General features: G+C 42.8%; 12 protein-coding genes across 23 annotated transcripts; 5 read left to right on the top strand and 7 right to left on the bottom strand.

Moving 5' to 3' along the window:
• The first annotated feature begins 39,607 nt into the window (after positions 1-39,607).
• Positions 39,608-41,615, top strand: ttc36 (tetratricopeptide repeat domain 36). The gene is made up of 3 exons (XM_037479501.2): positions 39,608-39,821; positions 40,049-40,237; positions 41,222-41,615. Exons 1-3 carry the CDS (start codon positions 39,716-39,718, stop codon positions 41,488-41,490), a joined length of 564 nt encoding a protein of 187 aa, XP_037335398.2. The 5' UTR covers positions 39,608-39,715; the 3' UTR covers positions 41,491-41,615.
• A 38-nt stretch (positions 41,616-41,653) lies between these two features.
• On the bottom strand, positions 41,654-46,566 carry LOC119222676 (F-box only protein 40). The gene is made up of 3 exons (XM_037479489.2): positions 46,552-46,566; positions 44,187-46,028; positions 41,654-42,460 (listed from the first exon to the last, which is right to left on the bottom strand). The coding sequence occupies exons 2-3, from the start codon at positions 46,014-46,016 to the stop codon at positions 42,278-42,280; spliced, it is 2,013 nt and encodes a 670-aa protein (XP_037335386.2). The 5' UTR covers positions 46,017-46,028; positions 46,552-46,566; the 3' UTR covers positions 41,654-42,277.
• Positions 46,567-91,139: 44,573 nt separating this feature from the next.
• Positions 91,140-182,178, top strand: cntn5 (contactin 5). 2 transcript variants are annotated; one of them, XM_062561252.1, is made up of 24 exons: positions 91,140-91,259; positions 116,101-116,217; positions 128,206-128,412; positions 133,514-133,637; positions 133,744-133,919; positions 143,649-143,744; positions 147,455-147,658; positions 151,837-151,939; positions 156,044-156,225; positions 158,742-158,878; positions 159,042-159,171; positions 162,250-162,394; positions 166,263-166,390; positions 166,795-166,970; positions 168,392-168,512; positions 169,926-170,084; positions 171,999-172,148; positions 173,630-173,700; positions 178,435-178,669; positions 178,759-178,868; positions 178,951-179,137; positions 179,303-179,415; positions 180,714-180,882; positions 181,275-182,178. In XM_062561252.1, exons 2-24 carry the CDS (start codon positions 116,163-116,165, stop codon positions 181,376-181,378), a joined length of 3,282 nt encoding a protein of 1,093 aa, XP_062417236.1. In that variant the 5' UTR covers positions 91,140-91,259; positions 116,101-116,162; the 3' UTR covers positions 181,379-182,178. The 2 variants fall into 2 exon arrangements, with proteins under 2 accessions (XP_062417236.1, XP_037326142.2); XM_037470245.2 differs by lacking the exon at positions 91,140-91,259 and adding an exon at positions 91,292-91,510.
• Positions 182,179-201,810: 19,632 nt separating this feature from the next.
• LOC119209142 (rho GTPase-activating protein 42) lies at positions 201,811-249,241 on the top strand. 2 transcript variants are annotated; one of them, XM_037458214.2, is made up of 25 exons: positions 201,811-202,103; positions 214,975-215,070; positions 217,741-217,802; positions 229,059-229,130; positions 235,408-235,509; positions 235,703-235,813; positions 236,626-236,730; positions 237,540-237,669; positions 237,998-238,098; positions 238,453-238,562; positions 239,407-239,463; positions 240,931-241,009; positions 241,253-241,292; positions 241,617-241,679; positions 241,837-241,911; positions 242,539-242,623; positions 242,816-242,874; positions 243,647-243,752; positions 243,983-244,142; positions 244,362-244,512; positions 244,716-245,105; positions 245,423-245,561; positions 246,786-246,848; positions 246,950-247,029; positions 247,847-249,241. In XM_037458214.2, the coding sequence occupies exons 1-25, from the start codon at positions 201,950-201,952 to the stop codon at positions 247,933-247,935; spliced, it is 2,679 nt and encodes an 892-aa protein (XP_037314111.1). In that variant the 5' UTR covers positions 201,811-201,949; the 3' UTR covers positions 247,936-249,241. The 2 variants fall into 2 exon arrangements, with proteins under 2 accessions (XP_037314111.1, XP_037314130.1); XM_037458233.2 differs by lacking the exon at positions 239,407-239,463.
• pgr (progesterone receptor) lies at positions 248,703-254,594 on the bottom strand. Its single transcript, XM_037458276.2, has 8 exons — positions 253,295-254,594; positions 252,774-252,883; positions 251,726-251,842; positions 251,198-251,503; positions 250,879-251,023; positions 250,585-250,715; positions 250,045-250,202; positions 248,703-249,954 (listed from the first exon to the last, which is right to left on the bottom strand). Exons 1-8 carry the CDS (start codon positions 254,161-254,163, stop codon positions 249,799-249,801), a joined length of 1,992 nt encoding a protein of 663 aa, XP_037314173.2. The 5' UTR covers positions 254,164-254,594; the 3' UTR covers positions 248,703-249,798.
• A 27-nt stretch (positions 254,595-254,621) lies between these two features.
• Positions 254,622-263,418, bottom strand: trpc6b (transient receptor potential cation channel, subfamily C, member 6b). 2 transcript variants are annotated; one of them, XM_037458255.2, is made up of 12 exons: positions 263,227-263,412; positions 260,608-261,394; positions 260,290-260,475; positions 259,992-260,156; positions 259,478-259,694; positions 258,685-258,912; positions 258,070-258,334; positions 257,779-257,974; positions 257,342-257,548; positions 257,056-257,109; positions 256,712-256,787; positions 254,622-256,610 (listed from the first exon to the last, which is right to left on the bottom strand). In XM_037458255.2, the coding sequence occupies exons 2-12, from the start codon at positions 261,370-261,372 to the stop codon at positions 256,444-256,446; spliced, it is 2,526 nt and encodes an 841-aa protein (XP_037314152.2). In that variant the 5' UTR covers positions 261,373-261,394; positions 263,227-263,412; the 3' UTR covers positions 254,622-256,443. The 2 variants fall into 2 exon arrangements, with proteins under 2 accessions (XP_037314152.2, XP_037314161.1); XM_037458264.2 differs by lacking the exon at positions 254,622-256,610 and having other exon boundaries at positions 256,716-256,838; positions 263,227-263,418.
• An 835-nt stretch (positions 263,419-264,253) lies between these two features.
• Positions 264,254-271,888, top strand: cep126 (centrosomal protein 126). 2 transcript variants are annotated; one of them, XM_037479535.2, is made up of 12 exons: positions 264,254-264,312; positions 264,472-264,658; positions 265,158-265,277; positions 266,334-266,479; positions 266,585-266,696; positions 266,845-266,986; positions 267,857-269,726; positions 270,099-270,211; positions 270,510-270,576; positions 270,748-270,963; positions 271,051-271,115; positions 271,197-271,888. In XM_037479535.2, the coding sequence occupies exons 2-12, from the start codon at positions 264,624-264,626 to the stop codon at positions 271,272-271,274; spliced, it is 2,964 nt and encodes a 987-aa protein (XP_037335432.2). In that variant the 5' UTR covers positions 264,254-264,312; positions 264,472-264,623; the 3' UTR covers positions 271,275-271,888. The 2 variants fall into 2 exon arrangements, with proteins under 2 accessions (XP_037335432.2, XP_037335423.2); XM_037479526.2 differs by lacking the exon at positions 264,254-264,312 and having other exon boundaries at positions 264,328-264,658.
• Positions 271,889-275,301: 3,413 nt separating this feature from the next.
• Positions 275,302-299,320, top strand: yap1 (Yes1 associated transcriptional regulator). The gene is made up of 8 exons (XM_037466392.2): positions 275,302-276,015; positions 277,078-277,307; positions 285,776-285,894; positions 286,871-286,984; positions 291,722-291,873; positions 293,975-294,102; positions 295,222-295,334; positions 296,451-299,320. Exons 1-8 carry the CDS (start codon positions 275,815-275,817, stop codon positions 296,684-296,686), a joined length of 1,293 nt encoding a protein of 430 aa, XP_037322289.1. The 5' UTR covers positions 275,302-275,814; the 3' UTR covers positions 296,687-299,320.
• Positions 299,321-301,661: 2,341 nt separating this feature from the next.
• zmp:0000001236 (mastermind-like protein 2) lies at positions 301,662-334,546 on the bottom strand. The gene is made up of 5 exons (XM_037466269.2): positions 333,026-334,546; positions 310,096-311,292; positions 304,862-305,029; positions 304,641-304,749; positions 301,662-304,557 (listed from the first exon to the last, which is right to left on the bottom strand). The coding sequence occupies exons 1-5, from the start codon at positions 333,434-333,436 to the stop codon at positions 303,719-303,721; spliced, it is 2,724 nt and encodes a 907-aa protein (XP_037322166.2). The 5' UTR covers positions 333,437-334,546; the 3' UTR covers positions 301,662-303,718.
• A 1,537-nt stretch (positions 334,547-336,083) lies between these two features.
• gab2 (GRB2-associated binding protein 2) lies at positions 336,084-366,110 on the bottom strand. 2 transcript variants are annotated; one of them, XM_037462366.2, is made up of 10 exons: positions 365,842-366,110; positions 353,141-353,441; positions 343,467-343,695; positions 341,302-341,897; positions 340,490-340,587; positions 340,014-340,293; positions 339,799-339,889; positions 339,550-339,652; positions 339,310-339,432; positions 336,084-339,197 (listed from the first exon to the last, which is right to left on the bottom strand). In XM_037462366.2, the coding sequence occupies exons 1-10, from the start codon at positions 365,911-365,913 to the stop codon at positions 339,054-339,056; spliced, it is 2,037 nt and encodes a 678-aa protein (XP_037318263.2). In that variant the 5' UTR covers positions 365,914-366,110; the 3' UTR covers positions 336,084-339,053. The 2 variants fall into 2 exon arrangements, with proteins under 2 accessions (XP_037318263.2, XP_037318271.2); XM_037462374.2 differs by having other exon boundaries at positions 339,310-339,429.
• Positions 366,111-366,992: 882 nt separating this feature from the next.
• nars2 (asparaginyl-tRNA synthetase 2, mitochondrial) lies at positions 366,993-371,491 on the bottom strand. The gene is made up of 14 exons (XM_037462386.2): positions 371,172-371,491; positions 370,611-370,720; positions 370,380-370,500; positions 370,108-370,248; positions 369,957-370,037; positions 369,783-369,877; positions 369,514-369,646; positions 369,060-369,158; positions 368,897-368,934; positions 368,754-368,820; positions 368,505-368,642; positions 368,284-368,381; positions 367,315-367,341; positions 366,993-367,228 (listed from the first exon to the last, which is right to left on the bottom strand). Exons 1-14 carry the CDS (start codon positions 371,337-371,339, stop codon positions 367,084-367,086), a joined length of 1,461 nt encoding a protein of 486 aa, XP_037318283.2. The 5' UTR covers positions 371,340-371,491; the 3' UTR covers positions 366,993-367,083.
• Positions 371,492-383,592: 12,101 nt separating this feature from the next.
• On the bottom strand, positions 383,593-513,851 carry tenm4 (teneurin transmembrane protein 4). Of its 7 annotated transcripts, none has more exons than XM_037454900.2 (32): positions 513,480-513,851; positions 484,792-485,078; positions 483,597-483,869; positions 463,015-463,230; positions 453,954-454,203; positions 452,317-452,391; positions 450,805-451,040; positions 445,350-445,514; positions 443,344-443,558; positions 442,044-442,254; positions 437,950-438,051; positions 437,072-437,266; positions 435,437-435,637; positions 432,076-432,261; positions 429,965-429,991; positions 427,409-427,555; positions 426,305-426,521; positions 421,941-422,060; positions 418,234-418,495; positions 415,953-416,220; positions 415,722-415,865; positions 413,348-413,597; positions 412,911-412,931; positions 409,937-410,169; positions 408,965-409,119; positions 404,067-404,944; positions 400,252-400,424; positions 397,301-397,536; positions 393,951-394,247; positions 391,358-392,972; positions 389,512-389,654; positions 383,593-386,525 (listed from the first exon to the last, which is right to left on the bottom strand). In XM_037454900.2, the coding sequence occupies exons 2-32, from the start codon at positions 485,012-485,014 to the stop codon at positions 385,767-385,769; spliced, it is 8,493 nt and encodes a 2,830-aa protein (XP_037310797.2). In that variant the 5' UTR covers positions 485,015-485,078; positions 513,480-513,851; the 3' UTR covers positions 383,593-385,766. The 7 variants fall into 7 exon arrangements, with proteins under 7 accessions (XP_037310797.2, XP_062417234.1, XP_037310876.2 ...); XM_062561250.1 differs by lacking the exon at positions 452,317-452,391 and adding an exon at positions 451,961-452,059; XM_037454979.2 differs by lacking the exon at positions 452,317-452,391.
• Positions 513,852-554,385: the final 40,534 nt, after the last annotated feature.

Genomic DNA, 554,385 nt, shown 5'->3' with positions numbered 1-554,385 from the left:
TCCAGACACTGATGGTCTGAGGCTCTTTTTGATGATGAGCCGACCCGACAATATTTTCTCCGTCCCCATGCAAGTAGGAAGGACGCCATCACTGTGGCTCGATCAAACAGGGTCTCAAAAGCCTTTTCACACAGTGTTCTTTTTTCAAGTCAGACTCACATTTGCATTGTGACCTTTCCAACCACAGAGGCCGCTGTAAAGGGACATGTGTGGTGTTACACATTTGCCATATATGGTTACTTTTTGGATAACTACAATGGATTAAACAACACATATACATTATATATATTTGGTATTCATACAGGAGAAAAACCAAGCAACGGTTTCAATATAAATGCATGTGTTACATCAGGATGGATGCCCTCAGAGTGTATCTCAGTGGTAGGTCTTCCTGAGGTAATAAATGCATTCAGCATGTAAAGACCCACATACGAAATATAACACATTTTTGTAAAAAAAAAAAAGAATTCTAAATATATCAATGGATTTTCCATAAGATAGGGAAACCTGTTTAGCACGAGTTGTAATTTGATCAACTAGCCAAAAACGTCTAGAATTTTTTTAGGATTTAGAATCCTCATGTTGTAGAAACATAAACCAATGTAGTTTTACTATTCGATTATTCATCGCGTCAACCGTTTATTTTCTGTTGATACACTAATGATAAATTGATAAATGAAAGGAGAATAGATTCAGATTTATAAATGAAAAATATGGGAAGAGTTGACTCAAGGATTCTTGGCGAATCTGTTAGGTATAGCTTTTCTAAAGGAGCGTGCAGTTCTCTGCATCCCACACTTTGATGGTCACACACTGTGCGTACGTTTTCATTAAAACGTGTGTGTTTGTGTGTTATACCGTTGGAAAGGGAGAGTAAACCTGAGGAATCAAGGATGGTGATGTGCTGCTGTCTGAGTGAAAGCCAGCTTTGGGATGCGTCGGCTACACTATCTGTTTGGCCACCAGAGCACAGGGCTGTGCTGGTGGTGTGATAAGACGGCAGCCACGCATAAAACAGGCTTGGTCTCCTAGAAAAGTTCTTAAATCAGCCTGATGCGCTTAGTAAGCAAAGACTGTGAGAAGTGAAGTGAAGAAACTCAGGTCAGATAATGAGACTTACATCTGTAATAGAGAGAATGTGATTTCCAGGAAAAGCCCATTATCCTTATCACCTGTCAGAGTCGCAAGATATCGATATTATGCATATTTTTCAAGGCCCCTTCTCGGAAATTAGCCAAAGTCTTCCAGTTGAATTTCATGTGTCCATTTGTAATAGTTCACGCTTTCAAATGCATGAGTCCACTCATTTCAATTTGTCTTCTGATTTTATCAATGTGCTTTATTTCCGCACTCTTTTAATTCATTTTCTGAGAAAGCTGACAGTTAATTGAACAGATGGATGATAATCATGTCTGTCGTAAACTCTCCCTGGAGACGGGCCCTCCCTCCCTCTATGGGGAACAGCCCAGGTTTGACTTTTTATGTGTGTCCTCCAAGGCTACAGAGAAGATAAAATGTGATGGGAAAATAGTTTATCAAGCCACCAAGCCAGAGGTTGGATTAGCGCTTAAACTAATCACTGCAACAGTCAAGTGCAATTTTGGCCTTTTTCTGAGAACTTTCCATTGTCTTTCAAAACATTATTCTTTTTAATGAATTGAGCTCAGTCCTAATTCCTTTTGTATATTTTGTATTATATTTTATGTGATTGAAGCGGAAAGCTGCCACAGAGTGAATTTTCTTTATGTGCGATAGAGTACACATTTCTCCGCTTTTTCTAAAGAGGAAATGGGAGTGCCTGTAGCTGCTGCAGTGGAAGGCCACTCCAGCACCTTGCATCCTTGCTGTCACTTGAGCCTATTTCAGGGGGGAGTCACCCAACTTACTGCTGTGGAAATGCTGTATGCAGGAAGGCAAAGTCATGGTCACCACAGTCTTATTGCAAAGGCCTGCTGAAAACAAAATGCAAATGAATGCAATGTGGCTGCAATCGAGAAATGAGACACTGGGAATGGAGAGCAATAACAGAGGCTCAAAACTAATAGAGATAACCATGGCACCTCTGCAATTGATAGATTTTTTAATATGTTCAAATATCAAAATTATGCAGTATCAAAATATGTGCTCACCTATTCCCTTGTGTTTGATGTTTTCGCTCCACTAGTCCAAAAGAAGACAAAATATATGATATACCATCTAAAATGACCAAAAATGAATGATTTTCACCAGGGGTACGTCGCCTTTAATCGTAATTTAAGGCTTCCTCTTGTTTTGTATTGACTAAAGCCATTGATCACAGTAACCTTTGCATTTAAAGTCTTTTGATCACTAATACCTCAAATAGTTTCCAGGCGTTGATTAATGTCATGTTACCATCTGGGATCATTATAAAACCTCTACAACATCTTTCAAACACTGCCGGGTAAACTTGACAGTGCAAACACTTCTTTAAATACACATCTCACCTTTTTTCCCTGTTAAAAGAAAAAAACCTGTGTTAGACTTCTGATTTGTGAAGTTGTCAAAATTTGTTTCTTTTCTTAAAAGTTTTAGAAGACCTAATCAATGTCCAATAACCATCCAACTTCTCCGCTAAACCAAATGAAGTCCCGCATGGAGAAATTCAAAAACTCTATATAATGTGACATGTCATTTTTCATCTGCTTGCGCCTTATTAACTCAAGGAAGGCATGATAATGGAAGCATACAAAGGAAGCCAGAAATCAAAGCGGTTAGTGTTTGCTTCAGCTAGAGTTTTGTTTTCCAGTAAAAACAGTTCTCTCCCTAACAGACCTGAGGCTTCGCACAATGCAAATGCAGCTTAAAATCAATGATGCATGTGTAATGAATTTCCTACATTTAAAATGACTGACTGAGCAATGAGCACTATGTGCATCTGGTGTGAGCGATTCGGTGCATATAAGTACATTTGCGGCACATAGGGCTGTTGATTTTATTTATGCAAAAAAACAAAGAATAATGACAAAAATAATCACAGACGAGACAGAATCACAGGGGGTTAGAAGGGGGACGTTTGTTTGTCGAAATAGCTTCCGTGGAATCGTCGTGAGACCGCCAAAGACCTCGCTGCATTCCCTATTAGCATTATATAAGAGTTGTCAGGGCTGGCTGACGCTCCCCCATGATGCTACAAGCTACTCATGCATGTTTTACATCCTGTTATGCTGCTGCAAGATTGGTGCATAGAACCTCTGGAGGCTCAAAAGTGACTCCACTTGGCGAGGTCAATGCTTTTGCACTACTAACATTTAAGCCGCACAATGTATGCAATACCTTGCTTGTGATAACAAATGTGTGTGTGTGTGTGTGTGTGTGTGTGTGTTGCATCGCTGTTACTCTAAGAGATACCAAATCTAGCTTCCTCATGTATTTATAGTAAGGCTTCTTTCCTTGCGTTGTGTGCCAGCTACAGACCTGTCACGTGCCCCGACATTAAAGACGCGAGATTAAATGCACACGGCGTCAGCCAGCAAAATGCATCACATGTCATCGGTTATACAAGGCCGTCATTGCACACTGTGCGTCTGCTGTACGTGTGCGGTTGTACATGTACGTGCAGCTGGGTGGGTCTGTCTGGAGAGATTCGTCTCCCTTCAACCGTCACCTAGTCAGGGTCATTACACTGAAGGGCCTGGCATCCTCATTTACATAGTCTGGTTTGAGTAAATATTACAAAAGACATCACTATTAAATGTGCATGCAGCTAACAACAAGCAGAGTTTGAGCCTTTATTTTGATAAAGATTTTCTTTTTAAGATTTTCTTTTGAAGCACACATCTTATTGTAAACAATATGTAACGCATGTCTGGACCCTCAGAGCCCCACTTATCCTCGGTGAACACGCCATACTCTGTATTATCTGTGATCCCTCATAGTCTTTGCGCTTCGCTTTCACTTTAAACCATTTTTTGATTGGCTACATTGGTATATCGGTCCAGAGAACACATTTTGTGTGCCAAAAGAAAACAATCGGTGCAGCTGTTCAATGTTGAAGGCAGCAGATCTTTGGTCGTGGCTTGGTTTCAGCCAGAAAATAGTCCAAAATTGAAACTTATTCATAGATGCAGTTAGTCTGGTTCGAAGCACAGCAGCTTAAATTAATTGATATAAATAATTCCCTGAACAACTCAAAGGCCACACGTAATTTGATATCTGTCACTTTTGGGTCAAACCAGTAGTCGGCTTAATTTGAGATATGATGGACAATTTATTGCAGTTTATTAATGGGTACAACGTTGTTAGGGCTCAAAGTGGTGTAATTAAAATTTTCTGGATTTAAAATGGACCTTAATGATGAATATGGTATTCCACAGTCAGTGTCATCCATTTTTTGGCAACAGATTAGATCTGAATTAGTCAGGTGAGTGATATTCCGCAACATGTAAAACCCTCCACCCCCTTAACTGTGCATGCTTGGTTGTATGTCTCAATCTGTCGCTGTTGAATAGCTTCACAAATAAAAGTGAACTGCCACATCCGCCTGAAGAAACTGGACGTGATGTATGATGTAAGCGAGGCTTTAAACATCTCTACATCCAGCAATAAAAGAAATATTTCTCTTTTGTTGGCATGAGCTCGAGGGGGGTGAGGAAGAAGAGAAGAGAGCTTAATGTCACGTGTGTGTCCACTGCTGCTCCTCCCCACACCCCCCCCCTCCCCCCCCACACACACACACAGAGCGAAGTCATTTTATGCTCTAATTCCTTCCTTTAAATTAAGCAGGAGGCATAAAATATGAAAGAGGAGATATTTAGAGAAGTCACATGATCGGCGCATGAATGCCTCAACTGCTTGAAACGAAAACATTTGATTATTTTGTGCAGATAATGCTGGGCTGGACCTTGATTAAATACGGGAGTAGTCTCTAAAGTGTTCTTGATCCTTTATTTACCCGTGAAATAAGATGTGAAGCAGCCATAGAATAATCAGCCCACTGGTTTTGCATTCATTTGGGTGTAATGCTATCCCCCGCTGGGAGCGTGTCAAGCAATCCAACGTCAGCAATCGAAACAATTAATGGTTAAATTTTCCTAAAATGACAACACATTTCTAAAACACCTATTCTGAAGAACCTCTCTGAATGTGGGTTTCAATGTGTCTTTAGGTGTGGAGCATAAGAACCCGTAGAGACACATTTGAAATGTCTGTTAGCTCTTTTCCAGGCGGTGTGCGAGTCTCCCCGATCATTGACCTGATTATCTGCATTTACACATCACGGTCTTTTGATCCGAAAGCGTGATACCACACATCTCATCTCTTTGTTTTGTCTCTTCTTTGTTTTTTTTCTCGATATGAAACACTTTGATTCAGGTCTGTTATGTCTCACACCTTCTGTCTGTATTTAAAGCAGTGTGTTGCAGGGAATACATTAATTGCTGCCAAATCTACGTCGCCCCTCCCATCAAACACACACACACACACACACAAACACACACATCACCACCACACTGACATTTATGAGGTGTTATTTTTCCGATGCATTAGTAAATTGCATGCATGCAATTCATTTCCCCCAAGGCACCTTGTCGTTTTTTCTCATCCGAACGGCTATACGGGAGATATATTAGTGTCCAGGAGCACTGCACCGAGAGGGTAGGGCCTGTCTCGATGATTTATTCCAAATCCGAAACCCCTGCAGGAGCGTGTTGTCAATCCCATTGGCATCACCTTAGGGTCACATCAAAGCACTGGGTCGGAAAAAAGAGAGACAGTTGTTTACAAATTCAGCTGCCTGTTTTGTTCTTTGTTGGAGATGGGAATTAAAAAGTAAATTGGTGCTGCTGTTGCGGTATTAGATGTGAAGAAGAGGTAAAATTTGACTGGCATTTCTCTGGACCAAAACAACAAGCATGATTACGTTGGTATCGATCAATTGTGACGGACATTTCCGTTGTCCTAAAATAGATGTTGGAGACATTCTAGGACTCATGGAGGATTCATGGCCATTTACTGAGGAGTGCACCAAGCAGGACGTTGGGCGATGCTGTGCAATTTGAAAGAAGTCCCCAAGATACAAACAGATCTGAACTAATAGGATAACAGGAGTTTATTTTACCTTGTACCACTAAAGAGTCAAACATCAAGCAAACATACATTATTCATCCGAGGATCTCAACTTCTTTTGACGAGCAGTTCCTCTTCATCTCCAAATATGTTCTGACGAATAATGTTTAGAAACTGGATGTGGTTTAACACTAAATGAGCTACATGAGCTGCCATTTACCCATTGCTGCTAGCTTTTTCCAACTATGGCATTTATTAATTGTTTTTTGGCCTACTATCAGAAACAAGCATCAAACTCTTTAAAGTTAGTGTTGGCATACTTGAGTAACTAGCAAGAAAAAACTAGATTGACTAAATTATGTTTTTATTATTATTTAGGTTAGGAGTACTTCATAGAAGGTTATGTTTAACATTATTATAATTATTATTATCACTAGCTTCTATTTTGTACTTGTGTTATTTATTTGTTGTTCAATAAAGTGATATGCTGGGGTTGTTCAAATATTACATAACAGATTTGCGCTTTTTCATTTCTCACTAAATCATTTAGTTAAAAATCCAAGCAGTAGGCTGAGTATCCCAGTACAGTACCCTACGTGACAATATCCTCCACACGTGATTCAACGTATTCCTTTTTTGTTGATGCGATGGAAGTACGGGTATTACCCTCCTGTTTGCTTCCATTTTGTGGTCCCAGTGGGAAGCAGTCATCCCAGTAAGGTTTATTCATGAGGACAAGGCGAGTGCCCCGTGCATTATAAATAGAACACAGCTCTCGGCCGCGCTCAGGATCTTACTGGATCCCGCCAGTCGTTACAGGTCTGAGCTGTGAAATGCAGCAGTGCTCTTCACACGGACAGGGAGGAAACGCTAGGATGAGTTTTGTTTACCTTTGGTCTCCATCACTGTGGTATGACACTTGATTTTACAATTTGCTTGCTATCCCCACATTCCCATAGTTGAGTCAATATTAAACAACAAGCTGTGAGATTTGCAATCCTCAAATTGTGTTTGCTCTGCACAGAGCTACAGGCCGATTTATTGGCTCAGTGTTGAATGCTAATATCTTAAACTTTTGCTCTCAATGATGACATGGAGAAAGTTAATGAATGAAATTGTCCTGAATGCTGTTGGCATTAGTAGCAGGCGACACTGCAACACCACAGCCCTGTGTGTAAGTGACTTCCTTTGATGCTCGTTATCTGCGTCCCCCTAAATTTCCTCTGACGGTGAATTAAAACAACTTAAAAAAAGATTCAAGTCTAATTCTGAAGCACGAGAGCACCTTTTGATTATTGAAATTCCACCCTGTTTCCCTTTAAATGGCGAAAAGCCGGTTTTAATCTTCTGGCATATTTAATTCAAAGCGGTCGTGTCGCTACGACCCTCGTTCTCTATCAGACCTCTGAAAGACTTCTTTGTGCTGCCTTCTACGATTTAAATTTTGATACAGAGTCAAATGGATTGCTGCCTGAGAAACCAAAGGTGATTATCCCGATGGACTAGATAGCAAAATGTAGCCTATTATGTTTAATGAGAAAAGGTTCAAATGAGTTTCCAGTTGACTGTGCTTCTTTCTTTTAACCTCTTTTTACCTTGCTGCATATTGCCCCAAGGCCTTCTTAGACTTTTGGGAGAAGCAAAAACACTTTCTAGATCATTCTTCAAACGGCACAATAATTGAAGTACATAAGCTACAACTCGATCATGCAAACTATTTGCCGGGCCATGCAGGCCTGTCCGTGAGCACAATGTTTATAGATTCATTTCAACAGGAAAGGACACTCGCATTATAAAATGTCAAAGGAAATTTGAAATAATTTGAGGAAATGTATTGCTAATTGAAATGCAGAAGTAGTGCTTTCTGTGTGAATGAATGCCATGCGGTGTTTTCATATTACACAAATAGAAGGCCTCAGTAAGCACAGAGAGAAAAGGCATGTAATCCAATAAACAATGGACCCGGAGTATTCATATTGTTTAGAAGCTCTTTTCACATTTTTTTGATACTTGATTTTGATGTTTACTCTTCTGTGACGGACTTTGTTTTCTCAGATATTAAACTAAATGAAAAACTGAAATATAAAACAGTTTTTGTTGTTTTAGAGTGCTGGCATTGTTCCTTTGTAATTCAGGCTAACTGCTACTGAATCTGAACAAAATGAATTAATGTCTGAGCTGCTTCCCGTTTGCATATTTCAAAATGCACTTTCATGTGTAATAGCTAAGTGGGTCCAAAATACATTTTATTCCATTTTTACTTCTCAGAAAGGTTTTGTATTCTTTTGTCGGAGATAAATAACAGCCAAAATATATTAGTGAGATTTTATATTGTGAGTAATACGGAGGAAGTGCTGCCCCTAGCAATGTCGGAGATAGTTACGCTCATCCAGAAATAGGTACTGAGGATAGGAGGTGAAGATGTCATCCTGACTTAGGTCAAGCCAACAGGAGCTTTGCAGGGAGAAACAAAAGCAGCCTAACTGCTTCCCCCAGCCGAGGAAAACCTTTGTTTCTTGCAGCAGCCTGCAATTGAAGCTCATGTGCACTCCAATCAGATCAGGGTTTCAAAAATGTTATCTCCCCAGACCACAAAGAAGCCGCAGAGGCCATCGACATATCTTTGATGAGCAAAAAGGGGTGATGTATATTCAGACCTTTCAGAATTACTCACCCTTGCTGGAACAAAAGGTTGCAGAAATGCAAGCAAAGTGATGTCCTCAGTGTTTACCAAGCTGCCAACAACATGGAGGTCTGCTGAAAAAGCAAGATCATAATAATAGTATGGTCCCCAAGAAAGTACTGTCATGTGGAAGGAAAGCCAAGTACTTTGAACTTTTAAGATAGTTTTGTTTGTATATTATGTCTTTAGGTGTTACAACATAAAGATATAAACTGGTCGACATTATATAGCGCCTCACAGCTCACTATTTCAATTTGTCATTGATGATCATAAACTACAAAGTTTACCGTTTTAGAGGTAGTTTTCTCTCCATGTTCAAAAACATACTGAAGCTAACAGACTAATAGTTAGTATTACTTTCAGCTAAAAGAGAGGGATCCACGAGCTGAAAGACTATGCAGGACCCAAGTGGAGGATTTTATAAAGGGCATTCTAAATTTAATTAAATATTTTTTCCAAGCTGGCTGACAAGATGTTTAGCATACGTTAGAATGCAGCTAGACAACTTGCTACATGGTGGAGGATGATAAAAAAGAAATAAAATATTCTTGCCATTTTCAGTATTCTTGCCTTCAGTGAGTGTCTGCCATTGCAAAGACACTCTTCAGCCCACTTGACCATCTACGTGACACATCACTGTGACAAATATCAACCAGGAAAATGTGTCCCCACGCTAGAGTGACACACATGGCTTCTTTCTTCAGACAATCCACATTGATTTTCTTGATGGTCTCATGAATCATAAAATCTTGCCGCTATTTTGCCTTCCGCTGCACTGAGTGAAATTCTCTGTCCGGTCTTTGAGTGTGTATCTATCCTGATCATCTGGTAGGAAAATCAGATGTGTCAAGTCGGTGAAAGTGCTGTCAGGAGGAAACATCATTAGCAAGAAGATATTATCCTAAATTAAAATCAATCAAATGTATAACTGGCTAATCAATTTCACATGTTTAATAAATAAATCACGTTGAAAAAAAGTTGTTGCTTTGTTTCGAGGCATAATCAGCTGTGAAGCTGAGAGCTAAAGACCCCGTATGTGTGAAATCCCCTGACAGACTTCTTCTTCAAAAGAAAGTTAATCATTCTTTCTACATTTCTACACACTGTTGGCAAATACAATTTATCCTACAAGTTATTCTGCAAGAGAATAAAAGCCACATGATAACAGAACCAGACCCCCCCCTCCCCCCCCTCCCACTCCCGCCCCCCACTGCTCCACAGACACAAACAACCGTCTCCGCCCTGTCTCTGGACCGCACAGATGCTAAAGGCTTGGACTGGTCATAGAGTGTCACTCACAATCAGTCTCTGAGTGCCAAAGTGCATTCATCCAGAAAATGCCAGATTTCACTGTAATCATTTTTCCTTATTCTATCTCCATCTCTCCTTACCTTGACTATCTCAAATTCTAAAGGCAGGCGATTGAAAATGTTGACCTTCAGGATGACGGTTATCACTGCTTTAAAATACAAATTCTGGAACACAGCGGGGTTTACTGAAGCTTACTGTGCTTAACACTTCTCAAACTACACCTGGTGTTTTGGATGATTGTTTGGATTATAAAAATAAAAAATGTTATTTATTTTTTTTGCATTCTCTCCAATGATCAACCAACAATAAATCACAAGTCAATGCTGGGATTAACAAATGTCATTTTTCTTCAAAAATGAAAACAACTAACAGCGCTTTGTGTCCGGTTGGAGAGAAATATGCGAAAGCTTTTTGGCGTTTGTTCATACAATTCTTTTGAGGAATGATAGTGGAGAAGACATTCTTTATTGTGATTATCAGTATGACAGTGATGCTCCGAGGTATGATGTGCTTGCTCTGACTGCATCAACATCACTACAGGGCGTCCACAAAGATGCAATACACGTTTGCTTGCTAAAAGTTTCCCCAAGTGCTGCTTCAGAAAAACAACAAAGTGAGACAATAGAAAACATCCAGAAGAATTAGGGTTAGGGCACTGGTCATCGAGACGGTAAACTGTATTAGCTCAACTGGTGGTACTCCCTGCTGTACAGCCTGAGTACTACTACATACTTTATTTGATATATAACATTATGTGGGATTGTCGTGTTTTGCAAAGGAAAAAAAATGGGGGACTGTGTGCTAAGCATTCTTTGGAGGGAGGTGATTTCCCTCAGCAAAAAACAAATACAATGCATAAGAACCCCCATTCAACAGATTGTAGATGATGTCTGCAGCCAGGCGTAGCCACGAGAGCTGTCCCTGCATGCTTAAATGGGCCGTCATCCCGTGTGATGTCGGGAAGTAACCCTGTAACAGGTACCGACTGCCCAAAACTGCATTGATGATGCATATTTGATGCTGAATATTTGATGGGGAAATGTGGGGGCATGATGGCGAGGATGAAAAGCCACGTCTATGCCTGCAACCCGGGATTGGATCAGCATATTAATGCAGAATAGTGATTATACTTTGTCGGCAATACCTCAAGGCCGGGCATTTAATGAAAAAAGAGGCTGACCTTCCAGGCAAGCAGAATCAAGTTTTACCAAAAAATTGGAAAGTTTTCTATCAGCATTCAATCTTTAAAATAAAGTGTCCCTCATTTACATAATTAGAATTTGGGATCTCCAAAGAGGTGTCGGTCCACGCACTCCACTGTTTAGTAAAATATGCTGCAGGACATCACAAAACCTCAACAGAGGACAATTGAGAAGTATTATAAAGGGAAGATGAGGCGGCGTACTGCCAAAACGTATACATACGAGTTCAAACCAAAGGAGAAGCCTCTGTTGAAGGAAGCTGAATTAATGTAGCTGCTGGGGAGAATTTAGCCTCTGCCTCTTGTTACTGCTGTATAATTTACCAGTTCTTATCTCCCCATGTAGCACATGCTGATCTGGGATAATAGTATTGTTTGATGAGGATGACAGTCATAAGATAACGTGCATCCTTCACAGATGCTCCGTGTGGACAGTGTTTAGCTATTTCATGTTTAAACCAGGGAACAATAAAGAAGGAAACTACATTTATTCTGTAATGTAGTTCAGATTGTCGACATACAAACTTGAACAAATCATAAACCCCAGTTTGAGTGAAACGGATAAATACGTGAAAATCTTATTCTCTTCTTCACCCCCGTGGGTGCAGTAACTTTTCCATCAAACACCAAGCTACGCTGGAATATTGACTGTGTGTGACCTTAAAGCGAATACATGTAAATGTGTTTACACAGAGGGGGAAACAGGAAGCATGCTCAAACCGACTGAAATGAGAACAGCAGGTTGATCTAAAAGCTCTGTGTTTGCTCCATTTTGAAGTCAGTTTATGTAATTTAGATTGGGTCTCACCTTTTCAAAGATATAAATGAGATTCATTATTTCCTAAGTGACAGCCACATGGCTGTTAAAATGAAAAATTAGTAAACAATTCATCCTCCCATTAAAATAGAGCAGAGTTCAAGACTTAAGTTTTTGAATCCGACCAGTTTTATAAAACACAATCGATCCAACAAATATATACAGTATATAAGAATATAACTGGGTGAGCATCTTAGGTTTGTTATTTCCTTTAAATAGACTGAACAGTATGGTTCAGAAATAACTTAACCACATAATCTGTGAACTCAAACATTCTTCCAAGAAAGTAGCATGACCTTAGAATATCCGTCGTCTAGGGTGATTGTGTCTGAAACATCAATGATTTTACTAGTCTACTGAAATTAGCTGATAATAGCTGCCTGTCATTGTGTCCCGTGTGGTGGCGAAAATGGAGAGACAGATTTGTACGAATTTGATGCCAGGAGGAAGAAGAAATTGCAACAATGCGTCACTTTCTAAAACGGCATTTTTCTAATAGCAGCCCAGCAGAGCTAGAACTGTAAGTATCACATTGACAGCAGGGTGGGTACTGGTGCGATATAAAAGGACTTTTCTAAACTGGGGGTAACATTTCCAATTCCATTCTGTCACTGTTATCACAAGTTTGTCATATTGCTGCATCATGTTCCAATACTCTTTAATCCCCTGTGACAAGGTCTGAACAAATTTACTTTTTTACATATGCTCTTATTTTTTCTGTGAGACGCACAGAGAAGGCAAGGAGCAGAAACTCTAGTTGCAATAATCCTCTCCCTTTAGTGTAGCCAAGAGGACACTAATACCACAAAAAACACAAAACAAATGTTGTGTTGTGTTTTCTTAGGTATGACAAATGACAGCCTCAAGGAAGTGTTGGTCTTTAGTCCTTCACTGTGTTGGGCAGATCTTCCAATTGGCTGTCACAATCGATGTCCAACTGTAGTATTTGGCGATCGTGGAGTCCGGTAAAATACACAGTATCCGACATCATTCTGACACTGGAAGGAAATCATCACCATTGCATAGGAATTATCCAAAGACAACAGTTACAGATGATTCCTCTGCAGTGGTACAGTGAAAGATGGTTTGGCAGAGTAAAGCTCGGCAGATTCTTGTTCTGCCTCTCGATTGTTTTATGTTTTAGTAAATGGGATATTACAATCATGGATGGGGAGGTATTCCAAAATGCAATATGGGTACAAAGCGTTTCCCAGGAATCAATCCAAATGTTACATCTAGTGGGCTGCGTTTCTGTACAGAATTTACAGCACAAGGTTTTCAAATGGGAAAAAGGTGCAGGCAGCGCTCGCATTTGAGCAGAAACATGGGGACGAAAAGAAAAACACCAGGGCTTTGCTTCTGGGCTGCAAAGACAAATCTGTTTTCTCCAGCAATGACAGCCCTGGCTGTATACAAAGCGAGACGGGATGTGTCCAGACATGTCGTGTGTTTGGATTCCACTCTTCATCACTTCAAACGTATTCTCAGCTCACTGCCAATACAATGCCTGATCCCCAATGCAGCTCAACGGTGTTCTGAGCCCAGGAGCCACAGCCAGTGATTTACTATCTAGCGGTATTTTGTATCACTTGGGTGCACACCACTAGCAACACCGATGCCCTGTTACAAGCCGCTTTGCCGTATTTGTAATTCGGTGTAGAAGCAGTACCTGGGAGGTGGTATCTTCTAAGCATTCATCAGGGGACACTCTAATCTGGTTCCGTCACAACTCCGCCTCCACAACAATGACTGAGATGAGTGTGATGAGGCAGAACCGAGAAGAAATGTATTCTGCGACCCACTGATCAGATGACATGTTGCAATTACTCACCGGGGGAAGTTTGCTCTGTGATATGAGGCCGGCAGCTGCCATAGACACCCTGTGCAGTTGTTGAGGGATCGTAGCCGCGGTAACTTTATTTTTTCTGTCTGTGGATGTTGTGTTCAAGAGGCCGGCATAGTGTCTTCACAGTGTTGAAAGCTAAAAATAAAAAACAACATAATTGAACGTACTATTAAAGGAAATACAATGTCGGCTGTTAATGGGGAAACAAAGAAGTTAAACATTGTATTTTACACATTGGCACCAATAAAAAAGTTGTGTTAGAGAGGCTGGAAAGGCTTAAAATGATATAAAAATGAATGAAAGCAGAGCACTTACTATATTGATGACGCCAAAATGTTTTTTACTGCCTGATTTGCAGGTCTTCTAAGTTTCTTGCCTTAACCAACCGAGAGGTAAGTATTAAATAATTGCTCATTCAATTTAAAACCCCCTCAACAAGCACAATTTTAAGAATTTAATCTCATTCCATAATCCTAAATACATATTTATTCCCTTCACCCCCACCCCTATCCTCCACCCCTCAATCCCTTCATCCCTCGACCCCCATCCCTACCCTACATACCTCCACCTCTCGACCCCCCATCCCTTCATCCCTCCAACCCATCCCTACATCCTCTATATAAATCTAATCCTCTCATTCCTTATGCAATAAACCTTTTGTTGTGATCCATATTGTTGTTAGCGTGGCCTTTGTTAGTCTGCTATTTTTTAAATTATTCTGATTTCATGTGTTTTTTGTACCAGCTTAAATCCCTGATATTAAGTTTTTGTTTCAGTTTAACATGTCATGCCGAACACATGGCCTTCCCCTGACAACACTATTAATTGTGGGTGATTCCCCTTGTAGAAATGAATATGGTTTATATTCATAAATGGTCCCAAATTGACAAGTGGATCATCCTTTTTAAACTGTAAATATTAACCCAAAGATATTGATTTAAAGTGTCTTTGAACATTTGTATGACTCACGATCATGTAGTTGCAGAAGCTTCATCTCAGCTCCCTGTGTTGATTTGTGTCATTTCTCCTTGATCTTTTATGAAACTGGGTAATGCAGGCTCTACTACCCGTGGGAGCAGGCCAAATAGGCAACTTTTCAGCTTCTGAGTAGCAACAGGAAACACATTTTTGATTGAATTTAGCTCTAATGTCCAAAAATCCTTTCAATGAGTGGCAAATAGCAAGCTCATGTTTATCAACCTGGCTGGTGTGTAAATGCTTTCCACCCAAAAATATCAGACGAACAGAATTAAGAAGAGGTGGCATTAGACAGCCTGGAACAATTGCCCCAGGCAACAGGTAGTGGTTCATTTTATGGTTTGAGTCATTGACTTCACCGTGTGTGCAAAGGAGTTCATATTACAGAGCAAAACCTCCAAAAGGGCGAATCTGAAGGGTCTGAATTAGGAGATGTGGGATTTTTATCTCCGGTGCAGTTTTATTTTGTTTTCAGGTTTCCACAGCAGGCATAAATACAGTTTATTTACAGTAGGGTGCAGCTTGGTGTGCCACCGTGGACTAGCTAAAACTTGAATTCTCACAGTGTGTACAGGTCACAAACTAGATTCACACATGAGACGAGATGGATTTTTACCAAAGTCTGTCCTTGAGTTGATTTATGTGGCTTTTACCTACAACAGGAAGGTAGCTCTCTTGCTTCACACATTCACATCTAAGAGGTAACATTGTAACCGTTGAGTCATCAAAAAGGTAAGGTCATTCATTGTTATTACTTTCTTGATATTTGGAATGGACATTCAGTTTCCCGTTCTTAAACATTTAGGAAAAGGTGTTTTTTAATCATAAAAAGTGACTATAATAAAAAAAAGAATCTGTATCCTCGAGTACTTATTCTCATCCTGCTTTGCACTTGACAAAAGAACCGCAGGCATGAATAAGCAGATTTTTTGTTTTATAATTAGGATGTAAAATCTGAAAGAAACTTTCTTTTTATTTCTTGACACCCAAAATGCAGAGCAGCATAAATCATGTCACATTGTTGTAATGTAGATGTGATTATTCTGTTTTCCAATTATTGTGCCAGGCTCATTCACACTGCAAATTCAATTCTTTGTCTGCTGTTTTCCAAACCCAAAGTGAAATGGAAATGCACTGTCTTCAGAGGTAAAACAGAAAGTCAGCAGGCACCCGTATAGAGGAGAAGCATGTTTCTGTGCATTTCATTTCTCTTTCATGCCTTAAACGGATCTTTAGAAGAAAGAGTCAACTGAGTTCTCACTGGTTTAAACCTATCTGTATTGAAAGTTTCAGATTACTTGTTAATTCCTTTAGGGAAAGTGGTTGAGTAGTTATTAGCGCTTTGTGAAATATGTTTTCACACCAACTCACTCCTCTCTTTGCTAATAGTCAAGATGATTTTCTTGATGATTAAATTGTTAGGTAAGAGATGGTTTTGTGATTTCACCTCATCCACAAATTTCCAGTCATTGAAGAGCTTTCACACAACATGACGGTTAATAGTTTAATGATTTAAAGTAAACTATGTACTGTACTTTTACAGCTAAGCACTTGTTACTAGTTGCCTAACTTTACTGTGACATTTTTACAGTATATTTTAGAATATTTTAAAATGGCTGAATACTGGGATTCACAGTGAGTATTAGCACACTACTTTCATACAGTAGTATGTTGCTGTCATATTATTGAATTGATTTTTGATTTTACAGTAAAAAAAACATGAAAAATATTACAGCATTATACCACAGTATAATTACAGCATAGTAGTCCAATAATGCTTTGCAAGGTTTAAACTAAAGTTCCCTCTGCATCGATTAGAAAATATAATTATGAGCTCTAATTATAGCCTGTAAAGTAATAAAAATGTAATTAATTGTGAAATGTGTCTTAAATCTTGTAGACCTCCAGAAATAAATGACTGTGTTCAAACACAATAAATATACACTTTACTATTCAGTTAGTGGGCATGAGGGGGTCCTTGAAGTAAAAATGTTTGAGAAGCAGGAATGAATTATTCATTAGGAAACCAGTGGGGCTTACACCCGTGCACTTTCTTGTTAAACTGTAAACGTTCTTTGTATTTGAATAGAATGTAAACCCTGTAGGGATATACTGTGATTCTGAAAAAGCTAGAAACTCTTTGGAAAAGAACCAATGCTCAGGGGCACTGCCCTTGGATCCGAGTGGTGACAATAATAGGGTTAAGAGCTCTAATAACAGCAGGTGAAAATAGACAAGTTACAGTCCATGCAGAGGAAAACTGTTTGTCCTCGCCTACGTGGCATTTTAACTATTATAATATCTATTCTTTCAGACATCGTCCTTGCTTCTGTTCTCCCCCGTCACAACCAAACCATGTAGTGTGAAATGAGAGATATTGTTGCATTGCAGGGAAAGATCCATAGAGAAATTTCTTGATTACCGGTTTTGGTATCACGGGTCATTGCTATTCCGACCACAAGTAGCTTCCCGTTGATAAGCAATGCACAATGCATGTGAAAACTGTATAAGGGGAACGCAGCCCACTGTTTGTCATTGTAGGACTTAAGTTGGAACAAAGAAAAAGTCCTGGAGCCGATAAACAAGACTCTGCGTAAATCAACCTGAAATGTGCATCAAAAACATAAAGCTTAAAAACTGTGCATCCTTTGTGCTGAAGTGCATTCAACAAATGACTTCTCCAATGAGTAACCGCATAAGTGCTCTTTTATACCAGTAAACCTAGCTAAATGCTAGCTTCTGAGCACAACTAGATATATAAAATGTATTTGTGCAACTTAATAAATAAAATAAAAAGGTTCAACTTCTTCTATACACAAACTGTGGGAGCTCACAGGATCTGCACATTGGCAGGAGGCGTCTGCGCCTTAAATCAGAGAACTTGTCACACAGAGTGCATGCTCATCACACCTAAATACTATTTACAGATGTGTTGACAATTCTATTTTTTCACGCTGTAGTTTTCCAGCAGGTTCTTGTTTCAATAGGGCAATCATCCTTCTCCTGTATAGAGTAGTACATTTAGTATTTAGTATAAGTTAAGTTGGTAGACTAAGAGACTTTCGAACACCAAACATCTGGCTGTGAAATTTATCCAAGCATTTTTATTTGGTGAACAGGAAGAAGGAATACAGGCACGTTTTCCTACCTTAACTCTGAGATGCTCCCAAGTTAACTGCTGTTCAGCAAAGAAGTACTGACAATAATCAAGGATATCAGCATATTTCAAGCACCAGACGGTTCCCCGTAGTGTGAACAGCTGCTCTTCACATCCTCCAGGAAGTTTTCAAAATACTGATGAGCATCTCTTGCTTTTATGGTTACTAAGGGTCTGGAATATTAAGAAGACTTCTGTTCTAAGAATCTATTTATTGTATGCTGATGGGAAAGAATCCCTGCCCCAAAAATGTTCCTCTCTCTTGAAATTGTGCTAGAGATTAAAGTTATATAAATGTATTCATGTTATATATTTTATTGTGCACTTGTCACCAAATGTCTCAGTAATTTTTCCAAATCGTATACCATTTCACCTATAGACGTTCCTACGACAACATGATTGGTGAGAACCTTTATGACGTCAATGCTGATAAAATCATTAAAAATCCTCGCTGGTGTTGTTTACTTCATACTAATATACAGACTGTTGTTTTTGCACAGGATGTACTATTTTTCCCTCTTGTAGCTCTTTTGCTCGCAAAACACTTCAGCCTCCTGCAGCAGACTTTTAATGGTCTCTCCATGCTCAAGTCCCTTAGAAAGACATCCTTCATGTGCAACAAGGTGTTTCCTGTTATCTTCCATGGTTGGTGTACTGAGCGTGGGCAGCTTCACTCCAATACTTGCTGCCAACGTAAAGCAATGTATATAATTGCTCAACTACACTACGGACACAAGTGTGTGTGCACTGGAAACCTCTGTGGGACGCATCAGTGTGTTCACTCTCTGCTCACACCGCAATCAGCTTTACCGTGTTCTTTGATATCGCTGACATTTTGTAAGCCACACAGAATACCTAATTACCGTCTAATTTCATGCCCTCTTCACTGATTAGATGTGATGATGAAATATATGCGGCATTAGTGACACAGGTTTTGCAAGAACAAACAGATTCATAGGAATATTATTTACTGTTAAATTATGCATCTACAGGTGTAAGGTAACATAATATATGACCGGATTTACATAAAACAACATGTCGACATCAGGAATGTTGCCTGAACAGTGGATGTAGTTATTTACAGCTTAATTTCCTGGTGATCATAGCATATGTCCTTTATGGCTGATTTACGATCTATATATTGTAAGTTCACCACCGCGGGCACACTTTCGGTAACACTGTAGGAATAAATGCAAATTCTCAACGGGATCGCAGCTCCATTAATAGTAATTTATCTGCTCTCATTAAAGCAACAACCTGAGGGCACCACAGCAACATAACTGCAGAGAAAAATATACATATTTCCATTTGTTAATCATGCGATATTCTGATGTTGTTTCCTAATACAACATAAAACTCAAGGTCAGTCATGTCCATTGACATTTTCTTAAACTAACTACAAGGATGTAATCTACAGTACGGTGAGGATCTCTTAGATGCATATTTGACCATTAGCTTAAAGATTGTCTATTTCTAAATAGTTATTCTCAGTGCTTGTTAACAGTGACACTGTGTCAGACTCCAGCGAAATCACACGACATCATGCCGGTTCATCCTCCCACTCCGGACGGACCAGATCCAATTTAAATTCCGCCTTCAACCTGCAGTCGTAAGATGTGGCGGGAGTTGGAGAGCTCTGCGCACTGCAGCGGTGGCTCTCCCGCAGCAGAACTTAACCTCGCTCTGCCGGTGCCTGCTGGGAGGTTGGGGAGAAAGAAAAGCAGCACTACACTTTGTAGACTGTCAGACCCCTCTGCAGTAAAATAAAATGTTTTCTAAAGGGACTTCGAAAAAAACCAACCTCTTTGGTTCCACAGGTACCTTGAAAATCGGCATGAAATTAAAGTTCTTGGTAGCTTCAAGGTATGTTTGCAAGGTGAAGGGTTCAATCCAACATATCGCTCAAGCGACTGAGATGACAGATTTGTGCATAACACCATGTAAAGAAATGTGCTCTTACAGGTGCTGTAGTATTTGTTTAGAGGATTGCCTCCCAAAAAGACATGTTGACTTAAAGGCAAACACTCATTAGCAGTACAAAGCAGCAGCAGCAATGAGCTTCTTCCCTGTCCGTGGCCCACTGAGCATAGGGCAATTTCTTTTCTCCTTTTTACTTCTCTCGGGTGTACATGGGTGTTTTATTGCCTCACGCTGCTATTGCTCAAGGACAAAAAAGAGAAGTGCCAGATAAAAAATGAGATCTAGTAGACACTCGGGAAACACTAAGCTGTAACATGCTTGTGTCAAACCTACACAAGATGATATCAGACAAAACAGAAGGAAAAAAAAAAAACCTCAGGCGGAAGTCATTCGGTTAGACATGCACATTTTGGCAGAGAGCGCAGTGGACGTCGCTGGGTGTGGTCAAACACACAAAGAGGTCAGAGGTTGAAAGATGCTTTCTGGTGAAGCGGTGCCCATCAGGGAAATGGGGAGCAACGTGAGAACATCAGTCAGTGACACACCTGAAGCACCACATCACAAAAATCAATTAGCAAATTAGTTTAGTCACACAATGTTACCGTGGACTCAGACTAAAGCATTTCCAGCAGTTTTACTGTATTTGTTCCTGACAATCATAATTGCCCACAACAAGACAATCCTGACAATGGGAACTGACTGTGGCGAGAATGAAATGGACGAAAATTAGCAAAACACCCAAGTGTGCACTTTCATCATGAAAACCGTGCTTTAATCTCGGCAAAAGAGGATGTTTATCCCTGCAACCACTTTTCAACTCATTAGTTCAGATGGAATCTTCTGAAGGCGAGACCTGACAAAGAGGCTCTCACGCAAATCCAACAGAACGCCGCACATCAAAAGAAGGAAAACAACTTATTTGATGAATCACACCGGTACAGCATACAATTGCATTGGGTTCCTATGAGAGGAAAGTGGTCGGAACACAAAGCCGAGACACTTGTAGACATGAGTTATAATTAAGAGCTGCATGGACTCAAGAGCAGCACCTGGCCGCCGACGTCGGTTCAAGGCAAATCTGTCTTTGTGACAAATGACAGCACTCTGAAAGTTCTTTTTATGACTGTTGTAATATTGTGATGAATTTTCAGTCAAAATAAATGGACTCAGGGGAGACATTTCTGGCTGGTGTAGCAGGTGACAGTCTCTTGCATCAGAGGATGTGCAGCAGGGGCTGTTTTTTGTGTTTTTATATTATTATTTGTAACAGAAATGTATGATACATATGTATCATCCCGATAATAAATCTGGATCCTTCTCATTTGTTCCTGTCAACCATCTTCCATGCCCATAACAGTACATCCATGGAGTTGATCTCTCATCGATGTTTTCTAATAAGGATCTGACATCTGCAGTCTCTGTTTGATGGGCTAGCAGGATGAAGGGATTGAAAGGGACAGTTAACATCCACAGACAAGGACACACTGTTGAAATTTGCAAATTTGCAGAGCTCTGATTTCCGGGGGAGGGGTGCGGGGGGGGATATATGTATATACGAATGAGACACTTACAGCACCCATAATGGTTCATGGATGGGAAACTATAAAGGGAGGGGGCGTGGGGGTAAAACTGTATTTCAAATAAACTTTATCTTTCATTGTCAAAACTGAGACGCAGTTAATCCTTTGAAGTGTAAAATTTCCCTCAGAGTGTAAACAACTCCCCCATCCATGACGTTTACCTCTCCTCTTTTTGCTCGCAATTTTCTACATGAATAAAGAAACCGCTCCTTTCTCCCATCGGCTAGAACCAGACTGAAGTGCAATCCGTTATGATATCAACTTAAGCCCCACATTGGCAAGCATCATTAGCCTCGAATCTTTCTTGCATATTTCGTGCCGGTCTCGTCCATGTGGCAAGAGACGGCATTACAATCGATTCTGCACAGTGAGATTATTAGTGCTCAGACTGGGATATTGTTCTTTATGGTGGATTTTCACTCTTATCTGACCAATGAGGAATTTCTTTTTTTCAATTATCAGCAAAAAAGATCTTTTACTTATTAATGTCGACTGAATCAAATCCCCACATCTTGATTTTCTCACGGCCATGTTTTATCTTTGCTCGTTATTTTTTCCTGTGATAATTCCTCCTTTAACGACGTTTTTTCCCTTTTAAACGATCGTGTAGGATTTAATCGAAGTGAGGAAAGCTGCGTCTGTGTATGAAAACAAAATGCCTCCTCCTCTGTCGGTAAGCTTCTACCCTGATGCCGGTGCTTGCCTGTGCACCTGGCACTGCACTACAGGCAGGGAAGCGCGGCTTAAGATTTCACACACACCGCTGTCATGAAAGATTGAGCATGGGGGAGTCATTGAAATGTATTCATGCTCACAATGTTAGAGGGAGCACGGGGCCACAGTAATGGTTGTCAGGGACTAGTATGCCTCAGTGAACTGAAGACGACATTTTCTGTCTCACTGGCTGCAGGGATGTTTGAGTTATATAACCCTGCAGGAGGCCACAGATGAGAATGTCACATGCGAGTGCAAATAAAACGCTACGGTTAGTGTGTGCGCAATGAAGGTCTTCTCACACAGTGTTTAAATGAAAGCTTTGTTTTGGTCCTACCTATTTTCGATTAAAATATAACATTTCACTCCACGTGCCTCAGCTCTACTCTATTAGTGAAACTAAATTGTTACGATGCTGGCCATGCAATAAATAAAACCAAGGAAATCTGGGGATGTTTAAAGATTCAACATTAGCAGTGTAAATGCTGCAGAGAACCGGAGTATAGTTTGACCTTGATTGGTACATGTGAAAAGATAAAAACTCCTTTTGTCTGTTTTCTCCCACCGGCAAACGACCATGTTCGGCTGTGAGTGTTAAAGGGAGACAACCACACATCTCATCTACTGCACCAAATCGCCACACGGTATAGGCGGTCCTTCTCAGGGATGCAAATGTTGTAAAAAATAGGGTGAATGCATTTCCTTGTGGTCCAATTACCTTAATGAGGTAGTAAAAGGCCAACAGAAACAACAGAAAATATGTTACGGAGGGCTGGATGAAAAAAAGCGTTGTGCCGAGAGTTGGTCGATATGGAAGGATTTAAAATAAAAATGTTACAGTGTGCAGGGCAGAAATTCAGTGTGTCTTGAATTTGATCTGACAATGCTTAGAGGTAACCTGAATTCATCCAAGATCAGTTCCCCAAACTAGAGAAATCAAGGGTCCAAGGATGCTATGCTAATTTGAAGTGATGAACTTAATTGAGTCAAGTTCTGTCATTACAACTTTGAATAAGTCTTCCAGACTTAGCAACCAACATTTTTTAAATGTTTTATAAGCTGAACTATTAATAAATAAAACTAAATGTTACTTAGACAGGTTATAATGATCCTGAGATGCACAGAAATTGTTTGCATAATTCATTCATGCGAGAGAAGGAAATTATTAGTTATTCTGACTGCTCACACATTTCTCCAAGATGATCTCCTCCACTGCTAGCCTTGTAGTGACACTGAAATCACATTTGAAGTACCTAAATTAGCTACTTTTCTGTGTCAAACAGACGGATATGAACAAACAAAGCGTAGCTCCCTTTAAATTTGCTGAACTAATGGCATTAGTATATTGTTTAGCTGTAACTGTCAGCGAATGTGACATTGACAGCCATTTCGCCAGCCGGTTGTTGACTTTTCTAGTTGTCTATTTGTCCATCGCTGCTTTTAATTCTGGTTTGAACAGGGCGCCGGCTGTGACTGTCACTAATAACAGCAAGCGCAAGAGAGTTTGTGCAAGAAACCAGGGACAGCAGGATAACTGTCCTGGCTGTATAACTATATAGGCAGTGGTAGTTTGGTTGTAACAAAAAAAGGCTAATGTCACTGAAACGAGTGTGGACAAGAAAAAGTATTGATTGCACCATGTTGAAGTAGGATTGTCTCATCTTAAACCTGAGAACACCGATGTGTTCCAAATACGAGCTGCATGGTTGGAAACCAGGAGAACATATAAAAGATAAAGTGCATTTAATATCGTCTTCTCTGCGACTGTAATTGGTGCTAGTTCACCATTGAGCACCCTTAATCTAAAACATTTCTACTTTGACGTTTATGAGATATAAAAGTATGTGAACCCGTGAAATACCAGTCACAGATAATTCAAAGTAACAGGTTCTTTGATGCCTTCAACAGCACATGTTGTCTGGAGTGAGCTACCGCCAGAAAAGATATGAATGTTATTCATCAAAGCAAAGGTTTTGTGCAGCAAGGTAATTACTCTTTTGCCATTTTGTTGTATTCTCTAAAACTTTTAGAAGGTAAAGTCCAAATGACATGAAGCCACTTTTGTGAACTTGAAAAGTAGTTAGACAGTGACACATTTCATCATTTCCTTGCTCTGCACTCTTATCGCTTTGGATTCCAGGTGATAAAGCAAAGCAGAGGTTTAAGTCCTGACAATCAACTCAAATAGTTTGCTGTATTCATCCACAACACTTTTGACTTTATTCTCAACATGTCGTCCTAAAGACATCACACTCAGAAATGTTATTCCAAACAGAATCTCTCAGAAAACATCTCTCAGAAACCCAAGTCAATTCCTAAATCTTTGTTGCTATTATTCACGTTTCCAAAAACTGTCCAAAGATTAATTGCAATCATAAGGTGCTCTCTCTCAAAAGACAGAATATATTAGGTGACTGCCGCGTGTCTCAAGCCTGTCATTCCATCAGACTTAAAAAGCAGAGTTGCTCATTAGATTTAGACTGCAAGAATACTGAGCACTAGGGGAAAAAACATACATACATTTATTTGAGACAATGAAATGTCTGCTACAACACTCACAGCAAACAACAAGCTCTATTAAGACCATGAATGGATGGATGGAGTCCAGCTCCAAAGAATTTGCACTATTTCTGCAAAAGGTTACATGTAAAAGGTTTCTCCTGATTGAAATGCATTTAGTCCACCTCAAAGTTCAAAATCTATTAAAGAGTTGATGTATCAACAAATGAATAAAGATTGATTAGCTTTGTATTCATAATTGAGAATACACTATTAATTCCAACTATATTACTGTGCAAACATCCAATTTTGCATTAGACACAACTACACGATACGAAGCAGTGCAATAGCCTCAGCAGCTCAGGTCGCAATGGTCCCTTTGTTCTAAATGCAGTGCAGAGAAAGATAAAAAGGCCGGCCTCCTGAAGTGAGACCAGTCCCAGGTGAGGGCCACTATATAAAATCCACTAGCTGTGGTACTAACTGCTGGACTCATGCTTGACATTAAATTACTAGGTACCAAATTTCTGCAAGGCAGCAAGGGAGACTTTCGGCCTTTGCAAGCTGAAGCCGAGGACATTTCAGCGTCAAGCTGCAATCGTCAGATGGGGTTTGTGTGATGTAAATTCTGTCTTCGTTTTCTGTTTATCAGCAATTTAATGTGGTCTAGCGGACACTGTTTGAAGCAGAGATATGACTTTCTTTGAAGGGAGCCAAAGCTTGCGGCTGGGTTATTCTCAAAGAGCTATTAAAACTACTAAAAAATAAATGTGATTGGACAAACCATTTTTCAGTCAAAAACATAGAAACTAACAGATGTTACTCTTTTCTGTTCTTCATATTAAGGTGTCCTCTATATGTACCTTGGGACTTTGTGAGAACCCGATTGATGTGCAAAGGAAGTGCGAATGTGTGAGATTTGTCTACCAAGGGATGTACATTTTGGCACTGGTACTCTAAGTGCAATGATAACAGACACAGTAATTGCAACACATTCACCTACAATTAAAGTGAAAAATAGTGGAAATAAATCAGCCCGCTCCTCCGTGAAGCCCCATTAACATGAAGCCAGCCTGCACTGTAGATCGCAAACCTCTGGAACAAACTTGTGTGCTAAACAAAACTGATGACGCCAGTAAAATGTCGAAAGAGAAGAATCATTGATTTGCGTTCGCCATCCAAACAGATTTAAATCTTTAATTGGCCCAGTGGCATGTGGCCAAATGTCAATTATACATCTGACTTGTGATTGTGTTAGGATGTTGATGAAAGGTCCTAGCATTTGCTTCTGTTGGAAACAGCATTGTCTCTGGCGAAAATAAATGTGATTACTGAAGTCTAATTGAGGGTAATGTGTGTGTGTGTGTGTGTGTGTGTGAGAGAGAGAGAAAGAAAAAGAAAGTGACTCAATGTAAGGTCGTTAAAAGCTAATTCATTTATTTATTCTAAACTTTATTTCTTATGTATAGAACATGAACTTGATCCAGTCTGATGTTTTACATTGTCTCCACAAGACAATGCCTCCCTCGCTCATGACTGGCTCACTAAGATGTAACTTCTGACTGGCTGAGCTGCCTAAAGGCTGCCGACTGCCGTATCTAAAATGTCATCCATGTGGCAGGAACAAACCACCCTGCCGTATCTGCAACAACACAGAAGGAGTGACAAAAGAAAGGCTTCAGGCTCCAACGTCAGAACAAACAAAAATGGTCCGTTTGGGAAGCAAAATGTGCACGTGTGTGAGTGCTTGTGATATTTAACAGGCACATTATTTGTGTACTGTTTGTTCAATTAGCTGAAACGGTGTTTTGACACCACAGGATCGCACGACGAAAGGTGAACGGTGCAAAACAACATATGCAGTATCTGACAAGACACATTGGCAAATATATGCTATTGTGGCACGCCTCTGAGGAACTTTACAAAACAAAACGCTGCCATAACATGAAAAAACTCAAACAGACCCATTGAGCTCATTTAACCGAACACCAAACTCTCAGAAGCCTAATAAATGTCCCTGTCAACTTTCATAAACGGGGGATCAATTCTAATTGATTTCACAGTCTGATACATTCATTAAAGTGACATCCATTTATTCACGTGCTTACCTGTTACCACAGGCCCCTGCTCGCTCATGGAATGAGCCCACCAGCTCAGACTTTATTCAAAGTATCACTTTGAGATGTTTGTAACAATGGAGTAATTGCTACACCGCCAAAGTGGATTCAATGAATGGAGAGCGTCTTCCTCGCTGGTCAGCCGAAAGAGACGTCTCTGTAATTTGTTACCGGCACGATAGCTACAAATGGTGAGTCTCCCAAGGGCAGGGCCAATTAGTGCCAGGGTGTTACCCCCACTCACATTGCGTCAGATGAAACCTGGCATTCACAGCGGGAGCAGGAGACCATGAGACGTTACCTCATCTCGACGTTGCTCCCCTGTTTTCATAGTCACGTCCATGGCAATACAATTTGTGCATTTATTGTGAGTGGCGTGCATCTAAAGGCCTTCAAACATGCAAAGGTTCAAATCGGATTGAGCTGATATTTTCATTGGAGCTAATTGTCGTCATTTCGGGAGCAGGACCACGCCTCTAACACGGCTCTTCTGGTATTCCCGTAAATACTGTTTCTGCTCTCCCAACCCCTTTTTTCCTTTTTCGTAGGGTCCTAAAGGGGCTCGCCGAGCTCCCCATAACAAACCAACCCGTGCCTCTCAATCAAAATTGTTGAACGCCTTCAGTGGATGGCGTGGTCTTCGCTAGTGAAATGCTAACTCAGCTTCGGTTCATATTGCTGACATGAAGTAGCTGGATGAAGTGAGGTGAAGTGTAACCCCGGTTACATTTTCCCACATAAACGGTGTCGCTGCAGACCTTTACTTTACAAACTGAGAGAGTGAGAGTTCAGCTTGAATCCGTTAATCTGCACAAGCATTGACTTCTAGTACAGAGTAAAAACAAAATGACAGGAAGCTAATGAAGAAAAAGCATCAGCTTGAAATGACAAAGGTATTGTATTGATGTACTATTAGCATTTGTCGTCAGATTTATTGTTGCAAATCTCCATCAGAAATAAACATCTATTTGTAGCACCAAATACTACCGCTTGATTCATAAACAGTGTTTCCATAAAGAAAATTCAAATCAGCATCGACTATGCTGCTAGGGATAAGCACCCACTGCCAGAGATGGAAAACTGGGTTTTCTCATTATCAGACACTGAAATAGAGCGGGAGCTGATGCTTCACTGATTTTCAGCTCCGATTTTTTTCTCTCTTGACAGTGGACCTTCCTCTGTTCAGCACATGGCAAGTCTTATTTTCTCTTTCTCCACCACCCCTAGCAGAGTACACAAGACAACGGTAAAACAGATGGTTATTTCTTCCACAGAGTCTCTGACCTTTGAAAAATTGTCTTGTGACTTCAAGGGCTATGGTTTGAATCAGAAGCAGATCGCGAGGTAAAATTGTCCATCATTTCTCCTTAAGTGCTGCGCAGGTGCTGAAGAGGAAGACAATGGGCATCAAACTCCACTGTTGGAGCTGCTCAGTGGCAGCTTACAGGTTTGTAAGTGGGAATCTATACGGCCGCAAATGGGGCTGTCATGCTATCAGATTGTAAATAATATTATCTTGGCGAAAGAAATTCAAAAATAACAATATTGTGGCAATATCTGTAATAAAAACAATAACTTCCTCTCTATATTTTCTGTTTAATGTTTTTCATTTTAAACAAACTACGTAGAATTATGTGTATAGAGTTGGAGACCATAACATAAAAACATATTTAACATGCACTGAATGAATTACAATATATTATAATATTTTAATATCATCAAGCACGGCGTGGTGTTGGTGGTTCGCCTCACAGCACAAGGTGCTTGGTTTTTGAGACCACCCAGCAGGCTTCCTGTGTGCAGTCTGCATGTTCCCCCCGGGTCTCTCCGGCTTCTCCGGCTCCCTCCCGCAGTCCAAGGACATGCTCTGTGGGTTGGGTTAATCGGTGACTCTAAATGGCACGTAGGTGTGTGGATGTGAGAGTGAATGGTTGTTTGTGTTGTTGGGCATCGGCGACCAGTCCAGAGTGAACCTCGTCTCCCGCTCTGGGATTGACTCCAGCCCCCCCTGTGACCCTCCAAGAATAAGCAGAATACCATAGTTATTTCAACTATTACTTATTTATGATCTTTCAGACAATTATTACTCCTCGTAGGTATATTTGTATATTCTTTCAAATTCCAAAAAAACACGTACATAGTCGTTTTGATAAGGCCTTGTATTTTAAACATCATTTAAAAAAAATAGAAACCTTTATAGTTAGATTAAATAAAGAATGAATTGTGCATTTACAAGAGGAAGATACATACTTTTGGCCAAGACTGTTTGACAAATCAGTTCATTAACTATTCGTTTCAGCACTATGTGCATATAATTACAACAGAGTCAATAATCCATTATTAGGAATGGGATTCAAAAGAAACAGACAACTCACACCTGTCACATAACTACACAAAATCAGTTTAACAAAGACACAACAAATTACATGGCAAATATTGGTAAGAAGATTTTGTCATGGCCCAACTAGATTTTTGACACTTCATCATCATTTGGCTTTCTCTCGCAACAAATATGCTGTGATGTGTACAAATGTGTCGTTGTGCATTGATGCCTTGAGGAGCATCTGACACACACAGTGAGATCGATAAGAAAACAGCAGGTCCTTTGCTGTGGGAGATGATGTTGATTGGACGGATGGACGCTTCAGTAGAGCTTGCATGGCACCACCGTGGTTCACCTACGCGCAGTGCCGAGATATCAGGTCCAAACGTAGCAGCAGCTAAACTGAGCTATGAAAAACCCTCAGTCTTTGTCTCGTCTGGCCTGTGCCGTTTATGAACCTCTCACTCATGTAAGGTTAATGGAGTGGGAAGCCGCACCGCTCTGTTGATTAATTAGTGCCGGACCGAGGTCAGTGCCTCCAACCTTTAGCTGGAACTATAGCTCATCACAAACAACTGTATTTACATAGAAGCTGTAAGTGGGCGGACAGCCCCAGAAAGACCTGAGCCACATGAAAACCCTGCTGCCTCCAGGCATAAATGTGATGAGTCACCAAAGAAAGAGACCACTGAATTTCCCAAAGATGTTTTTCTTTGTTGTTTCTATTAATACCTCGTTGACCTATATTAATGGAAACACCCTTGGAGCTCTTCAATTTTCACGCAACACCTGGCTCGAAGTGATAAGCCTCAGAATGCTGAAGGAAAACAAGATAACAATCAAAAGCGTCTTAGGCCAGACAGCGATGGAATGAAGTCTTGGTGTTGTTGTATTGCTGGAAGCTTCGTGTTTTATTCAGTCTCCATAAGGGAACCTCGCAGACAGAATCCCTTGAAGTGACCAGCGGCCAGCCAGAAAAGCTCTGTCTTCGGGCTCCATCCTTTGGTCATTATGCATAACTGCAACAAAAAGTATGGTTGTTGGGGCTTTATATGGTAACGGAGCAGCCTGTTTGTTTTGCTTTTTACATTTGCATGGATAAGATGGAGATTGAACAATAAATCTTCGTAATGAAGAGCTCCTTCAAAACACATTTCAGACACTTTTAGAGCCATACTTAGTCCATCTGATATTTCAGCCCGACATAATAACAAACCGTGGTTGCACCCGGCAAAGTGGCCGACAAGAAGAAATCTACAAAGCACACAATATTGCGGCTGATTAGATCTCGCGTATGGCTCCAAGAGAGTATTTCCCAAATGAGTTATCCCGCCTGCAAAAATGGTGTAGCCGCATGACATCATGTGTTAAATAAGCTTTGGACCAAGGCTATCCATTCTACTTTGTGGGCCAACAGCGATGTCTACTGCACCATAAAAATCATATTTTCTATCCAATGCAGGTAAACGATCTCCAAGGATTTTCATGTGCTCATTTAACTTTCTAATAAAGGACTTTAAAGACATGCAGATGGCTTTCACAAAGACCAGATAGGATTTTTCAAGTGCATCCTGGCATGAGAACAGTTGCCTCTAAAAATGCATGCGAAATGTGACGGTAGGTGGATGCGAGCTTTCCAGGAAAATAAATAAATGTGAGGAAGCATTTCATATTTTTCTTCACTTCTGCTGCCCCTGCAAGAATGATATGATTTTTTGACGTTTCGGCTGATAATTGCTGCTAAGTAGTTTGTATTTTGCATATTATTCTGACAATTTGACCGATCTGTTGTGCAAACGAGTGACAAACATGAGCATCTGCGCTGTTGCTGAGTTCATGCAAAAGCTTGTGGACTGACAGAATACTCAATTGCACTGGCTGTTTGAACTGATACTGTTTATTTCAGCGTGCCTCGAGTTCTGCAACAGCAAGTGTCTCTCCACCTAAGATCCCCTGAATACTATCCTAACGTCAGCCAGTCCTTGAGCACGGTGGGAGACTCTTATTCATGCTAATAAACCCAGACAGAGCTGTCAGATGAGCATAGGAATCACATTGATTGAATAGCTTTTTGTGGTGGGAGAAAGCATAATACCTTACATTATACAGGCGTTTTTGTGAATTCAATAGCAAAAGTGAATTTGCTGCATATATTAGGGTGTTTGAACCAAAGTACTCAATAACACACCGAGCACAACAGATAATCCACCATAAGGTGTTAATAGAGCTACTGGGAAGAGAATAGTGCAACAGAAACATTAAGATAAAGCATCCTTGTTGCCAAATTGAAAGACTGAAAGTGAATTATTTCATCTTTGTGGACAACATGTAATGAGTTTCCTCTTGGAGACACTGCCTCTAACTGTGATTTATTCTGTACTCTTTTGTCCCTGCAGGTTCTACACGCAGGTGCATCATGTGGGATCAATGTTAACAACTGATACCGTATAAAGTGTTGCAGCTGCCGAGCCCAATACACTCATTTGTGTTGCTCATGTACTCTGCTGGGCTAACACCTATGGTGGAATTTTTTTTGAGGTGGTATAGTTCTGTTCCCCAGTGGATGAATTATAGAGTTTACAGTTGGCTCGGCTGCTCAGCAGTGCAGTCTCTTTTCATTCAGCAGCCGCTGCAGCAGACTGGAATGCATACTTGTGCTGCATTATTGCACCAAAATAGAAGATGCTTTCCCAGCTGTAGTATTGCACTCTAAAGTAAGCAGTAAGCTGTGCTCTATGAAGAAACAGTTGTAGGTTTGGTCTTGCTTGCCTGGAAATGAAAATGAATGCCTCTAACGTTTGCCTTTTTGTGAATTCACACAAAAAATCTCACTGGGAGAATTGGAGACCTTTAATCCCCTATACAGAATATGATAATGAGAGCGGGTATTTTTCTCCAGCTCGCAAGCTGATGAGGGTGTTTAGGTTCAAGTTCTTACAATCCTGCACCAATTAGAAGGTATTCAATGGATGGTAATTTCTAATCAGATATACTGTAAATATTCATAGATATCATTTTGTTCTGGTCTATCCAAGTGAATTTGTGGGTGACTACATTCCACTGGCGATTGTCATTATAGTGTAGGGTGAGGCCCTTTTACACTCAGATTGAAGATTGCACCTTTAACGTGGCAAGACCGTAACATCACAGCTGCAGGGTTACATGTCACCCCACCCATCCCCTGCACATACACACAAATACACACACACACACAGACATTATCCTTCTAAACCCACATTCACGTTTCACTCAGCATCTGCATAACATTCCCAGCAGGCCCACAATGTACATCGGCCTGGGGAAAAATATGGATTGGCACAGCTCACTAGTTCTAGTTTCGTTTTTATGTTGTTGTTTTTCTATCAGCATGTGAGAGGTGGCACAAACACCTCTGAGAGCAGCCCGTTCTACTTAAATCCTCCCGTTTCTACCCAAGTAAACTATAAATCACCCATGGCTCGTTATGGCAGTTCACACTTCAGCACATTACATTGGGAAACATTACAGTTACATGTCCATATACTGTATTCCAAATATTAAAAATTGCTATTTGTTTGGTTTGAGACATTTCTCCTGTGTGCCTTGGTTGAGACACACTTTTAATCATGTCTGGTTGGTGGGAAGGGAGAGTAAGCTACTCATTGCGTGTGTGTTCCTGCTGAGGCCAATTCAGTTTTATGTTGTTTCATGCAGGGGGGCAGAGCGGCTGTGGAGATACAAATTACTTAGGTTTGATTTTAGGTTCATGTTTTGTTTTACACATAGTAAATTTCAGTGTGTGAGATACTTTCTCCATTCTTTAGGCTTGTATGAATTGCTGTTGATTCCTTAATGTTTGCTGGTAATGACGGACAGGAACTCAAAAGCATGAAAATAATGCAGAACTGGAAGGTCGGAACTGGAAAGTCACTCACTACTGGACGCAAGCTGAAGTGAAACGTCAATAAATAAACTCCATAGCAATTTGAACATCATTTAATGTTGTATAAAACATAATATAATTTAATGCAAATCACCGACTCCCCAATGAACGACAAACAAACTCGACAGGAACAAATGTAAAATCTGTCCATTGTTCCAACAGCAATCACCTCTGTTTGGTAAATATGAACAAGTTCCATGTGAACAGGGTCAAACGAAACAGACGTCATATGTGCTCCTCAAAGCTACAAGACTCCATTGCAAGTTATTTTTCCTCACTGAAACCCACTTTAACTCGAAAGAAATCAAACCTACTTTCTTGGTCTTTCCACTGTCCTAAGAATCATCAACTGAGAGTTTGTAAGAGAAATTAAAGAGGCAGCTTTAAAATGTACCACTGTACATTTTTATTGTTTACCAACCATGATTTTCTGCATCTTAGTGATGTAGAACATGACAAAGAAAAAATAACAAAGACATTCTCCGCTCCTGGCAATGGAAAAGGAGTCGAATGACTATTTTTAGCTGGTTTTTGAGTGCTTTAAAAGAGTTCAGTAAAGACAGAATCGCTTGACAGGGGCACGTAAGAGCCAAAGGGGAATGGACTGGTATGAATTCCAAAGGAAAAATAAGCCGCAGGTGAGGAGATGGATGGGGAGGACCAGTTAATAGTCAGAAACAACATTTTAACTCACTATAAGAATAAATATTTCTTTCTTGACCTTTCTACTCATTGCACCTGATTATTTACAACAACATCCATATACAAGTCAAACAGTCAACCATGAATATGACACTGGCTGATTGAATATTATTACTATTAACATTTGGTATATAAATATATATTTGTAAAAACTCTAATGTCAGTGTCACACTGACTATAAAGCGGAATATTACATGGCATTCATCATCACTTTTTGGGCCAGCAACAAACTTTAGATTAAAGTTCCACTGGATATTAAATCAAATCTGGGATCTGTTATGGCACTGCAAAATACCATTGCATTATGTTACTTCTAAACTAACAACAGGACCCAACAAAATAAATTCACTGTAAACTGCACTTTATGATGTGATTTATGATGCACGCTCCAACCACATCTAACAGCGTGGCCCCCAATAGATAGTCAGCTGCAATCAGCCTGGCTGAACCATAAACCAAAAAATGCATTTCCAACCCCTTCACTTCCAACAACCATACAACTTTGTAAATTACAAATGTCTTAAAATGAAATAGTTTGGCATAGGTTTTAAGGCTAAAATTAAGAAAGTGGCCTGGTACAGCACAAAAGTTAAAACTTCAATTTTGTTAAAACTCAGTGATTTGTACTATCTGAATAAAAATGTTACAGCCTGCAACTGTATAAACCGTACATGAAGCCATCAGGGTAAACAGCTAACATTTTCCCCATAAATGTATACCTGTCAATACCTCTGACCCTCTGTGGTTATTCCCTGTATTTTGGCAGAGCGGATTACTTTGTTTTAATCCAGCTCAGAGGGCCCGCGCACAGCACGCGATAGTCCTTCTTCATCATAACAGGCCAGGTATTGACACACAGGGCCCCTGTTTACCTCAATAGGGCACAGGGATTAGAAGCACAAGCTTTGATGTCAGATTCACAGACAGAAGTGGAGCAAAGCTAAAGCCTCTGTGGGTTTTTATGATACCATTATGAAGTCCATTTCTTTAGCAGGAGTCATGAAGCGACGGGAGAAGAAAGGGAAGATAGGGAGCCGCAACTGCCGAAAACTTTCTTTTATCTTGTATAGAAATGTTACTTATTTATAGTTAGTTGCTCGTTTGTACTGTGGAGAGAATACATTCTCTTTGGTGAGTATTTAAAAGTCCATCAGGAGAACATTGCATCTCCTAAACAGCTAATGAGGGATAATGTTGTCTAATTCACTATTAGCACTTCAGAAAATGCTGTTTCCATCATTTATATTCTGCTGTTGCAGTCAGATTTGATCTTTCTATTGTCTTTGTAATTGCTCAGAGGAAATGCAAAAGATGTATCCATTACTACATTAGTATTACGTTTTACAGCAGTGCCCCTACTGAGGGTCAGTGTTTTTTGATTATCCTTTAATTTCCCTCTCGGCCCGCAACAAAAGCAACTGCGTTCTCCCTGCTGTTGGCTTTTCTCGGAGTCCGTAAACACCTCCAATGTGTTTCCCTGTTGAGATAATCATGTTGAGCGGTGCTGATGCAGTGACATTTGCAGTAATGGGAGACTGATAATCCTCACACAATTGCTTCTGCACCTTTGCACTATGGCCGAGGCCGCCGGGGGACGCACTGTGCTTCTCCAGAAAATCTGCTGCTTACGGAGTGACCGTGAACACGGCAGCCGAGCCCTCACTCTTTAACTCGTATTACCCTGTGGAAAATGGGAGTCCTGCAGGATCAAACTGTCTGTGCTGACTTAGTGCATCGGAACCCAGAGACCTAGCAGAAGCAAAGTCAGCGAGAGCTCCCTTGAGTTGTAAAAGGAGAACCTCTCTCTGCCCGCCAATCATGAAGCTCTTTTATAATCTTGTTGGATTTTTATCATCCAGGCAAATAACTATACCGTCCAGGGTTTTTAATTGCCTCCTTAAAACCTTGCGGTAATTTGTGCGGATCAGACTTTCTTCTGGCAGCTGAATTAAGTCCTGGTATTGCCGCAGAATGTAGAATTGCTGCAGCAAAAGTTCAATTTAGATCCCTGGAACCAGCAGCATTAGTTAAGCATGTGTCACTACAGCTTAGAACAGTGTTGCACAGATGAGTCTCCAAAGGGTCACATTGCCATTCCCTGCTGTACCTGCACCACCTACTAATACTGACGCTTGATCAGTGGGAGGTCTCTGTTTGTATGGGGGGGGGTGGACTCATTTGGGATTTTAAGGTGCTATAATGAATTACCCACTCGGGTAGACAATACTCTACATATATACAGGGGATAGTTTGAGCTATGTAATTATGTGAGTTAGGCAGCAAAGTTAAACTACACCTTTTTCCCCCCAAAGCGGGATCTTTTTCAACCCAACCAACCTAAAAGGCCAGTTATATATCCTTCAGAAGTTTATTTTTTAAAAGACACAATACAGTATATATAAGAAGACGTACAGGCTGTCCCTCATACAATCAGAGGGGAACCAAGAGCCTGCAGTGCAAGAGCCACTGAGCGAGCATCAGTATTTCAAGACTTGGAAGTGGCACTTTTTGGGACACACTATACCTAGTTTTATTCAGGAATATTTTCTAGTTTTAGAAGGTAAATTAATAATGTCACTTCAACTTTGGGCATTCATTTGTACTTTCACCTCTATTTTTTCTCTTATTTAGTAACTTATCAATCACAAAAATTGACTCATTAATTGATCAGGTGCAACAATAGAAAAAATGTTGCACCTGATTCTGTGGAGAACTTGGTCGATAAGCACACTGAATGGTAACTTCCTTACTCCTGGATTGGCTCTTATTCCCAACACAATAGCTGTCTCATGTTGGGGGGAGGATATGAATTCCCACATCAATGTCCTCTATCTGACACCAAAGCTGTATATTTTGCAATATAGATGAATAGAAAATGGCTGAATTATGTGTATGTATTATGATAATGTAATATAATTTATGCAATGGAAATTTGATGCATTGTGACACACCTAGACTCTGACAGCTTTTGTGAAGAAAATATCTGTTACTTCAGAAAGACTCCTGTCTTGCCTTGATTATAATTATAGAAGATGAACAATGCACTTCACATCAAAAGCATTTCCCTTAGACACAAGCATAATAAATGCTATTTACTGTCAGATTCTGCCCTTGCATCTGCCTATTACCTACTCCGTTACTTGGTAACGTTAGCTTTGGGCCCCAAGTGAGAGTATACGATTGATATTTTACCTCTAAAAAATACATCTTAGATACTCACAATGGTAGCTGGATTATTAAATTAAAAAACACAGCAGCCTACGCACATAAATAAGTCAAATCTCTATCTTAGATATTACAAAGAGTCCATGTATGTCTGTATGCACAATGAATAATGCACTTTAACTGTTACAGGCCTGTGCACATGCCTGAAACTATAAAAAGCAAACATGTTTTCCTGACTCCTGCTATTTTTTTGCAAAAACACAAAAATACTTTTTAATTGAGAGCAATCCAAAAACCCACACCTTTGGCTGTGGAGGACCGCCTCTAAAGAAACTTTATGTTCGCAGCAGCTACACTTCAACATTAGATCTGACTCATCCTTTAAAGGTCCCAAAAGCCCACACCTCCATGAGCTCCCTCTTGTTCCAGATCACTGCTGACGGTAATTGGAAACAACTGAAAAAAAGGCTTTGAGCATGAACCATTTCCATCTCTGCGACTAACCTACGTTTGCTGAGGATACTTGGAGTTACTTTCATCATTTGACTTACTTTGACTTCTGTTATCTGCCAATTGTTACTTGTAACATCACCTTTTAAAAACGGTTATTTTCTGCTTCCATACCTGTGTCTTTTGCTGTGGAAATCCCTAAAGAGCCAGTGTGTGACTTTACTTTTCTGCTCTACGGCCTGATTTTTTTTACTGATTTTCAAGCTTTTATTGTCATCTCACTTTTCTATAATTCAGAATATTAATTTATTTTGTAATGCCAGACTATGATTGCAAATCCTATGTGTGTCCCACGAAGACTGAAGAAAACAAGTACTACAGAAACACACTTTGTTTATTTCTGGGATTTCAGGTTTTGCCATTTTCCCAACTATGTAAGGAAAAGATTATCTCTGTGTACTATCGCAGAGTACTATCAAAATAATCCGGACAAAATAAGGAAGCACAGATGTGTTTTGTATTGCCGTTTTTTTTAGATTCCTCCTCACAGGGGTAGATGTGAGATGTTTTAACAACAGAGGGATTTTGAAAAATATATAGAGCGCCACCTAGTGTTTTACAGGGAGAACAAAGATGTGGAAAAATCTAATCTTGTCATATATTTGACATTTCCTTTTTCAAATGTTACCTTTGAAATGTAACTTTTTTACTTTAATTTACTGTATTTAAGAAAGAATACAATAATGTAGAAGATGCGCCGTTTTTAGTCATATAGTATATACTGCTTTGTTCTAATTCCACTGTTCATACGGACACAGTCACAAAGGCAAAATGGCTGCAGCTGAACCTGTAGCAACAATCTTATCTCGTGCAGAAGAAGATAAGCAGCCTACATCTACAAGTACACTTTCAAAACAAGAAAATCCAAGAATCCTTAACGTGAATCACACTACATGCATTTCCTGCAGGAATATAAGTATAAGGACTTGAGCCCTGATGTTTTGGTCTGGATGTCTCCTACAGCAGAATGCAGTCATGAGACTTGTATTCTGATGCCAGCAATGTATCAAACCTGCCGGATGTGAGTACATGAGCTATTCTCTTGGTACAGTTGGATTGTTCAGGAGGCGGGAAGCGCAGCAGCTCAGTAGTAACCAGTGTTTTCCTCACACACTGGTGTCCCACATATATGTCATCCCTACTCCGAAAGGCTGCACGGAATAGCTGCTTCCTGAACTTGCTTGGTAATGGTCCCACATTGTTCGGGATGTGAAACAATGTTGGAATCCTTCGGCTGATCATCAGGCCAAAATGTATGAATTTATTCTCCGTAATTCACCATAGAGTCCTTCCACACGTTCCGTATCTAACTGCTGCAGGCCTTGTTGCTGCAGGCTGCTTGTCACAGGCTGTTTTTTCTCATTTGTAATCTAAAAAACAGCGAAACCGCACTGTAATGTACCACAGAATTCCAAATGCTACTCAGGTGAGTTTGGAAGTGCACGAGCAAAGAAAATATAGTATTCAATGCAGAATAAAGGAGTTTAAGGGTGTTACAGTGTTAAATTATTCAGTATAAATACATATAGTTGGTTGACCCAGTCCCCCAAATAAAAAAGTAAACACAGGTCTGAGGGTTCTGGTTGAGGTGGGAACACACTTTAACATAAAACCGCTGTACACGAGCCACGCTACGCCTCAGAGTGCATTTGCACCCATTATCACACCCATTAGCATTACAGTGCTAGTGGATGCTAATGACTTGTTTACTGGACAAACATTTCTAAAACAGTAATAACATGTTTTTATTGTTATTGGTACTCAACTGGATGAAAACGCGTTTGCTTTGAACACTTGATCTCTTCTTTTACCTTCTGGCTATAGTTTCTGAAAACTACAACTTTCCACTCACAGTAAATGTTCCCTTCTGTCAGTGTATCTGGTAAGCAGAAACACATTCTTTAGGTTAACGCTTAATATTTGTTAACCACAAATCCAATGCTGTTTGGGCTGCATCGCTTTGCACCGAGCAGAAATCATTGGTTTTATCTGAATATAACTGAGAACATGTCCACTATTGTGTCGTAACAGCATTTTGGCAGGCCCTGGCCAAAAATGTGGCCTGGGCTGCATTTTTTTTACTTAAACAAGTACAGATGGCAAATCTCAAAGTCCACCTCTGCTTCCGCCCCCTTTTCCAATTGGCTGATGGCTGGTGCTGGAATTTTAAGAGGAATGATTTTCCGCCGCGTTGTAGTTTAGCTGTCACGGTTTGCTTCTTTGCTCTCTTTACAGATGCCAGAGAGATGGCCACGACACATGACAGAGCCGTACTCCAGGCTATATTCAACCCCACCACCCCCGTCGGAGACATCCCTGGCCTGAACCAAGAGGAGGAATTAATTGATGACGGTGAGCGTGAGCCTCTGACTTGACGTGTCCCCGCATATCATGTCACGGCCTTTTACGTTTATCATTTCATAGCATATTGAATTCATTTGAACGCATTCCATTCCTGGACTGGGAAAAAAAAAACGTCATTTTAATCCAAGTTGCGACATTTCTGTGTTTTCGTCGCCGCGGCACCTGTCATTTAAGTTTGAGGGCTTTTTTTCAACCTGTTTATCTTCCCCTACCAGACAGTGGCTTTGACACAGAGTTGCTGAGGCAAGTGAAAGAGTTGGAGATGCGGGGTGTCTCGGCAGCAGAGGCTGGGGATTTGCAAGCCGCACTTCAACTGTTCAGCCAGGCAATCCAGATCTTGCCTCTGCGAGCCTCAGCCTTTAACAACCGGGCACAGGCCCTGCGGCTGCAGGGGAACACAGCAGGTACACACCACAAGCCCAATAATTACCCTTTCCGAAGACACCGCTGTGGGCCGACATATCAGGTCCGAGACCAGTGTGACATTGGTTCATAGCTTTTTCTATTTGATGCCCTTTGTCAGCAGTGCTACTGTAGTGGCTGCAAGTTTTGCCCTTTAGTTAAGTTGTTTTTACGAGTTGTCAGTCATGGGTTGTCTATTTGCTGCTTGCACATAATCACAGGCTATTTCCTTTTAGTCATCGCTGGATCCTTTAAAGGTTGAAGAATCTCTTGTGCAACCTTTAGGATTTAGTCTTTAATTATATACATCATTGCCATTACACAATTGTCAAAGGATATGTGTTGTGTCAGCTTATGGTATCACCTTTGTCATTTCCATCTCTGCTTCACCCATGCACTCAATGTTGTTTTTTTCCCAATTGTACCGAGTGAGTTACAAACACAGATGCAGAACAACAGACAGCAGCAGCAGTTCCAGACAGAGTACTTTATTCTCCTCAATGCAGACAAACAGTTTAAGGAGACATTGGGAAAAGACGTGGTTGGGGACAGAAGACTGGGCGGTTAAGCGGGGGAGGGGCGAGACGTGTAACTAGCAGTGGTAAAGAATGAACTGATTAGGCGGAGTGAGGGGGAAATTACAGGCAATGACGGACAGCGCTGTCACGCTGTAACAAGGTGCCAGGTGTGGCTATTCCTCAAAAAACAGGGACATTTTGTCTCATCTATATTGGTGAGTATTTGAAATTAGCCAATGCATTTCAGGCAGCTACGTTTTCTGGGATTTGTCATCAGAATGTTGGGTCAAACAAATATAATATTAGAATTACTGTAACTTAACCACAGGGTATATAGTGCAGTGAAGTCATTTAAAGCAGATTCAGCTATCTCTCTATGTTCTGGCTTTGGCCATAGACTGAGTGGCCAGCAGGACGTTACTAGTTGAATATCGTCTTTAAGGACACAGTGTTGTTGTCTCCTATCAGAAGCCCTGGCGGACCTGGACCAGGCGGTCTTTCTGAGCGGTGGCGCCGGACAAACTGCATGCCTGGCGCTGGTGCAGAGGGGCCTTTTACGTAGGCTGGCAGACCAGAGCGATGAAGCCAGGGCGGATTTTGAGAAAGCAGCTGCACTCGGAAGTGAATTTGCTCGTCAGCAGGCCGTGGCTCTGAATCCGTACGCAGCCCTGTGCAACAAAATGCTGTCGGAGGTCATCAATAAACTACGAAACCCTGATGTGTCAAAGATACTGTAGTTGACGGTTTGTTGCTTTTACACCTTTGCTGTTTTGAGGTCTGTGGTGAATAAAAGATCATTTTCAAACTGTAATAATGTTCTTTTTTATTGTACTGACAATGCTACTGTGAAATAAATGTAAACCATTGCATGGCTGATTTTTTATTAGATACATGTCTTTCTACTATCTATTATTTCTCTCTTTCTCCTTAAGGATAGTCTTTGTTAAAACAAAGGGGTTGTGTCCTCGTGTGCTGCTGTACTTTATCAAATAAGGCATAATAGGACATATCCTGTTTCTGTGATGTTTCCACGCCACACCAATGATGTACTTCAGCTCCTCTCCAGTAGATGTCAGTCTCGTCATTCTAAAGAAAGCAATAACAGCAACATCTGCTGCCCTCATTCTTTGAAATGATGCTGCTCACCACAACAATGAAACAAGATGGATCAAACAACACTTGTAAGCAGGACACTTATGACTCAACTGAATATGAGGACCCGTCTCATAACACAATAACAATCTTTTTGCAATGTTATGTATTCACAGATGGATTTTCTTTAAGTTGCATTCTTAATAACACAGCATAAATAGAACCATCTTCAAGCATTTCTTACTAACAGACATTATTTGAGGAGCCATGACTCGATAATAGAGGTTAAATAAATCATTAAACTTGTCTTGCAGTTAATGCCAAAGAAAATCTTCCTATGTTCAGTGTATGTCAGCAGGGCTTCAGGTCCGAATCCAAAATGACTCTCATCACACTTTGCAGTCGGCCCAGCGAGCTCTGGGATCCTGAGCGTTATCTTTTGCACTTGATTCCTCCGCGTTTGTCTCTGACCTCTCCTAGGCAGGGTAAAGCCACCGGCTCAGTGTGCTTCTCTCTCTGGTAGAAGGAGCAGGTCTTCAGGTGATCTGACATGGGAGGACTGCAGCTGAGGTTCCATTTTTCCACAGAGGAAAACATAGAGCTGAACTCCCAAACCTGTAAAACAAAGCAAACAGAGCTGAAGTAGCACTGCAGCAGGGCCCACGCGAAGGCATTTATTAAAAAAATCCATGGAACCTGGATCTCAGAGTATTTTTATCTCATGACAGGGCATGGAGTTGATCTTTTATCCATCCATTGCAAATGTATTCAAATGATGCCCTTCACCAGGGGGCAAATACCCAGCTGTCTCCTACACAGTCTTGTCAACATCTCGTTTTTTCATGAATGAGAACCTCTGACTTGTCATGGTGGCACTGTGTTTACTGGCATCGAGGCCTCAGGCCATTCCACATGTCTGATATCATCGTACCACTCTTTGTCCCATGATCACTGAGAGAGTGGATGTAAAAATACACACGTAGGTATTTCTACTATATTTATCCTTTAATTCCTCCAGCAGAGAGGTAATGTTTGCAGCCATAGATCAAGGAGTTGCCTGTCAGAAGAATTTTTGAGAAAATGAAACAATACTTAATAAGATATGCCTCACCAATTGGTCTTTTAACTTAAGTAACCCTGTACATTGGATGGCTCTTCATTCAGGCAACTTTGCTACAGCCAAATGATGGATTTAGATGGCAATAGATCAGTGGTCATGGGTCTGAATTTCTTAAATGCCCATACTTACACAGTGCATGAAGCTCATAATTCCATACAGGATTTAGATCATCTTTAAAAGTCAAGGCAGCTGAGGGCTTCCTCAAGGCTCAGACGATTGGGCCACTAGGCGTCCCTGTGGACTAGCAGTCTAAGCCAGGGCGTCTCAGGTCTAGCTTAGAGGACTAATGCAAACAGAGCATCCCTGGGTTATAATCCTCCTCACTCCTGTTTTACCTTAATCTCTCTACTATCAACTCTCAATAAAAGGAAATAATCAATCATGGAAGCAACCATGCAGCCAGCATCGGTTTGTCTGTAACCATTTCCCACACAGCTGGTTTACATTCAGGACCATACATTATATACATTCTATGATAAGGACACAGAATAAAAGGCGGTGAACCTCCCGTTGCTGCTTCAGTTTGGAACTGTTGCCAACGCGGCTCTGATGCAGTTTATACCATTGTTAGAGAGGACTACGGGGAGTCTGGAGAGTGTTTACAACGAAGCAGCTGTCACGCTGCATGAATGACGGAAACTTTTCAGTGACAGTGAACAGAAGGATGCCAGATACTAACTGGGATCTGATATATATCTTTGGCCTTGTGTTTTAATTTCCATTCACTGTGCATAAGGTTGACATCAAAATAAAATCTGAAATAGAATGGTAGCATATAAAGTAGTTTAAAAAGTGATCATCGTAATCTTGCTGCACTTAGTTGGCTGGAAGATCAATTGAGGAATTGCAGAAATGAGTCAGTATTTATGCACTTCATGTTCCCTTGTCTCAGTGAGTGAATGTTTTAGTTTTTTTTAGGGTTTGCGTTGATATGATGAAGCTTTTAAGTATCCTAAATATGCAGTTGCAAACAAGCAGCTAAATGAGAATACAAAACACCATCAGGCAGGCTTGTCCACCTTAAAGCCTCTCTGGGTATATTGCACTCATGAGACCTGGCTCTTTCGTAGCTTTTTTACTAGTTTTTGCCAGTAATCAGATTTTTCTTTTTTGTCAAAGAGCACCAGTGCGATGGGTTGGCCTGCAGCAATTATGCCTGCAGTAGTCTATAGTACAAATAATTCTCTGAAAGAAAATAACTGTAATCTTAAAGATACTTGCTTTCTTTCGACATTTCCAGGAGCTTCCCCCATGGGAATATGTCTTTTTCTTCCACTTGAGAGAGACCATCCCTCTTTCCGGCAACAATGTGGCACACACTTCTCTCATGAGATGGGACACTTGGGACAGTTGAGATAATGTGAAACTGTCAAGGTAGGCAGCAAGGTGCTGAAGGATCTCCAGGGGCAATCCACTTAGGGCATCCAGATTATGTGCGCCACTTGTCTTCGGGCTGAAGGTTTCCCCGCCTTCACGCAGGAGTGAAGGGACTTCTGGCTCGAGGACAAAGGCGCTGACATTTTGGCAAAATTTGACGTTGGCTCGATGACCTGCCGGGTGAAGTCTTGTCTGGGCGAATGCGCAACCGAGGTACGCCAAAGGGCAGCGTTGTTGGAACCAGCCGCTCAGAGACGCCTGTATGTCACAGTGCACGTTCCTGAAATGAGAGCGGTATTCGTCTCGCCGAAAGAAGAGGCCACACATGTGGCTGAAGGCTGAACTCGATCTGTTGTGTCTTCTGGTGACAGACTCCGCTTCCACCTGCACGTGAAGGCCGCGGGGTTGGTTGGAGATGACATCCGCTAGCGTCGCTTCTGTCTGAAACGGCGCGCAGGCAAAGTTGTATGTTTGAGTCCCTATATCTACGTAAAGACCATCCCTCCCCGCACTCTCTGAGATTAAATGTCCTCTCAGTTCCCTTTCCAGGGAGAGCAGGAGTGTGGCGCTGACCTCGTCGCACTTTGGGAGATCCTCGACCAGTACACCCAAATCTGCCGTGTCAACGCTGACATTGGTCTTTACCTTCCGATCCTTCAGGTAATTGCGCTTTGCCCGATAGCTAGTCGGAGCAATAAATGAGCGGATGGTTTGAACCTCAATTGGCTCCAGACTCCCATAAACAAAATCCCTTTCTCTTGGGGTGCAAGCAGAAAGTTGGCCAAAGTTGATCAACATTGCCCCGTTGTGCGCCATGTACATGTTGTACTCAGCAATGTTGACTTCACTGCTCAACCTCTGGAGAACCCCGTCTTGCCACGGCGCAAGGTCAGTTGCGTACGTTCTTGTAGGGTCAGCAGTGTTCTCTCGGCTCTGGCGGGAGTCGCTTGTCTCCGCCGGGCGGTTTGATGATTCTTGCTCCTCTTTTGCCTTTTCCTCATTCTTGTTCAGATTTTTCACTGTTTGCTTACATCCCTCCATCTCTTTGTTGAATATTTTCTCCCAAGGGCTATAGTTCTGTATGTCATCCACATCCCTGCTCTTTGCCAAAGCCTCCCTCTCGTCTTGACTCGTTCTTCTTCCCTCGATCGTCTCGCAGTCATTTTCTAAAAATGCTACATACTCTAAAGACGAGGTTGGTTCATCTGCAGATCCATTCTGAGGGGCAGAATCCCCCACCATCAACTCAGGGAAGATGTTCTTCATTTTGATGGATCGAAACAGCAGCTCTTGGTCCCTCAGAGCCAGGGCAACATCCAGGTTGACCTCAGTTTGAGGGCTTTCCGAAAGACTTTTGTAGAAGGCCAAATCCGTTTCTGAAACAGGCCAGCGGTTCCACTCCTGAGAGCAGCAGACCACGCTGGCAGGACACACCTCCAGGTGTTTGGCCATCCTGTGGCGCACCAGGGTAAAAGGACACCCGAACTCGACATTGAGGCAGGGGACGGTCTCGTTGGGACAGAGAAGATGGTGCTCCTCTTGCTTGCACATATGGAAAGTGGCGCCACAGTTGTGACGACACTTGACGACTATGCATGAGACGGAGATCTGCACAGGGACTTGGCAGTGGACACTGTAACACGTGATGCAATGCTCATGATGGCCCACAGGCATCTTTTTTCTCACCTTAAAAGAGAAATGAAACAGTATTTGGACATTATGGACATATCCAGGGACATACTGAGGCTAATCAAGAGCTATGACCACATTTGATATCAAGACAGAATGTACAATTATTATAAATCTTAAATGCTGGTTACTGAATAAAAGCTCTCACAATTTTGGCTTATGAGCCAAAGTATTGTCGAGGGTTCCAAGCCATAAACACTGTTAGAGAACATGTAAAGTTTACCTTTTTTACTGCGCATGAAAGCTTCTTCCGAAAGATATTGTTGCTCTTAACAAGACCTGAATAATTTTAAATGGGCACTCATGGTAAGTTTATTCTGACATCCCATGAATAAAATTACATTTAATTTATAATTACATTTTTCTTACATGACTTTTTATACAGGTAACATGTTAACATACTATCATCAATAAATAAATAAAAAACTGCATGTTCAGCTCTGCAAAATATTTTGTAAAACCAAATAAATACAGTTGATACAAAGTGAACAACTCGAACAATAACAGTGAAATTTCTCACCCCTGTCTTCTCTCCGCCTGTCACCTTGTGTTTAGGAATAACCTCTGCACTGTGTCTGGACTTTATAAATAGACACAACGGAGGGGCAGACAGGCCAGTGGGACGGGGCACCATTGTCCCACAGCCATTAAGAGGCAAGGTCAAGTTACAGCCTCCACCCCTGCTTCACTGTGAGAGGGGAGATGATAATCCACATATTAAACCCTCCAACTACAGCCTTTAAAAAAAACAGGCAGGTTTCTCTGTTTACCATTCTTCCTAGGGATATTAAACATTGTAACATGGGGTGACTACTTCTTAAGTATATACATTTATATATGCCAATACAGTATCGGTTTAATTTTCCTTGTCCATATTCTCCACTAGATGTCAGTCACACACTTTAAAAAAACACAAGCAACATTTTTTGGTTTCAGCTGTAAAATGATAAAACTAATAATAAATGATAATAATAAAATAAAATTCATGACATGGATTTGTGAAATAATTTGGGCATACAACAAAAGATCTAATAAGGTTTTTTAACGATGTTGTGAAAATGTTTTTTATATAGCCCCATTTAGATTTTTTTATTTTTTGCTAGACAGAGGTCTCATCATCAAGTGATGTTTGGGTTTAATAACATAGTATGTATGCATTCGTAACAACTTGGATCCTTTACAGAATAGGAAAATTAGTTGTGCATCATTTCGGTGGAGTAAACATAAAGTGAACATAAACCCGTGGTGCTAATGATGCACACCTGTCATTCTGCTCTGCTTGTCATTCATGCCATCTTTTTCATCTACTGGCAGAATCAGTGTGCCGTGCAAAATAAAGTGGTGTCAATCCACCTTTTAACTAATTATACTAATTTACATTAAGGCTGGATAAATGTTGCGCCGTTGTCAACCCGACACATCAACCTGCAAACACATACTGATAACCATTTTGTCAAATTTGCCCGATCCAGAATCTGCATCTTGAAGACATTCATTATTATCATTTTTTTCTATTACGTGGCACAGATTACAAGAAATAGTTCCAGGTGGTTTGCTCTATATAGACTATGCAATCAACATATATTTCTTCAGGAAGGGGACAGCTATTTAATTGTATTGTTGCTGTACAACAGCTGAGACTGGAGTGGTCTATTGTTGAGGTTTGATCAACTAAATAAAAATGAAAAGGGATTCAGAGCAGGTTTGGGAAGAATGGATTAGTTGCTGCTAAATTCACTACTACCATTTTTGATCAACAAGTTACTGCAAAAGTACAATAACAAATCTCTAACAGTGCAATCTTGAGGCTGATGGGTGCATCAGTTACCTGGAAAAACAGGTGTTTCCACTCTTTACATCTATCTAAATGTATACTGAACGTTAGTCCTTTGCCTTTTTACAATTAATAATAATAATACTTTTGTTTTTTAGAGCGCTTTTCTGGGTTACTTAAGATTGCAAAGTAACAAAACAACTAACAGAACAAGGAAGTCTAATTTAATCAAATTCATCTGAACACTCTTGGATGACTCTTACATAACTTGGCAGTTCGAAAGGGTTTTAATCACACCTTGTCCATTTTCTGCATAACATGGATTTACGCAATCCTTAGTCCAGGGGTTAATGATTTATGCAAGCTTCATGTTATTGAACTCTACTTCAATGTTCTGAGATTTGACTGGACAGCTTCAGATGGCAGAGGAAAAAAAGTAACGAGTCCACTGTGATTAACATTTGAGGCATTCAAAATCTGTCAGCATCATGACTAATAAAAGCGTCTCTGGTTTTTAGGTTTTGCATTGAAGTTTCGCTTGCTTTTACCAACACACTAAACACCAACAGATTTCGCAATGGACCTTACCCAATTCAAAAGTTTTTTTACTTTCTCATTGCCATTCCTCTTAAAGATTGGCCCCATTCTGGTATTTCCAGCTTGTTTACTATACCTGGCCAAACATATTAATAGGGCCAAACCATTGGGACAACATAGAGAAATATGTTCTACTGCTGAATTTCCAAAGAACCAGAGAACTGTGTTGGTACTGTGAATAATGCACAGAGCTTGGCCCAGCAGACCCTTATAAATAAGCACCAGATTGCTATGGAAATGCAAAATAGAAATAAAATGTATCAACTTCAAGCCAAACTCAAATAATGTAGGAATTGGAACTATAAGGCTGAGAAACCGAAGATTGTAGTGTAACTGATTGCATGTGTCAGCTCAAATTAATTCAGTTAAAAAAGATAATGCTCTTCAAAAGATTAGTCTTGCCCTGCTCATAACGCCTCCTTCTCAGTGTATAGAATTTGGGAAATAATGATCCCTTCAAAATAATCAACAACAGCATCAACAATGAAAGTAAACATTCCACTACAGCATTATGTATGTCTGTTTGTTAAGGACTATACATGATCATTTATAAATAGATAGGTGCTTCCAGGTGTTATATAGTGTCGTTGTTACATACATAACAAAGAGTGCCTTGGAATTAGCCTCGGTTATAAGAGACAGAATAAAAACAACACACACACACATATATACTGTATATATATATATATATATATATATGCACTCATATCGAGTGAAGTCAAGCTGCTTGAAGCTTTAAAAGATGTTTCATGTGATAACATCCCCTTCATCTTGGAAGATTTCTGAGGAAACATGATCATCTCAGCCAGGGGGACCTTAGAATTGTTTGCATATATATGAGAGTGTGCACCTGTGTGTCTGTCCTTATTGGGTCTTGCATTGTGCTGTAGTAAGCCGCATTATATTTTTGGCGGCCAGTTATGGCTGCGTGCTCTCAGGTCCTTCTGTGGTCGACTCACACTTTCTCACAACGCTTTTTATTGCAGTTTTTTTATACATGATCATTTCTCATACATATTACATGGAAAGTGATAACACAGCTGAGGGCATTAATGAGCACAATCTAAGGGTTGACAGAAGTGTGTATTACGACCCCTTAAAGCCCAATACAGGGATTAGCAATTTGTAAATTGAGACAATTGTGAGTGAAACATAACACAGCAGTGGTCGCTACAGACACACCTTGTGGAGATCGGCACTGTATTTGTTCTAGTTACTTGTGTAAATGTTTTTTTTAGATAAATGAGTTCTAACAAAGGGTCTATACAACTTATTAAACCGATAAATCACCATAGGTGCTGAATATTGCAAGTTACCCCACAGCTGTGGGTAGTATATGCCTTTGTCTGAGCATTATCCAAAGGCCCCTTCTGGATGATATATAACAGTATAAGGTCAGCTCAGAAATTGGAAAGAAAATGTAGATACCCAACTTTACACTCACTTTCACATTAGCCAGATCCCATCCTTCCTTCGTTTTAATTAGGCAGATGTCATTCACATTTTCCTTTAAATCCCTCTGCAGTTTGTCTCTCAGCCTCTTGTCAGACCTGACCTGTGTGAAAACGAGAGGGTTTGCTGACCCCAACCAGCGAACATGCAAATGTTTGTGGGCATATCAATTAAGCCCCCTGCCTTTGAGCACCAAATATTTTGGCTTTTAATTACAAAGACTAATTAAAAGTACCTTGTAATGAAGGCAGCCAGTAGTTTTCACCCCAAGGGGGGAAAACTTGGTGTCATTTTGCATCATTAATGGAGAACACTCTGGGGAATGACAGAATTTCACAAGTCGTATGAGATTTCACTCTACTTGTTTTCATAATGTCCAGAGCTACTAACTGCAAAGAAAATGGGGCCATGGCCTGGTGGAAGTTTTCAGTACCAAGTTGTTTCATGGACAATAACCAGCCATAATGAATGATAGATCATATGAAATCGTTGTTGTAGAAAAAGGCTTGTTGAACTTAAATGATAAAATTAAAAAAGAGTCTATTCATCAGCTCCGTCTTGTTTTCTACCTGTGATGTGCACAAGAAGAGTCAGCCTTTTCTCATGTGTCACATGGTCATCATTTTAACTCAACACAGAACTCACGTAATGTGAAAATTCTAATTAAAACCAGAATCTATGCCAAACCTATGCATGCTCGCTCCAATTTTGACTGAGTGTGTGATGTCCAGATTGTGTGTGTGTGTGTTTTATCTTTAAGCTGGCATCTGTCTGGGTTTGTCAGTTCTCTGCCATTAAAATGTCAGGAGAGCATAAAGCTCTGCTCGCAACCAGATACAAATGTGGATGAAATCTCCCTCGAACACACACACACACACATACAAATACTTTGATGTAAACAAGTACTATTTACCGTATGTCTTATGCCTCTGCATTATGCAGCAATGGAACCATTTTTACTTTTGGGCCTTTAAGTGCTAAATGTAGATGTGTTCCAGCAAAGCGTGTAACCTGCAGGAAATAACAGATCATTATAGTTAAGGCCAATACATACAGTATACTTATGCTATAATACCAAAAAAAGAGCCAGAATATGCTAAAACACACGTGTCAAACTCATGGCCCGCGGGCCATATCCGGCCCGTGAATGAATTATCTTTGGCCCGCATGATCAAATCTATTTACTATTAGAGCTGGCCCGCCGGTATATTGCATGAATCACCATAATACTACAAATCCCGCAATGCACTCTCCGTGTGTCGCCTCACAGTCTGTATTACATACCGATTGTGTCAACTTTTGTTGTGTACCTCATCATCGTCCCTTTTACCGTAAAAAAAACAAACCAACAACTTTTTACTCCCTCAATTTTTTTTTGCGGTTTTTCCCATAAAATGAAAATACGAAGCGTAGCCGGAAGTACGTCGAATTTCACAGTAAGAATCAACGCAACCGTCTGTAATGACAGCGGTTACCAGGGTAACAAGAGGAGAAAAGTTCATTAACGGATAAAAATAAATAATCCTGGTCTGACGGGATGTGTTAGCAGCAGTAGTTGACTACACTCGCTGCTCTTGGCTCTGATATTCATTGTCCACGTATTGTTTTGCTTCCGTGAGCAGAGCAGAGACAGTTTAAGGAGATCGCAGAGTAAACGGTCCGCCACTGGACCGCCAGCGCGGTCCGACCGACTGCACCCCCCCCTGTCAGCAAAGTGCCTCTGCGGTGGGGCGACCATGCCGCATGGAGTAGAGGGAGTGCGTCGGGAACCAAAGGGTTGGCGGTAGGAACCCCGACTGCTACATGTCCCATGTCAAAGTGTCCCTGAGCAAGACACCTAACCCCTAACTGCAGCCTACAGCTCCCACTGTGTGGGATGGGTCAACTGGAGAGAAAAATATCCTGTATGTGTAAAATAATACTTGAAGCCAATGAAAATGGCTTCTTCTTCTCTGGAAATAGTCGGTGTATATAGAACCCCATTTTGCCCAGATGACTCTTTGCTTGGTAATCATGTCGGTAAAATGACCTGAGCAGCTGCTGTAGAAATAACCAATGCAGAAAATGGCAGGGATTGTTCAAAATGCTTTTATTCAGAGCTTCAAATTTTCAACAATGTGTCACGTCATGACGTCAGGCATTACTGGGCTGGGAATTGACAGCTGAAAACATTCTCTGAATATTTTATGTCACCGCCAGGTGGACGGAGAGAAATACAGGAATATTCTTTGGGTGACAGTATACTCAAAAATCTCCATTGAAACGGTATGAAAAGGAATCTGGTAAAGGTAATAATGTTTTACTTGTTTTCTCTCAGTTTCTGCTGCTTGTCTGTATTTAGATCCACACCACTCAAAAAAACCACGTAGCAGAATATCATGCAACAGACATGGATAAAGAAGATTTCTCCTCACGCGGCGCTGCTAAAATGGCCTCTGTGTGTTTGGGCTGTTGTAAGGCTGAGTGATAAGGAGCAGAGTCTGATAAGAGACCCCAGCGGACACCACAGGTGGTCACGGCTGTCGCTGACACTGTAGCTCCCTAACAAGTTTAGCAACGCAGTTTGGAATTGTGTGTGCTCACGCATACCTTTTTTTTGTGCTATCAAACTGGAAGGACAAAACTATATGTAGGATGTATAGCGATCCTGTGCCTGCTGGACTTATGCATATTTGTCAAGTTGTACCATTTTTTTCTGCTATGTGGTCTGCCATCACCAAAATCCACACTGTAACGCATGAATAATAAAAGATGATAAAGGCACAGACTACGCCTTGGACCTCAACATAAAGTGGGCGCATCTCTCTAAGAGTGCCTCAACAAAAGAAAGAACACAATGAGCTTCACAATGGTAGCATTAAGGACTTTTCTAGCTGGAATTGTGCAATATTTTAGGTTTCTGTCTTTTACACAGCTACCTGTGCTGCCTTTACAAGCCACACAACAAGTACTAATGCGAAAAGAAGAGCAGACGGATGGATTGAACAGGACTTCCTTAAACTCCGGTAATGGATGACTAATGATATTGATTAGATCTAATTACAAACACAGGACTAATAGCTCCACCGGAGCTCCAAGAGATTTGGAGGAAGAAAGATTGATGGACAGCAACGGCTTGGAGTGTTAGCAGCAAACAAGCTCCTCATCTACGCCTGTATTAACACGCACAACCCCTGCATCAGGACGTCATCCGAGGGAATTCTTGAGACGTAAGCTCTGTGCTCTTTCAATCAATGAAATCTTGACCTATGAAAGCGATGCTCGCTATGTTTCGTGAAGAGCTCAGCACATTTTGTGCAGCAACTGGGCAAAGACCAACGGCCATACAGACAATCAGTCATTCGCAACCCCCAAACGCGTCCAAGGTCAGGATATTCTGCACTAAGGCACATGGATCAAATACGTTTAAAATTCCCCGCTGTGTTGTTCTCCAATTACTGGCACCGATGTTTACCCCAGAGTGGGCCCAGGCTCTTACAGTGTGGCCCCTCGACTCTGTCTCACACTTCTGCCGCCTGTAGCTCCTCTCCAAACAGGGGGCTTGACTCAGCTGCACAACTCTGGGGGAACTGCCACTCTCATGCTCCATTAGCCCCCGCCTCTCCCTCCGGTGGACGAGGAAAAATGCATTGACGACTGGGGATGCTGTTGCCACGGACATCTAAATAGCAACTACGCTGGCCTTTGTGCTGCGTTGAATGACCTTGAGACCAGAACCGAGCTTGTGGTTCAATCTGACAAGGTTAAAGATTAGAATATTTTGTTTTGTTTCTCGCCTGAACACAGCTCTGAAAAACCCAGTGTGTGGGTATTATATGCAAACATAAGGGGATGAAAAAGGTGCACAAATTCAAGGACCTGCAAGGTTTTCAAGGGTTGACCGCAAGCAGCGGGTAAAATGGCTTTGGGTTTCAGTGACTGGTTCTACAAGTGGTCAGGTAAAGCGTGTTGATTTGCCACGGCTGACTCTCAGGGGAAATCATGGAGTTGTCTCTGTCAGACAGCCAACCGTGTTGCTCTAAATGGGATGAATCACCGAAAAAACGCTCAGGTCACTGCTGCAGTATTGATTACCAATGGAAGATGTCTGATTCTCTTTCTCTCGTGGCACCACGGACGCTCTGACTCTTGGAGAACTGGACGATTCTTCGCTCTTGTATTGAATTCATCTGCGTGTGGGGAAAAAAACGCTTGTGCACAAGCTGTAAAGCGCATCTGGTCGACGGCACGTAGGAGACTGTACTCGGCGATTGCTTTCAAAGCCCATTTCCAATTTTCAGTGGAAGTGCTTTGAGATGGGCGTTTGTCAAACATAGAGTATCGTTCATTGGGCGGACGTTAGATCGGAAAGCTTGGTGGGGTGTTTATTGAAGTCCTGACCCCGTCCTCCACTCATTTAATTGATTCATGGATTCAATAAGTGGGGCACAGGCGGCAGGTGTGCACGTCGGCGTGCAGACAAGGCTCAAAGGCATCCATCATGCTGATCAGGCTGCTTCAGCTGCTTTTTCATGCAGGACTCTCACTCTCGGGTTTTTGAAGCCTTACTGACCCAAGGCAAGGCTGTATGCTTGCACACACACTCCTATTTAAAGAGGCTTGCAGATTTGCACAAATGTGTGAAATTACACAGACACGAATACTCACAAAGCCCAAAGCTTCCTTTTTATTATACTGTGTGTCATTCAAGGCAAATGCCAAATGAGGTTAAAAAAATCTTCTGGAAAGACGTTGTTCATGATCCAGTGGACATCACGAGCCGGACCCGAAGCAACTAAAAATAGAGACGTTCTCATTCTAGGGTTTGCTATGATACCAGTTTTTTTTTATTATTGGGGAAACTATCCAAGGTTAGCCTACATGTTGTACACACTATGCCTAAACAGTACATGGCCTGAGGTTAAAAGCCATCTGATGTAATTGCAACATTAGTAGCCAGGTTATCTAAAAAATTAATCATAATTTAAAGAAATTTTAATTTCAATTTTAATGTTTTTTACAAAATTATGGGAGAATTAGTATTGGGATTTTCAAAAGAGAAAATGAATGATAACGATGTGGGATTTATCTCATATATCTTCATTTCTATGGAAATATTGAGCAATGAGGAATTCAATCCCAAGAGACTGAATAACAAAAACTGAAAAACTTGTGAAAAGCATGTGTTTGTCTCAAATTATTTGACCGTTTCTTCTCCCTAAGAAGATACTTGATATGTGTTATGCAAAAGTAACATTATGGCTGGTGGTTCCCCTGCTCTGCTGAAAGGTATCTGTTCAAACATCTAAAACGTCACTATTTTGAGCATCAGTAAGACATGAGATTGGGCTCTGGCCACTCAGTCTCCCAAAATAGAGTCATTAAAACCTCACTTAGCACCATCTATTCACTCAGTCAGACTGAGGAAAAATGTTTCTCTACTAAGTACAGATTGAAATAAAGGTGAACTTGGCGGCGACTATTGTTAATGTTCCTAGCAGTGTGTTTTGTCATTTTTTTATGGAGCCAGATTGAAAAATTGCTGCTAGTAATCTACATTCTCATCAATTCTCAAAAAAGTCCTGGATGCCTTGCAAAGCCACTAATCACAATGGCAGCTATTTATTACCCAACAGCTAATTCAATTCCCTGCTGCAGATCTCCCTGATGGCTGCAGATTATCTTCAGTCTTACTGTGTTTACCTTATTATTTTGACATGGTAGCTATGTAGCATGCATGCTCTGCTTTTACTGTAATTCTCTTGTTCTCTGGTGTTCCGAGTACAAAGAAGGAGTCAGACCGTAGAAGAACATTGATTATTTACTTATAGCAGCATCAGGAACAATCCCATCAAAGGAGAAAAGAGAAAAATCTGTCTCCCAAAACCTCTGAAGGGTGCTGAAAACCCAGGTGTGCGAGTCTCATCTGCTGCCCGCTTGACCACAGCGATTTCTTAGACACCTGCTCCAGGTCTAATTTTTAAGTAAAATATTTAACAATGGAATAAACACACACACAAATAATAATAACAAATAATTCCTTGGAAATACTCATTTTATTCACTAAAATGTCTTATAAAAATGAGGAGGCAGGGTTTTAAACTCTTAATTGACATCCCACACAATATAATTACTGAAGGGATTCTCAAATTAGAACATGAACATGTATATATTGTGCTAGTCCACCACATCCCATGTCATTTAGCTGACGTTTTTATCCAAAGCGACTTACAATAAGTGCAATATCGTAAAGTCAGTGAGGAATACGCGAGAGTAGTCATACAGACAGGCTTGTCGCTAACAGTACCTCACATCTGCTCAACCTGCCACAGAGAGGGGATGGCATTACTCCACTGACACTCGTCTGCTGTTTGAATGACAACCTTGCAGCTCAAACACCTTCTATCTCTCTAATGTGCCAGTTACAGCATTCCCTGCTTGGATACGGTCAGGAATGAAACACCCTTTATGCAGCTCCCGCCACTGAGGGACCGTGGTGAAAATCTGACATTTCAAATGCATTGATCGCTCTCAGTTCATGACGAGCTGCTAGTTTGAGTGAAGAAGAAGTCTTGTTGCCGCATCTCAGTGGAGCAGTTGCTCCAAATTCTGCTTGTCGGAGCAGAGATGGCTCGGAGCGCCTTCTGCAGCAGGTGAAAAGATTTAAGCGGCAAATGGTAAATAGAGCTGACCTGGGCCTGACCTTGTGTGGACCGCCAACCCTAAATCCTGCTTATTGTAGCCAGGACCCTGACTCTGACCAGGTAAAACATGCATAGTTGTGTTCATGATGAGACACACTGTACTCCGGTGCAAATGTGTTTTGGAGATATTTAAGATTTCAGGGCGATATGCTGATGCTGTTTGTGGCATGGTAGCATTTAGTTTCGAAGGACTGACTGTTGTACACCACCGTACGCACAATCTTTGGACTCATTTGCATAGTACATTTTTATTTTTCTAATTTTACACTGGATAGAGTTGTATTTTTGAGCATTTTTATGTGGATTTTTCTTAGTGTAGCCAGGACTCCAACTATTAAATGAAACCAAGTAAAGCATTAATATATTCATGAATCGAACCAGGTAACATTTGAACTAATTTGATAAATATTGATGATTAGTTAGCTGTTATGGCAAATCCTTGGTGATCTAGGTCACTAAATGAGTATTTGTATTATTTGTTTGTTTATTTTTCGAACAACAAAAATGCAGTTTGATTCTAAATACATTTGAATGTAATCATATTCAATTATGCTGTTATTGTGATCATTTTATGGCTCAAAAAGCCAATAAATCACCTCTGTAAAAGCACAGCGATCCAGAAAACTAGTCATGTAGTGTTGCATTTGCATTAGTTATCTCGCAGCCAGCATAAAGGGCATATTTGATGTACACCCTTTATACTAGTTTGGTGAAACTAAGTGATAGTGACAAAAAAATGATTGGGTGAGAAAATCACATTCGAGTGAGGATTCTACAGCAAGGTGGTTCACATGGGGAGATTGTAGTATAGTTTGGGGGGGAGTGAAGATTTAAATCCATTGTAGCAATTATTTATTTAAAATGTTGTCACAACTCCATGGGCATAAATATATGATCAAAGATGGGCCATGTATATATTAAATATTGATTTATCTAGTTAAGCCCAGATGTTTTAGTGTTAAAATTGTTACGGCATTATTCTTTCATAAATAAGGTTAGTTTGTAGCTGAGGAGTAAAGTCAGAATGTTTAAAAAAATGATGAGATGTTTTTGCAAACTACGTTACATGTCAGCCAGTTATTTACAGATTAAATGAATTTCCTCTTTAAATGACTGTTATTTGCAAAAGACCGTTACCTTCATTTGGCATTTGACAAACAAATCATAGGACCGTTTGTAAATCCGTGTGCACAAAGGTTGCCCCCTGACTTGAACGCTCCATTTCTCATCCCAGTAGCTCTAGCACAAATGTCTGGGTGATCATTATGGTTATTGATGGCTCTGATCGCACCCATTATACACGCTGGGAGCAGCATATGCTCTTCCAGTGCTCTTGAGAATCCTGCAAGGTTTAAAAAAGGACGCAAGTTTAGACCTCACACTAAACAAATTACCTTTCCTTTTTTTCTACAGCAGTCACAAGCATGTTGGGTCACATGTGCATTTAAAGTTATTAAATCGAAATGGTGCTTTAGAGGTTAAATAACACTATAACTACCATGTACTATACCGATTGCAGAGGACTTGTGTATGCCTGTGTCTTTGTTGCATGTCATACATTAGGAGGTGTGATATCACTGCTTCACTGAATCATTTCAATTAGCAAACATCTCATTATCTATCATGAGGTGTAAAAGAAGTCAGATCTCAACATTTTCTGCCGAGGACACGGTCGCAGTGGACGCCATCGTGGTTGGGCTTTGAACAAATACGTGCACTAAGCCAGAAATGTGAACAACATAGAAACAAGTATAGAAAGCATGCATGTATTAAGTTGGGCACTACGATGTAAAAAAGGGTGCTTTAGTTGTCTGTATCACACACTGAGAGGCTTAGTGTTAGTATTTAACAACAAGGAAATAGGAAAGGGCAGCAGATCCTTTATTTTCAGAAAAGTAGCAATATCACACCATAAAATCCTTCTTTTGAAAAAAAAATGTGATTTCTGGGTTTTGCTATTGACATTATTTTTTGTCCACTATCAGATTCCATTGTGAGCCACATACGCAAAAGAACAATAACAGTGCAGCACATTGTTGTGCGAGAGTAAACAATTTGTTTTATTATCATTACAACAGTAAAGTGTGTGGGGCTGTGTGGAGAGAAAGGGAGGGTTGGGATTGGACGAGACTTCATTGAAAAAGATTTCATGTAAAGTTCAAAGGCTGCTTCGACTCTCTCGGCATCCGTCAGCACCCTCACCAAAAGACCATGCTAAACAATGAAATAAAACATTCTGAAAGGGCTATCTGATTTAGGATTATTTGTGAAAGTAGTCTAAATAACAAATAAATAGTTGGTGACTTTAGTCTACAGTCTATATTTATTGTATTACATTGTATAGTTGCTCCTCAGCAGCATGAATCAAAACTCCAAAACACTTATAAAGGACATGTTTCCATTTATTTAATAAATGAATGATACTCAAGAGCAAAATTGACAGGACATCATTGGTGGAGGTGTTTTCGTGAAATGCCCAAGCTTAATTTCATTGCCACACATTGAAGTACATTCATGATCCCCACAGGATGAATCCCATGGAGACTTGAACAATCAGATGACTTTTCCTCCAGCACCATTGTTGGGTTCCTTCTCCCAGCACTTTATGTTTGATACACATGTGAAAGTGCTCACATGCTGAACTAAGTTGATGCACATGGGAGGCATTACCTGCTGAACATCACATTTCACATTTTGTTCAAAGTATAACTGCTGTGTGTATGGTGAGTGAAGCCTGTATGAAAGTGCATATGATTCCTGATCTGTTGTTTTTGCTGTTGCTATGCTTTCGTTCACGGACAAAACTATTCCAAATCTCTCTACACAACAACTTTATGTCAACAATGTCACATTTTTTCCCTTCACCTATGGTCTAACCTCCATCAAATAATATGAATTTAAATTTTGACATATTCATCATCCAACAAAATAAAGGCTAATGAAAATGCCTTGGCACTTTCTTACATCTGTATCGCCCATAATGTCACGGAGAATGGTGGAGGACCCAAATACAAAACACAAACAGGAAGTGAGGAGAGCGTACTGAGTGGTGGTGGAGCTGAGGACAAGGGGTGAGAGTTGAAGACCAGACAAAGGTGGACCGGAAGAGGGGGAGAACCTGGGAACATGATCCAGAGCTGTAGGTACAGAAAGACAAGATAGGTAAATTGTTGCAAAAGTCAAAATAGAATTCTACTGGAAAAGAATCAGGTGTGTACCACTCAGGTTTTACAACAATCTGGCGGAGAGTGGATGAAAGGCCAGGGTAGCTATGCTGTGCAGTGATGATATGATGGAAGTCATCTGGGTTCACTGGGCAGGTGTTGATGAGGATGAAGTGCAATTATGTTGAAGTCCCGCCCATTCCGGGAACACACAGACAGACACAAAACCCAGGAGGCACGGCAAAGCCCGGGACAGATAAAATAAATAATCTTTTCACACATATTTTGGTGAAATGCAACAGCAATAATATGTCATGAATGCTGTCGGTCATTAATGGAGGATATGTCTGTGTCTACTTTCACGGTTGCTGATTTTTAAACACTTGTTCCACTTGGGAAAAAATACATCGCAATTTCAAGCTACATTTCTCACCAGCGACTTAAAAAAAAGCTGTGATGTTGTTATGAGTGATTGCTGTTTAAACAGGGATTTGCTGACGTGCCCAGAACATCTGTTCCACCTCTTTTTTAACAGGCAATATCTCCACTTCTGATTGAGATGTCAGAGGTAAGCAATCCACTGCGGACTAATGGATAGAGCTGGAGTGAGGGTTTGGAGGGGTATTTCAATCTGAAGTCCAATTGGGAAAAGGAAAAAAGGCAAGCGTGGTCCAAAAGTTTTGGAGGTAATGTGCTTTCCCATTACAGTGCGAGCCACATGCAGCCGTTGTGTTAGTATACATTTATTCATAGGCCTCCTCGCAGAAACATAGGTGTTATGAAAAAAACATTTTGAGAAGGGGTGAGAGGGGGGTAATTCACTATTACTTCAACCTTAGAGCAGCAACTTGACTTCTTACTTTCTTACATTTTAAATTGTCAGAATACATAAACAGTCTAAATGGAGAATAGATAATTTTAATTCACCAAAAATGTGAAAGGATACTAAATGAATGCTCATCTTACAAGATCAATAGAAATTGTGTTGAATATTTAGCTTTTCACTTTGGGATTGTAGATTCAGCAACTAAGACATTATCATTTAAGGTACATTTTTCAGCGTTCACACCCTCACGACTCCAACACACACAATGATAATAAAAAATCACAAACAAAAAAAGGAAAATCATAACACAAAGGAAATGAAAAGTCTTCATAGTCATTATCATAGTAAAACATATTCTGGCCATGAATACAAAATAATTCAGCTACACGGATAAAAAAAAATATCCTTGTGGTTCCACACGGCCATCCGCAGATTGTGTGGATCGACCACTAAGCATCTCTTGGGAACAATGCTGGGGGTTTTTTTCAACCATGCTTCTGAATAGATCTAAATATGAAGCAAAGAACACACACAGTTCTGTGATTGTTTTCACACTACTTCACCCATCTGCAGTTGGCGGTAATGCTTCAAGAAACCCTGCAACGCACCAGAACAGTTAGGGAAGAAGGCTGCTAGCCAGTAAACATGGATGTAAATGTGGGGTTAGATATAGATTTTTATCGACTTCACAGTTTTTTATGAAGTAGGAAATGCGGCATCGCTCCGGTCTCTGGTGAGGAGTGGGAGGCCCCATAGGGACCAAAGTGAGTATCTTTAAGCTAGAAAGGAATTTTGCAGGACTACATGCATTATGGCACTGACTGGTAGGTCAGGAGATATTCCAGCAGGCCCCAAGGCTTTTCTCACATGCGATGCCAAAAAAGTCCACATACATGCTGATCTGAAAGGAATGCAAGGAATAGCTTGCACAAAAATGACATTTCATTAAGCTGAAATGTATTTTTCCAATTGCATCATCCCCATGGTGCACTGCATGCTCTTTAACGGTCGAATACAAGTTGTTTATCAAATAGAGTTCATATAGTGGACAATAAATTAATGTTAAACATTAAACATCTAGATAACAGCCTTCATATATTATGGTTTCATTGTCATTATCACATTTTCTTTGACAATGTCAAATCCTGCGCAATGTTAATAAAGCAGTCATCCTAGTCATCTTCACGTGCACAAATTGTACTAATTGTGCAGTTATTTAGTCAATGTACATCTGTTATTATTTGTTTATTTGCACTTGTGCATAGTATTGTTTCGAACCTACAGAACATGTTTTGCATATAGATTTCTTTATTTCTGTTTTATTAACACTTTATTATCTTAATATATTTATTTAATATTTATGTAAACAAAAAATCTTTCTCTCTATTTCTGTACTTAGCAGTACTGTCTATTTTTTACCATCTTTAGTCCAGCTTTGTTGTTCTTGTCATTTCTGTTGCTCTAAAAGTATATAGAGATCGAGCGATGCAAAACAAATTGCATTCGCATACAGCTGACAGGAAAGTTTGGCCACAGCCCTCATCCTTCGATGCATCATGCAGGGAAGGGTGGGAGTTTTGACCTGTTGGACGTGCTAAATTAAGCTTCATTGGAATTAATGCTCTGCGGTCCATGAATGTCTTGGCTGAAAAAGGCGCAATTAAAAGGTTGCATGAACTTTAGTAATGTAAATGTCTCTCATGGCAGACATTTGGATCTGCCAAACACAGCTCCCCTTATGCCTGAAGGCTATATCCCCATTAATTTGCAGTGGAGAAACTTGTTATTCTGCATGTTGGTTACTGGGCCCCCGAAATTAGTGAGCCTTAATTATGCTTATGATTGGTACCTGTGCTTTTGCCACCATGATAAGTGATAATGTCTGCCACCGTTTTTTACAGTCTTTTTCATTTCATTTCAAATCTTTAACAAGTTAAAATTGTCAATTCATTGTTATGTTATTTTATATATTTTAAGTGAAATTAGATATTTAGGTTATGACATTTACATTGACATTTACATTTCATCAAAGGTAAAATGGGAGCTGCAGTTCGTATTTCCTAATCGAGCCATGGTAAACTTGAAAACTAACCTGAAAGAAAGCAGCAGAAGGACTAAGAGTCGATGGATGTGACATCTTGTGTTGTTGAATTGTGTTGGCCATTATAGGTTTGTACGCATGCATTTGTTCCCCTGATTGCAATACTGAAATGGTGGAGTCCTGTGTGATTAATTGTTTTCCTTAAAAGGACCTGCCACACCAGGGAGTCTGCATAGTTAATATGCACTTTGATGCAGACAACCACTTTGATGCAGCACCAGGGTGCAAACTATAAATAAATCCGTTAAAACTGTGAACATTGGCAATTATAGCAACAGTTTGCATCATTTCACAGAACATCCGCAAATTCTGAAAGAGGAAAATCTTTGCTAAGAAAAGTGATAAGTTACCGATTAGGTTCAAAAAGGTGTGATGATACCGTGCGCTGACCTCTGCTTCTCAACAGTAAAGCCATTGACAAAGTGCCTTAAATTGCATTCTTTTAAAAAATAAGTGTGATCAATCGCTTGTTTAAAGTTTTCTTGGATGCAGTATGATGTTCGCTCGTTCGCTTGGTAAGGTATGACTCGATCAGGAAGGGGATTCTTCATACATGGGGGGGGGGGCATATGGACACTGTAACACCACCCCAACTAAAAAAATAAATAGGGTCATTCCTTCTTTGTTTTGAATTAATTGCAAAAGTGTTTTCATTTCTAAATTAGGTACATTTTACTTTACTCTTCCACTTAACGGTTTCATACATTTTGCAAATTTACTTAAAATATTAAAATTGAAGATGGGAACAGTGCAAAAACTAATTTCCACATTTAATACAAAGTTTTTTTTCTGTGTCGCACCGTGTCTTTTTCACTGTCTTTAACAACCGCTGTCTCTCCCCCTCTCCCATTATCTGTTCCTCTCCCTCTCTCTCCGCCTTTTTGCTGCGCTCGTCTGCTGGTGCACTGAGTCGCTCTGGGGGGCGTCGTTTGAACACAACACATGTCAAGTCCTCTTGTCGGTGTCTTATTTGTTAGAGTTGGTGATGAAGCCAAAAGTACAGGATTGGAAAAAAAACTGAGAATAACCCTGTTGGTACAAACACATTTATGGAAGTATTTATTTATTGTCTTTTCACCCTTTTGAGTGATATTCTATTAGTCTGTTATTTTCAGTCCCACACACTGTTTATGTTTTAAAACCATTCTAAATTCAACAGCCCATGGTCCTCTCCAAAATGTATTTAATCAGGATAGAATTTATCAAAAATGTAGTAAACACGAATTGTGAAAAGTCTTTACAGACCGGCTCTCGTTAGTAACATGTAATTGTTTCTATGTTCATCTAGTTTTGCAATGGCTTTCTAGATTCTTGCTCAACAGCAATGTCAAATGCATATATGTGTGAATATTTATTTGAATGAAATGTAAAGAGGATAGGTTTTTAAGAGGCAGATGACTGAGTTTCTGTTGAAGTCCTAAAAAATATTTTCATTTTCTTTTGGTTCATGTTTCAGTTGATACGTTTTTGGTTCATGCACGGACCGTAATTACTGCCTGTTTCTTCAGCAGCTTTAGGGTCTAATTCACAGTGATTCTTTCTTGAATATCTTGCTTTTGTTTTGGATTCTTGTTGGAGTAGAAAGTACATTGTATTTCTCAGCTTTCATCTCTTGTTGTGTATCCATGTATGTTTCACTTACTTTCAATCTTCATTTTGTATCTTTCTTTCTGCAACTTAAATAAACCTTCAGGTAAATGGATCTCTGATTAGACACTAGTTCAGACACTCCAATTTGACATCATTGTATTCCATCCGTGTCTCTGCAGGAAACCCACATGAATTCTAGAATAAACACTTTGTTGTTACATAAGAACTAAAGAAGATGAAGGTTTATCCATGCATCATTTACCCCTATGCATTTCACACAACTTTCTGGTTTCTTATGTATCTTAAAACTACTTGTGATCAATTTCAGATCAGAATCATTGTATACAGAAAGAAATACATAAAGACATATTGATGTTCAAAGCCCCCCATGATGCCAAAAAGTCAATTATTTCTAATAGATTTCTAAAATAGATCTTACTTTATCTTTCTGACCATTGGCTTCTTCTGTGTGTTAATAAAGCAATAAGGTACGAGAGGCCGTACTTTATTGTAACAGTTCGAGGCGCAGCTGAGGGGCAGCAACCCTCGAAACAGTTACATTATTGAAGATAAAGTACACATTCAAGTACCTTTTTGCTTTTATAACATGGTTACCAGTGAAATTTTTAAATGGTAAGTAAATAGTTGCCATAGTCCCCGTACGTGCATGTAAACAGCATTGGGTCACGCACCATCTCATTCATTCACATCGCTCATTACGTCCACCTTAATTGTCTGGTTGCGAAAGCTCGCATTGCCTCAAAACGATCATTTGTGGGATTTACGGGGGATTTACGGTGGTTTCCGGCGATCGCCACCGAGCTAAAAGCTAAAATGTCGCGCAAAAGCTAACTTGTAACTTTGATTGCGCAGTGATATGGAACGCTCGGGTCAATGTGAACAGCAACCGTACATTATCGTTCAATAATGTAGCCCTCGTGATTCACTCTCAACCAATCAGAACAGTGGATTTCATCTACCCGTGTGTTATAAATATATATATATATATATATATATATACACAATACAATAAAATAACAGAGCAGAACATATTCAATTAAATTTACCAATTAAGTAAAAAAAAAACTATACACAGTGTAGGTAAAGTATAGTGTATTTAGTGAAATAGGAGTGAAATACAATTTGGCTGTTTTTGTAGTTGTTGTCGTTTTTTTAGAAGTGGCTAGAATTAGCTTTGAACAGGCCACCGAAGCATTTTTCTTCTGTTTTGTCATCTGAATTTTACTCTCCTGGTGCACAAGTAAATATCCAATGTGTGTCATTGAATCTAATGTGGATATTGAGACAGTTGTTCTTCCAGATAACAGCTCTTTCAAAGTAGTTGATCATGAAATGCTCTTTTGATAAGCACACATTTGGTAACACTTGCTTTCCAAAGGAGGTGTGACATTTCCAAACGAGCGGCAGATTTATTATCCCCTGCCAACTTCACTTTGGACCTACACTTTTGTTCAGTGAAGTGAAAGTGGGTGGTTGAGCATGATTTCGCCAAATAGCCAAATATAAGTAATACCAAACTCACACAAGCACAATTAGAGCTGTGTTTCATTCTGTGCATAAAACTGATTGACAATAGAAAAATATGTGTTTGTTTGGTGAATTGTGCACATCTCTCAGCTATTGCTCCCTCTAGACAAGAAAAGAGAGATATGATTGCTGCAAAAGGTGAAGACTCATCCTCAGAACTGCAGGTGATTATGCTGAAAAACGATTTGAAAGACCCCAAAGGCTGTAAGATTTACAGAGCCAGCTCGGTTCTTACCCAACTCCCATAGAATCACCCAATGTGCAAACTTGGTAGGGTTTTGGAGGCTTCTGGACCCTTTCCTGGACACTTTACCTAAAAAACAGTAAACATATGGAGGGGGGGTTATCCCAGAAAAATGATTTGTCACTAAAAGTGTATTTTAAAAACTCACTCTATCCAGCAGAATTGATTATTATGTATTCACAAATATGAATACAGAAAATTGTGGCATTGTGGTGTTTTCTCTTATGTTGCCATTATTGCCAATGCTGTTTTAAATGCAGGACACGGTAGCTGTATCGTCATGTGACACACATCAGTCATGTGTGTGTTGATTGCATTGGCTTGCGTCCATGAAATCTTATGGGCTACACTGCCTATTGAGTCTGTGCAAGACTTCCGCACAACACAGGAGCTCCACGGGGGTCTATCTGATTGCCGGCGGGTATTTCACACACTGAATTCAACCCCCAGAAAAAAAGATAAAGAAAAAGAAAATATTAGAACGGTGTTCTTGGAGTCATACGTTCAATGAATGCAAAAATATACAAATGCTTAGGCACACAAGAGCATTTTGAGAACAGCATTCTCACATCTAGCTCTGTGTCTGTATTTCCAGCAGTCTTCAGTGCACAATTTGCTAGAAGCCCCTGCAGCAAGCCTTTGATATCAGTCAGCAGTTGGAAGAAACCCATTGATACGTATATTGATTGCTTTGAACCACAAGTAGACCGCCTGTTGTTCTGTGTTTGCACTCCTTTTCTGAGTCCAATCTTGATATTGACATATAAGATAAAAACAGTCTGGGCTACAAATTGTAAAGACAAGCTTTTAGCAGCTGAATGAAAAGCCATACAGCTGCCGGTGATTTTGTTTTTTTTGTTTTGTTCTTTTCAAGTATGAACGCTCTGTTCTCCAAATCTAAAAAGATGAAAGGTTAAGTGTGGTTTTCTGTGTATTTAGAATTCGATATCATCAATTTGCTGTCGGCGGGTGTTTGATGTTTTTAGGGCTGTGCCTATTCCATTGAGGAGGGCTTTTTAAAATTATCGTCAAGTTATTTTTCATGTCAGATTCATATTAACAAGTTCTTAAGCCTTGTCAGAACTTAAACCTCTCTTCACAAACCTTGGGCTTCATTAACATTTTCAACTTTTCTTTTCGCTTCATTGACTCCTTCCTCCGGTGCCGGCTCAAACTTTTTATTTTTGTCCCTTTTAAGCATCAGCGAGATGACTGTCCACTGAGATTTGAGTGGAAGTTTACAGTTTTCCCCAACAAGTCCACTGAAGACAGTTCTGCACTGGTGATCATTATTGCGGCGTAAGAACGTTCACCGCGAGAATAAACCGAGAGTTTGTTTGATGTTATTGACACGTCAGTTACAGAGTCTGCACATGGTGTGAGGAACGCAGTCAGGAGAGGATTCACATGCTGATATGGCGATGATGATCACTTTGGAAACAAAAAACAGAATCAACCGTCTACATTTTTTTTTTTTTTACATTTCTGGAAAACTTCCTCCTTTTCAATGTTATACAACTGTGACCGGATGAGGGTTTTCCCCTCCCTCTTTCCTGCACACAGGGGTGGACCAGCACACCTGGGGCTAATTGTGATTGATTGGGAGAGGCAGGGATATTACTTAAGCCTCTGGTGTGTGTGGACTCGTCCTGTGGTCTTCTCCTGCTGGGTGTCTGTGGAGACTGTCCGGGAGGCGCGCTTTATGTTTTGGCCGCTGCCCTAGGTCAACATTCTGCTGTGGTGTGTGACCCTGTCTGGGTCATGGATGTCCCCACGTGGGTGGATGAATGCCTGGACTGCTGGTGTTCGGTGTGTCGTGTGGGCCGCCGTCTGTGAGTGTGTGCGAGGTGGGTGCTGCCGCCGGGGTCTGTGGGCAGCGTGACCTGTAATTTGCATAGCTGGACCGGGCTGCAGCCTTGGACATGCTGTTGTGGTGCTATCCTGGTGCCGCGACCAATTAATGGGCCAATCCTCCCCGGCGCGCTCTCTCCCCCCCCCTCACTGAGACTGTTCTTGATACCGGTTAAAAACCTTTCGGAAGAACAGTACAAATGTGGCTCTCTATTGGGTGAACTGTTGGACATATTATATGTTGGTTTTTTTTTCTTTTTTTTGTTTGCATTTTCTTTATTATGCATGCTGGTTTATGGATTTGAATTGTTTGATTTGAATTTGTTTTCTTTATTATGCATGCTGGTTTATTGATTTGAATTGTTTATTGTTTTCTTTATAGTCCTCAAACGCCCTATCGCAGAACATATTGCCATTTTAGAAAAAGAGTATTAAACAAATAAAACTATATTTTTATAATTATCTTATGGTCTCTGACCCCTGATTTGGTGAACGGCTCTGCGTGCCTTAATGAGAGTGGTCTTGGGCTTATCCCAAGTGGCGTTGCTGGAGATTATTCTTCCTGGAGTGTCATAGGGCGCTCGTATTGCCACATGTGGCGTTGCTGGCAGGATCAATCAAAACATTAAAGGGGCAGAGACCATAGATGTATGTATATATAAATTTGTTTTGTTGTTCAAGCGGTTTAATTATTGTGTTGTGTTTGTGATCAAGAACAGTTTCAGTGGTGTTGGGACCTTACATTCCATAATTCTCATCTCTGTGGGGCTTTTGGTTCAACTTCCTCCGCTGTCATGGAAGAGGAGGTACAGCAGCTAAAAGAACTTGTGTTGCAGCTTCAGGCGGACAACGGGCGACTCCGTCGGGAGTGCGCTGCTTCTTCAGACCCCGGTGGCAGTGCATCCGGTTCGACGGCTTCCGGCAGCGGGACCCCACCCCTTGCCCCCACTGTAACGGAGCGGTTAGTGGTCATTCCGAGGGACCGCAGGTGTCCAATGTTTAATGGTAGGACAGGTTTGGGAATAACTGAATGGGTCGAGGAAGTGGAGGCGTGCATGCGTGCTCGACACTTAGCTGCTGCTGAACAGGCTCTTTTCATCTTCGATCACTTGGAAGGAGAGGCAAAGGAAGAAATTAAGTTCTGCTCGAGTGCTGATCGAAGGGACCCTGCTAAAATCTTGGCCATCTTGAATAAGCTTTATGAGTGTGATCAGTCCTACATCGCCCTACAACAGGTTTTCTTCTCCCGGCGACAGCTCGAGGGTGAAACGTTACAAGAGTTTTCTTTAGCGCTCATGTCTTTAATGGGCCGTGTTAGACAACAAGCCCCAGATGGTATGCCCAATGCTGATGTGCTGCTCCGGGACCAATTTATCGAACATGTCCTTGACTGCTCTCTTCGCCGTGAGCTTAAACAACTTGTTCGTCGTGATCCGACCATGGTTATGATGGAACTTCGCGCTGAAGCCATGCGCTGGGAACGTGAAGGTTTGCCAGGTGGTGTGCGAGGTCGTAGCTATTCACTGCCTTCAGCTCTTGGTCTTCAGTGTGGTGTGCAGGGTCGTGTTCAATCTAGCCCTCGGGTCTCTCCAACAGAACCCACTTTAGGTGAACTGATGGATCTGATGAAGCGCCAGCAAGAGCAGTTGAACCAACTTACCCAGACTGTAGCTTCACTCCGGGCTCTGCCCCCACCGGGATTAAGGTCCCATGCTGGCCCTGTCATTTGTCGGTGGTGTCAGCTGCCTGGCCACTTTGCGAGAGACTGCACTGGGGAAAGGGTTTACCGCCAGGGTCCAGATAGGTCCAGTGGTCAGCAGTCAGACAGTATTAGGCAGGTTCCGCCCAATTGGCAGCCGGAAAACTAGCACCCACTGAGCTATTGAGCCACAGCTCAGGTGGGGAGCCCTCAGGCTCACAGGAAGTTGCGACATGTGAATTGGTTGCCTCCTGCCCGAATATGGATGTTTCTATTGGGGGGGTGAGTGCTTCCTGCTTGGTGGACACTGGGTCCATGGTGTCCACCATCACAGAGTCTCTCTTCATGGCACAGTTCGCACCTTGGGGCCAGGATTGCCTTCGGTCTTGCAATTGGCTTCAGCTTCGAGCGGCAAATGGCCTGACGATCCCCTACATCGGCTATTTAGAATTGGATGTAGAGTTGTGCGGAAAGGTCATGCCCCGATGTGGAATCCTTGTAGTGAGGGATCCCCCTGGCGCTGAGTCTTCTTCCCCGGGAATCTTGGGGATGAATGTTATTCGTAGTTGCTATAGAGAACTTTTCGGTGCGCTGGGACCTTCTCTTTTTGAGTCACCTGTAGTTTCACAGGCACCGCGTCCGGTTGTTGTGGCACTACAGCAGTGCCATAAATCAGTTGGTCAAGAATCCGTCTCCGCTACTGGCACAGTCAGAGTTCGAGGTAGGGGAGCTGTGCGGGTACCAGGAGGCCACATGAAGTTGGTTGCCAGTACTTGTTCGGAGCAGCTGGCAGGTGAGACGGTTCTGCTGGAGCCTCCTGAGACTGGGCTACCCGCTGGGCTGCTTGTTTCATCTTGCCTGGTGAGGGTCGTCCGGGGCACGGTGTACGTCCCCGTGGTCAATGTGGGGACAACGGCTGTTCTGCTCTACCCACGGACTGGTCTGGGCAATCTAAGTACAGCACAGGTTGTCAGTCTGCCAGCTGGCGTGACTGAGGATAGGACCACTTGGGTGGCCGTTAACACTCAAACTGTTCCTTCCTCTGTGCCTGATAGGTTGGAGTCTGTGGCTCTGCCTGCGCTTGTTGATCCAGATAGGGAAAAAATACGGTCCTTGCTGAAAAAGTATGACTCGGTCTTTGCCACTCATGAAGGTGACTTGGGCTGTACCAATCTCCTTTCCCATGACATACCCTTGCTTGATAATATCCCAGTCAGGCAGAGATACCGCCGCTTACCGCCTTCTGAGTATGAGGCAGTGAAGACTCATATCAATCAGCTGCTTGAGTCCCAGGTCATACGAGAGAGCTGTAGTCCGTACGCTTCACCAATTGTGTTGGTGCGGAAAAAGGACGGAAGTCTGCGCTTATGCGTGGACTATCGGTTGCTAAACAGCAAGACTCGGAAGGATGCATTTCCTTTGCCGCGAATAGAGGAAAGTCTCGATGCGCTGTCAGGGGCCCGCTGGTTTTCAACTCTCGATCTTGCCAGCGGTTACAATCAGGTCCCTGTTGCAGAACAAGACAAGCCTAAAACAGCCTTTTGTACCCCCTTCGGTCTCTTTGAGTTCAATCGTATGCCATTCGGCTTGTGCAACGCGCCGGGCACCTTCCAGCGATTGATGCAGAGGATGTTTGGCGATCAGCAGGGTCAGTCTCTCTTGCTCTATCTCGATGACATCATTGTGTTTTCATCCTCAGTAGATCAACATCTGCAGCGTCTTGAGATGGTGCTCAGGCGCCTTCAGACTGAGGGCTTGAAGGCTAGGCTTGAGAAATGTTCCTTTTTCCAACAAGAAGTGGGGTACTTGGGTCATGTCATCTCATCCCAGGGAGTGTCTACTGACCCCAAGAAGTGTGAGGCTGTGGCTGAGTGGAGGCGACCACAGAACACATCTGAGCTGCGCTCATTTCTGGGGTTTGCCAGCTATTATCGTCGATTCGTCGAGGGGTTTGCCCAGCTGGCGGCACCATTGCATCGCTTGGTGGCTGAGACGTCAGGCAAGAGGTCCAAGAAGGGTGCCAGTAAGACTCTGGATGCTGTATGGACTCCGCAATGTGAGCAGAGTTTTGAGGGACTGAAAGATCGGCTTGTCTCCGCTCCTGTGTTGGCATTCGCAGACTTTTCGCGTCCTTTCATTTTAGAGGTAGACGCTAGCTATAGTGGCCTGGGCGCTGTTCTCTCCCAGGAGACTGACAGTGGGGTGAGACCAGTGGCTTACGCCAGCAGAGGACTTCGGCAGACTGAGCGTAATACGGCGACTTACAGCTCCATGAAGTTGGAGTTCTTGGCTCTTAAGTGGGCTATGACAGAAAAGTTTCGAGACTACCTGTTGGGTCACAAGTGCACGGTGTACACCGATAATAATCCGTTAAGCCATCTCCAGTCTGCTAAACTGGGGGCTACGGAACATCGGTGGGCGGCTCAGCTTGCAGTTTTTGATTTTGAGATAAAGTACAGATCCGGTCGTAGTAACCGGAATGCTGATGCCCTTTCAAGACAGTATTCTTCGGGTTTAGATTCTGCTGTCCCGTTGTTGCCGGGAGGCCAAGTCTTGCCTGACCTTCAGCCTGGCCAACCGTTGGAGCAGCCTGTAGTAGCCACTTTAGCCCTGGTCTCTGCGCTCCCAGCCCATTCAGCTTCTGATCTCCAGTTATTACAACAGAATGATCCCTTGTTGAAGGAGATTATGGTGTTCTGGCGACAAAAATCTCCACCTACCGCAGTTGAACGGCGGCATCTTTCTAAACCAGCTTTGAAGATGTTAACACAGTGGGGGCGCCTGGTGGAGCGGGATGGGGTCTTGTTCCGCCAGGTCCTTCGCTCAGATGGGGGGGAGGGATTCCTCCAACTGTTGCTGCCTGCAGTTCTCCAGCGGGAAACCCTGAATCTGCTTCATCAGCAACATGGCCATCAAGGTATTGAAAGGACCACAGAGTTGGTCCGGCAGCGTTGTTACTGGCCCGGGATGTCTACTGACATCCGCAATTGGGTGCGTGAGTGTGAGCGGTGTCAGGTCGCTAAGGACTCTGGACCGGTGCCACATAGTTTTATGGGCCATCTGCTTGCCTCCCGACCAAATGAAATACTGGCCATTGATTTTACACTGTTGGAGCCTTCTCGAAATGGGTTTGAAAATGTGTTGGTCATGACAGATGTTTTTAGTAAGTTCACGGTGGCTGTGCCTACACGTGACCAGACTGCCTCTACTGTGGCCCAGGTTCTTGTGGCAGAGTGGTTCTATAAGTTTGGTGTGCCAAGTCGCTTGCACTCTGATCAAGGGAGGAGTTTTGAAAGCACTTTGATCCAACAACTTTGTTTGATGTATGGGATAACTAAATCTCGTACTACTCCTTACCATCCGGCAGGAAATGGGCAGTGTGAGCGCTTCAATCGAACACTGCACAACCTTCTCCGAACATTGCCCTTGACACAGAAGCGGAATTGGGCATCTTGTCTACCTTATGTCCTCTTCTGTTATAATACAACACCTCATCAGAGTACTGGGGAGTCCCCTTATTACTTGATGTTTGGCCAACAACCAAGGCTGCCCATTGACTTCCTTTTGGGGCGTGTGGAAGAACCAAGGCCGGGTGAGGTGCAAGGATGGGTGGCAGAGCACCAGGAAAAGTTGAGGGTTGCCTTTGATTGTGCTCGTGAGCGGCTGCTGACAGCAGCAAGTCGTCGGAAGGAGCGGCATGATCAGCACGTGAGAGAGGTGCCGCTGCTGGTGGGCCAGCTGGTGTATGTGAGGGATCATGGTGCCAGGGGCCGTCATAAGCTGCGAGATCTGTGGAACTCGGAGGTTCATCAGGTGGTAAGTGCTTCATCGGAAGGGGCAGTTTATGCAGTGGCACCGGTGAACGCACTGCACAAAGTAAGGAATGTGCATCGCGACATGTTGAAGGCTGTGGTACAGCCAGTTGAGGTTGATCTTTTACCCACTCAAGCACCATCACCTTTGGGTGTGGCTCAGCTGGACGAGTCGTCAAATAGTGACTTGTGGCTATTGGTGTCCAGCACTACACCAGGTGCCCCAGCTCCTGGGCCCCTCGTACCTTCCACAGCAACTAGGCCGGACCAGGCCCTATTGCTTCCGTCCTTTCAGTCACAGTCACAAGTGCCATTGTCCTTGGCCTCGGAGCAGCCTAGTACGAGTGGGCAAGTTATGCGTCGCACCACCCGTCCCACTGCCGGGCATCATTCGAATGTTCACCGGCTTCCTCAGCCTGTTAGGGGTACGGCTGGTGGCCTGGTCGGGAGGCCTTCAGACCCAACAATGAATCTGCAATCGGTCATTTTTCGGCCATGGTCTTGACCTAGGGGGCCTTCTTTACCGTCGGGACGACGATACAAAAAAACGAGGGGTAGGTGTGACCGGATGAGGGTTTTCCCCTCCCTCTTTCCTGCACACAGGGGTGGACCAGCACACCTGGGGCTAATTGTGATTGATTGGGAGAGGCAGGGATATTACTTAAGCCTCTGGTGTGTGTGGACTCGTCCTGTGGTCTTCTCCTGCTGGGTGTCTGTGGAGACTGTCCGGGAGGCGCGCTTTATGTTTTGGCCGCTGCCCTAGGTCAACATTCTGCTGTGGTGTGTGACCCTGTCTGGGTCATGGATGTCCCCACGTGGGTGGATGAATGCCTGGACTGCTGGTGTTCGGTGTGTCGTGTGGGCCGCCGTCTGTGAGTGTGTGCGAGGTGGGTGCTGCCGCCGGGGTCTGTGGGCAGCGTGACCTGTAATTTGCATAGCTGGACCGGGCTGCAGCCTTGGACATGCTGTTGTGGTGCTATCCTGGTGCCGCGACCAATTAATGGGCCAATCCTCCCCGGCGCGCTCTCTCCCCCCCCCTCACTGAGACTGTTCTTGATACCGGTTAAAAACCTTTCGGAAGAACAGTACAAATGTGGCTCTCTATTGGGTGAACTGTTGGACATATTATATGTTGGTTTTTTTTTCTTTTTTTTGTTTGCATTTTCTTTATTATGCATGCTGGTTTATGGATTTGAATTGTTTGATTTGAATTTGTTTTCTTTATTATGCATGCTGGTTTATTGATTTGAATTGTTTATTGTTTTCTTTATAGTCCTCAAACGCCCTATCGCAGAACATATTGCCATTTTAGAAAAAGAGTATTAAACAAATAAAACTATATTTTTATAATTATCTTATGGTCTCTGACCCCTGATTTGGTGAACGGCTCTGCGTGCCTTAATGAGAGTGGTCTTGGGCTTATCCCAAGTGGCGTTGCTGGAGATTATTCTTCCTGGAGTGTCATAGGGCGCTCGTATTGCCACACAACGATTTTCATTGAAGAGTTATCAGTGTCCCCATATGCTGGTCACCCTGCCCGTGACGTTCCGATGTCTCAGCCCCATTTCGGCCCCCAAATGAAGATAGCTTCCATGCCATTTCCCCTGGCAAGTAAAGATCTCCTGGTAATGTGAAGCTTATCTCGACTCAAATATTTGCGGATTGATGCTGTCAAGGAGAGTAAAGAGCCGAGGAATGATGAGAGACAGCTCTCTGCAGGCCACTGTGTTTGCTCGATACTCTTGAGGAGTCCCGATACACACTAGTCAATAATGGAGGAAGGACGGTAGCAGATGTCAGCTCCGTGGACAAGGCTTGACTGGCCAAATGTCTTCTGAGAGGCGGCATTTTAAGATATCTTTCAAGTTTAATTAAAAGATCTGTCCCTCCAAAATTTTGATACATACATATTTTAACACATTTAACGCAACTCCGGTGTAAACAACATCTCAGACGGTAGTTGAAGACGGAGAGAGCATTGGACGGAGAAATTGCACTGTAAGTAAAACAAACAGAGGCACGACAAACAGCGGCGAACTGTGTGGAGGAATTCCTCCACATGTCAAACAGAAGGGGGATCAGTGGCAAACGGACCACTTTACTCACTGCTAGACTTAGCTAGCTGCTATGCTAAACTAGTTGCTAGGCTACTTCCACCAGAGGACCGCCACTGTGTCCTTAAAACACAGTGGTTTGGAAACTTCTTGGCTAAATGTTGGGAGATTGTTGGCACTTCAAACACAGCCATCAAATGATGAAGAGTTGAGAGCAAAGTGCAAAAGGACAGCAGGAAGAGTTCAACATGTTCCACCTGGTGGGATTCTGCCTCCAAGATTATCACACATTCTTTCTAATTTATCCCGATTTTTGTAACCATGAACGAGCTGTCTCGTTGATACGGTCAAATGGACTGCAGTGATTGGATGTCGTGCAGGCAGCGCGCGCTCTCTGCATACAGGTGGCGCACATTTTTTTGACAGATGCAGATAAACAGAGCGGCGCGGTGGTGTGAAAATGTTATCCCCCAGTTTTCATGGGAAGTAGCAAGTCTCCTCGAGTCAAAAGGCTCGAGTCCAAGTCAAGTCACGAGTCATCGATGTTAAAGTCCAAGTCGAGTTGCAAGTCTTTGTACGTTTTGTTGAGTCGAGTCTGAAGTCATCAAATTCATGACTCGAGTCTGACTCGAGTCCAAGTCACATGACTCGAGTCCACACCTCTGTCTATAGGTATTGTGGTTCTACAGCATTATCTGAGATTTCAGCTTCCACCATTGCGTTAAATGTTGTAGGACTTGTAAATGATTTCTACGATGAGTGTTCATGCTGGGATTGTGCAAGTGTGTCATGAACAATTAGCACATGGTGATCATTTGAAATAGTTTGAACGGTACAACGTTGCGGTGGTGCTCTCAAATGTTAACTGGTTTTATATCACTAAAAACACTTTGTGTGCTGCTACTGGGGGGCAAAAAGGGATGCAGCATGTTTTCTGCTTTTATGAACTGCCAGGCTCACACACCCCGCATACAAGTTCTCGTGACAACAGCCAGATGTTTTGCTGTGGAGGCGAACGGTTATGGTATCCTCGGCACCAAAACCGTTTTTAGGATGGGGAATTTTGTATTAAAAAGGCTGTGACATATCTAAACACATCCACTTGATTTGACTAGCTTAGACTGCTCAAGCCTCAAATTCAGTACTTTTCAATTCATGAAAAACTCACAACAGAAGAGTCGACAATTTCACACAGTGGATAAGATTTTTTGGTCTGGAATAATCAGGAAAATGAGGATATAGTTATTTTAAATTATATTTTAATCACCACCTTTTTGAAAGGCAGCCTAAAAGGAGCCTCAAAACCTACCCAGTACAAGATACAAAGACACTCATTTTAATTCAGAACTTGTCCCTCCAAATGAGTTTGTATATGTCACAAGGAGTTGCAGACAGTGTATTTATTCAGCAATATGTTGTAAAGAGGAACTCTTAATGGGGATGGGATTAATGTTTTCAGAGCTTGGCTCAGGAGACACAACAGCTCTAATATGAGCTACAAACCATTTAATAAATCATTCATGGAGTCAGACGGATGCATTTAGTGGTAGAGCACTCAGTCCTATAAGAACACCCTGAGGGAGACTTCATTTGTTTGCTTTGCTTCTGCTGAAAAGCCACCATATTGTACAGGAAATGCTATTTAGGGAGCGGAATGTCTAATAGCTGCCCAGAGGTTAATTTCAGGCGGTGTATCCTTAAAATAAGACAGGGCAAAACACCAAGTATGGGACTATCTATCTACTAAGAATGGAGGAAAGGGTGGGGTATTGATTTATTTCCTCCCGCAGGTTTCTCCCCTCATCCATCATACTGTCCCTGCGCATGAAGCCTTCACTCCCCCAGCAGGATGCTCGTCTTCCTCTCTGTGCAGCCGGCCACTCGTAGCCATGTCTGGGTAACACATTGTGTGCTATGAACCCCAGCAGCCCCCCCGTTAACCTCCCCCTGCTCCCTGCTTTACTGTCACACTCATGCACCCAGAGACGCACCGTGACTACACAGGATTACACAACACACAAGGACCCGAAATATGGCCGAGTCAGATATGTGCGGACCAATACCTCCTGACACGGCCCATCACAAATCTCTTTTTTTATTCCCAAGTCATTAACAGAACCCTCAGTTTGTTGTTTTACTCAATGCTGGTCTTCAAGCACAATTAAATGATTGCTCTCATTGGGCGTCTTGTTTTTTTCACGGCCGCAAACACACTTACACACACAAGCACACCCCCACACGGCTGACATTTCCACATATTTTCAGCAAGCAGGTTTGACTTTCCTGTACCGATCTAAGGTACAAGAAGTAACAAGCCCTTGAAACAAGTGTCAGCTCCTTCATAATTTAACAGCACAAAGTGACAATTGCACCTGTGTGATACTCATCTCATCATGTCGAAGTAGTTTGATGCTAATTAGCACCATTTCTCACTGCGGGAGGTCTAAATAATTTAATTGCTCAACTTCGTTGCCGAATTCAGAGAACGATTCCTGCAAAAGGATTCAATTTTTAATGACCCTCACAAAATGGGAAGTTTTATTGCATTTTTATCCTGCAGCAAAAAAATAGTTTAGTTGTATTTATCCATTCAAACACAGGTCTACAGACTGTGTATATGAATATTCATATCAGGCCTTGCCCTTTTCAGCTAAAAAAAGAGCCTTAACTGTCATGGGAAAAAAAGAAAAATAAATTTCCCCAAGAATATTATAACATTAGTCTGCGTTCTTTCTTTCAGTTATTTTCATTTTCAAGCTTTTGTTATGCAACGGGATGGCACAAAGCATGGCCCCTCAACTCTAGTGTTTTTTGTTTCTTTGTCCTCCCAGGTCACTGATTAAAACCTTCAACTCAGCTTGCCGCTGCTGTTTGAATAAGAATCTTCGTCCTCTTTGGCGGCAAAGACTCATCATTGCTCCAGCGCTGCTCTCTCTCTCTTTGTGCGAGCTCCACTCTGCATGCATGGGGTTAACGGGGACCCTGCTGCTCATTCACAATGCAGCTCTTGAGGCTGTGTGTCATATACCTGGACTCGGAGTCTCAGCGGTTCCTGGTCAGTCGGAGTGAATTAAAGACAGCAGCTGCTATTAATAATTTGAATGATACCAACGCCGCCCCTCTGTTCTGTGTCATTCTGTACAGGCAGTCATCTATAAGGGTTGCTTTTGACTCACCAACAGTTTCCTTTAGCACTGCTTCTATTTGCCCAGGATGAATTATTTTGATGGTACTTTTTAATTTTCCGTGAGCACCATTAATGGAATCGAATTCACACGTTGTATTTGAGACAGAAGCAGAAATCTCTCAGACACATTTTTGTTGTGCGAATGAACAGGAAAAATGTGCTGGGGTAAATTCCCCTGTAGCAGAAAGTGATGGGCTTGACCCTACAAGCAGGTGGTTATGTGGGAAAAGAGAAATGCTTCTTAATCACGCTGTTTCCTGTGCACAGAAAAACACATACAGTATATAACAATGTGTTTGTGAAGCTGTTTGTGAATAACATCAGGAGGCAATGTGTCAGACAACAGCATACAACACAAAAGCTTGAATGCTCCTCACTATGCAGAGGGACAAAAGACGAATGTCGAGCAAGCACTCAGGCTGCGACATCCCATATTTACCTTCACAACAAGGTGGAGTGGTTTTCTTCTGCTCTTTATGAGCTGCAACGATAGAGAAGACACGCAATTTCCCTCCAGAAACAACCCACATGGTTTGAATAAAGACATTAATTATTTTTGCTATTGTACCTCGTGCGGAAAGACAGATTTTCTCTCAAACAACATCAGACAACAGAGAAAAAAAACATGTCAAACTAATATTTGTATGATGTGCTTTGTTTTTGAAGAGTGAAATCTCTTTGTTAATTCAGGCCAGCAGCTGCTGGCTCTGGGCTGGCTGTGTTGGCTCACTGATTCCAAAGCAGGAGAGGACGACACGCGGATCTTTCCCGAGATCCTACTGTACCCACATCATGCCCACCTCCCACTTCGGTGAGCTTTATGTCTCACCCAGGATAGGACATTTACATATTTTTTAGGGGGCAATTTTTACCCCCACTGACTGAAAACCAGGGGCATTTTATAAGAAATTGGGGGCATTTTTGGAAACTTGTGAAATAACATTTAACCTTTGTTAAAAATAGTATATATACTTAATTGGGCTTAGGGTATATGCATTTGTCGACAATGGCAGTACGAAACTATGAGGATATTAGAAATAAATCGACGACCCTGTTCATAAATCCGAGCTATATTGAACTCACCAGTAAACCACTCCCAGGGGGCGTGGACACTGACTTTCACACCTTTACTGATCTGTATAAATACCTGTAGGTAGCCATTGTTCTCAAGTTCGCTGGTGGAGACAACAGACGGCCACTATGGGTGGTCAAAGGACTCCCTGTGGCCTGCAGGGCAGAGACCAGCGCCTCCTCAGCTGAGATGTTCTTTTTAGCACAACACCTTTTCCTTTATTAAATACTTTAGATTTTAACTGTTCATAACAAGATGACTTCCGTCCGTCTGGTGTTTCTTCATTTTTGATCATAACAAGCGCTACGTTTCTTTTAAGAACAGTTGATTCTTGATCCCCACGCGCAGCACCAGTCAAGGAGAGAATCAAAAACATTCTGTGGCAAATGGACCAGGTTATTACGCCATTGACCAAATTGTAATTATTGTTAGAGGAAATAATGGGGGCATTTTTTGCCCCTCTCCTTGTGATAAAATTATAACTCTTGTGGGCAATTATGCCCTTTGCCCTCGTGAATTTCAGACGCTGGTCTCACGGCTAATGTAGCTCATGGGAGGCGTCCGGGCTGCACAAATTGAGGCAAGCATCCCTTTCATTCCATCTCCTACCATTGCTCTTGTTTGGGATTTATTTTGAGACTTTCTTTATGCACGTATGCGTGACTGGATGCTGTTTTTTGACTGGCTGCCTAAAACAAAAAACTTCATCACAGAAGGATAAAACGCCAGATCCCAGTGTTTGCCTTCTTTTGATATGCTTGATGTTTTTTTTTATGCTGTGTTAAATCTCCAAAAGCATCTCGCAGCGCATCGGATCTTGTTTTGTGCAGATCCATTTCACAGGTGGGGTTCATCCCTGTCCGCCGCCGTGGCTGTCTCCGGGTGATGGAGAGCATGTGTCTGTGGCCACGCGTCCTGTCGAGCACTCCAGATCAGCCGCTGCAGGCGTGACCTTCTCTCTCTCACTGCTTAACCCAATCAATTACGGTTCAGAACAGAAGCCAAGAGAGAAGGGAGACACAGAGCCCGCGACCTTGTCAGAGCCCTGAGGAGACGGTGAATAATTCCCTTTGAGCCCCAGGAAGAAGGTTTCCATTGCAGGGTGGTGAAGGTGTGGTGGGGGGGGGGGGGGAGACTTACGACAGGCAAGCAGGAAGCAGAACAATGACACATACGGCTGAAAGTAAGATCAGGAGACGCTTGATAAACGACACAGCTGGATGGAGTCAGTAACTTGAGTCCGGTTAATGCAGCGACGCAGCTTGATCTGAGTGCAGCCGATCACCACCTGCTTCGAGGAGGTTGAGAGACAAAAGGGGGGTGGAATCCTTCCAGCGACTCTCTGACCTGTTTCACGCTCATAACGGTTGCCCGTACACAAACAGTCTGCTGCGAAATAAAGATGTCAACACAAATAGGCTGGGCGCTGAATGAAATGATAATATCTGATCACGTTTGAACACATTTCGATAACAAATTAAGAGTGTGCTTTTTGTGTTATGTGATTATTCAGGCACTTGCGGCTGTGTTGGAGCTAAATCTGACGACTTGTCTGTTCTCTGCTCCACTTGCTCGTTTCTGACAATCAAAGGCCTGCACACACCCTGCTGTACGTGTAAAATAAACTACATTAGCACCAGTTCGGCTGGCTGCGCCCGACAACAAAAACCTGATTTGACACATTCAAGCCATGGCGACAAAACCCCAGCAGGAAATGATTGTTTGTTGATACGTACGGTGAAGTGTTGCTGTTCAGATCGGCGTGGATCCGGTGACTCTGCCTCTCAGATGTGTTGCAGCGATTGAAGAGTCCACAGTTCATTGGATCTTGTCATCTTGTCTTAGCACCAAATTGTTCCACAGGTATGCAGCGGGAAGGTGTGCATTTGAAAAGTGTTTCCCATGAAGACGGAAGAACTGTGAAAACCCGTACTTGAATCTATTTGTTTACAAACGAACCTTGAGTCATTGAGAAATGATAGTTTGTGTACATACAAGCGCTCTTCCTGCAGCGCTCATTTCACACTCAACCGGCTCCACACAGTTACATCTGGAGGCCGCCCAGTACGACCGCAGTGTGTGCTGATATTAGCATTTGGGGCTCAAGGGGGCCATTTCAGAGGACACATGACTGGCTTGTGTTAGAGGGATTTGTTATGGGATTGTGAGAAGTAACCTTAACAGTCCTTAAGTTCACCCGACATCACCCTGGTTCAACATAATCATCCGTAACTACTGCAGCGTTCCCCTTCGCAACATTTCTGCCTTCTTTTTTTCATTTTTTTTACAAGGCTCTTTAAAACGCAGTGTGCAATTATATGAGTTTATGTTTTACACAGCAGTTATTCATTTAAAATTGTTTTTGCTGAAGGGCTGGCTGCAATGCAACTTGAAGCTATTTCAACAGCTTGTCTCTGCATTAATTCTTGTTTTCGGAGATGCTGATTACCTTTTGGTCCTGTATGATAGCATGTGGAATTTGCAACAATAAGACACACGTTTCATTGAGGCTTTCAGATCCCCTGCGGTCGACTGGGTAGTTTAGATCACCAAGTGTCTTTTTGATATCGCAGAGGGACACTGACTGTGAAAATCGTTTTCTTCTTTTGTTTCAATCTCGTTTTATTGAGCTAGATTAGAACAAATATCCTCCAAATATTTTCATGTCTTATACATGTTTGCTTTTTTGAACAGATAAAACCATAACCTCATATATTATATAATATATTAGTTAATATAATTGAAAAAATAAATCTGTCTCCAAATCTATATATGATACAGCCCTCCAATGTAAGTGTTAAATTCTGCTTTATTTGCGCAGCAGTCTCCTAAACCTTGTATCTTGATATTAATTTCTATGCTTCTGCATTTTCGATCCAAATTCTCTCCACGACAAAGAGCAACTTGTTTCCTGACATTGCTCCTTGATCTCTACCCACTCGATGGCTGACGACACAATATTTGCCTCTCTCTCTCCCACATAGAGAGGGTCATTTTTACAAACTGTACATGCACACATTTCGTGGCACAAGATTTCTTTCTTTTTGCTGTGTCCGACAGTTTGCAGCTCTGTGCGCCACAGGCAAAACGTCACCTGATCCTGTGCCTGATCTAAAGTTAGGAGATTGGGGTGATAAAGTATGCATGTTCTTCTTATCACCCTGACCTAAAGAGCTGCAAACCGGCAAAAGAACCTTACGATTAAAGGTTTCAGTGGAAAGTTGGAGCCTCCTGTCATCTAAGTGCTTTTTTGGAACCTTTTCAATGCTGCTGACTTTAAAGATGCAGAAGGGGAACCTTGCTTGTTCGCCCGTAGGACGATTTCTATAAGTAACAACTTATGTAAGACGGCACAGATCAGCGCTAATCTCATCATCTGGTTAGGTCTGAGTGTTTGACTTTTTTCTGGAAAGCAGAAAGTCAAAAGAACTCAGTAAAAAGAACTCTGATCTCATGCGATGAGAGATCCCACGAGGTGCACGCAAGTTTAAAAAGCATAACCCCACATTAATAGTCCTCAGCTTAATTCTGCTGTTGATTCCTCTGCAGTTTGTCTGGCTCCACGCTGATTTGGGCAGCAGCCCATGGTAGCTTGCTTCCAACACATCAATCATAGTCAACTCCTAATGGCTTATTCATTAGCTTCTCCAAAACACACATATTGATGATGAGACTGTAAGGAGCAGGTTTCTGGACACACAGTTGCAGAGTCTGCAGTCTGCATTCTGTGGAATTAGAGCCATTATTAATTAATTTTAGTTGACCAGGAACAGGTCCCAGATGCATGGTCCTAAGTGCAAAAGCCTGAGGACTGTGTGGGTGCAGGGAAGGCTAATTCAAATACTAACAATGCCTTGTAGACCATAAATGCACAATAATATATCGATATACGCTGTGAAACAATCCCATGGAAATTTGGCTGGACTTTTGCCTGAAAGATCCCCCGATGCTTGCCCCGCCCCCCTTCATTCTTAAAATAATTATTTTCAGCAGCTTATTCCTTTGTTTGCACCCCAAGATGAAAGCATACTTTACACGGCTATAATTTATGCTAAGTGTGAAATGACTGCCACCATAGGAGGCGTTGCGCCTTGTACTTTAGCCCTCACAGCTCTGCGGTGGAGATGCTGGGATCAAGCACAGATTCAAAGCCTTAGCTCCAGGACACAGAGAGCCTTTCCTGAGCTTCCTCCAGGGGGAAGGAGGACAACAAGTGTCCAGCTGTCAGTTACAGCTGCCGGCCTCTGAAGGGACACCCTGGGTGGGTGCAGCCTACAGGTCGGTGGCCGCAACACAGCTTGTGAGGTGGCCCAATCAGTGGGGCCGTTATAGTGCTGCAACCCCGTTAAAAATGAATGCGTTCTTGGGTTTGTGCGCTGCCATTATTAATCTTACGTAATATTATGGCTTCTCTGTTTTCCTCTTTCGACAGAATCCATGTGAGCATGTGTGCTCCAGTGAGCATTTGTCAGAGGCAAACACTGCTCTATTTGCTGAAGGACAAGTGATTTCAAGGCAGCAATTATTGTCCTTTTTGTGATTTATTTAACACCCCGGAGAGAAATTGGCCAGTTGTCTCATGTTTTTGTTTGCTGGGACATAGTTTTCCCTGTTCAGGCTCTTAGTAAGAAACCACTTTTGCATGAGCTGAGACAACTTGACTTGTAATACACTCGTTTCTACAAAACCCCTGCCATTCACTTGACTCCTGCAATTATTGTCAAATATTCTTCTCATTTTTTGTCTGCGACTTGGAACTGAGTCACAGGTGGCGCGAGCGGCGCCTCTCTGCTTGAAGAGGCTCTCTGCTGTGCTGTGACACGCGGATAATCCAACAGGGGATCAATCATCACATAGTTACTGAGGTAATAGGTGAGCAAATATGTTTCCCGGTGGCTGTCCTTATCATTTCAGGGGCTGGTGGGGCCGCGGGAGACAGCGGAGCCAGATGGAATTGAGGTGTTGTCACCATCGAGTGAACAGGTAATGAATTACTCCAGGACAAATGGGCCGCCACATGAGAGATGAGGAATCCTCCCAGAAAGAGGGGAGCTTGAGGGTGAATGTTAGCATCCACTAACACTCTTTTGCCTCAACTTCGTTACTGAATAGACGTCTTTTTTTCTTTTCTAAATAGACGAGGATCCATTGAATGGATGGGGTTGTGTGAATGGCTGGGGGGGGGGGGATCTTCTGAGATGGAGACAAAGACACAAATCTCCTCCAACAGACGTAAGCTTAAAGCCAATTTCAGATTCAGCCTGACACTTTTTTTTTCAGCACTGCTTGACATTGCGTGAGACATTATAGTGAACCTTTCCAATTACAGAGCTCAATCTCCCCTCCTTCTTTTTTGGGCTCTTGTTCCTTAAAACCCTCCGATTTGATAGGACATTAGATTAATGGTATTTTTCCGGTGACAGTCATTGCTGAGGGATATGATTACGCTGTGGTAATTATGATTGTTATTTCCAATCACAGCTGAATGGAGTCAAAGTGTGTTATGTCAGCGGCACAGACAGCACCGGAGTGACTATCTACGCTAGATGATTCTAATGGGGGCGATTTGAGATACAAGCATTCTGCTGGCACAAGCACTGACAAATGCATTCTGTATTTCCACAGGGAGGAGGCAGACAATCTCACATTCTCTGCCGGTTGATATAACAGACACTGAGGCGGCGGGATGACTTGGACATTTCAGTGAGGGGGCCTGGGGGTGTATTCTGGGGTGTATTCTTTAACTCTGTGGCTAGGATGCATTTATGCTACACGGTATGTTCAAATCTTATAAATGTTCTCACTAGCAAGGACCACGGCATCCACTGAATGCGTTTAACGTGAGTGAGTGAGTGATGGTTGATCGATTCCGTCTAGTCGGTCGGATGGGTTGTGGGGAGCTACGTCGGAGGTGTGCGCCCGGGCACGACGAACCCCTCCAGGGCCCTACGAAAAAAGGTGGAAAAAGAAAAGAAAAATGAAAAGGTTGGCAGGGTGGGTTTTAGAATGCGTCCTCAAGAATGAGAAGAGTGGGTTTAGCTGTATTTATCGGAATACCGGAATTCCGCTTGGATAAATTAGTAACAGATGATCAACAAAAACACAAGCGGTGATTGGACAAAGCTATTTCAAATAATTGGGCTGAAAGTGAACTTAAGTTTAGTAATAAATATTTTAAAGTTGACGTAGCAAACAAATAGGCACTCACACAGATAATTTGCATTAATTTGGGGTCATGTAAGTCCATTTATTCACTCTCTTTTAGTTCTGTTTTTGGTCTTGACAATTCCTGAACGGAAAACTGCACTTAAGCTGCTAATGCTCCACTTTGTTCACCAGCAATTTGTTAGCTGACTCTGTCTTAATGTTTGATGGAGAATTATTCTACTGAAAACTTTTAATGGTATTCGGTCGAAGCGTTGTGGACATTCAGCCTCACTCTGCCATTATTGTCATAGTGCCATGTTTAATAGGGTTACAACAAAAACATGCTTCAAGACTTGCATATATTATAGAGATTACTTAAAAAATATATGGGATCAATTATTTGCAGATATTTAAATTGCGATATCTAAACATACACCCCCACTTCCATGGCTTATCAATTATAAAAACAAAAGATTGATTGATTAAAGACATTTGAATACAAATGAAAGCCTTATTCTTAGATCAAGGAATCCAATGTCGATAGAGACATTAGAAAGTCAAGATCAGTGTTGTGAGCGGGCCAGATCCGATACTTGGGTTCCTTTGTTCATTCACTTTACAGACCGGGGTCAAATAATGCATTGTGTATTGGTTTTGTTACATTCTGTATTCTAAATATTGGCACAAAACGCATTCATGCTCTGTGGCGATGGATAAAAACTTGCTTTTAAAGAAATACTGGCAGCAAGCTACTAATGAAAACTTAGCGTCCTTTTACGTTTTAAGTACGCACACACACCCTTGCTTTAAATAGACTTTAAATCTTTCATCTCCCAGAGAGACTCCACTCAGCCACTTACATAGGCCCTCTACACACCAGATGTTGGTGTTACCAATAATGAAAGGAATCAGTCTACCAACCAAATTATAATTTACCACCTCTATCTTTTCAGCATCTGCTGAGCAATAAATATAGATTGCTTAAATTTGCTAAGCATGTTAATGCACATTACCATCTGCACTGGTATACCTCGATGCTTTCCTGGCACTTATATAGCTGCAGTATGTGAAAGCCAGGCAGATGCAAGACTAACACTCAGCAAATAAAACACACTTCCTTAGAAGTATAAGAAGTAGGAAGTAACAGAAGCGTATAACATATGAACAAACATTGCATGGGATTGCACCAAAAATACAAGCCGTCTTCCATGTTTGAATCTGAAGCTGGGCCTGCTGTCTGAGCAGTGGCGAGGTGGAGAGCAGTGTAGCACAACGCAGCTCTCAGGGTGTGTAATGAAGATAAATTAAGACGTTTTGTTCGTGAATAGTGCTGCGTTTGCTTCAATGCTTAGGGTTGCCACCCCTTAGCCTTTTCTTGGAAAATTAGGATTCGGTCAGCTGCGACATCTCACCCCACCTTGCAAAAAAGTGTGAATGTCAGATATTTATGTTGTTAGAAGTGTGAAAATTTCCCACACTGACAGAGTGAAGGAAGGTTATGTAAAGAACAGGTTCTGCCAAGCGCGATGATGTATCAGACAGGTGTTGCAGGCACGCTGTTGATTCCCATCAGACACGGCTACGGAAGCTCAGAGGACTGGCTGCTGTCAGAACAGTTCATTTGGATGTACGTTCATCTTAATTACAAAGGGGAACAGCATAAACCTGTATAGAGTACCACTCGTTGAAATACAAGTCCAGCATTCATTCATGAGACCTAAATATATGTACATACACATACAATAGGAATGACGCGTTGTGTTGAGGTCAAGGAAGAAATGTGTTTAGCATAGCTTTCTCTTTTCTGTCAGCAGCGGACAGAACTTTCCCCGTCAATGTTAAAGAGTTTTGCAAACTACTCGGAAGGTCCTGCATCTTTACCATGAAACTCATCATGTTAACACTTGACATGAGTTGTCAGGCTCTAATTTCTAACAAACGCTTTCTAATTATAGAGTGTGTGACGAAAGGATTTTCACCAACATGTCATGTTTTGCAGGACACCTATTATTGAGCATCAAGGCTTATCAAAAATATAAAGTTGAAGTTGAAGCTTTACTTCTTTGCTATTGCCGTTAACCGTAATTATCTTTCACAGGAAAATGATGTGTTACAGGTCTGGAGTCAAGAGAAAAAAATAAAATTAAAATAAGACAAAGATGGTATGGCAAGTCAGCTTTGCCTGGCTCAAGTTCTTTACCCCTCTTACCTTTGTGTATCTACTTTATAGGATGTAAATAACAGCTTTGGTGTGTTCTTACAGGCCGTGGACTTTGAGGTGTTAGCAGGCTTGCCGTCTTCTTCCTGTTGCCAAGTGAAAAGAACTGCATTAATTCTGATATCAAGATTTGGCCTTTGGAGGGGCATGTTTCTGGTTTATCTTCAGCTTAATTACTCCTTCATTATCTTATTTGCGTCGTAGGTAGGTGGACCAGCGTAATGGATTGGCTGCAGAAAACCCACTCTGGTCCCTAATTTTGCAAAGAACATCTTTTTTTCACACTTTGTAAAGCTTCACATCCATCGAAAACAGTGTTGAAGGAGGAATAGGCTGTTTTAATGGCTGAAGTGTATAATCAGTATTCTGACTGGGATTTCTGCTGTTTTTTTGGGGCTCATTTTTGTACATTTAAGACAATGTAAGACTTCTCTGCTGAATGGATGCAACTGCATTTGAGACATTGCACAGTATTTTCACTGTTGAAACGATAACGCTGACAGTTTTCTGCCACATCTGTCTTAAAGTACAAGACAAATTGAACATACCATATCCTTTCAATCTAAAACATTATTCATCACTTGGAGGCAGAGCCTAAAACGGCTAAGCTTGAGGTAGCAGACATGAGAAATTATATTCCTGTCCTCTGAAATATATTTCACTTGGCATACTGTAAGCAAAGCTCCCAAAGCGGTGTCAACGCCAAGTAGCAAAGCTGTAAAAATGACCTCAAAGATACTGCTGTAAAAAACGATGCCATCTAAGAGCTGATAAGAGCTACAAGCATTGGAATGGATCAATCGTGCAATAGGGAGAGCACTCAGTCATGGGTACTGTTTAATTAATGATGGTAGGTAGAGATAGGCTGTTCACTCTGTATTGTCAGTCAGACACTCACAGCACAGGGTGGCAATATGAGCTTTGTAACTGATACACGAAACAGAATGAACTAATCCATAGTCTCTAGTCTAGTACCATTAATGTTTTGTAAAGAGGCCTGCTGCATGTCACGTGCAATTTTTTTAATTTCCTCTGAATTCAAAAGACTCAGAGTTAATGAACACATATTAATGAATTCCGGAAAGATTTCTTGAGCTCCTTTGGATTGTGATAAAAACAGACGTATTGTTATTTTCTACGCTGTTGTTCAATTTTATTGACAGAAACGATTCTTTATCTTTCTCACTGTTATCTATCTTGTTTAGATTATGTTTGTGTGTGTGTGCACATGGTGAAAACTGGTGCTTCTTTTTATTCGCCTGTTTATTTCTTAACGGCCATTGTTCCGCCGTTACCATCTCCAAATGAAGTTATGATTGAACAAAAGTTTAGCTGTTTGAACGGTTTCAAAATTTAAAAAGAACTCAACTCAACAAAATAAAAGTGTGTTCTATTAGAGAACTCTACAAATCTCATTTTGAAGCTGAATGAGGTGGCAAATTGGCCTATTGATTGGTGAAGCTTGCATTGAGCTACACCCAATTGTGACCCTAAACGGACATTTGTCTAGTCAAACCCTTGGGCAAAGGCTTAAACTCTTGCATGTCCTCACGCTATGGATGAAGTCAGTTTGCGGCTAAATAGAATAGCTAACAAATAATAATAAATAGAATGAAGATAATAAGCGTGAACAATCAGAGGGTATCGCAGTATAAAAGAGCCAATAAAAGGTGTTTTGAAGAAGTTTTGCCAATCGCAACGTCACGTTTTCATGCATTTTGCTGTGGCAGATAGCAAGAAAACAGTGGAAAATATAGAGGCGCTTATTGTTTCACTCATGCACAAAAACACACATGAACACAAAAATGCCGTCCCTACTGTTTGCGTTGCATGTGTGCGTTGCATGTCTGCATGCCTGGTGGAGATAATTCAATTTTCAGAATTTCAGTATATTAATTAAGCTGCAAAAATAGAATGACATACATACATTATATTATTTAAGCCAGCATCATTGCAGCTGTTTTACCATATGATTTTGGTCAGTGCTATAAAATAAAGTAACAAAACTTAAGAAAAATAATGGCATGTCAACGTCTATATTGTAACTTTCTTTAATAAGAAAACACCAAGACATAGCTAATACGGATTTTCTAGATAGGCCTATGAAATGTTAGTTGTAATGTCTTATTTTTAATTCAAAAACATTGTCACAGACTTGGATAGCAAAGCTAGCAAGCCAGGCAATAGCCTATTCTTGTATGTGTTTATTAAATGTAGTACACGCTACAAATACTGTATATAGTTGTCACAATAATCAAACCATGAGGACCAGATAAATACAGACATATCGGTATGTCTGTACGGTTAATAGATCCATGATCTCCAAAATGTAATTTTAACTAAAAAGGTCAATTCTCGCGATGTTACTCGGCTTTCGCGGGATTACAGATTACTCGAAAACATCTCTCGTCGCGCTTTAAGTGACGTTCCACTTGTACCCGGAGCGCGGGCCGTCAGCTACCAACACGGGCTCAGGTGAGCAAGATAACCGGGAATAGGGATGGCGGTTCTAGAATAATAACGGCAGCTCCTGGGAAAGTTAGCGTCGTTTCCACTTAACATATTTGCTAACAAACATGAAGCTAGGTGCTGTTTCCACTGGAAGGCGTCACTCTCCTTAGTCGGACACAACATAGTAACATTACTAACGTTACGTTAGCTAACGTTACTTCTTCAGAAACGCGCTGTTAGCTACGGAGCTACAAATAAGCTAGCGCAATTTTATACTTAAAAGTTAAATTCCAACGTTAGTTGACCTTATCCAAACAACCCAATACCGTAAATAACAATAAAAACTTCCCAAAACACTGGACTTTAGATTGTTAGATTATCTAAATTGTGAATATTCCGAAAATCCGCCTTTGTATCTGCACCTGTTTGGAGATTTAGGAGAACAGCAGCAAAGGTACGTTTTCTTTTTTTTCTTTTGATAGAAATACAACCACAACAAACCTGCAAAAAAACAGCCACAAAGCAGTTTTTGGATAACCCTTAACGTTACAGCGGCTGATACCGAAGCGATGCCGCTGCGTGGTAACTAATGGCCACCTCGCCCTCCTCCCCCACTCCCCCCCCAGCCCCAGTGAGACGGGATGCTGCAGACACAGAGCTTCAGCCGGCTGCAGCGGCGGAGGCTGACAGAAACGAGACCAAACCAAAGCTCCGTCCTCCACGACGCACAGCACCAAGCTCCCCTGAAGGAAAAAAAGGTTTGTTTTCTCCCGAGGTGGGGGTGAGCGGAAGGAGGGAGGGAGGGAGGGGAGCTGGACACCGAGAGAACCGGTGGCACATTGCATTTTCGCTCGAGGATGTACTCTCTCCGCCGGCTAAGCGGATAGAGCGACGCAGACGAGGACCCGGACTTTGCTTTTCTTAGTGCCGCCGCCGTTCCTGCGCGTGGGTCGGGAAGGAGAGGCTGCGCGAGCGGGAATCACCTGCCAGGGACGACTTTATCATCTCCGTGAGTGAACTCCTTCACTTTGCTATATCTTATTGTTTGTTCTTGTTGGGGTGTAATGTGTGAGTGAACGATACTTTTGGATGGAGCCTCATTATAGAGAGGCTCAAGTTTATTGTCCTTTTGATTGACAGCCCATGTTGTTCCGATAACTTCTCCATTTTCCGGAAAGTGTGCGAGGCGTTTAAGAACTGTTGAGGTGTGGAAACACAGCGCAAAGTGATTCAATGAAACGATTCTCCTCTTTATGTCGCACTGGGGAAACAAGGACAGGTCAAATTAAAGGTGTCTTAGACTGATCCACCACCGGCTTTCAAAGGAGACACTGAATAGTATTCACACTGAAGTGGGGGCTGAGATTCAGCTGCCTTTGAGAGGAGCTGAAAGGGATGCTCGGACCTATTTTGTGAAAGAAAGGAGCTCTGCTGCGAGTGCAGAGGCAGATCCTTTTTATTTATGGGAGGCATCTGACACCCCACTAACCACACAAGGAATTAGAATTCCCTGGAATTACCTGTTTAGAGATACGCACATTTCCCCCATAACGCTATATTGTGCGGCTTTGTTGCGGCTGTTTGTTTCCTATCTCCTGACGGTGCTGGTGACACCTGGGTGGTGCATCGTGGCTTGGGGGGCTCACAGACTCTCCTTTTGGTCTCATTGCTTTGGCTTTTTTTCTTTTTTGGTGTCGCGTTTGGATGTTGCAACCAGAGTAAGGTGTATTATTAAACCATCCTACAATTATGCCTAATATTTTCAAATTGTTCCTGGAAGTTTGGGTGACTTTTTTTTTTCAATGACAGTAATTAATTGAGTGGTGGCAGAAATAATAGAGTCCGTCGGAGGGAAAAGCAACCTTTAAAGCGTGTCTCCTGTCAGTAGATGCCCCGGCTGCTTTTGCGTCTCTGCATTTTTAATACGGGTCCACTGAGAGACTCCAAGAAACATCATAATACTATTTTAAGGCCAGTCTCTAATTGAAAGTCACTTAGCATGTCACTACAATATTCAAGACTCCTGTGGATTTAAACCACCAACCCTACGACCGTTTTCCGTTGCTAAATATACAGAAGCTAATTCGCTTAAGCTGTACAATGTGACAGAAATTTACGGTCATGTATCGCTTGAATTAGGGCTGATTGAAACATCACAGATGTACACAGCTTTTGAGACACATGACAGATGGCCACTCCAACACTAGGTGGAAATTTCACAAAAAACAAAAATGTCATGATAATTTGATCAACAGAAGAAATATATATACATATTTTTTTGCATGAATCATGGTGCTCAAACCAGTCTTGTGACAGGCGGCGCCCTGACCCCCAAGTTAGTGTGTGCTTCCAGTGACACATTGTAAGCTGAGCACATCCATCCCCACCTGCTATACTACATATTACATTTTGCTCTGATTTAAAGAAATTCTAGCTCGGCAGAATTGTCTCACATCTTGTTTCCTGGCATGCATTGATCTGCTGCGGGTGTTCCATTTTGTGTTGACTGATACGATATTTGACAGTATTTCTAATATAAAAAATGCTAAATATCAGTTTGACTTCAGAGCAACCTCTACCATCTTTGAATCTTGTATGACTGTAAATCAGTATTAAGAGCATGCAAACTGCATCACAGTCTAATGCAGCCTTGGTTTCCTGTTGGTGTTATACACTATCCATTAAGACTTAAATGACAAGCGTCAAACTTCAAGGCATGCTTGTGATTTTAAAATGGGCTATCATTTGCCATAATGTTAATCTAGAAATATATTTCCGGACACCTAATGTGCTTAAACGGTTTTCGAATCGGCCCACTCAACTTAATTTCCAAGGTAAAAAAGGTTAATCTTCTGGTGAAAGTGGACAGACACAGTCCTAATCAAAGGGAGCTTTACCTGCACGTCAGGGGAATCGATGGAGGGAATGAAAAGCTGGGTCTTACATTGAGTTTACCTCTATCCTTATCGGATGTAAATCAGTTATCTGCTCGCAAATATTTGTCAATCTACTGGGGGGGAGACACGTGTGAGATGTAATGCAAATCAGTTGATTGGCTAACCTAGATGAAAATTGAATACCTCTCGACATTCCAGCTGCCCCATCTTTTTAAAAGGAAGCGTTATTGACGTGGTCCAACGGACTTGGATTTAAAGTACAGCTAATTGAAAATGACAACTGCAAAGGCAAGCCGCCCAAGACAGTTGGGACACTCCAGAAGAAAGAAAAAAAGCCAGGGATTGAAACTGTCTTACCAAGAAAATGGCACCCAAAAGAGTCCTATTTTCACTGACAAATCTTAGACTAATAAGGGGAAAATGTACAAAAGTGTCTTGCGGTTCACACTTAGCGTTGAACACTCTACGGCGTTGGCTGCTATGTATCCAAAGGCAGTGTTATGGTATCACACAGAGTCAGTAAGCACACTGTGTTTACGCCTCTACGGTGAAGACAGCAAGTGTCGGGAAATTGCTGGAGATCCTGAAATCTTTAAACAACATGTGACCCCCACCCCCTCCCCCCATGCACCACCTCCACATCCAGAAAATGAAAGGGTGTAATTTTCTGCTCAAACATAATAGTGACTAAGAGCAGAGGTCCTGGGCATCTTCCCATGGTGAGATTTTAGATTATATATATTTGTTGGATTAAAAAAGAAAAGTGGTTATCTTGATCCTTGACTGCCCAGCTATCCAACACTCTTGTTTGTAACATGGCCCACCAGGCCCCCCGGAGCCTAGAAAACTAACGTCCCCCAATCTGACAACTTAATTTTTATAATTTATCGGAAGCCTCTGCGTAAGAAAGAGGGACTTTCAGCATCCCCCCTCCACTTGTCACAGCCATGAAGGACTGGGGTTTGACGTCCAATGAGTCAAGCAGACAATCGCAAATCCCGGCGACGTCGTTATACTAAAGAATGTGTGAACTCCAAAGAAGCGCTGTTAATTGGATTAAAGTGTTTCATCCTTTCAAAAAGTTTCAGCCTCTTCCTCTTTCATTTGAGTCGATGTTCCGATATGCTGATGCAGTCAGTGGATTGGACAATAAATACCTGCACTATGACAAAAGGGTGTGTATATTGAGCAGTAATCTAGAGAGGCCTTGCGGGGGACCGCCAAAGACCTTCCTAGGGAAAAACTGCGAAAAAGATCCGTTTCGAGCCATGAATTACACATATAATTCATACACATGTAAACAATTGATCCTGTTTAATTTGTGCGTGTAACAAAGCAAAGTGAAAAAAGTCACTTATTTAAGGTGGACAACTAACCAATGTGTAATTCAAGACATCATTAAGCGGGATAAAAAAACTATACATATATCTAATTTCAAAACAAGGTCTGATGAGGGAGACCAGAAATGACGGCACCAGCGGGTGGTCCTTCTCTCTTCACTACTTCTCAACAATGTAGTATGTAGCAGTATCTCTTTTTGGTTAATTACGCGGCCCCTTTTATCTGTTTTTTCTTGTGCTGTCCTTGTTGTGTAACCTTTGAGCAGAGTCATCTGCAGATACCTGTGGGCTTCCTCCTGTGCACCAGCTTCAATTGAAACTGCGGCGCAAGCTTTTGCCCGTGAAGTCACTATGTGTACAGTAGCACCATTTACACAAAGGATTCCTGCTCCAGTCTCGTTTATTAATGAGCTGAAAGAGGTGGTGGTGGTGGAAGATGTGATGTGTGTTTGCAAGTAGTTTGTCGGAGAAGTGAACACCCACTATTTGTGGAGATGGTACGGAGAGAATAGCGATGATGGTGGGGAATAGCCTGGGGATGAGTGTTTTTTCAGGAGGCAGCTCCTGATTTCATGTGACAGTAAAGGGCCTTATCTTCCAGAGCCGCGATGAGGCACGGCATTCTTTGATTTTTCTTTTAAAAATCTTTCCAAACGTCTTAACAATCTCATGCTCTAGACCGATTAGGGAGATAAAGGTGTAAACAACAACAAAACGGGCTGTGTGGTTTCAGGGGAGTCAAACTCGGGGTCTAAGGCTACATCTGCACCACGCTGATAGTAATAAATGAAAGATTAGCTGAAATCCCTGACGTACTTTTGACCTTCAGGTTCAACACAGTCCAAAATGACAAATCAAATATAACAATTCGATTACTTATGCGCAGGTCAATAGTAATTCAATGTGTGGCAGGCAGTAAATGGGATATCTAGTTGACAGCATGCGTGGTGCATGCATGATCTTCAGTTGAACTTAAACTGAGCAGTCGGTTCTAATAAAGCTGGTTTGTTTTGTTTCCAGTGGCAAAGCACGAGAAAGCATCTGACTCTTTTGAAGATTTATTTATGTTTCTTGCCACGTCGGACAAGCCATCGATCCCTTAAAGAATGACTTAAGGGGACTTTTTTTCTTCTCGCACTCAACATTCATTGGAGCCCAAACCGTTCTTAACAAGTCTGTCTCCATTTCTGCGGCATCTTAATAAAAAAAGAAAAAGAGAGTTACTGTGCCGGCTGAAACCAGGGGCTCCAGAGATCAATGAAATTTCATGTAACATCTGCTAATATTCCTGATTATGTATAATTACCTTTTTACATTGTGATCTTTAACCCTAATGAAAACGTCTCCAGGCCCTTGTTAATAATCCTTTTTGGCTGCTCATTAACGCAGCGTTTGCTTCTCTGCAGCTTCTTCTAAAAGCCAGCCCTAAAACGATGCTTCACCCTCGCCTATTATGCATCTCAATAATTAATTGGATCTGAAGTCCGTTGTTGGGGGGTGCATAATTTATTTGTTTTTATTCAGATTTTCACTTTCACCTTCCGGAACACAATATGTATTTTTTAATATACAGTATATTTATATATTTGTGTGATATTTTAATATATTCTCAGTGTGGAAGCATCACATAAGTCAGTTTCGCTCATGTGACAGACTGTAAGAAGGCTCTTACCTTGTTGTTGTTTGCCAAACTTATTATGTCATAGCGGTGTTTTTTTTCTTGTTATCGTCCACAAAGTCAAAGATGCAACCTGGTGGGCTTTCTTTGAGAAGAGAGCAGGCATGCTGCACGCTAACATGGCGAGCGCTGTTTTAGGGTCACCTTTCCACTCACTACAGTAGGTAGCGCATCCCGCAGGCTCGCTGTGAGTCGCTACTGTGCGTTCCACTCCCGTGCCTCCGTTCTACCGAGAGAGGAAATGTGTGCGGCGGTGTCTGTCAGAACACCACTAACTGGGCTGCTGGTGCTCAGCCATGCTCGTGCAGCACCTCCTCGCCCATCGCCTCGTGACACAGGCTGGATTTGTTCTACCTAAGTGACAGAGATGCCCAATCACTTCTTTAGTGTCACTCTGTGATGCTATGGCGTAATTGCGATAATACAAATGAAGTATGATGGATGTGTTCAGCGATGTCAAGTTCTTCACCAGGGAATTTCTAGTGACGGGTCTAGATCTGATAAACAGTACAGAGTGTTTGACCAACTCAATGTGGACTGGCTGTATAAACCAAACAACTGCATCGTATTCTACAGGAATACATATGTACAGTGAAGACATGCATAAAACTGGCATTTGATATCAGGATGATGGGAAGCTTCATCCGGCATTGAGACGGGACTCTGCTGTGTTTTACAGGAAATTAAAGGAGGTAAAGCAGCTTGTGTGGGGAATCATGGTGTTTGCTTTTTTTTGTTGGCTGTCATCGTGCTGTGGGTGGCATCCCACACAAGAACCAAATCATATCCTTACAAAAATCCTTTTAGATTATTATTATTATTAGATTTTACTTTAACATGCATATCATCATCATCTATCCACAGGGGGCATTTTAATTATTGAGTCAAAGTTCAAACCTCCCAAAATAGTAAGATAAGCAACCTTGTGAACAACAGGTGAAATACTACTGAATGGTCTTATCTCCAAGCAGCACGATAGATCAATAAATGTAATAGTTTAGATAATGGTAGATTAATGGGAGATGGGACAGCAGCCCTGTTTACATGTTAATTGAAACAGAGAAGAGCAGAATCTTTTACTATCTAAACAACTGAAACCGTTTAGGCCATAGCTTGTTTAAAACAAAAAACAAAAATAAACCAAGAGTGCGGCATCAGCATTATTTCACTGACTTGTTGACTTTTTTAATTGGTCAACAATTTATCTGCTAGTTGATTATGTTGTCTGGATCAGACGCTTCGGTATCCGCTGGACCTGGTGAATTGAATTAGTTTGTTTTCAAAGGGAGAACATTTAAGCAGTGGCCTCAGACAAGTTCAAAAACATTCTCTTTAATTCTTGCATGTCTTATCCTATTTTCACAAATAATCATCAGTAGACTAGTGGTCATCCAGTTCCCCTTTACCAAAGTCTAAAGAGCTAGAACAATGACAGGTTTAGCAAACAAATTCAATAAAAGCTTGCTTTGGAAAAGGAAGCATCTTATGTTTATACTAATATTTTTTTTCAAATTCTTTTTTCATTTTTTTCTATTCAAACATCTATCCCTTTTTTCTGTGGAAGAGGGCAGGGTGCAATGAGATTGTGATTTATATGTAACCTGGAAACTAAAGACAACGTCACCTTACCACACAGACTGCATATCATTCCTGGCATTGTTTTAATTCCCTCAAGATTTGAGCGGTCATGACATTTCCACAAAAATATTGAAAGACTGTAAAGGAAATTGTACCAAATGCCCTCTGATATGACTTACCCATAACAGTAATGTACAGTTAACTACTTTATACAGTCATAGAAAGATTTTGAACAGGAAGCCGTCGTGTTTTCATATATTGGAACTGCTCTGGTGGGGATGTCAAATTTTCTACTCACCTTATTAATATATAATGTGTAGGCTTAATATAACGTTGGGTTCTTTGGTTTACAACATTAGTGAAGTTATTGCTGAAATTCATCCTTTTTGGTAGCTCCAGGCTCTTTAACTAGATGAGGAGACACTCATCAGAACCCAAATGGCGGCTGGCTCGACCGCCCCTGGCTTCTCCGCACATCTACGGCAGCAGCTTTCCACAGTTCAACTGGAACTTGTGTAGAGGGAAAGGGAGCGAAAGGTACGAGCTCCACTCACCGCCTGGGCGCAGCTGTCGGAGCTACTTGATTAATAACCCACAACAAACGCTCTTTAACAGGGTGAAACACCATGACACAACAGGTTGTGACACAAACTATTTGTAACACTAATAATTGTACATTTATAAAATGATACCGCCGAAATGCATGCTGGGACAGCTCGCCCGCTAGCACAACAAGAAGAAACTCTGTTGCTACAGTTCGGGGGCAACCCTCGAATAGTTACATTATTAACTCTTGTTCCTTATTGCTTTTATAATGCGGTTACCAGCGAAATTATAAATGGAATTAATAATATTAAATAGCTGCCTTTCAGCAAAAATAGTATTAGCCAATAGTATTAGCCAATTGTATATTTCATTTCAGTAGTAGAAAAATAGTCCCTGTACGTTCATGTAAACAGCATTGGGTCTTCTTGCAAGATCTCATTCATTCACATTGCTCATGACATTGCTCACCTTAATTGTCCGGTTACAAAAGCTTGCATTGCCCGAAACTGATCATGTGTGGGATTTCCGGGTGTTTTTCGGCGATCGCCACTGAGCTGAAAACTAAAATGTCAACTAACGGTTGCGCAAAATATAACCTGTTAGTTTGAGTGCACAGCGATGTGGAACGCTCAGGTCAATGTGAACAGCAACTGTACGTTATCGCTCAATAATGCACCTGAAGCGAAGTAGAAAAAAAAACAGAAGTCATTAGCATTGATTGAGCTGTAGTGTGAGCCGCAACTTATCTGCAGTTATCTGGGTGCTTTTAGTCCAGATCCATGGTGCATGAAGGTGGAGCGCTGTTTCTCCATCTTTAGACTTTGGGTCTACTGGGTGCATGCAGATGAACGGCCCAGTTCTTTTGCCAGAGCTCCAGACTTGCTTACCTTGTCGTTTCGGGCAGAGGCGCACTCTCTGTGCTGTAACGTCGCAGGAATGATCCTGTGCCGGGTGCTTTGGTTCATGTGATTAAACTTTGATCACTACTAGAGCTCACAAGTCATTGCTGCATTTCGGCGGCATAATTTCTATGAAAGCAATTTTTTGGAAGTTGAAAGGAGAGATTGCACAGGTTTTCCACCTTTTTACTACTAAGCCATATTTTTTTTACAAGTTACCATAGCAACTTGAGCCATTTGATTTGAGCGGGGGGAAATCAGACTCCATGATTGCTATGTTAGATGCGACCTTAACTTCACAACAAATCTAATGGTTAGTTTTGCTCTTGCCGACCTGTCACTCAGCGAGCATCACTGTATTAGTGAAGGAGGATATCAACTTAATTGCATTAATTTTAGTCTGGATGGAAAGCATCTTGGCTAATTTAGAAAGACAGTACCATCAAAGCAAGGGTTTTTAAAAGACCATCTGTGAATTCATTTTTCCTTTTTGCCTTCAGTATGTCATCAGGGGAGATTTCTCTTTGTGCCTCTGCTATTTCATTGTTTCATGGATATAGGACAACACTAATAAGTGGGCGTAACATCAGTACACACTAATGGTACGGAGGGAGACATATGGGTGAGAAACTCTAAAGAAGCATCCAGGGCTCTACAGTGCGAGTATTTCACTTGCATTTGCAACTAAAAATAGGTATGTGCGATCTTGAAAAATAATTTAGGAGTGCGAGTGACGGGCTGTTGTCAATAGATGGAACTAGGCCTGTCGCAGTATGCGATAAAATGACTCATCGCACTCCATCTGAAATCGCGTGCAACAATCTTTGCTACTGCGATATTCATTTTACATATAAATGAACGTCACCAATATTTGTGATCGCGCTGTCGCTGTCCTTTTTCCTGGAAAGCGGAGGCGGGGCTTAAGCAGCGCACACAGAGACACAGCGGACACGGACCAGTGAAGAGAACTAGTGAATCCACCATGTTATAAAGTATAAAGTGTCTTTTTTGTTCCATCTACAGCCGAACCCGGTAAGATAAGGCACAATGTTCGGCTTCAGTTTGGGATATGGAAGTTCATCTGTGTCATCGGGTTTTGAAAGACCAAGGTGATTGAATTTCTATCACTGAATATTTATGCATTGAAATTATGTATCTGAATGTTTTTCAACGTTAAAATACTGCAAAAAATTCAGCCGCAAATAATTCAACGTTAAAATATTCAACTGCAAAAAATTCAACCACAACAGCGTGCGTAAAGCAAAAGGAGCGAGCACCCAATCCAACTTTGGCTTGTCAATAATATGCCATGTCCAATAATAACTGGGCTTTACCTTTCCTTTATGTCATCAGTGTGGCCACGTATGAAGAAATACATAAAAGAACATATAATGTTCACCCTGAACCAAAACGTTTTCTTGCCACTGAAAAGGGTTTCTTTGCAAGATTTATAATTGACTGTTTTTCTATCTTCATCATGCAATATTTTCTTCTCTTATTTTGTACCATTACGATGGATGCACCAGTTAGTGATTGTACGCATACCACTTTACAGAATATAGCTTTACTGGTGCCTCAGCCCGATTTGAAGTTGCCTGTCATCTTTTGATTTTGAACGGCATGACAGTTGTGCAAATGTGGGTGTTTTAACTGCGTTATTGACGTTTTAGACAGCCACCAACGGGCCTTGAGACAGGGTCCTGATGCTCGTAATTTCGTAATGACCATCATAGAGCGACAATGCTGGTGTGACACATGGAGCCAGTGTTCTGAGGATTTCCCTAAATCGAAACAACTTCAACTGCTAAACTTCGGATTGTGTGTGGGCAGAGATGTGAGCTATCCTTAACAGTAAGCACGTTCTCCAAACTAGCCAACACAGATAAATAAAATGCACAGGTATTTCTTCAATTTAGACGCACAGATTCATTCTTACGTATTATACTTGGAAAATAATTGTCCAATACCTTAAACTGGTACATGTCTTTAAAAGGCTGTATGTTTTTGCTGACTCGGATGTGACGCTGTAAATGGGTTTCGTTTTAAATACAACAATTATGTGGCTGAAAAATGTAATTCATTTCGGGCTACATTGCATAATCTACATTACTGAACATGTGCAGATGTAGCCCCGCAAAGCATTGGAGGAGTGAGTGGTGCATCTTCTCTGGGGAAAGTCTTTTGGCTCAAGATGGTGAGCGACAGATTTTACTCACAGAGGAAAACCGTCTCAATAGAACAATATGTATCAGATAGAATAATTTCCAAAGAAGTAAACACTTTATATGGACTCCGGCTAATCGCCGGCTCTGTGACACCTCTCTTTGTCACCAGCTTTTCTTCTCAAGCATGGCAGCTCATTTCAATACTTGGTAATAGAAACATTGATTATTTGTCAGAATAAATTAATTATCAGTGGGATCCATTAGACATCTGTGTACGTGGCACATTACACAACAGCTGCAGTTATCCTCGTCTTTTCAAAATGTCCTCAAAGAACCTCAATGTTTAAAGTAGGAATCTTTGGACTTTACAGAGATATTTGAGTTGCATGGTGCTTGTAGAATAGAATCAACTATGTAATAACATAATGTTACTATTGGTAGAGAATTCATTATTTAATTTCACCTATTTTTGTATTTTGAATCATGTGCAACTAGATGGCTCCTAAACACAATGTTAACCAATATCTTTATGTTGAAGCAATATTGAGTTTGGAAATCATCTAAATAGATTTCAAATTCGTTATTAAATGGTGTTGACCCTTTTGATGATGCAGTTCAAAATATAGGTCATTGGTTGTATTATATAACTGTACAATCAATACAAACATCTTGGAATGATTTGACCCCCTCCCGTTGAAGTCATTGATCGCCTTGCTGTGGCAAAAGCTGTTTTATATTGAACCATTACTTCTTCATTTCTGTGACCGTACAACTCTCAGGTGATGCAACATTATCAGCGCTGTTTATTTGTCTTCATTTTTCGTCTTCAGGAGGTCCCTTAATTCTTCTAACGCTGTTAAAAAAGAGACATTCTGTTATTGATCTCAAGAAGCAGGACGTATAGTTTTCCAGTATACAAACTTATTGGGCCATTACTTATGCTTACTCACGCAGTTGTCTTCATCGCGCACAGACATTTACCGCCGGTATTAATCAAGGGTCACATGCTAAATTAAGGTATGACAACAAAAGTGGTTAAGATCGCCGTCATTTTAGTTAAAGGAAAGTGACACTGTATCTGTTGAATAAGTAAGCTGTGAGCAAATTTCTTAAATTTGTATTCACCATAGTTGGAAACATTGTTTGTAGCAAAGAACGATGACTCACAGCTGTATGGTGATCCAAACGTGGTCCAGACGTGTCATGCAGCTTTGGTCGTGTGTAGCTGGCAAGCTGCTTAATGCCGTCGTCTCTCTCTCTGTCACTCTCTAGTGAACTGTCTCTGCACAGTAAACAATCCAATTGATTGGTTCAGTTGAGTGAAGCTATCGCTGGATTAGCTGTGCCCGCGGCCCTGAACCAAGGCGGTTGAAAAAAACAAAACAACGATTTGTACTTATTCCTTTATTAGATATCGCTCAGTGGTCCAGATAGAACCTCCTCTTGGTCTGGTTCCTGACCAAAAGCTCTAGAGTTTTTAGGCACTATGGGTGTTCATTATTTTCAGTAGTTTCCAGTTGGTTTAATCTCAAGCAATGGCACTATTCATTGTATTACAAGTTACAACTTCCTTTTATACTCATTGTGCCAGATAAAAATCATTGCTGATGTCCGGTATTCCCTCTTCCAGCTGCACAATCACGCACTATGGAAGTACTTTTTCTTCAGGCGTTAGCACAAGTTTTGACAGGATAGCAACATTTTAAACTAAATTTGAATCTCCATAATCTTTACAATAAAAAGAGCAAAGTGCTGATACTCAGTGGACAGGTTGTTATCTACTGCTGTCTTTTAAAGAGGAGATAAGTGAGTAAAATGCACACTGCCACCAAAATGGTGTGGGTTGGGTGTGGCGGCATGACTTTTTATCGAAGGCGAAATACTTGAGCCACTGCTTGCTTATTCAGATATAATTTAATGTCAAATATGCTTAAAATGTGAATTGATGTTGAACTGACTGCTTTATGTTGAAATGAGCTTTGCAGTAGTGGCACGATGAGGTGTTTCTCAGTGGTATCAATGTAGACAGATCGCAATACTGTCGGCTTTGATGCTTTAAATCTTAGTTATTTTACCAACGCTACCATTAATATTAGTCTTGACCAGACATGCTCATTTAAGGGCGGACCCTTCGCCATGTATGCACAGGGTGAACACCACCTCATAGTGGGTGTGCTGAGTACTCTGCCCTGTGGAGGGCAGCTTGGGCTCATGGATCTCAAATGTTCATGACCATGACCATTTGTATTTGCTCTTACTGTTCAGAAAAGAGTTTCATCTGCTTCCCTCTGATATTATGGAGACAACATTTGGACTCATGAGTTGTGGTGAAGTAGTTGGGTGCACCCATTGCATGCTACTATTCAACCTTTAACAGGCGTCATGGTGGCATGTTGCTCCCCTGGCAACCATCTCTACCTCAAGTCTGTGTAATCCCCTCGGTAGCCTCCGCAACCAATCCAACGCTAAAATGACTTGACATCCTTGTTATTTCAAAATAATACAGCACGTTGTTTGGGAGAGAGGGATGGGGGGGAAAGCGCTGAAGGGACAGTTACAATAAATCACTAGGTTATTTTATTTTAGGATGTTTTGTGTTTGGCCAAATCGTTTTTACTGGATTCAGAAGACGAGATGGGAGAGAAGACATTTTGGCATTTTTTTTATAATAAAAAAAAAATTAAAAGGAAATTATGTACCCTCGAACAGTTACATTATTGAAGATAAAGAACTGCCTCTCGTACCTTATTGCTTTTATAACACGGTTACCAGCGAAATTATAAATGGTAACTAAATAGCTGCCTTTCAGCACAAAATGGTTGTAGCCATCAAACGTTTTGTATCTCATTACATCAGTTTAGAGGAAAAATAGTCCCCGTACGTGCATGTAAACAGCATTGGGTCCCGCACATCTCATTCATTCACATCGCTCATCAGGTGAAGCTTAATTGTCCGGTTGCGAAAGCTTGCATTGCCTCAAAATGGTCATTTCCGGGGGTTTCCGGCGATCGCCACCGAGCTAAAAACTAAAATGTCAACTAACGGTCGCACAAAATCTAACGTGTTACTTTGAGTGCGCAGTGATATGGAACGCTCGCGTCAATGTCAACAGCAACTGTACATTATCGCACAATAATGCACCCCCGTGACTCACTCTCAACCAATCAGAACGCTGGATTTCATCTACCCGTGTTATAATTAATAATACGGTTGAGTATTTAAATTCTTCATAATTGTCCACTCAGACATTGGCATTGATCATAATATAATTCCCTTTGTTTAAGTATAGTCAAGTGCAAATTGATTTGGCAAAATCCTTTTAAATAGTATTTTAAGTCAAGTCAAACTCAAGTGCTTTAATAAGCAAACTATAACCTATTAGGTACGTTTATGTCATTTAGAAAGGGGTTTCCTTTTTATTTGTTTCTGACATGGATTGGCCTTAAAGGATAAAGGTTCCCTTCCTATAATCCCAGCAGCTGCAGAGATGATAAACACTTCTTTGGCTTCCTTCTCTCCCAGTCCAGGACATTTGTTCACATCAGCAGCCTCCATGTGCTTCCCTGTGAGAAAAATTAGATTCAGTTGCTTTTATAGCGGAGCAGAACTGTGTGCATGCTTGCAGTCCCTCTTAACCTATTTTCCAACTCATCTCGGCTTGCCCTCAATTCTTCCACATAACTTCACGTATGCGCTTCAAACGGGGGCCCCTTGCTCACCGCGCTTTGAAGTGTCTGTTTCGTCTCACGCTCGGCCTTCTCTAAGAACACGTACGGCTTTCAGGAACACACCTCACCGCGACATCCGTCCCCGGCGGCACGTGTGATGCCACCACAGAGGAGGTTTCTCGCTCCACTCAGGTGTGCTCCATCTCGCGTCGAACGCGATAATTGCTCGTGCCGCGCTCCTCTTTGGTTATTGCCTTTCTGATTGAGGTCGTCGGGACAATTAAAACCGTTAAGTGGTGAAAAGTGGTAGCAAGAGAGCGGAGACGGCTAAAGGGACAAACCAAACGCACAGGTGAGAGGATTACGCATCCGGAGACCCACCGCTTCATCTCTGCGTGTTCATCGTTACCTCATTGAAGGAATCTATTGGAGGTAGCAGGAGGGTGACGTTGGGGGCCGCATCAGCTTAACGCTCCGTCTATTAGTAAGTTAAATGTCTGTTATCAATTCAATCAGACCTCAGCTCGAAAATCACAACCAAAATGCACTTTTTGATTAATGTGAACAAAGGGCGAGTCCGTCCCTCCAACACACAAGAGGAAGCAGCTTTGTTAAACAACTAAGAAATGTAACAAACAAAAAACGCTGTCAGCGTTAAATACAATGGAACAGCGTTTTTTGGTGGGTGGCTGGTGTCATTTTTCACGCATCACACCGGTCAGTTCTGTCAAAACCGGGTCAGCGGCTTCTGTCACGTCGCCCGTGATGACGAAGGTACGGAGACAAACACACTGTTGAAATAATGAATAGGAAAGCGCCTCGCAATTTTCACACGCTGCTTCTCACGGCTGAATTTCGCTCCAGGAATTCCACCTGTTTTGTGTGACAATCGCATTTATTTTCTTCTTTGATCTGCAGTAGCCGTTCTCTCTGACTGTGGGCCGAGGTGTCTGTTCCAACTCCGCGTGGGAGACTTCTAACGCACACCAACTAGTGTACGAGAACCATCTCTCAGGGGCCGACGTTTTGTGTTTTTTTTATTGTGAGGACGTACGGCAAGAGGTTGAAAAAACACACACAATTGCACACAGACTCCGTTTCAAGCAGCAGCAGCGACCATCCAGCTCATGCTTTCACTCCCCATATGTAATGTTTTTGGGCCATAATTTGACACATACTCCCAGACATGCTTTCCGGCTGGATGACTGATTGAGCATTTAAAAAGTGTCAGAAGGCAGATACGTGAATACACCAAACGCAGGCCTTCTGACTGACTCTTAATGCATGGCGTTTTTCCTAAACACCAAATAATGAGTAAGTAAGTGTTTACGCCAATTAGACTTTCATTTACCACCTGGATGACAGTGGACTCATTTAAAAAGTCCTCTTCCCCTGGAGCATGATTGGATATTGTTATGAGGGGTTAGGGTCTGTCTTCACACTCGGTGGAGAATTATTGTGAGGGCTCCTCATGCGGGGATGTCATCTTTCTTAGGAATGCTGATTGCCTCTATTGTTCATCGGAGATGATAACGCACAGATCGGGAAGATCCTCGTTGTTCTTGGTAGATTGTTGTCATCAGTGTTGCACTGTAACAGAGACTGAATGGGGAGTCAAACAGTTATTCTGAAGATAAACTTAAAGGGTAAAAATGGAGAATGAGAGAATGGAGAATTATGCCATGAAAAAGAGTTACTCCAAAATAATAATAATATTTAATTATGTTCACATCAATGCCTGCATTGATGTCAATCAAATCAAATCATTCAATCAAAATTGAATGTATTCAGAGTCATATTTCCTTTTATTTTATTATATCAGGAACCTAAATAGCAAGCTTTGTGACTAAGTGAGGTGTAAATGGATGTTGAAAGCAGAACTTATATTCACAACATTTTGCACAGCCAACGCGGTACCTACAAACACAGTGCCTCGCTTTGCTGCAAAGCCGCACATCGAGACTTGAATCGTGATGTCATCAGGTGACCTTTTTGGAGCTCATCCAGCAAGACTGAATTAATGAATAAGGCTGTGGGCTCAGAGGATTTTCACTTTTAAATATTGCATCCAAATGAGTTTAATTCAAATGTGGGCTTTCTGCTGTGATTCACAGAGTGTCCCCTTGTCCCAGTCACATCACCATGGGTGCTCTCAGGGCGTCCTGGGATTCGTGTCATTATTCACTGTCTATGAAGCAGCTACAGGATTTGTCTCTTGATGACATCACTAGATTCCGACTATGCATCGCAAGGACAAACCGTTAAAATTCTGTCTCTGGCCGTTGAGGGCAATTTTACAGAAGCCTTTTTAAAAGATGCATGAATGTCAATAATGCTGCTTAATACTCAGCAATATACAGAATTAAATTACGTGTTGACAATATTGCGATAGTCTTGAACCTTTAGAGCTTTTCCAGCCTAGTTGTCTTGTTTCATAAAAATGTGCACGTATAAATGTTTTGCTTGTGTATGTGTGCAATAGAGGCAGACATCCACAGGCCTGTCATAATCTTATCAGAAGGAATTTACTAAATTAGCTTGTTGCACTTGTCGACAGCCTGCTTTAATGATTTCCCTTTATAGAAATTTGAAAAGTTTTAATGCAAAATGGAAAATGACACTGGTTAAAAAAATTGATTTCGAACCAATGTGAATATTTAGTTTAATTTATTCTAAAATTACATTGGAAAAGCTTCTTATTTTATTATTAAAAATCGTGTTGTGACATGTTATTGAAGCAAGTAAAGCTTTTGGTTAAATTCTGCAGTTACTTTAGGAGTACTACTTGATTACAAACCGTACTTGGACCGCTGTGTGTAACAACTTCTCTGCACAACCAAGTCCTTTTCCAGTGTTGACTTTTTCTCTCTACAACAACCAAAGCAGCCGTTTCCTTACTCACACAAAGACTGTGTTCCAAGAATAGCAACATGTAAACATGACATTAAATGTTTAATGAGTCATTCCCGCTACGCTGCCTAGTTCACTGTACGAGTCGGCTGCAGGAAGCCCTCTTCAGATTTTGCTTTCAGAATTAAGTGCACGCTCCATTGGTGAAGGATTGCATTAATGCAGGACTGCCACCGGCCGCTCTGGGGCAAAATGCAGTTTTGAGTGGCGTGGGTCTGTTTTTGAAAGCCGAGGCCGATGATACTGTGATGCTCCGATTGTAAAAGAAAAATAACATGCCTGCATTTACCACGGACATTGTTTGATTATTATTTAACTGATGCTGGACCCCGGTGAGACACATGCAGCATGTTATGGGGGTGGAAAAAAACAACACAAAAAGATGTAATGACTAAATGTTACGTTTTTTCCACCACTAATTCATCCAAAGAAAAACATTTTGTGTCCTGCTATTTGGCTGAAATATTTTTTATTGTTTTTTACAGCAGAAACCTCTGACAGTGATCATGTCAATTGACAATAAGCAGGTAATTATTATAACTGTTGCCTCTAATTGGCATTTGTATATTCATTACATGAATCTAATGTAATGAGGACAACTCTGCTGTTTTAACGACTGGTTCAAAGCACCGTACGGATGTTTCAGCCATGGTTCGACCCCAGGTGCTCTCCCCGCGCACTCTGTCAGCAAGGACCCGAGGAGCACAAAGTCTCCCCCCTGCATCTTGTCCCCCCCCCTTTTTTTGACAGTTGGTCATTAGCTGTGAGGAGAATACGTTTTTTTCTTTGAGAAAATGGCTCCATTTGAAGCGTCATGATTGCTTTGCAGCAGCCTGCCAGGTGGGATGCAGAGGGTTGCTGTTTGTAAAATATCAAATTCCACATGAGTTTTGTGATGTATGACTAGAAAATGAACACAGTAAGTGGACTAAAAATGAATTAACTAAAGCAGCGCTTAAACACATTGATTTTCTTCCAAGCTTTTTAATCCTTATGAGCTGTTGGCGAGTGTAACCGCCATCAAGTGCGTAACAATGGTATAAAATAACATCCGCATAGCAGACTGTGTAAAAATGTGCACCATCCAGGAGCCGTTCTGGACTATGAATATCGACATTGCTTGCTGCTCCAACCCTCACGCCTCAAAGCATCAAGTATGACGGCAAATCACTGTCAAAATTCGAGAGTGCAAATAAGGTTCATGTGCGCACGTAAAAGTCCGTCTCGCGCAAGATATTTGCTCGCTCGCGGAACGTGAACCTCCTTACTCGTGAGGCTAATCTCACCTCGGGCTCGAAGGTGTTTTCTGCACGCTCGCTGTTCTTTTTGACAGTAAGAGGGCGGAGCCAGTCACCATGGTATCTCTACATCTAATTGGTTACAAACTCTTCAGCACTAAAGATTTCAAAATTATGAGATAAAACGTTGTCAAAACACAAACGACCTCTCTGTAACCATAGTGGACCATAGATGACAACCTGCTACAACCCTCATTTACCATTATTACCGGCACTCCTCCGGCCGCACATTAAGACCAATGCGTCCAGCTCGCAGATCGGTCCGTTTTGGTAAAATGAAGTCTGAATCTGAATATCTTCCCGGAGGATTAATAATGGTAAATTTGGGTTGTAGGTGGTTGTCATCTACAGTCCACAGTACGGAGATTAGCCTCGCGAGCAAAGAAGTTCACGTCAAATTAAATTTACGCGCGCGCATGAACCTTATTTGCGCTCTCAAATTTTGAAAGTGATTTGCCGCCTAGGTAGCTTTAATTCTAGTTGAAAGCCCTTTTTCATCCTATAGAGATGTTGAATCTTTACAGCTATTTGTGTTTGACTGAATTCCCTGTTAACCCACTGTGCACCTGCTCCTCCCTGTTTGTTGGTTACTATGGCTTTAACAGGACTCAGCTAAAGGCTAATGTTGTAAATATGTCCATTTAACAAAACGGCCTGTTTAGTTCAAAGGAGTGAAACCGTGGTGAGGGTAATCCCCGTATTATAATGCTCAAACTTCCATCTCCGTGCACTAGGATGAAAACCTGTGGTCTGTGTACCGAGACTCATTCTAAGGAGTCGAGCAACTTGTGAAGACTCAAATAAATCTCCAAGCGGTTTCTACACAGACTACACAGACCAATATTTATGTTAGTAATAATGCTTCCTTTTCTCCTGAGAATGACTTGACTAGGTAGGATGTGTTATACAAAGATAGTTGATAGGTCAGCTCGTCAGGATGTGAGCACCGACTGGAGGGACTCGAACCGCCGATCTTCTTCTGAATAATGGATGACCTGCTCGGCCTTTCTGAGCCACAGCCGCCTCAAATCACGCATAATTATATCGTGATACAATATTGTATTGATAGTGCCTTATCGCAATTTTGGAAAGTTTTGACGTGTATCTTCACATCACATGAAGCTTCCTGCCAGGAAAGCGTTGATTCGTAACCGATATTGCCATAACCTTGTGTGCTGCACAAATCCACTGTGCTCCAGAGTTGGCAGAGTAGCTCAGAGGGGGAAAATGGACTCCAGCTCCAGTTGGTCTACAATGACATGTTCAATTGCCCTAGCGTTTGATGAAAGTATACGAGAGACCCTGGATTGTCCAGGAAACTGTCACTGTAAAAGAGCGCTTTTGAAGTCCAGGTGGATCTTATAAATGCTGCTACAGTCGCACGTGGTGCTTCTGTGTCTGGTTTGTTCCAGTCCGGAGTCCATTTAGCCTGCAGGAAAACGTAGACTTATTCTACAGTATTGCAGAACCATTTCAATTACGTTGCTGCATTCTAATGTATTCAATCCCGCCAGAAAGTCATTCTGCTCTTAACATAAGGAGCAAAAATGCTAATAGCGATTCGTACGAAATATCTGTAACACACACGTCTTAAAGTGTTTATGTCGGAGTATCCAGGAGTGAAGGAGCCGGCGCCGCAGAGATAAGCACCATGGAGAGCAGGGGAGCGCCGTTCACTCACTGGCAGTTGCACATATTTTTTAGGCTGATTATATTGAAATGGTTACTGATGAGAAAGCAGATGTTTCCCTCCACTACCGCTAGGTCCTTTTGCCGCTGCTATTGGTATCATTACAGATGCAACTACTACGATATTACCATCATTACCACTACTGTAATCCCCACCAGCTCCCGCCCTGATTACCGTCATCACCGCACAGAGCTCGCAGTGGGCGTATGCGTTTGCATTTTGGAACTGCTGACATCATGTTACTTCTGGTGATTTTACAGATATAAACACAATGCAGTTTACAAGTGCAAAAGCAAATATGAGATTGCACTTAAAAATCAACCATTGAAAAAGAAAAATAATATTTCCGTAATAAGTGTTGTGCTCGACTACATCGGCGCTGATTATATTTCTGGTGGCCTCAGGTAGACTTTTCTTCCTTGATTCACAAGCTGTATGCAAATTGCAATGGGGGAGAGCGTGAAGCCGCTAATTACAAGCTCAGGGTCCACCTGAGCAGGGCGTGCGTCATCGTGGCCCACGCTCGCACTTCTGGATCAATCTTTGGTGAAGAATTTTAAAAGATCCATGTGAGGTCTTTTTGAACAAGCAGAAACCGGGAAAAAGCCAATTTTTTAGATAATCCTTAATATGTTTGTATTGATGTCAATTATATTGGAAAGTCTAAATTTGGAAGGTCTGTCCTACCGACTAAATTTATTTAACTGGCACATTTTTCTGTGTTCTTTGAAGTTGTTTTCTAGTTACCTGTATTTATGTTTACGTTTATTGGCACATAGGAGTAGAAGCATCTCATTCAAAGAATTAATAGCCATCCGTCTGGGTTATTTTAAATTAAATAAATAACACTGGGTGGATTTCTATTATGTTTGAGTTTGAACTGCCACTTCCTGTTATTTATGTCATGTTTTGCTGGCAGGTGTCGCTGCCCAATGGTGCCCACGTCATCCTGCCTGTTTGTCTATAAGTCTATGTGCTTTGCGTAGGTTTTGCTCATCTTGTGAATCAAAAACAACTTTGCAGTTTTCATTCCCCATGCCTCCCCGTTTAGAGTATTTGGTTGACTGGAAAGTGAAAGCTGAGACCACAAAGGACCCGTCTGGCAGAGTCCTGTGAGACGGCGAGCAGTCAAGGAGGGTGAACTTTAAGTTGTCTGAGTGCAGACCAACTTTATTTGATACACACAGGAGACCCCTGCTCCCTGATAAATACTTGAGTGGACCCGATTCCCATCTCAAGTCCTCAGTTACTGTTAGTCCCAGTGTTTAAAGTGTGGGAGCTTAGTATTTTAGAGATAATACCTATCCTTTTGTGTACTAGCTTACTGTAGGCTTGTACTTGTGTTCCGTTGTTCTCCATCTCTGCTTTTGTAATTTCAAAGCTAATATTAAAACCACGAGTATATGTTGATAGCAATGTCACCGAAAGCTCCTTTTAGTTCAAACAAATAAAATGGCTGTAACAACACACGGCCTTATGGAACAAGAACGTAGGAAACGTAGACTTTTTAAAGTCCTCCCTACCAATATGTAACCTGAGCTCAACTTGCAGTTACCTGTGATTGGACGTGTAAGTTTACTTAAGTAGCCGAAGGTAAAGTCACACGTAAAATGTATTTGTAAAATTAAAATTGGCTCCATATTTACCAGCAGTATTTCTAATCCAACATCAATAACAAATTAACTCAATAAACCCCCCGCCCCCGATCTCTCGCCAATATATGGTCACGTGACGACAAGAAAGGCAAAAAGGTTCAACTTAAAGTAGCCGTAATTACTACTAGAAAGGTTTTCCCTGAAGCTCAATAGTGCTTATCTAAAATGAACCAAGCCCAACGTGCCAACTTAGTTTGTTTGGAACATTTTTGAAGCGGGCTGGAAGAGTGCTGCTACGCAGAGGCTTCCTTTCCTGAGGGCACCTGTGTGCCTCTGCTCTTCTTCCACCCCACAGCCATGTCTTATTTCCATGCTGCTGTGTGCCAGTGGAGAGCGACAGCGAGGTGAAGGCGGGTGAGGACTTGGGTCCAAATAGAAAAGCAGTTGTCACCTGCATGTGCAGACAGCTGTCTAGCTGCTCGTCAGCTATTTATTTCAAAGAGAAGAGACGCTGAGAATCTTTTTAAATAATCTCTGACTATAGAGAAAGGGGCTAGAAAGTTGCAGAAAAGCGTAGCAGATTACATGTGGCAAATAAACTGAGAAAAGACATCTCAAACTGCAGAGAAGGAGATAATCGTGTTTGTTTAGCTCCCTAATTGCTAAATCACTGATTGTTTTAAGCCACCAGTCCTACTGTTGATGAATTCTTGGAGAAGAGGGAGAAGAAACAGATCAAGGCCAAGACAAGGTGGCATAAGTGATGAACGCACCATGCTGTCTGCCACCATATTAATGATCTACATGACAAAGGAGAGAGAGCGAGAGAATAGCTTGCGTAAACCACATGTGGTGTTTCACACCGTTTGATAACGGCGTCAACACTTGGAGGAGGGCGAAGGCAAACTATATTATGGTGATGGATTCCAGTGTAATCTTGAATCATTATGTTTGAGTGAATGAATACCTTTGTTTGAAGGTGATAAACATAAAAAGGTTTAACCTCCAAACACCAGCTCTAAGCACCTTACAATGCATCATTACTGCTGACCAACCAATGTTAAACAAAACAATTTAAAGGTAAACAGCAAAAAGAAACTGTCCTGAAGTTGTGGATCAGTAATCTACATTGGTCTGTGACAAATTCTGAGTGGGACTCCTCTAAAATAAATTCTTGCTCTGTCTTTTCCTCTGATCATCTGACTCCAAACGGTTATTTCTGTGCTCCGCTGCATCCCTTGGTACCTGGTAGAGGTCACTTGATAAAACAAGCTCCAGTTGTCACAGCGTGTGCATGATGGGGCGTGTCGGATATTGACATATCAGCCTTATTTCCTGCTTGTATTTTAATTAAGTGCGTAATGTTTATAAAAATGCAGATCATCTGTTTTTTAAATTGCTTGGCAGCTGGATTCGTGCAATTTCACATGATCACATAAAAATCCATCTGGTCAAGCTTTGACAAGTGGTTCAGACCAATTGCTTTCCTGTGTGGAGTAAATGGCTCAGAGAGGCGTGGCCCGAGTGTATGTGTGTGGCTCGTAAATTGGCATAGTTACAATAGTAGTCATTTCAAAACCCGGAGAGTATTTCTTAATAGACAAAAAGAGTTTTAAAAACAACCTGTTCTTTCCTGATGAAAGCGATTCCTTAACTCTTCTCCCGACTGACTTCAGAGTTTAAGTTAAAGATCTGTCATCCAATCATCTTCCAAGTTCTTCCTGAAAGTGCCTCCCAGCAAACAGTTTCCATCTGGTGCTTTAGACGGGATAAATATACAACAACAATAATTGTTAAGTGAAACAAAGCCAACCACAAGTCAAAATAACCACAAACAGAAGACAGTTTGTACGGTTTGAGCTTGAGAATATGCTCACATCTGCTGATACAGAAAATAACCAACTGAAGGCCATTCAGCCTCACAGAGGCTCCACCTGCCCTATTATTTCTGGGACACCTTGCTGTGTTTAAATGTTTGAGCACTAGCACTGGGAAAGGCACATGTCATTTTTGGAGTGATTTATTCACAGCAGCAGCAACACATTCCTCAGGCTCCGGGCCAAAAGGCTGTGTTCCTGCTCACACATGGTTCACACTGTGTTTGATGCATGCATAGGCCAGTAAATGTGTATGTGTTGGTGTGTCCGCAACCTATTTTTGACTTGATATATTGCTGATCATTTCATTTTGTATTTGCTTTGAAGAAACAAACTTAAACAAAACAGATTTAACGTAGCGATCATGCTAGGATGCAATAACTGTCAAATGTTTACACAGAAAATCCGATCTCTGCTCTCGCTGGGATCCGATCAGCCGGACCGCTGGGCCTGGGGTGGCCTGGCTCGCAATGAATTTGGATCTCAGTCAGGTGTGGACAGCATGTGGGGACAATGCAGACAATATATCAACTGCAGGTCCTCCATCTTCTACCCCCCCCAAGCCAGAGAGACTGAGACTCACAGGCACAGCTGAGACCGGCTGTCTGAGTCCTCCTCATTTACCGTTGACAAAAATCCTAAATTTTCCTGATTTTGCTGCCCCAAATAAAAAGCTTTTAAATGTTGAGATGAAGGTGGACTTTTATTATGAAGGATTTATCCATCAAAGAATCGCCATAACTTTTTATTTGTAACATATTAAAATGTGTTAATCACCGAGTGAGCAGAGGTTTTCAATAAAAGACATCAACTTATAGTACAAAGAAGAATATTAAGCAACAAAAAAAGATTTTTATTGTGAAGGGTTTCATAGGAAAATAAATGTGTGGATTCATTGTTTTACAGCCTCTCTTATTAAACATAACCTGTTTCTATCTGCTCAAGCAGTTTGCATTGAAGTGTAACATTAGGACCTGAGGATGCTGAGTTGTGATAATTTTATGAATCCATTGAAATGTAATAAGCAATAGTCCATTTCATAGCCCAGGTAGTGCTGTGGGATTCACAATCTACAGTCAGGTAGTATTTGGGATCTATACAGAGCTGTGTGCAGGCGATAAGGGAATGTTTGGCTAAAAATGTGTTTGTTCCACATACAATTGTAAATTATGAATAACAAGAAACTCACTGGCTCTTTTGACCACCAGCTTCTCTTTCCTGCAGTTGCTGCAGAGGTAAAAAAAAAAAACTGTCTTTCCATACGGCGCTACATTTTGTCCAACCTGATTAATATCTTTACACTACTACGAGTGTAATAGAGCCATAATTTGTATCCTTTAAGATCCATCCTGATGCTGATTGATACGAGAGACGTCACCCAGTGAGATTGGAGCTGTTTGTGATGTGCAGATGTGCGTGCGTGCTCCCACCAACTGTTAATTGTGTGTCTGTTTGCAGGCAGCTTTAATGAAGACGCAGACCTGGTAACACCCTCGCAGAAGGGACCCTCTCCAACCAGTATGGGGTCACCATGGAAACCATTTCTCCTCCTGTCTGTCATCAGTGGCCTTTCAGGTAAGCAACTTAGCAGGCAGGTTGAGAGATGGTACCACGAAATAGGTGCACAGAATTTTTCTTCCCAAGCACTGATACTAAAAGTGAGTGTACGCCATGACATGCCCGTCGAGAATGGGACACAGCTGGGAGATCATCATTTGCAATGTGAGAGGTGATTTGTGTCACCCTACGGCTGGGTCTAATTTCCATTGTAAACGTCTAATATCTTGACAAAAAGCACTTGATATGTTCTATGGATTCAGGAGGAAATAAAATCCCCACCATGGCAGCGTTCTGGTCCGTCCCCCGAGTCTAGTTTTCTCATTGAATATGTGACACGGTTGAAGTGTCTCCATTGGTCGGTCTAGAGCATGTGTTTGCCGATCTAACGGAAGCTGCACTTACTCATGATTCTTTGAAAGCCACATGAGGACGGTTGACTCACTGTGTGGTTCCCTCCAAGCGTCGTCTGTGGTAGGCTGACACACAGCGCTGACCTCTATCATCTCCTCGTTAAACCACACTATTAAATGGAAACTACTGTTCCTTCATTTTTTATTCCTCTTTTCTGGGGACTGTTTAAATTCTGAATAAATTGTGCACATTCTTAGAAGGGAAAGACTGGATTGGTCTTTAAAAGCACTATATAGACAAGTTAGTTACATGCATATACCCAATGCAGGGTAGTATTCATAAGGTGACCTTTTACCTGCTACAGGTTAATGGCTTACTGTGCTGGATTCTTCCTGGCTGCACTATAACTTTTAGAGGCTTTTATAGGGCAAAACCTGCATGAATTAGAACTAACTATTTATTGTAGTGAAAGTTTGCTGTAATCTCTGACATTGTCTCACTTCTGCTCTTTCAGTCGTTAACTTTCATGATGCTGGCCTCGGGTTGAGACACCAATTGGTTTTAATAGGACTGTTTCTTTTGGTCATATTGTGCATATAGCAATGATTCATTTCCATCTAAGTCTTCTGCTTCTCAATTTTCATGTTGATGCAAACATATTCTAACTTTGACCAGCCGACACAGGGTGGCGTGAAGGGGAAAACGTGTTGATACAATTCAATGGTAGGGAAAGTACTGCATTAATTTATGGCGGTGCAAAAGGTGTTTTTTTTTATGCCTTCACACCAAAGAAAAAAAATAGCCCATGCAAGAAAGAAAATGATCCTCCCATTATCAATCATGCAACGTAATGACTTTTATTTAGTCTCGCCCGTCGAAGGTTGCGATGCGGTTGGGTATTCCTCACTAAAGCGGGCTGATTTTCTTCACATATCTGTGGGAAGGCGTTATTGGGTATGTTCCCTGCTTAGATGGGGGGCAACAATGCACTGCACAGAAAGCAACAATACTATAGAAAACAGCTGCAGAGCTGTTTAAGGGTGACCCGTGTTTGTTCCCTTAAAAGGAGCAATGTACGGCTTCTATAGTGAGAGAGAGCTCTCAGTGTGACAGCCCATTTCAACCCTATCAAATGATGCATATGCTTCTGTTTATAGCCTATACTATTCAAATTCAAAATGTCCTATAATATGAAGACTTATTAAAGCTTTCATTTTGCATAAGCATTTGGAATGTTTTTGTGGTCTAATCATAAGGATCCTAAAGCCTTGTCTTTAAAATGAAAGTCTTGTCTCCCTGTGGCGTTAGTGGAAGGCATTCAAGAGAGGTCTAGGAGAAAAACTGAGGGTACCTGAGGATTTCTTTTGACTACATCTTCCCCGGGAATGGCTCCCACTGATAAAACCAATAAAATAATAGAATAATCAGAGTTTGATTAGAGAGAGCAAACCTGCTCACGCCGTCCCTCTCGGGCTTGATTGTTATTGTGTGCTTTCATATCTTGCTCGTGTCAGCCCTGCTCAAAAAGCTCATCTGGCCTCAGAGATACGGCAGAGAATGGGACTTTGGGCATTTAAGTAAGTTGCACGCTGACAACTCAACTTCTGTGTACTCTACTGTTCTCAAAGCAGATCAAGGCATCGTTCAGTCAAATTTAGTTTCCGGAGGAAGAAACCAAAGATGCATTCATCATGTAGTTGTCACATGTGCACTCTGCTCTGCCCCTCTAAGTTCCAATAATAAAGAAATGTATTAGTGTTTTAGATTTTTTTTAAGATAAGATAAGGTAAGATTCTTATATAATAAATGGTTCGTACATTTTTTTTTCAGTTTTTCCACATCAATCAGATTGAATACCAACTTAAAATGTTTCCTCAACAGAGAAATGAGAAAATGCATAGACACTACCCTAAAGTATCTGTGCTATTATCGGAATTTCCAAACAATATGCATTATTGATATTTGTACAAAGTTGCAAACATGAAGTGAATAGTTCAAACTATTAATAAACTCATTCACTACAGAGTATGTTTGTACACTGATATTCTTGAGCATTGGACCCCTGAGAAATGCTTTTAATCGCACCTCATTTATTTTGTCTCTATATTTTTCCTCAACAATAATAATCTGCTATTCATATTATTATGATAGTATAGTATATATAGTATATGTCATTTTTTTATATTCTGTTTTTTTATATACTGTTTTTATATTAACTTTTGGTTCACCATTCTTAAGTACTTTAAAATGAGAGAAGCACACAGTAGATATTCGAATAGGTTTTGCAGCCTCAGCCCCAGTTATTTAAAATGTGAAGCTCAGGTTGCGCCCTAGTACATGAGAACCGACCTGCGTAGAGCGGGGGGATATTTCAAAATAATCTCACTCAATTTCCGAATATATAATTTCCTTATATTTATTTAAATAAAATAAAGATATCTTTCCATTTTAAAAATATTTATTCACCCACAAGAGTAGGGTTGGGTATCGTTTGAATTTGAACGATTCCGGTTCCCAGCGATTCTTGATTCCGATTCTTTTAAGAGGCAGAGGAAGAGGCAGCGGAGGACGGGCGGCGCAGCGCGTCAAAGACGGGGCACACATTTACTCCATGACCTGGGAGGTGCTTAATCATATTTGACGTGCACCCTCTTATGCATGAAACAATTTTGCAACAAATGTTGCATTTTGCAGTTTTCGGTTTGTTTCGAAAAGTGTAACCACACTTTGGACCGCCGACGCACGCTATCCATGTTCGATCGCTCTGTTACGCCAACACTTCCGGTGGACGCTTCTTCGTTGGTATTCAGCGGTTTCTTTTTCCGGTCGGCGCCGGCGGACTAAGAATCGAAACTAGGAATCGAATTTTAAACTTTTCAACAATTCCGGGTAAATCGCAAAGCTAGTTCCGATTCCAATCGATCCTCAATACTCGATACCCAAGCCTACTCAAGAGTATATAAAAACCACGCTGACGCTGTTTATTGAAGTATTACTCTTTGAACCATGCTTTATCCCGATGTGTATGGTTATCAATGGATGAAGCAACCTATAATTTGAACATATTCTCATATGCAGCTCTTTCCTCACTGAGTCCGGTGCTTTTGGCTGCACGTGGGTGTGCAGATTGATGATGTGAATGCGCTGAGGTTAGCGCAGCAAGCTGATTGGCGTGCGCTGGATCACTGACCTGTGGGTTCCCAGTCAGTCACGATGGCAACGTAGGGAGAGCCGTGCACTAAGACCAGGACGGGGATACGGCATCAACCGCATCACCGCGATGCTGGATGTTTGACCGCTTTGAATGCAGCCAAGGTTGAACTCCTCCTAATGCAACGGTTTTAGTTTTCATTCATTATTACACTTATTTAGGCCTTTGTTAAATTCTCAGCAGAAGGGTTTGTTCAGCATTTGTATTGTTAAAAATATAAAAGTCTGAAATGTTACTTCTTTTCATATTCAAGTAGTTTACCAAAGTCCCCGGCCAAAGGAGTGTGTCACTGACTCTTGGTGTCAAGGTTAAATCCTCAAACTGAGCATTGGATCGGAAAAGACGTCGTTGCCCAAAAAGTTTATCGAGACTTCAACTCGTTCAAATGCAGTTTTAAAACAGGTCCTTGCAGTTCATTTGTTTCAGCAGAGTAAATGCTGTCCATTGATTTTTGATCTGGGGATTCGGTTCCGTGGTACCTTGGGTGCGTGAAGTTGACAGTTTGCACCGCTTGTTCATTATTGGCATCTCAGTTCTGTGTGTCTGCAATGGCTCATGTTGTCTAACAGCTTGGCAACGTAATTGCCTCTCAAAAAAATAAATACAGGTTGTCTCTTTCTGAAAAGCCGTAAAGAACTTTATTATGAGGTGGATGTTTCTATCTTTACTTTCTTTTGTGTTGAACGAAATATGCGACCAAAACTACTTTTTTCTATTCAGTGGTAAGAACATCCAGATATTCAGGGTACCAAGCAATAAATCTAAGTTTCAGAAGGAGCTCATGAAATCTGACTCTTATAAAGCACCTGTGTAGGTGGATGATATTAAAGGAGAGGAACGGAGTTCTGTTCATGTTTTTACATTCAATCAAATATGATAATATGCATATTCGTACACTGCAAGTCATTAACCTTTCAGCAAATGATTTCACAAAATAATTCTAATTTCACATTAGCACAACCGATTACAGATTTGAGTAGCCTTGTTTGTCGCCTGTTTCCAAGAATAATAGAAGAAGCACTGTTTTTTTTTTAAGCACACAGACTCGATGTGTGACAAATTCTTCCCTGGATTTGGGCACACTTTGGTCCTTATTATGCAGTACTTTCAGTATCAACAGAGCAATGCACACCAATGTTGCCCACATTCATGATCACAACATTTCCATTACATACTCCCATCCCATTTTGTCCATTGATACACGTCTGGTCTGCGTTTCTTCCCCTGTAAAGTTGTTGCAGGATAAGGAAGCCAGTAGAAGCATACAACATACAGTGAATGAGATTTTACTGGCACAGCGTAATGAAAGAAGGAGAAGACTCCATTCAGCAGCATCGCCCGCAGGCATTTTGTTGACGTATAACAAGCAATGACAGGACTTTACTTTACCCAATGTGTGTTGTCTTAGTTATTTTGCCCTGGGAGACATTTTTTGAGCCTGATTTTAGAGGGATGACTCTCAATAGACTTTTATCCGATTTCTTGAAGGAACTTGCACTTCCTGCCGTCACCCATCCTGAAAATAACAGCAGATATATTGCCACATCAATTACTGAAAGGAAATCAGTCAATTAGTTTGTCTGCAGCTCTCATGCCATCTTCATTCTTGTTGTTCTGGTTCCGTTTCCTCTTGATTGAATGCACTTATTGTAAGTTGCTTCCGATAAAAGGGTCAGCTAAATGATAAATGGTAATAGAATTGGCTGTTAATCTGTGAAAGACGTAAAAATAGAGCAAAATACGACATGCTGAGCTGTAACTGCTAAACAGCGCAACGTTGAATATGCAAGAAAAGTGGTTGTTGTCCAAAAAAAAGCAAAGCTTTGAGATGAACTGTCAGAAAGATGTCACATTTCAGTAAGAGCGCCGCATTTCTCGATGTTACTAAAAGCCGGAGCTACAAAGGGAACAGGACTGCTGCGACGGGAGGGATGCCGTCTTGGTCAGTTATCATACGTTTGACAGGATGTAATGGATTATTGATTGGCTGTACGCTCTAAATATTCTGAGAATGCTCACCATGAACACAACAGTTCCCCTGCTCCATTTTGTTCATATTTATTTAATCACAGAGAGGGCCAGCACTATTCAATTTCTCTCATTCATAAAAGGGTTGCTCGGCAGGTATGTCTACGTCCACCCTTCCCTACCCCCCCCCCCCCCTCCCCTTATTGAAATACAATCCTGCTCGGAGTGTTAAGTGTGGAATGGCAAATCCACATATGCCTCATCTGAGTCTTGATATTAAGAGAGCTTTGCGGGGGGAATACAGATGTGCAGAGCTGTATAACCGAGGCATGAAGTCATTTCCACCGAGGACACAAGAGTCGTGCACTAGAAGTACGGGAAAATCAAGTATTTGAAGGAAGTACACAGTGGGACCAGGCAATGAATGCATCGCTGGGATTGTGTCCCTGGAAAAGAAGCGAGGGGGGGTTAACTGCAACTCTCGAATTCCCAACATCCCATTAACCCAAACAACAAAATCAATGTCTGAAACCTCACTGAATGCTACTGGTTATTATCTCTGTGTACAAATACGCAAACTTTGGGATCTATATTTGGCTTCCACTCTCAGGCACTTATGGGCTTTCTCCAACTGGCAGGCTAACCAGAGCCGCCTCTCTCTCGCTCACAACATGGGCCAAGGAGATGAAATGATAAAGAAAAGAGGGGAAAAAAAATGTCACTTTGGATTCCTGCGTCATTAGAAGCTGGGATCAACACTCTAGTCTTGGTCTTGGCAGTGAAGCGTCTCTTGGTGTGTTCAGTGATCGACACTACAATCGCTACCTCGGGAGTTTTGGCATTTTAGTTGTACAATGAGCCTGTGTGCGGACGCCAACGTTTGTGTCCTGCTGCAGCCCACCACCTGGCCTGAAGCCAATTACAAAAAGTTTGTCGTCATTAGCTTTATATTATAGATACAGATAAAACGCGTGGCATGTGATTTTGTGTCACGTCACAGTATAATTAGGTTTTACCTCCGATACGGGCATTGCATAAAGAGGGAGGGAATATCGGTATCACAGCAGGCTGTTTAGAGACCTCCATACTTCCCATTGTGAGGCTCCACAGCGTAATGCCGTACATCATACAAACACCGCTGTGCTGACATTGTTACCCGGGAAAGGTTAAAGCAGCTCATACAATCTCTTTTTTTTTAAAGAAAAAAAAAAGGGAACATGGTTTAGGAAGTAGTCGGCTGTGATAGGAGGCGAGGAGCGGCCGCCTATGATGTATGGATTGTTCTATCCGTAATGATATCCCTCTGAATAAATGGTCTCAAGCATAATCAGCTTCAGTCAATATAATCTCTCTGTGAAGGTCTTCATTAATCTCACAGGATGTCTAATCATGTCGGTCCACTTGAGTCCCCGCAAGCGTCCCACCTTCCTACTGTATGTTATTTTAATTAATCCGTCACTGCGCCGTGGTCCAGAAGCTGCAGACAAGCCCGCGACCCGGTGACCGAATGCAAGTGTGAACCCGAGGCGTGGTGCTGTCATTTCTGTTTTTAGTTAGTTATCTTGTAATCATGATCATTTAGACTTCACTGTATGCCATTGCTGAGCAAAAGGTCATCTCCCTGTCGGTAAAGCCACGGTTTAACATAGGTGAGATAATAAAGACAAGGTAACAGGAACGTTTGGCTTTTTTCTTCTTTTGTTCCAGTGTAGAATGGCCTCGGTCTCCTGCACTGATGTTATCACCGAGGCGGTGTTGAAAAGATCACAGACGGCGTTGTTCAGAAGCTCCCCAAATAGCAGCAGGTGAAGCCCTTTCAACAACAATGAGGGTTGAGATTTTGCCCCCTCTGAAAGATCAAGGGGATCAATGGGATCTGCAAGGGCCGTCGCTTTTATCAGATGAACGAGGGAGAGAGTGCCTGTCTGGTTTCAGTGGTCAGACAAGCAAAAAAGGCTTTTCTCATGTATCAGGGTTCAGTGTGTGAAACGTTGTTTTCCCAGATAAAGCAAATGGACATTGATAACTTGCACTTGCCCAAAAAACCTCCAGCGAATAGCGTGCGCAACGTATCTCCGTCCAGTCTGTCTGTCCGGTCCGTCCGCCCACCACCTCCTGTATCCCAAAGGCTGGGGAAACACTGGATGCATAACAGTGGCGTGCTCCAAACCCTGAATGCATCTACGCATCAATTAACGGCGGAGGAAGATTCAAGTTGTTATTTGTCCTACAAACCAGGAAATGTCACCTGAACCAGGGGCCGGGCGGTGCACCGTTTCAGCTGCTATACATGACGACACAAAGGTTTGTGACACATGAACAATTTGTAACTGATAATTGTACCGAACTGCATGCTGGATACAGCTCGCCCGCTATCACAACAAGAAGAAACTTTGTCGCTACATTAAAAAAAAAATGCAAAAGAGAGATGCAGGAGGAACAACGAGAGTCCAGAGATGCACAACACAGCTTGTGCCCAGTAGAGGAGCATGTGCACCGTTTGGAGTTTCCATCTTTCCATAAGTTGGATCAGAAAAGGATTTTCTGCAAAGTTGGTCGAACTCCTCAGCCAGTTGCGAGCGAGTTTGGCCAGCGAGCGGCACTTTTCGACGTCAATGAATGATTAGGTTTACTAAAACTTACCTAGGGATGGGTATCATTTATTTTTTGCCATTGCTAAACCGATAAGTTGTGGTTGCCAGCCGTCCCTTAAAATACTGAATTGTCCCATATTTGAGAATAAAATAGCACGTCCCTTTTTGAATCAATACGGCACTGGTTTTTGGTACCCAACCGATAAATACCGGGATACCATCAGAATCTCGAAACAAGCCCTACTTGAACCTGTAGTTTTTTGGTCTGTGTCGGGGTTTTGGTTGCAGTGCTCTCTGTGTTCTCTCCTTCATCCCTGCAGCCAAACTAGAAAACAAACAAGTTACATATTTTCCTTAACGATTGCCATCATCAGTTTTCTATAAAATTTGGCAAAATTTCCAGTGTATCGGTGTAGAGCCCCTCAACTAGATCAACATAACACCTCCTCTACCTCTGACATTAAGATGAGATAAGATAAGCCTTTATTGATTCCCAGAAGGGAACTTTGCTCATAATTATAGGAGATAAGGGATTGAAAGAGTATTGGAAATACCTTTTCAAAAGTGTGCTTACCCATGTTTAATGACGCAGCACAAGAAAAAGTGATGCTTTTACCGCTCTGTGGGGAAACCGGAGGGAAAATGGATGACCCAGATGAAGGCCATAAGCCACAGCGTGTTCCTGATACACGTATGCACATGCCGTGCTTCAGTGTTCTCCTGCTTGTTTCCTGTGAGATCCTGCACAGTTTTTATCCAGTTTATCCAGTTTCGCCCCGAACTGGGGATGAAAAGGTGTAACTTTAATTTGGATTCAAGGTGAATCATTTAGATTAGGAGTTCTTTATATTATTTATTCATGCCATTCATTACATGTCACCAAAGTGAATTACAATAAGTGCATTTCAACCATAAGGATACAAACGAAACAAAAAGAAACAAAGTGCAATTTCATTAAATAAGCCGATTTACAACTTGCTATAGATAAGAGCCATTATTAGTATAATTTAAGTGCTACAATGTGTTAGTCATTCTTTGCTCTGTACAGCACAGCCACATGGACATTTCCGATGATTTTTCTGATATCACTAAATACCACGGCAGAGGTTTGCCTACTGGCTTGAGATAATAAGGCGTGCATACATCTATTACTGCTACATCTATCAATGCAAGAGAAATGAGCATTTAGTACCGACCGCTTTTTGAACCTTGATTAAATTAAGTCACTGTGGCTGTCATCTTTTAACGAGATCAACTTATGTTACAACAGGCTGTTTCTTTGTCCTCCCTCGCTGCTTGTCTCAACCACACTGTAATTGTTGGGAGAGATACCGGGTGGCGCTGTCGCCTGAACAGGTGCACAACCAACTGAATTACGTCGAGTCTGACAGTTTGCTCTCATTCAGATAAAGCAGCTGGAGATGTGTTCAAGATGCATGAGTAATATAATACAATATACATAATATGTAGATCTATAATGTGTTGACCTAATGATTTACCGTCATCCCTCCCTTAATGATGCAGATGGCCAAACCTTTGGTCACCACAGAGATCCAGGCTCACTTCCAAATAGTACAGCTAAATTAACCGCAGTTAAACTAAACAGGATGCTGCTTTCATCACATTTCTTATTCTTAGTCAATAATCTTGCCCGCTCTGCCATCTGAGAATTATGTCTCAGCGATTTCATTCTTCAATATTCATTTGTACATCTGTCTCCTAAACCTGGTGTTTTCTGGGAAATTAAAAAAAAAAACCTCTAATAATTGGACCAAAACTTCATGGGAGGGATGTTCAAAAACATGAAACTATTTAGTTGCAAAACATGAAACAATTTAACTACAATAACAATAACTTGAATGTTTACAATTAAAAAAAATCTTTCTGACCGTTCATTAGAACACCTCCAACGGGAGAGCGGTAGCAAGAATAACGAGGCATCTAACCCAGCACCATGTTTTTTCAGAAATGCCACAACATTTCTTCACACAGGGACTAATTAGAAACATGAAAAAGCAATTGTTCAGCAAAACCATTGTGCAGCATTTTTAAATGTGAGATAATTGCTATGCCATGTTAAATGTACAGTTTGGTTGGCCACAACAGAATGTGCTGTTTTTATATGATTAAGGGGTCATTGTCAGTCACCCGACGGGCTTGTTTGTCTCACTCTCACATTGACTACCTGAAGTTGAAATGGCCTTTTAACTTTCCCAGCTGTCAAAGGAAAGAGACGCATTGTTAAACCAACCGAGGGCTCTGGCAGCGGGGATGTGGCAGACGCCTCAATCCAGCCGATTCCCAGCAAGATAAATGATTTAACTAAGTGCCAACCAGCTAATTGCTTTGCTTTATCAGTTCTCAAACTCACAATAGCTTTTAATTTCAAACGGAGCCCAATACTTTGCTTCTCCTCATAGTGTGTAATACAGCAATTGCCCGCACTCCATTTGTAGATGGAAGTATTTTTTGCAGCTGACAAGTCCCCAAGGGGACATAATTATTTCTCAGTTTTGTTCAGTTCTTTCATACTATATCACGTGGTGCAAAACACACCCCACCCACCCCCTCGCAGAACTCTTATTAGACTCTAGCTGAGCTTCACGCTTCTCTCCTTTTTGCATTTTCTCTCTTCAGCATTATACCCCGTGACAGAAAGGGGTCCAAATTCTCTGCATTAGTCTTCACTGGATTATACTCTTTCTGGAAATATGTGTTGATGATCAGCCGTCACGGATGATCTAATTGTGTGTGTAATCTTGAGTTGTTACATTTACAGTATCATAAAAGACAACAAACTGGCGCATTACCCTTCGTATTGAATTTCTCAAATGTAAGCAGTGGGAGAATGCGCTGACAGCAACGACTAGTGACAGTTTACATATCAGAGAGGATATTATTCTGAACCTCTGTGTACTTTTTTACTTAAAAGGAGGCTGTCTTACTCCCGTTGTGTTGCAGAACCATTTTATTCAATACGAGACTTTGATGATGGTGATGTTGAGGATTTGCAGAGTATCTGTTGTACCTTACTAGAATTGTGTGTTTCCACCTGAATGGTGACTACAGGCTGCACCAGCCAAAGACTGACAGGGAGATAAAGAGATGTTCTAGAAATAGAGAATACAATTTTCCAGTTGTTCTGCTCTGATTGCCGTCCCTTAGTCTTTTGTTCACTTTGCACACACTGCCCCACCCTTACAGCAATGCAATATGTAAACAGCTGATGTCCACCACCACTTTTCTTTCTATTCTCAAAGCTTGATGCAGTGACCAGAGTTCTACGAGTTTTATTCCTGTTTACAATCTTTACATAAAGTATGAAAAAAAAATGTCGATGGAAAAGGCTTAACGCTTAAAAGATATACCAGAAATATTGTGTGCAACCGATAGAAAACGTCTGCAGACATGCAAGTACATGATATGTGGTTCTCTACAGTAGTACATGAGCTTTCTGCAGACAGCACGATGTGCATTCTAGGATTTCCCCTCTGCTGTCCGTGGATGGTGACACCTTCTCTTCCAGCTGTCTCTACTCTATTTTTCCTTCCGTTCAGCAGGAACCCTAGTTTGTTGCAAATGAGTCCTCTTACAGTGAACATGGGGACTCGACTTGAGCTAATCACCTTCCCAGAGGAGAAGGAGAATACTCCATTGGAGATATTCACATGATTCTCTCTCTCTCCATTTGGAGATGTATTTAAGATGCTTTTCCAAATCATTCTCTCCATTTCTTAAGCTAAAATGTTGACAAATTTAACTCAAACTAACAACTATTGACAGAAATGTATAAATGTGTGCACAAAAACGACTACAGGCACAAATAACGGCATTCATGACGGGATTTACCCGTTTGTTTTCCGTTTTTTTCCCCCCCAGACTTTGCAAGAGCCGTCGCAGCACGGCCCATATCATACGCCGCTGTGCTACGAATGAAAGCGGACAGCTCGTCAGGACTCGACTCGCGCAGCAGACCGCGACAACACCACGGCGGCGGGCTGGTGACTCCTGACTGGCCGGCTTTCTCCAGTCATCCCCTGTCAGCCCTGAGTCTGCTCAGCTCTCAGGAGGACTACCGCAGTGAAGGTAAAGCTAATGATGTGGCCAAAGCCGCAGTCTGTTTGCTCTGGTCTCAACCCAATGAAAAGTTGTTGCTCTCCGGTTTGTGAAAGTTCAGCTGTGCGTAAAATCCTCTGTGGCATTAGACAGCAGCTGTGTATACTTTGGCATAATTTACCTGCCGTTTTGTGTGTTAGTTAAAGATTCCCTTCCATGACATAAGGAGCATCGATACAGCATCGAATGACTCTTAAAAGATATTGTGATGCCCCTCGGGTAAACCCTCTCGGCTCTGTCAGCACCGTTGCTGCTCTTCGCGCTGAGAGGCGGTCGCCATGTTGAGAGCTGCAAAGAGTCAACAGATCAGCTCTGAATGCTGTATTTAGGATGTTTCGTTGAACGGAAATGGGGAGCTGAATGTGATTATCCGTAAAGAGTGGTTTGCCTTCTGTTTATATAATTAGGAGTCATTTCTATCAATCGAATGTCAGCATCTGCCTCCTTCTAGCCAGACAGCTGTGTATTTTGTGTCATTTCCTGTCACTGGCCCTGGATGACATTATCGGTTCCGACCGACTGCCTGCTAGTCACATCATGCACGACTGGGACCTAAATTTTGACCCGGGTTCAGATGACATTGTTCTCACCTGCCAAAATGAACCAATTTAAAAGAACGGACACCCGACAGTTGGAAAGAGAAAAGCACACCGAACGTGATTGCTGTGAACGCGGTCTGCCATCTCTGGACTCACTTTGAGCGCGGAGACCTCGTTCCTGTTAAGTTGGTCTGGAAATGAATCTCGCCTATCTATCAACACTGTGCATGGTCTGCAGTCACCAGGGTTGTGCCCTTTAGGAAATTGAAGTGGAATCACGGCAATATCCAGCTCTCTCTGTGTTCCTGCCTGTACAGACACTACAGATGTGATGGATGTCTTTTTACCGGGGAAGATTTAATATCCCCAAACAGCTGCATGGAAACACACGGTCATAAATCTACATGGGTCACTTACTTACATCCTGTATTACAGGATGAATACTTCTCGCGGCAATAATGACACCTTAGCTTTAATATAGGCTTAATCCCATCATGCTTACTGCGTACGGACGGCCTGGTTAATAGACATTTTAAATAGCGTGCTGATGTGCCAGAAAGGATCTTGGCAGACATTAAAAACAGACTAAAAATCACCATCAACTTTTGTCACTTTTTTTTCCCTCAGTCGTCCCTACTTCCTTCTTTGTGACACGGACACAAAGAAGGAAGTCTACAGTCTGACAGCATTATCAATATATGGCCACAAAGTGACTTGGGTCTCTATGACCAAGGTGAGAGTAATGTCTCCCCGTTGTCAGTGACGACAAAGGCGTTGTACCATTGCACTGGATTGATGTTCTGTGGAAAAAATAAATGCCAAAAAGTGATGCACCTTTGCGCCTTAGAGGGGATACCACTTTTTTTTGGGCTGTGTGACTGGCAGATGGCCCCGGCACTTGAAGTTGAGCGATTTGAACAACCACTAATCCTTTGTGTGTGTGTGTGTGTCTACACTATACAAACACACACACACACACCATATGTCCCCATGCATTGAAATGTATGTTTTATTCCATCCGACTCTTTTCTATATTTTCTGATGGTAACAGAATGTGTTGCAGGGTGACACAGCTTCAGAAATCAAAGCAGAAAGCAAAAAGGCTAAATGAACTTTGAGAATGCCATTTATTGCCATGTTGAGCCGTCTGCAATGTCTTTCAGTTATCCATTTATTAGGTTTCACATCTGATGCCCAAAGTGTTTTCTAAAACACAAATACATTCAACACAGGATTTCAATTGAATTCCCAATAGACAGTTCTTGTAGGTTTTGTTGCCCTTTTTCAGCCAAATCTTCTCACTGTAAGGGTAAAGGAATTAAAACGTGACATGAAGTGGAACTAGAGGTGGTCATATTTAATGAAATGTAATTATTTATAGTTCTCAGCAGTCAGGCAGGCTCTTCCTAGTGATTCTCTACTGGGCCTTTATAGTTTCTTAACTGGTTTAAACTGACAGCTTACTGTCACACCTGAAATGGAGATTATTCTATCGTGTAGCGTGGCCCCCTCCACAAGTTAAAAGGGGCCCGATGGAGCGTGCTGGTATTGTTGAGTGTGTGCGTTTATTGAGACAATGGAGAGACACAGAGCTGTGTGAAGAAATGTACACATCTCTTGCTATTTGTTAGCACTAGAAAAACATACACACCAAATTGCTTTGTTTTATATGCGCGGCAAGGTTTGCAACTTAATAACAGTTCATTTCCCTCCACTGATTAGGGTATTATTTCAAAAGCTTTTGATTTCCCTGCGGAGCAGTATATTGCTGACAAAGCGTTGGGTGAGATTATACATACCCGAGGAAACAAAAAGCCATCCTTCTTTTTTTTGTCATCAGATTATTCCCAAATAGTGGGAAGTACCCACGACTGTTGACTTGCTTTGTCGTATTATTTATGAAACTGATCAAATGCAATGCACACCTAAATGCTCAATATCTTTGAACAGAAGGGACACATCATTGACTCTCTGTCCACGCAGTTTGTATTCTTCATTCATTATTTATCTCACGCACAAAAGATTATTGGGAAGAACACAAGCTGTTTGTTTGTGATTTTGAAAATCTGAGATGCAGTAGCCTGTAGCTAAGGATCACTTCTACAATAAGTACTCGACGTCTGTGTTAACAGGAACAAGGAGTAGAGCACTTGGAAGGAACAAAAGGAAATTGCAGCAGAGACTGTGAAGCAGAAGATATATAATACGTGGACGCATTTGTGTTGGGGAAACAGCAATGGTACTTTTTACAGTAATGTTCCGCATCACATCCTCTGTTTGCAGAGGTGTCAAGTAACGAAGTACAAATACGTCTTTGTACTTGAGGTACAAATACTTTGTTACTGTACTTAAATAGCAATTTTGGGTATCTATACTTTACTTACTTACTACGACTTTTTTCTTCTACTCATTACATTTTCGCGCAAATATCTGTACTTTCTACTTCTTACATTTAAGAAATCGCCTTGTTACTCCTATTTCATTTCGGATTGTTTTCCGGCTTGTCACCGTTCAAAAACACACAAAAAACTATCCGGATAAATCGCGCCGTGTATTGAGTGAATTTGATTGTTGTTGGATGAGAAGTGTAAACATTTACCATCCAGACACCTTATTGGTTCATCAGATGACGCAAATCAGAGTGACGCTGGGTGCGTAAAGTGGTGAAGGATCTTTTTCAATGGTACATGTTGATCTCAGTTGGTATTTGGCGACATGAACCCTTCTCCTCCTCCTCATGTAAAGTCCATGTAACGTTAAATGAGTCTTTGTGACCATGGGTCGGCCCTAAATGTTTTGTCTAACTTTATTGATTATCTGGGACAACACAGCGACCTGCAAGTAGCGCAGCATCTTCAATAAAGTGACGTATGTCTTAATGCGAGGCTTTAGAAATTAACACTAAGGGATTCTGTATTTGTTCAATATTTTGATAAACGACTGCTCCCCATCATTATAAAAGCGATGCGCCCCCCCATGAAGTAGTAAACCATGGGGAAGTCATACAGCATGCGCGTCGATACGTGTGTCCCGCTGTTGTAGCGTCGCCTCTCTGAAAGTCGCCATGTTTCCATCATCAGGAAGGTCACGTGACCTGAAGGCACCTTCCCATCGTGTTGTGACGGACTGTTTGTTCTTAAGGGACATTTTTTTCCCTTTCAATACTTTACTCAATATAGTTTACTTTAAGACCAGTTTTAAAACCAGTACTTTTATACTATTACTTAAGGAAAAAGCTTGAGCTGATACTTCCACTTCTATAAAAGTATTTTCAAAACCTAAAATACTTCTACTTGAATAATGAATGTGAATACTTTTGACCCCTCTGTTTGCATGCCATTCACAACGTAAATAGTCATTGCCTACAAGTTGTGAAAAAAATTCTTTCCATTTTTAATGGTATTGAATGGATTTGGTTATTTGACTCCTTAATTGTGGTATTGCGTGGTCTAACGTAGTGTTGTTGTCTTTTTCCTGTTTGATAATTGTAAAGCAGGGCTGTATTGTGAGGTTTTCCATTAAGCTAAACAGGAGTCAGGGGTCAAACAACCCATTGCAAACATTGCAAGAACATCTGTGTTTCTAGACCAGCTTTGGAAATAAATGTGAAACCAAAATAACTAGGCAACACTACTAAACAGTTTAATGTTTGGTATGTGCAGTATTACTGTATCTGCTGTTCTTAAAACAAATAAAACCCTTTTAAAACTTCCAGACACTTCCAGCGTCATCGGTAATCACTCAAATGTTATATTACTTTGGGGCTACTTTTACTCTGCTATGTCTTAAAGGTTAGGAATGAGTGATATTAATGGGCAAAGGTGAGAGCTTCTTACAATAGATGTCCCACACGGTATCTTTACCACAGGCTTGCTTTATGTCTTGTACTTCTGCTCGTAGAGTTTGTTATATAAAGAATAGAAGCTCGCCATGGACTTTAACGAGGACAGGACACTGTGTTGATAATAATATTACAACAATCCCGCTTTGAAAAAGTGGCTACTTTCAACAGTGTTTTGGTTACATATTTATTTGAAATAATGGAAAAAATGTTGCTTCAAGTGGACAAACCAGGTGTGACTAATGTTACATAGTCACCACGTTCTTACAGTTTGTACACATGTGAATCTGGGTCTTCAGAGACAGCAGCAACTATTACCACGAAGCTGGTGTTCGGTGTGTACAGAATTGTTTACTCATCACTTGGCACCTCACGGCAGACAACAGAGTCCAAAAAGACTTCCATGACATTGGATGATAGCTCCGAGGTCGAGCTCCACAGAATCACGTCCGAACAAGGTTAACTGTTTGACTATGAAGAAGAGAAGTTATTATTTCTCCGTCGGAAGTTCAAACGCCTCCAGGCTTCCTCTGGACAAAAGAAATTTCAACTCTGGCTTTGTGGGTGGCTAGAATATTTCCCCAAACCCGGGGAATAATGGAAAAAGCAATGGGAAGTTGAAACTGAGTGGCGATCATGATGCGATAAATACAATCTTCCTTGTCGTCCTCTCTTCTTGTTTCCCTCGTAGAAAGCGAAGACTTTGGGCCTGTTTTCATTCGCGAGCCAGACGACATTATTTTTCCTTTGGACTCCGATGAAAGGAAAGTGGTGATGCACTGTGAGGCACGGGGGAATCCACCACCCACATACAGGTGTGACACATGTCTCCTAACTGCTGTCCTACTATCACACCACATCAGTCAGCGTGTGGCTCATCTCCACTGTGTTCAAATATGCGATTGTTCTCATGTTTTCCAGTTGGTACATCAATGGGACAGAAGTGGACGGAGAGGCAGACTACCGCTACAGCTTCGTTGAAGGAAACTTAATTATCACCAACGCAAGTGAGAGCACGGACTATGGGAAGTACCGGTGCAAAGCAGAGAACGGCCTTGGGAGCGTCCTAGGGCGAGAAGCTCTCCTCCAGTTCGCATGTGAGTACACTTGAATGTAATTGTGAAAAGCTTTTGTACTTCGTGTTTGGTCTCGTGTTTTATTTGATTTGAATCATTGCACATATTCAGAACGTGCGCTGCTGTGTACAACAACGCAGAAGCCTGCAGACTTCAAACAGAACAGATCCACTCTTTCAGGTTCTACATTTGACAATAAAAGCCTTACGAATACACCATGTAACTGTTTACCAGAAGGAACTTAAATTCACTCAGAGAAAAATCATAATAAATAAGCTTACAATAACTTAAAGGCTTAACTAAATGGCCTTACAGTATATAAGTGAATCAGATGCTCTGGGTCAATATTATCCTGGAACTTGGTTCTCTTTCAATCAATGGAATTCTTTTACTTTACTAAATTGCAATTCTTCAAAATCGCGTTGCTGCCATTTTGCATAGTTTTAATGCAAAATATTGTGTTTTGCATTTTCGCCGCCGGTGTGAGCGGGGAGAAGATCATGACTTTCATATGAAGTAAATAATTAGCTGCAAGCTGTGTCTCTCTGAGTTAAAATAAACTGATTTGGTTGCAGGGGTAAATAAACACTCCGCTGTCTACAGGTTTTTGAGTTTAGTTGCATCTGATACTGTTGAGTTGCACTGCTAACAGGGCATGTGCCCTCAAATGCCACGTCTCAAAGGTAAATGAGAGCAAAAAACCTGTTACTTCCTGCCGTAATCCCCGACCCAAGTCCAGAACGTCATCACAGGCCCGCTTGCTCGCAGGGAAAATGCATTGATTTTGTTTCTATAGAGTTTCCTCAGGAGTAATGACCATAATTGCCTTAATGGCATTTCTACAGGGAGCTTACCCTGCAAATGTTGCTAAAAGGTACATATGTGGTCTCATGTGTTGTTATATGGAGTTACACTTATTAGAGGAATGACTTTGGAAACAAATGGCTAGATTAGCCCGAAGCCATGTCAACCAAAAAGAGGGATGGAAAAAAGCTATTTTTCCTTCAGGCCAAAAGAACCACAGTTTGTTTTTTTGTATTTTTTCCTTTGCAAAGTTTTATGTGTTAAAGTGATGAAGAAAAAGAAGACACGAATTACATATAGCTGGACCGCACTGGTGAAGCACAGAACAGAAGCTGCTCAGCGTGCACACTCATCTGACCTTTTAATGGTCAAGATTTTTTCCACCCCCTCACTCCACTTGGGGATCAAATCTATACAAAATAATGGAAACTCTGCCTTTTAAAAATTTTTTTTTATTTTATCTGCAATGTATTATGACAGCACTGCGTTATATACTGCTACTTTCCGGTTGAGACAAGGCCAGCTTTCTGGAGTTTTCCACAAATGCTGCGACGTAACGTTACCCATCTGCTTCCCAGTGGAGACTCTCTGTTTTACTGTGAAGGTGCCGAGGTTTGCGTTTCTGTCGGTACACTCTGCTTCTTTATTTGTCAGACTGAGATGACAAAATGTGGTCCATCTTACAGCTGGAAAGGTGCATTTAGTAAAGTGCAGATCTCCTGCTGTTTCTGCAACCAGCCCCTTTGTGATGTTTGATTGAATGGATGCAAACGGCGATTGTCTGATTGTCTGGGGAACAATGTTCTAACCGCATGTCTCGCGCTCTCATTGTAACCACGCGGCTGCACCAGCTCCTTACAGGCTTGTGCCTCTCGGACGTTACCGCGGCCTAAAGCGCGTGCCTCATGTCAATTCATTCGAATGACGATCACACGTGTCACGTCTGATGGAGAAATAGGAAACAGTACTGGACCAACATTTGCATTTCCACCACAGCGTGCCACAAATCCTAATCCCAAGCAGAAATCGGATTACAAATGGAAGCAGCACTCGATCGCTTGAACACGAGAGCAGCTCATCAAGTTGTGAATGAGCACAGACGATATCCAACTAATGGATCTATCCGTGTTTACACATGATCACCTCTCATATAATAGCAAAGCCTGCTGAATTACAGGTGTGTCGTAGAATTCTACTGTAGCATTAGTACATTTTTCTGTGTTCAAATTAAAGAGTTGGAATTTTTTTTTATAAAAGATGACATCACATTAGAATGATCAACCTTCCTTTGCAGCATCCGCCATTCGAGCAGCACCTGAAAACCTCCTGTTACAGCTGCTTGATCTCGACTCCACAAAAATCTGAATATATTGAGTGAAATGAAAAACACGATCAGTTTTGTTCTGTTGTTTAGTCCTAATCCTTATTGGTTTGGTCTCAATAGGTATTCGCAATGGATCTAATGCTCCCTGAAAGAATGTTGGTATGGAAGTATGAAATGTACAGCATAATGTTTGGGGTCGTTCTGGTTTTTATTGGCCAGTGTGTCAGCTGAAACAATGACCTCTTGTTTGTTGCACTACAGCCTCACCTGAGCCACCTTCGCATAAAATTGGATTTTCTATTCCTAATGAGAGACCCAGGCCAGTCAGGATCCTGTTGAGGGGGGTCGATACGGCGTAATTTGGGAAGATACAGCACAGACAGGCCGTGCCGAGTTCAAGGTATTACAGCAGCGATGGCCTGTAATCAGTTATAAAATGCTATCATTAATATTCCGCTCTGTTGCCAAATCGCATCATTCCCTCGAGCAGCACAGTAGCACATCTTCAGTGGCCTGAAGGGTTTGGAGGCACAGCCCTGAAATATGTATATTAAATATGTGTGCCTTTCTCGGATGAGATTGAGATTCAGTCGGCAACAAATCCAGCATCTTACCAGCTGGTGTTGTGGCGAGACACCCAGAAATGTCTGTGGGAAAATGAAACATTCTTTGGGTTAGGGTGCGTCACATATACGTGTGTGTGTTTGTGTGTGTATATATATATTTGATACTGTGTATATATATATATATATATATATTGCCTGTATGTATGTATGTATGTATGTGTGTATGTGTATGTATATATATATATATATATATATATATATATATATATATATATATATGTATATATATATGTATATATATACACATATATATATATATATATATATATATGTATATATATATGTATATATATACACATATATATGTATATATATATATATATATATTAGGGGTGTCAAATGATTAAAAATTTTAATCAAATTAATCAGAATTTTCAGTGGATTAATCATGATTAATCACCTGAATCCTAACCATTTTTTCTTTCTGAAATGCATACTAAAGATAAATAACAGGACACAGATACATAATTATCATTATTATTATCATAATTATTATTTTTTACATAAATATATGTTATTGATATTTGATTTTTTAATTCATTCCAGAAAATAATCAAATCAATGTTATTTGATAAGTTACAGACTGATTTCCCTGCATGGCTCTAGAAGGGTCTCGAGCCTCTGCAGTTTATCCCACTCTGCTGTGAGTTTGTGCTCCTGCGATGACCAGACATGACCAGACATGTCAACCCTCCCGATGTTTCAAAGCCCCCCCCGAAAATCTCCCGGACCGACCTTTCTCCCGATTTCCACCCGAACAACAATATTGCTGCACCACCCGTCACTGGGCGCGCCGTTTCAGACCGAACAATAATAAAAGTTACACCTTGAAGTCGAGCGCGGCGATTAGAACGACTGGCGCTGCAAAGAAATCCGCTACCACCCCCATTTCAGTGTGAAATATTCCCATACCTGGGAGGATTTAGATCGCATTGGTTTCTCTTCCTCCGCATGTTTCAGAACAGCGCTGCTCTTGCTCTGCTGGGCGGAGCTTTTCTTCTTCTCTGTTCTGCTGCGCGAGAACGGGGGGGGGGGGGGGGGGGGGGGGGGGGGGGGGGGGGGGGGGAGCGGGTCTCTGGCGCAAACAACTTGCTGAACCTGACGGCCTGACATATGCCTGCAGGTGGCAGTAATGTGTTGTATAGGATGAAGTGCATTCCCTAGAAGAAGAGGTTCTTTCCGGACCTGAATAATTTGTCACACTGCGCATGCGTGAAATGCGTCAAAAAAATTGACGTAATTAACAACAAACAGCTAATTAACGCCGTTAACGCGCTATTTTTGACAGCCCTAATATATATATATATATATATATATATATATATATATATATATATACACAGTATCAAAAGTTCGAGAGACATCTCATTCAATGAGAAAGTGTGTCAAAACTTTGACTCGTACAATATATAATACATAAATATGTATATACACATATATGTATGTGTATATTTGTATATACATGCAGACAGATCCTATGTGTTAAGTTTCAAGTAATACACATTATTGATCAAAAGAAAGATCATATGATACATACATACATACGTACTCCTAAAGAAGCTTTACTTTGGTTGCTCTAGTTGTGGCTTCATTTTGTATCCATGGCGTTTTTGTGCAGTCTACACGTTCAAATCTTCGCTGTGTGGTGCAGATATTGATTGGCGTCAATGTGGAATGGCCTCACTCTCGGTCTACATCTCGTGTGGCTCTTCAAAAGGACAGCCACAGGAACAGAGCCCCACAGCCCACATTAGGATGCAAAACCCTCCCTCTCTCTTTGAGCATAACAAATGGCGGGCGTTTATCACTCAGCGCACAGCTCAACTTTTTTCGGCCCGTTTCATGTCGGCAATGCACGTTTTCATGCATCGGCACAGTAGCCGACCGCTTTGATGATACACACGGGCGGATCTCTTCCTCGTGAGCCGAGGGTTTCAATCAAATAATGATATCATCTTACGTGTTGCTGAAACTTGAATTAGAATGAGTAACTTACTTCACGTTCATGTAAGTTAAGGCTTCCCCTAAACACAGCAGGCTCCTTTTAACTTGTTTTTTTAGTGGATGAACATTATACTCCTGGTTATAATCCGTCTATGATTCCTGCCTGACGTTGATTAGTTAAGCATTTGCTGGCTTGTTTGGTTTTATGATTCTTGACTACATTAAAGGTTTGTGAATATTGAGGCTCAAAGTTGTTGTCTGTGTGCATTCAAAGTATTGTTGAGTTAATGTTTGTGCGGGGAGTTCTATTATTTTCACTACTTTGGAAAGGATTTTTACTTCTCTTGTTCAATATTTACTTATTTAGAAATATAAAAATACATTATTATTTAAATAAAAGTAAATTGTTTCGTTTGTTTCGGGCACTGTTTGAGGTCGCGTCCCTTTTGCATCACTCGACTGGAGCTGCTGAACTCACACTTAGATTGTTTCTCAGCTGGGACTTTGAAGGCAGCAGGCACAGAGGAGGCCTCTGATCTCTCTCTCTCTCTCTCTCTCTCTCTCTCTCTCTCTCTCTCTCTCTCTCTCTCTCTCTCTCTCTCTCTCTCTCTCTCTCTCTCTCTCTCTCTCTCTCTCTCTCTCTCTCTCTCTCTGAGTGGAAGGAGTGCGGAGTGAGCGGAGCGTGAGGTGAATTGTTTGATTGTGACCGTTTGAGCTGGAATTTCGTTTATTTACGAGTTTTTATGGTGTGATTGTGTGTGTGTGATTTTTGTTTTCTGTCGGTCTTAGTTTGTGCGTGCTTGTGGCCGGTCGGCGTGCAGCACGCACAGATGAACCTCGCGGGGCTAACGCGGAAGCACGGCGTGAAGCTCGCGCCGTGCTTCGCGTGTTCCGTGGAGGACTGTGGCTTGGCCGTGGGGGGGTTGGTGGGTCACGGTAGCGTGAAGTCCGCTGCACGGATGAACCACGCGGTGGTTATTTTCGTGGACAGCGTGGAGAAGGCGCGTAAGGTGGTGGCGAGCGGCGTGGTGGTGCGCGGCACCCTCGTTCCCGTGCTGCCTCTCGCCGAGCCGGCGGTCAGAGTCACGGTGTCGAACGTTCCGCCGTTCGTACCGGACGATGCGCTGCTCGGCGAGTTGGTGAAGCACGGGACGGTGGTGTCCCAAATGAGGAAGGTGTCCTCAGGGTGTAGGTCTCCTCTGCTGAGACATGTGGTGTCTCACAGGAGACAGCTCCACATGGTCCTCACCAAGACCCAGGCTCTCAACCTGGTGATCAAGGTGAGGATCGACGGGTTCGACTATGTCATGTTCGCCACATCGGACGATGGGAGGTGTTTCCGGTGTGGTGGAGAGGGACACCTGGCGAGGTCTTGCCCAGTGAAGACTCCCTCCTCTCAGAACCAGAACCGGGAGGGTGCCGGGGGTGCTAGGGAGGAAGGGGGGGCTGGTGAGGCCCAGCAGGTCGGTGGGGAGTCAGGTGAAGGGGTGAGTGGGGCTCAGAAGGCCGGCGGGGAGTCAGGTGAAGGGGTGAGTGGGGCTCAGAAGGCCGCCGGGGAGTCAGGTGAAGAGGTGAGTGGGACTCAGAAGGTCGGTGGGGAGTCAGGTGAAGGGGTGAGTGGGGCTCAGAAGGCCGGCGGGGAGTCAGGTGAAGGGGTGAGTGGGGCCCAACCGGTCAGTCAGGTGGGGGAGGGGATGGGCGAAGCCCAGCTGATCGATCACGGGAGGGAGGGGGTGAATGTAGGTGTGAATGGGGAGGTGAATGCAGCCCAGTGGGCGAGTCTCGTGTGTGACCGTATGAAAGAGGGGATGAGTGGGGTGAGTCGGGAGAACCATGGTGAAGGAGTTCGGGGGTCGCCCGTTCGTGAGAGGGGGGTCTCCGACAGCGAGGAGGAGATGGAAGAAGGGGGGGTGGGCTTTAAGGTCCCCCACCTGAAGAGAAAGACGAGGGCCAGTAGAGGAGGCTCTCAGGCAAAGAGGGGAGGGGTGTCGAGCAGAGGGGAGGCGGGGGGTGGGGAGTCCGACTCCTCTTCGGGGTGGGGCTCCTCCATCAGTGTCTCCTCAGGTGGGACGGTCTCCAGGAGGTACGGGGTGGGGCAGGTGAAGGAGTTCCTGCATCTCACCAAGAACGAGAGGGGAGTGAAGCTGGAGGAGTACTTCTCCGATCTGGAAAAGTTTGCTCGCTCCGCCCGACACGGCAGTACGAAGAAAGGCGCAGGAGACTTCACCCAACAGGAGGTCTTCAGGCTGAGGAAGCTCCTCCTCAAGCTCAACAGAGAAGGGGGGAGCACAACCGGGACAGAGTGAGGCGTCAGCCTGGCTGAGGAGGATCGTGTGCGGGGCGACCCGCGGACAAATAGATGCTGGAGGAGTGCGGCGGAGTCCAGATCGTCCAAACTGATTACTAGATAAATTTTATATTATATACCTGTCTAATTTGTATACATATTGTTATTAGTTAATGTAAAAATAAAGGTTTTTTCAAAATCTCAAAAATCTCTCTCTCTCTCTCTCTCTCTCTCTCTCTCTCTCTGCAGACGTGAGTCTGGCTGATGCTCAGGTATCGAGCCACTCTGAGACATACAGCAGTAACAAAATTAACGGGATGCTTTGACTTGAGCATAGGAAGACAATCACTCACACACCTATGATATGTTCTTCTAATATGAGATGATCGGTGTTTAATGCCCATTAATCAAATTCGTGCTGATCTTGAAGTAACTCATTTGCATCGAGCACCTGCTCCTGTGCTTACTGCAATTTTCATCACTGCATGCCTGCATAACGACCATGCTGTTTTCACACAATTAAAGGGTCATTAATATTGACTCACTTACATTATTGTAGTTTAAAAAAGACGAAATTATAGGTCAGAAAATCCTCAACTCTGGTATAGTACATCTTTACAGACTTTGAATAAGTCTTATTTTTGATATACTTTTTTGTGAACATGACTTTTTTTTTACATTTACATGTGGAGTGTTTATTGCCGTGGAGTTTCAATCGGTCTCACCAAACTGGATATAGCGTACCATTGGTTGTATTTTTATTGTGCTTATAACATTTGCAGCCATGACTAAATAATTGAAAGGGACAAAATATCTACAGAAACGCACAGCTGTCTGCTGTCAAGAATGTCCGCAGCTGGTGTTTCTGCATTTGAGTGATAGATTCAAGCAATAAGGTCGGCTACTTTATCGTCCAATATACTATGTATAATTATGCTGGTAATCGTATTATAAAAGCAATAAGGAATTTGAAGCAGTACTTTATCGAGGGTTCGAGGGTTGCTGGCCTGTTGCTGCACTTTTGCTCCATTATTGGACAATAACGTACAGCTTCTTGTACCTTATCACTTAAATATACTCTCTCATCCACTTCTCAAGTGAGGGGACGATTTAGTGTTGCGTTCCATTGTTGCGTTCAATTAGGACATTAAATCTTCGGTGGCCTTTATTGATCTGCAAATTAAAAAGACAAACGGGGAGGCGGCAGAAATGACACGGTGGGGACAGGCGCTGGTGAGTGACAGTAAACACGGGGACAGTCAGCGGCCGCAGCTTGTTAGGACAAATAAAGCATCAGCACTGGTTCCACACAGCCAATGGAGCAAGATGACCGGGGAGAGTATCGCTAGGATACCAGTCCAAGACCGCAAGTCGAGGTCCAATAGCCAAACACATGGCACTGCAGAGAGGTTTTAACTGCGAATCGACAGTCCAACATGTGGGCAATCAATTCAAGGTCAAAGGTTTGATCACTCTTGCGTCCCTTTAAACAGCATTGGGGGCAAAGGGAGGGTTGGCACAGTGCATTTTCCTAGATTTCAGCCTACTGTGTTGTTGTTCCAGCTTTGCACACTATTCAGTGAGGAAATGCCTTTTTTTTAAGCACAATGGTCCATGACGTTCCTGCTTTATTCCACTGTCGCATGACATATTTACTCAAGCTTTTTTTTTTAGCCTTACCCTTTTTTTAAAAATAGTTTAACTTAGACTTTTGTCTTCATAACTTTTCCATGATTACTTTTAATCTTTTTTTTTTTCTTTTGGTCAAGAACGTTTTTAAAAGTCCAGTTACCAGAAAAGAGATCTAGGATGTATAGAAAAATAAGGATTTACACTAACAGAAAGATTGACTGTGACTAATAATTTTTAAACAAACCAGAAGTTTTAAGTAAAAGACATTTCACAAGCCCCTCATGCATAATTCTACAGTTTCCAGTTTGACAGTAAACAACACTGGCTCTCAAAGTGATGAAATGGAATTGGTGGAGACACAGAGACCCGCCCTGGGTCAGCAGCCTGCCGCTTTATTTCCACACTTTGGCATCGCCTCAACTATAAATTAAGCAGCTGGTATCAGGGTCTAGAAGGCTGCCCTACAGGGATTTCAGATTAAACAGGCTTTGTTCAACTGGCACGGAATAAATAACCAGGTGAAACAAAAGCCACCACATGAGAACCTTCAAAAGGATTTGGGTTAAGAAAACGGCATTGTTATATGACAGATGATTTCATCTATTATGAATTTAATCATGGTTAATTCTAGCCAATTCTACAGCTAAAAATTGCTCTCTGTCAAAATTAATTTTTCCAAATGTGCAAATGTTGTCTGAATTAAAGATCAGTCCGTAATGGTTCTCTTTTAAAACTTAGACATCGGTTCAAAGAAGGACTTGAATGATCATTCTAACAACTTTAAGGGTTTACTTGTTCTTTGCTGAGGTTCTCCAGTTCTTATTGGACAATATTACATGATATGCAAATGCAGAATAAGGTTTTGTCGATTTAGAGGTTTGGAACTGGTGGCTGGGCAGTTTGATGCCAGAGACCCACAATTCAACTGTGATAAGCCTCGAAAATAACTGATTGTGAGTGACATCTCAGTGATTATGGGGGCTGCAGGCCCCGCCCACATACATGTAAATATACAGTCTATTTACATACATGACCCACATGTGTGTGATGTCCCCCACTGCGTCCGACATGTTTCATAACTGTGTGATGGTTGACTGTGTTGCTGACACATGCGTCGTTTTGTGCCGTTCCAGATCTCAGCGCGTTCAGCGGGAAGACGAGAGGCGGCGTTTCTGTGCGTGAAGGCCAAGGTGTGGTGCTCATGTGTACCCCTCCGCCTCATTCCCCAGGTAAGAGAGTAGACCTTCAGTCAAAGACAGCCAGAAGCTGGATATTGTCTTCTCTCCACTGCACTTTGTGCTTTGTCAATGAAGCCATCACTATTCATCACAAATCTTATGACAACAACCAATGTTATTATTGTGCCAAGATGAACAATTGCTTTTATTATTTATTCATTTATTGCATTGTATTTCGATGCTTAGCGTTTGTCCCGTCGGATCTCCATCCATCCAGTACGCGGTAACTTATGGCGGCAACAGAGCCAGAGCGCAGATTCTCAGAGATCAAATTTGCATCATTAGAAGTGAAGAGAAATGTTACACAGACAATTATTCCTCGTAAACACAGCGCGGGCAGCGCTTTTTAATGGCACATCTCGTCTACCCCTCTCTGCAGTCGTCCTCTAATGTAAGCTCATGTGGGCCATGAATCACCCGCGCTTTGTTTGCATCTGCTCCGCCGCACCGCTGCACTGCGCCCGTGGGAACGTTTTCTAAGTGCTCTTCAGCTCCTGTTTCTGGATGCCATTTTGAATGACACGATAGCAGCCAGAGAGTCGGTGATAGATGATGATGGCTGATAAAAACAGATCATTTATGATTAATGACGTTCTATGATTGACAGAGGTAAGTGTAGGGCAGATGATTCTCATCTTTAGAATTCTCCAGCACATGCATGCTTTTATTCGTCCTCACCAACCCATTCATCCCCTCAATGGTTGAAGGAGTGATTGACATAACATTTGAATTTAAAAACTGCAGAGCGGTGAAGTGGGATCAGTATAATGGAAAAAGAGATTTTCTGTCATTTAAGGTTGGTTACAGCCATGCTGCTGTACGCTGTCCGAGTGGCCGAGGTTTTAAGTCCTGATGAAATACGGTGTAACTTTCCCTCTATTAGATTGACCGACTAGATCAATACAGAAAATCTCATAAATAGTCCTTCAACCGCTGAAAGTGCAGTTGGGAAAAATGAGATCAGGTATTATCAAAACACAAAGTCAAAGGTTTCGTGGTGAAAAAAAAACGTTAAAGTTAAATGCTTAAATTCGTTGTGTGGAGGTCTTCAAAGCAATACATAGACACTTAAATTCTACAATTATTATATATTACTGCATTGTGAGTCTACCAACGGTTTTGGAAGGAGTCCTGCTTCTTTAGACTATACATTAATGTCATAGAAATGTATTTGAAGTTTAACCCACTTGGGGATACAAAGTCCTTTTTTTATTTATTTTTTTAGCTGAAATCATCTCTCAACTAAAACTGTAGGAAGAAATCCTCATTTTGTCTACGTTGATCAGTAGAAACAGGGGTCTTGTGATAACTATACCACACTCATAAACTTTGAATACTGCGCGATTGCCGGCCAGGCCGTCGAGTTGTTACTGTGATGCTTATTTTTTATGATTACAGAGTAAGCTTTGATACACAATGCAGGTGAGATTGTAATTTATTTGTTCAGCAGGGCTGGCATGAAATGAAAAATGATCTCCAACAGCAGAAATGATTAAAGAAAAAAAATGCTACAACCCTAAAATTTGCCCGTCTGATGAATGCCTTGGTGAGTCGGACCGTGTCACAATTGAAATTCACATTGCATAGGCAGCGTTAAACAATGTTCTGGTTAAATTGGTTGTGGGAGGATTCAAAGGCATTAAAATGGTGGCTAACTTAGATAGGTCTCATGAGTGAAAATAATTTGGAATCGCCGAGATGTGAAATGTTAATTGTTTTCCATTTCATGGCTCTGAGCGCTTGTGACCAGCTTTTATTTGTCTTTGGGAAGCAGTGTTTTTTACTTTTCTGAAACCTTTTGTCCTTCTCCGGTTGGTCCGGTTTGTGTCGTAGCCGACAATCTGGATGCCAGCTGTGTGTCTCGCCCCTCTCGTTACCAGGGAGCCCTCTCGGTACTTTAAACAAACGATGGCCACATTGTAAATCCATCTGTTGACATTTGATATTGTCTCTTTTTGGGTCCGTTTTCTTGCCTTATGCACACACATGGAGTTTTGAATGAACTTTCTGATGTGCACATATTGGAAATAGCAGATGTTCATTATTTATAATGAGGACATTGATAGTCTGAAAGAGATGTAGCCGAAAAACGATTAGGGATGCACCATCAAGGAGTTGTGTAGTTAGGGAATCTGTGTATGATGTTCCTTGATATTTTATTATTATATTATTTATGGTGTATATTTGTGTACTGTTGGACTATTCATGATAAACACAAAGCGATGCCGTCCAGGTCTGCTCCATGTTCATCATAGTCATAATTAATCCACCCATACATCCACCCGTGCTTTCGGGGTCACTTTGCCGACTATCGAAGACTTTTTTTTCTAAAAAAAAAAAAAAAAAGTGCCAAAATGTTTCCTTCTCAGCAGCTGCAAAGTCTTTAGGAATTCTTCTGTTTTTGACCAATTTGTGTATCGGCACGGTGAAGAATACTAAATACAGAAGCACAGCTGTGCTGCCACATCTACCAGAGATCAGGAGTTGATATTCCACACCATCACACACTGTTATTCATGAATAAAATATAAACGATTCGTCTTCGATGAAAATACCTTAATAATCTGTCAAGGATCATTAGCGCTGAAGTCAGTAAAGCCCTTTCTTATCTTTTTGGGTCAGATATATAATAGTTACACACACAGTCACATCATTCGCTTGTTTTACCTTTCTGATTGTATCACTAATTAAGTGAAATAACCCTGCTGCTTATAACCGGCTCTTTGGGGCCTCGTGTAATTATCCTTTCACCTTAAGGGGCTTTTGCCATTTTTCTCTACATTTCATACAGACTAGCAGTCTTTTAATGCTGACGAGCACCTGATCCTTTGTTATTGTACAAATCCCAACCTCATTACTTCGTTGGATTACTGTTCATTAGTTCTGAGCTGTTATTAACAGTGGTGGCATTATAAATGGTAAACTCGCCTAATAACTGCCTCAGAGTTTGTTATTCCTCACATGAAGCCGTACATCCAGCATTCTGCTAGAATGTAAGTGACAAACTCAAACTATAGTTCAGAGCATAGCAATCGTGAACCTGTTGGACGCAGTGAGACCACAGGTTCATTTGGGGTGTTTCATTGACTATTTGCATGATTAGCCACAAACCTAATTAGTGAAAGTTGAATATGTGTACTATTCGCCACAGTGATGTTACAAAAACTCTGCGCACACTGTCATTAACAGAGTTAGTAACGGATATATTGCAAGCCGGTCGTTATTGACAAGTGAACAAGCAAGTGATCAATTCTTCTCAAAACTGATTTTATTGGTTTACAGATTATTTGATTTGTGTACAAATTAGTTTCCGTTATTCACAGAAGATCATAGAATGCCGTTGATCAATCAGCATTGAGTATTCAGCAGAGCCATGTAATAATGCGTCCTAGTGTACGTATAACTGGAAACTAGATCCATCACAATAGCAGGAAAAATATTCACACCAACTATTTTTCTGAATATGTTGACTTTTAAGACTTTTGATAGCTTCCAATAAGACTGAAGCTAGGTGTGAAAGAATGATAAAGTGTGGGGGTTATTTGTAGTCTACAAATAAGTCTTTCTCTGGATCTCTTGAGATATAATACTCCTACTTTGCTTTGTAATGCCCAGGATTGCGTGGAGGACTAACACAAAGCCACAACAAACCCAAAGATAGCTTTTCTCTTTTCTAATCCTCATTTTCTGTGCCTCTACAGAGATCATCTACAGCTGGGTGTTTAATGAGTTCCCCTCATTCGTGGCCGAGGACAGTCGTCGCTTCATCTCCCAGGACACAGGAAACCTGTACATCTCCAAGGTGCAGCCCTCTGACGTCGGAAGCTACATCTGCCTGGTGAAGAACACGGTGACGAATGCGAGGGTCCTGAGCCCTCCGACCCCGCTGACACTCAAAACAGATGGTGAGCCTCTCGGTTACATCGTAGCTCTCACACGCGATTGTCCATGATTTGTATGAGTGCCTTAGACAGACCGATCAAATGAATTGCGGTGCATAAACCACACAGAACATATATATTTTTTTCTACATCTATTACAGCTCTTGCTCAGCCTAAACTTGTTTAGCGCCGATGAAAATCTAAAAGCATATCTAATACATTTTCAGAGCAGCTTGGCGGATAGAAGTGGCTCGCTCGTCTTGCTTTCCATTGAGCCTCGGGTTGGCGGAGGGCGTCAGGAAGTCCGCACACACGCTGTAAATAGATAGTGAGCAATGGTTTAACATTAGTTTTGGGAGCCTTCTTTGCTCACAATGTGCTTCGTTAAAACTGGCCGTAAGGGAAATCATTTTCGAGCATTAATTAACTGAATCAATGGCCCTTGCTGTGAATGGGATTCGGCTCCTTTATACTAGCCCCTCAGGAGCCATGCCGCGGAGCTGTTTGCCGGATTCAGGTGTAGATTTCACCTACAGGCTCGTTTTTTGTAGCGCCCCACTGCACAGGGAGACGTCCATCACTTCACCCGGGTGGCCGTCATTGTCGAGGTTTTCAACGAGCCGCTGAGAATGCACCTCGGGTGAGGCGGTGAAAGGCCCCTCTCTGCAGCGGAAAACACATTTGTTCCAAATGTTGCAACACGAGTCTGCCGCTTAAGAATCACATCCCTTCCAGCAAGATCCCTGCTATGTATTTGCATTTCTCGTATGAGGAGGCCCCCCCGGGGACGCACATGATACTTAGCACATAACCATGCTAAATTGGTTTGTGTCTCATTAAACTGAGATGCAAAAAACAGTCAGAGGGGCACGCGGTCAGTCTGCTGTCAGTGCTCTAATGGAACTTGTGCTTGGGTGAAGGTTTTTGTCGCTCTGCTTCATCTTTTCAAATAAGAGTGATGGAAGGAGAGCGTCCATATTGGCCATCCCTTTCACAGGCAACACAGCGCCTCCAAATCAAATCCCCACAGCTGTAGGTCCATTATGCCAAAGAATGCCTTGGCATCACTCGCCCTGCAAATCACATGATGTTCAGCGGGCGCCAATATTGTGAATTTGGGTCCTGAAATGTGTTAAAATTGCACTGGCACTGGACTTCAGCATCAGACACCAAAATTTGTTGTGCGCCCCACTCAGTCATTGGAGTCGGACCGATGAGAAGCCGCAATCTGTGCCTCGGTAAAAGTGAGAGATTATTCCACAGTGGACGGTTCAATCTAGATCTGTGTGTGTGTTGCTCACCACTGTCAGTGCCGACACAGAGTCTCTTAATCAAAACAAGCATCTGGGCTCCATTACAGCCTGCTGGAAGCCATTGATCGTCCATTCACAATCCACCTTGAGCAGAGCGCAGCGGTGCTGAGTGCTACACTCTGCCCCAATGCACCGCTTTAGTACAGACACACAATTCATCTCAGAAACCCTCACCTTTTGATTTATTTGCTCGGTTTAGATGGAAGCTAGCGCATCGTATTACTTTTAAACAGGTCAAGTGTTTTTTTTATTAATAGAAGGGCATCTTATGCCTTTTGTACACAAGTTAAAGTAATGTTCTTTGGATTAAAAGATCACCAGCCTCAGAGGGTTTAGATCCTACATGTGGTTCACTTTTGTGAAAGATAGTTTGGATGCCATATTTTAGTAAAATGATCCCTGTTTCTGATTATAAATGAGTTTATGGTCCCAAAGTTTAGTTTCATTTAGTAAACTAATGTGCCATTAAGAATCGAATAGACTATAAGTATGCATTAGGGCGTGGCTACCTTGTGATTGACAGGTCACTACTGCTTCGTCGTCTGGTCTGAGAGTTCTCTTTGTGTTTGTAACATAACTTTAATCCTTTCCATGAAAGTCACCTGTAAGCTCTGTAGTCGCCTTAAATGTCTCATTCAGCATTCGATTGCACTTAGCTCCGTCCTCTGCATGCAACAAATCTATGGGTGACGTCACAAGGCCAACTTAGGTCTTCTTCTCATTTACAGTCTGTCTATGTTAAATGGAGACATTGCTTTCGGGGGCACCAATTCATTTTAAATGTATTCTAATGGTCTTAAGACCAACTACAGTTCTTAAGCTGATTGATACGATTTATTTACAGCACTGTACCATGTGGATTCTCCATTTATCACTCTGGATGTAAATATTCTTTCAAATGTATTTTTATTTAAGGCTTATTCCGAATGCATTTTTATGAACATGAATCAATATTTATTAGATTTATTAGAACATTTTTCCATGTTTTGCCAATCATGTTACTTGTATAAAGCACAGCCACATTGCTATTGCAGGGCAGAGGACCGATGCCTCCATGAGCTCAGCAGTGGGGGCAAAACAATCCAATCACAATTAGGCGGACTAGTTTTCCAGGAATAAGCCAGCCCGAGAGGGAGATGTCACTATTGCATCTGGAAATTGGATTACATTTTTTATATATATTTTACAGGTTTACACTTTTAATAAAACCTACTAAAAGCTGTATGTATGTGTTCTATTAACTGAGTTTCAAAAAGACAAAACACCTGTGTATTACTGGAACGGGGAGCAAATAAATCAACTTCTTCTCTGCTATTAACTTGGATCCCAGTAGATTTCAGGTCAGCTATTTTACTTTAAATTAGTTCGCAGAGGAACAAAACACTACAGAAAAATACAGCATAAAATATAAAGCTACACTTCAAATGAGGGCTGTTAATGTTTTAGCACACCAAGACAGTTTTTCTTCCATTTCCATCAGGTCCAGCCACTGAATATGATATTCGATATACTGCGGGTTGAGCCGATGAAATATTGCAAATTCATTTGATGTGAAGGGCTGCTTTGGAGCTATAAATGTTGAGAATGAGATTGAAATTGAAAAGTTCTTTGGAACAAATATCATAAAATTCCTTTACCATACATAGTGGGCAACAATTCAAAAACGCCACTTCCCCTCTGCTGCATTCATTTTCTCACATAAAAAGTGTCAGGTACAGGTAGGAGGTGTAATTATGGTTTCTCAAATGTCATGGCAGCCATTTGTCATGCTGATCACGTGGAGAAGCACTGGATTTGCTCCGGTGTGTATATCTATAGCAATATATAGATATACCACCACGCTTTATATATATATATTTATATATATATATATATATAGACACACACACACCAATAAGGCTGCCGCGTTAAGCACCGCTCATCACCTGCAACAATTGTTTACATTCAACATCATTCTGTAAAGAGTGAAACTCTCATGCAATATTCATGTTGTCTAACTCCCATTTAATAACGCCGCTAATAGTAATTACATCCCAGATGAATGTGTTTGTCCTTGTTCCTTTGCTCAGTGCCATCTGACTCCTCATGTGTGTAAACGGACGCCCAAACCTACGTAGGGAGAACAAAAGAAAACGCGTTGTCTGGCTCTGACTTTGAGCCCAGGTGTTAAGGCATGGCGGCACTTGGCAAGACTGATAACACAATATCGCTTGTGTCCTTCGCACGGTGTTTGTTGAGTGGCTTACTAATTCCTGGAGACAATGCACTACCTCAGCCTGTTGTCACTGGAGAGTTTGTGTTAGCACATCATCCTAATGGTTTACTTGCGGCGAAGCTGCGGCCTCGTGGGTTTGTTCCACCGTGGCTGGTGGACTTGCTCGATGTACACTTGGTCGTTGTGCATCGGTGGCAATATGCTGCCCTTGCAGAATTTTGCTCACATTTTCACCTGACTTTGATTACGTAAACAAAAATATTGAAATGTAATGTACTGTGTGTTAAATCTGTTATGGAATAGCAAAAAGATGATTGGGCTACATCAGTTTCACTAGCCATATTAATAAACAGTGTGTAAAGTAAAGGTGGATGTGCCAGATGGTGCGCATAATGTGCAGTCCCGCATTGGCCCACTGCATTATTCAACACACACGTGTATCCTTTGTGAGGCCTTTTGTATCAAAATCTTCCACGTTTTTTTTTTTTTTTTCAATTGTGTCTTTTCATGAAACCAATACTGAAGCAAATCCCTACGCCCAGTCTTTGTGTAGCTCACTGCACGAAAAGATTTTGATGGTTTTTGGGGGGAAAGAGGGAGGGGCCGGAGGTTAGTAACACTTCCATCTGCTTTGGTTTAAATGCTTGTAATTCCTCTCTCCTAACCTTTTCCAGGTGTCATGGGTGAATATGAGCCCAAAATTGAAGTGCATTTTGCGACATCTGTTCTTGCTGCCAGAGGAGTCCCTGTCAGACTGGAGTGCTTCGCTCTGGGGAAGTAAGTAAACAAGGACATATTGCACAAATATGGGCAGTTGTTTATTACTGCAACATCATCTTAATCACCATGAGAAGTCTAATGCCCTTTTGATAACACCCCTTGTGCTCTTCCCTCTTCTTGGAATTCCATTACCTGAAAGGGGACCAGGCGTATATTGTCTTCAGGCGGGATGTTAAGTGAGTGTAGAGAAGTGCACCACCGCAGCTCTGCTGTTAGATGGCATGTTAGTGCAGGAGGCGGAGGGGGGGGGGGGGGATAGGGAATTCCGCCCAAGGGACCCATGTACTCTCATAATTGAGAGCCCAAATGTATCTGTGTTTCCTGGGTGCTTTCGGGCTCTGTTATAAATGTAGGAAGTCAAGGTTATGTCTATGCGAAGATGGAATTGGTGATAGTTGTTTGCCAGGAGGGAAAAAGCACTTTTGTCCTCAGAGACTTCAATCCAGACCAATTACCACAGTTACTAAAGTTAGCATTGCAGGCTTTACCAAACCATGTCAAATATCAACATTGTGTGTGTGTGTGTGTGTATGTATATATATATATATGTGTGTGTGTGTGTGTGTGTGTGTGTGTGTGTGTGTGTGTGTGTGTGTGTGTGTGTGTGTGTGTGTGTGTGTGTGTGTGTGTGTGTGTGTGTGTGTGTCTGGGGTTTGGCTTTACAAGGAATCATTTTCATCACACAACATAATCTTTTGTCGCTCCGATTTTGTTTGTAATCATTCATTGCTCACTTGATGATCAGTGCAAACAGTCTCTGATCTGCTGATGACTTAGAGCCTCCTAATTGTTTTCCTTGATTTCAATCAATTATCCACATTATGGTAAATCCTTCCCCCCGATATATAAACACTGCATTCTGATCTCACATCTGTTTTTTTGGTGCCTGTAGAACAGTCTCTGCGTTTACATCAGTGAAACCTTTTGTGTACGATGGCTTTCAGTCAGACAGTAATAGTCTTGACTTACCCTTTAACATACTGTGGAGATGAATGATTTATCAATACCCCCTATTAAGAAAAGCCAGTCTGTATATAGCGCAGAAAATGAAGTTGAAATGGCTTTTGTTCTCCTGTTGTTCAATATTGATGATGGCACCACTAGCCGAGACGGGGCAGAACCCCTCTTTGTGTGTGAATGCCAGAGCTCGTTGATATGATTGTCTGTTGTGATATTTACCAGAGACACTGCTTTGTAGGTCACAGTCCAGGGCAAAGAGGAAATCCTGATGGGAAAAGTGCAATAGTTTGGCTTTGTGACTTTTTCTGGTTGTTTTCTCTCATGGAGCATCACTATGCTTTTAGGGTCATATACATATGAAGGTAAATTAATACAAGTACAACTTTGGCAGAAAAACAAGCTTCATTCTATGCTTTTGTTAATTGAAATAATCAGGCCAGTTACTTGATCAATAATTGGGAAAAGCAAATGAGTTGAAATAAGACAATCTAAATCATTTAAAAACAAAACATGCACTTGACAGATGATGATGACATGCTACCTAGATTTTCCAACAAAACTAATTCAATTTAAACACAAATACAAGAAACTCTGAAGTGCAGCGCTTTTAGCTGGTTTCATTTCAAGGGATGTTTGAGTATGTAGTTCAAAGGCCTTGTCAATTTGATGGGTTACACATTCTCCCACTCATTTCCACTTAAAATACAATATGTGGTTAAGGCTTTCATCCAAATTGCCTTTGAGGAGTGGATATACTTTTAGCTTTAGTGACCCCAGAGGGAATCAAACTCTTAAAACCTTGCAGTTCCGTTCCTCTTTAAATAATGCTGGACCACAAGGACCACATTGTCAGCAGCAACATAAATTGTCTCTTAGCAACAACACATTTCATACTCCAAGTACAATGTTAATGTTTTTACAGGTGAAATGTGACTTTAGATTTTCTATAAAAGTAGTGTAGAATCTCCTAGAGGCACTAAAACATTGAGAGCTGAGCAAATGAGCTAAATGCTGGAATAACATCCAAATTGTAACCATCTGAAGCAAACCAGTTCCCCTCTGTATTTTGCTGTTGGATTTCATTTTTCACCTTTATTGTAGAACAAGATGAGGGCACAGCGATTGTGTGGATTGCTAATGAAGAGCCTGCCTGTGGGCTTATCTTGAATTGCAAACAGCTTACATGAACAACGGTGTGTAGCACTCACGTTGTTTGGGCATAAAATACTCAGCTTGGTCACTCTGATTAAACTGTCATGACCTCGGATTCAGGGTTCAGGAGTCAATGGCTGCCGTTTGGTAGCAAAGTCACTGACAGGCACAGCTTCTGGTTTCTAAACTTAGTGAGTCCTGTGGACAGAAACCCCGCTCAGGCTCAGGAAGACAGAGCCTCACGTTGCAGCCCCTCGAGGCCTCCCTACGTTTGCTCTGTTCTCCGGCCCGGTCGGGAGCTTATTTGGAGCAAAGGTCTCTCGCAAAATCCTTCATCAATAACATATGAGGAAGGGCTTCAAAACAACCCCATGCTGTATGCATGAGTACTGATTCAATCTGTTGATGGCATATGTGGTTTGCATACCCCACAGGGGCCTTGAAATAAAAATGCCAAGTCCTAACAAATGGACCCACGTTAGACCACAGATGTTTGATTTTACCGCAGGCACCAGATGTTGCCCCAAGTAGCCATGCTGTATTGGGAAGATGGTTGTTGTTGATACACTAAATTGGTCAAATCCAATTGACGATCCAAAGCCTGTGCTGCTTTTATTCATTTTCCAATCATATCATTTTAGAAAAAAATAAACCGGATGTTACTGGTGTTGCTATGGAAACCTCATTTTCAAACAACTGTATTTGTTGGTTTGTCATCTTTTTCACTCCTCATGAGTTTTTAGGTATGATAAATAGAAGTAATTATGACTCTCTATGAATGTCATACATCATCTCACGTCTGGTATTCAACAACTGCCATGCTTCGTTTCTCAAACTTTGGATCTCACGGGTCAAACTTTGTGCCCAAATTCATGTGCAGGAGGGGCTCCCATAGATGAAGTTTGTTTAACACCACTGACTACTATTCAGTGTGTCGCTCGACAGTCTCAATGACGTGAGGAAACCTAAATGCATGCCGCAAGGTAATGAGTTAGCAATTCAACAATACCGAGCAGGAAAGAAAGTTTGTGTCCAAAATGAACGACACTCTTTGTGAAGAATTGCTTTGTTTAATACAGAACATGCTCAGAATACTAATTTGAGTCCATTGCAGCCGAGAGCACTTCAATGTCCTTGTGAATTTAGAGCAGATAAAAAAGCTCAGCGATGTAACATTTTCATCCCGATTCAATGATTGATGGGTTCACCGGAGGTTTGTGTGGAGCCACATTTCCATCTTTCAGACACCTGTCAAATCTAGTTGTCATACAAGAGCACCACTGATACTGAGCGCACGACCTCTCTCTCTGCATACACAAGTCATCCATAACACCGATCTATAGGGCAGGCCAAGAATGAAGAGGGATAGATGACATTGCTTGGACACTAATCATAAAACATCTCTACTGTTAATAGCCTGAGTTGAATGTTGGGCCTGTCTCCCTGAAGCCCGGCTGTAATGTGTTGGGTGCAGTCAAAGTGTCACGAGTGGACAGAAGGACAGTGATTTACACATGGAGGAGAACTAACATTACGTACTCATCGTGGTGTGTCAAAACATGATCACAAATCAAGGACTTCCGCAGTCTGCGGGTCATCACCGATATTGGTTACAGTTTTTTAAACCTCGTTGAGCAAATGAACAAATTACAATTCTTGTCATTATTGATGATATTTGTCTAATTACTCACATATTCAGAAAAGAAATGTGGAAAAACCTAATGAATGGAGGATTAGAAACAAATTAAAGCTGTAATTGTCCACCCAAAACTGTAAAGGGCTGAATTGTCTTTTTATGTTAGATGTTAAAATTTTCTAAATAGAAAATCTATTATGGTTAACTTTTATTGTTTGTATCAAGGGGAAATTATATGAAAATAAATAGCAATTTTATTTATTATTGTTACATTGTAATATATAATATATACATGAACAGCCCTTTTGTTCTTACGTCACACTGTTCTGGTTTGTTCTCGTCTCTCCTCGCAGCCCAGTGCCAACAATCACATGGAGGAAGATCAACGGCAATATCCCCAAAAAAGCAAGACTTCGGAAGTCTCAGGCTGTGCTGGAAATTCCCAACATTCAACTAGAGGACTCTGGAATCTACGAATGCAAGGCAGAGAATCCCAGAGGAGGCACTGCCTTCAAGGGACACCTGCAGGTCTACAGTGAGTCCCTGCATGCTCCATTAGTTCACCTCTGACTCTGTGTCAGACATCCAAAACCAGGAATATCAGTGTTAACATTGTCTTTCAAACAACAAATACCCCCAAATGTATTTTTGGCCATTCTGCACATTATTAAAAGACGTAGTCGCTGTATTGTCATTTCTGAATAGTCAGAAATGATGAATCCACAGCAGATAATGGACGAGCTGGGAATATTAAAAGATAGCTGTTGCAAAAATACCTGAACTGCTTTTCTGCTAGTTGTTTAACAGTTAGTTGAATATCAATGCTGAGTTTCTTGTTATTTATATCACTTCCACAACATATATTTCAGTTCAAATGCAGGTATGCACTATAATTCATTTGACTAAATTCAGGCTTATCAATAAAAAACAGGGATGTTTATGTGCCCAGGGATTAGATATCAGTTTTAGTGCAGACCTCTCTTAAATGACAGTTTTGTTTCCCAGCCACTAGTAAGCACGCTGAATTACCAACCCGTTATCATAGACTCATCTATGAGGGTGTGTGTCCTCCATTCCTCCCTGTCTGCGCCGTGTGCACAGGAGCGAGATAATGGACCGCCTCAGCCTTGGTAGGACACATTTCCAAGGCCCTGCACTTCGTGGCAACCTCCATTCTGTTGACATCACAAGGAGAATAGAGCGCTAATTTGTAGCAGCGTCACGCTAAATGTAATTTACACAGGTCAGCTGGAAGTTTGAACTCGCATTGTGAGGGAGACCTTCCTGACCGTAATCATTCAATCAAAGCACACACACACACAAAAAGTATTCTACCCAAGGTGCCGTATGCAAACAAAAGCGAAAGGACGTGTTTGGCATGTTACTGTAGGAGTAGCGGCTCAATAACGGGTCTCTTTTCTGCGCACGACCCGAGAAATAAACACACCCTGAAATAATATCACGTCTTTGTTGGAAGTCCTGTAACTTGTCCCAAGAAATGTAGTCTACACAAATAAGCTGGTTGCAGATGTTATTTTTATATTCATAGTTTTATTTTTAGAAAATTTCAATAATGCAACTTCATCACCATACAACAATTGATGTTTCAATTTGCATATATGAATGTGTCATTAGAGGGTTTCAGAGATAAAAGTATAATAAAAAAGATACTGAAATAAAAGTTAGTGACTAACTAATTAAGATCCCTCAGCCGTCATAACGCTGACAGCAAACGAGTCCTTGATAATTTTATATTCTTGTAAATGTGCAGAAACTGGAAAACTCACAACCATATGAAGAGTAGGATCCAGCAGATGGAAAGAGACTGAAAGATGAAAAGAAAATGCATCCAGCCTGTACAGTGCTCAGATCTTCACTTGTGACAGATTCTTTGCAGCATGTGTAGTTGGAAAATAACTGTGGGAACGCAAGCAAGTAGGTTACAGACAGAAAAAAGCCTAATGGTTAAGGGGCTCCCAGGAAGGGAAGTTCCCCATCCTTCCTTAGCCACAGGCAAGTTATGCAGTAGAAAAGAAATAAGAAATGTTCATGAATATAACCTAAGAAACATAAATGTGATCGTAATGTGAGAACAATGCAACCCTCCATCGGAGACAAGGTCCTCTGCATTTTCGGTTGATATTCAAAAGAAATTTAATCCAATTTCTTGCTGCTGTCAATGAGGGTTTGTCTGGACCTTGGTGCTTGTTGGTCTTCACTAGAGGCATGCTGCAAAACAGTGTAATTGTAATCCTGATCTCAAAAAAGAAATGTAGGTTTTTATTTTATTTTAGGTTTGCTTGCGCTACAAGAGTACTTGTTTAAGTTTAAGCAACACAAGTAGCTGGTTAGGCTGCGGGGCGCTGACCATGCATCTGTACTTGGATCCGGTTGTTTTAGTATTGTACACCATTATAAACTAAAACCATTATGAATAAATAAATATTATGTCTGCCTATAAGCCTCTGTATGGTCCTTTAGTTTTATAGAGCTGAAGAGCGTAAGGGAGGATCAGAAAAACAAGATGTAATGTGATAGACAGAGTTATATCAACATCTGCATGTAATCAATGAAAAGTTTCCCTTTTCTGTTTCACATTTGGACTCAACAGTCTCAGGAAATTAGATTACATTATATACTATATTTATTATATATTATATTATACATCTAAACACATTCTAACAATCTTGCACATCAAAACAGTTTTATAGATTGTATAAATCCCCCACCCCCACCTTTTGCTCAGTTCGAGGTTGTGCTGCCAGGATTTTAAACCTGTTTCTAAGCATATGAGACGCACTGATTTAGTCCTCCAGTGTAATTGTTTAGAGCAACAAAAAACAAAATATGGTATACAAAAAAGTTGCACACAAAGGAGAAAGCATAATCACTATATGTCCTACACAACACTAGCATGAAAGGCTAAACATAGACTGTTTACATTGTGTGTTGAAAATGTATATTCTCCTCCACGTACAGGTTACTATACCTGTGCCTTTTGTGTGTTTCAAGGATAAATTACCTATTCTAGATTTTTCTTCTTTCTTCAAGCCCTCCCTCAGTGGGTCAGAATGATTAATGACACCCAGATGGATAGCGGGGAGAAGCTCCAGTGGGAGTGCAAGGCCATGGGGAGGCCCCGGCCCACCTATCACTGGCTTCTTAATGGGTTGCCCTTGACATCCCAGGTACGTTTTCCGTACTACAGAGCGCTCTCTCCTTTTGTTGATTGTACCGTGCAACATGTGAGGTATCCCTATGAAACTAAACACTAAACATCCTGGATGTATGCTTCATTATGTTTAGCGTGACTATATTTAGAGGTTTGTTGATGCATTCTTTTTGCTCCAGGGTCGAGTTGAAATAGTGAACGGAGAGCTGACCATTCACAGAGTGCAGCAGGCGGACTCAGGAATGTACCAGTGTGTCGCAGGAAATAAATACGGGGCCCTCTACTCTAACGCCGAACTCAAGATTTTAGGTAACTGCATGTTTAGTTATTCATTTAAGATAGGCAAAACATGGCATTCAAAGGTTTATGTCAATTTCAGCCATTCTTGGGCAAGCATATTTCTTAAAGCTCTGCAAACGTTACGATCGCACCCTGTATATTGGCATTTGAATAAGGTACTGGATGATAGGTAAGGGAGATTGAAATGCAAGTGGGGAACGCTGAACTGTGAGATGTGCTGATTGCCAATCAATGGTCCCTGATTTAACCTAGGCCATGGACGGCATGAATAAAAGAAGGACCATCATGGTTACATTCAATGAGGTATCCGCCTGCATCAAGCTGAGAAGATTCTGGAACAGTTCTTTTGTTATATCAGCGGAGAATAAAAGCAATGACTATACTAATGGGGAGCAAACACTAAAAGAAAGACAATGGTGTCTTCGATGGAGTTTAATGACATAATTAGTCTTCGCTGTATCCTTTGTCATGAAAGCACAGTGTACATCCTGGTCCTCATCACATCGGAAAAACAAGCCCTCGCTTCGGACTTGACGTCCACGTGTCATTGTTCTCTAAAGTCGTTGATAATCAATTGTGATCATTCGCACTGGATGAGAATAACGAGGACCGTCTATTCAAGTACTGTGCTTAAGTACAGATTCAAGGTACTAAATGTCACTAAGGCGCGCCCACCTCTCCCCCTCCGCCAACCTGACGCGGAGCCCACTCTGTCACTAACTGGGCTCGCACAGATGGGTTATCAAATTATTGGAAAAACTCAAAGTAATTTCCCAGGAAAGCAGACAGACGGATTTATCCAGGATATGGGACTGCTGCAGCAGTGAAAACAGTTCATAAGGATGAGGGCAGAAGCTAAAGCCTCCAGATTACAGCGTGAAAGTCAATCAGCACATAACTTGGCGATCGATACTGAAGATTAAATCAAAATAACAACGGTGTTCTTTAAAATGGAAAAACAAAATGTGCACACATTGAGTATATCTTCAGTAGCTAGAGTGGCATAGAAGTGCTAACACTACTTCATGCACTACTCTGCTAAGGTCGACAGGTTTTAACATGGATAGTGTTAGTGTTCCTAAGCAGCATATGCGAGGAGTATCACTACATGACTACTTGACATGTTTAAGTCTGACTTTTGTTTGTGAGTTCCGAGACATTAAAAGGAAACCGTGCTCTTCAGACTAACACTTAAGGCTTTGGGCCAATCTCACAATAGTCCTACTGAATGGCTGCCCACTGTCATGCGCACTATTTTCTCCTTGTCATCTCCTATACTGGGAGACATCTGGTGACATCCATTCCTCCTTCGTGTTATCCAGGGGGATTTGATTTGATTGACTGTCCATGTGGCATGCCCTTTTTTGAGGCGGTATGTGTGACATTTTAAAAATCTTATTTGAAACATACGGAGTATTTTAGGGTAAGATGCGAGAAATGTTTTTTTTTGTCCCCACACTCATCAATTTAAAATCGACAAAAGCCTCTTTTTAGTTGATCTGAATTCTGCGTGATGTCCAGAAGAGTCAGAGAGTCCAATATTTAATGTGCTTTCTGTGAGCTGATGAAGAAGTCTCTTTGCCTTCCTTAGAGTCACAGTCACGACGAGGATGTTTGGAAGCTGATGATGAATGCTTTCATAACTACACCCCCCAGCCATGTCTTACCAGTGACCTGTGCTCTGTGGAGATGTCCACAAGCAAACACTATCAGGACAGATTACATGGCTAATAACAGCCTGCAGATGAGCGATCACTTGAGGCTGCGCGGGGGCAGCGGCCGCCCTCGCCCTCGTGATCTTGTCCCAGATCCAGCTCTTCTGGGAGGGTGGCGGGTGAAGCAATAAGGCTACGACCGCCACCGGCTGCAGGCCTGCTCTTATTTTGATTAAAACAAATGCACACAGCAACGGCTCTGTTTTCCGCTGCTTTCCGTGTCTACAGGGACCTCTGCCACTCGGGCAACTACTCAGCCTCAAAGACACCAGTGTTCCTGGGACAGGGGTCAGCCTGTAGCCACAGATGAGATTGAATTGTCATTGTGTATAATGTCACCTATAAAGCATCATTCAGGATTAGAATAATTGCAGCTGACAAAGCCTTGAAGCCTCTAGATGGCCTTGATGTGCAACACAGCTGTATACCAGTAGCACGTCTACTTTGGTGCCTGAAGCATTATTTAAACCATTAAAACCTAATTCATTCTCTGGAGTGGTTAAAAAGCACATTTATTATTCTATCAGGCTGCTTGGTTAAATATGGGTTAACACTAATTTCTTATAAAAAGCACTGTGAATCATCCAAGCTTGTCATCATTGACATGACAATTATTTTGTAATTTGGCAGAACAACACTACGTATTATTATAGAACTGCTGCGAAAACCAAATTAGCACATGATTAAGAGATATCACATTAGACATATCAAAGCATTTTTGATGCCTGCTTTGTTATACTTGACGTAGAAAATCTAGTTAATACTTTGAATCAAATTAGCATTCCGATCAAGCTTTTGGATTCATGATGTGTCAGTCTAAACCCTCCAGCATTTTATAAGTAATGACTTTGAAATGTCACAGTGGAAGACATGTTACAAGAGTTTAGCAACCACACAATTATTGGAAAGCAGCTTCAGAAAAAATTGTTTGCCACTAGAGAGGAAAAAAGACTGGAGCTGGAGGAGAAACATGAAGATCTCATTGGTGTAATTTCCTTTTAGCAGGTAGGTAACAGTAGCTCATGGTGAAGACAGCTGATCACATATGCAGACATGGCAGAATTGTTTTAATTTGAGTTAATTAAATGGGAAAGGTAAATGAATGGTTTTCACTTCACCTTTTTATCAGCAGTCATTTGATTCAGAGTTTGTTCTAAAGATAGATCAATGATTACATATTAAAAATGAGATACTCATAATGCCTCACCTCAAATAATTAAGACCTCTTGGTTTATTCTTGGAAAATGTTCAAATAAAGAATCCCACATGGGAGGAAGATGTGAGAACACCAGTATGTTGACCGTGATATGACTGCACCATTTTCTGTATGATTTTTTTGAACGTTGAAATGCCATGCGTCTGTCTTGCACAGCGTCGGCTCCCGTCTTCGTCCACAATCCCATACGGGTCATTGCCACGCTGGGAAAGGACGTGTCGCTGGAGTGCAAACCCAGAGCGTCGCCCAAACCGCGAATAACGTGGAAGAGAGCAGACCGAAGGATACAGCAAAGCAGAAGGTACGGCAGCTCTCCAGAGGCTTCATGTTTCACTCTCCAACAGACATTGGGGTTTATTTATTTATGTTGGTTTGACTGAGACGATGCACAGCTTCCAAGCTGAACCAGAGTTAGCTATGAGCCAATTTACGTCTGGGTACATCAGTGTAAGAAAATAGTGTATTTAGCAGGGCCTCAAAGCTGACAGGTATTCAGGGCTTTCTGTGCACCAAACTGCAGCACACTCACTATTCAGCAGTATGTTCATAGAGACACACTGCTATTATGATGATTGGTTCATTTATTTATTATTTTGAAATTGTGATTTGATATCTTGTTATTCAATAATGGATTGATTGAATTCATTTCTCATTATTGTCATAAAGCCTTCCTAGTCATTGACTTGCATACCGTTTTTATGTGTGTGCGCGCACGTGTCTGCCTGTGTCCATCTTGGCGGAACTTTAATAACGGAGGGGAAACACTGACTTAAATAAATATAAATAGAAGGTCGATAATTAGCTTCCTACAGTAGCTGTGCAAATGGTAGGCGATCATTAGCTGCTGCCAGGATGGAATCATAATGTAAAAAAAAAATGTCAATCCTAAAGGAAGCACCAAAATCTGCGTTTTATGGTACTCAACCCTAGTTATGAATAGAATCCCATTTATTAACTTTTTCATCTGCACTTTATAGAACAGATTATTATTATTATTATTATTATTATTACAAGAAAGTTAATTGGCTTATACAATTTGCATGAAGTCATGAAAAGTTTGTCTCCCACAATGTCTTCATATTGTTTTCGAATGCTTCACTTAAAGTGTCACCATTTCGGCTCAGGCCTCTTTGGGGATTGCGCACACGTCTCGTTGTAACACATCACCGTTTCATTACTGTAACTGAAATGAAGTGGCACTACCAGAATAAAACACCTTCAGGTAGCGACAAAGCTCTGGAGGCTCCTCCTCAACCCCGCCTCCTTCTCGGGGATGTTGACAAGTTAGACCGGCACAATTGCATTTGGAATTTCACATGCAGTTGGATGCATCATCTTTTATGAGCAACATCTCTCTGTTGCACCTCGAGCGGGCCTGAGCGGGCCTGAGCAGGGGCGAGGGTCCATCAATCAAACTGAGCGACGCCGCTGAGATTATCAGTCACTGCTGAGCATCTCCAGTTTTGTGTAAGAGAACAGGACCTTTGTTTATCAGCCGAGACTCAGGCGTCTGTTCAGCAGCCTCGCAGCAAGGACGGACCGGTTGATAATGAGATCCTCGGTGTGCGGCTCCTTCAAAACGGCCCCCAACAGGTGAACGGCAGCAAATGAGTCTAACGTGCCACTTTCAGAGGTCGCTGCACATGTTTGAAAAGAAGAAAAGCTACCCTCGGCTAATTTTCAATGTCTGTTTTTCTGAAAAGGGCTGGCTTCAGTAGAACTGATGGATGGGGCGAAGTTGGAGAATGTGTTGCCCTAAAATGGTGATTAATGACCCCGTCCTGTCTGGATCTGATAAAGCCTTTGAGGTATTTGTCAAACCCCTCACAAATCTATTTTTGTGTGAGGGGGTGTGTGTGTTAGTGTGTAGGTTGTTGGCGCACGCTGCAGTGGGAGATTCATACCTGTCCGAAAAACCTTGATCTTGTTTTTATTGGACTCCAGATAAAGCCATATCTTAAGAGGGCACAACATTGTTACCACCCGATATGGGAAAAAGCGGTTTATTCTCACTTCACAGTAATTTATCATCCACTACCACTACAAGTGCTGAAGTTAGAATGTGTATAATCTCAAAGAAGTCCATTGTTCAGTAACTTTCTGACTTCTCAGCTGTACACTGTACGCTGCTTTTGTAAAACACAGGCATGTTTGATGCAGATTAGCGGCCCTACTGTGTAGTGAGTTAATGATCCGGAGAAGACCAGGTTTAAGGGTTGACCGCCCGACCGGATACCAACCTTGTGAAAGGGCGATTCTTATCTGAGCGAGCGTTTGCAGGTCGTGGCCGGGGTGACTTCGGCAAAGGATTTTCTGCCATTACCTGTCGCGAAGCAAAGGGTTAAAGGATGGAGAGAGATGTTCTGTTCTAGGGGGAACAGGGGAGGATACGAAGCAGCGGCACGTTTATCAGGCATTGACAGCTGCGCTGACTTAATGAAGGTTTGTAATTAACATGGATTTCCGCTAATGTTCAGGGCTTTTGTCTCTTAAACAGAAAGTAATAATCCCATTAGTTTGAAAGTACGTGGCAGACTCCGTTGAAGCCCACAGATTCTGTGACTGAGTCAGACTCTGCCTACAGTAATTAGACATTTTTTATGAAGGAAAAAAAATGAAATTTCTGATTTCGTGTGTCTTCAAGTATTTTGCAGCGGTCTATTTGGCTTCACCTCCAACTACCGCATTAATAATTGACAAAATGTTCTAGATGTTTCCTTTAAATTTGCGATGGTTAAACGTGTTTGATTGTTCCTACAGTGTCCTTTCTGCCGCTTTGACCTTGCCAGTTGGGAATTTCCACCCTAATTTGAGAAATGTCTCTTGGCTGCAGATTGCCTCTGAATTGTCTTATGTGTGTGACACGATGTAGTCACGCCATCGTGAATTTCAATCCCCTTGCCTTTGATGAAAGAGCTTAGTGTCGCTCATATGAAACTCAAACAATACAAATAAGATTATAAATCGACAATACCTCACACACCATACACACATCAGTTTGAACTCATATTCATCCCTACCGCTGAAATTAAATGTGATGTAAATATTTGAATTTTGAATAAAAGGGTTTTACGCCACACACAAAATGGGATATTCTTTCATCTGATTTCTGCTCACACCCCTCACTCCGCTGTGGTTACACTCTATACTCTCCCATGTCGAGTGCTTAATTCCCCAGCTGGTTTTCACAACTCGAAGTGAGATGTTGATCCGGTATTGCGCGTGTCCTTCAGCTGGATGAGGGGCTACTTATAAATGCAGGTGTGGGGATGTTGTTTTTTTCCCCTTCCCTCTCTATTACACTCGTGTTTCCCAAGAGGACAGCGCAGTCATGTGCATGCCTCGGTTTGACAGCTTCAGTTTTTTACATCCATTGAACTCTCTAATGTTTAGGTTTTGTCTGGTGGATCCATCAGCGCTTATTTAAGATTAATGGAAATATTGATGCACAGGAACAAAGAACCTATTTTGTTCATGTCGAGTAGCGGTCTCTCTGCAGATTATGTTCTGAAATGTGCTTTAATGGATTTAAATTATACGGCAATTACTCATATGCTCTTTTGGCAGCACAAGATCAGATAAAGTGCATCCTTGTATCAAAATCCGGAGCAACACGGTTTCTTTGTTCTCAACATCAATACATTTTTTGATCTACAGACAACGTGTCCCCATTACCTTACTTGGTATCTTTAACAACATCTGGGTTTTAATCCTGTTCGAGATAGAGCTACTTAGTGGTATCTGCAAATCCCATTCATTAACACATTTACATTATTGATTGATTGCTCCTGAAAGGGCTTCATGTCCCCCTTCCTTTTGCCGAAGGTTGTGCAATGATTACAAACACTGTTCTTGACTCCACATCCTTCGGCCCCGTGAGCTCCGTCATCACACAGACAACACGGCACCGTTATTTCTGTGACAAAAAGTTGCTTGCTGTCACCGTGGTTTTATTTTAAGGTGTTCCACTTGAATCTCCACTGGATGATTATTTTGAATCCACCAGAGCAGATTGTTTCATCTCCTCCCGTGCGACTATTGCTATTCTTGTAAGGCAACGCAACCGAAAAAACGCGCAGCCTCGTGCGCAAAAAAAACTTGCCGAGCAACTCTTCGTAAGTGTATTTGTATTCGCACACTGGTATTGATCCGTGTGTCCTGTCTGGCAGGTTTATGTTGCTACGGAACAATACTCTGAGGATTGTCAACTCCAGCCGAGCAGATGAGGGGAGCTACGTGTGCAGGGCAGAGAATCAGCTGGGCTCGGCAGAGATGACTGCCGTTCTGTGGGTAAAAGGTAAGTGATGCCCCACGGGCCTTTTCTTTTCTGCCAAATTAGCACAAGTCTGCCACCTGTAAACGTTCCCCAATGTCAATCCCCTCCAACCCCCCCATACCTTTTGCTTGTGTGCCAGGGAAGTTATTGTGCTCTACAGCCGTGAACCGAGGGCTCTCACTTTCAGGGATCATATTAAAAGGGCAAAGCGTAAAGGCCTTGGTCTTATAGATGCACTGTACACTAGATCAGAGCCCAGCGCGGGTCTTTATCCAAACTAAGGTGAGTGTTTGTTTTTTTTTACCCGAGCTTGGGTGCGGCTATCCTCGCAATTGTTCCGGCACTGACGCCAAAGTGGAACGCAGCGGCTTGACGCTACCTTTTGGTTAGCCTGAGGTGACAGTGTAGCAGCTTTGTGTTTCCAGAGGCCATGCGTGTGGAGCTCAGCCCGAGCAGAGTGGAAGTGACTGTGGGGGAGAGCGTGGTGCTGAGCTGCAAGGCCGCACATGACATGTCGCTGGATGTGGCCTTCCAGTGGTTCTTCAACCAGAAGCCCATCAACTTTCAACAGCACGGCGGCCACTTCGAATACATCCAAACGGTGAGAGCAGAAGGCTACGGATAAAGCATTGGTCGTATTGTTTTTGGTCCTGCCCTCTTTGTCCATCCGTCATCTAGCTTCATCTACATCTGTCTCATTTAGTTGTTTCCATTTGTACAATCTAATGATATGCATGTTTTAGTGGTGCAAAAATAATCTGTTTAATCTGTCACTTTCTGTGGTAGTCCATTGTTTGATTTGCAGGCCGGCAAGGTGGTAGGGTGGTTAACACTCTCGCTTTTTGGGTTCAGTCCTGCCCGCACCTTTTCTGTGTCGAGTTGCATGTTCTCCGGGTTCTCTGCGAGGTACTCAGGCTTCCCCCTACTGTCCTAAGACATGAAGGATAGGTTACTTTGGGTCCCTAAAATGAATGGCAGAGTGAGCGTTTGGGTCTCCATGTCAACCCTGCGATGGATTGGTGAGCATTCAATGCTGTACCCAATGTCAGCTGGTATTGACTCCACCCCCCCCCCCCCCTATACCCTCTAAGGATAAGATAAGATGACTGCCTGCTTTACAATAGTGATATTTGAAAAAGCGATAATTATTTAAAAATTAATAACTTCAATATGTTCAATAGGTCTAGATGTTTGATGTTGTTTTTCCTTATGAAATGATGCCCCCCCCCAAAATGAGCTTCATTGTTTCAAGCGGGTTCAGGGATCCTCTGAAGAAGATGTCGTATCATTTCTGATAAGTCATCTGAACAAGGAGGCACTTAACCTTTGCCTCCCTGAAACATCACAGGCACATTGTTAGCCTTATCGTTTTAACCTTCCTCCGAGAAAAGAAACTACATGGTAACATTGTTATGCTAAATGCCACTTGTACACACGAACAATGATGTGTTGAACTAAGCTGAACAACCTCTTTCAGAAGTCAATGTCGAGTAAGTGAAGTAGGTGAGTTTTCTTCCATACCTCCTTTCCATAATACATGCATAAAATCATTAGTGACCAAACCACGAAATAAAGTTGAAAAAAAATGTGCCAGGGAGTAGGTAGTCCTCTTTATGTCACCATTCCTTTATCAACAGTCACATCCTTCCTGGTGTGTCCTCTACTGCTACCCATGCTCAGGAGACAGAGTATTTGCAGTGACACTCGTTACGGGCACAACAGATTCCTGGCTGATGCATGGTTTGTAATTTTAATCAGGTTGTGTGCTAAACAGCTGCCTGTGGACCCTGAATTATTCCCAGACTTGCCTTCGGCGTTTCTCATTTCAACAGGGAGAGGAAATACAGACAGCTGAAGAATGTAGCAGCAAGCAACCACCTGAATTAAACAGGAATCTCTCAAGCCACATGAGCTGCTACAAGATGTAAAGGAATCCCTCTTTTTGTGTCAAGAGCATTTAGTCCTGCTGAATACCAAACTTTTTTCCTCTTTTCTCTTTATCCTTTTCGTTCCCATATGCAGCAGTCGTCAACAGTGGATCTGATGATAAGGAGCATTTTGTTGAAGCATGCTGGGAAGTACGGGTGCCGGGCGCAGACCAGTGCTGGCTTTGTTTTCGCTGAGGCCGAACTCCTCGTTCGAGGTGAGCTTGATTTTTTTTCCGGCGTCCAGCACGCAGTGACGTCTCTTTTGTATTCCTCAGTTGACTCTTCACGTCAACGTTTCATGTGAATCTATAAAATTGGCTCCAATTTGTTATGAGCACTACTGCCAGTGCTAGACAACTAGATGCAAATGCTGCGCTGCGATTGGCCACCCTTGCATCCTCTTATCAGGAGGTTCATTGACTCTTTTGCTATGGTTTCAGATTTAGTTTTGTTGATTCTGAACTACTCAAGGTTTTATGTAAAATAGTAACTATACTAATATTGGAGGAGTTGAAAGGAGATATATTTTGACCCTTTGGTCCTGACACATTTCTTTATGGCCATTGTGAGTTTTGCCGGACAGATGCTCTCGCTGCAAGAACGGGTTTAATACGTGTAGTAAAACTGATTGGCTGAAATGTCTAGTGATCAGATTCTGTGGCTGTTTCCGCTTGTTAGTGATCATGTAGGATAACGGTTATTGTCCACACTGCTACTGGTCATATTTCCGGCTGTTACTTCTATACTCCTATTGTTTCATTTTAGATGACATACTAGGTTGTTTAATGATTAACTTCTATAAATACTGTGGAATTGTCTTTAATTAATAATTTCTTGTATTTCTTTCAAACAATTTGATATACCTTTATCACAAAATGTATATAGTTTCACTTCCACTATATAACCAATTTAGTAAGTTTAGTAAGCTCTGCTAAAGGGGAAGATGTATGCCATGTGCTGGCCCCACTATAAAGAGGACACTGTTCCTACAGTGACACAATATACATCGTATTGTCCCAAAATGCAAATGCACCTCTCAGTGCCACCTTGTAATGGGCACTTTTTGAGGACACGGTACATTGGTTTTCATTGAGCGAACCAGCTGCCAGCTTTTCATTTACAGCTGTTCCCCCTGGAGTCCTTAGACATTTGCCGCTCTTGCAGATTACATTTACTTTTGAAGACTGAGGGAAACATATGTTCAGCTCTATTGGAACACAGGAACGTTCACCACACAGTCGTGCTCAGCAGAATTGGTAAACTGCCTCTGACCCCCCGCCCCAAAACCAAGAATTTTCCAATGTCCCTTAATTGTCAGAAAGTGCTCGGCAGCAGATCTGTGTCATTCTGGTTCAGTTCAGGATGTCTGTCTTCTTGTCTGTTGTGTGTTTGTGCAAAGATTACAGCAGAGACTTGATGTTGTCTCTATATACACACAACCTCCTTAATGCTTGCATGGTTGCATCCATTAGTGTATCAAATGGCAACGATGCACAGTGACTTAGACATCACAATGTGGGTCATCATCATCAACAGCAACCAAGATTGTTTTTTTTTGCTTCCTGCCTTGCGCATTTGCAAAGGGTCCATCCGTCATTTATTCTGCGTCCTAATCTTCTTTCCCCCAGGCCCTCCTGGACCCCCCGGAGTGGTGATAGTGGAGGAGATCACGGACACCACGGCCACGCTGTCGTGGACTCGCGGCCTGGACAACCACAGCCCTATCAGCACCTATAATTTACAGGCCCGCAGCCCCTTTTCATTAGGCTGGCAAACTGTCAAAACAGGTAATCAATAAGGAGCCAATTTCAGGCTCTAGATCTGTGAGGTTAATGTGGGGCTGTATACAAAGGTCTTAATTCTTCCCAGAGTCAAGTACACAGATGGTAAATCACCCCAACAAAAAGCATGGTGATGTTGTCCAGACATGTAACTACACATTGCTTCGGCAAGGTACTTTTATGTAATAACACAATCACACTTTATAATCCAGAAACTGCTGCAGGAGTCCGAAAACCGGGTGGACAAGTTAGCGTTTTTGCACTCCATGTTTTTATTTTTATTAATGTGGTTAACACAAGCTTAAACAATTTTAATGTTTTGTTTTATGTGATCTCGTCAGTAAATGGCGGTCGTCAACAAATAGCTAAATAAAACTACCAATCTTAGCTTCAAACTCTTGTCTTTCCTCAGCTACGCTATGATCATGTGAAGTGATGTGACCGAGGTGTGGTTCCTTTATAGACAAATGCTTTTTGCTTCTGCTGATTGCTTTAATTCTTCAAAGATCATACAAGCAGTGTTTGAAGAAGCTTTTCTTGCTGAACAAAACATGCAAGTGTCATAAGCTTGTGTCAGCCACACAGCTTTTTACAATAATACTAAATCCAACCGTTTCTTTTTTTACTCAGATGACTATTTAAAAAGTTAAAATGCAGTTTGCTTCCAGGCTGATGTTTAATGTTTGAACCTGGCGGTTGTCCAGAGAAACTTTGCAAAAAGCAACTTGGGCCCACATAAAATGTCATTGCTTTCTGTCATATCAGCAGTAACTGGAAAATTAACCTTTTGGACCAGAATTATAAGACCTATCCATGTCCATTAAATATAGGTGCACTCATGCTGCTTAAGAAACTGAATTAGGACCCTTTCTTTCCTGTACTTGACAGAAAGACCATAAATTACAATCACTTAGCATTTAAAGGACAAAGTTTTGCTCAGCATTGTGTGTAATACATCTTAATATGCTCTGTAATAATAGCAGAGTTTAAGGTGCCCTAATGATTCATCCCCACAGATGCATAACTCACATTTTGTATACACTCCTCTCACATCATGTCCGTTCAACCAAATTTAATTCAATGAAGCACATTTAGGACTCTGATGTATTGTCAGTGTTGAGCTTGAAGCGGGGAGAGGGGCGGGGATTCTAAGCTCCCACTCCTTTCAAACAGAGTTATCAGCTGATGTTTGAAGAGCGCACAGGTCACAGGGAATCTGGAGGGAACTAAGACTATGGTGTGTTTTTACTGGCCTCTGAACTGGAGAAAATCTGATTTGCAATAACAGAAGCCATGAGGTTAATGTGTACAAATGTAAACATTTTATCAATTACTCCCCAGATTTAGGAGACAGAAAGTAATTACAAAACGTCATCATATTTAATGGTATATTCTGTAGCTAGAGACTGCCTGTAGGCCCAAAGCCCGCAGACATCAGCAGTCCCATGCAAAGCTATTTTAGCAATCCTTCTGATGCCTGTGTTGATGTTCACTTGGTTGATTGAGGTCAGGTGACTCCCTTGGTAACTTTCAGATGTTCAGCCGTAAAAAGAAAACCTCCCCGATTTGTGTGTTAAACATAATTGTCCTGCTAGACCCCCTCACTCAAAATAGATCTCACAAACATCCCTTAAAGCTTAAGTATTATTTTTACACATACAGCATACATTGCTCTCTGCATTTTACCCATCCCACACAGTGGGAGCAGTGGGCTGCCTTAGAGGCGCCCGGGGAGCGGTTGAGGGTTAGGTGCCTTGCTCAAGGACACTTCAACATCTGACTTAGCGCAGGCGGGGTTCGAACCACCAACCCGCCAGGTTCCAGCGCACCCTCTCTACCCCATGCGCCACTGTCGCCCCGACGACAGTTGTGTGCGTGTGATGCTAAATAAATATACAAAAGAAACACTCTTGTCTGCAGACCCAGAACCAGTGACAGGGGACATGGAGTCAGCCATGGCGGTGGAGCTCAACCCCTGGGTGGAATATGAGTTCAGGGTGGTGGCCAGCAACGCCATCGGTACCGGGGACCCCAGTGCACCGTCAAGGGGCGTTAGGACAACTGAAGCAGGTAAACCCGCCAAGGCACACATGTGCACTACTTTTGAGTCCAATTCTGAGTCCGGAAATGTATAGAATATACCGAGTGCTGGTGATTTATTGACCATGACATTGATGCGCGACCATTCCCAATTTTAGTAAAGTCCATTTTGATTAGGAAAAAGGTTGTAACTAAGCTGCTCTCATGAATTTCAAGAAGAGCAGTCGTTTCCACTTAAGCCGCCTGTCCTTTAATGCCCCAAGGAAAAGACACAGCAGAATACACATCGGTGGTGAGCAGAAACGGACTGTGACCGCCTGCATTAGGCGCGCCGCTTCACTAACTGCTCATTCTCGTCTATAAAACCTAATAATTACAAAGGTCAATGGTCATTTGGAAGTGCCTTATTTAATCTGTCCTATTGCTTCAGTGTAATTATCTGACTAATTACTGCATCTGCACACGGTTGTGGTAATTCATCTTTAAAGTTATAATCCACGATGAATAGATTAACAAAAAGATCGGTGAAACCTACTCTCAGTTTGATTGACAGGTAGTTGCAGTGGCGGCCCGTGCATTTTCTACCTGGGCCTTTTGTTCCATCTTAATACGGTTGAATAACTTAATTACCTCATTATGACGTCACAATTAGCAGTTATTATTTATTTTGTGTAAACATCTAATTCGCTTAACAGTGTAACACTTAAATTAAAATGAAAGGTTGAAGCATGAAGCTCAACACACATACACATACTATAACTGCAGATACATGAACATGCACATGACGGGAAGCTGCGTAATTAAAAAACAATGGATTCATTCAAATCAATGTAATTAACTCAATGACAAGAGCAAACTAACACGAACCAGACACATTTCTTTACAACAAAGCATCACAAAACAATCTGTCAAAAGATCTGCTAGCTAGTTTTCTGTTTGACAAACTGTCTGACCAATCAGAGCGCACGTTACTGCTGCGCTGTACGTTACTACTGGCACTTCAAAAAATACGCTCAACATCTCACACTAAAGATCTAATAGGTCAACTATGACAACAACAACAACAATATTGTGCCCATATACTGTAATGTGCAACGTCTACGTAGATGACCTCAGTTCTCTCTTACATAGAGACACAGGGGATCAATCCGATTGGATAAAAGCTCTCTTAAAAACAAGCCTCACTGAAAGCAGAGCAATAGAGAAAGACAAGCTGTGCAATGAGAAAATAAGGCTCAGGGGCCCCTGACGCCCTGCCACTATATATGACTTTTTAATGTTTTGTAATGCAGTAAAAGGTTTGCTTACTTGTTGCACTGATTTTAAGAAATGTCTTTATGTATTCATGATCTGTAGACTCACAAAATGCTGTTTTGCTAAATAAAGCTCTTATGTTTGTGGTCATGGCTGATGATCTGGCCTTAAAGATGTATTTGCATCCTGTCTCCCTGTCAGAGGCATGTTAAAGTGTGTTTGCAGTGATGCTTTATTAACCTTTCTGCCTCACACAGTCCCGTCGGTGGCACCGTCCAACGTTAGCGGAGGAAACGGCCGCAGGCATGAACTGGTCATCTCATGGGAGGTAGGTCAGCCTGCCAAACTGCTTCTGTAGCACAAACGTGAAAACACATGTGCATTCAAAAACCGCTGTTCCAAACCAGAAAACTGAGATGTTTGTTGAATAAATAGCAGTTAATTGAAGCCTAATTTTGTCTATTGTCACTAAATATGCATTAGGGCCTTCTGTTTTTTCGAGGAATGTCAACAACATAACATTCAAACTTTGTGGTGTTTCAGAAAGTCGTCAGAGAGGATATGATATAAGTACATCTCGATAGAAGGCTTTAAGCTCCTTGAAATTTAAGATGCTTACTTCTCTAAACGTTCTCTCGCTTTATAGAGAAAGATTCTCTAGAAGTTGCCACAAGTCATCCATTATACCAGAATCCTAATTATTAGAAAGAGTTCACTGGGGTTTCCGGCAAGATTTGAGGACTGGATGTGAAACTTTACCAGCAGTACTAATAGAAATGCAAATAAAATCATGTCTTTCCAGTCAACAAATACATTGACATTTTGAGTGCTAAAGACGAACTCTCTTGAATGTCAATATGTTGCATTATGTAAACCGATATATGGTAAAGCAGTCTAAAGATGCTCGTTCTCAGGGGAGGTGCTTAAAGATTAACTGCTAATAACTAAGTTTAAAAAATACATTTGTTTTGTAAAAGGGCATAGGGCATATTTGATGGAATACTTGACACAGATAATCACGAAGTTGCTCATCCAGTTGAAGAAAACCTTGAGCACAGTAACGTTTTAGTGAAGATGCATTTAATAATAATCTTTAAAGCAGGTTTACAGTCATCTTTAGTATCACAATGGTGATCTGTATCCACAAGACAATAAACATCCATTCGTTGATCCAGTGAACCAGTTTTCTTTCTTTCCTGTGACTGAGAAAGAGCAGTGCCTGCAGTGTTAAAAACCCCACGCATAAAACACAGGAATTATTCATTTCAGGAATTTTCACATAATTAGATACAGAACGATGGTGTGCATATTCACTCAACAAAAATAAATTGATAATACATGTGTATGTTATGTGAATTTATCACAGAGCTGCTGCTTTTAGCGCATTTCTGAACCTGGGAGTCAGTGTTATAAATGTATTTATGAAAAGAGTGAAAACAAGCCTCCCGAATCAAGGGTCCCTTTAAACATTGGGGCTGAAACAGCTCCGCCAATGTTCCCTTAGGGATTAAACTGTCACTAAGTAATAAATCCTGCATGGGAATGTGACTTAATAATCATGTAGAGGTTGTTACTGCATGTGCCATTCATTAAAAACCTTCACATTTTGTAGCCTGGGAATACCTGTCAAGACATTATTAAGGAGGATAAAGCATGGTTGATGGAAGACTCAGGTCCTCGTGGCTCCTGAGCTTGAAGGAAACGGTTTAATGACTTGAAGATATACAGATTATTGTGTTAGTTTACAGCCAGTTGCTTGCACTCGAGAAGAGAAATGACGAGTAGATGCAGTTTCACCTCCCCGTGTGCTGGGGACAGGATCTTGCACGCAGGCCGATTTCCACAACCATCAAAGTGGGATCTAATTAAAACATAGAGGAATGTTTCAGACCTTGTGTGAGTGAGAGAATAATGAGACGAGCCTGCAGATGTTCTTCAAGGTAGGAGGAGAGAGGTATCGAGGGATTCAATGGGAGTATTTAAGTTGAGTTGAGCTCCAGAGGTTTGACAATCAATTTATATTGGGGAGAGCAGTGGAAGCTTCAAATTCTGCAGAAATGTCATTGGACTAGAATTGTATTTTCCAAATAGACATTGACTGTATTCTTTTTTGCAGTTTTTATTTGACATATTAACTCTAAAGTCTAATGTTTTTTTTACTCACCATAACAAAAAAAGACAAACAGGTCAGCATCACAGTCAAGAAACGGGTAGAATGACCCCGGCGTTGATGCCCTGACCTCACAGGCAGGCGTGAAGTGCACAGCGAGAGGGATGCACATTATATCCAGAGGCTCTCATGATTTGGCGAGGTTGTGTCCAAGAAGAATGGTCAGAGACACAGACATGACTACCTGGAGTCGATTCGATTTCTAACAGGATCCCCCTTTGTTTGTTTGAAGTTTGTCTAACCACTCATGGTCCCAGAGTTTGAGGGCACAACTTGGTCACGACTCCGAATTTTGCTGAGGAGGCTCAAACGAGGCCGGCCGCGCCGTGTGCTACACAAAGCCCCTCGAGCCGGGCTGGGGATTAAGACGATTTGGGTCCCACCAGAGCGGCACCATGATGATTAACCTTGAGTTTCAGAGTCGTTCCCAATAAATCCGACGGATGTTTGTGAATAACTGTTTGCAGTATAAATCTTGAAGAGGGTGGCGTGGAACACGTAATCACTCTGGGCGGCGAGTAAAGAGGATACCAGCGGACAGCTTGGCTTACAGCCAGGTCTGCGTGTGCAGAATTACTATGAGCAACGCAGAGAATTTGCAATTGAGATCAGTTGAAGGATATATTAACAGGGAAAGGGTGAACAGATGTGGAAGCAACTGACAGTTATTCTTGTAGTTATTAAGTACGGGAGCCCAACTGCCACTGGGAAGATAACCTTCACATGAGGAGAAATGCCCCCCGTGGCACATTATGGGGGATAATGTCCATTCCAGATGGGATGGTGTTTGGTGGCACACCGTTTCCTGTTTATAAATGAGAGTTATGCTGTATAAAGAGTGTCATTAAAGTAGCATGCATGACATAATGACGACCTCCTTAAGAATAAATGCCGAAAGTTGGAAAGTAAACCAAAGTGTTTAGAGATACTTAAGGTTACATGAAGCCAGGACAGGATTGGTCCTTTCAAGCCAGGAATACATTGTTGCATAGTTATGAAAAGCAATATAGTTTCTTTGTGCAGGACCAAAATACAGATGTTACGTGTTTGCCTACCAGAGGGTTCTGTTGGGGTTTCACAGAGACGAAGTACAAACAAGGTTTTAGTTAGTAATCGAACTTTATTTTCGAACTGGCAGCCGTAATGGCACTCTTGGCGTTGGAACTCCTCGTCTGACTTTTTCCCTCCTCTGCCGGATGGCCACTGCTGCTTATGTAGACCGCGAGAAAAACAATTCATGCAATGAAATGCAGCCGAGGCCAATTACACCTCCACCTGGCAGCGTTCCCTGAGCCACTCCCCCACTCCGCCCTCCTCTGCAGCCGAGCCACACCAACATGGCTGCAGCTTCTTGAGTTTAAGCGACCGCAATTAGCCTTCTCCAACAGGTGCCTCATAATGCGCAAGCGTCGTCGAGTTTGCGCGTCCGTTTTCATCCCAACATCTGCTCACTGTGGGCCTGTAGTACTGTAGTATGTCGTCCATCAACCAGTCCGGCAGTCTCCAGGAGCACCGCTGGACGATGGCGAAACGCTCCACTTTGACACTTTGTCCTCGGGTCGTTTAAGCTCTGCCCTTTTTCTCCTCCTTTCTGCTAAATGCCCTTGGAAATAAATCGGGACCACGTCAGTGATCAATGCCGATGGATATTAGAAGAGGCGAAGCAGGAACGTTAGCCCTTCTTTAGGCAGCAGAGGCATGCGAGCGTGCGACAGTTCTGCCTCTCCAATCGTCTGTGGTGAGTCGTCTGAGCCCCGGACGGCCGCGGCGGGCAGGGTTATTAAGCAAGATGAATGACTAAACAGTCTCTGCAGCTTCATTCAGCCGTCTCATTAGAGTCGACGGTGGGAGAGTGTTTTTTTTTTCTATTATTATTCTTCTCCTTTTTCTCTGGGAGCCATTGGGAGGACCATTAGTGAGGCCCCTACAGTCATCGTGACCCAGCGATTTCATCCGCAACACTTACCTCGGCTCAATCAGCCCTCTCGCATCGCAGCCACACTTAGCCGCGACTATCTCAATTCCCAAACCCTCCGAGTGTGTCTCGGCTTAACTAGCTAATTTGTTGATTGTGTTTTTTTTTCTTTGTTAAAGACCTATATTCCTTGGCACGTCTTTAAAGGCCTTGCCAGCTCCGATGAGTACTTTGATGGAAGTTAATTCATTTCTACTGATCATCCCCGTAATTAGGCAGGCATGGTGATTGAATGAAATGTGAAGCATGTGTCCATCTACCACAAACTCCTCTGTAGACTACATGGCTAATTTGGGTGATGCCTTCCAGGTCCAATGTTACTTTAAAGCCTATGCAAATCAACATAATAGAGCTCGCTCGAATTATTGCTGCCAAAAGAGCAGGTGTACAGGTGTTTTTCATTAAAACCCTGCAGCCCGTTTTTTTTTATTAAATTGGAGCTCACTTAATGAATTGGCATTTGATTTGATTAAGCGCGGAGCAGCTGTGGAAGATATTCCCCAGTCTCGCCACTTTAGGAATACCCCTGCTAAGCGTTGAAGCCAGAACACAACACCTGTGTCCCTGAAGAAAAATCCTCCCGTCAGACATGGAAAGATAAATGCGCTACATAATGGGGACAACGGAGCCAGATCTGATTTGTTTCCATTACTCAAGACTGACTGCTGCTTTATTAACATTGTCAGACAACAGTTACAAGCGGTGGGAAATTAAAAGCTGGTTATACAGGACGACCAGAGGGAGGGAAAAAAAAGGCCTGTTTTGCTTAATAAGAGCTCACTTGCGCCGAAGAGGCTATTTTAAATGAGAAAGTAATGCACCCTCAGCCACTGAGCTGCACGCTGCCGCTACAGTCAGACGGGTTTGCACTGAGGCTCAGCGATGATCGCTTTCTCTCCATTTCCACCGTACTTCAGCCCGTGTCCGAAGAGTTCCAGAACGGCGAGGGCTTTGGGTACATCGTTGCGTTCCGCGCCAACGGAACCCGAGGCTGGAAGGAGAAGATGGTGACGTCGGCGGACTCCACGACGTACAAATACCGAGACGAGACCTTCCCTCCGCTCACCCCGTTTGAAGTGAAGGTCGGCGTGTACAACAACAAGGGAGACGGCCCGTTCAGCACAGTTGTCGTCATCCACTCCGCCGAGGGCGGTGGGTTCACGCATGTGGCCGCATCGATTTTTGTCAAAGTGCAGAGGAAAACGTCTTCAGGAGGTTTACGCTTTCAACCCTTTTCACAGAGCCGAGGGAAGCACCGTCCGACGTCAAGGCTTACGGCATTTCTTCATCGGAAATCAGGGTCACTTGGAAAGCGCCCAATCCTGGCCCCGGGAGACCGAGAGGATATGAGGTGCTTCCAAATTGCACACGCATGAGAACCATTGCGCGTGAGTTGGGAGTTTGGGGGGTTTTCATGAAGTTTGTGTCAACAGGTCAGCTACTGGAAAGACATGGAGCAAGAGGAGTCGGGCACAAAACAAAGGACTGTGAAAAACGAGACGTCCATGGTCCTGACGGGACTGGAGGACAACAGTCGGTATCTCGTCACCGTGAAGGGCTTCAACAGCATCGGCCAGGGTCCTCCCGCTGCAGCAGTCACAGCCAACACCAGGAAAGCCCGTGAGTACATCACCGACACTAATCATGTAACACTAGACATGGAATGGAGGATACCTGTGCAGGCCCTTGTCAATCCCCATTTAGAAAGGGTGGTAATCGACCTAGTTGGTTGAAACTCTGCTCAAAAGGCGAATTTGCACCCAGAGCGTTGCATTCTCTTCTCAGCTCCTGCTCAGCCTCCAGCCAACCTGGTGTGGATGCAAGAGGGCAACAACGTGTCCTTAAACTGGGAGCCGGTGAAGGCAAAGGACAACGAGTCGGATGTCATCGGGTACAAGGTAATGATCGTTCTTAAAAGTCACATTACTTCTACCGCATGGAATCAAGACTCAGAAACATGCAAATGTTATAGATTTGCTAATTGGGAGGTGCAGCTAATTCCAAAAGAAGTCACCAAGATACGGTTTAGGCTATGACTTTAAGCTACTATTGTTTCTACCTTTTTTCTGAGAAAGGATGCTTTCATTGCTAATTTGATATAAAAAGATCGATTCGCTATCTAAAGAGTTAGTCATTTGAAACTGTTGAATATATCATGAGGCTAATCAGAAGTGTAAACTTTGGTTTCAGCTCACCTCTATCGTCCTGCAGAACCATATTGAGTTCAGTGATTGGACATTTTTTACTGAAATGCTCCTTGATGATCACTGCGGGCTCTTGTGTACTCACCTTTGCATGCTCACAGTCCTGGAACTTATTTTCAGATTTAAAAAACCAAATGATTTCTCTCAAAGTTGCTCGGCTTTTGTACTGTTGATTTAAATGGGAGAGTTTCATGTGTACCGAACCTTTGAAAGTGCTCAAACTGCATTGTCTATGTAGAGAATAAGCAGTATTTTTCAAATTTTAAATAAAATAAAATAAGTATTTTTTTCGCTCTACTATTGTTGAATGTTAATTATAATGTTGTTGTTTTTTAAAACCTCTGAGTATACATGTAAACCCTTACTGCCCTGCAAAGCTCCAGAACCCATCTTCATTACCAGCAGTTGGTCAAATGCAATGTTCTCGTCACATGTGGGAAGTTAGTTTTTATAGCGTTTCTTTATCAATACAAAGTACCAGCCAAAGGTTTGGAAACATTCTCTCATTCAATTCAAATTGAAAGTGTATGTGTGCTTTTATTGTTTTAACACGCTTATAGCTACGAAAGTAGCGAACTTACGTTACATTCTATGCATTGACAGTACATACAGTACAGCGTATCACAACCATGCCCCACAACACTACCAATAGCAATAAGTTGAAATAACTGGTACTAACGTTATAGAATTGCTCACGTTAGCTAGCTGTGTTATGACGTAGTAGTCGCTTCAAATCATTTTAACGTTGGTTTGCTAACAACATTTGCATAGTTAGCGAACGCAGATAGTTTCAAAAGTTGCATTTACCTAAAAGTATTGTGTTGTTTCCTTCATGGTGCTGCAGTTGTTGGAGGTCGTGAGCACAGGCTATCTCATCCTGAGCATTGTTTCCGACGCCCTCATTTGCTCCTCGGGAACCAGGAAAGGCTTCGGCGATGTAACCAGACTCTCCTGTGTAAAACCTAAAATGGGTTTTTGCTCGTGTCCTGCAGGTGTTACTCAAACAGGAGGGAAGAGGCCACGACCAGGTGACAAGAACCATCAACCCTTCCACCATGCTCTCGCTGCCCGAGGGAGGCACCTATATCATTGAGGTGCGCGCCCTCAGCGAAGGTGGAGAGGGAGCGGTCAGCTCCCAAGCCCGAGTGGTCACCTCCTCTGGTAAGCAAATTGGTTGCCTTGCCCTACGACCTCTGATATTGTTTATCTATGTACAGGCTGTTTTTTTTCTTGGCAGCCATCTTATTTTCTGCCCTTAATTGAGTCATCGCAGATGTCTTTGGCGTATACTCTTTTTAATTACCTTGCCCACACAAATATTCCTACTCTTACACAGCCAATTAACTTCTAAGCAACGGACTGGACAGAAAGCTTGCGGCCCTGCATGACATCAGGCAACGGATTGCAGCTTTTCTCCCGTGTCCTTGTTTCCATTCACTGTCCATTTTTTTTTTTTTTCAATTTTCTTTGAAAGATCAATGGAGTAATTATGCAATAAACATTAATGCAGTTCCGGCATTGTGTTTTTCTTCGTCCCACTTCCTTCCTCTAAGGAGTACGAGCAAAAAGCAGCCAGCGCTCGGTGCACTGCGCGCCGCCGGGCCTGACGTGGCCGGCGATGCTCCTGCTTCTTCTGGTGCCTTCGGCTTCCTGGTGAGGCCACAGTGCCGTCCTCATTCCCACGGAGGGAGCCACCAGTCTTCAGCTCCCTCATTCCCTCTGACTGCCTGCTTGCTTTGGCCTTACCCAGCACCAAAGGGCCTCAAGGTCTGCCAAAGGGGGGGGGTTTGCGTCTGCCGTCTCTTCAGAGGTCATCCATTCAAGTTCCCTGATATTTTAGCGGCCCCCAGGTGTTTGATTTGCGCAGCTCTTTCCGACGTCGCCACAGTGCTGTACTGTAGTGTACGTTGCGTGGAAAGATTTGTTTTAATCATTTACTTTAACAAGTGCTCCTCTCATTGACTGGCGTCTAACCACTTCCAGACGACTCCCACAGCTCCGTGGCTCCACAGAGCCTGAACAATTCCTCGAAAAGCTGCTTTGGTAGTAATACAGGGATCAGCCGGCCTGTTTCTTTTCATTACTTATCTGCGTCAATTTGCCCCTTGGCTGCCTAACAAGCAATGCGGCAGAAGCTCAGTAGAGATAAGTGCATTGTTTTCTTATTCACACATTGAGGAAAAAGTTTTTTATGGAACTGAGAATCTGAATATTTCCAGACTTGCTTTTTGTACATTGTGTTACCTTTAGAGCAAAACAACAACAAAAAAACAGTGGTGTGTGTCAGCTATGTCAAACTCTGTTTCTTGGTAGTGATTAAGCAACACTTGGTGATACAGTTTGTCGACTGTTGGATGTAAGGAGATAGGAAACGGGTTCTTAACACATCGATAGACAAAGACAACTCTGTACGGACTCTTGGTGTCAGTACAAATAAATGTGATGTATATTTTTTAACCGCCTGTTTGTATTTGTTCATTCTTTTTTTTTTTCCACCATCACATAAAGGCTTATTTAATAATCATTTTGTCCACACAGTCTCTCCCAAATCTCTCAATTGCTTACTTTATCCCAGGATCCAGCCATTTCTAATAAATAAACGCACCGAATTCCTGCATTTTAGGAGGTGGAGACCGACTGAATGTCTGGTGATAAATTGATGGAGAATAAAAATGGGTTATTCACCAAAAGACAATCATCCCTGCACTACAAATTCACCGTGACTATTTCATTCCCAATTTTATCTGTAAATGTTCATCAGACAGTTCTGCGCTCTTCAAAAGTTTAGGTTGATTGAATTCTACACAAGTGGCATTAGAGGCCACAAAACTTCCAGCGATAAAAGAAGCACTGCACATCCAAATGGGGCAGCATTAAGAGTATCTCTCCCTCCTCTCGGGCTCCTCGTTTGCCTCGTCTGCAGATACAGCTTATCTCTCACTGGGCAGAAATCCAAATGAATTTGCCCCGGGTGTAATTAATGTCAGATGCGTAGCCCTAACGGCGGCTTGCTTTGAGCAGACCTTTTGCTCGCTGTGCCTGCAGCTCCCTGGACTCTCCATTACCGAGTCCCAGTGACCTGGCTCACCTGGCGTGGATGCTCCTCCTCTTTCAGGCCTCATTTTGGTTACATTAATGGGGATGAGTGAGTGTGGGTGGGTGGGGGTGAGGGGGGGGGGGGGGGGGGGTTTGTGGTGCTTTCAGCCGGCTCAATGACATCGGCCCGAACACATACTTCCACACAAGTGCTAATGTACCGACCTTTAATTATTCATACAGCACCTGTCTGTGCTGGCGCATCTGATTTATGATAATGGATTATGTTTCCTGCACGGGGACCCATTTGGTTCCAAGAGCCAGAAGCTATAGTGTCAGCAATTAAAACATGAACTCCCCCTTGTTTAATGTCAGTGTGTGTGTGTGTGTGAGTGGGGGGGGGGGGGGGGGTATGCGCAGTGGTGTACTCTAGTTTTTAGTATTGCAATATGTTATGTTGGATCATTTTATGGTAATGTGTTCTGTTGGAGATCAAGAAACATTCAGTTTCACACCTTAGATTATACTTAAAACTAAGAAACGTCTACAAGAATATTCATTTTCATCAGGTCTATTAGCAGTTTTTCAGAAGTTGGTGGAGGTTTTAAAAACACACAGGACTTTCACTCAGGACACCGCTGTTCATGTCCAATGATCCAACCACCATTGTTACCTAAACCTTACCAGGTTTTGTTGATTTTTTTTGTTTTGTTCTGTTTCAAACAAATTTTGCATGTTCGGCTAAACATGAACCTTTTAATTGTTCATCAGACAGAAAACATGTGTCACCGTGTCTGTTTGTCTTATTTGTATTTGCCCATCTGCACCTCCCCAGTGTGTTGGAACCACGTGTGTCCCTTGTCTCGTGGTTCCTTAGTTAGTCATTCTTGGTTTAGCCAGAGACCTTCACTAGTGTATTTAGATCAGTGGTTCTGGCTGATTTAGATGTTCCCTTGTGCCTCCTCCACTCCCGGCAGATCTTTGAGTTATTAAAAGTTATTTTGTCCTCTTGTTGCCAACCTGACAATATGTTTCCTTGGAAATGTTGTTGCGGGCGTAGTTTCGTTAGTGGAAATGTAATCTCTTAAAAAGGTGGTTAGAAGCACTAATCCATATAAATCTACAAATCTTTATCCCACAAATTATAATTTTCTGCTGCAATACATCTGGTTTGAGTTTACATTTCAACAGAGATGCTCCATTCAGGGAAACCATGGTATGTAAAGTCCATGTCGTATTTCCTCTTCATTTGTGCCTTTACCCTCTGAAAGCTGAGCCGTGCACAAAGAAACCTTCAAAAAGCGTATCCCAGCGAGAAGCAGTTGATACCGTTTGTGCCTCCATCAATCCGAACAAATGTCCTTCAGCCTTCGGAAAGTATCAAATTGTCTCTGCGGCATTGTTGTTGAAGAATTCGCTCCGTGGTCGCAAGCTGAGCTGCGACTTTCCCTTTCAAGCAGGTCACAGTTAAATGCTTGTCCTGAAATGACCAGACGAGTGGGGCCGCCCTACCGACTGCTGCTACGCGACAGGGTAAGCAGAAATAACAAACTGTCCCTTCTGTAATCTCTCTGGCTTGCATTTCATGTTTCATGTGCTATTTGCAAAAGAGATGTGTTGCATTAACTGTCCTACAGTATTTTTTGCTGACACACACAGTAAATGACGCATAAGTACATCTTCCATGTAAGGAATCAATTATGGGGGGATTGAGATAGACTGCTGAAATGATGCAGTGTGTTGGTGGGTCTGTGAAAATTAATTCAGAGAAGTGTTCTTTTTAACCAACGCACACATTCTGCTGACTTCAAGACCATAATTGTGGTTTCAGCCTAATTCAATTTTAGCTGCAATTTTTCTCAAAAAGCTTTAATTAACTGTTCGCAAGTCACCATTTCCCATCAATGTATGTAATGTGTAATTAAAGCTTTTGTGTGATGTGAAACCTGTGTTAATGAAACATTCGGTATATATTCAAGTGATAAAGTGAGATATCCCATTTCATTACTTCTGTGTGTTTTTTGAAATTTAAATTTGAAAAACTAACTGATACGGCTGGCTAATTTGTGTTTGCGGAAAGAGGTTTGTGTGATGTTTGGATTTTGGTGCCCCCCCCTCCAGCAGTGAGAGAGATGGCAGGGAATGAGAATTCGGGAAGTGAGCCGTGTTCTGTTGAAGGCTGTGAACAGAGGGATTAAGGGAGCAGCTTTGCAGAGAGAGTCAACATTCAGCATTGTATTGCACCCGCCCAGTCATTATTGAAGTTATAATTGAAGTTATCTTTTGACCTCCAAATCCAGCTGCACGGCGAGGAAGCCACAGTGCACAATGTGTTGTGTTGTTGAGCTTCGCGGGACATAAAAGAATCGTATTTTGTTTTTCTTTACGCTGAGGTTTGAAATGCACTCATTGTACCATCAACGGCGTTCATCCAATTGTCGGCTTGCAGCAGATGTCAAGTTAACATCAAGATATCTTGGCAAAAGTGTGGATTTACCAAAATCCTGACGTTCCCCGTAGGATAAGCTGGTTCGATTTAGGACACTTTCTCTTTTGTTCAACATAGAACTGTCTAATCAAACTGGTAAAATTGAGAGAATTGGTTTCCACATTCTTTCTCCCACGAGGACAAACCATGGTGATTGTAACAACAATATATTGGCAAGCAAGGCATTTTTAAATATAGCCGGAAATGTAAAACAGTCTCAACATTAAGAGCTAAACACACTTTGGTGAAGAGCCAACTTATATACTTATATTGTTTTCCAAAACAAATGCGCTTTCCTGTGCCATAGCAGATGGTGAACGACTCAAGGGAAACACCAGCTAATTTGTCAAATTGTGAACCCTTCCTCATAAGAAATCAAAAGTGCTGAGACACCTTGTTAGAGAGGCACAATTAAGAGTAAGAAAAAAAGACCAAATTACACTTGTAGTTGATCGCTCTACTGAAATAAACATTGCTTTGACTCTAAGCCTCAGGAAGCTCAATGCGAGGCTTAGAGCAAACTAACTGGTATTCCAACATTTTGGCAGAACCACATAAAGTCAAACCGCACAAATGACGACTGGTGTGTCACCCGACGAGAACTCTGTGCGCACATGTGGCTCTTTGTTTATGCAGTACAAAATCCCTGCCGATTGGTGATGGCGGGATTCAATTGAGACTTCCAAGCTTCTGTTCTGTGTCCCAAAACACAATGGGACGGAGCTGTAAATCTGGGATAATCTTGGTGCGGTTTATACAGGAGGAAGAGGGCTGCTTAAGGAGATTTAAAGGTCATGCAAGAAAGCCGTCAGCTCCGTGGAGGCCTCTGCTGAGACCTTATAATCTCCCCAATTAAACGTAACTTTCAGAGTCACTTTTGGACCATGGAGATAACCGAATAGGTATGTGAATGTCACCAACATTTCGCACCATGGTGGCACTAGCGGAAAGGTCAACGGGACACCAAAATCATGATGGAAACCTAAAGCGCAAAAGGAAGCGGGGACTCGGCAGATTACAATCTGAACCCGACGGGGGTGCGGATTTATGCCAACGTTGGAGGTTTCCATGACACATTCCATCACCACAGTAACGGTCACATTCAACTGAATCGCTCACCTGGGAGGAGGCCCACCGTGTTCAGCTAATCTGTGAGACCATTAACCGTCAGCCTAGCTTGATCAGCCCTGGCAGTGCCAGAGTGCTCATGTAGTCGGCCAACGGGGTGTAACATCATGTCCAACTGTATACTATTCTTCGCTGGACACTTCAAATGTCTGCTGCTGAATTCACGGTCATTCATAATGCTGCTGCATTCAAATCTGACAATATAACATAAGCATTTGTCAGAAACTACTTCTGGGACAGATGGGAAGACAATCATTACTTTGTCTTCTCAGCCATCGTAGTACGACTGCACTGGTTGTAAAAAAGGAGAAAATTACGGCTCTCATTGAATTATTACCTCAACAATATTGAGTTCATGGTCTTAATTGATCACAACAATACACACAACAACACAAATGGTCTCAATAATATCTCCACAGGGCAACTCAAATTCAACTTTGAGGATTTTACAATTAATGGTGCATAAATATCAGTTGTTCTTTATTTTTAGTGTTTCATATCCATCTGGACCAAAGTGATGGACTGGACAGCATCGCAATCCTCAGACTGAGTGACATTTAACCTTCCCAAAAGAGTAGTTAAAAATAATGTTATTGCTGTTTTTAGTTAAGTTATTTCTTAAATGGGAAACAAAGATAACCTTTTTATTTTCAACATCATGAAAAGGTTAAGCATATGAAAATAGACACAAGTAAATTACCAAAATGTCACATTCTTGAGTGTTTGACATTTGTCGCCAATCAGGGAAATCCGGGTGCAGATGTTCTGTTCTGTTGTGTGTAGCTCAATCAACTCAGAACACAACACAATGCTACATTTGCCTCTGCTGGGTTTTAAAAAAAAAAAATGAACTGCTCATGTTATCTTGTATGGTTTGATACGTGGTGTAAGTGAACAAAACTACAATAATCAGGTGTCTACAAACTACTGAATAAGCCAACCTTCTGTAGCCCTGTACAAAAAGCATAATAAATAGTGCAATAATGCTGTGAAAAAAAGTTCATAATAGTAAGAAACGGTCTAAGTTCTTAAAGTCTGTAAAATATCTGTGATGTGAGAGAAAAGAGGAAGAAGCCGTTTTTATGTGTAACCTAACCCTGTCACCTGCCGCCGCCATTGCCATTATCATCGTGATCCTTTCATCCCCGTTCCCCTTCTAGCCTCCACTAATATAAGCCTGGATTCCTGATTACTAACATGCACGTGCTTTTATCTGTGCTCCGCTTTGAGTGAAGCAGCCGATACAGTTTCAAACCCCAACGCACACAAGCTTCAACCAACAGGCCTGCAACGCGTTTAAAATCTCATTTAAGTGTGTGTCATATGAGTGTGTGGGCCCACAGGTAAAATATTGAATTTTGAGTGGTTGTGAAATTAAAGAATACTGTTTTTGAAGGTATCTTAAAGATAAAAAAAAGGTATTAAAACATTATTTTCCAGTCTAAAACAAAAGGTTTGTTTTTTTGAAGACTAACCTGTTTTGCTTGTAAGAAAAGTATTTAAAAGGTTCTTTTATTAATTTATTTTAAGAGTATCTAACTGAAACCAAAAACAAGAAACTATATATTTTATTTAGAAAATCTTTTTATTTACCTTTTGAGTAATCCTGTGCAATTTTATTGTTTTATTTTATACTAAAGATACATTTAACTCCTATTTTATCTTATTTTCTGTGAATAAATACCGGTGAAAGAAATATTTTTGCATTTGAAGAACAGTTGTGGTGGTCATCATTATTAAAACAGTAAACATTCTTAACGTTACGTATAAAAAAAGTTGTATTTTTCCTACAATGATCCCAGGCCCAGTCTCATCGTATTAACCACTCTAGCTTTATCTTTAACTACATGGGACCTGGGTTACACTTCCATCTGCTTTTTCTTGGGTATATTCATTTTTTTCCCATCTTAATAACTAGTGGATTTGATGGTAATACCCAATGTTTTATTCAATGCTGTTAGATTCCAACTAATCAAAGTCTCATCAGTTCCTTTAATTCACTGGCTTCTTCCCAGATTGATCCGTCCTGACCTGTCACTAAGGCCTTGGCGCAGCCCCCACCCGCACCACTCTCAACCTCCCCTTTCTGCGGTGGGAGGGGAGAGAGGTAAATGCAGGGTTTATCTGTGGTGTTGGAGCCCGGCTGTGCAAGGGAGCATCCAGTTCATTGCTTGGCCTTTTACAGCTTCATTGCCTACTTTACAGTAAAGCCAGGCGCAGCGAACCTTTCATGGGCTGACATATTAGCTGATTTAAAGATTCCCTGGGTGGCAGGCCACAGTAAAACCCCGGATCAGTTGAGGCAATCTGAGGGTTCCTTCAAAGTGAAACTAAGTAATAAAACAGTAAGAAGGCCACACTTCCCTCATCTACCTGCTCTCTTTTTTCGCTTTTCTTCTCAAAGTTTAAATTGGCTGGATCATCGGAAAACCCCATATTTTCTAATTCCAGACTCTGCAGTGGAAGCAATCTGAGGATTTCCATGTCTACTTGCCTGCAACTTAGATGTTTTTCTCTTATTTCAGCTTGACCAAAATGTGCCTCATTTTCAATGGAACTCGCAATATGCAAAGCAACAACAGCTGGGACATTTTAATACTTGTTTAGTAGAAAAGCAACTGCCTGTGTGTTGTTTTGTTAGTTGCTGAAAGAGCCTTTCAAATGATTCAGAGCAATATCAATGTATTATCTGAGAACCCATATGGAATGTAATTCAGCACAAACCACTCATCAAGTCTGATCTCCGTTAAGAGACGGAAGGAACAACAACAGCCGCATGTTAATTCATTCAGGATTTTTGAATCAGTTGGTAAGATCCCTTGAGGCCAGTATTTATTATAAAAAGATGAATGAGCTTATTGTGATATGCTGCAAGACACTAACAAACTGAAAACCACAGCCATAAGGGAGAGAGTGAATACTGTTGTTTAGTATAGACCTTAAAATGTCATTGAAGTATGTAGCAAAGTGCTTCTTAAGATAAGTGTACAACATGTAATCGTAGCTGACGCAGGGTAACTGAATACTGTGACACTGAATTAGTGAAAGCAAAAGAAAACTAGTCGAATGTTTTATTCTGGCCTTTCATACGGTTTTAGGGTCATGGTGTTTTTTTTTTTTTTAGATCCATTTGGAAGTCTTCAACCTCAATACTATACAAGATGGTAACTTTTTTGTTTGTGTCAGTGTTCAGGATTTTACACCCTAAGCCCTGAGTTCTGTCGGTTACGCTGGATGAGCATTGCGCGGACCTCAATGGTTCTTACTACTGAATCAATAGTCTCGGTGACAGTTTGCAGTAAGGTCAAATATCTGGGATACTGTGAGTTTGTGATACGTAATTTAGCAAGAGCACTGGTTTTGTGAAGGTAGACGGTGTTCCTATTAACATCTGTTTTGTAATAGAAGGACTTAATTATTTGCATAACTTCTGGGACATCCTTAAATATCCTGTGCATCATCTGATTTGCTTGTAAACAATACTGTGATTGCTTGGTCATGCTTGGTCTTGTTTTTGGTAGTCCCGGATACACCCCTGATAATTATAGTGAAATAATAAGATTGATGGACTGAATTCTCATAAAGCAACTGGGAAAAGTGGGCGAAAAAATACCAATGATTGATGAACCAACTCTTTTAAACGTGTGCAATTCTAAATGCAAACTTTATTCTCTTTGACGACATGAATACTTCACAGTCCACGCTAGCTGGCTACAGCGGGTCATGTTGGTGTACGCCTCAAATTCCATGCATGCGCCCGACATCTAAAGGGTGGATACAGCAATGATACTTGTAGAATCAATGGAGGCGTCAATACCGTACAGACTGCCAATGTGCCTGAGACCTAAATCATTCAGCAGTGAGGTCTCATGCATCCCTGCATGCCTACTGCACGCCATTAAGGCCAACCAGCAGCCCCTGGGGGAGTCCCAGTGCACCGCCGATGTCTTCCCAGTCAGTTAAGTGATAACAGGTACCCACACACGTACCTTGACACAGTCAATACGGGAGGGGATTGCAGCATGATGGATGAGACAGGATTGGAGGTGTTTGAGCAAGTCTACTCTGATGGTTGTGCATTTAAATTGGGCTGTGCATGTAAATGTTTTTTCCCTTAATTGGTAGCCAAAGGAGGTTTATCGCCTGAGGTGAATCCGGATCTGAAACACAGGCCACTGAAAATATGTATTTAATTCAGATTAAATAAGATGAATAAGTTAACACTTGCAGGTGGAGCCAAGAATCACTTCTATTTTGTACCGAGAAAATTTCCCCGTTTTTTCTTTTTTTGTCTAGTGATTAATGACCAATGTTTTGATTTTATTGACGTTTTGCTCAAATGAGGAAATTGATCTCAAGAGCGAGGCACTTTAGCCTTCATTTAGACCCACGTGTCACATGGGCAGATCCTGTTTCCTCAGACGAAAGATTAGTCAGATAGTTTCCTGTGCAGAAGAAAACAAATTTGTTTTGAAAATGCACACAGGCTCTCAAATGGCGGGACAGAAAGGACACCAAGGTACACTACTGGCGCTTTTTGATTAACGTGGTCTTTGAGACAAATGGGCCCGTTAGACGACATCTTGATGGCTGTATAGACAAAAAAAATCCATGTCAGGAGAGCTGCAGGGAGCTGTGAAGTGAAGATCTAAAAACAAAAGCAGATGCCTGTACTCAGAAAAGTCCAATAAATGGTCAAATAATGGTTGGTGCTGTCTGTGACGTTGTCTCCACACATCACAGCATGCAGAACCCTTACAATAAATGAAATGCCTCATTTTGACAGTGGCCATGCACACGTGTTTTGATGCTGCACGGGAGGAGACCAGCATATTTTTGAGACCATTTATCCGTTTTAACAACCAGGAGTTCCTACCAGGGTTAGAAAGAAAAATGATTGCAGATGGAAATCTGATTTATGGACATCTGGTTCATGTGTGTAAAATTGAAATGATCTGATACCGCATTATTGAATTTGAATTTATAGTAAAAAGCACTGCATGAAGGCACCAACGTCAACCTCATGTACTGATAGATGACTGTAATAAAGTGCAACTGTAACGTTCCATTTTTCAACCCATGTTGAAGACTGGGAGGTTATAGATAAAATAGAGATTTAGCGCGTACATAATATCAAGGCGGCCATTTATCCTGCAAGACCAGAAGTGCTGCAATCAATAGAGCCACTGACTGTTTACTGTATTGTACACTGGCACAAAATCAATGTAATACGGTTTGCTGAATATCCTGTTGGACGTCTTGAACTCGAGCAATTGGCGGATAATCTTAGATTTCCTTTGGGTTCCTCTTGGAGCTGCTGTACAGTTTGGTTCAAGTGGTTCAGTTTACTGTGTGATCACCGCGAGCTCTTCCGAGGCTCCCTGTAAAGCCTGCTAGACTGCCGGAGCTAATCTCAGTTTAGCATTTCCACACAAAAGCTGTCTTTGTGGTTGGTGAAACAATGGCAGACCGCTACACGCCTCAGATCAGGCCGCTTGTGAAACCAAAGCCCTGTAGCCCCGAGTTCTGGGGCTTCTGAAACGGTAGTTTGTGCGCGTAAGCCGCAGCTCTAGCTCCCACCGGACAGTCCCTGACGCCATGATGCTTTGGCTCCGTTTACGTGGCATTGTAAGTGGAGACTAGTGAAAGCTATATTTCTACAAAAACATATGTTTTTATGCACTGTGCATTGTTAGGACCTGGCAGGAGTGTGTTTGCTTATCAGTACCCAATAACCCAAACTATAATTTCACTCCAAATGTCAACAAATGTCAAAGTACAACTCAGTGGAGGTTGAATTTGAGGCAACTGTATCCAGCCACAATCACAACAAACAACACTCAAAGCAATCACAGACAACTGTGCTTTCAAGTAACAACTGAAATACAAGCCTACAACTTAAAGTGAAAAAAAACTCAGACCGATCACCCCTGTTTTCACCCCCCACACTTGAAACCGCCAAGAGTCTTTGAACGCAAACTCAACTGCTCCGAGCCACGGTGGGAAAGCAGCACAAGAACTTTGCAGCTCCAGCATAATGTTATGACAACACAAACATTTCCACTTGTCCCTGTTGAAAATTCATACTCTGGTTATCATTTGTGCCGCGTGCATGCCAATGAACCCAGCGCTTACTGGGCTCGCTTATAACAGCTAAGAGGAATGAAGCAACAAAATGCAGGGTGTGAAAACATTCTGAAATCCAAGAGAAGGAGAAAATTAGAATAATAATATAATAATAATAAAACCGCAGGATAACCAACGAATCACATTGACTCAAGTGTTAAAACGTAGCATCTACCTTAAGTGTGAGAAAGAAGTCCAGGGGACTCTCAGTCTTCGTGTTTCTTTTCTGTTGGCTTATATATATATATATATATATATATATATATATATATATATCCCTAGACCATGCTGTTTTCTACGACCGGCAAACTCGAGAACAATGGCTGCCTACAAGTTTTTATACCGATCAGTAAAGGTGTGAAAGTCGGTGACCACACCCCTTGGGAGTGGTGACCACGCCCAGTGGGAGTGGTCCCCTGGTGAGTTCAATGTAGCTTGGCTTTCGAAGGCCTCTCAGTCAATATACAGAATATCAGTTGTAGTGCTATCAAGTATTACATGAATGCATTTTGGTAGATTACATTACATTGAATACAATCATAACTGTACATTGGTATTATTTCATTGATTACGGTTTCAAAATTACAGTGGTTTTACAACATTCCCATTACTTTATCGAATACATATCTCCAGAATCATGGTTGTATTTTGGTGTACCCTAAATGCATTTTATCTATATTTAATTTATGAACCTGGTCGTCAATTTATTTTTTTAATATCCTACACTGGCCAATCAAGTTAGTAAGCTTTAGTGAGTTAGTTTCGTCTCTGCATGCTCAAATGTCCAACACCGAAACAACAGCCGACTTCTGTTGGCTCTATGCAACCTTTCTGATTAGCATAAATCTTAAGTGGAAGCTGTCACTCATTTGGTTTGACTGGCATTATTGTTGATGTGATGAAAACGAAAAGTGGCAAGATAAGCCTTTTGTCTTTCTGTTAAATGCCCTGACCTTGGATTATTGAGCTTCTGTCAACTGCAGCCTTCAATTGCCTTTGCTTATACCAGCTTTGTGCTTGTGTAGTGACATTCTGGTGAAGAGAGGAACGACAGTTTTGAAGCTGGATTTACAGATACTCAAGACTGCCAAAAGATGTGACCTCACCTGGAACTCGCAGGGAGAGTGTCTTGGTCTTCCACGTTTAGCATAATGTTTGTTTGGACACCATTGAGATAGTGGTTGGGTTCGTATGTCACCAGTTTACTTTTAAATGTAACTAATATACCAAATCACAACTAGATTTTTGGTTTTCAAGGCTTTATACCTTAGTCTTCACAAGAGCATGTGATACCAGACTGTATGTGTGTGTTATAAATAAATAAATATTATTAATTGGCATGGTAACATTGAGTACAACCGAACTCAAGTAATATCAAGCATTTGTGCTCAAATGCACTCTTGTGCACACATTTTAGGAACATAAAAAAATCAATATCATCAAAGAAACCCATACATTTTAGAGTGATTATAATGATTGCATTATTAAATTGTGGGGCTAAAGAAATATTATTGATCCGCATCCATTAACAGCCTGCCCAAAAATGTTGTACATTCTGTTTCTTTGATTTTCTGCAAAAGCAGATTCCTTGGAAAATCTCATGTTTAACTTAAAAATACTTAACTACTGCTGATATTCTCATTATTCTCTCGTATTCTCTACCTTTTCTTTGATGGCATCATTCCAATTCCGGGGCGTGTGCCAAAGTATCTGCACAGTTAGAAACACCAACCTTTTTTATATTGGCCTGCCACATGCTCCCAATTTATGTATAGAGTGTATTCATTTATTCAGCACACCTGGGCAGTGTAAGAGGAGGTTTATATTGTTATATTGTTCATTCCATCTTGAGCTGACTTTTTTATTTTTTACAAATGTTCTTTACTCAAAACTAAGAGCAAGTAATTTAATGGAATCATTCTCAATGAGGTTAGAATTTTCTAGTCAGACATGTAATATCACAATAACTGGACTGGTATTGATCATTTTAGGGATGATTGTTAAGCGTATCTGTCTTTCAAAAACTTTGATCTTGAGCGGCTGGCTCTGCAAAGCATTGATGGATTTCTCTTTTACGGTGATTTGGAAAAGATGGTGATTTTTTTGTATACGTTAAAAGTAATTAATGTGAAAATCCATTTTATTTATCATTTAAATACTTTGTTTTTAAATGTTGTGTTTTAGTACTCGCTATAAAACTCATACAAGTTATTCATTCAATTTGGCATTATGTTGTTGTTATTATCATTAGTGGTCTTAGATCTTTAAATATTACTTCCATAAACCACTTGGAAAAAAACCCCACTTGCCATCAATTTCCTTGTTTAGGGTCACAAAACTCCCAAGTCGCTGGATTGAAAGGCAGAGCTGTGATGCTGGTTCATGGTCTGTGAGGCAACAGTCTATTGAGCCCATGCAGGATTATGTAACTGCTGATGAGGCTGTTGGTGTTATGGACTTGTTGTCTCTCTTCTGTGCCAACACTCAGGATTTAGCTTTTCTTTTTGTTGTGTGGTAACGTTTCACCTGTCAGATAATGTTTCGCATGCTGCACAAAGATGGACTGTAGGCATCTTAAGTTCATTTGAATGCATTATAGGCATGAAAGTGAACAACAGTATGTGCTAAACAAAAGACCACTGGGGACTGGTTTCCCTTTCAGTCACAAACTGCTTTCGGTTGTGTGGGCTTCTTTTTTAGGTTTGACCCACACAAGACCCCAAGACTTTTTCCCAATTTCAATTACCTGGCAAAGCTATAGGGATCCCAGACAGAACAAACAAAGCTTTAACCAGTCAATCACTAGCAGTGGAGGCATGTACGACTGGCGTGTGCCTTTAAAATTGGAGGCTATATGTTGTTATTAAGCCTTTCCTGCGAGGGACATTCTCTCCTGCAAAAAACCCTGATCTCTTCTGAGGGAGCTTTTCTCAAATCACTAATATTTCTCGTGCACTCAAAATAAACCCCGTTGACTGCCAGCCTGAGCACCAAAGTATTTTTTGTTTTCATTACCAATGACCTGAGAGTTAGTCAGCTACAAAATAAAATGTGTAGTATGTTTATCTGATTTAAACGGAAAAACTGAAAATATTCAATATTGTATTAATCTACGTTGTAAATAGACTGCAAAGAGATGCAAAAGGACATAAAATGACATACACAAAAGTTCTGCAAAGACAGTGTCCACATAGACTCCGTACAACTGAGACAAAAAAATGACAAGAGTAAAACAAAAAACTTTATGCATCCTTTAGATAAATACTGTACAATTCCCTTATTTAAATCACAGTATCACAGTGGCACGGCTTAGAATTTCTGGGAATTGTTTGCTTAATATTTAAAATGCTCTGTGGAAGTTAATGTCTGTCAGAAATAAGATATATATATATATATATATATCTGGGGGAGCATATTCAATTGATGGTGACATAAAACTAATGGCCTTTAAATTTAACCATGAAAAGGGGAGAGCATTGGACAACTTTTTGAACAGTGTAAAATTATAATTCAGCATCCCAGAGGAAGTGTCTGAAGCATCAGAACCTGTGTAATTCTATCTGATGAACACCTTAATACTGATTTATCTGATCAAGAGCCTCTCGACAGCTTTCTGAGGTCTGCTGGATGAATACTAATAAACCTGTCAGTGAATGCCTCGTTCAACTAAGAAGGGAACAGGACCCAAGCCTTACAAGCAACATCACAATTCATAACTGTGACTGCCTTGTTTTGTATTACCTGTCTCTGCTAAAAATAGATTTTATGATCATGGTATTGAGACAAACTAAATAAAAATGCATTTTAGAACTTGGACTCAAACTAAGAGCAGCACAGTTTATTGTTCAACCAAGTCAAGCTCAGTTAATGTGAAATAAAATGCATGGATTCATTTTACACAGAAGAAAAGTCTCTAAACTTGAAATATTTCTCTGCGTATACATTTTTTTTGAACGGAGTATTGGATGAGAGGAATAGAAAAGAAAAGCCGTGGCATCGTTTCCAACCAAAATGGCACTCAAAAAGGATGTCTGTTCAAAAGCACAGTTTCCAGATGGAATAAGCTGCCAGAGTAAACGATCCACTCTTACATGCAATCTGTTGTTTTCTGTTGGGCCCGGAGTATCGACTGGATCCTTCGCTATGAACACCCAGATGCTTCAAATATATTGACCAATAAATTACACCAGTTATTGCACGCGACTGGTTTCTGCGTGTATTTTTCAAATTGTCATTTTTAAAACCAATGAAACAGTAAGTTTGTCGGGTCGGACGGCAACAAAAAACTGATCCAAAGAAATGTAAGATTTTTATGTGTTTCCAAAAGCTGAAAAAATAAACTCAAGTAAAAGAGTAACATTTTCATACGCTGTAGTCATCACAGATTAAAAATATCACTTTCACTGTGAATCTGCCTTTTCTCTTTCTTTCAAGTATAATTGTATGCTTCAGTGTCACGGGGCATGGGGGACAAAAGTGTGTCATCCATTTTCCAACAATGCGTTAGATGTGAAATATCCCTCTTGGAGCTAACATGGAATCAAAGGGCTTTTGTGATTTTTCAAAGGAAATCAGAAGTAGCTGGCAACACTCAACCCACTTCCTACATCTGGAACAAAGGCTTGTCTCTGGTGTAGTGACTCTCAATTCTCTCAAACACAAATCTCAGTCACCGATTCAAACATTCAGCGTGATGATTAGTGACGTACCGAAGCCCCCTCACACTGCGGGGCCAAAAGATGGAGGTGCCAAACCGTGACTTATTTGGGTCGGGAGGCCCCTCTTTAAAATCCTGCTGCTTAAAGCCAAAGACCGGCTAAGTGCGCAAACTGTCTGCTTACAGAGCTGGGTGTCTCTTACAATTCATCATCCAGACTTAAACGTGTGCCTGGTGTCCGCCTGGACAGGTTTCACCTCGTGAAGGTCAATGAGGCGAAAAAAAGAAAAGAAAACCGTTTTGCTCCAGAAGGACGACCCCTCTAATGCGCACAGACCAGTTATGTAGTCAAAAAGAGCTGCGGACGAGACTTTCATGTGTGCCGGATTGTATTTGCTGCCGAGGCGTCTCCGAGGGAAATGTGTCCTTTACCTGACACCGGACTCCACTCGCATGGCGCCTTGGCATTTGCACCAGAAAAAAAGCTCACTGTCCCAATTTTCACTGCGTGGCGGAAAAAGCAATAAATGGAATCCCCATGAACACGGGCGAGCTTTACAGAGGCTGCTTTGTGTAAAGAGGAGGTTATTACGCAAGACTGCTCAAACGTCATCTGGACGTGGGAGTCATAAACGGAGAGCCCGGCACTTGCCACTTTGGCAGATTGCACTGTCAGGAGGTAAACAACGGCGAGGATGAGGAAGGACTCATCTGATAGGAAATGTCAAAGCATGATTGGATAAAAAACTGCTAAATTAGGGTCATTAATCAAGAGCTGGGAAAAGCAGTGACAGGTCTTGTTCTCAAAAGCTCTCCTCTGGAACGGAGCTGAGTGCCACCCGGATATTGTGCATTTACCTTAATACCTGATTTACTACCTGATTTGAATGAAGAGCATGCATGGCGGTGTCAATTGTTAATAGGGGAAAAACGCTCCTATTACCAAGAGGTAATTGCCGTGACAAGTCTGGTTATCTAATTCTGACTTTTTAAATGATTATTGATGCATCCGTTTGTACTCCTTGAACACAACACCATCGACTGATGTTGCCTCGTGCCTTATGCTGTTTTTATTTCCACTGTGCAGCTGATGCTGATTACGTCTCCCTCTGGCACAGTCAGAACTATGGCCAGCGTCCTGACCAGTTATACACATGTCAAGTGGGACACCTTAAACTCCATCTCCTCCCCACTTTCAGATAGAGGGTACTTTTTTCTTTCTTTCCAAAGGCCATCTTGAAGGCGCCATTATTTCCCCCAGTGTCCCGGTCCAGTTAAATGGTGGCAAGAGGGAGCCCACCAACGAATCGCGTTCCCCCCTGTGTCAAAATAACAAGCTGCATCCCCCGAGGGCTGCCGACTGCACAGCGATGTCACGGGAGCTGGAATTGACGAGGGCATGTAAAGGACCGACAACCCCACTCCCGCCTCCACCCACCACCAGGAGACCAGACACCCTTCTTTGCATGCACTGACAGCCCCCGCTGTGCGAGGCAGCCATATCCGAGGAAATCTAATCAGAGGCCCGCCTGACTCGCGCATAACTCATTGAAGAGCTAATCGATGCTCATTCTCCAAGTATTATTGATAGCTGTTGTCGAGCTCAAGCCTGTTTTAATTTTTAATTTTTTTTCTTTATCCGACAAGGCCAGAGCCAAGGCCTTTAATTCAGTGAGAACAGGGACTGAGAGCAGGGGGAGATGTGCGTCTCATATCTAATTCCCCCACGCACGTGTTGGATATGTGCAAGACGTCTCCCTCGCTCAGTGTGAGTGAGGCAGGCCTGTGGGGTTGGAGAGATGTGTGCGTTGTCCGTGTGGGTCCCTTCGTAGTTGCGGGTCGGTCTCCGTAGGCACGGCCACAGAGGAAGGCGTGTGCACAGCTTCTCGGGGTAGACTCCTGTTTGTGTGACAAACACTAATTTTATGAGTCGAGTACAGGGACACAGTTTTCTTTTGGGTATCATCCTAATTAAACCAAATGTCTCTCAAAGACCCTACAGGCAGCTATTTCAGCTCGCAATTAGCCACGCTTTAAACAACTAATCGCTTGTCCACCAGTCTCAAACGGTGGGCTCTTAAGGCCCGCTTCGACAGACAGTTCTTCCAAAAGCAAGCATAACTGCCCGGGATGCAATGCATATTTGGCTTTATTTTAATAGAATTACCTGATTAGTGAACCCTAGTTTTTCCTGCGGTCTGGCACACCGAATGGATAGTATGCAAGGGCATCATCACAGCTGCAGTAATCACATATCCCCGGGCCAAGCCTTGTCACATTAAACACAAGTTTAATGGGGTTTTATTGGTGACCACAGCGAGTGTTAGACCTCCCCAATAAATCACTCGGTGGGGGGCCCCCTCGTCCGGGTTTCATCAGCAAACGTGATATTTCATCACCGCAAATGCGTACGTGTGAAGGAAAAGATGCAACCGTTGTTGCCGGTTGCTCAGGTGCAGCCAGAGGCCGTGCTTTGTGTTCCACGTCCTCACAACTAGCTCATGCACGTGTGCCGCAGAGCCAGAAAATCCACTGGAGTCCAACCTACTGCTGCTAAACCCATAGACAACAAGATGCAATGGAAGGCGGGGGGGGGGGGGGGGATTGGTCATTTCATCAGGCCATGGAGATAATCCAAGAAGAGCCGAGAGCCAGTGTTACCTTGAGTTGGTGGACAATGCGTCCTGTTGCGCATACATTCAGTGTTCTTCAGATCCAATCTTTTTCTGTATGCTCTCCAATGAGAATCCGTCCAGATGTAAGGGCACCGGGACCATGTCTGGCATTAGAGAAAGCTTCCTATTTGAGCAATGTATTCTCAGTTGGACATTGAAATGTTGAAGGTGTAAACCTGTCCCGTTCAGTCACAGGACAAGGAAGCCCCCCTTGTTTTGTCAGATTCAAAATGTCAATTGTGGTCCCCTCGGTGCCACGCAAAGCAAGCTTGTCAAAACTCTGACAAAATATCCTTGATACACTGCTTACTTTTGGTGCTTGTACCTGGCCAGATGAAGCAGCGTGGCATGACTTTCACAGCCGCACAGTGCATTTATGAATTAGCAATAAACCATTTATTATTTATTGTAATGCTTTTTGACCACAGGCCCAATGGCCGCCGCCTAAACGTGACGCTAACGCACTCTAACAAGCATACACAACACTGCAGGAAGGTTATCCGTCACCAATGATTTATCCCTACACTACCTACAGCCGAAGCAGGCCTTATTAGGTTGTTTGGCTGATAGTTATCTATTGAGGACGATGGGCACGCGGCTACTTTTCACAAAATACCTCAGAGCAAAAGCGCCATTCACAATCTCAGCAAAGCATTCAATTATTAATGCGCTTTCGTTTGTGTATGCAACAGCCGACTCTCCGTGGAGATTTTCTTTAACACTTTGCTCAGAGATGAAGGCGCTTCTCAGCCCCCCGTTGCTCTAAAGCACCAGCAGAAGAAGTAATCCAAAAGACTTCCCACTGGGGTGATATAGCCTCCACTCCCACACCTTTGCTATGTGACATCTTTATCACCATCATTTTACAAGTAGCGAGAGGAAAATGTGACAAGTTCCTTGAACTCTAATTAGGCTGCAGTCGAATTACTTCCAATTACCAAGGTATTAATTCAAATCCCTCTCCTCAAACCCCTCACTGATCCCAGTACGATGCATTGTTACATATCATGTTCCACACAGAAAACCCCTCATTGCTTTAGTAAAGAAAACCCACTGGCATCATTCAACCAGAAATTCTGGCTGAGTCACAGTAATAATAGGATGAAAAGAGAAATACGAGGCAGGCTGATACAGCAAATACGATGTTTAATTAGAGCAACGATAAACACAAATTAAACATGGTGTATTTGTGAAAGATGCCTACAGAATTGTGCTGCTGTATTTGGATATGAAGCAGAAGGGAATTTGTCACAGAATTATACCAAGAATAGCATGTTTGGCAGGTGGAAAATTGTTTATAAAGCCTCATTAAATCTGTTTACTGTAGACATGTTCCAGCATGTTGCTGCTGAACGTGGCGCTGACTCAAAGGCGGCCCGAGGCCCGGGCAGCGGTGCTCCGGGCACAGTGATATCTCACGCTTTTGTACTATTTCTGCATTTGCGTCAGAAAACCGACCTCAAATTCACGAAGCCTTCTTCACAGAAGGGCATGGTCCACTCGCAGCACAGGTATTGTACAAAAACAGATAATGCTGGCTCCGTCCCATTCGAGCGTGCATGCACCACGGAACGAACCCTGCAATCAAAGCAACTAAATGGAATTCAGCTGCCATTAAAATTCTTGTTCAGACCTGTGCTTTCCATACATTCAAAATAAGGGAGTTCAGTAGGGTTTCGGGGACAGTCTCCAAATGTGACACTGTTGACTGCTCTGTTTGAAATCTTTTCATCGCCACATATCGATGTGTAACTAAAAGGAGGCACAAATGGTTTTATATTTCTGCTTCCATGACTGTGAAATAATGTTTTTGAACAGCATTATCCTTTTGAACTACCAATGTTGAATATTTGAGAGAGCCGACCGCCGGTTCACAGAAACAGTTTCAAACTATCCTGAACTAACCAGCAGGAGTCAGAAGACCGCTATATATTTTTTTTTACGACAGGTAGCCGAAAAAAGAGAAACTCAAAGCGGAAGTGAGAGATGAAGCGCAGCAGCAAAACTTTTTAGGAGAGTGAGACGGCCGCATCACAGCCGCGCTGCGTGATGCAAAGTAAAACAAAGAAGAACTCCGAGTAAAGCGCAAAAGGAAAGTTGGTCTCTGAGGCAGCAGCAATGGGACTCCCCACCCTGGAGTTCAGTGACTCTTTCCTGGACAGCCCGGACTTCAGAGAGCGTCTCAAATGCCACGAAATCGAGCTGGAGCGGACCAATAAATTCATCAAAGACCTGATCAAGGATGGGAACATGCTGATCACTGCGCTCAAGAGTAAGTAGTCCTTTCAAATCCGCTCCGGGTCCACAAATAACTCTTAACCTGTGGCGTGTCTGAGTGGTTCCGTCCTACTGTGAACAGTGTGCGGCCCCCCCGTCGGGAGAAGCATTTTCACTGCTGGTTGTTAGTGCGTACAAACAAACAAACAAACTAACACACACACACAATTCGGTCATTACTCGAGATGATTCCCGTGCTGTGTTTGGCTTCGTGTCTGGCTCTGCACGCGCGCATAGAAACAGACACTGATGTGTATTTTTTATTTTTTATTATTTTTTTTTAACCTCGCTTTAATCTCATAACTTTAGTGCAGAGGTAGAATACGCTTATGCTAAGTTATATATCTAAAGATTATAACCAGCTGTGCTGTCTGACTGTTGATGAGGAGGCTCTGTGCACTTTAGTCTCGGGTCACTGTCCTCTCAGGTTCCAACCTCCATCTGGGATCCCGCTATGCAGACACAAGTGGACTTCCGGTGGGGGGCCGAAAGTGTGGTATCCCCCCCCCATCCGCTCCCCCTGTCAAAAGTGTTTCTGTGAAATAGAGAAAGATTAGAAATAATAGGTGGTGTTGTCGTGCACTCGCTGACCCGTCACCCAGTGCTATAATAATTCTATTCCTTCTTTCCCTGTTCAACACCCTACGGCCCGGTCGACCTTTTACTCAGATAAATCATCCTCCCCTTCATGCTTTCACTCTTCATCACCATTCCTACACATCGACATGTGTGTGCTTTATCGACCCCCAAACACCACCCCCAGTGGACATGTTGACAGCAGTTATAGCTTCCCTATCTAACGTTTCTTTTTTGTAAAACTTCAAATATTCACATTTGATTAGCATTTGTTTTTGATTTGTAGCATTATTCAGAAAGCATAAATGCATAAGAACAGATATTTGCAAAGCGAGACAGGCCTTTTTGCATTTGATGATAGATGCTTTCTCCTGGACTAATTGATGTAATCCCTGTTTTGAAAAAGATGTGGACCATATCCCGTTTTTTATTCTAAAGCACGATGAAGGGATGGATTGTAAAATCTCTGTAAAATCACTCTCCAAAAAGTTCCTTTACTTTCCCACAGTAGCATTTACAGTTTCTCTCAATCCCTTTCACACATTTTTGGAATCGTCCTAACCTTCATTTAAATGCAAATGCATTTTTTCAAAACCGTTTTTAATGTAACGTCACAACTGCACGTCCGCTAATAGTTACTTTTCTTTTTAATAGTTAAGTTTCCTGGGAAAAGTCCACACTCCGAACTTTAGTAAACATAAAAGGAATGTGCACATTCTTACGTTTAATATACTGCAGCTGTTAAGTGATTGAAATTGTACCTCCTTGTTGTAGCTATGTATAGCTCCTACATGTATGTTTGACACATTTCATAATTGAGAGGGTGATTTATGCTCATGATGACTCACGAAGGAAGGTTCCACAGGTGGGAATCAGCTCATCGGCCATGTGTGATGGGTCACTGTGCCCATTGTACACAGTTTATATATTGGTACACTTCCTTAAACACAAGAAATTTGCTTGAATCGATGAATAACTCATTGTTTAGAGATTTCATCGTTATGTTAAAAAAGGTGTTTCTTATTTAATAATCGAGCCAAAAATAAGCAGGAAGAACCACGACAGCGACAGCTTGTTGTATTTAGTATTTGTTCACACTGTAGCTGTTCCATGTCTCTGTGGGTGCATTTGATGTCAACAGAAACAGCGAAGAACACTTTGGATTTGGGTCATCATGCCTTACCGCTGGAAGAATCTAGTAGGTCTGAGGGCGACTGTAAGCCTCACCTTTTTCGCCCTTCTTTCATTTATTTTTTCTTCAGAAAGCTGCTCTATCAGTGGGCAGTGCACCACAGGTGGCTGAATGGTTTATTCATGAACGATACTCAGTAGCAGGATGTCTGAGGACCAATGACAAATACGACCTTAATGCTCCAGGTTGTGCTCTGCATATGAGACGGTAGCAAGTGAACCGAGGCTTTGATTGCTTCTGATTGGGTTATTGATGCAGAAAAAAACCATTATAGTTCAGACCCTACTGGGTCCTGTTCTTCATGTCACAGGCGCCAGGTCTCTTGAGAAATTAAAAGTTAAAATAGAAGAATGTACTTTCAACTGGAGATGCTGTAGAATCTGTCAACCTTAGCGGTAGATGACCCCAAAAACTGTGTTCTTTAGAAAGGAATGTTTGCTTTGTCACCATTTGCAGTTTCAGTCGAGCCGACGGAAGTAAATGATTGAAGGTCTTTAACCTGGGACGCCACACAGGTTTACAGCACACCGGCCCTGGAGACATTACCAAAGCCCTTTAATAGACCCTTTATAATATCAATCATCTCATGTTATTAAACTGAATAGTAACCCATTATTCATCTGTCTTTACTAGAGCCAAGGTTGACTTTCATGTTAATAGGTTACTTGTAAAAAGAGGCAGCTTCTAATAGCTACAGTGGGAGTGTGTCTAATATACATTACTTCTTTGTTGGATAAATCATAACACCAAATTAATTACCGGCAATAATCTCGGCATGGCCTTTTCTTTGTCTGAATTTACACAACTCAACAATGTCTGTTACATTTTTTGCCTCCCGTCCGCGTAAACCTGGTTGAAGTTGTAAGTATAGAACCATCATAATGTATTAAAGCTCACAATGAGGATAGCGGGCTAAACATTCCCAAGTCCCATTCCATATAAACGTGTTAATTAGCTTGCATGGATCATTTGTGTTGCAGGTACCATCTATCTGCAGACCCAGTAAATAGGTTTGCCTCACTATCTGTGGCACCGATGGTTCACACCTGGTGTAAATAACAACCTAGCTTCCATTAATCCCCCTGCATGACTTCAGTAATTAAACACACCCAAAATTCTAATTATCCCTCTGTTAGTCGGGTGGGAGAAATCACACAAAGTCATGATACATTTTGGATGGCTTATTTATTTTACATATTTTTCACTAATTTTTCACTCATTGAAAATGTGTGTGTGTGTGTGTGTGAGTGAGAGGTATAGCTGCCTGTGCTGCTACGTGTGTCACGTAAAACCCTCAAGCATGCGCACACGCACACACACTCAGCTGACTTGCATCTCATTTTTATACGGTCCGATGTGAAGCAGCAGCTGGTTAAAATGTCCATTATGTTCCAAACATTACCATGTAATGACGTAAAAAGGACTATTTGAACTCAAGATTTTCTATATAAACAAAATGATTGACTTGGCATTGTACGAATTATGTCCCTCTTCCATTATGGCCGGGTACCAGACTCACCATCATGTTTATCGCTTTACATCAAACACACACAGCACAATTTGCCGTCTCCTTTTCATGCCACCTGTCATTTAGTGTAAATCTGAAACTCATTGGAATGTTTAAAAAAAGAAAGCTAATAAAACTTCAGACTATGCAGCTGGGCATCGGTAGATGACTTTCATTCATTTCCCGCTGAGCCTGTTGTTGGCTTGTGTCTGAGCTGGTGTCCTCCTGAGAGCGGCTGCAGCTTCACATCATCCTTTCACAGGGCTCCGGGTGATGTCGCAGTGGCTCCATCCCTATTTTCAAAGGTCCCGGTTAAAATATGAGAGTATTGAAAAAGCTTCTCCAAGAGGCCGTGCCAGTATTACTGTGTGGTGTATTATCTGTAGAACACACACAATATGGATCACATTTTAGGGTAACTGATAGATGTCCCATTGCAGTGATGGAGTCCTCAGAGACCGGCCTAGTCCTTTACACATCATTTGGACACATTTCCGAAAATAACACTCATTGGTGTAGCTTTGAATCTTCCGAAAGATTTTGCTAATTTAACTGGACATTTTTCATTTTTTTCTCTTCATAGTTACTAATAGCCCGCAAACCACCTTTTCCATGCTGATCTTTAAAAGAGTCCTGAATCGGAGTAAGCGTTATAAATGTTATAAGCCTTAGAGAATGCCGTCAGATTAGCCCATGCAGTCTAAACTAGAAGACAGCTGGCTGAGCCTCTGCCATCAGCCCGGGCCCACGCCTGTTCTCCGTCCTCCGTGATGCTCCCTCCCCGGGACGCATGCAGTAATGAACGGCTGACACGCACTGATGTCATTATACAGAGTGAAAAAAAGAATGCAGCATGTAGCAAGTCTGCAAACGGCTTCTTGACTCGCCCCGACTGTGCCGAGCTAACACCGAGGTATTCGTGCAACTTGATCTCACGAAAAAGAGTCACTGTTTAAGGCTCAAGTGCCTGTTTTTTTCTTCTTCTTCTTCTTCATCATCTTCTTCTCCTTAAAAGTGATTTCACAATCGCTCTCGGCTGCGGGAAGTCTCGACTGTTTGTTTGTCTGAGGACAGATGATGCTCCCAGGGCTCAGCCACAGGAAATGTCCTGTAAACATGCCTGTGTAACCATCCCCCCATCCAGCAGATAGCATTTGGCCGGACATTATTGGGCCTCTGTGTGTGTGTGTGTGTGTGTGTGTGTGCCTGTGTGTGCGTACGTAAGAAAAGCAAAGCGTGAGCGAAATGTACAGGAGTCCCAGGGTGTGACTCGTTTTGCAATAAAGGCGGGACAAGGCGGTGAGGGGAGCACTGCGAGGGCCTCCCGCGTGTTTTTCGTGGACAGGTTTTGACAAAAAGTTGTGTCCCTTGAAGCCGCCCCCCCGCCAGACTGCGCGGGGGGGGGAAATGACTAAGACTCCAAATTCCAGGTCCGTTCTGAAGCACTGTGCTGTACCTCTGTCAGTCAAAGTGATTGTCACGACGCCCGCGCCCCGCCAGTCCCTGCCGACGCGTTTGTTGCTTCTCCTCACTGCGAAAGGATGTGAAACAAACAATCCGAAAGTGAAAAAAAGATTTGAAACTCGAAGATATAAAATCTGCAACCGAAAAACATAATACGCAAATATGAAGAAAACAAATATAAGTAAAGAATGAATAGATCTGAGTCAAAACTATATTCAACCTAAAATACTTTTCATCCACTCATTTTTATTTTGAATACATTCAAGACTGCGGGATTTGTGAAGGCCACCTGTTTTTAAAAGAATAATAAACAGTGGGTCATGCACACAAGGGCTTCACGGGCAGACATTGTGCGGATCGAACTAGCATGTCGACTTAGCCTAAGCACATGCTAAACCCAGAATTGGCATGACACGTTAAAACGTCTCCAGCGTCGCTTGTCATGTTTTGCCAAGACGAGTTGAGGTCATGAGGGAGGAGTTTGAGTTCTTTTTTGCACGTCTCTTTATTTAGAATTGCCTTACTTTTGAATGGTGTTTTTATGCTAATTGTGCTAAAGGCTTCACTCAAAATATAACTGTTATAAAATCTTCTTTGTGTAAAAAGTCTGAGACTGGATACATTTCTTTCCTAAGTGCCTTTTCTTTTCTTTTCGAAGGCGAGTTCCCCTTTGGTGTCAGATGTGTTGCAGGAACATCTGAAAGAACATCTGTGATGAACGGCGGAGGCTGGCCTGGTCTGCCTTTTTTCATCCTAGCTGAATCGCAGGGCTAATTACTCTGGTCTTTTTATCTTTGGATCTAGAATAGGCCACGGTGCCGCCGCATCAGCGTCCTATCAAAGACCCGCTGTCAGCTTATTCCATTTCTTCATTAGTTTTGCACGATTGTATATATCAACGCAGAAGATAGGTGGTACCTTTGAACCCCATCTCAGGGTGATCATCAGTGACCTGTGCATTGTTGGAACTGCTTTACATTAATTGATTTAAGGAGGCGATAGCGAGCACACAAACACTGCTTCTTATTTTATGGAAATACCAGAGACGTGGTTGGCCTCAGTGTCATGCCTCGTAAAAGGAGTTAAGTTCCATAACATGTCGGATGTCCTCGCTTGCTTTGTAAAATCAGCAATGTGGAAACCAGTGGCGCCTGGTGGATTTTTTTTATGATAGGGCCAGTTTAAGTAAACATCCCAGTATGATTCAATGCAAAAAAGGTATGCATTATTACTTTGCAGTTAAATATTTAACATTTATTCCAACAGTTTAACATCATAAGGACATCTAATTCAAACAATTCAGTAAATTCATAAAACAATATTTAGAATATGATATAACTACCATATTGTAACTATTATAAATATCCAACACAAATATCATAAATATAATATATATTATACTAAAGGATAAATATATTACAATATAAATATATTTATATAAAATATTAAAGGTATGCATGTGTAAGTCGCTTTAGATAAAAGCGTCAGCTAAATGACATGCAATGTAATGTGTGTGTGTATATACTGTATATTGAGATGAAGCTATGAACTTAGTTTGTTGGTGAACAACCCAATCAGTGTGTTGAGGAAAGACCATCTCAAAAGCCCTATACACTATTTACATAATTAATTAACTTTACAAATTCATTATTTTGGATCAAATGTCCCTGTTTTCATCCACATCCTGGGCGATGTTAACTTTAACACGGCGACGCGACTGCGTTGTCGCTGCGGTGCGTGTGGATGCGGCGTTAGCACGTAGCTAACTAGCTAGCTACACCTCCCGTCTCTACAGAAGCGTCGTATGTGCGGCTTCCCTTTCACGCCGGTTCGTTGTCTGATTGTGAGGTCACGCTGTTTTACCTCTACTTTCTCTGGCAAAGTTCTTGCCTCGTACCGAGTTCGGGTCGTCATGGAAGGACACTGCGCAGTGTTCCCCATATATTATTTTAATTTACAAATATTACTGGGTATATAATTTACGTTTAGAAAACACAAATATTGACTAATTGTCTAAACGTATTTTTAATATAATAAACAACAAAAATTACGATATACTTTTTTTTTTCGTCGCTCATGGTGGGGCCACGTCCCATTGCCCTCCATGGACCAGCCGCCACTAGTGGCAAACAATTTTATTAGCATTCACCGAATGCTACTTATATAGAAGAACATCATTTAGCACAGAGGCCGTGTTCTCTAATCTCTTCCCTTTATGTTTAATTCAGCCGAGAGCTTTCTGTACCCCAAGAAACACTCCTCAGGTGGAGTGACTGCTACCGATAGCACAGCCGCCTGCTCCTGTGTGCAACCCTTTCACAGGTTTTTGTTTCAGGTCGGAAAACACTCAGTATGCTGCTGGAGTGCCACGTGCCCCCCCCCCCCCCCCCCCACCCCACACATCTACTTTCCGTCCCACCTGCTGGGCAACTGACAGGCGGACGTTAAACTTAAGCAGGAGCAGGTGGCCTGTAACAATCCCTCCAAATGGAATCAAAGTCCTCCTGTTGCATCACAGAGACCTCCTGGTGCCTCAGTAAGCTGGTTAGAGTGAGCCGAGGGCTTCGCACTACCACGGCTGTACACAAGTAGTGCATACAAATGCGCGTGTAGCTCGAGTGCCCTCCGAGGCAGTGCAGGAGAGGTGTGCGTGCGTCGCTCTTGCCGTGTGGTTTCAGCAGCGCGTCTGTGCTAATGCTCTGTGTTAGCGGCCGTCGTTACCCCCCCCCCCCTAATCATTTTAGCAGGTGAGGAAGAACAACAGTGTGCTGCTCAGTAATTAAGGCTGTGATGGGTGTGTTGGTAAAAAACCTAGAACTGCTGGGCGGCGGCCCGCTGACGTCCCAGCAGGCCTGAACATGGGCAAGCCGACAGGACATTTTACAAACAATGTTTGTCTCTGATTTTACAAAAAAACTTTGGAGGTTGGGGATTCCAGTCACACGTTTCATGGGCATTTTGATGTCTCAGATTGGGTGAGCTCTACGGAAACTGCAAAAATTCCATTAAACTTTTTTAATTGTACAAAAATCCTTTTTTTTAGCCTTTAACATTTAAATTACACAGGACTATCATCCAAAATATATATCCTTTGTCTCCAGAAAACATGAAACATGCTCAATAGGGACTCGCATAAAAGAACAACTAAAAGTCCTCATCAGAGATGTAGCTCCGCTTCTCAGCCAGATGAATGGCTTCAAGCCAGATGACGGATGGATGACAGTTCACTCTCCAATCAAGTGAAATCTCAATTACAGTTTCCGCATTTGTCTCATCCATATTGTTTGTTCTCCTTCACGTCTGCTTTTGGTTGGTCTGTGATTCTTTTAAACTCTTAATACATTTATTAAGCAGTGTTTATGAATAATGCGCTTCTCTGGTATATTTGTATTATTATTATTATTAGCATATATGAATATATATAGTGTGTGTTTATGTATATGTTATAATATAGTATATAGATACCAGAAATGGTTATGTATCCATTGGTGACATTTACATCTATCATTTAGCTGATGCTTTCATCCAAAGCAACCTACAATAAGTTCAATCAACCAAGATAGGACATTGAATCTTGAATAATGAATAATAATGAAAAATATGTGTGGTGTGGTCTAATATGGACCCGTGTAACAGTCATACAAATACATTTTCCAGAAAACACATGCGTTGTTTGTGGACGTCAAACTGTGAATATCTGAATTGCGCTCACAGAATTGATGTGCCTCCTTAATTCACAACCTAATAATCCTAATTGAAGCCAATCGTGCTACAGCTGTTTGCCCGATACTCGCGGACTCCCTGCAGTGCTGTCTGTGTGGTGTCAGCAGATGGAATTTGGTAGTAGTCTATGCTGTTGCCCGGGAGACGAGATAAAGGGTTCACTGGGGGGGGGCTGTGCTGTGAATGACAGTCGTACCCCTCAGAACTCGCTGCACCGCGATTCAAACCCTCTGCAGGAAGACGCTGCATCTTAACTGCGGTTCTGCGCCTCTGCCGTGTGAACCACCATTAGTGTGGGTCAAATGTGGGTTTTGTTCAAATTTGCATGCAGGGTGGGTTGAAACGTTTGCGGAACGTCATGAGATTAGACGGCACTATTTTAAGGCAGCAGTATAAATAGTGTATTAATGACTCAAAATGTCTAAAACAGGTCTATTTTCTTTCTTTCTTTTTTACCTCTAGTACTCACGCTTCAATAGCTCTCTTCCTTTTCATCCTGTGTTCCATTTCATGTGGTAAATACCGTGTTCAGATTCAGACGTTATCAAAGAGCCTCTTCTCTCCTTTCATTGCTCCCCTGCACAGAGCGGCTGTTTTTCACCTCGACGTGCTCAAAGTGGAGTGCACCAAATTCACTGCCTCTGTCACAAGAGATGTAGAGTACTGAGATGAAATATCTGCTAAGTCTCTACTTCCAATCTTCTCTATTGTCTGTCTAGTATTGCTTTTATTTCTCCCTCTCCTCGCCAATGGAAGCATTTCCAGCTCGCTGCTGTCCATCACCTGGGAGGAGTTATTGACTCTATTACTTGTAATATGGCCACTTATGGCATGACAGGCCTGCAAAGAGCACCATAAACACACAAACCAGACTCTTGGGGTGTGGGTGGGAACTTATTGCTCAGTTGAAATGTTTATGATTATAAACGTAATTCATCAGTAGACTTAAATATTTGGATTCAAAATACCAATTGTTAGCCTTTAGTTGGTCAAAGAGCCTGGCAGCAGAAAGCTCTTGGCCTGAATTCTTTCCACAGATCATTCCTTTCCTGCTAGCCTAAGGTAAATAAATAAATAAGCTGTTCATTTATCTTCCTTTATACCGATTCCGTTCCCATTGATCTCCGCTGCTCGGATATGATCACTGAGTCGTACTCTTTTAAACTGCTCGAGCGATATTTCCCGCAGTACCCACTAATGAGCAGAGGGCCAAAAATCTTTCGTGGGGACTCCCAGGCTTCGTAAATGATGCATGCGGACAGAAAGCAAACACAAAATTGTTTTGCTGGGTCTTTCTTGGGTTGATGCAATTGAAATACGATACGTACTTCCTCCAACGTATGTTCACACTGAGGTATCGCTGCAGCGCGGTGTCCCGGGAGAGCTGGAGGCCAACTACTTCCAGAGCCTGCTCATGTATGCTACATCTGAAATCATACGCAGTACTTATTTAGACTGTTGAGGCACGGCCATTTACAGCCAAGCGTTTTTGAAATTTATCCAAGTGAATAAACTGCCCATGTATTTATTCGACAGGCCCAAAAAGGGCTGTTTTTTTCTCTCTTCCTTTTGAAAAACATCATTTAAAGCGAGCAGCCTGCGTGCACATGATGCTGTCGTGAAGAATGGACAGAGAGCTTGTATTTGAGATGTTACTGATGATAATCCACATAATGTTATTTTCAATGGCATTTAACTGCTTGCTCTCAGTACTGATATGTTTAAAAAAACAAATCCTATTCATATCACTGCTGCGCCATTTCATCTCGCTTTTTTCCCTTTTACCCTCACTCTTATTTCCCCCCCTGTTTTATTTTTTAAGTGATTGGGAGCTGACACCAAAGCCTGATTTTATTATTTAAGTTATTAAACAGAGAGAAATGCAGTTTTATGAATGGAGGGGTGGGTGCGCGTGGTGAAGCAATCATCCCCACAAAGCCCCACTCTGAAAGTTCCTGTCCTCTCATAAAGCAATACCCCCAAACCCCGCAGAGGGATGGAGCCAGAATTGCTGAGCTGGGGGCTTGTGGAGAGGAGGGGGGGGGGGGGGGGGGCATTGAGGGAGCACATCCTTCAACGGTGCCTTAAATGGCAAACGGGCCTTAATCAGTGACACAGATTGCAAACCTCTGAAATGTGTGTTTCTTCAAAGATGAACTCTCGTTATATTCATTATGTGCCAAATGTGTGAAAATAGGGGTAAACTTAATACATTATTAAAAAAATTAAACAATAAAATGAATATGTATGATATATTTTGATGTTGTCCTAAGTCCAAGTCTCTAATTTGGTTATGTGACAAGACAAGGTAGTCCTTAATAGTACACCGAAAGACTAAATGAAATTACATTAAAAATGAAATCCGGTTGAGGAATAAATAAAAAGCTATCATTTCACTACGTTCAAATGTCTGGTTATCGGCCGTTTGAGGTATTGTTGTGCTACGCAAACATAGCCAGACTTGATATTGGCAACTGTTACTTAAATAATATCACAAATAAAGATCAGGGGATCATGTCAATTCTATCATGGTTTAATCCAAAGCACTGAGTGGACTGTAACAATTGCTGTGTTTTTTATGGGCTGCAGGCCCGCCTGTACGTCACAGCTGAGAGATCATCCATTATTGATGGCCCCGCGAGCGCGTCCAGACGACTGCAGAAAGCTATCGATTTTAAATCAGCAGCCTTTGAGTCAAAGCAGGCCTGATAGGAGCACGTCACCGGCACTCGGTGGAACGTTTTCCACCGAGTGCCGACTCAGCAACACTCGCATGTGGTCACATGCGCTCGTGTCTTTGAGAGCCTTTAGATCCGTTGTCTCATTGAGTAAAAGTCTGGTTATTGTGTTCCAAGCGATAACTAAAATACACCAAAACACAATGCAACCATGCAACCATTCTAGTAAAAAGATACCTGCTGACAATTCTTACATGATTCTTTTTTATCAGGCTTTCCAAACAATTGATGTTCCTGTGGAGATGAGAGCATTGATTTTTGTGGGCTAGTAAGGCTGGGTTTGTACTCGGCCTGTTAGATAAACTATTGTTGTCCCAGGAGGAGCCGTACGGCTTTCAACGCCAAATCCATTCCGGCCAGTAAGAAGAGTCATTTTATGTTTTTAACTTCCAGCCATCATCATCATCATCATCACGGATGATCAGGAGAATAATCTGATGTAAATGAGAGCATATATAGAGTCCTGCTTTAGAAGATCAAGGCTCCTACAAAGCTAAGATATGAAATATTTCATAACTGTATATCGACACGGCAGTATGCATGCGTTTTCTTTCTTTCCAGGCAGGAGCCTTTTAAGTTCACAGGTCTTCTTCTTTTAAAGTGAAGACACAACTGTCAGAGAAGAAAAGTAGAGAAGCAATTATTGAGGCACTGGATGTGAGAAAGGTGTGTACATTTCCAACTGCGTGGGCTCAAAAGGAAAATGTCACAGTATTTCAGAACCCCCCATTTCACATTGAATTATAAATTCCGCTGAATTAGGAAATGTTAAAAGCCTTCATTGAGTGCTGAAGCTCCATCCCACTCTTTACAGTACTTGAACACATTGGTGACTTTCACCTCAGCAAGGATATACTTCCAGTGCTCCCACAGCAGACCCACACACTGAATGTGTGAAACAAGTCGAAAATAGTAGCTATATAATAAATAATAATAAATCCGAATGAAATGAAATCAGCAGGGATTCATGTGATTCAGCTACTTGCTGGTTCAACCTGCAGCTTAATTGTGTTTTCTCATCCCGTGTTTTTTTAGATCCGGATCATTGGAAACTAAGGCTTTGTCTACATTTTCACACATTTTTGTGTCACTTTCATAGATGCAAGATTCAGTAACCAGGGAAATAATAGAGCAGCAAATAGCTAAATGTAAAACTGTGACGTGTACCCAGCAGACAATGTGGCCGCTGTCTCCGTGCTTTGCTCAAACGACGGTTACCGCTGATGGCGTCGCTCTAACTCAGAAGTAGAACTGCTAGCTCAGTCGGCACTTTTGCTGAAGTTAGCGCCGTTAGAAAACAGTCGGCGGTCAAAAAATGAGGACAACATAATCATAAGTTCCCGCAGGGCAATACATTCCAAATGTGGATCAAGCAGAGAGACCCCGGTGTTTTTAACCCTCCACGTGTACTGTATCATTTTTGACACAAAGGTTAGGCAGCTCCCCTGGGATGAATTTTCTGGGTCAGATGACGGCATCGTGATCAGTGTACATGCGATAAAGTAAACTTAAGGGTATGGCAGCGGCTCTCAGAAGGGCTCTTGTACGCACGTCAGTGGGCATAGAACCGGACCGTCGGCACATCGTGCTTCCGAATCGCGCCGACGCGGTCTTCAGCGATTCCTTTGTGCACTGATTCACCGTCAAACCCCTCTTGACTCTCCAGATCTGTCTGCCGCCGTCCAGAAGTTCTCCCAGTCGCTGCAGGAGTTCCAGTTTGAGTGCATCGGTGATGCAGAGACGGATGACGAGGTGAACATTGGTAAGCTCAGTTTGGCCACAGTGTTTATCTTCCGTGTCCCCCCCCCCCCCCCCTGCCCATACTCTTCCCCTCAATCAGAATCGTCTCTTTCATTTCCCTTCGATCTCTCTCGTGAGCATCTTGGACGCCTTCGGATGCAGCGCTGACTCGTCGCCAGGGAGATAATGTAGATAATGTTCTCTGGCCGAGGACCAAGTGCCCACATAAAAGCCACTGTTATATTTTAGCAATTGCATATTAGTGGACTTATTAAATAGAAAAAAGGGGGAGCTTTATCAGCCATTGGGAGCCGTTTTCAGACAAGCAGCTTTCTGCTGCATCGTTGAAATGGGATTTGGCTATTGTGTATAGATCTTAAAGTCTGTGATGCATGCATAATTTATTCTATTGATTTGCTTTGATGCTTCCTTTGTATCTATTCAAGCCTGTAAAAGATCAGAGGGCCTAAATGTGATCAGTGTCAGAGATTAATGGAGGTGCGAGCCTCCTAGCCTCCAACAGCAGTATGAAAGCAGCTGTGGAGAAGGCCGCTCCGGCTCTAATGGGCAGGACTCCCAGTCTGCCCTCTTCTCCCTCTTCTTATTCTTTTTCCATTGCTCATTATCCACAGCTCGAGTCCTTTGCTCTGCGGCTTTGGAGAATGCTGAATTACCGTCCATCTGTGAGGGTTAGACTGGATATTGACCCCCTCCACATGAGGCTGTAATGTTCATCTCAATGTGTGATGAAAAGTCCAGTTTTCCTCCTTTCCTACTAAGGCTGAGGAGGCTTCATGATGAGCAGAGGTTGCGGCAGACCGATTGTGCTCATTGTAAAACTACACACCCCGAATCCATGCTTCATTAGCCTAAAGTGCACTTTAAATTCAGACAATGCTCGCGCCGCTCCTGGCCCCCACCAAGAAGTGGTGTCCATCTCAAATTGAACAGTGGCAACAGTAGCTGCCCACCTGTTATGTAGATGGCCCGGCCCAGTATTTACAGTGCAAACCCCTGGCACAATCCGGAGCTAGTGATTTGGCCTCAAACGACGGAGCCACAGGCATCTATCGCCTGCGTAATGCGGGCCAACGCAAATTCACTTGGGAGGACTTGGATAAAGAATTTAGAGTGTGAATTAACAGCGGAAAAGCTTGTAAAATTCCACAGGATTTCAAATAGCTATCATCCACAGCCCAACACCTTGGTGCTAATATGCATAGAAAAAGCAACAGCAGGGAAAGAAATGGGGAAGTGTTTTGCTCATACTCGCAGCTACACTTGCGTGTTCAGCCACCATGTCGGTGAGAAAAGGGCATGATTATGGTTCGAGGGGGAGAATGAAAGAATCAATGTAGTCATCAGTGACAGCGAGCTTTCTGACTGACATAGCCGGACCCGGAGTGAATGCCACCCGTGATCTCGATGCAGTATCGCTACAGATCACTTTGATCCTCCCAACTTCCCCACCCAGCGCCGAGGTCCTGCCAGACGTGTTCACCTGACCTTTTATTGATTTCGCTCTTCGACTTCCTGCAGTGACATTCACATTCCTAGCCAGTTATTAGGGAATCAATGGAACCAAAGGATTGATGCGGCTATTGAAATTTAGATTTTTTTTTGTTTTTTAGAAAAAGTGACATGCCTTTCTCTCGGAAGGTCAGTCCTTTAGTCTCCAGCAGTCGGATGAGTTATAGATCTAAAAAAGTTAAATATCAAGCAGAAAGGCTTTTAAATCCATGGAACTGATTACAAGAAAAATCTTATAATATGCCGTACATGGACCGTAAATGTCTCACTTTAGTTCTTTTATGAGCCTTCCTATTCGTCCGCTCGCTTGAGATAGAGAATTTTATTTCCTTCAGCGATTCATCAGGTCTATTTCCTTCTCCCCACTTACCAGTGAATGATATGCAAGGCGTAACCTCACTTTGACTCCCATTTACTTTCTTCTAAGTCTAATCTTGTCCCATCAGCGGCTCCAGCTGTGCCCTTTGCCCCCGTCGAGGTTTGTGCTGTTGATAGAGGAGCCAGTGGCCTTAATAGGCCCGCCTGCAGGAGCACTGGCACAAAATCATTACCCCCTGGTCTTTTGAAAAAAAAAAAAAGAAAAAAAAAAAACTTTAGCTTGCAAATGGACCCAAATGTCTCCGATGATGCATGGCTCCCCGATATCGACGCTCCGGCGCTGGGGAAACGAGGCGGCAGCTCGGCCCGCCGCTAAGCGGGGCTGAGGCCGCGCCGCACCTGACCCTCCATTCAATGAAGGTGCGAGGCGCACATCCTCGGAGCGGATGAGGCACTGCTGTGTGTAGGTGACATCGTGTTGTAAAGCCTGGCGGGGATGGTGAAAACAGAGAGACCCATTTCAGTGGGTTCCATTCAATTGAAATATTGCTCTTTTTTTTATTTCTGCAAGTCCCGGTTTTAAATTGGACAGCTGCTCGGTTTTATTATGTGCTGCAACGAAAGCTCCGACGCCGCAGCGCAAATAAACATTTAAGCACCACGCTACAGCATCTGATGTTTTAACGACTGAGCCGCTGTGTTTGATCTTGCACCGTAGGAACATTACAACACAGTGTGGCGCTGTGTGCGATGCGTTATACACGTTGAAGTCTTCATTGGCCGAACAGGCACTATTTCACCTTTGAATATGGTGTTGTAGCAATGATGTGTCTTTGTATTTCAGCCCAGTCATTCAAAGAGTTCTCCCAGCTTCTGACCACGGTTGAAGAGGAAAGAAGACGCTTGGTAAGAACTCACATTCTTTTGATATTATACATGCTTTTGTAAGTCTGTGAAGCAAAGAGAGGAAGAGTACATGCTTTTCTGGCTTTAATGCTCTAGAAAATGGTGTGCGCTGCCACACCGGTATGAAGTACAGACACCTGGTGAAAAAAAAGCCTGTCTGCAGGTTTCCTATCTCCCATTTCCCACCGTGAACCAATATAGAAAGGGCGCCTGTATCCTGATCATTTATCTGCACACCAGTCTGTCACCTTATTCCGCGGGGGAGAGACAATGAGGTTGGAATTACCCTGAAAAGCGTTTCCAATTCAAAGTAGCAGGAACCGCGAGAGAAAAACAGGTACAGAATACGGACACAGAACATGGAGCACCTTCTTCTTCTTTGGTCTAGTCAAACACAGCGATGCATTTATTTCCCTTTTGTGTACTTGGTCCAAGTTGTTATACTGCGACGTCCTTTGCTTCTTCCCCCCGTGTTGCTCTTGTTAATGCATTTGCATTTGTTTTGCCAAGGTCAACGTTTCAAAGGGTGCTGCATACCAGTACAGGCGGGAATTACCTTAGTCCCCAAACCTCAGCGGTGCATCTGATTTACCAAGTCTGGTATGCAAATAAGATCAGCGGCAGGTCTCAGTGCTAGGTTTTATACCAAGCCAAGACATTTTCATTACCACTTCGCTCTGCCTAGAGGAGTAGACTCTCAACAGCCCCCCTTTTTTTTCCAGTTCGGGAGGGGGTAGGTACAGGAAAGACTTTGTTTGGATCAACACCTGAGGTGGGGAGGATTTTTATGACAAAGTGTTGTGCACCTCTGCTCGACTGTGCCTTGCAGAGGTGCAGCTGGTGCTGCTCAGAAACATCCTCGTCCAATTGTTAAGATAAATGTTAATCTAGAGACTCTTAATCATGTGGCTAAATGTGAACATGTACCTCAGAGTGCAACTACATGTTTATGATGGAGAGAGTTGCCCTGTGAAGATGTGGGTCACCCCCGCACAGGCAAGGTAGCTTTATGGAATATGTCATCCTAATCAGTTTGACAAGCATAAAGGGACCATTTTTTTTTCTCAAAGCGCATCGTGATTAAATAATGGAGCACGGAGCGTGACGCCCTTGTTGGTCTGAACTAGCAATACTTTTCAATTTAGTAATTATGCAGAGCTTGAATATATTTTCTCAAGCAAGGAGACAAAAACAAAAAAAAAAACGGCACTTGCCAACAAACTGTGTGTGACACAGGGCTGGTTGGCTCTGACGCCGCGCCTCAAACCAGGCTCGGGCATATGGTGGTGAGTCTGTCTCACCGCTGCATCGGTGGTCATCTGACGGCTGTCGGGGAAGATCAGCGCAGATTTGTGCACAACGTGGTTACTTGGTTTCTAAAACGTCTCTTTTTTTCATGCACTGCTGCAGTGCATATTTTGGGGAAACAGGAATGTAGAAGGCACAAGGAAGGGAAACTGCTTTTAAAGGTTGATGTGTTTTACGGTGTTTGTAATGCGCAGGGATACAGAGAAAAGACCAAAGCTAACTGCGGGTTTATTTTGTGAAAAAGGCAGTGGCAGTGAAACCAAAACGAATCAAGATGACAAGAAAAAGACGGACGGGGAAATGAAATGATGCCGCCAGCCAAGGAGAATTGCAAAGTAATGGCAATAATGACGAGTCGCAGGGGCTGTAGGATGCAGTGCTTCATTCAGCGGGGATAGATTTCAGATACAAATCTATTTATAGCTTTCTCATCGGATCACAGGAATACGCAACAAACGCCGCTCTTATCTGTGCACTTTGCACCAAGTCGAGCTTGCACATGTTTTCAATCTCCTGGGACACAAGCGTTGGACATGAATCTAAAGTCAAACGTAGTCGTTGTATTTTCATAAATCCACAAGACGTGAAAGCACTTTGATATAGTTTTTTTTGAAGAAGATTATACCAAGCTGGGGCACATTTGTAAGTCAAACAACCCCCTTTTTTTTTCTTTACTCCTCCCGCATATGACCTTTAGGTTGCTAATGACTCTCTACTCTAAAACTGTAGCTGACGTTGCTCAATAAGATGCTGTAGATACTGTGCTCATTTCCAGCTCACTTTCACGGAAACGGGCCCAGTGGTTATTAGGCAGGTTGGCAGGACTGTGATTTAAATAAAGCGTATATGTAGGGTACCAGTCAGTCATTTCTCATTAAACTAAATGTTAAAGTCTGTCCAAAGTGTGCACCATCGTACATTTTTAACGTGGTCTTTTTTTAGTCTAGGTCAAAATAAATATAGATTCAGCATAATAACGTGTGCATTGGACTCCAGAAAGCTCTCTCCGGATAACCAGCTCTGTCAGGCTGTTTGTGATGAAGATGAATGTTACACCAGCTTTAGACAGACCTTTATCATTTCGCAGATAATGAATGCGGTCCACTGCTGAATTATCTGAAGAAGCAAAAAATGGTGCTATCCTTTTTTATTATGATGTAGTCCCTTTTATTAAGTCTGATTCCAGGGCCTGCGGTTATTCTTCAGGAAATTTGCCCCTCTACCCACGTATGAGACATTTAGATCAATGGGAAATACTGAAACAGCTTTCTTGGATATGTATTGAATATCAAATTATGCAGTACTATATTGGAAAGTCTTTATGTGCTTCCGGCTTGAATTCTCATGTTGAACATTGGGTAGCAAATGAAGAATTATAGTATGTTATTGTCATGGCAGGAGAAAGTGTAACCAATATTTGTGTAGACTGGGCAACTGAATGTTAGTTTTCCCCAACTGAGATCCCTGCATTGTGTTGGAAATGTACCACTGGGTTCTCTCTGTGTTATCCAGAACATGTTCCACACTTTATACCCAACGACATCATGAGTTTTAGAACATTTTGGTACATTTTGTTTACTTGATGAACCGTCTTAACATTTAGGAACAACCTGTATGAAAAATGGGTGTAATCCCTCTTTAATGTATTATTTATTGCGTACATGTTCCTATTGCGTTTTACTAGCTGTTTGATTACTTCGCAAAGACTCAGCAGACTCAGCAACTTTCCTGACTGCAATCTTTACAGTTTCCCAATATCCTTGAGATCTGTCAGCTACCCCTACAGTTTTTTTTCTCTTTCACAACTTTTTGTTTTTCAACAGAATCGCTGTTGCCTAAAAATGAAGGTGAGAAGCATACGTGATTTAGGTCGAGATAAATGGGCGGTGTGACCAGCGGCAAAGGAGTGTGCAGCTTTTAAATGCTGACATAAAAAGTCAATCATTTCCGATTTCTCTGTTAATCATAAACGTTTGTAGAAGGAATGCAAAGGGAATGCGGTAGTTGTCACAAAGTAGCCATGAAGCCATTGTGAGAGTATTATATTCTGCTCCCCGGTCGTTAAATCACTGCTCCACAAAACACAAACCTCTTTTAAAGTATAAAACCCACGGTAATAGTCCTGTTTATGCTACCAAATATACAACTGATAAGTAGTTCCACAGCTGCTCCATAATTCATCGTCTTACTACTAAAGATATGTCAGTGGCAACAAACTAATTGTTTGGACCCGGGCAGGAACAAAAGAACGATACGTTTTTTTCATTACACTTGATTAAAATGCTGTGAAGCAGAGAACTACAATGGGGTGTTTGTGGAGACGTTTAGTTTGACAGGGGATTGTTCTACAGGGGAAATGTTTGATGGCGTCTCAGCGCGGCGTATCGAGCTCGGCAGAGACACAAAAGCAGAACCCAAGGGGGGTGATTATGGCCTAATCCGGCCGGCTGTCATTGGCTCAAATGCTGCTCGCAGGTGAGCACGCGGAGGACGTTCCTGAAACGCGTACGGGCTGTCATGGTGGTGGAAAGTGCAATAAGGACCAGAAGGTTTCATTTGCGTCATTCGAAGGCACTCGGCCTGCCCAAAATTAATTAGCGCATCTCAAACCGACACACATGTTGGCCAAATGCATGGAAGCTGTCTCAACGAGGGAACGACACCATCCGCTCGACAGGAAATATGGTGAATTATACTCGATGAGACTCTGCTACACTTTAGCTTCAATGGCTCCCAGATGGTGCTTGTGTTTGTGAGGTTTGTAACTTTTCAGAGATGACGGCCGATAAGGCGACTGTATCCAAACTTTGGTAAAGGAAAAAAAAGTTACTTGTCACGCTGAATGGGTCTAAACTTTTCAGCAGCCGGTCTAGAAATAAGCCTCAGATCCCCGGCTCCGTCTCGCTCCCTCCACTTCACACCTGCACTGACGATGGGACCTGCACTGATAAGAGCCCCTGATACGCAGACACTTCAAAGCAGGTGCCGAGGGGACCTGTGGGCCTCACACGGGGCCTCACACGGTCCTCAGTGGAATTTAGCATACTAGCATACTGTAGGTGAGGGGGGGGGGCTATATAGGGTCCGGCTCTTAGCATGCCGCTCCGGGCATGAAGTGCCTTATTGTCTGTTGCTTCGGCGGGTGGCCAGGCCTGAAATCTGTCGTTTTCTTTCGGGGACATTTTGTGATTGGCTCACCAGCTACACCGATGTGTTATTCCACTGAAAGACATCCCAAATTCTATCGTTCGAGACACAAAAAGATTCCTGCTGTAATTCCCTTGCCGATAAGCCTTTCGCCAGCAGAGAAAAAGAGTGAAAGTGGTTCAAGTTCTGCATGGCTTGAGAAGGTTCAGCACGGCTGGGCTTGGATGGCATTTGCGAGTGGAAGGGCAGTGGCCTGATGTTGTGGCTTTTGGACGCTAAAATCCCCCTGGGAGGAAGCCTTTCATGGCTGCTCTGGAAAACAGATACGGGTTTCCTGTTGTTGTTTAATTTTATGGAAAGGTGACATCGAAAACTGGCATGGCTTTTTATTTTTTTATTTTTACAGTAAATTGTCTTCATTTTAATGAATACATTATTCATGTAATAAAATGCTTTTAATCTTTAAATCTTTTTTTTTACTTGAATAAACGTTTAAAACATGAGTACATTTTTAAAACGGTCCATGCATAATGTCAGATTTTGTCTCTTTGAGTGATGACAGCTGGTGTGTGGCCTTGTGTTATGGCCCCTGCTGTAATGCGATCTGTATTTCAACGAGAGCGCGTTACCATAGTTTCCGCCAGGCCGTGTCGAGCACAGTGTTTTCACACAAAGACAACCACAGCTCGTCCTCATTGCAAGATCCCAAATGATTCCCTGAAAGTGACCCCTTATGAGACGGTTGAATCCTGTGTAGCAGACCGTGAAAAAAAAGCTTGTGTTCAATGCACTCAGGTCATTTCACTTTTTCATAGTGAAATTCAATAAAAAAGCATGACAAACGCTCTGTTTTATTGAGCTACCGCTCGCATCTTAAAACAATATTTAACACGCTGCAGCGCCTTCATTTCCCTCTCTGTAATACGTGGGAGATGCATCTTTTTAATTTGATTCCCCATTTCCTCCTCCTCTATGAGATAAACAAGAGTCCCTTAAGTGCTAGTTTTCTGCGCGACGTCTTATTTATTTCCCATGTTGAGAGAATCTACATTTTCTTCGACGGCCTTTTAAACGCGCTCAATTATGCGGCGTTCCGTCTCTCCGCCACAGAGCTGAACCCGACTGGTGTTGCCGTTTTCTCCGGGTTGGAACAGTACAGTGACGCCGCCGCTCCGTGGGTATCTCGTGCGCCGGGCCGTTCGGCTGCGAGGAATGTCCCGTTGACCCTCAAACAACAGTGAGAAAGAAAGGCGGCCATTGTTCTGAGCAGCATCCTTGGTGGCTTGTTTAATCAGAGTCCGAGAAGTATTTGGAGCTGTCTGAATCAAACCTTGAGTGCAACCCACTGCGCGGCGTGAATATACCTCCACGATCTCACCGGGTACATCATTAATAGCCGCAGGCATGGAGTCAAAAGATCATACTCTCGTCATCATTTATCTTCGACACATACATACACAGTACTGTATTTAAAACTATTACAGGGAGACGGCTTGCTGGATGACATTTTAAACAGAAAGTCAGTAATACATTTCATTCAGGAGCTGAGTGAAGGGTAGAGAAACAGAGAAAAAACGCTCCGCACCTCGACCTAAATCACGTCTACTTGAAACAGAGACTCTGTTGAAGAACAACAAGTCGTCCAAAGGAGCCGGACCCGGCGTGGTCATCGTCAGACCAGGAGGACCAACTAAGCCGGGACCCGAGGAACCTCCCTGACTCCTTTTCCGTGTCTCCTCGTTCGTTCCGTGTCACTTCAGTCGAGCGAGGTCACAGATTTCCCACCGGTGGAGAGCGGTTTCTCCTCTGCTGTGAAAAAAAGAAAACAGTCAGTCATGAGACAGATGTTTCTCGGAAAAGAAGAGCTGTTTGCTGGCGTGATGTATCGCCCGCCGCTCATCTCTGCTCAGGAGGGACCGGATCCAACAAAGCCGAGCGAGCCTCTTTTTTTTATCCTTGTGAATTAACACATGAAACACAGAGCTTAAATGTCTGTGTTACTTCAGAGAGCAAATCCCTCACTCAGTCATCGGTAAACTCCCCCTGCCTGCTTTACACACTTCTTGCCTGCTAGCTTCAATTTTTTTTTTTAAGGATCCAATTAAATTTTTTATGACAACAGTTGGGTTGTAGCTATAAATGTTTAGTTCTGGAGCACTGGGACTGCAGCCTGGGGGCAACTGTACTTTTCTGCAACCATAATCTAGGCCCAGTCACACACCTGACAGTTTTGACACACAGTTGTCACAAGTAAATGGGTCCACTATCTTCAACTGTCCGTCAACCCCCCCCCCCCCCCCCCCGGCCCCCACACACACATACGTGACCGAGACACGCAGCCGGAGCCCTCCCTCTTTTGACCAAAGGTCAGACATTCGGCATTTAAAATGGGACTTTGAGATAATGAGGGCTATAACGGTTATAATGCATATGACGCATTAATTAGGTTTCGGGGCCTCTGCTCACACCTCCTCTAATGAGTTAGGCTAATTCCTTTTGGTCGCCTGCTGCTGTCATTGAGACTGCTGGTGCGAGCGACGCCGATGCCTCCGCGTGACGCTGCCGGCCGCCATTAGCTGTAATCAACGCGAGTCCCTGAAGAGGTGCAGGTGTCCGGCACTCGAGCAAACACGGCCGTGTTATTCCAGACCTGGGGCTCATTAGCATTCCTCGGCTACACCACTGCTGCATGTTAACACCTAATAAATTGACGTTATTGTACATTCAAATCAGCCGTGCGTCATGGTCGGGGTCTTTACCCGATCGGTCACACGCCTCGGCTGAACCGAGGTGAGGGCCTAGCGGGGGAAACGGGGGTCCACTCTTCATTAAATAAGTATCTATCACCTGGAGACGTCTTCATTGTCTCTCAGTATACTACTTCCTTGATCAGAAACAGGTGGACAGAATTACATGACCTTACTGTATTTACAATTTACAATATACAATATGACAATATTTATTCTTCCATTCTTTGGCTGAATCCAATAAACAGCGGGCTCCTCCCCTGCATTTATATATGGGAGCAGTGTTTGAGCTGCAATGGTGGGGTTTGCTGGGGATGCCCCCCAAAAATGCCACCCCAGTGATGAAAGTCCAACTAAAATACAAGGAAAAGCAACGACGTTCAGACCAGAGGAAACCTGGGGAATAAAATCGCCATAAATCACTCACTCCCATTGCAGTGGAAAGCGCAGACACGTTTTGGCCACTTTGATTGGATTGGCCTCATGTCGGGAAAGTTAATATGTGCGGATGCTGACAGAATCACTCACTCTAGCTGCATAGCATCACCCAACTGAGCTTTTTTTAAAGTGTCAATGCGTGATTTAATGGGAGCCTATTGGCAGATTGGCAGCTGCACATTGCGTGGAGTTTGATTTTTCTGAACTTTGACGGGCCAAATCTCAGCCTCCTCCAACGACAATGAATTGAGGATGTGCTTGTTTCATAATGATAATGTTTAATAATGCCATATATTAAATCGTAACAGCGCTGCTCTATGTCAAACAGAGTAGGCTGATACTCAGTTGTCATAATTGTCCGATTTTAAATGGGAAGCACAGGCTGTCCTTGTTCTAGATCTCTCTACTTTGCCCGAATTTACATTTGTTTGGGTTTTTATGTGCGAAAGTGAGATTACCAAGCAAAAAGCAAGCCCCTTTTCATTTGAATGCAGCAGCGTGTCCGAGTAAGCTTTCATGACACCTCTTCGACCAGGGGAGAATAGCCGGGCTGAAATGTGTGTGTTCATATCTGGAGAGATTGCGTTGGTTTGCAGTGCGGCAGCAGGGCTTTAGGTGCATTAAGCCGGCTTTTCATTGTGAGGACATTGTCAAAACCTAACGGGCAAAAAGCCTATAAAAGATATTTACTACCCAGTTATAGACTTACATACTGCAACCAGTGAGGCAGAGCCGGTCACAGTCGAATGCTGCCATGATTAGAACCTACAGGCACATGAGAACGGAATTGCACAAATGCATCCTACCTGCAGTGGGGATCTGAAACACAACATTCATGTTTCCAGGACACACAGCACCATTCTGGCCTAAAAATAAGTGTCCTCTCAAAGCGCTGTGAGCCTTCCTCAGTGAGGATGGGATCACCTGTCGGCTCCTCTGCCAGGCAAATGGACGGAATGTGTTGGAAAAGCTGTGGGAAAAAAACAAAAGGTCCGATACACATCAGTGCATTTCTCACGGAAGACAAGTTGTGTTTCCAAATTGTTTAGAGTAGATCAACAAATTCTTTTTAAAAAAAGATTTAAAAAGGGACATTTCAGTTGGCACGCTCCTCACGATTCAATTTGATCTCTCCTCAGTGTCATCCTGATCGGGCGCAAATGAATCTCAGAGCGACACTTGATACGCAGGCGGGTAGAAGCAGGAGCAGGGGAAATCTAGCACATTGACATTCCTCGCCATATCTTGGATTGAAATTGCTTAGCACTATTTCCTCCTTTCAAGCATCACACTGGGCTCACTCATATAGATTAAATCCTGTTTAGAGAGGCTCTGGCACAGTGCCAGTTTGAAATGATCCATTGAGTCTTGAGTAAGTCCCTTTCACCATATGTATCTGACTCGACTTATTGGTAGTGAAGTGATCTGCGGTCGTGATCTGATTGCAATGTCTATTGTCTACTTTGTGCATCGGTTTGGACATGGTGTGAACTAATGCCCTAATTCATCCCATTAATAATGAAAAATTTGAAGTTAAAGTGTAAATTTAAGCCTAATCGAGGACCTAAAACATCCTAATGGGGCGGGTGCAGATTTTGGGCAGATTACCTTTAACTTTATGGAATAATTTAACTCACTTGCTTTCATTCAACTCTAAATATTAGATCATAACCCCCCCCACAGGCTTTTGGGGGCAGTATATCTACAACGCCCATCCATTGAACAGAAAATGAATAAAAAGTGCAGCGTGGTATTGGAAATCTACATTTATACCGAAAGCATGGGAGATCAAACGGAGGAAATTCTATTAGCACACTGGCAGAGTGGTATAATTCTTGCTGTTGACAGTAGATAAGGTGATGACTTGGATATGACTGGGGGATTATGCAAGCTCGGTGTGATGACCGTCAAATGCCCTCCACGCTGCTAATGGAGCATCATTGTCTTCCTTTCGCTGTTTAAATGCTTCCAAACTCCATCTAGCGAGTGGTGACGTTTTAAATGTTGCAATTTTGCATTCAAAATAAAAACAAGAAAGCAATAAAGGTTGAGGATGAATGTTTCATTTAAACTCGGCCCCAAATAATTCCAAATACGTTTTTCTCCATCGCCTTTTAGAAGTTCCTTCCTTGCATGTGCTCTCTTTTTGTGCTCCATTTTGCATGTGACCTTTTCACCTTAAGTTCAAATTGTATAGTGTGTAGTAGAGTCATCCTTAATGTCATCCAAGACACACTTTCTTATATAGTTCTAATTAAAATTCTACTGTAGGGCTGTAACTAACCATTAATAGTCGTCTCAATTGTAATGAGATGGGCTCTGTGCGTGTGTGTGTGTGTGTGTGTGTGTGAATATGCATGTCTGACCACAGCTAATCATGCTACTGGACCCATCAGCCTGATGTTTTTTGTGTTCATTTATAACCGTGCTCAAAGACATGGTTTTGGGGATTCACAATTTAGTTTTTGTCGTCTTAACTGGCCTCAAGTGATCCCAGATTGTTTCAGTGGCAAAATCACAACCACGCCGCGAGTTCACACTCACAACAGACCTTCCTCCCGAAGCTGCGTACTCTGGTTGGCCGATGGAGCTGAGAGGGTTATTTTGGGGACAATGAAAACATGCCATGATTAATTCTTCCAAACAAAATCTCCATCCACTGACGGTGTGTGTGTGTGTGTGCGTGTGTGCGTGTGTGTGGGAAAGGGGCAGAGCGTCTGAGCCGGCACGTTTAAGTCACTTCTGGTCTTGAAGACGTATTTTGTGGCCCCTTTTTTAGTTCATCACATACACTCAGCCCACAGAATAACGCCTTAAATCAACCCAACAGCCGTTTCCTTAGCGACCGGGCCGCCCGGAGAGCAGCCCCCCCCCCGATGTCATTTGATCTCAGCGCCTAAAAGCCCATCTTCGGGAGGAATTCAGAAGCACCTTAATGGCACCTTTCTCCGAAAAAGGCTCGCTCGCAAAGGATTGGGCGCAGGCCGTGATTGGCGCAATATTTCTCCTGCAATCGTTTTTCCGTGTGGAAGGGGAATGCGCAGGCTCAAGAGGGAGACCTTTTCTTTTTTACTTCAGTCGAGACGCGGGAGAGGTCACCCACATGTGAGGGGATACCTCAAACATTTAAATGCATTGCAGAGCTCCCTCATCTGCCCGCGCCATGTCATAATTCAGGGACACCGGTGTCTCGCTGCTCACATAAAGCGGCTCCATTTTCCTCTGCCGCACAGAGCCATTGTTGAGCACTCTTATCGCTCATCTCTGCTGCACTCATTCTGGGCACCTCACAGCGGCACATTGCTCATTGTCACAGGCTTAGGAGGTATTAATGAATGTGACTGCTCAATCCCGCACTCGTGTTTGGACTCAATGCTTCGCTGTTCGACTTGGGTAGAATCATTCTCGGGGCTGTAGCCTCTTGTGTGTCATACGCTTTGTGGCGCATTGGTGAAGCGAGACCATTGGAATAAAACTAGTAGATAAAGAGAGAACGATTTTGATGCGTTCCGGGTTCTCAAGTCGTTTCTCATTGTTCAGGAAGTTACAGTTATTCTGATCACATCTCTCAGTATGGCATCCATCTGTTATTTTTTTCCCTTATTTCTCATTTCAGATTCAGAATGCTGATGATGTGTTAATTACTCCCCTGGAAAAATTCCGCAAGGAGCAAATTGGCGCTGCCAAGGTAAGAGGCGGCAACACGGCACGCGCAATTAGCTGCTGAATTGCGGAGGATCATTCACGTTACTCTGACAAATTCCCCTCACAGTACTTACATCATAAATTGAAAGTCAAACATGTCAGACTTATTAGGCCGATATATGGACAAAGACAACGTTTGTGAATGTGAAATGAATATACACATATACGGATGCATTTCTGATCTGAACTGAACTGTATTTACAGCATCTAATATACCATGTTTTTTGTAATCGGATTACTGCACTGCCACTGGTGCCGTGGCCTGTTGCTGCTGCTTGGAGGCGTCCCGGCTCCACAGTGAATATGTGTTGTTTCGACTGAAAAGAACAGTGTGGGCTTTTTCGCTACAAGCCATCCTTTCATTGCCGGCCAACACAAGAGGCATAGAATGAAAGCAGAGCAGCTTGTTTGTGGTCTCCCCCTTGATGAGATCACACATGGCGGCGTAGGTAGAACTGAAGCCCTCACAAGGATCTCCCACTGAGTTTCTGAGTCCGCAGCGAACTCCACGCCGGGTTCTGAGAATCATTCACCCGTCTTTGCACGGGGCCCAAATCCTGCGAGGGACATTCCAGCCTCAAAGTCGCACCCTTCATCTATCTTGACTTTTTCAACAGGACTCGACGGCCACTGGTCTGCCCAAGTAGTCATTTCTACTCCACTTCTCGGTGCCGAGGTGTGAACATCAATCATTCTGTGTTTTTTTTGTTTTTTTTTCACTGCCCCAGACTAAATCAGCATTGTCGCTTCATGTCCCAACCATCTCGTGCATCGGCCGTAATGAGACAGCACATTTCCGCTGCCATCTCCTCCACTCCCTCCACCATCACAGTGCTTGGTGTTATTGCACCGACTCCCTATGTTTATAAAATGGTTTCTTAAAAGCCACAGCCCCCGCCACTCCCACTACCTCTTATTTCCCTCCGACCACTTCCTCCTAATGGCTCTCTTCTCCTACGGCCCACCATCCCCTCCCCCTCCTGGCTGAACATTAGCCCAAACCAGAGTGAGATAAAAGGCAGACATCACGAGTGAAAGAGCAACTTTCCACTGAGAATGTGGAGAGAGAGAGAGAGAGAGAGAGAGAGAGATCCGCGGGCTGTGTGACCCTTCCAGTTACTGCGCTTCGCGTCTGAGAACGTCAGACGGACCAACGGGGGGAGCTCTTGCCTTATTTGGGTATGCAGCGCGAGTAATCCCACTGAGGTCACGTACCAGTGTATCGGCTTCTGAGGAACAAGCACAACACTTCCACGGCCAGAACACACCAGCAGATTGACTGCAGCACTGCTGCACACATACTTGGAACAGTCTGCTTCCGACAAGGCCGAAGCACAAAACGGTGTGGAATAAAACACTCAAACTTTAGTTTAGAGAGTACACAGCAAGGAGGCGTTGAGAAATGAAACAACCCTGTGTTCTCACTGGATTGACCATGTGTGCCGACATGAAACAAAAGCAGAACAGAGTTATTTTCAGTTTCAGATGCATCTGTTGTGGGCCGATAGGTGTTGAGTTCCCGGGCGAGAAATCAATGCTTTCAGAAGTGAAACAAGAAGTAAAATTCTGACTCGGTTTTAAGGTACATCGCTGCGTCACTTGGCTCTTCCTCCCACTGAATAGCTAACCCTCAGCCTGACTTATCTCCTGCAACTTGGACCTCTACCTCGGGCCTGAGCTGTCACACAGTACTGCTGAGGGGTTCATCCTCCGACCGAAGTTGTGCTCACATTTTGTTTTCGTGTGTTTTTCCCAAGAAAATTCCAGGGTTTTTCTCTGGTGCTGCTCAACCCTCAAGGGTCTTCAACACGAGGGCCGCTGGAGGGGACCCCTGACTGTCCGAGTGTGATTAGTGCAAACAGACCCAGATGGGAGTCAGATGGCCACATTAACTGGAGCTGTCCTCATCCTACAAAGGGTGCACAGGCATGAGATGATTCTTGGCGAGCTATGCTCTCAAGAGGCAGAGGCGACTTCAGCAGTCAGGCGGTGAAATATGCGCGTATGGGAACCGAGACCCCGGCTGGGTGAAGGGGATGGAGTAAAGTGCCATGGAGATATGCTCGCCAGCTGTTGGCGATAAAGAAACATTTCAATGGCTCAGATGTATTCATTCGTATTACTGTGAGACACTGTGCGATGTTGGGACAGGTCAGTAGATATTGTATTTCATCTCGGTGATATCGTTATTAATGTAGTGAAGGTGTGCCGAGTCCAGTTGCGTATAATGAATTTCGTCAGGTTGTCAGTAGGTATATTACACATTCCGCAAAGATATGCACACACAAGATGGAAAAACGGCATTAACTTTGGAAACACAATAATAATAGCAGTGAGGAAGAAATGGAAAATCAGGATGACAGCACAAAGGATGACTCAAAAGTTATGCAGCGGAAACAACAAAACGCATGAATAAACACATTTCTTTACATTATCCACATGTCCGACCCATCATTCCCCCCCTCGCCCCCCCCCGTTCCCACCCTACTCAACACCGCGAAAAAAACACCATTAATCTAATGGTGTCACAATCAAATTACTTTTTCTCCCGATTGCTAGAATTCCACGGACAGTGAAAGGTCGAAGTTTGAAGGCCGCGGGCGTCCACCGCGGACGCATCAGCCCACTCGCCTTCTGCCAAAGCAGCACGTGGCCAATGAGCTGCTCTGTACAGCAGGCATGTGGCGCTGAATAAAAATGGCTTCACTTCACATAATCCTGAAAACGGATGATTGCTTCTTCAGGACAGCTCACGTCTCTGTGTTCAATTTTTTTCATGCAATTTTTTTTTTTTGAGGGACACTTTTAATATAGTAACCTTTTATCTAGACGATACAGTATCTGCTACGCACTGCAACTGAACAATGACTCCTTGTAATCATTTTGAAGGATGAGCTGACACAGCCTTATTCAATACATTGTTGTATTTCAGCTTCTCTCACCACAGACCTGTGGTGAGAGAATGAACACAGGCTCCAATGCTAATGTTTCACAGTAGTGCTTTTTTTCTGGTGAACTTTTCCTGCCAATCATTTTGCCAGTTGGTTGCAGTTAGAATGACACGGTTTGCTAATGTAGTCTTTATTCTTTTAAAGCACACAGTGGACAGAACAACTGACTGAACATAACACCAGGGTCTGTTGGAAGATGGCCTTGATGGCGACATTAGCTAACCTCCTGTCCCCTTCAGCATAATTAGGGCAGTGTGAGGGAGCTCCTTAGTCGTCACTGACCTGCAGGATGGAGATTTCCCCTCTTTTTTGCTGTCTGAACCTTTACTCCGACTTTCAGTGTTGGCCTCGGATCAAATACAAAGGAAACATCTTTGTTCACCAGCAAAGTGTGAATGGTATACAGAGATTTAGTTTAAACTCATTGAGAGTTCATGCATGGGTCACATAGAGCACGGATTAATATGCATTTTTTAAGTTTTACAGTTTGCCTCACACGCATGAACTAAATAGTGTTATTATTCCAAGTCTGGAGGGATTTGTTTTTTGACTCCTCAGAGGCAGATGCTTGTAATCAGTCCTTGTTAATTGGACAACTTGCTGCTGTATTCGGTGCCTCCTCGGGAAGTGGGCTGTCAGGTGAGGGGGGGGAGACTCTTTTTTTTGCCATGCGGCATAGTAGCCCGCCTCCCCCGTGGAAGCCAGACCAGCTTGTGTGGGGCGGAGCATCAAAATAAACCCGGCCATTGTTATTTGATGGCCATTCTGGACCCCTGCTTCGATAATCTTTCTCTAACGAGTTAACACAGATAGGTTTGCAGAGTTCTCCCTTTCATGTCACTGCTGGGAGGATCCATGCAGGCAAATAGGCGGCATGTGATGCCCCGCGAGCCGCTGATGTTTGACGGAAGTGTATTGTGGTATCTGGGGCTTTCTCTCCCTTTTATGTGCGCGCACACGCACACACACACACTCACTGACACGTTTCGACCTCCCTTGCTGCTTACATCTGTTGCCATGGTGACGGGAGGCTCAGAAATGATGGCCCTGAGGCTCGTTAGGGCCAGTTTCAAAAACTGGCGATGCGCGGCCGGTGCCCAAATATTCCTCCTCCCGTCTTCATGCCTGCTCTGAGCCTCCTTTCTTCAGCGGGCTGCGTATCACCTGATGAGCGGGAGGAAAGCTGCGTGCAGTTTCTCCTCCCTGACACCGTTCTGTTATATTACAATATTCTATCACTATTATCAAACTCACCCACACCACAGCTGGCATCAAAGCGCTCTTAACTGTGACACAAGATCTGCCGGTTTGAAAATCCACCGCCGATGACGCCGCATCAGAATATTCTTCCTCCTGCATCTGATTTATTCATGAGGGTGAACAAAGCAATCAGAGGAAGGAATCTCCTGTGCTGGGTCCATGTGTGTTTTGCATACCACAGAGTGTAGGGAAGTGCCTGGCTTCACCTACTGCCAGCCAGCTGATATTATTTATCTAAATCTATATATAGATATACCTGTATACGTGCATACACATATACTAAATCTCCACATCCGGGTCTTCCCCCAGGTTTTGGTTCTCCAAAACCTTTGTCTCCTCTGCTCCCACCTTCTCTGGAGAAGTCTGTGTAGTTGCACTCATATTCCACTCTGATTGCACAAACTTATCCAGGTGGGTTTTGGGAGGGTGATCAATCCACGGGCCATCAAACACACACCTGGTAATCTGCGGGTGGGGGCGTAGACGGGGGGTGTGTGTGTGGGGGGGCAGTTTTTACACACCTCCTGCCTGAATCAAAATAAAAGGCAGGACACCGTGGGTGACATAATCAGGCTGGCTCTACCTCAACAATTTACTGCAGCTCTGAGTCACCCCCCTCCCGCTAACCCCTCTAGAAGTGTGAAAGAGTTAGTCCAGACATACAGAAGGGGGGGGGGGGGGTTCATTTTTCTTTTTTTTGCAAGCAGTTTTCTAGCACGCTCACACCGGTCAGCAGCGCGGGGAGATTGCTGCTGTGACTGCAGGGCTCAGCTAAACCTAAAGCTCTTAATTTGATGTGATCCCCAGTGAGTGCGAGTGTGACTGTTGGTATTTTCCCCAGGGCTTCAGTTTCATGTGTGCACACAGAAATAATTTCACGTCAAACAGCAGTCACTATCGGCTCCCTTTTTTGTTCTATAAATAAAAATCACTCAAACCTTAAGGGAAATTGATTTCCTGTCAGTGTCATATCATATGTGAGCATGTTTCTCTTAAACAAACATTTTATTTTTTTCTGAATAGTGATCTATTGTTTTTTGTTTTTTTTCTTCCACCCACACCTAAGGGGATCATTCTCTGGGCAGACATGACAAGAAAGATGGAAATAAGATGCTTCTACATGAAATCATCTATTGATTTTGGTCCTGTGCCTGTAATGGTTATGTAGGAGGGTTACAGTGTCTTGTGTTGAATTCCACCAGTGTGTTTAACCGCTGTGGGGGTTGCTGAGGCAGAACCGTTCTCTAGGTCATATGAGTAGCTGGACGATTAGACTTGCTAAATTTCAGGGCCATGGGAACGAAAACAAACAAGCAGGATCCGGTTACATTGGTGGTTTTCTCGCACCCCCCTTCCAAACCCCCCTTCCACGCTAGCACCTTTCTTTTATAAATGTTCGCGCGGCGTTTATCAGGCGGCGGCTCGGTTTAGAGGTCAGACATGCGGACGAGACACTCGAGTGCCCGCACACACACAGACAGGTCCACTCTGCCCGGGCAGAGTTTGCGTAAGTGGAGAAATGTACAGTCTCTTGGGTCCATAGGCATTCCTGGATTTTTATAAAGCATGAAAATCCTACGTGCTTCTTCCGAGCCTCCTGGGACCCCCTGTCTGAATCCTGGGCCTTGTGACTACGAAGCGTCACTCGCAAACATGCATGCCGCATCCGGCCCGGCCCGACTGTGACAACGTGGCCAGCTCCATTGCCGATGATGATATCGATCATATACACGTATTTTTCCGTTAACTGATCTCCCCCGGCTTGGGCATTGCGGGGGTGATGGCGTCTATTTGCCAAGATGAATATCCCTTATTGACCATGCTGACATTGTCTACTCATCGCTGCGCCGTCGCATGCCCCTCTCATGACCTGTGATAATCTATTGTCAGGAATGTTAAATGACGTGTGGCGATTGGCATGTGTGAGTGTACCTCCACCCCCACCTAGTGGCAGTTGAAACTCGCACAGCAACTTCGGGTGGGAAGGGGTGCTTTTTATTTTTTTGCTAACGTTTAAGCCTTTTTGTGTGTCTGGTGGACCGTGTTTAGGAGGGGAAGAAGAAATTCGACAAGGAGACAGAGAAATACTACTCCACGCTTGAGAGACACCTCAGCTTATCATCCAAAAAGAAGGAGGCATATCTGCAGGAGGTAAAAACCCAAACTTCCCTGATCTCCAAACATGTCTCTGAATAATGCGGTTTTATGGATGACTGTCTCCCACTAAAGCCAGTATGTGTGCACTGTTCTGTCCCAGAGTCTCCAGGCGGGGTTTAACCTTCTGTCCTCACGACACGCTCTCTTTGTTGTGGCAATGACCCCCACTTTGTTTGCTCATTCTCAGGCTGACACGCAGATTGATAAAGAGAGGCAACTCTTCTATGATGCGTCACTTGAGTATGTTTTCAAAATACAAGAAGTGCAAGAGAAGAAGAAATTTGAGTTTGTTGAGCCGGTAAGAAATCATTTTTGCAAATGTCTGCGCTAAGTTAGTGCTGAATGTGTAATGAGGCGTCAGCTATTGCTTGGTCTAAAACTAAATGAAGTTAAAAGGTAGGCCAAGAAGAAGAAGAAGAAGAAAATACTATAGCGTTTGTTTACACCTGCTGGAAGCTCACCCAGAGCCCAGGCCAGAAATGTAAACCTCCTGCCCAACCTGGTGACAAGAGCCAACCTTGCCAGTGATGAATCCTCCGATAAGATGTTTCATCCTTGAACACTGGACCCCCCCCCCCCGCAAACTCACACACACACACGCACAGTAGACACACAATGGATGTTTGTGTGTTATACGTGAATAAAATCCATATCCGCCCTGAATGAAGAACTTTCGGGAACATTTCCTGATACGTTTTTAGACCTCATGTACAACATGCGTCGAAATAAAATATGAAATTTGTCCGAAATAGGTTTGTTTAGTAAAAATAAATTACATTTTAACTGACAGTGCAGCATGTACATTCAAAATATAGTTTTTCTCCTATCATGCATTGAATCTGATAAACTGGTTGACGGCACAGAACTGAAGCAGCTTGTCAACGTTTTAGTCAACAGTATTATAATTAAATCTGGCTTATAAAATAAAATCAGTAGCGAGTAAATTACCCTCGTTTTACAGACTGGATGATAATTGTCTGATTGTAGTGTTGATGATTATTTTGGGTGTTCACAATGGAACATAGTACTTTTTTTTAATATACTGTCTGAATTAGTGATCAAGCTCTATTCTAATGCTCTAAATCCCCTTTCCATATTGTTCCTCCCCAGCTCCTGGCCTTTCTCCAGGGTTTGTTTACGTTCTACCACGAAGGATACGAGCTGGCTCACGAATTTGAGCCGTATAAACAGCAGCTCCAGTTCAACCTACAGAACGTGAGTCTCCCCACTCGGGGGCGGGGGGGCGGGGGCCCGAGCACAAATGCATCCACCCACGTAATCAGATTCCGCGGCTTATCGTACCCCGATATAACAAGCAAGAGTTTTCACAAATGAAGAGACGCGCGATTAAATGAGGCGCTGGGCCTCACTGGGGATCAATATTTTCACAGCGTCGTATTGCAGGCAGTTACTGCAGGCCAGTTAATACTACTGTGTCAAAAGAAAACTACAGCTGCTGCCGCCGCGCACTCTCCTTTCCATCACCATGACCTCTCTACTCGCAGCTCGAGGGCTCAAATTTTCTCTCTGACCCAGAATGTCAGCATCGTTGCCCTGACAAATATCCCCTCCCTCGACCCTCCCTCCATGCCCTCAGATGCAGAGGGCTCTAATGGGAGCTGGACGAGGTGAGGCTGTCACTCTCTGCGGTAGTGGAAATGAGAGCGCCTCACACTCACCCCTTTTTTTCAACCAAAGTTAAATAAAACAAAAAAGACGATTGAGCCATGAATTTGGATCCTCTCGAGTGTATACCTCCGATATGAATACAGTGAATTTGAATCTGATGCGGCGTCTTTTACTTCCAAACCGTTTACCAGAGCGTTCTTTCCCCCAGGTGCTCTGCCGCCGCCGCACAAGTGCGATGCATTTATCAACAGTTGACTTGTTTTGCTTTGTTGGTTTCAGTCAGCGCCTCGATGCGGGCAAAGTAAGGGTACTTGAGATGAGAAACTGCAGGGGAAAATAAATGAAGTCGCACAAGACTTCCCCTGCTAATGCAATTACAATCCAATCCTCCCCAGACCCGAAACAACTTTGTGAGCACTAAGCAGGAAGTGGAGAAGCTGATGAAGAGGATAAGGTCTGCAGACCAGGACTACAAACCCCCGGGCCAGTGGACGATGGAAGGCTTCCTGTACGTCCAGGAAAAACGTGAGTCCCACCCCCCCCCCCCCCCCCCCCCCCCTCAAACTGCATGCATGCATGGTTTTACATCCATCACCCTAAACATGTCTGGGGCTTTCCCAGGCCGCTACAACGGAGATCCTCTCGCACAGTGCTCATAATTCATCCTGTTTACCGAATTCACTTTGATGTGCTCTCACACACAAGGGGGGAAGCGGGGGAGGGAGGGAGGGAGGGAGTGTTTTTTAACATTTGATTCATCACACACTAATTGCACATTGATTTTCAGAAGTCTTTCCAGAAGCCTGTGATTCAAAGAGAATCAAGCCCTTGTGTCTGCATGTTTCTGTCCCAGGTCCCCTGGGATGCACCTGGACGCGCCACTACTGCACCTACGAGAAAGGAAGCAAGACCTTCTCCATGAGCAGCGCTGAAACCAAATCGGCCGCGAAACAGGTAGTTTAGTTATAGTTTTAGTTCAGTTTGCATATACTGATGAGAGAGCAAAAGCACTCCTTTGGGGCTTGTATGGATGTCTTACCCCGCGGGTGGGGTGAGAGGGGCCTGGAAATCTAGATGGACAAAATGGTTTGAACATAACAAAATACACAAATAAATAAAGGGACTCAGTACAGAGAAAGTGAAACTTATTTTGTACAGCTGAACACATTTGCCCTATTTACAACAATTTGTGCTTAAATATGAGCAGAAACTCTGACTATGACAATGTCATTGGGATTGTGTCATTGTGTAATACATCACAAACTGCCACCAAGAGTCTGCATGCACTTATTCTGGTTTGTTTTTTAGAATGGTCTTGTCCTCAACCAGCCGGAGATGTTCAAGCTCAAGTCCTGCATTCGGAGAAAAACGGACTCCATCGACAAGCGTTTCTGCTTCGATATTGAAGTGGTGGAGAGGTCTGTGATTGTTTGGATCATAGAAGTTCTCCCAGCAATGTTTTGCCACCTACATGAACTGAAAGCATGCAGAAAACAATGTTATTCCCACCACGACGGGCATGTCAACGTTCGTTTTGCATATTGTAGAAAACAGAAGAAATCAGCAGGCTGGTGCTATAAAGGATGATAGATAGCTTTGCTTTAGTAAGTTAACATTTTGAAGTTGGAAGGTAACTTTGGTATTTTTCCATGTTTTTGTGTCCAACTGATGAAAAGAGACAACCATTTCTGATATTAGTCCAGTATTGTAGATGGCAGTGTCATTGACAACAATTACCATCCCACTTCACACACACACACACACACACATGCGCGCCCTTTCAGCTTGATTGACACCTGCCGGTACGGCGTTCACCCTCAATGCCACTTTCCAAATATTTGTCACTTTGACACCAAACATGGTAAAATACGGTAGAAAAATAGCAATGCTTTTTCATGTAACTGTCTTATCAAAGCAGTTGTGTCCTCCCGCCGGAAACGTGTGTTCTGTTTACAACTAACCTATTTGAAGATCTAGGCAGTGCATGTGGGGATTTGTTGTTCTAATGCATTTCGTGTCCTATTGAACGCAATTCATATACTGGCAATTAACCTAAATTACCATGAGAGTACTCATGAGTTGCAAAAGCCGTTCAGGTTTGATTAACATCTTCAGAGAGTCCCTGTTTACCGGATGTTTTCAGCTCTGTTTGTCTCCTGCACGTCCCTCAAGTCCCCTCCTCTCCAGGCTCTTGTTTGTCGTGTGCCCACGACATTGATATTTACCCAGTCCCGTCTTTTCTCTGTGTTCATGTCAATGTAGAAGTGACATCTATCGTGGAACTCTTTTCAGGCCGCTTCAGTTTTTCTGTAAAGTCCGGTATGTGAACCAGTGCTGCCCTCTCAGTTGCATGCGCTGCATGTGTGCTGCTAATCGTGCCACCCGCTTCATCTTATACCGTCATCTTCTCGGCGCTTTGCAAAATCACTTTGAGGACACAGACCTACTTGGATCTTAACTGATTTCTATTGGCCTGCAATTGCTCAAATAACACATTTATTTATGTCATCTTGGGAAAATTGATCATTATGCCCCTCTTAAGAGCTTTGCAATATTTTAGCTGTGTGAGAACATTCAGAACTGATTTGTTTTTAATGGGGTCCCTGGGGAACGGGATAAGGGTTTGGCCAATGATCGAACACCTTCGGGAGAATGATGAACAGCAGCCGGATTGATTTGAGTTGCGAGAGCTCGAAATGAGCTCATCGTCGGGATGTGGGCTCCACAATCTAGAGCCATACCTCATCACCGAGCGTTATTGTTGCACAGCTCCAGGAGGGCCAGCCCCGCCCACACTTGGCGTGGTGCTGCTGTGCATGGGCAATGACTGCAGTTTATCTGCAGGACGACTCATTTGTCGTAAAACGGGCGATGCCCCCAAGGTGCTTGTTCCAACCGCAAGGACAAAGTGGGCCGAGCTCCAGTCGGCTTCAAGCTCATCCATTCATCCTCATTACAATAAACAGGCTGTTGCACTTACAGGCAGATTCTGGCAAAGCAGGCCAGAGAGCGATCTTAAAAGGGTTAGTTCACACAAATGAATAAATTACTCAGCCATGCAAATGGTTTTATTTTATTTTTCGCAGGTCTACGCAATTAATAGATTTCATCTGTAGGGCGCGCGGCAATGAAAAACATGTAATTAAATGTATCCAGCAACGCGTCCCTATTGAAAGATCATCCCAGTTTTCCACACACAACTCATTGTCAGCAGTGTGGAGGGCGGGGGAGGGGGCGGGGGGGGGCAGCAATCTTGTGAGCTTCAGGAACGGAATTGTTTCCACTGTATTGCGGGCTGGACGCGTCACTGTCCAACATAGATATCTCAAAACTTGGTTAATGCCAAACTACCTGCATGGCCAGATGCCACTGGAGGTCGACCCTGAACACATGCAGCGTGACATGGCTCCACGCTAGTACTAACTATCACTACCGGCCACTGTCAACAATAGATTACGCCAGCGGTGCTTTGTATCGACTTCAGGTAAGGCCCAGCTTCCAGCTGTGCATCACACGAGTGAGGTGAGGAATACATGTTAAGGTGTCTGCATGCTGGGTGCCAAAAACAATCAAAACAAATCACCTTAATCCCAAGCACACGTGGCGGTTTACTGGGAGTGGAATGCGATGCACCGAGCCAAGCGAGAAGTCAAGCATTTGCGCACGAGCTATTTTAGTCGCACTAGTCCTTTTATAGTGGTCTCGGCCAATGTAAACAAGTCTCTACAGGGGCCCCCGAGGCAATGAGATCAGACTGAGGGCTGCTTTTCTCTGAAATCTTTCCAGGCACGGCGTTATGACGCTGCAGGCCCTCTCGGAGCCCAACAGAAGATTGTGGCTGGAGGCCATGGATGGCAAGGAGCCGGTGAGGAACTCCGCCTGTTTGTCTTTGAAGGGTTCACGGTGAGGCGGGCCGGCACCCTCGTCTGGACGGTTCAGGTTCTGTCCTTTTTTTTGAGGAGCCACGACCTCACCGTCCACTCGTACAAATAATGGGACGGACCCTGTGTGAAAAGTCATCAATTGTGCTCTTTCTGGGATTGTTTTTTTTTTATATTTTAACCAGAGGGTTCCATAAAATAACAATGGTTTTGTGAACTCTCTCTAGATTTACAACCTGCCAGCCGTATTGAACAAAAAGGAAGAAAGTAAGTGCGTTTTGGGGGTTTATGTATTCTGTATTTTCACATGTTTATTTCTAATTCCTTTTCATCCATGAAATTGCTTTCTAAGACTCTGAATAACAAAACAACAGCACGCACATACCCAATACGTTGTTACATACAGCCATTAACACAGTCACTTGACACACACCCACACAGCTGACATAGTGGAGCCTTTCTGCACGAAGGCTGTGCATTTATTAGTCAGAGCACAAACGTTGCGGGGAGACGTTCTGTTATTCCCACACGATGCCTGCTTAACCCAGGCGCTAATTGAAGCGTCAACCATATTCTTATGTTGTATTACAGCATTTCTTAATGAGGCGGGCTTTAACTTTGTGAGGAAATGCATCGACCTGGTGGAGATTAGAGGTGAGGCTTTTTAATCTCACAGCCTGAATATGAATATGAATATCAATGCGCCCGGTTCATTAGTAGACTTGACGACACATTGCATTTGCATAAGTCCTAACTAAACAGAAACATGTCAAATCAGATGAAATCTCTTTTCTCTGTCATTGCCACGCAGGAATAAACACAATGGGACTGTACAGAATTGGAGGGGTCAACTCCAAAGTACAGAAGCTGCTGACCACAGTCTTTTGTAAGTAGTGCTAAAATCTGAAAAATAACTTATGTTTACAAGCCCAGCAGAACAGAAACGACTAATGAGCCCTGTGTTCCAAGGTGCTCGGGCCAAAGAGTTGAATACAATTAGTATTGATGTATTATGTACTGTAATGTATACAGTATTAATTACATATCACGTAGAACAACTGAATTGATGATTCTGTCATTTTCCAAATGCCCGTTTGACCATTATGTCTTTGTGTAGCTTTGCTCAGCTTCAGCGTATGAACGCCTATGTTTTTTTTGTCCATTTCACTTTGAATGAGCAAACTCAGGGTGAGGAAAGAGGTCCTCCTTGTGGTGTGATGGTGTAACAGCCCCCTGGTCCCCCAATGCTCTGTCATTGCCTTATTAGATGATCCAGGCCAAACCTGTTTGCATGCACATTTGAACAGGAAACGTCAGATTTATTCAATTTTCGAGCTTGATCTCCATCTCCGTGAAGCACCACACTCGTGCGTGTGCATTCATTTCCGATGGTCCTCTCTAGTCTCCCCACACTAGAAGACAGACAGTGTTTTTAATACCTCATCGATGTTTTTTTTCTCTATGAAATCTACAGTTTATGCAAAGGGGTAAAAATATAATGTCTTTCCAACAGCATCCAGGGCACCCGTTGATATCGACCTGGATCCGGACACGTGGGACAACAAAACTATCACCAGCGGCCTGAAGAATTACCTCAGGTTAGCTCGCCCCGGCGGCTGCGCGTCTTTAGCTTTCAGGAATAATCATTATCTCCATAATAGCTCGCTGAAGACTCCCCGGTGTTAGTCACGCGTTCTGCGCTGCCACTGACTCACAAAGGGAGGTGGCTGCATTCAAAAGACCCATGTCACTCAGGAAATAAATGGCAACCGTTCCCTTTTTTTCACCAGGTGTCTCTCTGAGCCTCTGATGACCTTCAAGCTCCACAAAGATTTTATCCTGGCTGTCAGTAAGTTATGCAAAGTTACTCTGAGGGTTGTTTAGTTAGTGTGTTGATTCAGTCATGAAGCATGTATACAAACTAATATGCATATGTATTTCACCATTTATTATTTCATTATCACGGATGGGAGCTTCTTGGTTAGATTTAAGGCATTGCCTGAGTTTGCTGTTAGATTTTTGATCAAGTATGGGTTTATTGTATTTGTGCCATTTGATAGCGTATTTAGAAAATTCAGCATTTTAGCATTTATTTGATTCAGATTGAATCGTCATTGACATTGTTAATTTATATCTGACCTTTTTTTAATGGAGATTGAGGTTCAACTGTATGTCAAATGTATTTGTATGGAAAGGGTTAGGTTTGTAGGTGCAACACCGTGACAGCGGAAGATGAAACGATCGAACCGATTTAAAAAGCGTCCTTCTCTGAAATTGTCTCGATGCCAACAGCCTCAAAAAGCTCTCCCTAAATTGTTTTAATTTCTACATCTCCGGATATGGTGTGTCAAGTTTAATCAGAATTTGAAGAGCTAGATTTGACTTTGAAAGTGTTATTCATGTTCATCAAATCTAATGTTTAAGGAAGATATAAAGCTGCATTCATGATGGGCTCATATTCTCCTGACAAAACGGTTGTACAAACCAATTTCCCGTCTCTCTGATCACTGTAATATGAAATATAAGCCTTCTATAAGTCAATAATTGTCAGGTAATTATCATTTGTTTGTGTTAGTACATGAGCCACCTGCCCATTTTGTATCTATTTTTCCTCTTCTCAGAGTCAGACGACCAGAACTACAGGGTGTGTGCCGTCCATGCTCTGGTTCACAAGCTGCCCGACAGGAACAAGGAAATGCTGGAGCTGCTTATCAAGCACCTCGTCACGTACGTCTTCCTGTGATAAATCCGCAGCCCTTTTAGAAAGAAAAAAAAAAAAACAGCTCCCTGAGAGAAGATGAAAATTGCTGAGACGGATTGAATGGTCCTCACAGTTTCGGGCCCAGCCTAATGCGTTCGTAGGTGTTTCTAATACTGTCGGTAGATGGTAAAGAAGGAAGCTGCCGCCGCTTGGTTAGGAGGTGTCATTATCTTACACCCTTGTCCTCTACCTGCAGAGTTTCCACACAAAGCCAGTCCAACCTGATGACCGTGTCCAACCTGGGTGTCATCTTTGGACCCACCCTGATGCGCTCCCAAGAGGAAACCGTGGCCGCCATGATGAACATCAAGTTTCAGAACATTGTGATGGAAATACTCATCGAGAACTTCAGCAAGGTGAGTTGACCTCTGGTGTGCAATTCCCTTTTTTTAATGTTGAACTAACACAAATCATAACACTGCATGCAGGAGGGAAGCATGGGTGGTATCTTCAATCAGGTTAATGCAAGTTGCATTTTGGTTAATGAAATTGAGAAGAACGATGAAAATACCAGTCTGAACTGGTGGGGAATTCACAGATTGCGTAGTAATCGGTGCTGCTTTCTGGACCTCCAGATCTTCCATCAGCCGCCGGACCCCAACGTGCCGCTGCCCCAGCCCCAGAGCCAGCCCGGCTCTCGCAGGAGCAGGGCCATCTGTTTGTCCACAGGGCCCAGGAAGCCGCGCAGCCTCTACACTCCAGCACTGTGCCTGGCAGATGCAGAAAGTGAGCAACATCACATTTTTCCAAAGACCTTGGTTATCTCTCAGACGCCTCAGCACACGTCTGAAAGCTTGGCCTCCATGTGTTTGGAAAGTCATTACAGCTTCCGGGATGAATAGTATCTCTTTTGAGCCACCAAGTCACCCTACATCACTCAGCAGGTTGTAATGAAGGCTTCGTGTGCCTCCTCTCTGGTCCCTGCATAGGTGACACTTTCAGCAGCAGTCCAAGCAGCACCCCCACGGGCAGCATGGAGTCTTTGTCCTCCCACTCCTCTGAGCAGAACAGCTCCACCAAGACGGCCTGCTCCGCTCGGCTCAAGGACAAGTCGCTCCCGGACCTCCGGCCGACGCCGTCGCGGCTCTCCGTCGGCCCCGGGAGCTCCGCGTGTCTCAGCAGCCCGGAGTCCAGCTCCAGGGAAGACGCTGGGCGCACCGACGGCGAGTCGGAGGACGCTCTCAGCCTGTCCTCGCTGAGCACGCCGCCCGGGCTGTCCCTCGCCCCCAAAAAAGCCCCGCACTGCCGCATCGACCTCAGGCCGGGGCCTCTGATCCGCTCCGCCGGCCCCTCCCTGAGGTCACTGCATGTACCTGAAGGTAGGGAAAAAATCGTCACGTCCTGCAGGGCATTGCTTGTGTTTCCTGTGCAGCAGTGAAGCGGAGAGAAGCTCCAGCAAGCTGTCATTCTCACAGAGGACAGAATTCATAAACCGGCTACATTGTCATTAGTTATTCCCGCGGGACTTCCGACTGACAGCATTCCCCCTGCCGTCAGCTCACTTCAAACAGCAGCGGTGAAAAATCATTTGCATGACTTATTTCAGTGACAGTCATTAACGGGAGCTGTTTATTGTTGTATCAAACTTTTATCTCTTTGTATCATTTAGACTCATTACTTGTTTGTCTCCCTCAAGGCCACCGAAGTTGCGGCGGATCCGTCCGCAGTCTGTCAACACTGGAGCCCTCACAGCACCCAGACCTTCCCCCGAAGCGTGGGACCCGCTGCAGGGAGGACGCCTCGGCCAGCAACGGCTACCAGAGGCCCGGCTCCGTGTAATGGCTTTGAAGACGCTTATCATTTGAGCTCATTAGAACCAAACCCTTAATGCCGTGTAATCCATGAAATCTTATCTTGTGGACATTTCATTCAGTATTACTCACCTACGAAACAGTGCAGTACAGTACATTAGATGAATAATTGATGAGGCAATTGTCAGAATATCTACAACTAGCTTGATTTTCTTCATTTATTTGTTTTATGTTATTACAACTCTAGCATAAAGTATATTAGGGTTCTGTACTGTTTGTCTGAGAAAACTCTCTCCAGGAAAATGCAGTGAGCGTTTTTCAAAATTTTCTTCAATTGATTATTACAAAACAACAACGAGACATCAGCATCGTTGGTGTCTGTCATCTTCAGCCTCTGTCGATATATATAGTTCCCATGATGACATTGTGTCCATGTGTAGCATCATATCCCTCCACGAAAGAGCCGCAGGTTCTTAGGGCTGGTGTGCAATAGTTCAGCAGTATTTCTCTCTGGCTCATCGTATCACCCTGTCTCTCCCTTTCTCCCCCCCCCCGCTGAGTCGTCAACCTCCCCCTTCGTCTGTTTATGAGCGTTGAGCCATGAGAGGTCTCTGAGATCAGATGGATGCGTGTTCTGAGAGTTATGTCTTTTCCTCTCTGGTGGGAGAGCTGGCTTTAATTACGCTCTGCCTGCTGCGGGGTTGATGTGACCCAGCAGCAGTCTGCACTCCTTCTTTCTCCCAGGACAAATAGATTGTTTGACTTGCCATGTCTCAGAAAGGCAGTCATACAGTCTCTCAAGTAGTTTCCATACATCGCAGCTGCTCGCCCCCCCTCCCCCCCGGGTTCCGCTGTCCCATAGACTCCGAGGTTGTGGTGCGCGGGGCCGACTGTGGCCTCGTGGCCACGCCTGAAACACAATAACGCAGGGCGCGGCGGAGCTGGGTCCGGCCGGAGGAAGGAAATCTCCCGTATTGTGGCGCAACTAATTTCACCTCAATTTCACAAACAATGAGGAATGTTGGCAGGGGCCCCTGAAGTCATTTGAAAGACTGTTTTTTGTTAGATTTGGTTTGATTTTAGATGCTGACATATCGATATAGATGACACCATCACTATTTCACTTATCTGGTGATCATCTGATCACGGGGTTTATCCGCATTTGGATGACATCATTTTACCAAACCAGCTGTATAATTTACCCTAAATACAATCCGAAGTGGACTGAACTCTCCCATGTTGTTCCAGGGTCGCTGCCAGAGCACTGCTTTTTGAAACGGCCTCCTCGCCGATGTCCGTCCCCGTTGGCCGGTACTGTGAACGACACCAACCAGTTTTACACCTCCTCCATTCCGCTCTCATCTGCTCAAATCTCACTTGTTTCTGTTTTTTTTTTTTTGTGGTCGTTACAGAGACGCCAAGGCGATGTATTCCTGCGAGGCCGAGCACAGCCACGAGCTCAGCTTCCCCCAGGGGGCGCACTTCACAAACGGTAAGCGGTATTATGTGGCCACGAGCCTCCTCCTGTGGGCTGATGGGACACTCGGACAGTCCACCCAACAGCCCGTCTGGGTTGTCCTGGCAGCACGCAGCAAGGACTTGGCTCACTCGCTGGGTTTTTCCGTGGAATAAAAAAAAAAAATCCTTCTTTTTTTTTTTAACACCCCCATATGCTGAAGTACAAACAGCCCCAGGATTTTTTTATTGCTGTTTTCCGGTTCCACTAGGAGATTACTTGGCCCACAACCAGCGCAGGCAGGTCACTGTAACCTAGGGATGGAAGGCACAGGGGCCTGTTCCCTGTTAACATAGGCAGCAGCAGGGCCAAACGCTCCCGACCACTTACCAGCAGCTGAGCACGGTACTTTTAGAGCTCGCAGCATTAACCGGACCCTTTTTCCCTCCACGTCCCTTATTCAGCTTATCTGGTTTAGCGGAGTGTTTTAGCCGATCATTTTTCAAGCTGGTCCTCCTCACTGCGGTGTATCTGAGCAACAATTTACCTTGTTGTTTTTATGGATCATACTGCGTGTGAGTGTGTGATTAAGCCGTAGCAATTCCTGCTTTCCTGCTCGCTGAAATACTCCTTAGGGACTGAATCCAAAGAGCAGGCTGACCCAGAGTCTTTTCAATCTGCTTTACATGTTCGTTTATTCTGCCCAATAGCATCTTTTGCTTTCTCTTTGGCCTCGATTTACTAGGTCTGGGAAGTAGTGTGACCAAATGCGGGCTCAGCGGTTCTAATCAGATGAAGAGCCTGCTCACAGCTTCTCTTTAATTTCAGTGTTTTCTTTTTTTGCGTCCTGTAGTCTACCCGTCTGTGGAACCCGGCTGGCTCCAAGCAACATACGAGGGGAAAACCGGCCTAATCCCTGAGAATTATGTTGTCTTCCTTTAACAAGCTGGTAAACATTTCATCTTTTTCATGGTATCCATGAAAAAAAGGACAATGCACAAAGTGGCTCATTGTTGTAATGTCTCTATTATTGCAGGTAACTGACGTTTCTGTATAGTCTATCAAGCAGGCCAGTGATGCTTTAGCTTTAACACAGCTAGGAATTAAAAAAATGTATGTCCCTTTCTGCAATGACCTCATTGTTCAATGGGGATCTGCAGATATTCACAGGTGTAGAAATAGGTTTTAGTTGAAGAAATATTACCCGTCGAATGCACTGATGTTTTTAATCCCAGTATTAGCCTCCAGAATCACGAAACAATCACAATCAATTTCACAAGTTTTATTCTCAGAAATATATTATCTTTTTAACTTTCGCGCTGTATCGACAGAACACTTTCCTTTAATCAATGGAAGTCTGCAGATCCATAAACATTCTCCAGTTGCTGTAATTGAAACAAACTGTGATTTGAAATAGTGATATCTAATCTATTAGAACCTAATAGAAAAAGCAGAATGGGTTTGCACCTTAACCTTCATGTTTGTGGCGTGTGATCATTGTTCATCCACTGCTCACTGCTGCACTTTCTGGTTAGCAACACGGCACTGTACTGTACATTCATCCTCATGAGTCCTTCTGTAGATGCTCATCAAAATATTCACTTTGTTTAACTGTTTATTACTATAAATTATCACATCAAATATATGCCATTGTTTTTTTTTTCATAATGCCATGAATGCTACTTTTATGAGGTGGAGTTGAATGACTCCTGTGGTACTGTACTCATTGGTACACTGTTGTACCCGTGATGATAACAAGACATGTTCTAGATTATATTATGTTAAGGATACCATTTGATATTTCGTTTTTATATAAAGTCACAACATTTCCTAACTACAAGGTCCATTATTGAAAACAGTGATACTATTTCAGAAATAAAGAAGTAAGAAAATAATCAATCAACAATTTTGCTCTTCAGTTATTACAAACTGAAAAGGTATTTTAAAGTAAGACTTTCTCTGGTGACCCAAAATGTTTTCGGGTAAACTGTTAAAAATCTTGCATGTGCGAGGATCATGATGTTCTTTTTCCATTTACATTTTTAGGAGTGCAAGGCGACCTTGAGCATTCATAATGGAATAAAACCCCCTTACACTCTGAATTGGCAGGGGAAGTGGTACTCATATCCTAAATATGTAACTTTTGGCATTCCTTTTTTATATGTGGCAAGCTTGATTCCTTGCCGTCATCTACTGTACCTTGAGAGTGCATCAACATGTCTATAAATAAACAGCGTGATTTATTGGACCTGTTTTCCTAATTCTTTATGACAATTATTGAGTTTCACTCAGTGCACCAGAAACTTTTATTTATCATTGAATTACTGCACTTTCTCCAAATCTCATGTTCTAAAAGTAAAATTGGTTTGGTGCAGTGAGTCTCCCTAAAATAACTTCATTAGTGAATGTAGTAAATGTTGGAGAGGACACTGATTATTTGACATTTTTGTCCATAATATTTCATTCATTTCTTGGCTTCAGTACAAAAATATCCTTTAGTGGTTCTCAAAACCTACTTGTATCAGCTAGTTTAAACCCAAACTGTAGGAGGGAACCGATTGGACACACCAGAATGAAGCCGAGGAGCTTCATCATTAGGCACTTGTAAATCTATAGTATTCAAGATAGCTCTGTACTGACAACATATCTTTGAGGAATGTGTTTTTCCTTCCGTTTCACCGTTACAGACCCTCAAAGGCAATTGGTGAAAACATAGATAGACCTGACTACAATAGTTAAAGGCTAAAAATAATCAAGTAATTGCGGGGGGAAAAATCCAATCACCGGATGTCTGTGCCGGCTTCTTCACTTGGTGTGGAACACCAGGGGCCTCACCATGCCTGCCAGGACTTTGGGAAGCTGGGAGGCAATGACCTCTGACATCATCTCTGGAAACTCCACTCTCATGGCGTCTGCCTGGATGAAGGTGCTCAGACAGAACAGGTTGACCTTTTTCACTATCTGTCCGAGGGGGAAAAAAGAGAACATTCTTGTTTGTCTTTGCTAAGTGAACGTTAAAGAAGCAATTAGATTACAAAGGGGGTCAATTACATCGTGCATGGCGTCCATCAGTTTGGTGAGGTGGTAGAAGCGCTGTGAGCTCGCCACCAAGCCCTTCTCCCTCATGTGGATGGCTTTGGTCAACTCCCGGATGTAGTTTTGTCTCATGTCTTCAAATGCTGCCTGGCTTTTGAGTCCCTCGAGAGGCACTGAAAGCAGAGAGCACGCTTCTAGATCAAAACTCTTTTTTTTTTTAAATCATGCACTTTTAAAAATTAGAAAGGAAAAAAGAAACACTATGGAGACGCAACAGTCAACCACGGCCGTTTTAAAGGTAACATGCTGCATTTCAAAGTTATCAAAGTTCTCCTGTCGGTGTACCACAAGAAATCGATAGCAGCTGCTACATACTGCAATGTGTGTGTGTGTGTGTGTGTGTGTGTGTGTGTGTGTGTAGGTGTGTGTGTGTGTGTGTGTGTGTGTGTGTGTGTGTGTGTGTGTGTGTGTGTGGTTAATTAACAAGAAAATGTTAAGCACAAAGTGAAGAGTGAGTCATCCGGAATCTGCTTCAAGAAGCCTTCTGACTTTTACCAGTGTTGAGTAATATTATGGCTTTCATGCAGAGAAATTCCTCGCGGGTCACTTGGAGATTGGAGAACTCTTGGGGGATAAACTGTATTGCCAGGCACAGGTCGTAAATCGGAGATCTCCTCATTTGCTCCCTGACGGAAGAAAAATACACACATGTTTCTGAAAGACACACAGCCTCCTTTTCATCCTTTATCACTGATTTGTTAAAAAAAAAAAATTTGTTTAAAACAACTTTAAAAAACCTCAGAAATGAAAGGCTAAGTCAAATCGCCTGCGATGATGACGGCCACTTACTGACTAAGAACCAGATCAGGTGCAAAGTATAAATATTCACTGGTGACGTTTTGAAAGGAGCGCCACCCGAGAGAGAACACCATCAGGTTCATCCACGAGTACTGGATGAGGGTCATCTGATCAGTGATGTGAAGATTGCGAAACCCTGAGAAAGAGAAGAAAATCGGTAGGTGCAACCTCTCGTAACCATTGTACACCATTGCTGCAGCACATTGTTTTTACCGGCACTATTTTATCTATGCGACTTTCGGGGGCGAGTACCGCCCAGTGGATCCCCACGGCGACCACTGTGCTGACCCTGGACGCGGAGAGCCGTTACCTGGCAGGGACTTGGACCACTTGACGATCCACAGCAGCTGCTTCTCGCACAGCCTGTTGAGGCTGTTGAGCAGAATGTGCGGGCCCTCGGACTGGCTGCTGTCGTAGCCGGAGTACACGGTCTCCGGTTCGATGTTCTCCAGGACATTGAGGATCTGCTGGGAGAGTTGCACCTCGCAGATGCCCGGTAAGCAAGACATGGAGGTCAAGGCCTGGTTGTCGCTGGACATGGCCAGGTGGGACTGGAACATCATGGAAGGCGGGAAACCCAACGCTTTCAAGGCCCCGAAGCGCTTCAGCTTCCTGCCTGTGACATGAGAGCAAGGCTCGGTTAGGCGGGACGATAACCAATCACAGAGCTCAATGCAGCGAGGGGATCCTGTTTTAAGTCATTGTGGTCTCTTCAATGCCAGCACCTTGGATGCTGCCCGTGAACAGTTGGGGTTACACGACCGGTTTCATTTCTACCTTTTGGGCGCGTTAGCTTTCATGTTGTCGTGCAGAAAAAGCAATCCAACCAAATGGTTACCTCCGAGCATCATTCCAGCTTGGTAGCACTTTCGAAGGCGGCACGCGGGGCAATTTTTCCGTCGAATTTTGTCCACAATGCAGTCATTTCGTCCAGCGCAGAGATAGCTGTGATGACCTGTTGAGGGAAAAAGGGAAGGGACGACAAACATTGCTGGATTTGCAAATAAAGATCGTACGCGAGATGTAAATATCAAAAGGGTGAGTGGAAGAGTTGAAGGGCTCTTCACTATTAATAAAGCCACTCCACGCACACTGAGGCAGCGTGCCGAGGAGGCATCTGAAGAAGGGAATTAGATAAAAGTAAGGCTGTGAGGACACAGTGACACGGCCGTGGTGAGACATAGTGGCTCGTCTCTATCTCGCATTTGGAGATAACGAGAAAAACAAGTCCAATATGAAGAACATAGTGGACGCTATCCAATGTGATACTGTTGATACTAATGACCTTTTAACAACCAGCATAGAAGGTCACTCACATTTGATGTGATACAGCATCCACTGTAAAAGTGCAATAGCTGACATAAGAGATTAATGACAGTGTGTTTTATTTTTTCCTTCTTATCTCTCATTTTGTTTTTTTGGGTACAATTTCCACTGATCAACAGGGAGACAAAGCTTTGATAGGAGACACATTTACATTTTCAGGCACCCTTATATTTAAGTTGTCTATGTGTAGTCTATTATGTAACAGGGGGAATAAAAAATAAGTCAAAGACATGGAAAGAGAAAGAACAAAACGGCCGGGCTATTAAAACAGCTATGCATGATCAGCTATCTGGACAGATGTTAAAATGTATCTTGAAATAAACTGTATCCTGGGGGAAAAAAAGCAGTTAAACTGTCTGCTGTAGCTGATGAGTTTAGTCCCTTTCATTACAATCCAAATAAGTGGCATGAACCATTTTGGCAGAACGCTAGTACAAATATAAAAGGAAATAGAACTTAGAACGTGCGTTGAAAATACATTTGGTAAGTTAAACAAAACTTTTCGAAACGATTTAGTAGATTGAACAAAACATATCCGGAAGCTGTCTTTCTTTGCTCACCTTCAACTGCTCTCTTGAAAAAGACTTTGCAGCTCCCGCAGGTCAAGACTCCGTAGTGGCAGCCAGACGCCTCGTCCCCACAGATCACACACAGCCGCTGAGGTGGCATACTGAGAAATAAGAATATCCGTTACTGTGCATGGATGCTCTACCCGCTGGGTTGACCTATTCGGAGACAGATGGACGTGACTCTGAGTTTAGAGAGCAAGAGATGGTCCAAACGTTTTAGGGGCTTCTTATGTTGTGACAAAACTGAAACTAGACCAAATTGGGAGTAGATCTATTAACCATAGAGACGGTAGCCGGCTTAAATAAAGAGAAGGGAGATGAAGATGACCCACAGTCAGACATGAGCTTGGTTTGTTCTAACTTTCTTTTACTCAAAAGTAAACTTATGAACGGGTGATCATGGTCCTCATCATTATTGCAATGTTTTCTGAAAGTGTTATCTACCTATTAAGCAAACGAACGTTCAGATGGAACATCACGGGGGGGATGGTTTACACGGAGGAGGTCATTACCCGGGGAAGGCGGAGAAAGGCGCCGGGTTCCTGTGGGTCATGGCCTGGTTCTGGATCCCATCGTAGCCGCCGAGCGTGAACAGGTCCTCGGTCCCCCCCGCGGACTGACACCAGTACTGGGGCTCGGCCGGAGACGTCTGCGTCGGCCAGCGGGGGGGCTCGCTCTTGTACACCGTCAGCTGCTGGCCCACGTTCGAGGCGGACCTGGAGTGGGCCGTCACCTGGCCGGGCGCCGGCAGCTGCTCCGACTGGTTCAGGTCGACCAGAAAGTTCGGGGGTCCCTCCAGTCCCGTCGGAGGACCCGCCGCGGCCGGCGCGAAGCCCGACGACTCCCCGTCACTGAGCCCCAGCTTCCTGTCGGCGTCGCAGCAGGTGTCCAGGGCAGGTATCTCCGAGGATGGATCAAAGTTGGGACAGGGCGATTCCATGATCACCGAGGGCTCCTTCTCGTCTTTGATGAACCTGAACGCCGCTATTGACGCGGAGAGGCTCAAACCTGCGCTCGGCAAACTTTCGGACGTGGCCGCGTTCGTCCTCCGAACTTTGGCGAAATCCTCCCACGGCACACCGTCACACTTGAGATATTCCCCTCCGCGGTCGTAGAATTGTTTCACGGCGGGCGGGGCGTCGTGCACGCCGAAGTCTCTGTAAAGCGGCCCGTCGCCGCTGCTCGAATTCAACCCGTGGAACAGAGGGCCGACGTTTCCAAAATGACGCGCGGTCGAGGACATGCAAGTCAGAGACTGTGACTCGTGGGATGATTTGGCATTGACGAAACCAGCTTCAATTAAGCCACTTACTCTCGTCTCGGTGGAATCGGGCGTCGACGTGCTGGTGGTGCTCGTCTTTCCGTTGATTCTGTTTTCCATGTTCGGACCCGCGTGGTGCGCAGCAGAGAGTGCAGTGCGCCGTGGGATGGACTGGTGCGCGGAGTGTTCCCTGTATCCTCCTCCCCGTCCACAAAGGCTGTGGCTTCGTCTCTCTTTCGCATGCGAGGCAGTTCCGTGGAGTCAAAGTACCCTTCAGGAGAGCTGAGAAAAGTCTCTCTTTTCTTTTAGCCTGTGTGTTTTTGGCAAGGGTTTAAGATGGCGCAATTGTGAACTCTGTCAGAAAATAAACTTGACATTTTGGGGTAAATTACAAGTTTTCCTGAGTTCGGGTGTCATGTTCCAAGGCGGAATGGATAGATTTTTTTTCTTCTCTTTTCACAGATTTCAAACACCTGACCCTCCGCAGGATGCCAAGGGAAGAATCGAGGCCGTGCCAGACGCATGGGGGGTCACAGCAGACCTACAGTAAAATAGTCAGCCAATGAGGAGAGGGAATGTCTTTAATGCCATGGGCCTTTTAGTCTCCACCCCACTGTTCATGACAAAATGGGGCATGTTGGGCCAAACGTCTGAGCCCACCACAATGCTTTCAATAACAATTGGCTCAAAATAACAAACTATTTAGTCATGCTTACCAGCCCTCCTATAGGCTCAACACCAGATATGAGTCTTTTTCAGCCATGAGGTTTTTCTAATGTGAGAGACAGATGGGAGAATCAGATCATTTTGGCAGTAAAGTTTTATACCCCTTTGGGAAGTCTTCCATCTAAGTGACAACCAGCTGTTCAATTAGTCAATGCAGAGCAGAGTAGTAAAATCAAAAACCAAGGAAAATATTTTAGAAAGATCATACCTCCTTTGGAGATATTTCTTTATCATTCACATGTGAATTTTTTTTGCCCTTTCATTTATCAAATGCACTTGGACACCCTTTGATAAAGTGAAGACTATTCGCCAACGCATCCTCTGTGTCACCCTCCTATACATTTCTCAAACACCCTCCAGTCTCCCTATTACCCGCCTAATTTCCATCCGTTATCTCGGCCGGATAACAACGAGCGCTTCTACTATTGGAGTTAATCAGCTGAGTGTGCATGTTGCTGATTCGTGTACCCGTGATGCACACAGAGGCCTTGGCCCTGATTCCGTCCCACGTCATTCGTTTGCCAATATCAGAGAGGATTCTCCTGCTGTGGCCTGACATAATTCCACGCTTCACATTCAAATCTACAAGATGTGTTCTTCAAATGTTCTAATGGCCTACTTTTCAGACATAGTTTCTAATCTGTTACTGTGACGCCCGTGGTTCATGGTGCACCCGTCTTAAATTCAATCAGGCAACCCCCACCTTCTGGTACGTTTATCACATTATTAATGTTTCCCTTAATGGTAAATGCGTTGTTGTGAACCCACGATGTTCTTCTTAAAGGAAATAATTGTGTTGCTATTCTGTCAGTGTCTGCCTTAGTTTTATTCTGTATAAATGCTTCACAGCACCTCTGTTCCGAGGCCCAAATGTATTTTTAGCTTTTAAACTTCAGGCCTAGATGCTGTTTGTCTACCTGACAGGTCACAGTGTTCTCACACATTTATCTTTCTTCACAGGGCGGAAGAGAGAGGGAGAGCGCAGCAGCGTCTGCTCTAATGGTTTAAAAAAAAACATAAAACCTTTGTACTCCATGATGGGAAGACAATCAACACATTTTTATTGTATTTTGTGGATATCAAGTGACCCTCATCCTAATTGAACGCACATAAATGTCAAAGTTAAGGTCCTGTTTTGAAAATGAGTCCTGTTGATTGATTTGAAGTTACCTCTCATATACTTTTGCTTAAAGAATTCTCTGAGGGCACTAATTATCAAGTCTTTATTTATTTGCATATTACGTCCAACTTATGAAACTGACACATCCAAAACATATGCTTCTTTTTTATGCATATTTATTTGAACAGGTTTTTCCACTCCAGATGGAAAAAGATCGCCTCAAAATCAAACCACATAAACAGCTGGTAACCGGCGGCACCGTCATATGTTACCAGTCATTAGTGCGTATTTGTATAACAAGATACAACATCCATTAGTGCCACCACAATTAAATGTGCATACAAGGAGAGGGTAAAAAGAAAATTCAATGAGTTATTCTCTAAGGTAGATACATTTAGACGAGGGAATGTTGACCACTTTTTTAAAATAAAAATAAAGAATGTCCATTTTAATTTGTCTGTGGCTAATGTGTGGCACTTTGACTGAATGCCCCACTAATGAGAAGACAGCAACGTGTCAAGTAAATACTTATCTAATCTTTTTTTAAATTGTTTTTAGGACAGTATAGTCGGCTCATTCTTCTTCTCCTCTCCCTGTGGAGCATGCGTTACTTCTCCCAGTTGGCTGATGAGTTTTGCCAGCCTCTCCGTGTCTCGCTCCGCCCTTTCCAGCAGCTCGTAGCGGAGACTGGAGATGTCCTGTTTAATTTCCTTCAGTTCACCTTAGGGCCAGCAAGTGGGACAGCGTCAAGAAAATCTACTTTGTAATCGGTGATGCAAAAAGGAAAAGTACAGCTTTATCCAGAAAATCAGTTGAACTCACCTTCATTTATTTCATCATTATCTTTATCTCTCTGGGCTTTTAAGATGTACCTTTTGATGAGGCGATTCATTATATTCTGGGATTAGGAACAGAGCATTTCAGTCTTAACCCGTTGAGGTAATTGTTCCTAAAATATAGAGTTGGTTCAAGGGAAAAAACTGCCCACTTGTTTAATCAGCATGTTTGATTATTGTTAGACGCAGCAAATCTTTTTCAATACCTCAATGTGTCTACATAAGGTGCCTAAATAAGGTACTAGCATCGCAGTATCTATTCTCACTATGTGTAAGACTCAACAGCTCAGTTATTGACAGGTTAATCATAATAGGGAGAAATTGGTTTACTTGGTGACGGGTTGTTGAAAGAGATGCCACACTCAGGTCTTCCTGTTGCCTCAGCTAAGAAACAACAACAGAAAGGGGAAGATGACACTTTTAAACCTTTTTGCTTTCAAGGAACACTCTCTGCAACTTCTAAATGGGACACAAGAGGGCCCTGTAGACTTCTTTCAAAGAATATACACACTATCTACCAGATGTATGTCTCCAGCCGTCCATCTACATCCACCAAGAGGGTCATGCTCATTTCATTGCATAAACTATCAATCTGCGTCAGGAGCGGATGCCTCACCTTGTTGAGCTCCATCTCATCAATTGAATTTTCTCCGCTTTGGCCTTTAGGTACATGCCAGAGGAATTCTTTCATTCCCAGCAAGAGGGAAATGACAGACGTGGGGCTGGGTACCAGGTTGAAGGGGACAGGCAGGGTCCCACCGGGCTCAAAGTACGAGAACCAGAGCTTTGCTCTGGCAAACTTCCACTCAACATCAGAGTCATCCTGCAGCCGCAGAGAGGAAACGGTAAGAGCCAAAGGAAACTTTGTTGAGCTACAGGAAGTTTGCAGATTGCATTTCCATTGTGCAACATCCATCTCCCAATCCACCCATAAGAATTAAATCTGCAGTTCTAAATATGGAACGTACACAAAACCAAAAGGAAATGTAGAACTCCCCTTTTGTCATACGGGTCACAAAAATGAATACGTATCTATGGGTTGGTAGAGTGTACCTCGATTTCCTGGAAGGAGCTGTTGAACATGGCAATGAGCATATTGAGCAAGACGATCACCATGATGATGTTGTAGACCCCATACAGAACATAGCCTATGTTCTCAATGAATTTATGGTCGATGTTAATGACCACTGATTTCACTTCTGACAAGCCGAAGATGGCCCAAAACAACGTCTTAAAACTCTCTTCAAGCCTGGAGGAATAGAGAAATTGGAATTAAATACGTGTTGAATATGCTGAACATTTTCAAAGCTTTTTTAGGCAACAGCCGTGCAGTTTACAACTCACGTCGTGAAGGCATCGTTGTACTTGGCCCCGAGGTAGTATGAGTACAGATTGAACATCCCCACCATGAAGGCCACGAAAACCGTTATGAAAATCACCATGAACTTAAAGATGTCTTTTACTGTTCTTCCCAGAGAGATCTGCAACGGCCCGAAGCTCTCATTGGCGGGCAGGATGTACGCAATGCGGGAGAAACTGAGCACAACTGCTATCGCGTAGAGGCCCTCAGAAATAAGCTGTGGGTCTGAGGGCATCCAGTTGATTCGGGCTGCAAATAAACAAATGTTTGACTGTTTTTAATGCTGTAAACCTTCACTCCATTTTAATCACTACCAACCTGTAGAGCTCATAGAGGGACTTTAGCCTGGTTATTTTGATAATTAATTAGCCCAAAAATCTTGTTTTACAAGGCTGTGATGATACACAACTTGGCAGAAAAAAGAATATTATTATTATTGTGGCCTGTGCTGAAAAATGATGAGGGGTAAATAAATTGTAAATGAATACAAACCCTGACACAACCTAAAATCAGAGTCTAGAAATATTTAAGATTAGCTTTATTTAGAAAAAAAAACAATCTGCTTAAACACTACAACTTTTTCATCGGTCGGTACTTACCCAGCTGGAAGTACTGTATCTCAGAGGGCAAGGTCATGTTGGACAGGTCAGTGAGGTGCATGTCAACATAACACTGGGCCGAATATGCATGCCAGAAAGCCATTAATCGGGCAATGAAAGAGGTCATAAAAATGGCTAAAATACTGAAGTCGAGAAGGTTCCACGGTTCGGAGAGGTATTCCCGGATGTCCTGCGTCCAAATATCTTTACATTCTTCCCAGATCTTTCCTGTACGAATACACATAAAAACACACATTTGTTTTACATCTGTTGTTTTCTCCTTCTCAAATGAAATAATGGCATATGTGATGTGAACATATATACGCATGATTACATGAATCTGTAGTCATATCACATAATATACCAACGCTGTATACCAGCGAATCAAGTGTGATAAAAAGGCCTCGCCTGCTGAGATAAGTGAAAATGTCACCTTGCCATTTTGTCGTCTTTACAAAAGTCTTTCACTGGTATAATTTACTGTAGCACAGGTGGTTACATAAAAGATTACATAAAAATCTACGAGGTGCGATTTCCTTGCATGATAGATGTTAGGAGATTTAGAGCGCTTCAATGACATGTCATATCCTTGACCCTGCGCGCACAGCTGAGTGGTATCATTTGAAATGTGTGGAAGGAAGATGCTAGAGGAATAAATTACCATTACAAAATGAATGTACCACCGCCCAAAGCAAAGTAGCCAAAGCTAGTTGTGAAAGAATTGGGATGGGATACGTTGTATGTGTGTGTGTGTGTGTGTGGGGGTGGGTGGGGCGGGGTTTACACTCATGACCTATGACCCAGGATATGATGAGAATCTCCATCCAGGTGAAGGGGGTGGTCTTCATACGAAACAGTTGAGAGGGGTAGTCGTGGGCGGTCATGTTGGGCAGCAGCGATGTTCCCCCCAGGCGGTCTGCTGCGTTCAGGACCAGCAGGCAAAGGAACATCATGAAGGAGGCTGCATGGGCCACGAACTTCAGGAAAGGTCCACACATGAGTCTCCCCACCTGTCAGGGAACAAACACTGTTTTGAGCTGCACTAAATTATTTTTTTCATTTGTGTGGGGAAAAGGCACTGACAGCTCATCAATACAAGCGTCAAATATAAAGATAAAAAAACACTTTACCGGTTAATGACTTTTTTAAAGCTTCATTGATCTTGCAGCTCCACAAGCTGATAAACAAAGACAAATGCTCGCCGTATAACCTTGTTATACTTTTTGTTGTGCTAAGGTTTTGGCAAAATTGGCCTATAGAAACATCAGTGGAGTAATGTCAGAGTCGGTAACTTGGTTGAAACTCACCTTACTTGATGGTGCTACCCAGTATATGAAGGACAACACAGGCAACCCGGCAGCTACACCGAGGACGAGAAGGTTCTTCACGGCTGTGGTTTGCTGACGTAGTCCCAACAAGTTTTCGTACCAGATGGAGAGGAGTTGCTGTTGGCAGTTTGGATGTGCCACAAACTTCGGCATCGGCAGTATGTGTGTGTGAGAGAGAGAGATGTGGAGATCAATCACAGGTTTTAACGTACAATAGAGTACATTGATGTGCATCAATTCTAATCCGCAGAAAAAAATGCTTTTCTTACATGCTTACCTTTTTAACTTCATATTTGATTGCAAGTTTTAACCTGATAAGGTTTTGTCTGCCCAAGGTCTCAGAGCTTTGACTTGATTCGTTGTCCCCATTTAAGATGGCCTTCACCTCCTCCGTGTTCCGACACAAATCCAGGACTCCCACCACAAAGTCTTTGCACTGCATGGACAGTTTCTTGTAATCATTCTATAACAGACAACGGTAACATCTCCTTATTCATATACTGTTATGAATCACCAATAGCCCAATGGCAAACCTCAAACCCTGTCATAATTGCTACCAGCGAGACGACTAAATGAGGTGCATTTGACTTAGTACCTTGAACTCCTTCTCGATGTTGGCCAGTACTGCGAGCTCGTTGCTCAGCTCCAGAGCCGCCATCACTGGGTCCTCATGGGAGAGGGACAGATACGCCGGACTGGCCAGACATTTATAAGCGTTAATGCGGGATTGTGAATGGCTGAACGAGTCGCGCCTCTGCTGCTCGCTGCAGGCCCCGCACTGGCAGAAGTAATCGTGGGGCCGCTCCACCCGGGCCCCCTTCGTGAGGAGTATATGCACGATTTCATACTCGTGGCACTGAGAGGCCAGGATGATTGGAGTGATGTCTTGAGAGAAGCGCGTGCCGTCCTCGTCGTAAGCAAAGAAGTCATCGTGAGTGTCGGCCTGGCTGGGCCTGTTGGTCAGCCTCTCTCCGTCCTCAAAGGCCTGGTGGCTCAGTATGGCGTCCACTATATGGATGTAGCCTTTGCTGATGGCTAACAGCAAAGCATCTCCTATTCTAGAGAGGTCCTTCTTCCTGAGTAGGAGCTGAATCACATCGAGATGCTCGTTGGCAACGGCCAGCTGCAGTGCATTCTGGCCCATGTAGTTGACACAGTTGACGTCGAGCTCCGGCAGCTCCTCCAGCATGCGTCTCACTTCAGGAGCGTTGCCGTATTCTGCGGCATCCAAGAAAAGTTCCTCCGTGGTGGAGAGGCAGGGGGAGGAGGAGGAGGAGGAGGAGGATTCGGCGTGATACAGGTAGCCGGCTCCCCGAAAGACTTGTCGCCGGGGTCGGACCCCAACTTTCTGCAGGGTCATGGTTCGCCCCTCATTCCTCCACCTAAACATGGGTAAAGACCATATCAGTGCAATTGTATTCATGTATGCCAAAATACTCAAAATGATCCCTCAAACCGGTGTTACTCAAATTATGGTTATGCTATTTACTATTGTTTTCTTACTTAGCCAAACATAACATGTTTTCACTGTCTGTCTGACCATACCCATCTACACCCGCTGCCTGTATCACTTTGTTTCTGCTCCTGTCTCTTTAAGCCCTTCCAAAAAGCCCAGTCTGCTCTGATGGGCTTGTGAGAAAAATGTGGCACACATTGGTACAAGGCCTGATAAATGAAGCCTGGGACAAGGTCTTGGCCCTACAGACTGTGACATGTAGTGTGACTGGAGCTGTGCTAATGAAGAGTTATAGAAGGTGGTGCTAGAAATAAAAGATGGGGACCACTCAGAAGCTCTTTGGTTGCAATCCGCCTGACAAAACATAGATGTTAATTTGTGGGCACTGGCGTGTGCTAGCGAATGAGCCTTTGGGCCAGTGCAGATTGGATTTTCCTGCGTAACGCTTGTAGCCCAATCGTATGACGAGTGACGACTCTTTTGTAAAGGCAGTACTCAAGCTTAGGGTGGAGATACTCCATGGAGAGAAAAAAAACTGGCACTCCAAATAATCAGTTCTATGTTAACAAGCTCTGAAAAGTGACATTTTCAGGATTTTAGTGCTTGTAAACATTGTTAACTGACTTCTCTCATTAACTGGTTTAGGTAAAGTAGCTCATTCTATTGTTCCAAAACGAAGGAAGTAGTGAATGGGCAACGGTGTGCGATGGACAGCTGGTCTCAGCTGAATTATAACTTGCACTACATGTGTGACACCACCCACAGACTCATCATCTGCTCTCCTTCATTTAATGGCCTGTCTACCCGACATGATAGTTGGCCAGATACATAATATATAACATAAACTGTATAACGTATAACAGCAGAATATCATCAATTGTTCAGTGATGAAGTTTATTTACTGATATGACTAATACAACAGTGACACTCTCTAATATTAATAATATATAGTATGTTGTGGGTCATTGTCAAACAAATAAATCTACTTTCTGTATGTCTAAATACATTTGAATAACATGGTTATCTCAGGAGCTAATTCAGCCCAGATGATGATGGAGGATGACAGCATCCCTTCATTCAACCCTAATTAGTGTTAATAAGATTTCACATAACTGATAAGCGCCCACAGCACTGTATAGAGAAAGTTTTAATACTGACAAATGACCCATCTTTGGCATAATCTAGATCAGATGAGACCACATGGAATTAAAACTGTGTTTTTAATACAGGGAATGTCTGAAAACCACAAAGAAAATAGATCAATAACATATTTGTTTGTCTTTTGAAATGGCACCAGCTCCATGTGGATGCAATGACTGGATTTCTGACAATGCCTTGTTGATTTTTGTTCAGCTGCAAAATGAAACTAAGAATGCTGTGGCAGGATAGAGTACAAAACTGGCAGTAACAATACTACTTCAATAAATAAAGTGCCCCACAATTGGCGTTAGCTGCGCTGTGTGCATATGCACTAAACATGAAAGATGTGTTATCTGTCACGTCTGCTCCTTCGGGCAGAGGAGAAGGCAGCAGTGGACACATAACAAGGAGAGGCACGCAAGGAGATTTGAAAAATAGGACACCGCAGGATGAGATCACACTGTTGTTGTTTCTTTAGGACGCTCGTGGGCCTGAAGCTTTTCTGTAAACGCCTCACCAAACACAGGCGACATTTGGGCACCGATTTCTTCATCTCTATGAATCAGCTTAAATGTCTCAAATGTAAACGAAAAAAGTCTGACAGGGTGTCCCACTCACCTCACAGAGGACTGGTGCGCCACATAACTTCACTTTCACTTGGTAGAGATCCGTAACTGTGCGTCAGCCCATTTATAGAGAGTCGCCTCTTCTGCGCCTCTGAGCACCTGTCCGACCGGCGCTACCCTTCGTCCCACCTTGGGTCCTGATGCTGACGCTGCTGCCTCTGCGCGCCCAGTGGGCGGTTTCCCAGCAGCTTCTTGCTTGTGTGTTATAACGTACAATATGGCATTCGGCTGTTTTTTTTCAGATTGTATGAATTGGTTTAATCTTAGTTTCATTTGACAGAATTCCGACCAATGCGTCCATATTTAAACACTTTGTGGAACTATTAGAGAAGGTTGTGCTCTGACCTTTGTGTCATAATTTGAGGTAGAGGGTTAGGAGGCGCTTGCATGACGCACGGAAAGTGTGCATGCTGTAGAAAAAAATGTATTAATCAGTGGAGTAACCCCGTCTGTGTGGCGGCATAAACAATCTGCGAAAAAGGTTTCCCTAAATCCTCTTAACTCATGGTGCCATCATGTGTAACAGGTCACAACCACGCACCTTTGCGTTTAATGAGGGGCACCATCCCCGAGCAGACACAAACTGCTTGCAGAAACAATTACCACATGCACAGCGAATGATAAGGCAAGTGTCGATAGGCCATAGTTCAGCATATACATACATTTCAATACGCAAATAGAAATAGGTTAACAAATTTAAATTGTAAATCGTATATACTGGCTGATATATCCCACTATGTAACTTTAAAAAAAACAGTAAATGCACAAACAAAGCTAATCAATTTGAGCCTCCTTTAAACACACCACCTTTTTAATATTGACCTTGGCTGTGAGATCAAAAGATCGTCTGACTCTCTCTGAACCTAATTGCATTCTCATTGTCTGTTTAGCTTTTTTTCTTTTTTTCGTGTAGATTCTCCTGTGAAGAAGCATATTTTCGGACACTTCCAGGTGTACCTGAAGGCAACAGTGCCCATAATGGTCCCTGGCCCTCTGCTGGACACGGTGAGTATGACCAATGGAAAACCACCTCCGTCCCCGTTGTCAAGGAACCGCGTCTTCTGTTGCTATGGCGCAGGTACGACTCCACACACACACAGCCTCGGGTGAAGCAACTACAAACGACACAACTCGGCCGTCTTATTTCTGAATATTATTTTAAACCACCGAAGAAGCTGCCATCCTTGGGGAGGAGTTGTCGCGATGTGGATACAAACATTTCCTCGTCTGTCCTCAGGCATGCTCGTCTTCGCCCTGAACAGGGCCGCAGGAGTTCGGACGGAGTTCCGCTGACGTTAGCCGAGCCCAGTTAGCATTTAGTTAGCAGCCTCGCGAGGAGCTGAAGCTGTATGTCTGCCCGGTGTCAACCCGGATCGGCGGCCTCGGAGGATGCAAGATGTCCAGGGCGCCTTCTTCTACCACTCGTATCCTTTTTGAAAGGGTTTATCCTCTAAAGCTGTTATGCACTGTCCACAATACTCTACAATAATATAAAAGCTTTAAAAGCATCCAAAAGTACTACAATTGTACTATATATTGATATCGTCCGCTCAAAGTACCAAAGTTAAAAGTACTATGTATGCAGAATTAAGTTAATATTCTAACTGTTGATGCGTTGTTGTTGATGTATTTATAATCTGAAACTGGAATGTAATTAATCAATTCAATAATGATTAAAAGGTGGATTTTAGGCAACAATAGTTCCCTTTGACATGTAGTGACTTTCAAGTATGGAACTACTCAACTCATGTACAAGTAGCTCATAATCGTAGAGGTACTTAGTTCTTTTCCACCACTGTCAACCAGCCCGTGTGACTCATGAGATGATTTCATGCTCTCAAGTCAAAGCTTAACACATACATGAGGGTGCACATGTCTACCCTCTGCCATCCATAAGCAATCTCCTTAGCTGCTCACCCCCAGAAATTCCAGGCAGGGAACCAATGGAGGCCTCGAAGATGAGAGACAGCTTTTGGTTAAGGAGCAAAAGTTATGCAGATCCCGAGCTCGCAAGTTCTCCCTGGAAACCAACCGGCGCAGGAGGTCAGTTTGTGTGTACATTAATTATGCATCGTTGTTTTCATTTTTATTTCAGTCCGCCGCCCAAATCTGCTCATAGCGCCAGTTCTCAATGGGGTCAAAAGCAGCAGCTTGCGTTTCTTCCTGGAAGTAGATGGTGCTTTGCTGGTGGACGCTGTTCCGCTCATTGACAGCAGCTCATGGTTCTGGCTTTGCACCGTTGAGGGATGGATGGTGTTGACAGGATTTTGTAGAAAGAGATGTGTTGTGTGAGGGTGAGGGTGGGGCACACCAATGACTGCAGCGTCACCTGACTAGAGCTGCTCAGTGATCATGTCAGAAGAAAAAAGTAAACATAGTATTGTATTTGATTATATGCGTTCTGCCCTGAAAGAACAATGTCCAACTGTTAGGGTGGACTGATTTTTGGAGTGGGATTTTTACAGAATATCAGTAATTATAAAATGCAATATAGACATTTTTTACATCAGCACACTGACACTGGTAACCAAAATAATGTACAATAATGCTTTTGTACGACTATATGTGTTTTTTAGCTGTGTCAAATAAGCAAGTAATATTGGCTCACCTCTTTTCATGCCAATGTAAAAAAGGAATGGTTAGGTATGAATTTATATATAACTTATAAGTAACTGAGTAACACCTCTTTAATGTTCACTTCATAACTCTCAAATTCAATTCCTTTCAAATGTTGACAATAAAGATAAAAACATTCTTAAGACGATAAAGAATCCGTACATTTTCAGTGAAAACTGTTCATTTTTATCCTGCTTCTCGCTGTTTAAACTGCTTTTGTTGACGGTGATTACCATTTTTTTCCCATTTAAAAACCCATTAACGCTGAACTCGATTGACCCGGTATTCTTATCAGCTTCCTCTGTGAGCCTCGGTCTTGAGTGGAAGCTTTAACTTATTGATGAATGTGTTGAAATACATCTCAACGAGAGGACTCGGGTTTCTGTATCTAAAATGTGGCCTGTCTGCATTGAATCAATCACAACGTGCCTCGTCTCTCTCTCTCTCTCTCTCTCTCTCTCTCTCTCTCTCTTGTGGCTCCAGGGCTCTGGAGGAAAGGCAGAGGCAGCGGTACCTGCAGGAGCAACAGCTGACGGAGAACATCCTGCTGCAACGCAGGCAGCTAGTACAGGATGCAACGGAGCGCTTCCAAAGGGCCCACTTACCCCCCTCTCAGAGACGCAGGCAATGTCAGTGACCTGCCCAACTTATGGCCTTTAGAACTGAGCCATAACTCACTGGCAGTCATAACCTTTCCCCCCTTTGTTTCTATGCTTTTCTTCATGCTGTTCTAGCTTTTAGAAGAAATGTCCCAAATATCGAAGACGCGCTCAATCAAATTCAAGGCTCCTCGAGTTCATTCACCGAGCAGTTCTCTTTCTTGTCTGGCAACTTTAATAATAGCAGGTAAAAAATAAAAAAGGCTCATCCATGTGTCTCTGCTGCTGCTTTTAGTGTAAAAACCTACCTATCCGAAGTTTGGATTTGTCATTTCGGATTTGATTTGTGTAACCGATTTGTTTAATGGTTCATGTTGTCCTGCTTTCTCTTGAAGAAGCTGCACTCCGGGTCCCCGCCAGTCGCTCTCTGCTGTGGAGGCCTACACCAAACTGCTCCAGGAGCAGAGCAGGACTTACTTCAAGAGCTGTCAACAAAGGGAAAAGACACAGGAGAAGCAACACAATCTCAGTCCTCAGGTGTGTTGTTTCATTTAAATGTGCAGGAAACACGTTACTATTTTTTTTTTGCCAGCGTTCAACTTTGCTGCAGTCTTGGTCACAATAACAAAAAGGATTATTCATTTGACCTGGTTCAATAAAGTTTGAATTAAAAAAATTGAAAATACTGTGCTTCAATGAAGGGCCCATTGTCTGCTGCTAAAAGGTTGCTCAGGAAAGTCTCTGTTCAGCAGTCTACAATTCATCAACACGTCTTTGTCAATGATTATGCCAAGTACTCACTAGGCTTCCATCTTGGACAGTTCAAATGCCTGTTTTTTTGTTTCTTACCCTACAAAAGCAGCCCTCTAGGGGGCAGCAGTGTGACACAATCCCTTTGCTGCACCGGAAACACCCGTTTAGGCTGTTACAGGCTTCAGCAACCATCCTCTGTGAAATGTGTGCGTGAATAGCTGTGTAAAAACTTTTTTGAGTGGCCCTTAGTCTCGTTAAAAAATTAAAAAATTAGATTGAATGTACTGATCCAGTATTGCTCCGAAAAGTAGACAATCCTACCTTGCTTTAATGTATGTCCAGTTTACAATTTATTCTTTCTTGTCCTTTAGCTAGCAAAAGCACAAATGGTTAAATGCCACCTTCAATTTAGCAACAATAGTTCTCAGCTTTGTGGATACTGGCATAAGATAAGACACCTGATTTGACATGACCCAAGAAAGTGAAATGGGATCTCATAGACACCCAGTTATTGCCATCCAAATGTTTTTTCTCCTCCCCAAACAATAACCCCTTTTATTGTAGATCTATGTTCCACATCTGGATAAACTTTATTTGGAAGATGTAAATCATATTTTTTTCCTACTCATCACTCTCTTTGTTTCCATATCTCAGGACAGCCAACTGTCTGATTGCAGCAATTCTGAAAGCTTTTCCAGTAAGGACAGTTTAGAGAATGAGGACATCAGCATAAAACATCTACAGTATTCCAATTCACCGTTCGTGCTTGACTCAGAGAACCTCTGTCCAGACCCGAGACAGCAAAATGATTCGTGTTCAACATCAGACCTAACTTCATTCTCATCCATGAAGCTTCTTGCTGATAAATTGCATGAACCTGAGCAAAAGATACATGCAAACTCAGAGGGGCCTGACGATAAGGTGCATGTATCCCAAGCATCTAAAACGCAGACTCTGCACGACTGCAACGTGTTCTCTCTTTGTGAGATTGCTACTGCGGGCCCAGAACAGTTTGGGGTAAACGCACAAAACAGTCCCAGTAACGACGTCATTGCAACAAACAGAGTTGCCCCTGGCAACAGAGCACTCGATTCCTCATGTCCTAGACAGGAGGCTCTGTTAGGACTCGGGCAGAACCGCGTCCTCGACGACAGACAATTAAACCATCCGTCAGCTACAGAAATTCTTCTGCCTGCTCAAAATGGCAACAGCAAGGACATTTTGTGTGGGCCGCCCCCAACGCCCAGTATTCTCTTGAACGATAGCGCGACAGATAATGCATCCCGAGAGGCAACTCTTACAGGAAAGGACAATCACAATCTGCTACCACAGAAAGAGCAGAGTGCTTCCATAAACAACCTTAATAAGGTTTCAAACTCACAGCCTCGATCTGAAAAGCCTGTTAATGCAGCAGCGCTGCAGCGCGATTCTCTTACGGGCCTTCAGTGTCCTGAGGGGGAAGCTGAAAACGAGCCTGTTGCCGGGAGGACGTCTCATTCTGTGCGATTCATTAAAGGAATCCTCAAAAAGCCGCCCTGGTATATGCCAGGGGAGACCGCGCGGGTGGGTGCCCCAGGACCTTCTATTTTTCCACAACGAGTAGCCTCAGCCATCAGGGACAGCGTTGAATTGACGAGGACAAAAAGTAAGGGAGTGGAAGGACCCACCGCCGTGAAGAAGAAGCTGCGTTGGTTTGATGAGGAGCATGTGGACGAAGAGCAGAACACAATGAAACAGATGAAAGGCGCATCTTCCAATCACTCTTACTCAAATAACAACTCAAAGGACCACCAGCTAAGTCTCACTACAGTCTCAGGGGCTACGAAGCCCGTACCCGGCATGACCCCTGCGGCCTCCACTGGTTATCACTTTACAAAGCACGCGTGGGCAGATGTTGGGGTTCAAGTCAGCTTGCCTCAAGAGCAAGCGGAGGAGGTCAAGGTGCCGCGCGGCGGCACCAGGACCGGTGGCCCCAAGGTCCCCCAGAGAGAGCGCTCGGCCCGAGCCGCAGGGGGTCCTGTTTCCTCGCGCAGCAGAAAGGGCACCGTCATACGACCTCAGTCTGCCACCGAGGTGAGTCAGATTGCCAAAACCCAGGGGAGGGTAATGGCGCCCCGCCCACCCCCGAAGATGGAAGGGGAAAGGAGGGCGAGCCTCGCCGAGGCACCATATGGCGTGCAGCGTTCCAGTGTCAACCGTAAACACGCTGAGGCTGAGCAGGAGGCCCAAGGAGCCCTGCAGAGGGACGGCTCGGGCGGCTTCTTCTCACCTCACCCACGTGACGTCGTGAGAACAGCTAGCGCTGTTATGTACACACCGCTGTCTCCCTCGCGCACCCACTCCGCCTCAAAGGGCAAGACGAAGGGCCCGCCCAGCTCAGGCCGTCAGCAAAGTCAGGGCTGCGGCAGCAGAAGAAGAGGGATGGTGTGCAACGACAAAGGCCTCTGTTTAGCTTGCACTCCCACGGATGAGGAGATCTCCCAGCTCTGGCACGGTGTACGCAGTGCCTTAGCCACCAAGGAGGGTAAAGTATATCTGGGCTGACAAAGCAAAAGGGTGTGAGTCTGCTGAGATGCGACACTGGACATAGGGCCAGATTTTCAAATGGATAAATGAATGCTAAAATGCAATTTTAATGTAGTCCCTTAAAATACTTAATCTGAGCTTCTTCATATGTCATCGCGCTATCATTTAGAAGGGCACAGCTACAGTTTCACCTGCAAAACATTGATTTCAGCCTGCATCGCCACTTTTTACAAACAAGAGTGGAGAGGAAAGTTAATGCACACATGTTGTTCTTATTCACAAGCTCATCAACATCTTATTTGATCTTCAGTCACCTTTGTTGTAGGATTAAGACGTAACTCATAAATTCAGCAAATACATCTCCTTTCAGCAAAAAACGTGCTTCAAAGACAGGCCCTGGACCTTGTTGTGAGGAAACTCTGCGTGGAGCAGAGCAGACCGCCTCCTGGCTCAGGGAACAGGAGGGTTCCTTCGCCCTCTCAGGTACGTGCACGCAGGGGCCCCGCAGGAAACAAAGTTCAGTAAATGGGTGTGTTTGAACTTGTTGAATGAGTTTTATTGCGGCCCCATTTCATGGCGTACCTATTGTTTATAAAGCTAACTGGACGTCACTATTCATGCTTCGTGAGCAGGACTTTCCGGATGGATAGCGTTGATGCGTGATGTTTTTGTTAAACTTGCTTTACCTGTTCTTTTTGCTTTATGCCCATCACCGATATGTTCTTGGCAGTGTACTCTAGGCCACATTGCTATTATTTAATGTTTGATTTATTCTGTGTAGCCAAAGGGACAGACTATACCATTCGGACCATTTTCCAGTACCTGCAACATGGCCTGTCCATATGAAGGTACAATTTTTGACAAATAAGAATCAATAATATTTGAATGAAAACTCTGAGCCAATACAATTTTCCAGGATATTGCAAATGTATAAAGATAACAGCACATCTTTATTGGACGCATGTATGAAAAGCCACTAGAAACAAAACCCTTCTTAGGTGACTTTCCCTGGTTCACAGGTTTGGATAGTGCGGCCCAGTTACACCTGACCAGAGGTCATTCTGGAGGCTTGCTGGAAGAATCGGACATCATTGCTGCCATGAAAACAGGCCGAACACAGAGGCCTGGCTCAGCGCAGCAGCAGCAGCGCAGCCAACAGGAGGGACTCACTGGAATTGCCTTGGAAGAGCAGAACATCCTCTTCTCTCTGGACAGACTGAACCAGCGACTTCACCGTGAGCGCTTTGCGTCAGGCTGTTTGCGTCAGGCCACCAAATGTGCCGTCATTTCGCTATCAAACAACCGCTTGTTGCTCTTTGTAGGTGTGCGGGAACATGTGGGGTCTAACTCTGGCTCGTGTGGTCTCGCACTTAACGATGCACCCTATGTGAGTATGAACTTTGTGAGTGATTCGTTGCTGGCTTCAACCCATAAGAGAACATTGTTGAATGTCTTCTACTGTTTTCAGACAAGGGAAGTGAAAGTCACAAACCATCAGAAGCATCGTGCATCAAACAGCCGCTCTCGGTACCAGAAGAATTCCTGACTCTCAGCAAGTGGTCCAGAGTTGGTCCTCTTTCCCGTCCGTGCATTATACAACAACGACTTTATCGCCTAGTAAAATAGGTCTAGTCCCCTTTGGAGCTATGAACGCCCTAATGGACAATCTAAGAGATCGGTAGCACTGAATTGTGGAGGCGATTAAATCTCTCAGCAGAATTGGACCAAACATAATTTTTAAGTTGCTGTTAAAAGTTAAGTTAAGTATGTTTTTGCAATCTGCCTTGAGAAGATCACATTGTTATCAAATAAATATTGGTTCCTTTAAAAAATGATACTGGCTTCCATTAGTTTTTCATGATTCCAAAATCACTTCTTACAATTCTATCAAAAAATTGATGGAAGCTATTTTGGGATGAAACTTGGCAGTGAACCAAATAAAGCCGTTTGTTAACGTACTGATTATCTAACTGGGTGCAGTGTGGTAAGAAGTGTTTGAGAAGCATGTGATGCATGGTCGATAAATGGGGAGAGGAAATGGTTCATAGGGAAACATGTCGCAACGCTGAAGGTGTGTTTGTCTTTCTTTGATGGCTGTAGAAGGGACGATTATATCTTATGCGGTTGACTCAACCTACTGGCTCAACAAGGTGAAACATTGCCACAGGCCTTCTTGCTTTCTGTTGCAAGTGAGTCTACCCTGAACTTTACTTTTGCTTTAGTTCCTGTTTCCTCATTTGTTCTTAAACCACATCTTCTTGTGTGAAATAAAGATCATCTTCCCTGCCTAAAATAGGTACATTGTGGTAAAAAAAAAAGATGCAGGGATTATTGATGTGAGTTCAGTTGCCCCTCCTCCACCAGCATGTCTGGATTCGCCCCTTAGTCGACCTGCAAGGACTTGCTCCAAAAGGTGGAGGAAGCCTAAACTCATCTGAAGAGAAACCCCTTTTTTTTGGTTTAACTGCGGGTTTCTGGTTCTATGCAGACATACATTCTTGAACCTTTCAACAAGGTGCTCTGAACATGGATCTGAATGACGTGTCTTGAGTCCTGTACAGTCATGCATTGTCTCGTTGTTATACTAGACGAAAATGCAGCAGAAGCAGAGGCCCTTTGAGCAGTTGCATGCTTAGAAGATTAAAAGGACATAAGAAAGTCAGTTTCAGTTATTCCTTAAATCAGTGAGTTGTGATAATCATGCATAATCATGCATAGCAAAATATAGAACATATTATACGTGACCACTGACTTTGAAAGGAAACACGTTCTAAGTAGGCCTCAATCACATGAGAATGTTTTAGTATCCCCTAAAACACTTAAAGAAGGTTTAAACAAATGAAAAATAATACATATAATAATTACTAAACCTTTTTGTTTAGCAAAAAGTGAGATTTTGCATGTGCGTTTTTTGGAGGTTACAAAACAGAAAAAATGGTCAAACTTGCATGTTTATTTTTTAATATGGTGTATGATGACGCCTGCAGCAGAAGCAGAGGCCCTTTGAGGAGTTGCATGCTTAAAACATTCTCTTAAAAGGACATAAGAAAGTCCACTGAGCTTATTTGAGGAGGGACGTTGATGTCTCTTCTCACCAAATGGGTTTAAGACAAGAGGGGACAACACAGACACTATTGATCTGGATGCTCATGTTTAACTTATTTAAGTGTCGCTGAATCCAGAAAGTGCCCAGTAGAAACGACCAGCTCAGACAAATGAACACAGGAGCTCCACCTTCCTTTTCATCCACTCGTTGTGTTGTATTTATATAAGGAGCCATATTCAAGTAAGATCCTGTTTGTGAGTGCAACCGTACAAACTTTCCCCTCAGCAAGGAGCAGACTTTGACTCACAATACTCCACTGCAGGTTTTGCCTGAAATCTGTTTTCTTTGGCCTGCGAGCACGTTCAGAGTCATTACACCTTACAATGGTGAGCTTAATGACGTTTAAGCCTTAACCAGCCTTAACCAACACCCACAAACTCGACAAGAAAGGGCAAGAGTGCTGAAAGTAAGGGAAGACGTTTCCGCGGACGCATGTTCAAACTTGTGCTCCGGCCCGTCATCGAGCTTAATCCTGTGATTTGTTGCAGTCCATTTAACACGCAATGGATGAGCGTCTGGTCTGCCTCAGTGTCTGTAAAACCGAATAATTAGTCGAATGCTCAACTGACTTGATAGTAGGTTACAGCTCTTTTTTGGCAACATTGCATCTGCAGATATACAGAGTCGGGTTGCCTCGTCTTCTATTCTGTCCTAGAACCATATACACACTACAATGCACGGAGGGAAGGCATTGAATGAAGGAAATAAAAGTAGGTTCTGCGCACAAAACTCCATGAAGAAAAAATAAAACATAAAAAGGTCAGGTGACACAACTTATTTATATAGTGGTCTGAACTATATATTGTACTTAATGAATGCATTTTAGGAAAAGGCAGATCGAAAAGTGTGTGTGTGAAGAAGAAAGAGAGAGAGAGAGAGAGAGAGAGAGAGAGAGAGAGAGAGAGAGAGAGAGAGAGAGAGAGAGCCTGTGCTCTACATGCCCACAGACCGCGTGTACCCATTGAAGACTTAAGGGGGCACTCGAGCTCACATCCTGCGGCTGTCTGCAGCAACGCCGTGCGTCACTTTATCCCACAACAACACCACACCGAAGCGTTTCATATCGAGGCGACTATTACAGGCACCTTACCATCGATACATTCAGAGAAATTCAACATATTTTCTACTGCTGTCCCCCGGGATCCAACCAAATATTTCAGTGCCACTGAGGCGAGTCGGAGGGACCAAAAAGTGGCCAAACTGTGCTGAGTGGGTGGTCCTCTTTGGGTTGGCCGGGGACGCTGCAGTTCATCTGTTTAATGTGTCTGAGTGCGTTACAATGATGTGAAAATGACAAACTTTCCCCCAAACTAAGGGCATCTTTTGATTGTATCATTCATGCAACATAATATGTGTGGGCTTGTGGCACAATCATGAAATATTGCACAGATTTAGAAGGAAAAAAAGAGAAATATTTGGAATAAATATTAAGTGCACACATGGGGAAAATATTATTTCCTACAGGGTATTTATATTAAAATAGACTGAATAAGGTGAAGAGGCCAAAATATATTCCCGTATACAAGTTATAGTGTGCAACATGTTGCATGCCCCTATTTATCTAAACAGTTTAACTCTTCTTCGATTCTAAGTTTCCAAACTTTTGTAAACAAATTAAAATGAGTACTTTCCATCAATAATTGTACACGGGCAAATTTAACACAAGAAGTTCATATGTTAAGAAACATGACCATGTGACTGGCAGTGCAAAGCCCTTATAATCTGCTTTACAGTGTCTGCTGGTATTTAATAGGGCTTCATAATCATTCATTCAGTAGATGTATGGGAAAAAGAGTTGAAACAGAGCCTCTGTATCCAGAGAGAGTGGATCTTGACAAAATGATTTCTCAATGGAAGAGGGGCCTCATTAGCATAACAATTGTGGGAAACTGCATGGATCTACTTTTCATGAGCACTGTAAAAATGCATGTGGGTTTTTGGAGGTTACAAAACAGAAAAAATTGTAAAACTTGCATGTTTATTTTTTTTTACTTATTCATTTGGCAAAGTCATCATTTAATGTTCTCCCGAATGGGCTTCGAGTTGGCAGCAGCAGGGGTCCTTATTGTATTCAAAGGGTTGCCAACAAAATAGGGAACACTTTAATTTGTCAATTGTTGTCCAGATTATCTAATTAATGTGTAAGAATTACCGTTCAGCGGCCCCATCGATTATAGAATACATATTAACAAAAGGCCCCATGTCACTAGGGGACTGTCAAAATCCTGGTTTGAGAGGATGGGGTGATAGTAAAAGATTGTACAAATATATGTCTTCAAATATTGGTATTCTTATGCTGAAATGTTACTTATAAGATGTAAAAGTTTGGCTAGACCCCAGGCTTCCCTGTCTGTACCTTTAAAGACTCTCGTCCCAATGAGTCCTAAGCCCCGCCTCCGCAGCAGACATCCCATGAGTCATAAAGTTTGATGTCCTGCCCAAAGTTTAGTCCCGACTGGAGCAAAAAGTTTTTTTTTTTCTGGAAAGTGCTCTGCAGAGATTTGTCCTTCGCACAGTGATTCTGTCGTGTAAGAATAGTCTATAACAGCCTCAACGTTGCCGACACGTAGAAGAAGTGCGTTTTGCGGCGTTTGTTTTTCGTCTTTTGAGGCTGCGTGAACTTTTTTTTTTTTTTTTTTTTCTTTTTTAAGTTTGGGGCCGGACGACAGCATAGATTCCAGTGTGGAGTAGATATGCGCTTTGTTACATTCTCAAGAATGCCAGCGAGAAACAACAGGAAAGCGCTGTGTTTCACTGCAGATTTCGACAGCTAACACACTCTGGGAGAAAACAAACCACTCGAGTGTTCAACATTAGAATGACTCGAGATCACTTTTTCTGAGTGTCGTCGATATTTTCTGCTGTGAAAAAAAAAAAGTTTGAGATTGACTCAAACTTATTTTTTAATTATTTTTTGCGTGACGTTGCAGAACGGGATATTTTTGGGACACAGAAAGTTTATTTTTTGGGTCGGGAGAAAATGGATCCGAGCCAGCACAACCCTCCCGTCGGGCACCAGATCGTCCACGTACGGGGCGACTCCGAGACCGACCTGGAGGCTCTCTTCAACGCCGTGATGAACCCGAAAAACACTATCGTGCCCCCCTGCGTGCCCATGAGGATGAGGAAGCTGCCAGACTCCTTCTTCAAACCCCCTGAACCAAAGTCCCATTCCAGACAAGTAAGCCCGCCCTGTCTCTCCTCGGCCCCCTTCCCAGAAATCACGACCGGAGGAACAGGCCCGTCCCGCGAGGACAGGGGCCCCCGCGGTTCACGAGTGGGAGCCTACAGTCGGTTCATATTCGTGTCCGGGTGTCACCACCGGGCTCCCCGACACGTCCTGTGTTGTAGGATAATTATTATTAAGTCGTATTTGTACACTAATGTGTCTACATTCCTTTACTTATTCTGTCACGGTGAAATTGAGCTTGATCTCTTCCCACAAGCTTTAATTCGATTGGCAATCTGTGCAAAGATCTGTGCACATTACTGTGTGTAAAGAACATTATGCTCGAGAGAAATGTGTTTCTTCGAAGCAAATAATAATATTATTATTACTTTAACTGGTTTGTCTGGTTCCCTTTTAAGCGAACTTGTACATATGTGTCAATGTTTTGGTTCCATTCGGGAAAAGAACGGTAACTAACTTGTGAACATAGTCAAATAATAATGTTTTTGTACATAAGCGGATTTGCTTTCATGAAATCCTGCGATGGTTGAACTCCTGCTATGACACCCCCCCCACCCACAAACCCCACCACGTCCCCCACAAATGCTGCTTGTAGTCTGTGGAGGTTTTTCTCTCCAGTGCGCATGCGCGTTTGTGCAACGCGTAGTCCGCGCTCTCCCCTGTCCCGCACAGGCCTCAACCTCATCCTTAAAACAACTCTCCAACTTGCCTGCGCATGCGCATGATCAGAACGAACTAGCATACGCGTAAATGTATCATATTGTTAAAAATAACTTTTATGGATTTGTGTACTTGAATCATTCCTATTATTTGTGAACCGGCCTCAAACACAGTATTTTATTTTATATTCACAATGAAACTCATTATTTGATGTTTTGTTTTACTGTGTACAATGTCATAAGATATATATTATCATAAGATCACATTAAGGCTTTGACCTTTTTGTATAATACATATATTTCATACCCCCTTGTACTTTTGGACAGACTTGTTTTGCTTCATAACAATATCAGATGAAACTTCACGCTGTCTCTCCTCCAACCCCCAAACCAGGCCAGCACCGACGCTGGCACCGGCGGCGTCCTCCAACCGCACCACGTCCGAGCTCACTCGTCTCCGGCCTCTCTTCAGCTGGGCGCTGGTACTGGTGGCTCCATGTCTGGCATGCCCCCGCCCTCCCCTCAACATCTCCGCCAGTCTTCGTATGAGATTCCCGATGACGTGTCCCTGCCCCCCGGGTGGGAGATGGCCAAGACGGCCTCTGGGCAGAGATACTTCCTCAAGTGAGTATTGATGCGCTGGCCGACGAGTGTCCATGCGGTTTCGTCCGTTCTTCAGTCTCCTGGAAAACCTGGAAGGTTTCTGCAGCTTGATGCCATGTGTTTTGTGGAAATGGACGGGTGGCTTTGAGAGGGGACAAAGTGTTTTATTGATTTATAGCACATGGAGTCCTCAGCCCTGTGGACACCCCTCTGTCCTTCTGACACCACTTTGCATTCCGACGAAAGCTATGTAATGCAAATATTTGTTTTTACTAAAACCTCTTCACAATAATTTATGACTTTGTGACCCGATAATGTCAGGGGGGGGGGAGGCGTCTGCGGTAACTACCCAAGTATATCATCAACACATCACAGGAAATGCGTGTCCTTTATTATTTGTCAAACAAGACCGTGTTTGTCGTTACATAGTTGTTGACTTTCATCCGAGTGCAGGAAACCTGCTTAAAACCTGCTGTCTTTTTTTTTTTTTTAATGACCTCTTAAACCGGGGATGGGTAAGTCCAGTGAACAGATAATATACAAAAAAAATAATACTTGAGTATCTCCCTTAGGTTCAACCTTTTGCAACAGCATTTCAGAGAAGAAGGGAACACGTAAACTTGGGCTAATGTTTGATAAAAGTCCAACTAGCAGAGAAGGGGTCTTGGGATCGGACTGTTATAGTCCAGCGCTGCACAGTGGACATTATGCTGACAAATCATTTACAAATCTGCTGCGGTGCACAATGGGGGCCAGTGAGCTCAAAAAGAGACAATTGTAACAGTTGAATTTTGGCTTATTAAATTTGGTGGCCTCTTGCAAACAAGGGAGATGTCTTTTGAGGGCCTGCTGCTGTATGTGGTGTTCCTTTTCTTGGGATCAGGTTTCAGTAGAAACAATGGATCATTGTAGACGCCTCAAGACAGCAAAGGACAGACGTCTCCGGACAGCTCGTCTGCTAAGCAGCATATCTCCTACACATTGATAATCCAACGTGTACTCAAAACAAGAATAGGTAGTCCTTATACCAGAGCCCTTTTTTTAAGACAGTCCGGTTCAGTGATATTTCGGGAATGTAAGAGTTTTTATTCTTCTTCTTTATAGCTTTACTTTTGTAGCTCTGAAGGATTGACGAACCTGTGGCGACCTGAAGATAATCCGCTCCTTTTGGAACGTTCCAAAGTGTATTAAAAAGCTCGGCGGCACATGTTTTTGAGGCAATTTGACTTTGAAAGTTGTCTCGAACTTCCCTCAAAGGCAAAATGCTGTCTGTTCGAGGCAGTATAACTCTCTGACTCTGTACTTGGATCCAAAAGGAGATGTTTTAAGGTTTCACATCTGGCAAACATCTGCGCCGTTTTTTTAGGAGGCTCTTCAAAAAATGTACAAAAGCACTCGTGGAGAGTTTAAGGGAGGGAAGAAGGGAGAGAAGAAAAAAAAATACTACTCGCTAGACTCTCCCAGGATCACTGCTTGTGTTTACTGAGTGATCGAATGCGCCTCCAGACAATAAGTGACATTTCAAACCAAGTTCAGTCTGGTGTAGACGAACCTGGATAACCTAAATCTCCTTATTTGCACTCAAGTTCTGTTTTTTGGGGATATGTCTGTGTGTGTAATTTGTTCTTCGTAACATAACAAACTGTGTAGTTGTCAAAGAGTTGAGTCGTTCTTCTTCTTTTACTTTTACATTTTCTGGACTCCAGATAAACAGTTACTTTCTCTGACTAATGATTGATCAGTTGATTGATCAATGACGAGGGCACAATTTGGGTTTGCACCATGTTTGCTGCAGAGCTTCTTTTCTCTGTTCTAAGAATAACACTCGACTCGATCTTGAATATTAAATTCAATCCCTCTACGAAAACCTAGTTGTTGAATATTACCAGACTGATTTGAGATTTGAGTCTCTGCTCTTCTGTGTTTACAAGTCAGCCCCAAAAAGAGTTGCGTCTTGGGCCCTTTGGCTTCAGGAGAACACTTGTGTTGCTGTGGAGAGCCGCCCCGTGTTTCCACTGGCATGCGCTTCAGGGTTTGTCTTCACGTAAGGAAAACTCTGGCAGACCTCTTCCATCCGCCGCACATCAAAGTGCAGATACTCGATCTGGAATACAGGCGGCCTCAGCAGAGCTGCTGGAAAAGACGCTCCCCTATTTATAAACGGGGGTTGTCTGACCGAGACGAGTTGCAGGAGGAGTGAAGTTGGGCCAGAGAGAGAGAGAGAGAGAGAGAGAGAGAGAGAGAGAGAGAGAGAGAGAGAGAGAGAGAGAGTGTGTGGGTGGGTGGTTTGGGTTGGGTTGGGGGTGGGGAGTCTGTCACCAGCGAGCAGAGAACAGGGGCTCACATTACACTCAGGTGACCGCTGTTGTCCTCAGAGATAAATTAACCCAGGGTGAAAGTTTTAAAAATGTTTTTTAAATAATCACTTTTTTTTTTTTTGTTGTTTACTCGATACACCACAGGATCATGCAGTCGGGTGGGTGGTTGGGGGGGGGGGGGGGGGTCTCTCCGTGAGTCACATCGCAGGCCTGGCTCCGCTTTGGCATGAATGGAGCCGTGGCGCTGTGATGGCGCCTCTTTTGTGTCAGTGGAGTTAAATAACAGCCATGTGGAGATGACTAGAAGAGGGGCCAAAGAGAAACTCCGGCCCTCCCTTTGTCCCAGCAGTGAAACAGTGATCTTTATTCAGACCACAGGCCCGTTGAGGCTCATGTGAGCCATCCCAAAATAGACAAATGGTTGACAGGAAGTTTTAAAGATGGCGGTGGGAGAGGAGAACGTGCTTCTCGAGACTTGTTGGGCTAGGGCAAGGGAAACATTGCTTGGAGAATTTATTTTCTTCCTTTTTAAGAGAATCAAATGCTGACCTGTATTTGTTTCTAGCTTCTATTTTTTTCTCCTGTTCTTGGATTTTCTATCATTGTTATCTTGGATTGATGTCAACTGGGGTGCATCGAAATGTTGACATGATAAAACAATCAAGTTTACCCATTTAGATAATTCGTTGTTGTAGGAAATAGGAGATTAATAAGCAAAAAAAAAAAACTATTGTTTTGACTATAACAAAAATAACAAAATCCTTAAGCTGAGAAGAAGTCTGAGAACTCTGGGAGAATGTCAACAAAGTGTGTTGACCTTTCCTCCTCTTTCTTCCAGCAGTTTTCTGTGGCCTTTGATTTATGACAGCAGGGGCAGGGAGGTTGGGTCACCTTGCTTAGCGGGGAGATACGGAAGGGGGGGGGGGGGGAGTGGGGGCAGGGCCGGTCTCCAGGGTTGGGTCATAAAGTAATGAAGGTTTCTAATTTAGACACACCGGTAAACTAGGAGGGGTAATCACTGTTTCCGGGCGCTAATTAAATGCAGCTTTGAATGAGCTTTTAGTCCGTGGGAAGTCAGCCCGAAGCGGAGGGAAGCTTTGGGGGGGGGGGGGGGGGGGGCAGCTATTGTCTGCCCTCAGGGGCAGGTAGAGCTGATGGACACTTTTGTCTTTTCTCAATTGCATCTTAAACTGTTTTGATGAGCCTGGTTTCCCACAACCGGAATGGCCGACTCGCCCATTTCGAAAATTTAAGAGATTTCCTAAGGATCAACTTATCCACTGTGACCAGATGTGATGATTCCATGAATTTGATACTGTAAAAAGCTACTAATTATTTATCTGTAAATTGTGCTGAGTCCAAGGAGTCTTTCCTGGACATCTGTTGCACTAAAAACAAGTCAGATAGACTAGGCAATTGTATATCTTGTTGGACTGATTTGGATCACAATATTAACAAAATGGCTGGTTCTTGTTTTACTTTCTACCAACATCTTGTTTTTGAGCCAATACAAAAATGCCATTGCGTTCTCTTATTTCATTCCCCTTAACTCTTCTATATAAAGTCCAAAATATTTTCTACCCGCTAACCATAACGACCGTTGACCGACAGCTAGATGATTTTGATCATTTTTTATTTGAATCATTTCAGTATTTGATGCCTTTATATCACCGCTGACTGTCTTGTCCAATCGCTCGGCTCGCACCGAGCTCGTACTCTCCTTCTTACGTAAGCATCACACTTAACGCCCAAATATTTTCTGTATCGACTGTTATGTGATTACTTAAAGCTTGAGGCAAATTGGATTTCAAATTAAACCGCCGGGACCACTCGGTTGGTCCCAAATAGCCCTGGGAAGGCCGGGCCGGGAGCCTGTGCCGAGCGGACCCTCATTTGGAGCAACTTTGTGTTTGACAAACTTTTGGTATATTGACCACACACAGACAAAGCCCTTCCTGTTCAACTGGGGCCTGTCAGCTCGGTACACAAATGGGACTGTGAGAAAATCCTGCTAATGTTTACCAAAGTCTTGATGTAACACCTCTGTCTCAGACATCAATGCCTTCAGTGTCACCGGGTGCATCTCCACAGAGACGTAGAATCTGGCCCACGGGCCGTCTCAGGTGGGGTTGAGAGTTCTCAAACCGTGGCACCTGGGGGAGGGGAAACAAATAGAAACATATTTAATTATTTTACTCCTAAAATGTGACAAGTTGTCCACCACTTGATTTACTTGAGATTATGTAACCCAGTCCTTTTTTTTAACTTAACATGGCTCTCCTTTAAAAGGGTGCTTAAATACATTAGTCTTTTGAATTGTGCTTTGAAATAAGCAGGTCAGTCCTGTTGCTTTGTGAATTAGTTGCTTCGTTAGGAAGTATGATGAGACAAACCCTCCTTCAAAGGGAAACTTAAAGCCACAATGGGGTCACAGAGGTTGCCACAATAGGGTCACAGAGGTTGCCCCAATAATCTCTCTTGATGATGTCCTGCTGATAGAGAGGCAGCCAGGCATCCCCAGTCAACCAGAGAGGAGGTGGTCATTCTCATCGTAGAGGCCTGATTACATCTCGCCTCCCTCAGTGCACCCTTTCGTCATCGGCTTCCAAGCCCATACTCCCTGGGTGGAGCCTCTGTGGCCTGAGGATCCCATTTTTAACATTTGACAACTCAGCTGTGGGGTGTATTTCGTCGCTGCTGCACTCCCCGTTGCTTCACTCGCTTGTTTTCACACCAGCCAAACGCAGATTTGTACTGGCTTTGAGGAGAGACCGTTTCAGCGGATCTGTCTGGCCTCAAATCGAGCTTTGATCTGCTGTTTTTTTGGCAGATAGCGGAGCTCATTCGCAGACATTTGAACCGCAGAGTAGACTTTTTTTTTTTTTTGGTAAAACCTTCTTCTCAAAGCCAGATGTAAACACCGTTTTCATGGATGTAAACAGGCAATCGCGATGTTAGGACGTTTGTCAAACTGCTGTAATCAGACGAGGTCTGTGAAACCAGTGCTCAGAACTCTTAACACATACATTTAACTACTGATGGTGAACAGTTCTTTCTCAAATGTCCCTTGTGTGGAACGAGAAACTCGATTCAACCGGGACCGCTCGGTGCCGTTTCACGCGAACGGCACCAAACCGAAAAGTTGAATGCCAAATCATTTAAGCAACGTCAAGTTCAGCCTTTATGCGAAAGGTCCCGCTCCCTCCTGCTCAGCGAGACGCATTATAAATAACGCTGACACAATAAACGCCACCTCGATAATTGGGCCATCAGTCAAGGAGATGTCAAGTGCCTGGGTGGATCAAGGGTCCCACTCCGTGCTAAGCCACGGTCGACCATGATGATAGCTCGAGCAAAAACAAGCCGAGCGCTGCAGGCAGCGGACCCCGGCGCTCTTTTGCAGCAGCAGTACCTGGCCAAGTCGCAGTCCGCTTCCCAAGCTAACGAAGGCGGATGTTTTAATGTTTTGAACATCGACTGTCAGACGGACGCCATTTCCGACGATGCAGAATTTTATTTAATTTTCACTTTAATCCACCATCAGCGTTGCAACACCAAAAATATGTTCTATATTTGAAGACATTTGGAAAGTGGTTGAATACCGCCCCCCCCCCCCCCCCTCAAAAAAAAGAAGGGCACACCCCATTCATCAAACCACAGTGAAACCATTTGACAGCTGCTGTAAACAAGTGCAGTTTACTCCATCAAGATTAGTATGAATAAAAATGAAGATGATGGCAGGAGTAACATGAGTGTCCCCCCCCCCCTCCTCAAAAAACGATAAAATCAGCGATTTTACTGTAACTAGCGTGGAAGAGGCCTCACCCACAGCCCAGCCGGCTCTGTGTCCACTGCCCTGCCCAGTGTGGGAGGGGAGGGTGGGGGGGTTAGGTTTAGGGTGTGGTGGCCGTCCTGCTAAGCTCGCCGTGGTGTCATGACATGTAAGGACAACACCGAGCAGTTGTGACCGCGGAGGTTGCAGATCATCAGCAATTCCTGACAGCAACTGGTGGCCTCCAGCCGGCCCGACAGTTGCCATGACATTGTTTTTGTTTCATGTTTCGGCAGCAGGGGGCGGCGTATAGGCCCCCCGGCCATGTAGGGGCGAGTGAATGGATTATCTTTTAGTTTTCAGAATCCGCCGATGGATTACCAAAAGTCTGTAATTTATTAACCGTTTCCCTCACGCAGGCTCTTTGAATACAGTGCGTTGCTTTGGGAACCCTCGCACTGCGTGTTTTTTTGTTGTTGATAAAAATCCACTTGGTTTCCAACAGAGGTCTGTTTACATCTGTTTTGATTGATTCCAGCTACAAACATTGGGGAAGGGGGTGGTTGATAGAAAATCCAATCTTTGTACTTTCATCTTTGCTAGGCGAAGCCCATTTAGCTGATAAGGATTTATAATCACACTTCTTGGAGACTGTGAGCTTTAAAAATGTCCATGTTTGCCACTTGTAGCATTTCTGTACCAGGATGTGCAGGCCTCTCATTTACGATAATCTCCCTCCCTTCCCTTATCCCAGGGCTTCTCTCCCGAGTCTCCTCCCCTGTTCTCCCCTCCCCTGTATAATAAATGTCATAGTTTCCAGAGTGGGAAGGGGGCAGGGCGGGCTCTCAGAGTGTAACAAGACCACAGCAACTCGCCCAGCCAATGGAATTCAGGGGGGATTGCTTCCGTACATGCCCCACCCCCCACACCCTTTTTCACTCCCCCCCCTCCTGTCCCCCCCCCCCCCTCTTCTTTTCTGTAGTTGTCTCACCCCGCTCCCTGTGACCCTTCTTTCTCAAAGCCCCCCCCGCCCCTCCGAAATGAGCACTTCCAGCTATTTTGCTTGGTTTGTGGTGTGTTTGTGTGTGTGTGTGTGTGTGTGTGTGTGTGTGTGTGTGAGGGCTGGGGGAGGGTTTGGTAGGGGATTTGGCAGCTCCTTTGATCAGCAAAGCATAAACAAGAGGGGGGCTTCAAAATGGGTTGCATTGTGTAGGGGGGGGGGGGGGGGGTGCTGAGTCAGGCCCTCTCGCTCTCTGGCCTGGGATCGAGAGCAGACAGACAGGCTGGGATTACCGCAGAGGCCAAAGGACCCTCTGAATCGCTCAATTCACCCAGCTGTTTTCAAATCTGCCCTAATGGCGCTCTGGGATCAAGTTAACAGCGAGTCGTAAAGAATCACACTGCGTTGAAGAGCGGGGTACGACCCGTAGATTGCTGAGGGTAATATTTAATCGCGCTATGAGCAAACACTCCATTATTCTCACTTGGATAAAATAATGTAGTCCCTCCAAAAAGACAAAAATTGGGTTGCGGTGTTCCAACAACAAGCTACTGGAGTTTGAGGCACGGTCTTTTTTAAATGGGATGTTTTGAAACCAAAAGAACAAGTGAATGGTGGGGTTTTAGGTCGTAGCTCAGTCTGTGCCTTTGTCCAGCAGGTGAAAGCTTTGTAAATGTGGCGCCAGATTGTTAAAGCCCCTGACACTCCACAGTGTCCGAGCCACTTCCAGGAAAAAAGGACCCCCTGCGTTGAGCCCTGGGACTGACCCTCCCTCAATAGAGTGGGTCCTGCTCGGAAGAGGAGGGCTTCCTGTATTAGCTTTCCATCTTAATCAAGCAACAAGTACCAACAAAGCACTAATTATCAATGCCTTCACAGAATGCAACACAAAGTCCCCCCCCCCCCCCGCTCCTGTCCCACCAGAGACGTCCCGTAAACCAGACGGAGCGACGTTGTGTTGTTTTGAAACCAACCGTAGCCTCTTGGACACTTTCAAGAAGTAGTGTTTGGCCTCCCTACAGTCCCAGATGTTTGACTTGATCCATTTCCTGTTGTTGTAGCCCGCTGCTTTTTGCCCATGTCATTTATAACTTTATTTGAATTCCGAACAACGTCCAATTGATCCTTTCTGATTCACGGCGTGCAAGAAAGAAATCTTCCTCGTCCTATATTGAGCTGCTGGTTCAGACGGGGTCCAAACAAGACACAGCTCAGTTTGGCTTCCTGTAAGAGTCATAGTTTACAGAAAGCAGGCATTACATTCAGTGAGTCATTAGTCCCTGATCTCCTGTTTATGTGAAATATGAAATATTTAACAGCCCCCGGTTACTGCTGATTAGTTCTGGAATACACTGTCATTTTTAGGGTCTTATTTTTTGTCTTTCATGTCTCCTTACAGCCATATTGATCAGACCACGACCTGGCAGGATCCTCGCAAAGCCCTGCTCCAGATGAACCAGGCTCCCCCTCCCAGTACCGTGCCAGTCCAGCAGCAGAACATTATGAACCCAGCCAGTGGTATGTATACATTGACTTTATTCCGTCTTAGTAGTGGCACATGACGTGTAATACAGTACAAGTTCTACAATGTGGGATTTTCCAGCATTAATACTAAACTCGCCGTTATTTCTGGCCATCGTCTTGCTTTCGTACCACGTGCAGTAGAAGTCAGGAGCAGTCTGGTCTAGTTTTTACATGTCACTGTGTACCTCAGCTGTGGCCAATGTAGATGGAATTTGCCCTAGGTGAGGTAAGGCCGAGGTAGAACGTGACACGTCCTGTCTGAATGGTTTGGGAGCTCCGTGACTCTATGATTACCGATGAAGTTTTTCTGTATTCTCAATTTGTTGCTGGCAACCTAATAAGATAATCTCAGATACAATAACCTGGATTGTGGGGATAAAATAAGGTTGTATTTGTCCAAGCCAGTGGAAATGATTGATTGATAGATAGATGGATGGATGGATAGATTTTATGTATAAACAAATGATAAGAACAAAGAAGAATTGTCAGTAGAATAAACTGTAAAGATAACCAGAATATTCCAGATTAATTTTTTGAAAAGGAACAGACGGAGTTGAACATGTTATGTCCTGCTCCTTTAACTTAGCTTGACTATTAAGTTATTGTTAATAAAAATACGTAAATAATGGTAAGTAAAGGAAGTAAATTATGTTTTTGCTTTTCTATTAAGTCTGGCAACATGCAAAAAAGTTCAGAGAGCAGCGTTACATCGTCTTAAGAGGGAAAATGCCTGTACCCCTGACCTGTTTGGGCAGGTGTGCGAGGTGTCAACCAAACCCCGGGGGACTCTGTCTGCCATGTTTCTCTCTTGTTGTTTTTTCAAATCTCATCTACAACATGAATGATACTCAGGCTGTTAACGAGGTAGCCGTTACTATATGTTGCACAACGACGTCATTAAAGAACAATCTTGAGGCGTGACTGTACCATCAGCATCTCTCCAACATTATTGTTGCCTGTCATTCCTCAGGTCCTCTCCCTGAGGCCTGGGAACAAGCTATTACTTCAGAGGGAGAAATTTACTACATCAACCACAAGAACAAGACCACATCCTGGCTTGACCCACGACTTGACCCACGCTTTGGTGAGTTTGCTATAGAGAGGATTTCCTTAGTTTTATTCTTGATTTAAGTAGAATACCATGTTCTTATCCGGCACCCACAAATCAGTGTAGCTGCTTAAATTGTGTAATATGTTTATTGTATATATATATTATACATCAAATCAGAACACTGAGAGACTCCCATTTTTAATATGGCAATGGTTTCTTAAACACGTTTTAGTGAAAGCATTTTTCTTCAGTAGAAAGTTCTGGTTAATCCCTAAAACGTGCATCAGCACAATGAAATTGTGAGTCCAGTTCTGTAATGATTCATTATTTATTTCACCAAACCACATTGTTCTGGAGTGACTAACCATACCGTCGGTTGTTAAAACCAGATTTCCTTAAACCGCCCTCAACATTTTCACCTAACCTTTTGTCGGCCATTTTAGCATCGGCGCAACAGCTGAGTTAGCCATTAACCCCCCCCCCAGGCCAAGCTTGAGTTTGACAGTTAGCTTTTCAGTGTGTCGTGGCCCAGGCTTGAGTCAATCAGCAACAGGACCCGCTACGTGCGTGGAGATTTCTCCGGCTATGGGAATGAGCTAATCCTCCTATGCAAGGAAGACTCCAAGAGATGAAGGTTCCCGCTTGTCACTGTGACTCATTTACGCTTCAGGTGGCGTCCCTTCATCACAGCAGCGTTCCCCGGGGAGGCTCATCCTGCTTCACAAAGGCAACATGTGTGATTCAGCACGAAGCCTGTTATCCTGTTTAATTTTAGCTGTTTCTCCCCCCCCCCCCCCCCCCAATCGCGCCTGGGACTTAAGTTTTTTTTTCAAGCAATTACGAGTCTCTCTCTCTAAAGACAGGCAGGAAAGTTGAAAACAGAGTTGTAAGGAGAGCGGGGCAGCTGGGGAGAGATGGCGGCTCCGATCGCCGGAGCCCTTTGAAGATTTATAAGTCTTGAACACACAAGACTGCTGGGCCCAGTCAAAGGGAGAAAGAGATCATGTTAACTCGTTATGTGCAATCAAACGTCGTTGTGCTCCCACATGCGAGCAAATCTCCCCGTGCGTAATCACTTGCATTTGCACCTCTTATGTTGCTCACATGCTATTTTTATTTTATTAGATATTATGATGGATGGCTAAGTGACACCAACTTCAAGCTACTTGATATTTCGTAGTGTAGTTGAAGACTTGATGATATCCTCCGCAGTTACCCCCCCTACACCCGAGCACAGCGATGCGCTCCTCCGCTTGAGAAACCTACTATACTCCTGCTATGTAGGTCTCCCATCGTAAGCCAGCTGCTTTGATAATGGAGGCTAATTTGAGCCTTGAGAAGAAAAGCAGCGGAGCGCCTTTAACTGAGGGCTGTTGCCGGCTGGCCTTCCCCTGCGTGAGGCCCTGTGCAGGCGCAGCCCCATTCGGCCGCAGCTCCAGACAGACTTGAATCTCTGCCAGGCCTCTTTATTCTGTGGTCCAGCTCTTAATCTGTTCCAGACCGTTTCAGTCAAAGAACTCCAATGTGAGCGGGGGAGGTTGGGGGGCAGGGAGAGGCACGGCGAAAGGGGGAAGAAAGGAAAAACAGAAGAACAGAGGGAATACGCCGACGGGATAAGCACGCATCCTCTTTAACGTCCAAGGAGGCGGCGAACAAGCCGTGAGGGCGCTGTGGCCGAGTTCGGAAGTAGGGGGGAGTGGGGGCGGCTCTATGTAGATGTGTTGCTTTACTCAATGCACTTCTCCAGAGGAACAGTGTAGCAAAAACAAAGGAGGAAACCGTAGAGCACAGGGAGGTTTGCTTTGAAGCCTTAATCGAAAGCGGTTTGTTAAACACATTATCCGTCATGTGATGTTTTTTTTTTTTTTTTTTTTTTTTCCTTCACCAGGAAAGTTGGCATAGCGTGCTTGGGGCGGGCAGTGAGTCTGTGTAAAGCAAAGGTTCCCAAACTAGGGGGTGGGACCCCCACGGGGGGCGCGGTGGGGCGACGGGTGGTCGCGGCGGCTTCATCGCCAACCCTAACACAGCCACGACGGTGAAAATGAAAATAAAAGCGAAACCGACACGGTGACTTGTCACAGGGAGGGACAGCGAGAGCGAGGGAGAGGCGCAGCATCGACAGCGACAAAGATTAGACCTAGGAAAGAAGCGATGTACAAAGACTGACAGATTTATGAATGGTAGCAAGCGCAAGGTAAAATCTGTAAAGCACAACAAGGCCAGGAAGAGGGACCCCAGTGTGTTGTGCTTCTTAAGATTCTGGCAGCTGACCGTATGAAGCCGACTAAATAAAAAAGACACTTGGAAACCCACCATCCCAGTGTCCCAAGGTGGGAAAATATGGTGTTTGCACGTTTATGTGCTTGCATACTTATTTGAGACACTGGTTTAAAAAAACACCGTGAAGAAGAAGAAGAAGAAGAAGCTCCTATCAAGTATTTGGGGAGGTGGGGGACTAGACATTAAACAGGGATAGCTTCACAGTTGTGAAACTTGCATTCTAGTCTCACAAAACTGGAGCCATCGCATACAACATGACGATGTGTGTTAATGCGCCGGCAGTGTGATGCGCCGATAAGGGCCAGTGTTGCGGGCCTCGTGTTACAGGGGCGTGTGTGAAGAAGACAAAAGGCAGACGGCATTAACCTGTCTCTTATCTGCCTGGCCCACCAACCATCGCCGCCCATATGATCTGCTGACTTCAATCGCGCCACCAAAACCACACACACACACGTCTCCTCTGCCAAGTGTGGCCTCCGTTTTTATGCTTTATCGCTGTGGCCCTGAAGTGAACCTGTCCTTCACTGCTATCTCGCCCTCAGATGTAATTCCCTGCTGCGATACGCTCATTGTTTGGGCTCAGCTCCTCCTGTAACATTGGTTGCTGTTTGGTCTGTGGGGGGAGTCCTTGATTCGGTCCTTCAGTAGAATCTCACCTGTAAGACTGCATTTGTCAACGTACCGTTTTTGTGTGTCGTGAACCCCACACACTTTTCAATGTGTACTCTTCCTCAAGACTCCCACCTTCAAGAACAGTTTATTTCAACTTGCCGTTATGTACATAGTTTTGTCTACGATAACATTGTACGATATCTTATGATAACACTGTACTCTCCAGTCAGATCGGGCAGAAAGTTGTGAAGAGAAGGTAAAAGCGTTCGCTTCTATTCCAAATAAGTGCAGCATTCTGATCTTGGTTTATTGCCCTGTTAAACTTCCTAAAAGCCACACCATATATCGAGTGCACACACTAGTGTGTTCAAACAACTGCTGCTTTAAGGCTCAGGCCTTTGCAGAACTACAGCTGCTCCCTTGGCCCACGTGCAGCACCGCTCTACCTTGAGAACTGCTAATGGTGCCTGGACGGTGGAGCGGTCAAGCCTCAAAGGCCCGCAGTATCTGCAAAAGATAAGAAGTGTGGAGAAGTGTAACACTCTCCCATGGTGTGTGTGTGTGTGTGTGTGTGTGTCACAGAGGGGGATGATGCAGTCAGGGTGGGGCCTGCAGAGCTTCCCAGGGAGAGCCCTGAGCCACGGTTCATTCAGCTCCTGAGATAGTGTAAACAGACAGTGATTGAATAGTGATGAGAAAGGTGCCGGGGCGGCCAGGACAACATAGAGGCAGCCCTGCATGAAGCCCTCCACCCTCCCTCCCTCCCCCCCGCCCCTATCGGGAAAGGCTTTGTTTTGGTTGGTGCTTCAAGCGCATAAGCAAACAGCTCCCACCATTGGTTCCATTACTGTTACACTCCTCGCGGTCCAGCACATTTGCTTTGTCTTTCCCCAGTATGGTGACAAAGTGTGTGACCTACTTTGCATGCATAGAGCTGCATCACTGTGCTGCTTTCATGGGACATGTTTGTTGGACCCAAACCACGCCAGAGTTAAGAAAAACAAAAAAATGAAACTGAGGGAGGCCTGTGTTTTTCAAAACGCACACACGCGTTCTGATCATTTGAACCTGCTGTTACATTTCTCGGGCAAAAGATCGTTGATTAGTGGTGCGGTGTTTACAGAACCTAATCTATTATAAAATGCGTTTCTCTGATTAGCACACAGACCGGTCAGGCCAGGGTCAAAGAGACAGTCCGTCTTAAAGGATAATCTGTTAAGAAGAAAACAAAACGCACACTGAAAGGATAAGTCATAACTAATGCAATGCACGAAAGTAACCTGTCTTAGTCAGTGAGTGGGAGGGGATCAGGTCTTACAGGAAGAGTGATTGTTTCACACACTAGGTAGTAGAAGACTTCCTGTGTCCTACATAACCTGCTGCACTGGCTTCACTCTTTTTACAAGTTCACCGTTTAAACAAAAAAAACCCACTCAAGTTGTTAGTCTTGTTACGCAGCCAGGTGTCTATAGGTGTATGTTCCGTATAAGGTAGCCTATTGTTTGCCAACCGGAGAACCCAGATTTGATATTGAAACACGTCGTTGGTTAAAACGGGAACGAAAGGGGACAGAAAAAAAAGATGTCTCATGCAGCTTAATTGACACCCAGAAGACTTGGCCCCGTTTGCCAGAAAGACTTTTTGATGTTTGGTTTGCACTTTTCTCCACAGAATATAAACCGAACATAGACTATACTCAATCTGGTTACGGATATACTGGATTCACCAGTTTCAGTGGCTCCTTGACATTGTTCAGATCCTCCATTTTTAGACTCCCAGTATACAACCTTTAAGCTGACCAACTCGCATAATATACAGTAGTAACCGTATGCAATGTTTGAAATAACACATTTGAACTCATTCCTGTCTCTCTTGCAGCCCTGAACCAGCAACGGATCTCTCAGAGTGCTCCAGTGAAGCAGGGGGGGCAGCTCCCTCCCGGATTCGCAGTAGGCAACAACCAGATGAGGCTGATCGAGAAGGATAGGCTGAGACAAAAGCAACAGGAGCTGCTCCGGCAGAGACCACAGGTCAGGAATCGGGAGTAGAAGAGTAAAAAAAAAAAAGAAGAAATGTTCAAAAGCCTTTCTTGGGAGGCGCTGTGGCCTCACGGAGGAACAACTAACTTGTATCAAAAGGTCTCAAGGTCAATCCTTTCAGTATGTGAAAGTCCCTCGGCGTAGCAGCAGGACACTGCTTACTGGTCGGATGAGATCATCGGAAAATGTTTATCTTTTAAATGTGATGCAGCTCTCCTGAATAAGCCCTTTTTAATAGGAGTCATCATTCCTAGTTATGGCGGTTTAGGTTCCTTTGATCGCTCTTGCACCCTGCAATGAACTCCTGTGAGTCACATGTGGTCATTTTATCACTTCCTAACTGCAATGTGTCACTGTGCCGCCCACGCTGGGCGGCGCAGCCCCGTCCCGTCGTTTACTCAAGGTCGTGTCATACCACCAGAGAGCGAGGGCTTTATTTATATGAATGAGGGTTCTGGTGACTTGTTTACCGAGCCATTCCCACCGGGCTGTTGAAAGTTCACCGTGTAGGAAGTGAAAAGGTGGTTTGGACTGTGCCGATTAAAGGTCGCAAAACCGTAGGATTAAGTAACCCCGGTTATTGTTGACTTTCTCAAATGTAAGGGATTAAGAGAAATCTCATTAATCCCAAATAGGATTTCTGCTGCACAATCCCAATTTATTAGCCATTTCCAAGCCTTGAACTTTAGCCCTTTTCTTCATCTACTTTTCTTCTTCATTGTAACTATATATCTATATCAGCGCATGCATGGACTATTCCCTGCATTCCTACCAGATCTGCTCCTGGTTTGTGTATGAAGCGAGTCAGGCTTTCTGGCCCAACATGGAGAAGGGGAAAGGTCTGATAAGGTCCAAACTCCAGCAACACTTGAAATGTATTCAATAGCTTTAGTATTTGACCAGTTGTTCGATATACTTCAGGTGTTGCTTTGAGTTTCGACCTCTTCACAAATCCATTTTGACTCGTGAGCAGAGCAGTCATCCAAACCTCAGATATCCTCACTTTCCAGTAAACCAAACTTACTGGAAAACTACAGATGATGGGATTGTAGACCAGACGGTTTACATCCGCGAGAGCTCCACTATCAGGCTTTTGACTAGATTCTAGTAAACTCCAAATATTGAGTAACTTTTCAGGAAGTTTCAAGATTCTTTTGCAAATATAGAAGAGCGTGAGTTTAGTAGGACATTGTGTGCAGGTTATATGCTTGTGTGGGGAGTTCAACCTCCGGGCAATAATAGCCACACCCAAATGGATTCCACATGGCAGAGGTACGATGAAGAGCGGCGATGTGTGCAACATGCGGGTGGCAGTCCAGTGCTGACGCCGCTCACTCATGCTCCAAAGGGAAGCCTAGAAGACATTACGGTTGTTGACAGTACACAACCCTCATAAGCCCTCTTGACAGATTGTTTATATGTGTAAGCATGTAGTAGTTTGAGAAGGAAACACCTTGCTGCACTACTACGACCACAGCTCGAGAAACATCTTTTTTATTTTTTTTATTTCTCTCTTTTTGCCTCTGACAATGTTGTGGCCAAGATCTCCTCAACCACGACCAATAGGAGCTTTTAATTAAGCCCTTTAAGGTGTCCCGCAGCGGGTTTTTTTTTTCCATCTATACAAGCAACCTCCCATTGGCACTCTGTTGTTGTCTACGACCCCGTAAAGGTTTAATGAGATGTCAAACGGTGACATTGGTCAAGTCACTTCACCTTCCCGTTCAAGGACTTCCAGAGGAAGGAGGTGGAAAAGCGCATGACTTCATATCCGCTGCCTTATCTGATCAGAGCGGGATCTGAGCATGTGTGGAAAACAATTGCGTCCAACTGTTGTCGGCCTCCCGTGTAATTCGACACCCTGTATGGGGAGGAATGGCCTGCACCATGTTGGCGGTCTGTTTGTAATTCCTTAAATTGAACATTTTACGCAGTGGCAGCAGAGCAGCAGGGGTAAAAGGCAGTTGTGATATGTTTTTTTTTTTTTTTTCTGAAGCTGTGTATGATTAGCCCCTGAGGTTAGGTGTGGGGGTTTATTTGTGTTGCTCACAAGTTGTTTTTTTGTGGTTTTTTTTGCTTTCGTTTTCCACAGGAGCTCACTATAAGGAATCAGCTGCCCACAAGTATGGATCAAGATGGCGGCACGAACCCTGTGTCCTCCCCTATGGCCCAGGATGCCCGTACCATGACCGCCAACAGCACTGACCCATTCCTCAACAGGTCGGTTTGATACAAAACCCATCATTCCCACACTAGTCCAGCACGATCACAGTTGAGCAGCAGCAGCAGCAGTTGGCGAGGTCTTCCATTCCGGCTGAGCTCGTCAGACGGCGTGTATGTTGGAGCTCTGGTGAGAGCTCCTAGAGTTACACAAGCAGGGCGAACAGAAGGCCAGTCTCTGAGCTTAACCCTCCTCACATGGTAATGTCTCACACGGACCAGCGGCTCGGTGACGCCGTTCGTTGCGCGACGATGACCCCTGGTGTTACATCGGCAGCATTGAGGGCCATCCGAAGAAGCTACGTGGTGACGTGAAAAGTCTGAAGAGGAACCCCACACTTTTATTCAAAGTTGAGACGGGCGGCTTTTGCATTCATATCAGTGACGACGCAACGCCCGGTCGATCTGAAACTGCTCCACTTGCTTCAATGCCGCCCCACGGCATTCTGGGAGCTCACTCCGAGCAGTTCAAGCTCTAGTTCTAGTGAGCCGAGGAAGTGAGGAAAGAGCTGAATAGCAAGCAGGCCATGAGAACATGTGGTCCAGTCAGTAGACAGGCCAACCTAATCTCCCCCCTCACCCCACCCCCATGCCTCCACTCCCTTACTCTCACAATGGCCTCATTCATCCTGCCTCTGCCATACTCTGCCTACATATTTTTCCTCTGCTAATTAGTATAGGCTTGTCAAATGTCCTCTCTCGGCCTCTTTGTCTCTCTCTTGTCCCCTTCATTGTTGCTCTTTTCCCCCGTGTTCTGCTCGGAGAGTGCCAGATATTGAAGCTCGGTGTCACCGTGGATTACTCCCCAGAGCCGTCCAAACAAATATGACTGTGGAAATGTGGATGTGTGCAGAAGGTCCCGGAGGGAATTGAGGCCACACTGTTACTTTTCAGCCTGTGTGCTTTTAATAACCGAGTGTGCTGTTTGCTTTGTTGGATCAGTTAATTAGATTCACCTAGTTCAGTTTCAAAGCATTTAAATGAAGGTCATCGAGGTCATCCTCAAACTCTGCGGAGACAAAAAACGCTTTGTCATTTCCTTCAGCTTGATGGAAATCGGGGATGTTCATTAGTGCTTGCGCAGAGTTCACAGAGCTTTCTGTCTCTTTATGTTTCCAGCGGGACCTACCACTCCAGGGATGAGAGCACAGACAGCGGCTTGAGTATGAGCAGCTACAGCGTCCCTCGCACTCCAGACGACTTCCTCAACAGCGTGGACGAGATGGACACAGGTGAGGCCGGAGGCAAAACCCGTCCCTTGACGGCCTCTTTGCGGATGAGCCTTCCCTAGTCTGCCCTCGGGTGTTTCTCCCCCGCTCAGCCTGGTAGGGCGGCCCGTTGTTTTGGTATTCGGCGACGAGGTGGAACATGGCGGCCCCGTGTTGAAAAGTGAACAACGCGGCGGTGTTGGCTCGTTTGTATTTTACAATTCTTTCCAGCATGGGTCAGATGTCGTAGCCTTCCCCCTAATCTTCTGCTTGCAACTACTACTAGGATTCTAGAGTAACTGTTTTTGGTGGGAGGGGGGTCCTCATATCGACAAAAACATAGGAATGTTGTTCAATGACCTCAGTAATCAACCAAGCTGACATTTCTTCCAAACACTCTTTGGTTTGTTTAAGTGAATATATATATAATATTCTGCTCATTTGCGTGTTTACACTGGTGCTCTGGGCTTTCCATGGGAACCTGCTAACATAATTAAATGTGGTAGTGGTCATGAACTGGCTGAAGATACTCTGATGCAGAATAGAATTTCCCTCACCCCCAGCTGACGTTTGCACCATTCGAATTGTTTAAAAAGACGCGGGGGGGTAGTAGTAGTCGAGCGAACGAGTAGCGGTGCCTAAGCGGAAAAACAACGTTGTGTAACGTGAGCAAAAAACAAATATTTAAAAAAAAACAACGAGCCTCTCATCTGTCAGATGCGAGGGAAGCGTCACAACCATTCCAGACCTTCTTGGTCGTTACCGTACTCCGATCACTCGCTCTGCACAAGGTTTCTTTTGAATTAAATTAAATGTGTCGGTAGTAAACAAGGATGCTAATTAGCAATAGCAAGTTTTCCGCTAGCTCCCGCGGTCGACCGCACATCCGCGGTGACCCACCGAGATTGTATCTCAATGGCAGGTGATCTACTGTCACTGCCATGGCCATCGGCCTGGCGATCGCGCTGGAACAACTAGGCCACCCCTGGTCTACCAGCTGCTCTAAAAGCCAAAACGATGCTGCAGTGTGTGTGTGTGTTTTGAGGATCAGCAATAGTACAGGCCGCAAGAACCAGGGCGAGGCATCTTGATTATCCCGCTCATGACAGATGCAATAATAATATCTGTATCCTTCACCAGGGGACGCTCTTCCACCCTCCATGGCAACACAGCCAAGCCGTTTCCCCGACTACCTGGACGCCATCCCGGGGACAGACGTAGACCTGGGCACCCTCGAGAGTGAGAGCATGGCGGTAGAGGGCGAGGAGCTGATGCCCAGTCTGCAGGAGGCCCTGAGCTCCGACATCCTCAATGACATGGAAACGGTGCTGGCAGCTACCAAGATTGACAAGGAGAGCTTCCTCACGTGGTTATAGAAGGTTTGAGGAGGACCCTCCTAACTCCTCTCCCCACACTTTGAACTGCTGCCTGCTCTCATCTGTGAAGGAGTCACGGATGCTTTGACGAGACATTTCAGCGTTGCCTCCCCGGACTTCGGTTTCTGTAATCGGCATGTAAGGCCAATCTCTTCTGAGGCCGTGTTGTTCTTTTCTTTTCACTGGTGTGTTATCGCTTTATTTTGTCTGTGTCTTCAAGGCTGGCCCATGAACAGACAATAACGCAAGGGTCCCCAAATCTTTCACAGATCTGTCAGTGAAACTAGGGCATCTTTACCTGAAGCAGGGGTTGTTCCTTTCCCTGGTCTCCCCTCAAAGCTGAGCTGGGTGGGTGCATGAACTCTTCTGCAACTCTTCTGCCACCATCAGTTATCTCCTGAAGTCTCTGGTGCCTCCTTTTTCCTGCAATATAGCATGAAGCAGCGCTACCGTACGGCGTTTGGGACTATTGCATCTAGCTTTTATAGCTTTATATTTGGCCTTGTATGTTTTTATCCTTTTTTTTCTTCTTATTTTTTAGTGTGTTGTCAACGAGCCTGACAAACCAAAAATGATGTGTTTGAAGCATAGAGTACAATACTGATTTGGAGTAAAGGTAATGTGAGGCCAAGTTTGGACATGTTGGCTTTTTGGGGGGGGCGGGGGGGTTGTAGCCCTGGGACCGACTACATTGCTGCTTGGCTGTGCCAGCAAGTTTAAGTTAAACCTTTAATAGATCAAGTGCCTTCAGTAGTATTTTTTTTTTTTTGAGACGCGAGCAACATGAACAATTACTTGGTTTCTGTAATAGAGCAATAAGCAATAGGCTGTGTTCGCTTACATCAGCCACACTTTCCTCTAACTAATGTTCAATAATCAAAATTGTATTTTTGTTTTATAAACACATAACGGGATTTAGGGATTACTGTTTTTTTTTTTTTTTTATTATCTCTAAACCCCAGCTTCTAAGTATCTGTCTTATCCAGGCCTAAATCATGAGTCATTCTTTGTTTTCTCTTTTTACTATACTTTTGTTTTTAGATTAATACATATGTATGATAGCTTCGAGCAAATTACATTTTGTTTCTTGTTTTTTAATTTCTTTCATAGATTAGTTAACATTTTTTAACGACTTCAACTATTCTCACAGCACACCACTTCCCCAAAAGGAAGTCAGCCAAGACACCGAAAAGACAGTTTTTTGTTGTTTTTTTGCGGATTCACTTCTTGTCTCTGATTTATAGGTATTACAGTTATTGTGATGATCAAATCCAGCTTTTGCTATCTTTGCATTGATGCATTGAAGATCAAATGGAGCTTTTGCTATCTTTCCTGAACAGTAACCAAAAAGGTAAATCTCTTGGCAAAACAAACTACAGTTCTTCGATCAATCGAACCTTGTGACAATGTACAGTAAACAAACAGTTGGACGAGAGCGGAGCCCCTCTGTGCGATGCCATGTGCTAAAATGAGGGGTTTATAAAGGACAATGACAAGTTTAAGCAGGTTTTAGAGCCATGTTGTGGGGGTCGTGTAGAAGGCCAGGGATTGACTGATGGCGGTGAGTTGCGGATTGTTTTATTTCTTTTTGTTCTTTTTTGTGAAATAATTAAGATACAATCAGTTATTATCCGGTCAGGAATTGTTGTGGCAGATTCCAAAGATGTTTATTTTTTATTTTTAATGACACTAACATTTAATTTCGCTTCCATTTTCACAGAGTCCAGAACCAGTATGATTTGTAAATCAACCTCTGAACACACTGTATAAGCTAATGAGAAAATGATGTAGGTTTTAAGTGTTAATGGACATGTCTATGAATAGGTCTAGCTGAGAGATTTTTTTTTCTTTTTTCTTTTAGACAGTTTTGAGTGACTAACCCTCCGATTTTAAAGTTGAGGTTTCAAAACAGAGCGGCAAGCGATTCCTCTATAAGCGCTCGCATGTTTACATTATCTCTGCGTAGGAAACTGCTACATCTGCAGTGGAGACGACACACTGACAATTCTCTCATAATCCCATTACTTTGATGTTTACACCATGACTCCATCTTTGCATGACTGCAGTAACCTTTGAATAATCAACCTGCTGTGCATGCCCTGGGTTAAGTCCATTCAGGTTGTCACATTCTGTTGCCAACGAAGTTTGCGGCATTAACCTGATGGAACTATATATATATATATATATATATATATTTTAGATCAGCGATCATGAACAATTTATTTTTATGTGTGAGAAACCTCTTTTTAGTCTGGATTTTATTGGATAAACAGTGTTGAGGACAATGCAACTAATACAAGGGGTACACTACAGTGCATGTATTCCACAGCTACGGTTTTCATTTTGATGCAATGCCGCATTTTGTCACACAAACCTGATTTTTATGCTTTTAGTGTGTAACTGTCTGAGCGTATTAGCTATTGACTGTCATTTTAGCAGTAGAACTAATCACAGTTAAAGGATTTTGCATTTTCTAAATGCACATGAAATGAATTTATATTTAGTAATGATCTGTTCTTTTATTTTCGATAGATATGTGCATGTGTTTTAGAACCTTCAATTCTGTTACATTATATCTTGCTTCATATGATACTTTGAAATTGGCCTGAAATAAAGTATATACTTTTGTGGTAATAGTTTTTCTTGTGTGTTATATATTTTTTTTCTTTTTTTTTTAATGAATGAATTGTAACTGTCTATCTACCCTATAAACTTGTACTCATGGATAAAACATAATATGACTAGTTCTTGTATTTTACATAAAATAAACATGCATTCTCAGTTCATGTAAATACACCCTTTATATGATGCATGTAAGTATTTTAAGAAGGATTATTGGTTAGTGACACCTGTATGGTAGTGAGGCAGTCTACATGTAAACTAGCGCCGGGACTTTAGCGAGTTAATTACGATTAATTAATTACAATGTGAATTAGGATTAATTATTTCCCCAAAGAATAACACATTAAACATTTTTTACGCATTTTTACACATTTTTTGCACCGCGGAACGTTTCTCACTGGATGAGTTTCGGAGGACCGATTATACTGGAGCACCAACCAGCGTTCATGACTAATGATGATCTTATTATAATAAACACACGGATGGAAGCGTCGATAAGAGCATGGTTGTGTGCAAGCTGTGCAACAAGGAGTTCACACATCGAGCCTCAAGTATCACCTCAACGCAAAACAATTAGCAGCTGGCGTGGACGTTAGCCCGACTCCGAGTACAAGGACCCACACCCAACCCACACTGCACCAGATGACTGGTTTAAGGACCAGGGTAACTAAGTCCACGTCTGAAAAAATAACCAATGTTCTGAATGTACTTGAAAGTATTGGTCCACTTAAAAAAACATAGTTTACAGAAGGTCTACTTACCTATAGGCTACCTGAATTTCTGAAAGTACTATATTTCTAAATATGCTATTGCTACACTTGTCTGCTGGAATTGGTTGAACAAAAATAAAAATCCATTTGAAAAAAAAATACTTCTCACTGTTCTCAGGTCAAATATTTATGCAATTAATTTCAATAAATTAATTAAAAAAAAATATTTTTAATCGAGTCCCGGCCCTAATGTAAACATAATGAGCTCGTAACTGATGATTCCAAAAGAATATCAGCCACAAAACAAGTTTGTCTTGATTCTTGGAAAGAAAAAAACCTCCATACGTTTTTTTTATGACTTCTTTGACTTTCCATACTTTGCTATTACATCATGACATAAAAAAAGAACAATTTGTTTTTGACATTCCAAACCTAAGCTTTCATTTTACATTTCCTCCAGATGGTGTACAATTACAATTTAGTCTTTTGAAAATAATACATTAACTTATTTTAGCCAGACATATTTTGACTGTTTTTATTAAGGGGACCAAGGCTTTTAAGGATTATTTTCAACCTACTATAATGTGCATTTCTTTTGAATACTCGACTACAATTGTTTTGTACACTTTTTAGTCATAGGATACTTTCACTCTCATGACTTCATGCAACATTCTAAACTCCAGAATATTTTTTTCTCCATATAATATGTTCAATGCGTACAACTTTTTTCAAATATTTTTTGATTTTTTACTATTTTTGACTTCCTACTCAACTAGTATACTTTTTCATGACAATGCTAGTCCTTTTTTCATGCATTTTTTTCACCATGTAATGCCATTTTATTACCTTTTTTAACATATAATACTGTGGCTTTTCTATTTTCAACATGGTGTAATACAACGTTTCGTGGGCTTGTTTTATATTCTATTTAGTAACTTCTTGTTTGGTACCACAACTTTTCAACCTACTACTCTCCGTTTATTATGACTTTTACTTATTTGTTGTTTTTTAGATACTACATCATGTATATTATACAGAACTTTTTGGTAAAAAACAAGCAAAAACAACCTACGGTAGGTTACAATTTTTTTCGGTCCACTAGATTAGACTAGATTTGTAAAATTTTACAGTGATTCACACCCATTTTATAATACTATAATGTACATTGACACCATACTTACATTTTCTTGTCATACGATACAATTACATGTTTTTGTGACAAACTATATAATAACTTTTTAATACATTTCAAGGTTTTTTATGTCTAGAATTATTTCTTATAGCATACTATACTGGGACTTTTAGATATTTTTTCTTTATCACAGACTATACTATGACATTTTCTATGACATATAGTGTACTTTCATGAATGTAATTGCTTACCATCAACTAAGATGTAGTGGTTGGTGGAATACTACGTTTCATGGAGTTTATAGTTGCATTGGTTGCTTTCAATAAAGCTATTTTGATAATTTAATTTGCGAAAAAATGCCTACAAGTTGGTGTTTGTGACAAAAAAGAACTACTAAACAAAATGCATTATTGGCGTGTAGTATCGGACCTAACTGCTGGACTAATGACCACACAACCACCATCAAGTCCCACAAGTGGATACAAAAACACACTCTTTTTTTCTTCTGCTCCCTTTAATATTAAACAAGTTTTTGGTAATTGAACTTCCTCAGGTACTCAAGGACAACAAAACAAAGGCACCCTTAGGTGCACAGCGTTTCCAATTATCCCCTATACAAAAATTCTGTGTATCCCTGTGTTTTAGCAGAAAGAGAGGGCAAGGATACAGTCAAGGGGGAGATAACACCTATCTAGTGTGATATGCCCGTAACAACATTGCTGTTTGTAGAGCAACTAATTAGTAAAAAGCATTAGGAACTAATCACTAAACAAACAACAATAAAGTATTTGAAGAGGTCATTCATAAGATTGACATTCTAAATTCTTAAATAACATTTGAATGCTGCAAGACAGTTTTTTGTGATTGAACACAATTCTGAAAACTGGCTTATCACTAGACACAGTTTATACAACCACACAAATAAGTAGCAGAACACTCTTAAAAACTTACTTTATACTGCCATACTCCATTTTAAACATTTGTATTTAATACTCTTCTCAAGGTAGAGTCTGGGATTGACATTTCACAGATATTGCTAAAGTGAAGTGCATTTTTCTACAAAAATCAGAAAGAAACACAGTCCATATAGAATGTAATATCTAAACACAGCCAAAACATGTATGGAGAAAAAAATGAAAGCTTAAATTACAGTGAAAGCAGGCTTCTGCTGCTGTGCAGGTATATATTTTTCATTAAGACCTTTAGATTGTGGTTTTTATTGTTATTTAATCACGTTTCATATGGCTTTTCCTGGTGTTATTTATTCTTTGTGATGGGTTTTTGTATTTTATGGACTTTCTATTGTCTGTATGAACGTTTTTTAGAGGCAAATTCATTTTCCTTGCTGGAAATTAATTAAGTTATTCAATTCAATTCATAGGTTTCCATTGTTGTTGTGAACAGGTACTCACCTGTGGGATCTTTTTAAAGGTTGACACCCTGATTGACGAGCAATAAGGTGCTTGGTCAGATGGAAAGTGTTGGCCAATTAGTCTGTGGTTTTCGAAATGGCAGTATTGAAATATTAGGGTAGTGTTGAAAAGGAAAAAAGTGCCATTTAATATTACAAATTGTGTGTCAAGCAGAGTTTTTAAAGACGAGCTGAGGTTAGCCTCAGCCGGCCAATCTCAATAATTGGGCTTGGTGTCATCTTAGTTATAAACTAAAACTAAAGAATCTGTAAAAGCATTTTTCCTGCACAGTATTTATAATGTAGATACATATAATTGTATAATTATTTTCCCAGGGTTAATTTAGCCAGTATTGTTTTTACTCATGTGTTCTAAAATACATGACTAGTAAATAGATCTATGATATTTCTTTATCTTTCTTTATCCTTAACCTTAAGTCAGAGTATGTAGCATTTGAATTTAAAAAAGCATAGTTGGAGATGCAAAGAAATGCACCCACACTTTACATTGTTTAAATAGTTCCCCAGAAGAGCACTTTTGATGTATTCATTTATTGAAATTAATTTTATTACATGTATTTTCATGATCATAATGTCACACTACTATCCCAATATTATTAAATATCACATAAAAAAGAATGGTTACATTACTTGAGTTGGAACCAAAAACTACCACAGAGGAAAAAGCTTGAACAATAAGAAAAAAATACATTTGTTGTGGAAAGATTCCTGTCTGTGTTTATGGTAGCCAAACTTTTGAAGGTAAATACCATATCATGCTATATAGTGGATGCAGATTCAAAACGTAACTTGGATTATCAACATGACTTTGAAAAGCAACATAGCTATGTTTTCTTTTCACAGTGTGGTATTTTATCCTATACAGTAGTACAGCATGAGTATGATTAATAGACCACAAAACAGACCGCAAAGAAAAGCAGTTTCTTGGCCAATATACTGTGAATAGAATATGCAGAGTACTACAGACGGAACACAGATTCATTTCACAGTAAATACCATACAAAACAACACACTATAATTGGATAACAAATAATATGAGTTTATAAAATCCATTTCAACATCATTTACAAGTGTTTCTCCTTTCATCCATAACCTATAGAGGAGCGAGTTAATCTTTAGCAATCTGTGACGCAAATTCAAGAGTGACTGCCCAGAATCTCATCCAAATTGATATCTTTCATCCAATCATCATTCCCAGAGCCCGACTTGAGCAGAGAGTCTATGAAGTCGGAGTCTGTGTTGATCCCCGGAACGGTGTTATCGCCCTCAGGAAGGAAGTCAAAGGTCAGTCTGTTGGCTCGGTTATTCTGGTAGCTTCCGGAGCTCGGGCTGGGCTCTGCAAAGTGGCCTGCTGGCACCCTCTGTTCAGGAGAGGCCTGGTTCAGGTTCCCCACTGCTGATGGGGATCCCATCATTGGCTGGCTTAGTCTCGGGCCTGTGTCTCTTATCAAGGGGTTGAGCAGAGGCATCCCAATGTCTGGTGCTACCTGGTTGGGAGGGCCTACGATCCTCTGTTGGTACGGGAGGTTCGACATGTCCAGCTGCGCACCCTGAGCCTGGAGGGGATTGGGTAGCCGCCTGACGCCCAGTCCAGTTGTCACCTGCTTGTTGGCAGAGCCCCAGCCCATGTTGACATTCTTCATCAGGCCTCCCAGACCTTGGCCTGGTAACCCCGAGGAATGCAGGTCAGCTGTTGTTCTCGGGTGTTGCACACCTGCTGCATTGTTCATCCCGAAAGAATTTGCATGCGTGTTTGGACCCAGGAATCTCGCCTTACTTTGATTCAGCCCAATCCGATTAGGATTGTTATGCTGCTGGAATTGGCCGATACAAGAACTCGGACTACATTCAGCCCCGATACCGTATCTGCGGTCCGACGGAGTCATCTTTGAACTAGACCCACTCGGAAGGTGACAGGCCATGGACTGGATGTCATTCTCTGGGCCATTGCCGGAGGACTGGGAGGAATTTTGACCTGTAGAAAAAAAAGAATTGGTCTCTTGTCAGCACATACATTTTTGCATTCAGCATTTTTGACTAATCAGAACTTCACGGTACCTGTGAAGAGGTTTCCCTGCGGAGCTCCCGCCATCCCTCTTGACTGCTTGTAATCAGGCGGCGGTCTGGTGAGATGACGATTGAATTGGTCGTGTACATTGTCTTTGTCCTTGAAAAGGAAGACAAAGTTGTTAGCACAAATTTTGTGTCAAATTAACTTGAACAAACGCCGAGCTGCTTATTAATTGGGAAAGCTGTATGACATTTACACATGCTCTTACTGAATTGCTAATGGTGTGCTGCTGCTGCTGCTGATTCAGCTGCCTCTGCATGGCCTGGGTTTTGGCCGGACCCTTTTGCTGGTTGTTGGGAACTGGGACCCGTGGCTGCGACTGGGTTGCCATGGCTAAGTTTCCATTGGTGGGCAGCCTCGGACCAGGAGCAACACCCTTAAAAGAAGGCACACATTGTGGGTTAATGCTGTGTACCTCTTTGCATCTTCTCCGCTCACTACTTGTCAAGTGCCATTGAAACCTCACCAGTGCAATACCATAACTGGACCACTAGAGAGCGCAGCGCTACAAGTCATCCTAGATCTGGGTCAAAGATGCTATGCAACCTCCAGAATGTGGTCAAGGCTACTCCCTCTGCAGATGAAAAACTGGGACTTGGAGAGGGGGGGGGGGGGTGCAAGCTCTCCTCAAAGCCTGCTTCTCCCTTGATAATTGTGTCTAAAGAGAGTGGAAAGAATCCCTGAGACAGCAGGAAGAGTGTGCCAATGGGGAGTTAAGCGCCAGCACCATGACTACCTCCATTTAATAAGCTCTCCTTTACTGATCACTGTGTTGGGTTTGGCAGGGAGGCGTTCCATCCCCCCGAAACCCATTTGGCTCCTGACACTATCACATGGACTAAAATGTTGTAGCCGGCAGCACTCAAATGAAATGTAGTTAGCCAAACCCGTTTTTTGTCTAGTCCCGAACGGACGCTTTTGCATACACACTTTCCCCATCACAGTGTTTAAGGAGTTGTACGTCCTTGAAATGCATATTTCTCTCAGCTTTTTCAGGCTTTCTTGTGGGCGCAAGGACACTCAACATGCTTAAGCTTAAACCAAGTGCAAGCATTTGTCATGAAGGAGGGTTAATGTGCACCAAATGCGAGTCAACACACACACACACACACACTGTGTATACAATGTCAGTCATTGTGTTGACTTAAAATTTTTCCCAGGGTGAAATGGATTAGAAATCTAACGGTGGATTTAGCAGGAGCCATTACTTAGAAGACAGATTCTTTTCAGAGGATGAACCTCTACAGGGTGGTGACTTTGGGGTCATATGAGAAGCGTAGTTGAAGTGTGTGTGTGTGTGTGTGAGAATGATAATGAATGGGGCTGAAATTTGGAGAACTAACGAGACAGAGTTAGAGAATGAGGGAAGTTGAAACTCCCATGTCACCAGCCGTTTCCCATGAGCTAATTTACACCCTTTTGCGCAGCAACCCACTCGACAAACCGGGCATGGCATTCAGACTACATGAGGTCTAAAATCCTTAAAACGGTAGTTCCTCCCGTTACGCCGGTAAGCCGCCGCTGATTTTGATTCAAGAATCCAATGAGGGGTGTTTGAGCATGTACAACTGAGTAATCCTCTGACCTCCCGATGTGTCACGAAGCAGTTTTCCATGTCCCCCTCTCATTCTTCACAAGCTTGTTGTTAATGAACACCACATGTGGCTGCGGCCTCAGAGAAGGAGCCGAGTGATTTAGTCTCCCATCCTGCGGCAGTGCAGGCAGCTGACAGCGATCGGGCCCCAGCTTTGCCGGCTCTCACACTGCACTTCCTCCAGTCTGGACTCAGGACGCTGTCCCCGGGGGAGCACCTCGGCATCTGGACTTGGCCGCGGCTCCCTTTCCCAGGAAACAAGTACTCCCTTCACAGCACTGCCGGAGTGACGTGGCAGGCTCCACCCCTAGCGGCTTTACTCTCGTCCCCACTGAGGGACGGGGTGCCACAACATCACCCACAAAAGCTGCAGTGAATTATTTGGTGCCAGCAAAGGAATACTTCATTTACACAAATACCGTTCTCACTCAACTCGTGCAGTAGAAGTTCATCCGTTTATATGCTCACTACAACTACTACTACTACTACTACTACTAGTACTACTTCCCGAGCGTGCGCCTCTTTCGCTGAAACCGTACTATCCAAAAACACATCGCATAAAGGAGTCTCACAATTGTGCGAAGTGCTTTGAACAGGAAGGTTTGAATTTGTTTATGTGTTAAAAGTGGCCCCGTTTACTTCACTTTAATCAAGAATTTCCTCTTTTTTCCCCCCTCATTCTCTGTTAACTGGGGAGGTATTTGAAAAAAACTAGTTTCTTTAAGATATTAAGGGAACGAAGGGTAGATTGATGTACAAATATTCATTTTGTAGTTGGGGTTCTACACTCCAAGTAAAGACAGTACTATTTCTGAAGAAAGCAAAGTACAAGCTTGTGCGCGGTATTTACATGTGAACCCGTATTAGCCGGAGCTAATCACTAGGATGATGAAATTGCTGCCACATGTCTGCCTTCACTTGATCTAACCGATATGTTTAAGTGCTGAGCAGAAGTACAAGTCACTCTTGATAAAAAACTGTCTGCTAAATGATGCAAATGTTAATCTGAATTGAAAATTGAATTAAACATACATCTGGGTACTCCAAAGAGATCGGACTAGAAATATACAAAATGGTTGTTTTATAACTGGACTTGTTCAAGCGCTTTAATGAAATGTATAAATCTATAAAAATAATGAAGTGAAGAGGGGTGAATAGTATAAAAGCCCACTTAGTAAACACTTTAAGATAACCTTTTGCCTTAAAAAAGTACTTTCTTCACTTGTATGGACCGCTTGTATTGCATTTAGTCTGAAGAGAAATTCCATACAGACATTTTGAAAATGGGGCAGAAACCAGTCAGCATTCTGCAATTGCAAAAATAGAAATCAATTTTATATCAGCCATAATAAATAACAAAGACCTGTACTAACTAGTTCAGGACTTCCATTCATTCCATTATTTATACTGTCATGAATACAACCTCAGCCTAAATACACAACACGGCTACAATACTGATGGCACTAGCTAAATGTTGTCCTTGGAATGGCATTGCCAGCCAACCACAGTAACTCAAGTTTCATAATGCATTAGTGTCCTCGACCGTAAGCTGCCAGAGAATGTATTCATCCTTTTTCTTGTGTGCGCGTGTGTGACCTCGTGGCTCGGAAGTTGCAGAGTGGTGGATTTGAATTTTGACGCGTTTGACTCAGCAGCCGATTGCTAAACTGGAAGAAGCCTCAATCGGGCACCGAAGCTCACATCTCTGTCTGTTTAAAGAAGGTCCTCGGCGCCGCTCAGTGGGAGGAGGCCCGCTCCTCGTCGCTGGTGTTTCGCAGGGGATCAAGGAACTCTTTCAGGACCTTTATTCCTCTGGCATTACTAATTCAATTCACTGTGGGAAGAGACTCCACTCCTTTTCTCCTGTGCGAGTCGTCCCCTGCTCGTTAGACTTGGTTTAACCCTTTCCATGCTGACTGCAAAAGACAAACATCATCATCATCATCAGCCAGGACACTTGTTCTAAAATACCGAGGTGGCTCTGGTCTCTTCTTCACAATGCCTCCGCAATCATGAGCCCGGCATCGTCTTTGCAGATGTCATTTGTTCAAATGCACATTAGTCCACGTAAGCGTCCTTGGGAAAGTTGACTCACCAAGCCTGAACTTGAGCACAAGTTGTCCTCAGTATTTCAAAGACCAAAGTGAATGGACTTTTACTTCCAGGAATTCTGGGCTTTTGGTAAAAAGCTTTGGTTTTTAATCAATTAGTAAAAACCATTAAAGCCCTTTTTCAGTATTTTACTTTCATCCTCATCTCCTCCTTTCTCCAAACTGTAATTTTACTTCACGTAATGTTTTTTACTGCTTCAATTTATGTGCTAAATAAACGTTTAGAACCACAAAAATATGATTGCAGATGGTTGACTGTAGAACTGATAATATTGCTAATTCAAAAACAACCTAGTACTTTTGACAACTAAAACATTGTATTAACGTGTTGTATGTTTACAGAAAATAGTTAACTTCTTAAGATCATTCCCAAATTTTGAAAGATTTTGTATATTTCTTCCCCCTAATTCATAAATAAACTTTTGTTAGCATGTAAAGGTGAGCGTTAAATCAACATCCACAGCATTACATTCTGTTTAAAAATGAAATGTCTCCCTGGCGCACTGTATTTGTAAAACTGGTTCTGTTTAACCCATATGCCAGGATGTTTTTTTCATCCTCCCCTGTTTACTCCCTCCCTCCTCCCAGTCACTCAAGCATCTCCCTTGATCTGTAGAGGTTATGAGAGCGCTCTTGTGCAGCTCGCATTATCATTTCACACAAAGACAGCTACAGATACTGTTAGAGCTAAAAATGAAAGAGAGGGACGGTCTAAATCTCCCCAATCATAACAAATCAGTGATTCAACCTCCGGCACCGAGCTAAGCAGATTACTGTCATTTTCCACCACTTGTCCCTTGTAGCCAACAACCTCCAATTAGCAAATCCCGCTGTGCATATCTGTGGCCTGCCGGGGAGGCGCCGTGACAAGCGGAGAAATTAGAAGTCCTGCATGTTAATCTACCATGCTCCGGCAGTCTGTGTCATCGTCAAAACACTTTAAGGGGAAATACATATTCAAGGAAGTCACAACAGCAAAGGCACAGTCAAGCAGCTGGAACAATGGTATGAAGCCACAAAACAAACCGCACTGTCGCTGCCAGCAAACAGTAAGATGGCTGGCGGGAATAAGCCGATGAGGTCAACAACGCCTATGACTTCATTTGAAAATATATTATTATTTACCTATAGTGTGTCAGAGAGACATTTTTGTTCACCAGATTGTGAATGACTGGCTCGTTTATTTTCTGAGAAAATGCATTGAGTCAAAATTGTTCATTTAAGTTAGAGGAATTTAGGACACTATATATAGATTATGGTTATTGCTTTAGGCGAAACTAAGGCCTTATCTGATCTTTAAAAGATCACAAACATTTCCAAATTCCAATTGCATTTGCCAATTCCATTTCAAAGCAAACATATTTCATCACGGATTAAGTTTGTTTTTAAAAGTTATTAGAAGTATGTCTCTAATCCTAACATCTGTGGGGAGGTGGTTAGGTGGGTAAAACGTATACAGGATTTTATTTATTCTTTTTTCATCATTTATGCTTAATCCGTAAGTTAAATAACACTTATTTTAGATGATCAAATAATCTTTTTTAAAACCTAATAATGTGCTTTTGCTGCCAAAAACATAAACAAGTGTTTTTTTTTTTTTTATACACGTCAGTGTTTACAGTATAATTCCCAGATTATTTATTGATAAGATCACAACTGCTCAGCCATCAACCTGAGCCCGACGCCGCTTTGTTCCTGAAACATTTTGGCGTTTTCGGTGTTTTTGACAGTCCTTACCTGACGCTGCTGGGACAGTTTGAACGGCAGCCCCCCGGGACCCGGCTTGGGTTGCAGGCAAAGAGCCCCCGAGGTGGCGATCTGTTGGTTCTGGAAGTGGAGAGCTGGATGTGGCTGATTCTGGCCAGTTGACGGCGACTGTTGCTGCTGGGGTGTTGTCTTCACCGAGCTCGCCATGGCAGGCATCGGCTGGCCGGCCGGGTGGGGCGCTTTGGGGCTGAAATGCAGCGTGGGCTTGGTGCTGAGACCCTTCATGTCCAAATGATGGGGGCCAGCGTGGCCATTTGACTTGAAGAGGCAATTGTTGATCCCTTTACCGTGAGAGGCAATCCTTTGCTGGCCGAGCCCTGCCGACGCGGCAACCTTGTCCTGGGGGAAGGCGCTGTTCGAGGAGTGGGTGCTCCTGGCGGGAGCCCAGTTGCTCAATCCTGCAGGTGGCGTCTGGTGGTGGTGATGAAGCAGGGAGCTCGGCTGCTGCTGGTTCGCTGCCATCTGCTTCAGCTGCTCTGCGTGGGATATTTCTGGCCAGCAGGGCAGGGCCCTGGGGTGGCCTGCCTGAGAGGCGACTTTCTGCGACGTGGTGGTCGACGAGGTGCTGGTCAACGTGAAAGAAGGTCCCGCCGAGGCTGGTCGGAGCTGCGGCGAGCCGCCGTGGACATGGCCAAAATCCGGCGAGTGCTCCATCTTTATTGGCTTATCCATGGGGGAACAGAGACTTGCAGCTGCTCCCGCAGAGCTCGGCCGACCTAGATCCAAACCGAATGCATCATCCTGCTTTAGCATCTTCTCGAACTCCAGGTCATTCAGGGTGGGCACAGTCTTTGTGAGCTCGTCAAAAAGATCCTGGAGGTCCGGGTCAATCTGACCGCCGCCTTCGTCTTTGAAGTCAAAAATCATCTCCGCATTCGACTGGCCACAAGACTGGACCTCAATGGGCTCTTTCTTCATTTCTTTGAGGGTCATGTTGAATATGTCTGAGCCCACACCATGGGGCATCATGTAATTCTTCCTCTGCATGCCCATGGATGAGGAGCCTTGCAGAGAATGTGACTGGGCTAAGTTGTGATTGCAAGCCCCATGTCCTAGAGCACCGGCATCCACACGCGCCCGCTTAAAGTCTGATCCAGAAAAACCACAGGAGAGCCCATTCTGCTTCGGCGCGTGAGCCTCGATCTTCCTTCGCAGGGATCCTTGAAGCTGCAACACACAACAGAATGGAGTTTTAAAAACACTGAAGACCATTTTTGGTACGGTCACCTCAGCCTCATTTTAAGGTTAAGTGTTTTTTTTTTTTTTTAACGCCTCCATGGTAATAAAGCCGTCTAATGAGCAACCCAGAGAAAAGGTCAATTACTATAACTACACAATTTAAGAGCCAATGGACGCTGCAGAGTTCAACTGCTTGGGAAATTTAGTGTCTTTAATTCAGTTGAATAAGCTTTGATTTTACAACAATAATGACATCTCAAATAAAGTGGATGCATTACATTCATTTACAGTAAAATGGTGTCACTTGTATCAATGAGGCAAAATGGTTTGATATAATGCAGCCAGCGCAGTGGTTGAGCTGAGAACGAGCGCGGAATCTGATACAGACTGCAGAGAGAAGAACAGGGTCTTTGTTTCCCACCCCATTTGCATAATATGCATTATATTTTCTTCCATTGTGCTTCCTCGGAGAGAGCTACTCCTTTGTGGCTGAGATTCTGCTTAACATGCCGGTGCAGATATCTGACTTCCTTTTGTCCTATCCCCATGTCTCTATTTGAGGTAATAAGCACAAACCGTATAGCCATGACTCACAACTCAAACCAGACAGTGACATCTCCAGAAAACTGAAGCATTAAAAACCCTCACAAAATGTGCATGTTAGAGAAAATATTGTAAGACACTTATTTTTTATTTTCCTTCATGAGTCTGTGAGTCAACAACACTAATTCCTTGAAGAAGACATTGCCCATCCATTCAATACATGTATACACATTAAAATGCCCATCTTCTCACGAGGTGCCTGCATGGAAACAAAAAGGCTCGGGTTGTTCATCAACCCGAACACAGGAGAGAAGTGAGTTGCATATTTCACAGTGGGACCAAATTTGAGTCTCTTCTCCACCTGCTGGCACACATTGCATTAAGATGATTCATAGCCTCAGGGTTGGGAGTGAATACTGCAGTTTCACTACATTTCAATTCTGTTTTCTCTGCAATGCTTCATTTGTTCAGAGATACATCTTTGCAGTTAAATCTAGGCACAAATGTGTTTGTGACTCGCAAAGCCTCCTTTATCAAAGCCAATTAGTGGCTTTGCTGATTCTGTTATGCTTCAGAAAATGTTCTCAAGTCAAGTATGATGGGAAATAGACTGGCTGAAGTTACCATTGAGTTTCTATAAGTACAGTGGCAAAATCAACTTGCAATGAGTTAATTGGAAAATAAGCAGATTCCAATTTGATTAAGAGAGCAATCAAAGACAGCAGTTGTTACTGATGTTCGGTCTTGGGCGGCGCTACAGAATCTGTTGTCCTTCAGCATCCCTGTAACACACTTACTAAACATATCTTATAAACATATAAACTAACAATATCTTTCAGATATATCTTGGTTCATGTCACAGTAAAAAAGGACGCAGAATGTAGATTAGTACATTATTTTTTGGCCACTGTTCAGATGGAGAGAAGATGACAGAGAAACGCGGATCATGTAAGTAACCATCGCTGATGAAAAGAAATGTTACCCATTTTTACCCCCAACTCCTATAGACAACTTTATGTTGCAACCGTTTCAAAGCTGATATGGCTGGTTTATTTACAGACCCTATTGCCATCTTTGCATGTATAAAATATGTATGTGTAAACTCTGTAGTCAAACAATAATCAAAGATGCAGGCTGTGAAAATATCCCCGTTGATTCTGTCATTTCTTTGCATTAAACGTTCTATTTTTACATTCAACTTTCAAAATGTGCAACTGTGGTACAGCATGACAGCAACTGAAATGGAACAAACTGTTGGTGACAAATAGATCAATGTATTACGTAACTAAAGGTTATGCTTCGCTGAAACAATACAGTAAATAAATTAACCATTGTAAAATGCACAATATCTGCTCTTTATGTAGAAAGAAAGTGAAGTGTAATTTAGCCTCCACCTATAGCACTTTGTTGTGGAGGTATTTAATTAACATTAGGCTTTTATGTATCAAAGGAAGATTCAATTCAAGGATTTCCATTTGGAAGTTAGATATACTTTGCCACAAAAGCTAACCTCAGTAGAAAAGTTCTTAGGAGAGACTAGAGGGAGAGAAATCTTCTTGGATGATGTAATTACTGTCTGCATGATGCAAAGTTAATACAGAGACCATTTTAACTTGGAGATTTTCCATCAGTTCATCCACAGTAGGTCTCATTCACAAGCTCACTTCTGCCATCCTCACTGAAATCCAGACTATTAAACATTGTGTCTCTATAGACTATTGGACATCTGTTTTTTGCCGACTGCGGATGAAAACAGGCCCTCTAGTGTGTGTAGCTCATGCACACTTTCTCTCGTTCCAGAGGGCTCTTTCTGCAGAAGACAGAGAGCAGTGCTCCACATGGTTCAAGGCACTGTCTGAGAAAACACATCATGAATAATGGAAAGGACGGTACATGCGTTGCAAAAAGCCATTGTGGAACAGCCTGGGTTGCCTCACCACTGCACATGTGCCATTTAAATATGGACTCCAGTCAAGAGCGGTTTTATTTGATCAAATTCAAAAACAAAGCTTCTCAAGAAGTGCAGTTGAGTTTCTGTCAAAGGTTGGAAAACTGTCAGAAGAGTGCCCTTCATTTTGGGGAGGAAGGAAAAAAAAAAAAAAAAAAAAAAAAGCTTAGATATACAAATCTTAGCTGAACCCACATTTACTTTCAACAAAGGAAAGGACCATTCTGTTCACTGAGCACTGAGAAGCAGTGGCCTCCTGGCTGACCTGGAATCCTCATGACAGATCTCCATGAGATCTGAAAATAGATTTTTTGATTAACCTTTAATGAGCTTAGAAGCTCTGAATCACTTTGAAAAGGGACTCCTGCTGCATGAAGGACCTAAACATATGTGATGTATACCGATCAGCTTAGAGACGACAGAATAACTGCTTACCACCATTGTCTGTGTTTGCAAAACAAAATTCCGCCACTGTCAACATCTGGATTAGTGGTCATTGAAGGATTTCATTTTAAGGCCGACAACTGAATGTGCTTTTGTGGAAGTTAGAAAATCTATCATGTAGATTTCTCACAGTTCCACTGAGAAGAAAACACAATATATACAATACAACCTGTTTTTAAAGATTGTGACGGCTCGGCCTTTAATGCAACTTCCCAGAACATAATTCTAGCGATTCCAGAATGGATATCATTCGTGAGCATTACATTTCCAATGCTTCTTATTAGCCACGTCGGAGGAGGCCATCTATTGCTGGGAGCTGCAGGGCTGTCAAGCTGAGCGGTGTGGTGACGCTGAGCGCTGTGGACGGGGCTCTGGGTGAGCCGTCACAGGCGCGCAACACCAGGCCTCCCGGTACCATCTGTCAGTCCAGCGGCACCGCCCTCAGAACCCTGCTCCGAGGGTAGAGGTTTGCGAGTGTTCGAAAGGGTTTTGTGTTTGAACACAAAAGATAGAGCCCCGCCAGCCTTTAATCTATTCACAAGAGCCCCGAAACATGTTGCAATCCGCTCCTGTGAGAGTTAGAAACCTCCCTCTCGGCATTTGACACGGAAAAAAACAGTCCCAAAATAAAAGGAATAAATACGACTATTGTGTTCCTAGGGAGACATAATATTTATGCGCTTCTGCAGGTTGCATACTGTTGCAAGAGGGGATTTCAGCTTGTTTATTGCCAGATATGAAACAAGAGCCCTCAGACCAGTGCCAATGTCATACACAATTCAGCTATCTGCTTGCAGAGTGCTGAGAAAGTGTGGAGCGCTCGGTTTAATTATAGGGTTTACTCGCTGCCTAAAGCTGCAAGCCATTATATCATATCCAGAGAAATTGAATAAAACATCCTGGATAGCTTGAAAATGTTTAATTATTTAAAATGAAGGCAAGGAAGCGGAGGCTGTAGTGATATAGTATGTACATTCACAAGTCAATTTATAGTTTCAGTGAAATCAGGTCAGGGCGGCCTGCTTTACCTCTCCTGTAACCAGTTCTCTACCAAGTCATGGCTTGTTTTCCATCAGCACATTTCAGGTAACCACGAGGTGTGCACAGTGTATTTGAAACAATGACGCAACAAAAAAGGAGAGACATAATTAGGGTGATGCCGACAGGAGAGAATACTGACACATTAGTGTCAATTTAGTAAGCCTCGCAAAGCTTTTATTTAAAGAAAATATTTGCACAGTAGTGAAAATAGAGGGAAGTATAAAACTGTTAGGCAGCAGCAACCAAACTCCGCCATGGCAACCTACAAAAACATATATACACACACACAAATATTTTAAAATAAAATGTACCAGACAAGAGTACTACAACTGTTTTTAAAATCAGTACATTTTAGTGGATGATTTAATGGTTGACATAATGGTAACATTTCTATGCTTGATCCTTTTTAACTGACAGTTTTTCTCCTCTTTCCCCCCCAAACAACACGTTGAATCCTATTCCGATAACAAAATGAACCCATTTAATCTGTTTAAATCAAGCAAGGGCCATGAGGTGGCACAGGGATGTGCGTTTAAGTTCACGGTGTGCTTTGCTAATCAGGCTGCCGTGTGTTGGGACGGAGCAGCACACTGCAGAGGTGGGCTACTTTTGGCTCATCAGCACTTTGCATCCCCACACTTCCTGACACAGTTGTATTAGATTGAGGCTGCCCTCCCGAGAGCGGGCAGGAGAGAAGGATGAGCAGCAGCGGAAGCAGGAAAAAAAAAAAAGAGAAAAATAGAGAGAGAGAGAGGCAGCTTTGTGGCAGCCTCTGGGAAATGGGAAGAGATGATAAGAGCTCCTTTGAAGGGAAATCATCCATTATGTTTACCGAAGGCCAATTTTTTAACGGTTAATGTAGCTCAGCTTCAACATTCCACGGAGAAACTTGCTATTTTAATAAGAGGCAGCTTCCACAAAAAAATTGAAATTGCAGAAAGCGACACTTCTCAGTCAAATATCCTCTCTCCGTTATCCAAATGTAGAGATTCAAAGCGAAAATTTGAATCACCTCTTGCATTGGCATGTCCTTTGTTAAAAAATCAAGCATGTGAATTTAATGCGATGTCCCCGGGGCTAAAGGAGGCTCATCTGAAAATATGCGTGCGGGGCCCCATCGCCGCAGTTACCGGTCATCGCACAACCATTACAATGATGAAACTCCCGAAGTGTGAGTACGCAGACAAGGCAGCCGAGTCATTAGTCAAGTTGATTTTTTTTTGAAAAACTTTTCCATCCAATTATTCTTGACCTGCTCACATAAGTTGAATGGCCAATTAATTGTACATAATATGTATTGAGTGTATTCTGGTGTCAGGGAGAGTTCAAGAGCTGTGCTATCTGGCAGTCAGATTTCCCAGGGTGGCAGTGAAGCAGTGAAGTGATCCATGGAAAAAATATGGTGTGTGTGTGTTGTGTGAAAGGGGGCAGGCAGGCAGACTCTGCCAAGGCATCACCAGCGAGGCCACGCCACTGCAGACGTACCACAGGTCACCAACATCGCAGTGACAGGCCGTCACATCACATCACCGATGGCCATGTGGCTTACAGAGCTCCTGACACTGCTGTCGCGTCTCATCTACATGTCGTTCTTAACCACGGACACATTTACGGAGGACAACTGAAGGATCCCACACTGAGGAGCAATCCCACGCAGCACTTGTTACCGTCGCTTCCAGAGTAATAAGCTTTCTTTTTCTTAAAAGATGTTCTGAAGTCCGATCGCAGATTTGATTTAACCGCATCTTCATATATTTACGTGCAAGTCGTTGTGAGCGAGTGAAAGGCGACGGACATGAAGATGTGGTGTGAGTGATAGTCACCGATACATCTCATGCCTTTCAACTGCATATACTGTAAGCCGCTATCGTAGGGTCTGATTTAGTGCTAACACATGCTTAAAACACCCAATGAGCTGGAAACATCCTCCATCGGCTCCTAACCAATCCCATCCAAATCTGAAGCGCTAATGACAGCACACTAAAAATGAAAGGACACGCCGCATGTGCATGTGATTACATGTTTCTTGCAGACTGGAATATGTGCGTTCTGTCCACTTAAATGTCAGAAGGCGGGAGGTAAACTATTTACAGCCTGGGAAACTCAAGGGTGTAGGAAGTTAGACAAATGAGAATAATAAAAGGATGCTTGACATCCAAGGCTTATGGGTAATACATTGGAAATCCCTACAGACACCAGAGGTTACTGTGTGAATGAAAAGAATATATCTAGGAATAGTTATTTATTGAATTAGAGAAGGCAAACTAGGAGAATATCAGCACTGAATCATGGGTCATTTGGCAGACTGGAGATATTGATTGACACATTATGGTAGTTATTTCTGTCCATATCACATTAGACACACATGTAACAACTACAACTACAGAGGTAAAGCTATGAGATTTTTCTAATGTCTTTTGTGGCTCATGGTGGCTTCTACAAAAACAAATCCATTGTTAAAACAGGTTTGAAATTCTCGGGAAATGTTTGTACCCTTAAAAAGGCCCTTGCCATACAACCAGAAGTACCTTTTTCCCAAGGCCTGCCTCCGGTCATGCCACAGGAAAAGGCCCATAAGCAGGGAACAAGTTCCCTTCCTGTTTTCAAAGACGATTCCTATGGCATGCAGAGCCGTTTCCTGCTTGCTAGGCTCATTTCACCATCTCAAACATCTGGCTGCTCTTCAGCGTGCAGCTGCAGCACGGTGAGAGCCAATAGTGCCACTGCCGAGTTGAGCAACACAGTCCAAACTGGCTTCACTGGCCAGCTCAAAGTGTCCGAACAATATTTAGGAGCTTGATGAGATGATCTTTAAATTGTATTATGATGTGTACTTTACAGGCTTTGTACTACAACCCCTGTAGTTCCATATCAGGCAACAATATGCGTCAATGTCTGATGTGATTGCAGCAAAGTGCTCTTTAGCAGCATTGCTGTGGCAAATTCCCAGTGAAACAAGGATCCATTTTATATCCCGTGGGAAACCTGGGCTGAGTGGTTAATGCCGGGCTAATGCTGCTTCACTCAGCCAGGTCTTGATAAGCCTCATGCTTTCAAAGGAGGGAAACACATTTAGTGTTTTAAACCGCTTCAATAGAGAAAGCTTGGAAAAATCCACTAGTTGAAAAGGGGATACTTGTTGAGTTTTGTCATCTCTCAGCTTTCACTTAAAGTCCACACACACACACTAGACGGGCCAGCCGTCACACTAATCTGCTCTCATGCTCTGAGAGAATCCTCTGCTAGTTCAGTTTGGAAAGGGACTGCTGCAGCTAGAAAGTAGGAAGAAAAAATAAATGAGTGGGAAGCTTTGTTTGACTCCTACTCCTATCAGTGCTGACATTCCAAATAAGGTCTGTGTAGACCGGTGCTGGCAGAGATGGACACAGAAAACACTGCAGAGCTCTCACAGACTCCAACCAAGGAAAACGTGTGTGTTGGAGGGGTTGGGGGAGGATGGGTGGGAGGGAGGGAAGGGGGGTGGGGGGTGGGGGGGGGAGATTGCAGATCATGGAGCAGAAAATATGTGACCTTTAAAAATGTATCATCAGCCTGGCATTTCCCAGAAGGACAAAAGAAAAACATCACATTATACGGATATATGTTAAGATATTGGCAAGATATCATCATCCATGAAAAACAAACAATTGGGTTAAAAGCAAACTTTGTAGACTGCCAGCCAAGTGTCGGTGTGAGGTTTGCTTTTCACAATCCTATTTACAAAGCAATTGCAGCAGGAAGCCATTTGACAAACAGGCTCCGATACACCGTCTTTACTCTTCACTCCCAGCACCAAGCAGACAGACAGAGCCCAGTAGTTCTTTGTGGAGGTGGAGATCCAAAACCGAGCAAATAGTAGAGTGAACATTGGGCACAGGACTCTGCTCTGGCCGGAGAACCCAGAGAGAACCCACACAGACACAACTCCACACAGACACAAAAAAGGCCGCAGATTGGTTTCAAAACCCGGGGCGTTCTCACTGCGAGGCAACAGTGCAGGCCACCACACCAGCGTGCGCCCTAACACATCAGCCACTTGCTGAAAAGGCACAAATTTGTCAGCTCTGGAAAAAAAAAAAAAGAAGAAAAAAATGATCCGCACGGCTTTAGGTTTTGGTTTTTAACTTCCTGTGCACAGATACCATCTGTGCAGCATTTCTGGGGTTTTGCTTAAAGGCAACAAGCGTCTCTCCTATTAATAACCTCAATTTGGGAAACTTAGGCGCTCACAGTGGCAGGGAGAGTTGAAGGTTGGGGCAGCTTATGTCTCTGAGCAAGTTCCTACCTGCAGCCAGATCTTGTGTTTGTTTAGGTGGGTCTTGTGACTCAACGTTTAGTGTTTTTTTTTTTTTTTACATGTCGCAGCTGGTGAGTGAGAGAAACAGTGGAAAAAAACAACTTTCCACATGATGTGTTCACTGCCATTCATTGAAAAGTTAAGGGAAAAACTAAGCAAACATTGTGATTTCAACCAGATTAAGAGGATTTATGAGGATAATGACACTTGGAGGAAGAAATGATGCCCTAAGCATTCTATTTCAGCAAAAATAGTCTATAGCAATTAAAAGCAGCAGCATCTGGTCAGGTAAACATCTACTCCGTTGCTTGGAAATAGTCAAACAGTCCTGGATGGCAACATGTGTTCAATTTACAGTAGTTCAAAAGTTCTTCATGATTACATTTGGAAAACCAATTGGTTGCTACTACTTTAAAAAATATAAAAAGTCACTTGTATGTATGGCTAGTAAGACACAACTTAATAGACATTGAACGTTCAAACCGCCAACTGCTCAGACAACACATTCACATCCATGTGCTATCGCCACAGCAACCGCTAAAGAGGGAGGCCCCGATTCTAGTCAGGATCCCCGTTCCCAGTCCGCAGAGCAACAACAACCTGACTGGACAGAGGCTGTCACCAAAGATAAAGTGGCAGACCCCAGTGGGAAGTGGGAAGTGGAAATAGAAGGTAATCAATCTCTCACTTCCGGCGTACAAGTTTCCAAGCTGACATAATGTTGAAAAATATCCCTTTCATGCAAATGGACATGTTGTTGAGTATTACTTCACAATAGCATTGTGTGGGTATGCTGCTACTGTTGTAACAAAAATAAATACCTACATTTAGTGTAGATGTGATTGTTTTGAGATTATTACATTACACATAATGCTGCTTTCACGTTATATTACACCCTATTTGATGAAAGTTACATGTATGGCGCTATACACATTTCCATGGCAGCAAATGATAATATTTGGTCTAGTTGGAAGAGATTATACTGCTTGCTTGTGTGGATTTCACAGCTCAACTGGCAAGGCGTCTCTTCACTGACTAGACAGCTGTTTTTTTCCCCTCGCTTTGACTACTTCAGGCAAAACAGATGATCTTGGTGATTCAATCTCTGCCAAAGCAGCATAACAGAGGGGAAAATTCCCTCTCTCCGAGGGAATTAATTCACTGGGAATGACAATGAGGACAAACGCAGATAAACATTAAGTGTCAGTATTTCAGTCAGTGCTTTGAAAGGTTCTTCTGGTGTAATGTCCCAACTACTGAAGAGAATATTTGACTAAATACGTTCAAATATTCTACATTCTCAAAGTTAGTGTTTCATTGGCATTTTAGAAGACCACTTGTACAATAATTATATAAACCTATAAAAAAATACAACTTTGGTGAAAAAAAACAGGAACAAAGCGTGTGGTGTGAAAGCACCTAATAACACATTATCTGGTGGCGGGGCAAAAGATCAGTTTAGGACCAGATACAGCAGTTTGAGTCCAACCAAACCAATAAGTGCCACAACACTGTTTGCTAGTGAGGGGCAACCTCGTAAATTAGAAGTGGATACGGTTCACTCGGCCTTGCCGTCAATTTGTCCCCAGCGGCTCCGCAGCACCAGAATCCCCTGTGGTCCTGAAATGTAAACTGTTGACAGAACACTTTTAACGAAGCAAGGCCAATTATTGTGAAGGTTTTGTATTTGCACAACTTTGTCCAAACCGTTACTGCTACTCCGATCCAGGTCCTTCCTACACACCCAAGCACCCCCACGAGGAGGACCTACCGCCTGCTAAGTGCAAGTGAGTTTGTGAGCTACAAGACGGCTCCATGAAATGCTTGATTACCCAAAATGGAAAAACAAAGAAAGGAAAATGTGATATTCTGTGTATTTTTATGTCCAGACCTCAGATAAGGACTTGTTTGTTCTCGTTTTATTTTTCTTCAGAAACGAAAAAATTATGAATTTCATAATTAAATATTAGTTCTGAGGCCGGACCACAGAACAGCATAGGTTATGGCATGAAAAGGGAAGGCTTTGTTGCCGGATGTGGGAAAAACATCCAATACACTCTAAAAAAAGCACAGGAAGGAAACTGGGGGTGGGGTGGCAGTGAGTAGCAACGGGGGTGTGGCGGTGCAGAGTGGGAGTGAGAAAGGAATGCTCTCTTCGCTCGCTTTCTCCCTCTTGTTATCATGCATGTGCACACATAATAACCCCACTTTCTCACTAACGACTATGAAAAGAATGCAGCATCACAGTTTTGCTCTGCGAGCCGGACGGGGGCTTTAGTGGCTTTATGATTGTTTGACCTCAATTTAACGTAACAAAATCGGACCAAATAAATGTGTGGGAGCCCTGTTGCAGGGAACAGTCCCTGTGGTTCTGGGATGAATTATTTTTTACTTATTGAAATTTGGGTCCACTTAGAAAACACATGTTTAGGTCAATGTTGGTGTAGAGAGCACTCATGTCCTGGGTTAAAGGTCACTCAGCAGACCACACATGTAATTTGGACCTAACTTCTGTATTAGGTGGTTATATTCTTAATGCTTTTTCATATGATGCCCTTTTAGGATTTAGTCCACAAGGCCTCCTAACAACAGCTCCCGTGTAATTAAAGGATTCACCTCCTTAATTGCTTTGAGAGGAGGCAACCCTCCCTAACTGACTTTAGCAGAAGGTTTAAATACACAATTGTACTTTAGGAGAGTCAAGGTTTTTGTATTCTTTTTTTTAGTGAATGGGGAAAAAAATCTCTTAACGAGACTAAGGACCACTTAACATTATCCAAGTAAAGAGGCCTTTAATGGAGCGCAAGAAGATGAATATGAAAGCCCCTACAGAGAGAGTAGGAATCACTTCCATGAACTTCTCTTTATTAATGTGGTTATTTCCCTTGAAGCTCAAAATACACCTAAGAAAAACACGTACCCTGTTGTAATCCCATACGACACCACCGTGCCTGATGCTTCAACTTTAGGAGACGATGTTTACAGCTATCATTGGCTATCATTAAAGAGCAACCTCTACTAAAACTCTGAAGGCAAATAGTTTCCCCTTATTTCCCATCCAGGCCAGACGCTGGTACTGCCTGAACATCTCCGTGTGATGAATCAGGAACAGATAAGACAACATAATGCAAGAAAACGGCATGTTCAATTCACAAATTTACAATTTGACTCTATGGTATAAAATAAAGTATAAGGCCATGAGGGAGAGGGGTAGAATAAACAATTTGAAAATAAAGGATAAAAAGGAATTTAAATTAAAAATGAAAGTTAAAAAATAAAAAGTTACAAATAAAGTGCACCAATTAACAGAAAACCATACTCTACACAACTGTGTTGCGAGTGTATGGGAAACGGAGACTCCATGTTTCTGCTCATTACTCTTCGTGTAATCCTTTCACGCTGGGAAAATAGATTCCTCTCACTTGTCATGCAAAGATAACATTGTGTTGACATTGTACAACATTACGCCGCCCCCCCCCCCCGGGGTTTCACCTCCCGTGTGCTGTGGCTTCCACGGCGCTGTTTGTGCACCTCTGGGTAAGGTGGAGAGAGGGAGCAGGCGCCATGAGCCCAGCTCAGCACCGTGACACCTCACCGCAGCAGAGCAGTAACACAAACATTCCAGCTGCCTCTTCCCAGCCCGATTGGCAGAGCGCGAGCAAGAAACAACAGCATCTATGTTCCTCCCCTGGACCCGGATCTAATGCTCTAGACAGGCTGGTCTGGCAGTCTGAAACATTTCAACTACAATTTGACAGCTGTGGGATTTTAAAAGCCTTATACAAATACTGATATTTTTCAAGCAACAGCTATTTTGTTCATTCATCTCCGACCACGTAAATGCCCCTAAATGACAAAGATTTTAAAAGTGCCGTGAGGTTTTTCCTCACTCAGAAGGGTGGGGCAGCAACCATCGAGAGGAAATTCCAGTTTGTTCCGGCTAATATGTCTTAGAAGAAATGGGTTTTTAACACTATTGTACTCATCTGGGATCAAAGAAGCCTCGCTACAACGAGCCCGATGGGCCAAAAAAATGAGCGGTCAACTGATTGACATTCGGAGGTAAAGCCAAAAGTGACCACAGCCTTATTGTTGCCTCGGAAAACTGTGCGCACGCAACCTTCATACAGTATGGTGGTTTTACGGTTAAATTGTGATGAACGATTACATCTGACAGTTGGGGAAATAAAGCTTTCTCTCGTTTTCGCCTCAGCATAAAGTCTGTCAGTCTGAAGTCTGAACACTTGTAGGTCTTTCCCAGTCTTTATCGCTTCCTGAAACGATTGAACAAATCTCACGAGCATCGGCTCGTTGGTTTGAGGCCGATTCAAATGATCATGCTGGGAGATAGGTGTTCAACTTTGACACACGGCGTCAGCGTCACTGCTGAGACGGAGAATATTAAAAACACTGTTTCTCCAGAGGGAAAAGAAGATGAAGAAAAGGAGATGTCAAGGACCAGAGACAGAGAAACTGCAACAATGTTTACTTGAGCTGAATTAGTTCCCTCTCGATATTCATTTCAATGAAAACAATGTCGGCGGCATTGTTGCAGACACTGCAAATACCCTGTGTCAACACAGTTGTGAAAAATATGAGAGGGGAAAGTCACATCTATAATATTCCCCCGAGGACCACTGTAGCAAAGAACCGAACATTTCCACTATGCAAATGGGTTGAACTATGACTTTGACCGCAGAACACAGGAGCGGGAGGGACACAAGGGGAGAAATAGTGAATGCTTGTGCCTCTTTCCAGCACTCCGCTACTCCGGAGCCTGGGAACCTCAGCAGCTTGGCCGGGCTCTGAGAAATATCCTGAGCTATAATGTAAACACGTCTGAACTCTGATCTGCCATGGCCCTCCCCTCCCCACTTCCAGTTTAACCCGGAATTCTGTGCAAAGGGGTATGCCAGTGACATCAGGAGCCCACTTTCTCATTTCCTGAGCGGGGTAATGACCCTGGGGAGAATGGGCCGTTTGAAGTCCCGAAAAAAAAAAAGAAGAAAAAAAAAAGAAAAGAGAAAGCTGCTCTGAACACCGATTGTTCCCGCAGAGGAATGGAGGTGGCTGCTCACATTCGCCCTGGACTGGTTTTGTCTGATAGATAAATGTTGTGAACTCGTTAGAGCCGGGCTAGAGCAAAGAGTTACGGCGAGGCGAGGACGATGTCAACGTGGCGACGCATCCCCCCGCACCCACTGCCCCAGTGGCAGCTGCGAAATTAAGATCTTTTAACAACAAGTCCAGGAGCCTCCGACGTATCAGGTCGCTGATTGTCAGATAAGTGTGGGAACGGTTATGGATGAGGTATGGCTTATCCAGGCATCGCACAACCGTCAGCTCCAAATAAAAAATAAATAAAAAAAAGACACCCGCCGCAGCTGTCATGCTGATGTCCACACGGAGTGCAGAAAATGTGAACACTGCTTGTCTTTCACCTTGCGGGCACTGCACATAACGTACACCTGAACATGCCTGTTCCCACAGGGTTCCAGTTTCAGCACAGGGTAGCAAAGCACTTGTGGAAAGACACTCCAAGGCTCCTACTGCCCCCCCCCCCCCCCCCTCCCGTCTTTCCCACCCCCACCACACACACACATACACAGAAAGAGAAAATCCGGCCCTCCCTTCAATTAAGTCAAGCAGGAAAAACCTGACAAACCTCAAAGAGGTCTCTCAGCAGAAGAAATCGCATCAGGCATGAACGGCTACCTCTGCAAGGCCCCTCTGAAGATGTAGATGTACATAAACACGGGCTATTTTTGCTAAGTGGCTGCCCCCGAGCTTCACATCTATTTCACGTCTAAAACCCAGACGATGAAAATACGTAATGTTTTCTCAGTCAAATGGATTAAATAGCTACCATGGAGCACTAATACATCGGCCCTCCAAAAATTCCCCCTTGACTCTGTTGGCGCAGACGCGTTTGCGTCTCGAGGTCCACATAATGCTTGAGATTCAAACAAAGTGCCCGGCAACAACGGGAAGCATGCTGAAAGCACAAATCAACAACAAAGGGATACAGTGGGGACTCTGATCCAAACCCCTTGGGAGCTGAGGTATTTCAACCCAGCGAAATGTTCACTGGGATGAAACACAGAATAGTGGGGTAATTCATATTCAAAACATGAAACGAGTATCCACGCACCGGCACAAGAGTCGACTGCACCGTCTAATTTGCAGTTGGGGGATCAGCGAGGAAATTTAAACAATTCTGCAGCCGCAACTCATTTTCACATTATTGGAGTGCATCTGAGAGCAGGTTAGAGTATTAAATAAATAGCACAGCAAAACAAGTCAGGCTCCTTGTAAGTAAGTGTTTTCTTATGGACTCATCTGTAGACTTTTCAACTAAAGGGGTCTGTGTGTAGCAGTTCTGGGAGCTATTAACAGAAATGCAATATAATAATCACAACTATGCGTGTCTACAACCACCTGAAAGAAAGAATTGCTGTGTTTTTGTTAGGTAACAAGGTTACATTACATGTCATTTAGCTGATGCTTTTATACAAAGCAACTTACATTGCATTATAACCCATTTTTTGCCTGGGGAGCAATTAGGGTTGGGTGTCTTGCTCAGAGACACTTCGGCATGGTTAGAACAATGATTCATATCTACGTTGGGAGCGAGTCCCCTCTTGTTGTTTGCAAAATGAAAAGTGTAACTAAATGAAGAAATCAATCAGTGATACAAAATGTATTTGAAAATGTCATGTTTCTCATGTATTTTCTGGCCAAAATCTAAAAAACATCACAAATTATCACATTTGCAAAGAGGAAATCAATCAAGATTTGGTACTTTTGCCAAATATATGACTTAATCGGCCATCAATATTGACGTTGATATTTCCCTGCTCCTTCATTCAAATGAGAATAAACAATGCAAAACTCACATTCCTGACCTGTTATGCTTTACTGCCCTGGGTGTAAATTAGCAGAGTGGACAAAAAAAAAACACCCAACACAACCTGCACCGCCGGGGAAGGGATGTAACAAGGTTGATGCTGATCATGTATTTTTCGACAGTGTAAACGCTGTGTCTGAAGGTAAAGCTGTTACCTTGCACGCTCCGCTAGAGGCCACGGACCTCAGCCAAGGACTTCAAGCAGATGTCTACGGAGGAAAGGCTTTTAACCCGAGACATGCAGCCGTTCCAGAACAACTACAGGCTAAATTTACCCTAAAGACCCGGCTACTTTATACCTCTATACAGCAGCAGAGCAGACCCGGCCCACCTGGACTCTCAGAGGCCCGTGTTCCCCTGAGCTCGCACGCTCGCTTCCATTGTATCGGTCCTTGAAGACTGAGGAAGAGATGGGTCTGCTACATGATTCCAGCAGCCCTCTTCAAAGACAGACACAGCCTTCCCATAGGCCGCTGAATAAAACATAAGGCGTGTGCGGCAGGCTGGGTTTTGCACGTGTGTGCGTGAGAGATGGGTAGAAGGGTGGTTGGGTGGGGGAGCGGGAAGAATTTTTCTTTTTTTTTCATACATTGCCACTAGACATACTGTAGAAAAAGAGGATCTATGAATGCCTTTGATTTGACACACATCCTCACTGCCCTGCTGGGTTTCTGGAAGCTTTTGTCTTCCTCGATTCATATGTATTTTTGTTTATTGGGTCTTTTTTTTTTTTTTTTCCTCTACGCGTGTTTTGTGGTAGCATGGAACTTGTTCACAAAATCTAAATTAATCCAGAAAAAGAAGGAAAGTGTGCTCATTTCAGGAGGAGAAGGCGATGGAAATCTTGCCAGGTAGAGCGATGTCCCAGATTCACAGAGCATTGTCTACACAAAACTGCTGCTTCCACACCACATTTGCTGAGCCTGCTCTGTTTGAGACAAAGTGTACCGGATAAACCTTATACTCTTTATTTTTACACAGATTGGCACAATAAGTGATCATCCAACCAGAATATTTAAAAAAAAAATGAAAAAGATCAACTTAGATTCATTTGATCAGAATAGTCAAAGTTCTGCAGCTCATACAAAAAGGGATCAAAGGAACCTTTATGCTTTTTCGAGTTTGAATGAATGACTAGAACTGCATAATCAATAAATGGCCTCTTGCTAAAAACCCACCTTTCCCCCACTTTACTGGCACTCAGGCATTTCATTGTTCTCCGTCGTTCACCGATTCACGGAGCTCGGGAAAGAATTGACTGTACACCATGTCTCGTGGGTCTTTTCTGGGACAATCCGCATGCTCAGGAAGTGATACACGTTTACTGGCATTTACAACCCTGTTAGCTGCAACTGGATTATCATTGGCTGGCTGGACGGACGAGGAACAGACCGCCTGTATCACTGCTTAGCACAAAACATGTCCAGAAAATATTTTTTACAACCACTTAGCGTTTCATTTTTGGATTCCAATTATAGGAGAACTAGTGATTTGTTGAAGGTCTTGACTTATGACATTGTGACACTGGATGATATTAAAAGCTGTAGTTCATGAAATTTTAAATGTTTTAATACATTAAAATAAACACTCATTATCTCAAAAAAGGGATTGGAAAATAAAGCTCCCCTGAGAAATGACAGTTATCAGTGTTGTTTTTATATTCGCCGCTTACAAATCTGGTGTCTGGGTCGGGCCGCCAGAGGAGGAGCTGGTTGAAGCCGCGCTCTCCCTCGAGGACACAGCAATCACAACCACAGAATAGACGTGTTAGTCGTCTAGAACACGTGTACGCCGATGCGTTGATCCTAAAGCTCTGTGTACTGGGGAATAGGGACATTCATTTCATGCGCGATTTAGCCAGAAGATGATACTGTAGCCACTAACCAAGTGAGGATCAACATGCTGTCCAAACAAATGTCATCCAGAGGCAGCAATTTCCTTGGAAACGGACGGGGCGCAGCATTGGCTTTGTGTGTGACATGAACAGACTCCCCCCTTCCACACACACACACACACACACACACACACACACAAGCTGTGCTTGCACAGATCTAGACGGTGCTAAAACTTTACCAACTGCCATCGGTTAGGAGTGAGGAATGTCCAGAACATCACGTTACATGCCCCTCGCTTTTATTGCACAAGTCTGCAGATCTGGCTGACGCGTTTCGGTTAAAGAGCCGCTGTCATGTTTCCCTTGGCAAATTGTATTGAAGACCCCTGCTGTTTATCTGGCGTCAATCAGAAGACACAATGGAGGGAGAAGTCTGATTGTTATTCACCTCGGAAAAATGTTACCGCCTCAAATGGATCTGGAAATACTTATACTGATTATAAAAATAAATATCTATAAAGCAGATTACTTCCAGCTCGAACCACATGCATAGTGTACTCCTCTCATGTCAGATGCTATCATTTTGTTGTAAGACATCTATGGCGTATTCTAAATGGAAGACGACGCATTTCTGTCTGCCACTTGTGTACAAGTTTTTGAAAATCAAGTTCAAGTGTTATGTTGTCACCGTGTGTGAGCTCTCGATAAACACCCGTTTGAGGAAGCTACTTTTTGTCAAAGTATCATAATATAGCACATGTGAAAACGCTGTGTTAACCAGAGTATTGTGACATAACTTTAAGTCAAAGATTAGGACATTTTAAATACATATTCAACACCCATTTACAAAAAGCACAATGCAGGAGCAGAACTTGATTGTTTAAACTCTATCTTGGAATAAGCACCAATGCCAAATAGAAGCAGGAGATTACCGGATGGCTTTCCTTCAGTATGTGAAGGCCTATCTTAATGTGTTTCTATCAGAGCACTATGAGCTGCACGACTCATCTCTATACAATGGAACAAGTCTAATCACATCAGGCTTACGGAGCAGCCGGGCCGTCAATAAAAACGGCCCCCACGTCGATTCCCCTCCTCACTAAAGGGGACTTAAAGTGATTCAGCATCCAGACCAACTGAAAGCCAGCTACCTCTAAAAGAAAAGAAGAAAAACTCTATCCGTCCCATGACAACATGGGAGTGATCTGTGGGATGAACATGGATCCCTACTTCATCCACGGGGTTGGGTAAAGCTGTGGGCTTCACTGTGGGTGGCCCCCATGGACCTGGGCTAATTGTTTCACATCTCAGGCGAGCCAGGCCGAGATCAGACCACCGGCAGCTCTCATTCAGCGCTTCGACAGCCAAACAGGGAATGCCAGGAAGCACTTATAGTGCCCACCACACCTCACTCTCTCTCACACACACATGCACACACAAACTCTTCATCCGTCATACATGACCACGAGAGAGTAGCAAGGCATTTTCTTTTGAGGCCATGTTGTTAATGCACTGGTCTGATCCACTGAATTAAGAGGTGTGACTAAGTGGGTTATTTTGCAATGTTGGCTGAACAAAATGTTCTTGAAATGTAAAAATAGTAATTGTGACACTATTAAATATTTTTTTTTGTGATGCAGGTAAAGCATTTTAAAATCAGTAATTAATATCAAAATAAATGGTCTAACGGTGTAATCTGCAAGACACCGTTATATGGTGGTCTAAAACCCCTTCAAAGGAACCCAATCAGAGCAACCCTCTTAATAATATTGCAAACCATCAGATGTATCAGATGTACAGAGGTCCTGAAACCTTAAATCGGGAACATCTGATCTGACAAAAGCACAACGGACTGCCGTTGCCAGTGCTGACCTTTTGTACAGGATGCTGCAATTGTGCCAAACGCATCAAGCTTGAAGAGTATTTGTGCGCTGCGCCTTTGCGGGGCGGCTCACAGTAGATGGTGACAGGAAACATAAGGAGAGAGAGGAGGATGGCGAAAACAAAAGTTACTTGGCCAGATTTTAAGCGGTTCAGTGATTCCTGTTTTGGACCACGAGATGACCAGGAAGACACACGGAGTTGCAAAGTGGGCAAACAGAACATCAGCACACAAAAGCACTTTTCGCGTACGCCGCTCCGGGCCTACAGTCCTCAGATCTGTCACTAGAACAAGACGGGGTCATAGCGGAATCCTCCCTGTGCACACGGGACTGTTAATCACCAGGCTCTACTTGCCTACTGCTTTTTCAAGGCCTGTTTGACTTAAAGTAAACACGTGCAGGAAATGTATCCAGTGGCTGTAAACATTTTTATGGGGGCCTTGTGGTTCATGGCCAAGTACATCTTTCAGCAAGGTGCTTAGTGAGCCTTTTGTTAAAAAGCGTGATAACAGGGCACGACAATGCACGGCATGCTACACGCGGTGAGGCTGAGTATTTGTTTGTCAGGCCTTTATTCCGTGTCCTCGTTGAGGCAGCTGATCTGATGAAACCCAACGTCTGTACATCGCAATACGGAGCTACGGTTTTGCAAGCTCTAGCCTGACCCATTTCCTCCGAATGCATTCACCGATGCAGGTATGAAGGGAAAGATGGGAAAATAAATAAAAAAACACAATCTATGAATCCATAAATACCCAACAGCTTTCGACTGGTTCACGCAAGCATGATGAAAAAAATCATTTTTCTGAGTCGTCAGTTAAGCAAGCGCTCGTCTTTCTTCTTACCAATTTCTCCAATTTCATCTAAAAGAATATCCTTTGTTAATCTGGTCTCAATGAGCACCGTTGTTAAGTGCTGCTCACCCTGCACTCCCAGGCACTCATAATCCATTGTGTTGTTTGGTCCTCGCTTGGTGTACATTTCCAGCACAAATTCCAATGTGAACAGTCAATAACATGCACAGATGTGACCATTGTAGAAACCAGACTCTTAAATTCAGAAACATGTACTATGTGGATCTACAACTGCACTCTTGGAAGTATCAGAAACACAAGTATTTGTTTTCAAGTGATTCTAGATGGTATTTTGTTTCATTTGCAAGAGATAGCTCTGCAGGATTTAAAGTGGAAACATGCCGTTTAAATGTATTAACAGGAATTTCTGCAATGGCTGCTGTTCTGCTTCACCCATCACCGCGAATTGTTAAAAAAAAAATATTAACCTCAGGGTTGATAAAAACATGTACGCCAGGATCTCATTTCCTCCTCCCCATCTTGCTGCACTCATCAGTTTTATGTAGAACACGCTACTCCAGAGTGAACATCAGTAAAACTGAAACTGCACATGATAATGATGTTCCCTGACCTCTTTTAGACAGTCAATATAATCCATGATGTTGTGTCTTGCCTCCCGTCATCAGTCTCCACGGCTGTACTGTACCTAACAGCACGAAAACTAAATATGTGGAAAGCTTTGAAGCTAGACTGCCCTTTATGTTCGCACCATACATCACGGAACATGCACTTTTTCTAAATATCATGACATATCCTCCTCAATCCCTGGGATGACAACGAATGAGCTGACGGAATAATCATTGTTGCCCTTTTCACGGCTCTACTGGAAAAACACATTTTACATTGTTTATTTTTCCATCCAACATCTCCAGCAAATCTAGAGCGGGAACATCTGCGAGCTTTCACCCTTTTGACATCTTATTGAAACACTGCTTGGGAAATAATTCATACTCTGGATGCTGAACTCCCTCATGTCCAATGAAAGAAAACAATAAAATAAATCTCCCGTCTTACTGGCTGTGCTCTTAACAGGAAGTCAGTCCTATCAGCACTAGCAGGCACACACACAACGCCCCGCTGGGTTTCACAGTTAAGTTACCCTACCCTAGGTCTGTTGTTAAGGGAGAACATCCCAAAACTTTACAGTCCTTCATTCCCAACATCCTTTTCTCTGAAGATGCTCCAAATAAGGTCACACCGCTCCTTCCGTGACACAGGATCGCTCAGAAACTAAAATAAACCGTGCTGTTAACAAACTCTTTGACAAAACCCTGTTCAATGGCAGGTGGCATCCTCTTGAGAATTTAGTAATTCACTCGACACAAAGCAAACTGACTCTTCTGTAGTGTGCATCTTAAATGTGTGTTGTTTTTTTTAACGCAGCAGAAAGCATCTGCATTTGCTTTTTGGATCGGCTGCAGAGCAAAGAGATGCTGACTTGGTCGCCGTTAAATGCAAAGCATCCCTGTGACCCCGAGACAATAGTCTCTGAGTGGAAGGCTTAGCGAACCACTTTAGTGATCCTGCACCACCCCGTCCACTTCAAGGCCCTGACTTTACGTCAGCTGGACCAGGAGCCGAGACAGATTGTGACTCAATGTTTTCAAACATTGTTGTGTCACCTGGTCTCCATTCCATTGTCCTGTGAGGTTGGACAGAGTCTCGACTGTTTGTCAAGGGTGCCCAGCCCCTTGTAATCTGTGTAGAAACATGGCATTTCATTGATACTGCATCAACGACAGCTCCCAGCTGAGTGGCAGATTGGCACAAATTCTGGTTATATCTCAATGTTATTAAAAGCTGTCCTTTATGTTTGGGCTGAACTTTGCCACAAGTAATAGCAGCCATATTGTAAAGGATGGTGTCATCCTCCAAATTCTTCATAAGCATCATCCCAATTGTTGGTAGCCTAGTAAATGATAAGCATTCATTAACAGCACAAGCATCAACTGGGTCTCTCCAAAACTCACCGCTATGCGCGTGGATATCTTCTGCTCGCCCTCGGCGCCCTTCAGCTCTCCGTTGGCCCTGCTGTACTCTGGAGGTTGCTGGTTCGATCCCCGGCCGCCCTTCGTCTTCCGGTTCCCGGGCCCCTGGTGGACTATGTTGAGCAGGTGAAGCGTGCTGTCGTGCTCCCGGTCCGAGCTCTCGGCCTGACCCCTCTGGTAGCGGTTCTCGCAGGTGGAGTGGTGCCGCCTGCACAGCTCGATGCGGGCGCGCAAACGCTCCACTATGGCGCTGTGCAGCTGTGGCACCGCGGAGCCTCTGGACGTGGCCCCCACCGGCCCGTTGCCGACCCCGGCGGGCATGGTTCCCAAACCGACCCCCAACATGGGTACGAACGCCCCTGCAGCGGACTGAGCCGGGGTCGCTTCTCCCATGCCCGCAGGTCCCCGGCTAGTTGGTAGAGACTGAGGTCCACTGAGCTTCTAATGGACCACAGCACGGGCATGGAAGACACAAGACGCGTGCACGCAGCTAGGATCCCATGTGGAAGGAAAAAAAATACACTGCCCTGCACGCACTATCGGCTCACTTGAGAGGAACTGCGATGGAGCCAGTGGTATTCGTTGAAAGACAAAACGCACAATTAGAACTAGGAATGTTACGGTGACGCGAAGGATGAAGCGACACTTGCTCGGAAAGTAAGAGAAGGTCAGTGCAAACTCACACAATGGCTCCACGGAGGCGTTCAAAAGTCTCAATGTTGCAGGTTTGTATTAGGGATCGCTTCCTTGGGGAGGGGGGGGGGGGGGGGAGGTGCTGCTGCTGCGGTGTCGGCTTGTAATTAAAACGGAAATGATTTACAAACACGAAAAAGCTCGTGGATTCACAGCTGCAAGAGATCCACTCGCGCTTTACGACTCGAGCTGTGCTCGCAGATGAATTCTATTCAGTGTGGATGATTCAAAACCACGGCACGCACAACTTCAGTTCCATCGGCGGGGAGATCCCTGGTACAACGCCATCCTACTTTAACTCAAATGTGCCACACTTGGGGAAATAGTCCGTTGAAACAACAAACAAAAAAAAAGGATCGAGACTGCGAACTGTACAAAAAAAAATCCAAGTGAGCGCTTAGTTCGCCAGGACTGGACAATCGACCAACGCGCCACAATTCACGAAACTTCCACGACTCACGGCATTTTTGTTTGGATTCCAGTCCTCTCTCCGTCTCTTTCCCTTTCCACCCGGATTAAAAGGATCTGGTGGCGAATTACAAGTCAGAAACCACGCAGCGGAAACGCGGGGGAGCCGTGGCGCGCACCGACCGAGATCCGTCTCCAATAGTCCATTGACAACCGTTTGCCCGTGTGGCGCACCGAGGCAATAGCGGAACCACAATACACAGACCCTCATTGTACGAACATTCCTCCCCTGACATGACACACTCACGAGGATGTCGAGGTGGTGGGGGGGTGGGGGTCCAATCGCGCCCCCTAGTGGAGCGAACGGGGGACGCTCCCGCGACGCGCGCGCCGCGTAACGTGACAGCGGTGGCGCTTGCGTGAGGAATAGGTTAGCAGTAGTTCATTGTGATGGTGCGTCACTTCCCCCGTGGTGGACAAGTGATTGTTTGTGGTAGTTGGTTTAAAGAGTAAAAGGCGCTTCAAATGTTTCTTGGTATTCTTGGTTGTTTCAGTGAGTTGCACCAAATGTCCTATAAACCCCTGGTCACGTGGTGTCGATGCAACGTCGGATGAAACTAATATTTAGTTGTGTTTTTAACGATACCGTGTCTGTGCATTTAACCTGGTTAAGGCAGTGTAATCTCACTGAGATGTGGATGTGGTTTATAAGGTAGTCATGGGCAAGAAGGCAGGGTAAAAGTTTTGCAAAAGCCCTGCATAAGCAAACATAAAATAACAGGCTTCAAAATACAAAACAGCGAAAGAATAGAAAGCAAAACATTAACAACAACAAAAAAAGATGGCAGCCTTCAAACAAAACAGAAAATTGCCTAAAAAAACACAACAATAATTGTCATCCAATGCCAAGACAATCAGACAACCAATTTGGGCCTTGTTCATGTGGAAATACATTTCAAGTTGCAGCTCATTTAAACTCTCACTGTGTTAACTAGCAATTCATGCACAATTACAGCGCACATTTGAAATCCCACTTACAGGTAACATTCTACAAAGACAAACCAATTTACAAGCACGTCGATCGAACTGTAATGAAGAAAACTACTACACAAGCCAATGTTCCAATTAACCCCCTTTGTTTCTCCCCCGGAAAAGATTACATACAAATAGGGTCCTTCATTCTTTTTTTCTGGAAACAGGAGGCAGCTGCTGTGCCTGAAGTGAACTGCAAGCCATTTATACCGTCTGTGCAGCTTTTCGGTATTGCTGAACAAAGGTAAGGAAAGGTTAGGTAAGCTAAGGGGTATCGCTCTCACTTTCGCAACGAGCAGCGCGTGCTGCCTCGAGACCCCCCCCCCCCCCCCCCCAAAGCACTCACACGTGGCCCACTGGCCCCCCCCGGCACGCAGCGCTGACAGACTCCTCCGTCCAGACTGTAAATGAATCGTGCAGGGCCCGACACACCGGAGACGGGACCGCGACCTACCAGTTGAGAACGACTGCTCCACACTGCAGATTAAGACTTTGGAGTGGAGGCCAGCACACCACGGTTCACACTAAACTAGCAGGCAATCGCACTGACATTCACACACACAGGATGCATGCTTCTTTTTTTTTTGAAGCAGAAGGAAACTGAAGGCCCCACAGGAAAACCACAAAGACGTGTGGAGAACATGAAAATTCCACACAGGAGGAAGCAAAGAGGACAGCGAAGCAGTGGAACACAGACATACCTTGCTGCCCTTTTTGAATTGCCCCCCTGTGCGGTGAAGCCACCTGGCACCGACCTCCGGTTTTAATTTAATTCTAGTCGTCGGAGGGGTCACCTGCCTCTTTGTTTTATTAGTCAGGAGGCTACCAATACTGTTTTCATAAATACATGAGTAGAGGTTGAATGAATACACCACATCATAACTATAACAGGACTCTTGCAGACCACTCGTTGTAGCAGGGTATTTTATTTATCAGGTAGACACACTGGTGAGAATAAGATATTCATGGGAAAGAAAAAAAATGTCATTACACAATTTATTTTTCAGCTTTTCCCTCTCTTAGTCACTTGGTCAATCTGTCATTGGGGACTTGACATGGACATTTTTAGCCGATTAGTCAATTTTATTGTATTAATGGGTCAACAACATTTTAGTCATCAGCCATTACAGGAAAATATGTCACATCATGAAGTACAATAACATCCACTCAACAAGCACACCAGTTTAACAGATCCAGGAGAAACCCATTCTACTGTTTTACTATAAACAAGAAATAATACATTAAATGCATATTTTTTTAACTTGGTCACATGTCTTGGAGAAATGATGTGTGTGTGTGTGTGGGGGGGGGGCTTTGCATATTTGAAAATGTCTGGTAAGAAAACACCTCTATGTACAGGCATAAATCCTGACTGAAACCTCTTGTGCATGTATCACATTACTCATCTTATGTATCTTTAGCAATGTCAATGGGTGCAGCTGCTGTACGGCACAACAGGGGGCAGCAGACTTCAACTTGTGCGCATTACAGCACCAATTTAGAATGTGCAGAAAAGGGATGAATAATGGCATCGTTGCTCTAACAAATAGTTTTTTGTGTTTTATTTAAAGAGGAACCTTAACAATGAACTGTACCACATTGCCATCGCACTGGCATCGTCTGTCATATTGCTTCACAAAATCAACAGTTTGCATACATCGATGTTAGTAAAGAGAAGGTTTTCCTTGTCTGATAGTTGTTGTTTTCGTTCCTTTTTACAATTACCAACTGCAAAATGCACAATAAATTAATAAATTAACACACAAGCAATCAGCAAATGGTTTACAGTAGTAGCAATAACAGTGGTTACGAAATGATCACTAGTAGTACAGTACGTCAACCCAGTGACAGTCTGACAGGAGATCAGAGCAGTCTCTTCAATCCCACCCAAGTCAGGCTGTCATTTAACAAACTACCACTTACAATCTACCACGACACGTACACAGCTCTCCTGCTTACAACGGGTATCTAGATAATAAATTACACATCCATTTCACTTCAGAGGCGGACAGGTTTTTCTTCACTATTCTCTTTCGCCTCTCACTCTTTGTGAATCACAGTTCGCCCCAAAAAAGGGCTTTGCCAGCGCAACTCCAGCTGCCAGCCTCCTCATTTCATGTATAGATCATAAAAATTCAATTTTGGGAATAAAAAAAAATATATATAAAAAGAATAGAATACAGGCTGTAACAAACTTAGCTTAATTTAGCCTCACCCCATCCTCATGAATATCACCTGCCTACACATTTCAGTAAAAAATAATGATAAAAAGAATACAAAAAGCAGTAAAAATGGTAGAAAAACATTAAGAAGTAAATCTTAATGAAATAATCTATAATACCATTTCACTGCATGGCCACACAATTCATAGAAAGGTCAAATAGTTATTCACCCTTTAGTGGTTCCAGCCCACAATGGAATACTGGACTTTGACTAGAAACTGTTCATTCAGCTGTCCGAAATACAATATGGCTCTCACTTGAACAATATTGTGAATTAATTGAATTTATCAAGGCAAAATTTAAATAACAACGTAAGGCAAATGAAACAAATAAAAGAGTTTAGGAAATTAAGAAAAACATTCTTTCCTAAACTATTGTTAAGTGACTAGGATCACTGGCAAATCTTCATTGTGGCATGATGCCTTTGCAAGAAAAGCACATTGACACATTACTGTAGTGCACATTTTGTCTCAGACAAGTGCAACAAACAGTTGTGCTGCAAATATGTCATTCTATTAATAATTTATGCACAGAAAACACATGACTCTCCGGTGACAGATAGCTGTAGTGTATCAAAGACCAAAGGCGTACATCAGGAAAACGTAATTATGGTTTTCTCCTTAGCTTGTATTCATGGTTTTCCTTTATTTATCTGTAGGGAGAGAAAGATGAGGGAGGGGTTATCTGAACTCCTTGGAAAGGACACCTCCTGTTCTGTTTTTTACGTCCTCCAACTCAATAATTTTTAATGAAATGTATTAGAAGACTGGCTGAAGTAAATGGCCCACAAAAGTTAAACCAACACAGATACAAGATGCTCTTTCTTCTTCTTCTTCTTCTTCATCATCTCCTTTTTGTCGGTCTTGCGCTCTTCTTTCTGAACATTTAGACGCTCCTGACTTTGTACCGGCACTGAAATAATTGGCCTGCCATCCAGCCCGACAGCTTTTAAATATGGTTTGCACTCATACTTAATTAAAACCGAGGCATCAGCCATCTGCAGTCATCGTTAGGGCTTCTGACACAAGCCTTTCCGTAGTTGTAAGGCTGTATTTCCCCCCCTCCTCTTAACAGACATGCGCTGCTAAGCTGAAATGATTGCCGGCAGTGAAAATAATCTCCTCACTTCTTCTGCAAGGCTCAGCACAAATGATAGATTGAAGTGAGAAAAAAAAAAAAAAGAGTCTGCCTGCATGCCAAAATTGGAGTGCATCTTGTCAATCCTGAGACCAGTGAGCGTACTCTTACATTATATTAATATGGTTATCGACCAGTTAGCCTCCGCTGCCCCTTTAAATGGCAGCCGATGGGTAAATGTTTGACTGCTGCAGAGGGGGCAGGGGGGGGGGGGGGGGGCAGCTGAGGATGATATTTTCCGTACACATTATCAATTGTCCACGGACTGCTATAACAGTCTGCATGAGGGGCTTTGGCAGGACGCTTCACCTGTATATGGCCTGATATTCTGCGTGTTAGCAGTGCATTGCAGTAAAAATCATCACAGAGAACAGGCGTGGGATAGGTTATGGCTTTTTTTTGGTCCAAATCACTCAATCTCAATCAAGGCCAACCAGTATTCATAGCGATGATAGACACTAGAGATGCTCGAGTTCAGCTTGGTTGGACTTGAGGTCATTGTTTTGCACAGGTTGGTGTCAGGACTTGACCCCCTTGGCAGGTTCAGTAGACTGCCGTACATCGGTCCACTCTTGCATGGTGCTTTGCAGTGCCTGGGTCTTCTCCTTGTCAACTTGCACATAGTCCACCTTCTCGTCAGAGGTCACAGAGGATGTAGACGGCTGCGAAATGATCAATAAACAGGAGTGAGCTCCCGGGCCGTGATGCAAACTGCACTGCAGTAGAAAAAAAGGAAATGCAGAACAAATTGAGTCAACAAAATTGTCTGCTTACTTTTCTGTGTGGACTGGGTGACCCAGGCTGGAAGTCCAGCGCTAGGTAGTCCACGTTGCCACACTTCCTAGGGGCCGGGCTGCTGGTGCCGCTCACGGCCGGGGAGGTAGACGCTGGGTTCTGCTGATGGGGACCAAAGAGCGAGGTTTCACTCACAAAGAGTAAGCACGGCACGAGTTTGTTCATCAAAAACAAAATGAATAAACAATGCTGCGCTCCTGGTCGGATATCGGCCCTCACCATTGCCACGTAATTCTCCTCGCTGTCTGCAGAGTCTGTGCTGGTGATGCTTTGTGTGGAGATGGGTCGACAATGCTGGGAAGACATGGAGTTCATAGCAGGCCTGAAGCGAAGCAGAAAGGACAGTGAGTGCTTCTACCTTCTGGCAGGCAGAAATGAATTTGTATCATCAAAATTGATGTGTGTGTGTGTGAGAGTCTGTCAGTGGCCTTAGGTAACCTAGCGTGAATGACATGATACTAGACTCACATGGGCCGTGTCCAGGACATTGTGACTGGGCTCTTAAATGGCAGCTCATCAATGATCCCATTGTGCTTCAGATCCAGAGGTGTTGGCTTTGCTGTGGAAAACAAGAGCAGGCGCCGTCAACAAAAAAATCATCGTCCTCGTGAAAACAGTCAACAATGCAGTTGTTGGAGCCTGGATCGCAACCCGAAACTTTGAAACCAGGGTCAAAAACTCACATTTTCTGTTTGGTTTGAGGTTGCGGTTGATGGGTGGTGGCGTGACATCACTGAGGCGGCTGGGCCGGTGACACAGGGAGGCGCTGCTCCCCTTACGGGCAGGTAATGTTGCAGAGAATCCTGGGAAATCAAAGTGATGTGGCCCGGGGCTCATCGGGATGTAGATATTTTTAGGGCTGTCAGCCTGGGCAGCGCTGAGTGGCGAGGAGCCAGGATTCATGGGCACATAGTTGTCATCCGAGTTGCCGCTGTCTGAGCGAGTCAGCGGCGCTTTAGTTCTCTGTCGTCAAAGGAGACAGCGAGCGCGTTATTCTCTTAAACTCTCTGGGCCCAAATATTGCAAAGGAAACGGAAGCACTCAATAGGAGTAAATAAATGGAGGAGAGATGCCTTTCCTATCCCTGCGGTTTGTCTGAGGAGCGAGTGCTGCTGTGGGGGGGGGGGGCGGGGGGGGGGGGGTGGAGAGAGGGACTCACCAGGTAGGAGCTGAACCCATCATTGACAGACTCCACAGACTGGCCCGAGTTGTTGAAATGGATGGGACGGTGATGGCTGTTGGTTTCAAAGGAGGAGCCTGGGAAGCGAAGCGAGGAGAGAGATCAATGTTTACAACCGACATGAACTGCTCACGTGAACTGGTACCAACACAAAAAGACAAAAATGCTCAGCTTTTCGAAAAAAGTAAACTCGCATCTCTAAATGCGACATACAGAACAGAAGTGACGTTTTATTAAATGCTTCACTGTGCTGCACAGGTGTGTGAACAGCCTGTAGCCCCAGTAACACGGGTCACAGGTCCACCCTAGTCTCTGGCTATACAAGGCCCGAGCATGGGCTCGGCGAACACAGCGTAATAAGAGGCCGCACACTGTGCCCGCGAGAGGGTTTGTCTTTTTTTCATCGCTTATCAGGCTGGAACGAGGCATTCTGGAGCTGGCCGTGTGGCTTGAATTTCATTAGCGTCTCAACAGAACAGTGTCTGCTGGACTGGGCCGTTTGTTTCTGTTCAGCTGCTGGCGTTAAATCATCACGATGAGAGATAGAGGAAAAGGGAAAGAGTGAGTGAGACGGAGGGCCGGGAGGGGGGAGGGGGGGAGGAAGCACAGAGTCTCCGCGGCACCACAAGAGAACGGGGCCGATGAAGTCAGACAGACATGCATTTGAAAACAGGAAACAGGTCAAATGTGCAATTTCAAAGGATCTGCATGTGTCAACCGAAAGGAAACGAGTGCCGTTGAGAAACAACGGATCAGGAAAGCTGTCAAAGCACTTTTTGCATCCAGTGTACCTCTGTGCAGGCGGATGTTCTCCACAGCGGGGAGAGTATTCCTGCGTGGGATAACCGACACGGCAGGCTCCACATCTCCGTTCTGGCTCCCTAACGACTGGGGACTCCCCCACTGCCCCTCTGAACCCTGGCTGGGTTTAGGGGGCCTGGGAGGAGGACCACTGGAAGACTCCGAGTTGGAGGACGTCACGGCATTGTGGTTCTTGTCGAACGTCCGGGGGATCTGGTAGAAGGAGCCAGGCGGCGTGGGAAGGTCGTAATTGTCAGTCGCTCGCTCGTTGCTGTGCGCGGTGGCGAGGGCGTTGCAGGGCGTGTTGAACGTGTAGACCTCCTCGTTCTCCACATCCGGGTCGCCTAGAGCGCCGTGTGCCGACGCCTCGGAGCTGTAACCGCGCGGGAGCATGTAGCAGGCCTCCGGCGGGGAATCGTCGAGCCCCGGTAACTGGTGTTTTCCTGGTTTGGGCAGGCTGTAGAAGCCGTGCAACTGGGCACCCATGCCGTTGAGACAGTGGGAAAAGCCGTGGGAGAGTTTCTGCACCGCGGAGTCGCTCCCCGCGAACAGATTTCTTCGCGTGGCCTGGGAGAAACTGGCACTCCTGCAACATGGATAAAGGCATACACATATTACACAAATACAAAAACGTTAAGTCTGTACGGCCCCCCCACTTCCCACAGTGCCTAAATGCTCCCTCACACTCCAATGGAAACCTATTAAAACAATACCAATGAAATGACGCACATATCCACTAGATGGCACTGTAGCATTTCGAGTCACAGCACAGTAAAAAAAACAAAAAACACATTGTCATCCCCTCCAGAGAACATTTGGACAGCTCTAGCATTCACATTAAATTAATTTTCAACATTTGTCAACATTGAGTTTATTTAACATTTCCCTGAAAAGTTGATGTGTCTACATATTTTCTGCCATGTTAGCAGGGAGAGGACATTTGTGACTTTCCCACAGTGGCTCCGCTTTGGTGAGACACCCAAGGGACATGCCTCATTTATTCTTGCTCCTTCGTAGAGCTTGACCTTGAGTGCCAACTAGAGCAACCCTACAGCTTAGACATTTCTTGCCAGTTAGCTGAGCAATGGTCCGATTTAGTTGGCCAAAGCCAAGATATCCTCAGTGAGTCGTTTCTTTGTGTCTGTACTGATCTCCCTTGAGGTGCACTGCAGCTTTCTAACGGTGGCGATCGATCTTGATCAGAAATCGAACCATTTCAAGTGAATATGCATCAAAAGCAATACAATTAATATTGACATAACGCTTTGCTCCCACAGACTTTCTTCTCATGTCGGACGGAACGTTGTGTTTCATCAATTGTTCCTCCGTCTCCTCAAGATTTCAAATGAATCGACGATCTTGTTCATTACTCTGCCTTTCAGCACCGTGGCTGCAGATTCATTTATACCATTGGCGATCGGACCAGTCGTCGTTTCATTCTGAATCAAAGCCTGCGTCTTAATTCATTAATTAATTAGCAGACCCACGGAGCAGAAGCCGGCGAGGGAGTGACAGAAATATCTGCATACGCTGATGAGATGGATTGTGAGGTTCAGTTCCACAGATTTATGTGCAAATCGCGTGGCTGAGAGGGCAGTTCTACCCCGCGCGGGTCTAAACCTATAGGAGTGATGAATTGCTGCCTCAACCTCATTGATCATCTACTGTGCCGGCTATCTGCTGAATGGCATCATTATTTAGGCTGCCTTTTGATTCTTGGAAGCGGGGCATGGCGGCGGCAGGCGGTGAGGTGAATGTTAATGAAAAACTCAGGAGTGCATTTCACATAAACACTCGGTTCTTTTGTTCTCCCACTCAGCCTATAGCTGGGATAACAGAGCGGAGTAACCAAAATCACTCATTTCATCTTAAAATAATAAAACAGGATGGTCATAGTACCCATATTGCCATATTATTCAATTTAATATTTTTGTTAAAAACGGGTTCTTCCGCAATCAAAAACGTTATAACATTTCCACAATGCTAAGACCCCCCCCCCCCCCCCCCCACACACACACACACAATTTTCCCCAACAACAGAAGTTTTGACCCTTGGGGGAATCTAAACGGAGGAAGCGCCGTAAACCTGTACGTTGACCTGCATTAAAGGATAACAGGAAACTGACACAGGACGCCAGAGGGTCGAGACCTTTACCGTGCACTCTCCGTCTTCCTGCTCATGCACTGGTGGAGGAGGAGGTAGTCCTGGGGTGCACTGTTGGGCAGCGAGCTGTGGTGTGTGTGGCGGACAGGCACATCAAAGGTGAAGAGGACAGGCTGGCTGGAGTGGATGGGGGCCGAGGACTTGCGTTCTCCGGTCAGCGGAGCCATTGAGCCGGTGACATCTGCTCCGACAGAACGGGGCATATGGTGTAACCTGCCATCTGCGGAGCGGAGAAATTGGAGTAAAACATGGGCCTTTTTTATTTATATATTTCTTTTCCATCTAGATATTTAATGATTGAACCTGCATGATGTTATTCTACAGAAAGAAGCAATTTACCAAAAAACATCCTCTCAACATTTTCCTTTTGTTGTCACAGGTCTTGAAGTCAAAGGGCAGCGTGTAATCCATTTGAGGATTTTAAGCCTCTACATGACCTTGCCTTGCATGGAGTCTGGTGTTCAGTAGGTTTCAGCCTGCAGTCTGATCAATAGAGACGAGGGATCAGTCTCAAGGGAGGAGAGAAAACAGAATCCTTCGGCTTCATTTGTGCCGCAGGGTACAAGCGATTCAAGAGCCCATGATTGCTGTTGTTCTTTCCGACCAGTGTAGATGTTCTTTGTTCTTAGATTTTATTGCGTTGCATTGTTTTGCAACACAGGACTGTGTTTATGTGTCACATTCCTGATATCTGCATCGAAAGGATACAAAGAAAAGATGAATCTGAGAAGGGGATGCTGCAAATAGACTAGGCAGGAGGCCAAATAGAGGAGGCGCACACTGAGCTGTAGGAGGAGAGAGTGGGCGGCCCACTGATCCATCGACCCACGGTGCTGTGTGCAACACAGGCTGATGGGAGGGAGAGAAAGAAACTCTACCAATCCTCTTTTGAGGGAATGAATCTCTCTTTTTCACTGTACAGAACATGAAAGTTGTTCTTTTTTAATAATATTTTCATATAATGACCATTTGATTTAACAATTTTACAATAAATTACAATAATTTATAAAAGGATAAAACCATAAAAGACAGTAAATCTATGTTGTATGTTAAGCATAGATGTTGAATAAATGACTGAAAACACCTGTTAATCAACTGCTTCTGACTTAAATTATATCTGAAAAGTAACATCCCACTTTTCACTCCTTTTTCTCCAACATTCTCCTCCTATATGACACCATAACAAAGCATATTATGGGTCCAACTGCCCTTTAAGAAGAAGCTGATGTTCTGCGTCAGCTGACCATACGGACCACAGCGACTGCAAAACACTGAAAACACACGCAAAACAACAAGTCTGATCGTGTTGTTGTGTGTGTGTGTGTGTGTGTGTGTGTGTGTGTGTGTGTGTGTGTGTGTGTGTGTGTGTGTGTGTGTGTGTGTATGTATCCATGTGGGGTGGTTGGGGGGGGGGGGCTATTCTGAAGCCCTGTTAGCTGAATGAGGTCACATCCATGCCTGAGGGGGAAAAGGGCCTCTGCTGTGGGATCTCCAGGCCAGTGCATATCAGTGAGATGGCCAGCCCCCCCTCGCCCCTCCAATGCTCCTCAATTACACCATTGTTCTGAGAGATTCCACTCTCCATAGGCATCATCTCCTATCTCTGCAAAAAGCTTTGTAAAAGCTTTCATCCAGTGCGGTGAGCACTAGGGCACCACTAACATGGGTAGATATATTGATTTGTTGCAGAAAGACAGTCCCCCTCCCACCCCCCCCCCCCGTCAAAGTGGAGAGCTGGAAAAAACACATGCAGGCTTAATGATACTGACGACACAACTTCAAAACTAAAATGTAATTTGGGTTCTTTTCATGAAGTGCGTGTGCACTATTTTTATGCCTTCCTTAAATGGTTTTTGATTAACTGCCGCACATGACAGTCCGAATCAGAAGGAGAAGACGGGTCCACCCCGCTGACGGAATAGCCTACATGGCTCATCACTGACACTAATGGGTCTGATGATGTATGTTACCTCTGGGAAGAGGCAGTTCACAACAAAGAAATGGAGAAAAGAGCACAAAATATGAAACTTTACCCTTAGGTGCTTCTGGTAATAGCTCCTCCACTGACTAATGAACTGTCATATTAGGTGGTAAAATGTTTATTAACCAAAAGGTACAAGTCATTTGTTACACTGCATATGAAATATAAAAGTAACAAAACTGGGAGGGACAAACACGACCACAAATTTAAGCTAATTATTATCTTTTGAAGTAACGAAGTTCACATCATTACCAAATGCTTCTTTTTCTCTACGACTAGACTGAGACCTCGACATTCCTTCACTGTGAAACAAACATCAGACCATCAACAGCAATGCATTAAAGGAGCCTTTTGGTTGGGGAAAACGACATACTGCTATTCTGGGTCAAAGAACTCCTAAGTTCACAAGCAATTTTCCAATAATGCTCCATAATACATCACCTATGTCTCATCTGCTCCGTGGCCATAATCTAATAGAAGCCAGATGCTGGGCTCAGGGGGCCAAAATTAGAACCCTTCCGGATCGCTAAGGACAAGAGCGTCTTTGTAGGGTGCTCATTTCCTCTCAGCCAAGGCAAATTTAGACGAGGACATATGATTATCTAATCTGAAATGAGATATAAAAATAGGGAGTATCCCACTGACCTATTGAATGGAAATGGTCTCTGATGGAAGCATGCAGGAAGAGGAAGCATTTGAATCTTCTCAAAACAACACAGTTGTACGCTTGTCATCAGGATAACCACTTTAATACCCTATAAAATTATAATCATGGAGAGTGCGCCTTGACCACGTGCCTTCAAATACAATATACAAGGGAAAATGCCAATTGCTTAATGGTTCCATAAGAGATAAATATAGAGCCACAGGGCCGAGGCAGCTCCAAGGAGTTTGGCAAATTAACCTCTCAGATATGTCTCTGGAGGGTGACTGGTGTATTTGTGTATTTGTGTGTGTGTGTGGGGAGGAGGGGGGGGGGGTGGGGGGGGGGGGTCAAGTTAAGGGTTTGAGCCTCCGACGGAGTCCCAGGAGGCCACATAAGGGGGACCATTTGCATGTGTGGTTAGCAGATGGTGGGGGGGGGGGCTTCCATGAGACGGACATAACTGGATGAAGGAGATGATAGCGGTAGCGGAGTTGGGTTAGGTAGAGCTTGACAGGACGAGGGGAAAATGGCGTTGTTGCTCTGGGGGTTAGCCTGAAGGGGAACATGTGACATGGCTGTGTCATTGTCCCATGAAAACAGCTCACGTGTGTCAAGCGAAGCAGGCACACAGGACCGTCCCCTTATCACATTACCCCCCCCCCCCCCCTTCGCCTGCCTGCTCAGCAGCAGCATCATCATGTGAGCATCGCCCATCGACTACACTGCGACATCAATTTCCCCCAACACAACACACCGGGCTGATCAATCACGTCAAAGGCCCGGGGCTCGTCGTGGCCAGTGCATTACAGAGTTTGGTCTAAAGCTGAAGCTTATTTTCAACCCTTCGACCTCATTTCTGTAAGGCGATGGATAGATAAATACTGTAGCCCTGCAACTGACGGATGAAGAAAAAAAAATGGTGGTGGAGGTTGAGTGAATGAGAAAAAATGGTTACTTGGAAACGACTGTGTCAAAAAAAAAAAAAGAGATCCTTTTCTGTGACATGCATGAGGAAACGGGAGATCGGTGTGGAGATCATAATAAATGGGAGACTGGGACTACAATATTCACTTTGGTGATACATTCAGGGTGCTTTGTGCAATCCCTCCAATAGAGTTCAGTGCATTTTAGGGTGGCATACATTAGATTCTGCACTGAATCAATTCACCTTGATTGTGTTTAAATTTGGCTCAGTCACCTGTTGACAGCAAAGCCGGAGCCAATGTTAGTCAAAGTTGCCTTTTTGTGTCATCTTCCAAATGAAAGACTAAACATACCTTAACATACTGGTTTGGCGGATACGAGTTAAAATCTTGCGGCACTAAGACAGGAAACAATTTTCGGCTAGCCCTACGATTAGAACAAGCAGCAGTCCTCTCTTCATCAATAACAAGCAGGAAGCCCTCCGCTTGCTGTAAATCTGCTCCAAATAGGGACATGAAATGTCTGTGCACTCGCGAACACAAGAAGCAACTCTGTAGTCATACCTTTATCTGCGCCAACGCTACCAGCTGACCAATTAGGTTCAGCAGCGTGTTACAGTGTGACAGACGAGCCAGGCCTACCTGCCCATTGGACTCCAAATTGCTGAATACAAGATGAAGACAGGTAGAAACATCTAATTACAGGAGCTAAACTGCATATAAACAGTCAGCCAAACAAAATATCCCCATCCAGAATAGTCCATTTGCAGTTTTAATGTGATTTTAGGCCAGACAGACGGCCACCAATCAGAGGGATTGTCTTTGCCACAGGGCCGATAGTAAACCTGTCAATTTAACAATTGAGCGGATTGAAGATGAAAAGTGGCTACACAATACGACCCCGAGTATGTGCACAATGACTCTTACACAAATGGATGGCCAGACACTCAAGAATAAGTAAGGATTGAGGAGAACAAGAAGGAGGAGAAATGAAGGTCAGCTAATGCTTGTGTCAAAAAATGATCTTTGCCAGAGAAGAACAGCATTTTGTTTCTACAGCAAACTCTGATTTCACAACATTACGCAACTGCTTGGATGCTTTTGGTTTGTAGCATTTAGTGGAATTCCTTTGGCTTTACCCTGGTTGGAAGAGGTTTATGTGTTGCCAACACTAGTCACAGTTTAACTGACGTTTCTCTGGCGCAACCACTGTTGAGGTGAAAAGCAAGCAATCAACACAATGTTAGTATCATCCTTAAAGTCGGTCACTATTTCACATAGACTACAAAAATCTGCATTGCCTCTGCAAGAATGAGCAGGCGGAGAGGTTTTGGGTGGACTAAATGAACATTTATGCAATGATTTCACCAAGTCAAAGGAACTCTTACATCTTCAGTGTACTAATCAACAATCAACATGTGGGGTTTAATGAAAAGAGATTAGAATAAATCTAATCTCTTTTCAGTAGCTATTGGACAAAGACTGCTGAGCCTGCTGTTGGAAATGCTGATTTAGTATTTTATTCTTTTTTCCTCCCATTTCTCACCATCAGGGCAACAGTTTAACTGAAAAACAATATAGACTTGTTTTTTTCCAAGGGACAGCCAGGGTAACGGAACAAATGAAGAGGCGGAAAACAAAACAGTGTGAGAGCCGTCACACCAAAAAAAGGGAACAATAAAGAAAAAAACAAAAAGAAGACTGCTGACAAGTAAAAACCGCATCCCTTAGTTGAGATTATCCTCGTCTCGGAGTTCAAACAGCTGAGAGCAAGCCGAACAAAGCCCATGATTGACGAGATGATGTTCCATTCATTAGATGTGCTCAGGGGTGGGTCTCTCTGGATGCACACACACACACACACACACACACACACACACACACACACACACACACACACACAGCCATCAGTATCTGATAACAGCAGCGATAACACCCATGGACATATTGCCTTAATTTCCAAAAGCAAGTAGCTCTGCCCTACGTGTCGGTGCAAGACGGGCTGTGGTGTCCATTTTCTCTGTAACATCTACAGCATCAACATGCAGGGGGGTTCCTTTATTTTTTGCTGATTTGTATGTCTCCGGTCTTTACACATGTTGTATTTCGGGAAGCATGGCGGTGGCATCAGTAGCAGACGGACCTCAGACGGCTCTTTGGCAGCCGAAACCTGACCTTCCAGGGCCATGGAGTCTCGTTATATCAACAAAAGAAAAATCAATGCACATGAAGGGCACTTTGGGAGGCGAGAGAGACAGGCGTGTGCATGTGTAGAGAGTGAGAAGCCAACGCAGAGAGAACGTTTCTGTTTATGTGCACTGTACATACATGCAAGTATGTGTATATTGTTTCATGTTAAACACGGGCCTGTTTCTCTTTCTCTCTAGAAGGATTAGGATAAAATAAGAGATTTAAAATTACTTGCTTCTTGAACAGTCCGCGTTCAAACATATGGAAACAATGTCCCGGTCATTTGGGATATTCAACAGACCTCAGAGGAACTACTTTCTACGTAAAATTATTCGTATGCAAACTATATTTACATAACTTTATAGTAAAAGAAGAACTTCCTCAAAGATATGGTGCTGTTAAGTTTTGGTTATTTAGAGGCAAATATCTTAAAATATTAATAAATAAAAACTATGATTATAGGTTACCATGAGGATTGAAAATTGAGGTGAATTTATATTTTAAATGATCTTTTTTTTAATAGTTTGTATTAAACCTGTCATTGCTAAACAAATGCTTTGTAAAGCACCAAAACCCAGTCAGGTCAATGTGCATGTGGGGGTGTGCACGTGAGACAATGCATGGGGAATTGTGTGTAATAGAGATATAGGGGGGAAACAAGAGAAAAGACAGAAAGAACGGGAAAGTTGTGCAACAATGAACTGCAGTCATGTGCTGCCCTTGGCCAAACTTCCTCACAGTCCCAAAAGGCAGCTCCCCATCAGCAGCAGACGCCAACTCTGAATGACTAAAGGTAAGTTCAGATCAAAGTGCTGATATAACAGAGGGAGCCAGAGTCTCAACTAAATCCTCTGAGAAACCCAAACATTTCTACACAGCTTAACACTATTGTGTAGCTAAGCCGGATTGATCTCTGTGATAACTTTGGACTTCCAATTGGCATCATCCGGAACAAATGTGTCGACATTATGGGTTCACAATGCCATCAATATACATCTCAGAACCCAGAAAGTGTTCTTTCCCTCTGCCTGCCTGTGTGTTAAAAAACATCTACACAACTCTGCATGTGTGCGTCTTACGTTTGACTCTTGTCTTCTTGTTCTTTTTCCATAAGAGGAATTAACTAACAAACCAACCCTGTTGGCCCTGATTACCGTCCGCATGTCTGAGTCGCTTCATCAAACTGTAATCACAAAAAGCCACAAAAGTACATGTTTCTGCATCAATCGATAAACACCCAGCGCGTTAAGGTACTGTTAATGTGTTGGTGGGGTGAAACCGTGGCTCGGCCCCATGAGCACTACATTCTCACAGGCTGAAAGAACCAGATTGGAGACATCGCAGGAGGAATACTGATGCAGGTGGGGTGCGTCTTCCTCCTACATACCGTATTTCTCTTTGAGATTAAACGACTGGTGTCTTTGGCATTAGTTACCCTTGAGAAATGGCCTCATCATGGAGACTTACATCATCAAAATAGATCCAAAATACAGCGGACACTTACACAGAGTTTAACATTTTTAGGTAGGTCCTCCGTTCAGGAGTCCAAAATGCACCCTGTTAACAGTACATTGCTTTGCTTCTGGGTGCATGCAGAACGCCATCTACTTGAGGTAATACACAGATTATTGATCAGTATGGAACATTCAACCCTATTTCAAAGGACACGTGCTATGCCTTTAAGACAGCAGGAATGACGCAATAGGGAACAAGTGGTAAATTGAGCAGCCATGCCCTTGAAGAGCAGATGCATGAAAGAATAACATCTACATTACCCCTTTTTTTCCAGGATGTTTAGCTCACAATTTAAGGAAATGGAAAATGACTACTATTAATACTTAAAAGCTTAAAGATATGAAGTGGAAGAGTCAGGGAAGAGCGTAACATTTCCCACGCCCGTCTAGAGCCTTGAGACACTGTTTGTAATTCTTATCAATGTCAGTTTTCAGTAACAAATATAGTCCTCTGACATAAATGATCCTGAGAATTAGGATTTAGCTTAGAGCAAAAAGAGGGACACTTTTTCTAATTTCTAGTTTACCGGCAACTACAATAGAGAGTGGAAAAGGCACACGGCTTAGTTTAAAGAGGCACTGCATGTTTCAGTAAAATTCACGTGATGTAATAAATCTTGGACGTGATGTTTACACGAGATGGACTGCAACCACGATCACAGCTGTCATGACATACACCCTCTCACTCCCCCGACCCGTTCGCCAAGCCACACCCCGCCGGCTACAGTCGATACAGTTTGAGACGAGGGCCGGGATAATTACCAAACCTGGCCCAGAGGGAGCGCCTCCTGTTGTGAGCACTGTTACACAGCTGTTTTCACTAAAACACCTGGATATATTGCATGTTACAGATGATCGACCATGTGCACAAAGATTAACGCCCATCAGCTGCCAGATGGCGTGCGAAAACAACATCATGAGTCCAATCTGGAAGGAAAGGACGAAGAATAGGAGATGTGGTTGTGTGTGTGTTTTGCAAAATCTTGCATGAAACATGAACATGTCGGTCACCATTATAACATTATTATCTTCTCGTACGATATACTATCATGACCTCGATCATTTTTGCTGACCTCAACGTTGACGGTTCTGTTAACATGCATGTTTGTTTACATACAAATGTCAGCAACATTTCAGACAACACGATGCGAGAATAAACAGCAGGGTTTTAACGACCATTATAAGCCGCTGCAAAGACATTGCACACTTTAGTGTTTTTACAGTGTACAACAATGCTAATATTAATATATAATTTCCATGAAATTATCTTAAAATGACAATTATATCTGAAAGTGAGTCGACCCTTAAGAAGTTTAGTTTTGACTTATCTCATAACTGCAATGCGTTCTTTTTTTTATGACTAGAGATCAGATCGAGGTAATTAAGGTCAATTTTCGAAGCTTAAAAATGTTACCATTATCATGTCTTGCCTGATGGGCACCTTCAGGATGCCACTAGTGGATTCCTTCTTATTAATGGTTGCCTCGAAGCGACACAAGCCCTTCTACTGCACAAAAGACCAAAACAAAACATAGCTATTACAAAAACTCAGCCTCTGTATCTGCTGTCAACTTTCAAAATGGCCCCTACCAAGAATTTCCATCACCCTGAATACAACAGTTGGACCCCTTCTTTAACAAAACAACTAATGAAAAAAAACACTAACACCCTCACACACTGTGTCCATTTATTTGGCTGGGATGTTCCCATTACACTCTCTAAAATAGCAAAGAGGGAAACAACACAATTGCAAGTGATGTCATGTGACTGGACCTCCGCGGCTGATTTTCTTTTGTGAAACTAAGATGCAATCTGTTCGAAATAACACGAGAAAGCACAGAGGGAGACTGATAAAAAGGGAAGAGTTATTGTATTCGGCTTTCTACTGCTTAAAGACCTCAGACAAGAAACCACATTACATTCATCCACTAAAGAAATAGGATATTACTTATTATGCTCTTATATAACTAATTCATATTGTTCCCTGTGTAAAGCCAATAAAATGTAAATCATTTGTGTAAAAGTCTTGCCACCTGAAGTTTTTACAAGCTATTATAATATAAAACAAGAAAAGCAGATAACCATTCATAATTTAATTAAAATGGATAAATGATGTCACTCATTTTCTGTTAATCAACAATTCCAATAATTAATTCATTATTAATTAATTAATTAATTAATTAATCATTACAGGAAATATTATCATACCGTAAGCATCACTGTCTGCTGTATGAACTAACTTTTTTGAACATTGAAGTTTAAAACCCCATTAATTGTCCAAATTACTTCTGAGCTAACCTCAAAAGTTTCACGTTTTGAGTTTTAATGAATTCCTTTGGACCACACAACTTGATACGGGTAACAGCGGAGGCGGTGGAGGGGTAAAGCGAGGACAGGTCAGGGGTTCCTACCGTGGTTGTCGTCCGACTGGTTGAACCCACACAGCTGGCAGATGGCGCGGACCCACTTGTTCATCTCCTCTTCGGTCTCGGCTACGAGATAAAAAGTGCGGTCCGAGGTCTTGATGTCAAACACAAAGCTGTCCTGGAACTCCTTCCTTTTGAAGGTCAGGCCGGCATCCACCTGCTCGCAGCAGTGCAGGTCGATGACCCGGATGGGCTTCTTGGAGTGGTCGTTCTTGTAGTACTCGAGGACATCGGGGTCACCGCTCATGCGGCCGCTGCGGAGTATGAACCAGCGTTTCTTCCAAGCCTGGGGAATGAAAATGGAATAAGAAAATCAGGTGTTGATTGTTTAAAAGTTTAAAAATGCCCAAAAATTGGACGGATTTGGTTTACTTTCTCACTATGCCATGCACAATGTTGCCGTGGCAACACAAAGACAACAGCTGGACCTCAGTTGTGATGTTAACTGTTGATGAAACAGACCTCAGAGAAACGTAAGTCTGCTCTATTGAGCCAAGTTACTGTGCTTTAGCACGCATGTGGTTGTATGTGGTTCAGTGTGCGTTGGAGGCAGTGCGAGGCGGTGGGGGCGGTTGGCAGGTGTTTACTTTCCTACCAACGTATTTCCTGTGCTTATATCCCTCTGTAAACTACAAGAAAGAAGCGCAAAACTCTTTCACCGAAAGAATGATTCCATCACAAGCCCGCGGGCCCGTCCCACGTGAGGTGCACGGCCTCGTGTCACTTGGGGCGGGAGTGGTCTACGTGTGTAAATGAACACCCCCCTGTCGTATCCACATGAAAGGCAGCAGAAGCACCCGCTCCGGGTTCTGATGCAAACGAGAGACGGCTACAATGCAACGTGTTGATTTTCACACCAACAACACCGCTGTTGTATTTGTTGACTGGAACGGCATGAAGGGAAGAACAGTGGCTTCCATATGTGTTTCCCAGTGGCTTTCTAAAGGGGCCCTCTGTGTTCTCTGTGCTCGGAGACAAAAGAGGAAGACGGACCAGGAAGGGAAGGGAAGTGGGGGGGGGGGGGTGTTGGACATCTGCCAGCGATGCACTTCCGCCAGGCAATGTCTCTCACATGCAGGCTGCTGACACACAGGATCCTGCCGGCCCCCTCTATCTCCATCAACACAGCCACTGCAGCAAGGCTAACTGCCCCCCCCCCATGACACACACACACACACCGTGCAGCATGCATATCTCCTGTGCTTTTCATAAAGGTGTTCCTCCCGCTTGGTTTAATGGAAACATGCATGCAACCCTGCATTACACGTCAATACCTCTGAGCGGTATTCCAGGGCTGAATTAGCTGCTTCGGGGTCAGCATTGCTGGTGCTGTGCATGCTGGCTGTTTGTCACACACTCATTGGGACATCGGGACACGCACTGGGACACATGGATTCATCTCTGATAATGTTACACCGGCCTGCATTTTGTCAGTGGACATCGCAGTGGTGTCTCTTAATCAAATCAATCATCTAGCACGTGTGTCGCCGTCAGACAATTCTCTTTTTCTCAGTTTCGTTTTTTAAAGCCAACTAAAGGAATGTATTTCATTTCCGTGCTTTTTTAAATTCTGCAGGTTTTCCCTAAATGAATTTGTAAGCACTGCCGCCAAACCATTTGTCTCTTTTCGCACATATTGTCAGACGAGATCCATCTTTCCTCACACAAAACGTTATTTTGACATGTTAGCAGTTCTTCTAGCAGTAACACTTTTCTCTCTTTTTTTGGCCCAGGATGTGCAGATTGTGATCTTATCTTCCTTGTTATGCTGAAGTACTGCTGAGGTATTGAAGGAGGAAGACTTTTTCATTGTTCGTAAAAGCAGGAGGCAGGTTGACCTTATTGATGCAATAGTATTAGCTCATTTCTCAGGCATTGGGCCGTTGGCTTCTTTGGAAAAGATTCCAAAGGAGTCAACAGTGTAGTGGAACTACCCAAGTGACCTTTTAAATGATTTCATTGTAGTGTGGCGTTTGTTATTGCATGAAAATACAGTTCAGCCGTCACACCGCTCTAAAGGCGCATTTACAGAAAATGCTAAAACTCCATGTGAACCCCATTTAAATTGTATGGCCTTTTCTGGGAAAAGAGAGCATCACTTAATTGAGACCTGGAGCGCTGCCCATTTCCAAGAGGTCAGCTCAACCCCAGCTGGGTTATTCCTGGCACCCTTCAGCTGCGGCCGGCGCATTAACCCAGGACAGCCACAGCTCTTGACCACGAGGGAAGACCACTCATTTAGGAGGCCCGTTTGCCCTTTTTAAAAAAAATGTTTTTGCTGTTCACAGAAATGTGGCGTGCAAAATGAGAGGCGGTCTCAATCGCGTTTCCAAGCAGCTTTTTCACACACAACTGGCAGTGTGGCTTGCTTTCCCTCCCTCTCTATCCCTCCCTCCCTCCCACTCTGTCTGTCTCACGCACTCTTTCAAAATCTAGTAAACTTCCCTGGTGAAGTAGATCAAGGGGGAGGAGAACACAACAAAATGAGCTAACCCACCCACCGCCTGTCCTACAGAGCATGTCTAAGCCCATCGATCACTGTCTAAGCACTGGGAAGATGAGGGGCTGAAGCTGTAAAACTAGGCTGAACTCTCCCAGCTCTCCAAGTCCCCGCATAGCTTTGGATTTAAGCTGCATCCCTGTTATGGGAAAAAAAAAGAGAGAGCTCAGCCGAGACCCACTGCCCTTGTTAACAACTGGACTGGACAGTGGACCAGCGAGAGCGGCTGTGAGCCACCCGATCACACCCTAAATGAGCACTGCGTCGTATATTATTGTTGGAGCGATAAACCGCAAACAGCACTGGACATGATGAGGCTCTCTTTGTTCGCCGTGTTCTGCTGCTCTTTCCACATCAGGGCTTAAAGTCAAATAGAGGTTAAATCTGAGCGGAGCGGCGCTCAGCATTCGGCTGCAAATGAGAAAATAAAGTAAAGGCAGAACTTTGTGAAGCCGTTCAAAATACTTCCGTCGGGATGTCAAGTGTAGAAAATAAAAATAAAAAGAAATGTCCTGGCAGCGCTCGAAGCTGTCTAAAGAAGAAGAAGAAGAGCAGCCATCCGTATCTATGAACGCACAGCCCGTCTCATTCAATCACCCCATGGAGGCTTGATCCTACCTTGTTCCACCATGTTCTCATTTGTCCTGCTCCGATGGCAGCCACAGATACAAAGAGGCCACAGTGGAAGCGGTTAACACGTCTGCCTCTATTTCACGTGACGCGGGGAAGGAAAAACCTTCAATAACAAAACGTAACACAACAATCTGCTGTTCGCATCTAAAAATAGGATCAAAACTGGTTCGTCTTGCCAATCCCTTTTGTCTCTTTGCATGTTGATAAGTGGACATGTTTTGTTCTATTTTTGGCAGCCTGCAAAACAATGATGCTTTTGGGAAAACAAACACAGTCACACAAAGGGGATACAATCGTCTGGTATGTGTTGATAGTTCTCCACTCTCACACTACAATTTCAGGAGATAAATACTGATAAGTCACGCAGCTCATTCTGCTGTATCTTGGCTACATAGACTAATGTACTTGGAGATGCTTACGGCCTAAAATAATGATCCAAGGTGTGCCTTTTTTACGGCGACAGAGCCGAGCACAGTGTGCGGCGAGTAGCCGGCTGTGTCAACAGGGGCGGCCCGATAAGCATCGGTCCGCATGTTTTCAAATGCCCATGAGCAAACATCCAAGCCAAACACCTTTGTCATTCGAGTTGCGGGTTTGACTAGTCTTGTTTACCTGTTAGAGGAGGAGGAGGAAACTGCAGCTAGCTGTTCTCGACTCCTCTGCTTTACCTGCTGCTGAAGTACACACAGCTGCACAAACACTCTGTGGCAGGGCCGTTTACCTGTTGTTACGCTGAAGGCTTTGGCTGCAGTCTAACCGGAGGCTTCCCTTACACACACACACACTCACGCACACACACGGACATACAAACACATCACCATGAGGCGAAGGGACAGTGATCCCATCGGTGTTCTCGGAGGTCCCATCGATGGGCTTCTAAAAGCCGTCGCACTCGGGTGTCTGTTGGACTCTACTTGGCATTCCGATGATAAGAGGTGTAACTACTTTGTCTATCCGGACAATATATTTTCTGTGGGGATAAAGGGGAACCCCTGTGAGTGTGGAAAAAGGAATTTACGTTACCGGTGAAGAAATAAATAAATATATTGATTTCTAATTTGAGATTTGCCTGAAAAAAAAAATCCCTGACACCCCTAAAAGTCCTATAAAACAACGAGATACCAGGCTTAAAACCACATGGGCGCGATAGCCCAGTGAGTGGACAGTAATCGTGGAAAGTGTTACGTTGAGAGAGTGAGGATTCCCACTCTCGGACAGGCTTTTGCGAAGGCCTCACGGTCCAGAAACGGGAGCAGTCCAAATCCTGATGTTCGTCTGACCCCATTGGACACAACGAAACCCACGCGGAAATGATCGACAGCCTCACTACCCAACGTGGGCAAGGAGTCAATGATGCTCGAGAATGACGCCTGCCTGTGAAATTTGACCCTCTAACGTCGTTCAAAAGCGTTGAGAAGCTGTGGGAGTCATGCAAGATGGCGGGTTGGGACGAGAGCAAAGAGACAATAAAGGAGGGGGGGGAGAAAACATAGTCGAGGGGGGGAAGGGTCCTCTGGTGTTTAATTGCAGCCAGTCAGGACACCCAGAAGCCCAAGTGCAGTTTGTGCTTCCACACAAGCACAACTCAGGGAGTTCTTTAATTCAGCTTTAATCTTTTGTATATGGTTTATGTAAACTTAATATAGGGCTTGTTGTGTTTAGTGAACATTGTGTTAGCTATACGTTTATTATTTTGTCAAATCAAAAAATATCCAGAGTCCAAGTCCAAGTCCAAGCAGGGTGTGACATAGTCAAGACCACGGCCTGAATAGTGGGCGCATCATACTGCATGACACACTTGAGATAAAATGTGCAACACGCAAACCAGAGGCACTCCTCAAATTGATTCGAAACGAAAAACACCTCTGTCATGACAAAGTAATCAAAAAGGCGTTGCAGAGGAACATTTTATGTGTGGCAGAATTCCCCTTTTTTTGATGAGCAATCACAATAATATTTTTCACAAATAATCAGACTTTGCACATGGAATTTGGGTCATCCCAATGTGTGTGACCTCGTTTAAAATCATTGTATAAAAAGCTTTGCTAGGAATGATCCTGGTTGGCACGTGTTAGCTTGAAGCAGCTTTTCGGTTCAAATCCTGAATGGATGTTCTATGAAGACAGCAGACGGAGCCTTCCTACAACAATCCCCTGTGATGCATAGCACATCTAAACTCTGTGGGTGCTGTTCCTAGCTTTTCACACTTAAACATGAACAAAGGGGGGACGTTTATCACATCCGTGGCTTCATTTATTGTGGTGCCTGAATAAGACTAGAATCTCCTTGTTTCAGAAAAAAAAGAAGAAAGGAAAAAAGGAACACTTTTCAACGCTTTAATTAAAAAGGTGGGACGCCTATAATGCCGTATAATGTAATCGTTGTGTGAGCGAATGCCTGAACACTTGTGATGCTGGTTAATGTGATGAGAGGGTCGGACAATGCTGGACGGGCTGCAGCAGACAATGACGACAGAGCCCCGATTATGTGGTCCTAATCAATAGTGGGTCACACGTCAGCCCACATTCCAGGAACAGATGGGAGTGTCCGCATGTAAGAGAGCAACCCAGTTACATTTAAAGAATAACACTCGGCCATTCCCTCTGCACAAAAACACATTTTAATATTCTCATTGCAGCGCTTTCCGATTATCCACATGAAAGACACTGGATTATTCTACCCGTCACGTACCAGGCACTATTAAAAGGACGGTCTTATTTTCTGTCTTTGACAGATGTCATGCGTCTGTATTTACCTATGTGACATTAGTTTATGTAACCACAAGCTTAAATAAACCGCACATGGACATAAAAGAGCATGGCGACGTTCCTTGAAAGTCCTAAAGTTTACACAGGGCCCCATCATGGCTCGGAGCGAAAGACGTTAAGCAGACAGCCGCCCGAGACAAAGTTTATAACAGACATTCAACGGATTCAACGTCACAAACAAAAGCAGCGGTCCAACAGCGTGCCTACAGTGTGTGGCCATTTTGCATTTTTCGGCAGCTTCGGCTCCCATTATCCGTCTCGAGCGGTGAAGAGATCCAGATGCTCCCGGCTCGGGACGCGGCTCGGGTGCCCGAAGAAGTAAACACCGAATCGGATGTAAAACAGAATCGCCGAGAGAATGAAACTGCAGGCGTTTAAAAGTCAAGCGGATCCATTAGAGCGACGTTAAATGAAAAAAACGGTTCATGTTTCCCCGATAGTCAAAACACTGACCTTGGAAGGCCGGCAGCTGCAAGACATAACACATGCAGATAAGACCCAAACAGGCTCATAAACTCTCGTGTGTTAATAATGAAGGTGGGAGGTTAGCGGGCCTGCACTTTTCCTCACGTAGGCTTTTGAAACCCGCTCAGTGCGTTCAGGGTACGGCCTAATGTCGTTCAGCCTTAATAACATTTCCACGTAATGCGTCATCATATGGCCGTGATGGAAAGTCACCATCCCACAGGTGGGAAGATGACAAAGAGGGACGAGGCGCTTATTCGCTCACTTCATTGGGGCAACGATCTGCAAAAATCTGCGGCGCATCCGTTTAAAAAAAAAAAACAACAACCTCTCAAAAGCTCTCTGGGTAGATATAATCAGCCTCAATTTGCAGTTGAACACTTCCATCATTAGGGGAAATGAGTAATCTCTTGCCATGTCTCCGTACCAGCAGAAGGACGGGCTTGCTTAGCGGCAGCCCGCCGACAGTTTTGGGGGTGGGGGGGGGGGGGTATTATCTTCAATCAGAAGTCTTTGTGTTACTTCCGGTGCCCCAGCCATCTGCTGCGGCTCGTGCACGCAGGGTGCGCCGTGAGCATCTCTATCCCGGTCTCTCGTGCTCCAATGCAGCGAGGCGGCTTTGGATGCACGGTGCTGAGAGGAAGCAGAGAGGAAGCGTTTACATGCAAAAAAAAATCACTCTGTGAATGTGATTCTTTAAAAACAGGCGGTCGTTGGTATGGCGGAGGTTCTTCACACGGTACTGAACGTCTTTCATCTTTAAAGCCGACCACTGTTAACAAATAATTTGGGTGGCATAGATATTTTAGTATTGCTAAGTCATCGGCTCAGCAAAATATCTCCTTTCTCATTCGCTTTTCTAGCCATGTGAACACTTTGTTTTGTATTCTTTCGGTAAGCACGTATTGCAAATATACTTGCCAAGTGGAAGGAAACGATAACATACTTAGGTGATATATTAAACTACTAGAATGACAAACGTATCACAAGTCAGCATTCAAGCTTGCACTTCTCCAAATCACTTGCAATGATGTCATTATATGTACACAAAAAGACCAAATAACTCTGCTGGAGCACTTGATGTTTTCTGAAACATGCTGGTACCAAATTAATGAAATGTCTGAATAACACCATGAAATCGTCCAAAAAAAACAGAATAACATTTAGCTGATCATTATCACCAATGAACCACATTGATTACAGTGATTACAGCGAAATTCATTAATAAAACAACCTTAGGAACGCGTTAGTGATCTCACTGTGTTTCAGTGAATTCCGTATTCCGAGAGATATCACTCATCTTATTTTTAGCTGAGCTTACGTTGCAGGAAATGTCACTTCTTTCAAGTGAAGAGCAACGACTCATCACCGTCTGGAGGTAATAATCTTAATATACCTTTCATATTTAAAGCTCCTACAAACTATTGCCCAAGGCAAGAGTTTCACATGAAACAGAGAGACAAAACATTTTAACACTTGTTTGGGGATATTTACAGCTGCTAGTGTTGCAATAAGATGCCAGGATGTCTGGTTAAAATGACGTGACCGTCAACAAAATGAATTCTATTCTTCATCCTTTTTTTTCTCATTTATTTTTATATTATTATTTACCCATTATACAGTTTAAAGAGCTCTATATTCCCTCCAACTCCTTGTTATGGGGGGCATCAGAATGTGTAAATGATTAAACAGTCCATGAGAAAGAGGATATTCACGTTTAATAAAAATCATACTTCCCACACAACATTAACATGTTGTCAGTAAGTGTGAAGAAAATAGCTGTCAACTATTCTATTTCCAAGAACTTGTGTATAAATAGCTTCATATAAATATTACATCAAGAAATTGCCTTCACTTAGGAGAATTCAGACCACTTCCTATTTTAACACAATTCGCATTAGTGGTTATTTGCATGGGAGGGAAGTAATGCTTAGTAATGTGCATCGTTGCGTTCAAGAATGAAAACATGTTTACCTAAATTAATAGAGTTTTCTGCACCTTACCAGCTACTATAATGGTGCATCTACAAGCGGCAAAGAGGTTTTGAAGAGGCGTCAAAAAGGCGAGGCTTAAGCGGCTCTTTTGACTGTTAAGCAGGACGCCGGTCAAGAAGAGCAAGTGTGCCAAGTCAACTGTCCCTGGGTAAATAGAAATGGCTGTCAACTTTTTTTTGTTTTTTTTCAGTGGTCACACACTGCAACACCAAAGCGAGCGTCTCACACTAAAAGCTGAAATGCCAGCAGTCCAAGTCATACTTATGAACACAAAGGGGCAAGGACTTTTCTTATTATCATTATCACTTTTATGTCCGTCTACGATGCTCTGCAGGATTGGAGGCCCGAAAGGCATTTCTACTGAACGACATAACTGCAAAGCCCATTTGCTACAGAAGGTCAATCTAATGGCAATCATGTGACATGTAAGCTACTAGTAGATGTAGGAACAGCTAGTATGATCCCTCTAGGAGTTTATGTTTGGATCCGAGCAACAGCGGAGAAACTAAATACCTATTGAAGGAGAAGGTGGAACAGTGTAATGGTACACTTAGGTGTGTTAGAGCTTTAAGCACCATTAGGCGCCACCTCCGCGATAGGGTACTTCATGAGAGTGCAGAAAATAGGTACAAACAAACATTCCTACTCCTGGTCCAAATCACAAGAGAAAAATCAATGGGATGTAATTTCCTTCAGAGCAGCAAAACTTTCAGCTCAGCTGATAGAGGCGTGATGGGACATCCTGTAGGTACCAGCCAAAGGAAGTGGGACATCTGCTAGTGGTGCAATAATTACGTTTTGGGTAGAAAACATAGTCTAAACCAGAGTTCATGGCAAAGGAAAGGATATTATAACAAAAGGTTCACACAAGGCCACCCGGGGATTTTCACAATAAATGTGAAATAAAATAGATCCACTTGGGACTAGAGAACAAAAGGGTTGAGGAAAGTCATTTTGAGTCAAACAAGTGCGAGCTTTGAGCATAAAGGTTCTCTATATAAAGGGATTCCGAGCATTAATGGAGCAGCAATGTAAAAAAATAGCAGAGTGATGTTTCCCTCTGTGTGTGATATTATCTGAGCTCCTCCTCACGTGTGCTTTTACTGCGCTGCCACTCTGCACTGCGCTCGTATGGCGGTCGGTCACAGCTGATAACGTGCAAAAGTAGCACCAAAACCCCCCACATGTTAACTCAAAAAGCTGTCAGCCTTTTTGCCATCATTTGCATTGTTTGTGCGGCTAGTGCGGTCAGCGTGGTTAGCACCGTTAGCCGTTATCTGCCCGCTCAGCCGTCAACATCTTTGAGGGACATTGAGAGGAAATCTAAAAAGGCTCACAATTTAAGAACAGAAAGCCTTCCATTTATTACAAATGTGAATGTTCTGCTAAAATGGCTGCGAAGTCGATCTAAATGCAATGCATCAACAACCAATTCCTTAAAGATATTAGTAGTTACGTACAAGAAATACTTTCAGACGTTCTCCGGTTCCAGCTTCTTAAATGTGGAGACATGCTGCATTTCAGGACTAGCCATTTGAAGTCACCTTTTCCTCTGGGCAATTGGAATACTATTTTTTCTGACAATCGGATACTCGTACTTAAAGAATCAGTTAAGTTAAAATAATCTATGTAAATTGATCACAAGGATCTCGCTTGGCGATCGTAGCCCAGAACCATCTAATCCTACTTTAATACTGCAGTCACACAAAGCAACGCCAGTTTTTTAGCTTCTGGGGTAAAGGCCCATTCGAGGGCTCTCAGATGAAGTGGAACAAGGAAAATGTCTGTGTGAGCGCTGGGTGTCTGTCAAAGCAGGAACTGGGAGGCGTCCTCTGTTGACCTTAGAGGGCAAGGACTTCCCAAAGCCCCCTCTGCAAAACAAAAGCACACCCGGCAGCTGACAGTGGGACACAGGCTGCTGCTGCTGCTCTGCTGTGCTGGGCCTTGAAAAACCTACGGACCCCCCAAACCCCCCCCCCCCCCCCCCCCCCAGTGGGCCTCCTCTCGGATGTACCGTCCAGGGCAAGGCGGTAAAGCCCTCAGAAGCAGGCAGTGGCAGAAAGCAGAAGCTATCACCTCGTCGATATGATCTGTCTGGAATGTGGCAGTGCTCTACTGTATGTGAGCAGACACGTTTGTGATTACAGCAGCGTGATCCCGACCTGGGAACAGGAATCAGACTGTTTACTGTATGACACGTCGAGTGTATGATTCACATTGTGATGAATCATTTTGGAGGAGCTCTTATGCATGTGTCAACATTGGTTGTCCCGAAGGGGTAGGACTAAGGATTAAAAGTCAAATATGAGGCAGGTTTTGGGGTTTTAACTGATGAAGCACATTTGAACCTCAACAGAATCCTGCAAGAGGCACTGGGTACTGGATCAGTCAGTTGTTTTCATGTTCCTTCTGCTTACTCTGGACATCATTCAACAAAAGCAACTAGGCCACTCCCACCTGCTCTTAAAACACCAGCCACCTCTGGAGCCCCCATTGCCCCCCCCCCCCCCCCTCGAGACGAGATAAACCCTTATTCCTGGTGGGGGTGAAAAGTGGCTTCACACGGCTCCGCAGCACCGCTGTCTGTCACATGGTGGGGGAGGGCGGGTTGGAGGGAGCGCTTTTGTGTGCGTAGAAAGAAAGAGTCACTGCCGAGAGTTAATAGGGTTACAACAATTAGCAAACATTAAACCAGGACTAGATGTGCTCGTTACGGGGCACAGGCGTGTTGCCTCCCGTCTCTTCCTCCCCCCCCCCCCCCCCCCCAGTTGCGTCCAGGCTTCAACTGCCACAAGTGTGTTTGCTCGCTGATTTTGCATTCCATTTGCATGACCCGTGGCACTGGCACCAGTTTTTACTCTCTCCTAAACCTGCATCTTTGACTAAACCACTTCTGAGAGGTCACATAAATGCTATGACAATTTATCCCAACAACTAACTACTGATTAACAAAACGCAGGCCCCGTCCGGTTAAGGGAGGACTTGGCTGTAGAAACGGGTGGAATATTCACAGGACAAGGGTTGTTGAGGATTGTTGCAAATAATCTTCTAAAAAGAAAAAACAAAACAACTATGGCACGAACTACAATGACCTATCAAGCCACCGAAACACACCTACGGGCTAGAATGTCTGCCAGTATGTGAAAGCACTATCTGAATATGTCCCTCTCCATTAGAACGTCAGCTATGTCAGATGACAGCAATAGTGTTGAGTAAATGGCCCCGATTGTCCAGAGCCTGACTTTAAGTGGAAGGAATTTGAGATGGACCGATTATCACATTTACAAGTCTGCATGCTCTGGACACTCCATCTCATGACACTGTTTCCTGTGTGTGTGTGTGTGTGTGTAGTTGTTTATAGGTTATTGCTCAGGGTGAGAAGCATGGTGAGAAGGGCTGAAAGGCTGAACCCTGCTCTCTTGCCTAGGCCTTTATTATGCCTTTCCCCCCCCGTTGTTTATACAGTACTGCTATGAACCAAGCAAGTTTTTCTTCCTCTGTGCCACTGCAGCTGCCGTTCCACACGGACCACGGTGGTCGCTGTGTAAACATTAGCCAGCTTTAAGTGGAAGACAATGAGGAAATGACAGGACAATGGAGGTGAGGTGGAGGGGGTTACATTTGAGCACATTCAAGGATGGATTTCCAGATGAAAACAGAGAGATAACATCATGGCAAAGTCGGCTTAGTAAGGAGGGGGAAAAGGCCCGGTAGTGCAGCACCATACATAAACAGTGGACAGCTGTATTTATGGGAGATTGTCTCATGGTTCTATGTTCCTCCATAAATCCTATTATCCGATTTGTTGCCCTTCCCCTTTGGGCCGGCACCCAGCGGGAGACTACAGCAGCTTCTGGCCCATGAAGCCTGGTCACAGGGCTGCGTGTAGGACATCGACGCTTCATTAGACATTACCTCATCACGATTGGATAAAGCCAAGTGGCAGTTTGTGTCTGGGGGCTATGTAGTCAACACCATAGACAGCTGCTGGGTATTACACAGGCTTACCTCCGTGTTGGCCCACAACAGTGGGTGGGCATGTCAAAACGGGCAACTGCTTTTTTTCCTATTATGTGAAACATATAATTCTAGCTTCTAATGGTCGGGACTATTTTTTTTTTTTTTTCTAACAACACGTGGTTCCTCCTGTAAGTTATTAAAACGAGAGAAGCGGGTGCAGAAGGATGATGGGGGGGGGGGGGGGGGGGGGGGTGCACCTGCTGCCTGCTGCAATGGGACTCTCAGTTTAACCCGACTACTTATCGGAGATGCAAAGCGCGATTATTCAAAACACACAGAAACTCCGCCAAAGTGCAATGGACTTACATATCTTCTGAGCTTTTTCTCCGGTGGGGACTTCCTCAGCCAGCCCTGGAAGATGATTTCACCGCCGCTCATGTTTGTCAGCGTGTGTTGTTTCCTTCTCGCTGTGCACGGCCGCTGTCACTGGGAGCACATGACGGCTCCTCAAGGCGTCGATGTCCCACTGGCGCAGTCCGCTCCCCCCATTTGATTACAAAAAAAAAAGAAAAAAAGAAAATGATACAGGTAATAGTCAAAGTGCTGCTGGTCGGAGACGTTGAAAACCGGAGGAGAGGGAGGGGTGGGGTGGGGAGCGGGGGGTGGGGGGGCGGGGACGGGAAAGAAGCGCAACTCGACTCTCGGGGAAATTACGCACGGCCAGCTGACGGGGAGCCGCGGGCAAAACTCAACTGATGCAGGCTGAGGAAGTATCGTAGTGCATGCAGTTTGTTTTCCCAACTCACGCCACGCCCACCGAGCCGAGAGAGGGATGGGCCGCGCTGGGATGGGACGAACAGGACGGAAGAACCGCTCCGGCCAATCAAGTCGACTCAAGATCCAAACACTAGGGAAAATAATGGAGGAACTGTAAAAAAAAATATATATATATATATACATATATATATATATATATATATATATATATATGATTCCCAAATGCAAACCAGTGCAAACGTTAACGTATTTCTGCTTTATTATAAATACGGAAACGCCTCTGATTTGAGTATTTTAGGAAAACACGCATGATACGCCTCGCCATGGCGCAGTATTAATTAAAGCTTAAATATGCGGGCTTTCTTTAAATATTTTGCGCGCCTTGGCAAAATAAAAGTCAATATTAAAGTCAATATGTGCTGTGAGTAAGTTATTTGCATTTTCTCCATTGGATGGAATGAGCAAAAGCACCATCTGGTGGCAATTTTAAATACTTTTCTGTCGCTTGGAAAACCGACATCGGTGTTAAAAATGGAAGTTGATGCAGGCAAATTAATAAATGAATGAAACTAGACATCGGTGTTAAAAATGGAAGTTGATGCAGGCAAATTAATAAATGAATGAAACTAAACAGTATCGTGAGAATTGATTAATACTAATAAGTGGACGAGTGAAACTCCCTCTCAGATATGGTATGTTTTCTGTTCATTGCTTTTATTTACAAAAAAATAAATAAAACATGATGTCGAATATAATGTTTATTGCCTTTTTCACAGAGAGCAAAAACAGAAAATACAGACGTACACATTTCTACTCAGCCTAAATGGGGTTTTATAGAGGGCAAGAATGGGAAAATCTGGGGAACGCAATCACATCTTTGATGTTGTCAACACCAAGAATGCATTGCAAAAATCGCTCAAATCCCATTCCAAAGCCTCCATGAGGGACGGAGCCAAAACGCCTCAGATCCAGATACCTACAAATAAAGTTCAAATGAAAACGATTAAAGTGGAAGGATGTCTCTTATAACATTTTGGTAATGTAAATATGTTTTCTTCTTACCAGCTGTAGGTGTCTTCTAATCCGGCCCTGGAAAAGTATGATGATTCATGTAAAAGCCTCAAAACAGAAACTCAAAGCACACAATAAATCTTCTGCATTGCAAATTATTTTCCTATATTCACCATCAATGTGTAAGTAAGAAAAGTCTGTAGCAAAGCGTCAGGTACTTGTTCTGTGATACGGCTGAGTGCAGACTGCGATATGCTTACTGCTGATGCTATGACTGTTTGAAATGATCCTGATGTTTAACAAATGCTGGAATGGAATGTGAACGCAGAGTCGGAGATGCAACGTCATCTTTGATTTCTTGCAGTAAATGTAATATTGCATTGCAGCTTAATCTGTAACGTGTAATGATTTTGTGTTCACTCAACTGAAAAAGTGTGATTCTTGTGAAAAAAAAAAAATCAGCTGTCATTACACCAGGAGGCATTTGAAAGAAAACCTGCATTCTGGTTAACACTTGCTTCTAAGAGGCGCAGAATTTTCCGTCCCGTGAATGCATATACATGACGCGGTAATTTGCCTTTTCAGTTCCCGCAAAAAGTGTTGAGCTACACAGCTAGTGCAATAAAACCTTCAATATATATATATATATATATATATATATATATATATATATATATATGTAAATGAAATGGTAGATGCATCTTAAATGTCAATGTATCATTTGTATTCCGATCATGCATGATGTGTGGTGAGTTAGGATGCCTAAAAACCGTCAAACCCAACTGAAGAATTTGGATTTCAACAGCTGAGTTTTTCTGCCCACTGTTGCTCTGTGGTGTTGGTGAGAGAAAACAGATTTCTATTTTAAAAGGCCACTGCGGAACTTGTTAAATGTGCCAGCTATTGCCTACTGGGACTATGCATGACCTCATTAATTAAAATACAAACAAATTTAGAATATTTAAGCAGATTTTTACAACTGTAGTGTATTAGCATTGGCCTTGGCCCTGGAACTCTTACTCTTCTAGCCGGGCCTTCAGCAGATCCAGCCTCTCCTCCCTCAGCGAGCCCCCACAGAGCTCTCCAACACCCGGCACCAGAAGATCCACTGCAGCTGCCTGCACGCAAAACACAGTCGGGAGTCAAAAGAGACAAGCAAAAGTACGTGATAACCTGCGAGACAATGCAAGAAAGGAAAGGAGGCGTTAAATCATTGATTTTTTGAGCATTCTGTGTCTTACCGTGTGCTCGGGATGGTCTAGGTTGTCTCTTGCATAAAAAGGCTTAAGATCATAAGGGTAATCAGTGACAAAGACTGGAATGTTGCCACAGTGTTTCACCAGGTACTTCTCATGCTCTGTCTGGAGGTCACAACCCCACTGTAGTAAAGAAGAGCCAAGGTCATTGTTGTGGGATAATAGTGTTAGTGGGAAATGTACAGTAGCGATAGATATCCATCTGGTAGTAAATTAATGAAAATCCACACTTACATATATTGGGAAGGCAAATTTCTGGGAACTTTTTTTTAGGATGTCAATAGCTTCACTGTAGGTCAACCTAAAAGTAGATTGTGATAGTGTTATTCAAGTTCTTCAACATGTTGCTTTTTCAATTCAAATAAGTAGGGACTTACACAGGAAATCGGTTCTTCAGCATAACTTCCACAGTGTCCTTAGAGGGAACGGACATGTAATCGGAGAAAAGAAAATGTTGTTTGGGACATTGAAGTCTCCCTTATTTGTGGCCGGTTGGCTAAAGGAGTCAGATTATGTGTATAAGTGTCCTTGAGGACTCACCCTGTGTCCAGGAGCCACATGCTTGTGAAACAAATCCACATCCTCGGCACAGTGAGCCAAGACATGCTCAGTGGCGGACCTGAACATGTCCTCCATGACCTAAGGAGCAGGGCCCGGTTTAATAATTAAACATTTTTCTGGCAAACTGCGCATGGGGGAACCTTTTATAGTCACATTGCGCAAGTGCAAAATGTTCAGTACACAGGAATTGATGTGGTGTGACAATCAGTACACTTCATCGCAGATCCTCATGATCAAACGATTTGCCAGTCGGAGATGTTTGCATTTTGTCAGATGCTGTTGAGGAGCTTTAATGCTACACAGTTTCATCATTGCCAGAGAAGATGAGCTCCCTACAACTATGTGAATGTGAGTCATCCCATAGTTACCATTGTGCTACTTTGATCGATATTGCAGAGCAGCATTGTGTTTGTAGGACAATGACACAGTGTACCTTGGTGAGATCCTCTAAGGACTGTGTGAAGGAGACCTCGGCCTCCACCATGTAAAACTCAGCCAGGTGGCGTCTGCTTTGGGAGTTCTCTGCACGAAAAGTTGGTCCGAATGTGTAGACTCTCGAAAAAGCCCTGGAAGAGGAGGAGTGATAATGCATAATTAGGAATGGTTCTTTGTGTGCGTTCTGATGTAGACCCTCTTTTTAGTAGATCTCTTTTTTTATGTCCAGAGGATCAGTAGAAGACAAATTCATATAGTTGATCTCACCCTGACATCACTTCCAGATGAAGCTGACCAGAGACAGTCAGGAAAGCTGGAACAGAGAAAAACTTCTCACCTTCTTCATTGTTTGGGCTGGACGGCTGTGGTAGAAGAACAGGCATCAAAGAATGGAATTGATTCTTTGTGTATCGGGGCTTCGATTGACGATAACTCACTCACCTCAACCTGAAAGAGTTCCCCAGCCCCTTCACAGTCGTTTGAGGTAATGACCGGAGTGTGAATCTGAACAAAGCTATTTTCCTGAGAAAAAAAATTAAAATAAATACATAGTCTGGTTCTGCATTAAAAACTTTTCCACTGATGTGCTCACCTTGAAATATGAGTGAACTGCTGTAGTGGCCTCACTTCGTATTCTCAACAGGGAGCTAAACGCATTTGTCCTACACCTGAGATGCGGGAACTGTCGAATATACTCAAGGCTGTGTCTCTCTTTTATTTTGAAGGGAAAATCCTGAAACGACAAATTCAAAGCAGTATTAGTAAATGCCATTCCTACACAATTGGCAAATTACAAAGTTATAACATAAGTTGGAGATAGCACAGCCAGTAAAATCTAATGTTTGTAGAAACGTTTTTTCGTACCACAGGGTTACAATCTCCAACTATGTGGATATGGTCTGCTTGCAGTTCAAATGGCTGTTTTTGCCGTGGACTTTTCCGAAGAGTACCCGTGACTTCAACAGCACTACCAAGTGTGAGCAATCTTAATTTGAGAGAGAAAAAGAAGGGAAGAGAGTCAGTGAGTATTTTTTGTATGCGCATCCTTCATACCTAAAAAGGATTATGTAGAGGAAATATGAGAGAAGCGCTTACGGATGATTCAACTCTGAGCTGGCGACGACCTGCAATGACTGCAGGGAGCTCCCATCATTCACGTGGAGAAAGAGATTTTCCTTCTGAGGTCTAACAGACCGAATCCATCCCTAGGACACATAAACCAGTCAGATGCACCTTGATGTCCCCTCTGCCAATACAGCAATATCTTATTGGTTCTTATATTCTTATTGGTAGGTGATGCTCATGAACCCAGATGTTGGTAATTTGAGAATTCCACTCCTCGTTCTTTCACAAAAAAAAGTAAACTAACGTTAAGTGTATACACTGGCACCAGGCTGCAGTTATGACATGAAAACATACTGGGCCAATGTGTAAATAATAGTTCAGGGTGCTAAAATGATGATACTAACTTTAGTTGTATCGTCATTTACTTAACGTTACATGACTTGAACCTTGAGTTGTTTACAAGTCGGTCCATTAAGAAAATGCATGTATGGCTTGACGTAACGTAATAATCCCTTATTGTGCACTGCAGCTCATTTATTCACAAATGTAGATACACAAGCATTAGCTTAGCTGCATGCTAGTAGGCGTTACCTGCACTTTGACATTCGCTCCCAGTTCAGCTCCTGAAACTGCTTCTGACACTCTCAGTCTAGCCGGTGTCTTGTTGCAATAATGTCGAATACTAAACCATGTTCCCCGAGTTAGCGTCGCTGCTGTGGTCGTTGCAACAGAAAACGTTTTAGCAGCAGACTGAAACATCGTGACAAACGCCGAGGAAGAAAAAAGCCTACATGAACAATACGTTTCGACAATTTCAAGATGGAATAAACGACATTTCCAACGGTATAACTTTCGTTTCACTCTTAACGTGACATTCACGTTGTTTCGGACAGTACCACTTCCTGTTTGTGTCTCTCATCATTCGCTTTATTGGGTCACGTGGTTTTCATTATCCAATGAGGTGCCGCCCTCTAACAGCCGGTCGCTCTGGGTAATGTAGTTTTCGCAACAGGAGTCTAAATGCCATTTTAGGATTTCGGAATTCTAATTTCCTTTCTTTATGGACATGCTAATGATATTAAACTTTATTGTGGACGCTATACAAGAACGCATTTTTAAATCAAAATGTGATGATAATAAGTAGCATGAGGGTTGTCAAGGGAAGAGCACTGTGTAGGTGATGGGATCTCCTTTACTTTGAAAGATTACTTTGAAGATTACTCACTTATTCACTAAAATCAACTGATTCAATGCAATTCAACAGCATTGAAAAGTACACAAAACCCTGAGAGGAAAATCTACAAAATGTGTAAATAGAAGATTGAACATTTATGTTCTCCGCTCTGTAAGAAGCATTTTTATTTTAATGTCCCAGTCGCTGTCTATCAGCAGAAAAAAGGAATAATGTCAAGTTATTGTTTTTGGCCACAATATCTCACACTAAAGACTGTGAAGTTATTTCTACATGTAGGGTTAAATGCGAAATGTATTTCCAACACCAAAGTGTAAGACGTGTGGAGTGATTCAAAAGAGTAATGAAGCAAGCAGAGCAGCCATCACAACCACATGAAAATCCTCTTTAATCTTACATGATGTATCTGCCGTCAGTTTGAGGTCCATTTGGGCGTAAACCTCGTTAATCCAATACCCACAATGGCAACTGGGTCTATTTCCACCATTTGCTGCTGAACTAAATCAGATCATGCCAGCAATGTAATAAGATGCCATAGACAATTACTCACCTGGACTTGCCTGTCAGATCTGGAGCCCCTGGTCTGGGCCTGCCAGCAAACACAGAGCTGGGTGTCTCCACCTCCGGCTGCTTATGACACATCATCATTAAACCCAACATGATGCATTTGAAAAGTCAGCAGGGTCATTGATATTAATTATCTCCAGCATGGATGGGGCAATTATGCACATGCTTTGTCTTAATGGGGAGCAGAACAAATCCATTTTCCGATTCATTGACGTAGAGTGCAAACTATGAAGAGGGATTTTTTGAGGTCATGATGTCTGCATATGGTATGTTTCTGTGTCTTTATAGCAAAATTGAAACAGACACCATAAGACTGATGGAAACCCACAATTAATGTATCTTTAGTTCGCTGGAAGGAGAAAACAACAACGACAATAATACAAATATTATTTTTATTATTATTATTATTATTATTATAATAACTCGAGACTCAAAACTATGTATGTCAGTATTAATAGAGTAATATACTCCTAAAAACATATTTCTCTCTCATCATCTTATACTCCACAATAATGTGCAATATCTTGCGTCCCCATAAGGTAGTGCTGTAGCTCTACGGCACTTCCACTTCTTCTTCCAACTCCCACTGCACCTATTGCAGATTTATTCATTTACCCCTGAGTTGCCTCCACTATATTATTCATTTGCAGCTCCAAGGTCTACTGAAATGGAAACAAGCTGGTACTGTTATGTTCCCTTTGCAGTTCTATCAAGAATAATGCAAAGGCCCTGCTGGCTTTCATCGACATCTGATAGTTTAGAACAACAGTGAATTCAGGTTACATCCAGCAACTGTTTTCTATGCATCAGTAGGAACAGCAAGGTGCAGATACCCCCCAGTGTTTATCCGTAACTAGATTTGTAATCCCCCCCCCACTTCCTAACACATTCCGTGACAACCTTCATATGGGAGTGATACCCGATGGCGTGTCGCATGTATTTATATTTGCGCAGACACACATCAGCCCTTTAAAAACCAGCAGGCAATGTATGCTTGGAACAAGGGGAGACATTTTGCTCTGTTGTCGTTTACAAATCTGAAAGAGAACCCCCCCCACTAAAGTAGAGTTGTGTCCTGTTAAACTCTGCCCATGATAAATAAAAAGGATATATAAGTCAAATGGTGCTTCCAGTGGGAAATATGTCTCTGTGGTCCTGAAGCCTCTACAGGTAGAGGGGTTGCCTGGCAGTGGCCTGACAATCTTATTTGGGCTTAACAACTTGTTAAAATCAATACACGATTAGTCAGCAAAATAAAGGACTCTGCTGTAAAAGCTTGGATCTCACAAGGATCACTCAACCCGAAGGGCAAGTGCGTCCTCTGCTCTCAGCAGGCCGGCCTGTCCACCCTATCGACAGCATCTCCTGCCCCCTTCCTTCCGACGAGCCTTCATCAGGCCCTCCAAATATTCTAAATTCTCAAATGGAAAGGTGCATTGATTTTATGTAACATGGCTCGTTAAGTGCTGATTAGACCATTATAGTGATGTGATTTCAGGGAATGTGTCTGGGTGACAGGCGACCAAGCACAAATCAAAAGGAACTAACAACCCTTTCTGATGGAGATTCGGGCCGCTGCATCGCTTCACCTGCTACAACTCTCCAGGTTCTACCAGTGGACGTGTTGGCGTCGGCTCTTAGCTAATGGACCGGCAGCAGTTTAGAGGAAACAGCCTTTAAGAGTGCTAAAGATACCTACTGTTTGGAAATGATAGTGTTCAACCATCAGTTTCAGAGGCTGAATTTGGAAAAATTTGAATAAATGTGTGGTTGTTGTGAAATGCTAAACCAATTGGTTAATCAATCAATCAAAACAGTTGACCATAGAAGTTCTGATAACTTCTATGGTCAACTGTTTTGATGATTGATGATGACCAAACAGTTGTTGTCTAAAGCGTGAGCATTTGTTGCACATGGTATTTGCAGCCGTAATTTGTTCACGGCAATATTCAGAGCACTTGGAACTGGTGCCGTCCCCTTGAGGTTATCCTCTTGGGCTACGAGAGTAATTCTTATATTCATCATATGTTTAAGATGCATTGTGATTTGAGCCATTTCAAAGACAACATTTCCATAATTTTGTGGTTTTCCTGCTTTCTAAATGCCATTTTCTACCACTTTTGTGTAGCTCACAATTAAAGTCCTTCAAAGTGAGCATGCTGTTCCTTAAAGTCTTGTTGTGGAGAAAATCGGCACTTAAGCCTCCATATACAGTATATCCCTCTCTGGTTGAAGGTAGTTATATTTCTGATTTCCCTTTCACTGCTTGACCTGTTTCTTTTCCACAAAAATGCTTTCTGTAAGATATTGTTGCACTGACTCACAGGGGGCTCTCAAATCAGTACCCAACATCCATGCAGTTCACAAGGAAAGGCAGGGCAATCGTATTTATATAGCACATTTCAATAACAAGGCAATTCAAAGTGCGTCACATAAAACCATTGAAAATATCCAAACATAAAGCAAGGAGATTTGACAACAGTTAGGAATATACAAGAAAACATACATTAAAAACTAAACAACAAAAAATGAAATTTGCAGGGTAGTTTAAGAGCAATTTCTTTAAGAATTCCGAAATGCAGAGATGGTCAATTAAAGGCAGCAGCAAACCGAAACGTCTTTAATATGGATTTAAAGGAGCTGAGGGACTCGGCAGACCTGCAGCTTTCTGTGACTTTGTTCCAGATATGTGGAGCAGAATAACTGAACGCTGCTTCTCCATGTTTAGTTTTAACTTTGGAAACATAAAGTAGACCAGTCCCAGATGTCCGAAGGGTTTGTGGCGGTTCGTAAGGTATCAGCAGATCAGAAATGTACTTTGGCCCTTAACCATTCAGTGTGTTATAAACCAATAGCAGGATGACAGCAAGTCAATTCTTTGTTTGACAGGAAGCCAGTGTAAAGACCCGAGAACTGGAGTGATGTGATCCACTTTCCTGGTCCTAGTAGGGACTCGGGCCTCAGGGGTCTGGGTCAGCTGCAGCTTTCTGATTCACTTTTTACAGAGACATGTAAAAACACTGTTACAGTAGTGGACTCTACTGAAGATAAATGTATGGACAAGTTTTTCCAAATCTGGTTGAGACATAAGCGCTCTAATCAATGATATATACTTTAGGTGATAGTAGGCTGACTTTGTAACTGTCTTGATATGGCTGTTCAGGTTGAGATCCGAATCCTTAATTACACCCATTAATAGCTTGGTTTGTGGTTTTATAAAATCAGTGATTGAAGCTCAGCACTGATTTTCCCTTGTTCATCGTTGTTACCAAAAACAATTATCTCTGATTTATCTTTGTTTAATTGAAGAAAGTTGTTGATTTGTTCAATGCTTTTACCCAGCCCTTATATTGGATTGTAGTTCCCTGGTGATATAGTTTTGCAGATTTGTGTGTCATGTGTTTAACACACTTTGTTGTTTTGCATGAGCTAATAGAAGCATGTAGATGTTCAACAGAAGGGGCCCCTGTATTAAACCTGGGGGAACACCATTCTGCCCTTCCGTCTGTGTTTTAGTGGATCTCATTGAAAATCTTAACCGGAGCAGTTTCAGTACTGTGGTGCTGTTGAAAGAGTTACTGAAAGGCATCACAATCGTTATTTGCAACCAAGAAGTAGTTTGGCTTTTTCAATTATTTTACTTAAAAATAGCAGGTTGGATAATATTGCACCGTCTAAATTAGCCTGCTATAGAAGGGGTTTTATAACAGCAGTTTTTAGGGCTTGTGGGGAAGACACCTGAGAGAAGGGATGTGTTTACAATTTGTAAGAGGCCACTAGTTATGCAGTTTGAAATATTTTTGAGAAAATAATGTTATAAAATCTATCCAAGCAGCAGGAGGATGACTTCAGATATTGTATAATGTCATCTAGGCCTTTATGGTTGATTTAATTATTATTTAGCAAGCATCCCCCCACTGAGGAAATAGTTAACAACAAAATCACAGCTTAATAAGGTAACAAAAGTTTGGCACTTGATCTTATGCAGTAAGTACGCAAAGTCAATCCCTCCCAACATGGATAATAATAGAAAATGAAAAATAGAAAAGAAGCAACAAAAACCTATTGTACGTAATCACACAGTGTGATTCTCACCCACACGCACACAGGCCACAGACAAATGAAACACTTTCTCATCCTTTTATTGCAGCATCACTCGTCAGTGCCGGCTACCAGGATACTGGATACAACAAGCTGTTTGGGCCTGATTTCCCCAGATTCTTTAACCAAACTTCCAATGAGAATAGAGCTAACTTATCCTCATTTACAGAATAATTTGCACATATCATTGTAAATGCTCTCAACTCTCAACTGCAATGCAGAAATTTCAGTTATATCTAGGTCACCCCAGATGAATGTGGAAGTCATTGCCTTTCCTTGTGTCGGGTACAGCACACCTCTGTGGGGAGACTTAGATAGGACATGCAGCTTTTGTTGCATAATTGTCTTGACTTCATAATGAAAGACATATAAATATCTCTGTATATTTATATGGGGCTGATCGCCCACAGACAACTTTGAAAACTTTCACCGCACATAGTAATTTTCTCATCACGATATCCTGATGTCATATATTTTCCGTAGTGTTTTGAAAGGAAAAAACGCCTGCCGTGGGATTTTTCATGATCTGTAGCTCTTTCAGGACATGTTTAGCTGCCTACCATTCCGTCAAACTGCTGTGAATTTAGAAAGTTTACTTCATCTGCTCCATATTTATGGTTCTTACCTCCTCCAGAGGGAGTATGCATTTGTATATGTCTGTCCATCCGCTTTGGAGTCTGCTTGTCTCTCTCTGTTTGTGGGTTTATAAAACTACCGGCCAAATAATCAAAGGCTCAGAACATTATGCAGCCCTTGAGCCAAGAATTAAAGTAAAATGATCAACAACTACAAATGAGCAGTGAGAGTTTTTCTATTCTCTTTGTGTGGGTATTCTTTCACAGGCCAATTATTAATGTTCCCCTCCCACACTGATTTATTGAATTTACCTCCCCTGTAAGCAGGAACAATCTGATGATGAGTGAATAACTGATTTTATCCCAAATGCCCAAAAAACTATTGCAGCAGAGCTAAATTCACATCTCAGTCTTGACACACAAAGCGATTTGAGTTGGAAAACTTCAGCCGTTGGACGTTGACTGCTCCATAGGCAAGAATATCCGAGACGTGAACATTTAATCACAAAGGTCAGAGTGCTGAAGTAACTGGTGTGATACACCTGGGGCAGTTCACTGTCTTTTTTTCCGAGGCAGTTTTAAACGTTAGATAATGTTCTATACAGTGTTATATCACTCTGGCTTGCACTAGAACACACATGTCTGTCTTTTCACTGCCAACTGTCCTCATATATATTATTAAATCACAGGAGGAAGCAATTTTTACTATTTTTGCCTCCTTCCAAAACCAATAATCCCTTTTGGTAAATGCAAGCAAGTGCTGCCTCAGCAGACGTTTGGCCATAAATCTATGCGTAATTACTTTAGTTTATCCAGACACACCAACTACCCTCTAATTAGCCAAACAATGAATGGTAATGTCTTGGGTATCCATGTGGGCTTTTGAGTTGCACTCGCTCACTGCATCAAACTGAAGATGTGGGTATTCAACCAAAGTATTCTCTATTTTTCACTGCATTTAGGAAAACAAAGGCTTGCGCCCATATGTTGTGTTAATTATAGAACAATTAAGACCAGCCAGAACCATCCCTCGTAATTAAGGGGCCATCCTTTCACATCTACAGTACAAAGGAGATGCACATTGTGCAGAAAATAATGACAAAAGATTGGACCGATGTACAGCCCAGGCAGAGAATAATTCTAAAAACAAAATTATTTGAAAATTCTTTCTATTGTCACAGCACAGCACCGTCCTCCAGCTGCCTCTAATTTATTTATTCATGCAGTCAATTCCTATTTAAGCACTTTTGTTGAACAGCAACAGAGAGATTGAAATATCATGAATTCTTATTTGATAAAACAAAACACAAGCACAGAAACCGTACTGTAGCTGAGGCACTGTTACTCCTGTAGCATTATGTCGCGATGGAGAGATGGTGTCTTGAGTGCTCAGCAAAGTTTGTATTCTGTGAAAAGATGGAAAGCTCTGGTAAGTTGCCTCCACTTCCTTCCATGTAGGATTTTTCATGCCAATTTTTTTGTTGTTTTTGACAGCATCCCTATGTGCCTAATAACAGCTTGACATCACTTATCGAAAGGGAGAGCTATTACTGATTTCCTTTTCCATGGCTTGACTGCAAAAATCAGTGGTACTATATTGCAGATGAAAATAGGGTTTCTCATGTTTACAAATGCAGTGCAGTAGTCACATCTAGAGTAGTGGTGGAAGCCCAGGGCTGCGCATTAGAATTATAATCTTCACTCTGCCACAATGATTGCACATGTACGGGTCTGAGGCTTATTGACAATTTACAATGAATGTGCACATCAAGAACATGCATAAAAAACTCTGCAAAAGCAAGGAGGGATGGTAGAAACCCGAGTCATCCCAAAAAAGGGTTTTTGCATGCGTCTCCCTTTTTCACATCTAAACAGCGTTCAGCGTGTCACACAACGACGATATTCCAGATTTTCCCCACAAGATCTTGCAAATAGAATGTGACTTTGAAAACCTGGGGTTAAATATTTATTTTCCCCCGACAGCGACCGGCATTGTGTTTTGACGTTTTGCCAGCGGTGTGTGTCAGTGAGAGTCTGCATGTGGAAGACGGCGTGTTGAGGGGGGACTGGGGTTTTCTACATGTAAAGAAAGTTGAGAAAAATGTAAGAAAACCAGTTCCCTCAGTAAAAATGTGTTAAAAAGACAACGCCGACTTTAAAGCAGTTGGACTGGCAGGCTTATGTGTATGGGTAAATTAAACGGGAGGCACAATGTTCCCCGAGGCTGATTCACATAAAAGTACTCGTAATGGGTCCAAAGGTTCTGTAACCAAAATAATTCTGTCACACTGTTTTCGGGCTTTGTAGTTCAAACTGGAAACACACAGTGGCAGGATTCAGATTAGGATGAAGAAAACAAATCCTCTGCTGTATTTGCGTCTCTGCATCTCATCGCTGCTGCTAATGTTCATCATAATCTATCACATGATTGCAATTCCTCCTTGAGTGGTTCCACGCCAGGACATACGTGGCATTCAGATTGGCAAGGCAGTTGCTCAACAGCTGTCTGACACCGGATAGATATTGTGTCTAAGTAATGTCAATGCCAATAAGAAAATGCCCGTGGCAATGAGCACTTTGGGGATTTTGTGCCACACCAGAAGGGGGTTGAGGGAGGGAACAACTAACCTTATTCCTCTTTGTCTCTGGTGTAAAATGGTCTTTCACACACTATGAATAGCAAAAGAATTCCAGGAGTAATACGGTTTGAACCGTGACGACAGGTAACGTGAAAGATTGAGGCAGTTTATGAGTTGTGTTTTGTCTGGACTGTCACACGTATAAAACTACCACCAGTGTTGGACAAACTCCACCTGATCTCAGCTACAAAGGTTTGTGGGTGACATTCAGGTCAATTGTAAATCACATTCTAACTCATTCTAACCAACTAAATAGTGTGCGTACTGGATGCAAAGAGGGCTCAGAGAGTTCAGATGGAGGAACATCCTTCCATCAATTTAACCTTATGGCCAAAATAAAGCTGACTAACTGAACGAAAACAGAACCTTTTCCACTGCTCTATACTGCTTAAATATGGCCTGCTGTTAAATACCTTGCGGCAGCTGAAGCTTATTAAATATACATATGCCTTGTTTCAACCCTGGCAACGGAGAATCTCCTGTGAGGGCACATCTTATCTTTACGGCTCCTCTTTGTCTTCGTCTGTGATTAACGTCTTCCCTCTTTCATCCACCTCTCACCTGATGGAGGGAGGCAGCGCCGTAGATGCTTTTTAAGCGTCTTGTTTCGTATCATAGAGAGTTCAGGGTAACAATTTACAACCACAATTTACAATTTGAAAAATCTTTCCGCATCATCCATCATGCAATTCAGCGCCGCTGTCGTGCAAAACATTGACGGCGGCTCCTGACTGATGCTCACTGGCACTGATGTCATAGACAGAAATAAACAACACCTATTTTTTTTTTTTTTTTTTATGGACTTAAAGTGCTACATGATACGCTGTCCTAAGACATTAAGCGTTAGCTAACCTTTCAGTCAACCCAAACACTTCCAGACACTTGGTTTAGAATGCCTGCTGATCTTTGGCAATGAACAAATTTGACCTTAGGAATAATTAGCCTAATAAAAGCATTAGATATGCTGTCAATATGATTTGCATAATGTGCAAAGGCAGGTTCACTCCTGAATGCAAGCGGTGTGTCCGAGAGACTTAAAAATGCCGCAGTGACATTTCTCTGGGTCCTTTGTTCACACCTGTCAGGGGAAATGTGATGGGAGACGGCAGCTGCAGCTGCGGCTTCCGCCTCCAGTGAGTCCATCAAGACCCCTTAAAGACCCCGCTGGAGTGCTGCACACATCAACCGCACGCACACGTGCACTTGCAGTATGTATTTCTGAAAATCCCCAAAAAGATTTCCACCTTCAGGATTTATTTCTCACAGCGTCGCTTTCCGTATTTTCCATGGAAATCAGACAAAGAGAGAAAAAACGGAGGTGTGTCACTTAACAATGAAAAATAAGTATATATAATAATTTTATACATATCTCACATTTTATGTTAAAAAGGTTTTTGAAAGACAATCAAAACCATTTTTTTCTTTGTAATGCGACCCTATATGTAGGTGTAACAGTCTGTTGATGCAGTAAGTATCGGCTCTCATAAGAAACACTGATTACTGATTATCTTGGCAATGCTGGTCATAGTAAAAAAAAATCACAAAAAAACCCAGAAAGCCTGAGTTCCTTTCACGCTCGTGCAGAGGTCATAAAGGTCATGTTGCTCTACAATGTAGTACAGGCTGTCTCACGGGGCTTTTAGTGTAGGAGTTCCTCTTTTGGAATATAATCCCTCTCGTATTTCAAGCACGCAGCATTGTACTGCTTAAGGTGCTGGTGCTGCATATTATCCACTTTCCCTTTGCATGTCAGTTGTATGAGAGGTGACGCTGGCCTTTGTGTGACCCACGGAAATGTGACTTTTTGGCAAGCATCCCCTCGCTTTCATTTCCAAAGGCTCGCACTTCACTGAGTGCTTCTGTTGCCGCTGTGTTTTGTCATCACGGTGAGCATTCAAATGAGACTTGAATCTTGAAGAATATTCAGCCTCACTTCTCTCTCTATGAGGCCAGTTGGTTCACCATTCCCTGCCCCATTAGCTTTTATGATTGGTCCATCATTTGCATAACTGTTGGAGAGGGAAACGTGGACCAAAAGGATTTAAGACAGAATCTAAGGGCTGTCCTATCCATTCAGGCATATGGTGTTATCAGGCTACACAACAGATGTGGACCATCAAAGCAACTGGTTATTTTATGGCTGTTGGAAAAACTCAAACAAGCGAGTAGGCGGCTTGGATTGTTACAATTTGTGGAAACTGTGTGGCAATAGGGATTTATTTGTAAACTGATTTTAAGGGAAAATAAATGCAGCCAACGGGGAATTTAATGACAAAGCCTGAGATTGACAGACAGAGGAGAACAAGCGATAACAGGTGTTTGATTCCAGACTTTATTTCCAGGCTACATACAGGATTCATTGAAGGGATGGATGGCTGGCTTCTCAGCAGGAATAAGCCTTTCGCTGATTTTAGCAGCAAATACCTGTGCCAGTGTTTATACAACACTCAGAGTGTTAAAATGATCAGTGAGGGGGAAACAGATGGAGTGTGAAAGCAACGGAAAGATAACTGTTCACATAAGACCCAGCGCAGGTAAGGGGAAATAGTTTGTGCATGTCTTTTTTCCATAGAAAACTTTTACCTTTCCAGCCTGTCAGTTGTGAAATCCTGGTACAACCACAACGTGTTTGTTATACATATCGAATTGGGATTAAAAGATCGTTGGTCATTTGTGGCCATCGCGATTTGTTGCTTTAATCCATTAAGGTGTAATTAGAGCAACAACAGCAGATCTGTAAGGTTCATTGATACCAGTGAACAACCCATTTCTTACTTCATACTGTCTTCTTCGCCCTCATTCCCACCACTCATGCAGCACTAAGCTCCGTACTCAAAAGCTAAAATAGGTCAAATCAATACCAAATTTGTTTACCTAAGTAGGCCTGCATGCAATCATGAGCTTCTTTTTTTTAAATACAACTTCCTGCATTGTGGTAACTTCCCCTCTGCAGTAGAGGTGAAGTTATTGGTATATGATTCTACAAAAAGACTACATTCCTCCAGGCTAAAGGATATTTAGCCTCTCTGCAGCAGAATTGCTTCTGCGCAGACTCTCTGCCTTAAGGTCTTCCTGTTCCTTATGAGAAATCCTCTTTACAGGAGGCATGTAGGGGCTTCAGGCTCAGGTCGTCTCAAGAGCCACCTATTTGAAATTTACTTTTGCACAGTCAAACTGACTAAAGCAAATGTTAGGATGGCATGGTTTCCAACAGCAGGCGTCTGCCAAGCACGAAGATCAGCGGCAGTGGAGAGGAACAAATAATAATACTGTCCGCTTAGGTAAAACAGGCCATCTCACTCTCTTCTGGGCGCAGAGCTCAGCTCTGCCTGCAGTGAGTGTAAATGTTCCGGGCTCCCTAGACGCCACCACATACTGGCAGCTAACTCCCGAGCCACCCCGCGTGCTAACAGGATTAGCCCCAGAGCTCCACTTGTTTCTACAAAGTTATCAAGTTGAAAAACACACAGTCTCCTGGTGGCTTTTGTAACATCAAAGGATTGGTCCTCCTTCGACAGGTTAATTAATAGTCAAGTTTCGCACACCATCCCTCGGGGATGGCTCGCCTTGTGACAATGAATTACATTACGTTACATTTACTGTTGAGATGTCGTTTTTATTGGTCATTATTTGATGTGCTGCTGATTAAGCCACATGCTCACTCCATGTGAGAATTGAATTTAAGATGTGAGATCCTAACAGGTTGCAGTGCATGTCTGACTAACTAATTGCACATGGTGCAGTATTACATTATCATATTGCATCCAATTAGACCAGAATAAAACATCTCACTTTGAAGCTGAAACAATGAATGTGTGGCAATTGAGTGACTATAGCACAATCTCCATGATGAGATACGTAACTCATGGTTCCTTGTGACATGAGGCAGTAAAATGTGTTTTTGAAATATAGAATATACAGGAAGACAACACCAGAAATAAACACAAAATATTCCCTTTATTTTTTTTTCTACCTTAAGACTACACAGGGTCACTGATGTAGCTCTAAGAGGTATCTACATTTGCATTTTATTTACAGCTTACTTGGATGTCTTTATATTTACATGGTCAAAGAGAAGCGCTACAAACACAGTGGCGAGAACAAACCCAAACTCAAAATGAGTCCAAAACTTTAGAAAAAGATACAGTTTCATGACGCAACAGTTCTCAGTGCAATATTCCACAATGCAAATATCCTTCATTCATATAATGTTGCACATACATATATATTTTCTTGGAAACAAAAATTCACTGAATCAACCAGCAGCAGAAGAAAAATAAGCGTGTACTGTTTGCTTTAACATTTGTACAGATTGAGACACTAAATTGTGCTCCCACCAGCCCTACACACACACAAACAAAATGATAAGGAAGTCAAGAGTGTGCAGTGGCTTGGCAGTGACCAAAAAGTCCAACGTCAAAATAGTCCTCATTGTCTAGAGTTTCCACGAAATTACATTTTCCAATGAACAGAATTGTCCTTTGCAGTCTCCACTGTGGAGGACACAGACATACGGGAGCTAGAATATGTCCATGTGGGTTATTTCCAAGGTTGCCGAGTATAGACGACCTTTGGTCTGTAAACGGGAACTAGTACACCTACAGGGCTAATGCATTTCAGCCAGCCACAAGACAGAGAGGACTGCTATTCCGTAGAATGAAAGCACTTTCGATGCTGACCTGCGGGCAGCCCTTAGGGCAAAGGCAATTTGTATCTTTCATCTCACCCAAAACACAATGCAAAGCCTATCTATCAATCCACTTATCTATCTCAGCAGCCAATATGTTAATGCAGTATTTATCACTGATGAGACCGACTCTTCAACCATATTCTTAATCTCAATCAAACAGTGAAAAATCTCATCCCAAGCTGTATTTGTTTGGATGATATTGTGAGGAATACTGACAAAAGCAAACTAAACAAACACTGGCTTTCAAATGCAACAGAGACCAGTAAATGTAGTCTAATGAAAAAAATTTAAATGAATTTAACTAAACCGCCTTTCAGTTCCAGTTTATTTCATGTGTTGAAACACCCTTGATTATTGTTCAAGTACAACAATTAACAATAAAAGGGACAATTGTTCACATTTTTTTTAATTCACATTTGTTATACTGTTAATTCATACAGCTATTCATAAAACAAAACTAAAAAATGTAATTCAAAACCGTTCATGTAAAATACCCTTTGTTGTTTAATACAGACATTGATTCCACAGTATTTTCTTACAGGCTTGGCTCTTCCGCTATTTTCAGCATTGAGTGTGTTCGACCACGGCCAAATAAAAGGGAACAAATTACAGATTGCTTTGAAAAAAGAAAATGAAATACACACAAAATAAAAAAGTGACCTCATATCCCTTTGTTGGCTTGACCATAAAATATAGTCTTCATTAAGCAGTTTTGCTAATTTTGTAGTTCACAAAGACGGGCCATCAACATGCACAGTCAGGGTGCACTGAAGCCTTCCCAGCTCAGACCACAGATGAGTATTAATCCTCCTCTTTAAACCCAAAGAATCACATCACACAAAATGAAAGTGCTTGGACAAGTTCAGCTGGGGTTTTGATGAAGGGCTCTACCACCAACAGAAATCTCTCTCGTTATTTATGGATGACTGGGGCTATGAGGGTTTCAAATTAAAATAAAAAAAAGGAGTGATTAAAAGAGAAGGAATTTCCTTGGCTGAGGAGCGGACAAGGCAGAATGGAGCGAGCTTGTGAATAACAAACTGCAGGTCTGGCAGCAGTGAGCCAGTGAGCATAATGCATTACCAATACTCCTCTTGCATTTCTTTGAACAGAATCACCAACAGGGATGAGGAAATGGAGTCACAAAAAGAAGTCGGAGACATCGCACATTTTTCATCCTCTAGCAGCCGCACTTGGAGGGCAAAGACTGTTAAAGAATCCCCAAAAGGAGAAAGGCCCTCGTCCATTAATACAGTGCAACTGATTTGTTTTTTTTCTCTTTTTAAGTATATTAAAAACCAAGTTGAGCACGGTCAAAAAAAAAAAAGAAAAAAAAAAAAAGAGGTCATGTACACAACTGTCTTTGGCAAGAAGTCCCATGTCCTACATCAGAGTCCGTCACTCGAGAGCCTCGTGTTCATGTCACCTTCGGCCCATCTCGCTCTGTCTCATGAAATGAATGTTGTTGACACTGTCTGCCAGCTGAGGGTACTGGTCGACCGACACCACGTAGTACCCGTCGTAGCCCTGCACCTTCCCCGAGCCGAGCAGCTGTTGCTTCTCTCCCTCGGTCCAGGTCCGCGAGCCCTCCTCTCCATCCCTCAGTCTCTGGCGCTCCCGGGCCCAGGCCTGGGCGACAGATCTCTGGCGGGCCAGCTCCAGCACGCGGGCTTTCTCCTCATCCACGCTGCTGCCGTAACGGGTGTTCAAGCACAGTGCGCCGTATTGGAGCTGGATGTCCGTGATGCGCCTAGTCCTGCCATTGAGGACGGTGTTCACTTGTGACACCGTCACGTTGACGCCGGTCTCCAGAGTGCGCCGGCCCACCGTCATGCCGATGAGGGACAGGTCTCCCTCCACCGAGCCCAGCTTGACGAAGTTGTGGGTGTCCATCCCGCCGACGGTGAAGTGGAGATCTTCGAGGTAGAACGCGTCGTTCAGCACCGCGGCCATGCGGCGCCCGTCCTCATTGGCTAAGCTGATGATGTCGGTGCTAATGCGGCCCTCTCGGATCGCAAATTTCACGCCCTTGCCGAAGATGGAGCCCCCGGAGGCAAAGACCTTCTTGTCCTCTGTCTGAGGACATCCCGCACTTTTAGATCTGTAGATCTGGCCAAAGCGCTCCAGCTTGACAAAGGCCTTCAGCTGCCTCTGAACCTCACACTGAACGCCCAGAAGAGACTGCAAAACAAAGAAGACGCTGTTTAGTCACGCAGCCCCCGCAGCATTTATATAGACAGTGAGAAAGATTCACACCATTTCCCTCAATTGCTGCTTTTGAAAATATTCCACTTTGTATTCTTCTCAACTTCTGATTACATCACAACTTGTAACCTTTATCCTAGATTGATTGATTGATTGATATGATTCAAAACTTTGTCTAAAATGTAAAAAGAAAAAATCCAAACAAAACCTTATCTGGGTCTAATATACACTGTATAGAAAAGGAAAAAAACAATGTTGTAATTAATTGAGTCTGTAAATGTAATTGCTTCGCATCCATTATCAATGTAAAAGAACAATTCTGCAGCGAATTGATGTCTATATATATATATATATATATATATATATATATATATATATGTATACTTCCTTTGGGGATCAAAGCCTTGTATGGATACAACGTTCCCTAGAGCCCAAATTAATACTAATACTAATACCACTTGACAGGAGATAGTCCTTAGGGAAAAAAGAGACGTTCAAATGAGGCGAGAGATATGAAATGGAAGCTGGCCAGCAGGCAGCGAGACAGTCGCCTGAACGCATCTGAGCAGCAAAAGAAAAAGGCTCTCAAAGACGCTTCCTTCCTGCCATCGCCCAACATGAGAAGCTGTGAGCGTCTCGCGGAGTCAACCAGTCGCATCCAAAGTCCTCTTCTTGACAGTCTCTAATTCTGTCTCGGGGTTCGAGCTGGGTGGGGGGGGGGGGGGGGGGGCGGAGGCTGAGGAGTGTTGGGGGGCAGGTTCGCAGTGACTAGCATATCGGCCCGCTCTTTGACGGCGCGTCAGATCCTGCATAAAGAGGTCGGGGACGGGTACGGGGGCAGCTGTTCTAGTGGACCCCTTGGGAGAGCCGGCCTGGGGGGAAACTTCACACTATGCCACTCCATGTTTGTTTATTGGTCAACAGTGTGAGTCGGTCAGCTGTCCCGGCAGCGTTCGGGGAAGGGGAGGGGGACACACACACACACACACACACACACACACACACTCCTAGAGAGGCATCCTTCACGTAGCATGAGGTGTAATCAGCCTCCAGCAAAACCCACAACAAGAGATCAAGCCTAGTGCAGCACAAACCTCATCTGTCTGCCCCCCCCCCCACGGCCCTTTTTCAATCGCTGCACGGATTCAGCTGCATGGCAAAATGGGGGCTTAGAAGAAAAGAGATAGAAAGGCAGGAATGCCGGGTGTACGTGATACACCTGCATGTGTAGTTTTAAAGCTATATCCCTGCTTCAAAGAATGCTACATTTAATTAGTCTCTTCTGGCCATCTGTAGAGAGGATCAGCTTGGCACTTAGCAGCTCAGTTCACAATTTAGAAGCAGGATTCCTAGATAAGAATATCATGTCCCGGCTCGCACACAGGGTAAAGAAGCATTATCTCAATCTTTATCTCCCACATCATTTACAGTATTTACTCCAGAGCTCGGCTAAAGATAGGGCTACCTAACAAACGGGGATAAAACCTTCAAATCTACGCTAAGTGTGCGATTTGAAGCATCAGCTACATGGTTCATGGTCCATCAGAGGGTGTTCTTGAATCTGGAATGCTGGAAAGTCTGCATTTCCAGACAAAACAAAAGCTTGCAATTTTAATTGCATAATGCACGCGTTTAATCATAGTCCTTCTATGAAGAATGCTTCCAAGAAAGTGATGCAAAAAAATGCAAGCAATCTGTTACCCTCTTTAATTATTGTGGTGATTTCCTTTGGAATTAAACATATTACGTAAATCACAAAAAAGCTCAAATTTCTTGTTGAATAATGTTTCTGTCCAATATAGTCAGAACTGCAACTCCATGTTAAGACTGTTGCATTTATTGTTTTTCACCGACTGCACGATTCCATCCTCCCATATCTACTCTCGGGTATTTGAAACTGGAAACAGCTGGGATGTCATTGGAGTCAATTAGAGCTTTCCTCGGCTGCAGCTCCTTTGTAGATTGGTACCTTGAGTGAGTTCAGAGAATCTCAGTGGTGTGTCAAGCACAAGCAGCACAAGTCAGTCCCAGGGAGCTTTGGTGGTAACGCTCCACAATGCTCAATGTAGACATAACTGGGTTATTATGGTTCTACACTTCACACACATGATTTGCATGATAACTGCATTCTGGAATGCTTAGGGTAACTGGAATTCCTTTAAATGGATATAAAGACCATCAGTGCACCTATTGAGGGGTGGTTTTGGCCAACGAATACTTGACGAAAGAAGTAATGCAAAATAAATCAACAAAGAAATAATAATATATGTAAAACTGACAGGGAAATCTATTTATGTCCACAGGCAGAAATACAGAGTGCAATGGATGTATTTGAAATAGCCAATAGTAGATAATATGACACTCCACATCGTTGCTGTTTCTATTTTTTACGTTCAGAGTGGATTTAGATAACCTTGTATTCTATTCCACCAGCAGCTTTCAGGGCTCACACTTGTTCAAGAAACACTCACAGTGGTGAGGTAGCAGCCAGAGTGTCACTCAACATGAATCCGCCCCCCTGACGTGTGGCATTCACTCGCCTAAGCTGTAACCGAACCCAAGACAACAGTGGCCTCTTCAATAATTCAGGTGATTGGGGGCAACTTGAAAGGGGCTGATAAACGCAGGAATTAGAGCATGTCTACTACTTCTCAGACCTTGGCTAACGCTGTAAGACTGAGATGAAATCAATGGCCAGCGGTGGGGGGAATGGAGAGTGAATTTCCCTAATGGCAGGACAATTACAAGAGCTGTTTAGCCTGACCCCATTTCCCAAGACGAGGACTAGGGGCAGGGACCTGGCTCGCTGGGCTGTGTTATGGCCCGATAGCTGGCAGCTCCTCTGGGAGTGTGGCCACACAGAGCATGTCTACTTGCTAATGATGTTGGGAAGGAATGGAGTTGAAAAAGGAGATCTTTGGCAAGGTTAAAGGTGGATTGGGTGAGAGTGACAGTGGCTTACCTTGGTGCTGTCCCACTCCTGTGTCTTGATCTGGGTGCGGACCAACTCGTAGGACGGCTCCATGGCCTGGGTGCTCGGTTTGCGATAGCCGGGGATGACGTTGTACAGTTGGAAGCCAAAGGTCACCAACCAGCTGTTCACATCTGCAGGGGAAGGAACAAACATCAGGTACATTACAGACATAATCACAACTGGCTCCAGATAAACCATAAATAATTCAAACCACTTGGAATTGATTCTTTTGAATTTTAATAGTTGGCTCTTTGCGGTCAAGTGGCTGTCTCCTTGAAATACTCATTACAAGGTCTGAGCACTTGGTTTGTTTGTGAAAGTGGAGGAGCTTTATTAAACACTTGAGATGGTGCCTATGATTTATGTCCACTCCTGCAGGTGCCACCCTAATGACACCCAGCTGGGCCCCAGAAAAGCCGAGGGACAAGTGAGAGTGTCTGCTGCGCTGATAATTATATACTCCAATTTTGTTGTGTCATTTTTATGCAGCGCGGACTTCGACGCGAGATGTTCTGATATCCTTATTTTTTTAATTAGAGAGAGAGAGGGGGGGGGGGGTGTTACTGTTATATTGTGGCACCTGGCAGAGTTTTCCTTAAATAATAAAGTGTTTGAGGACAATGAAAGGACCCTGATCATTTAGTGAAAGGAATGGAAATGTCAGCGCCATCAATCACAACAGAGGCAGACTCACTACAGTGTATCTAACAGGCTGCTTAGCATCTAAATGCCCGACAGTCCCCTGATGCTGGACTGTGGAGCTGAAAACCTCTCTCTGTAGGGCAGCCAGATGAAGGTAAATAGGTATGAAAAGGTATGAGATTAATTAACTGATAGCCGACACTCGCACTATTGAGTCAACATAATGCTTAGAGAACTCAGAGAATTAAATGTTCTATTTGCGAATAAGATCCGACTGAATCCGATTTGGTTTCATCCCTGAGCATTCAGTATCCTTAACATTGATGTTTTCCTTCCAAGCCCAAGAGGTTGACACAACCGGCTCTGGCAGAGGTTTCTGTGGATCCATTGTGCTCTCCATCTCCACTGGGGTGCTTTCACTGCCATTCACCTCCTCCCGACCACCAAGCAACACAAAACGATTCGATATTTCTGGGAAGGGACCTCAGTGCTGACTACAGAGGGGGCTTTGCCGTACAACATGGTTCCCTTTGAGTACTTTCAAAACTGGGCACATGCACATATGTATGCCTGAACACACACAGACACACACACACACACACACACACACATGCACACCTACACACCCACACACAGCAGAGCAGAAGAACAAAACCTCAGTGTTCCCTGTGAGGAAGCTTTTAAAAGCCTCCATAGCACACTGCTGTTGAATTTAAATTTTGGCAGAGCTTCCATTCCTGACTTGCTGTTTTGAATAAAAAACAAATAAATTTGACAAAAAGCCCTGAAATGAGTGTTGTTTGATGAATTTTAAGCACCGGGAGTTTCACATAGAAATGGCAACACGGGGAACCTTCACCTCCCCCGCCACGCAATTTAGCACTATAAAAAAGTTAAATGCACCACTGACTGATGTGGTAGGACTCACTTAACACTGGCTATTTATACACAGTTACAAATCACTTCAAATCATTATTTTGAGGATGCTTCCTACTGTTTTTAACTTACAGCCCTCAGAGGAATACTTCACAGAGTTTGCTACTCTGCAGAAGATGGCAGCTGAGATTTTGGAAGTCTCTTTGGATGATTTTATACTTTTTTTGAAGGGACACTGGGATCCACCCCTCTGCAAAGCACGGTTTGGGCAAAGAGCAAATTATCTCTAAATCACAGGTCTGTTAAATGAACTCACCAGTCATGTAGCACTTTATCTCTTCGTTGTTGCTGAGTGGATTGTTATTCTTGAACATATACAGGTTGAATGGCACAATGTGGTTGCTGTTGAGACGCTTCCACACGTCATGGTTAGGTGTCGTCCAGCGCCCAGCGAGGACATCGTAGTCCCGTCTGCCCATGTGGAGCAGCCGGCTGAGAGGCTCATACAGGCCTCCCTGGTATCCGATGATGAGCTGGAGGCTGGGGTTGGTGTCCAGGTAGACCTCTCCGAATGCTGTGTGGAGGACCTGCTTGATCATGAGGCCCGAGCCACTGAACACAGCCAGAGGGGTGCCTATGTTGTCGCAGGCCACATAAAACTCGTCCCCACTGCTCAGCTCCATGGCGAACAAGTGTCCCTGTAGGTCGTAGTACAGCGATGTGATCTCGGAACTGGAGTGATTGTACATGTGGGTAACCCGCGTGGGGCTGGACAGGTCGGCGTAGAAGAACTGCAGGTGGTGGCCCGTGCTGCTCCTGCTGGACACCCTCCTGCCAAGGCCGTCGTAACGGTATCTGATGCTCCAACCGCTCACTTTGTTGTACACCTTGACCAGCAGGCCTGCCGAGTTGTAGTCAAAGTAGTCATTCCCTCGCTGCTTGAGGAAACCGTCCTCGTCCATCCTGTACTGGACATCTCCCAGGCGGGTGATGCGGTCTCTGATGTCGTAGCGCAGCGGCGTGAGGCGCGCGGTGTTCCCGGGGCTGAGGAGGTGCAGGTTGCCGTTCAGGTCGTAGCTGTACCTCCACAGGGCCTTGTCGTTGATGGAGACCACCTGGAGTTGACCGTCGGCGTCATACTCGTATGTGTAGCGCGTGGTGTTGGCGTAAGGCCCGACCTTCAGCTCCTTGGCCACCACTCGCCCCATGTTGTCATATTGCACCATCATCCAGTACATGAGTGAGCGAAAGATCTCATACTGGACCTCCTTCACCCGGCCATAAGCGTCAAAGTGTTTGGTGTGGGTCATCACCGCCGTGGTGATGATTTGATTGATGTCGTAATAGATCACTCCAAATTTGCCGAACTGCTCCGTTTTGCCGGACACGTCGTCGTAGCGATACAAGTCGATCGGCAGCGGCGTTTCGTTGATGACGGCCTGCATGCTGGTGACTCGGAAGCTGTTGTCGTAGACGTAGTCAAATCTGGCGTTGACCAAGCCCTCTTCGCCAAACCGGAAAATCTGCCGGTCGATCAGCGGGCCGATCTGACGGTAACGAATGGTGCAGGTAAAGCCCTCACTCTGCAGGTTGACCGTCTTCAGCATGCCCGCCACCTCGTCGTAGGAGAAGCCAATGCGCGTGGTGTCGTAGAGGATCTCGACGAGCTTGGAAAGCTTGCCGTATTTGTAGATGACCCTGCGGCCCTCTCCGAGGTAGGTGGTCTGCAGCAACTGGCCCTCCTCGCTGTAGTCCTCGAGCACGGAGGCGTTACCTTCGGGGGGGCGGTAGGTGTTCCTGTAGTAGCCAATGGAGCGGGAGGTTTCCAGGGTCTGCCGCGCCACGTTGGGCATGGTCACAGAGGACAGTCGGTCGTTTTTGTCAAATTCAAAGATGTACTGCCTCTGGGTGTAGAGCAGCAGTACCATGGACTGTAAAGAGAGGTGGAGACAGTCTTATTTAATACTTGGAGTATTTTAAACACAGTGAGAGATTCATGACATTTCATGTATTTGGTACAAATGAATGCAAGAGAAGATTTAGATCAAAATAAAATGATCCCCCTTCATCTCTTTAGGTCTGGTATTGGTAACTGCGGTAATATAAACATCTAAAAATGCAAAATTATAACAAATTCAAAATTATATTAAACTAACAAAACAAAGATGTTACTTTCAATCTATTCCTTACATTACTTACCTGCTGTGTACTGTCACTAAGTAATGGTAGAGAACTAACAAGACACTGAGCTGGTATAGCACAAAACAACATGGAATATGTCAAGGGCAATAACACATTAGGGATGTAAGTTCGCTTCAGACCAAATATAATTCCCATCTTGAAAGTGGTGTTGATTTTCTTCTGACATTAAGATTTCCCTGAAAGGTGATTTCACAACAAGCTGCTTGGCAAATCAAAAATCTCCATTCGCACATTTCTTGGACCATTAAATTATGTTAGTTCAAAGGCTGTCACAACAGGCAGCCAGCATCTCAGCTCTCATATATCACTGAATAAAAAAAAACAGCTATAGACTTTTAGAAAGGCTAACATTTTCACATTACTCGTCGATGCCGGAGAAGCGTAGGTATTCACCTTCTCCCCAACAATCTATCCTTCAATTAGTGGGTAGAAAGTGACATTTCCCTCTGCTCCTCTCATTGGAGCTATTTCAGGTTGAACTTTGCTGTCAGACTGTGGTTACAAAGTATAACGTCTGCGGTGCACCAGACAGGTTTTAATTACATTTCTCCTGATGTCTGTGCGGGAGCCTGATAATGCAGCGCAAAACGCTGCTTGAGTATTAGAAGCTAACTTTTGACTCCAGTCTAAAATCTCCAGTCAAGGCTCCGTCTCTCACACTTTTGTACCAACCATTCACTCAACATCGCTACAACAACTACTTGTACCTTCTCAAGGTAAGTGTAGCTCCAGGATTTCCCATCGGCAAATATCTGGGAGGAGATTCTTCCATTCTGGTCATACTCCATGCGAACCGACATGGTACCTCTTTGGATGCCCGCTACATGGCCCCCGGGAGAATACGTGACGTTGACTCCATTCAGGCGACTGCTTGGCGCCCACAGAGTGGGCCGCCCGGCGTGGTCGTAATGGATCCGTAACGTGAACTTCCTGTGGTCGTCGTAGACCTTTTCAGTCCTGGTGATTCGATCAAAGTCCAATGACAACAAGTTCCTGTTATGAACCTATAGGAGAGGAAGTGGGGTTAGAAACGTTTCATCTGAGCACAGCAGATCCACCAAGGAGAAATAAACATATTGGGGTGTTTGAAACCATTGAGAGGACTTGGTGCGCACTGCTCTTCTGAAGTGGCACCTTATGCGGTGGGCTTTAATCACAAAGTGATTATTATTTCTTCTTTTCACAGCTGTTAATTACAACAAAGGAGCTGTATCTCAGGACTGCAGGAGCCATTGAACTGATGAAATTATAAGAATTACCATATTTCTTTGTTTGTGCAAAATTTCTGTGGAGTCTAAGTGGGAGTATGCCTATTCATGCAGGAAACATTAGAGTCACATTGATCATTACGTTTATTTTCACTGCTAAAGATTTACCAGGCACAGAATACGTTCATTCTATTTAGCCATTTTCTTTAATTGGAAAAGGAGAAAAAAATGAATTATTCTCTTGTGGAAATATTGTTTAAATGGCACTTTTTCTTGCGTCTCCTGAATGTGTGACACGGTGAACCTTAGGTCTCACTATGATCAGAGAGGAAAAAACGCGGCTCTGAAGAGTGTAATCCTTAAGACGCTGTCCAGGTCAGCATCCGCTGCCAGACTTCATCTAGCATGCAGCCCGTGTGCTGCTGCCAAAATCATCCACAAACCGCCCCAAACGCACCAGTCAGCAGCCTGTGTTAGCAGACGCTCCAGAGGAAGGAGAAATCAAATCAGGGTCTGAGGAGGCAAGTGCTACATTAAACACTATCTGGAGGATTCAGTCATAGCGATCTCTGGCGTTCATTCAAATGACCCCTCGAATTCTGTAATACTTCTCTTTTTCCTTGATGTACATTGCTTCTCTTCAGACCGTCTGGTTTAGTAAAAATCCTTGCAAAGCTCAAACACATCTTAGCCGTCGGGAAGATGCTTACGGCCACTTCCCAGACCAGTGCCCTGAGCAGGTCTTTAATTTCCAATTGCATTGAGAGAAGCGTGCTTTTCTTTGAAGGGACAATTAGACCAGAGGCAATTCATGTCATTGATACCTAAATGAGAGGAGTACTTTAGTACACTAAAAGCACAGGACACGACAAGCAATTTGAGCCCCAGGCCTCATCCGGTGGATCATGGAAAGAGAACCTGTCCACATTTGTTATCTTCTCTTTTACTTTAACTTACGGTTCGAACCGGAGCAGGACTGCAGTGACACGTTGAAAGGCACTATAGCATTCATTGTAATAAACTAGGAGGAGATTATTATAGATAAGAGACTGATATCCTAAAACACTGGTGTCACACTCTTTCATATGCAGAAAATACCTAGACTTACTGTCTGTCTAAAAAGATATTATTTAAAATTGCTTCCAACAGGAAAGAAGGTATAAGAAAGAGATAAAGTTATTCGTGCCAGGATCTGTTTCACAAAAGACTCAACAGGGTGGAAAGAAACTGTTACAAGCGGAGATCCCAAGATCCCATGAGAAATGAAACCCATTCAAGAAGAATTATTCGAAATTGGACACTGGTTCTAAATGGAAATCATAAAAGAAAAAGAAAGTACAAACAGAAGAGAGACTTTCACACTGCTTTAAACGTACAAAATTATAATTTAAACAGTCCTCAGCATAAAACATTATAGCTACATGTGAGAAAATTAATTGATTTCAACACATCAATGACAATATCTCTGTTATCGCATTTTGACTAAAGGATACGCATTCTATGTTTTTTTTTGTTTTCAGTTGGTATTTCTTTGAAAAAACTGACCAACAATACAGGACACCTTGATGATACTGAAATGCTAAAATACAGATTTACCAGCACCGTCCACATTTCAATTCCACATGGAAGTGGTTGGAGCTTCTTTCTATGGCTGAGGGTTTTCCCATTAATGTATATTTGCAAACTGCTGAATCCAAGAGGAGGGTTGGTTTCCATGGAGAGGAACAGACCGACTGTGGCTCCACAACATAAATCATGAGTGGCTAGGAGGGCGTTAGCCTGAACGAGACGTTGTGGAGGGGACAATCGTTGACCCACTTCGCCGTGAACAATGAAAACCACAATACGACAAACGCATGCATTTGTAGTTCAATGGTGCAACAAATACAGCCAGACACAAAGTGGAACACAGACAGCAACAAGCCAAACACGCTTTCTTCGTTCTCTCCCAGCCCAACAAAATATCTGCAAAGACTCTACCCACTCCTCCCTCCCACTGCCACACACTCAGCCAGCCACCCACGTAATATCACTTGACATGCCACTCAAGGTCGCCCGATGACTCCAGCTCCGCTCATCCCCTCTGTTCTTGCCATTAGGCTGCTCCCATTTCCTATCTCACCCCTGGGGCCATTGTCTGTAACATACATTAGACACTTTCACTTCCAGAGGGACAACGGGGCCATTAAATGAACAGCCAATGACAGACAAAGTGGCACCTCCCTGATAGCTGTCGCCTCCCAGATAACGTTGAAGACAACTCAACCCAAGTTGTGCAAAAACAATCATTGCTATATATATATACATACTTTTTATTTACATTGATAATGGATGCGAAGCAGTTGCATTTACAGACTCAATTAATTAAAATATAGTTTTTTTTTTCCTTTTCTATACAGTGTATATTAGACCCATATATGTATATATTTACATAAATGCACAAGCTAATCTGTCAGAGTGCATTTGAAAGTTGTTAATTAACCAAAGTATTTTTCAGACATTTCTTATCGAAATACTAAGACAACAGCAACACCTTCAGCCGGGTTTCTTTTTGCCGAACCCGCAACAGGTCAAATCTACTGTTTTGTTGTGTTGGACAAAGTGCTAATATTTGTGTGAACGTAACAATCTTCCAGTGAACCGGGCGACTGTCTGTTGAGCCTACACTTAACGTTCACACTGAGGGAAGCACAGGTCCTCCAGTCAGGGCTAGATAGTAAGTGGAGCCAAGTCAGGCACGAAGCTGAAATGAAATGCCATTTGGAGCGAATGGATTGTTGGATAGTCACCTCGTGGCCCTTTTTAAGTGTGTGTGTGTGTGTGTGTGTGTGAACACAAGTCGCTCTCACCCGTAGTCTGCGGCCGTACACAGTGACCTGGCCACGTGCCTGCTCTTTCCTCTGCCTCCACTCCACCAGGTTGAGGCCGTTGTCGATGGCCAGGGTTACGTTCCTCTTGCTGACAGTCGGGTTGACTGTGCCGGCCAGCGAGTGGGGCTCGGTGTGCAGGGACACCTCCATGCCATTGGCCAACACCAGCCGCAGCGAGCCATCTAGGCCGAGGAAATAGCTGTTCCGAACTTGTTCTGAAGAAGTACAGGGTGGGGAGAGAGAGAGAGAGAGAGAGAGAGAGAGAGAGAGAGAGAGACGTTTGGGAGGAGAAGAAGAGAAACAATCAATGAAACAATGGCAGCTGATGCAAGAGGTCTACATCTAATATTCATCTCAGTGAGAAACAAACTTAATGACCTAAAATGGCTGCTCGGCAGAAAGAAAGCCTTTAACAGCAGTATTTAACTGAACCCCGCCAATAACGTCGGGTCGGTGACAACAAAGATCAATAGTGAACGGTTTCACAGCGCCAGTAAAGTAAAGTTTTACAGCTGTTGCAGCAGCCTGGAGGACAAGGAGGAATGAACACTATCAAAGCTGTTAGCTTGCCTGTGGCCAAACACACAGGGGATACATCTGAGCCTGTCTATTACTGTCCCCAGGTGATAACAGCCTGTGTTCCAGCCCCAGACCAGTGACTAATGTTTCCACTGAGCGTCTCCTTCTTGCTTCCCGTCGGTAGACTGACAGGGCCCAGCATGAGCATAAGTCCCATCGAGAACAGTGGGAAACGAGTGGCTGGTCAAACCTGACGTTTATTAGTTGACTTCATTTAAAGGAATACAGCAACAAAAATCAGACTGTAATTTCCTCATGTTGACATTATGGCAAATTATTTTTTCTTTGCAGAGCAAACATGACGATACACATCTCATGCGTAGAGTTTTGTGTTCTGGATGTGCTGCACTGTGTTGAGACAGGAGATATGGGCAGAGGAGTCAAGGCCGACCTTGCACTGGCCCTTACCTCTCTCCATCATCCAGACACTTCGGGGGTTGACCAGAGGCCTCAGAGGGGGTGACCGTACCAAAAAGAGGCTGAGACCGTAGGAAACGGAAACTACTGCTGAATTAGGCAGTTCCCGCACTACGCATACTGTCAGGGTGGGAAAATACTTAAAACAACCGGGAGAACCCTGCAAACGTTTATAATGCAGACAACATCACAAATGGCCTCTCAGGGTCAGCCTTTTACTCCTTTGGGACATTAGCAATGACAACCCATCTAAGCCGGGCGATAAAAGTCTCCATGCTGTCAAAAGTCAGCTGTTCGTCTCTGTTAATGGACCCGGAGTTGATCCGTCCCTGCCCGGCCAATTGCAGAGATGTAGGTAATAGACGAGCACATCAGTGATCGGTAGGGATCACTGACGACAGTTTGGCACGACAGAGATCTTTCTTTCACTGTATTTACAAAGTATTCTTCTTAAAACAGAACCTATAACGTCGCAGTACATCTGGCCACCACAGTAAGGCTCACCTTTTTCAGTTATCAATAACAACTATTAATTCAAGAAATAAATAGTTGTTATTGATGACTGAAAATAATCATGTTAATTCATTAACCCAACAAAAAAATCACTAATGACACCAAACCTGATCGGAGGGACAATTACAATGAGGCTTCCTTGAATCTTACATTTGTCAAGTTCCATAATGACAAAATAATTAACAGCCCCGCGTTGGGCCAAAGCTCGCTCAGAAGAGGACAAAAACATAACCAGATGACCAGAAAGGAATCTTGAAGGCCGTGCATCCATTGTGCCATGTGATCGCCCCATCGCCAGCTTACAAAGCAGACAATGGCGAATTAATTAACAGCAGAGTTTCTGGCGCCGCTCTTTTCACTGGCGGATGTCTAAAACAAGGTCACAGCGGAGGCGACCAGTTCATCGAGCAGCGGGGGGGGGAAACCGGAGACAGTCGTCTTCCGTTTCAGTCACAACTCTGTGGTGATTCAGTAAAGGCCACATGATTGAGTACAACCTTCGAATCTGAATCAAATGTTAGAGGAAATGTAGGTATTTAACTTCAAAGTTGTTAACGGGTGGTCGGGGACAATGAGAAGATGGAAATCAGGTGGAAAAAGCCACACCGGGGTGCCTTCTGCCTGCTTCTCTCGCACTACATTTTTTAAACTTAGAGGATCTTGCTCATAGGCCACCAGCATTGTGCGTTGTGAATTGTGTTCCATGACAGAAAGTCAATATGTGTCTCCGTTCGGGGCAAATGGGAGTTGCCCTCAAATTTCATTAAAACAACAGAGGTGCAACAAATACTGCAGAGGTTAAGCCCTGTAATTGCTAATTAGTGAGACGCTACATCCTCATTTAAAGGGCAGCTCGACACAATCCCACAACGCATTTCTAACTAATTAATTAACCCCTTCATGTGGCCGAGCCAGTCGTTTTTGAGATATCTACATCTGAAGAGTCGGACCCCACCTCAGCACATTAAGATAGAGGTTAATGGAATGTTGTTTTGCTCAACGCACTGAAAAATGTCCTCGCTGCATAACTCACTCATTTCACTACCAAAATGATTTTAACTACCTTCGGTTTCTCACATGGCAGCAGCCCACGTCCCTCCTTCAAGAGGAAACCAACCCAGTCGAGAGCTTGAAGAGGGTTCATCCCAAAAGGGACCGAAGCCCATAAAGATCCATCATTGTCTTTTCCCTTACCCGACACCAGTTGGATGTGGGTCATTCTACGAGGACCTACAGGACCCTAACAATGCAGCTGGCAGAACCAGAATGGCACAAAAACCTCTTCAACACCCCAACAAAAAGCTAAGGATTCTGAAAATGATTAATTGATGTCAAAACTGTAACCATTAGCCAGTACCAAGTCTTTTAAAAAAAGTCACAAAATGTGTCTAACAGCACATTGAAAGTCATGTCAAACTAACCCTGCATGAGTGTGTAGAAGGCGCCAGAGGCCGACAGGTTGGTGGTGATGGTGATGTCCTCTTTGTTGGAGCCCTCTGTCTGGATGCGGACCGAGCTGTCGGCATCTGTGCGGTAGCTGCTCACTCGGCCCGTCGGGTAAGTGACGTTTGTCAGACGGCCGTAGCTGTCATACCTGCAAGGAAGAACATCGATGAGAGAAAAGGAGAGGAAAGATGGGGCATGTCATCCAGAACTGTGTATGAACTGTCACTGCAGCGGATTTCTAAACAGTGTCGTGGCCTTAAAAAAAGAATCCTCTGCAGAGCCTTGTTGAGATTTGTCATATGGTAAAGAAACAATCACAAATCACTGCACAAATGCAGTGAAGGTATGCATGCAGGTACATAAATATTTACACAAATGTATAGCATTGAATTGCATTTGAACTCGATTTGTCTGATTTTTCTGTATTGGTCTGACAAACTGTGCAAATGTGTCGACACAAGCACAAAATCATGGATGTCGAATCCCTTTGGACTTTTCTAACTTTCGCAACCAGATGCAAAAGTGACATTAATCTGAACGATACCCAGTTTGTGGGTAACTTTTACAAGAAGGAGGCACACAACTGGAAGAAAAAACAACTCAAAAAACACCAAACTACTGTCAAGGAAAAACGATGATGCCTATGACGAGAGGGCACAACCTGCTTATTAGCTTAAAAGATTAGCGATATCACCTAATCTCATTATACAGTCTATGAAATAAGAGCGCTGAGGTGCGACTCCTTGGAGAGATGCTCCCCAGCCTACGAATCAGTCAGTCCCTCACATACAGGAACATGAGTGGCCAGATTGTTTCATTCTGCTCGGAAAGCACATCAGCATGGCACAATTGGAAATCTTTCAGATTGCAGGTGTTTCCGAATGCGAAAGAGTGAACGGTGCATTACATAGAATGAAGACTCTTATTTGTGCTCTGAATATAAATGCCGAAGCCAACTTCTATGTTGCTGCCTGCCATAATAAAGCCTCTAATAAAGGAGATGGCGGGTGCTGGCTTACAGATATTTCCTCAGAGCTGCCATCTCAAATATCCAATATGGAAAGGAAGAGAGGGAGAGGAATCATCTGCCAGAGATAAATGCTATCTGATCGCAACTGCACCCGGGACACGGATTCATATATGCATTTCAATCAGAGTTTTCCACTTCAGGAAATACTAAATATCAGGGCAATTCATATTGAAAGCATTTGATTTCTTTTGATAAAGCTGGTATTTTATCAGCAGAATATTCTGTCGTCGTTTGTCGTCATACAATCAAAGTTTCCGCAGTGAAAGCACTCAAAGTTATAGGTTATCCTTCACCTCTGCACAAAAGACAAGGCTCCGCAGGACCAGAAATGTCGTTTTAGAGCGACGCTGCGTGCCCCAACTTGATCACTGACCCACACTCTGTCTCAATTAGGCCCTTAGGCCACCGCCAATTCCTGGGGCTTCACCGCCGAGCTATATTGGCTCCGGCCTGGTTCAACTCAGCTGTCTATTAGCCTGCTTTCTCCTGACATGAGGGGCGTGCGGGGGCAGGGTGCTCAGCAGAAGGAGAGAGGACTGCTTTCCCTCTGGATGGCCAAGAGTCCGCTTGGATTGAATCACCTCTGTGTCACGTGCTAGCTCTATGACCTTTTCACGCTGGGGCCCAACAATAGGCCGGACACTTCATATCAGCGTCCCCCTCCGGCAAACCAAGCTTTAATCTTGTGCAAAGCTATTTTCACCACCTCTTGCTGCCTGACAACCTCGGGACACATGATGTGACTGATGACTGTGGGTAAGATGTACATTCAACAGCCACGGGAGAAGTTGTTTTACATGGTTTAGCTGTTATTATTGATGTATTAAAATCAAACCAGGAACATTTGCTTGAACCCAGTAACTAGATGCAACTAGATGCAAGAAAGAATATGGCATCTTTCAAAATGCCACATGATTTAATTGATTTATAGCAAGCTGTAAGCATAAGCACTTATCTATACAACAAAAACATGACGAGGTCAGTGGGGCATCTGTGTATACAGTAAATGTCGGAGCAAATGAGGCTGATAAGGGTTACGCCTGTCGGACAGTGTAGCGAGCTGTCTGTTTTTATCTCAAGTCAGTCCTTTTCCAGTTTCTGCATTCACACAAATTAATTTCAATGTATGACGTAAGAACACCATTTATATGGCAAAAATGTTCAGCAGTGCAGCGGCGGTAAATTGAGGTTCAGTTTCATGCCAATTTGGATGACACCAAATTACAGTGGAGGGACATTCAAAGCTAATTATTCCAGAAAAACAAATAGGTTCTTGTAGTTTAATAGGTAAAAAGGTATTTGTGAATATGAAGTTTTCACACAGTCCCATTTATGAAAGTTATTGTACATACTGTACAGTCACTCTGTCATCACGGACAAGGTAGACCAGGATGCAAAGGTATCCCGCTTTGTTCCAGTGACTTTATTCTCTGTGATGTTCTTTAAAGAAAAGGATAGATCATACATTCTGAAAATGTTTTTTAAAATGTTGTAACTATAGGGGAGATTTTAGAGAAATCCAAGATATCCTAAACATCAATTGAGTCCATTGAGATATTTGAGTGTCACTGGAGCAATAACGCTCTTAATGTTTCTGGGGAAAGCATTCATTTTGAAGGAACTCAAAGAGAAATAATTCAGGATTCCGGCGCCCAGCTGAATTCGTTGAAGCCGTAGGCAATCCGCTCTACCTTGAGAAAATATATCTGCGAAGCCGTCTCAGGTGAGTCAAACACAGGTGATACATGTCGGCACAGATCAAAAAGAGCGTCTGATTATGTGTCAGAGTGATATATTCCTCCAGCAAAGTGTAACATATGCGTGACCAGCCTAATCGCGCTTTTTGGAATGATACCCTGTTAGCACAGTGTCCCATGGTACAGTATGTTAAACTAAGGGGACAGATTGCTCCGTCAAAGTCACACGACCATGAAATCCTGAGCTCCAACACTGCAGCATATGGGAGAGTTTCAATTGTTCCCCATTTCCGCCTCTGGCTATTTTTTAACCTAATATTTCCGCGGCTTCATACACCTACGAGTAAAATGTGCCAACCAGCAGATCCGTGTTGTTCCTGTATCTGACAACTCCAAACAAGCAATAGTCTGCGGTTTGTCACTACAAGCAAGGGCGCACTAGACTAACATTTCATTCAGTAATCCTATTTTGTGTGATTACAGCGAATAGGATTACAACCAGGATTACATTACAATCTTTCACAGGTCTTGTATCGGGAGGGACTTAGACGGCAACAGGTAAAAAGGTAGCGTGGGCGCCAAAATAGTTTAACTTATGATATCAAAGAGTTTCCAGTTAATATATTCCACAAATGACAAACTATATTGGATTTAATCAATCTATCCAGGGCAACAAATCGCACCTCTTAGTTTGTTGTGATATGGTTCCTCTTCATCACAAACTCTCCTGACATTTCCGGTGCTGCAACTTTCTCAAGCCACGCAACCAACTCTTTCCCCAAAACTGATCTTTCCCGGCCCACAGCCCATACTCTAATTAATATTATATTTCTCAGTTTTTATACCAGTCCACTTTCACTTGGTCGATGCCAGGGTGTCTTGTCTGTCCAGTCTTGTAGGATTTGCCTGTTCTCACTCTGTCTGCTGGTGTCTTGGACCTTACAAATCTGGACGGCCCCTTTTTGGCAAAGTAGCAATCTATGATCAGCTCATCTGGCATTACAACTCTAGGTGTAAGAAATACAAAGAGGTTTTCTTCTTAATGTTGGTTAAAATCACTTACTCAAAGAAGGTTGTCCATCCATTTTCATTCGTCTTAGTTGCGAGGAGTCCTGAGCTTCCGTGGTAGGTCATTACAGCTAGTTCTTGACCTTGGGCAGCAAAAGTTTTAAGGGCATTATTAGTGCCAATGGTGAACCAGAATGTCTGCCCATCGGGGACCATCAGCCACAGAGGCATTCCTGTCGTGTCTCGACGAATGTTCACTACGTTTTTGTTCTTATCAGTGATGCTGGTCAGATCTCCTGCTCCCGTGTAGGTCAGATTGTAGAGGTGGTCTCCTGTAGTCAGACTCTGAGTGAAAATGTGGCTTCCGTTCGAGTCAAACAGGTACAGTTCGTCGTGAATGGGAGAGGACACTTCGTACATGCTGAGGGGATTCAGGTAGGGCTTGTTTTTGCGCACAAATCGGATGCGAATGTTGCCCAGATCCGCGATGTAAAGCTCGCCGTCCGGACACACCGCCAGAGAAGAGGGCGCATTCAGCTTTGCATCCTTGGCGTAGCCTTCATCCCCAAAGTAACAATCACAGTTGGCATCATTCTTGCAGTCGCAGCCACTCGGTGCCCCTGCGACCAGGGAGATCTCTCCATTCGTGGACACCTGTCGTACCCTGTTAATTTTCTTCTCATCTGACTCAGCAATATACAGAACGCCATTGTGGGACACGGCCAGGGCGTTGGCGGACTCGAGGGTGGCGTGGATGGCCACTTTGCTCATGAGGAAATGGTCGATCCCAGGCACTTGGCAGTGCATGGGGCGGCCCGCTACAATACGGACTTGATGGTTTTCTGAGATCTGGAGCACAACGTTGTTGTCCAGGACGTACAGGGAGTTGTCCATGGGGCTCACCGCTAGGTCTGTGGGCCACTCCAGACGCACCTGAGAGGAAAGAAAACAGATACCTTTATTGATCCACACATTCTACACTTTATCCAAAGGAAACTGTATCTTAAGGGCAGAATTGTTGAAAAATGCTTACAAAAAAAAGGTGTTCTATCTCATAGCTTACGCCTGAAGCAAAAACAATTTTTGGAACAATTTATTATCTGACAAAGAGGAAGATAGCAGCCGGTGAGTGGGATATACAAAAAAAAATCTTCAGAGGATCAGAGGTGATAACAATAGTGAGGAGGAAATATCAGAACAGAAAAGGCCCACACCAAACAATCAGGAGAACTCCGGACAACCGAGGACGAGGCTGCGGCATCCATTTCCTTTTTCTTTGCTTTGGGTTATTCATTTTGACAAGTGATTGCATGAGTCCTCGAGAAAGAAACTGGAGCGTGCGCCCCAAATGAAAGCCTAGCCTGCCTCCGGCCTCCCTAAATTATGATTTATTGTTCTGATTTTAACAAATTGGAATGATTGCATTGATCCAATTTACCGGTCTCCTTCTCACTTATGATCCCAGGAGGATGTCTTGGGAACATAATATGAAGTGCCACATTTCAACAGAAAATTTGGAGCACCATCAAAGGAAACTGATTAAAACCTGGACCCGAGCACAGAGAAAGGTCCAGATTTTAGGGTACCTATTAAATGGGGGGACTTCAGCATTGTTTTCAAAAATGAAATGAAAATGTATGGACAAATTAAAATGGGAAATGTGAAGGTAAATTGATGTAGCTGGAACTGTGGTTGACGAATTTGTCACAATGATCTTGGGATACAAATTAGGTGATCATATCGGTGTGGTGGAAATTTGTGGATTAAGCCCTTGAGAGAAATTCAAAGTATCTTGAACTTGCTTAGTGATTAAGTATTTATAACTAACTAGAATATAGACAAATCATAAAGAATACAGAAATCCTCAACACAAGCCGTAAGCACAGACAGAAGTTTAAATGACTCAATTCAGCTGAAAAGGGACAGATTGTTCCCTCTCCCTCAGAGGAGCAGGAAGATCTGACAAAGCTTCTTGGGGAGAATTGACGCTTTAATACACATCACAGAGTTTGTGTTGTCCAATCAGACAACCTCCCTGCACAAAAGGATTTTCAGTAGGAAACCACCACTAAACCTTCCTTAATGTGACCCAGGCAATCATGTGTTGACAGACAGAAGGGAAGACAACCAATGATCAATAAAAGCACACAATGGATTCCAGCTGCAAAAAAAGGATGTCACCCTGGACTTGTTAAGGTCACAGGTTTCCCCAGAAAGGTCACACACCGAGTTCGAGCGAAAGTCACAATGTGCAGATATACCAATTCTCCCCCCACTATAGGCGTTATGAATTCACCAAAGACTTTTCAATTCAAAATAATTTCAACTTAAAATGTAGGAAAAAAGCCAAGGCTGACACATTACGTTCAACTTCTTTTTGCTGTTCATTAAACAAAAAATACGGCACTTAATAGAAGCAGAGAAGTCTGCCCTTCATTTCATGCCTTTTATTTACCTGCTTTTGCCATTTTTTCTAATTAAAAAGGCAACTCTGACAAAATAATGAATGAAAACCCGACATGGGATTCTAAGGAGATGATTCCCTTCCACTCTCTACAAGAAGAGCATTTAATTGAAAAACAGATTTGAGCATCGTTCACAGCTCACATCCTATAAATGTCCCGCCATACCCCAAAAAACAAAGGAGGTTTATATAATAAGACATATCTTTGGCCACATACAGCGCACAGAAGACCAGTGGAAACATGTCTCTCAGTGAGCAGAAAATGCATTTACTTGGGAAATGAAGAGGAGACGTTAAATTTCTTAAAACCTATTTCTAGTCAACACTAATGGTTAAATATTTCATGAGCCTGTGTGTGGAGTGGCCGGGGGGAGCTGACTGTAAGGAGGTTTTCACAGCACTCTGACTGATGAGGGGGATTTTTCCCATGCTGCCGTCCCATATGCTGTAACCCGATCATTCGCTCCCCTTTACACAGCGGGGCAGCTGTCTGTAGTGTCTGTCTGACCTGGCCGCCACCAGCAAAAAAAACAAAAAGCTCTCATCACCCCGAGGAAACGAGCCACGGATTTGCCCCAACAGAGGTATTTTTAAATGGATTTGAACTTGTATTAGAAGTGTAATGTGATTTTCCATTAGCAATCTCTTCACTCTGCCAGCATGATGCCTGTCTGAAGTAGAGTAATATGTCATTATTTGAAGTCCCTCTCAGATTTGAACTGAATTCAATGTCACACTCAGAGCCCAGATAAAGCATTCTGAAGCTGCTAACACCCTTTGAACCTGTTCAAGAGATCTGGTTTTAAGACGTGGCTTCCTTCTATTTAAGTTGGAATTCGGCAGGGGGTGCGGATACGATTTGCAAGAGAAAGATAAAGGGGAAAAAAAGATTTCCGTGAGGACTTGCGGCCTTGGTGTAAACAAATTAAAAGATTCACTAACTTTTGTCTTTCTGCAATAAATTAATTTGAAAGAAATAAAGAGTACAGAGCTGCATGTTGGATAAAGAGTGAATTTGCTGCAGAGTGCTCGCTTCTGATGAGCTCATCAGGGGAGAGAAAGAGACACATTTGGCATTATTTTTCTGCCTAGAACAGGTGAGATACAGTAAAAGAAATGACCACTGTGATGTGGCTTCTTCAGAGAAACGCTGGTCCTAAGTGAGGGATCGGGAGTGTTTGAAGTGGGAAGCTATGTGGCTTGGATGAATTTTTAATGGATGCTTTTTGCTGTCTGAGTGTGTCTGGCAGTGCTGGTGCGATTTGTCATCGTTGCCGAGCTGCAGTTGGTCTGCCTGTGTCCTCGGCGCTGCGGAGCACGGATGGCGAGCATCTATAGGCGCTTGTGTTTGTGGTGTTTGTGTGCAGGGATGGGGGTGAGGGTGTGTGTGTGTGTGGGGGGGGGGGTGGACAGCAAGCACAGGTCATGAGGCGGATGGTGCTCCCCCAGGGCTGGAAATGGGCAGCTGGAGGCTTTGCTCCCTCCACTGAATTACTGAATACATCATTTCACAGACACACAGAAAGCTCCTCTCTGCTGGCATCCCGGGCCCCCTCAGGACCTGTTTGCTCGTCGTCGTGCTCTATAACATACAGCGTGGGGTAAGAAACGTACTGCTGCATTGCACATGGAGCAGGGCTAAGACATCCATCAAATCTTATCCATAAAGCCTATAAAATGTTCTATCCATGGGAGTAAAACTATTACAATTACATATACTGTATGTGTATATGTGAAAAAAAGAAACACATAACCAACTGTGGAAAAAGATATTTTCAGGAAAGTTAAACAAAACCTCATAAGGCTGTTGGAGGATGCATAAAGTCTGTCTTTATGCATGTGACCACAGTGCAGTGCCCTTGCCTGGGGAATGTGTGACTGAGGTAACGGGCTGGTCTATATGTGTGTATATTTGTGTGTGTACATGTGTTTGTGTGCCTCATAGAGCATGTGCGCATGAATCGAGAGCCAGCTGGGTTAAAGGTCATCTTCATCATCCCCCCGCGGCTGTAGGTCGACGCCCCATTGTATTGGGGACTGTGTGGCCATTTGACGCGTACGTCAAAGCTGTGGGGACTACCGGGGTGTGGCGCTTATTCCAGTATATGGCAACTAATTTTCATTCAAATCTGTTTGCTTATTAACCATTAGATGATTTAATCCTAACAGACCAAACTAGTGATGTAGGTTTTGGAAAAACAGGTGCAACATGTTAATAGTTGTATTTAATATTTATTTAGTAGCAAAACAGAAAGCTTTCCTAAACCATACATTGCCTTTTGGGTGAACTTAAGTCTTGCACTTCATCACTTTACAAACCCGTAGTTTGTACCAGTGGCACAGACACTTTACTGACTTGAATTTAATGGAAAGAAGGGAAACAGAATTCAGCTCAAAAGCTCACATGGGAATGTCAGCATCCTTAAGACGGGTCAGTCAAGGAGAGACAGGACAAAACATGCCAGCGGCTCAGGTCAGAGAGGTCCTACCTGAGAGATGTCCATCACTGCATCGCAGCTGAGAGGTCGGGCAGAGGTCAGGTCATTGAAGCCCAGAAGAGTAGAGATGATACCATTCTGATCAATCCTACGAATCATGGTCCCATCCACAAAGAAGATTACACCGTACTTATCCACCGTAATGCCTGCAAATAAAAAGTTACCCCATCGACAGGAGAGTGAAATATGCATCAGTTATTTTGTTTATCTGGGGCTTTTATGTGCGGACACAGCACTACTAAATGACAATCCAGCGCTATTCACTGCAATGAAAATTAAAGACTAATCACAGCAATGAAAGCTAATGCGAGCATTGATTTTTCAAAAAAATCAATAAAGGAGAACAATAGACACATCAAATAGATGATGAGTGCCGTATGTATTGATTCTATAAAAACAAAAAATGTCATCATTATAAACTTTCTCTCATGCTCTCTCGGCCTCAAACAACAATGGAGAGTACTAACTGTAGCCGGGCACATCTCTGCATTGTCTATCGCTTCAGGGTGTGCCAAACAATATCCGAGCGGCTTTGCACATCTAGTCAACAGTTAAGGCAGAGTGTTCTATTTTGAATGCAAACCTGTAATACACTGTTGCCTACGTGCTTGTTTTCTGTGGGACTTGACTGTTATTTCCGAGCATATGAATCACGATGTCATGCCGATGGAGGACAACAACAAAAGCGTGTGATATAGTGACTAATGCATCAGCCGGATATGGAAACAACAAGACAAGGACCCCTGGAGACAAAAGGAAAAGCATGCTATAAAAAAGTTTTTAATACTAGTGAGCTATATATACGCAAAGTTAGTAATGGTGGTTGGATAGGATAACATAATGCATGAAAACGAGTCTTGATCCAGCCCCTGGGACTACCGCCTTTAACCATCTAGCTTGAACAGAAAAAATAAATCCTGACTCGGCACTGTACACTGCGCCATTACAACCTCCATACAATACCTCTGGGGTTGGTGAGAGTGGCCTCAACGCCCTTTCCTCCATCCCCGCAGCGGGCGTCATCGTATGGGAGACACTGGTCGCCGGTGCCCGCCACCAGCTCTAGATTCTTGGCCACATCTTTCACAACTTTCATGGATTTAACCTTGAAGACCTTCCTGCTGCTGGTGTCCGAAAGGTACACGGCACCGTTCACCGGACTGGTGGCCAGGTAGTATTTGTGAGTGGGACTGTTGCTGAGAGAAAGGAAAAAGGGGGTGAAGAAGCCAGAGTCAATAACACTGGAAGATATACGGCGCTTTCAAATAAGAAACAATGTTTAATAGAATAAAAAATGGATTCAAAGCCATTTAGAGTCAACTGTGGTAAATTACAGTTTAAACCATGGACACAGAAAAAGAATAATGGAATAGGATTATACATGGAAAAATAGAATTAAAGATTAAACTTGACATAATAGTGGAGCTTATAACTCATCTACAATACAGTCAGCTTAGTTAAAAAATCCTTGGTGTCAAAAGGGAGTAAAACTGAACTTTTCAAATGTGATGTATACACAGAGGTCATATATCTAAATAGGGAACATGTGTAAATACGGATGTCTCCTTTATTTCATATTGTTTGAACAACAGAAATAACGGAGGTGATGCAGATCTACAAAGACAAAGAGAAACCAACGTCTACTCAGTCATCGGATCCCTTGACGGACGTTCTAAGTACTCCCTCATCCCTGACCCGAGAAATCATGGCGATATTATCTGTCTATAGCCTGATAGGGGAACAAACAAGTGAGATTTCCGGTTCACTTAGGACTTCTTTAGAGAAACCCAAATGCAAAGCTGAAGCAATAACACACATGTGTCCATCAGGCACAGCACAGAAGAAGAAAAAATCCTATTAAACTTCCAACCGAGTCAGCAAAGCAATCTTTCATATCCACAGGAGGTTGCCCAACCTGACAGAGAGACAAAAGAGACAAATATAACCAGTCCTACTGTGGCGCAACGCATGCAATCTATTGGCACACTCCAGTCAGAATATAGGTGTCAGAAAATAAAGATGAGTGTTAGTAGACAAATTCATAGAAGTCATTAGGCGTCATTACATGTCGATCGTCCATGTGCCAAAGTAAGTCTCTTGTGTTTCCAAGTCCAGGTCCTTGTTTTTTGTCGGTTTTGTTTTCTCTTCCTTCCTCCCCTTTTTGGTTGGAGCGATTTTGAGTTTGAGTTTTTTTGACAATTAAAGTCTTTTATTTTTCAACTCTGCATCTGACCAGTTTAACTGTGTAGTGTTTAGCGCACCCTTAACGATGACCAGCCAATTCTGGTCACGATACAGCACAGTTCTGCCAGACCCGATAAGCATTTCCCAGAAAGCTGTCAACTACAACCTTGAGGGTTCTTTAAGGCCTTATGGTCAGCATGGCTGGGCCAAAGCTCATATTTTTATAATACAGCACGAAAGAAAGACCAGTGGGTCTGTGTGATTGTCAACTCTGGTATATGTACATTTAAATGACAATTGACCTTCAATGAATCAGTGATGACAGGACAATGCAGCAAACCTCAGGCACACATGTCACAATGAGCCCACAGACCAAGTTGACTGAGATGCTGGTCTACAGTACATTCCAGGTACAACCGGCTTAGGAAAAGAAAACACTGGTCTCGGAGTGGGTCAATATCAAGCTCCAAAAAATGGCTACTACTTTGCATTCTATCTGCCATGTGTAATCGGCTGATACCTTATCAGCCCCCACTTCCATGCATAACAGTATTGGTCCCCCCTGTAGTGTTTGAAACTATAAGGCGTTATTCCATGACCTTGAGCCTTGGCCACATATTCCATCTATATTCACTGACAACATCTAGTTTGTAGAAGATAATTGGATTTTGCTGCATGCTGACGCTGCAATGTAGGGAGTGTGGTTGGAGTGGACGGGGACATCCTTAGTTGGGGGTCAATGAACATTGCAGTGAGATCACCCACCTCCCAGATCTACCGCTGGCTCACACAAGAACAGGAGGCGGCCATCCGTTTCTTACGCACACATGCTGGGTTTTTGCAAAATAAATCTCTGTTTTAATATGTAAGTCTGGTAGGAGCAACAAGAGCGAAGGGACAGAGCTTCGACGTTTCTTTCGGTTTGCTCAAGCAAACACTGCAGGAGTCTGCATAGGAGGGTCTTAAGTTAGTGTATGTGAGCGCACTAGCGTCTTGTTAGTGCACAAAGACGTGAGGTAAAAAGATGTAGATGCAGAGAGACGGAAAAAGCAATAACGAACATTTTGTTCTTGAAAATCGAGGCCCTTTGACTTTTGATCCTCAGTTGATCCAAAATTTTCCTCAGCCCTTTGATAGAAAACCAATCAATAGCCGTTTGCCCTGAGAAACCTGCCAAGCAAAATAAGGTCTTTGTTTTTTAAACCACTGATAAGATCTACACAGTTGCCTTTTTCTATTTGTCTTTTCCCACCTAGATCCATAGATTAAAGCGTTATAAAACTTCTTTCCAATCGTGTGTTTTATTTCATGTAGCAATGTGGACTTAACACTTTAAACTTCAATGCATATGAGTGTTTTATGTCCCACTCTGAAATGCACACTTGATTCCTTGACTACTTATATACTTACTACATATTGGTGTATATAGAATATTGTTATTTGACCCTCATTGTCAGTCCTATGGAAACGTACAGCCTCTACTGAGCATAAAATAAGTAGCCCGTACAAATGCAAAACACTGTTGTGAGCAAGCCACTGAATCCAGAGATTCAGTAAGCTCATAAACCGCCGGCAAACCATTAAATCTACAGCTTTGTAAAAATTAAAATCACACACAGTCATAATTTAAAACATCATCTTTGAGCTGCTCAAAAGTGCACGTTTGAAATGGGCGCAAAAGGTGTACTTTAACGTCAAGTATGTGGACTGTGCACTTGTCTATATTAATTTGAGCAAACACTGTTTGGCTTACCTATGCCTGAAGTCTTTATTTCTGTTTGCCAAGAGCAGCCGAAAAAAAGAGAGGAGAGATAAAATGTTAATTGTTAGAAGATAGAAGAAGAAGATAGAAAAAGAGAAAAAAATTTCTGTTAGTGGACAGAATTTAAAAGAGAATCATGACAAATGAATTCCGCATCAACTTCAACCACCGCCTTTGCTGACGATAACAGAACAAAGAAATTAATCTTTTCCTGCAACGTATTCTGTTCAGACCCCATTACATCGTCTTCAGCCCCTTTCAGGGCCAAACTGCAGCTGTTACAGGTGGATGAGAGAGGCAGGACCATCAATCCCGGGCCTCAGGGCTTTTCTGTCTATCTCAATCGACCTCAGTGCTTTACGACCCGTGTGCAAGCGCGTCCGAGCACATGGTCCTGAGCAAACGTCGGAAGGCTACTCCTCTGTTACCTGAGCTCCAGGACGCTGGTGACGTTCCCCGTGGTGAAAATCCTCCTCACATAGTTGAAGTCGCCCACATACAGACTTCCATCTGAGCCGCACGCCAGAGCCACGGGGGCCAGCAGCTTGTTTCCGTCAGCAAGCCCATTACAGCTGGGGCAGGAGATGCTGCGCCTGCGCCCGTTCCCCATCACGCTGCCGATTACAGGGGGCTGCTGGGAGATAAAGACGTTCTCCCCGTCGCCCATGTGAAGAATACCTGAAAAGGGCACAGGAAAGACAATAAGTTGAAAACACCCACAACACGTCTAGGTTTAGGAGGGTTTAATCGGTTCCGTTTCCCTGGACTTGGATGTGGGCAGAAATATAAGCGCAAACCAATTCTGGTAATTCTCAAATAACAGGAAGTGCATCTGGGCCAGTTTTTCACAAGAAAGAAAGAAGCCCAATAACACAAATTTGCCTAAGGGGGCTTTACATCTGCGAAGCATACAACACCATCTCTCCTTTTCCACTTCAGATAGGGAAACCCTTCCCAACTAATCATGTTCACAAGATACATTCCATTTGATTAGAGGAATATCTCTTTTTTCCGAGTTTTGCTTAAAAAATGTCGCTGTTCGACGTGACAAAGCTGAAGACTGAGACTATGTCTGTATGCTGCCAGCTGCACACATCTGCACAGAAACTTGAATCTGTAGAGAACAGTATTCCTGCCTGGTGCATAGAGATGCATAAAGGGGCTATACAAATTGGTTTGCATATTCCTTGTCAGAAGATTTAATGATTTCAGACACCCATGCTGCTTGTGTGTGTGTGTGTGTGATAATGGGCAGTGCAGATACCAAATGTCGAGCCAAAGGATTAAAACGGGATGTTCGAGTCGCTCTGTTTGTTTTGTGGATGGGCAGCTGCTTGCTAACACGTTACTTGTGAGAACTTTTGTAAGCCGAGGTTATTCTAGTGCCCTCATGCTGCCGGTCTCTGTCTCCTGATGTGCTTTTGCGGATTTGAAAATATATAAATGTTTCGGATAAAAACTTTAAAAGAGAGTGAAAGTCAACACACACACACACACACACAACACAAGAATCGTTATTTTGAATAGGTCTGTGTGTGCACCTCCGCCAAGTGAAACCAGGGAAATTGCTCTGTGTGCCCATGTTTGCAATAAGAGGTGGTCTTTGCGGATGAAAACACAAGCACAATTTCACGCCAAAATGAGGAGCAAAAAGCCCTTGGCACAAGTGGAATCTCTTGGAGCTAGAAAATTACCACACAGGCACACAATCGAAAAAGACTTGCCCTGATTAAAAATGGCAGAACGCCCACCTTCATGACTCTACCGGCTTTGTGCATGAATAACAGTAGAGCTGACTGAGTACAGTTCATGTGCAGTCATTCAGGCATGCAACCCCCCCCGAAACACACACACATGCACACACTATGTTGACATCAGTGTTGCCAATCTACTCTTGGAACATGATCAAATATGTTAATGTAAAGATGTTCTTGCCGCCCAATCAATGTAATGATATTTGAAATTCAGCATCTGTGCGTTTTTCTGCTTCCGATGGTACTTGGTGACCTGAGCTCTTTGAGCAGCACAACATTTGGAGCATCAGAAAGGATCAGCCAAGTATCTCCTTCCAGGGACTTGATTTAATATTAGGAGCTGCTGCTGCTGGGAGCAGCAGACCAACAGCAATTAAATAAGGGATTGAGCCTAAAAATGCTGGGCATGAACGGGACATAGAGGTGCCAACTGGGTTGGTTGTGTTTGTGGGGGAGGAGGTTCACCCCCCCCACCCCCCCACCCCTTGACAGCACATTCAGACTCTAAACGTCAAGACTGTCACGTTTAGTGTGACGGATCAAAGTGCCACCTTCCCAACCACTTTTCATATAAGTATGCCTCATCAACTCTGATGAGCCCTTCCAGACACAAACACACCGTAAAACTTGGCCATTGACAGGTGCTGCCATGAGTATTTTCTCTTCAGCCCTACTTCTCCCTCTCGGGAGTAATTTGCCAGCAATGGGAAAATTGACCCCCTCGCCTAAAAATGGACAGCAGCAATAAAAAAGTCAGATCTGAGTATCTGAGGATACATGAGTGCTGAATTGAAAAAGCCTCAAAATGCCAAAGACGGGGAGGACAACTAAATGTTACACCAAACGCATCGTCTGAGGCGCTCGGTGGACATGGTGGCACTTATCTGCAGAATGTTAAAGAGTAAAATACGACGGCGGAGCGATCTCGCGCCACAAAACGACTAGCGAGTGGAAATATTTTTCTGCATGAAATCACTTTTTGATTCAGTGGTTGAATGAACGATTGGCTGAGCATAGGACCCTCACAAGGGATCAGTAGTTGACTCACCGCTCTGGATATTTAAAGCATGGTGCTTGTCGATACTCCATCCTCCCAGTTTGGAGGCTGTGGTTTCGTGGCCCTGAAGAACAGCGGTCCTCTTCTCCCATAGAATAAAGTCGGGACAAGACTCGTACTCAAAACCAACGGACACTAGGGGAAAGATATTAAAAGCATTCGTTAAGCACATGTGTCCTAGAATATAACATTGCAGGCAATAACCAAATAGTGATCGCCTACCAAACGCTTCGGATAATCCGTAGACTTTCTGGCTGTAGACGTCAGTTTTGTCCCACACAAAGTCATACGAGAGGTTCGGGACTGCAGGAAACCACTTTCTGAACAGCCGGCCTTCCACAGCCACCATGAGGTGAACCTTCATCAAGTTGAAAGGGATTGTGGAGTGGGTGAGGGTCACCCTGAGTATCGACTTGTAACCTGGAGTCCTGCTGCTCAAATAGCCCAGCTTCATGTCCGTCCCTGGTAAGGGAACTTCCTCCTGCAGAGCCTACGGACGAAAAAGAAAGCTTATAAAGACAACATAAATCCCTGAGCTAGCTGACAGGAATTTAGAATTCCACTGTGCTTGGGAAATCTATTTTCCTAAGGATTAATAACGTGCCTGTGTGCACGTCCTTTATTTCACACACATTATCAATTTGTCAACCCTTTGGTCAGTGGCCACCACACCATTTGTTACATATTCTTCTTAGTCGCCCCAAAACAATTATATTGAACCCTGGGACGATTAAAGACATCAATTAGAGGACAATTACGTTCATGCGTTAGAGGGAATCCAATGATGGATTTCTTCATTATGTACTTCAGGGAGTGTTTTCATAATTGAATTAATAATAGCAAGTCCTTCATTAGGACAACAGTCCCCGCAATCCATATGACAATGGCATCACAAGAGTGCCCTCGGGCTAAGCTTGCACTGTCCGATAATATATAGAGTAATAAATGTTGGTTTAGAAGGAGGCGACTGTGGCCTTAGGCTTTTCCATTGAGGTCAGACATCTAACCTTTTAATGATACAACAGTAGGTCCGCACTCAATTATATTAAATGGTATTCATATTCAGGTTCAAAGGTCAACAGCAATGGTTTGGTTGACCTGCTCTTCTCTGCTATAATTAGAATAGGTCTCGTTGGTTGTCTCTACAGAACTGTCATTGTTTATGACACGTTTCTTAACACGTGTTCATGGGTGTGGCTGCGCCGGGTTAAATGATCAGAATATCCTAGCACACGGTGTAAATTGTACAATGTCTAAAAGCTCAAAAGACAGCAAAGACGAGGCTGCCATTAATAGACAGGACTGCATACTAAATTCCCCCTCTAAGCTAATAACTAGGGCTGTCAATAGATTAAAAAGAATTACCTCATTTATTTGCACATTTTGAAATGTATTAATCTTGATTAATGCCGATTAATGAATGTTGTTGTTGTTGTTGTTTCAATGTTGTTTTTAATGAATTTTTGTTTTACTTTCTATAAAGGCTGAATCTTAAAAGTAAGTAGTAATCACTTTAGAAATCATTTTAGATTTGTATTTTAGACACTATTTAATTTAATTGTTAATGTTATTTTAAACACAAAACTACACACATTTGATCATGTTGGGTGGAACATGTTGAACTAGGGACTCTTCCCGCTGTCCTCGTGCACTTTGCTCTCAACTCTCCATAATTTAACGGCTGTGTTTGTGAGGGCCAACAATGTTCCCACATTTAGCCAGGACGTTTCCAAACCACGGCCTTTAGGGGACATGGTGGTAGTCCTCTGCAGACTGTGTGCCGCGCAGGGTGACGTTACATGTTGAGATGGAAGTAGCATAGCAGCTAGCTTAGCATAGCGGTGCTTTAAGTGGTCCGTATGCCACTCACCCCCCTTCTGATTGACATGTTTTTTGCTGTGTGTCGCGTCTCTGTTTGTTTTACTTCCAATGCAAAAAGCTCTCTCCATGTTGATTTAACTGACTGCAGCAAGTTGCAAGCAAACATACGTTAACTACCTTAAAATATTTTGTTGCATTAATTCAGACACATTAATCGCATAGATTAATGCGTTTAGGTTGACAGCCCTACTAATAACTCATTTAAAGTTGGAGACACAGTAATTAGAGACGGGCACAGAGACGCCTGCTGGACTTTCAGTGTGGACGGAAAGCTAAATACATACAGTCATAAAACATACTTTCCAGTGGTATGTGTATGCTTCTGCTAGGAGCCCACAACCCTGGAGAAATTAAAAATGCCATGGGTGTTTTCTGTGTGAGAGGTAATCATCATCACTCTGCAGCGAGGCAGTACAATGCACGGAGTAAATCGCCTGAGTTCCACGGACCAATTACACCCGAGAGATAAAATCACAGCACTGCCACAAACTACAGTTTCCAATACATTTGTGCTCTTCAGAGTCGCCTTCAGATGTGGCACATGATTCATTTGGACGAGAGACCCATGTACATCGCAACCCGCGGGGGGGGGGCAGGGAAGAGGCGTAGAGGGAGTGGTCACCTGGATCTCGGGTACGACGGTGCGCCTTTCGGAGCAGGAGCCGGCGAAAGCGGTGAGCGGCGCCGGGGACACCACGGGCCCGGGCCGGGTGAAGCTGCTGAGGTCACAGCTGGGGATGTCATTCTCCTCGTGCCGCATGACAATGGTGTCCATGACGAAGAAGCGTCCCCATGGCAACCAGAGGGTGTGCTCCTGGGTGATGAATGGGGCGCGCTCAAAGTGCAGGGCTATGGCTATGCCCCCGTTGGTCACCAAGTCAAAACTGGAACACAGAGGTGCACAATTTGATGGGGGGAGGAAGAGGAAGGGGCTCACCACACAGTGAATTATGTGTTTTTTCAAATAAAATACTGTGAAAATTTTCATTAGCAATGCATGTAATCTGTTGTGTGTTAAGGATTAAACCATAATACAATTTACTCTGAATGTAATGACTAATTTCTAATTAAGTGTTGTTATAACAGATCAAACTGTAATAAATGTCCTGTTTTCATAAAAAGAAGGCAATGAAGAAAGGATGCGGTTTCACTATTTAGTATTATCTTTCAGGCACACACACACACAGGCAGAAAATACAAAAGGGCAATTAATCACAACGTTCAAAGCACATATCTTAATTACTGTCATAATCTGTAGATTATATTTGATGGATGAAACACAGCAGTTGCTTGCTTTAAATTCAGGCATGACTGTGTCACCCATGACGTGTGATGCTTCTGCGCTCACATTCACGCCAGGGTGTGACAGCAAGAAAGAGAGAGGGAATGAGGGAGAGAGAGAGGAGGGGGGGAGATGTATGCTGCAGGATGGAGGCAGCTCTATTGATCCCCAAGATGAAGGCTCTCCACTCGAACATCAGTCTAAAAGCCCTGCAATGCAATCCCATCCACTGTTGCATTTAAAAGCCCCTACCTCCGGTGTGACCCGAGTGGGTCTCAGCTGACTGCTGCATGGGGACAACTGCGCGCCTGCACCCACACTTGATTATTCTATAGCTCTTGTCACTCATCTCTAAGAGACCATTAGTACCTGGTCACCAACAGGCCCACGGGAAGCATCTTTATTCAAATAATAGGTCAAGATAGCGGCCTCTGTACTGTGTTATCTCCCTCTTGGTTGAACCCAGTATGAATAATCTGCTCAGTTTAACTCTGTTTCAGGATAAACATCTGATTGGCAGTGGCGATAAAAAAGAGGTTTGTTCCGCCCTTAGTTATTTGCCCTTGGCGGGGTGTGAGCTTGTCCACTAGTACAGAGGCTGGAGAGCTGATGGGGGCTGATAGTCGTACCCTTGCGCGATCCGTCAGCCGCTGCACAGCCTGCATGACGCCTGGCAGGTCTAAGGCTACGAGCTCTCCAAACAATTCTGGACAGATACCTATAGGCAGCGGGGCCAATCGATGGAGGGATTCGCCGGCTGTTATCAATCATGACAACAGCCTTAAGCCATGTGACAAAACATATTAAACTACTTTCAGCGGCCTCGGTTCCTTGTGGCCCTACGGGAATGCATCAGCCTCAAAGTGTTAACCCTGCCAATGATCCTTGCGTGGCTCATACAAATGATATGCAATCAAGACAACGTATACTTATAGTGAAAAAAATGATATCTACTTAAATGGACTGATAGCTTGAAGGGTTTAATAAGAGTAAATAAGTACAATATTCTGTAGATGTTTAAGTGACAGGTGAGGTCATCGTATGTCTAAAGTGAGAGATAAATCACACAAGTATTTATTTGGCACGGGCAAAAAGTCTATTCATATTAATGATCAATTGTATCTAAACATAATAACACAATGGTATCTCTATTTACGGTTTAAGGTTTTACTCGAAAGAAACATCAACCAACAAAAAAGACAGCAATTGTAATTATTTTTAGATTTAATTACATATACATGATGTCACCATTGTACATTGTCAACTGGATTTCACCTGTCTATACCGTGGCTCCTATAGAGCATATCTCCAGCACGGTATAATGTAATTAGCTGGAGCCGTGTCAGCATTCTTCTCATTATCGGAGAAAATCATAAAAGGGAACGGGGGGTGTCTTAATGCTCAGCCGGACAGAAAATGGCTACACAGCTGTAAAGAAACTAACCTCTTTTGTTTAGGCCAGAAAACTTTTTAAGATGGAAAAGGTCATTTAAAACCTAAGCCCATGGACAATAAAGAACACATCATAAAAATGAATTTAGACAGCTCTCCCATTTCTAAATGGCTGAACAGGTGCATTTCGGATTTCACGCTGCACTGAGCCAGTTTACAGTGATTGCAGGGGAGTTAAAGGAGACTGGGCATGTTTACAGGGCAACCTGGGATAGAGGGAGTATTGTTTACATATATGCTGGGAGGAAGAAAGGTGCATAGAGCTATACGAAGCAAAAAAAAAGACTGATGCATAAGAAAGATAGGACATGCACGGATGGAGAGGATGAAGACGAGGGGAGCCAGCGCTGTGGAAAGAACATGAGACCTGGGCTCCTGGAGAGTACAGGACATAAGTGAAAGAGTAGGGCCCAGGAAGGAAAAGCTTAAGGGCGGTGAGGGATTAGACGAGGAGGGAGCAGTTGAGATGAGCGAGGAAGGTGAGAATGATGAGGTGGAGATGGGACATTTTTTTGTAAAACTTGAAAAATGAGGAAAAGCAAGAATGATCCAAATCCACCTGCGGCAAAGACGTGGGCCTTTAGACGGCCGGTGACTGATAAAAGTGTCAGGAGGAAGTGGGACTTGGAGAGCAAACACCAATTCATACTGAGCTGTGATAGAGAGGCTTTGTTTGCCACAACACCTCAGTGACACCGACTACTATGAGAGATACCGAGGGATTGGAGAGATGTGAGAGGGCACATTCTGATGAATAAATACATGATCACCAAAGAACACAACATCCCAGGGACAATGTTAGCCAATTATTATTATTATTATTATTATTATTTTTATCTCTGGCCTTTCTCCCAGTCTGTTTTTTCTGAATAACTTTATTGGTGCCAAAGCAGCTGGCAAAGAGGCGCCCGGGCTCATGGAGGTCTAGTAATAGTGTAACGAGACACCAAGAAGCTACACAATGAGTCTACAGATAAGGTTAACTTTCATATTGCAGCGGTAAAAATAATAATTCATAGTAATATTTTTATTGACATATATTTAAAACAACCCAACAACTAATTAAAACTAGCTTTATTTTGTACCCCATGCCACCAATGAAATGAATCACAACAAGAGCAGACACTGATGCAAAGCAAATTAATTGCAAGTTTGATTAAGTGAGACAAAACTTAAATGTCTCACATAATTCAGTAAATCTTCCATCGTCAAATAAATAATGTCCATCTGCACTCGGCTTCATGGGCCCAGAGAGCTGCTTTGAATTGGCATATTTGATTCCTTCCCCTCCCTGCTGCTACTGAAGCATAACTTATGAGTGTACCAGAAGGGCTTTGTTTGATTTCTCTGGGAATTGAGCCGAGAACTCCAAAATTGGACCAAATGAAAGCACAAAGCAGATCAATGGCGGCACAGTTTGCTGTGGCAACTGTGTTTTTTGTTATTTTTCTCCCTTGCATCATTACAATTCACCACCGCTAAACAACGCAATTTATCAGAATGCAGCGGTTGGTGGTATCTGCTGGATATCCTTTGTTTTGCTGTGTGTGTATGCGTGTGTGTGTGTGTGTCAATATATGGATGTGAGCCCTTACCTTCCATCCTGCCGGGTTATTGTATAACCATAGGACGGGTTGTTGATGAAACTGATGTTGACGCCAACCAGCGGCGTTCCATCCGATGTAACCACTTGCCCACGGATGACACAAGCATGGCTGCACGAGAGGGAAAAAGGCCAATGTAGTTAGTAATATGGACACTTAAGTTGGAAGATAAAAGAATACACTTAGAATGGATGTTTCCACAAGTAAATGCTGGACAAAACAAAAAAACAAACAGCCGTAACAGAAACAGAACTTCCTAACACCTCCTTGGCTGTCTCTAAGGGTTTTCCATCCAGAATAATGAGATAAGGAGGCTTTACTTTGCTTTTTCTCTAATTAAAAAAAAGAAAAGGAGGATTTATCTTTTCCATTACAGAATTCAAGAGAGGAAAATAAAAGGACTGCAGATCGCAACACTTGCTTGGCTGGTTATCAAGACCTTGACAGATTTCCAGAATGACACCAGGTCTCCAGAAGTTGCATAAATTAGATCTGATCATCAGTCCCCACCGATCAATGTTGGGAAGCCATCCAATTTCAGCTACTAATCTTACTGAACTGATGAGTCGAGACCTTGCTGTTTCACGTCTCCCCCCCGTCGAGTTCTGGCCCGTGTCATTAGCAAGGCCCAACTCATGTTCAGCCACCGTTCCTGTTGTCGTTCGCAAAAAAGTCGCCCCCCCCTAACGAATGCCTCACTGACACTTCTTCATTAGACCATGGCTATTTTTTAATACATTTGGGTCTTAAACACTGCCACGGACTGGAAACAATTAACACTAGTGTGTTAGTAGCTGCCCTCAACATGTCCTTACCAGAGGCAAGATCATTCACCCCACACAATTCTGGTCCCCAGAAACCCTGTTTTATGTTAATTAGGCCGGGGCTCCTTCACAAGACCTTGGCTGTCCACCACTGCACTGTAAACAAGCAAGGAGATACTGTTCTGAGTCCTTGAGCTCTAAACCAAAGATCTAGCTTTAATTCTATTCACATACAATTACTGCGAAAGGTGGCGCTGCGCAGGCCTAGCCGTCTACGATTAATCATTCATGCCAACAGTTTATTTTAGAGTCTTGTTTGAAGAGGCAATCTTGCACATTTCCTTCAGACGGAGCCGAAAAAGTGGAACTATCTCCGTGCTGCTTCCGCGAGCCACATGGGGAGATGATTCCTCGCCGTCAAGGCAAATGATTTGAATATTGACATCAAATAGAAGAGAAAGAGAAAGAAAGGATGCGTGAAACATTTGGCGCAGAAACTCGTCCAAGAGGATTTACAAAGGCAAGTGGGACCTTCCCGATATCTCCAACCTCCAGATAAACATAAATCATCCGCAGAGGGCGAGTTAGGACATGTTGTGAAAAATGAACGCAGCAGGAAGTCATCTCTAGTTTATCTGGGTTTTTATTTAAAGTGAGTGTTATGGATAACAACACTTAGTCTAGTCAGATCTCAAGGTGGAATTTGCCATTGAAAAAACGCATGACTCACTTTTTGACACAAGGAACTTGCACCCTTCAAACAAGCCGTCCTGAACAGATTATCCCAACGAACAGCTAAACATTCCTGTTATCTAGCTTTTAGTCGATTGGGTGGATCAAGAATGCTGTTTTTTAGGGGATAACACCAATGATTCTTACAGTTTCAGCAGAGGTGGGAGTGTAGCTGTCGAAACAAGACGTTTAAGGAAAATGAACCATCTTTGGTGAGATAATGTCAAAGACAACAGAGCAGGCACACGTATAAAGAAGTCACAAAATGGGAAAGTCCCCCCCATTGTCAACGTGTAATTGTAACTACATGGCTCGGTAGTATTTCAGAATTATTTTTTTTTAAATGCACGCCGGCATGGCTAATAAATGGTATTGTCACCCACAGAAGCAACGAAAACGTAATTACCTATGCAAATGACTTGATTATAGGGTAAACCCTGATGCAAATATAAGCCCTCTCTTTCCCTGCCTGTGTGTTACTTAGCATACTGAAGAGTGCACAATGAGGAGATGTCAGTATCCGTTTTTGGTTCTCCAAATATATAATGCCGCTAAAAGGGATAAAGCACACAGAGGAGAAAACAACCAAGACATTTCATGACAATAAAGGCCTAATGCTAATAAAAGAGTTGCAAATAAATGAAAGAAAACGCAAGCCTGTAAAAGAAACAAATGGCTTCTGCCTTGCTATTATAAACCGGCTATCAATCTTTGCCCATATTGTTCTGGGCACAAAGTCCCCATTTACTATTCGAGTCAGCATCCACTGTTGAGCCCATGCACTCTCTTGTATTGTGTGTCATGGTGGAGAGTCGAGACCCTTTTACGCAGTGGCAGATGCTTTATTCAGTGGCACCTTTGCAGCTTTTTCGTGGTGCGAAACAACCAAAATAGCACTCAGACATGTCTACTAGCATGAGGAAGCGGTTAATGGATCAATAAAGAGATGATCAGGTGACCAGGGCAGGCGTATCAGGATGATGCTGAGACCGCGGCTGTAAGGCTCATCAGAGGCCCCCGAGCCGCCTGTCATAGCTGCTCATATCTGTCAGTGGGTGGGAAATGAATACCGAGCATGAATAATAGATTATCACTGATATTTTTAGGTGAGCCAAGGCTTCCAATCTTGTAGCTCATCTCTGGATTCTTGATTTTACTTATTTATGGGCTGCATCTTCTGGTGAGAGAGTATTACTCAACCCTCTGCGCCTCTTTGGCTGTCCAGTAAAGAACTGCAAAATGTTCTCCAAAGGCCAAACAAAAAGTCAACCAGGAATAATGTCACAATGTGTGTGAGCTCTGCTTTACCCAATAGTGGGCTGACACTAGGCTGAGTCAGAATTTGTCGACGCTTGATTTGAAAATGTCGGGTCATAAGCAGATGATGAACGAGGGGACTATGACTATAAATGCTTACTTTGTAAAGGTTGAAAGGGGTAATTTGGACTTTGAACTAAGTTGTTTTATAATACCAAACCCCTTTTACACTTTTTTAGCCTCCTAAAATCAAATCCTGACTGATAATAACTGTTACAAAAAAGTAATATAATAAAATCCCACAAAAGAAACGCAACCCTAGTAGCACCTAATTGCTAGGACGTGTCGTGTTGCAAATTATACTAATGGAAATGATTCTTCTTGAGCGGAGACACTTTCGAATCAATTTTCTTCTTTCAACACCAAAGCAACTGCGCTTATGGACTAAAAATAGTTACTTCTCAACATAACATTCTGCCACACAAAAGCCTCACAACTTTTCTTTGATTCGTCTGCTGTTTATGACACCATTTTTTAATATTTCTTCACCAGGGAAAGAAAACAGTCCAAAAAAAAGAAAAATTGAGAATATTCTCAACATATTTTATTTTCCATTTATTTATTCTTGACTGTTGTCTGTTTGTTTCACAGAAGTATAATAAGCCGGGATAGGAGAGAGCTCCACAAGCAGGCGGGATGCAAATAAGTCGAGGCCGCCTCACAAGCGATTAAAGATGAAAAGAGACAGAGACAAAAGAAAAGAGAGGCAGGGGAGTCTTATGGGACTTTGACAGCCATCCTGGCTGATATGAAAGAGCCTCAGATTCCATGGCTTGGGTGTCGTGGGCTCTGCCTCTGGGAGTGGGCCTCAGATGAATTACAGTAAAAGTAATCACAATACATGAATATGAGATGCCTTCAGTCCAAGGGGATGCTCTCTGCTTTTTGCCACATTCTATGTTTGTCCATCATTATCTGTCCGTTATCTTTCTAGTAATGCACACATTCGGTCCCTGCATATTTCAGCCTCCCCTCCTTCGCACAGACATTTGGGGAAAAAAAGTTGCAAGTGCAACAACTACAGTAGTGAGCAATGGCTTACATTAATATTGAAAGCGAACAAATTATTTGTGCTTGCACCTAAATCATCAATACGTGACTAATCAAGTCGTGTTAACTATAGTACATGTCCAGACTTGAACCCAGTTTAATCAATTGAAAATGTGTGGGAGAGTGGGACATTTAACAAATGTCTGCCGCATTCAACTCATTGTCAAACAATTAGGATTAAACCTACCGCCACCAGGGAAAGCTCTCTGTATCTCACTGTGAACCAGATTGGTGGCGTCGGATGCGTTTTATGTCAACCAGAGCTAAGGGGGCCCGGAAAGACTATTTAATATGGCCATGGCAAGAAAATCCTAAGAAGCTTCCAAGAAAGCTCCCTGGAGTGGATGCTTCAGATAATAAAAGACGAAGAATTAAAGCAAAAAACGAAAGTGATTATCGCCGATGACTCACAAGCTCACAAGAAATGAATGCGTGACAAACAAATGAACATGAAAAAAAAACATCGGCGCTTCGCCTGCGCAAGTCACTCACTTTCCGTCAAAGGGGTTGGTTCCGGGGATGACGTGGGTGCTGTCTCGGCCCACCAGGAAGTACACCCTGTCATAGAAAGTCTGCAGGTTGCTCTGTGCAGAGGACATCTGTGTCTCCTGGATGATGTCCAGGGGGTCCGGGGAGCCAACGCACAGAGAGGTGGTGTGACAGGTTGCCTGCAGACAGCAGTCTGGATCCATGCAGTCCACCAAGCCATCTGACAAGGTTAAACAAGTCACACACACTCCCTAATTTAACAACAGTCTGGACACACACCTGGCAAAAGAAACTGAGCATATATATCAGAGCCACCGGGGGCATTGTTCATTTTTACCGCTGTTTTGGGAAATGAGTTGGAGCCATGTCAAGTACATCTCTATTCTGAAGAACATTCTAACACTGGCAGAATTGCTTTGGATCTCTATCTGTAATTTGCATGAAATAATACAAGACAGAAAGAGCTGCTGTGCGATGCACTTTACTTTCCTAAAGTGGGTCATTGGAGTCCCTACCCTTTGCTTTCAAGGGCCTATCTGGCCAGATGGGTGATAAAAATAAACCGTGCTGTCAGGAGTCAGTCAAATCCCCAGCAGCACCCCTTCCTTGCCAGTCAGAGCTCTGCAGTCTCTGCAAAGTGATGGGGGGATTGAAACCGCCCCTGCATGAATAAGGGATGCTATTGCATAGCTCAAGCCCAGAATGAGGTTTGGAAGAAAGGAAGTCACGTCTTCTACTTGGCCTCAAGAGCGGTGCAGCCCCCTGGCTGGATCCGTGTGTGTGTGTGTGTGTGTGTGCTTGGCCCTGCTCGGGGCTAGTTAGCGGGCAAAGACGGGGACTTCTTCCTGAGGCCGGCCCGTGCTCTGAGTCCTAAAGGCCTTTTAGAAACGATTTTTGAAATAAAACCCTGTTGTCCAGGTGACTGCCACATGCCTCGCCCTCACCTGCATAAGAGTGCAACTGAGCCTGGAAAGCATGAAACAGCTACAGCGTATTCTCGAGCACAGAGGGGGTTTTAATCTGTAGTCAAACCATGTCTGGTTTAGAGTCCCAGTGGATGCGCGGCCGGTGTTACAAGGCATTGGTGTGTGTTATTTGTGCTTTTACCTCCATCGTTGTCCTTGACATCACTGCAGGCCGTTTCCATAGAGGTGTCACATCCAGTGCCCCTCCAGCCCAGCTGGCACACACAGTACCAGCCATTGTTACCCAGAGTGCACCTACCATTTCCATTGCATAGGCCGGGGCAGCCCTCTGTGTAACAAGAAAGGGACAATAGACAGTTGGCACAGGGTTTCAAAATGGCGGGTAAATACTGTGTGTTGTGTGCGCACAAAAACCAACAACAAAACAGTGGGCCTGATGACAAAACAGTTTGCTGGTAATATGTCTCTGACGAAAGTCACGTCAAGAATGGGTGCGGCTGGCTATAATGACTCTTAGCTGGGATGATTAATTCCCTACACCTTTAGTGAAGTTTCCAATATCCCTTTGCACTAAAATCAGATAAGAGAGATCTTCTAAATCAATATTCACTCATTACTACAGTAGATTGGTCTCCGGTATCTGCACTGCTGCGGCTGGATAATGAGAGCAGTGGTGTAGGTGCTGGCATTCCTGCTCATAATTGGATCTGTTATTATATGATTTTCAGATGTGACCGGCATAATGATCATAAGCGTTACTGTTACGAAGCTGCATCGGTTATTGGGGAAAAAGCGAGAAAAGAAAAACTTGGCTGGATATCATATTACTTCATTACGAATCGCATTATTTCTTCAAGGAGAGTGTGTGTTCTGTCATTACAAGCGGAACAAGTAGGCGTATAAGGCCGTAGCCAGCAATATCATGCAGGGGAGGACTTTACGCGCATGTGACCCCAGGAGAGCTGAAGGCAGACTGGAGCATTCCCCCGGTTCTCTCTGGATGGGTCCTAACAAGGGCATACATCAGCGGATTATCTCACCCCTTCTAGGGCTGCTTGGCATTTATCTGGTACCTTTGTGATTCGGATCCCCGTCGCTGAGGGACAGGGTAACATCTCAAGATATCATGCGCACGCATCTATCACAGTTTGTGTTGTTAGCGAGCTGCATGGTAGAGAGAATGCTAAGCTGACCCATTTTATCAACTAGAGAGAGGCTGGGGCGGCTGTCTCGATGCTCTTACATCACACGGGGAGAATAGGAGTGGGAGCATGAGAGAGCAAGGAAGGAACGAGAGGAGTGCGGCGATCGGGAGAAATATATTAAAGGGGGAAGTAACAGATGAAAGAGAAGGGAATACAGAGAAGTGTTTGGAAAGCTAGAAGGTAGAAGCAGTAGAATAAATGGGTGTTGTAGATCACATGGTGAGCTGAGGAATGCATCTGTTGCATTTGGTTTATTGCAATACAGAGAAAGGTGAGTATAATGACATAATAGGACCATTGATCAATGAACAATCCACATATATGCCAGGACCAGGACAGAATAAAATAAATATAGCCAAATAATATCTTTGACCTTTCTGTAATTCATTTTCGTTTTTTTTATTATAAAAACTGTGACTGTTACATATATGTTTAATATTCAAATATAATGAAGCTTTTAGCCACGTTGAATCATGGAACATAGGAACCTGCAGCAGAGCTCTCTCAATAATAGTCTTTCCTTTATACACCATACTTACACTACAGAGCAGAATCAGGGCAGAGGAAACGCTCCTTTGAAGTTGTACATAAAAAGCTGAATAACAAAAGGAGCAACAAAGATGCAGAGTGTTGGACAATGGGGATCAACTGAGGAGCATTTAAAATAGCATAATAAAATAAATAATGTCTAAATTTTCTTCCCGTTCCACAGAAGAAAAGGAACTCCCGGTCGAAGGCTAATGCCATCAGAAGGCGTCGTGCCTCCGAGACAATAGCCGTCCTTTTATTGGGCGGATGGACAAAACAACTCCGGTTGGGCTAGTGTAAAACAGATGATTATTAAACTCTGAATATTTATCACAAGGATAAATAAAGATCCGCTCCACCGCTTGGCACCGGTTCAACTTAATTGGCAGCCCTTTTCAGATTGGAGACCCCCGCTGAGCCGCGCCCGAGCCCGCCTGAAACGGCTCCAGACGCGAGGCTGCGAGTGTTCGAAAGGACTCCTCTGGCAGCCGCTCTGGTGCCAGGTGGTCCATTACCAAGGACACAGTGAGAGTCAGAGAGGGTGTTGGAGGCACAGAGGCAGGATTACTGCAGAGCCTCCACCCTCTGCTTGTCCTGCACCAACCGGACCATGAACTCTTTTAATTAGAGAGGATGCGGCCTCAGCACCTATCAGGCCCTGCTCACAGCTGCACACTCATCCATAATGCATGGCGCAGGTTATGAAGCCCCCTTTTCCCACAACCCCCCACCTCTATCAAAAAAGCAAGGTTGCACACCAACGCGTATAGAAAGCTGTACAACTTCACCCAACTGGTGTGGAGGTGCTAAGTGGAGATTAACATGGGACAGTATGGCAAAAAAGTTGATGGGAGGTGGGGGTCTGTAGAATGAGTTTGTTTGGAGGTGTGTAGTGTTACCATATATTGATGTGTGTGTGTGTGGGGAGTAGTGGGGGAGGGAGGGGGGGTGTATGGAGTTATGATGGCAGGAGGACAAAATAGAAGGAAGGAGGAATGCCATACCTTTCACTACCTTATCCAGATAGTGAGCTTGGGAGATAAAAGACAGGACATGTAAGGGAGGATTGAACAGTGCCACTTCCATGACAAGACAGCAAAGCAAGGTGTTAGTTTACATTACAAAAGGTAAATAAATAATAAGAAAGGAAAAGTGCTGTCATGAAGCAAAACCATGCATTACAAGTAAAACAACAAATACGATCGAACACAGAGGGAGGGAGACTGGAAAAAAGACAGGGGAGGGTGTGGAGCACAGGAGAGAGAGAGAGAGAGAGAGAGTAAGAGGGAGAGAAAGAAAGGGAGAGAGAAAAAATAGTGATATCTTCGGAAAGAACATTTCAATCTCTTCCCATTTCTCTGCCAGCATCGGCAAGATATCTCAGGGGAGTATTTCATAAGCAACGTGATTGATGCACGTATTACCGCCCTTCAACTCTCAAGTAATATCACACAGGAGGTCAGGATGTTTCAACAAGAAAGCACATTTAATCTCGAAACACCTCTTTAGACGATGAGGTCACCGGAGGCTCCGGCGTTGGCTGGGGCCCGGAACGGACCCCCCCGCTCTCCACAGCATGGGGCTTTGGGGCCAATACAGAGCTCTCAATAATGAAAATTGATTCAATTTGAGATCTTTGGCTTCTTATTTCAATGACAGTGAGGGATTTTCCTTGTTGGGGGGTGGGGATCTCAATATGGCACTTATAAAAGGCCCATCAATAATGTAAGGCCAGCGTATGAAACATTCACAGACTGAGTCAAGGCTCTGCACTGAAGCAGCTCTGCTCCGAGATCTGATAATCCTGTGAGAGAAAAATGATTTCATTCAATTTTCTCTATAAAAATAGAATGAAATCTAACATTCATTACTTTGTCCCATTTCCCTAGTGACTTCTTTGTGTGGGAGTTTCCCATTTCAGTTCGATGATGTGGGGGAAAAAGAGATGGCTATTGTTTAGTGACACTATCTGATGCTTAAGCAGGATCATAGAATGACAGAGCTGAGCGACCATGTTAGTTCGCAACTGTCAACTGGGCAGCTTGAACCAAATGATTGAATCATATTTTATTTTATTGCCAAATGTAAAAGCAGAGTTTGTAGAGTAACTACATTAATATAGGCACAAAATGTCTGCACTCCCTATAGTGGAGTAGATAACAATTATTAGTTGGTAATAAATAAATACATGCATTGGAAATGCTCAAGTTAAGTACTAATGTGTCAAAATTGTTCTTGCGTTGAATGCTCGAGTGAAAGAATTCAGTTACTTTCCAAAAATCAAACAGAGCCCAAAAAAATCAATTGAATTATATATAGCAGAGAAGAGAAGAGAATGGATGGTACGCAGGGGTGAAAGTAGCACACACGCACACATGTCCTCTGGATGGAGTTTAGAGGAGGTCTGACAGTCCTGATGTCAAAGGACATTAAAACACTCTTCTTAACCATGAAAGTTTCAAACTTCAGAACATCCATCAGCTTAACCTGAAATATATCTGTGCCGTCTCTCTCTGGCAGCCGGCATTTTAAACAGACGGACGAGGTCACACTCAGTGGTGAACATAGTCCACTAGAGGATTTTGAATGACTTTAGAACACTGTGAAAACTTTTTCCTCGGTTGTAAGTGAGCCGATGCTTTCAACAAAGGCCTTGACAACATAAACTTCCCCTGAGGAACAATTGTTAGTGTAAACACCGAGCAAAAAATGTGAGGGTTGATCTGCTCACAATGACCCACATGTCAGCATTATGAAAGAAATGGCACATGGCAAGGGAGAAAAGAAAGAGATGAGGAAAAGGATGGGTTAAAATGAAAGGACACCTTAGCACATTCCCACATTAAAATGCATGAAGCAAGCCTCAGATCCTTGAGTAAACCTGTTCATGCTCTACCGACTTGCACAAATTCAATTAAGCATGCTTTTCCCTCTCTTCCCAGACCGGACCCTTCCCCGCACACACCCAGTGCTTAATACACACGCAGAAAGAAAGACAGCGCCTTTGTTGCCGCCTCCCCACCCCCATCCCGAGATCCCTCCCAAACACACACACAGGGTCCCGGGTCCCCCCGTTCCCCCCCACCGCCAACACCAAAACCCCGTCCCCTCCTACCGATAGTGCAGTGTTCTCCGTTCCACCCAGGACTGCATTCACACTTGCCGTCCCTGCAAGTGCCGTGCTCGTTGCAGCGAGGGTGACACGCCCTCTGGTCACACCCGGTGCCCATCCAGCCGTCGTCACAGCGGCAGGTGCCCGACACACAAATGCCGTGGCCACCACAGTCCGCTGCACAAATCTCTGTGGGAGACACAGACATAGAAAAAGACCCCCCAAAAAAAAGGAGAGAAATGAGTGCGGGGGGAGACGGACAGAAAAGAAGGAGTGTGTGGGGGGGGGACAGGGAAACAAGGGTGAAGAAAGAGACAAATCCAGGAGTTATTGTCAGGGAAAGGCAGCCACGCTCCACTACCTTGTCTAATGGCAGCTGAAAAGAAATTCCTGCACCTCATAAGGGGCAATCCTCTTTGACAATACAAATCTAATAAGTCCATTGTACAGAAAAGTCATGGATTGAGGCAGCCTTAACAGACTTACTCTTTCTCTTGTCTCTTCTTTTATTTGTAAATTAAACTTTCCGACAGAGGGGAAGAAAGAAAATTGAGCCTCCACTTCTTTGATGAATAAAAACAACACGAGCACTGCTATTTTGATTAAACGGTGAAGCGTACTACATTTTGGTTTGCATCGCTTTGCCACATTACTGTGACCTAAAGGCAGGAAGTACGTCTACACTGAAATATTTAAGGCACATTCAGGGCATGATTCAAGGCATGAGATGTCAATAAGCTGTTTTTATTCTACCTGAGTGCAGTGTGCCAGGGAACGAAGTACATTCGCAGAGACCGAGCCACAGTAAAGCTCTGCTGAGGCTTTTGTGTGGCGGCAGAAAGACCTCCCTGACAGGCTGCGATAGAGCCCGGGACATTACCCCGCGTGTCATGAACTCCGGGGAGAGCGTGACGAAAGCTCACAGAAATTAAACGCTGACATATTTATTATGAATCTCATTGAAATGTTGAACTCTTTATAAACCATTGTGTTTAGAAAATTAAAAAAAAAACGAAGAGGCTTAGCCGCATGGGAAACAAAAGACGCGTATTCATGGCTTATTAGCCAAACCAATTCAAATGTGACCGCGGGGGACCTAACTGGAGGTACAATTTTTGAATATGTCAATTACTGCCTTCACTGGGCTGATTTTGTCATGGGTGCCAATTCGATTTGAGTGGTATTTTTTAGCCACAAACCATAACATGACATTACCAGCTTGAAAAGATCTCTTTTTCTTAAACACTCCACAGCTAATTGTACTATGAAAATGCTAATTGTTCAGCGGACGTTTGATAATGAGGTACAGTATGGTAGCAGCATTTGGATCGGTGCCCCTTATGACTGCTGAAACACACCCTGGCAAATAGATAACCATGGAAACAAACATCAGAACAGGATTCAGTTACAGGGGGTTGTACATTACTCATTTTCAAGTAATTATTGTGAAACTAAACCTCCTTTAGCCTCTAAAGATGATCGTAACACAGTTATAGAGAAGGTGCTAATGAACATAATGAGCACCTTCAGTGATTTCATTATCACTCGCAAGTTAAAAAAATGGACCTTCCTAGATTTACTAGAGCGCATCCTGGTCAGAGGAAAACAGACTCAAACTGACTGTGGGACAACTGCTCACTTGGCTCAAAGAGGAAACCTTTAACGAGATAAAGATGCAATTACAGCCTGCAGGCCAACCCTTATTATCCGTGGCCAGAGGAGTCAACAGTGAGAAATACCCCCATCCCCATGATGGCCGTTACCATTTGCACTGAAGGGCCGTGTAAACAAACTTTCCTCTGGGTGGGAGAATGGCAAAAACATACATAAAAACACACATATTAAAGGACATAAAACCCAGGGCAATGTTTCATGGCTTGTAACAGCATTACTTACAACTGGGCATACCAAGATTGTATAGTGCCAAAGCACCATCAGAAAAATTGTTTGTGAAAAGGGTATTACAGTGAGGGGGGGGTTAAACATCTTGAAAGATATATTGAATGCTTTCCATCTTTTTCTTCCCGCAGAATGTAAGAAAATACAGCAAGCTGTACTACCCCACCAGTGAGCTTAGTGTTGTATTAGGCCACAGAAAGCTCTACAAATGAACAGGATGAAGGTGGATGAAGAGCCAACTCGTTGTTATTTACATCGAGGCAAACTCAGAAAACTGCCCATTTCCCTCAAAATCCCTGGGATTGTCTAATAGGTCACTGTGTATGCTCAGTATATAAAGGGATTCCTGGATCTAAAGGACAGCCGGACTTTAAGTCACGTTTCAGAAATATTTCGGGAGAATACCAATTATGTTGTCTAAATGAAAGCAGCTTACGGCCGCAACTGTGTTGGCCTTAACAAAAAGGGAGATGATGAAATGATTATCCACACATCAGAGTCCTGATTGCTCCGGACTGAGCTATTGCAAGTTTTAATCTTTCAGAGAATAGGCATAGAACATTAACACAGTTTCACACGAGTGTTTTATAAAGGGCACAATTGTGAAGTTATCCAGCAGGCTACGGTTAAAATATCAATCTGGAACGTTTTGCATCTGCCAACACTGAAACTAATTGATGTTATATACCTACATTTGACAGCTCTTTACCAATCCACCCCTGAGTTCACTGAGGTTTTTCAGTCAAATATTTCTTTGTTAAATGTGAGCAGGCAGGCGGGCGGGCAGCCTGTCGAGAGCTCAGCCTGAATCGTGCTTGACTTTTTTTCAGCCTCAAAGTCTCTAGAAGGTGTATCATAGCTGTAAAAACTGTATCTTACGCTCAGCCTATTCTGACTACCAAGAGGGAATGTTTCCCCTGAACGATATATAAACTCAAATGGGAACAATCCTGCGGAGCAGAAGAGAGCGATCATCAGCGCTGAGCCTTGTGCAAACGTGAATAAAGCCAGGACTGAAGAATGAGCATTAACTTGCATTAGACCATGCCTCCGACAATATCCCCTCTATGCGTGTTTCCCTCTCCTCTCCGGCTGCAGCTAACCACTCAAGATGAAGCTATTTGAAAGAGAAATGCATTTGGAGGGAAACCAACTAGAATTTGATTGCTACCTGTGGACCTCTACTACTGATCATCGATGTGAATGATTGAGGCTTTTATGTGAGCCGTTTGCCGTTTTTAACATAATCAGAATGGTTTACTTCTGCCTTGAGCTTTGCAATTATCAAAGCTGAACTGAATCAGGAAGAGAAAACCATTCAGACAAAAAAAAACATTTTATTAGTTAGCCAGTTGTGAGATATGTATGTATATATATGTATGTATATATATATATATATATATATATCAGGGAGCTGAGAAAAGAAATGCTGCCAGCGTGTACTCGGTGTGAGGGAAGCGCTCACCTGTGGAGCAGTCTTGGCCGGTCCAGTTGGGATCGCAGCTGCACGTTCCGGTGTCTGCCAGGAACGCTCCGTGTCCGGAGCACTGGTCCATGCAGGACGCCCTGGGGCTCTCGCACCCCGGGCCGCCCCATCCCACAAAGCAGTGGCACTCTCCTTGGACGCACACCCCTCGGCCTGAGCATGTCGGGTCCAGGCAGTCCACTAAAAAGGTTGGGGTTTGCGAAAACACTGTGTCAAGACACTCAAGTCACCTGCTGCTTCCCTCGCTCAAAGGCAAGCTGGCGTCTCTAGTTGAGCATGACTGGAATGGTGACTGGGATGAATGTGCAGGAAAAAAATCCCGCTTTCTTCAACACAGTAGGCAGGATTTACAGTCAAACTAATTAAATGAGAGTAGGGCTTATGGTACAGATTGCCCACGCTCCTGCTGCCATTATCACCTCGTAATACAAATTCCTTCCGAACAGGGACTGGGCCTTAATAGGAGCCTGTTTCTCTAAAATGAGAGCCACGGGATGATTAGTTCAAAGCTGAAAATACCAAAACTCACATTACAGAAAGCCGGGTCAAGTAAGGAAAAATCCCAGAGCATTATTTGGATGTCTTAGGTGTGTACCACTCTAGTTTATGTACTACTTATAGACTGTCGGACGGAGGAAGCCTTGCACTTGCTCTCCTCTGCTGCATCTTTGATCCGTGCACTGTACCCGTGTTCAATGCATCGGTTCAATAAGTATGCAAAGATCAAATTGTTTCTAAACCATCCCTTCCCTTGACATCTTGTCAAATAAATGCTTGCTTTGTAAGGCACCAGAGTTGTGGGAGCATACAATAAAAATTCATAAAATTCCCAGACAATAACTGCTTAGTACACACAGATGGCAAATGGGCCCCAAGCAGGAGCAATGTCGCCAGGAGAGCAGCAGGCCCCGCCGTGGCAGCTCCCCTTTACCATGATATAAATGGGCATAAAGGCCGTCATAGTAAGACAAACAGGATCTCTCGCCTTTTAGCAGATGGTTTGGGCGCAAGGCACAAAGATCAGAGGCTAACTGACAAGAAACTCTCTCCTGGCAATCCATCATCGAGGCTGAAGGTCGCACGGAAGAAAGGTAGAAATGTTAAAGGGCCCTCGTCCACATTCCCCTCCACTCCTTATGGCCAACACCCCACCCTAAAATAGAATGGGGGCCTATGGATGTCACAAAGCCCCATTTATCAAACTCCCCGGGTCCATTTTTCATCTTGAAATGAGAGCCTTCAAGAACTGACAAACACAATGGCTCCTTCAATCTTATCTGGTCAAGCCGTATCCGGCACCGTGAATGTGGAGTTCCTAATGGATTAACACAACACTTTGCGTATAGACAATAACAACACAATACTGTTTACACTAGCGTAACGCTTTTTATCCATGATTTATACACAAAGAGTCGCCTGGAATGCATATTGTAAAGTGTTTTGGCCATAACAATCTTCATAAAGAATGTCTTGTCTTTACGACAGTAATAGACAGACTGTTAAATAAACCATGCGAGCTTAATAGCCATTTCCATTGTGGGTATTCTATAAACATGTCAAGCAGTAACAAGATGGTGGTTACAAAAGTCATTTTATACGGGACAAAACAATCACCTTCTTCACAGTTTTCCCCTTTGTAGCCCGGGTTGCAAATGCAGGTTCCCACGATGCAGGTCCCGTGGCTACTGCATGTAACGTCGATGCACTGGTTGGTGGGAACATCGCACTCGGAGCCCTTCCAGCCGCTGTGACACATGCAGCGACCTTTAAGGTATTGACCATTCCCGCTGCACAGCACCGGACAGGCGGCTTTGAAAAGAGCAGACAGCATACATCCATTTGAATGGACCCCTCCAACCATAGATTCAAAGAACAGCCAGTGTGTGCAAAAAGCCTCGATCGGACAATGAGCTTCTGACCAAAAATGCTAAATGGTTTCCTCTCCAGTGCAAGATGGCGCTTTAGTATCTGGTGCAGATGTGAACCAATTCCAACAGCAAAAATATTTATTATCAACACAATGGCGGCTGGGTGTTTAAAGTAAATAAAAATAGTTGAATGAGTGTAAGGAATGCTTCCAATCAACACATAGTTAACAGATGGCAGTGTATGTGTAAAGGTGTGACTAAAACACATTCCCGTATGTTTTAAAAAAAAAATTAGGTGGTAATTAATGCAGCCTTGGTTTCAATAATTGAAATAAGGGTTCAATATCAGTCCTTTAATCTAAAGCTCTATTTTCTTTACAACCATTAGAAAGTTCTTTTATGCGAGACACCAGACGCCATTAGGAGAGAAACAGGTAAAATAAATCATCTGGAGGAGAACTGCCTAATTTAATAACGAAGATCTGAAGCATAATAAAAAGTAATTGGAAGATTAAAAATGCTTTGCGCTGGTCACGCAGTTAATATAATTCTGTCGGCACCCTAAAATGTTTTGTGTGAAGGATGTGGATCAATTTCGCAGTTAGGAGTGAGGGGGTGACTCACCTCGGCCGCAGTCCGATCCCTTGAAACCTAAGAAGCAGTGGCATGTTCCAGCAACACAGTCGCCGTTCCCGAAGCAGTTACTGGGACAGTCATCAACAGAATCTGCAAGAGAGCAATCAAGCGCTTTTCTGAATAATGCGGTTTGGAAAAACAATTTTCCTCCCACTCATTTTCTTTGGGTTGATTATCATGCCTTTGTTAATGACAGCGATAAGAACGCGGCTCCAATCCTGTCGACATTTCGGGTTTAACTGCAAAACATTTTTCAGTGTTGCTACGGTTTCGCAAAAATGGGGGAATTTACTGAACGAGCAAAACAGGTTCCGATCATCTGGGCTTCGACCGGAAAATTTCTCGGAATTTGCCAACCAATTTGAGGGTGATGAGTGACGCGCATCATTTGACAAACCTAATTTGACGCTTTTATGCCTTCTGCCATGGGTCGTGTTCTCATGTTTTCTTCCATGGATGGATTTGTACTTTGCTTAAAGGTATTGGCAGAAAACGAAAAATTGGCCAGGCAAAGAAAAGTCATGGTAATCCTCTTTTGTCTCTTCAACACAATAAATACAACCTCTATGTGGTTACCAATCATCTGCCCTCTGCATGTACACTTTTCATTTGTGAACATAGCGTACCAGTCAACAGCGATTCCTATTGTTAAGGTCCTTTTGTTGGGCAATTGACAACAGCTGCGTTTTAAGGTATTTTTTATTATCAATTGTTTTTTTCCCCACCAGTTCTTTATTAAAAAAAAGATGCATAAACTGAATGAATCAATTTAAATTACACTGGGATATGTAAAAAGATATCTTGACAGCTTGTCTAAATGTAGTTGGGCTCAAATGTAACAGCAATGTCTAAATGTGTGCAGGGATCAGGAATCATGGAAAAGGTCTGTTGTGTTTAACTTTATCAAGGGCAAAACAATGCATGTGAAACAATTGCAACCCTTAGATCTGGAAAAACGCAGCACATTCAAATAGATTTATGAACACAAGTTGCATGTAAAAAAAACTTTTGTTGTGATGGTAAAAACGGGTGATGTCTACTTTAAAAGCCATTCCAAAAATAAATAATACTCCCCCCGCCTGCATTTAAATACTGTACAATTTCAATGAAAGTTATGATGTATTACTTTACTGTTGTTTTCTGTCCACAGCATTAGCTTTGATTGCGGCAACAGTGACTGACATTGTGTTATTACGTACTGTCTTCCTTTGTTTGAGCGCACTTCTGTGTGAGGCAAACACTCTCCATCATTTCCTCTATTGATCCATCTAACTTAATCAAATAAATTGGCAAGATAATTACTCCTACCACCGTGTTCTGACACTCACTTTGATTGGAAATAAGAATGACCACTGAGGCGCTCGACAGCAGCAGGATTCTGAAACAAGACGCTCGCTGAATTAAGCCTGAAATGGTGCTGAAAAATATTCAATCTTGTCCGTCTCCTTCAGGCGGCAGAGGCTCTGAGGCAAAACTTACAGAACAAAGACTCTCTTGTGCTCCACAAAGGGCTAGAAATGTGAGCCTTGGATTCAGCTTTCCTTTACTCTGGAGAGTCAATCATCACTGTGGATGCAACGCAAGACTGAGAGAAAAGAAAAAGATACAGAAGGAGGGAGAGGGAGAGAGAGAGAGAGAGAGAGAGAGAGGGGGGGGGGAGAAGAGATATAGAAGTGCTGCTGATGTTTTCTGTGCTGCAGGCTTGCCTTTGCCATGTCGGGTTAGCAAGGGGATGCACGGGAGACTGTCCTCCGGGGTGGTGGAAGCAAATCAGCATTTTTCTGAGGTTTTGAAGGATTCCACAAAGAACTTCTACCTACACTAGGAGGCCTAAGCTTTTTTTTCTCTTTAATGCTCCTAGCTGTAGTCATCCCAGCAGTGTGTATGTGTGGCCATTCAAATTCCTCCCAGAAGTACAATTATGCAGAAGAGATTCTTGGCGCGGATCGTGCAGCTCATGTATATAGGGACAAAAAAAAAAAAAAAACCAAGCGGGGGTTGTAATTTAGCATTCACCAAAAGAAAAAAAAAAAGAAAAAAGATCTTACCTAATAAGATAGAATATTACGTTTCATTAGTGTGCCTCTGATCAAAGGGTATTTCTTTGGTGAACAACAAACCGTCAAATCAAACACGTGTAATTGAGTGATCGTGAGCTCAAGTGCTTCCATTCCAAAACGCTGATGCGGTTCAGCAGACTGCGGACGTCCCGTGTCTGCCGCTGCGTTCCCTCTGAGAGCGGCTGGGGAAGGGCCGTGAATATCTCTTAGCCACATACTCAACACAGGCCAACGCATAAATCAAGGATTCAAGCAGGGCTTCATTGAAATTCATTACCCTTTCACATCGGGGTAGCTAACTGTTGTGTGAGTCCCCTCCAGTCGGCTAGGGACAGAGTAGCATGCAGCAGGCAGGTTTAATCAGCCACCGGGAGCATTGCCGTGCTCTCTGAGGATGTGCTCGGCACCTTAGATGGATGGGCGTAGAGAGAGAGAGGGAGAGAGGGAGAGGGAGAGAGAGAGAGAGAGGGAGAGAGAGAGAGCTTCTGCTATACAAGGAGACAGGATATGGAGTAAGACATAGGTCCGGTACAGGCAGTCGAGTCTGGGCTGAGGCATGTCTGGCACCAGGCAGCGGAGGACAAATGGCTTCATGCTCCAGAGGGCTGTGATGCAAAACATTCGGCGGGACATGTTTCACATTGCCATGGAGCCACAACCAAGTAACGAGGAGCCAAAGAGCCCAGATTAAAGACAGGGCTGATGCGTCCACCCAGATGGATTATGGGATGGCTGTGTGCAGCAAGCAAACCTTTCATGGTGTGCATGTGAAGAGCACAAGGCGCTGACGACGAGGGTAAAATAACACTGTTTTCTTGTTGCACTGACGCTGTCGGAATTAATTCTTCTGTTAAGAGTCACAAAAAATGTTGTTTGTGTCTCTCGGTGCGCCTTTTCTAGATATTGTTCACACACATTTCTGTGCCTGGGCCCCTTTATTTGAAGGTCAGCTCTATCCCTCTATGGCTCAATACATTTCAGGCAGTCGGTGAGATTCAATTTCTGCTGAAGGGCACTTAACCGGTGACCCATTTTAGAAAGGGCCCCTATGCCTCCCTCTGAGCTCCTCTGGGCAGATCAGCTCTGATAGAAATGAACAGAGGCAGAACCCTAGCTCTGACTAACTCTGCCCCACTCCGTCCTTTCCCAATTCCCCATCTGTTGCACGGAATAGCTCATCTGCAGCGGTACTGTTTTCCGCGACGCAAACCACAGGAGGCCTTCACACACACACACACACACACACACACACACACAGTGAAGGCGAAACAAGCCAAGGTAAGTCCCCCTCTTTGTGTCATATCATATAATAAGTATTGAATTACAGCTGTTTACGGCACAGCAAGTCTGTATGAGGGGGGGGGGGTGTGAGTGTCTCTCGCCTGTCTCCACTTGGTGTTGAGGACAGCTTTTCATCGATCTGCTGCCAGGCAGAGCCCCTATCACAGATGGACTATGGCCCAGGAGCTTTTAATTACAGAGCATGTGAGAACAGCTCCCAGCTGCCATCCCAGTGAAAGTCGACACCTCGGGCCCCCTCACACCTTGCGTGGTGTGGCGGAAGAACAAAGAGGCGCGTACCCAACGAAATCCCCTCCGCGAGAGGAGGACGCGCGTCTGAAACGTTGGCCGCGTTTCAGACACAGCTATACTTTTGATATATGGAGAGTAGATGGAAATTGGAGCAAACCGTGATCAAAAACGGCACTAGCAGGAGGGTACAATCATACTTTGAATTGTATGCAAATGGCTCCCAGAAGCTGGACCCCTGATTCGCTCGGGAGGCTCTTGGGCTAATGAGGATATTACGATCTCTCAATGCCCTACTCGGGGGCAAGGCAGGATAGCGCTGATGTCCTGATTTCTGTCATATTTAACTTCACCTTGATTAACCTTCACTTTGCTCGGCTGTTGAAATCAGCCAAAAACTGCCTCCAACTCGTGCCCCGAATCCAGGCTGTTTGCTGCTCGTTGGTATTATGGGGCTTATGCGGATGTCTGTGACACGGCCAGGGCCCTCACCTATGGCGGTGGTGAGGTAAGAGACCGTTTCCGTGTCTCTCCCGTCGTTGTAGATGGCCAGGTGCCAGATGCCCGAGTCCAAGTACTGGATGAAGCCCGTGTCGTGGGTGACGATGGGCGCCAGGCTCCGCTGCATCGCCTGGGGCCCCTCCAGGCTGTGGATGTCCTGGGCCAGGAGCCTCCGCCCGTCCAAAAGCTCCACGAAGTCGAACTGCGGACAGACGCACAGAGAGAAAGACTGATGGATGGAACGAAGACACGCCATCTGAGTGAGTGACGCATGAGACTTGAGTGCTTTCAGCCCCTCCTCGTAGTGGAGCATCATTTGGTGTGCATGAATAACTCATCACTCCAGAGGAGCTGGAGTACGTCTTGTGGCGCATCGTGGCTGGATGGGCTGCGATAATTTCTCAATCCAAATATTTTACATGAAAGCCGTGTTCAAAACTCTTAAAGTAAAAAAAGAAAAAAAAAACAGGGAAGCTGGCAGGGAGGAGAGGAATGTAAGTTAGTCTTTACCACATAACATCTGCAGCGATTAGCTTCATATCAGTGGTGACTCAATGGAATACCAATGAGACGGAAGTTAATTTGCATCTACGTGGGGAAGGGTGTCTCGACTCTTCAGCTAATGTTTGTGTGATCAGACACAGCGCCAAAACTCATACATTAGTTTCTTTAAATTCAGAAAAAAAGAGAGGAGAGACAAACTGAAAAATAAATCACACTGGACATTAACGTAAACACAAAGCCCGCAATGAACCATTTGTTGAACTCCAGCTATGTTTAAAACAGCAATCTAAACTCTGTGAACCAAGCAGTCAGACATGATTAATAACACAATGTATCTGATTCTGTGCTGCACCTAGATGGGAAATGAGGTTTAAGAAAAAAACTCAATTTCTTGCTCCCTGAGTCCTGTATCTTTGTTTAAATCATTGAAGATATTGAACCTGAACAAAATGCGCTGTAAAACCTTTTTGGAACAAATAAAGTGATTCATAATAAATAGACAGATTATACTATTTTTTTTCCAAACACTCCTTCATGGTTAGTCGTTGTTTAAACAATATCCCGATTTGTATTCTGTGTCAGAGGAAACGGGGGGGAAAACAATTTTTCTTTGTGTTTCGCAAGCAAGATATAACGATTGTTACAGTAACAACAAAATGTGACTACAGCCCTTAAAACAATTAGATCCCAAACTCTCCTTTCATACACCGGCTAAGCCCAACCAGATACAAAAGATTACCGGTAAAAACAGATGAACGAGTGTCAGTGACATTCAAATATTTCCCACCTGTGTGTGCGACGGAGGCAGGCCTCTCCGTCCGTAGATCCCCACTAAGGCGTCTTTGCTCAGGGAGACGTTAAATTTCAGGTACATGGGATGATCAATGAAGACCTGGGCCCTCCAGAAGATACCGGGGGGAATCTGCTGCGCGACCTTGCGACCCACGTCAATCTCCCCCATATCTATATAGCTGTCATCTGGGTACAGGCTGTCCAATTTGCCTGCATTGCACACAAAAGCGAATCGGTCAAATAGATCACACCATTAATCCAGCATGTGGAGGGCCGAGGGAGTCGATATGCTGAAGCATGATAGTCCACAGATATTCAATCACATTGCTGACAGCCAGAAAAGGAAATATTATCAATGACCCCTCTGGCCATTGTCAGCAATTCCAGTCCCAATTCCAGAAGAGTAGTACAGAACTAAGAATAATCTAATTGAACACCTTTCTGGTCCTCAATTCCGGTTGGACTCGGAAGTGATTTGTGTTAAAATGATAAAAACGTTTTAAATTTCAGGCAGCATTAGTTATTCAAATCACAGCCATCCAATCAACTGGGAATAAACTGGGAATCAAACTTTGACTTTTTGAGGTTGCCGAATAATAATTGTAGAATGACTTTCTTTTTATGATTTGCATGCATTTCATCAAAGTGAAAGGTTCTAGTGCTTTCATAGAGTTATAATTTAAATAAAAGTGTAGAGTGTTGTAAAGTAAAGTTGTAGTTAAAGCAGGGAGGGATGTCTACTAGTGCATCCACTGCCAACAGTTGTCCATATGCTCCATAATACACCTTATATTGGACTCGGTGGAAATGGTAACATCTGCTTGCTCATGTAGGGGAGCTAATTTCAGCACCGATGTCTTCTAACCTCGACGCAAACTACCCCCAGGACTTGGTGGCAGACACGGCTTTAAGTTACGCATAGTGCAGCAGATGGCGGTGTTCTCAGAAGTCCATCAGTGCCGAAGGGTTTTATCAGCCTAGGCAGGGCACGCTGTCCCTGGATCTGGGCTTTGCATTATGCTAGAGCACACAGGTTTGCATTCCTGCAGCATATTATCAGTGTACTCATCAGGCTGTTTACATAAATCATGAACAGAGAAGAGTGATAATGGGCCTCATGGTTAAATAAATGTCCACCAGGCTTACAACATAATACTTTGATGGAAAGACTCAGGAATTCACCAGAATTTTAGCACATCTGCTTGATCATAAATCAGAGAGCTCATCGTTATTTCTGGTAACAGTGTCGCAGAATGAGACTTATTTAGAAAACTATGGGTAATGATTTCCTATCAGCGACGGTTGGGTCAAAAGCTCCGCTGTAGCTGCGCTTTGTTGTTAGCTAAACACACTTTCTGCTCGCTGGTAAATGAAAAAAGACAACTCCTGGATTCATCTATATGGTAATGACCCCGCCTAGCTACCAATTGTTCCCCGCTAGTGGCAAATCACATGGCTAAATCTGGGCCCATACGATTCGAGAAACGGAGCGGAGCAAACTTTCCTCAAGTCGAGCAGTTGATACCGTGGGGCGAGCACACGCTTTCTTGGGCTGCCAGGAAAAGCCCAGACGAGGAGATGAAAGGATCACATCCGTTCTGAGGAGGACAGAGTGGCTAATCCCCCTCCAGCCCCTGGATACTGGGTCCCTTAAGCTGCCCCCATTTTCTCCCTCCAGGAACAAATAGCACTTTCCCACTTACAACAACTTTCATAGGATTACAATGCAGATCCCTCTGCTTACCACGGAGACGAGTGAACACAATGTGAAACTGGATGACAAAATAATAACAAACTTGCTTTGAGCCCCAAAATGTCATCTTTAAACTTTAAGAACTGAAAAACTTTGTCTTTCTTTTCTGATGACAACAGTGTACTGCAGTTAACTTTGCGTTATGCAAATCATCTTGGTGAATATGAATATGCACTTGAAAATAACTTTACAAACCAACACATTAAAGAGTGAAAATGCAGTATTCACAAAAAGAAGGAGTCACTCACCCTCGTCTTTTCCCTTGCGGTCAGATATTTCCAAGCCTGTGTTGCCTAGCGGTGGCAAGCTCAGGTCCGTAGAAAACGGCACGCCACTTGTATTGTCCTCTGACAGCTGGTACATCTGTCTCTGCATCGGTTGCAGGTGCCAGTTCAATCCAAAAAGGTGCATGGCTGTAATATCAAGTGGAAACAATGCAAAGTTTAAATGAAATTCATCCCAGCAAAAAATGATACTCTCTAAATTACATCTAAAGCAACCCCAAAAACTTCAGGGTACTTTTAGTTGTTCTGGCGTGTGGGGTAATTAACAGCTGTGAGCTGGAGGCACATGAGATGAATTCCAAAGAAGAAAGAACAATACGTGGTTTAATGGTTAATCGCAGGATTTTTCAAAAGTGCTGAGCAGTGAGATTGCAAGATGAATGCTGTCCTGACCCCATGGGACAACGTCTGTCCCACCATAACAACATCGACCAGGACCATCCCCATTGCCCCTTCGTTTTCCAACCCCAATACCTTTCCATTCTCTTGCAAAACTAGTGGACAAAAGGAAGAAAAAAAAACACATCAGCAGGGAGACACAAGGGTGTTTCAATGTGAGCACGGTGGATGAAGCATGCTGATATTTTACAAGGTCGACAAAAGGAATGTCCTTTGGAACAATGGCAACGGAGAGCAGGACAGAGGAGGAGGGGCTGACCATGACAGATCACCAATAAGAAAATGGACAAGACCAGCTTAGCAAGGCAAAAACCACCTTGGAAGTCAACAGTCAGCAGAAAGATTCAAGAAACTCAATACAGCTATTTTATTGGTTTGTTTGTTCTCTTAAGCTCCTCGAGTAATTGTCTACACAATGCAATTATGTAGAGTGATATGATCTGACAGCGTGAGACTGAAGCATGGAGAAAGACCTCCAAAGTTATCTCAATGTTTGTTTCCTTTTTTGCGTTCTTTTTTTTTCTTCTAAACTACTTCATATGAGTGATGTTTCAGACTTACTGTTCAGATTAGCAGTTTCCGACTGGTTTAGACTGACGGCGCCTTTCATTTTATGGATACATTGGGGATTGTTGGTGGCCATAAAGGTCCAACAGTGTTATTGTCACACCATTTTCAGCAAGTGCAGCAGAATCAGGTGCAGCAAGGACAGCAAACATTAACCAAACCTTCATTGGAGTCGAAACAAAGTGCTTTATAGGTCATTTTCCAAACAGAATACTGCAAGTTGCTTCATTAAGCAATGGGTATCATGTTAAATTTCTCCAAATCAAAATTCTACAGCGGTGATCCCCCAAGAATAGAAGGATGTTTACTTGACCAAGCTCAGCTATTATATTCAAATTGACTGAAACCACTATAGGCACTTGACAAAGTGGCTAATAAAACCACGCTAGAGTGAACAAATACATCAGGCCATTTCCAGAAGAAACACGGATGATCAGAGAACATCACCCTGTGCGGTTGGTTCCCCCATTGAGTGGACGTATGGAAGTGTTTTTTTTAAAACACATATTGTAATGATGCATACACTAGATAAACAGTACAATATGTTAACTGAAATATTTGTAAGGATTTGTGAAAGAAAGGTGGGCAACAACAGCGTGGTTACTGGACCAAACATAACAGCAACAATCCCTAAAATCAAGTCGGCATCTGTTCTGGAGTAGTGAGGAAACCAATAAGGAGACAGATGGCTTAGTTTGTCAAGCTCCAGAAAGACACTTCTTTTGATTCTTAGCTCTACATCAAAATGCTGGAGGTCAGTATACGATTCCGGCAAAATCACAGAGCCCGGTGCCATTCCAAGTGTCCTCGTAATCACTTTGTGTCTTCCATTCTTCATCCCGGCTGTCCCCGAGGCCTCTAATAGAAGACTCATCCTAAATCCAAAGATTTTCTTCCCCGCCGTCTTGGTATCTCAGATATGCAGAGCATCGGACCCGGGCCAATGAAGACCGATGATCTTGTTTTGCTTGCTTTCCGAACTTTGCAAACATTGTGCAGCGAAGCTCAGAACGTTGCTGCAATTGGCTGCAGAAATGCTGCCAGACAGGTTGTGGGAGTTGTGTCCGTCTTCCAATGATGCCACTGACCTGTCAGGGGTACTGCAGGTCGTGCGTAGCATCTTTATCTCATCTCTTGGCAGTAGGTGCAGTAAGTCAGGCCACGCCATGTGCCAAATAGGTGACGGAGGGACTGTTGTAGAAGACTTCCCAGCCAATCCAAGGAAGTCCCGTTTTTTGCTCCGGGTCATGTGACAGTGATGTTCCTGTGAATACCCTGTGATGCAACTGGTGCAAACTTCAACTGAAGCTGAATATTTCAAACGTCTAAAAGAGGCTAACTAGCTTATAGGTATACAAAAAGAAAAAAAGGAAAAAATGTCCAGTAGAAAATAGTCTTCAATATGAGTATGTTCGAAAAATACTTAAACCATATGGTTAATTCATCTCTTATAAATAGGTGCTAGAAACAGCTGCCATCAGTTGCTCATTTGTCACCAGATTGAATTAACACCTTTCGTTGGCAGATATAAAGGACCAGTCATAGAGTTGTGAATAACTGAATAATACACAATTGTGCATTTCCACAAAAACAGTTTGAGGGAGATAACTTTTACAGCCATACGTTTTTCTAGCATCACTCAATTCTAATATGGCTATGCTTTATTTCTTCACACAAAGAACCGTGGCTGCCCTGGCAGTCGAGTATTAACAGTGCATACCATGTAACCACAACACCCCCAGTTGAATTCTTTGGACATCTATTGCATGTCATGCTTGTCTTTTTTTCTTACCTATTTTTACACTACACACAAATAAAAAGATCTTAATAATGAAACCAAAAAGAAAGCAAAATAGAAGCAAAGTAAACACCCAACATGAACTGACCTTAGATATAGCCTATAATGCAATACACAACCCGAAGTGTGCCGCTACATGCTTGTGAGCTATATGTGGCTAGTAGCAATGATGTGTGAATGACACATCCTTTCAACTGATGTTTGCCAGTAACAAATAAATAATTAGTTAAAACTACGTGTCACATAAGAAGGACAAAACCCTGCTTAGACATGACCATCAATTTGTTTAAACATTACAACAACCTGGCACAATTGAATAATGAAAAGTCAAATAAAACAAAGCAGTACTATCTAGAATTGCTGAAAGACAAACAGGTCAAATCTGTGTTGCAGAGGAGCCCTTTTTGAGTTGGATGATCACGATGTGAAAAAACATTTCTGGGTCCCAAATGTTCCATCCTTGGCTAGATACCCAAGGTGAATAGACATGAACACAGGAGGATACTGATGACCTCAGAATGAGGGACATATAATAAATGTGCTAATGAGCGAACGACCACAGAGAAAATAGTGCCATCTTTAACCCCCAACCTTTTTGACACTTCAAAATGTGCCGATTTACAAAGCTGTGACAAAATAGAACCATGCTGTAACTCAAAACATCTGTCAAGAGGCATAATTGGGTTCATTAGACATCTCACCCGGAGTTCCCAATTAGAGGCCTCAATAATTAATTGCACTTGAAATTAAATGTATTTTCTCATCAGCCCTTAATTAAATATGGCCTTGGTTCTTGATTGGAAATCCCGATCATAGGGTGAGGTTTGGTCTCCAACATGTTTACTTGTGGCGCATGGGAGATGGTCTGAGTTTTTGCAGGGTATAATCACACAGTCTGATTAAGCACTATCAAGCTGATGGGGCTCCCTGGCTTTTGGCCAGGTGAAGGCAGCAAACTGTAGACGCGTACTGTATCTCTACTTCTAGAGCCAACACAAGCCGAACCAGTACTTTCTCACGGCAGTCGTCCCTGATTGGAAATGACTGGATACATGGATAATGACCAGGATATTGTTTAATCCAGCACTGTTCTGAATTTAAAATTAAACAATTCATTAAATGGCGCTGGAAACCTTGAAAAAAGGAATACTCCGATTTTAGCTCGTTTGGCCTGAAGGAAAAGCAGAAGCGATTGCCTCCGTGATTGTTACAGTATAATACATATCTATAACAAATGTCCTCAATGAAGATTTCATTTATCTCACTGATGAAGGCCAATGCACAGAGATTAGGCTTTTCATTCGACATCCGTTTGAAAAAAACGGTTCCCTTTTCTGTGCGAGAAGGAATTAAACCGTGTGACCATTTATATGTTAAACAGGTATTCAAAGACCAATCAGATGCATATATGCGAAAAATATATTAAAAAGAAGTCTGAATGAACTCTTTATTTCAATCTGTAATAACAGTATGGTTATCATTTCATTACTCCGAGTTTTTTCATGTACATCATCAAATCCTTCGAACCTTCTGCCGAATCAAGCAACCACGATATCAAACGAAACCCTAAATCCAGACCTCAAACATACCTGTTTGACATTTAATCTCAAGAAGCTTTACCTGGCTCCATTTGCCCCGAACCCATTTGTCCTCTCAACGGTCATATTTCCAACCTTAGCCAAGCTCATAACTAATTCAGAGGATGTGCGGTTTCCTTACCTCACCCATGACCCAAACCCCTTGAATGCCCCAATCCTCTAACCTCTCTAAGCTACCCACGTGTTCTACAGGATCACACTGTTTCTGCAGATGCCGCTGTTCTTGTTTGTTGCTGTCCACTGGTGAACTTGCTTGTGTTTAGTCCTGTTTTCCAGAAAGAACACATGTTCTCCTATGATTTTTCTGATTGATTCAACAATATTGATTCAACCTCTCTGAAGCACAGTAAACCATCTCTGCTGTTAGTATAACTGTAATAAAAAGAGGATCGAATGGGTGAAAGTTGGCACGGACCAGAGAAAAAACCTCTTTCTAGTTTTTCTTTTTGTGTCATCATCGCCTGCTTCCTCGTTTCACTCTGTTTGGAGAAATGTTGTGCAATGAGTTTTGTATGTGGATCTCTTTTCTCAGATATTGATATCATTTCCTAAGGGAATGATAGCAGTCAAAAAAAGAAGAACTGGTTTGATAGCAGAGCTCAGCTTTCACAGTGCATAGTCCTAAACCCGACTGGGACCCGGCTAAGCTGGTCGGGGGAATCTTCATCAAATAGATGAATATTCTAAACGTGCAAGTCATCTCCTGTGTGATGGCCGATGTCCTTTCAAGTCCTTCCCCATCTGACCTATTCACAAGAGCAAGAAACCGAGAAGCCCATCTCTTTGAATCCAGTCAACCCAATCTATGAATGATAATGTTATTTCAGACGAGGCGTGTGGGCGAGGAGTCAATCTGCGAGTCGCTATATAACTACGCTCACATGAGGCCGCTGAGTGCAGACGCCACACTATTAAAACGGATGAGAGGGAGAACATAATAGACCCGTCCTGTGGACTCATCCTGTGTCTGCGGGTTAAGTGAGAAGCGGGGCCAGGCGCGCGCCGGTGGCGGCCGCTCGACCCGGTGCGCGCCTGGAGGCACTCGGAGGTGACTCACCGATGAAGTAGGCCAGCAGGACCAGCAGCGTTACCGAGAGGAGGATGGCGCTGAGGGCGGCGCACTTCCAGTTGCAGTGTTTGTAGGGTTTTTTCAGGCTGAAGGCGGGTCGAGAGAAGGTGTTGCGGGGCAGAGGGCGAGGGGGGGGCGAGTACACCGTGCTGGAGGTCAAAGGGTATCCTGGTGATGTTGTGCAGTACATCGGGGAGGTTCCACCTGGTTTGAATAGGAAATGCCTGGGAGGAAAACAAAATGTGTTGTTAGGCTTAAACAGGGAAGCGTCTTTTACCATAACACCGTATGCTACCGCGTATCCGGGTGCAGTCCCTTCCACTGGTGGGTGATTCTGCTTCCGAGCAACACTACTGTTACCATGGTCACGCCTCTGCTAGATTAGCGAGAATAGTAAAGCATAGCGCCTTTTGCTCCGTCAAAACTGCGAATCAATATCAAATCTAATTTACAGGACGAGCGACCGCAGCTGGCGCTTGTTTACGTATTCATCTCCGCGCGCTGCTGAGTAATTCCCGGTAACTACGTGTCAAGGCCGTCCGCGGGACAGACACAGCATACGCGGTTGCAGCGAGGAGTTTAGCAGATTTATTCGCCCTTGAAGAACATGGACGGCTATTTGGGGAAAACGTGTAGAGCTGCGTGTCCAAGAGCCATGTGATCGGCCCATCACAGAGCCGGTGGCGGCCGCGGTGTTGTCATGGCCGTCTTGCTGACAAGTTTACACGGAGCTCCTAAGCGACAGTGACATGGACGTGATTGAGTGTCACATTACAATGTATGATGTGGAAAGTCACTGATACCATATTTTACGTATCAAACATCAGGACAAATCTCGGGCATTTTCCAGCAATAGGAGATAAAACAGGGGCGACTGTGTTTCATAAAGCGGTCATGCTTGACATTCATCAGAAGCAACACAACCCAACAATGTGACTCGATGCAAATTGTTCGGTGTATCAAACAGGGAAGGGACAAACACCAAGCAAGGACTGCGGCACTGTAGGGAGACGCACGGCTACTGATGGATAGCATTTAAAGGAGGATGTAAATGGAAAATATGGCACAAGCATCACTGTTGTTTTTTCGTGGCAAAGCAGATTGTGACAGCGGCGTGAAGCCAGATAGCAAACATGCAACATACCCGTCGTTGTACGAGGCATCTGGGCGTGCTGATGCCAGAATGTCCATCTCAATGAGGTTGTCCTGTAAAGTCTCTAGGAATGCCTGCTTTGCTATGCTTCTACACATAGATGGAAAGATGGATATGAAGCTAGTGTGAGATGTGCGTGCAAAAGACACAGAAATGCCAATACAGTATGTGATCACCGAGGAACATCATCAACAACAACAACAACAACAACAACAACTGACAAATGGGGGTCAAGACGGACAGCGTGAGTATAGGAAACCAAGGCCCTTATGGAACTACTTCTACAAAGGTGTGAGACAGATAAACATCTAGGTCTCTTGATCCCCCTCGTTTGGGCTCTGCCATACCTTGTTTTGTACGAGCCCTGCCCTTCTCTGCAAGCGTCTTGCTCTTCTCTGATAAACATTAGAGTATTCTGGCTCCTTTAAGGTTGTGATTGGAAGAAAACAATGCATCACTCACAAATGAGAACCTTAAGGTTTCTAACACTTATTTCAGACAACACACTCTGCAATGTCTTGGTTTTGAAATACAAATGCACTGGATAGTACCCTCAAGTGAAGCTTAATTTAATGGTTGCAACACTCCACAAAAAACACAGTTTGGCATCGTGTCTCATTTCTCCACGTGATACACCCCTGCAGCAATGCAGGAATAAACTGTCGCCATGTCGGATGTGTTGTTGGGCAGCCTGAACACGTTGAGTTGTACAAGAGAAAAGCCTTGTTTTTGATCCCTGCCCCTCGAGGTCGGTGTGAAGTCTGTTCGGGGGCTCTCAAGCTTTTGTTCTGGGAAAGAATGCAACTTTTAATGAAGAGAGGGAGCAATGCTTGGCAGAAATTCTAAAGAAAATGGTGGAGAGGCCCTTCCAACTACTGGCATCTCTCTATTGGCATAGCAGAATAAGACCTACCACTACAGAATTGATCAGGCCATTACGTTTCACTGAAGTGACAAGACGGGGGGCAATTCCAATACTATTAACTAAGTAACAGGGGCATTGAAATATCTGTGTCTGTGTCTGTGTAGATAATACTAACGGATTTTCATTGTTGAAAGTTAACGGGCTCTGCTGCCTGTTGCAGATTCCCTCTCCTCGCCATCTGGTTTGTGCTCCACAGGGAATACCTGTGCAGGATTAACTTTGGAGCTGGATGACATGTAATCATTCATTATCCCACTAACTGTCCTTCCACCAGTTAAAATTGATGCTCATTTTCCTGTTGACTGAACCGTCTCACAAAATCTGAGGGGAGAGACAGTCATTCTATTCATGGCTGGGCCCGCTTAGCTTTTTGCTACTCTTCCGTCGACAACAGTTTTATTATTGGCAGCATGTTTTTACTGTATGCAGTACAGGCAACAGTGAGGTCTAAGTTATTTTATTTGATTGCTTTAAATGGATCATCCACATAAACAAATCATATAAATTAAAAAAAAGAATCAACGGATAAGCTAATAGAGAGATTTTTGTGAGGGATGAAATAACATGCTATTCTTGATTTCAACCCCCCCTTTTGCAATAAGACAAGCGGAAGAAATACCAACAGATATTCCCTTTATTACAATAACACTTGACAGATCCACTTCACACAAGGGCCCCCTGTTGAGAAATGTGCTAGAGAACCAGGCCCTGATTAATATGAAATAATAAACAAAACTCAAGGCTGAAGTGGAGGAGCTAAGAAGCCTGCTGCCAGGAGCCCAATTGTAATTTTGCAAGAACCGTTTCAGATCCAGCATGATTGTAATTACTCGATGTTGGCATTGCTAACCCAAAAGCAGCAGCAGTTTGTCTTGCTTGCCACCGAATCCCCTTTGTCTCGAACGTAAGCCTTTGCCCCTAAGCCCCTAAGGTATTCTCCTTGTCATCACTTTGCCCCTTGTAAGCACTGCGATACATTTAATATGGACGGCATGAAAAACTTAAGCTCGGACTTGCCGACATCGCTATACATCGCCGGGGAGAAAAGTCCCAGGTTACCTGGTTTCCAGGGGGATGTTGCTGTTGAGCAGCCAGTTGTCCTGCGTGCTGCCGGGGTCTTGACCGCCGGGCGGACCCTCGGGAGGCACGGAGCTGTCTGTGGGTGCGGGGCTCGGGTTACTGCGCGGAGTGTAGTTGCCCCTGTTCAAGGAGTTAATGGAGGCCGCGTGGTGCTGATGATTGGGCGAGTGGGAGTGGGAGAGCGGTAGTGGAGGCGTCCGCAGCCGAGAGTGGTTCTGAAAGGCTCCGTCTGGAAAAAAACGACAGAGGAAGGAACATGTAGTCAGCTTCACAACGACTGCATGTTATACAAAAGGCTGGTGGCTTAGCAGGGTAAGAAGAGCGGGATGGTGTTATGGTTGCAACATGATTAGCCACGGTTTTACCAACAGTAACACAAATTAACACCTACACTCATTTCAGTGAAGAGCTGCAATGCCCACTCTCACGGAAGTCCCTCTTCTGCTCATTAGTTCTCCGTAGTGGTCTCTATCAGAGTGCTTTCTGCCTCCCACAAAGACCCGTGTTTCCCCAGACCGTGCTAACGGAGGACCCGGCTTCTTCGTTTCTCCTTTTTAAAATGTATTTAGCCGGGGAATGATGTGTGAGCATACTTCATAATAATAATAATTATACACCTTTTTTATAAAGCACCTTGTAAAACGCTGTAGCAATGGGCTCTACAATTAAAACAGAACAGCTTTAAAGCAGAACATGATTGAATTGAACTTAAGGCCAACAACTAAATACATGAAAAAAGTAGGTTTTTAAAGTGATTTAGATCACTTCAGGCAGGTAATTCCAGAGTCTATTAGCCCTTTTTTGAGGGTTTGTAAACAGTTGTATCTCCTCTGTGTACAAATCTGGATCTCGGAAACAGCAAGGAACGATGGGTTGGAGATCTTGGGGTGCAAGCAGGAAGATGTGGAAACAAGGATAATTAACTTAACTCAATAATGACTAATAATTTAAAATCCATTTGAAAGGCAACAGGTAGGCAGTGTAAGGAAGCCAGGATCCGTTATGGTCTCAAATCCAAGCAGCAGAGTATTAAATGAGATGGAGGCTGACGCCAGAGAACAAGGAGTTACTGCAGTTTAATCTAGTTACAGTATGACCGTTTCCAGATGTCTAGGAGATATATATGTTAGTGTTTCTTGGACAATGAATGCTGGATCGAAATGTTCGACTTGGTTTGAGATTAAACTTTTTCTTTGATTGAAACCATGGTGCAAAATGTTTTTTTTACGACCAGCCCAGCTCGTCTGAACCTGGTTTGATTTCTGACACAGAAACGTTAGATGTCACTACTTGCTTTTGGTCGAGCTCATTAGAAGGGATTCCCGTATTCACACACTGTCCTAACAGGCTATTTGCTTCGTCTTTAACCTTCTCTGTTGTCACTTCCCATCAGATGTATTAAGACTATTAGATATGAAGTCTTTAGGAACAGATTGGACCCAGTGGTCTTATCCCCACTATTTGATGCTCTTTGATATTCACAACACTGAAAACCAATGTCCTTTTGCAATCTCTGTCCATTTATTTCCACATCTGTTAAGCCATTCATCAATCAATGAACTGCTGGCTTGACTGAGAATGAAATAGCTTTTCTTTAAAGCAGCAAGCCTCCTTGATTTCACAGACATCCCAAACACTAAATTGCCAATTTACAGCGGAGGGAGCCAAATATAGATGCACAGAGGGCTTATTATCAGATCCTTTATTAAAGAGATTTTTACTCGTGCCAGTCAGGAAGCTCAGTGTCATTTCAGGTTCTGCAGGGGTCAGGGACATGAAGATGCTGTATCAACACGCCTCAGTTAAGGCAGACTGATGCACAAGCTGCTGAGAACAAAGTAGCATTACGCTTTGGGGCTTGAAGCATTTTAGGAAAGCGGAGAAAGAGCCCTTTGTGCTTTCAGGTAATTTGCAAATAACCAGCTTGGCAAGGAAAAATGAAACAGAAAATGTAGTTTAGTCCTCAAGCCCTTGTTAAAGTCTCTTCCTGCAAGCGTTTTAATTACACTCCGTATGTTTCATGTGAAGAGCCTTCACTGTTGACTCTCTGCCTTATCGTGCACGTGTTCCATGGGATCAAGTTCCACATTATGCATTCCTCACACTGATGGATGGTGACACACTGTGTACACTTTTGTACAATGCTGTCCTCCTAATTAGCAGAATCAGTGAAAGAGAGTGAGAGAGGCAGAGCGAGAGAGAGAGAGAGAGAGAGAGAGAGAGATGCATACCACAGTCCTGGTGAACAGTAGACTGGTCTGAGGTAAAACCGCACAGTTGTTGATTTCTTCCCTCCTGCTCACTTATGTACCTCCATCCCGAAAGCCATTAACACCCATATGCTAATTTGAGCGGAACAGACATACGCAGAGAAAAATATATTAAAAGGACAAATGCGTCACTGCGCTGGAATGAATTTACTACACAAAAACGTTACTTCCTGCGAGTATTAAGCAAATACATGGCAACAAGTGGTTCATTTTTCTAACACTTCTTTTTAAAAAATGTCATCAAAGGACCACACTCGCTGTAAATTGACGTCACGCTACGGGTCACAATTTCCGGGAAACAGGTCTGTCAGTGTCGGGTGCTTCACAACAGCAAAAAAACAAGCTGGAATATTAACGTGTGTTGTTGAGGTGAACTGTTTACAAAACCTCCCAATAATTAGAGAAGGGTAGTTGAGGGTCAAGCACTTAAGGAATTGGATCGAAGTAAATCAGCTGAAACCACGGAGTGACTAATCACAGTTTAAACCTTTTGGATCCAACCACCAAAGTCCAAAGAAAAGCAGTTACCAAAATATTTAGAACCCAAATGCACTTTAGTGGTCCTTTATGAAATAGTTTGTATATTCCAAGTGTCACTAACTTAATAATGCAGTATTCAGGTTAGTGACATGGTAATCCAAAATATTTGATCACACACCAATCAGTGACAGGATTAAGTGTTAATAATAATATCTATATCATATTAACGATGATGATGTTAGTGATAGGAACAAGTTATCATTAAGTATTCAAAAGAATCTTCTATATGTACTAGCTTCCAAATGCTTTTACATGGAAGAACTCCCTTACTCTCATATGTATTGTATTGTAAACCTGCAGCATGACTTACATGTATTACTTGACTGTTTGCATGTGTTTTGTCCTTCCATTCCCCCTTCAACAGCTAGAAAGTTTCCGCTATGCTCTAAACAAAAAGACGAGAAGCTGGTTTAGTTGTATGAGACAAAGCAACACAAGCCCGACAGATGTGGTGGTTCAGCAACAATTATTCACCACTATCCAAAGGACAGAGAAAAAATAAATGATGTTCTTTCTTTGCACAACAAAATTGTCATGAAAAGAAGGTTCATTTGTTATCAGAGAGACACAGAAGGGGGACATGGCTACAATAGTTAAACCTTCACACGACTTTCAAAATAAAACAAAAGATATCCATTCAGTCTGGGAATGTGGGTTTCCCATTTTTCTTCCTAACAAATGTATGGACTGGTAAAGCCCTCCCAATGCTATTCTAGATGAGTAATTAAGGCAAATCCACTTCATTAGCGAGGACCTCAACCCCCACCGTGAGAGATAACAGCGACGTGTGACTAATGGTTAGATGTTGTAATTGCAGGGAGACAACTATCCAACTGGTGAGGTACCAGATAGCCAGACTATGCGATTAAACAATACACTTAAAATGTTTGAACTCAAGCAAAACTAGGTAATGGATGTCGGTGGTATCTCTGAGAACTATTTACTCAAACATATGTTCAATAATTGTTCATTTCGATCCCAGAGCAGGTGTGGAACACACATTTTAAAACATGGTCTATAATCATAGTTGAATTTGAAATGCAGTCATGTTAATTAAATTGTACAGTGAACAGAGCTTCTGGAAAATATCCCATCGAACTCATCAGTAATGATGCCACTCGACAAATGAGAAGTACAAATGTCACCATCCATATTAGCAACAGTAGTCATGGAAACATTTCAGTGACCTCCACAGCAGCAGAAAATCAATATTTAAGAGACCAGCCTTGTGGAGTCCATATTTCATTGGATACGCCACAATAGTTGCCATGTGATAGCTGTAGTAGCTCAAAATCTATACATTATTTTAAAAGGGAGATACTAGTCTTTCTGTCATCAGGTTGTTTGGCACACACATTATTATTATGTCACGTTAAAACAACTTGAAAAGATGAGTAGCTTGAAGCGGCGCAGTTTCCTACACCTTCCAAATACTTACTCACCACCTTCATAGCAAAACACTTCACTGGCATTGTACATGGTACTTGCCAGATTGGTTTAGGAAAAGTTCTACTTCTGAACGAGAACAGCGGATCGAACCTGCAGCACCGGTGATCACACCTGACGGCATGAAAGGAAGGGACATGCCGCGACACGCGGCCCTGTGCAACGGGGTGTGAGCCATTCAATGCAGAATGCATCAAAAGCTCCTCAGCGTCCAGATAAATCATTGCATCTTACTTACTGCTGCAGCCCCTATGGCCAATCATAAGAGCAAGGTTTCCAGTTGAGCAGCACTTGTCTATAAAATTACAAATAGAATTTGTCATGAAGGCAGTGAAGCTGCCATCTCTCGTGGCTCCCTGTAGCTGGGTCTCCCTGCTGGCCCTGCTGTTTCCTCCACCATTAGAGAAGTCTGCAGGGGAGAGCCATGCGGGAATACTAGCTGTCTTTCCAGGACTCATTTCAGAGGTAACAGGTACCACAAACAACACATGGTGGGGGTAAAGCTCAGCTCTCGACTGGGGGAGGACCTTCTGGGATCCGAATGTAAGCTCGGCTTCATTACTAACTGGAGGAGAAAACACATGCTATTGTTCTTAACACCTTTCCAACGGCTTCCACTGCGGACTGCCACCTAGACTAGTTTCATCAGATGTATTGTATGAAAATGTGGAGAAATTAACATGGGGAACTAACAAATTACTGTGAAAAGTTGTATTGTTAAAACAATAAAAAAGAAAGAAGGGAGGTTGCTGTTTGCAAACCTAAGCCATTAGGACTGGTCCTGGCATATGCTTCTCTCTGCCTCCCTGAGATCAAATGGATTTTCTGTCATTCTTTTGAGCTGCCTTAGCAAGAACAAGACAAGTGGCGGTGTCTGCTTGACTCTGTGCGTCACTCTGCTGCGAATCCATCAAGAGGTCGAAGATTTTGTTAGAGGGCACAGATGGTCTGTAATTATGGTGGAATGAAAGTGATGCATCTTGATATATGTCAATGATAAGAAGATATGTAGGTATGCAAAGCGGATTCCCCCCGGTCTCCACGCGCTGACGAACAGCCAGTCAAAGGGGACCGGACAAATTGTCTGCAGGCTGCAGTTCATTGATAATTCAACATCAATAGAAAAACGATTCTTTTTGATATGTCAACTCAAAAGTGGAGCCGCGCAATTGTTGGAAAAAAAAACAGGGACGTGGCAGGCGGGTTACCATGTGCTACTCATTAAATTATCATTCGGCCTTGGATAGTTCATTCCTCGAGGTGTCCGCTGGAAGAATTACTCTCTGGAGTGACCTCTTTTAACCACATTCCCCCCCCCCCCCCCCCCCCCCCTCCTCGCGGACACAGGGGGATAATGAAGCAGTTGGAATAAAGACTTATTTGAATTCACGCGCAGCCATGTCCCCCAGGCCTTCCACCCAGCCCTTCCTGCTTGGTCAGCTGTTGAGGTGGTGTTGGTGCACTGGCCCTTTCACCGGGGGGAGTCCTGCTGCACTGAAAGCCAACACTGGCCGACCCCATGCTGTTTTGCATTAAGAAATGCTAATACGAGGGAGGTCGCAGTGTTTTTAGATCTTGCATCTCGGTGTGGCAGCGGGTCCCCACTGGCAGCCTCCCCAGGAAGAAGCCCCCCCCAGAGAAAGCCAGGGGCCACAGGGAAACACATGCTCCACAAAAGGACTGCAGGCCTCAGCGAGCAGCTTCGTCAGCCTCACAAAAACCCTGTCTCAGTGTTCTTCCGACTGAAAACAGGATCCCGAGGAACAACAACAACAAAAAAACCTCTGCAGCCTCAGAGGCGGCTAATGCGAATAACGATATGCTGCTGAGAGCATTTACTTGTTGAAAATCCAGCGTAACATTTTAAGTCCTGTGTGCGGGCTGGAAGATGACCTTGAGCAAATGCAATCTGAAGTGATAAAAAGCCACCTGTTTTCCAGTGCAATAGATACACTGTGAGCCAATTATTTTAGGCACACATGGTTTTCCGTGGCTGTTTACTGACAGCAAAAAAAAGCAAATTCTCCCTGCACTGTGTCAACTCTGAATTTGAATATCTCTTCAATAACTGACCTGTATGTCAAAAAGATGTGATTTGATATTCCAGCTATTTGTTTCCGTGGTGGCTTTAAAATTAGCTTCCTTTTTCTTACTCATGTAATTCTCACTGAGAACCTGAGGTGCATACTTAAATCCAGATTACACCGCATTTAACAACTTGGAGTCTGAGTGAAGATCATGCATAATACAGAAGAAATTAACATTTCCATAAATTCGATCAAATGATTCAGGGAAAGGTGGTGTGATCTTTGATCACATTGCCTGTGCAGTTGTGTGCAGCCCGGTTCTATGAGACAAAACAACACCACTACATTGCTGGCTCACTCCAGTTCTGTCACCTTGAGAAAATGAAGACCAAGCTGCTGAGTGGAAAAGACTTGCTATTCATCAAACAGCTTCTAATGAAGTCATTTCATACAGCCTCGGTTGAGGAATCAACATAAAATGTTTGACAAAAAAGGCCAAGGATATTTTGCATAGTCACCTGAGAACACTGAAAATACACAATACACCAGAACAAATACAAAACTATATCTACTTAGTTCTGTATTTTCCCCCAATTCAACAGTATTAGTCACTCTTTCATTTATAGAAGCGCCAATGAGAGTACACCGTGTTGTTCTCCAGATTGAGAGAGTCAGATACATTTTGACCAAAAGTGCAGGATAAGCAGATTCAAAGACAAAATCTGCAAGCTCTTAAAGTATTAGGATGTGATGTGGAAATTGTGCGAGAAGGCATGGAGCAGCTTACATGGCTCATTAGGTGCTGAGGCTCTTCTCTCTCTGATTGTAATTGGCTCCTTAGTGTCAAAGATTTTCTATAATTATGACAAGTGTCAGAATAATCTCCAAGTTAACAAGTAACTTTTTTGTTGCAAATTTTACTTTTGATTTGTCATTCACGCGCAACTGCAACGAGGTGAAAGGTCGACCCGGAATGAACAAGAGCGACAAATCTACCGGTTTTATGTTAGAGAGATATTCAAGCAGCAGGAACGGCTTTGCACCCTGGAGACATGCGGAAACATGCTGTACTTTGCAACTTAAAAGGATTTTTACAAATCCTGTAGACGACTGAAGCAGCGACTATAGCTGCGGATATTCCTCCTCCGTGCTCTCCTCCTCCTGACAACCCCGGGGCCATCCTTAATGCTGCACCTATGCAAATCAGTATCATTGTTATGAGACAAATCTGCCACGGTAAAGGCCATTCCCCTCACCCCTGTCCCCTTAAGCACAGTCGTGTCACCGCCGATGACCGGCGTGTTGGTCTGTGGAATTAGGAGGGGAGGACATTTGCGTGGGGATTAATAACTCATTCTCCGGGCTTTCTGAGCAGGCAGCTGGGCCATTTTGGAGTTTGATGTAATTCAGCCCTTTGGGTAGTTAAGTTGGGAGCTAGATCAATTATTTAGACAACTTCATTTTGTTTTTTGTGTTCCCTGTGCCAGTGGGAGACGCAAGTAGCAAGTCGTAGAGGTTCAAAGACATCAAAATTTAAATATATATATATATATATATGATTTTTTTATCTAGATAAATATCCTATTTAGCATGCAAAGTGATGACTCGTGGGAGACCTGAGCCATAAATTGCTGAGTTTGAATGACAACATTTCCTATTTACATATCGGCGGATCACAAACAGGAATACATAACCTGCCACAGCCGCCATAATAATAAATCGGGTTTCCGAAGGTTACCTTGAGGAAATTCGTCCTATGCATTTTTCATTTGCCGTGCATTGAGCACTTAGTGTAATAAACGACAAAGTACATTGAATTAGTGCACATCAAGGCATTCCTGGCCATTATACTGGGGGGAAAAAAACAATATCATAGCAACACAACAAGCCAAACTATATTCCCTGCCACACACAATTCATTAGTGCCCGTAGTTCCAACCAGAATGAAAAATCTTTCCAATAAACGAACGAGTGGGTGAAAGGCTGAAACATCGCACATCACAGCTACTTCACAAATAGACTGTACGTGATTTCAAGTCCCTGAATTCTTTCCTCTACCGTCAGCGCTATGTTGGCAGTTTGAGCCCAAATGTCACTCTGTCAGTCTGAATGAGTGTTAAGTCAACAGCGGGAAACACAGTGAGTGTCTCAAGAGGAATGAGTAGGTGACATTTATTAATGACAAACCACGTAGGGAGTTTTCAATCCTAATCTCCCTCAAGGAGCAATGTCTAAGATGCTATCAATATATAAAACTACAGTATGCGTTTTGTGGGGTATCACTGATTCTAATACGACTTCAAAAGAGTCTTTGCAGCGATATGTGATGATTAAGCAGAGTCCTGCACCTTCATTGCTTTCTGACTTTCTTTATACGGCGAGGAGGGTGCATGCAGGATGTGTCTGAATATTCTATATATGGTGGTATACTTGTAGATGGTTTCTCCCACGGTCACGCGGTAAAACCGAAAAGAAATATCTGTGACAAATATCTCCTACTGAACCAAAATTGTCCATCTCTTTGAGGGAGCCTCTGAACTTTGCAGACCTTGCTTCACAGAGTTCTGTACTTTTCCCGAGGCTACATATCGACTCAAAGTTTCAAATCTCTCATGGAGCTCGAAAAAAGAAAAATAACAGAATGGAACGGAACATACTCTTGCCCACAGCTATCTGCATGACCTTTAACACAACATGTCCAGGAGCAGGGGAAGGCTAACCTCCAGAAAGCATCAGTAGTTTGAAAACACAACTCACCATCAGCAGTTGCAGGAGCATACAGGTTCCCTGAGCCAGTTTTAACTAAGAATGAATTGGGGCCAAACTCATCCTCAGAGTCAGAGTCCTGGGCTGGCTGAGCCGCACAGTTACCTAGCAACCCTCCCTGGCTCTCATTGGCTGTAATGGAATGGGGAGGGTATGGGAGCTGCTCAACAGGGGAGGAGGAGGCGGATGAACAATGCAGCGGAGGACCTGTGGACCACAAACAGAGACACATGGGGGGGTATGAAACACACCCAAACACAGGCAGCATCACACAACACACACACACACACACACACACACACACAATCAAGACGTAAGTCTTTCACTTCAAAAACAAACAGACACATCCGACTTTGTCTTTGCCGCCTCAGCCTAGCCTGAAAGAACAATTCAAACAGTGAAATTGACTTTGCGATAGAATACAAAAGGTAAATCCCTGACACTAGTTTGGAGAGAAATAAACAACTAGACATCCTTTTGGGATTTTAGATGCAAGGGAAGGGAGCAGGTTGAGGTAAAAACCTTATGTTTTGTACATATTTAACAATTTGTGCAAAAATATTCTGAGCGAAACAAAGCATTAACATTTAAAACCCTCATGTTATACGGCAGTTTTTGAGCTTTATAATACACACAAAACAGAAGGTAAAGAGGCTGTAACGTCAGTTTCAGAGGCAATTTAAAATAAAAAATAAAATTTTAGTACCGATGTACATCAACAAAACTACAAAAATGACAGTAGCAGAATGAAATGCATTTGATATTCATAGGAAACATTAATGACACGTGGCGGGGTTGTTATTGCCCCCTTCTGTGGAACCCCAGCCAAGATATGCATCCAACCTGAACCAATCCTTCCTATTCCTTCTGCACTCTGTGTCCATCTTTGCTTTCCTACTTCTCAGTAATACAACATGGATCAGAGTGGCCAGTGACCTTAAAATAGAAGAATATAAACCATTTACACCGGTAACTATATACAGATATTCCAATATGCGACTCTTATTCCTACAACATCACACTTCTTCGTCTCTCAGGGCTTATTGGTTCCATTCCCCATGCTGTCATGACATGTTAAATCTCCACGGAGCTCCTATTAATGTGTGATTAACTTTTGATGCAGCTCTGCGCCACGCTGAAAATGGAGTACTTAAGTAACATGACTGCAGTGAAGAAAGCCATCCGTTTACCCCCCCCCCCCCCCCCCCCCCCCATCTTGCCACCACCCCGCCCGGTTGTGATGTCAAAATTCCTGCTGAGTGTACCGCCATCCATCAGGAGAGATAGGTTTCCTCTCTTGCGCTCTAATGATCCCTGATGAGTATTAAAATGCAACTCAGTGACTCACATCTAATTAGGAAACAATTAGTGATATTAACAAATCAGCCTACACAGGCAGCCAATGGCCACTGCCCCAGAGAGTCACAGTTTGTGCTTCACGTACACTTCCCACAGCACACCTCATCTCTCCCTCCATCCTCTGATGCCCGGTTGCAGGTAATGAGTGCAGAGGCACAGCGGCCATGCTGTGGTATAATGACCATGACGCTGTTGTATTAAAAGTATAGCAATGACACACCGGGGGGGGGGGTGGTGGGGGGGGAGACGCTGACGCTGAAAAGAGCATCATTACAGTCATGGCCGGAATCCCTCAGTTACATCCAAGACACCACATTTGTGTGTGTGACACAACAACAACATTGGTGAACAGAGCACCACTCGCTGAGACAGTGCCTGCCGCTGTGACACACTCGGGGCAACGGGGTTCTCGGCACAGAGGACAGAAATTAGCTCAACGGGGTACCAGTCTGAATATTAAAGCAGTACCGGAAAGAGAAATTCATCAGTGATAAAAGAAAAAATTAAAGTTGTCTAAAAAAAAAAGAAAACGGTCAAAGTCGTAACCTAAATGAGGTTAAAATAGTCATGCTCAGCCGCCATACTGTCGCAGCGGGTTTAATTGAGGCTGGCTCCAGCCGTTGGTGCCGGTGCCACTTGCACCGAGAAGGCACAGCTTGAGACGGACAGAGAAGTTTCGCTGGCTGCCAGAGCTGATTGCCTTTGCCTTCACTCACTTTATTACTGCAGCAAGCGGGGAGCTTTGCTTCGGAGGCCCTGGACCATGCGCTATATTGACTTTGTCCGTGACATCTTGAGGAGGTGCCCATCACTACCTGGCTGCAAACAGAGACACCCGCTGCATTTACGGTCTTAATCAACTCATTAGCAGCCTAATTAAAATAGGTGACAATCTGATTGTTGTGGTGTATCCAATTGTTTGGTGCAGATATTTTCATATTTTAATCGATTTTTGGAATATAACTGATGTTCTTATCCGAATGGGGTGAAATAATTAACCCGGCTGTAATTGTATTTATATTCCCCTAAAAAAAATATTCACTTATTCTAAAAGATTACATTTGACATGTTTTTCACTTTATAAAATAAAAACACTTTTAATGTGTAACAGCTACAGGGTTGAAAAATAAAACATAACAAAAGTGGTTGAACCTGCCATCAAAGCCCTGTTATAAAGAATGACTTTTATTTTCTAGGGAAAAACGATAACAGTATGTGGTGCTGATCTGAGAGACAGAAGCTGAACAGCAACATGCGAACGTGGGCGGACATCAATGCATCAATACTTTTTTTTTAAACCCTACCAGCTCCAGTGAAAAAGCAAGTAGGTGTTCTTTGTTCTCCACAAAAACTTTGAGAAGACTCGTGAGTTCCGGCGCGCACGCAAAGTGTTTCTGAAATGGTGCCAGATTGTTTGATTGTAGTATGATGTGACCTCGACATCAATACAACCAATGTGATAATAGTTCATTTATTAACTCGAGGATAGGGTTAAAATACGTTTTCAAAAGTCATATTCCTCGGTTAAAAAGTAAAAGTATACTCATTATGCTATTTAAAATATTATATTCATGCTACGCATATATTACTGGAATTTCAATAATTGAAATGTCTTTATCACCTTAAAATGCATTATTATTTAAATTTGTATTAACGTTACAGCTGGTAAATGTGGTGCTAATTTTAACAACTTTTCATGCTGAATAATTAGTCTATATGCTATTTAATAATACATCCTAGTTAATATAGTTGATTAATATTTTATTCTAGCCTTTTAATTTTGCTCTCAAAGTGCAGCAGATTGATGTTTTTGGGTGCAGGAGGGTCTAAGGTCCACCCACTACAGTCCCACAAGCGCCCACGGGAAACACTGCATTATGTTAATCAATCTGCGTATGCATGTCTGCGAGCGTCTTCCTGTGTTGACTAACGAGTGGAGGCAGCGGGAGACATCGGCACGGTTGTTTAAGATGTACGCACCCAGCCTAACTGCTATCATTACTGCAGGGAATGTAGTGCACAATCATGCACCGCAAACTACGAGCCTAATAGGTTTTAGCAGGAGAGAGAGGCCGAATCAATCATTATCACTGTGCCACATGAACATGTATGCTTGAAAATGCATTCATTTGAGGGGGAAAATAATTAAATAGAGATTATAATTCGGAGAGACACCTGAAGTCAAATAAAAGAAAATTGAGTAGGATGCGACATCTTTCATCTGGCGAGCCCTCGATTTATAAATATATATATATATATATATATATATATATATATATATATATATATATATATATATATATATATAGTTGTCTTCAAACACATAACTGGTTCATCAAATCTATGAATAACTTGTTAAATGCAACCACACACCCACGTTGCCGAGGAGAGTGAAGAAGATGTGCAGATGTGACAACAAAAATTATTTGTTTGCTCAAGGACTACAGCTGCAGGCAGCATCTATAAAAAATGCAGCTTATTTGCAGATGAACACCGGCAGAAAAAACAAACGTCTCGTCGGCTGTCCTGTACCATCAACTGATGCCGCGTGGCACACAAAGCGTAGAGGACGCAGAGTGTCGACAGCACACAGCTACTCTTAGAGCAAAATGCAGATTGTGTTGAATCCTTTTTTACGAGTGTGACGGCCTGCATTTAGGATTTACGTCATTGAGACACAGCATTTATATGTAAAACTCATTTCTTTATATTCTACAATGACTCAAGCAAACAAGTGAAAAAAACCCATCTCTAATTCTGTGTGTTCCTAAACTGACTTGGACAGTTGTGCGGTAGTATTGCTACAGTGGTGTGTGAAATGTTGCGTAATTGACACACATTTTGTCATCCATGTGGCAGGAGTGGGATTCGCTCCACTTTACTGTGATTAAAGCTTTTTTCATTCACCGGTTTCTCTTATTGATTATTGTACTACTTGTATTACTGTTCCCACCATCAAAAGGCATGTTAATGCATTAGAATATTTCTTCATCTTTTTCCTTAAATAATTTTGTGTGGGCATACAGCACATGGCGTCAGAGGGTTCATCCTGAAACTCAGTGGGGGTTTTCTTCCCCACCTGTGGCATTTTGAGGCGCATGTTGTAATTCTGGTGACACGATTCCCTACATTTTCACAGCCTGTATAATTGAACCAAGTCACTGGCACACTGGTGAAGGTGTATCTTTACAACCCCTTTTCATGTCTGCTTCACTTTCATAATACATTCTTCAATCAGCAGACATTTAATTGCACAGTTAAAAAGAAAAAAAAAAGATCATGGGGGGTGATGAGAGGGAAGCCCCGCTAAAGATTAATGCCTGATTATTTCCAGCATCTGTCAGCAACCACAGCTTTCATGTATGATGGCCTTCCTTTTTGGTTGATTAACTCTCTTTGGAGGCACCTGAAAGCGACAGGTACAGTGCTTCATCTGCACACGTCTGTGATCTGCTGCTCGTTTAAAACTGGGAGAAGGAATCAAAAATCATGTGGTGCGTTGGGACACCTTGTTATGGATGCGCGCCTGGTAATGTTAATCCTACTTGTGATGCTCAGGTCAGTGTCTGGGCGAAACACATTTTGCACAGAGTGGGGAATAATCACGGATCGGGAGAAGTGTTCACTCTATTTCCCAGTGAAAATGGGCCATGAGTTTTCGTGTTGCTCCAACTTGTACACTAAGTCATGATGACTAATGGGTACTGTAGTCCGAGCATGCAACGAGGCCTTAAGGACGCATTGCAAGTCAGTTCAAAGGGGAAAAGAAAACAGTTAGGTTTTAGAAACAAGCCAATTATGTCGGGCCCAATACAAATAATGGCCATTTAATTGAGTTATATTTGCCTACAAGGTGCGACGAGGTACTTTAATTGGATGTAATGGCTTTCAATTCCGTTTTCAGAGCGTTTCAACTTTATCCCCTGTTGCCCAGCTACAGGGGCCCCGTTCACTCCGTCCAACACAAACTCACATCAGTCAGAATGGAGTTGTACGAGAGATGATGCGCGATACAAAGGCTTTGGAGCTGCTAAACCCATGAAAGAAGTTTCGATACCCTCTTGAGTTTAATGTTTCTAACGGACTGGCAGTGTTTGAGCTGCTCCGTGACTGATTGAATGTGCCCTCTGGCCTATTATATCTCTGTTCTTGCTTTTGGATTGAACTACAAAGACTGTGGTAAGGCAGTGTTCGTCCTGCCTGTGTGTCATGGACGCTGAAGGAAGCAGAGGCCTCAGTGATGGGGTTTTTGCAACGTAACATGATAAAAGATGTGTGAATATGGGATTCCAGAGCTACGGACTGGCTTTGGTTTGCTGCCGTGACAGTATAATCATTCTATTAGGACATTTTGAGCGATCAATGAGGTGATATTGAATTGAATAGGGCACATTTAGTACCTTGAAGAACATTGATGATTTAAGTATTAAAGTGACTAGGTCCCAGCTGACTGTTTCATCTCTGAAAAATATTTCAATCAAATTTCCATTAAATGTACTATATATATGTATATATGTACTACTGTATATTGATATAGTACATTAATGGAAACTTGATTAAAATATTTCTATATATACTATATACAGGTGAAACTCAAAAAATGTGAATATCGTGCAAAAGTTTAAAAAGCATTTATTTCAGTAATTCAACTTAACCGTCTACCAGGACATTTTAGTGCACTTTATGCTTCCTTCAGCAGACAAGCTTTATGGAGATGCTGACTTCATTTTCCAGCAGGACTTGGCCCACACTGCGATTTTGAATTTGGGGTTTTCATAAGCTGTATGCCATAATCATCCAAAATAATATCAAATAAAGGCTTGAAATATCTTACTTTGCTTTTAATGAGTCTACATATTATATTAGTTTCACCTTTTAAGTTGAATTTACTGAAATAAATGAACTTTTGCACAATATTCTAATTTTTGGAGTTTCACCTGTATATGTATACCAATAGTACTGGCTATTCAGCAAGCTATCTAAAGAAGTTGGTCAAAACCATTCAGCACTGTAAATGGTAATGTGATTGTTTGATAACTATGCAAAAACAGTCTAAGATATTAAAGCTGTTGTTCCATGAACAATTCGGCCAAACGGTGAGGGACACTGCACTGCTGTTCTCCTCAGGGTTAGAAAAATAAATGTTTTGCTATTTAGTATGAATATATCATAATATCATAATTGTGGGTGGAGGTCAACTTTTCACACTTTTTTCAGACCATTACTTGAGGACATATGATCAATCTCAGCAATGGAATTCACAAGGACTCAGAACATGTGTTTATCAGATGGACATAATGCACCATTGAAACGGGGAAGTTATCAACAACTGCGGTGATGCTATAACATGAGCTGAATTTATAAAATAATGGATAATAAAATAAGCTCACATTAGTCTCTTGCATGTTTTGTGGAAAAATGATTGTTAGTTATATGTTCATGCGTCCAGGTAATAATTACACAATCATAATACCTCTCCAGGCAACAAACAAGATGGCGTAATTCTAGTTCAAGCATTATTAGGACTCTCAAATTGAAATAATTGTTTTCCATTGCACAGCTGCAAGGCAGAACTAGCCTTTCATCAAATTGAGACTTGATAGCTGATCTCATCAAACAAAACACAACAAAACAAATGAGACAGTGTAAAGCTCAATGGGACCTATTTGAAAAAGTCACGCGCCTCATGTAGCAAAGTGGTGATGAGCTGTTTGAGCAAATGTGTGCTTTGCACTTTTTTTAAAGCAAAGTAATACCAACAATGGTATTATTTGGTCAGGGAAACTTTTCCTCCTTACACAAAACAGCCCAACCTAAACTACACAGCAGGAATCCACAAACAAACACGCTTGAAACATCTAAATAGGAAGTTTGAAATGGGCTGTGATGAACCAACATCGGAGAAGGTTTTTTCTGACAGTGCTGTTTACCTGCTAGGAATCAATAGCATTAAAAAAAGGGAGAATGACCATAATGCATAATGTGGTCTGAAACAAATTGCAAATACCCATAAATACCATTACTGAGAAAATGGAAACGATATTTGTGCGTAATACCAAAGCTTCGCCGCAGAAGACCCAGTTCCATTTAAGGCTGACCCACAACACTTCTAACAGCACTTTAAACCCAGCTTCCATTACTTACAACTACTGTACACTCTTAATGAGAAATTGAATGCAGTATTAGAAATGGGTGCTTGGAATAAATCCAGAAAACAAGCGTGAATACTCTGCTCATTCATACAGTTACAGAGAACAGTTTGGATTGCAGAGGTAGTTGGAAAAGGAGGATTTAGATGAACTAAGCAGGTGTCACATTTGCCATTAACGTTTTTACAGTCCTCACATGGCCAAAACCTCTCCCCATCACTCCTTTTTAAAATACAGCCATTAAAAGATGTAATCACTTATCTGTCTCTCTGCCTGGAGGAAGAGGAAGATATCAAACAAAGATAATAAGAGAAAGCAGCATCACGCCTGCGTTGGCACCCAGCAGAGCACGGATGCCAGTGGCTTTCCGGAGCATCACCAAGGAAGATGAATCGGAGGGCCGAGTGGCTGAGACTCGAGATGACACTTCTTCTCTGGGTGATTATAAGCACAGACTCCTTCCCCCGGTCATCATTTCCCCACGTCCCCCGTCTGCCTGGCTTCGACCCTTTCCCTCCAGTCCACTGTATGCCTCTGTGCCGGAGAGAGAGAGAGAGAGCGCGTGTCCTGCGATGCGGCCGAAAGACGCCGTCCGCTTCGACTTCTCTCTGACAACCGGGAGATGTGAAATCCAAATCCTAAACTGAACGGAAATGCCTTTTTTTTCTTTTTTTTTCTTGAGGAGAGATCGTACTACAGCTGCACTGCCACTTTCAGAGAAAACTCCAAAAGAATCAGCGCTATGAGTGCTACCCGTAAGAAATGCTCCTTGGACATAATAAATGCAGAGGACGTGTGAACCGTGTCGAGAAAGCTTAGCCGATGCACTGCAATGACGACGTCGGCGTTTTTCGACTGTCCTTAAAGAACTCAGTGGTTCCATTTGCAAGACTTCTTAGTCATCCAGACCCGAGCCCAAAGTACTGTCTCTTTACTTCACTAGTCTTCACTGAATCAATGATGGTTCTGACAGGCTCTGACTGCCAAATTCCTCCATCCGGCCCCATTAAAGCCTCCCCGGGGCTTTCTTTGTTCTGGGATAAAAAGTAAAGGTTCCGATCTCCTCACCTCTCGGTGTTAACAACATCCTGCAGGCATGTTGTGGCGGTTTTTAAGGATCTCCTGGCCAACGCGAGTGTTTTGTAATCATGACAGAGTATCTTATCTTACGGCGCAAAAAAAAGGAGCGTGTTATTGCCACGCCCATCTGGCAAGCGCTCTGCGGAGGATTCCAGGCTTCAAAGACGTGCACATGGTAATCTGCTTTAAATGGGTGATTCCGGACCTTTATCGTGGCTTGATCATCAACTAAGCCGACTTAGACCATGGGTGAAGAAAAACAATGCTAATGGTGGATAATTATCAGCTTTTACTCTGCTTGCACTGGCTGCTCTGTTCCCTCTCCCATAATACACAAAGGCTGGTGAATAAACACAATGGCATGAATAAATAATGACCCCCACAATCCTCTTACGATCCACGAATAGCAAAGGGAGGGGAGGGGGGGGGGGGGCAGAAGTTTACTTTTTGGTGTTTGAGAGCAATCGGAGCCTGGAATTTTAAGCGACTCATTAGGGCGACATGTGGCTTTCCTGGGACCTTCCTGAACAAAGATGACACCATCCCCATCCTGTCATTCCTCAGCACACTCTAGGCCTGGCCTAATGCAATTCTAAAGTGTACCCATTAGAATCGGTTACATTCGCAACAAAAAGCAGCAAAGAGCTGAAGCAAAATTCAAAATTCAAAACGAATTCACATTTCTCAAACCTTTTTCTGGAATCCAAATATTAGCAGTGCTGATAAGGCCACTTGTGCTGGATTTACACAGGTTTGCTATCTTTTGATTAAACACCGTAGCTTTTAATGCTAAAGGAGCATATATTCTCTCAGAACATCATTGCCCCCTCCCATCATGTTTACATAAAAGCCAACTGTTTTTCATTTCAGACAGTTTGTCAGTGTTAAAGGATTGATTTGTGTGTGCCTTGCAGCTCTCACTGAGTGTATGACAGTTCAAAGGATTGTCTAAAATACACGCTGTCAAGAGGTTTGGTTTTTCTAAGTGCTTGTATAAATCATAGCATGGTGGAACGAAAGCCACCGGGAGTTGGCAACATGGCAAATAAGGTGTGCTCATGATAGAGGTACTTATAGGTAGTGGCTGCATCACTTGGGCATAAACAGGCATGTTGATTTGGTATTGCTATGCACCTCCTAATTCTCTTTCCTGAGATGCATTCGTGAAGTAAGTATGCATTCGGCACAGCGTATAAATATAAACATATATGTAGAGAGAACCTTTTCACCTTTTCCAGAATGTAATTTATACATAACTCTACAATAAAACACTGTATCTCCCCGTATGGATCTCTTTTACCTCAGTCAGTCCAATTCAGGAATTAATATTGATGTTTTTGGTTGTTTTTGCATATGAATTGTGTTGTATTCTAGATGTACTGAGAAGATATGCGTGCTCAGGATTGAGGCCGATCAATTTTAAATTGATCTGCAGCAGCCGCATGAAGCCTGATCCGTTTCCAATGCTTTGTTTATTGTCTCTTTGTATAGACCCTTCTGCAGACAGAATTATACTATATATGCATGCAAATGTTGGCAAAGATAATAGTATTTTCTCCCTCCATCCAGACGAGTGAGCAGACTTCAAACATCGAAGCAAAAACTGTTAACAGCCTCAAAATGTTCCGTTGTTGCATGATCGGTTGTCAGAATATATATTTCTACAGCGGGGCAATTCTTTTCTACAGAATTCAGACAGGATCACAACCTTTTCATGGTGACACGTGTTTCGATGTAATGGTGGTCCGTTCTAAGTAGTGACTTTCATCTGAACGCGCCCGTGGCTGATGAAAGTAACTCGCCTAAATGGACTGTGTAGATAACACTTGGATCTGGAAAGTAAATTTGTTTAGCCTGCGTTAGCAGTCTTTGGTGGTCGGTGCCCTTTTGCACAGACTGCAGAATCGTAATGGTTTATAAACTATAAAAAAAGGTTTGTTGTTACCCATTGCCTTTTTTTTAAAGAGGCAACTGCATCTTTGTATCAAGATTGTATTTTTCCTGAATGCTGAAAAATGATAGCAGGTTAACTATCAGACCAATTAATAATATATTGTGTCATGCATCATTCTTACACTTCTTCTAGACAATTGCGAGCAAGGAATATTGCAGAAATATAGAATGCATTTTGCTGTAAAAATCAGAATGGCTCTTTTTATGTTTCAATACATCTTTTTTATTTTTTTATTTTGCACTCATAAATTCTAATTGTAATACCTCTGCTTTATTGCCCTTTGTACACAGTGAGGCGATGCAACTGTCAATGACTCTGACTGGACCACGCTGTATAAATAAAGGTTCACCAAATGAATGGAATAAAAAATCACTTTGTATAGCTTTATGGATTTGGACTTTTAAAAATATAAAAATAAAACATAAAGTTAGAATTAGTCAATATTAATCAAAATACAATGCAGTGTACAACAAGGGTGTCTTCTGAGCACAATGAAAACACATGTAAAACCTGACCCATGATGATTAGGCTGTAACCTGAAGCCTCTAGCCAAGTGAAATATACAGAGGTAATTCTTTAAAACCTCTGCTGAGTCGGGGACTTAAGGGGAATCAGGGTAATCTCTTAGAAAACCAAACATCTAAATCCCATTTAACATAAAAGAAGAACAAAAATAAGATGTTCTTTTAGCCTCGCTTTCAAGGTAAATGTTTGGAAACCCTCACAATAGTTACCAACAATGGCACGAGTCCTATTCTTTAGGCTCTGGGGTTGCATAAGAAATCAAAAGGAATCGCAATGAAATGTTTGCTAAATGTCCTTCTCAACTAACAGCTAGCCTCGAGAGGGTGATGGAGATGTTTCAGCTTCACTTTGGGGAAGTTGGCGCTATGTGATGAACTATTTATAACCTTAAATGCACTCAATGCAGATGACAAAGAGCAAATTCCTAACCCTTGTTTTGATGCAAAAACGTAGTGCAACATAGAAGAGAAGGCAATTCTCTGTTCATTTAATTTGAGGTCAATATGAAAGAATGTACTTTGTCACTCAATAATTGTGCTAAGTAATCAGGATTAGAATATTAATTAGATGAATCATGGGCCAAAATCCTTCAGCCTAATTAGGTCATGGCGCCAATCAATGCATTTAAAAAAAAATAGCATTATCAGACTGCTGAATGACTGAAGTCGATTCATTTTCTACCTTCTGATTTAAGTTGGTAAATTTGACGTTTTGAAAACCACTGCCTCAGGTGGCCGTCCACTGCTTGTTGTTGTCCTGAACCTCCCACTGGCACAAAATGAAAGAGCTCTATTGTGGGCACTCCCCCCCCCCCCCCACGCTTACACACGGTGCAGTGTTTCACCCACCATTATAACAGGGGGGGCGCCCCCTCCTCTCCTCCTTGAAATTACCCCTAAAAAAAAACAAATTCCCACGCATGGCAGTTCACGACAGGTGCACAAATACATGTGTGTGTGTGTGTGTGTGTGCACGCGCACGTGGCGCTCGCACCAACGGACTGACTTACTACCCCACCTCCCATTGGCCGAACCGTTCGCCCGACTACTGCCCCACCCCCTCGAAGTTGTAAACCAAGGGGAAACACTGTGGTGATATAACTATGATTCATGCTGTACTAAATAATGAATCACATCAAAACAAGGGCACACAGTGCAACGTATTCGAAATGTTCACAGACAATCTCGCATCTCATTCTGTACAAAGCTACTGCTTTCAAACTAGGGGAAAGAACTGTGCTTTGTTTTCATTTTGATCTCAGATATTATGGTCCGTGTGGTGTTGTTCAGGTTAAGCGTTCTGGACACGAATGTAACATGATGAAAATATGTACACAAGAATCACATCCCCCCCCCCTCAAAAAGTATAAGAGACAAAAGTTCAAACATTTACCTACCGAAGCGACTTTTTAATGATGTATCTTTTGTAAATAATGTGAGCCCAAAATGTCTTTACCTGGGTTTAAATCAGAGACCTGTACCGGAGGAGCACAATAATGAGGGAAATCTCAGCATGGAGGTTTAATTATTTCTAGCTCGTACCAGTGCAACGGCACGGCGTGATCTCTGCTGCCTCGGCCTCAACAGCAACCGCTAATTGCTTTCACTAGAGATAATTCTTTGTTTAGCTCTGAACAAAGGAATCATTCTTTGTTCAGTGCTGGACGTTTGATGCAATTTAGTGGCATACAAGGTTTAAGGTTATTAAGATGTGATAAAAAACAATAAACCTTTTTTTTTTTGGTAATATATGCTAAATTTAATGTATGAGGGCGGAAATGAGATTTCACGGTGCAGCTAGCTCCCATTAAGAGACCAATTAGACTTTCTGTGGTCAGACGAGAGGCCAATATTGATCGGATACCAGTGTAATTCTTTTCATTTAAAATCAGAAATACATTGACCTTACTGTGGGGGGACATGTTTGCAACCACCTAACACGTCACAGGTGTAACTGTGGAGAAGTTCTTTCACCGGCTGACTTTTTAGGTTAGTGAAAATATTTATTTTTTTGTTGTAGAAGGTAAGTAAAACCATTTCTTTAGCCACTTGCGGAACAAAAATGTGGTGGTTTAATCTGTTCAAAATGGTCCGCTTATGCACCAACACTGGAGAATATGAAATAAGTGCCTTAACTGACTCCCTAACTCCCTATTGGTATCCCATTCTAAGCAGGGAGCGTATTTCCAGAAAAAAACTGAAACACGAGATAGTTGGCTGTATTCTAAATGAATATTGCTGTCGTAAGACTGGGTAAGGACGATCCCCCACGGAGGAGGGCTCAGCCCGCTGCATGCCGCTCTTTGAGCTATAGTGAGGCCCCTGAGCCCGGGTGGTAAGATGGGCCCTGATGTGCTGTTGGTTTAGACTGTCAGAGGCACTGGCACGGAGCGGGTGTGCGAGTCCACAGATCACAGACCAAAACTGTCCACAAGGGCCTCTAAAACCCAGCAAATTAGCTTGCAAATGAGCCAGAGAATATCTCTACTAATCCAGGATCTGAGCGCAGACCCTGCCAAAAAAGTAAACAAATAAATAACTTCATAAGAAATAGTGAGGGCGGAAATAACCACGACTGCGGGCCGGGGAAGCACTATTGAGGCCTTTGAAGCTCATTTGGCCTGATACTCTTGGTGCTGTGACCGTTTCAGAACGAGCTCCCATGTTGTGCTCGATGTGGTTATGGAATTACAGATCCCAATGTTGCAGGGAACACTGTTCCCTGCAGCAAATGATCTCTGTGTGTGGATTGCAGATGTTAAGAGGCAATGAAGCATCAGAATAACAATAGCCATTATATCTTTGTTTTACAAGAAAAAAGGGTATATTCGATGTGGCTAAATGCATAAATGGTATAATTGTTCACAAGCGTCTCTCAAACACTATAATTATTCTAAAACTGCAAATACAAAGATATTTGTCAAGGAAAGGCAATAATTATACATATTTATATAAAACGGCTGAACCGTTTGGCCGATTACTAGTCTGTTTGCCAACTAATAGACCCCCCCCCCCCCCCTGAAATCTTAAACCTAGGGGAAACACTGCTGTGTAAACAGTAAATAGTAAGAAATAGTAAAATACTTTTTTAATGAAATCTTTTTGTTTCTTATGTCATTTCTGTTGTTTTGAATTGCTTTAAGAATACAATTTGCCTCTTGTCTTGGTTGCTACCTCCAACATACGCAGGGGACACCTGCTACTGTAAATACTGATAAATTAAATGATTGAAATAGTCAAGGTGGTCAAAATAATCCTTAAATAATTAGTCAATATCAATCAACTCCTATGCAATCCTATTATACATTTATGATTGTTTCATTTCCTAAAAATAATTCAATGACATTTTTATGTTAACCATTTAACGCATTATACTGATTAGAAAGCTTTTACTGGCCATATCAAAATATCATTAAATTAAGAAAGGCAAATTACATTCCTGCCGTTCTCTATGTCTTTGGAATTTTGCCAATTTTATGAATATATTATACAAAAAAACATCAGACGTGGCTGTTGCTCTCACGTAAGATAATGTATTTTCCTGTAAAAGTATGCAACTGTGCATTCCTTAAACGCATATATGCATTGTGTGTGTTTGTGAGAGCACACATGAGCAAATATGCTCCCTCCAAGGTCACAATAGGAAACTCCATCTCTGTGGTCCAACCACAGGGCTGTAAAACATGCCCTAATGAATCCAGCACTCTGACACAGGAAACATCTAATTGGAGGTCTGATTTCTCTTCAAGCCAACAGGCTTCCAATACGCTGTGGACGCTCAAGGGAATCAGCTCAAAGATACAAACACATCTCAAGAGTGGAGTAAAGACCAAAGTAATTTACTCATTTGTTTCAGGAGGGCGTTGCCACCAGCATCCGTACGTCACTATGCAAAGTCAATGAGGTCCAACAATGAGGTGCATTCATTTGCATTGTGTCCTGTGGTTACCATTGGAAAGCACTAGAGTAAGGGACATTGTATTGTTACTACTGTGAATTATGATCAAAAATATCTCAACAAGAAAATATTAATTAAAACAGGACTGTGGTAGTGCTGGTAACAACCAATAAGTTATTTAGGAGACTTTGTTCCATTGAACTATTGCATTTTGAGTCCGAGTCATGTGTCTTTGCTAACGGATTGGCCATTGCATCACTGTGAAGCAATTTTGACTTTGAAATCCCCACACATAGTATAAGCCATAAACATCTTGACACTGCAAGTCGAATTGTAAGCTAATATAATTATACATTTACACACGTAGCATACACGTAGCACTACATACCCATTTAATTTGCTATTGAAGATATTGGATAACACTTCAACATCCATATGAACATCTCAAACTGCAACACAACCTAAATCCTAAAAACGGCAGTAAGAGGACTTGTCACTTTCCCTCATTCTTTGGCTTCATGCTGGTCTATTAATTCAGCTGCTTCAATATAAGAAATATGTGGCTGGACCAAAGCCGCCAAAAGGTTTTTAGCCGCAATGAATGTAGAATTATTTTTTTTCAATGTTGACAGGTGTAAACAAAATTTTTGGAAACGAAAAAATATATGCTGTGCATGAGAAATCCGAATGAAAAGACTTTTCATCTGCCAGCTCAACATCGATGAATACTGCTCCTGCACGGGCTAAAAGCATGATCACATCAGCACATTAGCCACTGCGCTTTGAAGGTAAAAACTGCTGATTGATGACTCCTACTTAATCATGCAGAACAAGAAACAGAATCGAATTAACAGACCCGACCATCATTCAAGTCTTTTTTTTATTGAAATCATTAGCCGGTGGCAGAATTTCCAAAGGTGTTTTGTTCCAATACTTCCCCACAGTGATAAAGACACAGCGATGTGATCGGTATGAACAATCAGAATATTTATACTCATCATTAAGTCTGCTCTAGGCTTATAAAAAGAGAGAAATATTTATCATCATAATCACACACATTATCTTTTCTACAAGCATGCTTTTTTTTGAGTTACCTAAGTTATGATGTTTTCAAAAGGTAATTCTGCACTGCAAGGGCTGCTAGTAATGCTTTTGGGCCGCATTCTGTTTAAATCACTATGTCAAGTCATGTCACGACCACCACTACTACCACTACTACCACTATTAGAGTAGGTGTAGAAGCAACAGCAACAGAGGCTTTGCCCTGAAGCAATGCCTGGAGCAACCAGGATTTAAGTAATGAGCAACACTGAAAATAATAGTATAACAAAAAATGTAACATCACGCAAGTCCTTGACTGTATCTGCCATTTGTTGGCATAAAATAAAGCATACTTTAAAAAAATATATAAAATAATTGAAATAAAACAATTTCGCTCTGAATAATACTCATGAAGAGGGAAATAACTGTTAAACTCAGCAGTGAAAACTATATATATATATATAGATATATATATTAGTGTATTGCTCACTTTCATGCATGAAAACCCTTTTAAAAGTAGCAGTTCAAATATGATATATTTTAGTACAGTTATTTAAGAGCAGTTTGATTTCACTTCTTGACAAATAATTTTGCTCTGAAAGAGATGATAATAACGCGTTAACGTGCTCAGCACCAATACCCATCTTATTACATACATATACTGTACATATATGCATATCTTCTCAATCAGCTTGCAGAAGGTTTGAGTAAGTCGGACGGGCTTTCTCGATGTTCAGCCTCTGCACGATGTGCAATGACTCAGCAGTTGCTGCATGCTGGTGGGGTCCTCAAAGGGCTCCCTAGGGTATGAAGGCAAGCTGGGTAGGAGACACGGATACCTGTACGCACTGCATGGACACACTTCAAACGCTATCCGGCCCATACGGCGACAGTGGAGGCCGTCCCTCGGGGACGGGGCGGGTAGCCAGGGTCCAGCACAGTACCAGTCGCTACCAAACCCATAAATGCTCGAAGCGCTGGTATAGGTAGCAGCCGAATCACTCTGACACCTTGCTTCATTAATGCATGTCTGTAGGTCCCGTGTGTGTATTTATTTCAGGTGTTTGTGTGTTCGAGAAGAAATTGACAGGGGAATCAGTAATGCACATATTTGCATTGCTATTGTTAGTTTGGAGCATCAGTGTAGCCAGCTATCTACCACTGTGTTCAGACAACACACATACAGTATACATACAACAAGCATCCATGCTGGACATAACTAGAGATATAAAGAGTGCACTTGCTTATTGTCTACCAATCACAGAGAAGATCAGACCACGGATAAAGTCATCAACTAATTTGATTATCAAATCACAACTGGACTAAATAATATCATACCATTTCATTATCAGCCATGATTTGTATTCATCGTAAATGTATGTGAAAGAATCACTTGAGCATCAAGAAAATTGTTCCAAAATGGCTATGGCTTATTTGCATGCATTAAAAACAGGGTCAAGTAAGTCACATGTGAAGATTGGGAGGACTGCCCAGCGGCTTGAATACATTAAAGCAGAGTAAATGGTTTGTTGATTTAAAGAGATTAAAGCACACACAAGCTTGCCTGCTCCATGGATTTTAATTAAGTTGCCATATATAAAATGTATGTTATCGGGAATTACTGAATTAAATTTCGAATACAAGTGGTCTCTGCTTGGATGAGTTGAATAAAAAGGTCCTTAGAATCTTGATTGGGTCTCACATATGTAGCACTATGCTGCAGCTACGGGTGCTTTTCACACATTCCAGCGTCCCCGACCCCTGAACAGCCATCCAAGGAGATTCTGTTTAATTATGTAGTGTACAGCCAAATTCAAGTCCCCTGGCCTATCAGTGGATCCAGCAGAGGGATGCCATGTGCTCTCCCTGAGTCATTCGGGCAAATGGATTCCATTTCCAAGAGTTATTTCTGTCAGTTATAATAAGGAGCCAATACATAATGTGACACACTCTGAAATGCAAAGCTATGAACAAGGTTCTTTGCAAGTCTATGCACGGGCAACTAGAATTGTGCCACCGCCCCTTGATGAGAGCCGCTATCTCTGAAGTATCCTTCAAAGATAGCATCCGGTCACTTAAAAAATGTGGGTGATTTAGGTGTAAAACTTTACATAATGCACAACATAAATTTAAGCACGCTTTTGATAAAAGGAAAAAGCAGAGAAGCATCTTTTTTGAAAGAATTTCAGAGAAACAAATGCATAAAGTAGTAGGCATTATGGATAAAAGGTCATCGTGGGTAATGGAAATAACAGGTACTGCATCCACACTGCTCTGAATTCATTCCAAGGGTTATTCCTTTCAGTGAACACACCACCCAAGCTATTAATAAGTTGTAACTGAGTTTTCTGACATACACGCGCTTGGGGTACTGAGCTGAGTAATCAAATGGCATCTCTGCTTCAAAATGGCACTCAGCAACATTGTAACTTCATCTACCATTTAAAAGAGTATTTTCGCAAGGACTGCTCCACTCTCTTCTGACTTTTCTTGGCCCTTGCCATGGTTCATGGTCACGTAGTCCCTGAGCTCGAGTGACCTTCTGAGCAAGCCCAGCGGCTCCTCTGGCCCTTGGGAGGAACGCCAAGCAACAAAGAGATCAATTCAATAAATATGGCTTGCCACTTCCTGGCAATGATTTCAGCGGGAAACCTGCCAAAGCGTTTCTTATCAAAGTACACACGTCCACTGCAATAAAAAGGAAGAAAGAAAGCAAAGACAAAATGATCTGGGGATGATGAACAGTAGAGGGAATTGTGTCACAAATTCTTGGCTGTGCTGGACCACTGGTAACCGTCTTTTCTTTAAGACGTGAAATCCCAAACATGCTGCTCTTTAGCAAAATTCTGAAAATTTGGGTTGCAGCAACTCGTCATTTTCAGTTCCTACAGCGATACCTCGGATATTGCAGTGTGTGGATCCAATAGGGTTAAATCAATAAGCTGTACGCGTGCGTGTGTGCAGGTGACAGAGATCATTCTCTTAAGGAAATAACAGGCTTGACTAAAATATTGTTTTCTTATAGATGTTAAACAGAATATAACAAATAAGAGTCAATATTTAATAATTAAGAAAGGGTGCACAATCAACTTGGTAAAATAAATGAACAGGAATTACAATTCCAGTATATAATGTTTAGTGCAGGGGGATTCAATAAATATCACTAAGGTCCAGTTAGAGAGACTTTTTTCATTTTAAGTTCCAGATGCACAATAATGTCTAATTTGATTAAGCGTCGTGAATATTGAATTAGCCAAGCGGTTGTATATCAATGTGTAATATTTATTGTCAGATTTTAAATTGAACTGGATGAATTGTAAATAATAAAAAATTGAAGTTGCCGAGGAATCATATTAATATGTAATATTTATTGTCAAAAACTCAAAAAATGTCATTATCTCTCTTTCCTGACATCACTTAAGAAATCATCTGTTGCCCCAGGACGCCATGTGTCTCTGTTTGAGAAATCACAGACTTAGTCAATATTACTTTAAGCGACAAAGACAAAACATTATTTAAGTTGGCCCAACACCAAATTATTCTCATCATCTAAAAAGATCAAACTATCTGCAGAGACTTTATCTGTGGTTATGGAAACAACTTGTTTCAGCTCTGTTGTTCTTGGGAAGTAAATTCAAATGTTATGATTGTGATCATATTGGACTACTGAGGTTTACTTTTCTGTGCCTTTAATTTCCGATGGGAATGGGTAGGTTTACTGAAAAGATGTGTACTTTGTCTTGTAGTGGCGCACATTACACTTTTAATAACTCCACGATCTATGAACAGATGAGACCTTAAATGCCCGTGGAAATAATAAATGAGTCATAAGAGTCTGTATATTACTAATTAAAGACTCTGGTTAAGCTCTGAACATTTGTCTTTTTCCAGCATGCCATATGAAACCACTCTGTTTCGAATGCCAAGTGCCATAAAGCCGAGAAAAGCTGCACCAGTTAGAAAAGAAGTGCCCCATAAAAATGTAATAATTCTCAATTATCTATTGGTTATAGGTTTGAATCGAGAAAAAATGTCACCTGGGTCTGGACTCAGCCTATTAGTGACCTTTTATATAATATTATATAGTGTGTATCTATATATAGGTATGAATAGAACAGTCCCATTGCCACCAACTCCTGATGTGTATCGACCCAATATCCAATACTGGTATCGGTGGATTACTAAAGAGAAAATGCAAACAGAAATGTAAAAAAAGCATAATCACAATGTCAACCTCAGTTTGGTCGGACTGAAATAGTTGCAGGGTTTCAAAGTGCACCGAGCCATTTACAAAGACATAATAGCGTCTGTATGGTGTCCGATCCAACACCACAAATCCAGACCCATCAGAATCCTCATGTAGTCTTAGAATGCGCCATGCAGAACAACCTTTCCTTCTTTGTTGTCTATGACATTTCATTTGCTCGGCATCAGTGTACAGGAACAGGCAGAAACGGTAACACAAATGTATTGCATAGCGACATGACAATGAAATCCCCATGGGGAAAAAAAAATGCAAAAGAGACCTCGCCCCACGACCACGGACTATAAAAGCAAACGCGCCTTACCGTTTTCTGTGTTCTCGTGTTCCGTGTCGGTGAGAGTCAGATTGGAGTTGGCCCTGCTGGAGAGGCACGAGCTGCGCCCTGACTTGGTGTTGCTGCGGCCCCATAATCGGACGGCGTGCTCCGGCGACATGATGCCGTCCGTCTCCGTGTCTGCGTCGGAGCCCACGCTGACGGAGTACTCGCGGTGTGGCATCCCCAGGTCAGTCCTGTACGTGGCCACGTGAGACGGGAGGGCCTCTCCAAAGCCGAGGTTTCGAAGGGAAAAGTCGGCCCCTGCGGCGAACCAATAAACGCAGAGCTCTGATCATTCATCCTGCCGCTAGATGCGTCACGAACATCCTGAACTGTATTCATTACGGCTCATGTCCAGCTCAATGAAGATGCAAGTATATTTCATATTTCATATTTATACTATTTACAATATTTTTCTGCATCACTGACCATGTTGCTTTCATTCGTCTCAGTATCTCTACGTCAGGTCTGAGTCGTGTTTCAATCACGAGGAGTTGCCAGAGAGGGACATTTTTAAAGGTGTATTGAAAGTATATAAAACTGGTATTCTGGATAAATATTTTGTTTGTAAACAACAGCAATTTTCAAACTAGATATTTGCAGCCTGGAAGCCTTACAATTCTGTAATTGAAAGCTGTGATATCGGTCTTCTATTTGTTCTTCACAAAGGTATTCATAATTAGCACCACAGGTCATATAAGAATCCCTCTACATCCCCAAATCTATCAAATAATTCAATTAAGGACAAACAATTATTTTTTTATTTCCTTGCCGCCGCCATTTTTGATTGACATTCAATTCATTTTTTTAATTATAATTGCTTGAATTTCATTGAGGCTACCTCAACAGTGCCAGCACATCTGGTTTTGATGATCAATTATACATTTGAAAGAGAAGGGAAAGGCATGCATGTTCTTCATGCAGATTTTAACCCCGCCATGGTAATTCAATCCCTGGCCACCTCTGTTAATAGTCAAACCGTGCAGAGTGACCTTTTGCAGCAAAGGAATGAGATTTACCCAGGGACTTTTCATGAAAAAGCAATGCCGCTAATATTGAGAATCACGCGGTAATGTGGCCTCAGCCTGATGCTCAGTTATAGCATGTTTATATCAACCACCATCCCCTCTATTGACATAATGTCACAGAATCTTTAATAAAACAGGGAACAGCTGAGTCCAACCTTGGCGGTTGAACTCGTCCACTTCGTGATGAACCATTTCCTTGACACGGCTCCCGTAGGCCATCCTCGAGTCATGGTCGAAGGCTTTGAGAGTTTCGCTGGAGCTGTAGGACTTGGGGTTGGGTTTCCCGTCCTCGCTGTCTGCAGAGGAGCTGGTGTACCGGCGCTCTGTGTCCTGCCGAGCAGTGAGCGAGCGGTAGGGTCTGCGTTCCTTCACTTCCATGGCTGCCTGCGCGCTGTTCTCAACACCAGACGACGTTTACACTGCCAGCTTAGTTTGAGTGACTCTGTGGAGGACAAACGCAAACAATAGATTAGGATACCTGATGTGTGAAAAAGATATCTTGACAAATGGCGTTGACTTTTAATTGGGACCTTTTCAAATCAGCAGACATCGAATAACTCGCAACCCGTGTTTAATTAAGATTTAAAGAGGTATACTGTAAAAAAAAACTTCACTAATACTATCCAGTCACACATGCAAGGACGTGGCCGAGCGACTGTGCAGATCGCTAAAATGCAAATGCATGTCTCCAAGCAGCAGTGTATGCATGGCTCAGCACACACGGGGAGAGCGCAAAGAACCCACTGGATTAGTTTTAATAAAATATGGCACAACAAATCTGGCACCTATAAAGTTTACGGGGCAAGTCTCCCACAAATTTTCTATTTTATGTGCCCTATAGAATCGGGGAGCCTCCGGCATCTGTAAAAGCGGGCATGTGTCCTTCCATGACTTATGTTGTTTATAAGTCACAAATCATCACCAGTTGAAAACGGAGGAGCCAAACAAATCGAGGGCTAGAACGAAACAGCAGAGATGATTAAAATCTGAAACCGTCAAATAAAACACAGAGGACAAGATCAACAGGGACATTCAGCTATTTCATTTCCGTGCCTTGAAGGACTAACTGTTGAATTGAAATGAAGTAAACCTTTAAAAAAAAAGTAATTTAATTGGTTTGGGTTTTGCTGTGTCATTATTCTCTGTTAAAAACATTTTCAAAAAAGGAGAAATTATACTGCTGTTCTTATAAAACATAAAAAATGGATGTGTAATATCAAATGATATAACTGACATTGCCTTGCAAACAGCTCCTTCTAAGAGACCACATGGTTTAAAGGTATTGAGTTGGATTAACAAACGTCGATGTGGATATAAACGTGATTAAAGGCTTGGTCACTGTGTACTTTGAAGCTCAATTACCGAACACAGGGAATATTGCAGCAATATGTATATATATATATATATATCCTTGTGTCTTTCAAATGCACTCTCACAAAGACATATCCATAATTACATATAATGAAATAAAACATCTTGATCATTTGTGTTGCAGAATGTCCATGCTAAGTGTATTTTACTACGTGCAAGTCACTGGATAAGGACCACAGCTCTTTGAAGAAAAAAAAAAACGAGATAAGAACTATACCTCTGCAAGTTTTATTTAGTGACAATCTGCTTGTGTTAAGCTCTTTATGAATACTGTATGAGAGTCATGCCGGACACAACAATAAACAATAATCCCTGGTGGAGTATATTTCTCCCTGCTTGAAAAGAAATGTTTTTACTGAAGACACTATTGTTTGGTTTGGGGCTTTTCTTTTTGTATTGTATTGACAGCTGAAAAGACCCTAGTGATTAATGACTCGGGGACTCAACACAAGGACCTCCGCCGCATGAGGGGGGAGGGGGGGGGGGGGGTGGCCCCCACTATGCAAGGGCACTTCAGCTGCTCCCAAGATTTCAGATGCAGCTTGTGTGCGTTGCTAATTTTTACCTTTTTGCTCGAGACCCTTGATGCTATGCAAATGCGAGAGAGCGGAGAACAAGAAGCTTTCTAGAGTTTCAAGAATGTTCTGTAAAGTGCATTGTTTTTGTTTCCAAAGAGCTGGGCTCAGGGCTCCGGCCAATCTCCTTTCTCCACATTATTAATCGGCTGGGAAGCCATGAGACGTACCTTTGAGGCCATGGGAAACCCACAGGCGGTTTTTTTTTTAACAAAAAATAAAAAACAAACCAAGAGGCTATACACAATGACAGATGATGCAAATGTTAGGTCCTCAAAACATATAGACCTCAAGGGCAGACAGCTGCCAGAATTATTTTAGGTAAAGCTTGCTGTAAAACTACAACGTGTTATTCTTCTGTATCTGGCATTATTGTTGTGTTTCTGCGCCAGAGCAAAGCTGTTGTTTCTGTTCAACTGTCTAGGACTATATCCTGGGGAAAGGATCCAAAAACAACAAGAGAAAAGCCACATGATTAGAATTTACTGGAACGGATACAACAATAAACAGAAGGTTTTATTGAACCCAAAATCTCTCAATAGTAGAGTTGATAAAAGGACTATTGTTTAAGTGTTAATATCGTCTCACGGTACGAGACACGAGGGGCTGACACAAGTGGCTGGAAACTGGAAGAGAAGGTTAATGAGAGCACACACACACAAAGACTCAGTTGAAAACGTTATTTTTCAAAGACCAGTGAAAAACATTTGCCTTTGGATTCAAATCACTGAATTGAATTGATAAAATTGACTTTTATTTCAAAGACCAAGTTCCTCTTAAGCTGCAGAGTATGACCGGTGCCAAAAAGAAGCCTTCGAAAGACTTCATGTCTATTTAGTGATTCAAAAATCAACTGACGTCCCTCCAGATGGACAATAGAAAAGACGGATGCTCTGTTTCCTTTTTTAAAACAATTGCAAACTCTGCCTTTTACATTTGAATTGTCTACAACTGGACACAAGTAAAGCAAGCAGTTAAGCAGTTAAAAAAGCATAATAATAATAAGCATAATAATAGGGAGCATTGAGCAATGGCTTGGACGCATCAGACGCAGTGATGTGTATGTGGAGAGAAAATTAAAAAATTATGAAAATAATTATCAACAAAACAATAATTTAGCTGAAGAGTTCAACAAAAATCCCTTGATGATCAGCCAATTAATTTGTGTGTGTGTGTGTGAGTGTGTGAGTGTGTGTGTGTGAGTTCACCACTTCAAGTCAAGATTAAAACCACTTTACCATCCTGGACAGAAGGCAGAGCTTAAGCTCATTCTTAAGATGTTTTTTTTATGATTGTATTTATTTAATTCTGGATAATCAGTGCGCCTTAACTCCCTAAAACCAAATTATACTAAACAGGACATTTTTATGGCCGAATAAATGTGTGTGGGATTGAAAAGTTGAACCAACCCATGAAAGCAGGCCCCCTCCAGCTCACACAGCGGGTTACAGAGGCTCCTGTTTGGAGTGTTTACCGGGCAAATCTTCCTGGCCATTGCTCCAGTGACAGGAGTTAGTTAAATATGGGGTCTAAATAGGTGGGCGGCGTTTGGGGTTCAATATACATGCAAAAGGCTCCGTACTATCCATCAAACAATTAGCAGTGTGCTGAGGAGTGCCATTCAGAGCTGCTGCGGATGAATCTAGTCTTCTCTCTGTGCACAACCCCGTTTTCACAATGATTAACTGCTTGCTGCTTTTTACATGACGTAGATGTTCGACACAAAATGCAACACTAAAGGCCAACTAACATTCTAGCTTCACGCGAGTACATGCACAGTGTGAGGCATGAGTACAGTCTGAAGTGCCTAGAGATTACTTCTCTGTAATAATACAATTAGTAAAAATACTACGTAATTATCAGAAAGATTGGAACATAATGTGTCCCTGATTAACGATGACATTTTTAGACAAACGACTGCTGATGAATATTTTTGGCAGGATGGCTTTTCTGTTCAGGGAGACCATACGAATGTGATGATATGTCGTAATAGAGCCAAACCAAAATGCATTAATAAAGTACATATATTACTTTATGGAAGAAATCAAGTTACTATTCAAATAAATGTTGGTTTGGTATCTTTGTTTTCTTTTTATTATCCAGCCTTGTCACCCAGTGATTGGCTTAATGACAGCTCACAAAACTACAAACAAACATCCTCATTCAAAAACTGCCATTATCGCAACACAGAGGGAATTTGGGCGGATATCAAGAACATCATCTACGGGGTCTATTGAGAGCAAGCAACGCTCCACACAGGCACCACTTACTTCTTTTGTTAAAATCGTTCACATGCCTGGGCTCCAGAAAGAAAAGCCTCCTCGGTCAACAAAAAGGTGTGTTTTCAACAGAGGGGGAAAAAAAACGACGTGGCTGGGGGAGCTGATAGGGGCTGAATAGCTTTGCCAAACTAATCTGAATGCTGTAGTGCTAAGTCACACTGGAAGGGGGGGGGGGGAGGGGGGGGCGGCCTGGTGGCAGGCATCTCAGCAGCCGCCTCCTCCTTGCGGGATCTAACGTGAGCCCCGCCAGTGAATGAAACAGACTGCGTAAAAGCCTTAACATAAACAAAAGTGGCCCGGGACCGCTGCTGCAGCACACTCCCCGCTCCTAATCACTCTCAGCAATTCAAGGTTCAGTCCTGACAGAGGGAAGAAGGCGATAATGCCTTTAAAACCCTGCCGGTAAATAACGCGGAGACAATTCATTCACTTTCTGCGTTGATGTACGTCCTCGGGCCTTTTCCATATGCAGCAAAATGCTGAAAATGACCACTTGTCGATATTGCTGCACGTGGGAACACGTGTGTGTGCTCTGCAGGTGAGGAATGTTTCACACTCGCTACGTATTCTAAACCAAATGAATGGATATGATGGAGTCACGTGGACCCAGAAGGGTCATTATAATGCCGAGAAAACAACTGGGACAACAAAAGAATGTGAGGTCCGTGCGGGTTTTAAATGAGGACCTCTCCACGAGGCTGAAGTGCTTCTGTCCCCCGAGCGCGGCTGCTGAGTGCGGAGGTCGCCATAGTGGTGACCCGCCTCTCATTAGTCTACGATTAATGCACACGTTATCTTGCAAAGGCTAGGCCTAGAGTTTGATTTATAATCTCGCCCGCAGTAATTTAACCTAATACTCGCTAAGCAACAATCAAATTATAGTAGACTTGCTCCTGTCAAAGTTACTGTTACGAATGTTTGGTGTTTGCAGCCGGAGCCTGAGGAGGTCCTACAGGACCCAGTGCTCGAAATGAATGACACTGAAAAATATATGTTTGAAGAGCAGTTCTCGAGCCCTAAGGAGTGTTTCAATGGAATTGCAACAATCCATTGTATCCCTGTATGTAGACTATCTATTTTTTTAAATGTCAGGTTTCCAAGTATCTGGCTTGGAGATTTCACTCACTCCTGGTAACACAATTGACCTGAGCCACCACCCGTTTTGTTACACATACTGATGATTAAAACCATATTTTCCACGGGGGAAAAGACCGTTTTTGCTCTTCCACCAGTTGCGTTCTACTCTCCAGTTTGATATAACCAACGCTATTTTAGCCACTATTCTAAACTCTTTGTGAGCCGTCATTGCTGTTTTGAACAGTCGTCTCTTGGTGAGCCGTCACTCACACACACACACACACACACCTAAGCCACGGCTGTCACGAGAATGACTTCACGAGAATCCAGCAGCCGTGCAAGCTAGTAATAAAACCCTGGAAGAGAATGGAATCCAGTTTCTGGTGCTCACAGCACATAAAACAAATCCATTAAAAAAAATTAACAGCGGCATCTCTACAGAAGGAAATGTCACCGTTTATATGAATAATTGACAGATTTTGAAGTGAACAGTTTTCATTGGAATTACCTTCTACTTAGATATGGTCTGTGACACAAACAAGCTTAAATCACAGAGACAGATAACTAAGGGGCTTTTTAGTAAAAAAAAAAGTATTGTATGTAACTGCTAGAGGTAAATAGGATAAAACAATCCCTCAAAACTTGACGAGTGCCGGTGTTGACAATAAAACGTTACTAAGAGCCATTACAATAAGTACTATCTATCTAATCTATTACTTATGCACTCTTTCACATACTTCGTGTTGACCTCTGCTGCACAATGAGCCGGATGATGCCTCTCCTGTAGCTGATAGCAAAACCGTCTGCAGACATCTATCAGGTGATATCATAAGCTTTCTGAGAGCTACACTGGAGCTCTTCTGCAACAACATTTATAAATGTATGACCAAGCAGGAACTTGATATGAGAAGTGTTACATTTTGGTGACTATTGTAAATTAACATAATGTGTGGTTCCACAATAAGTTGCCCTGCTGCCAGGTTCATTTCATGTTTATTTGACTGTGACAAGTACATAAATAATTGCATAATCATCTAATGCAAAGCTACTGGTAGTGTCCAATGCTCTTCCCTTGAAGAGTTAGAGCTCAAACCCGCATGGCTTGTATTTCATTTTGAATGGATTGTAAACCATCACCACAAAGTCTTTTCCAGCTATCTTCATCTTGCTGTAAATCATTTTTCATCATGATTGACTAACAAATCTTCATTAAAGCACAAACTATGCTTCCTGGATTCCGGTTGCTCTTTATGCCTTACCATTTCCATTGAGATTAGCACTAAAAACAGTCAAGTGCCAATGGTTTTATGAAATGGTGCTTGACTTGGTCTCGTTATAACAAAACAACTTAGATTGCACGGACCTAATTTGAATTGGCCTTGATTATTCATGCAATTGATGGTACCACTTAACAGAGGACACAACATAATGTAAAAGCTCATTTCTTTAGTTTTTTTACACCCTAACTTTATCAGTTTATCATTCAATCTTGAGTAGGCTGCAGAGGTCATTTAGCTCTACAGGTACCGGAATTAAAGCAGGGGGCTCACAGGTTTTTATTCAAATAATAAAATATTATGTCTACAGTTTGTTAGAAAATTCAATATTTACACAATGAGTCACTGATGTTATCACACCATAATGCCACTAACGATCCTGCAGTTTATTGGATCCAAACATGGTGCATGATAAACGGTTAGTAACAGTAACAGTGATGTAAGTGTGACATCCACTACTTCTGGTTAAAACATGTTCTTAGTAAACATTTAGTTAATGTGCAGCCGTTCAAAGAAAGATGTAAATACATTGTGAATAAATAGATCATGGACTAATCACCCAGAGATGTTTTCAATCCCAGATTGATTAAATGGAGGAGAAACGGAAGAAAAAGGAGGAAAAACACTAAGAAGCTTCCCCAAATCAAACACATTCTGCACAGTCAAGCCAGATTCCTGTGGACTTGTGGCTGTTGAAATTGTCTTAAATGTGTCTTAATGGACCACTTGTTGGGTTTCATTTAAGCAAGCAACTTTACAAGTCTCATTTCTGATGGCCTGAAAGAACTAATTACAGATGAAGTCTGCGATCATAAAGCCCAACATGCATCCATCCTCCTACGCCTGTATTTAGGAATGTCCATTAGAAATCAGCTCACCTAGTACACGCTTTTCTTCCTTGAACCGAGATGCGCGGTGCAAATCCCCCACCCTGCTGTTTCCCTGTGTGCCAGGTTATGAGGACAAAGGCAATACATGGCAACCGCGTGGCTCCTCAGGAGCAGCCCTGAGCAGAACAACTCCCGTCACAGAGACTGTGAGATACTGCGGTCCTGCCGGATACCAATTACAACTCCCTCACAATATGGGAGTCGTGAGATTTCCGCATGATGCGTTACTCGTGTCGATCCAGAGAAAGGAAGCGCACTACTAAGATCACAGACTTAATAAGGTCTTCCAACCATCCATCACTGCTGTCCTAGGGAGGTGTTGTAGCTCGGGAGAGAAACAATTTCTTTTCAAGCTTCCCTTCTCTTAGATATGCTTGGTAGGTTTTCCTGGGACATGAGGCAGATTTGTGTATGATTTCATAAAAACCTTTTTAGAACCACAGCACCAAAGGAACAGGAGCCTTTTGAGGGTTCGAGTCTGCTGTCGGCTTCGCAAATCATTTTAAAATAAGACTGAGCGGTCGGAGAGGGCGAGCGGTATATTAGAGAAAGAGAGAGAGGGGGAGGGAGAGGAGAGAGAGAGAGAGAGAGAGAGGGGCGGGGCGGGGTGAGGCGCATGAGGAAAATAAGTTACCCTCTGATTTGTTTTATGTCGGTTAAATTCAAAAGGACAAATAAATCAACCTCATTACATTTGGAAATGCTGCAGAGCAGTACATGTCGCAGCGACATCATTTTGACCTATTTTTTTATTTTAACAGGTCGGCCGTGTGCGTTCCTCCCTGCGACCACCAGCGGGCTTCACCAGTCCAGGTCTCCAGACCGATTTGGAAAAGCAGACAATGATGTTCTAGAGGAAGAACTTTTAAGTACAATGCTTTACAATGATTCATTGATTCCTACACAGTTTACGCATACATAAACAAACAGGAAATACATCATAATCCTCCCCAATCAAAGCAAACTCCCAAACAGTGAGTAGTACTCTATTGGTTTCAAACGTCAATCAATCACACAATAACTGGGCTAATTAGGTTTCCCCACAACAGCGATAATATGGATCTCAGCTGGGTCATCGCAAATTGAAAAGCTATGTGAGAGGGGGGGGGCTTTGGAGGATATAAACCGCGTGATGACCTGATGTACGTGCACAACAGGCAGCAAGGGCAGCTCCGCTTTAAGAAACAATAAAAACCAGCGGCTGTTCAATTTAAACAGTAAAAAAAAAAAAAATCAGCGCACACAGCAAAGCTAGACGGAGGGTTCCTGCATGGTGATGCTCTTACTCTAAGTGCCCAACTGAGTCATCTCCACAAGCCCTGCTTTGACATCCCACATCTCCCATCTCAGCAGCCTCTGGGTGGGGCTAATCACTCCATAGCTTGATCATCGATTGGACGACAGCTCGGGCTGCAGGAAGGTGCCGTCTAGCAGGCGTGGATGCTGCAGTGGCCTGCTGTACACACACACAGTGCTTGTTTCTTCTTTTTTCTTTCAGAGCTGAAGATAAGAGCACCACAACATCACCATTTCAAAAAGGAAAACAAAAATCCCTTTCGTGGAGCAAAAAGAACAACATTACAGAGACGGGCCCTGAAAGGAGTCTCCCGAGGCGCTGAGTTGGTGTATGCTGATTTGCCCCTAACTGATTATGACATGAAAAGGCTGACGGGTTGCTCGGCAGTGCAGTGCTGACCTGCCCGATTCCCTCTCCTCTGCCTCTGAGGCACCCACGGTCTGCACTCTCTGCTCCCGACGGCTGCACATTAGACAGCGCTCAAGCTTACGCACTGTGCAATTTACTTTTCCCGCTTTATCAACTCGCAGTCTTTATAAGAGCTTTTACCCCCATGCAACATCTTGTGAAAACACACGACAAAACAAAACCAAAGACGTCTCTTTTTGCTTTGCTTTTTCTCTCCCGCCCTGTCATCGTAATTGTTGATGCGCAAGAGGGAAATGCCCTTTCATCTACCGGGGCAGGGCACTACATCCTCCGATGTATAAATTTAATTCTCCAAGTAAATTAGGATTGATCACCACAGCTCCGGGCCACAATCAGCATCCATGATCTAATCAGGGCCCGGCCCGAGACAGAAAAGGATACTTCCATAAATAAAAACCATATGAGCGCCGGCGAGAGCCCATAATACTGGAGGGGTGGGGCGGGGATTTGATTACCCTCTCCACAGGTGTGCTTTTAGCCTCCTACCTTCAAAGACTGCCCTTCAGAAATAATGCCACGCCGTGCGCACTGTTGTTTCCCCCAAGCAGCCGGGGTTTTACATCACACTTGCATCAGCGGATGTGAGCGGCGAATGTTGGGAGCCACCGCTGAGGAGGCGGTTGCCCACAGGGGGAGCCCGGGCCGCGGACGCATCCCAGTGAGACGGGATCTGTCAGGGAGCTCCTTCGCACGGCGACAACCAGGGTAATAAATTACCCAGAATTAACACGTCATCCTGCGCTGCACGCAGCCGCCGCCGCGCTCCACTCCCGCCATGCCGCTTAATGGATCTATTAACCAAATGGATACGGGGGCAAACTGCTTTCAGAGCTGAATTACTTGTTTGGGAGAGGCTAACAACATAGGCTGAGGCTGAGCCCGTCATTGCCTATTGTTTAAAGTGTGGCTAGATCTTGACTAGAGTTCAAACGATAAAAAAGAAACGCCCTACGTGCGGAAATGCAGTATCATTCAGTGCAGGAACACCGTTTTGGTTCAGGCTTTCGGGCTTTCGGGCATTTTTAACGCGTTGCGTACATGTGAGCAGCAGGCGTCCAGGGCTCGGTGAGCAAACAGAGAGCACTGTGAAATGACAGCGGGCTCAGAAGCCTCCCGCAGCGCTCCCTGCGTCCCCCATTTGGGAACTCCTGTGAGATGTGTCTGTGCAGCCATTAAAAGCTTTACTCTCCTCTTGATGCCTGTCACTGATAGCGGGGGGATATTTAGTGGAGGATTCAAAATGCCAGTCGTACACCGGTATCTACTTGGCATCTCTGGCAACCGACCATCACCGCGACGCGCTGACAGCGTGGCCCACAGGACAAGGCATTATTTATTTTTCCGACTAGTGCTCACTCATCACAAAAGGTAAATAAAGATAAGAGAGGCGCTCGTCCTCTCTTATTTCTTTCGGAATTGGAGGACGTGTTTTGAACGCCGAATAGGACGCTGTTCACTCGTCCTTTGCAAAAACAAAAGCTAAAATGTAATATACAAACTGTTTGGCACGGGGGGGGGGGGGGTTAACTCAGGTTTAACAAATAGATATTTACATAAGGACCGCGCTAGCAATAATCCCCTCTACTTCCCCAGGCTATGAGCGTGCCATTAGGATAGCCGCATCACTTCTTCCCTTAAGCTTCATCTTTCCTACTCGCACTTTTTTGCATATTTTGCCTGCATTACAAAGACTAGACCTCTGGGGCCACGATGAAATTTTAATCAGGGAAAAGATAAAACCTAAAAAGCATAAAACTCATAAAGGAATGGCAATACCTCACTGAAAGGTTATGCTTAACGTTGGTCGTTTCAGGGAGGTAAAAACATTCTAATTCAAATTCTATGACATTACTTCATGCACAAAGTGAGAGATTAATCCCAACCAAGGTTCAACCACTTCCCTAATGGAAATGTTTACTAAGGCTTTTCATAATTTCTTATAACATTCATATGTATATATATCTTCTTTTTGTAATCTTTGAGTCAAGAAACCAAATAGACCGAATAGTTTCGTCTCAAAACTATGGAAGCAGAGATTAAATCTCCTCCTGCGAATGTGAACCACTGAATATGAAATTTCTCTATTTTCTCTCGAAGGACATGTACTGTGTACATGATCGTTTTCTTACATATTCCTAACAAAGCTCTACTTTCCTTCAATGCTTTTTCAATAAACTAATAATAGACCTCAATGGAGAAATACTGCTCCCAATTGCATCTACGAGATGAAAAAATCAGCTGGATAGAAATGTTCCTGCAGGCATGTCTCCTGAAATGCTGCAAATCTCTGCCTCGCCTGTAAGGAACCCAACCTTAGCTGAAAGATGACTGCCACTCAAGACCACATTCAATTTGTGTGGAGTTAAGTGGGAAGGAACTGCCATTAAAAATCGACTTCTTTTAAAAGTGTAATAAACTGTAGGCTTAATGCAGCCATTGAGACCAATTAGAAATGCACAGAGGAAAACAGCATTTGCACTCATATATATATATATAATTATGATTCAAAAGTTAAATGTAAATTGAACTATGCAATGCAAACAAAGGAATTGATTTGAATTCAGCGACCATCCACCAATATTGACATTGTTCCCATTAGTTTTAGAGGATATTCCTTTTATTTAACTGAACTGTTCTCCACAAACTTTCTCATAGCCCAACCACAATGAAAAGCATAGTAAAATGTCCCCTTAGAGGGGGCAAGAGAAGGAGGATTGGAGTTTCAAGGTTCCGAACAGGAAAGATCGCTCACATGTGCTCATTGTCTCCTGTTTAAGTGGGGTCAAGAAAGACCACATTGAGTCATGAGCATGAGGCCATCCCCCCCCTCCACCCCAAAAAAAAAAAAACACTCAACCCGGCATTCCGCGGAGCATCTTTACGGCACAAAGACGAGCCTTTATGCCCCTGCACTTGAGCTGCTCTCTCCTGAAACCACTCATGAGGTGGACTTGCTTAAAGTTTAATGGCCAAGCTCTTACTGAGTCCGGGGCCCGGTAAGGAAAACCTAAACTCTAAAGCCATTGCTGTGGATCCGACGTAGTGTGTCACATTACTACAGGAGACGGTGGAGAGATCTGGAGGCAAAGGAAGGGGTGAATAAAAATACTGAACAAATAACACTTAATTGAGGTCAGTGTGATTGAACGCTGCGAGGCTCGGATGGCTTCAACATAGGTTCCAGATGGCAGGCTGTTATTTCGCTGTGCCCTGCTAATACTGCAGGATTCGATGCTGGTAACCTGAGTGTCCCACGGGCCCCCCCGGCTCTTCCACTGCACTGAATCAGGGCCAAGCTTCCTCCGCTGTTACTCTGCAGGTTTACTCAACATCGAAAAGGGGGAATGTTTGGATATGGTAGTGGAGGAGGGGTGTGTGTGTGTGTGTGTGGAGGAGGGGGTTGTGCAATAGTAAAGGAACAAAGCATGTTAACACCATCTCTGTGTTTAACAAGTTTGGAAACAAGCAGGGGTTTTCTTCAAAGCCTCATTGGAGGGAGTCTCACCCCTACGTGACAGCAGGAGAGAATTACAGTCTCTTTCCTGAGCTGCCTCGCACAAAACCCACCGTGTCGTCTAACTGTCTGTCATATGGCACACAGCAATGTGTTGTATTGGTTATTCTTCAGAAGGACAGGAAGGAACACAGATAGACCAACGGCGGCGTCCCGGTTGCCCATCAGGTCAACACTGTTAGCTCTTTCAGCGCCGTTAGCAGCAGGCTGGCAGCTCGGCATTCGCCGTGATGAGAACCATTGAGCGGCAATATAGTTCTTAGCGCTTTTAAAATGAGAAATAGGTACATTTTCATCCCAAAGCCACCATTGACAATTCCAGTACAATTGATGTATGTAACTTTTTCGGAGTTACACCCCAATCAACATCTTCAACATCAAACCTTTCCTCTCAGCCTTGCTAAAAAAAATCATGTGATCCTAAAATAAAATGAATGGTTTAAAGCAAATACTGTATTACTAAGATAGATAGATAGATCAAGGACACCGTTATACAGTTATACAGAACATAACTCTCAAACTGCCTCTCAAAAGCAGAAGGATGAAAGAAGCAGTGAGGCAAAACACCTTTAGCGAAACGTACCGTAATTTGTATACATTTAAGTTTGAGCCATTTTCACACAAGAGTGATAGTCAAGTAATTATAAGATCAGGGCCCCAACTTTCTGTTTTCATAAAGGAGCAGTGTACGAAAACATTAGGCACGGGAAGAGCATCTGGGTGGAAATGTCATTTTTCAAAAGCTGAACATGTGAAATGAACATGCTTGCAGTACTGAATGCAAACATTTATATATCTACATGCAGGGATGAACCTTTTCATCATGGTTATTGTTAATCATGATTGTTTTAGCAATAACATTGACCATAACAAAACATGCGGTGGTCATTTGACATCCTCTCTGACACTCTGATTACGTTCAAGAACGTAAAAAATATACGAATTTGCTGGGTCATTTGATCTTTGACCTTCAACACGGAATGGAAATCGTGTTCAACAATCCATATTCAATTTTAACAAGTTCAGACTCATTGAGTCCAGCCAGAGTTCATCCATGTTTTGAAATAAAGGACGCACACCATGAATAACACAACTAATCCACAAATAAGATGGGTACTTTCTAAAAGCTCTTAATACATCATGTGGTAGAGGTGAGATACGTTAGCTGCCTACACATAAAACAAATATTTAGATTTATTCAAAAATCGAAATGTTGATAATGAAGCAAAATGTAGTGTTTTCATTTCGCTGTACATAATGTCAACTGAATAAGGAATACATGTTTGCTTGTGGATGTTAAGCACAATCCCACACATATTTCAATAAATAGCTTTATAGCCTGTACAAATTTGTATATTTCTCGGAACACATTTGCATTTTTAAGGATTTGCCGCCTCTTTTCTGCACATAACATAACCGTGATTGGTATTTAGACCCACAAACCACCAAACCAGACCGAGGGGATCCAGGTCCCTTTGACGGAGGCATTTCCATGGCAACGTATTAGAATCAAAGGCTAGTTTTAAGGACTTATATGAATGCATAATATTAATTTCAAATAAACAGTTGAGCCATCTGTCATCTATCTGTCTGTCAATCTATCATCAAGTGTGATGATAGATTTGCTTTCATACACAGGAGATGTTATAGGCTCCTGAAGATTAAAGCTACATCACGGAATATCAGATATCAGGTCACTATCTTACACTTAACTTGTCATTTTTGATTCTTTATTCCTCTGTTTTACACTCACCGGCCACTTTATTAGGTACCCCATGCTAGTAACGGGTTGGACCCCCTTTTGCCTTCAGAACTGCCTCAATTCTTCGTGGCATAGATTCAACAAGGTGCTGGAAGCATTCCTCAGGGAGTTTGGTCCATATTGACATGATGGCATCACACAGTTGCCGCAGATTTGTCGGCTGCACATCCATGATGCGAATCTCCCGTTCCACCACATCCCAAAGATGCTCTATTGGATTGAGATCTGGTGATTGTGGAGGCCATTTGAGTACAGCGAACTCATTGTCATGTTCAAGAAACCAGTCTGAGATGATTCCAGCTTTATGACATGGCGCATTATCCTGCTGAAAGTAGCCATCAGAAGTTGGGTACATTGTGGTCATAAAGGGATGGACATGGTCAGCAACAATACTCAGGTAGGCTGTGGCGTTGCAACGATGCTCAATTGGTACCAAGGGGCCCAAAGAGTGCCAAGAAAATATTCCCCACACCATGACACCACCACCACCAGCCTGAACCGTTGATACAAGGCAGGATGGATCCATGCTTTCATGTTGTAGACGCCAAATTCTGACCCTACCATCCGAATGTCGCAGCAGAAATCGAGACTCATCAGACCAGGCAACGTTTTTCCAATCTTCTATTGTCCAATTTCGATGAGCTTGTGCAAATTGTAGCCTCAGTTTCCTGTTCTTAGCTGAAAGGAGTGGCACCCGGTGTGGTCTTCTGCTGCTGTAGCCCATCTGCCTCAAAGTTCGACGTACTGTGCGTTCAGAGATGCTCTTATGCCCACCTTGGTTGTAACGGGTGGTTATTTGAGTCACTGTTGCCCTTCTATCAGCTCGAACCAGTCTGGCCATTCTCCTCTGACCTCTGGCATCAACAAGGCATTTCCGCCCACAGAACTGCCGCTCACTGGATGTTTTTTCTTTTTCGGACCATTCTCTGTAAACCCTAGAGATGGTTGTGCGTGAAAATCCCAGTAGATTAGCAGTTTCTGAAATACTCAGACCAGCCCTTCTGGCACCAACAATCATGCCACGTTCAAAGTCACTCAAATCACCTTTCTTCCCCATACTGATGCTCGGTTTGAACTGCAGGAGATTGTCTTGACAATGTCTACATGCCTAAATGCACTGAGTTGCGCCATGTGATTGGCTGCTTAGAAATTAAGTGTTAACGAGCAGTTGGACTGGTGTACCTAATAAAGTGGCCGGTGATTGTAGGTCTACATTCATCAGGCTACGGCGTACACTGCACCCGAATGGGCCTCTTTTTGTGCCTGGGCCGCAAAATCTACTATGGATTTGTTTAAGAAATGTGGTTGACATCAACCCTTAACTGGCAGCTCTAAGCGGCTCATAGAATGGTGGCCTGTCAGCCGTGTGATTGACTGGCAACCTGTCCAGGTTGTGCCCTTCCTCTTTTTCCAATGTCAGCTGGGATCAGCTGCCACGGCTCCGCTCGACCCTCCGAGGAGGATAATCGCTTCCAGATAAATTGATGGGAGCTGTACACGGGCCTCCCTGCAGAGGGTCATAAACCCATGCACGTACATGAAAAGTACGTCATTTCAAAAAAAGGTTTGGCCAACCGCTTTGTTTTCAGGGTTTACTCACACAGACACTGGCGCATTTTTTGTAAACGGGGTTTATTTCTCCTTCATCTTAGAAAAGATATCCCTGTCTTCATGAGTGCGGTTTTAAAAAGCACCTCCGTCCAGAGGGCCACACATAGAAACACACAAAATAGTGTTGGACTGTTGCATTGGATAGGTAGCAGTGACCTATGTAGCGCATTCTGACGCCTCTGTTCCTAAATTTAGTGGATGAGTAACTGTGAATTTATGAGTTCAAAAAGTCCTGCTGGGAAGTCATTCACCTCTCATACATGTATTTATGCAGGCGTTACACAACACGTGGCCTCATCAGTGACACCTCACAAAAAGCAGATAACGGCGCACAACCCTAAAATAAAGCCACAAAGTAGAAACTAAAGAGTTTTTACAAAAGCTCCTTTTTTTTTTGCTAAGCCAACACAGCAATTTGGCATGGGTGACAGGCCATAACGCATTGAGGAAAAGCTACATTTTCAAAAGAATTATCTGTATGGACTCGGACGGTTCTCAACCCACAGAGCAACACTAACAAATAAAAAATAAATAACTAAAACACGAGTTATGAGCTTTTCAGCAGACAGCAATAAATAATCCCCGCTACGGGTCAAGTGGTATACCACAGCAGTTTCCTTTCTCTGCATTCTTCTAAGTCAGCACAGCAGCAGCCTTCCCAGTCACGATCCCTATCACATAAGCCCTTTGGATGTTTCCGCTTGTGATCAGCCGTGCACAAGACAACGTTTCAGGCACACGCAGAGCTCTCCTTAAAGCTAGGAAGGAGCTGGCCGGGAATACTGAGAACTTGGAAAGACAATATGTATGAGTGATGGCTTTGAGTCATACTGTATCAGCACAGTCTGTTCAGAACCGTCACTGCGTGTTAAAGCATATCCTGTCTCACACCCTTTTACCTTTCTATTAACACAGCCCATGCAGAAAAATCTATTAATAACCACCCCCGACATATACGTTTGTCCCAAAGAGAACGTGTGCATGACTACTATGCTTTATGCACACTCACCGTTGTGCCCTGACGGAGAATACGCTAATCTTTCTTTAAATAAAACTAATATGGTAATATGGTGCATCATTTGCAAAACCGTTTGACCTGTATTACATTATATAATTTGATGACTGTTTTACATTTAAAGTGAAAAACCAAATGGCAGGTGACAAAATTGAAATAAGGGAATACTTCATTAAATGTGTAACGTGTCACCACAAAGTGATTACTGGGGACATGATCATTTGCATACATCAGAGCCATCGCTATCGATTACCATCACTCCTCTGAGAAAACTGAGAGAGTAGTTTTGGAGCCCTTGTTTTTTGGGAGGTTTTTGCGGGAAAAGAAAATTTGACATGCTATCGGCACAGTTGGCCCGCGCACAAGAAACTAATAACTTCCATGTTTGCTTCTAATCAGTGTTACAGCTCAAACAGAGCGAAGTTGGGGGAATTAAAAATCTTTTTTTTTAAATGAGCAAAGTTAAAAAGGGTTCCCAACCACCCAAGTTGTTCATTTTACACAACGCTACATTGAACAATGGGAAGCTGAGCAATGGAGATGTGTGTGGGTGGCACAGTGGGCAAGAGGGAGAGACTGAGATGTGCCAAAGCACTCCAATTAAACCACGCATTTATACATATAAATACATATTCCCAACTCAGAAGAAAAGAGACATAACTGAGGAAATAGTCAGTCGATTTACCCTAACTTGTTCAAAATGCAAGGTTACTGTTTGGACCACTTCTTGAGAGCACACAGCCTCTGGATGCGGTTGTTCTGCTGGAACAGCTTTCAACCACTAGCAACTGAATGTGGCCTGACTTTGACAATTGATTCAATATAAAAACGATGCAACTCGGGAATCAATTGAGATAAGGGGGGCATCATCAATGGAGCATGTAATCAGCGCAAAAGACAAAAGGACAGACTGAGTTGGTACATTGTAAGACAAAAGGAAGCCTGACGGCATCAATAAACGCCACACAGCTCTCTTGTATTGACTTATCTCCTGGTGTGCCATCTCCTTTGACCAGACTCTCTTTTGCTGTGCCACTTTATCTGTCAGGAAGCGACGTTGCTTGTGTGCATACTTTATAAAGAACACACACTTTATGCTTTATGCATTTTGAAGCAGATGCCGAGAACTGAAAAAAAGACTGAGAGGGCACTTGGGACAGTCAGCGGGTTTCAAAGCGCGTCGAGCCACTCGGTTGATGTGCGCTGTTAACACATGCGCGCTATGGCAACCGCATTACTAATTCAACAGTGCACATGTACAATACATCAAACGGAAGCAATACTCTTGCACATGCAAGCGGGATCTCTGAGAGAGTATGATGGCTGTGAAATCAAGAAAATGTTCTCCAAGAATGCCGGGCGTTATTGTGTAAAAGGTCACACGCCCATGCAGGGCACCCTCAAACGCTGTCTGTGCTCAGCACTTCCATCGGCAGCAGTGCTCAGCTTATTGGAGTTTCCTACCAAAAGGTCATTCAATTAATCCCAGCATTCAAAATATTTTTTTTTTTTTTCATACCACATTGCAAAATAAATGATGACATATTACTTAGGAGCTGCATCCCACTCACGATCAACGCTTTCAAAGATCAAGAAAGGTTTAAAGGTTTGTTGTCATCCTTAAACAAATGAAACGCCAACAGACGTCATCGGCTTTAGAATGGAAGTATTTGAATATTTAAAAGGAAATATTTAGAGGATTTCAATGTAATTGGATGAAACACTTCACATGTATTCTTTTCATGTATAACTGCTGTCTTACACAATGACATACTCTTTTGCAATGTAATACGGAGGGACAATTCTAAAAATAAATTCGTTAGAACTATTCTTTAGTTTTCCATCCTAAAGTGTGCTCAAATGTCACAGTCACAAATATTACCTCGAATGAAAGCGTTTTTCTGAGCTTTAATCCAATGGCTAGTTAAACAATACATGCCGTTGCGCTTTGTAACACCTCTGACAGCACGTCTCTCAAAACGTCCACTTACTTTAACACTTATTCTAGAACGCAGCACCTTACCCGTTTGACTAAATGACTTACTAATGTCACTAACTACTATTTTGCTACTAAAGAACAGCCTTTTTAGACAAGGTGTATAGTTTTGTGCTGTTCTTCTTATTCCTGCAGCTCCCAGATGTGACATTGCAAGGATTTTCTCTAAAATGCATTGCAGCAACATACATTGAGGGTATTTTGGCTCTGCTATTGCCTCCTGCTATCACTCCCTCTGCATACTTGTAAAAGTAAACATCAGAACTTGGCAGCTAAAGTTTGACTGCAGAGGGCTACAGAGTTGTTTTTCCATCGGTTCGATATCGCACTTCAGCACCACACAAACTACTCTTTGCACTGCAGCCTCACAGCAGGTCGCGTGACCACACTGACGCACAAAATAATTGTCCTGTTTGGAGAATAGCCAGCCCATGATTGGTTCCTGCCATCGACTACAGTGCGTGGATGTCACAGAGGACCGATCGCACAGCGTGTTCAGTTCGTTTCATGGTTGCTGTTGTTTTTTTTGTTTGAACATGAGGTGGAAGTTTAGTTTTTCTACTACACTTTTGCTTTCTTACTTTCATCTAAAGGATCGGTTCTCATTTTTTCTGACACGCCTTGTGCGATTTGAGCCATTACGCATTAAAAATAGAAGCCCTGCACTGGGGAACCACTACAAGGCTTTCATTATGAAGCTGTTGTGTGAAATGTTAACTTACTAGTTTGCAAAAAAAACATCTTTATTTGGATATTTTAGCATGTAATTTGTTTCCATATTTCAAAGAATTAATGAAACAACGCAGCAACACTGAAGCAACATTGGAGTGCAGTTGTTTCAGGGCTGTTTGTACTGACCTAATCCCCATCACATCACCAAAGTAAGCAGCTTCTCGGAAGCTCTTGTGCTGCATTGTGATCACTGTTGCTCATTATCACACGGTACACAGTACCCAGTGCTCAGCCTGATGAATATCTGCCTTACAAGGAGTGCCCTAGGAAATGCATTCAATGTTCTATGAGGCCATATTTCTTCCCATTTTAGCTGCCTTTTCTGCCGTATGTGCAACCCCGGAATCTAAACACTATGAAAAAAACATAGACATTACCATCTTAGCACTCTCAGTTCAGTTAGAGTATTTCTGAGGATGAAAAACTGGATTATGCATTGCTATAATTGACACAGAAAGCCTTTCTTTTCAGTTTACAAGCCGGTGAGCTGGTAGAGTTACATTGAACAACAACACCTCTTTCATGCCTTACGTCCTTGCGTGTGGCTCATTTGGAATAAATGGTCAACTTCTAACAGTTTCAGGACTCGCTTGGTGATTGAAAACATGAATTGTATTACAGCACCAGAATTCTTGACAGGGTATGCTTTCTAGAAATGACTAATTAAGTACCTAGTTTAAAAAAAAGCTGTACAAGTATTATCTATTACATCAAAGCCACATTAGTCAAAGTATTTGTGAAGATGAATCGGGGAAAAATAAGGGATCTTGTGCTAATAACAAAGTGGTTTTGTTATTAAAGCTGCTCAATGTTACACCTTTGCACACAAGAATTATCTACTTACTGGTGCGAAATGCCATTAATGCAAAGAGAACGGGGGTTTTTGCATAATGGTTGACGTATTGAAGGCGTGTCTGTAAATGTAACTGTATCTTTGGAGTATAGAGATAAATAATGTTTGCATGCAGTTTACAGATTTACGCTGGGGCAATAACTGACCAAGACGGTTTCCTTTGGTTCAATATTAATGTGTGATGGGAAAAGACTGAGAGCAGGTGTAGACACAATGTATGGAGAGAAAACCTATTATGATGCCCCACAGTCTGGTCTGGTGAAATTTACAATCACTGAAAAAAATAAATGTTTTTTGTTCAAAGTGATGGGCTTTCTCCAAATACAGCTTGACAGATAACCTCAAGGCATACTGTACTCCGAGTCAGATGTTGAGCATGTATTAATGTCTGACTGAAGGTAAAAGATCACAAATCAATTGTTACTTTTACTTTGTAATCAATGTGGCGCGTTACTATTATGAGGTTCATCTTGGGAGATAATTCATTTGTGAGATAAAGAAATTACAAAAAGCAAAGCTGCAGGTGATGTCTGCACATTCTAGAGCAACATCCATATCAGCTACAAAGGACAAAATGAAAATAAAGCAACTTTATCTTTCTGTCAGGCTTGATCCCACATATTCTCAAACTTTTAACCCCTATTAAATAAACAAATACAAAAGAAAATATGCATTACATGTCGCTTAGCGTACCATGCCACGCAATTTTAGGACAATGCTGCAAAAACCAGAATCATTGTGTATTACTTCTTCGGTGGAATGACCCACATATTCCTACAGTCGCACAATACAAACAAGCTCACGCTAGTTTTGACAGTCCCATTGACGTAAATTCTACATGACTGTTGCTATCGCTTTCTAGGATGGTTTTTGAATTTGTTGCTCTCAGCCTCGCACACAAACAATACCTGCATACACTACAGGCCGTGAAAGAAATACAAACAAAGCCCAAACCCTGCGTCTCAGCTGGATGCAACAAGTGCATTTTGGCAGAGCAATGTCAGCCGGGGCCAAACCCTTGCATGTTAGTCTGCATCGTTGGGTCCATTCCTCTTCCATACAGCACTGCGTCAGGTTCAAGTACACCGATTGCCAAAAAAGTTCTTTGTACTTGGGAAAAAGAGTCATTTTTTAAACATGTTGTCAGATTGCTAAAACGAGCCTCTGAAATAAATATTCAAACTAATCCGTTTACTTTTCCTGTTTCTGCTGCCTGGGCTACATGAGAGCATCAAGTCGTTTATTCTCTTAAATCAACCGGCACGCATTTCTCGAAAAAGCGATCTCCTAAATTGATCAGTCCATCCATTTTTAGGAAACATCTTGCAATATATCTTGTGATTATATTTTATTTTGGTGGTGACCGAAAAATAAATGAATCATTCAATAAACAAACCAAACATGAAAGCCACAGGACGTATTGTTTGATGGGTCACAGTTCTGTAAAGGGAGAGGTCAGCAGACTCGGCGTCCGTTTTCACTGACGCCATTCATATCTGAAAAATGAGGCCCGTCACTAAATGTCATCTTCCCGCCTTTGTCATCTCATCACTCTTTTCATAACTTGTCACATTGAAGCCCGCTCTGTGACATGAGCAAACGGTTAGCTTCCAGGCAGGCCAATGGGCTTTATTAATATTTATAGAATAACGGCTTAAGGCCAGGCCCCTTGAGAGCTATCACTTCACTTTGCTGCCTAACTGTTGCAAAGTATATTGACAGCTCCTTCCCACCACTAACCTGCACTGAAAAACACAAACACAAACAATCCTATGTAGTTATGCAGCAGGTTTAAAAAGAAAAAAAGAAAATCAAACTGAAATTTAAAGTATTTAAAGTATAAATCATTATGCCATGCCATGGATGTCCCAATGGTGTGTGTTTGAATGAAAAAACAACAAGACGGTGACAGCACAGTCACAATATTCTAAAGTCTCTTTTCAAACACAGACCCTATTAAACTGACCCTTGGCGTCTTCCGACATACACATGGACGTAATCAAAGGGAGATCTTTTTTCGTGAGATGCTTTCTGATTGCTTAGATTAGCGGGAGCCAGATTACGGGCCGGGAAATTATTTCATCACTCTTTTGACCAAGTAAACGTTTCCAGAGACATCGTCATGGCTACAGGCAGACTATACTACGGCCATGATGGTGATCCCCCTCACTGGCTTTTAAAGTACAGAGAGTTTACAAGGCCATGGCTAGTCTTCTTTCAAACCCAGCCACTAAACATGTAGATGGCCTTCTTATATAAATTCCTTAAATTTCGATGGGTTCAGGTAGCTGCAGGCTGTTAACCCCTTGAGTTGGAAAAGGTGGATCTCCTTGCTTTTGAGAGTAGCTGCTACTCGATCTCGTAGATTTCCATGGACTGAATTAACATTACTTCAAGCCACAAATCCGAATAAGAAAAACCTGCGTGATTTACGCAGGGAAAAAAGATAAATGAACCTCCTTTTTATTCTCGCTTTACCGCATAGTATGACATGTTAAGTAGTTCCATTACTCCATTACTTTCACTTCAATATTAGAAGTATACAATAACTTGCTTGCTAAGGGGATAACAGATGCTGTCAAGAAGCTAGAGCCAATCTTAAATATATATATTAAAAATCTGTAATTTTTGTATATCTTTAAAGAGGGGTTTAATCAGTGAGAAGTATGAAAAGCTTCTAAATGTCGTCTACCTTCACTTTAATATGGCCTTAATTTCGATCCTTTTACAAAATCCTCTGTCATAGCAATCAGAGCTTAAACTCTTAGGAACAAATTAGCATGAGATCTGAGAAGAATCCACTGCAGCACCGAGAAGTTGAATCTGACAAATGGCCTGCCACGGTCAGGTCTGGAGGCAACAAAGCAACATTTTATGATTCCTGCTTTGAAAGGCTTGAAAGCCCACAAGCGAGTACATCCATTGGCATTAAGGTAGTGTGATTGCATACAAATTGCATTTGTTTTTTCCACCAACCAATATCATAATCAATAAATGACCTTCAGGTGAATGGAGGCAACGTTGGTGCATTATGAAGATTTAATAAAAACTAAATAAGAATAAAGACATTTTACATGATGTTTAGCCGAACATGAATGAGCTGCACAATGCCTCCTAAGCAATAAAGCATTAGATCAGATTTTGGTGGCTGCGAACATGTTTGAACATAAACGATCCAATTCCCCGTAACGAAACTGGAGCATATCCATATCAGTTTCTGCTCTTGGTACTACAAGCCTCAGACCTCCAAACAACCTTCCCTGTTTAAACGACCCACTACAAGAGCAGCTTCTCCCTCGGTGATGCAAATAAATCACAGCTGATGAAATCCCATGTTCGTGAGACGAGCGGACACTGCACACGGTCCTGCCCAAAACAGAGACGCCCAGGCAGTTTGTTATCCCAAAGCGGGTCAGTATCAGCAGCATATCAGTACATACCAATTCATACGGGGGTGCCACCACTCATTAAAAAAGCATTATAGTGTGTTGGGTTTAGGTAGGCTTCCATTGTCTCTGATAGTGCTGTATCCAGATAATCATTCAAAGCATCACGCAGCCACACTGACTGTAGCTTCACTCGATGGCTTATCCAACTGTAAATCACTGGGGTTTAATTACCTGCACATTAACTGCCGTTTCACTATCTTGCATAAGATTATCCAGGTCATGATGAAATGCCACAAGGGAGGCTGTTCTGACGGGAGGATTTCGAAGACGCAGACAACACAAGATGCTACTTTGTTAGTCCGATAGTGGCGAGGAACGAGATGCCTGTCAGCTAAATCGCCCTCATAATGTGACCTTGGAAAACTGTAGGGACATCTCATTATTCATGTCCCTTTTTCCTCTTTTTCCACTGTAACTTGAACATGATTTGAAGTTTGGTCGTCAAATCGCTGGCCCCTTCATCCTCTGTACATGGCTGCGCCAGGCCACAGAGTGCATGCGAGTGGTGCAATTTGCTGCGCTGCGTTTAACTGTAGTGGTGTAAAACACATTGACCCGACAGTTGGGCCGAGTCGGTCCGTGAGCCGTAGTCGGGAACAGTTTGGATTGATCGTTCTCAGTTTCTCTCCATCAGCGGAGTTATTTCAGTGCATGATGGGCAATCAAACTAATCGGTTTGGGAGGCCAGAAATGCTAAATATGTTCTATCGGAGCAAATTGCGGGTGTTTGGAGGGTGGGTGGTGGGTGGTGAGGGGTTGAAATTAGTTGCTGCCACAGGTCACCGTTATATTAGCACATTCGGGCAAAATCTGCCAAGCACCACTCTTTCCACCAGTCACGCTAGTGCACTTATGATATAGCCAGCCTCATCAACATTTGATTTATGCACGTTTGTTATGCATTTCAACTAGGAGCGGCTGTACTGAGGCAACGTTGTACCAGCGGATATGAAGATTACACCAAGTGTACTGTGTGTAATGTCAGCTAATTGGGATGGATCCTGACTTTTCTTTCTGAGATACAGGACGGATTCATACATCTGAGGGAATGACCTTTACTCCATTATTCTGACACACCCCGTGGTCTTCATTTTGAACATTTACCGAGCGCTGTAGGTCTTGTCTCATAAACTGGTGATCTTTGAGTCACCTATTGAAGCAGGCAAAAAAGAACCTGTGATTCTAGATGTTTTTTTCTTTAACATTCACAAATAAAATGGAGTGTTTGGGAAACCATACTTCTAGCAACTGGTGGGAAATGTTAATTAAAAAAAATAAGCAAAATGGTCTTTTCATTGTGACTTTTATTAAGGGCTGTTTGCATTATTCATTTGTGATGACATGCTGGACTAATGCATGACTTGAGACTTCCAACAATGGCCATCAACGTGGATGTGCTCTCTAATGGCTCAGTGTCGTACTCTGAAACGATCCAAAGATATACAGGATAACACTACACAGTGCCATCGAGTAGCGCGTATCAAAGCAGCGGATGTGAGGATAATGAGCACCACACCTGCATACGGTCATTAGCTTCCGCAGCAACGAGAGTCATGTCCAAAATTGCAACATGCATACTATGAAATGTCGGACACAAAGGGGAGTCTGTTGCTGTGTGCCCGGGAGGAGAAACGCAACACTGTGTCTGGGGGCTCAAGTGCATAATTTCAACCTCAACCGCATTGCTCAAGTACTCTGTTTGAGTGATTTTGACTTTCAGAGCACAAAACACGTGTAGGATTCCACTTCTTTGAAAAATGGATCTGTTCATTTTAGAGGAAACCGACTGGAGCGCTCCAAGATAACAGAATGTGGACATGCAGCTAAAAATACAGCTGTACTATAGGAATAATATGTTTTTGATAAATGTTTATTCTGGAGTACAACATTAAGGTGAAACTGACATGCAGAAGTTGCTCTGCATTAAAATTCCCATTCCTTTGGCTGTTTGAAAATCTTTAACTTTTGTCTGCCACTTTAAATAATCCAATTTACCATCTCTAAAGGAACCCATAATGATTTCTGAAGGGAAAACTCACATACTGCATCAAACAAACAACTGAATTCTATTTTAAAATCCCAGGTCAGTTTCACAATAGCCACAAAAATAACTCCACCAAAATAACTTCAGTTCTCTGCTTGCCCACATGAAGGACAAAATAGGGATTTGTTGCGAAGCTGCAGGCAAAGACCTGAGGTCCTTTAATATTATGCTTGTAAATAGATACTTGAGGCAACTAATAATGGAAAAAAAGGGTTACTATCCACAAAGGAAAAACTGCTTTGCAACAATCGCTTTTTCAACCCACGTGTTTTTGATTGCTGCAGTGTCCTCAACTTATCAGACATAGTTCAAATTTCACCATTTGGGGGCTGTGTGTGGGGGGGGGGGGGGGGTGTATCGTGGGGGTAGCTTTTATGTCCAATAAAGTTAATCAGTTCTATGTGTGATAAATCCCAAGATGACAGACCGTGGCTTCAACCAAAGATAATGAAAAAGCATTAAACTGCTGCCAAGTAGAAAAAGCAGGTAAGGTTCACTGACTCTGCGATGAAAACAAATGATCTATAATTCACATGCTAACATCAAATAGTTGTTTAACTTCTATATTCCCACTGTCTTTTCCATCCATAGTATCCATTGCCTCAAAAAGGGTCATCCCCTCTCTAGAATAACTGTACAGCTCTCTCAGCAATTATGACTTGAAACACTCAGCATCCCCCCTGGAAAACTGCAGCGGGACGGAGACATTACATTGTTTCCTCTCTGTCATCGTCATGCAACGCCCCCCCCCCCCTCCCCGAACACTGCCAATGTCAGTTCAAACGCAACTATCATTTGTGGAATGTAACAAGGTCCAACTGCAACTCGCATGTCATCTTTCTTTCCGCAATCTGTCCTTTGCAGACGAGCTGTGCGTTTCGGTTCACAGCGAAACGACGACAAAAGGCGAGAAAAGACGAGCGACAGATTTTTTATTCGTGATTACAAAGGGAGAGTTGTCCCCCCCGCCCCCCCCCCCCCCCCCCCTTTACCATGCAGAGGACCAGTGCTGAGGTTGCTTCCTCGGAGCTCATCAGCACGACAAAGACAACTGGGAGAAAGCAGCTTTGTTCTACAAAGGTTAACCTCGACGGGACCTAACAACTCCAGACTTTTCATTTGATCACTCCACCAAACACTTGCCATGGAGGACCGAGAGCCCCTGGATTTGACCTCGGATGTCTGAGGTCATGCAACCTGCTATACGGCCAAAGGCTGCACTTGAGATCTCTTCTATGTGAAAAAGAAATCTTCTCCAAGTGGAGATTATTTATTTATTTATTTATGATTTTGATGTCTTCACTGGAACGTGTCAACGTTTGACGTGGAAGAAGAAGGCGTAGTATTTTTTCTTCAATTTATATGAATCTAAAGCTTTCCCATGACTCACATTGGGCGAGTTAACATTTTGGGAATGACTCCTTTTGACACAAAGTCGTAAACTTTTTAGTAAAATATCAGGTCACTTTGATTTAATATATAACACCAATAATCTATATTGACGTGATGTAGTGCATGACCAAAATCTATAACCAACATGAGTGCTACTACATCACTCCGCTAAGAGGTAAGTGTGTGTGTGCGTGTGTGTGTGTGTGTGTGCGTGTGTGTGTGTGTGTGTGTGTGTGTGTGTGTGTGTGTGTTTTACAATGTGTCCAATCAGAGCTGGTCTAGTCTGTGCAGGGTCCCAACAATGACTCCCAGGGGTCCTGCTCACTCTTTTTCTCCTCCAGTCTCAAATATTGGTGAGCTGTGAAACATTCAAAAGGAGGGGGTCTCTCACTACGTTTGCCCAGACCCCACGTGAAGATGCAGTTGTTACGGCTTCTACTCATACATTTAACACGACCGAATCGTAAGAAATACATGATGTTTGAACTAAAATAGTTATTTATTGCAGCACAACTCTATTCCGCTGTGCCGTTTGGCCCGAAGCCTCTCCAAGCGTTTCTCCATTTAAAACAAATAAGAACCAGCGGACTCACACGCAACCCACACGGTCATATGGAGTCTACTACAAAGTTGCCTATGGACTCACCTGTACAAAAGAGGATGGAGGGGGGGGGGGTGTCCCAATAAACCACTCGACATCTACATCCCGCCCTCCATCCCCTTCACGGGCAAACATCTGCGTTTGGAGTAATGCAACCGAGCCGTGTGCACAGATTGCGTCCTCGTCCAGCGGGGCACGTGCCACCACCTTCTCCGACCAGGGAGCAGATCGACCGTCTTCTGCTGCTCCGCCGCTCACGCGCATGTACCGCACGTTATTTAGGACGCGGCCGTCCCTAATTCCCCGAAAGCCTGATGTGAAAGGGTGGACTTTTTGATCCCTGGGCCGTGACATCCACGCGGCGCGATGCGAGGGCTACTAACGTGAAGCACCGAGGGACAGGTAGGCTGAGCCGAGCCGAGCCGTGCCGAGCCGTGCCGTGGCACCGCGGTTCCCTCCCCGTGCGAGGAATAACGTGCGGGCAACAAAAAAAAAGGACACATCGGTAAAACAATAAATAAAGACGGCATAAACAAATAAAGACCTGAGCACATTAGTTCTCCGTACGCGCTCCGGCACTGCACGGTGCTTGTGTGCAGGCTTTTTTGTTGCTTTTTTTAATTGCTTCTTTTATTTATTTAGGTTTCCCCAACAATTTCATCAAAATCAACCTTACCATTCTGAAGACACATCCAACGCTGCAGGCCCGTCCCGTAGTGTAGTGTAGTGTGAGGCGCTACCCCCCCTGTAAAAAATATGCTTCTGCTCCTTTCGTCTAGGTCTTCTTTCCCTCCCTTTCGTTTCGGTAGTACCCGCAGCAAGCGAGTGTATTTCCACTGTGCACGACACACGGTATACGGTGGAAAAAGAGGTCCTGCTCCTCCTGCTCCTCCTCCTGCTCCTCCTGCTGCTGCTGCTGCTGCTGCTGCTGCTTACGGCGCGTTCAGAGAGGCGCACATGGATGAGAGAGGTGCCCGTCCAACATGTCCTTTAGCACGCGCTCAGCCCAATAGAACGCAGCGAGCGTCCCTTCGGGAGAGAATATGTGAAATAGTCCCCCCCCCCCGAGCGAGATCAGGTGACACGGCGGCCGGTAGGGTGGGGAATGACAAGCTTCGTGGTCCCTCACGATTTACAATTACGACTTGGGAGCAGGGATGGGTGTGCGTGGTCGCCCCCTTCGGTACTGAGTCGGAGTTCTTCCAAATATCGGAGTGTGTCCGTTTTTTTCTTCCCGTTTACTCTCCTAAAAAAAAAACATATAGGGTCTGATACGAGATTTTTTTTAATTCTACAGGGGATTACAATGTGCAAACGTTATTAACCATCAGGATAACAAGTGACTCTGTGACCCGTTTTATGGATGTGTGTTTGAAAGTGACTATTCTAACAAAAAAATACATACATTTCACCATTGTGACGCATAGTCGTCACAATGTTGAGTCATGCAGCCATATGACGCCAAAGCAGAAGAAATGTATATATTTAAAATGTAATAAGGAACAACTACACTCTGCCAAATATGAACTGTGATGTATTTTCTATCTTAAACTGTGAGGTTTCTTTGCAAATACATGAATACATTGTTAGCACTGAGACATAACAGGCTCCCTCATGTCCTAATGGACAACTCAAATGCAACAACTAAATATTTTAGCATTTGACAACATTCCCGATTGTTGTCGCACCCTTTGCTGACACTGGTAGTATTGTAGGTTAGCAAGGAACAAGACCATCTGTCTTGTTCCATCTGACAACACTTTTGTCTGGCCAACTTCGGATCCTAAATCCATTGCCACATACTTATCTACCATTCCTAGTTTCTCCTTGAGGGTTAAAAAGACTGGTCAAGAGTTCCTGGCCCTGGAAGTGTGTTTGGTCAACCAGAGAACAAGAGAGGGGCCATGTGTGGCCTTTAATTCACTGCATTGTCTGCCAAAAGCTAATCTTGGCCAGGCTCAGAGCCTTACTGCCCGCGGGCTCTGAATGCTTGAGTGAAAAGTTAAATATGCTTTCAAATGTAAAACTGAAGACTGGCCGGGTATTGTGGCCGTGTCATTGTGGGAATTCAGAGATTTGCCGTTGACCCAGGCAACAGGAGCAAAGGGGCCAGTTTGAGAGGCTGCATTCAGGCTCATGTGTGCAGACGGAAGACCGTGATCCAATGGCTTCATGTTAATGTGGGCCCATGTGAGAAAAATAAATGAATGCAGTTTACATCTTGTAGCTCATCAGTGGTAGTCTAGACTAGCCCATCAAACAGAGTTGATTGTGCACTGTACATTACATCCAAAAGCAGACATTTTTAAGCCAATTAAAGATGTGATCTGCATTATGAACCCATTGCGCTGTTTTTATCCAAGCAACGAGAAACTGCCATAAGGTATTTGTGTCCAATATCAAAACCACTTCTGGTTTAAACCAGTTCCTCAACCATTTCACTTAGGCCTATCATTGAATCTTGTGTAATCATTTCTATTTCTATCAGGGAAAAATTGTGAACAATGTGCACAATGTGTACACTATCTGATCAGCAACATAAACAGCACACAGGCATAGCAAACAACTAGCTAGTGGACCCAGTGGAGTATTTAGCAGCTAACGAGCCAAACACGTCCTTCAGGAGCTGGAGGAGACCAAAAACAGAGCAAAAATAGAGAGTGAATATTGAACTTACCATCACAGAAAAGGCCTTAACTATGATTTCAAAGCATGTTGCTTGTATCTACATAGGAGAAGAACACAAGAAAAGGTTTGCTTGAACTTAAAAGCTTCATTATGTTTTCCCCACTTCCCCTAATGAAAAATATTTCATTAATGTTTAAAGTGCACAAATGACAATCTCTAGGGTGAAACTGGATCACTGCAGCAGCAGAATGTAAGATAAATCACATAAATATAGAAACAAACTATAATCATTTTAACGTACACAGATAACAATACCAACATTGGCAGACATTAAACACTGCAGCATTAGAGAATAATATATCCGTTATAGAAACAGGAAGCCACGAGAGTGCAAGCATCTGCCAATCTGCCAACACAGAACATTATTCCTCTCACTGAAATTTTAATTGATTTTGAAACCATTCCCTTAAGACCTTGAATTAAGTCTGTGTCTCAATTAGTTCAGTAGTTATGGCAACAAAATATATTGTCTATTGGAACAACCTAATACCTAAGGATCTCTAGAACAACATAACACACACAGGAAGTGGAAAGACTAAGATGAATGAAATATGTAATAACAACAGAGCAAAGAGGTTTACATCAACAACTGTTTAGATATCACAGCTGTACAGGGGTTCTCATCAAAACTCCACATGGGGATACAGTACCCGTTCAGAGAAGTGACAATTACGTAACGTGAATGTGCATAGGCGTCTGCTTTCATCATCGACTAAGTAGAACATGATGTACAGTATATGTGGATGGCGGCAGTATCCCCTAAACATATTTAAAACTGCGTTACTGAAGCTCCATATCTCGCCATTATCAAAATACCAGATCAATGATTTTCAAACTGTGGACATAATTATTGATGTGTGTTATAATAATATATTATTAAAAATGTAAAGCCAGAGCACTGTTGTTAATCAACAGAATATAGTGGGCTGCATTTCAATCTGTGAATAAAGTGTGTGAGATTTCATTGTGTTCTCGTTATATACAAAGAAAGTATTTGCTTTTGAATCAAGGCTTAGCTCTGAGACTCAAATTATATGCCCCATAAAACTCCTAATTAGTCTATGTATCCCACTCCCTTCTTTTTCCATTTCCCTTTTCTTTTTCTTTGGAAATTATTTCCTCATTAGAAACAGGCTTGCTATATGCAGTTTCGGAATATGTGTTATACATTTATAATGCTGTGTAGAGCATGGGTGTCTTGTTGTATTGTCTTATCCATCATAGCGGAAAATACTTTGGAAGATGAAAACAGTATTCATCCATCTCTGGGCAAAGGTACATTAGATACATTTTTCTATAACATAAAACCAATGACTGAACAATTCTTTAATGGCTCACATGTCAGTTTTGAAATGCTCAAAGAGTAGAAGATATCAGATCTACCTCCTGAATGGTGGGACCTCCATCCTTTCTTCCAACCACCAAAACATTTGGTTTGATACATTGGGTTAAATTAAATGTAACCATCAAACAAGCTATGCTCTTTGTACATGTGGGAAGGGTTCTAATTGCAGGTACTGCCTTTTCAGTGAGATGTATAAAATCCTTACAAATTAGGCTATTCTTGACGGTATATGCAGTTTTATTGTCTTATGTTATTAACCCTAAAAACAGTATAAGGTTAACAAGTGCCATAATGTGCCATTAATACATGAAATTGGTCAGTTTGAACACAAGTGACTGCAGTGGCTGTAAGAGAAGAACATAAGAAATGCACATTAGGATGAGTGAAAAAGCAACCACGGGACACAAAACCCCCTCAGAAATACAAAAAAACGATGTTCTCTGTATTATATCTGCGAGGATGCTGTACAAACTTAATAAAGAAGCAGGCGGTTCTCATCAATGTTATTTTAGCTTGACTCTGAAACCAATATTTGTCCGAAAAAATAGCACTTTCGAAACTGTGTGTCATAATCACAACACATATTACACATATTAAGAGGGGACTAAATTATCACTGTAAATAATGAGGAATTATCAATGCAAAAGGTTTTGTCATTTAGCATAACCAGCAATAACTGATTAGGTTTAGAATTCACATTATTTATTGGCTCAATATCAGAATGCAATGAAAGATTTCTAAGAACTACCATTATCTCAATTACGATCTGCTTTAGGCAGTAAGTGTGGGAGCTCGTTGCGGCATAGCAATGCCGTCTCTGTAATAACAACAACCTTACTTCCTCTAAATCAGCTTTACAGCTCATTAGTCTTGAGGTGGGGGCACATTTGTACCGAAAAAAAACTTTCAGCTGTGATGAGCCGCCCATTATTCATCCTCTTTATTTCTTATTTGGCCACTAACGAGCAACTTGGAAAAAAACAGAATTTTTAAATATTTAGGGAGTTTACATTGCATTTTTCCCCGTTCCATTGGTGATGGCCCCTTTCAGTACTACAACATACAGGACCTTCCTTTGTTTCTTGATGTCCTCTCAAGATGACGGCTCTTGCAATATCACTTCCTATTCTTTGTTTGCTTTCTATTTTAAAATCATTTAGAGGCTTTTCTCGTCAAATTGCCAAACCTAGCCCAACTTCCATCCCAACTTCCTTGCATGGCAAACTTTTACCGCAGTTCTTGTGTTTGTCAATTCAAGCAATTCCCCTCAACCTGTAATAGGATCAAGGCTCTGAGCTGCTTCCACATGATTGATGAAAGATTAAAAGGATTGTAGGGATTGAAGGCACATCTAGCTACCTGCTAAGGTCCAATTCCTTGCCCTTGTGCTGGTGGAAGTGCTGCCACCATGCAGATGAGGAGATCACTGCTGAGAATGACGATAATGCCGAGCGGTTGAGAGAAAGTCTTGAGGACATGGCATCACGGAGAAGCAGGCAATCATTTCTAATCGTTTTTCTATTTCTTCAAGAGGACTGGTGTCAGCAATGCTCATGGAGGTGAGAGCAAAATAAGACTGAGAAATATAGACAAGTTCAAAGCGAGGAAGGAAAATAGCTTTTAAGTGCCTGCCAATGTGCACAATTGTGGTGTTAATTTATTCGGTCTTCTTAGCTTAAAACACATACTGTCTTGAATTTGAATCTTAAGAACTTCAATTCTCATGAACCCAGGTAGCTCATACTGCTAAATATAGCCGAAATCAGCAGTTCATGATTAATTATTTTCATGGAGTAGGATATTATCAGGTGTGTCATGCAATCATGTGGGGTGTAACATGACTTAATGGCCCTGAAGTGCCATACAGTCAGCCCCAATAAGGACTCAATTGAGCAGTTTATTAATGCTCCCATTGTCTTTATAACGCCGCAGCAAATTGTCTCTTTGTCCATTGTGGTCACGTTGGGCTTTGCGTAACGGCTAATACACCTCCTGACTTACTTGTCTCGTACAGAAATTCTCCCACCCCTGTGACCTGAGCCATTGCTCTGTGACGGCCGACGGAGATAACAAATGCGCATCCGTCAAAATCAAATCCCCGCGTTGTCCTAATATGAGCTCAAGTGTGGCGTCGGGGTCAGAGGCCCATTTACGGCTGCACAAGTCAGTGCCTAGGTCGGCTCACCGCGGCTGACTTTTATTCATTTGTGGCCCCCGTGCAGAAAGTGTCACCAGGGACACCTTCAGAAGCAGGCTGTTTGAGAAGTACAACAGCTCATGCACCCATGCATGCCGATACGCCGGATGCCACACGCTGCTTTGCAGGCTTAGCTTGTGACAAATGACTCCCACTGTCATACAGAGTTGGACACTCACTCAAACGTTATCATAAAGTAGTGCAACAATAAATACATTTTGTCCCCTCATCCAATTTCCTTCAATAGCAGGAAGCCTAGATCCTTGTTGAGTCATCTGCAATTGATTGAGGCAGCCTCCGAGCAAAGTGCTGCCTCGTTCAGACGACGACAAGAAAGCCCTTGATCAGCTCACGGTCTGAATATGAATGTAATCAGGATTTCTTTTTGCTAAGATCCCTCTCTAAAGGCCACTCAGAGTCATCAGCTATTATCAGCCGGTGAGCGGCGTTTGTGGTGCGATCCTCATCCTCACCGCCGGACCTCGCCAAATGTCTCAGTTATGACTGGCATGCAGCGGAGAAGCCTACTTGTGAGTGAGCGCGACACGTAACAGCGTTGTCATGCTTGTCACAAGCAACCCATCATTACTTTTAGCAGGGGTTGATCTGAGACAAGCAGATGGGTTATGATTCCTCAGTCCTTGGACACAGTGTGTAAAATAATAACAGATGTATTACAAAAATACAATACTGAAGCAAGTGTGAGCAATGGGGAAACAGAAGACACGATTTACACTCAGTTTTATTTAACAGATTTAATGCGGGGTCTTTTTACGACTTAAGGAAAAAAATGTCCTATTTTGTTGGGGCATATTGTGTCAAGATTTTGTCACAGGCTACTGTAAGTCATCTCATTGCATGACTCATTTGTTGAAACGCTACAGACCAGTGAGCATGTGACTAGTGAACATGTGACCAGTGAGCACGCGTCACATTGCCTGATGCTTAACTGAAATACTGTAGAAGACGACATTTTTCAGGGAAGCACCAACTAGGTTTTCTATGATTTGGATAATAAATTAAAAACTTTCTCAGAATTTTTCCATCAATATTGATGTCCCATTGCCAGTATTAGTGGAGTAATTTGGCTATTTTATCAATTGTTTGGCTAACCGACTTCAGTTTTTTTAAGTGTTTGACTGTGTTTTTTATTGCAGAATGGGTACATAAGTTAATACACACAGTCACCAAAACCAATCGTCTTTCAAATATTAGTCACATGCAGATGTAAATGGTCCTAAATATAATTTTCATATTATGATTAACAGTCATTCCCACTTATTACCTCTCTCTAGTTTTAAACTAGGGGTCACTTTTAATTGTTATTCCTGTCAGTGATGTTTTAAATAACAGCCAAAAATATCCATTAAGGCGCTCTGTCGTCTTTGTTGATTTCTGCTCATTATTCGGCTCATTATTGGCGGAGCTCAAAAAAGGAGTTTGAAGATATAAGAATTCTAAGAATGCTATTGATGTCTTAGTTTATGATGATAAGATGAAAGGGAGACACTTAAAAAAACTAAATGCTGAAGTTGAAACTACTTTGAAGGAAATATCAGCATTAAGCCCTGAAAATGGCCAGGAATCGGATGCCTAATGCCTCATTACATTATCAGAAATGTAAATGCGGTATTATAAAAGATGAACTAGACATCTCGGATGGGCCATTTCATAAATGCCTTTACAGATATTTTTACACCACCAGCTATATGTCTGGAGAAACTGTAAGATTTAACATCCTTAATTTTTTTCCAGCTCAAATCCTTGAACAATTATAAGGTCTTCGTGTTGACAAATAGAGGTTGGCGCAAAGAACAGCTTCTCCTGTGAACAGCCAAAGTTTTCTTACCAGATTAGCACTGATGCAGAAGAGCTCCCTCCCATTCAGTATTGACCTGCAAGGACTGCGTTTCCGCCCACTCGCTCATTGCCTCCGGCAGAGATCGTGTGAGATGACCCGGCATGTCATGAGACCCCATCCAGGGCAGCACCTGGGAGTCTCCTCAGAGAGCCCGGTGCCTGATAAATGAGTCTACGGTGACGAGCAGCTGATGGAGTAGCTGGCAAAGGTCATGATGCTTGGGGAAGCTCCATTCTGCCTCTCTCATTTCAATTTGGACCAACACCACCTTTTGCAAATGCTTGATAACCTCGGCCAAAGGTCGGCAGGGTGGAACCAGAATCCATCATTTGGTCGGTCTGCACTCTGAGCTGGAGCACCTAAGCAAGTTGTTGGTTCACAAAAGAAAGGAAGGCATGTAACCACTGTGCCATCCAAATAAACACGCAGAGCATTAATGTATGTTTTAATGTATTATATATTACTTTTTTCTTCAAACGCACCCGTCAAGTTTATCACCACTTCTTTACGATGGCCTTCTATATCATAAAGCTTCTCATTTTTTACGGGAACATGACTCTCTTAGAATCTTAGAATACAGCGTTTTAATAACTGAGAATAGATGTTCTCTTCTTTTCCAATTAAATAGGCAAATATTACTTAATCCTTTGCTTTGGGGATATCGACATATTGCTTCTGAGCTGTGATCTTACCTGTTTACACTCTATTTGTCTATGTGTAGACAGTGTTCATAAGCATGTGCAGGCATGAGAGAGAGAGAGAGACAGAGGGGGGGGGGGGGGAGGGAGAGGGGAAGTGGTGGGGTGAAAAGGAGAGGGGGAGTGCAATTTGTATGGCAGTCCAGACACCTTCGCAGCACATATGGACACTGGGGACAATTGACCTGAACACTGCCTGCACTCACCCGTACTCACAACTGAAGATGGCCTTGATAAAATGTCATCTTTCAAACGGTTGTGTGGCGAGTTATGTGCACGCAGCCAGTCTGCACCAAGCCGGCTCCGTAGACCGAGAAGGCAGGTGTAAGCGCTTTGAGAAAAAAATGCCCTTTGCCTTCTCCCCCAGTCAAAATTTGAATCACCGAGAACAACTGCAAAATGTCAGTGGTCAATCAATTCAAATAATCTTGGCCGCAGAAAATAAAAGCAAAGCATATCCGTGCTGTTGATAGAAAATGTAATGAAATGACCCCTTGTTCCCCGAGAAAAAAGTGAAAACTAATTTGCTTCAGCTAGTCAGTTGTAGGCAGGGAAAAATGTGAGGGGCAATTCATCCATGGAAATTAAACATATCCCTAGGGTAACAAATGTAAATATGCCGGGAAAACTGATTTTTTTTTTCATTCCAGTTTCTCGTTCACTGTTTTCTAGTGTTGCAAGTGGAACGACACGTAGTTACGGGAGGCTGTTCTTGTTTGCGTTTAAAAAAATAAAAAATCATACTCAGGGCAGTTGAACGACATTCACAGGATTTACAATAGCACCATAAGCTATCCATGATAACAGCACTGAGCTGTTGAACAAAGCCTTTCTACAAAGGCCTATTGAATTCTGCCAAAGTTCAGATCCTCGGGTCATTAGGGAGCCCCGCGTGTGGCTGGCTGTGCATTCCAAAGCTAGCTGGGTACGATTGTTTGCCTTTACTTCATTAATGCACATGAACTGCTCCCAGGCAGCCTCCTCAATGCTAATGAGCAGATTAGTTTGCCGCGAGGCCAGCGACTGTCTTTTGATCAACTTAATATTAATCGAAGATGCAGGGAACCTTGCAGCGGGGGGGGAGGAAGCTTTTGCTTCTGTGGCTTCGTTATGTCAAAAGGTTTGGGTTCCTCCACTCTCTTTTCACCACATGCGCCTAACTAGACCAGGTGATCTAAAGAGGATAAATTAACGAGCAGCTCTGGGGGCTTTTCTTTGTGGGCCAAAGCAAGTTTTTGAGTAATTTCTCCTGTAAGTGAATTAAACAAAATGTGCTTTTTATATGCCCAGTGGTGGAAAAGAAGTGCTCTGCTCTCTGTTTAATGGTGCCACAGCTCATTAGTATTGGATTTTGAGATGAGCTTTCAAAGTCACATCTTGATGCATGACTTCACTGCCTCAGATGTGTTACATCGATGCTAAAAAAATCTTTTCTGATTCATTAATTATCTTTGAGGAAACGCTACATATATTAATAATTTTAGTTAATAATAATAAACTTTGTTAGGAATACATGGTGAATGTAACATCTCTAAAGGTATACTTAATATAATTTACATAGATATCTAAACTGTATTTGCTGAATACCATTGTGTGCAGAAACCTTCATCTCATTTGTATGGTTTAGCTTTTCTCCCAAGTTTTTCGGTCCAGCATCAATGTGTTATAGAAACGGACTGATAACAACTCTGAAAAAGTCCTTACAGAGGGTGTGAAGCACTCAGTTCTTTCAAATCAGCCCACACACTGAGCGTCTCAAAAGAGCAATATTGCCATAGGTGGGAGAGAAAATGCACCCTGAACACAGCACGGATTGCCAGAAAATGACAGATCCATTTAAGCTACTTAAAAACACATCTCATTAATAAAAGCAAAATGACTAATTATTCACATTGCAGTTTCATGTTACACCCACTCACATTCACAGTCGCATGCACCCACCCACCCACACACACACACACACACACACACACACACACACACACACACACACACACACACACACACACACACAAATGTGCTTACAGTGATGACCACCAAGCAAAACAGACTGTCTGCGAGTTCAGAACACACTTGGCTTTTGTGTTGTGGCAGTTCATTCCCAGATTCTGACAATCTGCCTCCCTCACACAGCTTCACAGAGAAACGAGTGAAACACAGAGCTGTAATGTGGCAAAGTTAGAGAAGATATTCAGAAAAAACCTGTTACCAAGAGTTGGACCATAATTGACAGAGTACAACAAATGATGACCATGGACAGTACTAATGCCACCGTGCGTTCATTACTTCATGTGCCAACACTCCATTGCAGAAACCTGACGGTTCCAGGGAGAGCTTTGAGACAAAAGGAGCCGTGGGTGATGATAGATGGGGGTAAAAAAAGCGTATGAATGTGGCCGGGTTCACATGAATCCATCCCCACCTGTCAGACTGTGACTAATTTCCAAGTGGGAGCTGGGCACCGGCAGGCCGAGTGCCTCGGGTCAAAAGAGCAGCTCGGGTTACGGCGAGGTCCTCTATACTGGCCGGGAGATGTTGGCTGAGAGCTTACATGACACACCATGCACACATACCTTGTTACAGGGGCTGTCCCGGCGATTTGATCAATCACACCAGGAGTCACCGCTGGTCTTGCAGCGTTACCATCCCTGAAAAAGTGCTGAATTGAGAGTTTTAACAGCAAGGGTTTTTGTTGTAATGTGTTATGAATGTTATATGTACTAAAATCTACTAATGCTTCAGTGGGATTATTAGTAGCTTCCCCTATGTGTACATCGGTTATTACTGCTGTAGCTGTTGACTGTTTTTACCACTGAAGAGTGGTCGCAGCTACATCTGTGACTGGCTGATACAGTCATCTTCACGGCTGAACTACCCGTTCATTAATAATGCTGATAGTAGCTTTAATTGCTATAGAATGATGTAGATTCCCTCGCAACAAAATAGAGAATGAGCAGAATGAACAATATAAAACAGAATAAGCATAACCATGAAAATGGGGTAAAAATGTACAACATTAAAAACATTTGCAGGATGCGATCTCACCCATCAAGCATCCAACAGGCACCAAACCTGCTGACATTTTGTCAGTCGGCACTGAAGTTATACCGTTGCAAAGGGCAACTAATAGCATAACGAGGTGACTTGCAACAGTTTTTAGCGACTCAGGCTTCTATAAACGACAAAATGATTATAATCAATGCTACCAGAATACCAGGGTAGTGACCCCGTAGTGAGAGGTCCCGTCACCTCCATTGTAATAAACTTGATCCCCGTATTGAAGGTGAGGTTGCGCTGGGTCGCTAATAATAATGATCTAAGGATCTAAACTTTTGACATCTTTATGAATAAAAATGCTCAATTTTGAATTGTGAGATAATAAAGAAATTCTTCTTAATGTAAATTTGTTGTATGAATTGCATTTACAACAGTAGGTGGATCCCCCTTTACCATCGAGAGGCTTTGTGCTGTATATATATATGTGTAGGCAGTGCTCTTTTGCCCGAATTGACCTTACAGCGGAAGATGAGGCAGCCTTTATTGACTGCTATGGGAGTGTGAAGTGAGCGACCGGGGTGAGTCACCGAGGCGAATGATTTGTTAGAAGCAGTATATGACTTCTGGCAGATTCTCTTTGTTTCGGATAAAAGCCAAGGTGTGTACTGTACATCCACAGGCTCGTCAAACAAACCAGAACAAAGATTTCACTTGGACAACCAAATGCTGGCGTATTTTGTTCAGATCTTTTATCACGAATCTCCCTTGGTGTTAAAAGAGGCCACTCCTGCTGTTTGAGCAAAATCATTTCTCTTTCATTTATTGTAATTTTGGCTCCGCTGGGGAGCATTTTTAAACTTTAACATAACGCAAGCCATGTGGCATGAATTTATTTTGTGCTTCGGTTCAGTCATTGAAGTCCAAAACGTTATTCAATGGGAGGCAGTTTCTGAATTTGTTTTTTTTTCAGCCATCTGTTCAACTCTACATCTTCGTTAACAGGTGAATAATTTACCCAAAGCATGCTGCTAACAAAAAAAAATTAGACTACTCATTTCATATTCTTGTAAAATGATAAATAGCGAAGTAGCCCTCAAGTGTATTGCTCATTTTGGGTAAGATCTTGTGCCTATCAAGTATCAGCTCTAGTTTGAAAATAAAGCTATTTTAACTTTCATTAGGTTTTGGAGTTCATCCCAGTGCTGTAAAATGTTTCATGCCAGGTGACTAAAACAAGGTTAAGGATGGTTGTGCCATCCTCTCACAAACAGGCACTATCTCTGTGTGTTGGAGTGATTCCAGCCGTTCCCAAGGTGTCTTTTAGTCAAGAGCCACCATTGGTCTCCAGAAAATTGTTTTCTTCAATCATGAATGCTGTGTGATATTGATGGAAGCATTAGAGTGTCGTTTGGAAAGAAGCACACGGATTTCTTGAAAGCCGTAAACTTCTTTCTGACTAAATGAACTGCAAATATTAATGTCAATGTGTGAACGCTGTAACCAATTTAAGAGCTGAAATATTCTTCAGATGATAAGAGCTAGTGGTTGTTATTTTCTTATTTTCTCTTTTAAAAGCTGATAAGTGCAGTGAAGAATTTTGACTGCCACGGAATGACACCGATTTGATTTTCAGTGAGCCAAAAATATCCTAACTGCTTACGAAAGGTCTTCAGCTACTGATACAAGGTCATGCCACAACATTAAGCTGACACCGAAATAATAGGGACAAAGCACACATGGAGTAAAACACAGAACTCTGTGGCAGTACACGGGCACAATGCCTGGAGAGGTTATCTCTCCCATCGTGTTACAAATAAACTTCCTCCTTGAAAAAGAAGCAGGAGGGCAAAACCCAGTCTCTCATGTGGAGGGCGTCTCTGGCCAACAGTCCGTGTCAGCCGTGAGGTTACCCAACTCCCAAAGAGAGTGCAGGACGGGTTTCGACTCAGGCAGGAAAAATACGACGTCCTTTAAACTGGTTTAGTGATTTCCTGGATCCAAGTGGTTCCCGTGGGTGGAATCCAGGGGCTCGTCTTGACAGAGGGGGGGGTCCTGCTTCTTGTCCGACACTCGGGGAGACATGTAATGCAGAGAGAGCAGCTGAGAAAACATTTCAGTGGAGACAGACTGGCCCGAACTGCCTTTATTCCTGACAGCTGGAGTGATAAATGCTCTGATTTAAGATGGTTTGAATCTAACTCAGAGGAACACAAACTAGTCTGAGACAACAGGGAACACATCAGTGGAGGAAAGCCTGTGTAATGTATTAGTTCTCTAGTTCATGTAACGTCAGAAGCAAATTTATGTTCAGTGTTAAATCAGAGGGAGAAAAGCACTATAACTTACAGCGGAAGCGTATAAAATGTTTGGCAACATCTTCGGTGATAAATAATCACTGCTCTTTTTTTCATTCTGAAATTTGAGCTTTTCTGGGCGCTGCTGCCTGGGTTTTTCTTTTAGCCATGGTTGCTGTCAAGTCTTGTGCAGACTACCTTTGATCTTTAGCATTCCCTGCAGTACATTTATGCAAGCACTAAGCCTTTTTCTTAATGCTGTTACTCGAATGTTGTGTAGAGCTGCACATCTGAAAATGTCAGACTCTTTTACTCAAGTATGTAACTATTATTATTTCCACCCTCATCTGGTTGCAAGTAGAATTGTGATGAACAGAGTTACCCTTGTTCCCAGGTTCTCTTTTCCATCGACAAAGTCCATGTTCAATAAATGATCATGGACTTTTGCCACAGCCACAAATTGAAAGGCGGCATTAGCCAGCTGGAAAATGGACATGGAAAGCAGATTGATGGCCAGAGGGAGACTGGATGAAAAACCGCTGCTGGCTCCCTTGATACAGAAAATGACTCGCACCTCGAGTTTATCTTCATCAAGGTGTTGATAGCAGCCTGCAAACCTTTTAACTCTCGTCTGATCAGCGGAGATGACAAAATGCTGCGGCACCTACTTGTCTGTGAAATTCGTGGAATTAAAGGCTCTTTTTGGTAAGTGCATTTCAGAGCTCCCCAGAGAGTTAAAAGCCAAATTAAATGTGAAAAAGAGAGCGCCGGCTTTTAATTATTTTTTCTATGCATGATAGATCATTGGGAATATTTTCCGTGCCTCGTGTTCTTGTAGGTCAGAGAGAGTTCAGTGTGTATTAAACTGACCAAACAGACATGCACTGAGCAAAGAAGAGGAGATAAATATATGCGAGCAGAGGAATAATGTAATTAAGGAACAGAAAATGGATTTTTCCACCTTTTTTGTCTTCATGATCTACTGTTTGCGCATATTTAAGAATCTCTATTTGTACAGTATGGGCTCAGGTAGGGGGGCAGAAGGGACATGAAAAGACGTGACTGAATGTCAAATAAGGATCATTCTGTCAAACGTGGTTGTAGGGCAGATGTTTGTCGAAATGAGCACATTAAATCTTTGTGAGCGTGGCGTTCGGTATTGGGCAATTGGTGTTCAGTTCAGTTGTGTCAAATGTAGACCTCTACTCAACTAAAGCTACTTAATAAACGGTGGTGCGTTGATTTTTTTTCTTCTTCCTGCGCATTTTGCCCTCCTCATTCCAACAGCAAGACCGAGCGCATTAAGTTATTACGGCATCTGATGGTCATTTTGCTGCGCCCACTGAAGGAGATTTTCTTAAGCTTGGACCCATATAGCTCAAATACGAAGAAGTAACAAGGGAGAGAAGGCCAGAGCACACGAGGAGGAGGAGGAGGGGGAAGGAATGGGGGGGAGATTTTGTCAGTGTTAAAGGCTTGGAAACAGATTGTTGCTAAAACCTTGCAGCCTTCAGGAAAACACAAGACGTATTTTAAATTGGATGGTAAAATTGCTTGAGTGAAGGAAGAGGAAGGCCTTGCTTCCTATTGAGGTCCTTTCAGATCTGGAGCTCTCATCTCTGCCAGCATTGAACGATGGCCGGGGGGTAAAAACACAACAGAAATACCTCAAAACACTTTGTGCACTCCGGGCCAGGTTGAAATTACACCAGTGCTAACTCGTAGCGTAACTGTTGGTTTCCAACTTGAATGGAGAGGTGTTTTCTTTGCTCTAATTATTTCAGACAATATTTCTTGCAAATACGTAATGTACATTAGGGCAATCTGTATGTTTGGATTTCTTTGGTTGTGCTAAAGCAAAGCTTAAAGCCATTGGACGAACAAATCTATGAAATGAATGCTATATAATACATATTATGCTAAATTATTAAGTAGCGAAGACTCTTTCTTAATTCGTACAGTGTTGTTGTTTCGCATGAATAATTAGACTTATTTAATGTCTGTACATGTGGCATTTTCCTGAATAAACCATCAGAGTTCATCTGACATTTGTAATCTTTGCCGCCACTCTCAGGAGATTAATCTAACACTTAATCTGCATATTTTAAAATGTACACGCACGCCATCGTCTGCGCGAGAGGGCTGGGTGTCTGCCACATGTAGAGTGGGCTCCCTCCTGCCACACAAGGTTAAAACCTGTCAGGATTCATGCCAGACCAACTGTCCCCCCTCTCTGGACAAGGACCGGGCCAATAAAATGTCCTTGTTGTCTTAGCTCTGTTAACAGAGGTTAGGTTACTTTGAGAGCAAAATCCTGTGACACATCCAGAAAAGACAAATGGTAAACCAGGTGGATTTACTTCAGAGTCCATAAAGGGATGATCTGGATATATCTGTTCACACAGTGTCCAAAATACATACACGACTGTTATTGGGGTTTTTTTTAAACACGGGCTAGTTTTTTTCCCCATAATAATAAGATACAACGATTCAATTTGACATTCATCTAGAATGAAATGTTCCTTGAAACATTAGGAAACTGTTCCTCAATGTTAAGGGAAGCAACTGCACTAATGCATTACCATTGTTGACTGTCTGGAGTTCACGGTGCTGCAGAGAAGAGGTGCGCGGCTGGCGTGAGTGTGAAAGACAGATCGGCGTAGTGGTATTAATGCGAGTCCCTTTGCCCGGGAGCGCCGCTGACCTCGGCCTCATCTCTGCAACCTTCTGCATGATTGATAAATAAAATTGAAACTCAAGATGTCTCCCGAAGCTGTGGTATCTAATCTCATTATGAGCCGATTATTTTGGCAAAATGAGAACAGACCCAGCTGGGTCCCGGCTGGCACGGCATTTCATTTTGCAGCACTTCCCTTCTACTGTTTACGCACTGTCAGACAGAGACTGGAGATACAAAAACAATATTTCTGCGACTTCTCTCCCCCTCAAAAACAATTGGATTCACTGATGGGTCAATAAATATTCCATCTCCCGAGTAATAAACATGTATTAGCTGGTGGTTCTCTCTGTCCTCCATGTACCATGCAATGTAAAAAAATAAATAAAGTACTTCATGTGGTCTAAACGTGCATTTTCGCTTTGCCTTGAGCAATTTGCTTACAGTTCGGCTCATGAATTATTAAAAACAGAAAATACATTGTTTACCCTTGATATGACAAGGCCCTCTGAAGTTACAACACTGCAACAAATGTTGTCAACATAGGTGCATGGACGTGTCACCCTAGCAATGTGGTTTTCAGCTGTTTGTTCTCTAGCATTAGGATCCTGCACCAAGTGCTGCAGAATACAAACAAAGGCATTTTTTTATTTTTGAATAGCTTTACCCAAAATCCAGCCACTGCTGCAAATTTGTCTCACTCACTTTATTAAGCATCGTGTCATATTACAATATTTTTTTAAACCTGTTAAGCAATCATTCCCTCAACCAATGAGGATGTCTGCACATGTTTATTCATATATTTGCATATTTTTAAAAGCCAGGTAGTTCAAATCTCTGATCACTTCAAGAGGAATTATTCAGCAACAGTCAACATGGCTGTTAGTAGTCCATTCATTCTGGTCTGTCTGTGAGTGATGATCACCCATCTAATTACTTCCATGAACACACAAAACCATGTGCAGTTTATTATTTCACAATAGAATCATGCAAATATTTCGGGGTATCTGATTAGGAAAAGTCTATTAAAAATGTTTGTTTTAACTCTTGGTATTGTGTACCAATTCCAATGCACAAAACTGTAAAATACATGAACCAGACTGCCTGACTGTTTTGCTTCAGTTTAAACACAAAATATTAAACCCTCACCAGGCATTCCAGCAGTTTAGTGAACTAAATATTTGACCTCTGTTTTGAGCATGTGAGAAAATGGCCTTTTAACTTGGTTCGCACTAAATTATCACAACTAGCTAAACGTTTGCCAGATAAAAAAACAAATCAAAGTGCTGTTTGCTTGTGGATTGGGGAAGAGATATTTCTTTACACATAACATTTTCCACGGGTGTTTAAAAGATAAGGCACATTTAAGTGAAGAGTACAGACAGATCCACCGTGCATGAGGAAATTAACAGGAACCGGGATGTGCCACAAGCAAAGTATTGTATTTCACAGGTTTACAGGTTACCAAAACTCATGTGTTCACAGCCAATAATATGTAGTGTTGAACATCACAGCAGTATTTTGGTGTTTTTTGTTATCCAAACACAAATCCAGATTGAAAAAAAAAAGGAAGGAGATACAATCTGATTTGTTTGTGAGCTTTACTGTGCCCAGTTGAGTAAACTGTATGCCTTTTCCCCCACTGGAGGGACCAAAAGGAAATGCACATTTATGTAGATTTAGTGTCTTGTCTTGCTCACCAAATCCACACAAACATGCCCGCTTCTAACTTAATTTCCTCAATAATGGTTACAGTTTTTTCGTGTTCTGTTTGTCATAAAGAATCATCCCATTTTATGCAGCTTCTATAGGAGTGAGTGTGACAGCATGGCAGGAAGTGGTCCAGCAGCACCGGAGTGGACATGTGATGGAACATTCTCCTCCATTTGTGTGGCTTTGACCTTGTTGCTACTGATGTCACATGTAGGCTTATCCTGACCCGTTACAGCTAAAGAGGCCGAACTCATCAACGCATGCTTCCCATCAGTCTAGAATCCAGAAAGTTGAAGGACAATCAAGGCTCCAACAATACAAAAGGGTATGTGTGCAGAAATATATCTCTGCGGTATGACAATGAACAGTATTTGGATTCTGAAAATTCACAATCACAGTATTCCACATCCAGCTATGAAATAATGACTTCACAATGTCTATCTTACCAATGGCTTCATTCACTTCATAATCCCAAAAATCCCTAAAAACGCTCTCTGAACTGTTAAATTGAACTAATATTTATTCATGAGCTGCCGACTCCAAAAGGTTATCCATGCGCGTGCAGGGGCAGGAAAACCATGTGACCCAGACACCAAAATAATTTCTTGACAACCTGGAATTTTGGCAATAACTCAAATTATGTGCGCCATGATGGTGACTTTACAACAACTTAATGTGTTACCTAAAATTGTCAGAGACAGAAAGATGAAAGGATGTACCTAACCTTTCATCAGTCATGCAAGGTACTGAAACACAATGAATAAATATTTTATAAGTTGAGATACCAACTTCTCCACCTATAATTGTGACGCTTTCTCTGAGTTGTTGTTCTTTTGAGTTGGCTGACAGTGTGCAGTTCTTTCTGAGGAAGGCAATAGCCTGTTATTCCATGTATGTGGATCGAACGAAAGAAAGAAATAACATTACATCATTAATACCGTTGACCGTCTCCACATGTCACATTCATAGTGTGCAGGTAATACAATGTAAAATTAAAATCAGTGCTTTAATATTGTAAGGATCACAGGTACTTGAACCCAAAAGCACACTCTGAAACAGAAAGTCAAACAGTCTAACAGACATGGGAATGGTCCTGGTGAGCATGTGAGAAGGACACAAGGACCAGCTAAAGGGATGAGAGATGATCTGGATTGACCGGTGAGTTCGTTTAACAAGCAGGCCGGATGAAAACTAAGTTGGAGGATTTATGACACATAGACTTTGATACAGAATTGTGTAATATCTCAAATGTAATTTTCTGAGGTCATATTCTGACTAAAGTTTTATTGGAATTTGTTCAGTGTCTTTGTGGACTTTGCAAAGGTAGTACTTGCAGCACACTTAATTGCATTTAAGTGAAAACGTCTGCAATGCAAGACCTCACGTAATACTGTGGCACTCTTGCGAGAGCTGCATTCGAATAAACTACATATTTAACATTCATTCAAATCACCGAAAGCATTTAGACACCATGAGACACACACAAAATGATTTTCATTGTGGTTGTGATGCAGTAGACTGTTCAGCGGTGCAGTAGATCAGCACATCATGATGTAGTTATGCTGAATAGAAGGGGAAACATGAAATAAATTAGGAGCATGGAAATAATTCTTGGGCCTGAAAAATAGCATTGTGTGGAAGCGCTGAGGTCCCACAGGGTAGCCTATTATGGGAATAGTGACAGACTGTGCACATGATGCTATTAAGAATACCTGAGAGGGTTTTCCGCTGTGGAAGGAAGGATGCTAACCATCTCACACTTGATTCTTCCTATAATTCTAGAGATTGCTCAACATGTGTCATTTCACACAACCATAATGATCAACCATAATGATCACCTACAAGATGAACTGGTCGTTCAATTGTAATACAAATGTGAAAAGATTAAGAACCAAGGTCGGAGCAAAGGACGGCCGTTGGACGTGTGTTCACCGACCCCCGATAATGAGAGTATTGGCTCCAAGGTGCTGTCTCCAATTTGCCAAATTGGATTTTGCCAATTGAGAAAATATTGTGATTGTTTTGATTGTGTAACCGATCTAAAAAAATGAATTGTGATGTATTTGACCGCATACGTTTTATTAATTTGATAGTAAGAGCTAATGAAGCACCAATGTGGGTGCAACAGGAAAATGAGTCATCAAAACTGCGGCTCTCCTTTCGTGCCTCCTTTTCCTCATCTCCCATTGGGTAGCGAATTGCAAATCTTACATCTTGGAAGTTTGGTTACCTTGCACCTACACCCAGTGTGTAGAATTGCTTTTTTTTAGTTTAACTTCCAGTTTACTATTTGCGGGAAATGCATTTCTGCCTCCCCCAGTAAAAAAAAAACAGCATTTGATCTTTGCAAATGTAAGTAATATACGTATGTGAAAACCAATCTCAAGTGGTCAAATGATGTGGACACCTATCCCAAGTGCGAACTGAGGATCTTACAACTGTCCACTTACATGTTAATGGTAGGTGGGTTTATTACTCCAGCTTCTAGTAAGTGGCTGGCAGTGTGGGGGGTGGTAACGGCCTTCTTGCTCCTAGTGAAGATTCGAGCCCCAGCGGTCAATCAACATGAGCTATATGCAACTTTTGTTTGAGCTAACTTGTTGCCTCTGTCACCTCAGTACTTGTGTGGTGTGTGTGCAGCTCGGCACAATTAAAATAAATTCATTCCAAACATAGCACTACAAAGAATGTGCTTTTTACCATGTCATTTCATGTGAGCACCATTTTACACTGGTCTTGGGGTTCCAGGCTTGAAAAGCTGTGGAGCTTTTAATCTGCAATCACTGTATGTGCCAAAGACTTGCCTCGCAACTCCCAGTTCTCTGATGACATTTCAATCTTCCTCTCAATCAACACTAAGAAAGAGGCTGTAATCATCTTTCAGCTTACGCTTAAAATGTGTCTCTATTCCTTCCGCATCCCTCTCCCAAACACGTCTCAGATCTTCACCGTTTTAAAAACACTTCAAATGTCTCCACACAGGCACAGACAGACACACAAAATCGCACAAAAAAACCACCATTAGCAGGACATGGCAAACTCATTCCAGTAAAAGGGAGATACAAGATGAAATAAAATAGCTGACTGTATGGAGGCAAATGCAGGCCAAACGTTTTGATCATTTGAAAAAAGACGCAGCACTTTATTTTTTTGATTAAGACATTTGTTTTTGTTTTTCACTTATATATATTTTTTGATGTTTGCGGTATTATATTTTTCGGTAGCAGACTTCATATTTTCTGATTCAAATTTTGTATTTTCAAATCCATCCAATCGCTAGCCTAGATATCTCTGATCCAGTAATAAGTTCAACATTTCTCTCAGACATACCATTGAATTGAAAGTACACCAAGCTATCAAAGCGCATGAATCATAAATAACTCCTACCTTTACCATTTTGAATGAAGTTATGAGATGAATCTTGGGTCCAAGGTTCTTGATGCTTTTAAATTACGTCAGGGGGGGGGCGGGGGGGGGGGGGGGGGGGGGGGGAATAGGGGATCGAATTTTACAGGCAACGTCATTCTCGAGTGTCATTAACACTCCACCCTGTCTGGCTTCTAAGTGGCTAAGGAAGCCGCCAATCATTTACGTGGGTTTAGTGGTATCCAATAGGTGTGGTCAAAATCGGCCAACGAGAGAAGGAGATGGAAAACAAATCTGCTCCTGTTTTCTTCACAGAAGCCTCCTATAGATTGTAATCCTCAATCTAGATGTGCGTTAACCTGGTATCTCAATTTTTTATAGGATTTAGAAACATTTCAAATTTTTTCAATCACCTGAAATGAAACCAATGTGAAGTGTTTTTGTGGGTGTAATATTCATTTATTTCTTCACCAATAAAACAAACGTGTTTTTACACATCAGAACACTCACAGGGGTTTGCCTTTATCCCCACAGAAAAAAAATATTTCTGGAGCAGAGGCCGAAAAAACAGCCTTGGTGCACAGGGAGAGTTTAATTACATCAGTGTCACCTGGAAACTTCTACAAAAGCTGACAGAACGGTCAAGGACCTATATTCTATAAACATCCAATATCTGATCATCATCTGATGGATTCAACTTTACTGACAATAAAGCAGGGAGTTGGAGTTTATTGTTGTAAACAAACCATAAATTAAAAAAAAAGGTTCTGACACACTGCATCGACAGCAAGACATGGACTAATCCTGGTATCAACAAGCTGTAATGATGCTTTAAACCCGCTTCAAAAAATGCTTGAACAAATAGCCTGAAGAAAATCATATTTATTACTCTTGTGTACATTACACGATATATGCTTAGGCCTAATGCATCCCCTCATTTGTTTTTTCTGTTTGCATATGCCACGCAGTAAGGAGTTCAATGGGGAAACACTGCAACAATTAGTGTCACTCACATTGAGACAATTCACTGTTGGTTACCTTGCCTTGTAATGCCCGTCCGTTCATATCTATGGGCCTAATTAGACCGCATAGACAAGTTCACGCAGTCTGAGCAGGGCGTTTGATTTTGAGGGTCAGAGACGCCCACTCGCTGTGGGAGGATCCCCTAATGGGACGGGGCCCTCTGCTCCCATCCCGACTGTAAACCTCACTGTTTCAGGGGTGTGTTAGAGCACATTATGGAGCTAACCATTAATTTGGCTCTCAAAGTTCACCAGATCCATTAAACTTTAAAACAGACAAACGTTTTACTTCTCAATGAAATGTCATGTCTGCCTGTATTACAAGCGTGCTTGTAAGCATGCAATACTTTTGAATGATGTCATGATGCATTATTGTAAATGTTATAATTAAATACTTTACTCCAAGCATACAATGAAATCATTATACTATGCATAACGATTGCTGGTACACCACATAATAAAAGAGAAAAAGATAGCTCCATAATACACTGCAATTTTTGAAACTAAATAATAGTTAATGACAAGTATTATGATATTTGACAGTATAATTAACGATGAAATGATTCATAATGTGTTAGGATTATTGTTTTACGGCAACTCTGCTGTGAGGACATGACTTCTCCCATGCTGCATGAAGTCCACAATCTAATGTTTCAATTTGTAAGATGACCACAAAGAAACCTCTCCTTTTTCTCCATTGCACGCTTATCTTTATTCTTATTTCATAAACCGGTTTTATTCCATTATAATCCATCTTAATGTTATATTCTTCAAGATCTTTAATGACCTTGAATGTATTTAACTGTATTTGAATGTCATTTTGTGCTGTCTTTCTTTTGCACTGTGTCTCAAAGCTTTTGGTATTTTATACAAAGCACTTTGATTTCTAAATAAATAAACCTGGAGAGATGTTGAAAGGAAATGCTGACTAAGCGTCACTTAGCGTCTTCATGCATTCAGTCCTTTGCTAAGCTGGACTTAAAGCTTTCTCCATGTGTTCACCAGCGTTGTAGCCCTGATGCGGCAAAATACAATGCGACAGACCCGTGTCGTGGTACATCTTTGGTACTAGGAGAAAATAACCCGGTGACCAACAGACAGCTGTGTTGACTGTCGCAGTCACAAAAAAGCCAGGCAGAATCATTGTGAGGGGGTTTGAGCGGTAAGCGTCTCTGAGCAGACCACAACCTAAATCAAATGGACTACCACCTTTTGAAAGGTGATAAATTGAATAGGAAATGGGTTGGTTTTGATCTCCTGATGGCCAGGTGACATGGTACAGCTGCCTGAGCACAAACGGCCTGAGCACAAACGGCTGCTTATACAATGAGTGATGCATTACAACACCCCCCATTCAAGGTCCTTTTCAGCCCACTTAGCTTCAGTGTTCTGATATACATCTGCAAATACATCTGAAAGATGCTTATATCTGCAAGGCCTGTAATGGATGCAAGTTGATTTTTATCCCCATCCTGTTTAAAGCAAAAGTATTAAGCTGTCATTCTAATTCGTATTGATAATTAAGTTACAAATATCAGCGAGTGTTTTTTCCCTTTCTTTTAACTTAAATTAAATTGATATATTAAATTTAATTAATTGTATGTGGTAAAAGGCTTTTTCGTCTCATGCATTTGACCTACATTATTTTTTAAGCTGTGGCCTGTCAATTGTGAATTCAACATGCATTTTCCGCATTGCCATACTTCACACCTGCAGCACCGTTTGCCTGCAAAATGCATTTGACCTCTATTGGCACGAGTTAGAATATTGATTCTCTCTTCTTGATGACAACCAAGAGTCAGCTGTAAGTGATCCAAATCAATTAAAGCACTGATAACCATCAGGAAAGTTCACAGTGTGAAAGCTAATAGTATCTGAGAATTCACTTGTTTACTTCTGTGCATACAAAACTCTTAGCTGATGCCATAGCACTTTAAATGATAAATTATCTATAAAGGAGCGCTCAGGTCTAAGCACAAAGAACAAAATGGTTGATGCACTGAATTGTTATACAAGAATTGCTGTTAACTATAGAGAAAATCCAGGATAGGTTGAGAACAAGCATCAGCTCCGTGCCACACGGAGGCACATCCCCCACGGGCTGTCCATTATCATTGTTGTTGACTAGTTTCACACATCTTCAGGCACAAAATATGTTTACAGGGTCAATCACCTGCCACCTACTGAGTCTGAGTAATTGGAAATGACAACTGTTACATATTGAATTTCCAGCAGAGAGTAAATTCAGTTCCGTGCTTCAGTAAATACTTATTGCATCAGCTGGGTCCTTTGTGCTTTACATAAGCAGCTGCTCAAATGACCTCAAAGATGCTGTTGCAATACATTTACATTTCACACTGCGTCTAACTGGGGCCAATGAAAAAGCACAGTCAATCTTAGAGAGGGTTGCAAAAATAAAGGTTAAAGTTTTGTGGAAAACAATGACATCACGTTGCATTAGACCACGTCTCAATGTCTCTGCAGTTTAAGTAAATCTGCATATTTTATGAACGTCAATATTTGCTAGTCCACCTAGTTGAATGCACTTTTTTCATTTGAAATCTCTCTGGATAAAAAAATCAATAATAAAAAAAATACATAATGTGATTTTAAAAATGCGGTTATTGATATTAAATGAGACAAAATAATTAATAAAATGCATTATGCGATGCAGAAATAAGAGCCGGGATTGCTTTTGTAAGGAAGAGCAGCCAGTGGTACCCTTCATTTTCTTCCGTCACTGTCATTGAATTAACTTTATCAAGTCCAATCTGTAAAATTGGAAATGGCTAACGCAAATAAATGTTTGCAGGACCTAGAGCGTCTCATCAATAAAGAATGAATAATTAACAAACTGCAAAATTCACAGAGCCATTTGCCTAGCGTTAAATAAATTACTTTGAGTAGTCCAGCACAGCATCATTGTAAGTTCTGGTACAAGCTACTTGAGCTTTTAGAATAATTAAAGCTAATCACAAAGGTTGTGTGTGTGTCCTTCACCCTGCTCTCCTCAAATAGCATTACGGACACACCCCAAAAACAAACAGCAGCATGACTTACTTCAATTAAGACTAATGTGTGTAACAGAAGTAATAAGAAGCTTTATTCCATATGTACCGTGAGGCAATAATGACAACATGACTTTATTAATAACATAATGCAATTAAATGTATATCTGTGGAAATTGATATACGACAACGAGAGGCACAGGGACAGACAAGATGTGCATGCCTATTGTTCGCAGATATGACAATTTCTAAATGTATTCTTACTACATATATATTTTCACTTCTCGTGTGAGAGCTTTGCTTGGAAGCTCCTGCCAGTGAAAGTGGGCGTGTTTGAGATGGTTAAGCGTACATGGATTAAATGTGTCAATCATTGGGTGCACTTTGAGTAAACAAGCTTACAGGCTATAATAACAGCAGTGCTATCTTTATCTGCAGTTTATGTTAAATTATAGATCTGAATATTAGAAAATGCAGTTTAAAGTGACTCTAAGTTAATATATGTAACAGACACGATTAAATGTGGGAGAAAACAAGAAACACAACCTAATATATCCCAGGATGCTGCAGCCTTATGTATAATAGCTTCTCTCTTCACTGTATGTGTCAGTAATCTGGTATCATTTAACTTCTCCATGATATAAAGAGAAGTCCTGTCACAAATTGTAATTGGATGCCAAAAGAAGAAAGAAATAGGAAAATCCTCCTCGTGGCCTGGTTGTCAAAGGAGCATGTCATTTTACTTTCATTGCACGTCTTCAACGTAAATGTAATCAGAACATATTATTGTATGTCACACACTTTCTCTATATACTACTGTTATCTTACTAATTGGTCCTAAATAAAGTATCATCACCAAAAACGTCTGAGAACCAGAGGAACCGTAACAGAATGAACAATGAGGTTGATACAGACAGGTTTTCTAAATATAATAATTTGTTAATCCTTTAAATGAATGAATTCAACTTTCAAAGCGGTTCAAATTGATTTGAATGAATTCAGTGAGAGCATTTTAAACATTGCAATAATGACAAATGCAGGATCACAAGAGGACTTTCTTGAGTGGAGGAATGAATATTGGTGCCTGTGGTGGGACGAACTGAACAGAATGTATATACTTTATTACAGATAGCTGTATATATAGTCATATGATACATGTGGGACTGTGCTTCCTGTTTCACCTTTACCTACACTTATGACTAGTGAAAATTCAAATAATCATCATGGCGATAAAAGGACCGTCATAGGATAATTAAAATACGGGCGGGTGACACCTCAGGATATTACAAAAACCAGAGGTAAGCTACTCCTACGCATTTCAGTTTAGCAAATGAAGACAAGGTGAAGCACATTCGCTGCCGCCGTCCTAATCCCTACCGCTGTTGTCTTCCTCTCCGTCGTCGTCCACCTAGATGTCGTCCTCTTCGCCGTCCTCATCCATATCAACGTCGTCCTCATGAGAGTTGTCCTGGACATGGATCAGGGACCTAGTGGACATAACATCACATGGTACAAGTGGGGACAGGAGCTCCTAAAGAGGAAGCTGACCGTGGTGGAAACGATGAGAAAAAAACGGTCTGAGCTCCTTCCTCAATTGCTGCCTCCAAAGAACAGGCCTATCAACTCGTCTACACGGCAGACACGTCCCTGGTATCCTATGTCCCAAAGAAAACCAAGATTGTGGTACTCATGAGTACACTGCACAGGGATGGAAGAATCTGTGGCCTGCAGCATCAGAAACCAAAGATAAACATGGACTACAAAGCCACAAAAGGAGGGGTGGACAACATGGACAAGCTGGTGTCTGCGTACAGCAGCACAAATTTGCTTTAATGATCGAGCTATGATGCATTCCGTTGCCATGGTGACGCGGCTATGCATTCCCCTGGAAAAGTAGCATACAACAAAACCCACTTTGTGTGTGTATATATATATATATATATGTATATATATATATATAATATATATATTTCCATATTGCAAATGTATAGAACTTTTATGAACTTTTTACACTTTCTCGTGCCAACAATGAACTGCACACCCTAAAAAGGCAAGTGTGCCAACTTAATGGCTACATTGAAACTCTGAAAGCCAATACCGACCGCAGGGTGAACAGTCAAGTACTGGCCTATGATCGCACGATTAAAAAGCTTTTACACCTGACCCGGGAGAACGAGAGTTGCGCGGTAGTCCCGGCGAGCACCCAATCAGACCACATTCAACTTCATTTATTCAAGTAAAGCAAATGATCTGAATTGGTGAAGAGTTTTTTCCATGGCAACCGTGTAAAAAGTTTATCAAAGTTACCATCAGTAAATGGAGCTTAAGCAGTGGTTTTAGATGCCACACGTAATTTAGATATCCTTCAGCTGGTCTCCCAGAATTATCCAATCAGCGGAGATTGACTGCACCCAGGGATATACGACCAACAAAGGCGGCGCTATGGCTCTAAACCAATCACATAGTTGCTGTCAAACCTTTAAAGGGGTTCTCTCTGTGCTGCTGTCCAATGTCATTTCAGTGCGCAACCAGATGCGACCCGCCTCTACCCCAGATACCTCAAGCAGTTATGAGGCATTCTTCACTCGTTCTGGGTTTTCATCAACTCCCTCCTTCACCACCACCAGTATCTGGACTCCAGGGCGGGGTTCGGCCAAGCAGAACTCGGCATCACGGCCCCTTGATGCTTCCCGTTTGGGATGGAGTCCAATCGCCAAAGATTCTGCACAATTTTCAATATTAATAAATGTTTGTCAATTCGGACCAAGTCTGTCCTGATTGAAATACATTTGCAAAACAATATAAAGCTACTTTTAAAAGATAGTAAATAAAACCAGAAAAATCACTTGACATTATTACCTTATTCCGTACCATCCTCCAAACAGCTGCGCCATGTTGCGCCCAAAGGAGACTAAAATATACGATGGACGTCTATTGGTCGCTCCTCTGGTTCCACATCCATGTCTTCATTGAGCTGAGACAAGTCCTCCGTCACTTTATCCAGCAGAAACTGAAGCGTGTCTTTCTTAACGTATTTCTTTTCTAACGATCGTAACTGATTTGAAATGGTTGAAAAATGCTCATAAATAAAGAAATGTAAGAGAACAGAAATGTAGAAATAAATATATGGTATGTGTTTAATTATAACCTGTTTTATCAACTTTTATTTATTCATGATTACATTCATTTACTTATTTCCTTATTTATTCATACATTTATTTATGCGTTTATTTATTTATTCCTGTATTCATTTATACATTTTATTTATTCCTGTATTTTTATTTATTCATTTAATAATATTCATGAAGTAATTTTTGTCCTCTATAGTATATACAATAAATAGACGATACAAAAAAAGAGAAAAATTAGAGAGAGAAATACCAACAATGACGTTTTACTCGCACACATGCACCTATACACAACGTAGTATAAACTGCATATTATGACCTTTTTGTACATCTTATCAATCTGTATATTTTGCAGCAGGTAGGCCAGGGTGCATATTCTGTGCATCCTAAAGTGCAAATGCAAATCTATTTGGGCTATGGTTTTGTATTCCAACAGGCACTGCTGGTCAAACGTAAATGAAACATAAAAAACAACTAATTTATGCAAATGTTCGTTGTTAGCAGTCTAATGAATTTTAATGCAGGTTATCAATTCTGGAGCGAGCAATCCACAAGAAAATAAGAGGCTTTGCCTTACTAAGCTGCTGTCTGCTGTGCAAGCTATCAGTCAAAGAGGATATTAACGGAGCAAAGGAACCTCCTTAATCGAATTAGAACCACGACTACGATCATCTGCTGTCTTGCTCTCAAACTTTCACACTATCCTCGAACCAGTTATTTTGCGCATGGGAAAATGACATCTACATCTAGAAAGTAATTAATAGATTGTCCTCCAGATGAAAATATAAATTCATGGACAAGAGCAAATGTAATATGGCAGGATATTTTTTTGTTCACCACATTGAATTGAATCACCATAATGATGTTTAAAAAGGCACAATGAGGGGGAGACAAGTATTAGATACAAAAGCATTATCCCCGCTCCTTGTGTCTGTAGATATAGAACTCAATCTTTTTGTAGACACCCTGAAACATGTAAAACAATCAAACTGAATCAAATTTATGAAACAAAAAGTACTGATCACAAACTTTAATCGACTGTCGCATGAATGCCACAAGGGAAGTCAAAGTATTTCTTGTTTAACCAATAAAGACCAAACAAAAGGGAGCACGTTTGCTATGGAGGATATGGTGCAGTGGTCCAGAATATGCAACGTTAATAAAGCTGCCAACCACTAAATCTCAGGGGAAAATGAAAAGTGACTTAACTACTGTGGGGGAGGGAGAATGGGTCCTCCAGTTGTGACTGTGCATGATTTTCAAGTGCGGTTAGGAAAATAAAGAATTGGCAGAGGGAAAGCCTCTATTGCTTGTAGGAACTCATTCTTAAAAGGTTTGTATTGGGAAGGCTAAGTTAATGTTATGAATGCATATGTTCTTAAAAGGAAAAACTTTGTAGAAGAACTAAACCAATGAAAACTCTTCACAAAAGTGTAGTTGAGAAAACTTAAACCTAAACCTAAAGGACCTTTCAGATTACAAAATCTTATTAAATAGTCATTTGAGGTCACAGATTTCTTTGCCATTCGCTATTCTCGGACCACTCTTCCAAATGAAAGACCAAAGAGATGTGATGGCTAAAGAGCTAAAACAAATAGGTTGAAATGATTTAAGACAGAAAGAAGAACCAGGAAAGAAAATCTACAAATAAATTTAAGCTACACCGTAAACATTCTTTCACTTTACCATTTCATACTATTACGGTTTGAAATAATATTCCACGACAACAGCAGGTACACCCATGTGGTACAGTGATATGTTCAGTCTGAGATCCAACAAAGCGCTTTCTCTGGAGCTTTCCCCAATGAAGCACAGCCACAAACAAAGACGAAGCAGTGTGACCATCTAGTCTCTGGTCTTCTTTTTTAGGTTTTAAGTTTGCCGATTTCAGCGGGTACCGCACGGGCAACATCTTTGTTTTGGAGTGTAAATAATGAGGGCAGGACAGCTGCTTGTACAAATAGTCATTCAGTCATCTTTCACACTGCTCATCCTTAGAGGGTCAGTGTTCCCAGTGAACATCGGCCGAGAGGCGGGGTACACCCGGGACAGCAGGGCCAACATAGAGACAGACAACCATTCACACCAGAGCATGATCTTTGGACTGTGGGAGGAAGCCGGAGTACCGGGAGAGAACCCAACACACACATGGTGTCAATGTTCGGTGCTGGAGCCGCAGGCGGAAGCAGGACTCAAACGCAGGGAACAGGTCTTACAGAATGTGCTCTTTATTTAGCACAAAACAAACAGAAGCCAAAATAACGTGCACCAACAACGGGTAGACATGGACAATGACGCGACAAAGGACAACTGGCACACAGGGCTTAAATACACAAGGGAGGTGCAGGTGATTGGACACAGGTGGAAACACTCAGGCAATCACGGGACAAGGCAGGAAGTGAAGTTACCCAGGAACACAAGAGACATGAAAACTACAAAATAAGACATAGCAGAACCAAACCGTGACACATGGGGAGAACATGCAGACTCCACACAGAAAGGCCGCTGGAGGAAAAATTGACCCATGACCTTCTTGCTGTGACGGTGCGAACCACCACATAAAAAACATTCTTTACTCGATTGATACCGGACGCGTTCCACGTCTTGATTAATGTAGTCGGCAAAGATTTCTTCCTGCATCTCTAAAGTCTGACTGAATAACAGAATTTACGTTTTAGGATAAAATTTTCTTCTGGCTTTAGATTTCACATCTTTTATTGGAGGAGATGACCTTTTGGCCTATGTAAAGCCATTCATCTGTAGCACACTAGTCTGACACTAGAGACGAATGATAATGCATTGATGCTCTCAAGCAGAGCCTTTTTCCTATTAAAGGTGAACCACAGAGCTACAGATAATTCAAGGGTCCAAGGTATTTTAAGCCACATTCAACTTTTACGCAAATACAAGACTTCTTACTTCAATGTCCCCAAAACATGGTTGTTGGCTGACTGAGACCGATAAAGCCAGTGATCGTAAACGTACTTTAAGTTTTTATTCAGTGTTTTACTGCAGCCTGCCCGTTGTGATGTCAGCAGGAAAGGTAGCTAGCTGTAGTTAAGGGGCTGGCAGGCATGTTGAGTGCGATGGGAGGCATCCTGCGGTCCCTCAAAAAAAAAGGTTCTGCACTGACCAGTAGACTCATTTCTAGCCTCAACAGGTTATGTCACACATCTATGTCCATCTTTGTAGAGTCTATGGAGCGCAGAAACTGCACTTAAACTATTTTCGGATTGTACTGTACTTTATTCGAAATTGATTTTGCCGACAGGTGAAGCATGTCGTGCAGCGCCGGCCCCTGCTGATGAACTGTAGTTTTTCACGCAGAGTCAAGTCCTCTGTCACATGAAAACTGTTCTTAGGACACAGAAGGTGTCATTATTGCTCAATTTGATGGATGAGCCGTTGGCTGCAATGTGAAACGGCCCCGGCCTCCGCTTTGGTTCAAGAAAGTGCTATTCCTCGACGGGAGAAGTGCAGTGATTGAAGTATTTACGACAAGACAGAAATGTGAAGGCAAAAAGAATGTGGGTGACAGTGACTCATGTTGGTAACAGCAAAAAATGCTCTGCGGCAGGACACTGACCACGACTGATACAAAGACAGTTTGCGTAGCACCTCGATGTCTTTTAGCTCAGGATAAAACACGCCTGCCTCAAAGCTCTTCCCATTTTTGCATAATCGTAGAAAAAAAAAAGAAGAGAGAGGTGCTTCCTCCTCTACAAAAAAAAAGCAAGAGATACGACATAATGAAGTGTAGCACTTTTAGCAAATTCAGATTACTACTTGAATAAAGGGAGTTTCTCCATTTCTATGGTTAATTTTAATCATGATAAGGAGCTTCAACTATTCTGCTCCAAGTAAAAGCAAATAGAAAAATCACATGGAAAGTCTGACTGCTATCATTTCTCCAACTCATTGTTTTGCATATTCCACTTCTTAATTCTTTGCGCTCTTAGAATGATTTACTAGAGAATAATGTCTAACTGATATCTGGGAGAGTTAAAACCTTTATGCTAAGACATTAGCGTTGACCGTTGAGTGGAGACGCTGATCGAATGACGCTGGGGGCTAATGTCTTGAGATTTGCAAACTATTTCTGCACTTTGGCTCTACAATATCCAACCATGAATATAAGGACACACTATTAGGAAAATGAAATGTGTTACCCAATTGCAGCATTGTTGTATTTGAGTTTTTCTTTATAACTGCATTTACCATAAGGTTGGTTAACGTCTAATGATAATCCCTAACGCCTGTTATAATGTTCAACAAAACAAATCTCCTTTAACCACCGTTGAAACCATATTAACTGCAAGATCATTTTTATACAACATTCAAATGAAGTTAAGATTTTTCTCATTAGTTATGTGTGGAAGAAAAGGAGAAGCACGTGAATGAAAAAAAGGCACAAAGGGCGCGTCCCCTCAGCTGTAACAGTATGTAGAAATAGTAATAATAATAATATGTGACAATGGGTCGCACCTTCACTCAAGCCAAACAATAACAGGTGTAATTAGCTCCAATTCATGCAGTTTGTGTGTAAGTGTATTTTTTTAATGTCTTACTTGTCATGAAATTCACTCCTTTTTTTTCCAATGTTTTTACCACTATTTATTGGTGCTCAATTACACACAGGACCTTCATTAAGCACGAGACAATACTATTTTACAGAATAGCGAAATGCATAAAAACACTGGTTCTTAAAACGTTTCCCTGTCAGTTACTCTGTCGCAGATGCCCAACATTTTCCCTAATGAGATTCAAGCTTAGCCATTAGTTATTAACAGACACAGTAACAATACCAGACAAGGGATTAAATACTTTCTGACGTTACATTAGTTATCATTAGAATAACACTGTTATTTAGACAAGCTAGCGGTTCATTACTGACTGATTGACTGTTCTCTCCATTAGTGACAAGACAAATGGACCGGTCCTTTTCACTTTTACATCTCAATGTCTTCTGCTTTGTCTCCTGTGTCATAAATGCGTGTATAAAACACAAAGCCTTTGAACGAGAGCACTATCCTCTCCTCAATAATACAAGTGCACCTCTTGTGGAATTTGCACAGCTGCAGACGCATTTCTGTCAGTTCCATTTCAAGGGAAGCTGATACAGAATGATGTACATATCAGTGTCAGGGTATAAATCCTGCAGTCAGTCTCAGCTGCTGCTATCAGTTTATGTCCTGTGAGAGTAAAGCGGTTACCTGAGCAGATCATCGCTGCTGACGCTGATTGTACACACTGTTACGCAGCTGCCAAGTCATCTGGTTCCCTTATTGTTGGGCACGTTTTGAATACACTGACAGGAATAAAAATGGAGGCTTGCTGGAGTAGCAAGAGTTTTTTTTCAGTATTCACCAAGGCAACACACCTGATTTTATGGATTTTAACTTAACGTACGGCATGAGCTTGTGACAGATATTGCTTTTAGCTTACGATAGTTGGAGTGCAGACACACGTACACAAAAAACACTGTTTGGTTTTGGAGTCATGTTTTGATGAATGTTCACGGCAGCAGAAAAAATGTTTTTTTTTAAATATTGAATTATTCAGACAATATTGTGTGTTAAAGGCAGAGAGAATCTCCTTGCTGGGGACAGAGGTAACATTTTTTCCACTGGCAGCTTTGGTAAAAAGGTAAAAAGGACAAAAAACTGACAAAAACGGAATCAACACTTTCCTAAAAGAAAAACGGTCACAATAGGCCCTAAAAGCGGCATCTCAAAGGAATTCAAAATACATTTATAAAAAGGTGCTTGATATATATTGAAATAGTCCATTCAAAATACATGTCTTACCACAACTCTTGTTATCTTATATTGTATCAATGGAGCATCACTTCAGTTTTTTCTTCCCGTTGTGTGCACACTGGTCTGTCCCCCCTCCCACCCCCCCTGTGGCGTGGTGATTTGGCACAGATACACCTTGATAATCATGGCTGCTGTGACCAAATATTTTTTATTTAAGGCTATTTAAAAAAAAAAATGAGAACAAAATAAGTCATTGGGTTTAAGTCAAACTCAGCAGGGTACTGAATTAATAGACTCTATTGTCGACTGATTTATCAAGTGCACAACCATGTCTTACTGACCTGTTTCCCTGTGTAAAAGTAATTGCATGAACAGATACAGGTACATGGTCGTATATCATCAACCTGCGTTGTTCCAAGCATTTCGGGGGTTACTCTGTGATGAACTGCTGTAATTTAGTTTTTTTCTTTGTGCACCACTTTTGCTGTAGCTGCCTTATCTACTTCAGTGGTTTTGTTCATTTCACAGACTATTGACGACCTCCCGTGAACTTCCGTGTGGGTGGGCTGAGTGAAAGCGATAGGGATTGCGCTGGCAATACTCAGAGCAAGAGATCACATATTTCAAGCCGAGAAAAAGAGTCATATCCCTCACTAGTACTCATTATTTCTGTCTGTATTACACTGTGGTCTATGAGATGAATGTATCGCTGCCTCTCTCGCCATGGATTTGAACATCAGTGCAAAATAGGTGAAAATAGAGAGAGGCCCTTGTTATTTGATTGAATCTGATGTTAAGGATTTTATCAACATTTAGGCTATGACTTGGAGAACATAGAGGGACCCCCAGCTGCTTCTCTCAGGTGCTGGAGGAGATACAAATGGATACATACATTCACCAAGTGGCCGGAAATATAAGATGCTCTGTATTTGCAAATGAGCACTCTGAGTATACAAAAAAATCAACTGTTTGCTCACAAGTTTGCTAAATCTAAATCTACAAAAGATGACATAAAGTCAGTGTTATGTGTTCAAATTGTTTCTGCTTCACCGAAGAGACCACAAAAAGAATCTGTTAATGCAAGTTCAACCATAAAATGTGAATACCTGACATGAATGTGTGGTGTAAAGAGATTACTGTGTTTCAATTCCACCTTGTTGCCAAGCAGCCGTGCTGCTGTAGTTCTCTGGGGGAAGACGCTGGACGCCGCCCCCCCCCCCCTCCGTCCCCCCGTGAGGCAAATACTTTTCAACAAACAAACAATAATTGGAAAAAATTCTTTAAACAGACAAAAGAAACTAAAAGATAACACAATGTGTCATGTCTCCCACCCCATTTCTCACATTGTGACAAGCTGACAATGATATTTTTGGCTATGAGACATATATCCAGATAATTGGTTCCTCACCTCTCACCTTATGGGAGGTGTGAGCGGCTGAGCTGCCACACACTCTCACCAATTTAAGGTGAGCTGCTGTAGGTCAGAAGTCCCCCATGTCCTCAGATTTAAGAACAGGGGTTCCAGCTGCTTTTTTATCGGTTGACTAAACAACCTGAGTGACAGCCGGTGAAGGGAGCCAAATTGATTTCATCACATTATGCAAAGCTTTGTGGTTCCTTTGTGTGTTCTCCGTTACACTTACCGATGAATGATAAACATTTATATTAATATCAATACTGTAACCAAAACTACTGGAAAGTAGTTTGAAAGTCTGTCATGTCCCAGTAGGAAATTACTTCCATACGAGCAGTTCAATTAATTATTTTGTCAATAAATAGTGTGAGAAATCAATAAACCAAATCCATTATTCTGCATAGAATACCAAGTCTATTTTCCATTGATTGTAAAAGACAATACACTTTCTGGAGTTCAAACGGAGATTCACTTTTATTTCAATTTTAAAGTTGTCCTATCTGCAGCCATAGCTCGGTTTGGTATAGACGCAGAGAGAGCTCAAAGTCATTGTGTGATTTCTTCTTTGCTTTTTCATTAGATTGCTTCCTTTCAAGAGCACAGACAGGCAATGTGTGGGGTCCAACATGAGTCCTCAGCATGAGTCTTCAAAACATATCCGTATCAGTGTTTCCAAGAGTGGACACATATTCAGGTTCTGAAAATCAGAGCCCTTTGGTGGTTGGGTGTTCTGCACTTGCTGCCTTAACAATATGATGCACTGGAAACCGCGGTCGTTGGTGGTTGGGTACCAGCTCAATTTTATTTAAAACCTATTTCCACTAGTAATAATACTAGAATTAGCCTTAAACTGCATTTACTCTTTGACCTATGAATGCAGATAACTAATCCAACCCTGCATTTAACAAACCAAAAAAATGAATGCCTTATTTGAAGTCTTTGTTTTTGAATTACAAAAGATCAAATGAACAGGGCGCCGTGGCCATTAGTACAAGCGCTCGCTGTGAACGCACAGAAATCCTCAGTTTGCTTTGCAGTAATTGGAGCAATCGGCATCTCATCCCTCCCTCTCTAATCCCTTGTTGTCCCGTAATAACATCCAACAACATGGCCTCCTTCCCTCGAGATGCCAGGTTTTGTTTGTTTTTTTCAAAAGCCGTTTCATTACATGTTCAAAAAATGTATAGAATCAAATGAAATTGGGTGACAGGGCAAACCCACCATTGGATCATGTGTAACATAAAAACACCCAAGCTCACTTTGTCTCCACACATTACAAGCAGCTGACAATGATCATTGACAGAAAATACAATAACAGCAGAGCAGATATATATACACACATGCTGAAGGCGTGCCTGACTATGAAACCCTTGGCGGCAAACAATTGTACCATCAGTGAATTCAGGAATTTGAACTAGCTGTTTTGCAGCTGTGATAACAGATAGGGAGGGAAAAAAAAGAAAAAAGCTCTAGCTGAAGGCATTTTGTCTTCTCTAGCATCCTGCCAGTTTTGTTCCACTGCCCATTTGTCAACAGTGATGTCCAATCGCTCAGTGCCAGGCGGGCAAATCAGCACCTTGTCACTTTTGAAATGACAATTTGATACTCAGTCAAGTCTGCAAAGGCTTGTTTGCCTTACAGCCACTCACTACCTCAAAACAAGCACTAAAAATAAAAGCCAGCCAATCTGAGAGCGCCGGCTCGCATGCAATCTGCAAAAGTGACCAGATTAGAGCTCGGAGGTGACTTTGAGATTCAAGACATTTCTTTTCATTCATCAGACGCGTTAATGCAAAGTTGAGTCGGGAGACGGAAAGCCTCTGTGGCGGGCTTATTGGACAGCGTGATGAAATTTCAGTTTCATCTCGCGGGCAAAATAATCTCAAAGCTTGAGGATCGGTCATGGTCAATAAGCCATGTAATATAAGCAATCTAAGATAAATGTGAAGCCCCAGTGGTCTTAATGCAGAAATTGAAGACATACACTACTTAACGTGATGCCAAACTCAGTCACAAAACACATCTCATGGTGGCAATTAAAGTCAAAGCCATCCTGTGATTACCATGTCAGTCCTCCCAGAAACCCGTTTTGTCACCCTTAAATTTCGTTGGTCCGCTGCGATTGTTATCATAACTTGTAAATATTCCACACACACTGATGTGAGAACGTTCGGGCCAGAGTCAGGATTAATAGACAGCCACACAGAGAAGGGGATAGATTCAAACCCAGACGTTCCCTTGAAGAGAATACATACCTGGTGGCAGAGTTTTTGATCATCTGACACTCATTAAAAAGCTTCTGCATGCAGGCTGATGCACGTTGCAGAAAATAGCACTTCAATGCTTCTTTTTTGCCAAAGAGGTGTTAATAATGACAATAGCAAGAATCTTGTATGAGCATCCAAAATCAAATAGCTAAGCTCACAGTCTTTTATTTTCAATCAGTAAACAAAAGGAAGATCTACACTGCCGGTTTTTTGTGTCGTCTTCTTATCATCGTTTCAGTCTGGAATTCAGATCCATAGTTTTACTCCCGCCTCCCACATACATGTCCTTTGCGTGACGTTTCTGAAGCAGATGGTGTCCACATTGCACACTGTGATGCAGTGAAAATACGGTGGGTGTCATTTTTTACCACCTACTCTAGTCCTGCACTTGCTTTTATGAGTGGTCTCATTTTGGTTAACAGTACACACTTTTAACTCCCACTCCACATCAGGTCGGACTCTCTCTTGACCGCTTGCTATCGTTTTACATTTTCTGCTCTTACCTGAAAGTTAGAAATATGTTGGTCACAGCTCAAAGTGGTGTATAGATCATTGCTAGAGACTACCAATATCAATATCTGGCAGTTTAATCATCGGAGTCTCTAAAAAGTGTTCACATAGCATCCCAATGTGGCTGAAATCCTGTAACTTTATTCATCTATTTTCAAACGGATCTGGGCAGGTGCAGATCATTTACCAAAACTACTTTATTGACTAAATTCTAGATCATGATTCACTCAGCGGAATCCAGGTTTAATACATTAAATCAAAACATGTAAACTGCCTTGTTAAGGAAAACAAGCCTTATCTATGAAACAGCATATCTATATGTATGTATATAATCACTTTACATGGAGCTGAAATGAACAGAACTATGTTTAATCATGTTCACCGATTGCTTCATAATAAATTAAATATCTTTTAGAAGTAGTAGATGTTTACTGATAAACATAAAATGTTCAATTTTAACATTATGTGAAGGAGTAAAATCTTATGTCAAACATACTACTCTAGCTTTTTTTAACTCACCGAAGAGCTTTTAAAGTTAAATATCAGCTGATATAAAAATAATTATTCATGGAGTCGTACATTAGGGTTCTAGAGGGCCATGTGTATGATGGAGAACCAAGATTTGTCATATTAGGCAGTATGTTTACGGAGTTGTGCAGTTATTGGACTTCGACAATGGTCACTTCAAAACATGAATTTTGTAAGAAAGATGATCGGGTCTGGGGACCAAATGAGAAATAAGCATTAAGCTCTGTAATACAATTAAACAATTCTAATCTTAACTCAAATTGTTTTACCTAACCTGATTCTCTGGAAGAAAATCTGTAATTTTGTAGCCATTTCATAAAATATGTAATCATAGCATTGTCACAATAATGACATGGAAATTAGTGCTTGTCTTAGGAATTTAAATCAGAGGGAGTGGATCAGAAAGTTTCCTTATTAAAAATGTTTGTGAGTGATCAAATAAAGCATGTCAACGACCTTTGTTCCTCTTTGCCAGTACTCAGTGGAACGTTCGTGGAGGTACTGGAGCTAGAAGTGGGCTTCAAGTGTTTCTACTACTGAAAAATGTAATTTATGTTAATGCAAAAAGGTGCCAAACACTTTGCCGGGCTGTTTATTCATCAAGTAAATTGGCTGCAAATGAATGATGACATGTGTTCTAGCGGTAAACATGGATCCTAGAAAAGAACAGATGATTGATATGCTCAATCCCTCTTTATTTGATTAACTTCTGTTCTCAGTCTAGAGACATTTGAGACTTACCCAAATTTACAAAGAGGATTGAAAAAAAAAAGATTAATTATGTGATGTATTGACGTGACCACGGACACCTCCTAAAGGGGCATAATCCATAGCTAGACATTAATGTAATTGGTGAGACCTTCCAGTGGATCTAAATCAGAAACAAGACAACATTTCTACATGTTGACAGCCTGCCTGGTTGAAGAGGATTTAAAAATAAGAGTTTTTAATTTTGTTGATCTACAGTACAGTATATGGAGCAATGCAGAGGATGAAGATAATCTGTTCTACAATCCCTCCTAAGATAAGACTCAATTTCCTCAAAGTTATGTAAACGCAGCAGACAAAGAGAATGCTCAAGAATTTTTGGAATGTCATCTGATTATAAAGGGCATGTCTCACCCTGAGTTCATTTTATTATCTTCCAAACGCTAAGTCTGTCATCCTCTTGCTGCTTGACCTAATGTCACAGACCTGGAAGCTTACTGCTTTCTCGGTACTGTAAATGTACGTCGTTTTTTTTTACTCACAGTCAGTTTTTTGTGTGACAAAAGAAATTTGAACGCGCTACCATCAGTTAAGTCAGTTAGCTCGCTATGCTAAATAAATAAAGAATTGAAAAAGCTATGAATGAAACAATCAAATGACAGGATAACTTTTTATTTCCATGGTCATATATAATGTAATTCTCCTAATGTTTCAGGAGGTTAGCAAACACTCAATAACTAGTGTTTTTGTTTAACTGGATACTATTTGTGCATTGCGCATATCATATAGAGTCGTGGGATAACGGTAATTGACTAACATTAAGGATACGTACCTACACAACATCGATACTTATGTTGTTTAGAAGGTTTGATTAGAATCATCAACGCCTTCTAAGTATCTGGATCAGAAGAAATTCTGTCCGCAGAACGATGAAAAACATTTTAACGAGTTTCAACTGCGGCTGTCTTTTCTTAATACTGAAGAAGCCGGGCGGAAGACGTCCCAATCAAATCAAAAAGTGTTATCCTCCCACATAGTGTAATTTACATGTTCTTTTTGTTCTTCAAATGGAGCAGGACACAGGTGCAGCCATTTCTATTTGAATTAAATAAATCAGAAATATGATGGCATACTCAACGAAAAAATTAAAATATAACATGTTTCAAAATGATTCACCTCAACACATGTGGAAAGCAATTATGTTGTTGTGTTTAGCGGTAAGCGGCCTACTCCGTTTCCATCTTTCAGGTTTTCTGACGCTTCACAAGCTCTTAAAAAGGGATCCTGAAGAATTACAGACAAAGCCACTGCGACGCATTTGCATAGTATTATAAGTTGAAATCATTCAGACAATTCAAACGTTGTCCGCTCTCTGGCAGTTGGAGGCAATTCAGTTCAGTGA

The sequence above is a fragment of the Pungitius pungitius genome, chromosome 3, assembly GCF_949316345.1.
Source record: "Pungitius pungitius chromosome 3, fPunPun2.1, whole genome shotgun sequence".
NCBI classification, from domain to species: Eukaryota; Metazoa; Chordata; class Actinopteri; order Perciformes; family Gasterosteidae; genus Pungitius; species Pungitius pungitius.
Note: the sequence above shows the minus strand (reverse complement) of the source record. Positions and strands in the feature narration are given on the sequence as shown.

What these genes read in the sequence shown, in the direction of transcription:
- LOC119222676 (XM_037479489.2), bottom strand. Translation starts at nt 46,016, where the DNA reads ATGCCTGTGGGCCATCATGAGCATTGCATCACGTGTTACAGTGTCCAC. An exon ending in CCTGGAAATGTCGAAAGAAA is followed by an intron (nt 42,461 to 44,186) that starts GCAAGTATCTTT and finishes TTTGTTTTACAG; the next exon opens with GTTTGGGAGTTCAGCTCTAT.
- pgr (XM_037458276.2), bottom strand. Translation starts at nt 254,163, where the DNA reads ATGGAAAACAGAATCAACGGAAAGACGAGCACCACCAGCACGTCGACG. An exon ending in GTGGTCCAAGTCCCTGCCAG is followed by an intron (nt 251,024 to 251,197) that starts GTAACGGCTCTC and finishes TCTCTTTCTCAG; the next exon opens with GGTTTCGCAATCTTCACATC. An exon ending in CCTGATCTGGTTCTTAGTCA is followed by an intron (nt 250,716 to 250,878) that starts GTAAGTGGCCGT and finishes TTCTTCCGTCAG; the next exon opens with GGAGCAAATGAGGAGATCTC.
- zmp:0000001236 (XM_037466269.2), bottom strand. Translation starts at nt 333,436, where the DNA reads ATGGGAGAAGCGACCCCGGCTCAGTCCGCTGCAGGGGCGTTCGTACCC. An exon ending in AGATATCCACGCGCATAGCG is followed by an intron (nt 311,293 to 333,025) that starts GTGAGTTTTGGA and finishes TGTGTGTTGCAG; the next exon opens with CTTCAAGGATCCCTGCGAAG. An exon ending in AACTGTCCCAGCAGCGTCAG is followed by an intron (nt 305,030 to 310,095) that starts GTAAGGACTGTC and finishes CCTTCTTTTAAG; the next exon opens with GGTGTTGCTCCTGGTCCGAG.
- ttc36 (XM_037479501.2), top strand. Translation starts at nt 39,716, where the DNA reads ATGGCCACGACACATGACAGAGCCGTACTCCAGGCTATATTCAACCCC. An exon ending in GGAGGAATTAATTGATGACG is followed by an intron (nt 39,822 to 40,048) that starts GTGAGCGTGAGC and finishes TTCCCCTACCAG; the next exon opens with ACAGTGGCTTTGACACAGAG. An exon ending in GCTGCAGGGGAACACAGCAG is followed by an intron (nt 40,238 to 41,221) that starts GTACACACCACA and finishes GTCTCCTATCAG; the next exon opens with AAGCCCTGGCGGACCTGGAC.
- nars2 (XM_037462386.2), bottom strand. Translation starts at nt 371,339, where the DNA reads ATGTTTCAGTCTGCTGCTAAAACGTTTTCTGTTGCAACGACCACAGCA. An exon ending in CATCTGGAAGTGATGTCAGG is followed by an intron (nt 369,647 to 369,782) that starts GTGAGATCAACT and finishes CTCCTCTTCCAG; the next exon opens with GGCTTTTTCGAGAGTCTACA. An exon ending in AATTTGCCTTCCCAATATAT is followed by an intron (nt 368,643 to 368,753) that starts GTAAGTGTGGAT and finishes TCTTTACTACAG; the next exon opens with TGGGGTTGTGACCTCCAGAC.
- yap1 (XM_037466392.2), top strand. Translation starts at nt 275,815, where the DNA reads ATGGATCCGAGCCAGCACAACCCTCCCGTCGGGCACCAGATCGTCCAC. An exon ending in CATTATGAACCCAGCCAGTG is followed by an intron (nt 285,895 to 286,870) that starts GTATGTATACAT and finishes GTCATTCCTCAG; the next exon opens with GTCCTCTCCCTGAGGCCTGG. An exon ending in TGCTCCGGCAGAGACCACAG is followed by an intron (nt 291,874 to 293,974) that starts GTCAGGAATCGG and finishes CGTTTTCCACAG; the next exon opens with GAGCTCACTATAAGGAATCA.
- cep126 (XM_037479535.2), top strand. Translation starts at nt 264,624, where the DNA reads ATGCAAGATGTCCAGGGCGCCTTCTTCTACCACTC. An exon ending in GGCAACTTTAATAATAGCAG is followed by an intron (nt 266,697 to 266,844) that starts GTAAAAAATAAA and finishes TTTCTCTTGAAG; the next exon opens with AAGCTGCACTCCGGGTCCCC. An exon ending in GGGTTCCTTCGCCCTCTCAG is followed by an intron (nt 270,212 to 270,509) that starts GTACGTGCACGC and finishes TATTCTGTGTAG; the next exon opens with CCAAAGGGACAGACTATACC.
- LOC119209142 (XM_037458214.2), top strand. Translation starts at nt 201,950, where the DNA reads ATGGGACTCCCCACCCTGGAGTTCAGTGACTCTTTCCTGGACAGCCCG. An exon ending in AAGAGGAAAGAAGACGCTTG is followed by an intron (nt 217,803 to 229,058) that starts GTAAGAACTCAC and finishes TTCTCATTTCAG; the next exon opens with ATTCAGAATGCTGATGATGT. An exon ending in GTCACTGCATGTACCTGAAG is followed by an intron (nt 245,106 to 245,422) that starts GTAGGGAAAAAA and finishes GTCTCCCTCAAG; the next exon opens with GCCACCGAAGTTGCGGCGGA.
- gab2 (XM_037462366.2), bottom strand. Translation starts at nt 365,913, where the DNA reads ATGAGCGGCGGTGAAATCATCTTCCAGGGCTGGCTGAGGAAGTCCCCA. An exon ending in ATGTCCTGGACACGGCCCAT is followed by an intron (nt 339,653 to 339,798) that starts GTGAGTCTAGTA and finishes GCTTCGCTTCAG; the next exon opens with GCCTGCTATGAACTCCATGT. An exon ending in CACCCAGTCCACACAGAAAA is followed by an intron (nt 339,198 to 339,309) that starts GTAAGCAGACAA and finishes ATCATTTCGCAG; the next exon opens with CCGTCTACATCCTCTGTGAC.
- tenm4 (XM_062561250.1), bottom strand. Translation starts at nt 485,014, where the DNA reads ATGGAAGTGAAGGAACGCAGACCCTACCGCTCGCTCACTGCTCGGCAG. An exon ending in TCTGGATAAGGTAGTGAAAG is followed by an intron (nt 427,556 to 429,964) that starts GTATGGCATTCC and finishes CTTGTTACACAG; the next exon opens with AGGGCTGCCCCGGCCTATGC. An exon ending in CAGTGATGGACATCTCTCAG is followed by an intron (nt 404,945 to 408,964) that starts GTAGGACCTCTC and finishes CTTTCCTCTCAG; the next exon opens with GTGCGTCTGGAGTGGCCCAC.
- cntn5 (XM_062561252.1), top strand. Translation starts at nt 116,163, where the DNA reads ATGGGGTCACCATGGAAACCATTTCTCCTCCTGTCTGTCATCAGTGGC. An exon ending in AGGATACAGCAAAGCAGAAG is followed by an intron (nt 162,395 to 166,262) that starts GTACGGCAGCTC and finishes CCTGTCTGGCAG; the next exon opens with GTTTATGTTGCTACGGAACA. An exon ending in GGCCGAACTCCTCGTTCGAG is followed by an intron (nt 168,513 to 169,925) that starts GTGAGCTTGATT and finishes TCTTTCCCCCAG; the next exon opens with GCCCTCCTGGACCCCCCGGA.
- trpc6b (XM_037458255.2), bottom strand. Translation starts at nt 261,372, where the DNA reads ATGACCCTGCAGAAAGTTGGGGTCCGACCCCGGCGACAAGTCTTTCGG. An exon ending in ACATCGAGAAGGAGTTCAAG is followed by an intron (nt 260,476 to 260,607) that starts GTACTAAGTCAA and finishes TGTCTGTTATAG; the next exon opens with AATGATTACAAGAAACTGTC. An exon ending in GCTCCTTCCAGGAAATCGAG is followed by an intron (nt 257,549 to 257,778) that starts GTACACTCTACC and finishes CTGCGGCTGCAG; the next exon opens with GATGACTCTGATGTTGAGTG.